The following is a 572,329-nucleotide window of genomic DNA, read 5'->3' as shown; positions in this document are numbered from 1 at the left end:
CGGGCCGCAGGAGGGGGTTTCTAAGAAGACAACAGTCTTCCAGCAGAGAATGCCCCAACAGGAGCAAAACCAATCTGAACCATCTTCCTGCCAGGGAGTTGGCACCCAGGGCTGGGGGAGGATGCTGGTCAGGCCACCGAGGGCCTGGTTCCCATGGGCAAAGAAGTTAAAAGATAACTTTGGAATTTGGTCTGTTCGAAACTCTGTTTCGCAAAATATGTGCGAGTAGAACACGTATGTGCTGGCCAGTCAGGTGCTGTGTTGCTCCGAGTGGAAAGGGGGGGGGGAGGGCAGTGGACTTTGTATTTAAAAATCCTCAGTGTGTGCCTGCTTTGGCTTTATTTGGAATGGGTTGAGGTTCTCTCTGGCACATGGTGTCAGGATGAGTGTATTTGTTTTAACTTTCACACCCTCGAAATTAACTGTGGAAATGTGGAGGGGGAGGGGAGAAGAAAAGGAGCAAGGTTGGAAGGGCTGCTATAGTTCAGGGGTCCCCTCTGGTCTTGCCGTACACACACACCCCCCTCCCAGAGAACGTGTGACTTGCTCTGGGCACATCCATCAAACCAGAGCCCCCGGGCTTGGGGGCCTATTGCTGCAGTGAGACAGGGTGAGGGGCTAAGGGACAGCTAATGAGATCCGGAGCCTGGGCCGCTTCCCGTACATTCTCCTTTGACGGAAGAGAAGCCGAATGAAGGAACGAAGTCTCCAAACTGAAAGGGAAGGCACTTGACCGAGACCACACAGCTGTGGTAACAGAGCTGGGATTTGGACTCAGTTTTGGTTCGGGTGGGGGAGCAGAACTTGTTCTCTGGTCCCTTCTAACCCTGGTCCCCCACTTCCACCTCTCCTTGGACACTCATCAGTCTGGGGTGGGTGGAGACCTGACCGCGGATGCTGGGTGCAAAGGTCAACACTCTACGCCAGAGGGGGACGGGGACCACACAGTTTTCAGCCTGGTTGAAGAGTGTAGGTTTTTCCTTTTGGCACTGGGAAGCAATGGATGTATTTGAAACAGGCATGAGGCAGCCTATCTCCTCTTTTAAAATATCACCCTAAAAGTCAGCATTAGAACGGAAGTGCCCCAGGGGGCTTCAAGGCGATAATCCAGGTAAGGGTTGCTAAAGGCTCAGCCTAAACCGGGGCCAATCCAGAGAAGGAGCCAGAGCTGAGGCATCTGAGACGGAATGGACAGGGCGTGAGGATTAAGGCAGAGGGAGGCCTTGGGATGTTTAGTCCGGGTGAATGGGTAGCTGTGGGCCTTCACTGAACTCGAGCATATGTGTTTTAATTTTTATTTATTTATTTATAATATGGGATGGGGAGGGGCAGAGGCAGAGGGAGAGAGAATCCCTTGAGTGGGGCTCAAGCTCACGACCCCGAGATCATGACCTGAGCCGAAATCAAGACTCGGACGCTTAACCCACTGAGCCACCCAGGCACCCCGAGGTTACGTGTTTTGTTTTGTTTTAAAGATTTTATTTATTTATTTGACAGAGAGAGCGAGCACAAGCAGGGGGAATGGCAGGCAGAGGCAGAGGGAGAAGCAGGCTCCCCACAGAGCAGGGGGAGCCCAATGTGGGACTCGATCCCAGGACCCTGGGATCATGACCTGAGCCGAAGGCAGTCGCTTAACCCACTGAGCCACCCAGGTGCCCGAGGTTATGTGTTTTTAAATGAATGGTCTCAGGCCAAAATTTGGGACAGTCTTTATTGGAGCTTGGAATGTCACTGCGATTCACCTTCCCCAGAGGCAGACCGTGCGGAAATGAGCCGCAACGGTGGCGGACACCCGGCACGGGCCGTCTGGGCTACATGGGGGACCCTGCTCGCCTGCAAGCAGTTACACAGGCACACACACACATGCACATACTCCTACACAAACTCACACTCACACGTGCTCACTCACTCCCAGGGGGTCTGAGGCCAGGCGCCCTGCCTGCTCCGTTGGCTCCCTGCCTCTGGGACAGGCCTCTTCCACTCTGGGGGGACCTGCTGAGCTGCGACGGAAGGAAACCGCTCGAGGACAAGGCCGAAGGAGCCGGAAGCCGCAGGCATTTAGCAGTTTGGGAGAAGGGGATCCAGGAAGATGGGAGAGATTGCCAAGGACCAAGCAAAGGGAGCCCCGCCGGGCCAGGGCATGGGGCAGAAGATGCTAGAGAGGGGCATGGGAGGGACAGGGGGTGGAAGAAAATGCCATCTCTTCTTCTTCACTCACTCCAACTGCACTGCTGGGGCCAGAGCCCTGGGCATAGGAAGCCTGGGGAGCATCAAGGGGTCCCCTGTGTCCTAGGAAGGCACTAAATGGGGAACAGATCCTGGAGAGCCTGGAGTCTCCCCCAAGTACCCCAAGGGGGACAGAAGGGGAAGTGACGGAGCAAGAAGGGGCTTACATGCTGGTTGTCCAGGGAAACAAGACTGGGGAAGCACAGGTCCTGCTTCCCACCCCAAACACGGGGTGGGCAATGGGCTGAGAGGCAGCCCCTCTGGCCGGCAGAGGGGACGGAGCCAGAGCTTCCCCTTTGGTCTCCAGGGCAGTGAGCGGGGGAGCCTGGCCCCACCCGTGTGTCCGTGGTGGGGCAGAGGCAGGAGGGAGGAATCCGAGCCTCCTGCCCCCGAGGGCCGGGGCTACCAGAGCACGGCCCCGTCCAGGTTGCCGTAGCCTGGCTCTGCCCGAAGCCTCCAGTACGTGTTGTTAGTCACCCACCACTCCTTCCCACTGCTGTCTGTCTGCCGCCTGGGGGAAGGAGAGGGGTGAACAGGCAGAATTAAGGCCAGGGTTCCCAGATGCTGCCTCCCACAGCCGCGCCCACCCCCCCCCATGCCCCCGCTCAGAGCAGGAAGGCGCTAGGGGAGCTGGAGGGGAGCCTGGATGGCAGAGACCCTGGGAGAGGGGAGAGGTACCTAAAGAAGCGAGCCTGGTGGACGATGTTGTTCTCCTCCATCACTCTGCGCCTGTCCCGCTGAAGCTGCTCGATCCTTCTCTTCTGGGCCTCAGCGGCCTGTATGTTCCCCTCCTCCAAGTACCTGAGCTTCCAGACAGCAGTCAGCGGAACCGCCCCCTCCAGACCCAAGGCCTCTATCCCCTGCCCAGCTCTGCCCCCACACAGGACCCATCTCCCTGAGGCAACTCCAAGAAGGAAGGGCAGGCCCAGCTCTGTGTGGAAACCCATGTCGGGGAGGGAGGAGCCCACAGTTCCAGGGTGGGGCCTGCCGGACACTGACCTCTGGTCTGGCCGGAGCCGCGTGTCCGTGGAAGGCAGTGACCGTTTCAGCTCTGCCGTCAGCTCATTCAGCTCCAAGGCAAACTGAGTGAAGCCGAAGTTTCGCTCATGGTCTGGGGGCATTGAGTCTGGGGGGAAGGCAAGGGGCTGGGGCAGGTGGACCGTGCCAGAGCCACCCTCACCCCTGCCCAGCCCTCCCCGACCGCCTCACTTACTGGGTTTCCAGATGCACTGACCGCCGGGCAGGGTCCCCCGGTAGAGCCCCTCGTGCCACTTCCCAGAGAGTCGGTGGAGGACACGGCCACTCCGGCTGAACACAGCACCCTGCACCTCGTGGACGTTGGAGCTCCAGTACTTGGCCTGGGGTGGGGGTGGGGGCAGGGCACTTAGGGGCGTGCCCCTCCCCTTCCGCCGGGTGAGCCGCTGGGGGTGACCAGGCAGGGTTGGGGGGCGCGCCCACCTTGCAGAAGGTGATCTTGCAGTGGCAGGAGCTGTCTTGCGTGTTCCGGATGAGCACCTCCCCATAGTGCTCGATCCAGCGCTGGCCACTCAGGATGTTGTGAATGCACGACGTCACCTTGTTCCACTCAAAGTGGTCCCCGAACCTGAGGGAGACAGAGCGGGGGAGGGCAGCTGGCCGGCCCCGGGGTGCAAGTGCCACCCCGAGCCAGGGAGCGGGTCGTGGGGGTCTGTGGAAGGAGCACAGGGGTCCTGGTTCTGCCTCTGCCATGAAGGAGGATGTATTTATCAAGCAGAGCAGCCTTCGCAGAAAATTTTGAGCCAACACGTCTCCACTCATTTGATAAATCTCCTGAGGGCCTAAGTCATGGGAATAAATACATAGACAGGGTCCCTGCCCTTAGGTGCCAGGGACCAGGGTAGCTCTATTCACATATATTACCCGGTTCACTTCCCACTTCTCCTGGTACTACTCACTACTCTTATTTTATTTTATAGAAGAGCAGACTCAAGGCCCTGGGGCATCAAGTCTCCTCGCTGCTTGCATAATTATTAAGTGGCAGAATCAAGACTCCCAGCCAGGACTTCTGACTCTGAAGTCCAGGAGCTTCCCGCTTGTGCACTGGCCTCTAGCTGACGCCTGGCCCATGCCGGTTAAGGCCCTTCCCTCTCTGGCTGCAGTGCCCACTTCTAAAATGACATGAGCTAATGAGGGTGTTTCAAATGTGGTTTGTGACCGGTGCTGAGGTCAGTTTAGGGTTCTGTGGGTGTGTGCGTGTCTGGGTGTATCCGTGCTTTGGCCTGAAGTCTCAAAAGCATTTCTTACTGTGAGTCATGGTCAAAAAAGCGTGAGAGCCACTGCATCAGATGACCCTGATGAGCCCTTCCCGCTCTACTATTCTGATTTTTCACCTTTCTTTATACATAACACTGTAAATACAGGTGTAAAATGTACAGACACTGCCCTGGCTCAAGCAGCCTCAGGCCAGACCTTTCTAGAACTGTCCCTACTCCCTCGCCACGCCAGCCTGGAGGACAGCCTGTGGGCCCGGCCTGGCTGCTGAGCACTTAGGACTACTCACCTGGGCAGGCTGACATTGACTGTCCCCACAGGCACAATCTCTAAGGATTTGCCCCAGAACTTGTTCTTCCACTTCATGTCTGGAGAGGGAGAGGGAGAAATGAGACCAGAGAGTGTTCTAGCACCGCCCCCACATGCCCTTCACCGCCACGTCCACCCCACCATGCCCCCCACTCCTCACCTTGCCAGAAGATGAAGTTCTCAGACTCCGCATGGCACGCCGAGATGGGGGGGTGGTGGGAGACCTTGTGAGCAAAGAAGGGTTCTTGACGCTGCCCCTGAGGACCGTGGGGTCTGCTCCTGACCGCACGGCTTCCCGAAGCCCCTGACCCCCCCATTCCCAGTTCCCCTTCAACCCAGAAGACCAGTTAGTTCCAGGTCTCTTGTCTCTTGTCACATTCCTCCTTCTCATTCACGCCCCCGAGAGCCCCAGAACCCCGGTTCCAGCCTACGAAGTCCGCTAGCAGTGACGGCTGGGGCCTCCTCCCGCGCCCTGCCTGGAAGCCAGCCCTGCCGAGGACCCCCTCTCCCCTCATCGTCTTGTCCCTCACCATTGTCACAGCCTCCACACCACAGCCCTGGAAAAACCTGGCCTTGTCCTCCTTGGAACGGCTCCATATCTGGAACTCGGGTACCCCACGGCCCACAGCCTGGCCTCTCTCCCCATTCCCTGTGGCCCATGGCGCCTCCCGAGACGTCCGGCTGCTCTGCTTTGTGGTGGCCCGTCAGCCCCAGCTTCACCTCCGTCCCCCCTGGTTGAGATTGCTCTGTTACCTGCACCCTCTCACCCGGCGCCCTTGACAACCCGCGCCACCACCCTCCACAACACTTGGCGTCGACCGGCCTCCTCTGTGCCCACCCCTGGCTCCCTGCTCTTTAGACACAGCCACTGGGCCGCAGAACACACACAGCACACACTGGGAACTTCTCCTTCTACGCTGTGTCCAGCCCCGGGCCCAGTCCTCCCCCGGGGACCAACATCCAAACCATCCCTTTCGCACCACATTAACCCCCCACAATCAGAGGGAGAGCAGAGGTGGCGACTCCTTCCACCAGCTTATGGCTCGCACCCTGACTCCAGCCCTCCTCCTCCTCCTGCCCCCTCGCACCCCTTCCTGCGGGCTCCTCCCTCCCCATCCCCCCTGCCCTGTAGCCTTTCCCTCTCCATTTCTCTTTCTCTCTGAATAGAAATATCTCCTGTTTCTTCCACCTTAAACAAGAGTAAACCTTGCAGCACCTGGGTGGCTCAGTCGACTAAGAGTGTCCGACTCTTAGTTTCGGCTCAGGTCATGACCTCAGGGTCCTGAAATTGAGACCTGCGTACTCAGTGCAGAGCCTGCTTCTCCCTCTGCTCCTCCCCCCTGCCCTTCTGTCCTTCTCTCTGTCTCTAAAATAAATAAATAAAATCTTTAAAAAAAAAAAAAAGATTCCACCTTTCCAAGGGAGGAATCCGTCATGTCTTTTTTTTTTTTTTTTTTAAGATTTTTTATTTATTTGAGAGAGAGAGACACAGCGAGAGAGGGAACACAAGCAGGGGGAGTGGGAGAGGGAGAAGCAGGCTTCCCGCTGAGCAGGGAGCCCGATGCGGGGCCTGATCCAGGACCCTGGGATCATGACCTGAGCCGAAGGCAGACGCTTAATGACTGAGCCACCCAGACCCCCTGGGGGTCATTTTCTACTGTACTATTGGACTATGTTAACTTTTCACTATGTTTTCAAAAGCACTTAAAATCTAAGGTGCCTGGGTGGCTCAGTCAGCAGGGAGTCTGCTTCCCCTCACCCTCTGCCCCTCCACCTGTTCATCTTCTCTCTCTCTCTCTCAAATGAATAAATAAAATCTTTTAAAAAACCAAAAACACTTAAAATCTAAACAAATCAAAAACCTGCTTCAACTCTTTATCCCCACCTCTGGCTGAAACCCTCTCTCCCTTTCTTTCCCTCCAGGTAAAATGTTTTGGAAACAACTTGCATTTGTCTCTATTTTAATTTAATCTAATTTTTCTTAATTTGTTTTTTTAATTGTTTTTTTGAGAGAGAAAGCTCACATACAAGGGAGGGCAGAGGAGCCCCACATAGGCTTGATCTCATGACCCTGAGATTATGACCTGAGCTGAAACCAAGAATCAGTTGCTTAACTGACTGAGCCACCCAGGTGCCCCTAATTTTATTTTTTTTTTAAGTAATCGCCACGCCCAACGTGGGACTGAGATCAAGAGTCACATGCTCTACTGACTGAGCCAGCCAGGCACCCCATTTAAGTAGCACTTTTCGCTATTTTACTTCTTTTTACCACACACCCGCTGTAGTCCAGGCTCGGCCCCCAGCCTTCCTCTGAAACGTCCCTCACTCAGTAAACCAACGACACTTTCTGAAGTCCTGTGGACCATCTGCCCACCCCCTCACCTCAGAGCTCCTCCGCCTTCCCTGCCCTCTCTCCTGTCCAGACCCTCCCCCCGAGCAGCCTGTGACATCACCCGTCCTCTAAGCTGGTGACTCCCAGGTCTGTCAGCCCCACCCTGTGCCCCCCAAGGAGCTCCATGCCCAACGTGGTCCAGGGCCTACCGGACACCTCCCCCTGGAAGGCAAGCCCACATGGATAAGGAGTCGCCCTAATTCAGTCACTCTCCCCTCGTCCTTTCCATCTTGCTCACTGGCATGGCCACACAGCCTTCGAATCCCCCAAACCAGAAATTCAAGGCCACCTCCAACTTCTCCCTCCCGTCGACCACCTCCCCTATCCCTTACGCGTAACAACATTCTGTTGACCACCAAGTCCTGTCAAGAGTGACACACACAGCTGCCAAATCCACTGTCCACGCAATCCGGCTGCTAGCGGCCAAGTGCAGGCCCTCGGCAGCTCTTACAGGGGTGACCTTCTCTGACCCAACCGCACGAGACCGCCTTAGTGCTCTTGATAGAGTGCAATTCGGAGCCTGTCCCTCTACGGCCTAAAACCCTCTGACGACTCCCCATTGCCTTCGGGATTTGAGAACAACCGCTTCAATTACAGGGCTCCTCAGGGTTTGGCCCTGTCTGTTCTTCCAGCTGCGTCTCTTACTCTTCCTAAACATGCTCCATCTGTTCCTTTACACTGTCTGGAGCATCCCGTTCTCCATGCCCTCCCAGCCCGTACTCCTGGTGCCCGTCAATTCCTCCCTCAAGACAGCCCAAGATCAGCCCCCAGAGCCTGCCTTCCTGGGTGGGGCTGAAGAGCGGCCTGTGAGCTTCCAGGCTCCCGGATCTAGAACATGGCCCCCGTAACTCCTTGGGTCAAGTCAGCCCCGCACACTCGGCAGGGGGCTCCCTGGAGCAGAGAGCCCTGTGCGCCACCACCATGCGGCCCAGTGCCTGGCGCCGTGCTCTCCCCCAGGCCCCGACCCCTCCAAAGCCCGGGCGCTTCCCGGCCCCAGGCCCCCGTGAGGCCCACACCTGCTCACTGATGAAGCGGAAGCCCCGGTCAGGCCGCTCACACTCATAGGTCTCCCCCAGGACGGGGTTGAAGGGCTTACAGCCTGCTCGGTGGTACGTGGACGAGTAGGCAGACACGGCAAAGGCTGCGATGTACACCTGCAGGGGGTAGGGCAGGGAGATGCCGCTGGTGGGGCAGGGCGTCAGAGAAGGGGGGTGCCACCCCACGGCAGGCAAGGACTGGGGGGCCCGAGGTGGAAGTCCGGCAGCGAGGAGGGGGCCGGCCGGGAGTTGGCGGGGTACCATGCGTTCGCAGGGGTCAGCCGTGCGGCTGGCCTGGTCCAGGAGGCGGCTGTACTCCAGCTCCTCGCACAGCCGCTGCAGGGTGTTGAGCGGCTCGTTGAGCTGCACGGGCATGGACACCTTGGACAGGTCCTTGCCGATGTTGTTCCGCAGTATGTTCCACAGGCTCACGTCGGCTCCCGGCCCACTGGCTGCTGGCAGGCAGCGGCGACGCGGGGGCCCCGCAGCTCTCCCTGGAACACATGCCCCTGGGGCCCACCCGGCCACGTCACTCCCCTTCTGGGTGCGGCACCCAGACCTAGCAGGTGCACAGGCCAGCCCCGAGGCAGTGACCCCCCCACACACACAGAGGGCGTCCTAGATAGACTCACTCCCAAGGCCCCTCTGGCCTTGGGGCAGGGTGGGGCAGCTGGGGAACCAACAGCAGACAAGCTCCTGGGGGATTTAGGGGGGGCAGTGGGGCCGAGAACCACTCTGAGAGGGTGGTCCCCATTGCTGGAAACCCTGCACCTCAGAAGCCCTTCCTGAGCCCCCCACCTTTATCTTCAACTCCCCACCATAAACACAGAAACCGATGTCAGGATATAGATTATTCGGCCCATTTTATAGATGAGGAAGCGGGCTCCAAGAAGTAAAATGACATGTCCAAAGCCACACTGGTAGAGTGGCAAGGTGGGAGCTTCTGCCTTTGAATCAGGCCCTGTGCGAACATTCTCAGGCCTGAGCCTGACCCACCCCCGGAGCCACTTCTGGAACATTCTGTAGCTCACAGCTTAGCCTTCCTCATCTCCTGGGGTCACTTCTGGAGTCAGCACCCAAAGCTGTCAGCCCACCAGTCACCCCAAGAGACTGCCTCCCAAGGGGCCTTGGCTGTTGTCAAACACCATTTCTACCCGTTCCCCAGCGCCCCCATGGCTGCACACCCAGCAGGCACCTTTCTGATAGTGCTCAGCTCCCCTGAGGTCCAGCACCTCCTCGGACAGGCTGGTGGTGATTTCACTGGTGCACGACTCTTCCTCCTCTGAGCCCTGGGCCGGGACAGATGAGAGGCTGGGCAGACTGGGCCTCCCCGGGCAGCTGGGCAGTGCCCAGGGCCTGGCAAGACTCTGCCCAGCCAGGCCTTTGATGGGAAGGGGGAAGACATGTATTTGGGCAGAGGCGGGGCGTCTGAGCCCTAAGACCGGCATCAGGGAGTGTGCCCTGCCACTTTGGGAGGGACACGCCTGGCCCTCTCACTTTGGGGAGAAAGCTCAGGGACTTGGTGGTACAGAAGGACAGGGCAGCAGGCCGTTGCTGAGACCCCGGGTCCGGGGCAGGGGTCGGGGGAATGCTGGGGCTGCCGGGCTCTCAGGAAGATGGTGGGTGGCGCTGAGGCAGCCATCTTGCTGGAGAACCAACGGGGATAAAGCACATCGAACCGGAAGAACGGTCCCCAGCGGAGATTTCTGAGCAGGGACACAAACCCAGCAGGTCCGGATGTGTTGCCAGAGATAGCAGCCGAGGCGTTAGAAAGGATTTGGGCATCTACAAATTCTAGTCTCTCTGGACCCCATCCCAATTTTCCCAGGGTCCTCCCCACCACCTCACCTCATTTTCAGAAGAGCTGGCAGAGAGGAGAACCTCACAGGCATCAAAGAACTCTGTGTGGGAATCAGCGAGAGACAGGACGCTGCTCTGGGACAGCTGGGGGGTCAGCTCCCGCCCCTTCATGTACAGAGCTTCTTGCTGGGGGAAGGACGGGTGTCAGGCAGGGGAGAGAACACAGTGGAATAGGAAGGTGTGACAGAAGGAACTGGGAGCAAGGAGACACAGGTTCCCCACAGCCGCTCACCCCGCCTGGGCGCTGACTCTGAGCCGGGCTCCAAGGCTTCCCCGTGTGTATTAACACAATCCATCCTGACGCTCACCCTATGCGGCAGGTGCAATTATGACCCCCCTCCCACTTTGCAGATCAGGACACTGAGGCTCAGGGTCACAAAGCGGGCGTGGAATGGAGCTAAACCGAAACCCATGGAGCCCGGCCCCAGAGTCTGTGCTCAGAACACCTAAGTCCCAGCTCAGCCAACCCACAATCCGCAATTGTGGGAGCCTGGGCCCCCATCGGTCAGATTCTTTGAGTCTCTGTTTCCTCCACCATGAACTTGAGGGTAAGGATCATGGCCTCATAGGACCCCAAACTAAAGGTAAAAGCACTCTGCACACACTGGCCGGGCAGGAATGACCACGATGAGGTTGCTGACAGCGTTACATGAAAGGGTTGGAGCTGGGACTTCTGGGCCCTGTTTTGGATCTGAAGACCAACGGTGCCTTCACTTCACTTCCCCGAGGAAGAAGGTGCAGGAGAAAGGGTCCCCACAGCCCAGCCTGGCTCCTACCTCCTCAGGGTTGAGGGAGCTGAAGGAGTCTGCAGTGGTGTCCGAGGAGACGGAGAGCGAATGGAGGCGCCTCGGGCCAGCGGAGGCCTCGGAGACCTGCGGGGAGAGGGTGAGGGGCCAGGGGCCAGGAGGACCAAGCGCTCCCTACCCCACCACGCTGATCTCTGCACAGACTGCCTCTGCCAACCACTCTCGCCCCGGACCCAGCTCTGCTCTCACCCCCAGGCCTGTGGGCCTCGGCCTCAAGCCCTCTCCTCCCACGGCTCCCCGGTCCCTGAGCCTCACCCCCATCCGTGACAGCTCCGAACCCTGGTGCAGGTCCCTCAGTTGGTCCCACTCGGCGGTCAGGGCAGCCAGGACGCTGCTGAGGGAGTTGTGCACTGTAGGGGCAGGGGCAGGAGTCAGACTCCTCTTCCTCGCCCTCCCCTGCCTGCTCCCTGCCACCCCTCCCGCACGCGCTCACCCTTCTGGGCCAGGGCCCAGAAAGTACGCTGCAGGTGGGCATAGTCTGGAGGCGGCAGCCCGCGGGGGCCTGAGGGGTCCCGGGACTCCAGGTAGCGAGACAGGTTGGGAACAGAGCCATGGAGACGACCAACCTGTAGGTGAAGGGCAGGGGTCAAAGGTGACAGCCTCCTTCAGGGTGCCCCACCCGGCGACTTGGGGTCCACGCCCCAGCTCACCCGTCCAATGGTGTCGTCCTTGGCAAAGCTCTGTGTGCACCACATGCGGCTGGTCCGTTTCCCCTTTCTGGGTCTCTCGGTCGTCACGGAGGCCTGGCACATGGGGCGGGGTGGGGAGGTTCACTCAGGGAGAAGGGCAGCAACCACGAAAGCCAGGAGAGAGGCAGATGGCCCCGGAGGGGGGCACAGAGACATCTGACATCACAGAGGAAGAAGACGGACGCCCTAGTAGATGCGTGGGCACAGCAGGCAGGGGTCGGCCCCAAGGGGCGGAGATGCGACCCTGAGACAGTCTGGACATGGGCGGTGAGTCAGCTAGGCCAATGCGTGGCTCTCCAGGGAGCTGCAGTGTATTAAGGGGGCCTGGGCATGTGTCCCAGGGAAGCGGTGGGCCCACAGACGTCAAGCCCAGTCCCCTGGGCAGGCCCCTGCCTCCTCCCGCCGGCCCTCACCTGGTGCGTGGGGATAACTGGGGCTGAGGGGATTCGGTGCAGAGACTCCAGGCTCTGGAGGAGTCTGTGTAGTTCCTGGAGCTTCCCCTGACACTCAGACAGCTCTGCGGGAAGAATGAATGGGGAAGTCCCTCTCCCAACACTGACCAGGTACCCCAAAGTCTGTCCCTCAGCTTCCCTTCCTCCTCCAAACACTTCACCCGGCAGCCACAGAAACCCTGACCCTGGATCCCCCTCTTCGGCTCAGGCGCCCAAAGCAGTTCGCACGTCCCAGCCGGGGTCTGGCCCCACACCAGTCTCCTGAGAGGGCTGGCACCCCAACCCCCACTGTCTCCACAACACACCTCGACTCTGCTGCCTCCGCCCAGACTGACTCCTTCTGTCCCCACAAGCCTTGCCCTCCCCTCTAAGACTGGTGCTCCCCAGGGCGGGCCCGAGGAGACCCTGTCGGCTTGGAGGCCAAGGCTGTCTCCTCCAGCAGCCCAGGCTCCCGGAGGCAGGGTGGAGGGGACAGTCCTCCTCCTTGTGACTGCTGATGCCACCTAGACCCAACAGCACGGGCCCTGCCCACAGAGGCGCAGTGCCACGGGCCCCTCACCGTGAGAGCAGCGGTCTAGCCCATCACTGTCCCTTGGCCAGGAAGACACCTTCTCCCGAGGTCCAGCCCCAGGTAGAGCCGAGGCGCTGGTATCTGCTGGAAGCTGGGCACCAGGAACCTGCGGGGTGCGTCAAGGGTGAGGCGGGACAGTGCCCACCTCCCTGGGTCTCATGATTCCCTGAAGCCACCACCCCTGGGTGCCCGTGTCACCTGCCCCCACACAGGGCCCTTCTTACCTTCCGGTGAGTGGTGCCGGGCAGCGAGCCTCGGGGCATGTCCAGGCGCTGGGCCAGGCGGTGGGCACGAAGCTGGGCCACCCAGCTCTGGAACAGGTCCTGGGATTTGATCTGCAGAGGTGATGGAGATGGGGAGGGAAGCGTGAAAGGAAGGACTGCTTCACTGGGGCAGGAAGTCGGGGCTCTGATCCCCAGGCAAGTGGTCTCCCCCTGTGGTCCCCAGCTTGTGCTAAGCCTCCTTGCAGGGAGGCAGAGCCCAGGAGTCCGAGCCCTTAGCTCTGTGCCCGTTTACAGAACAACCAAGAAGGCAGTTTGCCATTGGCCATTGTATACAATGGGAAAGCCCTTGCTGGCAACCTCAGGGACAGACCCTCAGCCGCCGCCCCTCTCTCTGGTGTGCCCTTGTGTCTCCACCAGGCTGGGACCCAAGCCACCACTTGGCTCCCAGGAATGTCACCTTGAGGTGGTAGATGTTATCTTCGGTGTCAAGGTCAATGCGCTGGGCCTTTTTGTTGATGGACATGACAGACAGTCGGACGTCAATGGAGCCATGAAGCTTCCCCTTGGTGATCTGGAGTGGAGGGTTAGCAGGGGGAAAATGGGACTGTTTTTAGGCCCCCAGGGACCATAGAGCCACCATCTTCCTGAGAGGACTCTAAGCTCAAGGGCCAGGCAGTGGGTTCACCCTCATCCCCGAGTCACAGCATTAGCAGGGACTTGTCAGCTGTCCTCCTGTGCACAGAACACCCCACTATGTCAAGTCACATTCTGAACTCAGTGGAGTCATGGAGCCAGGAAAACTGCTCTCAGGAACCCGCAAGACCGAGAAGGCAAACACCCTCTCGGATAGCGAGCCTGAGCGCGTAGGCCTTCGGTTCCTGTTCCCAGCACAGGAACGGGACGAGAGCATGGATGAGAAATCTCCCGCTTCCTGGACACTGATTTTTGTGCCAGGCACTGTCCCGAGGGCCCTTGCCAAGAAGACAACCCTACAAACGGGGCGTCGTACTCTCTCCATCTTAGAGATGAGGGAGTTGAGGCCCAGGGAAGGAACTTGCCCAAAACCCCACACCCAGAAATGGTGTAGCTGGGATCAGACGCTGCTCGGGTGGATTCCAGAAGTCCCCTGCCTATTCGGAGCATTCTGGGGCCACACGCATTCCCACGACCCCCAGCAGAGGCCCTGACTCACGTCTTGCCGAGTGGTTGCATAATGAAGGATCCCGTCCTCGAGCACAAAGTATCTCTGTGACGTGGCCCAGAAGGAACGAGAACCCAGGAGGCGAGAGGAAAAGGTATGGGGGAGAGAGCAACCACACACATGGACTTTCCTTCTTCACACACACAGCCCCTGTACTGCCCACACACTCTCCCACGTGCCCATCCCACCCCTGCATCTGGCCCCTCCCTTGGCCCTGCCCACCCTACCTTGTGCCAGCCCTTCAGAGGCCACTTCCTTTTCTTGAGCAGGTGGCCTTCCTGCCTCTCCGGCATGATGCTCTCTGCTCCCAGCCTGCTCCGTGGCTCCTCCACCACCTCCCACAGCTCAGAGGCCTGCCGTCCAGGACAGAGAGGTAGGAAAGCAGCTGGGAAGGTGACCAAATCTGGCCCCCACTTTTGGGCCAAATTCTATCCCCCCACTGCCTGCTTCCCCACCCTCAGACCTGCTGGGCACTGCTTGGCTTTGCAGACTGAGTGCTCTCGGCCAAGGAGTTAGGGACCCTCTCTTGGAAGTCCATGGAGAAGGGAGCGGCCACTCCCTGCCCAGAAGGTAGAACGGCGTGCAAGGAGAAGGATGTCACCTTGTCCTGAGGGGACCCTTGAAGCAAGAGAGAGAACCCATGAGCACAGACCCTGCTCTCACCTTCCCCACCTCCCACTCCTCCTGCATCATCTGAGATAAGAGCTCACCCGCATCTGCTCACCCGCCAGGACTCTCCGAGTCCGTCCCTTCCCCACCCTGGGCCGGTTTCCCTGCCCACACCCTCCGGCTGTGGCCACTGCTCAGAGAGGTGAACCAGCTGAACTAGCACGCAGCCCGCAGACCGGTGCCAAGAGAAAACCACAAAAGTCCGCCCAGCCCCACCTTGGGCCCACACTCTCAGGCTCTAGGAAACACTCAGTGCTTTCTCTGCAGGATTCCCTGGGGGTGATCAGAGATGAGGCATGGGAGTGACAAAAGAGGCTCTAAAAAAGGACAGAGGAATTCAGAGAATGGACAAGCAAGATCTCAAACCAGCTTCTCTTCCTTCAGGACCCCTGGACATCCCTCCACCCTGCCGCCATCATGGGCTGGAGACCCCTCTGCCACGATGCCTCTGCAGAGTGCTCCTAACCCCTTCATCCCAACTCCCCACCAATCGGTCTCCAGATCCCCTATCTTCTCAATGGGGAAACTGAGGCCTGAGACAGCCCTCTCCCCATTGTTCCCTGTGCCTCTACCCTAGGATGCCCACCTGAGACCCTCAGACCCCCGCCAAAGCCTCCCTTCTAACATCCCAGTCCTTGGGGCTCCTGACAAGTACCACCCACCCGGACAGAGCAGGGGACTGGGCCCATGGAGGCACCGTGTGCAGGAGAAGAGGTGGCCAAGAACATGCCAAGGTCCACACAGGTCCCGCAGCAGTGCCCACAGGCGCCCTTGGCACCAGCCCGGGCCGTCCTGGCTCCACGGGGAGATCAATAATGCATGCGGCTCTGTGTGTGTGAGACAGGGAAGGGACTGGAGGGGCGAGGCTGGCCCGAGGCTGGGCAAACAGCTCAGATCTTCCAATGGAGCCAGCAAGCACCTGAGGAGCTGAGGCCAGGAAGGGACAGCGACGCGGTGGGGTCGTGGTGGCCAGGCACGGAGGGGCCCGGAGTGCAAGAGGCTGACCTGGGGTGGGGGGTGGGGGGTAAAAACTCCTGCATCTGGCCATTGAAAGTTGCCAAACTCTTCCGGTGTTTGGGTACCTCTGTGCCCTTTTCCTGGCCCCGGATGCTCCTGGCCCCTCGCTGCTGGCGCATGGAGGGGGAGGCTCTGCCAGGAGGGGCTGCGGGGTTGAGGTGAGCCAGGTCGGTGCCCCATCTCCACTTCCATTCCCACCCCCGTCTCCGGAGAGGCAGACCCGCCAGCCTCAGGTGGGAGGAAGCCTGCCCGGGGGGTGTCAGCTGATGCCAGCGTGGTCCCCTTACCCCAGGGTCCATGGACGCCCGTGCTCCTTGGCCCGCGCACTGCTCTGCCTCTGAGTCACCGTCTCCGAGTGGCCCGCTCCCTCCTCACGGAGCTGAGCAGTGGCAGCAGCTGCTGCAGGAACCAGGAAGGAAGGAGACGTTGGAGCCTCCCCTCCAGCCGGATCTCCCCACCTTCCCCCCCTCCCCGGCCCCTCCTCCCGCTAAGCTCCGGGCGGCCGCTCAGCTCTGCCCCCCTGCTCCCGGGAGGACTCAGGGCTGGGCGGACTCCCCAGCACCGAGGTAGCTTGGGAGTGGGGGCAGAGTCCCCACTGGGCACAGTTCCAGACAGATCACGGAAGACTGGGGAGCTGCTGGCCTCAAGCCAGTGGTGGTAAAGGGCTTACTCGGACTAGCATGGCCTTGACCCCAGTGAGTACCCAAAGCCATGTCCTTATTAACCGCCCCCCTCTCGTTTTACATCTGAAAATAGATTGCAAAATTTGGAGCCAGCAAAGGAATCAGGTTGACGGGAAGGGACGGATGCCCCTGGGGGACCACAACAGACAGTGCCAACAGCACGGTCAGCAGGGCAGCCACTGCTGGAGAGGGCCAGGCAGCGGCCCCCACCAAGACTGTCATTGTGGGTGATGCCCCACCAGGGCGGGACCCAAGGGGCTGGAGGCACCGTGCGTAACACAAAATCCCCAGCTTGCAGAGTCTCTGGATCAGGAGCAGGTCTGCAGCAGTGACCAGATGGCTGTTAGAAAGGGCTAGCTGGAGCCAACTTAGGTACCCCCGGCCTCCCTTTCTGAGCACCTCTTCTGCCAGAGTACTGTGTTCAGCTCAGTACTTGATTCTAATTAAAAATCAACTCTTAAGGTCTAAACATGGGACACCTGGGTGGCCCAGTCAGTTAAGCATCCAACTCTTGATTTTTGGCTCAGGGTCTTGAGATCGAGCCCTGCGTAGGGCTCTGCACTCAGCGCAGAATCTGCTTGAGATTCTCTCTCTCCCTCTGTTCCTTCCCCCGTTTGGGCGCATGGGCTCCCTTAATAAATAAAATCTTAAAAAAAAAAAAAGTCTAAACCTCATTAAAATGAATGCAAAATGGACAGACAGCTTTAAGGACAGTGACGCCGCTTTCTGGAAAGTGAGTTTTAATGGTGGGGCATCAGGCATCGCCAGCAGGTGAAGGATGCAGTGCAGGATTCTTTGATCCAGAAAGGATGTGGGCCACCTCCCCCACCCAGGCCTTGGTTTACCCTACAGGATCTTACACATCCTTTGGGAGATGCCTGTTCTCTTGGCCATTCAGAACCTCAGCACGGCTCCTGCTGCCCCAGGAGGGTGCTGTTGGCACCCGACAGGGTTCTGGGAGTCAGGGAGGGCACTGAGCAGCACTGGCGAGACTGGCTCTGACATCCACGAGCCTCAGGGGCCTTTTAATTCACTTCCTATTGATCGAGCATCCCTGGAGCACATAGCACCGAGCTGGGCACTGTGGGAAATTGGTCCTGGACCAGGCCACAGAAAAGCTGCAGATCGTCATTACTAGAGTGGTGCCTGTCCAAGACTAAGGAAGCTGTGGCGCTGCCCCAGGTCTGGGAGGAAAGTTCGACAGCCATCTTCCCTACTCCAATCAAGGACAAGGGCAGGCTTCCAGTTAAACATTCTCTCTCCTTCATCAGGAACTTCTGGTTCTCCAAGATTGGGATGAGGCCTCCCACTCGAGAGCCTCCAGACCCCCTCATTAATACAGAATTCTGGTTTGGCCCAGCTCTTGCTCAGAATCACCTGGGACATGTTGGCTACCGGGCAAAGTTGGCAGCTACCTTCAAAAGGACAAACATGTGAGAGATGCCATTTGTGGGATTGGTCCAGGGAGGTAAGGGACCTGGACATGGAAAGAGGAAGGATTTTCTAGGAGGGGAAGTGAGAATCAGAAGCAGCCCTGAGAATAAGTCTACACGAGGATAAGCCTGCAAACAGCAAAACCGAGAAAGTAAAATGCGTTTCATTTTATCATCAAGCAGTGCTCACAACCTTTCCATAACGTGACACACCCTGAGGGTGGAGAATTAACACTCAGGCACACCCCAGACCCTAATGAGGAAGCTTGAGGGCAGGAAATCCAGGGCATGGTCTTCAGAGCAGAGACAGCCTGGTTCAAGCACCTGTTCGGTCTCTTATTAGCTGCATGACCTTGGGCAGACTCCTGAACTTCTCTGTGAAATGGGGGATGTTAGGGTGACATGGTGAGAAGAGTGGAGGTGTGTCAAGTGGTGAGCACGGAGCCTGGCTCTCAACAGATGCCACTCTCGGCACAAGTACCGAGGGGGACTATTGCAGCACGGTGGGCCCACGAGGGGGTAGGCCGGGAGACACGTGCAGCAAGGGACAGCAGACATGGAGGCAGAGGGCAACCTCATCACCTGATCAGTTCCTCTGCCCTGGACCCGGAGAGCCAAAAGCCCGCTCCTGTTAGGTCCCAGGGTGGGAACACTAGGGACAAAGACAGCAATTCAGAGCCTCCATTCGGAAATGGGGTGTCTCTGCATCCCTGGGTGGCCCTGCATCTGAGGAAGTCGGGGTCAGTGAAGTCGGGGTCAGTGAAGTCAGGTCCCGAATGCCACTCCCCACCCCAAGTGCTTCCACATTTCTGACTGATGGATGAGGGCGCAGGCGACAGGGGTAGAGTGTGTTTATGGGCAGACTGGGTACAACAAGCTGGCTAGGAGTTCGGAACAGGGTCAGGAGAAGCAGGCTGCCCACTGGCTGGCGCGACGGAGTCCCCCTCCTGTTGCTGTCTCATGTACTGGTCCAGCAGGGCTGTCAGCTGGAAGGGCTGGTGCTGAAGCAACAGGTGGGTCTGGGCCATGCGGAAGGTGAGTCCTCCTACCAGCTCCCCCCGCACCATGGCCAGGCTGGGAAGCTGGGAGTAGTTGATGAAGCCCTGCCTGCTGAGGATGGTGCCGTCGATGCAGCCACCTGGAAGAACACAGGCTCAGCGGGGCCCCCACAAATGCCTCTCTCCGCTGAAACCAACGGTCCAACTCAAGGTTCCAACGCACGCTCTGTCACCCTCCTCCACCTCCAAGCCTTCCCCCAAATCTGGCTCCCACACCTGTCCCACCCAACTCCCCCTTAGTCTGGGACTGATCCCCTCCCTTCCTTCCTAACTCTTCCCTAGAAAACACTCACATAAGACATCCACCAGGCCCACCCCCAACTAAGTCATGGTTTCCTAAACCTTCTTAACCAGAGGGCCGCCTGGGTGGCTCAGTCAGTTGAGCATCTGCCCTCGGCTCAGGTCACGATCCCAGGTCCTAGGATTAAGCCCCGCATCGGGCTCCCTGCTCAGCGGGGAGCCTGCTTCTCCCTCTCCCACTCCCCCTGCTTGTGTTCTCTCTCTCGCTGTGTCTCTCTCTGTCAAATAAATAAATACAATCTTTAAAAACAAACAAACAATGGTGCTACTGACTCAGTCCCCATCCATGAGAGGCTGTCCCCCCAAGGAGGTCCACAGTTTTACCCACATGTACTTAGCAGATGGCACCAGGCTGCGGTAGCACCCACTCCCCTTCACCCCCATCCTCAACCCGCAAGGGTGCTTGCTCACCGAGCAGTGGCAGGAAAGGCACACCCTTTAAGATTCGCACCATCTCCTTGACCTTGGGCTCCTCGCTGACCAGCAGGAAGTTGTGCCCCACAAAGAGGGGCAGCAGGTTTTGGTACTTGGAATCCTCTAGGAAGGGCTTCAGAACCTGGAACAGCAGGAAAGAGGGCTTCCTGGGGACAAGTGCGAGGAAGGGCTGCCCACCCTGATCACAGGCCAAGTCAGGCTGACGTTGCAAGCCGACAGTCTCCTCGGTCCCAAACCACAGCGTAGGCACTAGACTGGAGGGTTGCTTGCAGTGGGAGGGTCGAACACACCCAATCTGGGGAGGGGCCCCCTGTGGTCCGAGTTGGCAGGGGTGGGGGAACAGGGTGCGCGCACCAGAGGGCTGCTCCCTACCTGGGTGGGGAAGATCTTCATCAAGATCTTGTGCTTCCGCAGCCGGTGCCGTATGAGAAGCTTGTCCTCCGCACTCAGAGCCACATTCTGACAGACAGCTATCATTCGGTTCTCTTGGAATACTGCATCTAGCTCCCGACGGAGGAGCCGGATAAGGCCTGTCTCCTATAGTCAGGAAGGGATGACCAAGGGGACATCAGCTGCCCTTCTCCTTGTCCCCCTTTCTCCCTGGGGGACGGGTGCTGGGGCTCCCAGTGATGCCCAAACGTGGGAAACTTCAAGTCCTTTCAACACAAGAGAGATACTCTCCCCTACCTCCACCTGCTTGGATAACCTTCACACAATTTTGGGGAGACAAGTAAAGAAAGAAGGATATCCAGGAGGCCCGTCTGATCCAGAGCCCAAAATGCCAAGCAGAATCAAGTGCACATTTCATTTTAAAGCACCTGGCCCACAGGGTCAAAGAGCGGAAGTAATGATGTGGAGGGCTGGGTCCTGGAGGGCTACTTCCTTATGGCTTCAGAGACAAGATCACTTCAATCCACCATCCCAGCATCAAGGATAGGCAGTGTCCTCCTTACCTCCTGTGGGGGACTGGGAGGACATGGTAGGCATCTCGGGTTGACCACGGGTTTTGGGGGGATATACTCAGTCAGAGCCATCAGCTTCTGCCGCTGGAAGTGCATCACACGACGATGGCGGGTAACAGCCTTGGAGCCACAACGGACAGTCTGGAGGGTGGGCAGCCGGCCTGGGAGGGGAAATGGCAACTCTGTGACGTGCAGTCTCTAGGAGCCCTTAGTTGGCCTCAGATGGCAAAAAAGCCCACCTCTGGGCAAGACAACCACGGCTCAGAGAGCTAGACTCAGCACAAGAGTGGGACAAGGAATTGTCTGTTAGGAATCCTAAATCTCCCAAACTCCTCTTCCCTTTAATGGGTGACCTTAAGTCCTTTGAGGCTCCCATTTCTCCAGCTCTTCTAGATGCACAGAGACGGGAGAAAAAGATGAGAACAAGGAAGAAAGTATATTTGAACACATTAAAAAAGGAGCAGAGGGTTGAGCAAATTTTTTTTTAAGATTTTATTTATTTATTTGAGAGAGAGTAATGGAGAACGTGAGTGGGGGTGGAGGGGCAGAGGGAGAGAAGCAGACTCCCCGCTGAGCAGGGAGCCTGACACGGGGCTCAATCCCAGGACCCCAGGATCATGACCTGAGCTGAAGGCAGATGCTTAACCCACTGAGCCACCCAGGCACCCCACAAATTTTTTTTCTTAAATGGCCAAACAATAAATATTTTAAGTTTGAGAACCATACAGTCTGTCTCTACTACTCAACCATGCCATTGTATCATGAAAGCAATCCTAGACAATATGAAACAAGCAGACATGGCTGTATTCCAATAAAACTTTATTTATAAAACATAGTGATCAGTCCTGCCACAGTATGCCAAGCCCTGGTCTAAGCCAGTGGTTCTCAGGGTGTGCTCCCCCCACCCAGCCAGCAACATTGGCATCACCTGGGAACTTGTTAGAAACCCAAGTTCCCAGGGCCTGTCCTGGACCTACTGAGTCAGAAGCACTGGAGGGGAGCCCAGCAAAGAGCAGTTCTAAGAAGCCCTCTGGGTGCTGCAGGTACATGCTGAAGTCTGAAAACCACCACTCTAAGCACTGCTCTGAAGCCTTCGCCCATGATTTGAAGAGAGAAAAGAAGTTCCACGGCCCTCACAGCTCCCCCAAACAAGCCTCCCTTCCCTCCGTTCTTGTTTACAAGCATCGGTGGAGAGCACCCCTCAGAAGACAAGGGAGCCACTTGAAAGCTGTAAGCCTAAGTGACCCCTTCATCTTCAACAAAAGGACCCAGCTAGTGCTTCCCAGTTTCAGCCCTTCCCAAGATTGGGCTGGGGTCTCAGGGAAAAGTTCAGCTAGAAGGTGGCTCTAAAAAAGAGCATGGAGGTTTGCTGGGGTTAGAGGTTTTATTGCCAGCAGCCACAAAACCTAAGTTAAGAACACAGGTTTCGGATCAGATGGAACCGGATTTTTTTTTTTTTCCTGAGAAAAAGGCAGGGGTTGGGCAGAGGGAAAGCGAGAATGACAAGCAGGCTCCACGCTCAGCAGCACCGAGCCCGACGCAGGGCTCAGTCTCACAACCCTGAGTTCAGGACCAGAGCTAAAACCAAGAGCCGGATGCTTAAATCGACTAGGCCACCCAGGCACCCCACAGATGGAACCAGATTTTAATCTCTTCTGCCACTTACTAGCTGTGACCTTGACCAGTCACTCAACTGGTCTAAACTTGAATTTCTTCACCTGTAAAGAGGAGATGATAATGATTTCATGACTGCTCTAAGATTTAAATGAGCTAATACATGTCAATCATTTACCACTGTGCCTGGCCTATATTATGTGCGCAAATCATTCATAAAACAAATGTCTATTGCATGCCTACTAATGCCAGGCACCACGCCACCTGCTGGCTATACTGAATGAACACGGTTCTGCTCTTACGGAGTTTGAAGTCTAATACCGGAGACAACACATAAACCAATGCAAAATTACAGACTGTGAGAGTGAAAGGAGTCCATAAACAAGCTGCAAAATACAGATTTAACAGGGGAAACCTGCTTTGCAGAAGGTGGCCAGGGCAGACCTGAGCAGGTGACATTTAGGCTGACACCGTGGAAAGGTGGCACGGCGCCAAGGTCGGGGCGGGCAGTGGTTCAAGCAAAGGAAACTGGAGGCGACCAAGAGCTGGGTGGTGCATTACAGAAACCCAGAGAAGGAAGGTGGACTCGGGCGGAGGGAAGAAAGACTGTGGTTGTCGCCGACGCTGTTGCTGCACTGCGCCTACTACTAGTGTCTGCAGTCACAGGGAATTTTAGACGGAGGAAGGCGGCCAGCGATCTAGCTGGGGCCAGGGGTCATCGGGAGCTGTCTGGAGTTAAGAGACTGTGGGAGAGGATCAGTAGTGGAGGAGGGGAGACAGAACTAGAGAGCACCGGCTGGAACGCGCCGTGAGGACCTGGGCCGCTCCTTACCCGCCTGGGGCAGGAGACCCCCTCGCAGCATCCCAGCCACGGCCGCAGCCATCGCCACCGGAAGAACAGACGGGAGCCGGGAGAGACAGAAGGACCTAAGGATTGTGGGAAATCCTGGGGCCGGAAGCAGCCGGCAGATACGTCGGCTGGAGCACTAATCCGCATGCGTTGAGCCCGGTGCCTGAGAGCCCGCCCTCCCCGACGCCTGGCCTGGCGTCCAGTCTCCTAGCAACGACGCTTAGACTCGGGCACAGCTCTTTGGATCCGCACCCGCCACTCTCTACCCACAATTCCCCAGTTTTACCAGCCCCTTTGCACCCCTCGAACTCCGGAGCCCCTGCCTCGATTTACTTTTGTCTTCTACCCCACCTCATTAATAATTGGCCCTGAATCAACCACTTTCCCTTGTCCTTCGAGTCTCCGAGCTTCTCTCTCCTCATACCATCCTGGGTTCCGCCATACCCGGGACTGTACAAGTTGGTCAGCTTCCCTTCGTTCTAATCCCATGCCAGGCCAGTAACCTTTAAATCATGCCCGGAGGTGAGTAGGGGATGGGGTGGTGAGTAGAACAGTTGGATAACAGTAGGGTCAGGCTTCCAAGAATAAGAAATGTAACAACCGGACTCATCTTTTCACAGCTAAGCTTGCCCAGAGTCCAGAGGAAGGGGGAGTGTGCATTACTGAAGCCCTTATCACTAAGCGGAACTTGGCCTTCCCTGAGGATGAGGATCTGTCAGAGAAGATGTGAGTGCCAGGGCGGGAGAAAAGGGGTGCTGGACGATTGAAACACACAGGATGACCTGTCCCCTGAGCTGTACTGGTTTGTCAACTCATCTTTGTCCCTCTTTTTACTTACTCCATGCATTCAGTCAGTGGTCATGTCCAATTGATTTTGCCTCCTTAAACATTACTCTATTGCTTTTTTACCATGCCCAGTCAACTGCCTTAAATAAGGCTCTTAAGCCATCACCTCTCAACAAACTCCTAATTAGTCTCCACGCCCCCAGGCCTGGATCCCCCGTGCCCTTGCCAAAATGATCCTTTTAAATGATAAATCTGATCAGGCACACCCTGATAGAACCTTCCTTGGCTCTCTCGTACTTCCAGAATAAAATCCAAATGCCTTAGTGTGAGTTGACCTCTGATGCCTTTTCAGCCTTATTTCTTGCTGTTCACAATTCCTCTAAGACCCCACGTTTTCACACCTTAGCACCTTACCTCTTAGATTGGTGCTGAGCAGCATCACCTGGGAGGTTGTTAGTAATGAAGACACTCAGGCCCACCCCAGACTTACTTAACTGAAATCTGCATTTTTACAAGAACCCCCAAGGGACTTCTGGGCGTATTAAAGTTGGAGAAAGCCTGGATTAGCACAAACTGTTCCTTCTTTTTGACATGCCTTCTCCTCATCACCTTCTCACCTTCCCAGCCAACTTCTATTTGTATGTCACCCCCTCCAAGAAGCATTCCCTGTCCCCCGATTCAGGACTGAGTGCACAGTTCAGGCACTCCTTTAGTCCCCTGTACTCGTGTCTGTGATCCACTTGTCGTAGACGTTTGGCCTGCTTCCCTAATAGTGATGGGCAGGGACTCTCATTTGTCTCTAGTGGGCAGTAAATGCCGTGGGATGAATGAGTGAATGGAACAAGTGCTTTTCCTTCCATGGACCACTGAAAAGGGAAGTGAGGAAGGATCCTCCTGCAGAGATTGTCTCATCTCTGCCCTGGCCCCTGCCTCCACCATCCACGCTGGCCCAAGGAAGGCTTCCCTTGTGTTCTCTTGCTCAGAGTCTCTCCAGGAACCATAAGCTGCTATCACCCATTTCCCAGTCCAAGGGCCCTCTACTCCTCTCACCCTCTGATCCTTCCCAGTGCTACTGACCAAGATCCAGGGCTCCCAGCCAACCAGGTTTCATGATCTGGACACCGGCTCATGAGTCAAGAAGTTGTTCAACATCTCATCAAAGGCGCTTTGCTTGAAACACCTTTCCTCCCCCCTCCCATCTTCCCTGCTGAGACACCGCAGCAGACACCGCTCCCTTACAATACCTGCTGACCGTTCTTCCAGGTTTCACACTCTGGCTGAACTGCAGACTGTCCGCCTGGACCGGGAGGGGATTACCACTATCGGGAACCTTGAGGGCCTCCAGAACCTTCACAGCCTTTATCTGCAAGCGGTAACTTCTTGCCTCCTGCCCTTCCTCCCCCTCCTTCACCCTTCTTCACCCTCTGTGGACCGAGTCTGTTTAATCCAAAAGCAACCGATCAGGTCATCTTGCCCATTCCCTGGCATTCAGGTAGGCAGACCTTCACTGAAACTGTTCCCAGATGGGGTGCCTGGCTGGCTTATCTGGGGAGCATGCACCTCTAGATCTCAGGGTTCTAAGTTCAAGCCCCACATTAGGTGTAGAGATTACTTAAAAGTAAAATCAGAAAGGAATGAAGGAAGGAAAGAGAGGAAAGAAGGAAGGAAGGAAGGAAGGAAGGAAGGAAGGAAGGAAAAAGAAAGAAAGAAAGAAAGAAAGAAAGAAAGAAAGAAAGAAAGAAAAAGAGAAAGAGAGAAAGAAGGGAAGGAAGGAAGGAAAGAAAGAAAGAGAAAGAAAGAAAGAGAAAAGAAAGAAAGAAGGAAAGAAAGAAACTATTCCTAGATGAATCAGGAATTCTGTTCAATTGAAAGACCAATCCTCCCAAAAGAGATCCGGAACATGCTCTTGAATCACTGTTTTTTGTCAGACACTTCTCTTGGTCTCAAAGTTCTTTTTGGTGTCTACCCTAAATCTCTCATGTTATATATACCTCGAGCCCATTTCCTGTTTTGAAGAAGTAGAAGAGGGAACCAGAAGATTCCTCTGCATCCTTCAGAACCTTGAAGGCTATTTGGTGGTGGTGGTGGTGGTGATTCAGTCTCCTCCAGTTTGAATATACCCAGCTCCTTTAATCTTTCCGCATAGAAACTTTACAAATCAAAGTAATGTATATTCATTACTCCCTGTGTGTACCTAAGCCACCACCAAGGCTTTTGCTATTTCCCCATGGCCCCTTGGTTTCCTTCTTATTTCCAGGCCCCTCTTTGGTTGTGGGGTGAGCAGGGTATACTTTAATGAAGCGTAGTCAGTCCCCAAGTTGACACCCTTCACCATCCACCCAGAGAAAGCAAATCATCCCCAGGTACTGAGAACCAGTTCAGGGAGCCCGGGGGGGGGGGGGGGGGGAGCTGTCATTCCCAAAGTGCCAGCTCTCTGGCTGGGCCAGGAGACGTGGTCTACCCAGTTTCCCCAACTCGTTTGCTTTCTGCAGAATAAGATCCAGCGGATTGAGAACCTGGCCTGCATCCCCTCCTTGCGGTACGTGGTGTCAAGGCTCAGGCCCGGGGGAGGGGGGAGAGAGGGAGACCTGGTCACGCCCCAGAGAACTGGTGCAGACCTCTCCAAGCCTAATGTCTTGTCTGCTGAGGACCCAGCAAGCCCTGCTCTGCTTCCCCCACCCCAGGGGGCCATGGGTCCCCACTCATCATCGGGCTGCTTAGCCAGGGGCGCCGGGGGCCTGGTGCCCTCCTCCCTTCCTCCAGTGGTTCTGTGATTCAGCTCTGTCTCTGCACCCCTCCCTTCCCCCCGCAGCTTCCTGTCTCTGGCAGGAAACCAAATCAAGCAGGTGGAAAACCTCCGTGACCTCCCACATCTCCAGTTTCTGGACCTTTCTGAGAACCTGATAGAAACCCTGAAGCTGGGTAGGAAGGGCCTGGCCCCAGCTCATGGGATAAACCTCGTGTTGGGGGGCCCCCCTCCTCTCTGCCACCATCTCCCTACGCTTGCATTAGCAGCACAGCCTCTGGGGGTTCTGGGGAGGCTGTACAAAGAGGCAGTGGCTTTGGGCCAGAAGATGGCTGTGACACCCTCCTTCCCCTCTCCCTGGTGTGTGCAGATGAGTTCCCCCAGAGCCTTCTCATCCTCAACCTGACTGGAAATAGCTGCACCAACCAGGACAGGTACAGGTGAGGAGGACCTGAGGGCGGGAAGAAATGGGGCATGGCCAAGCTCCTCCTCCTACCTCCACATGCGCTCCCTCTCAGCCTGCAGACCCGGGGTCCCCATCCATGGCACCTTCTCTGCCACCCCAGCTCAAGTGGGACACCTTTTCTCTCCCACCCCGAGGTCCACACGGAGCCAGCCCTTAGCTCTTTGGGGCTGACCACAGGCCCATCTCCCTGCCTGCGAACCCCCATCCCTCCCAGTGTGGTTGCTTGTGGTGGCAGCTTGTGTCTGGCTCCCCCAGGCTCCCCACTCATGGGTGCTCTCCTGGGGGGCCTCTGCTCTTCCCGCCCTGCAGAGAGCTGGTGACAGAAGCCCTGCCGCTGCTCCTGGACCTGGACAAGCAGCCTGTGTTAGAGCGCTGGACCTCGGATGAGGAGGAGAAAGCCTCGGGCGATGAGGAGGAGGAGTTCCCGGAGCTGAGTGGCCCGTTCTGCACAGAGCGAGGTGGCCCTGCTTTCCAAGCTTGCACCCTTCTTCCTAGAATTCCCCTCTGCCCCGTGGGGCACGGGGGAAGCTAAGATGGCAGTGGTGGCTAGGGAGGCAGCCCCAAGCCCAGAGCAGCATCTGGGTCAGAGACGGACAGTGCCACTGGGGCCAGGTGTCAGCCCGGCATGCAGGTGACACGTCCTCCCGACCCCAGCCCCAGGCCCCTCCCCACTGGGGATGGCAGTGGGTTTGTTTGCTCAGGGGGTCAGCCAGAGACCTCCCACCAAGGGCCTTCCTGCCAAGCTTGGGGCTCCATCTACCACCTCCCATCTTGTCCCTCCCAGGCTTCCTCCAGGAGCTGGAACAGGAGATGGGCAGACACAAGGAGTGCAGACAACAGGCAGCCCTGACTGAGCACATTCTGAGGATGGAGACAAAGCCCACCCTCACTGGCCTCCCCCTGCTGCCTGGGGGGCCCATGGCTAGGGACAGCAGTCCCTCTCTCACTCCCGGGCAAGGGAGGGAGACATCCTCCAAGCCCGCCTCCTTGCCACAAGCTACCTCTGCCAGCAAGAAACCCTGCTCTCTGGTTTCCAGCCAGCAAATCACTGTCCCAGCAAAGAAGGGGACCACAGCCCCCAAGGCCTCTGTGGCTGGGGCCTCTAGCACAACCAAAACTGTGACCAAAAGAATCAAGAAGTGAAGTGCAGCCCGTCCCTACCAGCAATACCCCAGGAACAAGGATTGGGGAAGAACAGGGCATGGGGTGGGGCCTCCCCTCCTTCTCAGACCCCTCCCCTATGGCAGGAGCCTACCCCAGTAAAATGTCTCCCAGCCCTGAGTATGTCTTTCATTTTTTTTTTAAGATTTTTTATTTATTTATTTGACAGAAAGAGACATAGCGAGAGAGGGAACACAAGCAAGGGGAGTGGGAGAGGGAGAAGCAGGCTTCCCGCTGAGCAGGGAGCCCGACGCGGGGCTCGATCCCAGGACCCTGGGACCATGACCTGGGCCGAAGGCAGACACTTAACGATTGAGCCACCCAGGCGCCCCTAAGTATGTCTTTCATGTCGTTGGGGGGCATCTGAGGGGAAGCAAGCAGTCAAGGCAGTGGGAAGGAGTCACAGAAATACAGATCCCAACTCTAAAGAACACGTTTCTGGACCTTTCGGGAACTACCCAAAGGACTGGCCCACCTCAGGTCCTCCACCTGGCTGCCTGGGCCCTGAGCGGGCCTCGCCCTGAGGAAGATGCCGTCCTCCAGGGCACATCTCACTGCCGCCCTTAGGGAGTGCCCTCCCAAGGTTCGAGCCAAGGACCAAAAACCCGTGGTTCTAATTCTCCCCTAAATGGTAGCCCCATATTGTGCCAGGCGTGTTCTCTTGTTCACACCCGCTCACACACCTGGGGAGACCACCTCTCCTCACACGCCCCTGCCACAACGTTCTCCATCTAGTTCCCATCCCCCGAGTGAGAAGACTGTGCTGCCCAGCAAGACGACCAGAGGCCCTGCAGTCAGCTCAGGGCTGCGCTTTGCCCTCACTTGGCTCTCCCATCCCCACTAGACCAGGGATCACGTTCACTGAACCGCGAAGTAACATTATTAAGCCAAAGGCCGAGCTGGCCGCGCAGAACAAGGCCGAGGGCAGTGAAGGGCTTGTGCTGCGATCCTGCTGCCCCAGGGGCCCTGTGCCCACCCCAGGCCAGGAGGCACCGCGGCGCTCAGGCGTACACCTCGCCTTCCCTCTCCACAAAGGCCTGGAAGAGGGTGGCCAGCTCCTGCGGCGGTGGGGCCCACTCCCCGGCCAGCAGTCCCCGTGCAGCCTCCAGGCCTTCCTGCTCCAGATCCCGCTGCTTCTGCCGGAGCTGCTGCCCCCGATCCTGCCCAGGAAAGGTGGAGATGAGAGGCCCCCAGGACAGGCTTCCCTCTGGATCCAGGGGAGATCCCTGCCATGTCCCACACAGCAGGAGAAAGGACAGGGTCCCCGACATTTTCCTGGGCAGCTAGCTTTGAAGGCAGAGACTCCTCTCCCCAACTCTAGAGTCTCTCCTCCACTCCCAGTCCCCCTCGTATTTCCAGAATCCCGATTGGGGGCGGGGGGGTGAAGTGAGTCATGCCCCCAGAGTAGCCCCTAGTCCCTGGGGGTACCTGCTCACGCTCCATCAGCCCCAGAGCCACCTGGTGTCCGCGGTAGAGGGTGTGCCGCCGATCCACCTGAGTCTGGAATCGGGGCTGGGTCCGAACAGGGTCCTGTGCTCCAAAAGTGGGGGACAGCACCTGGGGGGCCTGGGCCGCCCCTGCCCCGAAGATGAAAGGTTTGAACACTGACCTAATGGGACAGAGATGGAAGGAGCAAAGGTTATTACATCCCCCATCCCCCCCCCCACCTGGGTTGCCCACCCTCATTCCCCTCACCTGGATGGGTCTGGCGTGGCGGTGAGGAAGTGGACACAGGGCTGTGTGGGGTCCCGGGGCAGGATGGACACCATGCTGGCCGTGGTGCGAAAGCCTCCTGAGTCCATGCAGATGCCACTCTCCTTGTTCCTGAGGATGCCCATCATCACCTCTGCCGTGATGCCCCCTGCGAAGGAGGACAGGCTGAGGGGGCCCCCAAGGCAGAAGGGGGACCTCTGGCCTTGGGTCAAAGCCGTGGGAGAGGAGAAGGGCTGGCACTGCCGAGGCTCTCCGGCCCTCAGCCCACCACCATCCGCTCACTGACCTCTTTGCTGCTGCAGCAGCTCCTGCCCAGCCTGGAAGCGGGCTTTGGCAGCCTCCATGCGCACAGGCTGCTGGGTCAGGGAGAAGACCTGAGCGAAGTCAAAAGTGCCCTGCCCACCCCACCAGCCCTGGGCCAGGGCGTGGGTCCGCAGCTCCGAGTGTTCGGCCGAGATGTCCGTGCCAATGCTCAACTGGTTGGAGATGTTGCGGGCCCCCTCTGTGGAGGAGGCGGGGGGTGGGGGGGGTGGCTCATTTATCATGAAGCACCTGCTCTGTGCCAGGTGCCGAGAACATGATGGTGAAGAGAACAGTCCTGCCCTCGTGGGGAGGGAGACAGACAAAAGGATCACAGAAATAAATGTGAACTTGCAGCTGTGGTGAGTGCAGTGAAGAGGCACCTGCTTGCATATAAGGGGGGAACCTGACTGCCTGGGAGTCCAGGAAGGCTCCCCAGAGGAAGTGGCAGGCTAGAGCACAAGAGGACCTAAGCAAGTGAAGGGGGAAGCAAGGGTCCTGCCCTGCCCTGCCCCCATCCCACCCCCTCCCAAGGCTGGCAAAACGGGACACCCCCGGGAGGCAAGCCCCGGTGCCGGGCCCTCACCCTGAATCCTCTGTGCGGCCCACAGCCTCCCCGCCGTCTCCAGTACCCATGCCTCAGTCCGGTCAGCCAGCAGGAAAGTGTTGTGGTAGCAGAATGGTGCGGGGTCCTCCCGGCAGCTGCCCCCTTGCCCGTAGCGCTCCAGCAAGCCCGTGATCACGTGCAAGGCCTCCAGGGCAGAGCGGCTCCGTTCTAAAGCCAGCCTGGCCACGAAGAGAGGGGCAGGGACCAGAAGGGCAGTGAGGTACTGGTGGCGGGTGACGGAAGCCCCAGCGGACAGACGCAGCCCAGAGAGGGCCCTGCCACACAATCTGCAGACAGCGGTTGTATGGAGTGCAGTGAGGCCAGTGGTTTCCTGTTCTGCTCTGAGGGTCCCATGAAGAGGCCCAAAACATGGTCTGAGAGAGAGAAGCGCACTAAGTCCCCCAGCCTCCCTTCAACCACAGCTGCTCTACTTTTACTGGCTTTATACATTGGGGCTCCATATGAGATTCCATTTGGGAAAGAAAAAAAAAAAGGCACTTCTGTTGAAAAAAGAAATGTGAAACCACTGCCCTATTTCTGGGCCAGGAGAGGCCCAGAAGTGGCCACACTTGGGAGCTCCTTACCAGACTGGAGAGATGGGGCCCCGGGAGAGAGGAGGAGCAGGGACAGCCTCTCTGGGGATGGCGAGGGGGACACAAAGATGGAGGGCCCTGTGACCCAGCTTGGGGGGGGAGGGGGATGGCCTGGGTCAGTACTCAGCTCTCAGACTTCCAGTGCATAGAGATGAGGGAGGGCAGGGTCCCTACCTGAGCAGATCCATGCCCAGCAGAGCTTCCCCCTCGTCAACTGGCTCCTTGGTCCACACTGCCTCATTGCCAATACAGACGCCATGCTCATTGGCGCCCATCTCAGCCCCCCACAGCCAAGAAGGGCGGCTCAGGATCACAGCGTGAGTCTTTGACACCTGTTCCACCTCAATGTAGGTGCACTGCAGGTAAGGGGGGAGAAAGGGAGAGTCCACTCAGAAGGGGTTTTGGTATTCCCATTTTGCAGACGAGGAGGCTAAAAAGAGGCTAGGGCCAGGTTGGTAGACAAGAAGGTCATGCTCTTTCCAGCACCTGTGGCGACTTTCCGGGCCTGAGGAGCAGAGGAGAAAGGTCTTAGACGGATGCCTAGATCTGCCACAGCTCCTGACACGTCCATAAGGCCTAACCCACCTGGAGCCGGCTCCCAGGGGCGTGGGTGCTTGCCGGTACAAACACCACCTCTTGCACTTCGTCCCGGGGCCGGTCAGAGTTCTTGGCAAAGATCACCGCGGGGAGGGCCGAGGCCGGGGGTACCGAGACAAAGCAATCGCAGGAACACGGGGTGTCGGGGTTCCACGAAGCCATCTGGGGAGAGGTGGAGATGAGTGCGTCCCCCTCGAGCCACCTCTCCACCATCCTGACCAGGGCTCAGCCCCTGGGAGCCCCTCTCCCAACACGTGTCAACAGACACTCGGAGGACACTGCCGTTGGATTCGGGACGCTCAGCACCGCACACACTCCATGCGCGGCAGAGGCACCGGCTCTCGGTCACGGGCTCCGGGCTCCAGGCTCGGGGCTCAGCAGGAGGGCGCAGAGCGCACGCTCCCAGGGCCCTACCGGGAGCCCGGCCCTCGGGTGCAGTCGCGGGACCCCCCTCCCTCGCCACCCAACCCCTCCAAGAGTCTCACACCCCTCTTCTGTCCTCCCTTCCTCTCTTCCCCCCTTCCCCCGATACGGTGTGCCCCTCACCCTCTCTCCCTCCGAGATCCCCGGCTTAGTCCCGAGCGCCACCGCCTCCGCTTCGGGTCATTGGGCGGAGGCTCCCAGGTGACCTGGAAGGCTTTGGCCCGGGGGGCGGAGCCAGAACGAAGCGCTTGCAGTTCTTCCGTTTTCCACCAGGGCGCGCGCCAGCACTGCTTCTTGGAGCGGAGCGGCCTCGGAAACCGTGCTAGGCTGCCTGTTCTGGCCCGCGCCGCTTTCAGTCCGGAGAAAGGCTGAGACGAAGCGGGGGGCACTTCGAATGCGGTCAATGTGGGGAGCGGGAGCTGGGGGTGGAAAGAAGCCCACGTGAAAAGAGAGGAAAGAAAAACCGGGCAGATCTGTTAGAGAGCGCAGATTGCTGGGGCATCTGGAGGAAAAAACTCAGCTACTTGTGTCCTGGTTTGAATTACCCAAAGGTGCGACCTACCCCCAGCCCCCACCAGGGCGTAAGATCTGTCAGATTGTCACAGGGCAGGAGGTGTAGGGGTAACTTAAGTTAATGCATTTTTTTTAAACGCACATATGCTTAAAACCCACCCAACCCACAAAAGATGGATTCCGCCCCACAGTGCTCAAACTCCTACGAAGATAGCTTTGAAAGGAAATTTGAAAATTTCTAGTCCAAAGATTTGGTGCCTTTACCTATAGTGAAACTGAAACAGCAAAGAAGTCTTGGCCAAGGGGGCACATATTGATGTGTGGGTGGACTCTGATCCCAAATGTTCTGCTTTCCAGGTCATTTTCCTCTATCAACCCTCTCCGTAACCAGCATTTAAGCAAATGCATCTCACTCCTTTTGCTCTGTGGAGCCCTCCAGGAATGGGGACAGGAGAGATATTGCAGATTATCCACTTCTCCCACGTCCATGCTGCCAAGCAGTCAGGGCTACTTCTCAGAGCTCTGGCCACAGCATCCCAGCCTGGGGTCACTCCTGGGATGGGAATGAGGCCAAGGTTTCGAGGCAGGCTATGGGCAGGTGCACCAGATACGGCTGTTGGGGGATCTGAAATCTGAGATATTTCCTAATTGCCTATAGGTATCCAAGGCTGATTCTGAAGAGGAAGCTCTCCCCCAAGGAGATGGTCTTCACTTTCAGAAGAGGCACTGCCACTTGCAGAGAAGAATTATCTAGAAGCTGGGCTGGAGGCAGGGAAGAGCATCACCTGAAACTCAGAACACTGGCATCTCATCTTACTTCTGCAATGGATCTGGAGTGTGTCTTTGGGCAGGTCACTTTTCCTTTGAGGGCCTCAGTTTCCCCAGTGGCAAAATGACCACACTGAACTAGTTCTGTAATTCTCAAGCACAGGTGGGGAGTGGAGGAGAGAGATTAGTTTTGAACCACACAACTCTCACTGCACAACAGAATACTTTCATACTCTGTCCGTGGACTGCCAGCGTCAGCATCACCTGGAAGCTTGTTAAAAATGCAGAATCTGGGGTGCCTGGGTGGCTCAGTTGGTTAAAAGGTTGACTCTGGATTTCCGCGCAGGTCCTAAGATTGAGCCCCTCGTTGAGCTCCGAGCTCAGCGGGGAGTCTGCTTCTCTCTCTCTCTCCCTCTGCCCCCCCCAAATAAATAAATAAATCTTTTTAAAAAGATGCAGAATCTTGGGCCCCACCTCAGACCTAGTGAATCAGAAGCTGCATGTTAACAACACCCCCCCGTGTAAAGTTTGAAAAGCGCTGCTCTAATACGCCCCCATGGACATTACTTGTTGGGGTGCTGGAGAGTTAATCGGTGTCTTGAGAAACTCCATGGGTGACTTGAATACGCCCTCTACAGGGTGAAGACAGCCAGACTGTTTGGTTCCTGAGATGCTTTTCAAACCCGCACTGCTAGGACGTGGAGCTGTCGAACTCTCCAGAGTTAAAGGAAAGTGAAGGCTGCTTCAGATGTGCTGTCGACGGGGAGGTGTCGTGAGGTTGCCATCGGAGGTCATTCCAGAAGCAAACGTCAAGGCTGTGTGCTGATGAATGTGAGCACCCAGAGCAGCGGGCAGCCCGGCCGGCCCCCCTCCTGCACATCACCGGCCGCCCGAGATGGGGCCAGGACCGGCCGGAGGAGCAGCGTGTGTCTGCGGGCCACAGCGCCGCCCCAGGCTGCAGTTCCCAGGCAGCCTGCTCCTCCGTCACTTTCCCATTCCTGATTTCACTCACCAACCCTCGAGGGCCGTACTCCCACCTCCCGAGAGAGGAGGTGGCCGCTCAGAGAGGTTGTCCAAAGGGTGAGCCCACGTGGCCTGATTTCCCTAATTCCTCCCTGGCCCCTCCAGGGTCGTCTCAGCCTGGGGGCGCCAGATCTGAGGGGTCAGTGGTGGCCTTGGGCTCCCTGGGGGTGGGGGGGGGGTCAGGCCAGCCGAGCAGCATTGCTGCCAATGCGGGCCAGTGAGCAAACATCAGAGCCCCACCAAAGGCCCCCGCTAAGAATGCAGGTCAGCAGGAGGAGCTGCAAGAGGAGGAGGGGTGGCCCCAGCCCTGCCCAGACAGGCCCAGCCAGCGCCACAGCTGCCCTCCTGTCCCTGGGGGCAGCGATGGGCTACAGGAGGAAAGGGCTCCCCCAGGTTCCTGGGGTCTAAGTTCCGCAGAACCAAGAAGACAAAAGAGGCGCCCCACAGAGTGGGGCTGGCAAGAGGTCACGGGAACATAGGCCTGCCCCTCCTCCTCTGGGGCTTCTAAATCCAGGAGCAAGAGAAAGCAAAAAGCTACTCCCCCAAAACCAGTCTGCTTCCATCTGTAACCCCTAAATCATGCTGATACCCTCCCATCCCAAAGTGGCCTTAAACTTTGTGACCCCAGATTCTCCCAAACAGGTGATGCGATGAGCCAGTGTGGGTACCAGATTTGGCTCCAGGCGATTGGGTTAGGGGTGGAGTGGGGGAAACAGGAATCCCACTAGGGAAGATAACTGTGGCCAAAATGTAGGCTGGGAAGGTAAAAGAACACAATACTCTAGCCTGCCCCTTTGGAGCCCGAAACTGCTCTGCGGTCAACCTTCCTAGCTTTGGCCTCTGGACTCATGAGATTTTTTTACTCATTTCACCTGAATTAGGCACCTGCATAGCAGGCGTTGGGCAGCCCGGGAGAGTACATACAGATGGGCTGTTTCTGCACATCCCAGGCCGCCCGGTGGGTCCAGTGAGGGTGCGCTCGTGCGCACTGTGTTTGTGTAACTGTGGCGGGCCCTCTAGCTGGGAGTTGCAGTAGGATCCTTCCCTCATACTTTCCAGCTGGGCGGGAGCCCATCAGATATCTTGGCTGCCTTTCATCGCCTTGTCCCTGATAGGGATCATCCTGGGTGAAGAAATCGCTGTCAGTCACCCCCGCCTCGCTCACAGCCAGAGGGACCGATCACACCCCCATGGGGGCGGGGTGACCGAGCCAGGAGGCTGGTTCTCTCTGGCAAGGCAGGGAACCGGCGTTCTTGGAAGGGGAGGGAAAAGAGGGGGCTTATATGTGGAGGAGGCAGGAAATATCTAGAACCTTCTCATCCCCAGGGAGGGACAGTTAGGCCAGCTATCAACCCCGAGGGAGCTCCTCCCTCCTCCGGCACCAGCCACCTCCTGGGGAAGGATCTGACCCTTCCATCAGCTCGGCTCTGCCCCAAACAAAGGGAGGAGAGGCTGCAGCAGGGGTGCTGGATCAAAGGAAGTGTCCACCCCGCCCTGCGGCCCGCCTGGTCCTCACTGCTGAGGGACACTGAGTCCAAAATGAAAACAGAGCTGGAAGACAAATGAAGCAATGATGTGGTTGATGACTTTATTATGGCATAAAAAACACAGGCTGTTTCTTCCTCCTCCTCCCCCCCCCCCAAAGTGGGTTCACAGCAGTTAAAGGAAAAAAAAATCCTACATTTCTCCTCTAGGGGGCTGCCTACAAGGGGGTAGACAGCCAAGCAACCTAGATCTATAAAGGAGGGGAGCAGAAGAAAACCCATCCAAAGCCCTCACCCGCACCCTTAGAGCTCAAGGCCTCCATAGGGGGAACATCAGTGTCCCCCCTGCCGCCCCAACACCCATTCGGGAGTTCCCCTTACAATGGTCACTGGGGAAGGCTGTCCTGGTGGCACAGGGAGGGGGTGGCTGGTTTCGATGGGTGGAGGAGAAAGGCATCCCACACCCACAGGGCCCTCCCTCTCTCCCCCTGTCTCCACCTGGCCAGGCAACCTGCAGGTACTGCCAACTCTCTCCTGCCCCCAACCCTCTCGACGAGGAAAGGCACCTCTGGTTGGGGTAGCAAGAGGCAGGGAAAAGAGGGAGCAAAAAGAAAGAACATTACTTCTTAAACTACCCCAGGCCCATGAGTCTCTCAGGGAGAGTCACCCTGTCCCTTCTAAGAAGGGCTCCCTTCTATGCAAACGCATATTCCTAACCAGACCCCAGACCCACTTCCCATTTAGCTCCCAGTCCTGGGACTGGGCTCCAGCATCCCCAAGGGAGGGAGAGATGCTGTGGGCCTAAGCCCTAGGACTTTGGACAGGGTGAATAAGGTGGGGTCTCTCTAGCTGGAGACCCCAGGCTCAGTAGAGAAACACACACACATACACACACAGGTACAAACAACATGCATATACACACATGCCCTAATATTAAATAAAATACCTTTTGCTTATAACTTAAAAATCAATACACAACTAATCCTTGCATAGGGCTCTGGGTGGAGAAAGAGGGGCAAGGGGTCAAGGGAGATCAGAGGGAATCTTAGGGCCTCTACCTCTAGCTTTGGAAGGGGTACTAGTTCCAGATCCTTACCCCTATCAGCTTCCTTCCCTTTCCCTGGCTCCACCCCTGCGAGGCTCTCCCCTCCCCAGTCCCCACTCCAAGATCAAAGTCAGGATGTATCTCTAGCATCTAAAGAAGGGGACAAGGACAGCTTCCTGGACATCACCTCAGAGGGCAGACCCCTTCCAATGGGAGAACACCTCCTTCATATGGCAGGGGAGTCCCCCTGCCCAGAATTGAGATGAGGAGAAAGGAGCCTCCTAACACACACTCTACAGGAGGGGCAAGGCTTGCGGGCAGCAGAGAAAGAGGAGGGGAGAGAAAAGAAAGAGTGGACCTAAGCTCAGTGAGTAGAAGATGGCTGGGCAGGGGCAGAGTCCTCTACTCTGAGTGCGGACCACTGGAGGTCCCTCTGTTGGGACACCCCACCTACTCCCCAGGCAACCCAGGTAACCCTTTTCCTTCCATCCCTAAGGGGAAGGCAAATGATGGGGGGGGAACCCAGGATGAGGAACTACATCAATTCTAGGGTGGGGGCTGGGGCTTCCGGTTGCCTTGAAAACCTAGATCAGGTAACAGATGGGGAATGTGAACTATACTGAACTTTTTTTCCCATAAAAACCATGAGTTAAGGACTGAATCCGAGTTAGAGAGGTAAGGGGTTGGTTCCTTCCACTGCCCCGCCAAATCCCTTTCTCTCATTTTAGAAGGGGGCTTTCTGCCCTCCCCGTCCCAGTCTAGCTCCCCCCTCCACCCCGCTGCTCGCGGTCCTGGTCTCGTCCCCTCTCCCTTCATGGCTCCATCAGAGTGGGTTTGGAAGGGTTAATCAGGAGGCACATCAAAGGAGTTATTTCTACAGCAACAACCCTCCCAACCAGATAGATACCCCTCCCTAAGGGGGACCCCTGTCTCCCCTACCCCACCTCAGCTCTCCCTCGGGAAATCATAAGGATAGAAGCACTATAAGGGGGATGAAAGGGACCTGGGCCGCAGGGCGGGTCCGTAGGCGCTTTTATGTCCCGGTTCCCAGGCGCTAAGGACGTGTCCGGACAGCTACCCCCAGCGCCCGCGGCGGCCCCACTCCTCTCTGCTCCGGGGACGCGCCGTCTCTTCCAGCAGGTCCCCTCCGCCCTCCAGCCGCTGTAAGGGTACCCCACCCCAACCCCCCCAGCCCGGACACAGGAGCGAAATAGTGAGGAAGGGGAGGACGGAGGGGCATGCGCAGCTCCTCCCAGCCCAGCCAAACACGTCTTGTTCAGCCTCAGAGATTACAGAAAACCCTAGCGCCCGGTCCCCCTGACCCCGCACCACTTTTCCTCCCCCTCAATAAATAACCACCTTCTCCTCTGACTCAAGTCGCCTCCCAAGGACGTCAGGCCGGGGGGGGGGGGGGGGGCGGGGAAATCTCTTCTGATGCCCCCAGGGGGACCAGCGTGGGGGGGCGGTACCGGAGCAGCTCAGTTGGAGGGAGCCGCGCCGCCCTCAGCCTCCCTCTTGCCTTTGCCCCCGGGGGGCTCCACCGCTCCGCCGGCCTTGCCCTCGCCTGGGGCCGCCCCGGCAGCCTCCTCTTTGGCGCCCTCGTGGGTTTTCATGTGTTTGGCCAGGTGGTCGCTGCGCATGAAGACGCGGCTGCAGACTGCACAGGGGAACTTCTTGGTGCCCGTGTGGGTCTGGAGGTGGCGCTGCAGCTCGTCGGAGCGCGTGAAGCGCTTGCCGCAGAAGAGCCAGTTGCACACGAAGGGGCGGTCGCCGCTGTGCCAGCGCAGGTGCGCCTTCAGGTGCGACGTCTTGGCGTAGGCTTTCCCGCAGCCCGGGATGTGGCAATTGTGCAAATGCTTCTTCTTGCCCCCGTCGGGCCCGCACGGAGCCCCCAGTCGCTCCGCCTCCAGGCAATTGGGGCAGCGGCAGACGGTCTGGCCAGAGCTGCGGGGCACTGACCGCCGGGAGCCTTTGGGCCGGGCTGCCCCGTCCAGACTGGAATCCAGCCCCTGGGACTCCGGGGCGGCCGCTTCCAAGGCCTTAGCCCCGTCGGGAGGCCCCAGGAGGTGCTGCCCTCCCGCGGCCGGGAGGAGGTGGTGCGGGTGTGGGTGGGGCGGCGGGGCACAAAGCTGGTGGTCTCCGACGTAGCCCCCCAAGCCAGCCTGAAGCGCCCCGGGGTGGCCGGGTGAGGTCAACGCGCCCTGAGTGTGGGGGAGGTCCATCCAGCTGGCGCCCGGATGAAGGTCCCACCACGAGCCATCCTCAGTGCCTGGGTGAGTTGGCCGGAACCACGATTCGTAATGGTGTGACATGTCCGGCTGCAGGAGCTTGGAAAAGGGTCCCGGGGCCAGGGGACTGTCGCTTTCCAGGTCCTCGCAGGTTACCCGAGAGGAGGCCCCCGGCAGCTCATAGCCCTGTGAGAAGTCCACCTCAGGGCCCAGCGGGAGGCTCTGCAGCTCTCCAGGCTGCAGCGGGGAGGGGTAGTCCCCGGCCTCCGGGCTCGTGTGGCCCTGGTATGTTTGGAGAGGCTGCAGGTCGAGGCGCGGCGGGGAGGCGTGAGGCGCGTCCGTGTGCTGGCTGCCCAGAGAGCCGCAGACAGCGGTTAGCATTGCCGGGATCCGGGGTGGGGTGGGGATCAGGGATGGTCAGGGGCACCTCAGGTGGGACCTAAAGGAGGCAAAGAAGAGGTGAAATGAGTAAAGTAACCAACTCACTTTTAGTCCTGACCCAGATCCCCTCGAAGTGCTCCTCTCCGGCTGGCCAGCTGGTGCAAAAGAGGAACACACCTCTGAGTGGAGACTAAAGACCAATAAACAGAATTTGGGAGTGCTAGGAAGGGTTGAGAGTGTGAGGGTCTCAGCCAAGGGGGGAAGTCGACCTTCTCCTAGCTGATCCCTCCTACGGGACCCAGCTCATCCCGAGAGCTGGGCTGGCCCCAGGCTGGTGGGTCACATACACCTACAGTACAGTGCTAGAACGATCCCCACCCCGGGTGCCCAGGCCAGCGCAAGGAGCGGTGGCGTTTACCCCCTGCAGACTGGGCCACCAACCCCAATGGAGGGCCTAGACCCATCTCTGCTTCCCTAGTTTAACCCAGGACACAGATGAGGAGAGGGTGGTGGTCTGTTTCTGGAACTCAAAGCTTGAGGTGACTTGACTTTCCAAAGCCCAAAGCAAGTTCTGAGATATTGGAGAAAGAGACCTCATTCCGTCCCTGAGGCATGTTCAGTAAGGAAGAGCGTTTCACTGTTCTGTACCATTCGCCTCAGCTCTCTGCCTGCCAGGCTTGCCAGGGCCCCACGAAACCCATGCCTGGCCCCCACCCCTTCCCCTCAGGCAGGGACTTCACCTCCCTGGGGGGCAGCCACAGTGCCAGTTCCCAGAGAAAGTTAAGCCTCTTCTCCTGTCCTGACCCACACAGGCGCCAGCCGGCTGTCTGGCTGCTACCCATGCCCTCCTCCAATCTAGGGGAGACTCAGATGTGAAGCTGAGAGGGGGTCAGCTTCCCCCGAGAAGGGGGCCAGCCAGAGAAGAGCTTACTAACCAGCTCAGGAAGGTAAAATTGTCACTCCGTTAAAGGATACAGAGTCAAAGTGGGGACAGCGAAGGGCAACAAGAAAAACCAGAATCACAGAAACTACGAATTACCCCAAGAGATTATAGAAGGGGGTGCATTCTAGGCACGGGTCATTTTTAGGAGTTCTGCGGATGGTTCCCATATGCAGCCAAGTGTTGAGAACCACTGCTTCAGGCCAACCCTCTTATTTTAAAAAAGAGGAAACTGAGGCAGCATTTGGAGAAGTGACTTGAACAAACATTCATTTACTTGTTCAATCAACCGATATGTACTGTATGTACCTCTTTGAACCAGGTCTCTGGACTCCCTGTCTGTTACCCTTTCCCTAAACTGTCAGCAACCTAAAGACATCCACCCCGTTCTTAACCACATTATCTTTCTCTGCCCTGGTGCTTCGGGTGCGGAGTTTGTGTGCCTGGCCTTCTCTGATGGTGGGGGAGGAGGTGCAGTGGTTTAGGTCAGGGACTTCCCACAGCAGGGCTGACCCTACCACCTTTGGCCCTGGTAGTTTGGGGGGGCGGGGAGAGGGGAACTGGGGCGCCTACTCAGGCTCCGGCTGCCTTACCACAAGAAAGGAACAGGGTGAAGCAGCAGGAACGGAGCCTCAGGCCCAGGCGGGGCGGCCCAGAAGGGGCTGGGCGGGAACAGTGAGGCCTGGGACCCTAATAGCTTTTAGTGTCTGGGAACTGCCCCAGGGACTAGGGGTTGGGGAGGCCAACGACCCAGGCTCTAGAGTGGCCTCTCCCGATGCAGAGCCAGGGGGATGCAATGGCCTGCCTGCAAGGTTTCGGGAAGGGAGACAGCCGGGCGCACACTCTCGGCTGCCCGCTCCCAACGCAGGAAGCCGGGTAGAGACACCCTTCTAACCCCTTTACGCCGTCTCCCTCTCCCGATCACCGGCGCTCAGGTGGTCAGGACTTCCGTACTCCCGGTCCTCAAGGTTCCAGTCCTCCGGTTGTCCCAGTCGCTCCAGTTTCCCCGGTTTTCAGCCTCCTCGGTCCCTCGTCTCGCCCGTCAGCCCAGTTGTCGGTCGGCCGGGACTCTTAAGCCCCTCGGATTCTTTAGGACCACCTCCCCCAAGGCCACCGGAGGCTGCGGCGAGTTCCGGGCGCGTCTTTCCGAGAGGATCCCCGGAGCGCGCACCCCTCGCCGCCCCGACCCTGGCTCCTACCTCGAGGCTGCGCTCGGGCTCCGGGCACGGCAGGCTGGCACGCTACCGACGGGCGCTCATGGGCCCTGCGCGCCGGCAGGCTCTCCAGCGGCGAGGGGCAGGAGCCGAAGACGAGCGGGGGCCGCGACCAGACCCGGCAGCGGGCGGCGGGCGGCGGAGGAGGGGCGGAGGGCCGGCGGGAGGGCGGAGGGCGGGCGGGAGCCAGGGAGCGAGCGAGGGAGCGAGGGAGCGAGGGAGCGAGGGAGTGAGCGAGCGAGGCCAGCTCCGCCCGTGACTCACCCGCGCTCTCTGCCTTCATCCTCTGCCCTGCGCTCCTTTTTCCCCGAGTCCGCGGCCCCGCCCACCTCACCTGCCGCCTCCTTTAACCCTTGCGGGCTCGGCCGGACCGGAGGCCCGCGCAGCCGGGCCGGCGGAGAGGGGGCGGGCTCGCTAACTAGGTCGCCTCCCTCCCCTCCCTCTCCCCCCCCGGCCCCTCAGCTCCTCGGGCGGGGGTCCGGGGCGGGGCGTTTCCCAGGCTCCGAGACCCGCCCCTCGGGTGCAAAACTGCCCGGGAGCCGGCTGCGTCTGGCGGGGGACGCGGGACTCAGACCCTGGGGCCCTGGAGAAGGGGGCGGGTCCTCGGGGCGATTAGGAGCGTCCCTTGGGCGCCGATTGCTTCCTCCGCGCTCGACCCACCCGCCCGGCCGCGCGGCGCTGCCCCCGGTACCGAGAGGAAAAGGAAACAGGACTGAGCGCCAAGGATGTGTCCGGTCTACCGCAGGCCTAGGCCGTGAGAACTTTGGGCTGCCGCCCTCTTTCACCATTCGCCCCGCGCCGCTTCTCTCCGCCACCACCATCCTCCCCTCGGCCTTTTCGCCCCGGCTTTCTGCCTCTTCCTCTCCGGTCACTCGCCTTTTTCGGGTGACCTCTTCTCCTCTGCCCACTCCCCTGCTCCTCCACTTGACCTGTTTCCCCCTGCCTGCCCCTGTTCGTCTCCCAGGCCCCCCTCAGGTCTCACTCCCCATCTGCCCTTGGGCAGCAACCCCAGCGCGTCCTAAGTCCATCTCTCAAATACGCTACCCCCTGGGTCCGGGAGCTGCTCAGCCTCCGTACGCCCTCCACCTTTGTCCCCTCCTGCGCACCCGGCTCTGAAAGTCGGGGCAGGCGCCTGAATGGCCCTGGGAAGGGACACTTCTGGAAAGAATTGATCGACCTACTGGCCACGATTCTCACCTGAATGTCTAAACCCAAGGTTCTTAAGTTTGGGGAAGAATCTGGGATTCCTTTAAGGAAAACAAATGCACATACACAAGGCACCATTCTGGCAAAATTTCAGGGCGCTCACGGCGCCCACCGAAAAACTTCTCTCCAGGTCCCAGTTGGTGGACATATCAAGCGCGCGTGGCGAGAGGAGCTCCTCCTCCTCCTCGCCCGCCTGGCCTGTGCGCCTGGGGAGTCCGATGCTCCCTTCCGGATCGGTGCCTCCTCCCGGCCTCGCCGACCTCCCGAAGTGACTCCTTTCTTGCAAGGGAATTCTGATCGATTTCCATATTTTTTTTTCTTTGCGCTGTTTGGCTTTCCCTACGCGCTCTGCCATCGGCTTTTTAAATTTCGTTTCTTGTCTTTACAGTCTATCACGCACAGCAGGACCAGAATTTAGGATGATTCAATCTCACCTCTACACCGCGATTTCCACCACCATTGCTTTACACGGCTCGAATTTCCGTTGGGGACGTACTCTAAGTGCCACTACAAAACGACTAAACTGAATCCACAAGCCCCTTGAAAAGCAGCCTTTGCCTGCATGGTTCCCCACCACCACCACCACCAAACACACACGGTCTTATATCCAGAGTCAATGTCTGATTCGTCGGTTCATCTCCCTCTTTTCTAAGACTCAATTTCTTCATCTGGTCCACCAGAGTTCAAGTTAGGAGACATTCCCGGGGCTTAAAGTAATTGCTGTACCTAAAATACTTAGCCCCCGGGTCCCCCGGCAAGCTCACAGTAAAGGGAAGATGTTGTTATAATTATTAAATAAGTGGGGTTCCCAGCAAATGTTTATTGGATTAGGGTATATTCGCAAGATCTTTGGACTGGAAGTTGGTGGACCTAAGTTCTCGCCCCGACCCTGGACTTGCTAAGCTGATCTGGTGGGTCAGGTTGCCCTGAGCCTCAGTTTCCCCCTGGGTTAGAAACCAGTTAGAACAGTTGCCCTGCAGGGTAAAAGGCACTTGGGAGGCCTGGAGGAGCTGTGGCAATGTCCAGGACTGTACTTTCTGATCAGTGGCATTTCCTTCTTCCGAACACTCAGACCCCGGCGATGTAGGTTCTCAAGCACTGCTCTGGATCTTTGTGGCCACTGCCACACTGACAGCTCTCTATCAACATGGTTTTATCTCTGTTCACAGCCACGTCCAGAATAGAGCCTGTGACTCAGGCCCCTGTGTTAAGTCTGATTTGACCCGTAGGCATTCTCTGCCTCCTTCCTCCCTGCAGCCCACTGGCCTCTGGCTATTCCTGAAGCTACTGCTTTTAAGGGATCTAAGCAGGGATCTGAGTCCCCCCTCCCATTTTTTCCCCTAGGCACCAGATTATCTTATCTTCCTGGCTCCTTCTGTCTTTCCCTGGAAAGCAACAGGGAAAGGGGTCCAGCCCCCGATGGTAGACTTCCCACCCTGCTTTTATCCTAGGACCCCTTTAACCCCACCCCGCCCTGACTGGCAGCCACCTAGGGTTCCCAGGAGCAAAGACCCTCCATCTGCCTGTGGTTCCTAATACAGTTGTCTCAGAAAACTCAGCCATCCTGCTTTCCTGTCGTGCCTAGCATTCTGCCTCTGACTCAGGGTACTGTCTTTCTTCCAGGTCCCCCTCTACTTGCCTTCTTCTGATTCCAGTCCTTTCCAATTTCCCACTTGCCAGATGGTTTCCTACTAAACAGTGCCCCTGGTCTGATGTTGACTCGACTGCCAATATCACCACTGCCCAGTATTCTTATGTCTTCTCAAAATTGAGCAATGCTGCCCACCTCATCTCCCACACAAACTGAGATTTTGCCCAGGAGTTGGACCATTTCTGGTCTTTCTCCCTCATTTCCCCAAAGGGGTAAATAGATTTTGCCACAAGTGTCCAATCCCGCCACCCCTCTTCTCACACCTCATTTATACTCAGCAATCATTCTGCACCTGGAGCAGGTTAGTCTCCTACTCATGACCACCATTTATTTACTGAGCATCTACTATGTTCCAGGCACTCTACACAAATATCTTGAGGGGCACCTGAGTGGCTCAGTCATTAGGCATCTGCCTTTGGCTCAGGTCATGATCCCAGGGTCCTGGGATCGAGTCTGCATCAGGCTCTCTGCTCAGCCAGGAGCCTGCTTCTCCCTTTCCCTCTGCCTCTCCCCCTGCTTGTGCTCTCTCTCTCTCTATCTGTCTGAAATAAATAAATAAAATCTCTAAAAATGATACCTGTTTTGGGGGCGCCTGGCTGGCTCAGTCTTTGGACATCTGCCTTCGGCTTGGGTCATGATCCCAGGGTGCCGGGATCGAGCCCCACATCGGGCTCCCTGCTCAGCAGGAAGCCTGCTTCTCCCTCTCCCACTCCCCCTGCTTGTGTTCCCTCTCTTACTGTCTCTCTCTGTCAAATAAAATCTTAAACGTGCCTGGGTGGCTCAGTCGTTAAGCATCTGCCTTCGGCTCAGGTCGTGATCCCAGGGTCCTGGGATCGAGTCCCACATCGGGCTGCCTGCTCGGCAGGAAGCCTGCTTCTCCCTCTCCCACTCCCCCTGCTTGTGTTCCTGCTCTCGCTATCTCTCTCTCTCTCTCTGTCAAATAAATAAATAAAATCTTTAAAACAAATCTTAAAAAATATATCTTGAATTCTCATGGGCATGCAGCAAAGTTGTTATCATTATTCCCATTGTACAGATGAGGAATTCTGCCAAGGATCAAAGAAGATCGATGACCTGCTCAAGATTACAGAGCTATTAAATGAGACAGAGAAGGAAACTAAGTCCAGATCTGTCAGGCTCCAAAGCCCTGTTCTGTCTGCCACTCCATCTGGCCTCACTAGGGCAGCAGTGCTGGGCCCCGGGAGTCCGGCTCCCCTAAATGCTGAAGGTAAAGAGGATAGCATTCTTCAGCTGATGTCCAGATCAAAGCCATCCATGATCCTGCCTTTAATAGGACAAACTGGTCCCATCTTGGATTGCTGGGACAAGTCACAGCTCTATCTGTGGCCCTTTCTAAACCTCAGTTGTCCTTCTATGGAGACTGCACTAGGAAAATATCAAAGCTGGTCTGCCTATAAAAATGGTCTAGTGCAAGTCCTCACTTTACTGGTAGGAAAACCGAACCCCAGAACAGGGAGGCAAGTAGCTCAAAGTCATCGGAAAGTTAGAAGCAGAGCAGGGCCCAGAACCCCGGTCTCCTAATTCCTGGTTGTTCACTCTTCTTCTCCACTTCCCACCCCCACCTTCAGGCTGCACTTGGAAACCTGCAAACTAATGATCCTGGACACCAACACATTCCTCTTTTCCTTCCCTCTTCCCACCCTGCCCTCCCATGTTCTAGGAAACTGGACAGAATCCAGAGCTGGGGCCAAAATGGTTTTCTTTCGTGCATCTGTATTCATTCAGCCAGCACTTACTGAGGGTTTACCTAGGGCCGGGCACTACACTGGACACTAATTCTATTATCCAAATTCAATATTATCCAAATATCACTAGTGTCCACATCTGTTTTCAGTCTAAAAGATGAAGCCAGCTGAGTGAGGATAGTGCATCTGTATGCTGGGGTGTGTGCGTGTGTGTGTGTGTGTGTGTAACACTTTCATATGTGTACCCATCATGCCTGTGTGTACCAGAGGCTTGGAGGTGGGTGTCTGTCCCCTCTCCTCCATCATAAAGGGAGTTCCCCATGAGATATGCACAGAGGTTTCTCCTTTACCACTTCTGCAGGTGTTCTATCATGCATGAACTTCCATGTGGCCAGTGTGTGCCCTGTGCGTCTATTAATATCTGCCCATCTTTTCTCTCAGAGTGAAGCCCCTGGCCGTCAATTAATGACCACTCCCCTTCTCCCCCAGATCGGAGCCTGGCCCAGTCCAAAGACCTCCAGAGGAATCCTCCTTGGTTCTCCATATAGAGCCCCCCAGGATCTCCCTCTTATCTCTTCCTCCCAGATACAGAGAGAATCAAGCCTTCCAAACCCTTTTCAATGATCCCTCTAGAGTGGAGACTTGATCCTCTTGCCCCCTGAACTGGACAGGGAATGGCCCCTCTTACCAGTCCATGGAGCCCAGAGCTGGCAGCGGCAGTGAGGGGCAAGTGCGGGTGATGGGAGAGCTAGGCTTTATAAAGGAGGCGACAGCCAGAGCCAGAGGGGGGAGGTGAGAGTCGCGGGCAGGGCTGTTGCCAAGTCCTCACGGCCTCTCGGAAGCTTTTAGGATAATCCAGGAAACAGTGGCCCCCGGCTCTCCTGGGGGAGTGGTAGGGGGTGAGATCTGAGTCTCTGAGGTCTGCCGGGAAAGGAGGATTTCAGCTAGAAGAGGCAGCTGGGGGTGGGGAATGGAGGAACACGACTTCCTTCCCTCTTTCCCTCCCCCGAGGTTGGATGGCAGTGGGAGAGGGACAAAGTGGTTCTCCCAGGATCCAGTGGAGAGATCTCGGGATGGCTGGAACTCTCCACATTCCATCTCCCTCCTTCTGAGGTTTTCTGCGTGGATTTGGTGGGAAAGAAAGAAGTACCACTTTTAAGATTTGAGACACACACCCCCTTCTAGCCGATCGATCCCTCCCTGCCGATCGACCCCTCCCTGTAGGGCTCCCCATCAGAGAAGGCCGTTCAAGTGGGGCTCTCCTGCCTCTGCCGGGGCCTCTCTTCTCCTTTCCTTCATCCCCTTTTTAGTTACTTTCCAGCTTGGAACCCCCAGGATCCAAAACAATCCACTTTTTGGATCTGGGATCTCTCACTGTGAAATGGAGTGGGAAGACCAAGACCGTCTCCCCGACTTCAGATGGGGGCGGGGCAGCTTGGGTTGGACAAGAAGAGGTCACCTAAGACCAGAGGCGGAGCCCAGCCAAGAACTTTTACAGACAGGTCAGGAAGCCTGGGACTCCGGGAGAGTGAAAATGCTGGGAATACGGCCTGGAAAGGGAGATGGGGCCTGGAGTGGAATTTAGGTGGTGGCCCCACATCCCCAACTATTTACATGAACTTAATTTTAGGGTGGTTGTGAGTTTAGGCCTGTCAGCTAACAGGAGCATGTCCTGGAGCAGAGGGGGACAACAGACCAGGAAGGAGAAAGGAGATGAAACAGAATAAGACCAGTTTCCCAGAGCTCTCTGAAGCTAGCAGCTCTGACCCACATCAGAGAGTGGCCTGGAGACTTTTCAAGGGGTCACATCTCACGCTCAGCCATAGCCCAGCACCCTTGGCGCTGAGGCCAGGCGCTGCCGTATACCCTTCTGCACCTGCACACCCCCCAGTGACCCGGGCCTCGAGTGCCACCTCCCCCCACGGAGTCTAGCACAGGGTGAGTCAGGGAGCCTTCATCCTGAACTCTTGTCCCTCCCCCTACACCCCCAGAAATCTCTAGACTGGGGATTCCCAGTCCCTTCATTAGCTTTTCAGTAATTATCCTGTAAAGGCCCTGACAGGTCCTTCCTCTCCCCATTTCAGAGATGAGAACACCGAAGCCCAGAAGAGCACTAAAAAGCTCAGCAGAGAGCTACCCATCAGGCGGGAGAGAGTAGAGCGGTGGCGGGGGACTTGGGAGGCAGAGCTGCACCCCTTCCTTCAGCCCTGGGCCAAGTGGGGAGGACAGGGCCAGCACAACTTCCCCCGGAGGACCCAGGTGTCAGGACTGTGGCAGGCTCCAGGGAGGGGCTTCCCTGTCCCTCCCCACCTTCCAGCCCAGAAAATCAGAGTGACTGGGGGGGGGGGGAAACAAGTTGGGGAGACCACACAGGTGGAGTAAATAATGTTAATACAGGAGCATTATCACTAGGGCATTTCCTCATGGATAAATGTCTCAAATACCAAAGGATGCCTCCAAATTATAGTTAATTACAGAGTTGATTTGCATAAATTATAAGGTGAGCATACAAATTCTTTCAATCGGTTCCATATGCTTAGGTAGCAGGTCCAGTCCAAAAGATGGGAGAATCTTGGGGTGGGAGGGGTTGGGGGGAGAGAAAAAGACTCAGTCCTTGGCCTGGACCTGCTGGCCCACACCCCTTCCCCCAGCCTTTGGATCAGTAAAGGGTGTATGGAGACCCTGACTGGTTTGCTGAGAGAGGAGCTATTAACACGACCCAGACCCTATTGGGCAGGGGACCCCCTTTCCTCTTCTATTCGCACCTCCAGAACAACCGAACAACGTGCTTTCCCACCACCGATGAGGGGTGGGAGGGAGAGATGAGGTAGGACTGCCAGTGGTGGGCACAGCGGGGGGCCTGGAGCTCTGTGCTGGAGGCGGGGCTCTGGAGTGGCGTCGGCGCTTGGGAGGGAAGGGGAGGAGTAGAGCGGTGGAGGAGGCCGAAGACCAGCGGGGGTTAATGGCGCATCCAGGCCCCTCTCCTGCTCTCAGCTCCCCCTGGAGCCACCCCCTCCCCCAACTGCAGTCGTTCCCAGAGCCAACCCTGGATCCCAAGTTTGATGTTGCCGCTGCCTGCACCTTCCAGGTGGCTCCTCAGAGGCTCAGACTCCCAGACTTTTGTCTCCAGTGCCTGGGCCCATTTCCTCTGCCCTCGCCTCCTAGCCCCCACCTCCTCCCTCACCCACCTCCTCCCTCACCCACCTCTAGCAACTAAGACCATACTTCCTCCTCCAGCTCTCGGGTTTGTCCCTCCCTCCCGGCCCCCATCCTCACCCAGAGGCCTGCCTCCTTCTGCTCCTCCATCTTTCTCCTCCTTACCAGCCTCCTTCCTCCAGGCACCCCATCTCCTCCACACTCCGTGGCCAACTTTGCTCTTCCCATTCTCCAACAGCTTTCTGCTGCCCCAGCTGCTCACCTTCCTCCACTCAAACTTTCTTACCTCACACAACCCCACAAACCCTCACTGCATGTGGCTCTCATTTTTTTCCCCATATACCTGCTCCAAAGACCAAAGCTACTGAATTAGTTTGAGTAGAGACGAGGAGGCTGGGCTGAGGGCCCCCAGATGCTGTGGGTGAGAGTTTACCTTTGTCTTCTCATCCGAAAGTCAACAAGACAGAGGGGGGAATGAAGAAAGAGCCTAAAATGGCTCCTGGTACTTAGTAAGTGCTTAATAAATATGTGCTGAATGAAGGAAGGAAGGAATTGCAAGTGGGCAACTGGTCTGTGAAAATGCTAGGGAAGTGGCAACTTGGTGACAGGAATTACTTCTCCCCTGGAATATTTTTCAGGTCTCCTATGGGGTTTCTGCCACTTTTGCCCAACCACCTATGTTGTCCTTTAAACCAATAACAGATGAATCATGCTGAAATGCCACTCCGGCTTGGCCCTCTCCATCTCAAACACCTCCAGTGGCTCCCCAGTGCTACCTGGGAAGACCCCCCTATTTGGCCTCTGTCCCCTTTGCAACCTCCACCTCCGTTGGTCCTTGTACAAGCCCTCCAGCCCAGCCCCGCACGTCCAGCCACCAAACATGTCCAGCCTTCCTGATTTTGCTCCAACTCTTTTCGCCCCTGCTGCCCTATCTCTGCCCCAGGAAAGCATATCAGCCTTCCAGCTTCTGGCTCAAAGCCTGCTTTCTCTAATGAGCTCTTCCCTTATTAGCACATCACTGGCTTGCACCTCAGAACTTCCCAAGTACTAATTGCCACATGCCCCGTTTCCATGGAATTGTTTTCTTTTTTTTTTTTTTTAAAGATTTTATTTATTTATTCAGAAGAGACAGAGAGAGAGAGGCAGAGGGAGAAGCAGGCTCCTTGCTGAGCAGGGAGCCCGATGCGGGACTCGATCCCAGGAAGCTGGGATCATGACCTGAGGTGAAGGCAGACGCTTAACCATCTGAGCCACCCAGGTGCCCTCCATGGAATTGTTTTCTTATCTTTCCCACCGGTCAGTAGGCTCCTGGAGGGCGGGGGCAATCTCTTCAATGCCGTGCACTCCGCCAGGCACCTTTCTCTGAGAAAGGTGGATAAGCCACGGCTGAGTGACTTAGAAAATTGTTTCCCTGGAATCAAGGCTTCCAGAAGCTCCTCAGTTGGGGAGGGTAGCAGTGAGGGCAGAAGCCTGGGTCAGTTTGGGAAGACACAACAGAGGCCTTGAAACCCAAAGATCCATGAAGGAAGTGAGCCCAGCTTCCCGGACATTCACACACACACACACACCCCTGCCGCCCTCCCCCACCCTGGCCCCTGCTCGTGTGATGGAGGTGGAGGGACCCAGCAGGATGTCTGGGACCTGCAGAGCTTGGGTGAGAGCTGAGGGACGGTGATGGGCTCTGCCGTGTCAGCTTGCTTGGAACAATGAGTTGGAGGTTTGGAGCAAAGGGAGCAGGGACAGTGAGCGGGAGATGGGAGAAAGCACTGGCAGGCCGGCAGCCATGGAGAAGAGCAGAGGCAGAAACAGCAGAGTCGGGGCGCCTGGGTGGCTCAGTCGGTTAAGCGTCTGCCTTCGGCTCAGGTCATGATCCCAGGGTCCTAGGATCGAGCCCCACATCGGGCTCCCTGCTCGGCGGGGAGCCTGCTTCTCCCTCTGCCTCTGCCTGCCTGCCTGCCTACTTGTGCTCTCTCTCTCTCTGTCAAATAAATAAATAAAATCTTAAAAAAAAAAAAAGGAAAGAAAGAAACAGCAGAGTCCTCTTTGTCCCTCTGTGGGCACTTAAAATCCTCACCAGGGTGGCTGATTATGTCATGCCTTAGCTCAAAAACATTCAATAGCTTCCCATTACCTACAGGAGAAAGTCCATACCCTTCAGCCTGGAAGGTAAGCCCCATTCCCCATCTGATCTCAGCCCACCTTCCAGCTTCATCCCTCTCCCTCCCCGGGTCCCTGCCACAGGGGGCTTCTACCTTATTCTTATTGCCCACACATTTTTTTTTGTTGTTGAGATTTATTTATTTACTTTAGAGGGGGAGGAAGGGCAGAGGGAGAGAGAGAAGCTCAAGCAGACTCCCCGCTGAGTGCGGAGCCTGACTCAGGGCTCAGTCTCACCCCTAACCCTAACCCCAAGAGCATGACCTGAGCTGAAATCAAGAGTTGGTCGCTTAACTGAGTCATCCAGATGCCCCTGCCCACACATTTTTATGACACATCCTGTTCCTTATCTGAAATGCTCTTCCTCATTTCTCTGCCTGGGAGCTCCTATTGATCCTTTGAAGCCCAACTCATATGTCCCCCTCCTCCATGAAGCCTTCTGCAGTTCTCCAAGTTACCCTTTTCTGTGTCCCAGAGTCCTAAAACACAGAGGGCTTACCACCGGTGGGTGATAGCATTAGTTGTGTGTGTGTCAGATCGTGAGCCCCTCAGGAGCTGGAATTTTCTCTGGTCATTCTCTGGTCATCTTTGTACCCCCACCCCAGCATCTCATACAGTGACTAGTATGGAGTGTACAGTAGATATATGTTGCACTGGATTCATTTGTATCCTTTGCAGAGGATAAGGGGCTACCAGGCAGGAGGTTGGTGGGTTCTCTACAAATCCCTTTGTCACAGCCACCCATCGTCTGCCTTGTGGGCATGAAGATGCTGCCTGAAAAGTGTGCCTTGACCCTTCCTCTTTCACCCCCCACCACTGTGACCAGTGTCCTTTTAGGAATCCAAGATCAGGCTGGCAACAAGGCACTGAGAGACCCCTCATCCCGTGTCCTGGCCAGCTGGGCACGACCACCAACCTGCAACCAGGGTCTCCCAGAGAACCTCCAGCAGGATCCCATGAGAGGGAAGTTAGAGGGGAGGGCTTGGTATCAGGACCTGGCAGGCGAAATCAGGCGGGTAGTGGGGAGGGCGGGCAGTGCCCTGGAAAGGGGGCCGGTCTCATTATTGTGGTCTGTCTGGGAGATTCCTCCCCTTTTTAATTTGCTTCCTGATTGAGGGGTTGGCTCTGCCTGCCCAGCTCCCCCATCATTATCTGCTGCCGGTGGCTCAGGTGCTGGCGAGCCTGGCGTGGCCCCTGGGTTATTACCTGGAGCTCTGGGGGTGGCAGAGGCTGCCCCTCTGGCCCGGGTGGGGGCCTGTCTGGAATTTGCCCTGATCCTACCACCCACAGGACAGCCATCCCGATGCTTAGCATAGTGGACACACTCAGGGTGAGGGTCTGTTTTTATGGGAGACAGCTGGTTCCAGGGAGACTTCGAAATCTGAATGAAGGTTCATCTATCCGTAAAGCGCCTACAGTATTGATTCAGGAACCTGAGACTGTTCACCCCAAATCAGAGCTCTTCCCCAAAGGCTGATGAAAGGTCCTGAAGTTAGACATCAAGAAGAACTTCCCAGCCATGTTGGCAATGAGAAAGAGAGGGTAGTGCAGCTTGGTGATTTCCACCCCGAATTCTCCCTCTACTGCAGCGTTCAGAAAGCCAAGTCCTGGAGGAGCAGGAGTGTCACTGATCCAAGAACCCATGACGACCAGAACCCAGAATCCAGGAAGTTCCTGTAGTGTGGGCTCTCCTCACTGATGCCCGGGAGCGTTAGTTAGACCTCAGACCTCTGGCCAGCCACCCTCGGGGGGCACAGCCTAGAAACCTGCAGGGGAGAAGCTGTGCCTCTCCCTCTCTCTGAGTCCCCAAGGCTCCTGCCCTTTGCCCCGTCTCCGATTGGGCCTGTGGGCTTCAAGGACAGGAGATAATATCAAGACAAACAGGAAGTGCCGAATTAGAGACACGAAGTTTGCTGTTTCAGAGGGTGCCCCGCGCCAAGCCACGGTGCCAGGTTGGCAGCCCCGGAGCGCGGCGTCTGCCTGCCCCCCACGAAGCAGCCAGCTGCCCCTTCCCACCCTCACTCAGGACCCTGGTGGGAGGGCTCCCTGGGGAGGAAGGGAGCGGGGAGGCCGGGCATGGTGGCGGAGTGGTTAAACAGTGATTCTATTTTCTCCTCCCCAGCTGAACTGTTGTAGTGTCGCCTCTGATTCACCCTGGGCCTTTAGTCACCCATTCAGCAAATACCTGTGAGTGAAAACTCCATTCCAGGCACGTGCTGGGCACAGTCCCTTCCCTGTGTCTCTAACACACCCCTCACTCAAATGGAAGCTCCGGGGAGGCAGGGGCTTCTGTCCGTTCCATTCCCAGGGCTTGGAATGGTGCCTGGCATTCTCTGAGGGCGTTGGAGGTTTGTGGATGAATGGAAGTCAGGATGGATAGGTGGAAGGCGGGCAAGCAGGCAGGAAGGAACGCTTTGAATGGGTCTAGTAGGACCCCAGGATTTTTCAGTCCACTGGACTCTTAATGAGGACATTGATGGTCTACAGATGCTCTTCTCCCCATCTTAGCTGCCCCCACATGAATATTTGAGTCTTGACTCTAGGAGGTAGCCATGGTCCATTCTCTTGCTGGGATGCGCCCCAGGACTTCTGCTTCTAGACTGCAATCGGAGGAAGAGGAAGGCGGGCTGGTGGGGCACCAGGGGCTGAGCGTGCAGGAAAGCCCTCCAGGCCCCTCCCTGGGGAATCGAGGTGCTCCCTGGAGGTCGCCCAAGGCCTGGGAGCTGACTGCTCTCCTGGGTCCTGGCGAGCCGCCCTCTGCCCCAGCCCTCCTCCGCCCTCGGTGATGGTGCCAAGCGAGGCTTCGGGCACGGCAGAGGCTGAACCGAGAGCCACCCCACCTTGTTCCTGCGGCTCCATCCCCCCCATCCACACCCAAGAGGTGAGATCCTGGGGCAGTTGGCATCTGACAGCCTGGCATCGACTCATGCCAACAGCTTGGAAGCTGCAGTAATTAGAAGGGAAGAGGGAGAGAGGGGGAGAGGAGAGTGAAGGCAAGCTCGGAGAGAAACCTTCTCCTGCCTGCCGCAGGGCAAACTACTTCAAACGAATTCGTTTCGCTCTTGTGAAACTGAAGACAATTTCCTTTTCTGTCATAAAACAAATTATTGCTCATCAGGAGCACTGGGCTAGTCTCTCTCCCCAGGGTTTGCTCTTACTCCCATGCAAGGCCCCAGGTGGGCAGGAAGATGAGGAGCGTCAGGGGAGGGGGCCCAGAGCACAGGAGGGGATTCAGTGGGAGGCTCTGGGGAGGGGGGAGGGGGCGGTGGTAGGAAGAAGGTGTGGAGAGATTAATGTTCCCATCAGGAATGAAATGGCCCTGTATCCCCCTCATCAACCTCCTCCACTGACCAGGGAAAGCGCCCAGGACCATCCCACTGGCTCTAACCCCCAGCGCTGAAAGGGACCCAGGAGGTCATCTCATCCATGCTCCTGGCTCAGAGCCAGCCTGGAGGAGGCTCCACCTCCTCCCTCAGGCACCTGTTCCTGGGGTGGGGTGGGGGGACAGGAAAGGGAAGCCCAGAGAAGCTGAGGAACTTGCCAGAGATCACTCAGCAAATTAATTAATGGCAGATCCAGGATTAGAATCCAGTGGGTTCTCTTCCAGGCCAAGATTGGATGGAGGCTGCCTGGGGACTTTTGTTAGCACTTTTTAAAATTTTTTAATTTTATTTTTTTTTAAGATTTTATTTATTTGACAGAGAGAGATACAGCGAGAGAGGGAACACAAGCAGGGGGAGTGGGAGAGGGAGAAGCAGGCTTCCCGCCGAGCAGGGAGCCCGATGCGGGGCTCGATCCCAGGACCCTGGGATCATGGCCTGAGCCGAAGGCAGACGTTTAACGACTGAGCCACCCAGGCGCCCCCCCACTTTTTTTTAAAGATTTTATTTATTTATTTGAGAGAGAGAGAATGAGAGAGAGCATGAGAGGGAGGAGGGTCAGAGGGAGAAGCAGACTCCCTGCTGAGCAGGGAGCCCGATGCGGGACTCGATCCCGGGACTCCAGGATCATCACCTGAGCCGAAGGCAGTCGCTTAACCAACTGAGCCACCCAGGCGCCCCTTGTTAGCACTTTTGATGACTCTGGATTGCTCCAGTCAGTCCGTGGCATCCGAATCCTACTGCTAGGCAAGTAGAAAGAGGGGACGGGTGGATGGAGCAGGTTTCCTCCTCCCTCCACGATGGGCTCCCACAGAAAGTCCTTGCTTTGGTAAACTCTTCCAGGGAACCTCTGGGCAGACCCACCAGAGGAGCTTGTCGGACTTTCTCTCTTCCCGCCCCACCCCTCCCCACTACGCTTTCATAACCCTTTCTCTTCACTGCCCTGCAACCTGGGCCTGAGCTCAGGGGAGACACACTTCTTATTTCTGCTTGCCAGTCCTTCCTCAGCACCTCCCCTGATAATCGCCTTCATCCCCTCCCTCACCTCTTCAAGCCGCACTGTCATGGAATTTTCTGGGGTGTTTCTAATTGGGGTGGGGTGAGATCCAAACCCCATCCTCTGAGAACTGCTGGCTTACCTCAGCAAGAGCCACCACACATGCCAGGAGAGACCCTGGCAGACTCTGGCTGAAAGGGGCAGGGAGCATCAGGACTGGGGACCTAGGCCAAGGCGCGAAGGAAGAAGCAAGGCCCGGTGAGGGCTTCCCGGAGACGGACAGAAGGAAGATGTGAGGAGGTGTTTGGAGTAGAAAATCCAAGCTGCAGAACTCTTGGAGATGAGGCTCAGGTTGGGGAGGCATCTTGGTGCCCGGGAAGGGACTGGGAGCCAGGACAGGCAGGCACCTGGGGAGGGTCCAACAGCGGCAGCCATTTCCAGTGATGTGGAAACCGAGTTTTAGGCCAGGGTGGATGGAGAAATGTTTGGGACTGGCTGCCAGACTGGAGCAGCCAGACATCTGTGGGGAGCAAAGCGTTGGGGATGGCGTCCGAGGGCAGAAGGGAGACGAGAGAAGTCACCCGGCCCACCTCTCTGCCCCCCGGGGGCACACTGTTCCTTTCCCTCCCAACCAGCTGGCCAGCACTCTGTTGCTCCCAGGGAAAGTGGGGCCTACCACCTGCCCAAGTTCTCCACCTGGTAACACCCCTAGAAGGTCCTCCTTGTGTCCAACCACAATTCCCCTAGTGGCCGGTGGGAGCTTGGCAAGGAGAGGGGCAGGAGGGAGACCACAAGCAATCCTCCCCCCCCACCCCCCTCCCCGGTGGTTTCCCCTTGGCGGGGAGAGAGACAGGGAGGAGGTGAGCAGAGGGCAGGGCTGGGAGAGAATCGTGTCAGGGCGAAGACTCTGGCTCATCGGACACGCCACGCTGGGAATCCGAGAACCCGCGGTGGGAATGGGCCGGGCTGGCAGGAACAAAGGACAAAAGGGAGGTTGAGCGACCAGCTGGGACATCCACACCCACTGCTGACGTACATCAGCGCCGGTGACCTCAGCCAGCCGTCAGACCCCATCTCACTGTGCTGTGCCAGTGGGGTCCCCCTGCACCCAGCCCCTTAACAGGACCTGAGAACATCAGGGAAGTCGGTCAGACTCCCAGAAGGACCTGCTGTCAGGATGAGTTTGAGGAATGACCTTTCCTGAGATGGACAGGGTCGGAGGAGGGGATGCAGGAAGGTGAAGAGAAATGACAAGGCTTAGATGGAAGGAAAAGCAGGGGGGCAAGCGTGATGGCTGGGCCCCTTGGCCTGAGGATCAGAATACCCATGATCAAAGGTTCATGTCTAGGTAAGGATTCTGACGACGGGAGGGCAGGGCCCAGGTTGGCCTGGAATATGGAGGATTTGGGTTAGACACTGAGAAGAACTTCCTTGCTTTTGGGTAATAGGACCACCTAGAGCCTGAGTGCAGAACCCCACTGACAACACGGGAAGTATGCAATCATGCGTCCTGTGCAAGGGCAGATGGCCACTTGCCCATCTCGCCAGTCAGGGAGCTTTAACTCTCCCACCCTGGCTCCCCAGACCCACCCAGCTTCCTGGGCTTCCCAAAGAAACCCATCACCAGCAGCTCAGCTGGTCCCTTGGACCAGGAGGGGTGTGGAGGACTGTGATGTTAGGGTGGTGGCTGCCTCCCATTCACCCCACTGTGGTGAAGGGGTGGGCTCTTACCCCTTTTCTCTCCCAGCCTTGATGCCGGGGGCCTGGCAGGGGAGAAACCCTCCGAGTGGGGACCTCGTCTGCTTCTAAAGAGCTCAGCCCCACTGGAAGCCCTAATCAGACCCTCAGGTACAGCCACACCCGCACGTTCCTCCCCTCAGCCCCTCACACCTGCAGACGTGGGTGGATATGGCTCCTTGCACAGAGTTCTGCACGGAATCACACAGGTGGATCCCCTGCCGTCACGCACACACATACACACACGTGCACGCATGTGCACGCACACCTCACTCACCCACATGCCCTCCTAGGTCATCCCTCACTGAGAGGCTCATTCAGACCCCAGTGCAGACAGGTGCTGCAGAATCTCTCCACTCACACACCCGTGGCAACCGCTAGTGCACACGCTGGTGCACACGCTCATGCACCGGCCCATACCCCCCTCACTGTGTTGCTGGGACACACGGTGGTCACACACACTCTCATGCTGACATAAGGCCTTCCCCCAATCCAGAGGAGCCCTTCGCTCATGTGTTTCTATCACACTTCTCTACTCCCACACTGCAGCCCGTGTACTGAGCACCTGCTACGTTCCAGGCACGGGGCTGAAGACACACACAACATGGCGCTTCAGCGGATTTGCTCGCATGGTGAAGGGAGACTGGAACTAATTTTTTTTAAAGATTTATTTATTTATTTTTAAAGATTTGATTTATTTATTCATGAGAGACAGACAGACAGAGAGAGAGGCAGAGGGAGAAGCAGGCTCCCAAGGAGCAGGGAGCCCGATGCGGGACCCGATCCCAGGACCCTGGGATCATGACCCAAGCCAAAGGCAGACGCCCAACCATCTGAGCCACCCAGGCGCCCAAGATTTATTTATTTTTTAAAAGATTTTATTTAGGGGCACCTGGGTGGCTCAGTCATTAAGCGTCTGCCTTCGACTCAGGTCATGATCCCAGGGTCCTGGGATCGAGTCCCGCGTGGGGCTCCCTGCTCAGCGGGGAGCCTGCTTCTCCCTCTCCCGCTCCCCCTGCTTGTGTTCCCTCTCTCGCTGTGTCTCTCTCTGTCAAATAAATAGATAAAACCTAAAAAAAGATTTTATTTATTTATTTGACAGACAGAGAGAGAGCGCACAAGCGGGGGGCGGGGAGCGACAGGCAGAGGGAGAGGGAGAAGCAGGCTCCCCGCTGAGCAGAGAGCCCAACGCGGGGGCTCGATCCCAGGACCCTGGAATCATGACCTGAGCCCAAGGAAGATGCTGAACTGACTGAGCCACCCAGGCGCCCCAAGATTTATTTATTTTAGAGAGAGAGAAAGAGTGAGCGTGGCGGGGGGAGGGCAGAGGGAAAGGGAGAGAGAGTCCCAAGCCGACTCTGCGCTGAGCACAAATCCCACCCAGGGGCTAGATCTCACGACCCCAAGATCACGACCCTCAGATCATGACCTGAGCTGAAACCAAGAGTCAGATGTTTAACCAACTGCGCCACTCAGGCGCCCCCCGAGACTGGGACTAATTAAACAGCTCGCGGGGCGCCTGGGTGGCTCAGTCTTTAAGCGTCTGCCTTCAGCTTAGGTCATGGTCTCAGTGTCCTGGGATCGAGCCCCGCGTGGGGCTCCCTGCTCCATGGGAAGCCTGCTTCTCCCTCTCCCACTCCCCCAGCTTGTGTTCCCTCTCTCACTGTCTCTCTCTCTGTCAAATAAATAAATAAAATCTTAAAAAAAATAATTAAACAGATCACTGCAAAGCAGAGTATCAAGTGCTGGAAGAGGCATAAGCATAGAGAACTCGGGAGACCAACTAAGTCTTGGGGGTCCAAAAAGCCTTCCCTCACAAAGTGACAACTTTCCCACACTCAAAACCCTTGCTAGAGACCAAGTGTTTTATGTGCATTGTCTTATCTATTCTTCACAACCACCCCGTGAGGTAGGCATGCATATCCCCGTTTTACAGGAGAGAAAACTGAGGCTTAAATCAGTGAGACGCGAAGTCATGCAGCTAATAAAGTAGTGCAACACGGATTCCAACCCAGAGCTGCCTGAATCAGAGCCCACGTGCTCAGGGCCACCATTAAGCCAGCTCCCTCATAGATTTGAACTTTTGCACCCACAAGGCCCTCACCTACTCCCTGGTGCCTCTCAGCAACCCTCCTAATGCTACCCAGACCCTCCGACTCCCACCCCTCAGGTGCACACACAGGCCTACCTCCCAGCCTCTGCTCTCAGGCACCCACCCTCCCAGAAGACAGGGCCACTTGTCCCTAGAGGAGCCCTAATTGGCAGGTGCCGAGGCTGCTGCCAGAGCTTTAGAACAGGCAGAAGGGAGGGAGGAGAAGGGTTCCTGAGGCAGGGGGCTTGGGAGCTGGGATGGGGGAAGAGGGAGGGGGCTGGCTCCAGTGCCCTCTCCTCTGCTCTGCAGGTGTAATTAGCCCTGGCAGATGAAAGGGCGTCTTTGAAAGCGGGTGAGATCCTTGTCTGTCAGCAGGGCGCTCTGGGTGGCATCGGCAGCTTATCCTGAAACCACACACGGCATCAGAGCCGGGCTGTCTGGGTGCTGCCCGGGAGGCGGAGAGGCGGACCCCAGGGGTGTGGGCCCTGGACTCCCCACTCCCCAATATCTCAGCCCTGAGCACCCTCTTTGGGCAGGAGCGTCTCAGAACAGAGAATCCTTCAGAGCCTGGCAATGCCAATCCCATAGGCTGTTGCCCCATCTCTGGGGCCTGAGGGCACAGGGTCCTCCCTCCCCTCCCCCGCCAAGCTGGACAGGAGGCCAAGGACAATGGCTCTAGGCAGTCCTTTCATCCTGAGATCTCAAAGCGCCATCTAATTAACCCCGCCCAGGTCGGGGACTTCCTCTGGAGTCCCTCTGGAGGGGTGTGGTCTGGGACCAACAGTTCCCAGATCCCAGCTTGGATAGGAGGACAAGGTCTCCCAGAATGTTCATCCTGTTTGGGACCTGGGACTCTAGAGGACTGGCAAAGTGGGGGTGCTGACACCAAATTCAGAAAGGTTCGAGGACAGAGGATCTCAAGGGAGCCTAAGTTTGAGACCTGCAGGGGCCAGTCTCTGATACATCCCATTTCTCTCCTCACAGATGTGTTCAAACTCAAGCAAAGGCTGAATCTCACAACCATCTGGAGCGAAAGAGGCCAGACACAAGGGTGCACAGTACATGTCTCCATTCATATGAAGGTCAAAAATAGGCAAAACAAAACAAAACAAAACAAAACAAAACAAAACTATATTCTTTGAAGTCAGCGATTCCATTACCCTTTGGGGGGGGGTTTAGTTCAGAAGGGGGCACAGTAAGGGCTTTGGGGCAGTGGTAATGTTCTGATCCTTGAACTGAGCGCTGGTCACCCAGGTGTGTTCATTTGGTGAAAGTTTATCCCACATTTTACTTATAATTTACTGAGATCATATACTTATGACAATTTTCTATTTGCATGTCATAGTTCAATAAATGTTCACGTTAAATTTTTTTTTTTACACATCAAACCAAAACTTTGTTTTATGATTCCTTGAAGGGGCTCTCACAGCTGTCTCCTTCTTCAGCTGGAAGATCACAGGGGTCACTCCAGAATGAAAACCTGGTGAGGCCGGATTCCTTGAGAATTTCTTGACGATGTGTGTGTGGGTAAGAAGTGGGGGGGGGAATGTGGAGCTGTGCAGAGTCGACATATTGGTATAGGATCCTGCACCCCTTTCCCTAACACCCCTCCCCAACACTCATGCAAACACACTAATCAGTCTTTGCTGAAAGCCAATGGATGCTTTGATGCCAAGGGAGCCAATGAGATTTGCCAGGATCCCTGCTCGCTTCTGCCCCACCCCCTCTATCTGCTCCTGAAATCCATTCCCAGTCGGGTCCCACCCTCCCCCCCACCCCAGACACACACCCATGGTCAGCTCTGTTCCTTTCATCTCCCTCCTCTGCTTCAGGGCCTAAAAGAAGCAGCTGGGGAGAGGTGGAGAGGTGTTTGTGAAGGAGGCTTTGGTCCCCACCTCATCAAATGACATCCTTGCTTCTTTGTCCTTCTAACCCTGGAAAAGGGCAGGAAGCATTGCATTCCTCACTGCCACTGAGGGAGAGGGCTTTAAGCTGGACCTTCAGGGACAGCTTCCTGATAACAAGGACGTTAAGAAATCCTTGGAGAGAGTGAGAACAGAACCAGGAGAAAGATGAAGGTTGCTTTGAATACTGACCTGCCTAGAGATGAGTTCTCCTTACAGCGTCCTAGGCTTGCTGGCATTCCACTGCAATGAACCCCTCAACCAAGCATGAATACAGTGAAGGTGCTTGCTCCTGACATCACATCTCCTGCTGGAAGGGATCCTAAATGTCTGGGTTTCCTAGCTGGTACTCCAGAACCCACAGCCATACCAGAAACTGCAACTCTGCCTGTGTTATGTGACCTCAGGAGGTGCCCACCCTTTTCCTGTTCTGAACTCGGTGGGTGTTCCACTGGTGACCTGGTCTCCACTGGTTTGCCTGGCTCCATGATCGAGCCTAGAGCTCACCTTCTCTCGAATTTTCTGGCAGATCCCAGCCCTCCCAGAATTCATCTTCTCTAAGTAGCTCCCCTACAACATGTTGAGAAGAGGGATTTGTGCTGTTGTGACCTTCCTGCCGGCAGGCAGAGTCCATAACCTCCTCAACTATCCCCAAGGATCTGTGTTCATTTTGCTCACTAATTGTATCAGAAGCACCCAGAACAGTGTCTGGCACATAGTAGGAGCTCTAAAAAACATTTATTGTTTGATGAATGGTTCTCATGCTCAGAAAGTCCCTCCGCCAGAAGTCCATCCTACATCCCTCTTGCTGCCACTTATTTATTTTTTTAAAACTTTATTTATTTATTTATTTAAGTAATCTCCACCAACGTGGGGCTTGAGGTCAAGACTGGGAGATCAAGAGTTGCATGCTCTTCCAACTGAGCCAGCCAGGCCACCTCCCACCCACCCCACCCCCCAACTGCTGCCCTTTAAATTTTGAATTGGCCTGGCTTCAGAAGAGAGGGGTCCTCTGCCATCAATTATGATCGAGCGCCTACTGTGTACAAACCTTTGTGATATGTGACTCTCTTCAAACTTTGTCCTGGCTCATCACGCTGCTTCCTACTGTCCTCCCACCTCCCCTCCAAGTCCAGCCCTTATGCAACTTCAGTGGTCTATTCGCCAAGAGTTACCTAAGATTTGATAAAATATAACAAGAAACGAGAGGTTTGCTATATTTGTCCATTCTATTTCTTTTTTCGTCTCCATTTAAGAGAAACGGAAACCTCTCCATTTCTCCATCCTTTCGTCTCTGTGCACCTCTGGCTCGCTGCGCAGGCTTCTCTGTGGCCCGGGTCTCTGCTTCTTTGCTGGAGTGTCCCCCCTTTATCTTGGGGAGTGTCTCTCTGTTTCTTCCTTGGTGCTCGGGTGGGTCTCAGGCTCCCGTGCTAGCTCCCCGGCTCGTTCTCTCTTCTCCGTTTCCTTTACAACAAATAGGTAAACAGGTGACCGAGAAGTAGGAAAAAAAGAAGCTAGAGTGGAGTGTTTTCTCCCAGGTATCAGGGTCGCAGGTAGCTCCAGCCCTAACTGGGAGCAAGTCCCGACAGGTGCAACGCCTGTCCAGATGTTGCGCAACGCGAGGCGCGTGCCCGGAGCCCAATCCTGGGTCTGGTTCCCGGGCTGAGGACGGGGGTGGGGGGTGGATTCAGACCAGAAAGATTCTTTCAGGTCCCCGTCCGGGAGACAGACCCCCGCCGGCTCAGCTCCCGCCCACCCCGCCCCGAGGGGCCGTAGGGGGAGGCCGAGCGGCGGCTTGCCGGAAGGGGACAGTTTGGGACCCGGGAGGGGAGTTCCCCGCGTCTGGGCCCGTGGGGGGAGCTGCAGGCCGGCGGGGTGAGTAAGGCCCAGCGGACGCAGGAGGCTCAGTGGCGGCGGCGGCGGCGATGGGGAAGAGGGTAATTACGCAGGGAGGCTCTCGCCACAGCACGTCCCCACAAATGAGAGGCCCCGGGCCCCAGACACCACACAACAAAGCAGGAGGCAATTATTTGGCTCCAGTGGGAGGGGACAGCCCTTTGCCGGCCCACTGCCGCTGAGCACCCGGCCTCCGCTGAGGGCGCTGCGGGGGGGGGGGGGGGTGGCGGGGAGGGCCGGGGCCGCTCTCACCAGCCCCCTGTGAGCAGGGGAGGGCCCGAGGGACTCCCGCTGGGTCACCCTCAGAGGGGGCCCACGTTTCGGAAGGCAGAGCGGTAGGAGGCCCTGGGCATGATTAGAGCCATCCCTCAGCCAGCCGGGAGCCTCCCCCAAGGCCTCAGGGGAGGCCTCCTGGGCACCCCGACGGGAGAGAGGCCAGGAGGGCCAGGGGCGCCCGCTGGAGCGTGGAAGGCGCTTTGTCGGTTCCGGGTGGGGGGGAAGCCAGTGGCCAACATCTGAACCCCCCCTCCCCCTTCCCCAGCTGTGGCCACACAACTGGCAACCAGAAGGCTCTCAGGCAGGTGGGGAAACCACAGAGGACGGAGCGGGAGCCAGGGAGATTCCAGAGCACGTGGCCAGGCCTGGAATTCACGCAATTGATATGCAAATCCAACGCAAATTGGTCCTCTTCCCACCCCCCCTCAAAAATCATCTGATCCATGGGGCCCCTGTGGCAGCAGAGCATGGCCGATCAGCTGGGGGTACCCCAGCCTCTGTTGGCCTCCCTCTCCTTCTCCAGCCACCCATGTTTGCTTCAGGAAAACTGTTAGCAAGTCCAACCAATACCTTGGAATCATGAGGAACCTTCCTGCCAAGGACTTCCCCCTCCTTGATGAGAGAGCCCAAAGTACAGATGGAGAAAAAGAGGCCTGAAGAGATTCAGGTACTTTCCCCTGTTCTAACAAAACACCTGGAGGATGACAGGGCTTCTGGAACCTTCTGACAACGGCCCTAGGTTATCAGCATGCCAGCTGGGGGAGGAAAAGGGGAGCAGGACTAGGAGCCCTAAAATCTGCTCTCTGGTCTCAGCTCTGCCCCTAACTTGCTGGGTCACCTCCATCCTGTCACTTCTCTTCTCTAAGCCTCAGTTTCCCTGAATGTCAAATGACCATCTCTGGAGGGAAAAAAAAGGCTTTTCCAGACGTGGAGTCCTCTTCTTGCAACGCGGCCCTCCAGGGTTGCTGCCCAGAGGCCCCTGAGCCAACTGTCCCCTTCTTGGTCCTCACCAGCTCTACCCTCGCTGCCCCAGGCCAACCAAGGATGAACCCCGAACCCCTGTCATTCTCCATCTTCAAAATTTCTCTCCAAATCCACTTGAGGGAGCCTCCTCTGATTAATTCTGCTAAACTAATTGCTCCTTTATGTTGGGGTCCCCTCCGTCTGTGAAAGGCCCAGCATTCACACTGTCCCTTATGTTTGCCTTGCTGCTATGTTGCTGAAAGAGCTTCTAAGTAATTTTGAAAATATGTATAGTGTCCCATTGTGTCCCCCACCACCCGACCCCAGGATGGAGGCAAGGGTTGCGTCTCCTCCATGAGATTAAGGATTTCCCATGGACTTGGGTTGTGTCATTGGGACAGAGAGCCCCCATCAGGGTGGGACTGTGTCTCTGCCATCAGATTAGGACGTTTCCCTAGGGTGTAGGACTCGGCCTCCTCTATCTCCTCCAGCCTGGATTTGGCAGGAGCCATTTGACAGTGGGGAGGGACCCAGACAGCCTGCCTTTCCCAGGTCTCCACTGGCCGATTTCTTATTTCTCAGCTTCGCCTTCGAGCCCAAGCAACAGCCAGGGCGGCCACTTTCGCCATCACCGTCTCCTGCCCAGGAGTGAGTCTGCCTCTTCCTTGCTCAGGAAACTGCTCCAGCACTCGGCCTAGTCCCCTTCCTCCTCCTCCTCCCTCAGCCTCCAGCCTCCCTGTCCCTCAGGGCAAGTATTTGCCATCTGCCTACTGGTGCATTCCTGGGGCTGGCTCCAGGCTCCCTGGGAGGCCCGAGAGCCCTGCTCAGCTGCCCTTCACCCTCGGGGCCGCCTCACTACCCCGCAGAATGCCTGGGTCCCTTGCTCTCTCCCCTCCCAAACGTCCTGGCGTCTGCAATGCTGGGCTCCTCAAGTCCCAGACTGCCCTCTCCACTCTGGAGCTGGAAAGCCTATCAGAGTCAGCCTGAGGGGCCCGTGCTAGCTGTGGGCGGCCTCCGGTGCTTCCCTCCTCCACATCTCCGTCACCACCTCAGGGAGCCTCCACACCCTGGAACCCTACCGCTTTATAGTCAGCTGCAGACTACACTTTTTTTGGTCCAGTCCAAGCAAATGAATGTAAATGCAATGCAAGCCGGCTGCAAAGAGGCAGCAACATGGAGTGGCCCTGCCCCAGGGTAGGGGACTCCTCATCTGGAAGAGCCTCGCCTTTCTTTCCAGAGATGGTCATTTGACGCTCAGGGAAACTGAGGCTTAGAGAGGAGAAGTGACTTCTTCGGGCATTCCTGGCTGGGATGCCTAGTCCTTTGGAAAATTCCAGGAGCCGCCGGCCTGAGTTGGGCAACAGGTGTGCTCTCCTCTGCCCCCAGACCCCATTTAGCTGTGGTTCTCCTTTCACAGTTTCGGTACTTTTCCTTCTCTATGAGATTCCCCTTCCCGGCCTCCTGCCACTTCTTGTTCCCGGAGGATGCGTGAGGGAGGCTGTGGCTCCTGTGTTCTCTGAGGAGAGCTGAGAGGCCTCAGTTGCCCTAGTGAGAGCGCCCACCGGCCTAAAATCCCTGTGACTAGAGTATGTCTGGGCGTGCCAGTGATATATACAGATGTGTTGGGTTAAAGACCTGTGACCCGGGGCGGGGCGGGGGGGGGGGTGTCTGGCTGACATATTCTGGCATTACCACTCCTCGGAGAGCAGGAACTTGGGGCCCCTCCCCCACTCCTCCAGGGAGATTTGGGGTTGTCAGGGCGTGAAAGGAGGGGGTAGTCACCATCTAGAAATGCATTCAATCGGTGGATGTTTATTGAACACTTACTATGTTCCGGGCCCCAAGCTGGGTGCTGGGGATGTGGTGGAGAACAAGAGAGCCTGCCCTCAGAGAACATGAGGCGGCAGTTCTCAAGCTTGGACTGAACCAGCATCACCTGGGATGCTCATTAAAATGAAGGGTCCCGGGGCGCCTGGGTGGCTCAGTCGGTTAAGCGTCTGCCTTTGGCTCAGGTCATGATCGCAGAGTCCTGGGATGGAGCCCCGCATCGTTGGGGGGGGGGGTCTCTGCTCAGCGGGGAGGCTGCTTCTCCCTCTGCCTCTACCTGCAGCTCTCCCTGCTTGTTCTCTCTCTCTCTCTCTCTCTCTGTGTGTGTGTCAAATAAATAAATAAAAATCTATGGGACCCAGGAACGTGCAGTTAGACAAGCATTTCCCCTTCTCTTTCCCAGGGACGTTGATGCAGGTGGTCTGGGGGCCCACACTGGAAGAGCCCTGGCGGCATGTTCCAGGTTGTAAGAACAGCCTGGAGCTCTCACAGAGGGAGGCAGGGAGGGGAGGAGGGTGCTGAGAGGAGGGTCAGCTGGGGTAGGAGCAGAGATGCAGGGTCTCCCCTCATCACTAAGAAACAGGCCTGCCTCCCTCTTCTGATGCCGCCCCTCACAGACTAGGGGTTCGCACACTCAGCCCCCTCCCCGCCCCCGCACCCTGGGGATTCCTACCCCTCACCTCCCTGGGGGGCCCCAGGTAACCTTCTCCACAGTCCAGAGAGGGTGAGCACCAATGGGGAGGGATGGCAGAACTGCCTAGCAGAGACCCCTCTGACCAGCCTCCCCCCGCCCCGCCTGCCTGGTCTCAGAGGGGCTCCTGGTCTCAGCGTCCAGGCTACAGAGAAGGGGGCCAAGAGGAAGGGATTTGAGAAAGAACTAGAGGGTGAGAGCAAGGCGAAGGGAGGGAGGCTGCCCCTCCTCCCCTCCAGCGCCTGGCGTTTGATGCCGGGGGTGCTGAGACATCTCCTCTCCCGGAAACCCGAGGCCAGACAGATAAACACAGATGGAGGGAGAGACTCAGCTGCTTTATTTATGAGCCTGGTGACAGGCCCTCTCCTGTCTCAGAGTCCCTAATCTACCGGGCAGAAGAGCCATCCCACCCCCTCACTACCCTCTTCCCTCCCTCCTGAGACTGGGGCTCAGCCAGGCTCCAAGCCTTCCCCACAGTCAGGCACAGGCCTGTGTGCCTGCTTCCCTGGGCTGGGAGACAGTGTCCAGGGGCTCTCCCCCAACAATACGGGGAACACACCCCCCACTCCTGGCCCTCCCCCCCACGTCCCACCCTGCCTTCATGGGCCATTAGGAGCCATTGGCTCTGCAAGGAGACCCACCTCCATGAAGGTGCCCAGGGACGAGAGGATGGACTAGGTGCCACTTCAGAGGGTCCATAACCACCTAGAGGTTGGACGGCTCAAGTGTCTGGACTTGGGAAGTGCCTGAGGAGAACCTCTGGGCCGGCCGCGCGTGGACCTACCCAGAACAGGGGTTGATGGGGGATTCCCTGAGGTCCCTAGAGGCTCAGACCCAGAGCAGAAGGCTCCTGGGCCCCTGCAGAGCTTCCCTCTAAGGAATTTCCTCTAATGCACTTAGCACCCACACAGAGGGGGCTCTGGGGACCATGTTAGTTCCTCTTCCCTCCCCCCGCCCCGCCGGCGCTCACACGCCAGCAGCCTCTTGCGAAGGGTCAATTCCACTGTGGCTATCAGAGTGGCGGCCAGCGCTGGCCCGGCCTCCCATCAGCTGAGAAACACGGATTTCCCCAGCTCCCTGCCCTGTGCCCAGGTACACAGCCCCTTCGTTCTGTCCCTTTTTATCCAGGTCTACCCCAAATCTGGGTAGGGGGAGAAGTAACTCAGCCTTCCAGGGAGGCCCCAGGGTCAGAGGTCAGAGAGCAGCGAAAGGGCAGGAAAAGAGGGAGGTCAGGGAGGGAGCAGATCCCTACTTGGCGGTGGCTTTGAGGCTAGACCTAAGAAGCCTTGAAAGCTCCAGAGATTCGGGGATTTGGCTCATAGGATCAGAGGGCCGCCTCCCTGACTCACAGCGGCCAAACAGGGACCTGTTCAACTCGCCTCTCTTTCTTTTTCATTTAAGTGACTTTGGTTCATCCACAGGCCAGGGAGGAACTTCACCAAAATGACACGCTTCCCCTCCCCCTCCCATTTCAGCCGGTCCCCGGCTTGGCTCCCAGCCCTCCCCATCTCCCATGGGCCTGGCTTAAGGATAAATGGCATTGGCTGGACTCTCCCCCTAAATCTACTTCGCGTTCTCTTCTAGGAGCTTCTCCCCACTGACTGCACTCAGCCAGCTCCCTGGAGTGTCTTCCCAGTCTCTGAGCACCACCTCGAGAATTCCACCTCTTTGCTGTCTGCCCTGGTTTCTGGACACTTGATGAATCAGGGACACGCTCTATCTCCCCTGTCAGTCTGGGAAATCTTTGTGGTCAAGAACCATGTCTCCCCTCTCTGACCCCCAGCTCCCTGAAGGGGTGGCCTTCTGCACCTACTTCCAGCACTGGGCACAGGCCCCCCTGCCCACCGGCGGGGGAGGAGGGAGGACGGGAGGCACGTTCAGTTCTCCACGCAGTGAACAGGTCACTGCAAAGGTAAGCCCAGGGAGCAAAGGGGGAAGGTTCCCACTGTGGCAACTTTTAAGTTGAAACTGAAAAGAAGAAAGGAAGAAGAAAGAGCATTTTCCCCCAAGATTCTCCCAAGAACCTCAGAGCCTTCCTCCAGCCCCACCTCCTTGTTCTACTTGCTTCCCCCTCGAGGCCCAAGACCGAGGACAGCAGGGTCTGTCCCATCTCTTCCGTAATGGCATGGTGCTCAGGCCTCCTCTCACTTGCCTGCCCTGCCTGCCTGAGGGCCCTGGCTCCGTGCCAATTGTCAACCTGCTCAGCCCCACCCAAGGTCCTTCCTCAGGGCAGAACCAATTGGGGAAGCTGTGCCTCCCCTTCCTCAAAGCAACTGCCAAACCTGAGACCCCCTTTTCCCTGAAGACAGGCTGTATGGATATGTAAGGCAGCTTGTGGACCACTCTGAACCCAGGAGTGTGTCTCTACCCATGAGAGGGAAGATGAATGTGCTCAGCTTGGGTATGTTTTCACCTCCTTCTGTCCCCTCCCCTCCTTCAGGTGATGTTAGGACGCCTGGTCTGGGAGATGTCACTGTGTCCCTCCATGCCCAACCCTCTGCCATGCTGGATAGGCATCTCCGTTGGGTTTGAGACCCCCAGCACACCGGCAAAGATGCTGCCATGGTCTTCTGAAACCATGAAGCACACGGACCCTACTCTCCACTTGCCTTGACAGTAGGGTCCTAACCTGAAATCCCTTCATTGCTGCCCTCTCTGTTCCGGGTCCCCGAGGTGGCCCGTGCTGATCGCAGCTCTCCTTGCTCTCTCCTGGAGAGAATGGATCTGGTCGGTCCACCTGGGTCTCAGCCAGAGATGCTCACAGAGCTGCCAGGGTGGCTGGCTTCCGGCCTTCCCGTTTTAAGCCTGGGCTGCTGGAATTCCATCCTGACTTCTTTTTTTTTTTTTTAAGATTTTATTTACTTATTTGACAGAGAGAGACAGCGAGAGAGGGAACACAAACAGGGGGAGTGGGAGAGGGAGAAACAGGCTTCCCGCCGGGCAGGGAGCCCGATGCGGGCCTCGATCCCAGGACCCTGAGATCATGACCTGAGCCGAAGGCAGATGCTTAACGTCTGAGCCACCCAGGCGCCCCCCATCCTGACTTCTGATGGGCCGAAAGCCGCTGTCTTCCTTGTCCCAGCAGCCCCCAGAGCTAACAAGAGCTCTCATTTACTGAGCCCTTAGTATAGGCCAGGCGCGCATACTTTCTTTATAATTGTAACAACAACCACTGAGTTGGGACCTATCATTACCCCCATTTTACAGATGGGGCAATGAAGGCTGTGACAGACAGTGGGGGTGGCACTTCCTGCCCAGAAGGCAGCCCACTGTGGGCCAGAGCCACGGTCATTGTTGTATGGACAGCAGGAGTGACCTACTGTGGACAAAGCTCTGCTCCGGGCAACTGAGGGAAAGGGCAGAGTACAAACCAGGATTTCGCTTGCAAAGACAGCTTCTTGAGGGGTTTTTCAATCTGATGGAAGAGACGAGACCACTGTCCTCTGGGATCTGCCAGTCTGACAGAGGAGTCTGATGGTACTAAGGAAAAGTCAGTAATTTCCCTGAACCCCGATGACCCCATCCTGGGGAGCACCCATCAGAGACCTCCACGACCACATCCGTGTCCTACGTAGGAGGCTAGTTCCTGCTGATCCTGTCCTGGGAAGAAACGGGGATGGGATTCCTCTTCCCTGAGTTGCTGTGGCAAAGGACAAGAGAACACCCCTTTCTGGGCACCTGGGTGGCTCGGTTGGTTGGGCGACTGCCTCCGGCTCAGGTCATGATCCTGGAGTCCCGGGATCGAGTCCCGCATCAGGCTCCCTGTTGAGCAGGGAGTCTGCTTCTCCCTTTGACCCTCCCCCACTCGTGCTCTCTCTCTCTCTCTCTCATTTTCTCTCTCAAATAAATAAATATATAAAATCTTAAAAAAAAAAAAAAGAACACCCCTTTCTGAGGCTGAAGGACTCTTGTTGGACACAGAGGCCTGCTGACTTCCAGGGCTGAGGGCCTCACTTGGAGGGAAATTCTCCTGATGGCATGGTGGGGCCCCCCTCCCCTAGAAGCAAGGGGATGGTTGGCGTGAACTCTGAAGGCATCTTGGAGTTCCCTGCCATCCCATTTCCTCTTCATCCCGGCCAAGCTCGGAGGATTATGACAGTGTGGGCAATAAAAAGTGCCTAATTGGTTGTTGTCCAGCTGAGGCTGCTCCCCGTTTCCCTCCGCGGGGGCGGGAAACCCGCCGAGTCAGTTTCACTTTTTGCCGGTGCCCAGTTTCCTGATGGTGGCTGGCGCTAGCGGAAGTGGTGGCCAGTCGCTAGTCCCTGGTGCTGCTTCCAAGGTGGGAGTGCCCCAGGAGGCAGAGGGCCCCCCCGAGAGGACCAGAACTGCTCTTTCCCTGAGCAAAGAGGACAACACGCCTGCTGGTCTCTGTGGGAGTTGGGAGGCGGTGCAGAGGATACCCTCTGCCCTGGGTGACAGTGCCCTCCGTCTACTTCTGCATTAGGGGGCAGAAATGGAGCGTGCTGGCTCTGGAGCCAGACTGCCTAGGCTGGAATCCTGACTGTGCCATCATCCAGCCGGGTGATCCTGGGCACATTCCTTATACTTGCTATGCCTCAGCTTTCTCATCTGTAAAGTCGGGCTACGGGTGCATGAAGTGCTTAGAGGAGGGCAGCTCTTCCCTTCCCAGCTCTTCCCTTCCCAGCTCTGATTCCAGGAAGGGCAGAGCCAGGCACGGGCTCCTCACCTTCCCGGCAACCCTGCTCTCTCCCCAGCATCGTTGTCCGCCCTTCCCCACCCTCTGCCAGGGAACTTTCTAACAGACTGTTCCCTCCGCTGGAACCAGCCACCCTGCTTCCCCTGCAGCTCTCCCCTTGTCCTCTTTCTCCAGCCACCAATTCCCAGGCCCAAACCCATCCCTCCCTTGCCGGCCCCAGCCCTGAGACACCCCAGGCCCTGCCACCTGAGGCCCTCCTCTCTGTCCTGTCCAGCCGTGTCCAGTGTCCCCCATCAGACTGGGAAGTTAAGAACTATGTTTTACTACTGAATCTACTGGACCGTGCTAGTCATGTGTGGCCCTCCATGTTGCAGGCACCATTACCCCCTTGCCCATTCCTCAAGCTTCCCATTTTGATCCGGGAAAGTGGCACAGTCACTGGGCTGCCTGCCACCTCCAACTGCACCCGGGGGCTTGGCAGACTCACAGCCGCCTGTCTGAGGAGGCTCAGGTGGATGCCGGCAGGCAGCGGAGGCCAACAGGCCTCCCCACCAGAGCCCCGCAGAAGCCCCTCCAGCGCTGGATGCTGTCACAACAGGCCATTCAGTTACAAGGTCCAAAGGTCCAAACCCGGCCAGGCAGGGACTAATGCTGCAGAGCCAAGTGGGACTCTCCAGAAACCCCCTCACCCAACTGCTGCCCTCGGAAGTCCTTTAGCTTCTTTTTCCTGCCCTCGTTATGCCGTCTGCCATCTCTTGGGGGGGGGTGGTGGGGGTGGTGGTGAGATGCTTACGGGTGGGGGGTGGAGTGGGAGGAAGGCAGCTTGGCCCCTAGGGGGGCAGCTGAGATTTATGGGACTGGATTTTTACAGGCTGGGGAGAGGCCCCAGGCAGGAGCTGTGGAGTCCACAGAGGAGCAAAAGCATAAAAACCTCCGGACTTGAAAGCTGAGCAACAGGCACCCCCAGGCCTGTGGGTGGTGAGAGATTTACGGCTCTTGCACAAGGCCTGGAGGGGGCCTGGGGAGCTGCAAGGACACTTCAGAGCCAGAATAACTCCCCACCAAGGCCTTCACCTTTCTCCTCTAGGAAAAAAAAAAAAAAAAATTACTCACCAATAGAACAGGTTGGAGCTGCCAGAAAGATGGTTATCGCTGTGGGGACCCCGCCCCACCTGGAGACTAGGTGACTCCCAACTTCCTCCCCCACCCCGGACTCTCCTTTCTGCCCCCAGGTCAGGGAGAGGTGCCTGGGGCCAGGTGGAGGGAAGGGGGTGACTTCCAGAAGGGGTCTCCTTCTGGAGTTAGGGACTGACTCTTGGATGCTTGTGTTCCCATGGCCCCTTTTCCCAGGAAGTGGGGGCAGGAGGGCAGGGTGGGTTCTGGCCAATTCTGGAAAAGTCCCAATATTTAGGGAACACTTTCAGAGTATGTTTGTGGGGTAGGAAGGAGTCTTCCTTGAAGGGAGACAGGAATGGCACAATAAGGACACGAAAGCCCAGAGAGCTCAGTGACCCTGTGCTTGGTGACCAGCTTTCATTTAAGCCAATGAACCAGAGGCTGAGCTGGGAATCTCATGAGCAGGAGGTGCCCAGCCCAGCCCCTACCTTCAGCTCTTGCCCACCAAACTCAGCTGCCAAGTTTCCCTCAGGCTTGACCCCAGGCTCCTCTCCCCATCCAGGAAAGAATTACTTAGTAGTCATCCGAGCTGTGTCTAGGGCTTGACATCACTGGGGGCAGCTCAACTGGTTTAAGGGTGTGTTTCTGCTTCCTCCCAGACTCTGGACTCTGCACCCCATCACCCTAAGTCCCCCCACGTCTCCTGCACCTTCATGGATCAGCCCTGAACCTCAGCTGGGTGGAGGAGGGGTGCACTGTTAACCACTTAAAAGGGCCCCGGGGAAGCATCCCGGGACAGATGAGGAGCTAGAGCCTTTGAACTTGGCCAGAGGGTGGGGGTTGCCAGAAGATGGAAATCCTGGGCCAGCCTTGCAGTACTATAGGCAGAGGGATAGTGAGGAACTCCATAAAAGGCTGACCCACCCTCTCTCCAGTCTGGCCTTCCCCTCCCCACTCCTTAGTCCGGGCTCCCAAGACCGGAGCTGGCGCTGAGACGGCCAACTGAGTCATGTCTCAGGTGCCCAGCCGGGTGGGCACAGACTTGCCCATGGCCAGGCCCCACCCTGAGTGGTCGGTCAGCACTCCCCGGGACCAGGCCAGGGGCCCAAGTGGGGAGAGGACAGAGGCACTGTCCTTCCAAGCAGGGCACTGCTCTAATCCCACCCAGCAGGGAAGACGTCGGGGTGGGGAGCCCAGTGCTGGGTAGAAGGTGGGTAGGGAGGGCCAGCTATATTCTCCTTTCGTGCTTTTTTCTGCTGACGGGCAAGCAGGGAAGGGAAGGAAGACTCACTTGAGGTCAGGGTTCTAGCAGGGAGGGAAAGGAAGTCAGGGAGGAAAATGGCTTTGCTCCCCTGGTCCCCAACCGCACCCCCCCCCACCCCGGCCCCAGCTTCAGACTACAGGCTCAAGGAGTGGGCCGGGCTGGTCAGGACCTGCCTCCAGCCCGCCTTCCTCCCCAGCAGGTCGGGGGAAAATTACTCTCCTCGTACTGCTTTTTATTTTTTGAAGCCAGATCAAAGGTGGGACCCAGCTGGAAGCCCTAGTAAACTCCCAGCAAATGTGGAGCCTTGGGGTTTCAGCCGGGGGACCAGGAGCTGTGGGAGGGACGGGCCCCGGCGGCCCCGGGGTCAGGGGCAAGACGCGAGTCGGGAGTGGAGCTGGGAGGTGGGGCCAGTCAAGGATCAGGGAGTCGAAGAATCCGGGCAAGGCCGCGGCTGTGGTCAGCTTGGTTTCCACGGCTGCTCTCCCCGAGCAGGGACCCACCCACGGAGGTATGACTCCCCATCCCAGCGCCCAAGCCAAGTGGAACGGTGTTGAGATTGGCCAAACGTCATCCCACTTTTACTTCACTGCCCTCCTCCACCACCTGCTCCGGGGCACTATTTTGTGTAGCCAGGAAGCTTTTAGATTAGATAGCTGTGTGCCCTCCTCCTGCCACTGCAAGGGAAAAAAAAAAAAAAAAAAAGCACATTCCCCCTTTCCATGCCGGAGTTCAGACTAGAAAGGAAGCCTCTCCTTCTTTCTTTCTTTTCTTTTTTTTTTAAAAAGATTTTATTTATTTATTTCACAGAGAGAGAGAAAGCGCACAAAGCAGGGGGAGCAGCAGAGGAAGAGAGAGAAGCAGACTCCCCACTGAACAGGGAGCCCGACATGGGACTCGATCCCAGGACCCTGGGATCATGACCTGAGCTGAAGGCAGAACTGAGCCACCCAGGTGCCCCTCCTTATTTCTTTTGTACTTTCTCGGTGAGAACTTGAAGCTGAGAGTCAGTCCTGTGCCCGGCACCGTCTCTCCCCGCCTCCCCTTGTTCCCCGTCTGCAGCAGAGCGTTCTTGTGTAGGCCAAATAAGGGTCATTCCGGTTTGGGGGGGTCTCCCTCCTCTCTAGGGTGGCCAGGTCTCTTCTTTCTGGAATCGCACTGCCGTCCCCAATACCGCGGCTGGAAGGGGTGAGTGGGGTTCCCCGGGTGAATGCGTGTCTGGCACCATCCTGGGGACGTGTTGTGCAGGCACCCAGACACCCCCCATTTCTTCCCTCATGCGTCCTGAAGTCTGGAGAGCCTGGATCCTGACTGGCGCCCTGGCGACCCGAGAGATTTCCCCGGAGCCTCGGCTGGCCCCGAGAAGCCCTCCTCCATGGTTACCTGGATTCCCTCCTTGTCACCCCGGGCAGCGATCCTTTGCCCCTGTTCCAGCTTCTTCCAAGACGGAGGGATGGACAATGAGTGGGTGCACGTGCATGCGTGCTTGTGAGTGTGTACTCGGGCACACACACCTAGGTGGGTCTGGATCTGGAGGGAAGCAAGGACAGAGTGCCACTCTACCAACTCGGCTCCCGCTGATGCACTGTGTGACCTCAGCCAACTCCACCACCTTCTTAGAGCCTCGGTTTCCCCTGGCCATAAAATATGGGGTTAATTGTCCCTCCCAGGGAAGCTAGGAGGCTTAATTGGGCAATGGCTCTGAAGTGTCTCGGAAGGGAAGAAGATCTATAAATACAAGTGATCATTAGAGGGTATTTTGCAGCCATTTTGTGGGCCCCAGTGTATTATTACTATTATCATTGTTACTGTCATTGCCACCACCGTCACCCACTTCCTGAGTCTCTGCTGGCTGGGTCGGCGCTTCCAGGTGAAGAGGTGATGCTCCTGAGCCCAGCATCCCAGCCGGTGGCCTCACTGAATCCTCCACACTCACGGTGTCTGGGGAAGCCTCAGGAGGCCAGCTGCCATTTGGCCACCAAAATAGGGCTTTGACAGGAGGGGGTCAGGGACCCAGAAGAGAGAGGGAGACAGGGCCCACCTGGGGAGCTTCACTTTGTCCCTAGGAATGTCTCCCGTCTGCCATGGGAAGCCTGGACTCAGAGAGGCAGACATGGAGCTGTGGTCGTTGGATCAGGAGGGGTGGAGAGGGGCCGAGCGCAGGCGAGAGGCTGGGGCAGATATAGGAGAATGTTACCAGACATGGGAAGATGAGCTGGTTGGTAGGAACGGATTCCTTGAAGAGGCAAATGGCTCTGCAAGGAGTCTTTGCAGCGACTAGAACATACCCTCTTTCCAGAGGAAGCAGGGCATGGGCCTGGCAAACAGTAGGCACTCAATGCATGCTTGCTAAACTCAATTTCTATGCTCGCCTTTCCTTTCCAGTAAGGTTAAAAAAAACCCAGCATCTGCTTTTAGAAGTGCCTTGGACGCCCCCTGGTGGCGACAAGCGAAGGCTGCGCGGGCACAGGTACTTTCGACCCTAAAGGGGTGCTCCCTGGGAAGGGAGGAGGGAGGAGGGGGGAAGGAGGGGCCTGCCCTTTCTTCCTGAGGCTCCACGACCTCATCCCAAGGGGACTAGGGGGTAGAAAGAACCAGGTAAGAAGGAAGAACTCTGTGGGGAAGGATGGGTGGAATGTTCGTGCTGGAAGATTCCATGGCAGTTGGTGGCCAGCCATTGGGTCTGGCAGGGGAACCAGGGACAGAGGGAGCTGACAAGCCAGGGCATGGGTCACAAGATGCATCCCTGGACAGTGGAGAAAGGGGTGGCTGTGTGCGCGCCCCTGGGGTACGGGGTGGGGTAGCTGCCAAAGTATAAGAGGGAGATACACTTTACAGCCTTGGTCAATGTTTCGTGCTCATAGAAGCCTAAGGAAACTTAGATCACTGAAATCATAGATGGGCTGGAGAGAAAAAAAGTAATGAGGCTTCACTTAAACTAGTTGTTTGTCCCACATTTCTCTGGGCAAGTAGGAGTGGCAGGGATGGTTCGACAAGTCTGCAACTTTGATTTCTCTGTAGGTGGAAAGAGAAGGAATGAGAATGTGGAAAACCAGAGGAGGGAAATGGGAGAAGCAGAGGCTATTGGGAAGATTCTTAAGGGAGAATGAGCCGGCTTTCGAAGGCTGAATTGGCTGTAACTCTTCAAAAATAAACAACAATAAAGCTCGGGTGGTAGTGATGAAGTGAGGACCAACAGATAGTCAAAGGCCAGACAGTCTTCTAGCTTCTGGACATCCAGCACCTGCTGCACCATTCTTTCACAGAAGGCCCCAGAAGGAATCTGGAGCTTCCTAAGGGCAGAAGCTGCAGCTCTGTGTCCCGCCCTCCCTCTGGTGCTCTTGCCCATCCTTGGGGATGGATGCACTAATGAATGAGATGGGGGCAACTACACGCAAAAGAGGCCAAGGAGGGTGTCAGGAAGCAGGAAAAGCAGGGGAGAATCGAGAGGGAAGGAGGTGAAGAGGGAGACCGGGAAGGAGAAGTGAAAGGGAGGTGGAGGAAGCTGGGCCTGGCAGAAAAGGGAATCCACGAAAAGTGTTAAAAGGATGCAGTCATTTAGTCAGTCAACAAACATCTACTGAGCACCTACCCTACAGCAAGCAGTGTGCTGGGGGGGGCGGGGGGAAGGGGCAGGGGTGAACAAGACAAACGTGGGGCTTTAAGGGGCGGCATAAATGAGAAAGGGAGAGAAATCGACCACTTAGAACAAGAAGAGACTGAGAGTAGTTGGAAACAAGAAGGGAAATATCACCGAGAGAGAGAGAGAGAGAGAGAGAGAGAGAGAGAGACAGAGACAGAGAGACAGAGAGAACCTGCCCCCAGGCCCATCGCGGGTGAGACACAGCCGGAACCACCTGTCAGCCCTGGCTCCCTGAAGACCAAGGCAGGTAGGGGGAGCAGGGGTGAAATTCAGGAAGGGGAGGGACAGAAGTGGGGGAGGAAGGAGGGGGAGACTGTTTGTAGTTTTTCACTTGGCTCCCACAGTCGACAGGTGTCTTTGGGCGACTGAGACATTTGGCTGCCCGAGGAACTAACTACTTAATATGGTCGCCGGGGTCCCACCCCCGGAGATTCTGATTTTCTCCACCTGGGATGGAACCTGGACTTCAGAATTTGTGACTAGCTCTCCAGCGAGTCTGAAGTGCGGCCAGGGAGAAAATGGGACATTAGAGGCTGCCCGCCTGGCCTCCTTCCCCTCGTGAGGATGGGGGCCGTCTTGAAAGCAGCGCCCTGTGGGAAGAGAAGTTGTATGGTGGTTTTAGGGGGTTGTAAATGACGCTCAAAGACTCCAACGGTCCTGACAAAAGTATAAGGGGCTTCTGTCCTTAGAAAGTGCCCCCTTCCTCAGCTATGCCTCTGGTAAGAGAGGAGTGAGAGAGCCTAGAAAGAAAGAAAAAAAACAAGGCAGTGGCGGTCTTTAAAAGAGAAGAACAATTCAAGTAACTCACAAGGGCTGCCAAGTTCTCTGTTTTTGCACCCTGTTCCTCCACCCACACACATGCACCCCCCCCCCCCACTTCGGCTGTCTTCATGATGGGGCCTCTGGGGTGAGAGAAGCACAGCTGCCCCAGCTTTCGTCCCACAAAAGGTTTGGCAGCGGCCCAGCAGGATATTCAACCTCACCCCCCAAAAAACTCCCTGCACCCTAATACAGCTGAGTCACTGAACCCGGGTGGAGTCCTTGGCCTGACAGTGAAGCAATCTTAACTTGAAAAATGACATGGGAACAGAATGTATGGTCTACATAAACAAGTCCTATGTAGATGTATGCAAATATTCATTCTTTAATTCCGCATTCATTTCCTGCCAGTCCTCTTGTACAGGCCTCAAAGCGCCCACTGCAGCTCACAGTACAGCAGGGGTCAGAAGTGAAAACAAAAGTGCAGTGTTAGCGAGCGAAGCCCTCTGTTATGGCTCAGCAAGAGTTAGGTGTTCAGACTTTGAGCAGGATCTTGAAGGATGTATAGGAGTTTACCAGGAGAAAGGAAGGATAAAGTAGGAAGGGAAATAGAAGAAGTGTTTAAGAAATGTGGAATCTTTCCTTCAGGCAAAAGGGTAGGATCCGTAGAAAGGGAATAGGGCAGAGGAGGAAAGATCCACAAATGAGTGTAAAGGTTACGGTTTGCCTCCTACCTAGAAAGGAGTTTGGGCTTTTTATCCAGAAAGGCATAGATAGGGAGCCAGTGAAGGATCTTAAGTAGAGGAGTGATAGCTTCTAGGGCTTTGTTTTTCAAAGGCTAAGGCTGGGAGGGGTAGACTGGAAGAGAATATTAACATTTATTCATCAGTTCCTATGTACTGGGCATTGGCTCTGTGTTTTATCACTCCAACCCTTTATGAGAGCGTTTTTCAAACTGCCAGTCATAATCAAGAAAAGGAAGGCAGGCAGAAAGGAAGGGAGGGAGGAAGGAAGGTTAACAGGATAGAAAATATCAGCGTCTCACGGGTAGGAAGGTTGAGTAGTGTTTGCAGAAACTTTGTTATACATTCTCGCAGGAGTGTAAGTGTACTGTATCAGGATTCAAATGTATTTCTCGCTGTGGCTTATGGTTAAAAAGAAGAGAGAGAGAGCAGCCGCTGCTCTCAGGTGTAGGTGTGGTGAGCCTCATCGTACGGACGAGGACGGAAGGCGCGGGGAGTTTCAGTACCCTGCCCCTCTCTAAGTGGGACGTGTAAATTTTTCGAACCCAGGCTGGTCTGAAGCCAGAGAGGATTCCTTCTCGATAATGCCCGGCAGCGCCCTCCAAGCGCTGTGTGTACTCACACGGCACCTCAATCCAGGAGGTAAGTGGGGCAGGACCAATTCTGTCCACTCGAGGCGCTGGTCAGAGCGCATATTCCAGGGGTGCCCCAGACACACAGAATCGGATTATCAGAGGCAGCCCCGGGAATCTCCCTTTAGACAGCTTCAGGAGATTTTGGGGGGGGCCGCCCGTTAGGGATGGGGGGCGGTCGCTGCAATAACCAGGTGAGGATGAAACAGGGGCTTGAACCGAGACGGCGAAATAATCCCTTTTCTCAGAAGTGTCACGTAGCCCCAACTCCCGCTATTGTTGCACTCCGATGCCTGGCAGCACAAAGTCGCCTGGGGGCTCATTTCCCTCCCCCGAGGCGCTGAAAGGCGAGGGACAAAATAGGCTGGTGGCTTTCCACTCACCAGGCACGGGGCTTGGCTGGCCGAAAAGCAGGTGGCCCCTGGCACACCCGGGCGACACTGGACTGAGGTGTAATGTATGTACTATTTATAGGGCATTTCTGGGTCTCACCCTAAGGACTTCTGATTGGCTTTAGGGGAGATCTATCACTCATCTTTTGGGTTCGAGGTGGGTGGAAGGTCAACCACAACCAATACAAAACCACTCCTCGGCTAAACCCCTCCTCATCTAGCTTCCTGTTGCTGTCCATCATCCACCTAGTGGGCGGGACTTTGCCTCCCGCCAATTGGCTGGCGAACATGTCGTTCACTCTTCAGTAGGTTTTCGGTTGGTGCCCTCTACCGTCCATCAGTGACATTTCACAGGTCGATTGGCTAAACCAACGTCGCTCTAGACGCCTCTCTTTGGTTGGTTATTGGTGCTGTCGGTCCCCAATGTGCTGAGCTTTTATTGGTGAACGCTGCCGTCGCTCGGGCGGTGGCGGGCTCCGGGATTGGCGGGTGCTGGGCGGGCGGTGTCAGGCTCTCGGTGGCGGCGGAGGCGGCGGAGGCCAGGGAGGAAGATGTCGTAATGAGCGGTGGGTCCTGGCCGCTGCCGGCGGGGTCTTCCCGGCCCCCAAGGGTCGGGAAGACGGGCAGAGGCCGCAGGGAGGGGGAGCCGGGGCTGGGGGTTCCCCCCTGGGGCCGGGCCTGGCGCCGGGGCCCGGCTTCGGGAGGGGCGGGGGAGGGAGGATTCCCGCCCGGAGGAGGAGCGGGGCTGGCCAGCCGGGCGGAGGCACCCGGAAGGGGGCGTTCGACTCCCCGCCCCCTCGGAGCCCTCTGGGCGGGAGGGTGGCGCTTCCGGGGGCTGGCAAGAGGTGCGGGCACCCGGGCGGGCCTGGCACCCCCCTCCGCCTGATTGCCGACCCGCCTCAGTGCTGCTCGGCCCGTGGACATAGTCTGGGTCCGCCCCGAGGAGGCGGCCGACGCTCCTCGTCCTTGTCCTGTGTTCGGGGGACCCTCCTGCGCTCTGACTCTAGGTGCCCGCCGGCGATTCGGGGCCCTCCCGAGTGCAGAGAGGAGCAAGGGAATGCTTGAAATGCAGACGGCGCCAGCCACATGGGCACTGCTGGGCATAGAACCCAACCTGGTTCCCGATATGTCCCAATGGAGAGATGGTGTCCGAACACGAGGGCACCCCTTGGACAGATGACTTCTCGCCTTAGACTGCGGAGTGGGCAGAAACCTCTGTTTAATGTTTTTACTTGGGTCTTTGAGCACCAGCTAGATACATGCAAGCTCTTAGCAGAATTGTTAGCCGTTTAAGAACTTGTTGGCAAGAGTTCCCAGCCTGTTAGCTGATGCTCCGTCGAGGGGACTGCTGATTCCCAAAAGCCAGGTGCAAACCTAAGGAATGACAAGAGAAACAAAACAAAACCTATACTTTCTTCCTCCACCCCACCTCCATCCCCATTGCTGACTTAAGGTTTTCAGCCTCCTACCCGTGCTTCTTGGCTTATGTTCCCAGTGGCTTTCTAATTTTAGTTGAAAAGGAACTGTGTCTTCTCCTCTGGGCAATTGAGAAACCTGTCTTCACTGCATTCCTTGGTTTTGATTCCAGTATACTCTCATGTTTGTTTCTTAATTAACTTGATCCAGAGGGACTCCCTCTGGCTCTTAGTGCACGTTCCCCCAAAGTTTGTTTTTCTTGAAGTTACTTCTTGCTCACTTACTTGTTCATTCCTAGAGAAAGGGAGGGAGGAGCTAGAGATCTGCTTTAAGCAATGAATTGGCTCATGGTCCCCCATTACACTGATTTTAAGGGATGATTTATAGGTGATGACTCAAGGTACACTAGCATGCACTATCTAAAACTTGCATGCTCTAACCCAGAAGGCATTAAGTATCATAATGGAGGGCTAGGTGTTGAGTTGGTGTTTTGGGTAAGATTTTTAGGGCTAGAAAGTTAAGGGTGTTGGCCAGTTCACAGAGAGGCTGTTAAAGGAACAGTGCAGGAGTCCACACCATAGAAGTCATTTTGATTAATAACACAAAGAAACGTGTTGTCAGCAATAATGAATGTAACTGCAGTGTCTTGTTTTGTTTTAAATTCTTGTGTGCGATGAAGGGGGCGAATCTGTCAGACAACCTAGCAGTTGGGCTGATGATGTCAGTGTTCCAGTGGCTTCTAACAGGCATTAATACCTGTTGGAAATGGATTCTCATTGGCTGGGGCGATTGGTAAGTTTTCTAATTCTGGTTCTTCCCCTTGGTTGTAGAGAGGCTTACCCCCTTCATTTGAAAGCAGCAGCAAGGAAAAAAAAAAAAAAGCTGGTCTGACATAATTATGAACCCCCTGAGCTAAAGACACAGTGTCTTTGCCAAGGAGACCCAAGTGGAGTTAGTTCATAATCAGATCCTCACCTGACTGCCCCATAGGGAGAACTGGCTCCTGGAGGAAGAGTGGCATCAGTGTTGACAGCACATAGACTGGCCAGTTTTTTGTTTTGTTTTGTTTTTTGTTTTTTTCCTCCAATTCTATTAGTTTGGGCCTCTGGAGGCCTGTCAGAGGAGATAAGAAGCTGTAAGGAGATTTTGGCAAATTATCTGGGTGAAGGAACTTCAGGGCGTCACAGCAGATAGGTTAGTTCATTTGGGTATCCTGGCCTTGAACCTCCTCCTGTTGACTAATGGCAGCCCTCTGGAGAAGCTGCAGGGTCTCTGTAACCTGAACCATCCTTTGCCATAGGCATGTGATAATTGGAGTCTGCTTTAAGCAAGTATTGCCCATCCAGGGCCCTTACGAAGACATTCTAAACTTGTTGCTGTCAACCAGTAGACCCTGGTATTGGCTTGAGTTCAGCAATCTTCTAGACTTTGTCACCCCATTTCTCTGATGGAAATGTAGCATATTCTTTTATGACTTATCTTCGCCTTCTCCATTCTCTGTTTACACACATATTGGAAGCCTTGCTTCCAAGGATTGAAAAATGTAATTATTTTGGAGGGGTGGGCAATGGCCACAGAAGAAAGATGCAGAGAAACACTGCTTTAAAGTGCGTATAGAGTATTAGAAAGTGTAGAGATGTGAACACTTCTGAGTTTAAATGATTATGTGGCCCAGTTGAAACCTTGTGGGCTGAAGATTTGAAGTAAAATCTATTTGGAGAAACTCCAGTACTTTCTTATGAGTTTATTGGGTGATACATCTGGTTCCTTTGGGTAGCTTAACTGGATTAGGGAACTTCTAGTAAGTTCTAAGCTAGGAAAACTTGGCCTGCGTGCTGGACCAAATCAGTACAAGCTGGACTGAGAAATGGACATCATGATGGAATGCATTTGTTGATGTTTTGCTTATTTGTTTTTTGCTCTGGATTAAGAGGGTAAAAACATGGGACATTACCAATTCAAGGGCATTGTCAGCCTAAGTAGGGAAGGGATTAGAGATTGCCCTAGAAGAGATGCTCCCAGGTAGTACTGGTAGATTTGTTCTAGTTGACAGGATTCCAGAATGGAAAACTGATTTTTCTGCTGCCTCACGGGATGATGGAAAGAGAACCCAGGAGCAAGCTCAGCCAGCACTCACTGCTTGGGAGAAGCCATGGCCTCTACCATGTGTCTAGGAAGTGCTCTTTCTGAGTGCTCCGAGGCCGTCACTAACACGGGGGATGACCAGGCTTCTCATCAGGGTGGGCTCTGGGCTGGTGGGCCCTGGGGAGATGAGCTCTGCTCAGGAGCAGTGGAGAGCGAAAGGGCTGAGTGCCCAGTTGAGATGCTGTTTAGTCTGTCCCCGGGAGTGGCTCCGAGCAGTGCTGAGATGGCAAGGCTGTGTGTGTCACAGGAGGAGCACGTGTGCAGGCCCAGCTGTTTGAATGCTTCCTCTGGACACCTCATTCCCTTATAGCTACAGTTTGTTTCAGCTGCGGAATCGCACCTGGCCAGAAGCCTCACCATCGCAGTGCCAAGGTTTAGCTTGGGTGACTGTTGTTTTTGATTCTAAGGGCTCTGAGATGCCAGTTTGTCCTTATGCACTGGCCTGCACCCTGCCAAGTGTCCTCTTTCTAGAGCTTCCTCTTTGGGGTATTTGTTACCTCTCCTTTGGGGTTCAGTGGAATCACAAAGCGGCTTCTCAGAGAGTGTGACTGGGGAATAAGAGACAGCAGGCAGGGCCATGTGATTGGAAGTGGAACATTTCAGCCCCTGGTCAGTGTCTAACTGAAGTCTCCTCAGATTGGCTTCAACATGGACCGAAACATTTCCCAGACTTCAGAACAGTAAATGGTATGAAGTCAGCACTCATCTCGGAACTGGTTCGCACCCAGGATGAATGCGGGAGTGACTCAAATAAATGGGCTAAAGCAGAGAAAGCGTGTTTGTACAGAATGCTCTTCTAGGGGGAAAAAGTGTATCTTGCTTTCTTTTTTTCTCCCATTCTCCAAGACAGTTCTGAGGTCAGGATTCTTTGTACCATTTCCTGGGGCTCCTCTGTCAGAGTGCAGAGTTTCCACCACCCTCCACTGCCCTGGGTCCCCACTCACTTCTCCAGAGCCCCTTCTAGGACCACTGGGTGTGACCGAGGCAGGATACAAATTAGCAAATGACAGTCCCATTTCGAGGAGAGGTGTACATATAGCAGATGCTCTCGTCTGAACTCATTCGGGAAAGAGCCCCCTCCCTATGTAATGTTAATCAAAAAAAGCATTGAAATGTGGTGCCTGGTGTGTGGTGATGAGGTATGGGCTTGGAGATATTTGCCCAGGAGCAGGACTGGACCGTGCTGGTCTGCACACAAGCACTTGTCCCCTCATGAGGTGACTGGCGGGCTTGAGAGTTCCATCTGGGCCTGCACCAGCTGAGCCGACCGACCTGGCAAGTGGATTCCCAGCCTCCTGCCAGGACACACACATCTGCGGGTTTGCTCTTGTGGTTCTTAAACTCCATTTAGGCTCTCCTGCTCTCCAGCCTCCAGGATTCATTCAGTCATCCATTCAAAAAGAATATACTAAGCACCTACTATGTGCCAGGTCGGGGGGATACAACAGTGGGTAAAGCAAGGGGCAATCCCTGGCTTTAGGAAGCCTACATCTTGGTGACAATAAATAAATAACTACTCGGTATTAGATGATGGGAAGTGCTGAGGAGAAAAACAGAATAGAGGCTAGAAGAATGTGAAAGGGTGAAATTTATATAGGGTGGTCAGGGAAAGTTTCAGTGAGATGGTGACGTGAGAGCGAAACCGGAGAGAAGGAAGAGAGTCAGCCATGCTCAGTCTGGGGTGGGAGGCGGAGGGTGAAGGAGAACAGCAAGTGCAAAGGCCCTGAGAAGGGGCCAAACCTGGCATGTTGGGAAACCGCAGGGAGGCGAGTGTGGCTGAAGCAGGGAAGGGGGGGTGACAGGATAGGTCAGAGGGGTCACAGGAGACAGGTCACATAGGGCCCTTATGTGTCATGGTGGGGACTTTGGTTCTTACTGTGAATGGGGGGGGGGGGGCTCTGAGCAGAGGAGTACCGTGAAGTGTGGATAGGCCTCATTCTGGAGGCATGTGGCGAATAGGCTGATGGGAACAAGGTCAGAAGCCCAGCTAGGAGGTTTTTGCATTTAACCAGGGGAGAGATGGTGCAGACCTGAATCTGGGTGATAACAAGAAGTGGTGGTGAGAGCAGTCAGACTCTGAATATATTTTGAAGGTGGAACCTAAAGTGTCGGCTGACTGTCAGATGTAGAGTGTGGAAAAAAAGAAGGGGCAAGGATGACTTGCAGGGTTTTTGGCACCAGACCACTAGAAGGACAGAATTCCAACCCCTGCATGAGGAAGTTTGAAGGAGACACGGAATGACAGCGGTATCAGGGGCTAGTTAGGTTTGAGATGCTTGTTAACATATCCACGTGGAGATGTCAGTAGGCAGCTGGATATACAAGTCTGCAGATACAAATTGGAAGTCATCGTTATGTAGAACCTATGTACTGTTGGTTTTTAAAGCTGTGAGGCTAGATGAAATCACCCAGGAGACAGGTGTAGACAGAAGAAAGGTATATGCTGAGACGGCACCCTGGGGCTGCCCAACCAATTAGAATTTGAGGAGAGGAGGACCCAGCAGAGGAATCTTCGAAGAAGTAGCTAGAGAGGTAGGCCAACCTGGCAAGTGTGTCCTCGAAGCCAAGTGGAGAAAGTGTTTCAAGGAGAAAGAGGGGTCTGCTGTCAGATCAACACCTAGAATGAGGCCTGAGAATTAACTGTTAGACTTAGCAACATGAGGTCACTGGTGGTTTCTGTGGCATAGCAAAACCTGGAGCAGTTCCAGGAATGGCAGGAGAGGAATTAGGGGCAGCAATTATGGGTAACTGGCAAGGGGTTTTGCTTGAAATGGAGAGAAATAATGGAACTTAGCTGATGTAGGGAATTTTAACTTCTTAATGAACTTGTGGGCCCACATAAGGGTCCTGGGCTGAGGCTGGGGTTAAAGTTGGGCGCAGGGAAGACAGGATGGCTCCTAAAGTGTGTGGATAGAGACAATATCTTTTCCACCCTCCTCCTCTGGCCTGAGGCATTAGCCGGCTTAGCCAGCCGTCACCCACAGTGCCCTCCTGAATTGGAAGTCAGTGAAGTTCCTTTTGCCCGTATTGAGCTCTTCTGTATGGTTATTACAGTGCTGGAGACTTGCTTCTCAGCGCTTTGGAGTCTTTAACTACCAGTGTTGCTGCTCCCTCCATGCGGGCCAGTTCCCTTAGCTCATTTATGAACGCCCTTTGAGGTCCAGCTTTGTTCTCTTAAACCAGCCATGGCTTGCTTTTCCCTTACCAGCTCTGAATTCTTCCAGGCCAGGCAACTGGGAGACACTGGGCTTAGACACTGTTGTGTTGGCTTCCGGCCCAGCCGAGCTGACCAAAATAGCCAGCAGAAGGACTGTTTGTGCAGAGTGAAATTCCTCCAGGGGAAATAACATAGCACATGGCCAAGAAAGCCGTGGTAGGAACCCATGAGGCAAAGAAAAAAAAAAAAAGCCAAGTACCCCCCCAAGGTCTGGCTATGGAGTTTGACCCAAGTTCTCTCCAGAGGGAAAAGAACTTCCTAAAGCCTATTGTGGTATTTCTTTGGACCCCTTCTCTCATTCCTTGTGTCTCAGGAGTAGTGTTCTCAAGTGAAAGACCAGTGGAATGGCCCCCAGTCTGATGGCCGGGATTTCAGGGTCCTGTTTGAGGCCTCTTCCTGTTACTGGTGCTCCTTGAGCCAGCCCATGGAAAGACCTCTAGGACAGATACCACTCCCTGCTCTGTGATGGGGGTGAGTGCTGTGAAGGGGGCTGTGGGGCCTATACATTGGCATATAGCGGGGGCACTTGACCCAGACTTGGGGGGCTGGAAGGGAAGAGGTCAGGAAAGGTTTTACCTGAGTGAGTTATAAACTGAGCTCTGAGGACCGCAGTTGGCCAGATAAATGACAGAGAGTGTACGCGCGTGTGCGCAAACTTGGGCTCCAAGTGAGAGAGGGCATGTCATAGTTCCAGAAATGGAAAACACTGACGTGCCTGTGGGGAGAGTTGGAAGAGCAAGAGATAAAGGAGAGGTAGAGGGAGGAAGGGCAGATTGTTTTGGCTTTTACAAGCTTATCACAAGATCATCTGGAAGCTATTGAAGGGTATAATCAGGGGAGTGGCTGGATGGGATTTGCATTTTAAAGATTCTTCTGACACGATAGTGGAGGCTGGATTAGAGCGGGCAAGGCCAGAGGCTGGGGAGCCATTTTGAAGGCTTTGGGCGGTATTCCAGGCTGAGCGGAAGGTGGTTAATGCCAGGGTCATGGCGAAGGGGATGGAGAGCAGTGAGTGGATTGGAAAGCGGTTTATATTTAGGAGGTAGAATCATGAGGACTTGATGAGTCCTTGGCGATGAGGATGACGTTCAGGTTTCCTTGTGATTAGAAATACCAGAGAGAGGCTGGTTTAACCAAAGACTCCTCCGGCCTGCAGGCGCTGAAGGACCCCTGGGTTGTGTGCTGGGGTGTGGTGTAGCAGTGCAGGGAAAACTGGCCTGGCCCACCCTGGGCACCCTCCTGTGAATATCAACAGAGACATTAAGCCCATGATTACTTAAAGGGTGGCGAGGAGTGGGCTCTTAATAAGTTTCGCTGGGAAAAAAACAGGCTGAGACCTGAAGGGTGAGTAGGTGTTGGCCAGTAAAGAGAGAAGAAAGAGTTCTGAGCAAGGAAAGGGCAGCGGCAGAAATGAAAACTGCAGGGAAAGGGAAGAGGGCCTGTGGAGGCTGGGGATGAAGAAGCTGGGAAAGAGAATGGGCAAAGGCGGCCGCTCGGCGCGGGCGGTCCTGTGGCCCACCCGAGCGAAGGCCTGCAGAGGGCTACGTGTAGCTGTCTGCCGCTCAGGAGGCCGGGGCCGCACGCAGACCCTGCAGTCGTCAGTCTGCGGATAGTGCCCGAAGCCTTGTGAGTGGGCATGGCCACTTGTGGAACGGGTGTTGGGTGAGAAGGAGGGGTGTTGAGGAACAGTAGTACTGAAGGGTGGCAAAAGGCAGAGGAGCCCACGAGGGGAAGAGGGGGCCAGAGAGGTGGGAGAAGCTCCGTGGGAATTTTGAGGAGGAGGAGGAAACAGTGAAAGGGTCAGGAACTGCTGAAGAGGGTCTGTCGGCTCTAGCAGTGAGGAGGTCCTCGGTGACCTGGGCAGGAGCGGTGTCCCGCAGGGAGCTGCTGCTCTGGCAAATGAGCAAGTGAGAAAGGAGGGAAGCAGTCAGGTGCTGGCAGCTTTTTCACCAAGTTTGGCCAGGGAGGGAGGGGAAAAAAAGGCTGTCGCTGGAGGGGATGGTGGTGGAGATGGCTTATCTGTCCATCAAAAGCCAGAGGCTCAGCAGTGGATGCCTTTTCTGCCGTGCTGGAACTAAACTGGCTTCCAGTATGGGGAAAGGAAAAGTCAGGGGTGGTGCCGTCAAGCCCTAGACCCCACCCCCCAGCCCCCCAGTCTGGAAGCCTTGCTTGATGCCACTGGAAGTTTTCCTTGGATGGAGCCTAAGAGAGCTACTGTTGCTTGTGTAATAAATCACGGTCAATCTTCACCAGCCAAGGGACTGTTGGGAAAGTTTTAGCCAACCTGAATTAATGAAAAGTCTGAATGACCGACCTCTGAAAGGAGTGCAGCTTTTCTTTCAAGAATACTCAGTAAATCCCACTTACCGCGTTGCTAAATGTAGGTTTCAGTGACCAGACGTAAACTGTTAAAAGCAAATGGTACGATTAAAATGGTAGAAGCGGTATAAAACAATTACATGATTATGCCCAGGAGTCCCTTTGCAGTCTTCATACAGTAGTTAGCCTCACTTTGAATAGTATGAAGACAAATTTAAGCACAATTTATGTCCAAATTACACGTTTAGATATAAGGTTCCAAATTAATGAGGTTCAAAGATCATAGTCTTGCAGTTACGTATCTACGCCACTTCTGAACCACTTTTCATTTTCAAACACCCAACTGGAAATGCTTCTCTTTTCCCTTTCATGGTTAATCCCAGGATATAATTCTGCAATGGCAGGGAGATCAGTCTCTGTTTTGGTTGCCCAAGCTTGCAGCCCAAGCTCAGCGACACTAGGAGAGATACTTACAAACACTGGTTTGAAAGCTAGAGGGTTATTGCAGGAGCCAGCTGTGGAGGAAAATGAAACCAAACTGAAATGGTACAATGTCAGGCCCAGCAGTTCTGGCAGCTTACTTCAGTAAATCCTGCTGTTAACTTCCTAACTGAAGAATCGCTCTGAGCCCAGCCCGAGCTCCAAACCATTTGAGTCCAGGGTATCAAAGACTGTGGAGGGAGAGAGGAAGATGGGAAAGGGAGATGAGTAAGACGCACGAGGCCTGTTTTCATTTCATTTGCACCCTGTCCTGTTCTAGTGCCCTTCCGTTTCCTGACCAGAAGATGTCTGTCTGCAGGAGAGTCAGTCACCCATTTTAGCTAAAGGGAACCTGAGTCCAGGGGAGCCTCCTGGGAGAGCCCCCTGCCTTCCCTTCCCAGCCTTGCCCGCAAGTAACTCAGCTTGTTTTTAACAGCAACACGGTCTAAGAGTTTAAAAAATCTTCAAGATCATTTAGTCCAGCTTCCCACCCCATCTAGACATCCCATCTCCAACAGAGACACACATCCTGCCTCTTGTCTAAATGATTCCAGAAAAGGGAGAACATTACCTCAAAAGGCAACTGATTCCATTTTTTGAAAGTTCTCCCTTATGTTAATTTGAAATCTGCCTTTTTAAAGTAAACTCTACATCCAGCGTGGGGCTCCAGCTCACAGCCCCGAGATCAGAAGTCACATGCTCTACCTACTGAGCCAGCCAGGCACCTCAAAATCTGCCGCCTTGACGTTTCTACCCTGAAGTTTTTGAACCACGTGTGGGATGGATGCCCTGGTGGGTATCACTAGTCTGGCATCCTGGCCACACCACTGCAGCTGTCCAATGAACAATCGCCAATTGAAAATGCCCCTTTTAACATATCCCTCAGAACGAAACCTGACACTCCAGATGTGGCCTGAATGTGCAGAACACACTAGGACAATTATTTTTATTTCTCTATGATTGAACTTTTGGAAATGCAGTCCAAGATTGCAGTAGATTTTTGGCAACCACATCTAGATTCTGTTGCCTCCTGTTTAGCTTTGAGGCAAACCCACTGGGGCTTTTTCACAGGAGAACCACTATGAAGCTCTGTTGTTCCGTCCTATATGCATGTGAATTTTTTTTTTTAACCCAAGTGCAGGATGTACTCAACTTCAAAATTTAAACCACTATTTAGTGATTATCCACTGCGTGTGCGCTGCTTCCATAGTAATTATTGACACCTCCCAGAATCCCAGGAGGGTGCTGTTCCCTCTGTCCTATAGATGGCACAGTGAGCCTGAGAGGGATGCCCCAGCCACCCCACTGATGACGGCACGGCCCCAACTCTCATTTAGGTCTGGAACCTCATGCTCTAAAGCACTGCACATACTAGTTTTTAAAGATCTCTTTCGACCGTAATACCGACAGCCGGTGTATTTATAATCCTTCTCGGTTTTGTGACATCTGCAAGTTGAAGTTGTCTGCTTGGTCTTTGCATGGTTTTCCAAACTTGGGTGGTGGGTCGACTACTCTAAAGCCACGTTTTCCAGCCTCTAGGGCACAGAACCAATTTAGTGAGTCACAACCAGCATTTAAAAAAAATGAAATAGAGTAGAAAAATACCTAAGTCCGTCACACATAGTAAGGGCAGATTTTTTTTTTCAAGAAACTCACTGCATGAGCACAGGACAGGGAAGTGTGTGGGTGCGTGCATACTGGGTCTTGATGTAAACTGTTTTTATAACTGTGGCTCATGGTCTAAATAGTTTGAACACTGCTCTAAAGGAAAAACGTTTCTGAGTCAACTTAGATCGTTTTCATTTATAATGCTGCAACTTAATTATGCACACAAATCTGTTTATCAGCTCATTGATCCAGCTCCTATAAAATTAATTAAATAACTACCAAAAAGCCAGTAAAAGTCACATCACCAGCTGCATTCTGGGAGGATGACATCTGATTGAACCCGGATCACTGCTGTCAGCATAAGCACGGCCAACTTGACACCTCAGGCTGCTTGAGTTTCGCACGCCTACCCTGCTGTGTCTTGTGCCAAGCAACACACTCCTCCCACGCTTCTGAAGAGCCGTCATCCCTCACTTTGCACAAATGTAGCGTGAATTAAAACGTGCAGAATTAAGTTGTCTTAATTAGCCCACGCAGTCAGAGTGGTGCCAGTTGGCACCAGTAGAGTTGTAAACACACACACACACACACACACACACGCACGCACACACACACACCCCCCGAAACAGGCAAAGCTTGGTAAAGTAGCAGTCACCCAGTGGATGTTTGTTTTCAAAAGAGGACCATCACAGTGATAACACAAGAAGAAAACATTCTGGCAGAAAAAGTGCGCGCCTCCAAGGAGAACCTGCAGACCCTCATCCTGGGACCCACCCCTAGTTTGAGGCACCCTGATTGCCGCTGCAGCAGCAAACCCCTCAGGATGTGCAGATCTCAGCACTTTTAGGGGGAGGCACATCTGGCTTAGCCCCCAGACTAGACCATCCTGCCTGCAGTTTTTTCCCTTCTTGTTCCTAAGAATATTATGAAGATGTCAGTCAGATGCCTTGTTGAAATAAACACGGTATATATTCTTCTCTTGATATACCCATGCAAAACCCCATAAGGCAGCATGACTCCGTTTTTGCAACCCCATGCTTATTCCTTATGATCATTGTTTCCTTCGGTAATTGTAGTGTGCTGTTTGGTCATGTGTTCTTGGATTTTGCCAAGGATCAGTGTCTGTAATATTTCAGGATCTCCCTATACGATTTTGTCCAGAGCTGCCCTTTGGCTTCTCACACAGTTTATTTCTCTGAAATAATATAACCTTGTTTCTGTACTTCCCGAAAGCTACCTTCCAAAGGTTTAGGATGCAAGTCTCACTGCCTGGTGTCCTTTTCCTTAGTGATTTATGAACTACAGGATGGCATAGATTCTCTCCCCACCCCAAATTCTCATGATTTCCATTTTACTTCTGTTTCTCTTATATCAGATTTCAGAGTAGTTCCTCTCATTAATGCCTCAACATTCTTTATTTTTCTTTATTAAAAAAAAAAAGCAGAATAGAGTATATTGACTGTGGGAAAATGAGAAAATCCAGAAAAACCAGGAGAAAAATTCTTTAAGTCAAGCAAAATTCTACCACCAAGAGATAATGGGTTTCAACATTCCAGCATTTTCAAAGACTCTTCCTGTTGTATTCACATATAGAAATATGTACATGTTTAACAAAAATAGAATTTCCTCTATTTTCATTCTTCTCATTATATTCAGTCATTAGTTCTAGTCTTGGTGAAGCCTTTGGGGCCATACCTGTTAGCCTATGTAAATTCACTTAAAGTGGTTATCCATATGCTGAAGATCATTTCCTGGGCCATGGTGCTTTTGTGGTGAAGGCTGAGCATAAAGCACCTAAGACTTCTTCATGGAGCAGGTGTATCTTTGTCAGGGATCCTGGCTGAGAGATGCTTCTCTCCCAGGCTCACTTGGCATCTGGCTATAGCAGGAGTGAGCAAGAAGCTTGGGTTAGAACTAGAGGATTAACTGGAGTTGCAGGGGTGAGGGGGACTCCCCTGCTCACCAAATAGGGATGCCGACCCAGCTAGAGAGAGTCAGCAGTACCCCATAGAGACAGCTCTGTTAGGTCACTGAAGCTGGTCTTGGCAAAGTCTCGTATCTTCGTGTTGTCCCAGGCTCGATGATGGCTGGAGACAGGACCAGCTGCCCTCACAGCCCGGGATGGACAAGTCATCGGAGAGCAGAGGTCATCCACTGAACAAGATGTAGGGTTGCTAACCTTGAGTGGGGAGGTGTGAGGAAAGGTTTGCCTCTCAGAGAAGCAGCAGTGAAAAGAGGCAAAAAGGTATCTGAGGCCCGTGGGCCTGTGTTCCGTTTGGGCATCTTGTGCATTATTCTGTCTTTCCTTCCAACAGATCCACAGACCAGCATGGCCGCTACTGCCGCTGTCAGTCCCAGCGACTACCTGCAGCCCGCCGCCTCCACCACCCAGGTGAGTGGGCAGCGGGTTCTGAGCGTTGGGGGCTGCATCAGCCTGGAAGCACTCGCTGAAGCTGACATTAAACCACAGCTGAAGACTCTGGTCCTGGCTCACTAGGAACACCCTGGGATATGAGCCCTGGGAAGGTTCGGTTGTCTGCTTTTTCTGAACTGAGAAGCCAGGGCCACTTACCTGAGGTGGCACAAGTTGAGTCGGGGGGAAAAGCAGGATTTTCCCACTTGACCATAAAAGGGAAATAGAGGCTGGGTCCCTACACTCCAGAGGCTCTGTCTTTGTCACCTCGAAAGAGCAGCCCTCCCCACCTTACCAAAGTGTTTATTCTTCCTGTGGCCCATCCCTTCTTCTTTCCCTCCGTCCCTCCCTCGGTCCTTCCTCAGCTGGGGAATCAGGGGCTCCTTAACCCCTGTGATGGGCCAGTGGACTTCTGCCTAAGAGCTGAGGATGATTCCATGACCCCCTGAGAAACAAGGCTGCTGGGAAGTAAGGGTGTTCGTTCACCCTGTAAATGGGGGCTCCTGGAGAGTTCCTTCCTGAGAAAGACATTGCTTACTCTTTCTCCCTCAAAGAGGAGCCAGCAGGGAAGGGAAAGATGTCGGCACCATGCCTACCACAGAGGTGGCGAAGAGCCTGCCAAGAGGAGAGGACCATGAAGGGCAGAGGGTGGCTGAGCAGCAGGTTCACGTCTCACTTTCCTCCACTTGTTCTTTCGCAGGATTCCCAGCCATCTCCTCTAGCCCTGCTTGCCGCAACATGTAGCAAAATTGGCCCTCCCGCCGTGGAAGCTGCAGTGACCCCTCCTGCTCCCCCCCAGCCCACACCACGGAAACTTGTCCCCATCAAACCTGCCCCTCTCCCTCTCAGTCCTGGCAAGAATAGCTTTGGAATCTTGTCCTCCAAAGGAAACATCCTTCAGATTCAGGGGTCACAACTGAGTGCATCCTATCCTGGGGGGCAGCTGGTGTTCGCTATCCAGAACCCCACTGTGATCAACAAAGGGACCCGATCAAATGCCAATATCCAGTACCAGGCGGTCCCTCAGATACAGGCGAGCAACTCCCAGACCATCCAGGTACAGCCCAGTCTCACCAACCAAATCCAGATCATCCCCGGCACCAGCCAAGCCATCATCAGTCCCTCACCATCCAGTCACAAGCCTGTGCCCATCAAGCCAGCCCCTGTCCAGAAATCGAGTACGACCACCGCCCCTGTGCAGAGTGGGGCGAATGTGGTGAAGCTGACAGGTGGGGGCGGCAACGTGACGCTCACTCTGCCCGTCAACAACCTTGTGAACACCAGCGACTCCGGGGCCACCACTCAGCTTCTCACAGAGAGCCCCCCGACCCCACTGTCTAAGACTAACAAGAAAGCCAGGAAGAAGAGTCTCCCTGCCTCCCAGCCCCCTGTGGCTGTGGCCGAGCAGGTGGAGACAGTGCTGATTGAGACCACTGCGGACAACATCATCCAGGCAGGAAACAACCTGCTCATTGTTCAGAGCCCCGGTGGGGGCCAGCCAGCCGTGGTCCAGCAGGTCCAGGTGGTGCCCCCCAAGGCCGAGCAGCAGCAGGTGGTGCAGATCCCCCAGCAGGCCCTGCGGGTGGTGCAGGCGGCATCTGCCACCCTCCCCACCGTCCCCCAGAAGCCCTCCCAGAACTTTCAGATCCAGGCGGCTGAGCCGACGCCTACTCAGGTACCACACTCACCCTCTGCACCCGCCTCCCTCTCCTTCGCGCGGAATGGCTGATGCTCTGTTCCCCCTTGGCTTGCTTGGAAAATGATGCTGTTGCATCTCGTGGTTTGACCTGAGTGTTGCCTGGGGTGGGCAGTGAGTGGCCATTTCTGCCGACACATGGGGTCTTCTTCAGTTCAGAGGGTTATGTACAGCTCATCCTTAGAAATCAGATGAGACGTCCCTATGTACCTATATTGTGGTCCACTTTTTCTTTTTGGGGAGTCTTTTTTTGGAGGGTGGGTAGGGGGCAGATACATACTTTTTTTTTTAAATAAAATTTAATTTTTTTTGTAGAACTACCTACTCAGAACGGTAGCAAGAAAAACAAATTTCAGTCAGAACCATGGAATTTGATTTAAAGCAAGAAAAAGGAGAAAAATTCTGGTCATTGTTAATGGCAAGGAAAAAAATAGGAAGACACAGCCCAGCTTGAAGGCAGGAATACTTAGGCTAGATCCATCTGGGATGTTAATAATTCAATAAGAATGTTCTTATTGGGGGCTTATATGAAGGTGCCATATTACTCTGGAATCTCTTTGGCCCTGTGAGGCGGTTTTATTTTGTGTATGCCTAGTAAATGCCAGAGATTATGCCCATGTTGCAGATGGGAGAACCTGGAACTCAGGAAGTATCCAAGAGCTCATGGGGCATAGATGACAAGAGCCAGGATTCAACTCAAATTTCTGACTTCAAACCCCACGCTCCTTTCCACTTTTCACCTTGACTTGCTGTTTCTCAGTGTGGCCGGTGCTACAGTTAAAATTGAGGATAAGGTTGTTGTTGTTAGTGTTAAGGCTCTTTTTAAATATAAGAATATAGCTCCTGCCATTGAGGAATTTATAATCTGGAGTTGTCTGGAGAGAGAACTGAAGCATCACAGTGAGTGACAGTGGGGAGTTGTGTCCTCTCCTGGGTGGAGAAGGAGTGCCCTTGAGATTGACCTATGGACATGGAAGTCACACAGGAGAAAATCTGAGGCCTGCCCTGGAATGCCTCCTCCATCCTGGCATATTAAGTATTACCAAGTGATTTTCTTTACACTGTTTAATTTACTTACTAGAATTCCTATGAGGTTCCATTACCAGACCTACCTTGCAGATGAGGAACTGAGGTGATAGCTCAGGTGCACACATCCTTGGCGGTACCTCCCCTCCCTTCCCTGAGGTCCCATATCTTGAGATTGATGGAGGCAGGGCTTAACCCAGGTCTTCCTAAGGAAATAATCATACATATGCAGAAAGTTTTAGTTACATTATTTCTTAAAGAAGACATAGTTTTCCAATAGCCTGAGGTGCTATATATTACATAACTAATACTCTCTTAACCGTAGATGTCGGCAGTTTACGGTCTTACAGCTAACTAAATTCCTAAAAGTGGGACAAAGCATATGCCACATTCAGAGATGGGCAGTCCACAGCCTGAGGTCAAATCTGGCCTTCTGTTTTGTAAATAAAGTTGAACTGGAATGCAGACATTGGAATGCCCGTGTGCGCTGCATTTGCACTACAAGGCAGAGACCTCATCATGACCTGCAGAGTTTAAAATATTTACTGTCTGCCCTCTACAGAAAAAGTCTGCTGACCCCTGCTCTATATTATGAACAAAAAATTGTTCTAGTAACAGAAACTTGAGATACACAGAAAATAGCAATGATATGCAAAAGGGGCACGATAAGATGTGTCTATTCATTAAGAGATGACATGAGGTTTGTTTCTTTGCTTTTAACTGAGAAACAGTCCCAAATAACCCAGGAATTAAAAATAACCAAATCAAAATCACAGCAGGATTTTTTTTTTTTTTTAATAAATAACTTTTTGCTCCCGGATCATTTGAGTGTAAGTTGCCACCATAATCCCTGTCACTTCCAAATGTTTTATAGACAGTGTCCCATTACATGCAAGGACATTCTACATGACAACAATACAGTTAGCAATGAAACACGCTAATGTCTTTCGTTCCCCAGTCTTTACTTGATGTTCACGACCTTGCCACTTTTGAAGGCTACAGGCCAGTTATTTGGAATATGTTCCTCAGTTTAGGTGTGTGTGATGTTTCCTCATGACATGTGGGTTGTGTGTTTTTTGTGGCTTGTTTTTTGTTTGCTTTGGGTTTTTTTGCAGAAGTACCGCAGACGTGATGCTGTGTTCTCACTGTACCCTAAAAGGGGTGCGTGATTTCAGTTTGTCTCAGTACCGGGGACAATTAAAGTGATGTTCGCCAGATTTCTGCACCTTTTTTTCTTTGTAATGAATTAGTATTTAGGAGGGAGATACTTTGAGATTATGTAAATATCCCATTCCTCATCAGACTTTTTCCTACTTGTTTTAGTATCTTTTATTATGATAGAGATTTTCTTAAAATTAATGTTTTGTTTTAGAAGAACTTTCTATTTACAGAAAGGTTGCAAAGGGAGTACAGATAGTGTCTGTTTCCCTCTCGCTTGGTTTCCCCAATTGTTAAACATCATACAGGTACCTTTGTCAAAACGAAGACACTGACATTGGCACATGACTCTTAACTAACTTCACACTTGGTTTGGGTATCACCAGCTTTTCCATTTATGTCCTCTTTCTGTTCCAAGATCCAGTCCACATACCACGGTGCACTTCGTGGGCATGTCTCCCCAGGCCCCTCAGGTGACAGCTTTTGGTCCTTGTTTTCCATGATCTTGACAGTCGTGAGCTGCATCGGTCAAATGTCCTACAGAACTTTCCCCCCTCCGGGGTTATGGGCTTTTGCAAAGAATACTACAGAGGTGACATGGCCCTCTCACATTATATGAGGAGGACGTGATAGCCACATGATGTCCTGGTGATGCCCTGTCCCTGATGTTAACCTTTAGCGCTGATTAAGGCAATGTTTGCCAGGTCTCTTCATTGGACGTGGCTACTTTTCCCTTTCTCTGTTCTTTAGAAGGGAGTTGCTAAGTCTCCCATCTTCGGGGGTGGGAAGAAAAAGTATCTATGTAATATTATTTGGAATTCTATAAGGAAAAGTTTTTTCTTCTTTGTTCAGTTTTTCAATCATTTATTTATAGCAGTAGAGGCTCATGTGTATTTGTTTTACACTTTGGGTTATAAGCCAGGATCATGTTATTTATTTTGTTGCTCACATTGTTCCAGCTTCGGCCGTTTGGAGCGCTTTGAAGATGGCCCCTGTACCCCCTGGCCTACTCCCACCTTTTGTTGTTGTTGTTGTTTTTAAATCAACTTTGAGATATTCACTTGCTATGAAATTTACCCTTTTAAAGTGTACAACTCAGTGGGTTTTAGTATATTCACAGAGTTGTACACTCATCCCTGCTGAGAACATTTTCATCCCCCCAAAAGAGACCTTTAGTAGTACCTCCTCATTTCCCCTTTCCCCCCAACTCCCCTAGCAACCACAAATCCATTTTTTGTGTCCCTGTGAATTTGCCTATTCTGGACATTTTGTTTAAATAGAATCTGACAGAAAGTGATCTTTTGCAACTCACTTTTTTTATTTTTATTTTTTTATTTTTTTTTTTGCAACTCACTTTTTTTTTTAAAGATTTATTTATTTATTTTGAGAGAGTGAGAATGAGAGAGAGAGAGTACATGAAAGGGGGGAGGGTTAGAGGGAGAAGCAGGCTCCCTGCTGAGCAAGGAGCCCAATGCGGGACTCCATGCCGGGACTCCAGGATCATGACCCGAGCCGAAGGCAGTCGCTTAACTGACTGAGCCACCCAGGCGCCCTGCAACTGACTTCTTTCACTTAGTAATAGTGTTTCCAAGGTTCACCCCTGTTGTGGCAGGTGTAAGTGCTTCATTCCTTGTATTTCTTAGCCCCAGCCCTGGGACCAGCTGTTCTTGGAGAGTGCAGTAACGGTTGTTTAAATATGTCATTCTCTTCTCCATTTGTTTGTTTATGTCAATAGGGACTAATAGGTTTCCATTTTATTCAGTGGGTTGTAGTCCATTAGTATTAAGATTTTGATGTTCAAGTCATCCCCTGTTTGGCCAGTGGGAGTGCCCTCAGGTTGGCTCCTGTGTCCTTTTCCCGTGGTACCCCCGTTCCTTGAGGACCTTCTTACTTGCTGGTCCCACAGATGTTCCAATCTATTCTTGTACTCTCCCTGCCCCCAAACCTGGAATCAGCTCTTTTCTCCAAGGAGCCCTGGTTCCTTTTAGTGGAGCATGATATTTAGAAGCTAAAACCCGGGTGCTGGGTGAGCTCATGCCCCTGGAGTGTTGCTGCTCCCAGCCCTTCTCAGCGGACACAGCCAAGAACTATATATAAACATACATACATATATATGTACACACACGTAATGCCTGGATATATAGGTATAGGTATGGACACACACGATACACACATTTGTATCTATATTTCTCTTTATATCGAAACCCAAGCGTTGCCACAATGCCTCTGATTCCTATCTAGTGCCACACACTTCATTCTAGTTTCTTCCTTTCCATATTTGTAACCTTCTGACAGTGAGAAACCTTGCTTCTTTTAGCCTTAATATATTCCACGTGGACACGCTCCTCAGCCTGCTGGGCCGGCGACACCCGGGCCGGCCGCTGTCCTCACTGCTCCACAAAAGCCCTCCTTGTCCCACTCAGGCTCTAACGTGCATACCTTGACGCCTTTTGAGACACACTCCCAAATTTCCCTCCGGCAAGCCTAGACCATCTTATACTCCCACTCCTGATGTAAGAGTAAGTGCCTGTCTCCCTTATGTCTCACCGACGGTGAGCATTATATTTTATTTTTCCATCTTTGCCAGTCTGAGGTGGAGAACAACTGTTTCTCATTGATCGTGCCTCCTAAGAGCTGTTTTCATTTGTTTGGTGGTCTTTCACGGTGCATCTTTTCTGACGTCACCATTTCGCTGCCTTCTAATTCTCTAATTCTGAGGGCTGGCGTTGTATTTTTCCATGCTAAGTAAATTCAGTGTTTGGTTTCCAGTCAGCAATCAGCATTTTGCTACCTTAGTACGGGGATGCCATCGGCAGTGTGAATGTAGGTCTGGGCCAGTTGCCGAAGACTTGGGTGGACCAAGAGGCGCCCCCACTTCTCACTTGGGCGGTGAGGGCGGTGACACTGCATTCAAAGGTGTGGGGGCGTGGGGCGCAGTCTGTCCTGGGGCACTGACCCTTTTTCTCCGGCCCTTCCAGGTCTACATCCGTACGCCTTCCGGTGAGGTGCAGACGGTCCTTGTCCAGGACGGCCCCCCGGCAACAGCTGCAGCCACCTCTGCCACCACCTGTAGCAGCCCTGCGCCCCGTGCTCCCCATCTGAGTGGGACCAGCAGAAAGCACTCGGCCGCCATCCTCCGGAAAGAGCGCCCCCTGCCAAAGATCGCCCCCGCCGGGAGCATCATCAGCCTGAACGCAGCACAACTGGCGGCCGCGGCCCAGGCCATGCAGACCATCAGCATCAACGGTGTCCAGGTCCAGGGCGTGCCTGTCACCATCACCAGCACCGGCGGTGAGGGGAGGGCCCCTGAGCCAGGGTGTGGGCAGTGGGCCTGTTTGTCCCGCCCTGAGAACTGTGGGCCAGCCTGGGGTTGCCAGTCACCGCAGCGAGGACACTGCCCATCATTTGCCTGGCCCCTTCTAGCTTAAGAGCATGTCCACTTGGTCCTTACAGTTGCCCTGTGAGATCATCTAAGACACGTGTTGGCCCCACCTGACAGCTGAAGATCTTGGAATATGATGGAGACATAAGATGTACTCAGGAAAACTCCAACTAACATATACATGCAGATTAGTCTGATACAGACCCGAGAGAGATGTTCAAGGGAGGTTCCAGGTAAAGGGACATTGAAAGAAGGCTTCTAGAAGGAGACAGCCTTGAGTTAAGGTGGGAAGGAGAGGATGGAGCCTTTGGCAGCGGGAATGGCTTGCCCTGCACTTCGTTTCGGTAGTTCTATTTGGTAGTATTTACAGTGCGAGAGCGCCTTGCACATAATTAAGGGTACACTGTAGCTACGTAGCAAAAATGGTTCCTTGCACTGTAGCAGGGTGTTCTTTAACTGGGTGAAGAGCACTTTTCAAGGTAGTGGAAGCTCTCCGAATCTCCTCTCTTCATCCTTAAGAGTTTACAGCACTTAAGGCATTGTGCATCTGGGTTAGGGGCATGGGATGCATCCACTCAGAGATACCAGTGTTAGGTAAGTGACACTCCCCCTGCTTGGGAATGGCTTTATGTAAGTCATAGAGGACTTGATTTTGTCCTGGTTTCTCATTCTTAGTACCAAAAATCCCTGGAGACCTTCCTGAGAGCAGAGTTGGTTTCTCACGAGGGCCTGAGCTTGGAGGAGTTTCTGAAGAAACAAGACAAGCCAAGACAGGAACTCTCCCCACTGAAGTCACGTGGGCAGTGTAGTGACTCAGGACACCGACCGTGACGTTAGCTGCCTGGGTTCAGATCCAGGTCCTACCAGTGATTAGCTATGACCTTGATATGTTATTGAGCCTCAGGTTCCTCAACTATAAAAGAAGGATAATGGTGTCTGATTTATGGAGTTGTGAAGGCTAAGCAAGTTAATACATTTGAAGCCTCGAAAATGGTATGTGGCACATAAGAGCCTCACAGAAATAGCTGCCACCACGACCACCTTTATCAAGGGCAGAAGGGCGTCTGGCTTCCGCACCCTCAACTGTGCCCCCCTCTGCCCCACAGGGCAGCAGCAGCTGACGGTGCAGAATGTCTCCGGGAACAACTTAACCATCAGTGGGCTAAGCCCCACCCAGATCCAGCTGCAGATGGAGCAGGCCCTGGCTGGAGAGGCCCAGCCTGGGGAGAAGCGGCGCCGCATGGCCTGCACGTGCCCCAACTGCAAGGATGGGGACAAGAGGTAACGTGGGGCTGGTGGTAGTCCAGACCAGCAGCCTGGCCCATGCCCTGTTCCCCCAACCCTTCTCTGGGCCGCAGATGGAAAGGGGAGGTCCTCCTCACCCTTGCTGTGCCCCCGGACCTGACCTCGCATCGTCTCTCCATCCCGTCCTGCCTCCATCTTCTACCTCCTCCCTTTCTCGGCTTCCCACTCCCTCCGCCCCTACCCCTCAACCCAATTCCCAGGTCCGGAGAGCAGGGCAAGAAGAAGCATGTGTGCCATATCCCCGACTGTGGCAAGACTTTCCGGAAGACGTCCTTGCTGCGGGCCCACGTGCGCCTGCACACCGGTGAGCGGCCCTTTGTCTGCAACTGGTTCTTCTGTGGAAAGAGGTTCACCCGGAGCGACGAGCTGCAGCGGCACGCCCGCACGCACACAGGTCTGCCACCCACCCCTGCGGCCCCCTCCGGCCCACACCCCCTCTTCCGCTGCCTTCAGCAGTATCTCGACTCCTGGCCCTGCCGATGAACTGCCGCACTGAGCAAGAGCCACAGACTGTTCTCAGGGGGTCAGGACAACCCCGGAAATTCCTTCAAGCCAGTCCTTTACTGCAGTGTTTCCCAGACGGAGGTCATTTACCTGACCCAGCCTCCATGACTTCTGCCAGAGCCACAGAGCTACTTATTTAACCAGCCCTGGTGGAGAGGGCCAAGCACCATACAGTGCTTTCTACCCATGAACTCATTTAATCCTCTGAACGACTCTGTGGGGAGGGCTCTTTGATTGTGCCCATTTGAGGCCTAGAGAGGTGGCCGGGTCACCCAGCTAGTGACAGGTGGAGCTGGGTTCAACCCAGGCCCTCTGGTTCCCAGGTCCACACTCCTAATCACTTTCCCACACTGCCTTTCCTGCTAGTATCTACCAAATGACTTCCCTCACATCGTTTCACTGTTTTTACTCATTTGTGTCCAGTGCCATGTGTTTGACCCCGCAGGCTTGATATCATAGTTACATGTTTTAATGCACTGGCAAATAAATAGAGAAGTATAAAATAGAGAAACGTTCATCCGTCTACCACCAAACACTGCTGTGGGAATCTCCGGCGGCCCCCAGCACACACTTTGAGAACTGCTGCTAGAGCGAGGGCGTCCGTGAGCAGACCCCAGTCCTGGGACCGCCATCCTGGGACTGGGGATGGGGCACACGACCCGAAGCCAAAGTCCCTGGCCGGTGGGGGGCAGGGGAGGGGGGGCAGATCCTGCCCTGCCCCCCCCCCCCCCCCCCCCCCCGCTGGGGCTAAAGAGTCACTACTCAGAACAGCGGTGGCGGACCAGCGAGGAGTGGGGCTTTCCTAGCAGGGGGAAGACATGGAGCCAGGGTTAGTCACAGGGACGGAGCTCAGAAGGTAGCAGGTGATAGCCTTCCCTACACAGGAAGAGCCCTCATGCAGGTACAGGGGCCCACGTAGGGGCGCTTCAGGCAGGGGAGGGAGGATAGGAACAAAGGAGACGGGGAAGTGACGTCACATGGGGGCACAGAGAAATGAGAACTGCTGAAGGGTTTTCATGAGTCGACCGTAGGGAGTGGATGTGTAAGCAGGAGGTGGGTAGACCAGGATGGCGATGCCAGCTTTACAGGGTGACCCCCTCCCTCGTCAGCTGGGACAGTGTCTGCATGTGGGCTTCAGGTGACGTGCATCTTGTCTTCCCAGGGGACAAACGCTTCGAGTGTGCCCAGTGTCAGAAGCGCTTCATGAGGAGTGACCATCTCACCAAGCATTACAAGACCCACCTGGTCACGAAGAACTTGTAAGGCCAACTGAGGCGGGAGGCCCCGAAGACACAGTCCCTCATCTGTGTCCTGCCTGGGCCCCTGGTGGAAAGGAGGTCCCCGGGCTGCTGTCGGCCCCTCCCTTCTGTTCTGCGACTGTCCCCCACAGGAAGGGGCTCCGCTGCCCCTACTCGCCTCCCTCTCAAGCCCCTTGGCTCCGCCCTGGCCCTCCCCTCTCACCTCGAGCTCCCGGCCTGCCCAGACCGTGGACGTTGGCCGTGCCCAATGAGACGTTCTAAACCAGGACGAGTGGGAACCCTTATTTCCAAAGGAAAAACATGAATTTCACTCCGTCGAGGAGCAAAGTGAGCCCCCCCAGTCCTCTCCCCCAACACTGCCGGAGTCGCATTGTGCCATGTCCCTCTCTCTCCCGCCCCTCCCCAGCCCCACCAGCCACCTCGGATGCCCTGGGACCCTGCACCCAGGGCACCACTGGCACTCCCCCTCCCCCCGGAGAGGCTCACGGGGCTGCCTCCACTCCACATGCCCAGCCCTGCCACAGCTCTCCTCCAGCACATTCCAACTTTCTATTTAAAAAGTCAAGCTACCCACCGATGCCCTCTTTTTCTATGGAGAACGTTGCCTTATACTCTACTTCAGATGATGAACACTGTGTATTGTGTGTGCTTTAAAGTTTTATTTAATTGCTCCCTTCTTCCTGTCCTCGTTACTCACGCCCCCACGCCTGCTTCAGTTTAGGGTTTGGGGGGCAATGAAGAGCATACAGATTTTTTTTCTCTAGCAATTCTCTTTTCTAAATGACACAGCATTTCAACTCGAATCTGGATCCAGATAAAAACACCTTCACCTCCTGATCTCTTCCCTCTTCCCCTCATCCCACCCCAGCTGTGGCCCCGGCCCTACTTGTGTACAGTGTATATTGTATAATGGACAGTTGTGTCTACTACATGTTTAAAAACATATTGCTTGTTATTTTTGAGGCTTTTAAATTAAACAAAAATCCAACTTTATTTTTAGTTGTAACTGCTTGAGGTATGTTTTATGAATTAAGTGACAGATTTGTTATCCTTTATTAACGATGTACTTTGTTGGTCAGCACTGGGCTGACAAAAATTTTTTCTTGCTAATAAATTTAGTTGCCTGAGGCAAAATCTGCAACCTGGCGGTGCAAAGCTTCTTTTCTCTCTCACCTCGGAGAGCTTGGAGAAGGGCACCCCAGAAGAGGGAGTCCTGGCCTCTCCCAGCGGTCCGCACGGGGACCAAGGCGGGACCTGGCCCTCCCGGCGTCGGCACGAGCCCCCAGAGCACCTGGGTGGGACCTCGGGGCAGGGCCCAGCACAGGTGTTCCTGCTTCTGTGAGCCAGTTTTGCGGGAATCAAAGCTGGCGCACGCTCTGCCTGCAGACTCAAGGCACAGCAATGCCTTCCTTACGAGCGAGAGAGTTCCTCCGCTCAACTCCCCAGTCCTGGGAGGAAGGCTTTGGCCTTAGAACCTTTTAGCAAGAATTGTGGGAGGGAGAGAGCCAGAGGGCCCTTGGCTTTGTCACTCCCGGGAGGCTAGAGAGTCTGGAGAAAAGGCAGTTCCCTAAGGCCAAGATTCGTTTCCAGGGTGGAGAGCTGGGAGCCCAGCTTTCCCCGGACGAGGACTCCGACCACGGATTGTGTTTTTCTTCCGTCCCCCACCCCAGACAGGGCAGCCCAAGTGCAGCAGCTCTGAAATTTTGGTGGGGCTCTTGGGGGTGCGGGGGTGGGGGGCAGAGCTCTGAGGAGGACGTGGGTGCATGTGTTTAAACCTGGCGGGGCCAGAAGAGCATCTGGGCTGAAGGGCGAGGTGAGTCACAGAGAGAACAGTATGTGCTTTCTCCTTTTAACAACATGCCTCTTCACCTCCAAGGGACACAGCAAGGGTCGCTGCGCCATGCAGGAGTGGCCAGGCTTGGTTTTGAGCTCTCCACTCCCTCACTCTGTGTCCTCTGCCACTGGCGGCCTGCCTTGGCGAGCAAAAAGCTTTTCCTCAGAGCCAGTCCACCCTCACATCTAAAGAAATAAAAAGGTTATGATCTCAGATAGATCACAGGTTCTCTGCCCCCTGATCACTACACATAAGCCCTTTGGGGGAAACCAGACCTACAGCTGCATCTACCCTGGCACAGAAGCCTCTTGGCCAACTTCCATCAGTCCTCTATTTCATCGCTGCCCGGGCAGGGGGAAGACGTGAGGAGTGTCTCTCCCTCCCTCACGTGTGGGTTACGCAACTGGAAAAGTGTCTTGCTGTGTTCTGAACTGGGACTGATGGAGAGAAGGGGAATATTAGCACATTGCCCACTTTTTGCCACGTTTCCCCCCTTAGCTTTGCTCTTTGGCACAAAGAACGATCCTTTCCTGAGAGCTGATTCCAGTCATGTGCTTTTATGCTTCATGTACGGAAACTGACCCAACTCCTGGGCAACCTTTGGTAATGAGGGGGCCAGCCCCCAGCGAGCAGAACTGCCTATTGGCACTGGGGATTTCCTTTCTCCAGTGAGATACTCAGGTTCCAAGCTAGGCCTGACTACCTCTGCCTCCCATGGGGTGCCTGAGGCAGACAGGGAGTGGGAGAGTGCTGCCTGGTGTGGGTGATGGCATGAGCAAAGAAGGGAGACTGGTGGCAAGTGAGCCCTCCTCTGCCTTAATCCAGCCCTGGTTTACTGGAGAGTTGCGGGGCAGGGGGGGGGGACAGGGAGCTGTTGATGGTGTCATGCGGCCCCAGCTCACCCCAGGCCAGAGGCGTCTCCAGGACACCTCCTAGGCCCTGGTTGAAGATCTGGGAGCAGGCCACCCCCAGCAGCTCAAGAGTGGGGGCCATCCTGCCCAAGTTCCCTCCTCTGCCCCGCCCCATCCTCAGGGTCATCTGCCCCAAGGTCACCCCTCACTGCACCCTCCTGTCTGCTCAGTGATGCTCAACGTTGCGGCTCTTTGACCCCAGACACTAGGATTACAAGCCTGGAAGGAAAGGGGGCTGGGTTCCTCTTTTCTGAGATCCTCCCTCCTGAAGGCAATTCCAGGCAAAATACCTTTAAAAACAAACAAACAAACAAGGCAGCAAGTAGAGCTGAGACTTCCTTTAAACTCCTCAGTCCATCTTCACAATCACCTTCTGAGGGCCCTCTGAGGCCCCACACTTGAGTCTGACCAGACCCACCCGCAGCCTCTCAGGTCCCTGGACCCCATCAGGGGCTCGTGGCTGACGGAACGTGGCTGAGGTCTACACGGTGGTGGATTCCGGGGACCCTCACCCGGGGATTCACTGCCTTGGGAGACCTCTTGTGACCTGACCAAGGTCTTTGGGGCTAGGATGAAGTCACTAAAGGAACTGCAGTCATGTTGGGACAGGTGGCAGCTGGGTTTCCAAGCGGAAGAGGGCGAGGAAGGGGCAGGAAGTGAGCCTGGGAAGATGGACTACAGAACAGGGGTGGCTGAAAAGAAAGCCAACCACCGTGGGATAGGGCAGAGAATCACGGCTTGAGGAGGAGAGTCAAACACTGGCTCATCGCAGGCCTGGGTGAGAGGAAATGAGAAGTGGCCAAAAGCCAGGACTGACCAGGATTTCTTAAAGGAAACTAAGAAGCTGCCAGGTCATACTCCTTGGGTTCTGCCTGGGAACCCACCATCAGGCCCCCTCCCTCTGCCTGTGGCCCCAATTACCAAGGCAGCCAGGGCTGAGACTGAGACTGATGCCCTAATACCCCTCTCAGCCTTGGAAAGCCTAACATCCCTCCAGCCCGCAGAAACACTTGGCCCGGCCCCCACCAGGCCCCAAGGCCCACTCACCATGCCTGGCACCCAGGTACAGAGAAGCTTAACGAAGGCAGTTTATGCATAAACATTACAGAAGAGCATTTCCTGGCCAGGATTTTTGAGGAGCCAGAGACAGTAAGGGATGTGGTCCCTCCCAGGAAGGCACTTCTAACGAGGGCTGGGGCAGAAAACGAAAGGACGCATTTGGGAAGTGATCTGTGAGCCCACACAAGGGTCGTGAGAGGGGCTAACCCCACAACCACAGGCAGGCCCCTCGGGAAAGGGTCAGCCTCCTCCAGATCCCACTACGAGCCTCTGAGGTCCCGGCTCCCATCTGGGCCCCCCAACAACCACAGTACTCAGGGCTCAGGTAGCTGCTGGCAGAGCACCAAGTACCCCCCTTCTGTGTGTCCTGAATGCACCCCAAGGCTGGGCTCAGGAGTGCCTGAGCTTCGGGCCCCCAGCACACCTCTCTGGCCTGCCGTTGGCCTCCTGGAAGGCTACATTTCACTGGCATCATTACCATCCTCCTGGGCCTCCCTCCTCCCCCCATACTCCTTAATCCTCCCAGACCCTCTTCTCGGACATTCTCATCCTCCCCCATGGCTTCAGGTGCCACCTTGGGGGCCCAGTCTCATCAGCCTAGATCTCTCCCCTAAGCTCCAGACCTGATGATCAAACCTGGCCAAACATGCATGTCCCATAAACCCTTACACTCAACAGGTCTGATCATCTTCCTCTTTCCCCCAAATCTCCTCCTCCAACACGCCCCCACTTCAACAGCGCCACCCGTGACGCCTCAGATTATCCTGGTGCGACTCCAGCACCAGGCTCCCGGCTCCCGGCTTCTGCCATGTCTCTCGACGTCTCCCTGCCCCGGCCTCGCCCTCCCTGGCCCATCAGCCACTCTGTCACCAGAGCCAGGCTCCCAGTCACTAAGATCCAAGTGAAATACAATTAGATGAAAAGGTGACTTAAGAACATAAAGGCAAAAACATAGGAAGAAGGCAGGCAAGGCACAGTGCCCAACCTCACACACAGCCCTTTTGTTTCATACTGAGAAACCAGGGTGCCTCTTCTGTACGATGAAGCATTACCACACATTTTCTATTCACTTAAGACTCTCTCGAGAAAAGACTAATAATTTTACAAAGTCGGGGGAGGGAGGAGGGTGGCAAAGTGTTTAGGAAAAAGCAGTAACAATAAAACATTCCTGTCTCCCACGCAGACAAAACCCCTGGGGGGGGCTTCAGCGATAGCAGCAAAGGCTGGCCCCTCTCTCGTTTGCGCTGTGGGGCTGCTTTGTGATCCAGACACCAAATCCCACTAGGCAGAAAAGCATAACACAAGCCTACTTATTATTTTCAAGGCAGAAGGGAAAAATCTAAAAAGGCAACGAATTGCAAACTTCCTTGCTAATCGCCGAGGATGGGAGAGGCTGTCGGAATCTAGTACTTTTTCTCTCCATCTGGTCTTAAAAAAACAGAAATTAGATACTCTGGTTCAACAATAGCAAGGATTAAAAAAACAAAACAAACAAACAAACAAAAAACCCAGAATCATTGTCTAAAAGCCTGGCCCTTTCCACCTGTCAGATCATCCGCCCTCCCTATTAGGCCGGCCCGCTGCCCACCTTGCCATCTTGCTCTAGGAGAACCAAGCTGTTTGTTCCACATTTCCCTAACACACCGTGCCTTTACCCACATCGTTCCCTCTTCCTGGCATGCCCATTCCATTGTCCGTCTGGCAAACACTCAATAAGACAAATCAAATGTCTCCTCCCTTTCCGAAGGCTTTCTGGCCTTCTGACCCCTGGAGACCACTTTTTCATTTCTGCTCCCCTTTTCCTCATAGAAGCATCTGTTAAAGTACCTGTAACCCTTCAGCCTTCAGATCTGCTTCCCCTGTAGACTACAAACCCCTTGTGGGCAGGAAGCATGTCACCTTCTTCATCTTAGTATTCTCAGACCTAGCTCAGTGCCTGGTAAAAAAGAAGTCTTTAACAGGGGCGCCTGGGTGGCTCAGTCAGTTAAGCGTCTGCCTTCAGCTTAGGTCATGATCCCCGGGATCGAGCCCCATGTCGGGCTCCCTGCTCAGTGGGGAGCCTGCTTCTTCCTCTGCCTGCTGCTGTTTGTACTCTCTTTCTGACAAATAAATAGATAAAATCTTTTTTAAAAAAGTCTTTAACAAATGTCTATGGAATGAATAAATATCTAACTGAGCTTTTGGCTTTCAGGCAAACTATTCAAATGATCCTAGCATCCCAGGTCCAGGGTAGCATAGCCCAGGAGTGCTAAGAGTGTGGCCCCATGGGCGCCTGGGTGGCTCAGTCCTTAAGCGTCTGCCTTCGGCTCAGGTCATGATCCCAGGGTCCTGGGATCGAGTCCCACATCGGGCTCCCTGCTCGGCGGGAAGCCTGCTTCTCCTCTGACCCTCTCCCCTGCTTGTGTTCCTGCTCTCACTGTCTCTCTGTCAAATAAATAAATAAAATCTTAAAAAAAAAAAAAAAAGTGTGGCCCCATGAACAAATCATCTGTGTTGAAGGGCACTAATTATGCTTACACAGGTCCAAGTGCAGGGGCTTGGGAGGAGCCGAGAACAGCAATGTTCACATGTGGAAAGACAACCTCAACAAGAAAGCAAGTCCAGTCAACTCTCTCAGTCATGTTGATGGAGGAAAACGATGCAGCAAAAAAATTCCAACCAGTGGAGAATCCATAGATCAATATCATTAAGCCTTGAGACATGTATTATTTCATTGCAGCAAATTGGTCTTCCAGATTCCATTTGGCTCAAGCTACATCCATATAATAAAAGATGATAGGGCGCCTGGGTGGCTCAGATGGTTAAGCGTCTGCCTTCGGCTCAGGTCATGATCCCAGGGTCCTGGGATCGAGTCCCGCATCAGGCTCCCTGCTCCTTGGGAGCCTGCTTCTCCCTCTGCCTCTCTCTCTCTCTCTCTCTCTCTGTCTCTCATGAATAAATAAATAAAATCTTTAAAAAAAAAAAAAAAAAAAAAAAAAAAAAAAGATGATAGGTATCTAATGCAGGGCTTTATGAAGCTTAACACATGGTAATGTAGAGACCTGGGTAGGACAGGAAGTTCCCCTTACCTGGCACAGTCCTGGGGTGCCTGCCTAGATGGCTCTTGCAGCTCCCCTTCCTGATGTTGGTGGAAACCAGGACTACAGAGAGGACTTGACCCAAGGCTGCCCCAGCCAGGCCAAAGCCGGAATGGGCACTGGTAGGTTTTCCACGTCTCAGCCCTTTGTCCACAGCCTGCAAGTGGCTTTGCACAGCCACCTGCTCCCCTGGGCCCTCAGCTACGGCTGGCATTACCTAGGAACCAGACTCCAACTAACTAGGAAGGGCAAAATGTGAAGAAGGGGGAAACCCAGCTAAGATGAGGGAGGCCCAGGAGAGGTGGGGCAGTGGCAACCTTTCCATCTACCAGAACACTGGCTAGTGTGAACTCCGCTGCACCAGGAAAGGAGAAACCATGGGCAAAGGGAGCAGCACGCTCTGACCCCAGGGTTAAAGAAATGAGGCAGAGAGGAGTTCAGAGCTGCACAAGGAACATGGCTCTGGTCTGGGATGGCTTGAGCCCAAATTTCCCTTTCCCCCTTTCCATTCAGCACGCTTCCTTCCCACCCCACAGTCTCTTCCTGGTCCCGCTGCATCTCCCCCCACTCCCCCAACTCCAGAGAACCCCCGCCCATACACTCACTCACAATACACAACACCTATCCTGTGTGATCCACAACTCACTTCAACCTCTCCCCTCTCCAGCCCCAATTTCTTCCCCCAAACGGACTGCCCCTCCTTCTGTGTCTCCCCATCACCTTGCCTCAGAGTCTGGCCCCTAATTCCGTTTTCCATTTGTCCTTTCCCAGCCCACAGCTTCCCCCCTCCCCCCAGGGGGTACTTCCTGCACTAGGCTCGCCTCCAGGCACCTGCTAGGGGCCAGCCACTTAACATTGACCCCTCCCCTCAAGCCCCCAGCGACTCATTCCCCGCCCCCCGCCTGGGCGGCTGCAGTCCCTATACCTTTAACAAACCTCCACGTGCGTGTTAACGGCGGTGACAGCATTTCCTTGTCTCTCTGCTCCCGCCCCCGGAGGCGCCGCCCATTGGCCGCTGGGTTCCTCTGTTCTCGCTCTAATTGGCCTCGCTCCCGGACAGCTCCAACCAATGGCCTCTCCGCGCCTGTCTCCCTCCTCCGACCCTGAGCTCCCATTGGCTCCGAGGACTTAGGACCTGTTAGCAGGGCCTGGCGACTGGCGAATTCTTCCTAACCCCCGGGTAAACTCCCGGGCTGAGAAACTGGTTCCGAACCCAACGGAACCCAGCGCTGGGCAACGCCGGGTCACGTGGCTGGCGGCCTCATGACGTGCGGGCTGCGAAGCGTCACCGTGACGTTCGGGCGACCTGCCGAGTGGCCTCGCTACCTCCACAAACTGTGCAGTGGCGGTGGCGTGATGGACCTGGGCCCTATGCGCAAGAGTTACCGCGGGGACCGAGAGGTGCGGCCACCGGGGCAGGGCCTCCCGCTGGGAGGGGTCCCCGAGTCATCCCGCGAGGGGAGGAACCCCATGGGGTGGGTTTGAGGTCACCCCGTAGGAGAAGGGGGTGCCAAGACAACCAATGAGGGGAGGAAGGGCTCTGGGGAAACAAGGACGAAGACAGGCAGCAGGTTGCAGTGGGTGAGAGCGCGAGCTCTGCAGGCGGCCCGGGGTGGATCCTGCCACTCACGGGGTGCATCACTTGGGTCATTAACAACCTCTCTGGGCCTCAGTTTCCTCACCTGGGAAGTGAGTACCTAACTCGCAGGGATGTTGTGGACTTTGATATTTGCAAAGTGCTTAGAACAGTGATAATCAGCTTCTAAATATTTGATAAGTAACACATGGGGGAGGAGTACTGACTCACGGAGGGAGGGGAGGAGAAAGCTCCTAGATCTCACTGCTGTCAGTCCTTCCCCTTACCTTTTGGAGAAGTTCTTTTCCTTATCCGTCCTCATAGGAGAAACCAACAGAACTCTTTTGGAATTGATGCTGGAGCTGCAGTTTCTAAATCTAGTTGTGTGTGAGCATTTCCAGAAATACTTGTTAAACATACAGTTTTTCACTGAACCTCAGACCTACTGAGAATTTGTGGGGGTGGAGCTGAGGAATATGGCTTTTTTTTTTTTAATGCTCCCCAAGTGATAGGTTTGACACTCATGACACGAAACTGAGTCATCCATCACTACTGTGGGACCTGGTGAGTTACACCACGTTTTTATGCCTCTGTCCTCACCTGTAAAATAGAGCTAGCAGAACCTACTTCCTGGGTACTGTTTTTTGTTATGAAAAGTGCCTGGAAGAGTACCACATACACAGTAAGAATTATATGTGTTTATTAAATAAAATCTCCTTTCCCAGGCATTTGAGGAGACTCAGCTGACCTCCCTGGACCCCATGAAGCAGTTTGCTGCCTGGTTTGAAGAGGCTGTTCAGTGTCCTGACATAGGGGAGGCTAATGCCATGTGTCTGGCTACCTGCACCAGGTGGGCATAGCCGTGGGCCTGTCTGTGGGTGGGTACAGGTGAAGTAGGAAACTTAGGAAGCTCTCAACTTGGTGGAATGCAAATTTATGGTTATAGCTGTGTTACTAACATGCTGTGTGGCCTCAGACAAGTTACTTGTCCTCTCTGGGCCTCGGTGTCCTTATCTGTAAGTCAAAGATCACACTTCACTTAATTCCATTTCAGTAATAAAATGTAGTGCCTCATTCATCTCTGCCCCTAACGCACTCACCCCCAGAACCCTTGTCTCCCTTATTTCCCCATTTACCCAGTTCCCATCTGTCCTTTAAGAGCTACATCTCCTGGAACCTCTCCATAAAGCTCTCTCCCTCTCCTGAAATCTAGCACAGTGCTCGGCTGTATTATTTATTTGACAATCATATACCCCTGAGACACCTCTTCCAGTAGCCTGTTATTCAACTCTTGTCCCCCCTCATTAAAGTGTAAGGCCTTGGGGTGCCTGGGTGGCTCAGTCGGTTAAGCATCTGACTCTTGGTTTCAGCTCAGGTCATGATCTCAGGGTCTTGGGATTGAGCCCCGCCTCAGGCTCCCTGCTCAGCTGGGAGTCTGCTTCTCCCTTTCCCTCTGCTCCTCCCACTCCCTCCCCAGCTTGCAAGCACACATGCGCTCTCTCTCCAATAAATAAATAAAATCTTTTTAAAAAATATTTTATTTAGGGGCGCCTGGGTGGCTCAGTCGTTAAGCTTCTGCCTTCAGCTCAGGTCACGATCCTAGGGTCCTGGGATCGAGCCCTGCATCGGGCTCCCTGATCTGCGGGAGGCCTGCTTCTCTCTCTCCCACTCCCCCTGCTTGTGTTCCCTCTCTCGCTGTGTCTCTCTCTGTCAAATACAATCTTTAAAAACAAAAAAAAGATTTTATTTATTTGAGAGAGAGAGAGAGAGCACGAGTGGGGGTAGGGGGGAGAGGGGAAGCAGCCTCCCCCCTGAGCAAGGAGCCCGATGCGGGGCTCGATCCCAGGACCCTGGGATCATGACCTGAACCGAAGGCAGATGCTTAATGGACTGAGCCACCCAGGCGCCCCTAAATAAAATCCTTAAAAAAAAAAAGTGTCAGGCCTTGAAGGCAGGGCTCTAGTACTGTGCCCCTGGATATCCCCCAGAGCTCTGAGCAGAGGTCCTAATGTAACTACCCCTTCTGTGATCACTAAGCATTGGCTGATTGTGTGCTGAGAGCGGTGGGGGGGGGGGGGGGGGGGGGGAGGAGAGAAAGAGATACAGATATCTTTTCTGGACACCAGGCCTATTGGATTAGAGTCTCCCCTTTATGACCTTATTTAATCTTAATTACCTCCCTAAAAGCTCTATTTCCAAATACAGCCACATTGAGGGTTAGGGCTTCAACCTAGAATTTTAGGGAGACACAGTTAGTCCGTAACAGGTCCCAGGCAGTGATGACATGCACCTCTAGGACAAATCCCCAGGGTGGGGGGAATGGGTAGCCTGCATGCCCAGACAGTGCAGAATAAGGGGGCACAGGTGTGGGGAGCTCAGGGGAGCACCTGGGGAGAGGGGTGGTAGCAAGGACAGTGATGTGGGTTCTGACCACATGCTCTGGTCTTTGCCCCAGAGACGGAAAACCCTCTGCCCGCATGGTGCTGCTGAAGGGCTTTGGCAAGGACGGCTTCCGCTTCTTCACTAACTTTGAGAGTCGGAAGGGAAAAGAGCTGGTGAGGGGCCTGCAGGGGCCAGCCCTGGCTTCCTTCGTCACCCTCCGGTGCCACCCCCGCCCCAACCCCTTTGCTGGCTGTGCTCAGGCACTGTCCTGCCTGTGGGCCTTGGCACTTGCCCTTCTCTTTGCTGTGAATGAGTGCTCTCTCTGACCACGCCGCCTCTGTCATCGGCTTCCCTAAGTAGCTCTTGTCCCTTTGGCCCTAAGCCCCCATGTTGCCTCCTCGGAAAAGTCCTCGATCCCCATGCTACATCAGCTGTTCACCTTCGTGGTAACTCATAACTTTACTTTCTGCCTTTTTTTCAGTTTATAAGTGTGCATTTGTTTGTGTGCTTATGTGATGGATATTTGTCTCCTCTGCTAAACACCCAGTAAGCTCTGTGGTGGCAGAGGCTGCTTCCGGTGTACCCCTGTTGTCCCCCCAGCACCTCTCCTGGTGTCAAGCCCAGAGTTGATACTTTGTGTACATTTGATTCATGAATCCAAAGGACTCCCCGAGTCCATGCCGGCCGCAGATGCATTTTTGAGGACTTGCAAATCTATGGATGAGAGAAATGGCAAGCCTCACTTTGGTGTCCATCTGGCTTAGGTTTTCAGCACGGCTCTAGCACTTCCTGTGTGAACTTGGGCAGGTTCCTTAACCTCTCGGAGTCTGTCTCCACACCTGTAAAAGCAGGCATACCTTTGAGGGTGTAAATGAGATGTGACAGTGAACGCATTCCCTGCGGGCCTGCCTGCTGCAGACTTCCTTGCCTCCTTTCTGCATGGTGGAGGTGTTCTCCCTGCTGTTTGGATGGCCGACTGTGAATTCTCTTTCATTTCCAGGACTCCAATCCCTTTGCTTCCCTTGTCTTCTACTGGGAGCCCCTCCACCGTCAGGTGAGCGAGCATTCCCAGGACAGCCTGGGGCCCGCTATGGGTGAGCCCAGTGGAGGGCCCCAGGCTGGACAAACAGCCTGCCTCTCAAATAGCTTCTTAATGAGCTGGTCTAGTTGGAGCCAGCAGTGGTGGGGCAGTGGAGAAGGGAAGAAAGAGAGGAAGGGGGCCTGTGTTGGTGGGGGGGGGGGGGGCAGATGGCATTGAATGCCAACTAGCCAGGGCCATCCTTGAGCAGGTGCGAGTGGAGGGCTCCGTGAAGAAGCTGCCTGAAGAGGAGGCTGAGTGCTACTTTCACTCCCGCCCCAAGAGCAGCCAGATTGGGGCTGTGGTCAGTCGCCAGAGTTCTGTGATCCCTGATCGGGAGGTGAGTTGGGCTCCTCCTTAGTTCTCTGGGTGGCAGGGGACTTAGCTCATCCCCCAACAGCTGTCCCCTGGGGGTGCCAGGGCCCTGTCTCTCCAGCAAAATGAAAGGATGGTCTCCCTAGGGGAGAGGGGGTAATGGTTTTCCTTTGTCTGACCCTCTGGTTGGACTGTGCTCCCAGAGGAGAGAGGCCAGCCTCCCTTGCTCACCTGCGTCCCCAGTGCCTGGCACACAGCACATTGCTTAGTAAATGGTTATTAAGTGATCACTGACCCGGTCTGGGCCTTTCTCTATTTCCTTCCCCTGGACAGTATCTGAGAAAGAAAAATGAGGAACTGGAGCAGCTCTACCGAGAACAAGAGGTGCCAAAGCCAAAGTACTGGTGAGTGATATCTGGTGGTCGTCCAGACAGGGGCCCCGGAACCCTCGTGTTTACTCAAAACCACTCTATCTGCAGAATTACAGATCCACTCCCCCCACCCCTCACCAGAAATCCTCATTGGATTCATCCCAGCAGCTTCCTTCAAGGGGCCCTGAGATGGCCTGGGGTGGGGACTGGGGGGTGACCTGCTGGAAGAATGCACAGAGCACCAAACCCACTGCCTCTCCTTGAAGGGGTGGCTACATCTTGTACCCACACGTAGTGGAGTTCTGGCAAGGCCAAACCAACCGTCTGCATGACCGGATCATCTTTCGGCGGGGCCTGCCAACAGAAGACTCCCCTTTGGGGCCCATGACCCACCGTGGGGAGGAAGACTGGCTCTATGAGAGACTTGCACCCTGACTCCCAATCTGCTGGCACCAACTGGACCTGGGGCCGGGTGCTAAGAGAGGGTGTGGGGTGGTGAAAGGGACCCTTCTGAACTCAGCCTATTTCCCCCCCCACCCCTTATATTTAAGGCTCTTCAGAGTTCAAGCTCCGAATTCTGTACTTTCAGTTGGCTCTCAAGTAGGTAGTCTAGTGGAGCATAAACAGTGGCGTAGAGAATCACAAATGGGAAAAAAAAAATCCCATAATTATTTTCTTGACCTTGAGTATGATTTATTGGAATAGCTCCCTCTAGAGGTAGTAGCTGGTGTGATTCCCTTTTCTAGTGACCCTGGGTGGGCCCCCGTGGCCCTGTCCACCAGGGTATGACTGAGTCATACTGCCCGAAGCTTACTGGTTCCAGCATAAGCACCTGAGCCAATCTGGCCGATCCGTTTTTTTCTTGTCAACAATTTGAAATTTGAAATGGAGAGACCCAGAGCATGAGAGGGATTGTAGCCAAGTCCTACGGTGGCAATGGCAGCCAAGAAGCAAGCCTCCAGGTGCTGTTCCTGTAACTCCCTGAGTGACCTTGGATCCCTCCTTCCCACGTCTGGGCTGTGTAACTCCTCCTCCTGCCTCAAAACACCCATCATCCCTGGTTTTGTTTTGGTTTTTGTTTTTTAAAGGAAGTTTTTGGCTTGAACTAGCCAGAATCACTTTTTGTTGCTTGCAACTAAAGGAAGCTTCATTAACTTACTTACTACTAGGGTATTTTTATAGCCCTGTACCCCACTGATAACTGCCTCCCGTTATCTGAAGCACAACAACGTGGAAAAGAGATGAAATGTATTCTCTGGAGCTCCAAGGAACCCAGAGGTGGGAGTTGCATGAACGTAGATTTTCCTCTCTCAATTCGGGGAGAGACTTCAGACAACCAGGGCTGCCTAAGAGGGAGTGGACTGTTAGGTAGCAAGTGTCTCCAGAAGTTTTCGATCCCTGGTAGTCAGGAGTTTTATAGAAGGGACTCATGTGCTGGTACCTATGAGCCAGGCAGATTTCAATCAAGCTTTACTTAACATATTTGTTTCTGAGAGCTACAGATGTGCGTACATACACATACATATGTATATTTCATTTTCCAGGTATAAAATTGTTATAGAGATGATACCTTTCTGACTACTCAGGCATCCCCTTCACCTACTCCCCGCCTCTGTGGATGATGACTCCTAGATACAGGTTTTCATCCATCCTGGAATTACCCAGGGAGCTTTAATCACACGTGATTTCACTGGTCTGAGTGAGATCTGAACTTCGGGTAACTTAAAAGCTCCCCAGGGAATTGTGTGCAGCCAAAAGTTGAGACCCCGGGTTTAGATCTACTCGGTGTGGTCCACAGACCAGCAGCAACACCGCTTGGGAGCCCACCTCAGACCCATGAATCCCATTCTGCATTTAATAAGTGCCCCCCCCCCCCAGTGACCGAATGCATTGTCCCCAACTTCCACAAACAAACGACCTCCCACCCTCACCACTGGATTCTTCATCAAGCCTGGGCTGAACCGTATTTGCACACTCCTTGAGCACAAGTCTGGTGACAAGGACAACTTGAATGAATGGCCTACAGGCCGGGCTGGGTAAATGTTTGCTGTGACTAAGCCAGAATCTGAGAACTATTATTTGTACGTGTTGGCATGGAACTTGCCAAGTCTGTACACGGTTTCATTCCACTGTGTGGGTGTGTACTCTGCTTCAGCGTCTGCCATTAAGTGGTTCCTCCAAGGGAGGCCCTCTTGGTGTTGATCCCCCTCATAAGCCCAAGTGCAGGAAGGCGCAATGCTAACCCTGTGGCCACTGAAGGAGAGGGTGCTGGGGTGCCCTTCTGTACTTTGTCCCGTTACTGGGAGCTCTGTATCCTCCACCCCCTAGCTCTGAGCCTGCTTTCAGCTGTCCCTTTCCTGTTCTTTGACAATCACTGTGCCAAGTCTGTAATAAAACTTCGTCAGCCGTGTGTGACATTAATGTTCAACCTGGCCTGGTCACTTCCTCCCATCCCCCACCAGCCCAGGAAGGAGGGAAGTTGGGGGGGTTAAGGGACCCCCTCCCACCTCACTCCTCCTCTCCCTAGAGGTAGGGCGGCCAGCAGGGGGAGCCTGCCGCCCAGGGTTGGCCTCTCCTGGGCAGTTGGAGCCGGCCCCTCCTGCCTCCCCCTTACCCCTGTTGGGTCGTGTCCCAGTGAAACTGTGGCCGATAACCCGTAGCCTCTCACAGCTCCTGCCTGTGTTTGCACTCTCGGTTCCTCCTCCTCTGGCCTCATGAAAGCTTGCAGCTGCCTCCCTCCAACTCCCTGGCCAGCCAGTTTGCCCTTTGGCTTTTAGCACACACCCACCCCCTGCCCCCCCAGCTTAGGGATATATGTGGGGGTTTCCCTGGAAGATTCCTGCGGACACCACTTAAAGGCTGGAGCAGGATCTCACGCACCAGGCAGAGGGGCTGTAGACCCTCTCACCTAAGAGGGGTAATGGTAGCCGTGTGGTGCCAGTATTGGTAGAAGCAGGGCTTGGTGGCCCAGGGCCCAGCCTCATTCCCAGCCCCCACCTCTGTCAAGGAACCTCAGGATGGGCTAAAGTGGCAGGCCCCTCTGGTCTGGTGTCTCAGAGGACACTCAGCCTCCGAGCTGGTTAGCTTTCCCCCATTGGTGCCAGAATCAGGATTCCCAGCCCCGGGCATTACCCTCTGCCACCCTACCTCCCCTTCTGCAGAAGGTGACTGGACTGCTTTCTTTGCTCTGAGCCTCAGTTTCCCATCCCCTGAGCAGAAGCGAATCAAGCATGGAGGGGGCTGTGGGCAGCAGTCGTTGCACAGGCCAGCTCTGGCTTCAGTCCCAGCTCCGCTGTGGCAAGCAGGTGGCTTCACTTCTCAGCCTCAACTCAGCTTGAAGATGGGGATAATGACAGCACCTGTCTCAGGTGATGAGGGGACTCACCAAGAAACCTCATGGAGTACTTGCCACAGGGCCTGGTCCATTGTAAGCTCTCGGCAAACCCTGGCTATTCACAGTGGACAGGGCTAGAGTAGGGGGGAAGGCAGCTCCTCCATGGGACATTTTATGGATTGGGTAATCAGAAGGACCCTAAAAAGTTCTATGTGGTGGGAGGGATAGGGGAAGAGGCCTTGGACACGCTTGAACCAGCCTGCCTTCCCTCCCTCCAGCTCCTGGTGGCCCTCACTCATCCTCAGAGTTCCCCCTGGCCTGGGTGAGGCCACCCAACAAAGGTCCCCTTGTACGGGTCTGTTTGTTGCGGTAATAAATTTCCTGAGCAACACTCCCTGGGGTGGGGTGGCCCGACAGCCTGCAAGAAACTGACCTGGAAGCTGCAGGACCACATTGCTTAGTGGCCACCTTGGTTTCTCCCTGTTCCTCCAAGAGCTCCAGATATGTGTCCCAATTTTTTCTAGCTCCCAGCTGCTGGGGCTTGAGAAAGATCTGGACCTAACAGCACAGGAAGCATACTCTTTCCTCTTCCTTAACCAGAAGCTGTGGGCTATGGTGGAGTTCCTTAATAAAGGAAGGGGGAGGAAACCAATATTAACTGAGCACCTACTATAGGACTGCTTATGGGGCACTTAATACTGACCATTCCCACGAAATACATATTACAGAAGAGGAACCCGAGGTTCAGAGGACGTTTTTAAAAAAGTATTCCCGGGGCGCCTGGGTGCCTCCGATGGTTAAGCGTCTGCCTTCGGCTCAGGTCATGATCCCAGGGTCCTGGGATCGAGCCCCACATCGGGCTCCTGGCTCAGCGAGAAGCCTGCTTCTCCCTCTCCCTCTGCCTCTCTCCCTGCTCATGCTTTCTCTCTCTCTCTCTCTCTCTGTGTCTCAAATGAATAAATAAAATCTTTAAAAAAATAAAAAAGTATTCCCCAGGGCGCCTGGGTGGCTCAATTGGTTAGGCGACTGCCTTCGGCTCAGGTCATGATCCCAGAGTTTGGGATCGAGTCCCGCATCAGGATTCCCTGCTCAGCAGGGAGCATGCTTCTCCCTCTGACCCCTTCCCTCTCATGCTCTGTCTCTCTCTCTCTCAAATAAAATCTTTAAAAAAAAAAAAGGTATTGGGCACCTGGGTGGCTCAGTCGTTAAGCGTTAAGTCGTTAAGTCGTTCGGCTCAGGTCGTGATGCCAGGGTCCTGGGATTGAGCCCCGCATCAGGCTCCCTGCTCAGCGGGAAGCCTGCTCCTCCCTCTCCCACTCCCCCTGCTTGTGTTCCCTCTCTCTCTGTCTCTCTCTCTGTCAAATAAATAAATAAAAATCTTTAAAAAAAAAAGTATTCCCCAAATCACCCAGCTACTAAGCGGTGGAACGAGAATTTGAGTCCTGATCCTAAACCAAACACCCGCAACTGTGGGGTCAGTCACCAAAGGTCTCCTCCACTCTCTAGAGCCCCTGATGGTCTCTCTGTTGACCACTGAGCTGAAACTGCCTCTTCCTTTGCTGTATTTTTATACTGACAACCCCCTTTCTTTTTTAATAAAAAAGATCTTATTTTTAATAATCTATAGACCCAATGTGGGGCTTGAACTTACAACCCTCGGATCAAGAGTCACGTGCTCTACCGACTGAGCCAGCCAGGCACCCCCTGGGGACCCTTCCTGATGCTTGACAGGAACCCTGAGCACTTCACTTACAGGCAGGGAATAAAGGCATGAGAAACAGTCCTCAGGAAATGTAAGACAAAAGCATAAATAGGTTCTCTGCTTTTGCAGCATTGTTTATTACAAAGAGAGAAACCTACAATTACTATTTTTTTAAACAAAATTCAAAGCTCCAGGACTCATCTCTGGGGCTTGTCCTTCTTAAATACCAGTAGGAGGGGAGAAGAGAGCTGACTGCTTTTAGGTCCTACCACAGCTTCCCTACCTGCTCCCCAAATTTGGACCCATGAGCCAGTGCAGCATCCCTTTGAGGAGGTGTGCAGGAACCCTTGGGGTCCCTCACCTGGATTTCTGCAGCAGCACCCCTCCCCACCAGAGTGCCAGTGACCTCCTCTCCCTGCACACCTGGGAGCAAGTTCCAGGAAATTTCCCTCTTGTGGTAGGAGGTGAGCTCAAGTTCAGGGTCTCGGCCTCCTCCAGCTCCAGGAAACCACTCCATCATGTGGCTTCAGGAAAAGTCACGCTCAGAATTGGTCCAGGGAACAGTTGTGGGAGCAGAAATCGAAACTCACCCTTGACCCTGTGCCCCCCGGAGGAGGCGAAATCTGTCCGCCCCCTCCCTCCGTCCCTCACCATGCCCACCTCCCTGCCGGCGCCACGACTTTGAGGAGGGCTGTCCTTCCTGGGTGGGACTTTTCATCCTTGGACTGGAGTGCCTTTGTACGTGCTGGGGGACGTGGGGGGAACCTGGGAGAACCCAGACCTTCCAGAAAGCTGAGGCACATAAATACAAACCTAAAACCAGCCATTTCCTGCCAGCAGGCATCAACTGCCCCCAGGGCGTTAGCTGTGGCCAAGGAGGCCGGCGTGGCAAGCTCCTGTCTCAGATCCGGCTGACGGCAGGAGTAGGGAGGTGTCCGCGTCCTTCTTGGGCCCCCTCACTGTCCGTTGCCCTCCCTGTCGTCAAAGAGGTTGGGGTTCTCTGCCAACGTGGCCCGGACTTTCTTCTTCTCCTTGAAACGGCCCGAATTGGAGACTTTGACGTGCTTGCCTTTTGTATTCTTGTCCACAATCTTCTCCAGGCGGGTGTTAAAGTTGCCGTTGGGGCCCCCGCCCTCGGGCCTCGGGGCCTCAGCGCTGCCCTCCGTTTGAGCATAGGTGTCAGGGATCTCATACAGCACCTTGGGAGCTGATTTCTTTTTCCGGAGGAAGGTCAGCTTCCACCAGCCGGCCTCGGTCATGGTGGTCCCTGGAGCCGAGAGGGGTGCTTCCTGCAGGAGCGGGGTGGGACAGTGAAAGGGGTCAGTGGGGAGAAAGGGGGTGCCCTGGAGCAGCCCTCTCTAAACTCCTAATCATAGGCTATTTTAAGGGTCCAGGCCTGAGGAGCGCCTGGGTGGCTCAGTCGTTAAGCGTCTGCCTTCGGCTCAGGTCACGGTCCCAGGGTCCTGGGATCCAGCCCCGCATCGGGCTCCCTGCTCGGCGGGAAGCCTGCTTCTCCCTCTCCCACTCCCCCTGCTGTGTTCCCTCTCTCACGTTCCCTCTCTCTGTCAAATAAGTAAAATAAAATCTTAAAAGAAAAAAAAAAGAGTCCAGGCCCGAAAGGATTGAAGGTGGGGGCCAAATGAACCCGGGGTTCAGATAAGCGCTACAACAGGAGAAGAGGGGGGTCTGGGGAATGAGTGGCATCAGATGGACAGAAACACCCTGTGCATTTTGCCTAGAATTCATTACAAAATAAAGAGGATTTATGATTTGGAGAGTAATTTGGACTTCCCAGTGGGGACCAGGAGTGAAGGAGCTGTTGTGGTTTTTTTCTAAGTGGGAGGAGCCTCAGGGCAGGCAGGGGAAGTCCTGGGGACTGTACCAGCCTCGTGACCTCTAGCAAGGTACTTCTCTGGACCTCAGTGTCCTCACCTGTCCCTTTCCGCGCTAACATTTAGCTCTAACGTTAGTCCCTGCCCTCAGAGGGAGGCACGCTCTGCACAGTAATACATGATAACGGTAATAATTACTGAGGGACGGCTACTTTCCCCACCTAGCTTCCATGAGGACAGGAGTTTGCAGGGGAGCTGAAAATCTGGAGGGAGGTTTGGTGGGGTCACAAGGTCCACATGAGATAAGGTTATCACAGGCCAGACTCTCCACAAGGAACCCAGTGGAAGTGGGGCTTGGGGGCTGACATCCAGGCTTCTCCACTGACAAGCGATGTGCCCTGTGGTGATGTGGCCCCACATGGAGGTGGCCTCATCTTTTACTCATTTCCACAGAGGTGCTGTCTGAGTTAGTGGAAGTTCTGGGAGATGAGTCGGCTGGGACATCGTTGGCAGGTGGGGCGTGTAAGATGGAAGGAGACAGCAGACTGGAGGAGTTCTGAGCAGCGGAAGGGCAGGCCGAGGGGTGAGAAATCAAGGCATCTCTGGGCCTGGAGAGGTCCTGGTTCTCAGGACCCTGCATGTGGCTGGGAAGGGTCCTGGGGAGGGGGCAATAGCCCAGAAAGCTAGATGGTCAGGCGGCCCAAACACAGGCGAATAGATCACCTCCTTTTAAAAACTGATAGTCTTAACTACATTTTCTAAAAAGACCAGAAAGAAATACGACAAATGATGAATAGTGGTTTTCTTTACGGAGAAGGAATAGAGGATGTTTTCTTCCAGTATTTCTGATTTCTAGACATTCCATAATGAGGGTGGATTTTTTTTTTTTTTTAGAGGGGGAGCAAATCAAATTTGGGGAAAAAGAAAGCAGGATACTGACCTAGGCTTGGAATGGGTTGAGTGTCTGCCTCCGTGGGCCCGTTGCTGCTGTTGTCCCCTGTCCCTCCACATACTCAGCCTCATGCCCAGAGCGCATGCCTGATGGATTCCTTCCTACCTCTTGTATGGGAAGTAGATCCCACATTGCTAGCTCTGTCCCTCCAGCTGAGTTCAAGTAGCGGGAGAAACCCCGGGGAGATCTTGTGCAGCTCCCACTTAGAAAGCGGAGGAGGGGGTGAGAGTGGCCGGGGAAATACTTTCAGGGCACCCTGGAGAGGCGAGTGCATGAAGGGGACAGCCTGAGAGTTCTGCTTTGGCAGCTTGCCCCGCCTAGGCTTAGCACAACCTTGCACAGAACTTGGTGTTCCGTTTCTGGAAGGAGTTGTGGGGAGGGCACTTGCTTGGCCCGTGGGTGCCACTCGCCTGGTCCGGGGCAAGGCCTATGACCCCACCACCGCCCATCCAGGGTTGGATGGGAGGAACTCAGGGAGTGGAGGATCCGGCTCGTGAGCTGACAGTAACCATCTGACTGCCCACCTCCTTGAGAGGTCGTTCTTCTGCCCCTGCGGCTAAAACACACCTGCTTTAGCGGGTGCCACAGATCGGCATCCACAGGGCTTAACTCTCCTTGGAATGAAGGAAGTGACAGATCACCAGGAACTTATCAGTAAACCACAGAGAAACAGGAATAGCCCTTGGACCCTGCCCTGGGGCCTCCACCATGGCACGAAGGCATCTGTTGGCCTTGAACTCTAGTCTAAGATGCCTTTTGCTGTTCCTTCTGTCCAAGAGGACATAGAAGCCCCAGTAAGAGGTGTCTGCCCCTTTTCGGCAGGACTGACATATGAAAGTCTGAACAGAACAGATAAATTAGAGGACTATTCTTTGTTTTACAAACTAACCGAACTATAAGATTCTTTTAAGTAGTGAGCCACGCCAAGGTAGTATAAAATCTGATTTGCTTTACATCAAAAAAGTGCTGTGATATCAAAAGCTATCGAAAGTTGGAAAGAGCACTATAGCTACAACTGTATGCCCAGGCTGAGCCACAGAAGGCCGGAGGGGGCTGGGGCGGGGGTGTACTTGGGATTTCAAGCGGACCCAGCATTTAGTGACATGTGGTGAGCCGCGCCGTCGGCCTGCACGGGGGCCCTTAGCTGGCCAAGCTGAGGGCTGGGCCCTTGCCCTGGGGCCCTGCAATCCGGGGGAAGATAGAAATCAGCCCTGAGGGTGCTAAATACACCTCTGCTCTTTGCACAATTTCAGAGCCCAGCCTGCCACCCCTCCCCTAGGACAGCCAACCCTATGGCAAGCATGTGGCCAGCCCAAGACAGGCCCCACTGCCCCGGCTGAGTTCTGTGAACTGCTCTTGTCCAGACTGGGCAGGGCCCCTTCTGAGCTGGAATGAGTTAACCATTGACTGTGTTGGAGGTGGCGGGCGGGGGGGGGGGGGGGGGGGGGGGGGCGGGCGGTGCGGAGGGGAGTTGAGGAAGCAAGTCAGCTTCTGGGCTTTAAGACAACACTCAGAACCCCCCAGCCCATATCCCTCCGCAGGGCCCCTGATGGCACTTCTCCATTCTGGATAAGACTGGGGTACCCAGGAGAGGAACAGGGAGACGTCCCTATCAGATAGCCAGGAACATCCTCCAGGCTGGGGGGTAGGCTCCAGCTTAGCAAGCGTTAATGGAGAACTGCTCAGGACTGAAACTTTCCCAGAAAGAGCTCTGCTGGAGGCCTGGATTGACTCCAAGAGCCGGTGGGATGAGTCTGACTTCTGCCTACCCACCTAGGGAGAGATGGGAGCCCACTTGCCTGGGCTCCCCTTCCCAGTTAAGCTTGTCAGCGACAGAGGCAGAACCGGGTGCCCTGACCGGGCTCTGTGCCTTGGTTTCCCCACCCGCTCTCCCTCTTCCTGTACCTGTAATCCTGACTGCTTTGGGCTGGAGGCGAGACCTTCCTCAGAGAAGGAGCTGAGTGTAGCAGCTGCTCAGGCAGGAGACTGGGAGAGGCAGGGGTGCCTCCAGGGTGCCGCGCCGGGCAAGGCTCAGGCCAGGAGAGCTGGGTGGGAGCAGCTGCACGGCAGGTGCAAGAGAAACAGGTGCAGGAGCGGGTACCTGCTCCACTGCGGCTCTGGGGAGTCAAGGTGAACCTGAAACCCAGCCCCTCCCGGCTAAGTAAACAGAAGCAGAGGCCGGATCGGGCTGATGAATATTCATTACTCCAGAAATCCAATCCCAGTGCCCCTGCACCCACCCAGAAGCCAGGGTCCTCCAGGGATCGCCTCCGAGAGAAGAGGAAACCCCAAGGGAAGTCTGGAGAGGGGAAACAAGGGAGCCTCTCTCCTGTTTCCCCATTATCATGGGCCTGGTTGCACCCCACAGCCATAGCCAAGGTCACCCTCACCCATTTCATGCCCCGAAGAGGCTCAGACCCTCTCCAGCACGTACCACCTCTGGACGTTGCCCCAGGCACAATGGAGAAAGGGTTAAGCACCGCTGCTCCCATTGGCCGGGTGGGACGGGGTGCACCCCAGCTTCTTTGAACTCGGGAGCCGAAACCAGTCCCTGGTTAAACTGGTTGGCAGACCGGTTCCCAGGCTGTCCGCTCCACCCCAAAGCTCAATGCTCCTCAAGTGGGCACAGGGTGCGTGGCTGGGGTTCCCTCCTGACCTGAGGGGCCCTTCCTCAAGTTGGGGGGTGCGGTGGTCACTGGCGCTGCCCTGGGCCAGCCTCTTGAGACCCAACCACCCTCAAAGAGGGGCAGGGGGGCATTTGTATTTGTGAGGTGGGAAGAGAGGGAAAGGCATGAAGGCAGAGTTGTGTGCACACACATCCTCCCGGATCACTGACCACCCCTCCTGCAAATCTGCATTAGTCCAGGTGGTGCGTGGCCTGGCATGGTGTCCCGCCCGGGGCTGCCTTTGCATCTCACTCTGGCTCACGTTGGCATTCTCCCTCCCCTAGGGCAGGCATCCCTGGAGAGTGGGAAACATTCGCTGCACGGTCAGCGTACCCACTGCTGCCTGTCCCAGGGCTGCCCAGCTTTGACGCTCAATCCACCCACCCAGCTACCTTCCTCCAAGGACTGAGTGGGTATTTGCCGGGCTCTGAGTGAGGCACTGGGTGGAGAAAAGGCAAATGATTCCCCGTTTCCTTGGGTTCCTCCTCCCCTCAAACAACTCCCAAACTAACCAACTCTCAAACCCACCCTACCATTTCCAACCCTGCTTCTACTCGGTTCAGCTTCTCATGGCCTTGTGAGTTCATATTCCCTGCCTTCCTAAACAGCCATCCTGCCCCTAGGCCTCAAGTGCACAGTCCTTCAAAGGCCCCTCCCCATTACCCATAGTGGAACCCACTGGGCCTTGGCCCTCTTGGGATGGGCCTCTCCCAACCCTCCATGAATACTCTCACTAGTCCCTTTCTCTGCCTACCTTCCTGGGTGCAGAAGCTGTCCAGGAGGGTGAGATTCGGAGTGCATTCTGTGCTCTTGGTCAGGAACAGCCTCCTGGGTAAACCAAGACAAACCCCTATTCATCCCTTAAGACCCTAATTCATTATTATGCCTCCTATGCCACCAGGAATTGTTTTGGTCCTACAGAGTTTGCTCATATGCTTCTATTTAACGTGATATATACCAGCAAAACCTCTTCGGGTCCCCTCCCTCCTTGGGAGCTTGTACTATCACCTTGCTTTGCTGCCCCCCCAAAAACCAACAAAAAACATGATATATACCAGAATTGATTATATATATGTGTATGTGCACACATATATACATATATAGTGTTGTAATGATCTAGTCATACATTTGGCTCCCTTAGAGAATTTTAGCTCCTTGAGCCAAGAATTATCTACCACTGATAGAGACCTGACATAGTAGGGACTTAATGCAAACTTTAAACACAACACAAATGGGAAATAAAAGTCCCGTCTTTTCCCTGAGAAATTCTTAATCTAGCCTGTTGCCCGTGTCCCACTCTTCCTGGGTCAGGTAAATGTGAGAGAAAACCCATCTATTTTACTTGTGATTTCAGCTACAGCAGGCTTGCTCTTAATGATCATCTTCCCAGGGGTTTATGTGAATTAAGGATATTATTTTGCAAGGTCCTCTGGCCTCCAGTAAGAAGTGCACACAGTTGGAGCTCTGGCTGGCTCAGGCGGTGGAGCATGCAACTCTTGATTTCGGGGTCGTGGGCTTGAGTCCCACATTGGGTATGAAGATTATTTAAAAATAAAATCTTTGAAAAAAAAAAAAGAAGGCTACAAGGTTGTCTCAGGGAGGTGCCCACAGCTTTCTAGATCTGTCACTTTCTCTGAAAGCCCCATCTCTTTGAGAGCAGATGCCCAGTCTAGAAGACACCAGAAGAGGCTAAACACTCATCCCAGCCCAGGTGTCAGGAAGAGACTGGAGGGATGGTGGGATGGGCCCCAACCTGGGGTACAGTAACCAAGGGTCAGGTCACCAATTCTATGTGTACTAGAAGGGCTCCTACTAGAGGCACTCATCCCTCAGCCTCCTTGGCTCCAAAATCTAGGCCTTTCTGCTGCCTGGGACATAGGGGGGGCCAGAATCCTGTTCTCTGACCCCCACCTTGGAGAAGGCACCCCAGTGAGAACTGCAGTGGGCAGGATTCGGTGGATACCCACCTGTGGCCTGCCACTGGAGAAGGCCACCAGAACCAAAAGCAGGCTGTGGAAGCTCTGGCCCACCCTCCTGAGAGGGACCAGCCTGGGAAGTCCCGCCCAACCCTTGGCCTTCAGGGGATTTATTTCTGGGAAGAGCAGTGTTGGGAGGGGAGTTTGAGATAAGGCTATAAACTATGCATGTCTTTTAAACAGGCTGCTTTATTGCTTTATAATTTTTTTAACCTTTAAATGCACCTCCTTTGGAGTGCCTGGTTGGCTCAGTCAGTTGAGTGGCTGACTTTTGATTTCGGCTCAGGTCGTGGTCTCAGGGTCATGGGATTGGGCCCGTGGTGGACTCCAAGCTCAGCACCGGGTCTACTTGAGATTCTCTCTCCTTCCCTCTCCTCCTGCCCTCCCCTTCCCCCGCCTGCCCTCAAGCGCACTCTCTCTCTAAAATAAATACATAAAATCTTTAAAAATAAACAAAATAAATGCACCTCCCTAAAACTAGTTTCAAGTATGATATTTCATATACAAACGTGCAATGTGCATATCTTCGGAAATTTGTCCTTGTTGAGGGAAGCACGTTAAATACACCTAGGGAGCCCCAGAGGGCCTTGGTGCCCTATTGTGTCACAAAGACACAGGGCCCCATTGGATTACAGGGGGCTGGTTCTAAGTCCCGAGCTGTAGAAGGAGGGATGCAGAAAAGAGCTGGGGAAGGTGCAGCCCTTCCCCCAGACCAAGTGACCCCAGTCCCCACTCATTACTAAATGCCTGCCTGCACACAGCACACCTCTTATTCCTTCGTTTATGAGCATCCATTAAGCACCTGACATTCAGTGTCAGGTGTCATACAGGTGCTGGGGTTATAGACATGAACACACCTGTACTCCCTGCCTGCAAGGTGCTCACAGACTAGGCATGGAGAGGGACTGAATAAAAACTACCCAGAAACCACACTACAAACACCAAGAGGCCCACCCGAGGCTGCTGAGTTTCCAGGGTTTCAGCCCAGCAGGCAGACACACACACACACACACACACACACACACACACACAGACACGTGCACATGCACGTGCGCACGCACGCTCACACACACACACCCCAGTCGGTCTGGCTGTGAGCAAACACACAGAAACACAGACCATAAAGTAATAACCTATGGAGGATAAAAGAAATTGATTATTTGAATGTCAAGGGTAAGTAAGCCTTTTTATGGCTATTGTAGAAAGATAAGTAATGGGTGTTCTTGCCCAGAATGAGGGCTGGTAAGAAAGAACTTTGGAACGGGACAGGGTCTGCAAGGGGGGGTTCCAAGTATCTGGCACAACAACTGGGGAGAAAGTGGGTATCAGGCTGAAGAGGAGGGAGGAGAGACCCGAGACCCAGAGCTGAGGTGGCTGAGTGGAGTGAGCGGGTAGGTAGGGCTGAGGGAGAAGCCGCATCCCACGGAGAACAAGAATGCAGGCTGGGGAGCCTGACAGGCCGGGTTTGAATCCCAGCCCCACCAACTACCAGCTATATGATCTTGGACAAGTTACTGAACTTAGCTTTGGCTCCCTTACCTTTTATTTTTTTTAAAGATTTTATTTATTTATTCATGAAAGAGAGAGAGAGAGAGAGGCAGAGGGAGAAGCAGGCTCCCAAGGAGCAGGGAGCCCGATGTGGGACTCGATCCCAGGACCCTGGGATCATGACCTGAGCCGAAGGCAGACGCTCAACCATCTGAGCCACCCAGGCACCCTGGCTCCCTTACCTTTTAAAATCTGGCTCACAAGAGTACCCACATCATATGGTTGTTGGAAGGATCAAATTAGATAAGGCTTGTAAAATATTTAGGTCTACATGGGCACGTGGCGCACGGTTATCACTTCACAAGGAAGCTAACAACAACAACAAAGGATAGTCAGGCAGCCTGCGGGCATAGCACCCTGGGGCCCTGCACTTCCCGTCCAAAGCTGGCACTGGCCTGCCCTGTCCTCCACTTCCCTCAACGTGCTGCCCTTTCGCCAGCGTCCCATCTGCTAAATCAGCAGAGAATTGTGAGAATCACAGTCAGAAGCATCCCACATGCCACCTTCCAACGGCTGGCAGCCCCGAGGACCTGATGCCCTGGAGGCCAGACCACTAATGTGCTTCTCTGCCCGTAGGCCCCCTGAGGTTCCCTCTGGCCTTCGGAAAGGACAAACACAGCAGAACGCTGCCCAAAGCCCACACTCGTACGCTGGCTTGGGCAGCCACCCTGAGCTGAGGCCAGCAGCAAGGCACAGCTATCCTCAAACCTCCTTCTGTTACACGAGTCACCCCCCCGCCCCCGGCGCTGTGGGTGGGGTGACGTGCTGGTGGTCTCTGCCTCCACCAACTCACCCTGCCCTACCCTGCCCTGCCCCACCTGTTGGTTAAAGGAGGAGGGATCCACCTTGAGGGTGGGGCAGGGCCTGCTTCTTGGGCTGTCCCAGGGAGCCAGGAACACATAGTTGGAGCCCAGTGAGTGTTTGTTTAATCACAGGGGAGCCCCAGCAATTCTTCCAGCCTGAGTCAGGATTCTGAGATGGGAGCCAAATTCCCATGAGAGAGCCCTGAAGAGGCCCCTAGTTCTGCCCTATGAGCCATTTCCAGGGAAATCTTTCAACCCATTTTATAATAATGACGATTAATGTTCCCACACACACACGAGTCTGCAAAGCCTGAGAGATATATTAAAGCATGTTGGAAACTGTAAAGAGTTATATACATCTAGTTTGTTCATTTAAGCCCATAAACAGAAATACCAAGATAATCAGGATAGGTGCTATCTCCACATTGAGGAAACTGGCTGGCAGAGGTTATGGAAATAGTCCAAGATCTCACTGGGCAGAAATCTGGGTCTTCTCACTGCTGTACCACACCATGCAGTTCAGTAACAAATTTACTGGGTCCCAAGTGCTGTGCTGGGGCAGAGGTGGGGGGTTCTTTAGAAAGAACCAGGTGGAGCCTTGGGGAGGAGCTAACATCCTGGAAAGGGAGGGGCCCCAAATGGCATACTCAGCCCCAGTGATCTATCCTTGGCCCACCTAGTCTCCTCACTCTAGCCATTCCTTGCCCAGTCTCATGCCCTCCCTCAGCTTCAGCCACTGCATGGATTACAGATCAGCCAGCCTGTGGCTCTCCAAAGCTGTATCCCTAGCCTCAGGGCTCCCCTGAACTCCAAAGCTATAGACCCAAGTGTCTCCTGCATACTTTTCACGTGGGGTCCTCCCAGCACCACTAACTGCATAAGTTCAAAGCCAAGATGCCCTCCTCCCAATACCTGCTCAGCATCCTGCATCCCTGTTGCAGGTGGTGACACTCCCAATCCAACCACCTAGGTTTCATCCTTGCTGTCTATTTCCCCCATCCACACGGCCATTTGATGGCCAAGTTCTGTCCATTTCCCTCTAAAACATCTCTCAAATCCAGCCCTGCCCCCCTCCCCTGTCTTGTCCCAGGTCAGGCCCTAACCTCTGCATAATAACTTCCTGACAGTCTCCCTGTCTCCAGTCTTACCTCCCATGAATCCATTCTCCTAGCAGTCAATCTAAATAGGTCCCTCCCTGCTTCAAGCCCTTCAAACCCTCCAGTGGTTCCTCTGGGTCTGCAGGGGTGAAGTCCAAGTTCCTTAATGAGGCTCCTCCCTATGATATGACCTTTTCACCTTTACAGTCTCCTCATTGGCCACTCCTTGCCTCAAAACTTTTACTGCACAGGGGCTGGCCAGCCTTGTGATGCCACTGGCATCATCAGTGTGAGACCTGTCCAAGTGCCTTCTTGAAATTCTTCCATTTTTTTAAACAAGGGGCCCTGCATTTTCATTTTGCGCTGGGCCCCACCAATTGTTTCCAGTCTTGCCTGCCTGTTGTTCCTTGCACCCCTCTTGCAGTTCGTGCCCTCAAAGCTTTGTGCAGTCTCCTCCACCTGGGACACCCCTCCGCACATACCCCTCTTTCTGCAGCTCTTCAAGACTCAATTTTGGTGTTATCTTTGGGATGCCTCCTTCCCCTTCCCTAATCATCCACACGTAGCAGGTGCTCAACACATGTCTGTCAGATAAACTGAACGGGAAGGCAAAGTGTCACAAGTGCCACAAGAGACCTACAAACTACTACAGACGGTAAAGTGAGGCAAGGCCGGAAGGAAGCATTTCTAACGGGCTCCCGGTCGCCAGGGTCGGCGCGAGGACCCTCTCTGCGGGACCGGTAATCCCCGCATCGAAGGCTCCGCGCCCACCTGGCCGGAAGCGGCGGGGACCAGCTCTCCGGCGCCGCCTGCCGCGACCTCGCCGCCCCTGCAGCCTTTTCTCGGCGCCCCCGCCCCTCTTCAGCCCTGAGCCCGCCTCGCGTCTCCCATTGGCTATCTTCCATTCTCCCGCCCCTCCCGGGCTCAGCCATTCGGAGCCCCGGGGTGGGTGGGGCTTGTGGCCAGGGGTGGAGCGCGGATCCCGATTGGCTCGGAGGAAGGTGGCGACGTGGCCGGAGGAGGCCAGTCCGTGCCTAAACTGAGGCTCAACCAGGCCTGCGCCGGATTGGTCGCCTGCGTCGCCGGCCGGAAGCGGAAGTGGAGGAAAGATGCAGGTGTGGGGACAGGAGCTGGGGGGGAATGGGGGACTGTCCCGGGGTCCCTGGACTGAATTTAGCCCGTCGGTCCTTGGACCGCTTCCCTGGCCTCCCTCCCGGGCGCAGCCATCCCCTCGGCCCATCATTCTGGCCCCGCAGGGTGGCGGTTGGGCCCATGAAATGAGCGCGCGGGTGGCACGCCCCCTCCCCGCGCTCACGCCCCGTTCCCCTCCGTGTTTCCCGCCAGGACCATCAGCACGTGCCCATCGACATCCAGACCAGCAAGCTGCTCGGTAGGAGGGGACGCCCCGCGCAACCGGCTGTCAGGGGGAGGCTCTGCCCTTTGCCCTGTCACCAACAGCTGGGAGCCCTGAGGCCCCAAGGCCCCTGTTGAGGCGCTGACCACTCGCCATGAACTATGCTCCCAGCGGTGGCTACTTGCCACGCTTGAAGGAGCAGGAAGGAACCGTACATGGTCTGTACTTGACCTGCGTCTTCTACTTTATAACATTCACGACACGTGTTGTCAAATCATTAGGCACAGAGTAATGGCTTACTTTAAAGATGGTCAGCTACTAAGTGGCAGATATGAAATTGGAGCTTGAGTCTGTCAGGTTCCAATGTCTACGCTTTTTGTATGAAAAAAACTTTCCCTCCTTTCTTTTTAAAAGCTTCCATCTTCCCTTGATTTTAGGAGGAATAGGGACATAGACCCAACTGGGAATAAAGACCTTTTAGTGGCCAGCCATCTCCCTGCTGTCTGTATCTGATCTAAATACCTTCTCAGTTCAGAGCCAGGCTAGGACCTCTTCATTACCACCCTTTCAGGGCAAGTGCACAACTTCTAGATTTTAAAATGCTCATTGCACTAATTGATTTGATGCCAGTTTTGTCGTTAAGATACATCTGTTTGACTACCTCATCCCCTTCTGGTTCTATGACACCTACAGAATTTTTCTTTCTGAAGATTTTAGAGGAATACATCAGAGGGAGTATAACTGGCAACTAGTGTGGGACCCCAGTGTTTGACCAGTTGGCAGGTGTATTAACAAAGACAAGGTTCTGAATTCACCACTGTGGACCATGTAGCCAGTCCTGTGCAGTGGCCACTTAATGAAGCTTTTTTAGTGTCATTTCAGATTTGTCCCAGTTCTTCAGCACAGGTGCACTCTTGGTATATGAGCTTGTCATTGGTTATGAAAAGGACCATGACATTTGTTGAGTGTTTGCTCTACCAGGTGCTATTTTAGGCACTTGACATTGTAAAATGAAGATTTTTTTTAAAGATTTTATTTATTTATTTGAGAGAGAGAATGAGTTAGAGCATGAGAGGGGGAAGGGTCAGAGGGAGAAGCAGACTCCCTGCCGAGCAGGGAGCCCAATGCGGGACTCGATCCCGGGACTCCAGGATCATGCCCTGAGCTGAAGGCAGTCGCTCAACCAACTGAGCCACCCAGGTGCCCCTAAAATGAAGATTTTTACTAGGATTTATGGAACCCTTGCCATGTGCCAGGCATAGTGCTCCGTGTTTTACCTTCATTCCCTCTTGTATTCAGGAACTTATTATTCCCATTTTATATGTGGGGAAGCTGATGCACAGAATGGCTGAGAGACTTGCTTAAGAAAGTTGATAACTAGGTGTGCCTGGGTGGCTCAGTCATTTAAAAAACATCCTACTTGGGCGCCTGGGTGGCTCAGATGGTTGGGCGTCTGCCTTCGGCTCAGGTCATGATCCCAGGGTCCTGGGATCGAGTCCCACGTCGGGCTCCCTGCTCCGCGGGGAGCCTGCTTCTCCCTCTGCCTCTCTCTCTCTCTCTGTCTCTCATGAATAAATAAATAAAATCTTTTTTAAAAAATAAATAAATAAAAAACATCCTACTCTTGATATCAGCTCAGGTCATGATCTCAGGGGCATGGGATTGAGCCCTGTGTTGGGCTCCATGCTCAGCTGGAGTCTGCTTGAGGTTCTCTCTCTTTCCCTCTGCCCCTCCCCCCCCATGCTCATGTGCTCTCTCCCTCTCTCTCTGTCTCAAATAAATCTTTTCAAAAAAGTTGATAATTAGAAGCCAGGACCATCAGAACACAAAGCCTAGCTCTTAGCTCTCTCCTACTGAGGAAACGTGCATGGCTCTCCCCCACCCACACCCTCTGCTAAAAACACAGATCTGGGCCCAGAGTCCAGGAGGTCAGTCACGTTGGTATTCTCATGGTGCCAGGTGGTACTTCACTGTTGAGAGTAGACCAGTGGTATCTAGTCCTTAGGGCGCTGTGGGTATTAGGGGCTTTGCAGTTGTTCATTCATCCGGTACTTGGCATAATCATCTTGTATTTTTCACTGTATGGTTAATCCCAGCCCTGAGGAAGTGGAAGTTGAAAAGCATCCTCTGTCAGTAAGAAAGCTATAATTACCATGGAAGCAAAAATATTATGGAGAATTTAGAGTGGTCAAAAGTGGCACTTTGATGTCAGGACCAATTTAAAGTTTTTCTTTATCCCTGCGTGGAGGCAGTTGCTCTATAAAAAGTCACACTGCAATGGAGTCCGTTTAACCCCAAGGGTCCCTTTGAGCTCTTCTTCATTCCCACGATCCCCACACCTTAACCGGTTTGCGTACAACTTTTGGCCAGTGTCTTAGCCTATTTCGCTTGAATTAATGGTGGACTTTTGGCTGTGTGAATGGGAATGCTGTGATTTGGGTGTTTCTCACATAGACTGGCTGGTCGACAGAAGGCACTGCAATCTGAAATGGCAGAGTCTGGTGTTGACTATCCGAGAGAAGATCAATGCTGCCATCCGGGACATGCCAGAGAGCGAGGAGATCGCCCAGCTGCTTTCTGGATCCTGTGAGTGTTTCTGAGCTACACTGTCGGCGCCCCCTCTTCCTTGGAGCACTGTGTATCAGCTGAGCTGCTCCCTTGTTGTTTAGCCGTAGGGCTGACCCCTAGAGAGAGACTTATTTTGGGGGCACAGATGCTGGTTTCTCCCAACACAACATGCTGAAGGGGAGAACTGTACGTGCTAAAATTCTCAGCATGTTCATCAGTCAGCCATGTGCCCAGAGTAGGTGGGGAAGATACTGTAATTCCCAAAGTCTTTGTTCTTCCTTGCTTTCCAGACATTCACTACTTCCACTGCCTAAGGATCGTGGACCTCCTCAAAGGCACTGAAGCCTCCACAAAAAATATTTTTGGCTGGTACTCTTCACAGCGAATGAAGGCAGGTGTGGGCAAAGCTGGTAAGGTGCAGCTGGAAACACCCCGTCTCCAGGGTCAGAGCCTCTGGTGTCGCTGAGGGCCCAGTGCAGATGCTTACGTTGACTGAGCTTTCTCTCCATCCCCAAAGTTTATAGCAAAAATAGACCCTACGCCTGGGTTTACATTTTCAGGCCCGCTGCTTTGGGGAGCGCTCATTGGCACCACGTTCTTAAAATGAAGTGGGTGGTCCAGCCAGCATTATGAAGGAGAACAAGGGCTCTGCGTCTGGTGTGATGTGAAGGCTGGGGGAGCGTCCCCTGTTTGGGGCTTGAGCTGAGATGTGGCTGCTGAGCGCTCTTCCAGCTCACTTCTGTTTCTGCCCTTCCCCAGGATTGGCAGGAGATCGTAGCCCTGTATGAGAAGGACAACACCTACCTAGGTAAAGTTGCCCAGCCTGGGAGGCCCGGCGTCCGTGGGGCAGCCCACTCCCTGAGTTCTGAGACAGTAGGCTTCCAGGCAGCACAGTCCGTGTGGGGGAAGAGCCTAGGGTATAGATGTTGGCCAGGTGGGCCAAGAAATTCCCCAGAGTGTTGGGAGGAGGAGGAAGACCAGGCAGGTAGTAGGCATTGGCCAGGCCTGGCCAGGCAGGTGGGTTTTGGTCCTCCCCCGTTGACCTCTTGATGACTGACATTCTCTGCATCTCTGTTCTCCCCTGGGCAGAAGAGGCATGGGTCATCTGCGGGCCACATCAGGTGCCCAAGAGAGTAATTACAGGGCGCATTGTACTTTGGGGTATTTCCTAAAAGTCCTAATAATAAGAGTTCATACTTACTGAGCATCTACTAAATGCAAGGAATTATACTCATGTTTTATGTGCATTTTCTCTCTTAATCCTCATGGTAAATACTCTTGCCCCACTGTTAGAGAGGAGGATTGGGTCAGAGAGGTTGAATGACTGTGCCAGGTGCCACGGCTGGGAGGCCAAGCAGGTCCCAGGGGCATGCTTGCCTCGCGGCCTGGGCGTCTGGGGTGAATTTCCCGGGCCCTCTTCAGTGGAACTCTCTAGCCTCCTGGTTCGGAATGTCAACTATGAGATCCCGTCGCTGAAGAAGCAGCTCGCCAAGTGCCAGCAGCTGCAGCAGGAATACAGTCGCAAGCAGGAGGAGGGCCAGGCGGGGGCGGCCGAGATGCGGGAGCAGTTCTACCACTCGTGCAGGCAGCACGGCGTCACGGTGAGCCTCGGGACGCCGGAGCCCGGCTCCTCCGCCTCCCACTGCCCCTGTCTCAGGCGCCCTCTTCCATCCCCGCTAGGGAGACAACGTCCGCAGAGAGCTGCTGGCCCTGGTGAAGGACCTGCCGAGTCAGCTGGCCGAGATCGGAGCGGGGGCTCAGGCCCTGGGCCAAGCCATCGACGTGTACCAGGCCTGTGTGGGCTTTGTGTGTGAGAGGTAAAGGACTTCAGGGTCTCTCCGGCAGGGAGGGGACGGCTGACCTGCGTTCCTTGGCTGTTCTGTCTTCTCCGCTTGTATTTTTCCCGCATCCCGTTTGAGTTTGAGTTTCCACGGGTGAGCCTGTGGAAACCTCGGCCATCTGCCCAGAGGGCGCGGGCGGGAGCTGGCATGGGCTTCCTGCGGGTGCGGTGGGAGGGTCAGTCCGGTGGTCTGTTGCAGTCCCGAAGAGCAGGTGTTGCCAATGCTGCGGTACGTGCAGAGGCGCGGGAACTCCACAGTGTACGAGTGGAGGACGGGGACAGAGCCCTCCGTGGTGGAGCGGCCACATCTCGAGGAGCCGCCCGAGCAGGTGGAAGAAGACGCGGTGAGACAAGCCTGCCGAGAGGCAGCTTCCTCAGCCCCCGCACGCCGCTCCCCCTCCGCGTGAGTTTGGAGTCCCAGAAGGAAGAAAGAGGGATTTGGGTGAGAGAGACTAGAGCTGGAAGGGCCCAGAAGGCCCTCCTTTATTTTTCCGGGCTTCTTGAGGCCAGAGTACAGATTAACCTTGAAGAGGCTCGGTACAGCAGGTTGGCTTTGAACTAGGAATCCTTCAGTCCCGTGAACTCTGAAGATGGGCTGTCCTCTGGGGCGTCAGGAGGCCATTGCATTTAAACGGTGTGCTGGTGCCCCCTAGAGGGGCAGCTGAGGCCTCCGGGGAGGCGTGCCCCTTTTCTTTCACCCACTTTCTTTGAGCTAACACCTTTTTCCCCTTCTAGATTGACTGGGGCGACTTTGGAGTGGAGGTGGCTTCTGAAGGGGTTGACTCCGTCATCTCTGCCCAGGCTGCTGGAATCGACTGGGGCATCTCCTTGGAATCGGACTCAAAGGTTAGGAAGCTCTTCTCTCTGAGTACTTTCTGTGATCTCTGCTTTGGGGTTAAGAGAAGTGGTGTCTGTCTTTAAGGACGTTACTCGAAGTCCATAGCCCTCAGACCAGGTGTAGTCCAAGGGGAGGCAGAGCTTCCACAGGGACCTATCAGAGGTTTGACCCCTTTTCTCCCAGTATCTGGGGGCAAGGTGTGGGGGGATAGACCGGTGGTAACTCTCCAAACAGGGATGAGGGGAGCGGCACATGTGGCACCCACCTCCATCTTTGCTGCCAACGTCAGGGCGGCACGTCCTTCGTACAGTTGAAATGTGCAGGCATTGAACTTACCAAGGGCTTTGGTTTATGCCGGCTCCTTTTGCTGGGGAAGATTCTTGCAACCCTGCTGGGGTTCTTTGCTTTCCACCCAGGAAGCTGGGGGTGATGGGATAGACTGGGGAGACGATGCTGCTTTGCAGATCACGGTGCTGGAAGCCGGAACCCAGGGTAAGCACACCCTCCCTGGAGCCCTGGCAGAAGTGGGTGCTCAGAGGTCCCTGTGTCTCCAGAAACAGTGCACTGCCGAGATAGGGTGGCTCGCACATCTAACTGTTTTCTCAAAATCGTGATGATGATGTGAGAGTACGGGGACGGAGAGTTCTTAAAGTTAAGTCTAGAAGCTCTCAACTTTTGAGATAGCGAATATGGGTCATCTTTTCTGGTGGGAGGTTCTAAGTCTCACGTGACCCCCCTGCCCAGCAGCCGGGAGGATGTAGCAGTGATCTGAGCCGCTAGAGGGCAGTGCAGGATGAAACTTCGTGGCCCCGCTGGAGCAGAGAGGGCCTTTCCAGGCCCTGAAGCCGGCTCTGTGGTCCTCCCAGACTGGCTGTTGGTCCTAGCGTCTGATTTGGGCTGGGTGACCCTTCCCCCCAGGCCCCCTGGAATGAGACAGCAAGTAGCTTTAGTGCATTGAGTTTGCATCCACATTAACCCGCCAGAACCTCTCAAACTTGAGGGTCTTTTTCTCTGGTTTCCAGCAACTTTATCACTTCTCCGTCTCTCTTCCCGGCAGCTCCGGAAGGTGTTGCTAGGGGCCCAGATGCCCTGACACTTCTTGAATACCCTGAGACCCGGAATCAGTTCATTGATGAGCTCATGGAGGTACCTTCATCCTCTGGGAGGACCCTTCCCATTTGTGTTCATCTGTGTCTTGTTCCCTTCCCAGTGGCCTGCTGGCTGGTGAGGGGGCCTCATGGAGTTTGTAGTCCTCACCTGTTCCCTTCTCTTTCTGCCCAGGGAGGCCCCTCTTAGCATCCAGGGCACAGGAGGACAAAGGGATCACGTTTCTCTGGTAGAATAAGAGTGACAAGATGTGCGGCTGGTTCCCAGATTCCTCTAGCCCTTTCTTAATCCAGAGTTTCTCAGACATGGGTTCCTGTTCCCTGAATCTCATTCCTCTCACAGAAAATACCTTCACTGGGGCAGAGAGAACCCGTCGAATTTCAGTGTTCTTAGTTATCTGAGCCACACATAGGAAGGAGAGGTCTCCAGGGCTGGGGGTGGGGGGCTGAGATGGCAGCAGGGGACAAGAAGAGTGGCAGTGGGGGCTGCCTCAGGCTCTCACGTTATAGTTGGTAAGTTTCTAGCAGTTAAAGTATTCAGAGGAAATGATCTCTCATCACCCGGGGTCCAGCCCTCACCTCTCACTCTTACATTCTGAGCAGTCTGAGGGCTTGGCCTCCGAATTCTCTTCTTGGTTTCAACCAGATCCTCTTATGCCCTCAGCTCGAGATCTTCTTGTCCCAGAGAGCCGTGGAGATGAGTGAGGAGGCGGACATCTTGTCCATGAGCCAGTTCCAGCTGGCTCCAGCCATCCTGCAGGGCCAGACCAAAGAGAAGATGCTCACCATGGTGTCGGCGCTGCAGGATCTGATTGGCCGGCTCACCAGTCTTCGAATGCAGCACCTGTTTATGATCCTGGCCTCACCAAGGTCTGGCCTTCCTGTTGACACTGGGCTGTTCAGGAGCATGAAGTGGGGTGCCGCCATCTTGAGCAGCCCTGACTCCTTGTGTTCCCCTTCTCCATGACCCCTCAGAGCTCTTCTCTACCTCCCCTAGCAGCTCTGTCACAGCTGGGATCAAGGGTTCTCATGGGGCAGAACAAGGTGGGTTGAGGTGTGCAGACAGGCTCTGCTTCCCAAGCAGGATGGGGAACTGGGAGCCATGTGCCTCGCAAAGGGGGAGCAAAGAGTGTGGAGGCTGAGAGGCCAATTAGGGATTCGGTTTCCTGAGCCTCCCCTTTCCCAGCAGATGAGTGAGGATGCGCAGGTGCCTCCGCTGCACCACACACTTAACCTGAGTGCCCTGCACAGGTATGTGGACCGCGTGACTGAGTTTCTGCAGCAAAAGCTGAAGCAGGCCCAGCTGCTGGCTTTGAAGAAAGAGCTGATGGTGCAGAAGCAGAAGGAGGCACTTCAGGAGCAGGCGGCCCTGGAGCCCAAGCTAGATCTGCTGCTGGAGAAGACCAGGGAGCTGCAGATGCTGGTGAGACGGGAAAGGCAGACCTGCCGAGGGGGAGGGCCCCCCGTCTTACAGAACGAGGCACCTTTGCCTCTCTGCTTCCCGCCCGCGGGCTGTCACTGTCTTTCAGATTGAAGCTGACATTTCCAAGAGGTACAATGGGCGCCCCGTGAACCTGATGGGAATCTCTCTATGACATTCTCCACGTTTCTACCTGCCTGTCTTCCCAGCCTTCGGGAAGGAGGATGGGAAGCCAGGGCTGATGTGGCAGGGCCTTTCCTGGCCAGAGACCAGGTGATTGGAGGATGGAAAGCCACAGGAGGGAGCCAACATCCCTAGATGGTGACCTTGACAGTCGCTTACTCTCTGGCAAGGAGCTGTCTTGACTGGCCCTGTGGCCCGTCAGCCTGGAACCACAGTTTCTGCCCCTTCTCATCATCTAGTTGAACTTAATAAAAAAGGAAGAGACTTTTGCTTCACTACTGACAGTTTCTGCTTCTCGGGGCCTTGAGTCAAGGCTGTGCGCCTGTTGGCCGGGGGTTCTTGATCCAGTAGGCTCCCAAGGCCATTGGCTGTTCCTATGGAGCCCCAGGGTAGGGACGTCTCCCCTTTGCCTCTGGTGACAGGGAGGGCCCCAGTTGAGTACAAGTGGTTCAGCAAGGGGTTCTGGGGTAGCTGAGTCGGCTGGGCCCCTTTCCCTCCATGGCCAGGTGAGACAGCCCCACTCAGGCCAGAGGCCCAAGGGGACCAGTCAAGTGGCAGCCTTGTTGGAGCCAGCAAAGCTGTATTTGCCTTTTAATCACAGCTTACCTCCAGGCAGAGGGAAAATGTGGTTTGGGGAGGAAGGGTCTGATAAACAAGGTGGAGACAGGACTTGTCACCTTCACTAGCCGCCTGTCCACTTCCTGCCCATAACTGCCTGCGTTGTGATTGGGTAGAGCCCACCCCAGGATAGCACCCCTCTCCCAAGCCACCTACCCATCCCCGTTTCCCAGGAAGGGTAGGGGCTGGGGGTGGCCGGCAATTCGATTTTAATTTCATAGCAGAGCAGTTGATTCATGGCTCTTTGTCGCTGGCATTGACTCCTGTAATGACTTTCCATCAAAATGAAAAGTGGAGTGACACCACTCATTATTCCTGCTGCTTGTTATCTCAGTTCTGGGGAGGGCCGCCCCCTCCCTGCTGCCTTTCAGCCGTCCTGGACAGTGAGTGATGGCCCCTATTAATCACCGACCCCGCGGACTCCGGCGGACACACGCTATCCAAAGGAGAGAGAGATAAGGCACCACGAACTGCTTGAAGCCGCTCCTATCAATTAACGTCAGCCCATCGCTTCCCCCCAGTCTTTGCCTGTTCACCTCCTTTTGGAGGCATTGGGGGCTGGAATTAGTCTAGGAATTGGAAAAGGAAAAATTGGTGCAGAATGTCGTGGTAAAAGTGTCCTTAGCATCGAAGGACATAACGGGACTGGGTGGGCTCTAGCCTGCCCTCCGTCACCATGAAGCCGCTCAGCCTTGGGAGCTGTCTGGGTCGTTTAGTCCCTGTCCCTCTGGAGGGTGGCGGCTGCCTCCTGCCCCACCTGTTCAGCTGCTGGCCTTCTGGCCCATCCCTGGCAGCCACCATCAGCTCACCGAGGCAGGCCGCCCTCCCTGCTCCGAGGCCCTGCCTAATCGCCAGCTGCTACGTGGGCCAGTGCTCTCGCTTCCAGGCCCCGAGCTGAGGGGGGGATGAGCCCCATGGACCATGCGACCGTGGCGGGCTGGGTTCAGGCCTCAAAAGTTCTTGCTCCTGCCCTTCCACGGGAGCGCCTTGCCTGCTTGCTCCGCTCTGCCTGGGGTGATGGCAGGAAGTCACACAGGCCGAGGTTTGGCCATCTCTGCAGGAGGGGAAGTGGGTTTAGATAGGGTTTTCTCAGATTCGGGGCACCTTGCTAAGCGGTGTGGTTAGGAGACTGTTCTCTCTCAGAGGGATTAGGCCCGGTCCACTGCTTTTGTGGTAAAATGAAGGCCTACCTGACACCGATGACAGTTGTTTCCTAAAAGCCATTATAACCCCATAACATTAGGCTCGTCCAGAACCTTGAGCTCCAGGTGCCTTTGGCCTGGGCTTCGCTTCCTCGGGCCCACTTTCCCGACCACGCTGACACGCTGAAGACCCCCCAAGCCTGACACTTTGGCCCTGCAGGAGAACAGCGCTGTGTCTCGCAGATCTGCTCCCAGGTTTGCCCTCGTGTCGCTCTGATTGCAGTTGGGATCCTGCTTGCTGTTCTCTGGATTGCCTGACAGAATCCACTGTGAGGATTAAGTGAGTTAATATACACAGAGGTCTCAGAACAGTGCCTGGCCCAGAGTCAGTGCTCCTAGACAAACGGGAGCTCCTACTTTGGGTTTGTGAAGCAGTGGTTAAGGACCTTCCATCCCGGTCTGACTCGGCTTCCTGGAAGGGAGTGGCGAGAGGCTCTTTGTGGAGCTTAAAGACCAAGTCCTGAGCTGGCAGGGGCTGCAAAAAAGTGTTCTGGGAGAGGGGGAGGAGGCGGGCCGAGATTCACCCTTAGTTTGATGTGAATTGTATTGCCAAGAGCGCACCCTACTCTTGTGTTCAGTTTTTTTTTTTTTTTTAAGATTTTATTTATTTATTTGACAGCGAGAGAGAGGGAACACAAGCAGGGGGAGTGGGAGAGGGAGAAGCAGGCTTCCCGCCGAGCAGGGAGCTGGATGTGGGGCTCGCTCCCAGGACCCTGGGATCATGACCTGAGCCGAAAGCAGACGCCCAACGACTGAGCCACCCAGGCGCCCCTTGTGTTCACTTTTATGCTACCTTTTTCCAGAGAAGATGTAAGGCTCTCACCACTCAGCTGACTGACTGGTCACCCTGCAGTGACCAGTTTTCCCTAGACCCTCCCCCCTGCTAACTCAGCTGCCCGATCCCCCTCGCCATCTCTCTGCTGGAGGGAAGCCTTTCTTCCCTCGCAGACTCCCACAGCCTCTCAAAAGTGTGGCTCTTTTTGTCATCAACAGAAGTAGGATCCCTTGGCTCCGCAGCCCCTGATGGCTGGCCATGACCATGAGCTATGTGGAGTGCTAACAACTGGCCCTCTGGCTTCTGGCTGCCCACTAAGGGCTTGCCGAGGAGACGGGGGTCCTGCACTTCTAGAACTAGTTCCCCCTGGCTGGTGTGGGCAGGGATTATCTGTGTCATCCAGACGGGAAATCTCCTCACCCACTGGAAGAAAGCCCTGCTTCGGAGAACTGGCCTGGAGCTGACGACCAGAGCAGCGCACGTCCCAGGGCTCCAGGAGCAGGTGCTAATTGTGGCCAGGCCTGCCGAATCCTGCTCAATCACCCGCGTGCGCCTCCCCGCTCCCCGTTCTCTCTCCCTCGTTAATTCCCAGATGTTGCTTCGGTCTCCCCGCTAGAAAAAGAGGTCCTATGGCACTTCCCTGCCTCCTCATCTGCACCTGCTTTTCCTATCACTAGTTTTCATTTCTTCTTTTAATTGCCGCCATTCTCTGTGCTCCCGTACACGCACATACAAAATCTGATCACGGTAGTAGGTTAGGAAGGAAGCAGGCAAAGATCCGGACAGCCTGGGTCACATCCTGGCTCTGGTCTTGCCACCATGTGATCTTGGGCAAGTCCCTGGACCTCTCTGTGCCTCATTTCCTTCACCTGTAAAATGAGGACAGAGATAATACCAGCCTCAGGGTAGGGAGCCTCGGCCAGTGTGTACAGCACCTGGATAGTCCCTGGCCCAGTCAGACTTCGATGTCAGCTGTTGTGAGAGGGGACAGACCGGAAATCACCTGGAATGAGGTCAGAACTTGTGTTTGGGTCCTGGCTCTGTGTGTCCTGGATAGCCCAACACGTCCCGAGCCAAACCCGTTGTCTTCTCCATTCCACTCTTCATTCCTTTCTGATATTTCCTATCTCTGTCCATCAGCAGCTCCCAGCCCCTGCTTTGTCACCCTCATCATTCCCCTGCTTAGAAACTCTGACGCCCCCTTAGCTCCCTAAGCTCCTAGAGTAGCAGGCCAGCCCTTGGTAAGCAGATCTTTATCCTTTTCAGACTGGGCATCCACCCACGACACCAAAGCCACATGGGCCCCCGATCCTCAGCCCCCTCATAGCCTTCCTGCCCTCGCTCGGATAAGGCTCAAATACTTCTCTGTGGGCATTTCCAGGCCCCGACAGGAGGAGCCCGTCCTCCTCAGCAGCGTGAAGCCATGTGGAGATGCCCTTCCCCTGTCATGGCGTCCCGGTGCGGTCCTATATCTGCGCTCCAAACTGAGCTGCCTAAGGACAGGGACTGGGTCTTGCTCGCCTCTGTGTCCCCTTTGGAATCTCAAAATCAACTCCTCCAAACTTCAGTCGCCTCGGTGATCTCTAAAGTGACTTTGACCTCTAAAATATTACGGTCCTGGGGCTCACAAGTTAGCAAAAAGGAAAAGTCCCACAAAGCACTAGAAGTTGGGAAGAAAATTGGGTTTAAGTAGGCTTTTAAAATGGACCGGTGGTCAAACTAAAATCCCTTCTACAAGGTTTCCGGGGAGAGTGCCTGCCCCGAGCTTCTCCTGGGCTCCCTCCGTCCTCTCTCCCTGTTTAGTCGAGGGCTGTTGTCCCATCCTCCCGGAGACACCGTTGCTTCAGAGACCGGGGTCTGCTCTGAAGCCGAGGTCAGCCCCCACTACTGAATGGCGCTCAGATGCTGGGCTCGGAACAAGCTGTTCCGCCCGCTGCGGGATCAGGCCCCAGGCCGCCGTCCCGCCCAGCAGATCCTGGGGCCCGGCAGGAGGGTGTCAGGCCCGCTGCAGGGCTAGGGAGGCCGGGGTGCCGGCCGGCCGCACACCCGCCTGTCCTCCAGGTGCCCTTCCTCTCAGCAGATGGGCAGCCCCCCCACCATCCTGGGTAAATTGGCCCTGAGTAAACTCGTACTTATTCTGCCTGCCACCCTCCCCTCATTCCCCAGGCTTCAAAGAAAACCAGTTTGAATATTTAAACTTCTCCTGTGTGTCTAATAAAAAGTTCTGCACTATTTAACGGCCCCGCTATCCATTACTGTCGGGAGCTGCCCTCTCCCTCCCAGCCTGCCCCTCCCTCCCTCTCGCCCAGACCACGTGTGGCAAAGCCATTTGTCAAAGCGCTCCTGCCGCCGGCTGCGCTTGGCTGTGTCGGAAAGGACAAGGCGCCCACAGGGGAAGGTGGGAATGAATAAAGGGGCTATGCAAATTGCTGCTTAATCTGCAGAGAAACACCCCGGCTTTGGGGAGACGCTCATTACTTCTTTTAACTGTGATTAACGGGCAAATTAAACCCAAGCCCTTAACTCTCTCCTGGCAGAGGACTCGAACGCAGAGCCCTGGGCCGGCGAGCATGGAGGGAGCTCTGGTCTGCAGCTGCAGCCCTAGGGACTGGGACGGAGGAGCATGAGTGCTGCCCCTTACCCATCAGCGTCGTTGGCACTGTCGGTGGGGTCGGAAGGAGGAAGCCCCCGTGGGGTTGGGGAGCAGATAAACTTAATGTGTAGGGAGGAGGGCTGTGTGGTCTCTTTCAGGGTTTTTTCAGCCACTCCAGAAAGAACAGGTGGTGACCCTGGGATTTGCTACCCTTCTTCCCCCACCCCCACCCGCCCAAAAGGCAAGAGAATCCCTCAGGCCTCACTTGCCACGACATACTGATAGGACCAAAGAGGCTTTAGCCACAAACAGTTCCTGGTCAGACCAGCCCCAAACCCAGTCCCAGAAAGGCGCGTATAAGGAACCTCCAGATGTTCAACTCCAAAACTGACCTTGAGGATGACTAGCCCAAGGAATGGGGGAAGAGGTAAAGAAGTAGGAAGTGGGGGCAGAGTCCTGGGAATAGTGTGACAACAGGTTATACAAGTTATAGGCATACACGGTGGGATACCCAAATTGGAAGGGCTCAGAGATCCAAAGTATCTCTCTCTTTGTTTCTTACTTATCTTTCTTACTCCGTGTGTGGTTAGATAATGTGACCCAGCTCATAACACACCGTTGACCATTTTAACCCTTTTTGAGTGTACAACTCATTGGCACTAAATATTTCCACATTTTTTTTTTTTTTAAAGATTTTGTTTGTCAGAGGGGCGCCTGGGTGGCTCAGTTGGTTAAGCGACTGCCTTCGGCTCAGGTCATGATCCCGGAGTCCTGGGATCGAGTCCCACATCGGGTTCCCCCTTCTCTGTGGGGAGCCTGCTTCTCCCTCTGCCTCTGCCTGCCACTCCCCCTGCTTGTGCTCACTCTGTCTCTCTCTCTCTCTCTCTCTCTCTCTCTCTGTCAAATAAATAAACAAAAAATAAAAAAGATTTTGTTTGTCAGAGAGAGAGAGCACAGCAGGGGGGGGGAGCGGCAGGCAGAGGGAGAAGCAGGGTCCCCGCTGAGCAGGGAGCCCGATGGCAGGGCTCGATCCCAGGACTCCGGCATCATGACCTGAGCCGAAGGCAGACGCTTAACTGCCGGAGCCACCCAGACGCCCCAGTACTTCCACACTGTTGTGCAACCTTCCCCACCACACAGCCCATCTGTTTTCACAGGTGATTACTGAGCCTTTCCGTAAGACCTATCACCTCTACCAAACAGCAACAAGTGGGGCGGAACTCTGTAGGTAGGAAAGTTGTGCTTGAAATCGAGAACACTGGAGAACACCAGCCGGAACTCTGGGGCAACTGAAGCAGAGGCCTGACTCTCGGGAGGCAGGTTGGGCGGAAATCCTTTAGGGACTCCCCGTTAAATGCAGGTCCCCGAAGCCTGAGTGATTAGGAGGTGAAAGATGACATACAACGGTGACAGACTGTCTGTCACCCTGACGGGGCCGAGGAGAGACGCGGCCCCGTATTTTATTTCGTCGGAGAGTGGATCAGTGGGTCTGTCATAGAAACCAGGCCTGACAGCCTCAGCGACTCTGCTCCTTTTCCTTAACTCCCGCGGCCCAGCTCTGCCATCTATTAAAACATCCCGGGCTGTCAGGGATATTAAAAGGCTCTGTCACTCCTTCTTAAAACAGTCATAAATACAATCTGGACATGAGCATTTGGGCAGGAGCCCCGGTGCTGAATGGGAAGAGACAACAGCAGGTACGCCTGCCTTGCCTGACAGCTGAGGCTTTGGCACCGTTCAAACGGGGAGCCACGGACTAATCTCCTTGTTCTCTCGCTCGCGAGCAGCAAGGCCGTCTCATCATCTGCTGAGGCCCGGCATTTTGAAACAACTGCTCTTGAGCATAGGATGTGGCCTTTGTTAGCGGGACCACAAGCCTCCGCTTATCTCTGGGGCCTGGTGCACTTAACCGGCCCCTGTTCTAAGTGTCCGTTTGTGCAGCCTGCTCCCGAGGCCTCCCCAGGCAGTGCGGCGGGGGGAGGAACGAAAAGGTAACAAGAGAGCCCTAAGCTCTCCCTCCACGCTGCAGCTGGCCTCCTGTCCCTCTTTTATCTTCCCAGTCCCGTGAAGCCTCGGGGCCGACCCGCCTTGGTAAGAAGAGCCTTGTTGGGGGGCCGGAAGCGGACCTGCGGCCTTTCGGGTGGGCTCCCCAGAGTGCAGGCTGCTAACTGGAGGACCCCGGTCAGCCCTGAATCCTTGGTTCTCTCCAAACTCTGGGACCACAACTGTTTCTGCCTGGGGGCTGCTGGCCCCAAACAGGGAGGCCTTTTCCTTTCTATGTATTTGATAAGAACACATGACCTCGGACTGCTTGTTAGGAACTGACCCCTCTTCTCAAGAGGGTCCTATTGGATGGATGGGGTTTCTCCAGCTTGGAGCAGAGCCAAACAGCCAAAGACCAGGCCCAATCCCCTGGCAAATTCTGACTCTGGCCTCCATCTCTGTCTGTTGGGCGGGGTGTTCCCCAAATGCCTAGTTTGCTGAAACATGCCAAAAGCCCTGTTCATGACCTTCTGTGTTGGCATCCGGGCGGAGCCCAGGACCTTGGCATCTTGAGATGTCCTGTCTTCTGCCCACCCGGTGTGCAGCAGCCAGATTTGCTCCCCAGCCAGTATTTCCAGTTAGCTTTGGATAGATTTTAAACTATGGACTGTGTTTCCAACAAAATTACCTTCTCAGCAGCTGTTCCCAAATATCTCAAGTCACGAAGGGTCTGACTGTTATCTTTTCTTTCTACAGTATTTACTAAAAGCCTCCCTCATTTTGTGGTGCAGCCCCGGAGAGCAGACCTAGGCCTGTGTGTGGTGCTAAGAGGAAGACAAGTTTCTACCTAACATAAGGTAGCCCCCTCTGACAACCAGAGGTGCCCACAGGGCCCAGGTGAGAAAGTCACCATCACTGAGGACTGTGGGCAGACACCCGATCGGTATCTGACGGGCTGCTGCTGAGGTTGGGAGATGGGGTCTGTGACTCTGAGATTCAATGGTTTGGGGGCACTCGGTACGTCCAGAAGCAGGACAAGGCCTAGCAGCTGCTCACCAGCTGCCTTCCATGTGGCCATCTTGCCATTTACTCCCAGATGGTCAGACCCCTCACCCTCCAGGGTCGTAGGGCCAGCTGCAGGGTAGTGGGCCAGGCCTTCTCTGCGCTAGTAGCCCTCGGGCAGGATGCGGAGAGGAGGAGAGACATGAGGCTGAGAGTCCCTCCGGGTGAGAAAGGCACAGAGCTCACCCCTCTGGCTCTGGCTCTGGCTGGCTTGCACGGCCGCCCCCTCCTGCCCACTCCCCCCCCCTTCACCTGCCTTGCATTTTCCCTCCCTCTTTTGCTCTCTTAACCACCCCCCCATCTCCATGGCGATAAAAGGGGAGGTGGGGTGGGCTGTGCCCTGTGTTTTGAGTCGCTCCACAATAGCCCCTTTCTCTGGAGACACAGGGGCTGCCTGTGGAACTAATCTCCCCCTGCCCATCAGCTCACAAAGGACCAGGGAAGCCCCTCCCCCGGCCCAGCCGCCCTCGGTGACCCCGAGCCCGTTTCCGGGTGCGCTTCCAGCCCTCCGGGGCCTGCAGCTGGGCCTCTCTCACGGGATCCTGCACACAGGCAGGGTCACCCCGGCTGACCTCCCCTGGAGGACAGAGGTCAGGCCCCTTCTCCGGTCTCTGATGTGATTGGAAGGTTGCTGAGGCAGGGGGAGGGGGAGGGGAGGAGGAGGGGATCTTCCCCTTTAATGTAAAATTGAAAGACTCCCTGTGCCTTCCCGCCTGTGCCTGTCTCCGGCTGGGTTGGGTCGCCTGGCCTAGGACCCCCTTGGAAATCTGGGCATCTTGGAAATGGGCGAAACTCCTGGCAACGGGGCTTGCTCCAACCTGATCCCAGAGTGTTAGAATCCTAGAAGTCCTGGCGTGGGAAGTGCGAGAAACTGCTGAGGGCAGCAGGGCATGCCCAGTCAGCCCTGGTTGGGAGACTCGGATCCCTGCTTGCTGCCATCGGCTTCTAGACACCTCTGGGCCTTGCTGTGCGCATCCGCAGAGTGGGAATGATAGATAGATGCACCAACCTCACGGGTGGGGAGCGGAGCAAGTGAGATCATGCACGGAACAGGTTTCTGAGCATGGGCCTGGCTCATGGCAAGTACTCAGGCTACTGTAACTGTGACGGTCTCGGGCAGGAGGGGATAACCAGACTCCAAGAATCATCTCCTCAGCTCAGGCCAGGGCATCCCCATCTCAGAGTCCGGCTAGGACTCCTCCCTTTCCTCCTGTCTACAGTGGGCATGATGAGAGTTTCCACTGCACAGCTTTCTTGTGAAGATCCAATACGTTCACACACGGAAGGTGCACAGCTTTCTTATGAAGATCCAATACGTTCACAGACGGAAGGTGCTCAGAAGGGAACCCGGCTCGTCGTCCCTGCAATATAAACCTTAGTTGTGATTATTACCCATGTTGTGATCCTTGGGTCTCTGTGGGCCTGATTTCCAGAACAGTGCTTATTTCAAATATTCAAAGCCTTTGTCCCTACAGGTCCCCTCTCTTTTCCATGTCACACAGCACATTCTGATTTCTGGCAAGGAATAATATATGATCCCCCTCACTTGCTTGGCTGATGAAAAACCGCACATCTTGCCCATACAGACAGCAGCTCTAAAGGGACACAGCTAACCCAGAAGGGAGTAATTGGCCTCTTATAAAATAAGGCCAAGTGAAACATAGGAGTGCAGAAAGGTCGAGGGAGGTCTGGCAGGAGCTGCCGACAGCTCTCCTAACCTGCCCGACTTATTACCGGAATCATTTCAAGAGATAATTTAATGTTCTCCCTCTGTGGCCCAGTTTGCTCCTGAAGGGAAAAATAAATAAATAAACAAACCCAACCGCCCCAAACAACACATGCTTTATGAGAACATCACTTACTAGTTTTTAACAGCCCAGTTATTAATATAACTGTCCTGGCACCTTCTCTACATCTGATCACTGGGGAATGATGAACTTTGAATTCTGATGAATTCTGATTGCCACTCCCCTTACTACAAACATCTCTACCCGGTCCGCCAGGAAGGGAGAACCAGCCTTTCACATGCCCGGAGAGCTCAGAGGCGGGAGCCCGGGCTGCTTGTTGCTATGGCAGCTCTGGGGGGGCAAGGCTGGGAGATGAGGCAGGAGAGTGAGAAGGAACCCGTGGAGGTGGGGCAGGGGGATGCCTGTCGGGTGTGGTGGTGGAGAAAGCACTGGAACGTGCCTCTAGTTCCATAACCCAGCCCAACCTCTTACCTTCTGGGACCTCCTTTTCTTCTCTTACAAAATATTCTTAAGAATTCTTTTCCCCTTGGGGCGCCTGGGTGGCTCAGTTGGTTAAGCGACTGCCTTCGGCTCAGGTCATGATCCTGGAGTCCCAGGATCGAGTCCCGCATCGGGCTCCCTGCTCGGCAGGGAGTCTGCTTCTCCCTCTGACCCTATCCCCTCTGATGTGCTCTCTCTCTCTCATTCTCTCTCTCTCAAATAAATAAATAAAATCTTTAAAAAAAAAAAAGAATTCTTTTCCCCTTTGCCATTTTTAAGCATTTATGATGTGCCAGGCATTGTGCTCAATGCTTTTCTCCTTTAACACGTTCTCCTAACCGATGTATATGATAATACTAGTTGAATCCCCACTTGGTAGATAAGGAAACTCAGGCTCCCAAAAATGCGGAAGCCTGCCCGAGGTCACACAGCTGGTAAGCAGGGATGTTGGTTTACAACCTGGATTTGTCTGACTCCAGGGCTTAAGCCCACAACTGTTAGGCTACGCTGCATTCCAGGGGCAGTAACACCTGTCCTCCTACCTGGCCCGGGGGTAAGGTGGAGGGGACAGGCAGACGTGCCCACAAGAGTGCAAAGGCTCCGCCAACCACACAGTGCTCTCTCACACGTGGTGGTCTAAAGGGCTTTCCCAGCGGAAGGCAAAAGAAGAGGTTGGGCTGGGGTGAGCTGAATTAGAGTTGCCAAAGACAGGGCAACCGTCTCGGGTCCCCTCCCTTTTTGGGAGCTCTGTACTATCGCTCAATAAACTCCCCCCCCAAAAAAAAGGGCTGCCGAAGACAGCAACATCCCAAAGGGGACTGAATTTAGCAACAAGCATGACCACATCATAGCAGTACTCACTTTGGAAGAACGCATTATAGTTGATTTCATTTGACAATTGTGGATAAACAATGAAAGGGAGAACATTCCTATGTTCTGAGTCTTCCCACCCGCACAAAGGGTATTTTTTCTTTTGGTCTGGCTAGGTCATCCTCAGAGGGGCTGAGCCGAGCAGGACTCTGGTCTGCTTGGGTGGGTCAGATGCTACTTTTTCCTGCCCCCCAGGACCCTGGCACCACACAGGGCTGACGGCCTTGGGGGGGTGAGATCTGGGAGTTCAGCCACAGTAAGGAGTTGGTGGAGTTGGCAGGAGGGCACAGAGGGAGCGGGGGGGGGGAGGTGCGGTGGAAGATGGGGCCAGGCTCCCCATGTCTTTCCTGGCCCAGCCCAGGTTTGCTGGCCACAAGGGGCAGCCTCAGGCCCAAGCTGGCTGCTTGGTATTCTGCTCAGGCCCCTGCATCCTGCCTCCCAGCGCCCTGCCGGTGGGGCCTCCTCCCCTAGCCCAGACTGGGCCATGCATTATCCTCGCAAGATTGAGGACCTAATGGAGGCGATCAGCCCCCAGGGGAGCCACTCCATCCAGGCTCTGGAAGGAGGGCAAAACAGTCCTCGCTGGCTCCTTTATCCACCCTGAGACTGGGGTACACTTTGAGAGGGGGTTTCTTGGAACTGAGGAGGGGCTCTCTGCCACCCCTCTGGGAGGGCTCTGGACAACTCCAGTCCAGGAGGTGACATTGCAGCAATCCCTCTCTTCCTGTCCAGAGGATACCCTCAATATCCGGTGCCCCTGGGGGGCAGACCCCAGCCACTGTCAGCTCTCTTGAAGGACTTTCTGCTGGCTTTGGGGTGGGCATGCTCCCACCTCTACCCCACCCCCTCACCTGACTGCAAGCTGGCCAGCTCCACTGCCCATTGTTCCTGGCTCCCCCTCAACAGTGGGAGGTGGGGGGCTGAGCCTGGTCCCCCCAGGTCGGGAGCACAGAGCAGCCCCTCCCCTTTCCAGGCTTCAAAGGCCCAGAGGGACTAACCCTTGCCACTGTGGGGCCTCCTCTCTGGGAGCGGTGAGGGGGGCGAGCTTTCTGGGAGTGAGTAGAGCAGGCTGGGGGTGATCCTGAGCGTGTTGGAGGTCAAACGAGGGGAGGGCCTGAGGCAGACGGCCTGGGAAAAGCCTGGGGCTGGATGGGAAGCAGCAAAGGTGTTGCATAGTGCAACAATGTTGCTCCTCTCAGGAGCACCCAGCCCTTGCTCCTCCCAGGAGCACCTAGCCTTTACTGCACGCACACACAGCGGACCAGCAGCTGTGTCCACGCATCATGTAATTGCATCCTCCTGGGAACCAGTGCTTCTAGAGTTATATTGCACAGAGGGAGAAAATCAAGCTCAGAAAGGTTAAGTAACTTACCTGGGCTCACACAGGGAGGATCTGAACAGGATTTGGACCCACATTGTTTGACTCTGGAACCTTGCTCCTAACCTCAGGGCTGGACCACTGTAACAGGCAGCTGGGAGGGAAAGCAAAATGAGTGATGGGCACCCGCTCCAAAACACTCACCTGGCTTCATACACCTCAGCAAGATACGTGTTTCTTGCCAAAAAGCATCCAGGGATCCCAGAGGTAATTGTTTTCACAGAGCCCACATACCTAGTGGCTTTTTATATACTATCTACTTTATCCTATAGGGATTTTTTTTTTTCCTTCTCTTTCTGGCCCTGTCCCCCCACCCCCTGCCCCAGGCTTCTTCACTCCTCTTCTTCCCAGGCTAACATTCTCTCCTCCTACCATCTGCTCCCAAGATGGCCGACACTGCCCACCTTGCTTCCCTGGGGATGGATGGGTCCAGGACGCATCCCTCCCCCAGGTGCTGTAATTTGAGGGATTGCCCAGCTGGAATGGGCCCAGGGCCTCCCCAGGCTGCCCTCCCGCCACTGTGAGTCGGCTGCCCTCTGCCCTCTGCCCTCTTCTGCCATTAACCCTGTCACCTGCCGGACATCAGCCCCCGGGCCCAGTCTGTCATCCATGGCCAAAGATGGATGGGGGGCGGCTGGGAAGCGTAAGTGGCGACCCCTTAATGAGATCTGGCGGGGGAGGGCTGGGCTCTATCAGGCAGCAGCAGGACCAGGTTGGCAATAACGGCCCTTGCTGAGCATGACCCATTTTCCTTCTGGGGAGGGGAAGACAGTGGAGTGAGAGGCTGCAGGACAGGCTTGGGGGCCGCAGGATTAGGTTGCCACCTCCCTGGAGAGAGACTGGAGCAGGAAGAGATGGGCAGAGGCTGGGGAAAAAAAGACACCCCCCAACCTCTCATTCCTTCTCCTTGGCACTGTGACCCCAGCTCCTTGGGAAGAAACACAGACACAAAGAATCGCTAGGAAACAGGAGACCAGCTGCCTGGCCGGGGGCAGGCCCAAGGCAGTCCTGGGAGACTTCGTGTCTCCTCTCCATGTGCAGAGAAATCAGAGGGAGGGAGGCTCTGTGGGGTATTGTCTATAGAGTGGGGAGCATCTTCAGAAGGGCAAGGGAAGGGTCCTTTTGAAGCAGGAAAAAGAGGGGGAGGTAGGAGTGGGGGAAAAACGTTATTGGATGGTCACCTACACATTCCCCCTTAGTGATCCATGGACTTTTAAAAGGAAGAGATGCTGGAAAGCATCAGTTCTCACCTTTCATTGTACAAATGGGGAAACTGATGCCTAGGGAGGAGAAGAGGCCCACCCAGTTAGTGGCAGAGCCAGAGCCAGGATCCAGGGTTCTAGAAGATGAAGCTCGTTTACTTGGCACCGGTCTCACTCTCTCCTTGCTTCTTACCGAGGAAAAAAATAGAACAACTGCTGAAATCATTGTTCTTGGACTCATCTGAAAGGGCTTGTTCTTTCCCAACTCCCTCCTGCCCCCGCCCCCCATGAGGGAGAGTACCTGGCCCCAGGGCTTCCAGCAGGTCTGGGAGATAGACTGGGGGAGGGCGGGGGAGGGTGCCTCCTGAGTTCCTAGCCCGGAATGGGAAGCCATCACTCCCTGATGACGTGAGTGAGGTTGGTTGAAAAGAGGCTCTTTTGAGTTTGAGTTTGAAGTTTTATGATTTGGGATGTTGTTTTTTTCTCCCATGGAGAGTAAGGAGAACCAAGTGGGTGCCCAGCAAAAGTTGGCTGTAAGACCCTTTGACCCTTTATTTGGACATTATCCACGGCCAGTCCATCCCCAGAGCCGTGGCCTTGGCTTTCTCTGTGATGATTTCTGGTTTCCCCCCTCCCCCAGCTGCCTAGTGCAGGCTGAGCAGGAGTCATAGTGTGGCATCTAGAGGTTGGTGGTCAGGAGGATTCTGGTCCTGGTTAGCTGTGTGATGCTCAGCCATTCTTTTAAACTTTCTGGGCCTCAGTTGCCTTATATTTAAGATTTTTTATTTATTTCTTTATTTTAGAGAGAGGGAGAGAGAGAGAACGCGCACGCAGAGGCAGGGGGGAGGGAGAGGTACAAACAGACTCCACACTGGGTGCCTCAGAGTTCAACGCACGGCTCGATCCCACGACCCCGAGATCATGACGAGAGCCAAAATCAAGAGTTGGCTGCTCAACCGACTGAGCCACCCAGGGGCCCACAGTTGCCTTATATTTGTTTAAAAGGCAGTGCTAGATAACGGTCTTCACACTTCTTTTCTTTTTTCTAAAGTAAACTTTATGCCCAACATGGGGCTCAAACTCACAACACCAAGATCTAGAGTTGCATGTCCTACTGACTAAGCCAGCCTGGTGCCCCTCCCCACACTTCTCTTAAAAAGGACCAGAGCTAGGGCTCCCAGGAATGCCTTATGTGCATTTTTCAACTTTGCCTTGGGTGACATCCAGTTGGTAGCCTGAAATGGGCTTCAGTGGGAGTATTTACACCACAGAAATTGGCAAATGCGAGAGGCACCTGGGTGGCTCAGTGGGTTAAGCAGGGTCCTGGGATCGAGCCCCACATCGGGCTCCCTGCTCCGCGGGAAGCCTGCTTCTCCCTCCGCCACTCCCCCTGCTTGTGTTCCCTCTCTCGCTGTGTCTCTCTCTGTCAGATAAATAAATAAAATCTTTAAAAAAAGAGAGAGAAATGGGCAAATGCGACAAACTGGGACTTCTCACAAGGACCCCAGTGAGAGGCTGCTGTTCAACTTTTACCAGCTGACCAGAACTCTAACATGTTGTATCAAAACAAAAAAGCAGGGGCACCTGGGTGGTGCAGTCATTTAAGAGTCCCACTCTTGGTTTTGGCTCAGGTCATGATCTCAGGGTCATGAGATTGAGCCCCGCGGGGGGTTCTGCGCACAGCGTGGAGTCTGCTTGAGATTCTCTCTTCCTCTCTCTCTGCTTCTCCCCCCACCCTGCTCGCTCTCTAATAAATAAATCAATCTTAAACACACACACACACACACACACAATGGGGCGCCTGGGGCAGTCGTTAAGCATCTGCCTTCAGCTCAGGTCATGATCCCAGGGTCCTGGGATCGAGCCCCGCGTCGGGCTCCCCGCTCAGCGGGAAGCCTGCTTCTCCCTCTCCCACTCCCCCGCTTCTGTTCCTGCTTTCACTATCTCCCCCTCTCTCTCTCAAATAAATAAATAAATAAAATCTTTTAAAAAAGATTTTATTTATTTACTTGAGGTAGAGGGAGAGAGAGCACAAGCAGGGGGAGCTACAGTCAGAGGGAGAAGCAGGGTCCCCACTGAGCAGGGAGCCCGACGCGGGGCTCGATCCCAGGACCCTGAGACCATGACCCCAGCCAAAGGTAGAGGCTTAACTGACTGAGCTACCCAGGCGCCCCAGACCTTGACAAGTTTTATTTTAAATTAATTTTTTTAAAGATTGATTTATTCATTTTAGAGACGGGGGGGCAGCTGGAGAGAGAGAGAGAATCCTCAAGCCGACTCCCTTGCCTACCTAGCATGGGGCCTGACACGGGGCTTGATCCTACGACTCCTGAGATCACGACCCTGAGATCCCAACCCGAGTGCTGAGATCAAGAGTTGGACACCCAGCCGACTGAGCCACCCAGGAGCCCTGACAATATTTCTTTCTTTCTTTCTTTTCTTTTCTTCTTTTCTTTTCTCTTCCTTCCTTTCTTCCTTCCTTCCTTCCTTCTTTCTCTTCCTTCCTTCCTTCCTTCCTTCTTTCTCTTTCTTTCTTTCTTCCTTTCTTCCTTTCTTCCTTTCTTCCTTCCTTCCTTCCTTTCTTTCTTTCTTTCTTTCTTTCTTTCTTTCTTTCTTTCTTTCTTTCTTTCTTTCTTTCTTTCTTTCTTTCTTTTCTTTTTCTTTCTTTCATCTCTACACCCAATGTGGGGCTCAAACTCACAGCCCCAAGATCAAGAGTCGCAAGCTCCTCAGACTGAGCCAGCCAGGCACCCCCTGACCTTGACAATTTTTGTATTTCAGTAACATTATGTGGGAGGGAGCTGCTAAACCAGGGTTAAAATCATATTCATTTTCAATTTGGTCTTTTCAACAGGGAAAGTAGAGGGTGGTCACCAGGGATCATTAACCTCATTCAGCTTGGGTTGAAAGGACCCACTCAGCAAAGCATGTTTCACTCCTACATTTGCCCAGGTTCTGTGAAGAATACAGAAGTCAATATTCCCAAAGCTTGCTTGCTTGCTGGTTTATTAGAATCAGCCAGGCTGATTCATTCTTGTGGCGGTGGGGGGTGGGGCAGCAAGCAAAAGGAAGGAAAAACAAATGTTTGTAGCTGAGACAAGTCTGACATTTAATCTAGTGGTTTCTAAATTGTTAGAATGACTAGGAAGATTTTAAAAATACAATTTCTTGCCCCTGCCCCTAAATTTACTGATTTAAAAATCTCCGCTGGGGGGAGGGGTTCTGGTGCTTGGGAGCCATGAAATTCACTCTTCTGGCTGCCCGTAGTGGAGATGCAGGCCATCAACTCAAGTTTGTCTTCTTTCTTTTTTTTTTTTTAAGATTTTATTTATTTATTTGAGAGAGAATGAAAGATAGAGAGCACGAGAGCGAAGAGGGTCAGAGGGAGAAGCAGACTCCCCGCCGAGCAGGGAGCCCAATGTGGGACTTGATCCTGGGACTCCAGGATCATGACCTGAGCCGAAGGCAGTCGCTTAACCAACTGAGCCACCCAGGCGCCCAAGTTTGTCTTCTTTCTTTTTAAAAAAAATTTTTTTTATTATTTTTTAAGTACTCTCCATGCCCAACATGGGGCTCAAACCCCCAACACCAAGATCAAGAGTCACGTGCTCCACCCACTGAGCCAGCCTGGTGCTCCTGAGTTTGTCTTCTATTTCTAAAAGAGATTTCCTCATTCTCCTTTAGCACATATAGAAAGATGCTTTGAAAAAAGTTCTTCCGTTGGGGCGCCTGGGTGGCTCAGTCGTTTAAGCGTCTGCCTTTGGCTTGGGTCTTGATCCCAGCGTCCTGGGATGGAGTCCCGCATCGGGCTCCCTGCTCAGCGGGGATTCTGCTTCTCCCTCTCCGTCTGCTGCTTCCCCTGCTTGTGCTCTCGCTCTCTCTCTGTCAAATAAATAAATAAAATCTTTTTTAAAAAAACCATCAACTCTTTTTTTTTAAGAGTTTATTTATTTATTTGACAGAGAGAGACACAGCGAGAGAGGGAACACAAGCAGGGGGAGCGGGAGAGGGAGAAGCAGGCTTCCCGCGGGGCAGGGAGTCCGATGCGGGGCTCCATCCCAGGACCCTGGGACCATGACCTAAGCCCAAGGCAGAAGCTTAACGACTGAGCCACCCAGGCGCCCCCAAACCCATCAACTCTTAAAAAAAAAAAAAGTTCTTCCCTGCAGCTAACCTCATTCCCTGCTGCATTTGTAACACTCTCATCTGCATAACTTTGCTGATGGCTTTCAGAGTTTGCCTCCATGCTGAGTGTTCTGGGCTTATTCCTTCAGTCCACAAAAATGAACTCAGCACCTACTAATTGCCAGGTCCTACGCTGGGTGTTGGGGAGACAGTGGTGAGTGAAGTGGCCGTGGTCCTTGGCCTTTGCACTTTCAGCCTTGGGAGGGAATCAGAATTCAACTAGCAACGTGGGGATGCTGGGCCAGGGGACATGGGGTGAGGGTTAGCGTCCTGGAGAGAGGAGGCAGGGCCGTGGCCTCAGGATAGTCTGGGGAAGGGGGATGGGAGGGCAGAGATCATAGTTCCTGGCAGAGAGAACAACGTATGTGGGGCTGAAATAAAACCCCAGAGCGGACCTCCAAGAACCAAGTGAAAGTCCATACAGCTGGACATTGTGCCTCCTGAACCTTTCTGTCATTCCTCTGGCCCTTCCCAGAAGCCACTCTAAGCTCCCCCATGACTGTCTGGGCCCCATGGAGTCCACAGCAAGACAAAGAACTTTTGTCTGATCAGCTGAGCTATAATGAGAGAAACGATCCCCAGGACCCTTATTTCTGCATCCAGCATGGAGCTTGCTGTTCTAAGAACAGCACCGGATTACTGACTCACAGGCAGCCATGCGTTTTACAATAACTCTACAATGTCTGTCTTGGATTTGATTTCTGCCTACCTTCCCTTTCAGCTTTCTTTTTAAAAGCCTGGCCTCTTGGCCGTCTTGGTACTTATCTCCTTCTGAAGTGGAACAGAGGCAAGAATATGCGGGTTTCGGGGAAATCTGCTGTCCCCAGGGCCCTTCTCCAATGAAATGCAGGTCAAACTGAGATTTGGAGTTGAAAGCTGATTAGTGTAAATGCTCACATCTTAGAGAGTCTAACTAATCCGCCCATCAAGGCGGCTGATCCCATCCTGTCTCATTTGCTGCTGGGGAGCGAGGATGGGGGCGGGGAAGGCGAGGGCGGTGCCGAGTCAGCGCCAGACCCTGATGTGCCCGGCAGAATGGCATCTCCACACAGTGGCTCCTGGCAGGGAGGGCAGCGGGGCGGGGGGCGGGGGGGGGGCGATGCTGAGAGGCTCACGGGAGCCATACCAACAGATGGGTCTGCCTGGGTCCCCGCCGGAACCCGCTAACCCTTCCCGAGCCGACCCGTGTGTGCCCATTATTCTTCCCTGGGATCCCAAGTGACGCACGAAGGACCACGAAGGAATTCACTGGTCAATGCTAGCTGGGCGGGGGGCGGGGGGGGGGAAGCGGGGAGGTCAGCCAGGGGCAGGCAGGGGGGTGGGTTTGCTGGGATTAGCCCCTGGGAGCTGAGCCAGCCTGCCCGGTGGGCCCGCGGAGGAAGGAATGCTTTGGCATTCTCCTGCAGTTACCGGGCCGCCCCGCCTGCCAGGCTGCTGGTGTGCGGAGCCCAGCCCCCCTCCCCAAAAAGCCCCAGAGAGGGGCCAAGAGAGGGGGGAAGGCCACCCGTGGCCTTGTGAGGCTGAAGCACAAGCTCCTTCCTCAGCTGCCAGGGAAGAATTTAATTACCAATTAAAGCCCCCTCCATCTGTTTCGGGCCTGCCAGAGAGCTCTCTCTACCCTTTAATTACATCTCTGACAACAATTTAACTCAATTAGCTGGTAAACACAGCAGAATGCAGGCAACCCAGGGCCCCCTCTTGTCCCTGCCATCTGTCTGTCCATCTTATGCTCTCCCCACTCGCTCTCGGTCTGTCTGTCCTGCCCCTGCTTCCCCCTCTCCTTTTGACCACCCCTACTCCTCAATTTGCTCCTTTCCTTCTGTCTGTCTTCCCCAGCACCTCTTGTCTGTCTCACACCAGCTGGAGTTGCTCCCCCCATCTTTGTCATTCCACCTTCCTTTCCCATCTGCTGTCTGTCTGTCCCTTTCCCCCTGCTCTGTCCCGTTCCATCCATTCCAACTTTCTGTCCTTCTCTGCAGGCCAGTCTCCAGAGAGCCCACCTGTTCCCTTTCTTCTTCTAGTCTTCTTTCTCCTTCTCTGCCTCCCTCCTGCATTTATTTACTTATTTATTTTAGAGAGGGAGAGAACAGGGGGAGCGGGGGAGAGAGAGAGAGAATGTTAAGCAGGCTCCACGCCCAGCGCCGAGCCCCATGTCGGGCTCAGTCTCACGACCCTGAGATCATGACCTGAGCCGAGACCAAGAGTCGGACACTCAGCTGACTGAGCCCCCCAGGCTCCCCATGCGTCCCTCCTGCACTTAGCCAAACTCACGCCTTCAACCTGTCTTCTCTGAGTCTCCTCCCTGGTGTGTCTCCCTGACCTTTATCAGCTCCCTGTGCTTTGTCCACCCAGTACAGACAAATGTGAGCCCCAGGAATAACCACGGTTGTGTTTTGAGCCTGTCTTTTGCCAGTCGCTGGCTAAGAGCTTTATGTGTTTTATTTTGTTGAACCTTAGAAAAGTTCTGTGAAGTAGGTATAATTCTCCCCATTTTACAAGCGGGCTCACTGACGCTTTGAGAGATTTTGCAACTTGCATGAGATCGCGGGCAGGGAGCAGCTTTGCAGATACTAGAGAGGGCCTGTGTATCTGGGGACAGGCTCTGTGTTTGCCGAGATGAAGGGCAAAGCAGTAGGTCCCCAGTTAACGGCGGATGGAAATTAGGGATGATTTTTGAGAATCTAACCTCCCTATTTCTGCTGGAGGAAAACTTCCAGATTCTAGTTTGCCACAGCGTAAAAGAAGTTCCTCAGTCCCCTGAGAGAGTTAAAAAAAAAAAAAATTTTTTTTTTTAAGACCCCAAGGAGTAGGAGAGAAGGAGAGAAAAAAGTAGGCTATAATTATGCTAGCAATCGTCCCCTGGAATGAGGGGGGTAGGGCGGGAGGGAAGGGCAGCCTGATCCGTCTTGTGGACAGGCAGGGACATGATGGAGACCCCAGGTCAGCCAGGTAGTCACATGGCTTCGGTTCAGGCAGACCCCAGCCAGATAAAACTCATCTGCTTTCTTCCCCCGTCCGTCCTCGGCTGACTAATCATTCTTCCTGTGATTAAAACAGAAAAGGATTGGGGGGAAGTCTACAGCAGAGAAGGGGAGCCTATTTCTTATCTCTGTTTTCTACCTTCCTTTGGTTTTAAGATTTGTAGTCCTTCCTCAGATGTTGGTTTCACTTGGGGTTTAGAACCCACGCACCTCCACCCCGCCTTCTGCCACCTTCAGCAGGGTTGCTGGGATCCCAACTGAATTCCTCAAATGCAGGAATTGTGCTCCGAAAGAAATGCCAAATATGGGCTCTGGATAGGGAGACTGGTACAGCCCCTAGAATTTTCATTGTCAGAAGTCTCTCAAGGAGCGTCCCATTCTGCAGGTAGATATGGACGTTCTGGCAACCAAGAGGCAGATGGGAGATTGGAATATAGGCAGTACAGAGAAGCCGAGGGCACTCAAAAGGAGGTTCCTTATTCAGGCTTCCCAAGCCTTATGCAAGCAGTGAGTGTGTGGGCAGTTGCTATAAACATGACATAATAAGGACCACAGAGTAATGAGGCTGGTGGGTTGTTTTTTTTCCCAAACAGACACACGATTGCCTAGAATTTCAGAGTTGAGGGGACCAAGGAGGTCTCTTTAACCCAGGGTCCTTCCTGCTGCAGGAATTCTTATTACAGTGGCCTTGAAAATACCCTTCTTGGAATACTTCCAGTGACAGGGAACTCACGATCGCACTAGGTGTCTGCTTTCTATTTTCAGACGGGTTTAATATTTGGAAAATCATGTGTCATATCGTCTCCCTGTGATTCCCAACATTCTGTCCTATTTTCCTGAAAGTGAAGTCATGGAGAAGGTGTAAGCTTCCTCCCCACTCCAGTGTCTAGAAGGCAGCCAGTCGGAATCCCGGAAAGTTGAACCACCCTCGTTCCTTCAGCCATTCCTCAAATGCTCTCACTTCAAAACCTCACTATTCTCTTTCTTTGTGCCCGTTTTCGTTAGCAATGTCTTTGAGGCCCGAGGCCTAAAATGAATGCTCTAGATTAAGTCCAGTGCGCAGAGGACAGAGAAAGACCATCACCTCCCCTGTTCTAGAGACTGTACCTGGGATTAATGCAGCTCAGAATCTATCATTTTTCTATGGCAACCACAGATCATCGTAGCCATACTGAGGTTACAGTCAACCAAACTTACTTGTTTGGGAATATGCCACCTTTAGGCCATGTGTCTTCATCCCTACTGAGTTCATGCTTTTAGTGATAAATATCAAACATATCATTTAACCCTTTTAAATTTCATCTCACTCAGCTCAAGTTAACTAACACTGATGGAGTATTACCATGTTTCACCGTGTTCGATTTGAGCCAATGTTCCCATCCTACCAAGGTCTTAGATCCTGAGCCCGTCACCCAAAGATTAACCAGCTCTGTATCATCCCCAGGTCTGATGCCCTCATCCAACCCTCCGTAAAGTGCTGAAGCGTACTGTGTCTCCTGGGAGGACTATTTTGAAAGAACCGAGGTCTAAATGAGTCTCTCTCTTTCAAATGGAGGCCATAGTTGGGTTTTTCGTTTTTTAAGAACTTTCAATTTTGGTAAATTTCTAACACAGAAGAGGATCAGAAAAACAGTACAAAGAACTCCCACATGCCCTTTACCCAGATTCATCCACTGTTTACATGTAGCTCCATTTGCTTGATCCTTCTCTGTCCACATGTTTAAATATGTATTTTTTCCCCTGAACTTTGTGAAAGTTGGAGACATAGTGTCCCTTTAGTATTTTGTTCCTAAACACAAAGGCATTCTCTTACACAAACAGCCTCAGCATGATGATCAAAATCCAGAAATTGAACACTGCTGCAAGACCGCTACATAACTCATAGTCCATATTCAAATTCCACCAACTTTCCCAGTAAAGTCCTTCATAGCTGTTCTCCCCAGTCCGGGCTCCCATCCAGAATCATGCATGGCATTCAGTAGTCAAGCTCTTTCGTGGGAGGCTATGGCTTTATTTTCAGCACTTTGTTAAAAGCAGTTTGGAAACTTTTTTGAAAAACACCAACCTACGATAAACAGTGAAACCATCCCACCTTCCGGGGATGAAGATCCCGTACCTCCGAGGACAGCCAAACAAAATGTGCTGCAGACTCTAGGTACTTCCCATGAAGGCTTTGCCAATGTTTTTGAGCCATGGAAACATCTGGAACAAGTGCCGCCACCTGATGATATCACTGTGGAGGGAATATCCTCAAAGAGAGCTAGGACTCCTAAGGCATTTGCTTATAAATTTGCCTCATTCCATGATAGTCAAACTGCACACCATCTTAGAGTTTCAGCTTCTGGAGAGCAGGGCCTGTATGAGAGGCCCATCCTTCTCAGTTCATTTGTTGAGGTATTGGGCTGCTGGAGCTAAGCCCCAGGTTTAGCTCCCCCAAAGGGCTATTTTTATTTGCCAGGGAATGAACCCTTCCCCTCTAAGGTCAGTCATGAGGGAGGGAGGTGGGAGAACGAAGATGTCCAGGCTAATCAATTCCCAACAACTCACAACACGTGTCAGGCTGATGGAGGATGGATAACGTTGCCTTCCTGCCATACTCACTCCAGGATGGCCGCCCAATGAACACGAAAGCCCATCAACAAGCACTAGGCAGCAGGCGGCGCAGTGATCTGCTCAAGGCAGGCTCCCACCGGAACTCAGGGTGGTGATGCCCAAGCAACGCTTCTGTAGATCTCGTCCCTCCCACCAGGTTCCAAGGCTTGGATGAGAGCTCAGTGCTTAATTGCTCCCCTTTCTCCCTCTGTTCCCAACATCTGTGAGTCACCAAACCTTTTTACGCTTCTCACACTTATTCTTTCTTTCCTCTCCGTTCTGGTCCAGGTCCTACTTTACTGTCTCCCTGGTCTCCGGTCTCTCTTCGGTCAATTCATTCTATGTACTACCGCTAGATTAAGTTTCCCTTAGAAAACATCTATATCTATCTACGCTCTCCTTGTCTGTGTTTAATACTCTCCTTACATTTCCATTTTAGATCCAGCCAAACTCACTCATCCATGAGTAAGCCATCTTCTTGGCCTTTGCTCTTGCTCTAACCCTTCCCCCATCCACCCCACTCCATCTCTCATTTCCTTGGAGATCTGGTCCCGGTGGCTCCTTTTGGGGGCCCGCCTAGCTTCAAGTCCTGCAACCTCTCCCTTCCAGCGGAGTGTTGAAATCATTTGACATCTCTACTACTTAGTTGGCACTTGGCACATGACTCCTTTGAGGATTTGTAATGTTCATGCATCTATTCTTTCTCGTAAGAAAGACTATAAACCCTTCAAGAGCAGATACCATGTTCGTATCTCTTCCCATCTTATATTTAATGTAATGCCATTTCTATAGTTGGAGCACGATGCATGTTTAGTGCTGGTGACCATGGGATTCGTTTGAAAAGGGTATATAACTGAGAAATAATAACAGGCAACAATGTATTGAGCACATAACCATTAGGCACAACGCCATACACTTTATATGGACCCTCTCATTTGTTCCTTCCACAACCCAATGATCTGGGAACAATTATAATCCCCATTTTACTGATAAGGAAACTGAGGCTCAGGAAGACTAGGGAATTTGCCCATGATCATCTGGCTAGTGAGGAGAAAAACCAGGGTTCAACCCAAATGGTCTGATTCCAGAGCCCCTGCTCTTTTCCACCATGTGATGGCTATGAAGAGGACAGTCCTCCCACCCCCAAGACTTTAAATAATAATAATTGTGATGCTGATGATAATAAATAAACATTTTCCAAGGGAAGTAGGACTCTGAGCTGTTCAAGCAGCTTTTCCAATGCTTAATGACTTCAGTCTCGCAAAGCTCTTTGAAAGTATGACTTCAATCCTTTTTTGTTTGAGAAGATAAAATGAGCTGCAAAGTAACAGAATTTTACCTGGTCTTTAAAGGGCTACTTTCTTCTTTTTACTTTGTGTTTTGGCAAGGGTTAGCAACGAGGAAGACTCTAACCTCAGAGCAGTCTAAGTTTACAGACCCACTCTTGTGTTTCTGAATCCCAGGCCTGGCTAGAAATCCGTAATTTTCAGCCTCCACCACCTCTCCCAATTCCTAGTGAGCTGGGGCTTAGGGAAATTTGGTGAGGATGGCAGAAAAGGGGTAGGGTTGTGTTTTCTCCTTATGGAGGTCAGGTTTGGGGTTCCAATGGGGCCCTCAGTTCCCCATGACTCCAGAAAAGAAGACACAGAAAACAGGAAGCATTGTGTTCAGCCTGTGTTCACAGAAGACATGTCAGCAAGGCAGACCCTAGCAGAGCCAGCTGATGTCACCAAGAGAGGAGGGGAAGATGGAGGAAAGAAACAATGGAAGAAGAGACAAAGAGAAGGGAGGCAAGAGGAGCAAAAAGTGAAGATGGGCAATATAGCAGAGGGGTGACAGCAAAGGGAATAGTGGAGGACAGAAAGAGGGACAATTGGAAGCCATTGTCCTTCGCCCACCTCCCTTCCCCCATCCCTAACCCCACGGTGAGGGCCTCTCGCCCTTCTCTGTCATCCAGAGGGGACCCAGACCCTCACCCTCCGACTTCCGGGGCTGTCTCCCGGGCCCAGAGGTTGCAAACAGGGGAAACAGTGAACAGTTTGTGCAATTTTCCTCCGGTTTCCCCGGGAGTTGCCCGTTTCCCGGGGCCATTCCTTTCCCTGCAGCCCTCGGGGAGCTCCCTCCCCGCAGACCCCAGCCAGGCTCCAGCCACCCCCCTCTCCTCCATTCCCTCAGCTCTCTGGAGGGGCTCGCGTCTCCCCGATGCGCTCCAGTCTCTGTCTGAGCCATCCATCAAGGGTGGCAGGCTGAGGGAAACATGAAAAAGAGCCTATTTGGCTATTAACATCCCCTCCCGCTTTGTTGTCTCTCTCCTCCCCACTCCCCTTCCAGCCCCCCACCCCACCCCTCCCCTTCCCCTTTTGCGGGAGACAAAACCAGACTGACAAGCTGAAGACTCAAACATTAATCAAACTGCGCTCCGGAACAACCTTTCCCTCGCATTAATAAATACATTTGCGGCCCCTCATTGGACAGTTGGCCTAATTTGTTTCTCTTTCGCGGGGTGGGGGAGCAGCCGCGCCCGCGCCCCCCGGCTCCCAGCAGCCCCGTGCAAAGCAGATGTTCCGCCGCGGACGCGGAGCTGCGCCGAGCCGCGCGCCCCGGAGGCCGCGGTTGTCATGGCGACGGCCGAGCCGCCTGCTGTCGCCGAGCACGCTGTCTCGCCCGCTCAGTGATTACCTCCATCTCCGCGGCGTTCGCCATACGGCCCGGCTTCTAATCAGATCCCCTCCCCTCCCCTCCCCTCCCCCCCACCCCTCCCGGTGGCCCGGCGGAGCCCACCCGCCTCTGCCCCGCGCACTACCCGTCCAGCCCCCACAGCCCAGTGGCAGACATGCCCCGCGCTCGCGTGTTCAGGAATGATCGGCCCCAGTTGGGAAGAGGTTCTGTGCGCCTGAAGCCATCTCTGGTGGCCCTGGACTCCCCCCCTCCCCCTCCCCCTTCCCCCCCCCTCCCCCCCGCCGTCCAGCTCCCAGTACTGTCCCCTGGAGACTCTTCCTGCCCCCGCTTCTTGGTTATGTCCAGGCAGGTTACCTGGGGTCCCCAAGAGAGGTAAGGCAGGCAACCCTAGATCCCCTTCCACCTGCGCAGGAAGCTTCCATTCTGATTCTGCACATGCTAGAAATTTCTTCTGCACAGTCCGGAGGTGAGGTGGGCTCCTGGAGCCATCAGAACCTTCCTCCAAGCTCTGCTTCTTGGGCTAGACCCCGTGTTTTCTCAGACTAAGGGAGGAGTGGGGAGACGCACGTTCTGGTAATCCAACGGTGCAGCCTGGCCCGAGTTTGGCCCACGGTGACTTTGACCGTCTCGCCATCACACACACACTATATGCTTCTCATGCTCCCAGGCTGAGGGGTTTTGTTTATGGGCGATTTCCCGTGCACTCCCAGCAGGCAGTCTTGCAAGCCATGTATTCTGTCCCTTCTCCAGGCTTGGTAGTGGGCAAGAGGCTGCTGGAAGGCCTCAGGGCCTTGGGGTACCCTGAGGTCTTTCTATTGAAAGAGGAGAATCTTTTCCTTTAGACTCTGAGGCTTCATTACTAGACCCAAACATCCCTTTCCAAACATCTCTGGCTTCAGGAGAAACAGGGTAATAACAGAGGCCGGAGGCAAAAGAGGACAGAGGGGCTAGGGGTGAGGCCAGCCTGGAAGCAGAGCAAAACCTGTGGGAGAGGGATATGAGACTGTGGGTGTCGATTCCACATTCCAGGCTAATTCAGAAGCCGGGAAGTCCAAGGTGGTTGGAGCAAAAACTAATTTTGTTTCAAGTGAGGGACCCCCCCCCCCCGCCCCCGGGGGTGATGAGAAGTGGAAAAGTTCCGAGCACCAGGGAAAGCTTACTTAAACACTCCCACTACATCCAAAATGCGAGCCTCCTCCCAGTGTTTGCCTGCAAAGTGCTGAGCTGTATCAGCCAATGAGAAGAAATGCTACGCTCTGGGCTCTTTCTCCTGAGTCTACTAAGAATCCTCATGTTAGAGCTGCAAGGGCCTTTCGAGACCCAAAGCAATCCTTCATTTTACGGATGAGAAACTGGAGACTCAGAGAGGGCCCATAACTGGCTCAAGATCCCATACCTAGCAAATAGTGGGACCTCCCTTTTGCTTTCTGCTATGGTGGCTGCTGGTGCCCCTCCCTTTCCTCTCTCAGAGGCAACTAACTGGCTGGGAAACTGGTTTCCAAGAGGCACAGGCAGAATCCCAAAAATCTCAGGCCTTTCTGAGCCGGTCGTCACTCTGTCTCCAGAAGACCTGTCACCTGAAGGCAGCGCCGCTGAGTGACAGCTCCCGTTGGCCCGGGGCCAGCCTAAGGCCTCTCTCGGGGGTGGTGGGGTGGGGAAGGAGCTTTTGTGGGGCCTCCCTCAGTCGATTGTCTGCAGCTCTGTCTTTGTCTGTCTGTCACTCAGAAGTGAACCGCTGGGGGGAGAGGTCAGGCTGGTTGGTGGAAAGGGAGAAAGAGGCCTGTCCCTGGCTGTGAGGGGTGGGGAAGAAGGCAGGGGGAGGGTGCTGCTTCTTCAACCTCTTCATGCCCCCTCACCCCAACTCCTCAGCTCCCCTAGGGAATTCCAGCCTTGGCCCACTTTAGGAGCTGGGTAGCAAGTGTCCACAAAGACCCTTCTCTTCTTGCCACGTGAAATCTTGGGTTGCCATTGGGGATCTACTCCCTTATTTCTGCCCTGTCTGGAAGAAGGGGCTGCAAAGGAGTCTAACTCAAACCTCCTAGGAATGGGGTTCCATTAACTCTTGGGTCGCCATTGGAGATTTACTCTTGTTTGGAAGAAGGGGCCGCGAAGTCCAACTCAAACCTCTGAGGAAGGGGGTTCATCCTGCCCCCATTCCACTTAGCCACCTTCCGGACTCCACTCCTGTGCTTGGCTGTCTCCCTGCCCCGCCTGCCTCATCAGATTCCCCAGGCTCCCCCCTCATGCCCCCCTCCGCAATCCCACACAAATCTATCCCCTGAGAGCCCCTGTTTTCAGGCTGCCCCAGCTTCTCCTGTACACTGCACATCTCCCCAGATTGTGCGGTTTCCAGTCTCCCCTTGCTCCCCCTGCACACGAATCTACCTCCCCAGCCTCAACAGTTTTCAGGCTTCTCACTCTCTGCCCCCCTGTACACGAACTGTCTCCCCAGATCCTGCTGTTTCCAGGTTCCCCCATGTTTCCCCGGTATACAAATTGGCCTCCCCGGGTTCGACAGTTTCCAGAACCCCCTTGCTCTCTCACTAGGCAGTTCCATCTCCCCAGATTCAGCTGTTTTCAGGCTCCCCTCATTTGCCCTGTACACGGATACCTCTCCCAGGTTCTGCTGTTTCCAGGCTCCCCTATTTCCCTTGTACACGGATCAGCCTCTAGCTTATGTTGATCCCAGCTGCCTAAGGGATTTAGCAGGTTTAAAAAGAGTGGAAGGGAGAGGTGAGTCAGGCAGAGGAGGAGGAGAAAGACTACCATCAGGGAAGCTCCTTATTCCTCTCGTAACCTAGAACCCGGGGCCTCTGACTCTGCAAATAGCTCCCTTGAGCCAATCTGCCCTGGGGCACCCCAATTCCCTCCCACCTGCTGCTGCCCAGCATCTGAACTTTAAGTCAAGCTTCCCTGGGAGGGCCCCATCTTGGAAGGGGTACTTGTGAATGCCCCTCAGTGAGTCAGGCAGGAGCCCTCTCAAGCCCTGGGCTGTCTCTCAGCCCATCCTGGTCTCTCCCCTGCTTTCCTTCTACGCCTTCCCAACTCCTCTTTGTCTCTTGCCCACCTGCTGCACCTTAGCTCCCCTGAATGTCTTCAGGTATAACTCAAAGGAGACCCCAAATGCACCCCCTCAGAACAGAAGAGGTACAGAGCTAGAGACCCACACTTTTTTTTTTCTTTTAGTTTTTCAGGAGGGAGTTGATACTAATCTCATGTCCTGGAAATTCATTCTGTGCCTGGGGTAGCATCCCGGCATGCTTTGTAAACCTTGTTTCATCCTTTTGCAGCACAGAAGCAGCCTTCCTGCATCGGGGGATGGCGCTGGGGGGGGTGGGGGGCAGTATTCCGCAAGGTTTTCCGGGATTCTTACCTTCTCTGATTCATTTCAGTATTGCCCCCAAAGTTTCTAGTGGGCCCTAGGGAAGAGTGTCTGACTCTCCATCTCTCTCCTCCACTCACACACCCACCTACCCACCCATTAGCCCAACCCCAGCCATTTTGTCAGTCATCATGCTCCATCTTGCTGACGCCAGCAAACATCCTGGGTTCACGGGGAACACCTAGGAAGGGCAGGCCCACTGGGTCCTGGACAGTGTTCTAACAGAAGAGAGACTTTTCTTCAAAGCGAAGCCCACACCTGGGTTCAGACCTCCCTGCCTCTGCTCCCAGGTCCAGAGTAGCTTCCGTTTCCCCAGCTGTCACGTGGGGATGGCAGTCCCTGCTTGCCTCACAGCTTAGGGAGTGCAAATAAAATTACGTGTGTGGAGGAGACAGAATTATTTTTACAGAACATGGCAAATGTGAGCTATTTGTGTAAGTCTTGTGAAAAGAAGTCTATGCAAGAAACTTTTGTCTTTTGTATGTATATTCTCCTTCCACTGTTTGAAAACAAATGCGGCTAATGGTACTCATTTCTTGATTTCATTATTTGAAAATCACTGTTGGAGTTGGTGTATCTGGAAACCATACAAACTCCCTATATACGGTTGTCAATTAAAATGTAGTGTTAAGGGCGCCTGGGTGGCTCAGTTGGTTAAGCGACTGCCTTCGGCTCAGGTCATGATCCTGGAGTCCCGGGATGGAGTCCCACATCGGGCTCCCTGCTCAGCAGGGAGTCTGCTTCTCCCTCTGACCTTCCTCCCTCTCATGTACTCTCTCTCTCTCTCTCATTCTCTCTCTCAAATAAATAAGTAAAATCTTTAAAAAAAATGTAGTTTTAAGGGGCGCCTGGGTGGCTCGGTTGGTTAAGCCCCCGACTTTTCTTTTTTTTTTTTAAGATTTTACTTATTTGAGAGAGAGAGAATGACAGATAGAAAGCACGAGAGGGAAGAGGGTCAGAGGGAGAAGCAGACTCCCTGCTGAGCAGGGAGCCCGATGTGGGACTCGATCCCGGGACTCCAGGATCATGACCTGAGCCGAAGGCAGTCGCTTAACCAACTGAGCCACCCAGGCGCCCGCGACTTTTCTTTTTTAAAGATTTTATTTTTAAGCAATCCCTACACCCAACATGGGGCTTGAACTCACAAACTTGAGCTCAAGAGTCACATGCTCTACCAACTGAGCCAGCCAGGCACCCCAAGCCCTAGACTTCTGATTTTAGCTCAGGTCTTGACTCAGGGTCATGAGTTTAAGCCCCAACGCTGGGGTTTACATTTGAAAAAAAAAAAAAAATTTTTATGTAGTCTTAAAATGGATGAATTGTAATGTGTGTAAATCATACCTCAATAAATCTGATCGAAAACATGCCAAGAAAAATGTGAATTGGGATTCGGAGTCAAGAGCCCTATCTTTTTCTTTTCTTTTCTTTTTTTAGCCCTATCTTTTTCAATTGCCCAGGAAGGCAGTCCTTGTCGTGGAAATTCTGTTTATAAATGTTAGATTCTGGTGTTCTGCGGAAAGCAGGGCGCAGTGGGGCAGAGGGAGGTGAGTGGGGTTTCAGGAAACCCTCATTCCTGTCCCGGCTGTCACTTGTTAGCTCTGTGACATCAACGAAGTCATCCTTGGAGCTTCACGTCCCTCATCTGAGGGTCTCTAGCTTCCTCTCCCACAACCACCCAACTTCCTTTTTCTACCTCAGAGTATAAACTGTGTTCCGTGGCCCAAGCCTCTCAGCCTTTGTCTCAAGCCTTCATTTGCCCTGGAGAGTGGGGTCAAGTCTCGGGTGTTGAAAGGCATATCTGGTTTTCTTGACAGTATATTTATGGGGGGCCCCTCTTATCTCTGCACAATTGTCGCTGGTTCCTATGTCCCTCACCAAGGGACCTTCTTTCCTTTCCACCAAGATGCTCTCACCTCTCTGAGGGGGTGCCCCCCCACCCCCAAGGTTCTGTTCTGTCATCCTTTCCAAAATACTCTCGCCTCTCTGAGGGGGCGCCGCCCCCAAGGTTCTGTTCGGTCGTCTAGGGACCTCTAGGAAGGGACTCCAGTGCTCAGCACTGTAGGATAACCGCCGCCAGTAGGTAGTAGGGAAGCCCCCTAGATCTGGTCTCTGCAGGCTTTCTACCGCCCCATCCCGAGTCCAGCCTGGCAAGGAAGGATGGAAGCCGGGCTTGTCTTACAGCACCATCTTCTGGGCAGACCTGTGAGAGCCGATGCTTCTTGCTGCCAACCAGAGAAGGTGGAGAACATTTTTGGTCCCAGAAGTTTTAAAAATCTCATCTGCTATTGTGGGCATTGCTGCTATAAACATTGGGGTGCACATACCCCTTCAGATCCCTACATTTGTATCTTTGTGGTAAATACCCAGTGTACTTCTGAAACAAATAATGCAATATATGTTAAGAAAAAAAAAAGAAGATAGCAGGAGGGGAAGAAAGAAGGGGAGTAAGCTGGAGGGGGAGACGAACCATTAGAGACGATGGACTCTGAAAAACAAACTGAGGGTTCTGGGGGGGGTGGGGGGACGGGTTAGCCTGGTGATAGGTATTAAAGAGGGCACATTCTGCATGGAGCACTGGGTGTTATGCACAAACAATGAATCGTGGAACACTACATCAAAAACTAATGATGTAATGTATGGTGATTAACATAACAATAAAAATTATTTTAAAAAATCTCATCTGCTTCCCCATAACCAAATTCTGAATTCTAGGCTTTTTCCAGCCGTCTCTTAGGAGAGCATGTTCCAAGAGACCTCCAACCTTTTGAACACAGGGCTGGACCCTCCGGAGCGGTAGGAATGGTCCTTCACCCACTGGATCCAGAGCAGCTGAGGCCAGTATCTCCCAGTCATTTCTGTCAGTGAAGTCCTGTCTCCACATATCTACCCCATATGCCCCAACATACCCACCTCGGGAACCCCTGTCAGTCACTAAGCTGTTGCCTGGGGGTAGGGGCATGGCCTCCATGACCTTCAGAGTTTTCTTCCATACTTAAGTTCTCCTGAATGAGGATTCATTGCAGTCAGGAGGATAAGATATTTATTTTCAATGCCTTAAAAATCAGGTTTCTAGGGATGCCTGGGTGGCTCAGTTGGTTAAGCGTCTGCCTGCAGCTCAGGCCCTGATCCCAGGGTCCTGGGATCAAGTCCCACATCAGCAGGGAGCCTGCTTCTCCCTCTGCCTGACACACCCCCTACTTGTGCTCTCTCTCTCTCTCTCTCTGACAAATAAAGAAATAAAATCTTAAAAAAAAATCAAGTGTCTAGATAAAGAGTTGTGGGTCTGGTCAAATGAGATCAGATTGCTCTGACTACTCTTTCTTTCATTGTGTGTGTGTGTGTGTGTGTGTGTGTGTGTGTGTATGCGTGTTTTCAGATGGGGTAGGTGAGGGTGATGAGAGGGTACCAAATATATAAGCTACCATGTAAATTTATTACTTTTTTTAGGACCTAATATCCAAGTCATTGTCCCTAACAAAGTGGTCCCTTTGGAAGCCTTCTTTTGGAATGATTGCCTGGAATTACCTGAATTGAATCAAAAGCACCAACTCAAACGCTAAATGGAACTTGAGTTTTGCAGGTTATTTGGTGACACGATCCTCAATCAGGCTGGGTGGCACAATCTTAGAGAGAGGATGAGCAGTTGTAATGAAAGCGATTGTCTTTTGTGGGTCATACATTGACCCCAAGTTCTTCTTCCCCTCTTCAATCCATATTCTGCATTGCTGGCAGAGTTCCTTGCTCAAAATACAGAGTTGATACCACTTAACTGCTTGAACATCTCCGGTGGCTCCCTATTGCCTTCAGAATAGAGGCCAAGCTCCTTAGCTCTGTGGTTGGGGCGAATGGCAACAGGCCATAGAATCAGATCAGCATGAGTTAAATCTCACCTCTGTGCCATGAGGCAAATGATCCAAACCCTCAGGTCCCCTCAATTGTAAAAGCAAGGTTAACAACATCTACTTTGTTAGGTTGTTTTGAGGACAGTTACGTTTCTAAGATGTACAGAGTAGTAAACTCAGTACATGGCTGTTATTCCTCAGCATGGCATTCAACATTCACCCCCATCCAAGAGCAACCTGCCTTGGGAGAAGCCGCCTGTCTCAACACACCCCAGCCTCCCCACAGAAGCACTCATCTCCCATTCCAGCTACATTTGCCCACCTTCGCTTCCTTGAACAGAGACTCTGCCTTTTGCTATGCTAATACCATCGCTCCCTTCTTTCTTTCATATAGTATGTGACACACCATCTCCAATGTCAATATTTATTATTTCGGCCTATGTGAGTTTGTTCCCAGTCAGATCAGGAACTGTGTCTTCTAATTCATCTTAAATGCTCCCACCACCCTCAGCAAGGTGACTGGCTCAGAACAGACAGTTAGTAAATGTCTGTTGAAAGAATTCACTCCAAACGAAAGTGAATTTTACTAGCATTATTATTATTTATCAATACTGCTTTTCTTACCAAAGGGTCCACTCTGGGGGATGGCACTCATATACCTGTGCTGGGTAAAATCTACGTGAGCTTCACAATGGCTCTCATTTCTTTGGATCCTCATCGAAGATGTTTTCCAGTTTTAGTTGGCAGAGATGAGGATCATACAAATGTGGACGATAGAGTAAAATTTGGCAGCCATTCGATTCATTTCTTTTTCTTTTTAAATGAAGTGTGACTTACCTACAGGAAAGTACACACATCTTAAGTGTAATCTTTGAATTTTTGCCACCGCTCAGATCAAGATATAGAACATTGTTGGGCTTTAGGGGTGCCTGGGTGGTTCAGTCAGTTAAGCCCCCAACTTTTGATTTCAGCTCAGGTCTTGATCTCAGGGTTATGAGTTCAAGCTCCACGTTGGGCTCCACACTGGGCATGGAGCCCACATTAGAAGAAGAAGAAGAAGAAGAAGAAGAAGAAGAAGAAGAAGAAGAAGAAGAAGAAGAAGAAGAAGAAGATCATTTGATTTTACAATGTACTTCAACCTTGAAATATCTCCCAAAACCATTTTCTCCTTTCAGCCCTCCACCCCTACCCCACTGCCAAGTCTGGAGTCAATCACTTGCAAATAAGTGTCTCTCTACTTTCCTTAGTTCCTGGCTCATGGCAAACACTCAAATACTTGAATGAATGAATGAGTGTAATTCACGAATATTGTTATATGATTGAGACCTGGTTTAGAGGGAAAAGGGAGACCTGTAGGGTTGTGCCAAACCTGCTTTGGGTAAAATTTCCAACTTTGTCTACATCAGGTTCTGGAGTTAAAAGGTACTTATTTATTGGGAATTCAGAGGTAAGATTTTTTTTTTCCTCTGTAGAGTTTCAAAGGTAGATTTAGGGCACAGAAAATTTGAGCTTAGGTTGGGCTCCAGCTCATCTCCCCGCCGCATCCTCAGGTCTGGCTGGCTCCGCCTTAGCTAAACTGCCTCCCGGCAAAGACAACCTCGGCCAAACTGCCTCCCGGCAAAGACAACCTCGGCCGGCAGCGGTCCAGCCAGTGGGGAGCCATCCATCTCTGTCTGGACGCAAGCCAATCCGACCAGCTCTGCTTTCCTGCCGGCCAATGGCCGGAAAGCAGGGGGCGCGCCGGGCGCGCGGGGCGCGAAAGGGAGCGACCCCCTCTGAGTGGTATAAAGGGGGTCCGAGGGCCTAGCCCGGTCTAGGTGTGGCTAGCGTCCCTCCTGCAAGCAGAGTCCCGGGGCCAGTGCTTCTGCGTGCGCCCTCTGCCTGGACCCAAGCACCTGGGGTCTCGGTTTCTGACTTGCCCTGGTGCCCATTCTGCAGGAGAAAAACAGGCGCCCTGAAGTCCCCCTGTCTATGTATACTCGAGACTCGCTGGGTCGCCCACGAGGGCGAGGAGGAGGAGAATGTAGAAAGACGGGGAGGGCCCCTGGGGATGAGAATAGACGGGAAAGGCAAGGCCTCGGCGGCCGCTCCCCGCACCCCGCCCCCGAAACCGCCGACTGCCCTTCCCGAAACCAGATCCCGGGCAGACGGCGGCCCCGCCTGCGGGGTGCTGCGCGCTCCGCTCTGCGCTCGCCGGCTCCGGCCTGGGGCCGCGCTAATGAGGCCGTCTGCGGGAAGCCGGTGCCAACGGGCAGAGCTCTAGGCAGAGGGCCAGGCCCGCCATTCTGGCGGCGCCGCGGGGCTGCGGGCGCTGAGCGGCCCGGGGGCGCAGCGGAGTCTCCGCCTCGGCCTGCCGAGAGCCGGGCCAGCAAACTTGGGATCCCCGGGAAGAAGCAGCGCCCCCACTCTTCGGTTTCCACTGCCCTCTCTGCGCCGCCCTCCCCTCGCTGCGGGCCTGGGTCGGCTACTCTCCTGCAATCCCCTTCCCCGTAGTCCTTTAGCCACGGCGGGCGAAGACACCTTTCTTGTCGCCTCTCTGCGTTACTATGCCCCCTCCGCTCATTCCTCTGAGCCCAGTATAGTCCCTGCGTGGCCCTAGGTCAGGGGGCGCAGAAAAGCCACCTCTCTCCAGCAGTCCTCCCCCAGGAGGCTTTGCAGAAACTGCTGGCACACAGTTTAACTTTCAGAGCCTCGGTGTGCAACCTCGGTAAAATGGGAATAGCATCGCTTGGTCCACAGGAATTCAGTGAACCAGTTTGTGAGTAGCGCCGGGGCCCTCCCATTCCAGTCCCTGCATAACTGGAATTGCCGGGCCTCAGCAGGCGCAACCGGGTTGCTAGGAAGCGAATTTGCCCCTTCCGACCTTGCGGTCGTTTAGAGGCAGTGGATGGAGCCGGGCACCGGATGAGGCCGCATGTTTGCCAAAGTATTCCTGGAGAACTTCTCATTTCCCGTCGCTACACTGGCCCCCCGAACTCTACAGCAGTTAATTGCATATTCTTTTCTCCCTTTCGGAGTTGCCTTTTTGCATTATTTACTGGAATGGGTCATGTACACAGTGCTTACAATGTATTTGTTTACATAACTATATCTTTATCATTTTCTCTAATTACAGAAGTAGTCATACCCATTACAAATATCCAATCTTAGAGAGTTTTATAATGTAGGACGTGATAACCCGCAGGGACAGCCTCCATTAACATCCAAGGCTCGCTGCTCTCCTACTGTAGTGGCTGGCAGAAATTCGTGTGCCCACGCTGGTGCGGAACTCGCAGGGCGGGTCAAGCGTGCTGGTTGCTAGGGCAACGCCCTGTTGTCGGTATTGGAGACCTGGGAAGATCTTAGGAGCAGGGCTTGGTCCCGCCCTGGAGGCGGAGTTAGTCAGCGGAGCAGGGAGCGCGTTTCCCATCTTTCCCTCCAGGTGGTGCTGTAGGATCGCGGATGCGGTCCTGGGGCGTGGCTCCCCGCGGTGAAATGTGCCAGCGAGGGGCAGGGCCGGGGCGGGGCCAGGGCGGAGCGTGGACCCGCGGCTGCCGTCAGAAAGGTATCGAGGGAAACGAGCTGTTCCGGGACGGACCGTTACACACTCTAGGGGACTTATGTACAGGGACGCAGGGACGCGTCAGAGAAAGAAAGGGAGAAACAGGAAGTTCTGGGACAGGGAGAAAGAAGGGGAGTTACGTCGCCTAGGAAGTCACTCCATCCTTCCCGTTTGCCCCTGGCATCCCCTGCCTTTCTCTCCTCACCCTGAGGACCTCCACTCTTCACTCACACCCTCTGGAACGCACTGGGTGTTCTGGACACACATGCACGGTTGGGGCTGGCCAGTGCTTCCTCGCGGCCAGCATCGGGCCCAGCCATGGCAAGCTCGCAAGCTCTAGTGCCCAGGATGTCTGTTAGCAGAGGAATTCCGCGGCACCGGACATGCCAAGAAAAACGGGCGTGCTGTTCCTCAGTTTGTCTAGAGGAAGCCTTACGCCCTTCCCTTTTGGAAGCTGGGAATGGAAAAAGTGACTCAAAGAATCCCCAACAGGGTCACCATATGTGTACCATCTTTTCCCGGAGGTCTGCGCCACTTAGGAGTACCATCTTTTGTCTCCTTTTCCCCGAATGTGCGCCATTTCACCCATTATTACTTTTTTACAGTGCCACACACAATCATACCTAGCCCTTCCCATCACATACGGGGCCCCGTGGTATCAGTAGCACACCCCCTCACGATGATAAATCGTCCCCTTTCTCTTGACCCCCTCCCCCATCAAAAGACCTCAGGGATAGTCCTGGACACCTCGGTCCTGGGCATCCTGAAAATGAACCGCAGACAGTGAAGGAGCCCTCATCAGAACTTATACACACTTCTCAGGCCACGAGAGAAGGAGACCATTGGCAGGAGACAAAGCAGGTTTATTAGGGTTCTGGGGCCAGGGATGCCTAAGGTCTGAGTTAAGGCAGCTCAGCTGGTTCTCATGGCCCAAGGGGCAGGCCAGGGCAGTGAGAAGGGGTGAGTCAGTGCTGAAGCCAAATCTTTGCATCTCAGAGTCCCTGGCCAGATACCTCAGGGGTCAGTTCTGGGAGGGCTTAGGGATACAAAGGGGTCTCTCCTGTTCCCTGGGGTCTTTAAGCTTTTGCCAGAATTGGGGAAATGCTCTGGGGGCAGGGAACCCTGAATGCACAGCCTTCATTTCAGTAACGACCATTTAATTTGTTCCTTGGCAGACTGAAGAACCTGGAGGAGAGGGAATAAGGTTGAGAGAAAGAATTGGGGGGGGGATGGATATCAAGTGCCTTACCACGGTAGTGAGGGGGAGGTCTACAAGCCCGCTTTCTCTAAGTGTCCCCGCAATCCTCCGTCACTAGGTGGCAGCAGCTCATCCGTGCTTGGCTTGAGTGGGGCCAGGCAGTCCAAACTGGCTGCAGCCGGCTCCCAGCTCAGGCCCGAGCCTGCACAGTTCCCGCGGCTGCAGCCAGGGGTGTGGCAGCCGGCCCGGTCTCCCCTAGGCCGTGCCATTCGAGCGCCCGCCCAGAGTGCCACGTCTGGGCAGAGACTAGGCCCAGGCCAGTCACTTCCTGTGCCCAGACACCTCGGCAGCCCCCTAGCTCTGGCCTGGGCTGCCAGTGTGTCCTCAACACCCCACCCCAGGTCGCTGCTGATGTGGCAAAGGGGGCCAAGGGGGGGCTGGCCCGGTGCTGCCACGGGACACCTGCATTCAGATGCATTCATTCTCACATCCTGCTGCGGAAACAGCCTCGGTCCGGGACTTAGACAAATCCATACAACTGGGCACACACAATGCCGACAGGGTGGGGACCCCAGGTCTGTCTTTCAGATCCCCTCTCCCGCCATCAAGCTTCATTCCCCTCCGAAGAAGTCCCATCCTACGCTGTATGTCTCTTCCTCCTGCCCAGTCTCCCTCCTCCCTCGGGGCAGCCCGGCCCTGGGTTTCTCCTGCTTTTCCCAGCCAGAAACTAACCTTCCCCTCACTTATCTCCAGTTCACTAACTACAACTTCCTTGGTTCTTCCTCAAGAATTCCATTAAAGTGCTATGTCTTCATTTTTTCCCCCTTTGGAAAAAATAGGAGCTGGGCTAAAAGCCTTCCCTGCATTAGCTCTCCTAATTCTCCTAGTAACGCTGTGAGCAGTGTCCTGTGATCATGTAAGGCCCAGAGAGGTTGAGTAACTTGCTGTAGGTCACACAGCTTGCAGGCCGTAGGGTGGAAAAGACACCCTGGGATGACTCGCACCAGCACCTGTGTTCCTAACTGCTCTGCTCATTGCTCTCCAACCTCTTTCTGACCTGAAAACTGCCATGTGGCTGCCTTCATCCCAGCAAGGTATGAGGAGGCCTGGGGAACTGGGAGGAGAAAGACACAGGGTGCGCAGCAAGGGCAGTAAAGGAAGTGGGCACCACACCTGGGGCTCCACGCGGGATGGCTTGGGTCCATCCCCTGCCTTAGCTGTCACAGTAGGAGGTGGTTAGTGCACTGAGGCAGGAAGCTCCGTAAAAGCAGGATTAGTCTGGGCAGAGAGACCTGTGGGCAGACAGAACGGAGGTCAAGCAGTGGGCCTGACAAGCAGGAAGTTTGCACAGCTACGGAACCAGTCAGGCCTCAGATCCAGGAACCTACCCGCCCCCCACCCCCCCAGCCGCACATGCATCCCAGATAGGACCATGCAGGTGAGGATGGACTTTTCCACAGCCAGGTCATTCAGGGGCAAGGGGACAAGTGGTGAGTGGAGACGGTTAGGGGGTCCCTTAACACTCCAGCAGGAATCCTAAACAGCATGGCGTGAAAGGGTAGAGAAAAACTCCTATTTGGTATCCTTTCTGGGTTTGGGGGAGCATCAGGGGCCTCAGGCCCCAGAATGCTTTGGGGGACAAGGGACCCCAGTCATCTCCAGAGTGGTAGCTCACCCTGGGGTTTCGATCCAACTACTCCAAGCCAGGCGATGAGGAAGGCTGCTGGTGAGGCAGGTGCGCATCACTTATGAATACCCAGCTCTGCACCATGACTCTCCAGGAGATGGCCTGTCACTGCCCCATCCCTTCCCTCCTGCACCCGTGACTTCTCAGCCTCGACGGCCCCCTTAGCTCCCCTTGGGAGGCTCTGCTCTCCTCCCTCTAGCCCACTTCCAGGGGCAGACAGACACAGGGGGCCTACCTGGGCCACACTCTGTTCAGTCAGGCTGCTGTCATCGGCCTGCAGGGAAGCAGTATCACAGGGCGGTCAGGCCAGGGGAGGGATTGGGTGAGGAAAGCGAGGTGAACGAAGGGGGCTTTGGAGGGCGGGGGGAGGTGATGCAGTGCTGGGGGGACCCAGAGTGCACCCGTATCACCGGTGAGTGGGAGCCCTGCAGCTTGCCACTCAGAACCAGGCCCCTGGGGCCCACCTATGGATGGGTACATGGGCAGCAAAGGCATGAAGGGGAATAAAGATGGGGAGAAAAGGTTTCATCCAGACACGAGAAGCTAAACTAGGCAGGGAGGGTCTCTCTGTACCCCCACTCTCCAAACTCAAGGCCAAGGCAGCCGCCTGGTGTCTCTTGGAGAATTTCTTTCTTTCCCCACTCTGTACTTCCCACTGGGGAGGATGGTGAGGTACTTGGTAATTCTACAGGGGGCAGAGGGCAAGAGATTTCTTTTATTCACTGCCACCCCTGCAAGTGCATCGACTCAGGACCTGCTTCTGCTAGAGGAGCATGGGTTCCTAGTCTCCTGGCCTTGGCATCGCCTACACCAGGAGGACAGGAGGCGGGGAGGGTGGGAAGGGCGGCCCGGGAGAAATGGGAGTCAGGGACACGCAGGACGACTCTTACCCTAAAATTCACTTTCTGGATCACTTGCTGAGGGTCGCTCTCCAGAATCACGCTACAAGATGAGAGAGAAACCAGGAGGAAAATCAATGACATGACTCTCCCCTCTGCTGCCTCTCCCTGCCAGGCCCCTTCCCTCTCTTACCATATCCTGCAAGTGCCCCCTCCAGGGTACCTTCCCGCTGATATTCCTCAGCCAGGACTCTCCCTCCCTATGGATGCCCCAGCTTTGATTCCTCTATGATTCAAACCTGATGGTCACACACTTAGTTGTCCCTGGTCAAAAGCTGTGAAATGGGGTGAGAGCAGTCCAGTCTAGAATGATCAGAGTGTCAAAAGCAGAGACTGAAAAACTTTGAGCTCTTGAAAGTGCACTTCACGTTCTGGATCTAAGGATGAATTCAGATGCAGTGAAGGAAGGGAGGGCCTCTGGGGACCCCATCCTGTCTCACTAGGATTCTGTGCCACGGGGTCATGCCGTACAGGAGGGAAACAGAACACTTAAAATCAGGATCTGTCTTCCCTTTCGATAGACCCAAGTACCAGGGCTTCTCTTGGCTAGCGGCCAGTCCTTCACCATGCAGTAGGGGTGCAGGGGAGCTTTTGTGGGTATGTGCAGGGCTGCGGGTGTGAGGCCTGGTCACTGCGGGTGGGACAGAGGCGGGGGGGGTGGGATTGACTGAATGCTCTTCACCCCATGAAGCTCCTCTAGGGCAGAAGCTGAGTTTTTCTTTCATGCCAGTCCCAGGGGAGTGAACAGATATTTCTTGATAGCCTCTTCCAGGCCCCATCACTGGGGCACCCGGCACCCCTTCACCAGAGATCCTTTCATCCATAAAGACAGGAGTATCCCAAGCCAAGGCTCCCGTCCAGGCACTGTCTCAACTGACACTGCCCCAGTTTTCCTTAGAGGGATACTGAGCTCCTGAGGGGGCAGAGACTGGGCCTTCTGGGGGTACAGGCCTGGATGTATACAAAGCTTACATCCTCCTTTGCACACTTCTTCCAAGGCTTTCATTTTGTATTTATAATACTGTATGTGTGTTTGTGTGTGTGTGTGTGTGTGTGTGTGTGTGTGTGTGTGTGTGTGTGTGTTCCTTAAAGAGGTTCCACAAAATTGTATACACTTCAGGTCCTACCAAGGCTGGTCTTACCCCACTCACTTTGGGGTTCAGGCAGTTAGCACAAGGCCTTGCCGCAACAGGCGTGGGAGGGGAGAGGGAGGGAAGGAGTGCGCCGTGCCCCCCTCCCAGAGTGTCCACTGTCGTGGAAAGAGCACAATCTCTGGAACCACGCACATGGCGTTTGATCTTGGCCCTGCTGCTCCCTAGCCTCAGGACCTTGGTCGGGTCACTTGAATCTGTGAGCCTCTGTTTCCTGTCTATAAACTGGTTGTTATGAAAGAGGCAAGTCTTTCTCTTATCCTTTGCCCCAGAGCCAGAGTTCTTTTTCTCCCTCAGTATCATCCGAGATGGAAATTCACTACCCAACCCTTCCGGGAAGGGCTCCCAGCTTCCCAGGACTATCGGAGCACAGCAGGAGGTGGTGATGTTCATTGGATGAGAGGCGAGAGGCGTGAGCTTCACCTGCCTCACCTCATTTAATCCCCACACCGGCCGAGGTAGTCCCCTTATCCCCATTGGAAGATGAGGAAAGATAAGGAAAGGTCATATCTAGCTGACCTAGGCTGGGATGGCGCTCTAAGAGCGGGGGTGTGGAGGCAGTAGGGAGCTGAATGGGGATCTCCCAAGGAGAGGCAGGGGCCTGTCCTGCCCCTTTCTCCTGGGCACTGGAGATCAAACCATGCCCCCAAACCCTGCCTGTTCAACAGTTGGCCATCGTTCGACCCGTGATTGTTTCCTTGTTTGCCTGACTTTGTCTAACGCTGAAATCAACCTCCATCCTCATGAGCCGTGTGGGGGAAGGGAGGGAGGAGTTGGCCAGAGAGCCAACAATGTGCTTGGTACCATCTAGAGCTGATGACCCTCAAAGGCACCTCCCACTGTGAGTGTCCCGGAGCCGCCCCTCTTCTTTCCACCCACTCCTCACCCGCCATCCACGATCTCGTCCAGTACCAAGAAGGCTCCATCCATGTTCTCCAGCAACCAGCGTTTCTCCACATTCTTCCTGAAGACAGACACAGCTCCTGGACCTCTCCATGGCCAGGAGGAGCTGGGTTTCTGCCTAGGTGAGGCAGACCCTCTCTCTCCACCCATTCCCCCACCCCAAGCACAGAGAAGGAGAATGTCAAGGGCAGAGAGGGCAGCGCCTATGCGAGGGATTCCTGAGCTTAGGCCCCCCTTTGCCCAACCTCCCACACTCAGGGCATTGACATTGCACCCACCAAGTTACCCCTAATGCATTTCATAGCTAGGTGTCTCAGCCGCAGATATTTATTTTTGGATTATCCTGGTTTGGTTTACCCAGGCTATGTTCCCTGGGACAGATACCAGGTAACTGAATGGGGGTGCAGTGAAAGCATCCCGAGCTTCAAGTCAAAAAACCTGAGTTTGAGTCTCTGTTCTGATATAAACAGACTGTAACCCCAGGCAAATCACCTTGCTTCTCTGGACCTCATTTTCTGGCCATAACCTGATGTGGCTCTGCTCTGGGTAACACCACGGTGGTCCAGTAAAGGGCAGGGGCCTTGGAGGAGGGTGCTCTGGCTCCAGTGTTAGTCTTTTGGGGACTTCGTGGGGAATGCAGAGGAAGGGTCCTGCCTCTGCGATGTATCAAGGCCTGGGGGGTGAGGGCCTTGGAGGGCAGAGGACCTCACTCACCTTAACACATGGCTCAGGGACTCAAACAGGCAGGTGAGAACAGACATGAGCATCAGCTGAGGGTGGGTGCATCAGGGAGGAGGAAAACAAGAGAGCTTGAGGTTGAGAGGCCAACGGGAGCATTCAGAGCCTACCTGTGTGGGCAGTTGTCCCTTTTCAGAGAGGACAGGGCTGGAGACTGACTGCAGCTTGACCCCAGGGTGCCTCCCGATGCATGGGCTGAGAAGTACTGGGGTGCCCTACTGTGGGACCCTAAGTGCATCCTTCCCTGGTGATATTTAAGGAAGAAACCAACGCTCCCTGCCCGGGACTTCATTTCTGGTTCCTGGGGAACCTAAGAGGCATCATGGATATGTCCCATCCCAAAAAGACTCATTCTGGGTGCTCCCCAGCCCCAAGAGCCTAGAAGGAGGAGTACCAATGATAAGCCTTCAGAACCCAGCTTCTACCCCAGAATCCAAGCTACGGACAGACCCTCTTTGTCACCCCAACCTCCTGAATTCACCTCATTCTCGTGGGAGGAGCCCACCACATACAGGAAGAGGTCAATGCTGCTCTTGTAGATGATTGTCATGCCCCCGAAAAATGCAATCTCACCTAGAAATGGAGGGGGCTTTCAGGTCTGGCCACCTCTGCTGGGCCCCTCCTCCCGATCTCCAGCTCTGCTTCTCTCCCCCTTTTTCCTTCTTCACTTTCCAAGGAACCCTTGAAAAGACTAGCACCAGGCACACCCCCATTAGGCTACTCACTCTATGTCTGGTGACTGTCTCATTCTGAGAAGTCAACAAATCCAGTGCAGGGTGTCCTTCGGTCCCCCTCCCACCATGTGCAATGCCTTGTTCCAGCCCCAGGCTGGTGGGGGACACACAATGCCGTTGGCCTCTTCTGCTGAGAGAGAGGTCTGGGTGTGTTGGGGGGTGGAGTGGGGGGGGTTAGAGAGGGATTGGGAGTGAAGGTCCCCCAGAGGAAGGGAGAGGAGAACAGCTGGGAGGGAGAGGAAGAAGGAAAGGGGATGGCCTGTGGGTATGTATGGCCGACAGGGATAGATGTGTCCGGATTGAGAGGCTGGCCGTGTGCATCGGAGAGCTTCGGGCAAGGAAGAGGCGGCCACTTACTGTCAGTCCGGCTGGTCTTGTTGAAGACATTTTTCTCGAAGGCCATCTGCTCCTTCAAGGAGGGGAATGTCTCATCATAATACTATGAGAAAGGTAAGGAGAGGGGTGATAGCTTTTCCACAGGGCCTGGCTCCTCCCTGGATGGGAGGTGCTGGCCAAGCAGAGCCCCCATCCCCTGTTTGTAGCCCTTTAGGCCTGTGTGCTCACTGTCTCCCCATAACTACACATTTTAAGCAAAGGAAGTCATAAAAAGTCGAGGAATTTTAAGCCCTGCTTTTGGAGTCCTTGCCTGATTTCCTGGAGGCTTTTGTACATTTGGCAGATGTTCAGTGTGCTAAGGACTGGGGTGGTCAGTGGGTCACCCTGTTGCTACAGGAACCTGAGTCCACAGGAAAGAATGCAGAGCTGGGGGGGGGGGGTCCCTTATCACAACGATGACAATCACAGCAGCTACTTTGTTATCCCCATTATATTGAGGGGGATGCGGAGGTGTGAAGAAGTCAGGTAACTTCCCCGATATCTCGCAGTTGTAAGGGGCAGAACCAAGGATGGTCCGACTTCAGACAGGGTTGTGGTGATGAAGACTACATATCAAAGGGAAAGTTTCTGGCGCACACCGCATAACTAGATGGATGCTTTTTTGTCTGGCTGGGTGAGCCTCTTTCTGTGACTCAGTGTCTTAAACTGAACATGGATGGGTCCTGGTGGGAGGAGGCCCTGGAGCCTTGGGCATGGCTGATCATCTGCTGGAGCAGTGTGTGATCGGCTCAGCTTTCAATTTTCTGGATGTGGATTTTGCCACTTAGTACCCCATCTGCAGGCAAATTAGTAGCCTCCCTGCTGGCCACTGCTGTGGTGAGCAAGCTCATTTGAATATCAGGAAGACAAAAAGTTTCAGTCCCAAATAAACACATCTAGAATGCATTTCATAGTTTAGATGCCATAGTCTTACTGTATGTAGTTAATTGTGTCGATGATAGACATTTCTTTTCGGATTATTCTAGTTTGGTTTACCCAGGCCATGTGGGATAGACACCAGACAACTGAACAGTTGGTGCAATGAAAACCACCCTCCTGAGTCAAAATACCTTAGTTCAGATCTGTGTTCTGATAGTAACACTTGTGACCTTGGGCAACTCAGCTAGCTTCTCTAGACCACATTTTCTTCATTTGTGGAAGGAGAGAGCGGGATCAAATAGTCTCTAAGATCTTGTCTGGTTCTAAATTCTCAGACTCCTCAGACTAAATCCTGAGTGTTTCCCAAACTGTAGAAGAAAAGTGGAGGTTGCTTATATAGAATATGGGGACTAAGGCTCCTGGGTCCCAGACTCAACACTCCCCTGACCTCTCAGGAGGTCCTTCTGTGCCCAAGGTCCCGCTGACCACTGGAAAGAATGGTGAGAAGACACTTCGGGGAATAGGAGCAGAAACAGAGGTACCACACTGCCCCCGCCCAGGGCCAGCAGTCTGACAAGGCAGGCAGATGGACAAAATGACCTTTGGAGGGGGTCTAAGCTGAGTTGCTCTGAGTCACTGAGCCCACAGTGGGGTCTCTCCTGAGACAGGAGAGTCAGCTGGGTGGGGACTTCTGGTCTTGGGGCTGTAGCACAGTGTCCTCAGGGGCCTTCCAGTGAGGGTGGGAGGTTACCTTGGCCAGGAGGCGGTGTCCGTCATTATCTAGGATGAAAACAGCCTTGATGGTGTAGAGGGAAGGTTCCTGCAACTGACACCAGGGGAGAGCTCCGTTGACTCCTGACTCAAGGCAGACACCCTGCCATCGGCTCTATGGCCTCTGCTGGCCCCAGGAGGCCATCCTCAGGGTCCAGCCACCCCAAAGGTCCACAGCTGGTTCTGGCCCACCCCTGTGCTTCACGGGCCAACTCGGGCGCCTGCTCCACTCCCCGCCAGATGTTCCACTGCAGGCCCCGGGTGGGCGCTGTGCCCATTGGGTGCAGAAGGTCCGTCCGGGCCCAAGTTCTGTCATGCACTGACTGCTCCAGAGCCCGAGTCGGAGTGTATCACAGAACCTGGGCCGGGGGGACAGCGGCGCCGAGCCTCCTCCTTCCAGCGGACCCTGGGCCGAGGCTGGACCCGCGCTCTCAGCGCGCCCCCAGCCCCCTGGCCCGGGGAGGGGGGCTCCAGAAGCCCCACACGTCAGCCCACACCCCCCACACCGTGGAAGCTCGAGTCCCGGGCGGCCCCGCCACTCCTCACCCCTCCCAGCGGAACCTCGGTCCACCGCCCCTACCCCCCCCCCCCCCCCCCCCCCCGCCTAGAGCCGTGCCCATCACCGCTCCGAAATGATCCAGAACTTCAGTCCCACGCGCACTCGAGCCCGGCTTCCTCGCGGGTCGGCGCCCGGAGAACTTTTTCTCCCCTGCCCTGGCCCCGGGCCCCCTCCCCGGGCGGTCGGCGGGGGCCCCAAATTCCCGGGCGCGGGCGCGCGAGCCGTGAGTTGGCGGTCCCCCCCTCTTCCCCACTCGCCCCCCCCAGCCCGGCTCCCGCCGCCCGGGACCCCGGCGCCCGCCCGCTCCGTACCCGCAGCCCCGCCGGCTCCCCGGCTCGAGCGGGCGGCGCCGGGCCCCCGGCCTGGGCCGCTGCGGCCCCCTCCCCCGGGTGCGGACGTGGCCAGGCCTCCGGCCGCTGCATTCCGCCCGCCGCCCCGCGCTGACAGCACCGCCCGCCGCCCCGCCTCCGCCCGCACGGCCCGCCTCAGCCCGCCCCGCCGGCTGGGCCGCCCCCCGGACGCCGCGGCCCGTGCTGTCCCCGCGGCCACAGGCCTCGCGCCCTCCCCATCTGCCCCGCTCTGCGTGTCTTCCCTTCTCCCCGTGGCCCCTTCCTGCCTCTCGCCCTCCCCGCTCTCCCTTCCCGCCCACCCCGCCCTGCGCCCCGCAGCCCAGCTCCCCTTCCCCCGCTGCTCCTTCCCCTCTCTCCTCCTCCGCGGCTCTCGGTTCCACCGAGTCCAGAGCTCACCGAATCCTCGCGCTGCTCCGGGACCGGCCCTGCTTTTCCCCTGCCGCCTCCCGCCCTGGCCCGTGCATTTGGTTTGCTGCAGGGTCCGCAGCCGGTCCTGGGGCCAGCAGGAAACACACGCCAAGCCCAGTTTTGTCTCTTGACTCCTGTGTTCGATTCCTCGGGGACAAAATATCTCTCGTCATCCCTCGGGTCTCGGAACAGGTTCTGGGAGTGAGAGCAGACAAGAACAGTTCTGGGGAGAATCCTCTATGCAGAAAAGTTTCTCCCACTCCTCAGCAAGGGAGCCATGGCCCAGAGACACCTCCCCAGAATCTCCCAAGACACAGACAGGCATCAGGCGTTGCCGTGCTTTGGTTTCTTTGGTTGGAGAATGGTCGAGTTCAAACTTTCACTTCAGGAGACTTCTCAAGGCCAGTGGAAAATTCACATTCCGAAGGTACAAAGTTAAGTGTCCTTACCCATTTGCCCATAACAACACCATGCGTATGTTTTACATTTAAACACTTACAGCCATTAGCTAATATAACCCACACCTGTGAGATAGGTACCATCACCCACATTTTAAGGGGTGGGGAGACTCCGTTTGTGTGACCCTCTCAGGATGGTACAGCTAATAAAGACCGTAGTTGAATGGGGGAGGGGAGCCGATTTCGGGCTCAACATGGCTTCTCCCTTCTCCTCCTCAAGGCCTGTTCTGCTGTGTACCACACACTCTCTCATCCAGATGATTCCTGAGTGGGCTCTTCCTCTGCTGACGAAGGTCTTCTCGCTCTTCGAGGGTCAACTTCATCACCAAAGGGAACCTAACCCACGGGACCTAACTCGATAGGTCTCTCCTGTCACATTCTCCGTCTCAGCTCCCTACTTATTTCTTACATTGTACCTTTCTTAATCTCGAAATTTCATCTTCTCTGAGTTATTTGCATACAAATGTGTACGGTCCTTCTCCCCACCAGACTCTGAGTCCTAGGAGAACAGAGAGCATGTGTCTGTCCTGTTCCCTGTGGAATCCCTGGGGCCCTGGACAGGGCCTGGAGAGTGACAGGTACTTCAAAGGATTTGTGAATAAGTGAATGAATTCAGGTTGAGGAAGACTGTATATAGCCACAGACTACCTATTTTAAACAAAGAAAAATAAAAATGCATTTATCAATGAAACTGTATTTTATGTGCTGTACAAATATTTATTGAGTGCTTACTGTGTACCAGGTACTTTTCCAGTCACTGGGATACAATAGTAGACAAAATAAACAAAATCTTCGCTTTCATGGAACTTATATTCAAGTGTTTTGGTGTGTGTGCAGGCATTTCTGTGCAAATCAGATAAGCCACAAATGAATAAGATAGGTATTGTGTGAGGCGCCTGGGTGGCTCAGTTGGTTAAGCGACTGCCTTCGGCTCAGGTCATGATCCTGGAGTCCCGGGATCGGGTCCCACATCGGGCTTCCTGCTCATTAGGGAGTCTGCTTCTCCCTCTGACCCTCCCCCCTCTCATATGCTCTCTCTCATTCTCTCTCTCAAATAAAATAAATAAAATCTTTAAAAAAAAAGATAGGTATTGTGTGAGTTGGTGATAAATGCTATGAAGAAAAAAGATCAGGAATGTGAGGGGTTGGGGAACGCAGGACAGAATGCCATTTTCGTTAGGGTCATTTGAGAAAGGCTTCAAGAAGGTGACATTTGAACAAAGAACTAAAAGAGATAGAGAGCAAGCCACACAAGCATCTGAGGAAAACATCTGCCGAACCTCTTTCTATGATGATTTAGAAGACACATCTGAATCTTCCTTGCAGGCTATCAGTGTTATAATAGTAAACATGAATCAACACTATTTGGCACAATAAGGGGAAAAGACACAGTATTTTATTTGTTTGGAGTCCAGATCATCAGAAGTTATGTCAATGGTCATGCCGGCTCTGTATATAATAAAAAATACTGATTTGATTATTTCAATGCCTTGATATTTTTGTCAGCTAGTTCACTTTTAGCTCATATTTACAAGGACAGCATCAAAAAGCCTCCAGGGGGCATTCCCTAGCCTCTTTTTGGCATATGGTACCCGCAGTGGGAGAGGGTCAGCTTCCAGAAGGCCTGGGTTGATAGGGGACTTAGGGAGCCTGTGTGTGCTCCACGGGGGAGCGGGGGTGGGGGAGCTGGTTACAGGAGAGTGGGCATAGGGCTTAGGGTATGGGATGAGAGAGAAGGCCCTGGAAGGAAGCGTAGGAACCACAAGATCCTCCCCACTACCACCTCTACCACCTTGGTTGTTGTTACAGTTATAATCACTGGGATCTCTTTACATGCTGTGGTGAAAAAGTAAATTCAGAGACTTCAAGGTAACTTTTCCAGAAAGAGATTCTCCCCAGGGATGGTTCCTCTAAAGTCCCTCAGCGGAGAGCTCAGGACTCACTTTCTTCTCTGGGCCCCCAGCCCAGGGTGCCCCTTTAATGTAAAATATGTAAAAATGTAAAAATACTGGCTCAGTGAGCGCAGTGACAAGACAGTGTCTTCTCCAGAGGACTGTCCCAAGGGGACGTCACAGCGTAAGCCTGGCAGCACCTAAGAAGTGCACAAGTGCAGCAGATGAGAAGCAGCTGGAGAGGCTCCCTGGAATGAGGAAGCCAAAGCTGTGTTCAGAAAGAATGCAGCCTTGTGCTTCCCTGCTCTCTGCTCCCTCGGGGGTGGGTACGCTGGGGTGAGGGGTGGGGTTGAGAGGCTGCGCACATCTCTAACCAGCTGGAGTCTGCGGAGTAGCAGGACCCCGAACTGGTTCTGACAACTAAACACAGGTCCCTGCCCTTGGGAGTCTCCTGGAGGCTAGTGATTCACATGGGTTCCCCTCTGGGTCTTGGTAGATCTTGGAAGTGAGACCATTCTGTTTCCTCTGACTCACTCTCCTGCTGCCACATTTCTGTGCTGTCCTAGGATTTGGGCATCTGTTTTTGTGTGACAAGAAGAAACAGCTCCCTTGGGTAACAGTCTCTCTCTCCTTCTTGCTATAATGTCAAGAGGGGGAGGTGTGTGTGGAATGAGAGGTGTGGATGTGTGTGCTTGTGGCATCCTCCAGAGAGAAAATGAAAGCTTCCCTGTTCTGTCTGCAGGATGGGTTTCCAGCTGATTATCCTAAGGACAGCTCTCATTTCTTCAAGGCGTTTGGCTTTCTCTGGGATAATAAGTTTGTAGGGTGGGTGGAGAGAGAGCTGGGCAAGAAAGGAGCCTCATGCTCGGTTTTACCCAGGCACAGGTGGCTTTATACACAGGTCTGATTTTTTTTTTTTTAAAGTAGGCTCCAGGTCCAACATGGGCTTGAACTGGTGACCCTGAGATCAAGCAAATGAGCCAGCCATGTGCCCCATTGGATCTGATTTTTAAACCTTGTGAATTTGTATGTTGTTATCTTCATTTAGCTCAGGAGGGCCCAACAAGTAAGCGGGAAAGCCAGATTTTTGAACCCAGCTCTGAGTCCAAAACACCCACTCTTCCCACCTCAGAATAGCACCTCCCTGAAAATTACCCAACATTGTTGGGGCAATGGGATGAGGCGTGCAGAATGGCTGAATTTCATAAATTGTTACCAAAACATGAATTAACAATGAGGTGTTTTCATTGGATAGTTCAAGGAAGAGGGCATGCCAGGACTGAGAAAGACTATAATCCTAAAATCAGGTGGTGATTCTAGTCTATGCTTATGCATTACCACTGCTGTTTTTTTTTTTTTTAAGATTATTTATTTATTTATTTGACAGAGAGAGACACAGCAAGAGAGAGAACATAAGCAGGGGGAGTGGGAGAGGGAGAAGCAGGCTTCTTGCAGAGCAGGGAGCCCGATGCGGGGCTCGATCCCAGGACCCTGAGATCATGACCTGAGCCGAAGGCAGATGCTTAATGACTGAGCCACCCAGGTGCCCCCACTGCTGTTTTTCCTTTTTTTAAGGGAAAGAGAATTTATTTATTTATTTATTTAAGATTCTACTTATTTATTTGACAGAGACACAGCGAGAGAGGGAACACAAGCAGGGGTAGTGGGGAAGGGAGAAGCAGGCTTCCGCTGAGCAGGGAGCCCGACGAGGGACTCGATTCCAGGACCCCGGGACCATGACCTGAGCCGAAGGCAGACGCTTAACGACTGAGCCACCCAGGCACCCACTGCTGTTCTTTTTTACCCAATTTGGGTTCTTGCTCCAAGCTGGCGATTCTCTACTTTGCACATAAGAATCACCTGAGGAATGTTTTACAAAATCCTGATGCCCAGGGCTGCTCTGGGAGACTCCGACTTAATTGGTTGGGGATGGGACCTGGGCATGGATAATTTGTACAAGCCCCCCAGGTGATTCTAATGTGCAGCCAGGGTTGAGAAGCAATCTTCTAAGACAGCTGAGGTGTAGGGATGCACAGGGAAGTGGCTGGTTTGTGGAAGAGCTTTACCTCTTTTGAGGGTTTAATGGTAACAAGCTTGCTAATGATGTTTACCATGTAAGAAAGGAGGCCAGATGTCTGGATTAGCTGGATAACTAATTGATTTCCTTGCAAGACATGTTAACATTTAGTATTGACAGGATGTAATCCTAGAATCTCTCAGAAGGGCTATAAGGAAATCTCACAGTCATCTAATATACTCCCCTGGATTAGATGAAAGTTGGAGAGTGAGAAATATTTATATAGATTAGCAATATTTAAAAACATTTTTTTTTTTTTTAAAAGAGGAAAAACAATAGGCAACAAGGATAGCAGAAAGACTAGATTTCCCCTTAAGGGAAAAAGCAATCCCTGCTATTCCAGAAGAAATCCAACCTCTTCTCTGACGGTTTCCTGGCAGATGTCCTCCTCCCAGGATGACTGGATGTGCCTGCTGGTGGCAACAGCTTTTTCCATGGAGGAAGCTGGGCCAACACGGATATAACCCAGATGAGTAGGGTATTCAGCGTATAGTTAGCCGGCTCTTCGATGACCCTAAATCCCTGTGCATTAGAACAAACTCTCTTCCTGGCTTCCCACTACCTTCTCCTTTCCCAAGCGGTCTCGAGTCTCGAGGGCAAGGCCTGGTTTTACTGACGGCTCTCAGCCTCTCCCTTAGGGAAGGGAGCGCATGTGTTCACTTTTTCCAGTGGTCTTCTCAGTCTGATTTAATGGATATACCAGGACTGATGACACATCAGCATGGCATCTTTCTTTTGCTTCTTGGGTAATTTTCCTATTAACAGCTGTCCCAGGCAAAGGAGAGGGAGAGGATGGGGGGGGGGGGAGAAGGGAGGAGGGTGGCTTCCTAGGTGAAGGACACACCCTGGATTTTACAGGGTGGTTAATCAGTGGGAAGGAGGTTTGCACCTGCTCAGACTTGATCTGGAACTCTCGACAGAGTGGAAGACAGTGTTTGGATCCCCGCTCCCTACCATGGAGTATCAAGTATCCTGGATGCCCACAGGCTGCCAGGCCTAAATGCCTACTGCTGATTGAGACTCTCTACATCTAGATTCTCCTCAGCCCTTGCAACAGGCGAACAATTCTTTAACCGTTAAGCAGGAAACTATTGAACTGTCCAGGCATCCTTTAACCCAGTTATACAGTTCCTGATCCACCTCTCTCCCACTGAAAGCTCAAATAATCAGACACAGTGAAGCACAGTACTAGAAGTACTGTGGCAGGCAAAAGAAAATGAAGGGGACAGTGTAGGCACAAACAGAAGACTTTTCCACACCTCTCCCACCCCTTCTCTAGGGATTAACACGGAGATCCTCCCCTCCTCAGTGCCTGCACCTCACTCTACACCCAGGACCCAGAAAGGGGAGGAGAGGTTGGGTAGGGCTGCTATCTATCTCAACAAATTTTGAGTCATTAAAAGCCACCAAATGAGTTTAAACTTTCCAAGTGATGTGACGATGTCACATGTTAGCTCCCCAGTGTGGCCTTCAACCTACGGCTGCCATTTCATTTCAGTGAATATTTTCCTCATTTGACTTCACATTAGTCAGTTTGGTGTCCACTGTAAGACTTTCTTTTTTTTGCTTGTTTTTAAGATTTTTATTTATTTATGAGAGAGAGAGAGCGCATGAGCAGGGAGGAGGTGCAGAGGGAGAGGGAGAAGCAGACTCCCTGCTGAGCGGGGAGCCCAATGCAGGGCTCCATCCCAGGACCCTGGGATCATGATCTGAGCCGAAGGCAGACACTTAACCGACTGAGCCACCCAGGCGCCCCAGGACTTTCTTTCTTATCCCAGGCACCTGGTACCCTGCTATGCAGCTCAAAAGGAACTTGGAAAATACAAGTGGACCTGTCTAAAACATCAGTTTTGTTGGTGCTAAGGTTTCCCATAGATTAGAGGTTCGCCCAGTTTTTGTTTTTGTTTTGTTTTGTTTTAAACTGTGTCAAGGTTTAAAATTGTTCTGTATCTGCTGGGTCAAACAAATGACACTCTCCTATTTTCTCCAAAGTCTCGTATTTAAGCCGCGCAACTTTAGTCTAGCTTTGGTATCTTTCAGTTCTACGGTTTTTAATTATTCCCTTCTCAACCCCGTTGGTATAGTTTTAGAGTTAACAAAGCACACCTCAATTTCTCCTCTTTTCTTATCCAACAGGAGTATTTCCCTTCATGGTCTTATTAATTCCGGGTCCGAATGGTCTCCCATTTCCTTGGTAACATGCCGTATCCCTCAAAACCACATCTCTTCCACATATTAATTTCTGTTTTTAGCAGGAACTTCTAATCACAGGCCTGCCTGCTGGAGTTCTCCTTCAACTATTCAGTATTTATTGTCTACTTTGCTCCTGGCACTGTTCCAGGTTTTGAGGACTCAACAGTTAATACACAGAATTCTAGTCCTCATGGAGTTTATATTCTAGCATCTACTAGAAGCCAAATAGTAAAACGAGTTAAGTAAAACATGTGCTCTCTGAATCAGTCTTTGAAATGCACAACTACCTTAGCAGTTTGTTAAGGATTCAATGACCAGACGCTGGTGTACTTTTCTGTATGAATTTTGAAAGTGCTTTATAATCTGTGAACTACCCCAAATTAAGCCTCCCAACTCTCCAAACACGTGAGGACTGCATGTTGTTATCTGAAGAGTTAGCAGTTGGCCTCATCCTTAGTTGTACAAGGACTAGGGATTTCGCCCACTAGATTACGAAGATCTTCCTGGGAGTCAAGAATTTGAGTTGATGCCTCTTTGTCCCACAGCTGGGAACAAAGTACTATGAACTTCAACTTAGTGATTGCCTAAAGGTGGTCTTGGGATCAACTGTGTTAAAACTACCCGAGTCGTTACTAAGCTGGCAGGTTATCAGGCCACCAACCCCAGGGTTGAGTGAATCACGATCTCTGGAGTTAGGCCTCAGAATTTGAAGGTTTAACAAGCTCCCCCAAGAGAGGCTGGGGATAATAAAGCAATGTTCGAAAATCACAAAGACGTTGGCTAGGTGAGACTGGCCAGCACCTGAAATCGAGGAAAGTTCCTGAAAGGCAAGACTAAACTCGGTGGTAGTCTGGGCGGGGGTTGGAGGGTGGGGCTAGACGGGGAAGGGGAGCCCTACGGGCTGTTCCTATCACGAGAAAACTCGCCAATTATGCCACATCCCTCACACCGCCAACGCCCCACCATTGTGGTGGCAATCGGCCCGCTGGGCCATTCCCGCGACGCAACCGTCCCTGACTGGCGCGGGCCACGGCCTGCACAGAGCGGAAACGGCGATAGCGGTTTCCGCTGCCAGCACCCAATATGGCGGCTCGAGCGTCGCCACCGCGGGAAATACTCTGGGTCCCGCCTCGGCCCCCTCAGGTCTTACTGGGCTTTTGCAAGTCACCGTGGGAACCTTCGGGGCGGGGGAGAATTCCGCGCTCCGGCAGCGAAACCACTTCTCACCCCCAGCCCTAAGCCCTTATCCCCGAGCTGGAGAATGCACTGGTAGCGCTTAGCTTGCACACTTTACTCCGCGCCCCGCCTGTAACAGCTTGGGCGGCCGACGCACCGCCGAGGTGCCAGAACGCCGGGCTGTAGGGCCTTCGCCCCTTACTGGTGAGCCCACGCCGCGGGGCGGGTCTATGCGCCCACTGGGCTGTGGGCCATGTCAGTCTTGGGAAATCGGGAGAGGGAGGAGGAGGCACACTCAGCCATTGGGCTCTTTCGGCTGTCAATCAAAATGACATCCGGCGACGGCCGCGGTCCCGGCTCGTTGATTGGAGAAACGTGGTCCTAGGAAGGACGCGGAGGGCGGGCTTCCGAATGAGGTGGGAGGTGGAAGGAGGGGGCGGGGAGGGAAGCGGAGGCTGGGGAGCTCCAGGCCGGCCGGCGGTGGCGGCGGCAAGGCCGGGACTCGGGCTGAGGGCCTGCTGTGGCGGCAGCGGCGGACGCCGAGCTCTGCAGCGGGTATCCGGCATATTCCTTTCCCCGACGTGGGGGCGGGGGTGGCGGGCGCAGCGCCGCGGGAACGAGGCTTGTGGGGTGAAGGGCGGCGGGGTGGAGCCCAGGGGCAGGGGGCTGGAGGCGGGAACGGGCAGGCGAGCGGGGTTCGCGTCGGGCCCGGGCCTCGGCTTGGCAGGGAGGGGCCGCGAGGCCGTTGAGAAAGCTAGCTCCGGGGTGGGTTGGACTGGGGAGGGCTGAGGGCACGAGAAGGCGTGGTGTGAGGCCCAGGCCTGGAGCGGGGTGGGGCCATCGGGACGGAGGGCGGGGTGGGGTTTGGCTGTGAGGGTGGGTCAAGGCCGCCTGAGTCGCACTTGTTCGCTGTTGCCCCAGAAGGCTAGAAGCCGAGGCACCGACAGCGGGCATGGCGACTTGGTCCCGGCCGGACTCGGGTATCCGGGGCGGGGTGGGACCGGGCTCAGACCAGAGGCCTGTAGCCTTACTCCGTCTTTAAGGGGCCTTGTCCGGTTTCTGGAACTTAATTGTCTCTTGGGAGGTTTTAGTAATAAATTGGCGTGAGAACGGGAGGGTAGTGTAAGCAGGAATTCTGAGTCGCAGTTGTGTTTACTTTAACCAAATAAGGAGTGTGTGTGTGTGCGTCCGTCCGTCCGTCCGTGTGTCCCTCTTCCCCGTTGGGATGAAGTTGGTAGCTGGGTCACAACAGTGAAGAGGAGAGTTATGTCTTGGTCTGTGAGGTTAATGGAAGCGCAAAAGTAGAGACCAGAAACTGAAAGGCAGGTTTACTCCCTCCCCACTTTGCTATCTAGGTTGAGAACTTGGCCTTATCCTGCTTAGGCTCAGAAGGTCATATTAATGAAAATAAAACCTGCCTATCACAAATTCTGGGTCGAATAATCCTCCTGCCTCACTGCTCCCTGCCCCCCCCCCCCCCAAAGCCCTCTCAGTCCCCCTTCCCCCTTTTAATGTGAGAGAGAGGAAAGGGAAACCATATTTTAAAGTTGGGAAAACAAAAGACATTATTTCGTGAGGTGGTGTCCTGAACGTAGCCCTCATGTCCTTTTACACACTTCTCCCATTAATAGTTTCTCCCTTCCCTTTAAAACGGGAAGGGACAGGGATTGTAGGCAGTTTTCTCTTGAGAGATGGAGGATACAACTTTTCTTTAAGTTAGGAAATGGGCTTCTCATGCTAAAAATAGAAGCTGGGTAGTGTGTGGATGGGGTGGGGGAGGGTTGGTAAATCAGACAACATGTAAAATATTTTGGATGCCCCGGGCATTATCTGCTTATCCAAAACAAGCTACCTTTTAGGGTATTACAAATTTAGTATCCAGAAACGGAGATCCTTTGTGAGCAATATTTTCCTTTCGTAGTTGTTCTCCCTATAACAGATTTTTGGTTTTCATTTCTTTGGGAGTAAAATAATTGACTTATTTTTCAATAAAATATGAAAGTGGAATTTGAACGTGTTTCCTGCCTTCTGCCTTGATCATGGTGTGAAAATTCTGGAATCTTATCCTGTTGCTCTTGTGATTCCCATTTCAGGTTTCTCTGGAAACCCCCCTGGTAAGTGTGGAGGAGGCGGGACACTCTGACCCAAGACAAAAGGCTTGTAGCTCCAGCCAAAGAAAATAAACCTTAGGGAGAAGGAAAAAAACAAAAAACAAAACCAACCCATCAGCTGTTCCTGAGAACAGCCTGCGGTGGAATCTACAGAGAGGACAACTAATGTGAGTGAGGAAGTGACTGTATGTGGACTGTGGAGACAGTAAGTCACGTGGGCCCTGAGGGCCTGGACTGGGTTAGCAACAGTTGTACATGCCGAGGTGAGGTGCTGAGAAGGGAAAAGTGAATGTGGTCTGGAGAGTGGCCTTGGCTTCGCAGGGTGTGCTTTCCTCTGAGGCCATCCGGGAGCTCAGCCCCTGTGTTCTGCCAGGGTGGGATACAGGGTTTGGCACTGAGGAGGGTAACTTGCTGGCTGGAGCAGCAGAGCAGTGGCCTTGATTTGTCTTTTGGAAGATTTAAAAACCAAAAAGCATAAACATTCTGGTCCTTCAGCAATGCTTTCTCTGAAGAAATACTTAACGGAAGGACTCCTCCAGTTCACCATTCTGCTGAGTTTGATTGGGGTGCGGGTGGACGTGGATACTTACCTGACCTCACAGCTTCCCCCGCTCCGGGAGATCATCCTGGGGCCCAGTTCTGCCTATACTCAGACCCAGTTCCACAACCTGAGGAATACCTTGGATGGCTATGGTATCCACCCCAAGAGCATAGACCTGGACAATTACTTCACTGCCCGGCGGCTCCTCAGTCAGGTGAGGGCCCTGGACAGGTTCCAGGTGCCGACCACTGAGGTAAACGCCTGGCTGGTCCACCGGGATCCAGAGGGGTCTGTCTCTGGCAGCCAGCCCAGCTCAGGCCTCACCCTCGAGAGTTCCAGTGGCCTCCAGGATGTGACAGGCCCAGACAACGGGGTGCGAGAAAGCGAAACGGAGCAGGGATTCAGTGAAGATTTGGAGGATTTGGGAGCTGTAGCCCCTCCAGTCAGTGGAGACCTAACCAAAGAGGTTAGTGACCACACGTCGGGGTGGGTAAGAAGGGTTTGGGGTTTCTGGGGGGCGGGGGCTGGTCTTGGTGGTGAAGGGGCGAGGTCAGTACTAACCCCTGTAAAGAACGAGAGTGGTTTGCGGGGCGGGGGGGCATCTCAGGCATTGTTCTTTGACGGGAATGAGCTGAATTGTCTGACCAGGATTGGGGGCTGGGAGCATTTCCTTGTGTTGAACCATTGACCCACCTCTAAATGTACCGTCAGGGCAGTGGGAGGTTCCTAGAACATGCCAGCGTGTTTACTGCTTGGATTTCAACAGGACTGCTGGAGGCCCCAGGGTGGGGGAGGGAGTGGTGTTGTGATGGGCTTTGGTGCCGTGTGTATCTGTTGCTAAGACACAAATACTTTGTGGACTTTTGCCTTGTACCTCCCCCCACATCAAAACACACTAGCATAGCCTGAAGTTCTCCTTTGTGTTCGGGCCTGTTGTTGTAAGGTCCTTGATAAGTCGGCTCTCCTGGGCTTGAGCCAAGGGGTAGATTTAGATGGCTATTCTTGGCCAGGAGAGGGCCAAGGCTCCCGTTCCTTGCTTAAAGGCCTGCTGCAGGGAGTAGGGAGTAGGGAGGAGAGGGCTGGGAGCTAGAAGAGAAGCTGCATTCGCTGCTTAAGTCAGCTTGCTCTGAGCTGTCAGAGATCTGTAGCTCCTGACACGTGGCTGACACACTGTTCTGGGCGGAACAGAAAGCCTTTAACGATGTGAATGGTTCCTGCTGCTCCCACCTCACTAGCATGATGATAAAACCACTTTGAGCTCTGTGTTTGGCCTGGGCTTGCCACTCAGCCTTAAGGAGCTTGAGAAAAGCCTGCTGCATTGTCCTGGCCATTAGGAAAGGGAAGGCTAAGGCTGGATTGCACTGGTCTGGGTTTTCCAGAGCTGAGTCCTGGGGAGCGGGGGTAGGGTATGTAAAAAGTTATAGAGGGGCTGCAGATCTTGGCTCTTTTCCGCCCACCAGTCAGACCAGGTTTTGCCTCTTGTCCTGCATTTGAGCCTGTTTCTGAGCTCATTTCTTTGAATGTTAGTGCCTGTCAGAGCTTGTGGCTTTTTCTGGGCCAGTGGTGTTCAACTGGGGACGATTTTGCCCGTCCAGGGGATAGATGGCCATGTCTAGAGACAGTTTTGGTTGTCACAACTGGAAGAGGTGCCGTCGGTGGGGAGAAGCCAGGGATGCTGCAAAACTTACTAAAAAGCACAGGACAGCCCCCAGATGTCAGATGGATCTGGCCCCACACATCTGTAGTGCCAGGGCTGCTCTCTGCTCAGCTGCCTCACTGGATCTGCTCTGAGAAAGACTAGAATTATCTGAGCACGGGAGCTGTGAGCATTCCTTACCTTACAGTGCTTCAGTTCTTAGATTCTTCCAGTGCCACTGGGAACTTTGCCTTTTTTCTGCTTCCTCTGTTCTTTTCTTTCAAATGGGCTTCAGTCTTGGCATGGTGGTCTGAAGAAGTATGCCTCCCAGCTTCCTCTTCCGTCCTTCTGTCCTGATGTAGCTCCCCAAGGGGTGGGGTGTGTAACTGGGCTCACTCCTCGGAACTCTGCAGGTTAAGCTCCATTCCTCTTCTTGTTGGGAGCTCTCCTGGGTTGGAGTGGGAAGTTTGGATATGGTTCGATGGGTTGGGGCAGAATGGGATGAGACTTTGACCCTGCTTTCTTCTATTTCTTGGCCTTCATGAAGGTTGTGCTGTCCCTGACCCCAGGTCTTCTCTGCTTCCTTTGGGGGTTGGGGGTGGGTCAGCGTTAGGGTCCTAGGCTGGGTGTGGGGGAAGGGAGAATTATTACGTGTCTAGAACAACATTTCCTCAGCAACTCAGGGATAAAAATACCCAGGTCCAGAGCATGTGACAGGCGCTGCTGGAGCTGGTATTCTCCCCCCGGGGGGCAGCACTCCCCCGCTGCGAGGCCGGTTCCATGGACAGCCCTAGCCCAGGCCCTTGCCGGGGATAGGATTCCCCTGGAGGCTGGCACTCCGCCCAGAGCAGGGGGTGGCTTGGGTACAACTCTCTCCTGGCGAGGAGCATTCTGTGACCAAGGAGAACATACTGTCCCTGACCTGACCTTAGGCTCGAGGGGTGCAGCAGTGAGGTTGGACGTTGGAACTGTGCTCCTGATTCTGTGGGTGGTGTTTTCCTGGCGTTAGAGATGTGGACCAGGGGTCCGGGGGGAGAAGCTCTTGAACGAAGCTGGAGTGAAGGGGGAGCATGGCGCACGTGTGCGGCTCCTTCAGGGTTGGCCTTCAGGCCCGAGGCTCCTTTCTGCCTGGGGTGAGCCCTGGCCAGCACTCCTTCGTCTCCTCTGGCCTGGGGTCGGGGGAACAGAGCCCCTGGCTCACAGCAGGCCTGGCCTCAGCTTGCGATCCTTAGGCTTCAGGACGAGCGGCTGCAGCCCTGCTGAGGAACAGGAAAACTCCTTCCACTTCCAGGGAAGAACTAGATTTCCCGAGAAGCTGCGGGAGTGGTTTCTGCCCAGTCCTGAGTGGGCTGGGGAAGCAGGATGCGACAGGAGGGAGAGTGGCACCCCTTCCCTCCCCCCCCCCCCCCAGGGCTCTCTCACTGCGCCACCCCGGCTGGCTGACTGGGCTGGGTGGGGCTGCCCGCCCCTGGGTGCGTCTCCTTGAGGAGACGGAGGCGGCCCAGGGATGGGCTGGTTCCTTGCGGCAGCTTCTCCAGCTGCCCTGGTGCAGAGATTGGCTCCCGGCTGCAGCTAGGTAACAGGCGGTGGGAGGGGATTGGCTCCTTCCGCATCTCCAGCGGAGACTTGGGGGAGGAGATTGGCTCTCGTCGCAGCCTAGGTAACGACAGTGGGAGGGGATTGGCTCTTTCCGCAGCCCAGCTGCTGACCTGGGGGAGGGGATTGGCTCTCCGCAGCCTCAGCAGTGACCTGCGGGGTGGGAGGGGGAGGGGATTGGCTCCTTGCTGCAGCCTAGGTAACAAGTTTGGGGGGCGTGGGGAGGGGGAGAGAGGGAGGAGCGGGAGGCTAGGCCCTGGAGGGAGCTGGCTCTCCTCTGCAGCTTGAGCACGGAGCATGGGGTGGGAGTCCCATCTCACTGCAGCCTCTGCGGTGAGCTCAGGGTGGGGGCTGCCGGGTGCCTGAGTGGAACTGGGGTTGTGAGGTGGGAGGGGGCTGCTTGAGGATGGAGGAAGGGGGCTGGGCTGGGCCGCCCAGGCAGCTGCACGGGCGGGGCACCCTCCTCGGGCCCCTCGGAGCTAGCAGGGGGCCACCCTTCCAGCCTGGTGTGCTCCCTGCAAGCCAAGAGCTCCTTGCAGCCCCCTGTCCGGCTTCCCGGCACCAGCTGCCCTGGGGCTCTTCTCGCAGACCATGACCCGCCTGGACCGCAGCTCTCACAGTGGTGGGGGCCATGCCAAAGGGAGCCGGCCCCTTAACTCTTTGCTGGCTGGGCACCGGGTGGCCCAGCCCCCCTCTGCTCCTGGGTCCAGGGCTTCTGTTCAGGTTGGTGTATGTGGGGAGACTGAAGGGAGAGGTACACCTGGGAGGTCTTGGGATCTGGGAGGGTTACGGTGGGAAAGGGGTACCTGGTCAGAGCTGGGGAGGTGGGTCTCATGTAAGGATATTGCTTTCTGGAAAGTGCTTTTTAAAAAAACCTCTGAATGGAAGGCAAGAGTTCAGGATTTCTTCAGCCACAGGGGAATGGCATGTGTAGGAAGCCCAAATGGCTCTTATTTATTGGGGTTCTATGCTGGTGGCTCTGGGGGTGGCATTTGGTGCAGGAACTGATCAGGAGCCACCAGGGTAGAGTGGGAAGGAGGAATTTTGGTCCCTGAGGTGGCAGCTGTGGCTGAGCGGTGATGGGGCCCATGTCCTTGAGTGGGTTGACTGACGGAGCGCCAGTGAGTCCTGGGGTGTGGTGAGGAAGGGAGTGAGAGTGCTGGTGTGAGGGGACACCGGGGGCCGGCCTTGGCAGGGGTGGGGTGCCCAGTGAGGATCATCTGACTGCCTGAGGCTCTCCTGGGACAGAGGCAGCCTGCTAGGATCAGCTGAGAGTGGGAATTCTGGCAGGGATGGATCTTGAGGTGAGCCTGGGCTTTGGGTGTCCAGCCTTACTCTTGGCCTCAGCCAGGGAAGGGGAATGGCTCTAGGAAGGTCTGGAGGCAGCCTGTCGTTGCCATTGGTTGCAGCAGGTGGTTGCAAATGCAGGGATTTTCCTCTCTGGCCCACCCCACCCCTTTATGCAAATGAAATGGCACCATAGGCTGATGCAAGCCTGGCCACCACGAAGCAATTCTGCATGACAGTTCGCCCTTGCCTGGCCTGGCCAGCATCCTACAAACCCAAGTTTGAAGGGATTCTTGTTCCCAGAATGAGAAGTGTCTCCTGCTTCCCCCTTCTTTCTTGTGTAGCGGTGAGGTGGCCCTGCCTTTTGGCCTGGCTGTGTCTCTGGTCCTGAGCCCACAGGCTTGTATGGGGTTGATCATGCTGGTAATTTTTGCTAGCTCTTGTGGTTTTTTTATTTTTTTTTTTGTTTTTTGGAGGCTGGTATCTGGAAATGGATGAATGAAGCCTTGTTGGTATGGAGGAGACAGAGGCTGGGAGAGCTGCTCCCCACTCCCGGGACTAATTGGAGTGATGCTAGGAAAGACCGCTGGATCCGAGAGCTAAAGTCACGGTGATCTGTCTTTCAGGACATAGATCTGATTGACATCCTTTGGCGACAGGATATTGACCTGGGGGCTGGGCGTGAGATTTTTGACTATAGTCATCGCCAGAAGGAGCAGGATGTGGATAAGGACCTTTGCGATGGAGCGGAGCAGGACGACACCTGGTCAGGCGAGGGTGCAGAAGCTCTGGCGCGAAACCTGCTAGTGGATGGAGAAACTGGGGAGAGCTTCCCTGCACAGGTACCCCCACCTCTGCCCACTTCTAGAAACTTCTCCTTAGAGAAGGCCACTTCTGTGGGATGAACCCGAATGTATCTTTTGGGTTGGGGTCTCTAAGTCACTTGGGCTGAGGAAGGGGGAGTGGATGAGCAACAGAAGCAGAGGGGCCAGGCCTTGGTAACGAACAGCACGGAGGAGGCAAAGCACCTAGCAGCTTCCTGTTTGCATCAGGACTCTTCCACTTTTCCTCTTTTCTTCCCTGGAGGTTGGGACGCAGGGGCAGCCATCAGCCCGGGCACAGAGGGAGAGTGTGGGCCTGTAGCCCTTGCGGCCCTCCTTCAGCTTCCCCCTTCGAAAGGCTGGGGAAGAGGCTTTGGCCTGCAGGCAGCCAAGGCCCAGGTCAGTCAGACTTACGGTTGCTGTTGCCACAGGTGCCTGGTGGGGAGGACCAGACGGCCCTGTCCCTGGAAGAGTGCCTTAGGCTGCTGGAGGCCACCTGCCCCTTTGGGGAGAATGCTGAGGTGAGCAGGACTCCAGGGAGAGCCCACCGAGCCAGCAGGGCAGCCTGCACGCCGTGGGTCTCTGTGCTGGCTGCGCGAGGGGCCAGCGCCCGGTGTGGCCTGCTCCTGGCTGCGGGGCTGAATTCAGAGGAAGGAAGAGACAGAACCTCAGCCGGTAGTCTCTGGGAGGAATGCGACGGTGGTCTTGCCTTCCCCCCCGTTAAAGCCTCTTGTGTTTTGCCCTAGTTTCCAGCAGACATTTCCAGCATAACAGAAGCAGTGCCTAGTGAGAGTGAGCCCCCAGGTCTTCAGAACCACCTCTTGTCTCCTCTCCTGACGGGGACGGAGTCGCCATTCGATTTGGAGCAGCAGTGGCAAGATCTCATGTCCATCATGGAAATGCAGGTAGGATTACCAGAGCAGGACACAGAGCTCTCGGACCGGGGGTGGGGGTGGGGGGTGTTCGCATTCAGCTGCTTTTTCACCGCTGGGAAGAGAACGGAGTCGTTCTCTGATCCATAGTAAAGTGGGGACGCTGAGAGGTCATTGTCTGGCTGTCTCCTTGGGGTACGGGGTACAGTCAGGAGTGGGGTTTGGGTTAGAAGCCCAGGGCTAGGCCTTCTAAAACAGGACTGTCCCCTAGGTATGCCTTCTTCCTTCCCTTTAGGTAGATAATCAAATGACCGAATGCTTCCAGCTTTAGCATTTCTAAAACCGGACATTCGTGTGGTGCGTTTTTGCAGCCGGCGCCAGCTCTCTTGCCCCTTACGGTCATCTAGTCAGCCCTTTGTTATTTTAAAGGTGAGGAAATTGAAGCTCAGAGAGGTTGAGTGATGTGCCCTTGGTCACACAGCAAAGTGGTACAGCTAGGTTTTCTCCCTCCAAGGCTGGGTGTTCCTTTCGCTGTGCGGATTTTACACTGAGGAGAGGTAGGCAGGGTTGGGTGTTTTTCCTTTCTTTCCTCTCCCTCCAAGGTGGGGGAGTCTGGCCAAACACAGCCGGGAGCTGGTCAGCCCTGCGTTGGGGTGGGCTCCACAGGGAGGACCTTCTCTGCCAGGTCCTAGTAGGTCTGGTGGATCGAGCAGGGCCAGGAGTGGACCCTGGGCTCTGGATTCCAGTCTCTTGCCTTTCCACCTGCGCAGCTGTGCCTGTGTTGGGTGCTTCCTGGTGGGAGCCCCCCCTCCCCGCCAGTCCCCGGGGGGGGGGGGAGTCTGCGCGGAGTGAACGGTGACGCTCTTCTCCCCCCCCCCCCACCGCCCCCCGCCAGGCCATGGAAGTGAACACTTCGGCGAGTGAGATCCTGTACAGTGCCCCTCCTGGAGACCCCCTGAGCACCAACTACAGCCTTGCCCCCAACACCCCCATCAATCAGAATGTCAGCCTGCATCAGGCATCCCTGGGGGGCTGCAGCCAGGACTTCTCACTCTTCAGTCCCGAGGTGGAGAGCCTGCCTGTGGCCGGCGGCTCCACGCTGCTCCCGCTGGTCCCCAGCAATTCCACCAGCCTCAACTCCACCTTTGGCTCCACCAACCTGGCGGGCCTCTTCTTTCCGGCTCAGCTCAACGGCTCTGCCAACGACACGGCCGGCCCCGAGCTGCCCGACCCGCTGGGGGGCCTGTTGGACGAAGCCATGCTGGACGAGATCAGCCTGATGGACCTGGCCATCGAGGAGGGCTTCAACCCCGTGCAGGCCTCCCAGCTCGAAGAGGAGTTCGACTCTGACTCAGGCCTCTCCTTGGACTCCAGCCATAGCCCTTCCTCCCTGAGCAGCTCCGAAGGCAGCTCCTCGTCCTCCTCCTCGTCCTCCTCGTCGTCGTCGTCCTCGTCCTCCTCCTCCTCTGCGTCCTCGTCGGCTTCTTCCTCCTTTTCTGAGGAAGGCGCCGTTGGCTACAGCTCTGACTCTGAGACCCTGGATCTGGAAGAGGCTGAGGGCGCTGTGGGTTACCAGCCCGAGTATTCCAAGTTCTGCCGCATGAGCTACCAGGACCCGGCCCAGCTCTCCTGCCTGCCCTACTTGGAGCACGTGGGCCACAACCACACGTACAACATGGCGCCCAGCGCCCTCGACTCGGCTGAGCTGCCAGCGCCCGGCACCCTCAAGAAAGGCAGCAAGGAGAAGCAGGCCGACTTCCTAGACAAGCAGATGAGCCGGGATGAGCATCGAGCCCGAGCCATGAAGATCCCCTTCACCAATGACAAAATCATCAACCTGCCAGTGGAGGAGTTCAATGAGCTGCTGTCCAAATACCAGCTGAGCGAGGCCCAGCTGAGCCTCATCCGCGACATCCGGCGCCGGGGCAAGAACAAGATGGCGGCGCAGAACTGCCGCAAGCGCAAGCTGGACACCATCCTGAACCTGGAGCGGGACGTGGAGGACCTGCAGCGCGATAAAGCCCGGCTGCTGCGGGAGAAGGTGGAGTTCCTCCGGTCCTTGCGGCAGATGAAGCAGAAGGTCCAGAGCCTGTACCAGGAGGTGTTCGGGCGGCTGCGGGATGAGAACGGGCGACCCTACTCGCCCAGCCAGTACGCACTCCAGTATGCCGGGGACGGCAGTGTCCTCCTCATCCCCCGCACCCTGGCCGACCAGCAGGCCCGACGACAGGAGAGGAAGCCAAAGGACCGAAGAAAGTGAGCCTGGGGAGGAAAGGGGGGTTGACGCTCACTGGGATGGAAACTGGAGAAGGGCTGGGCCTGGACCTGGACCTACAGTGGGGACTTGAATGCCTTCTTATCCAGTAGATCTTTTCAGATGGGATGAACTGCGGGTCAGTGGACAGGAAGAGGAGGGCGCAGGCGCTGTCTGGCTCGGCTTCCCGCCGTAGGGGGGGTTGGGGGGTGCGGAAGCAGCCAGACCGTTTGGGTGGACAGGGTCCTCACCCCTACTGTGTCCTCTGAGAGAAGGGGTGGTGCTGGCATTGCTGGAGGCCGACCGAGGCGAGGGTAAAGGGGGGGCGGATCTTGTGAGAGGAAAGTCGTAGAAAGTCTCATTCCTGGAAGCAAGGAAGGAAGGAAGAGGGATTAAAAAAAACCCCAAAAAAATCAAAGCGGGAAGAAAATCAAAGGACAGGTTAAGGTTGGCTCTGGCCAGGATACCAGGCGGCAGGTTTGAGGTGGGCCTAGGCCCTATGCATGAGTAAACCCCACTTCACCCCAGGGGAGGGTGGAACACAAGGCGGAATCTGGGAGGGGCTTTGTGGGTCTTTCAGCTCCTGCCCTGTGGCAGCCCTGAGAGGGGAGCTCTTGGATGTGTCCTGTGATGCTCTCATTTGGACGGGAGCCACTGGGACCCAACACTGGCTTGGGGGGCTAGGGTCAAAAAAGGAGAGGGAACGGGAAAGGGTCACGAGGCCCCCATGCCGTGTTGCAGCAGCCCCAACACCAAGCATGTCCCTCACTGCCCGGCCACTCCATCTCCCTCTGTGCCCGGTCCCGTCTCCTCCCCCCCCCCAGCTGAGGCCCCCCATGTTTCCATCAGAGCCTGCATGCGAATGCTGTTCTCTTCCCGCCCCTCCCCTCCCCGCTGCCTGAGCTCTGCTGCAGCTGGGGTGCCGGCGCACCCCTAGTGCTGAGCCTGTGGCCTCTGGGGGGCTGCTCTGAGGCAGGGCGTGTGGAGAAGCCAGGCAGTATTCAGCACAACACTGGGGAGTGACCCTTCCCTCAGGCCTCCCCTGCCAACCACTGGGCATGTCACTGGAGGACAAAACCACAAAACCCAGCAACAAAAACAAACTAGTCCTTTTAGAATTTCTTGCGCTTTGATTTTTTTAGGGCTTGAGCCCTGTTTCACTTATAGGGTCTAGAATGCTTGTGTTGAGTAAAAAGGAGATACCCCAATATTCAAAGCTGCTAAATGTTCTCTTTGCCATAAAGACTCCGTGTAACTGTGTGAACACTTGGGATTTTTCTCCTCTGTCCCGAGGTCTCTGTCTGCCTTTTTCTTTTTCTTTTCCTTTTTTTTTTTTTTTTTTTTTTGGTTTCTTTCTAGGAGAATGAGAAGTGCATGTAATGAGGGCTTGAGAGCACCTATCCCCCCCCAGGCTCTCGGCCACAGGCTGCTTCTCTACACCCCCAGTTTAGCAAAGGGCCCCAGGCAGGAGGACTGCCTGGGGGAGGCAGAGAGGGGAGCGCCAAGGTGGCCAGATGGTTCCAGGACCACAGTGTCTTTATTTTTAACTGTTTGCCACTGCTGCCCCCACCCCTGCCTGGCTCCGGAGTACAGTCAGCCCAGACTAGGAGGGGTGAGTTGTGGGGAGAGAAGGACCGATTCTCCTCCCCACTGGGGGGCATTCTAACTGAGCAGTAGGGAAAGAAGGCATGAGCCTGGGAAGTGCTTTTATAAATTATTTTCCTTGTAGATTTTATTTTTAATTTATCTCTGACCTGCCAGGGAGAGGAGAGAGAAAGAGAGATGCTGTGAGCACATGACAAAATAAAATAAAATAAAATGGATGATTCACTCTCAAGTGCAGTTTTTCCCTACTTTTAATTTAAACTGAGTAAAAGACCCCAGGAGGGGAGGACTGGCCATTGTGTGGCTAAGCCAGAGCTCACTTGGGAAGGTGGGTGGAGAAAGGGGAGGTTGACAATGAGGAATTCAGAAAGACAAAAGTCTTAAGTACCGTATTAAACCTTCCAAGCAGGTGTTGGTACCTCTTAACAGGGTTCGCTAGTTGAATCCTCAGAGGAAGGATTCAGAATCCTTTTTGGCCTTTCTCATAGGACTGGGCTAGGTGGAGGTGCTGTCCCTTGGCCCAGCTCCTTGTCTGTCCACCTGTGAGAAAATGCATTTTTAATCTTGAGCATGCTGTCCTTTCGCTGGTGGCCCCACCTGCCAAAGGAGTGCAGAGCATCGGCGAGTAGCCACACCAATGACCGGGACTAAAAACCCGAGAAATCCACGAGACTGACACATGCCCGGTACTTGCACGTAAGAGCAGGGCCGCAGAACTAGAGCAAGAAGCCAGACTCCAGGGCTTAAGGCATCAGAAAGCCTCCCAGCTGAGGTGAACAGAATCTGTTCTCCCTTCGAAAACCTGCTTTAATATCAAGCCTACGAAGAGCTGGATGCTTCCAGGTGCTGGGTGCTTGCTGGATCTGCCACCACATGCTGAGGTAGGTGCCTAGCAAATGCTAAGGAATGAATGCTCACCTGGCAGCCTGTGAAATTACTGGACGAGGTTTAGGACCAGAAGCAGTTAGTTGATCCCCATAATGGAATGTCCCGTGTACCACTGTGTGACCTGGCTTAGCCCCGTAGTGCTTTAATGGTGCTACTGGAGTATCCCAAGGGATGGAATAGAATTCATAACCTGAGTTTGTTTCAGTTTACACTGGCTTTTGTTTTTTAACCCCCATCTAGTTGGAAATTGTCATCAGATGAGCTCTTTCCTAATCAGGAATTAGCTAATGTCTGTAAGCCAGATAAAAGCAAGATTCTTGAAAAACGAATAAGACTAAAAATTAAGTTTGAAAAACTTTAATTCATGATGATAAAAAATACAAATATATAGAAGAGTAAATTGTGACAGGTAAAAGTCATGTTTTTGTATCTCTTCTAGAAATGTGTGTATTTTTAAGTACACAATTAGGCTGTAACTTTTATCTTGCTTTGCAATTTTAACCTAACATATTTAAAATTTTTAAGAGGAAAAAAAAAAATCATCTTACCGTTCGTGCTGCCCCTGCTCTGAGAAAGTACCTTTTTGTCACCCCCTCCCCCACGCCCCCTTATGGAGAGACGTACAGTTGTGTCTAGGATCCCGCTGATGAGCTGGGGCTTTGGGCCAAGTTGGTCAGCACTGGCTGTGGGGTTGACCTCTTTCTGCTGCTGGCAGGTGGAGTGGGTGCTCCAGCTTCAAGGCTTTCTCTGGCAGGAAGAAGATCCGAGGACTCGAGTAAGGCCTGTCAAAGAGCTGTTACCCCTCAGACAAGTGAGAAGAGGTCCTAGAGTCAGCAGCGAGATGAGCAGGCCTCAGGCTTAACTGAGCACCAGACTTCAAGGTGACCTGCTTGGGTGGGGGCGGAAGCCTGGCTTTGTCTTGACTTCAGCAGCACTAGGCTCCATTCGAGCCGATTTCTCCCCATGTCCTAATTCACATTAGCATTTGGAAGTAGACCCCTTATTTCAACCTCTGCCCTGCACAGATCTCACCTGTGAGGCTGGGCCCATTATTTCAGTGCCAATAAAAACAGAAATCCCGAACTAAGGGGAAATGTAGTGAGCTAGAGAATGCTCAGTGTCACCAAGACCTGGCCTCCAATGGCGGACTCTGGCCCCGACCAGGGAAAGTTGAACAGCAACAGTCAGCCAGTGAATGGGGAGTACTTTCCATGGAGCCCTGCGTTCCTCAGGCAGCCCTCGGCCCTTTTACAACCCCCAGCTAGGCCAGACTTTGCTGCTTTTCAGGTTTGTTTGGCAAAAGCTGGAAAAACAATAGAAAAAAATAACATCCCCACCATCTTCACGTCTCCTGCCTCACCCAGGAGGCACTGACCTAGACCTACAGCTTCAGCTCCAACTAACTTGTTTTATGGCACTACCAGCAAGAAGTCCATTTCACTGTTGACGCTATCCACATAAAAGCACAGGCACCAGACTGGTGGCTGCCTCTCTGCAAGTCATCTTCCCAACCAAGTATAGAAATTGTCTAGCAAAACCCACGTGCTTCATTATCATGAGTGGTTGAGCCTTGTTATCACTGATCAATCTGGGACATGAAAGGGACTCACAGACCTTCAATTTGTCATTCTGTCAGCCTAACAAGAACCTTTCACCTTTCACTTTTCCCACAGAGGCCAGCCATCCTCCTTGCCTCTAGTTTTGAACTTCGTAGTGCAGAAGGAACGTGTGGGGCTTAGTATATACATGGAACTTAGCACATGATTTGAGTTCTACTCCTTGTTCTGTCCAGGACTTTTTGAAGTTCATGTCAGCCTGAATTAGTTGAGACACAGAATCCAGTGCACGGATTGTCTGGAGGAGTTTGGGATCCCACTAAAGAGGTGTGTTCTTAAAGCTGGTTCTTTTCCAGTCTAACTGCAGAATGGATAGGCTGCACAGTATTTGTTACTTAATTCCAGATGCTACCTCAACCAAGGAAACAAAACCTAGTTTATACTTGGGGGGAGGCAGGGAAAAGGCTAAGGAGTTGGTGCTCTGCCTTTTGTTTTAAACACAAATTTAATCAGGCTAATTCAGTTGTCTTAAACCTTCCAGTTCTCAGCTAGGGGCTGAAACAGTAATTTAAACAATGAGCCAGTGCCCTACAGCTGGGCCCCAAAGTAGCCCAGTCTGACCTGAGGCTATGCAAACAATAAATGGCAGGATTGGTCAAAGTCAACTAGGATTTAAAAATCCCTGTGGGGTAAACAGTGGCTCTGGTATTATCACAAACCACCAAGGTTACAATGCAGATCCAGATACGCTATTGAATATTTTAACACAAAGCTATTTAATGTAAGTAACAACTACAGAACCAAATTATCAGTATATATCGTAAACGACGTTTCAACCTCGCCTCATAGTCCTGCTGCCTCACTGGCTTAAGGTTGGGCGGGGGGGAAGCCTTAGAAAACAGAATACTTGCTCTACCGGCCCCCCATAGAGCAGGACCAATTATGTTTCATCCCAGTGCAAGATGGTTTTATTTTGGATTTCATTTGCTTTCAATATTCAGCAATTTATTCAGCGGGAAGCTCCCAAGGCCGAGGTCAATTAAAAGTCATCCACAGAAGAGAGCTGAGCAACTGTGAACACATTAGTTAGAAGAGCAGTAATTTCTGAAGAAAACCTCAATGCTGGACAGTCAAACCAACGTGATATGCAGATCACAGATTGAGGATTGTCTCCGGAATCTTTGAGCTCCACCATCACCAAGCTTCCTTAGCCACACGACAACACCTGGATGCGTCTGCGCAGATTGGTTCCTACCGCTGAAAAGCAAGATGAAGCTGAGATGCCTGCCTTTACTAAAGTGGAATGCTAGCCTGGTAGTGATATTTGTATTTCAGTTGTATGCTAGAGGGGAAACACTGAGCCTGGACTTAGTTGAGTCCTATCAGCCCTAAATTTTAAACAAGATCTTTTTATCCTCACGAACGACCCAACTTGCAAACCAGATTAATACAGTATCACAGAAACTGATCAAGTTGATTTGATCTCAAACAGAACCCGGGTCCGTACATAGTTTAGGATCTGGAGCCACTGTAGAAAATTTGGATTTCAGAGTTCCAGTTCCACCAAATTATTTTGGAGTAGCAGTTTCCTCTCATTTTCCCTTTCTCTGTGATGGAAATAGGGACTGTAACACACATTCCACTGTCACAGGTCATAAAGATGTCCTGAGCATACATGGCCAAACACCAAATGGCCATGTTAAAATCAAATTGAGCTGAGTTGGAATGAGTTCTGGAATATAAGATTGTATCTGAAAATAAATACTTAAAAACTCAACTATTAAACATAGTTGTCCAAACTTTCAAATCACACTGAAAAGCAGAAATAATTATTCCTGAGCACTGTCGGCTGACAGATTGCCTCTGTGGTCATTTACTGTACTAACTTGAAACTCAGTTGAAGACAGTGGAGGACACCTCAGATGGTGACTGGTCCCCAGATTAGTAAGCTCTTCTTCTGAAATAGCAACTAAGGTGATCCCGTCTCCTCTTCAACTCCCGGCTGGAGTCCCTGATGACGCAGCCTCACAGAAGCCATCCAGCTTGCCTTTGTGCTGCCTGAAGAAATCCTCTCCGAATACCTTCTAAAACATGGAAGCTTTGTTGTGCCTCTGTGTAGCTTTTATTTCCAACATTTCTGCACGCATCTGTGGCTTCAACAAGCACTTGAGAAAATTTTATACCGAAACCTTTAATCTAGACATGTGACAGTTGGCTTTCAAAAGATAACAAAATTGTGAAAATCTATCCTCACTTCCATTTTCATGCATGCATTATCAATTTCAGCATCTTCCTGGGGGGAAGAATGAGAGGGTTTTACCAGGGTTCAGGAATGCCAGAAATGGCAATTAAGTAGGTTCCAAAGGTTAAGACTAAAGCTTAACAGCACTCCATTCTGGACACACACCAAGGCTGAAGGCTAATTTCAGTGCATCTAATGAGGCAGAAGAGAACCAGAACATCTCTGTCCACCACACCCCACCTCATTCAACTAGCAGCTGTGCTGCTGCCAACCACCAGGACATACCCAGACCTCTATGCAGAAAGACTGCCTCCCGGGCTCCGCTTTACCTCATCTCTCCATCATCTCCCCAAACTCCTAGGAGGCTCGCTTTTTTTTTTTTTTAAAGATTTTGTTTTTGGGTAATCGCCACACCCAACGTAGGGCTCTTAACTCACAACCTTGAGATCAAGAATTGCATGCTCTACTGACTGAGCCAGCCAGATGCCCCAAAGAGGCTTTTTGAAAAAAATATTTATGCATCAGTTTATTTGGAACAAATGCTTTGTACTAGTGAGTAGAGCTGATTTGATCTCAGTGGAAATCTCATTTTCCCTCTTAATAACAAGAACTTAGTTCCATTTTGGCTCTCGAATTATAGGCAGAAAATGACGTTAAGAAAGCAGGTAACATTTTAATTCAGTGATCAAACACGAGGCCAATTCCTGAAAATTTTAGAGTTGACTATTTAGCTAAGGTGACACAAGTCTACAAACTACATGAGCCAAGAGGCACCTGGGTGGCTCAGTAGTTAAGCGTCTACCTTCTGCTCAGGTCATGGTCCCAGGGTCCTGGGATCGAGCCCCGTGTCGGTCTTCCTGCTCTGCGGGAAGACTGCTTCTCCCTCTCCCACTCCCCCTGCTTGTGTTCCCTCTCCCACTCCCCCTGCTTGTGTTCCCTCTCTGGCTGTGTCTCTCTCTGTCAAAGGAACAAATAAAATCTTAAAAAAAAAAAAAAAAATGTGAGCCACGAACTAAACCTAACTCAAAAACCCATGTTTCCAAACATATCGTAGTCTGAAAGTGCAAGCAGGTCAGAGTGCTAAATAAACTTTGAGCAGTATGAAGACAGAATGATGTGACAAGCTTTACAATCTCTGGAGTAATTATAAATGTTCAATAAATATTTACTAAATAAATAATGATGAAACCACTCAAAGATTCAGGCCAGACATTAGATTTTCAAGCCTACAGTGTTCAAGAAATTAAGCCATCAAACGGTGGAAGCTGTTTCCTTTTGGGCTGAACCTATAAGGTAATGAAAGGCAGGGAGGGTTTTTGGTAATGCTTAATCAAGACAGAAATCAAAGATTATAAATCTATAGTTTTATTAAGACAAAAACTGACAATGTGGTATGAAGTTTACATTTAAACAAAGTTTCCACAGAAACCTAACACATGCCTAAAAAGATTTTACCATGGAGTTCTAGAATGCAGGTCTAGACGATGTCAAGAACTGATGGATCTCATGATTCAAGACAGCATTTTGGGTATTAGTTAATTCTTAGGATTAAAAAAAAGTTTTATTTTGCTTTGTGTTTTAAAGTGAACCACTGCCCCAGTATGAAAGTTAAATCTTCTCCTGAGACCAGGGCTTTTGAAATCCTTCCACTCTTGAAGTGATTCAGTGAACTTGTGCTGTCAGTGATGAACCCTGCCACCTATGATTGATTTCAGAGTTCAAAGTTCAAATAACAGGCTTCAAGAGTTTTCCACCCTAAGAGCAGGGACTTTTCTTTCTCTATTCTCCCACTTTCTATTCTACCCTCTTCCCCTCCCCAAATACCTCAGCCAGTGGCGTGGATGGACAAGCTGATGTTAAAACTTCATAACTGGAAAAGAAAGGGTCTTCTTAACAATTTCAAGAATTAGCACCTCTAAGACAGAACAATCTGCCTATGTATACACTCCAATAAGACTTTTCCTCTTCAACCAGTTTCCATACCCAAAATGGCAGCTTTGGTAACATTAACTGGCTTAGTCCTTTGTTGGGAACAGCATTAAGCTCAGGCAGGGAACACCTTGGCTTTTAAGTTTCGGGCATTCACAGCTTTTAAACAGTCTCTCACAGTCCTCATTTAGGTTGCCAATGACATTTTTTTGAAAAGATAAAATATTCTGGACATAGAACCGAATCACCACAAGTTTGTTCTTTCCATTGTTTCACCATTTCCCCAATCAGGCCCCAAATTTTAACAAAAATGATCCTACCCATCTCTTTTCCTTCCCACCCCCAACCCTCCCACCCCCAAATGATACACCAGTAATAGCCAAAAACTACACACATGCTACGCTGTAAAAATGCAGAGTTAACACTATTGGGAAGAAGGCTGTGGGTTGTGGAGATGCGCTTTGAAGATCTACAGTATCTTTTGCTCTCCCACACACCCATTCTGCAAGTTCTGTCCTTCATGGAAGGCCCTTTGCCCGTCTCAGCAAAGTACAGAATGGGCGGCCTTGCAACACTTCTCTTCCTTCCCCTCCACTGGGATGGGTGTGCCAACTACACAGCATGGAAAGGCTTTAAAGCACTTGGGCTGCTGTAGGGCACAGAAACGATACTGACTCTTCAAAGAACATCTTCTCAAGCCACCTCTATGGTGTCAAGACAAGTAGAACTCCTTCCCTCCCCACTCGAAACCCACAGTCAGATGTGACAGGGGCAGGTACTCAGGAGAGTTAATTCTTGTCATCTTTTTTGTCATCATCCTCCGAGGGGTAAGAATGCCACGTCAGCCTTTCCTCATAGAAGGATATGACCACCTGTGGGCACTTGACATTGGCTTCCTTGGCAGGGACTAGGTCAGCCTCATCAGAATTTTTCCTGCAGAACAAAGCAGAGAGACCTTGAGACGAGGTGCTGGTGGTCTCCTAACTTGGATGACACAAGGGATAGGGCTTTAAAATTCCAGAAGAGTAGCCTAAGGAAGGGTGATAACATGGCCCAAGCAGCATTTTGTCAAGTGACATCCTCAGAGATCTTCTGTTGAAAATCCTCTCTGGGTATCTTTGTTAAAAGCTAAGTCACTTAACTCAATCTATCACATCTGAACCTCCGGGCAAGGTCAGGAAAAAAAAAACACATGACTCTCAGATTCTTAAAGGGCAGAAAAGAGGCTTCCACACTCTTCCAAAAGCCATATCCCAGCTACCAAAAGCCCATGGAGAGATCTCAGCTTTGTAACAGAATTTAGTATCAAGTTGGATAGTAAGATTTAATACCAATACTAAGATTTAATACCACTGGCTCTAGCCAACACAGGTGGACACGTTCTCATTGACTCATAATTACACTGTTTAACATTACCAAATGCCATGCTCACACAGATATTCCACAACTCCCAGGTGCTTTGAAATGGTGCTTCAACACTGGGAAGTAGAAAATAAGGGACTGTTACATAATTTTCTGTATTTTTCTGGATTTTTAAAATGGTCTCAAAATTTGAAAATCACATACATTTTTACAAGGGACTTAGGAGTAAGGCCACTGGGAATCTCCTAGATGGGAGCAGCAGCATTAGGGTAGGTAGCAGTTATACGATGGGATCTCTGATGAGGCACCACCCAAAACTTCTAGAACTCAGCAACAGATAAAACCAAAGCCAGAGAGCCCAAAGAACCAGGGTTGACTAAGCTGGTAAGGTAGGTTTTTGAACAATGGACTGAAGAAAATGGGAGGGGAAAAGGAGTATGATAGTACGGGAGCCTGAAGCAGGCTGCCCTTGTTGACAATAAAAACACCACTTTCTGAGGGAAGTTCATTCAGTCATTTCAGAGCAAAGAAATATTTGCTATTTTGGAAATAGACAAGTATCTCAACTCTCCAGGAAAATCACCTTAAAATGAACTTGGTTTTATAATCAACATCCAATCTTTTTATCTTAACCCGTAGATTTACATTCTTTACATATCTTTACAAATAGCAGTAATTCAACCAAAGGAGTGTAATCTTAAACAATATGGAGACAGTACTGTAACTCAGACTGGTCACATGCAGGCAGAGAAAATACATTCTAGTTGGACTATAACCCCTGCTTATCAATCCTTTTCCCCCAGATGCACACCTTAAAAATGAACGTTTCTCCTATAGGCTGCAATAAATCAGCTAAAAGTTCAGATTCAGTGAACATCTAGGGAATGCAAAATAAGAAAACAGTTTCACCTGTGACATAGGCTTTCAGTAGTGTCAAAATTAGGCCTCTCTGGCCACCTTCTAAACCAGAGGAATTAGTGTAGATGGGAGTTTCAGAGAAGGTTCTAGACTGACAAAAGGACAAAATCCTTAGAATGATGCCTTAATTGGCAAAAGTTTAGAATCAAATGATCCTATGGGAGGGGGGAAGCTCAAGTATTTTTCAACAACCAAGAAAAAGGAAAGAAAGCCTTCCTTTTGGACAGAGAACAGGGAAATTTTAGAGAATTTGGGGTTACAGTTCTTGTAACTCTCAAGACAAGTGTTTTCATTAAGCTGTTACGTGGAGTATTACTACCATTGCTATACTTCTAATGAAAAAAAAATAGCCTTGCTCTATGCTCAGTGTAGTAAAGAGGACTTGCTGACCCCTACTGGCTGATCCTGGAATTACAGAATCTGCACAAAGTAGAAAGGATCTAACAACCAAGGACAAAGGAAGAGCTACAGAAATTCTTAACTAACCCTGAGAAGTTAACAGAACTTCTGATCCTGGGGCCAGCCCGATCTTTATTAAGGAGGTAGTACAAGGGGAGGGTGATTCAATCACATTTCATTCTCCCCCTTCATTTACATAAGTGAAATGTGATCCTTCCCGTATCTTCTGTTCTGGATTTTCTCCCATCTCCTAAAAAACCGGGCAAAGATCTGAGAATCCTAAGGGCCCCTACCTGTAACTCATGAGTCCAGGTTGGCAGTCAGGCCGAGGGTCACTATCGAAGGACTATGCCATCTTAAAGATTTCACACTTGGGCGACTGGAATTTCGAAGGTCCAGCTCTTTTCCTCTGGCATGGAACAGATGGGGAGAAGAAAAAAACCACCACACAGAGCCACTGGCAGACTCACCATTTCATCAGGAACATGAGTTCTCCACTGGAGTCTGTAGCTCCAATAATCCGCTCTGGCTCCAAACCCCGGGCAAAGCCTCGTGGCTTTTCTGACTGTAAAAACCAGATGGATGGAACAACTTTAATTATATGGGGCTATTATCCAGACTGGAGTCACTCCTGCTTCTCTGATTAATATAATCACACTCTTTGTCAATATTTCACCAATACCTTGGCTCCAAGTCACAGGCCTTTTTGCATCCTTGAGTGATTCTTCCATCAAGGTCTTGAGGTTTCCCCATATGTAAAAAGGGACATACATCTCAAGCAAAATAAATTTTCACAGCTGTTTCTTCACCCTCAGAAGATAACTTACTTTAAGGTACTGAATAGATGAACATAGCTATCTCACACCTATAATGATTACAACACTGAAAACTACCTACAAGAATGAATTTACTGGCACTTACTATTTTTGAACCTCAGATAAAATAAGTATAGATTATGTGGCTTGACCAGAGTGAACCCCCTAACACTTTGTAAGCATTAGCCTAAGATTCCAGAAGGAATGAGAGATGGCTGCTGAGGTCCAAGAAGCAGCTGAATAAAAGTCCTTAAATCTAAAAATTAAAAGGGCTTTCAGCTTCTTTGACAGCAGTAGGAACTCTGGGCTAGTAAAAATTCTCCCCTCACCTCTTCTTTCTTCTTCTTTGGTTTGCTCTCTTCTCCCTTATCTTCAGAATCAGAGTCAGCTTTGCGTTTGCCTCCCTCTGATTTATCTGTCTCATGTGCGGTTTTCTGTGACTGTAGAAATTCGGCAATGAGATCAGGGCAATCCAGGTTCTCTTCTGGCTCCCACGTGTTATCCTCACTGAAACCAGAGGGCACAGTGAGTCACACTTCCCATTCAAAGTTAGCACACTCATACTAAGGAGACGCACAGGATGACGAGAGCTGGTGTCCTTGGAAAAGAGGAGTTAATGATAATGAGTAACCAGATTGTGTCCAAGACCAAGAACTTGGTAATGCTGAAATTTCTTGGGGGTGAGGGGAGGTAGGGGACTTTTTAATACAAATTGAAAGCTTAGAAACTTGCCTTCTTCAAAGGAAAATTACTCTCTTTGCATACTTGAATCAGTCTAAAGCTGCACATAAAACTGCTTCTCAGAAATCACTGTCTTGCATTATAGCACTTTGTACATGTAGACAGTTTTCCTAATTAGACTATAAGCCATGAAGGCCAGGCCTGGGTCACACTCCCCAACAGAGCACCCTAGGCCTTGCACATTACTAGACTCCTGAGAAATAGTCAGTGACTAAATGAATGGATTTACCCAGGTTAATGAAACTTACTCTGAGAACCCCTTCCACTTTAGGAGGTACTCGACTTTGCCCTTTACCACTCGACGGTCAAGAACTTTTTCCACCACATATTCCTCTTCCTCCTCTTCTAGCACCTCCTCCACTTTCTTCTTGTTTTGTTTCTTCCCCATAGTGCCCGCCAGCTTTCTGGTCTAAAGGGTGACGCTGCTAAAGTGATAAAATAAAAAGGGCGTTAGGGCACACTTTTCTTGGTTAGGTGAGTATGTGGACGGTTAGAAATCCAGGGACTTCACTGACTTTAATAGCGTATGCTGCTTATATTAAGTGTTCTGCCTATGCAGCTTCAGTATAAAATAAAGTTTTCTGATATATTCAGCTAGAAAGTTAGTGCATAAACAGCCCCAACCAATCTCATAGCAAAACTTTATTCTTGCATATCCACTTAAAACTTTTATACCTATTCTAAGTTTTTTGTTTGTTTTTGTTTTTTAAGATTTCACTTATTTGTGAGAGAGAACAAGCAGGGGGAGTGGCAGGCAGAGGGAGAAGCAGGCTCCCCACTGAGCAAGGAGCCCAATGCGGGACTTGATCCCAGGGCCCTGGGATTATGACCTGAGCTAAAGGCAGATGCCTAACCAACTGAGCCACCCAGGCATCCCTATTCTTTCTAAGTTATTATGTTCCCAATACCCCTTTAATATAGAGCATGGTATCTAAAATATTAATTAAATTGGGGGCACCTGGGTGGCTCAGTTGGTTAAGCATCCAACTCTTGTTTTCAGCTCAGGTCATGATCTCCAATCAGCGGGGAGTCTCCTCTCTCTCCCTCTGCCCTTCCCCCTGCTCATGCTCTCTCTCTAAAATAAATAGATCTTTAAAAAAAAAATTAAATTGAAAGCAAGGCTCCTAAAAATAATGTACACGTCAGACTTATATACATATAACCCTCTGATCCATACTTCCGTATTACTGGACTTCAACTTTTACAGTGTGAAGTAGCTTGTCCTATTTATCAAACATCTGGCTTAATTTTTCCCCATTTCTTTGCATTGTTAAAACACCTCTCCTGAGTCTCCTTAAGGTTTTTTATGCAGCGTTTTCTGAATGCCAGCAATGATTTACAATTTGAAAGTTTCTTGTTAGTTTCTTACTCTACTTAGTTTATTTCTGAGGTGGAGAAAAGACTCATAAAAATGCCAGAATGACTACAAAATCCTCTAAACTGGGACAACGCAACAATCTGGAAAATGATAGGGAAAAAAAAAAGAGATTGTTATTACAGTTATAGAACCTGAGTTTATTCTTTTGTAAAATACATCTCCAGGCCGGGTGACTCCTAGTGCTTAAATTCTAGTTCCCTATGAATTTATTTTTAATCCTTCAAATAAAACAACTGTTGGTAGGCTTAAAGCCATTTGCTTACCAATTTGTGTCAGTAGGTGGCGCCCTAAGATATCAATACAACAAAATGAGCTACAAACCTGGCCAAAAATCTAATTGATGGATCACAGTTGCCCACAATGAGATACAAAGAATCAAGAGTATAGCAGATAATCCAAGCCAAGAAAGTAGTTACTACCATGTCTGAAATTCAAAGCAATGCTGATTTGGGGTTAAACTGGTTGTTCCTAGCATCCTTGAGAAAGGGAGTCTTAGCCTAAGTAGAAATTCTTCTAAACATACTTTAATATGGGCATGTACAAAATATTTTTTTAAAAAAGTCCATCTACAGGATGCCTGGGTGGCTCAGTTGGTTAAGCAACTGCCTTCTGCTCAGGTCATGATCCCAGGACCCTGGGATGGAGTCCCACATCGGGCTCCCTGCTCAGCAGGGAGTCTGCTTCTTCCTCTGACCTTCCCCCTTTCATGCTCTCTCTTTGTCTCATTCTTTCTCTCTCAAATAAATAAATAAAATCTTTAGAAAAAAATAAAATTTCAAAAAAAAGTCCATCTACAGACCATATGAAATATAACAAATTTTCATAAAAGTCAAGATCATATGAATCAGTTAAATTATCCACAAGCAGCTTTGGTTTATACCCTGAGATATTCCCATGTCCGCATACATGAGCAATGCTTACTTACTGAAACATTTGTTTAACTATACTAGAAAATCTAGACACTGCTGGATACTGGATATTCAAGAGAATTAAGACATGGTTCTTGCTTTTCTGATGCTTAATGTCTGAAAAGAAAAAAGCAAACACCACTTTTACTTAAAGGTATTCTGAACTTTAAGATTTTATTTATGGGGCACCTGGGTGGCTCAGTTGGTAAAGCGCTGGCCTTCAGCTCAGGTCATGATCCCAGGGTCCTAGGATCGAGCCCCGAATCAGGCCCCGTGCTCAGGAGGAAGCCTGCTCCTCCCTCTCCCATTCCCCCTGCTTGTGTTCCCTCTCTTGCTGTCTCTGTCAAATAAATTAATAAAATCTTTAAATAAATACTTTATTTATTTGACAGAGAAAGAGAGCGCACAAGAGCGGAAGTGGCAGGCAGAGGGAGAGGGAGAAGCAGGCTCCCTGCTGAGCAGAGAGCCCGATGTGGGGTTAATCCCACCTGGGATCATGACCTGAGCAGAGGCTTAACTGACTGAGCCACCCAGGTGCCCCAGGTATTCTGAACTTTTGCAGAGTGGCACAAAACAATGTTTTCTGGAGTGCTTTTAGTGTAGTCTAAGGCAACATGCAAGGCCCCTGGCCACAGAAGGATTCAGAACAGTTCTCAGATAAGAGGCATCTTTTCAACACTCTTCCTCTCCACTTTCATACTGAAGAATCTGCTTTGCTTTCCTTCCCTCCCCAACCTCTCTGTTTTTTAGAGAAAATGCCACACGAGTCTTCCCTTCTATCTTTTACTGATCAGACTAACCAGGGGATTGAATATAATCTGGCTAATTCTTGGCTAGCTTCACTATGCCTCTGATTCAGAGACTCTGTGTGCTTCTTTGTGGAGGGAGATAATTTCATGTTTCCAGAATTCTAACTGCCATATTACAAGTATTATTTTATGAGGAAAGAAAAATTTAGTTTTCCTTTTGGATAAGTACAGTTGTGCTTCCTCCCAAGAACAAGTCCTATTCTTTGCTTCCCTCTACTATGAGTTGAAGAAGTAAGCAGGATTCCTCCTCAGTCTTTGGTTAACGTGTGGAGAAAAATAAATTGACAATCACCTCAGATAACAAAGGGTACCACAGCTCTCCATACATTAATTTGGACTTAGAAACTGGAAGATACTCCCTTTCTCAATAGGTGGAAGGAAAACAATGGGTTACAGACAATCCAAAAACAGTAACTGTCCCCTAATAACCCCTCTACCAAGTAATTAAATTTAAGAAAGTAGAGGAAAGGCATTCTATCATTATGGCTTCAAAATTCAGAGCTATTCAAGGCCCTGTGTTATCTACATTAAGAGCTGTATTTGTCTTTCTCACAAAAAGCAGCAGCACTGAACACTGCCCATCCTATCCCGCTACTACGAACCAAAGGGGTCAGGACAGCTTCTGGTTCGTCTCTAGCTATCCTACAGGGCCTACTCCAGCAGGCCTCCTCTCCTGTATCATTAACCTGGTCCCCAGGAGGAAGAGGCAAGGGACAAAGAATATATCCTTTAGGTTAAGTAAAGAAACCCCCTAAATGGGGAATCTAAAGTGAGACCTCTTGATTTTCTTTACTCATTTAACTCATTGTCTTAAGAGCAACTCTAAAAAGTGAAGAATGTAGAAAACAGACTCCTGCTTCTCTCTGGGCTTGCTTATCTGGCTCATCCCAGCATCTACCTCAGGTACCGGATTCTTTATATTGGAGATTCTCAGCCAGGCTTCCCAACTTGTTTTCCCCTTTTTTATAGGTAGTTCTCTAGGGTCCTGAATAAGCTGGTTGTCAAAATCAGTGAAGTAAATTAAAAATGCAACCCACTCTTTCTATAGAATCCAGCACCTTCAGATGAGCCAAGAACCCCCTTAAATATTACAAAGTGCCGATTCTCAGTTTCTGTATGATTTTTTTTTAAGTTTTTTATTTACTTTTTTGAGAGAGAGAGAGAGAGAGAGAGAGAGAGAGAGAGAGAGAGAGCGCGCGCGCATGAGTAGGGGAGGAGTAGAGGGAGAAGCAGAGGCAGAGAGAGAAGCAGAATCCCGACTCATGACCTGAGCCAAAGGCAGACACCCAACCGACTGAGCCACCTAGGCGCCCCCCCAAATGGATTATTTCAAGAGAAATCCTCTTTCCCTGAATATGGCAGCCTCCAAACACTAGCAGGGCTATCCAGAAGGACAACTCTCAATTGGAATTGCTTGGCAAGGAAATCTCAAGGTAACTCAAATCAGTGTAGTAGCACAACGGAAAAATGCCTTTCATCAACACAATTTGCCATTTCCCCCTAAGCATCCTGGCACCAAAAGTGCCATAATCATTGAACAAAGAGTCAAAATTTATGACAGAACAACACAAGAGGTGTACGTAAGGGTGAACTCAGAAATCTTAGTTTTAGACAAGTCTCCTCACGGCTTATCCCGATGTTGCAGACAAAAAAAACTAGAGTTAACCTAAGCTGCTATAACTTTTATCTAAATAATTACTGGCGGGGGCACCTGGCTGGCTCAGTTGGTAAAGCATGTGACTCTTAATCTTGGGATTTTGAGTTTGAGCCCCACGTTGGGCTCAAAATAAACAAACAAATTTACTGGGTCTGCCACATTTTAAGCTGCCTAGAAAAATACACTTCTATTGAAATTTAGTTTACAAAGCGCTACCTCATTCGATCCTCGAAATGTAATGTCCTCAGTAAGGACGCCCAGCAAGGCGGAGCTAGGAGCCCTGCTGCACACACGGAACCAGGAACTAGCCACACACCTGGAGGGAGACTTCCCTTCAACCTGTACAAGAACAGGACAGAGATTTCTTCCTTCCTTCTTCTTCTTCTTTTTTTTTTAAGTATTTTATTTATTTGAGAGAGAGAGCATGAGCAGGGGGAGGGACAGAGTAAGAGGGAGAAGCAGACTCCCCGCTGATGCAGGGGCTCGATCCCAGGACTCCGGGGGATCACGACTCGAGCTGAAGGCAGACGCCTAACCAACTGAGCCACCCAGGCGCCCCAGGACAGAGATTTCTTTAAATGGATCCTCCCTACAATTTGTCATCAGTAAATAAGAAGTGACTGATAATGATTTTCTTTCAGAAAAGACCTTGTAAGGTATGGCTATTAAAAAACCAATGATTCTTAATTGGTTACTGGAATACAAAGGTATTCACTGTTAATTAAATCAGCAGGCAGTAACAAAGCCTTGGTTGTCAGTGCCCCAGCAAGCCTTTGGAGTCTTAAACTGACACATGATAGACGGTGCGGAAATTGTGAAGTACCTACACCAAGTAGGCTGGAGAGAGTACTAAGAAAATGCCAATTTTAAGAAACCAAAATTCATCTAGAGTGTCCCAATGAATCCAGGGATGGTGTAAATCTGAAGCAAGAGTCACAAACTCATAGCACTTTCAAGAGGGGGAAAAAAAAAAAAGCACTGTTCTGATTCTCCCTCTACACCCTCTACCAGGAGGTAAGAAGCTAGAAAATAGAGAGGAACAATGCTACTTGAAAGCAAAAGGCGGTAAGTATCAGATACAAGATAAGGCATTTTGTTTTGTTTTTGAGGAGCTGGTACTTACTTCTTGCCAGCCTGAAAGATCAAATTCCAGATGTCAGGACAGGTAACAATCACAGGCCTCTGAAACCAAAGCAGTAGGGCTTTGAGCTAAATGCTAAAGAGCATTCAGAATGTTGGTCTGGTGAGGTGACCATCTTTACTAAGAAAGAATTCACAGGAAAGCAGACCTTGAGGAGAGAGCTTTCACCTACAGCAGAATCAGAACCACCCATGAAGTTTATAGACAACCAGATCCAATGACATAGAAAGTAGGGTGTGCATTATTTTTAAGAAATACTGTTTTTCGGGGCATCTGGGTGGCTCAGCCGTTAAGCGTCTGCCTTCGGCTCGGGTCATGATCCCAGGGTCCTGGGATCGAGCCCTGCATCGGGCTCCTTGCTCGGCGGGAAGCCTGCTTCTCCCTCTCCCACTCCCCCTGCTTGTCATTCCTGCTCTCACGATCTATCAAATAAATAAAATCTTAAAAAAAGAAATACTGTTTTTCTATCTGTAATATAATACATGTATTCATATTCAATTACAAAAATATTTTATGTAGGAAATCAAAGTTCCTTGGCCCAAAACCTGCCAAAGCCTGTTCTCATTCTTTTATAAACACAGATATACATTAAGTGAAAATAGATTATTATGGTTCTACAACTTGCTTTTTTATAGAACGTAGTGCATCTTTCACACTGTTCCATATAGATCTCCATTCATAACAAGCTGCACAGTATTCCATAATGTAAGGACACACCATACTCTAACCATCACCTAGTGATGAAAATTTGGGTTGTTTCCAATTTTCTATTATTACAAACAATGTTGCTTTGACCATGGCATCTGCATCTTTAAAAGCTTCTTAGGTGATCTGTGTGACTCTTGATATTAGGGTCATGAGTTTGAGCGCCACGCTGGGCATACAGTTTGCTTAAAAATAAATAAATAATATAAAATTAAAAGCTCCTTAGGTGATTTAATGCATATCCTTGGATAAAAGCCATTGCTGTAAGAGGACTGGCAGAAACTACATTCCTCAGGTGAAATGACACAATTACAGACATAAATCAATTCTTAGAGTCAGCTAAAAGGCAGGTGAACATTTTACTTTCTTCATAGAATTGAGAATAAGGTTGGAGCAATAAACTGATGCTCTTGAAAACAAAACCTTCTCTATATCACATTCAGCATTATTCAATCTAGACCCTTTCTGCAAGAGCAATAAAATTGGAAGAGCACTGCTTGAAGGATCTTCATAGTTCCTCTCACCAGAAGAAAGCTAGTATGAGGTCAAGATGGTTATCTTTCCTGTCCCTACCTCTCAAAACAACTTTATGCCTATAGGCAGTTATATATATTTATTAAATAACTCGATTTCCTAATAAGTAAAAAAAAAAAAAAAAACATGTAACAACCCTCATGAGGTTCCTGAGGTGAGCTTTTATGACCTTCTGGTATTATCTATTTATGCATTTGCAAATATGTCCTATTTCATTAGATTATTTACTGCTTTAAGCTTAAAGATAGCTTTCTGAAACCCAATGCATTAAGAACTCAGTAAGAAAACAGCACTTCCATCCTGTTGTGTATGGTTGAAATTCATGGCTAAGTTTTTAAAACCAGAGAGCAGCTCCAAAACACACTCAAGAAGGACCCAGGTCTGGCTGTCATGAAGGAACCAATAATTATGAAACAGAGAAACCAAGATCTCATTTCTAGACGACCAGACAGAAGAGCTGCCAGAAACTGAAAAACCACACTTCATATACCTAAAGTGTAGAAAATTTCTTGTGCTCTTCCTTTTATCTGGCCCACACAGGAAAATAAAGTAACACGGGCGCCCGGGTGGCTCAGTTGGTTAAGCGACTGCCTTCGGCTCAGGTCATGATCCTGGAGTCCCGGGATCGAGTCCCACATCGGGCTCCCAGCTCAGCGGGGAGCCTGCTTCTCCCTCTGACCCTCCCCCCTCTCGTGCTCTCTCTCTCTCAAATAAATAAAATCTTAAAAAAAAAAGAAAAGAAAGTAACACCACTCTTGTAGTAACTGGCAAAAGGAATATTACCTTCCTACAAGAAAGGTAAGATGGGTGAGAAAGGAAGTAAACCCTGAATACAATGGAAAATCTCAACCATTTGATTTGTGAAAAGAACGTTAAGATTTCTGAAAATCAGTATAAATACCAAAAATCAGTTTTGATGATGCAACCAGTAAAGCTCTTAACAAACTCCAGAAGTTGTGATTTCAGGCTCAGCTTTTACACATTAACTTTTTTAAAAAGCCAATTAAATGAACAGTCGTCTAAGAATTCATAGTGTGTTTACTGAGCTCACGACAAAAGTGACAGCCATCCTTGATTTCTCCCCACTTATCCTCCGGATCTAGCCTCTTACTAAATCCTATTGAGTTTGTATCTTAAATTTCTTTTTTTTTTTGGTAAATATCTTTCAATTCCTACATTTTTTTAGGCCTACTACTTCCATCCTATTGCAAGCTAACATCATCTCTTGACTGGGTAACTCCTAACCCGAAGCATTCTCAATACTAGCCACTCACTTAAAATGCAGATCTTTTCAAATCATTATCTGTGAGCATCTGAGCTGAAGACCACTACACCTAACCTATCAATCACAATTACCTTGATCTTTGACCCAATCTTTCACTTCACTGATTCCCTTACCTAAAATGTCAGGGTCAGAGCCTCCCTGAGGCCCCAGACTAGGTTAAGTTATTAATTCTTCCTATGAACACCCTCCTACAGTATTCATCATTCAGCAATTATCTATTGGATACCTATTATGTGTAAGGTGCTAGACAAAGGGGGCGAGCAGGAGAGACAAAAATCCCTGGTCTCTTAGAATTTATATTTTAATGTGGACAAGCTGAGCATGAGTGGGAGTATGTGCACGCATGCATGTGCAGGCAGAGCAGGGCAGACAATAAGCAAGAAGGTAGTAGTGATAAATGCTATAAAGAAAGTATCTTTAGAGCTCCTGGGTGGATCAGTTAGTTAAGCGACTGCCTTCGGCTCAGGTCAAGATCCTGGAGTCCCGGGATCGAGTCCCACATCAGGCTCCCTGCTCAGCAGGGAGTCTGCTTCTCCCTCTGACCCTCTTCCCTCTCATGCTCTCTATCTCTCATTCTCTCTCTCTCAAATAAATAAATAAAATCTTAAAAAAAAAAAGAAAGTATCTTTAGATTAAGTAATATTTAAACAGAACCCCAATGACAAGACAACTTGGCAAAAATCAGAAACACACACCAAGCTGAGGGAATAGTTGGTTCAAAGTCCTAAAGTGAGAAGAGCTTGCTTTATCTGAGGAACAGAAATGTGACCAGGTAGAAATACCGAGACTGAAGGAATGGCCAGTAAGGACCAGATGATAATTATTGTGCGTATCACTCCCCACATCACTCCTTCTTTCATCTAGCTCCTTTTTCCATTCCTTATTTTCCTTCTGCCTCTTTTGCCTCTAGCTTAAAGACCTAGGCATTGGGGCGCCTGGGTGGCTCAGATGGTTAAGCGTCTGCCTTAGGCTCAGGTCATGATCCCAGGGTCTTGGGATTGAGCCCCACATCGGGCCTCACATCGGGCTCCTGGCTCAGCGGGGAGTCTGCTTCTCCCTCTCCCTCTGCTCATGCTCTCTCTATCTCTGTCTCTCAAATGAATAAAAAAAAAAAAAAAAAAGACCTAGGCATTAATGACCATCAAAGTTTTTAACTACAGCTCCTCCAGCGTTTAATACTATCTATTTAAAACCAAATAAAATCAATAAGCATTTACTAAAATCCTGGGTGGCATATAGGGTGACCAAGTCACTGGCGAAAGCACTGACGGTTCCACATTGAAGGGACCCTCTCACACCCAGACAAATGGAGCTGTTTGTTCAGGCCGGCAGGATATACAGCCACACAGGGAGCACATGCTTTTGAGAATCCCTTAATGGTAAGTAACAGCAACATAATAATAACTAAAACTTACTGAACACTTAAAACTTAATGTATATAGGGACACCTGGGTGGCTCAGTTGGTTAAGCATCTGCCTTCGGCTCAGGTCATGATCCCGGGGTCCTGGGATCGAGTCCCACATCAGGCTCCTTGCTCAACAGGGAGCCTGCTTCTCCCTCTGCCTCTGCCACTCCCCCTGCTTGTGCCTCTCTCTCACAAACAAAAAAACCCACTTAATGTATATAAAGGCATTCAATCCTCATGGCAACTCTATTAGACCCATTTCACAAATGAGAAAACTAAGGCTTATGAAAATTTCCCAAAGGCCCCAGAGCCAGGCCTGAAAGATAAAAACATACAAAACAATCCAAGTTGAACTTTATTTCAGTAAGAGAAATGGTAAGAATGTATAATAATTAGGGGCGCCTGGGTGGCTCAGTCGTTAAGCGTCTGCCTTCAGCTCGGGTCATGATCCCGGGAGTCCTGGGATCGAGCCCCGCATCGGGCTCCCTGCTCAGCGGGAAGCCTGCTTCTCCCTCTCCCACTCCCCCTTGCTTGTGTTCCCTCTGTCGCTGTGTCTCTGTCAAACAAAATTAAAAAAAAAAAAGTGTATAATAATTAGCAAAAGAAACATAAGCAAGAATAAATAGCCACAAAAGCACTACCGGGGCTTGGAAGAATAAATGGATAGGTTGATTAGGAAAGGTTTTGAAAAGTTGGGATTGAAGCCAGGCTCCAACAGCATTTTGAAAAGAGGGCAATTTGGCCCAAGGAACCTTTGTGAACAAAAGCAATGAGGCACATCTGAGGCAGACGGTGTGTAAACCAGTTTGGGCGGAGTAGACTGAATAGGAAAGTGGTAGGTAACTGCTAAAAAATTTTCTACGAGGTCCCTCCTCCTTAAAACAAAAACCAACTCCTCAGTGCAACATCTAGCACCCTTTGGTTCCAACCATTTCATACTTCTACTCCCTCACAAAACCTACACTCCTGTCAAAACTATAACCTGAACATGTCCTGCACATTTCCTCCATGCAAGCCTTTGCTCATTATTAAGAAGTGTTTCTGTCCAACACCAACAGTCAAAATCCGAGCCATCCTTCGAGACCGAACTTAAATGCTACTTCTTCCATGAAGCCTAGTCAAATATTTCTCTTTTCCTTGTGGTTCCTAAAGCATTTTGTTTCTACTTTTACTCACTCAATGAAAGGCAGGTCGGAGCCCTGTGTAACGTGTTGAACCTTCCTTGTATGGACAGTAAGGATGGATGTCTCAGACTCCAAAAACCAGGGACTAGAAGTTCAAAGCTGTTAGTCTTTTAGAGAATGATCAGTAAGAGGAATCTCATCTGCAAGCCCAAAATGGAAAACAAGAAAGAAGTACTTCTTTGCTGAGCATTAGCAACTACATACCAGTCATCAAAAGGCAGGTGAAGGCATGTGTGATATATACTTCATTTGTAGTCCTCTTGACTCATGTTTCTAAACTGCCGTTAGTCTGTTTGTTAGCTATGGCTGTTTGGGAGGCAAATGCTTTCCAGATGGAAAACTTGACTGAGTAGAAAACAAGAATTCGTGCCACATACCCAGTAAGCAGGAGTTTCATTTTTAAAGGAATACCTGCCCTTGAATTCCAGGACTAGGACTAGAAAACTGGTGTGTTAATACAATTAGAATTTTATCTGAGATGTGTCCAGAAACTTGGCTAACCCCTTTCAGTATGCTGATGTGGATAAACCGACACACACAGCTTTGGGTTGAGGGGCCAAAGGGATGTGCAAGAATTAGTAGGACACAGTGATAAACCTGAAGCAAGTCTTTTAGTTTAAGGGGAAATAAAAATGATTAGAAAGCTAGACCAGAACTATGGCTGAGTTGGAGTTAAAAGCAGAGACCAAAGCATTCAAAGATAAAACAAAACCAGATTATTGACACTAACCTCTCAAATACCACAGTTCGGTTAGGCCCTCAATGTGTTAGCTATTACTAAAGAGAAAGGCACAATTTCACAGATAAATTAGGTAGCTCCTTTTTGGTCAGCAAATATAAAAGCTAAAGGCAGTGAAGATTTAATACAAGTTATTCAATTCAAATACTGACATGATCTGAATTTTGTCCATATTCGAATAACTTCTCCAATTAACCTTGGAAAGGCTATTCAATTTTTCAGTAGACATCACTACCTGGAAACACTATTTATTTAACTTTATGCAAAGAATCCAAAAGAGGGGTGCCTGGGTGCCTCAGTTGGTTAGGCGACTGCCTTCAGCTCAGGTCATGATCCCAGGGTCCTGTGATCGAGCCCCGCATCGGGCTCCCTGCTCGGTGGAAAGCCTGCTTCTCCCTCTCCCACTCCCCCTGCTTGTGTTCCCCGCCTCGCTGTCAAATAAATAAAATCTTTATTCTTTTTTAAAGATTTTATTTATTTGACAGAGAGAGACACAGCGAGATACTATATACTAGCCATTAGTATTTTGTTCCAAAAACTCTTCAGAGAAATAACCTACAAAATGAAAATCTATCGGGCGCCTGGATGGCTCAGTCGTTAAGCGTCTGCCTTCAGCTTGGGTCATGATCCCAGGGTCCTGGGATCAAGTCCCACAACGGGCTCCCTCCTCGGGGGGAAGTCTGCTTCTCCCTCTCCCACTCCCCCTGCTTGTGTTCCTGCTCCCGCTATCTCTGTCAAATAAATAAATAAAATCTTTAAAAAAAATGAAAATCTATCAAGTCTAATGCACAATCTGTTATATCACCAGAGGTAGTATATAAACAAGGTGAGATTCTGATGAAGAAACTACTAAAAAAAATGACAAAACGCATCAATTCTCTTTTTAAATGGTATGAACTCAAAAAGAAACATTTTCCTAGTCCCTAAAATGGGCACAAGATATAACGGTTGCTTTTTATTTTTTTAAGTTTATTTATTTGTAAGTAATCTCTACACCAACGTAGGGCTTGAGCTCAGGACCCAGAGATCAAGAATCATGTGCTCTTCTGACTGAGCCAGCCAGGCGCCCCTATTTAATGGTTGCTTCTTTTCAGATGTCTGGTTAGAAAATTATCCGTATCCTGCACTTAAAAACGCAGAAGGCTAGGGTATCCTTACTTGGTCCCTTTCAACCAAGAAGCTAGAAGCACCAGACTACACACTATTTACATCTTTAATGAAAAAAACAATTTAGGTTACAGCAGCCAATGAAGAAAAATGGCACCAAAGGGAAAACTGGAAATGAATGAGGATCCTGAACCTGCCCTAAAGCTTTATTAAGGTGTGACCAGTTCCAACAAGTTTCCCACTCATTCATATTACTTACAATACAAATGTCTGTAAGCACCTAGGAAGGAACACAGGTACTAATTTCCCCACTGTATTCGTCCTTCCATTCCAAAACCTTGGACCTTTTCGGAGCTATTCCAAACTGCTGACAGGTTCTTAATACAACTGAGGAGGCTATCTTACCCCAGGCCAGAGTTTCCAGTATAACTGACCTTTTTGTAAACTCCCTCAATCGAGTTAAACCAATACAAGTCTGTATATAAGGCCGTCCGTGAAAACCCTTCATCTGAAGCTTTGAAGAAGTATTGCTCATTTTGTATTCAAATTTTCCAACAACAAAGAAAGGCTGGCTAAAAAATCACAAGAGCCTAAGAAATAAATCTCACGAGCTCACTAACTTTTCCTCCTTGTCTCCCCATTTCCCACATCATCTCACAGTCTCTCTCACTAACTTAATTCCTTAAGTATGAACTCACCTACACGCTTCTACAATTTCACTGTCCTTTGTGACTAGTGACGATCCCAGATAACAACTTACGGACTGTGAACCAAAGCAAGCGCTGCGCTGGGACTGTTTAACTCCCTGAAAGAATCAGAGTGAAGATAGTAGAAAATCCGGAAGAGGGAAGAAATCTTGTTTTGTCCTTTCTTCACACATTATTCTTAAAGCCTCCCCACTGTGTGAGGACCCATGAGGAAGCAAAGGCGGCCAGTTTTCCCCTTCACTCCTTACAGAAACACTCTCGGGGCCTCCGCCCTACTTACCCTAACAGCTCCTCCCCCTCTAGATCCAAGCCGGGCACAGAACTGCCCCTCCCTCTCCTAGCCCCCTCTCCTGTTTAACCAACAGGTCTCCTCCCCAAGTAGCACACCTTGGGCTGCCCAGCCCCGTCTACGATTTCCTCGAAGTTACTTCTCCTTAGCCCGGCGAGCGAAATTCCGCTGGCAGCCCCGGCAGGACCCAATATTCTCAGGTTGCGAGGGTCTCGCAGCCGTCAGCCCTCCCCACGCATGTCCCAGCACCAAGGCTGCCCAGCCTGTCCCCTTCCCAGTTTACTCAAAGTGTTTCCTCCCCAGCCCAAACCGGCAGCCGCCCACCCAACCCACGTAACATTGTCTTGGTCTACTCAGGCCCCGAGGGGCGACCCGCCAGGGCTCGGCCCACCCCGAATCGCCTCTATCTCATGTTCAGAGTACGCTGTCCGCCCCGCCCTCTCCATCCTTCTCGCGCCCGGCGCCCGGACCCCCTGCACCCGGCGGAGAGCTCGGCGCGGAAGGGCGCGGGACCGGGCGCGTTCCCCGCTCCCAACCTCCGCCACAGGCGCGCGCGGCCCCTCACCCAGGGCTCCCGCCGCCGCCGCTGCCGCCGCCACCACCGCGCGCCTCCCCCCCGCTTCCCCGCCTCTAGCAGGCTCTTCACCTCAGAGCAGCGCCCAAGAGCCCGAGAGGAATCGGTGCCGCGCTAATGGCGCGTCGCGTCGGGCCGGCCGGGGGAGTGGCGCCCAGAAAAGCAACAAGCCGATGGCCGTAGTCTACCCCCTCACTGAAGCGGCGTACCGCAGGCCCCAGCCAACGGCCCTCCCCTCAGCCGAACAAAAGAGCCTCGTACTCGGCGCAGCCCGCCGCCCGCACCGCGCAGGCGCGACGACCCTCTGCACAGCAGTATGGGACTCGGAGTCCGTCCCAGACTACAAGACCCGAAGTGCTGCGCGCGTCCTGCACCTCCACGCGGAGTTTGCGAGGGTTTCAGGGAGTTTTAGTTTTTTAACTGCAAGCGCCGGAGCGAGTGTAGTTTAGAACGTTGCCGCCTAGAGAGTTAGAACCTGCGGTTTTACAAGCGAGCCTCATGATGCTTGGTGCGAAAAATCAACCACTTCTGGACAGTAATTAACATCCTCGAAAATTTTTATTTTATTTATTTATTTTTTTAAAGATTTATTTATTTATTTATTTGAGAGAGAGAATGAGATAGAGAGCATGAGAGGGGAGAGGGTCAGAGGGAGAAGCAGACTCCCCGCTGAGCAGGGAGCCCGATGTGGGACTCAATCCGGGACTCCAGGATCATGACCTGAGCCGAAGGCAGTCGCTTAACCAACTGAGCCACCCAGGCGCCCCGTCCTCGAAAATTTTTAATCGAAATAGGTTTCTCACCAGAGCTTTATCGAATATCCAATAATCTCCGTAATCCTCAATTTCTGCCTCAGATTTGTGTAAGGCTCCTACCTCCCCTTCTAGGTCTTGCCTCACCTTTTAGACTAGGTTTGGTCCCCATGGTAGTTGTCATGGCATCCTGAGTTTCCCTTTTTCATTGGCTGTGCCAAGGGAGAAGCTCTAGTGCAGAACCCCCTTATCTCCATCAGCACTCCTCACCCAGCCTCCCAAAACATAGAAATAGGTAAAAATCACTCTTGTTATTCTTTGAGACAAACGGTTCAGTTCTGATTTCAACTATATCGCTGTCCCCAGATTTGTTCATATTGGAAATTCAGTCTCTCATGTCATTCACCCCACTTTATGGTCATTAGTTAATATCTGCTATTCTCGAAACTCCTGTTAAGGGTAGAAATTTCGCCTTGTGTTGTTCATCACTCTATACCTGGTGCCCAGTACAGTTCCTGGCACGCAGTTGTCAAGCAATATTTGTTGAATAAATGATTAAGTGAATTAATGAAATGTTCTCCTATCTGATGGGAAAGTGGGGGTGATTAACCTTTCCTTCATCTCTTCACATCAGATTTATGGTTTTGGGTTTTTTTTTTTCCCCTCTCTCTCTCTCTCCTTTATTCTTCTTTTTTCTATATAATCAGGAACTAAATAGAACTACCAGGGGTGCCTGGGTGGCTCAGTGGGTTAAGCATCTGCCTTCAGCTTTGGTCATGAGGTCATGATCCCAGGGTCATGGGATCAAGCCCAGCATCTGGCTCCTTGCTCAATGGGAGCCTGCTTTTCCCTCTCCCTCTGCTGCTCCTCCTGCTCGTGCTCTCTCTGTGTCAAATAAATAAATAAAATCTTTTTTTAAAAAAATAGAACTACCAGAATATGATTTTCCCCCCCTTATTTTGAATATTCAAATATCCTCCTAATCAGAGGTAAAGAAGAAAGGCAACCAGTCTACTGAACTCCACCTCAGAATGCAGGAGCCTGTATTTACCTAACAGTTTTGCTGAGCCAGGCACTGTGCAGGGCTCTGGAAAGTTGCTGTGAAAGAAACCCAGCCCAACAATATCGTAATACTTTTGCTAAGAGTCGTGAGAGCACAGAGAAAAGGGCAATTCTTCCTGAGACATTTGGGTTGGGTGTCCAGGAAGAGGCAAAAATCCACCTAATCACTTCCTCCTAAAGTGTCCTATTTTGTTTTTAATAACTGTAATGAGAAAATTAGTTCTAATAATATTAGCTACTGTTATTGATGTTCACCCCAGCACTAGGAATTCTGTTAAGGCCTTGATTACTGTTATTTAATCCTAAACAACGCTGAGAAGTGGGAATTACCATTTGCATTTTACAGAAAGACCCTCAGAGGTCGTATAATCTGATCAGGGGCATTCAGCAAGAAGGGGGTAGAATTGAAGTTTGATGTTACCTCTAACTTCCAAACCATAGTTCTGCCCACATGAAATGCTGCCATCCCTAATTCCTCATATTAAGCTGAATTCTGCTTTCCCATCTAAATACCACCAATTCCTCCTAATTCTGGGTGTGTGGTTGCACACAGTTGTGTTCTGTAAACCTAATTCCTCTTTCGTATATCCTTCTAGTATTGAAATTCAGCCTTTATGTTCCCCAAGGTCTTACTTCTCTAGGCTAAATGTCACCATTTTCTTAAACCTACGTCATCGGAAAACAGCTTCTGGTCTAGCACATATGGTTTGTTAGTAAATTCTGGCTCTTTATATGGGTATTTCAAAGTAGAGGGAATCATCATTGTATAAATGCTCTACACCTTTCTAGAATTAAGGGAGTAAAAGGTCACCTTTTCAGGTATTGGAACACCACTGGTTTATGCTAATCTACAATCTACTCAGAGCTCTCTTGTTAATAATCTATTCTGGAACTCTGTCAGGGATGAAGGTCAAACTCTCAAGCCTAAAGTTTCTGCATAACAATATCTTTTTTGAAAGTCTTTTTAGGATCAAATGGGTTCAGTTCTTTTCTCTTCCCATAAGAATGGCGGCATTTTAAATTATTCAGAGCCTCAGAGTCTCTTTCCCTTCTAAGGGTGATTGCAACTCAGTCATAATAACCTTGCTCAAGACAGCATTTGAAGTCACACTGCTCGTGCCCACAGGAAATATGTCTCTCACATGAAGTTCCTAAAATCACAAGGAATGTGGGGAAGAGAGGAAGTTGGATGCTGCAAAAAGGAACAAGGACTTGGAATCAGGCTGAACTGGATTCAGTTCCGTCTCTACTTTTTGTCTGCTGTGTAACTTCAAACAAGCTCCTTAACCTCTCTGAGCCTTGGCCAACATAAAAATCTGAAACATGGAAACATTACTCAAGATCTAACTTGCAGGGGTGCCTGGGTGGCTCAGTGGGTTAAGCATCTATCTGCCTTTGGCTCAGGTCATGATCCCTGAGTCCTGGGATCGAGCCCCACATCAGGCTTCCCACTCCGTGGGGAGTCTGCTTCTCCCTCTCCCTCTGCTGCTCTCCCTGTTTGTGCTCTCTCTCTCTCTCTCTGTCAAATAAATAAATAAAATCTTAAAAAAAAAAAAAGACCTAAGTTGCAGCATTTCTGTGGGATGGACTGTAATGTATGAAGGGAATGCCATATACCAGCACTTATAAACAGTAGCTATTTTAGGTACAGTAGATAGCTGCTTCTCATGTGATTTAAGGAGTGGGGGGAAGTACAGCACTTTTGAAATATTTTCTTCCCTCCTGTCTGAAGTTCTGTGTTTCATTTTTCCCCCAATTTTTAAAATGATGGTAAAATATGCATAACATAAAATTTACCATCTGAACCATTTTTTAAAAAGGTTTTATTTATTTATTTGACAGAGAGAGAGAGCGAGCGAGAGAGGGAACACAAGCAGGGGGAGCGGCAGAGGCAGAGGGAGAAGCAGGCCTCCCGCGGAGCAAGGAGCCCAATGCGCTGCTCGATCCCCAGACCCTGGGATCATGATCCGGGTGGAAGACAGACGCTTAACGACTGAGCCATCCAGGCACCCCCATCTGAACCATTTTTTTTTTAAGATTTTATTTATTTGAGAGAGAGAGCACATGAGAGGGGGGAGGGTCCGAGGGAGAAGCAGACTCCCTGCCGAGCAGGGAGCCCCATGCGGGACTGGATCCAGGGACTCCAGGATCATGACCTGAGCCGAAGGCAGTCGCTTAACCAACTGAGCCACCCAGGCGACCCCATCTGAACCATTTTTAAGTGTACAATTCAGTAGTATTAAATGCACTCCAGTGTTGTGCAACCATCACAATCATCCATCTCCAGAACTCTTTTCATCTTGTAAAACTGAAACTCTATACCCATGAAACAAAAATTCCCCATTCCTCCTCCCCCTAGCCTCTGGCAGCCATCATCGTACCTTCTAAGATTTGGACTATACTAAGAATCTCATATAAATGGAATCACATGGTATTTGTCTTTTTGTGACTGGCTTATATCATGTAGTATAATGTTCTGAAGGTTCATGCATTGTAGTATGCGTCAGAATTTCCTTTTTTTTTTTTTTTTGAGGCTGAAGAATATTCCATTGTATGTATACATTGCTTTTCTTTCTTTTTTTTTAAAAGAATGACAGAGAGAGAGACAGTGAGAGAGGGAACACAAGCAGGGGGAGTGGGAGAGGGAGAAGCAGGCTTCCCGCTGAGCAGGGAGCCCGACGCGGGGCTCGATCCCAGGACCCTGGTATCATGACCTGAGTTGAAGGCAGATGCTTAACCGACTGAGCCACCCAGGCGCCCCTATACATTGCATTTTGCTTATCCATTCATCCACTGTTGGACCTTTGGGTTGCTTCCACATTTTAGATATTGTAAATAATGCTGCTCTGAACATGGGTGTACAGATATCTTTTTGAGACACTGCTTTCAGTTCTTCTGGGTGTTAAAAGACAAAAATTCAACTAAGTGAAATTAAAGATTAAATTAGCTTTATTTAATGATTCATGAATTGGGCAGCATCCCATCTAGCAAATAGAAGGGAGCTCTGAAGAGCATACAAAATGGGAGACTTTTTTTTTTTAAAGATTTTATTTATTTATTAGAGAGAGAGAATGAGAGATAGAGAGCACAAGAGGGAAGAGGGTCAGAGGGAGAAGCAGACTCCCCGCCGAGCAGGGAGCCCGATGTGGGACTCGATCCCGGGACTCCAGGATCATGACCTGAGCCGAAGGCAGTCGCTTAACCAACTGAGCCACCCAGGCACCCGGGAGACTTTTTTTTTTAAAGTAATCTCTATCCCCAACATGGGGCTTGAAATCAAGAGTTGCATGCTTTACTGACTGAGCCAGCTAGGTGCCCCCAGATGGAAGGTTTTTATAGAGAAATGGGGGCAGGGATGGGAAAAACTGGATTATTTTATCTTTCTTTGGGAGACGGAAGGGGTCTTTCAGGCAGATTACCTCACTAGTGCTGACCAGGTTACCTCACTATACTGACCAGTTAAGATTACATTCTGGGAGGGGCTGAAACAGCAATTAGGTTAGATTTCAAGTCTTGGTTTACTGACAGGCTTAGCACAGGTGACTCCATTTTGGATCCATTTTTTGTTTGTTTAACACTTCTTCAGTTCCAGAAGTGGAATTGCTGGATCATATGTTAGTTCCATTTTTAATTTTTTGAGGAATTGCCAAACTGTATTCCCTAGTGGCTGTACTATTTTACATTCCATCCAAGAGTGCATAACGTTCCAATTTCTCCACATCCATGCAAATACTTGTTGTTTTCTGTTTCTTTGATAGTAGTCATCTTCTAATGGGTGTGAGATTCTTTGTTTCATTTTCATACTACTTGACACTCTATTGTTAAAGATTTATTCATTTGGCATTAATAAGTACTCTCTTTTAAGAGGCAAATATACTTAAGAGCTATCTGTCTTTCTTACCTCCCCTGGTCAGTTTGATTCTCACCTGACTTCCTGGTAGTTACTGACTCTAATTAAAACCTACACATCTCAAATCATGTACCTATAGCCCTGACATTGATTGATTTTCTCATGCAAAATGATAACTGCCTGGAGAGGCACTAGAATTTCAGGTATGATAAAGATTGGCCCCATTATCAAGTGTTAGAAATTGTCGTTGAAAAAATAAGGTCAAGATATGGCACTGAGTGAGAAACCTATATTACATTCAAGTTGTTTAATAAATTTATTTAAAAACATTTATTGAGGGCGCCTGGGTGGCTCAGATGGTTAAGCGTCTGCCTGCGGCTCAGGTCATGATCCCAGGGTCCTGGGATCAAGCCCCGCATTGGGCTCCCTGCTCCGCAGGAAGCCTGCTTCTTCCTCTGCCTCTCTCTCTCTCATGAATAAATAAATAAAATCTTAAAAAAAATAAAAATAAAAAATAAAAACATTTATTGAGGGGGTGCCTAGGTGGCTCAGTCAGTTAAGCATCCAACTTTTGATTTTTGCTCAGCTTATGATCTCAGGGTTCTGAGATCAAGCCCCATATCTGGCTCTGTGCTGAGCGTGGAGTCTGCTTGAGATTCTCTCTCTCCCTCTGCCCTCCTTCCCAACTTGGTGTGTGCATGCACTCTAACTCTCTCTCTCAAAAAAAAAAAAAAAAAATTGAGTGATATGTGAGGCAATGATGCTAAGCCCTTATACTACTTATAATATAAGCTCCAGGAGGTCAGCGTATTTTCCTGTTGGGCTCACTTTATTCATACTGCCTAAAACAGTGTCCATAGAAAGGGCTCAATGAATATTTGTCTAATGACTATTTGCAGATATATTCTTTGGTTCTCCACGTGTAGTCCACAGACCCTGGGAGTGCCTGAGAGAGTTTCAGGGAGTCTGTAAAGTTGAAACTATTTTTATGATAATATTAAGACATGATTTGCTCTTTTTCACTGTGTTTATATTTTCACTGATGGCGTAAAGGCGACGGTGGGTGACATTGTGGGCACCTTAGTGTCAATCAGGGCAGCACAGTGCCAACTGGTGCTAGAGTCATCCAATTCTTCCCTGCCCTGCCTATGCAATAAAAGAATTAAGAAGTCACTTTGGGGTGCCCGGTTGGCTCAGTCAGTAGAGCATGTGACTCTCGATCTCAGGGTTGTGAGTTTGAGGTCCACATTGGGTGTAAAGATTACTTAAAAATAAAATCTTTAAGGGGCACCTGGGTGGCTCAGTATTAAGCATCTGCCTTCAGCTCAGGTCATGATCCTGGGGTCCTGGGATGGAGTCCTGCATCGGGCTCCCTGCTCAGCGGGAAGCCTGCTTCTCCCTCTCCCACTCCCCCTGCTTGTGTTCCCTCTCTTGCTGTCTCTCTCTCTGTCAAATAAATACATAAAGTCTTAAAAGAAAAAGCCTAAAAAAAATAAAATCTTAAAAAAAGAAAGCCACTTCCACTTAAGACTATCCCTTATGAAGCAGTACAAATTATTAATTTTGTGAAATCTCTCTTCTGGAGTATACATCTTTTAAATGTTCTGTGTAATGAAATAGGAGAGGTACATAAAACACTTCTGCTGCTTACTGATGTATACAGTTGTGTGATTGAGTTGTGTGAGCTGAACTGGCTGCATTTTTTCATAGAACACCATTTTTCCCATCTAAGTACTAACCAGGGCTGACCCTGCTTAGTTTCTGAGATCAGGGGTGTTCAAGATGGTATGGCTGTGGGCTTTAGAACACCATTTTTGTTTGAAAGAATGACAGGGAAACTGTGGTTATTCAGACTTGACTATTTGAATGGAATGAGCCTGACACTTCAAGGAAAAATGGCTTAAAGGTATTTTTGTCAATGATAAAATTTGAGCTTTTTCTTTTTTTAAGGATTCTTTCTTTATTTGAGAGTGACAGAGAGCCAGAGAGAACAAGTAGGGGGTAGGGGCCGAGGGAGAGGGAGAAGCCTCCCCACTAAGCAGGGAGCCAGACTTGGGGCTCCAACTCAGGGGCCTGAGATCCTGACCCAAAGTCAGACACCTAACCAGCTGAGCCACCCAGGCACCCCAAAATTTGAGCTTTCAAGAAAAAAATTGCAATTTTGGAAAAGGTGGTATCCACCAAAGTGAGCTTGACAGCTTCCCTGAATTTTCCTGTTGAGATCAATGATGATTATAATAAATGTGATTTTTTTATGTTGAGTAGTGAAATTCATCAATATTTGGAAGATCCGCATAATTCAGTAAACCAATATTTTCCAAGTGGTTTCGGATTCCCTATTGCAAGTAATCTTTTTTTTTTTTTAGATAGATTGATTAAGAGAGAGCCCAAGCATGCGCATGAGCAGGGGGAGGGGGAGGGGCAGTGGGAGAGGGAGAAGCGGACTCCCCATTCAGCGGGTAGCTCATTCAGGGATCAATTTCGGGGGCTCTGAGATCATGACCTGAGCCAAAGTCAGACGCTTAATGGACTGAGGTGCCCAGGCTGCTAATCTTTAAGAAACTGGGGCGCCTGGGTGGCTCAGTCCTTAAGCGTCTGAGTCTTGATTTCCGCTCAGGTCATGATCTCAGGGTTGCGAGATGGATCCCCTCCTTGGGCTCGTGCTGGGTGTGGAGCCTGCTTGGGATTCCCTCTCTGCTTCCCTCTCTCTCTCTCCAAAAAAAAAAAAAAATAAAAATAAATAAAAAATTACCATTAGTTGAGTTTTGCTAGTATCATAAAGTATCCACAATTATTGGCTAAAAATACCCCTTCCTTTTCCAACTATGTATCTGTGAGAGACCGGATTTTCTGCATTTCCTAGACCAAAATAACATAGCAAACCAGAGAGAATGGGGAGGCAAATATGAGAATCCAGCTGTCTTCTTTTAAGCCAGACATTAAAGAGATTTGAAAAATTGTAGTGCATTGCCACTCTACTAATTTTGGGGGGGAAGATGTAGTTATATTTCATAAAATATATTAAAATGTATTGGTTTATTATTAATTCAGGTGAATTAATACATGCTTTTTAATTTCTCAATTTTAATTTTTAATTTGGTGAATATCTCACATAAACAGTCTCTCTCTCTCTCTTTTTTTTTGAGAAAGAGAGAGAGCGCGCGCATTGTGCTGGGGGAAGGGCAGAAGGAGAGGTGCGCTGGGGGAAGGGCAGAAGGAGAGGGAGAAGCAGACGCCCCGCTGAGCGGGTAGCCCGATTTGGGACTCAATCCCAAGACTTGAGATCATGACCTGAGCCAAAGGCAGACGCTTAACGGACAGAGCCCCCCGGGCGCCTCTAAAGAAACACTCTTAATTTTTAAGAATGTGGGGGCGCCTGGCTGGTTGAATCCTTAGGGCATGTGACTCTTGATCTTGGGGTGGAGTTCCAGCCCCAGGTTGGGTGTATAATTTACTTAAAAAAAAAAAGTAAAGGGATCCTGAGACTAAAAGGTTTGAGAAACTCTGCTTTGAGATTGCACAGTATTCTCCATTCTACAGATGAGGGGACTAAGATTTACAAATCTTTAAGATCAGTTTAAAGCCCCACGGCCCAGTTCAGTGCTGGGTATTGTAGTCAGGCCACCTAACTTCAGAGCTTGTGTTTTGTGACCCTGACTTTTTCCTTGATAGTTATCTTTGCAACAATGATGTTTTAACAGGTTGTTAAAAGACATTTCAACAACATAAAAACATCATATTCAACGTATTTTCTTTTCCCTAACTAGCTGCACGATCCTTCTTTGGACTTGTTTCCGCGAGTGAACCCGATGTTTGTTGGGCCATCGCAGTTCGGTTTTCGCGGTGACAATCTGTGGTTTTACGAACTGAGTTGGAACGCCTTCGATAACTCCGCGAGGGAACTGCAACCCACGGGGTTGAAATGGGGAAGCTCTCGGGACTTTGCGAAGCTCCAGGAACGTGGACGTCTTCTTCCCCGATCCTCTCACACTCCGGACGGCCCTCGGCCAGACAAATACCGGAGACAGCCTCCTGACACCTCTTGGCCCCAAACACCCTCCTTTGGACCTTTAATAACGCTCCCTGGGCCTGATTGGCTGGGCCTGACAACGATGGGTGGGACACGGCTCCGGATTGGCCGTCAGAACCCATTCGACGCTCCTCTCCCGCGTCCACCCTCCAGCGTCCCAAGTGAGTCTTAGGGGATCCCGACTCCCGGCCAGGGTCTGGGCGGGGCCAAGTGCAGCGTCTCCGGAGCCGGGATCTCCACTAAGAGTTCGGGCCTGCAGGGGCGGGGCGTCCTGGGCCCCGGGCATTGGTGTGGCCGGGAGCCTTCTCCCGTCGTGCACCGGGGCACCGGCCACTCACCCGGAAGGAGAAGCCGAGATTCTGGCTGTATGGTGCGGCTCTGGCGGTGTCGCTGTGGGGAGTGGGTGCTGCTCTCAGGTGAGGGGTCGTGGGCGGGGCCGCGGGGAGTGGGTGCTGCTCTCAAGCGAGGCTTGAGCGTCAGGAGTGGCGTTTGTGGGTGGGGATCTCGCTTGACATCTTAGGGAAGAGGCTGTCTCACCTCCCGGGATGAACGCGGGGGCTTGCTCCGGATCCAAGGAAGGAAACCCGGCTTTTTCATTTGTTTTTAAAGTATAAAGCATCTTTCCTTTCCACTCCCTAAGCTTAATAGTCAAAGGCGAAGAAGGTCGTGGGGCCCTTTTGCTCCTAGTTCGTGGAGAATGGAGGTGGAGTGACCAGAGTTTGGCAACATTTACCGAAACGACTAGGGCTAGGAGTAACGACAGGTATTTTACGGGACAGAGGCGGGCTCTTGTGCTAGATTGTGGTCGCCTTTGTAATTTACCTCCCAAGTGTAAGGAGTGGCAAGTTACAGACGGACAGAAGGATGGAGCGGAACTGCTTGGTTGGGAACATACAGAACTTGGTCAGAAAAGGGAGCATCCTCTACCACCTGTGGGTGTTTAAGGAGAGCTTTTTGAGTTGGCATCAGGCTCCAGGGGCTCAAGAATGAGTAAGAAGGGATAGGAGTCTTGGTGGCTCAATACGCTTTTATCACCCTGTTTTTCAACCTTTTTGAAGTAGTTTAAATGGGAGTGAAAATGGTGGTGCGAAAGCCTGAATTGCTAACTTGAATTGTTAGGACACAAGAAAACCTTACAAGGAACCTGCTTTGTAAAAAGCAAACAACTGGGTTCTTCCCAGAGAGATTGGTGGTGGTACAGGTGGAGAAGGTAAAGGAAGCTTCAGATATGATTGAAAGGACCCAGGAAATGTAGTCAGTGCAGAGTGAGATGCATACATACATAGCTGAGAGGATTGCTGACCTATCCTTATTTGAATGACGAGGATCCATCTCCCAGATCACGAGCTAACTTTAGGAACTTCCTTTTTCCTCTCCACCGGCAAAACAGCTTCATTTCCTTCTGGGGAGTGGCATTTATGTGGAGGAAGCTGATGGAGAATGGTAATTGCTAGAAATTATGACTTGGAGTCTAGGTTTTTGTATTTGTTCCAGTGTCCAGTGTTTTTAAGGCAGAGTTACAATGGAAACTGTTAGTGCTCTTTAAACTTAGATTTAAGTTTACAGCAACTTGGTGGGGGGGGTGGTGCTAGGATTTTTATTTTAAGCCAGTTTATTAAAGCCAGTTTATAGCTATTTTTTTCTAAGTGGTTTTAGCCTCAAAGGAAAGGAGAGGAACCTATGCTTGGAGGTGGTTCAGGGCCCTAGACACACTCTTCTTGAACCTGAGAATGATGGCCACTTAGTCACTAAATTATGCTACTGAATTTGGCAGACCTTTGAAGGCACAGGAGATGTGTGAGCTCCACTGAGTGTGTGGATGACTCTGATTTCCTTGTCATCTTGCCCATCGTTACTTTTGTGAAAAGACACGTCAGAATATTTAACTCTCTGCTCCTGTGCTGGCAATTTACCAAATGCCTGAAAAGAGAAAAGGAAAAAAAATTTTTTTTTTAATCTGAGGAGGTTAATTGTTCACGAGTCGGCCTGTTCTTTTTGGTCACAGCCATTTGATTGCTTACATCGGGGATGTTACAGATTGGTTGTTAAGGATTCCTTTCAGTTCAGGACCCCTTTGTGACGGTGCCTTCATCAGATGAAAAATCAGATTGTCAGCGAAAATACAAAGATGGCATCGCAGTCATAAAACCTCTGGTTTGCTCAACGGTGTAGCCCAGTCCCATCATCCACCACGCAGTTTTGTCTCTGTGTGCAGTGGCTATGTGTGGAGAGATCTTCTGGTATACTGGAAAGGATTGGGAAAGCTGTTTGCTCTGCTAATTTTGTGGTGTAAATGAGTTCCCCTTGAAACGTTAGCCTTGTGTTAGCAAAACATAAAATAGAAGGGAACTCATTATACACTGTTCTAATGGTAAGGCAGAACTAATAAGAGAATGTGTTTAAAATTAATTGTAGGACTGTAAAAATGAGTGGGTGTGTGAATGGGCATGGGGGGAGGTGAGGGAGAGCTTCGAGATAGTCTTGTTTTCCCAGGAGCCAGCCTGGATCATTTGTTGGCAGTACATATTGGCTGAAGTCAGTTTTCATTTCAAGGTAAATTGGAAAGGGAAATTAAACCTTATTGTTCCGCTCTTAAGAGAGGAGAAGGGGGTGGAGGCGGCCGCCAGGGTGGATGCTGTTTGAGTGGTTCTAGGAGTAACAAGATTAGTGCTGTATTTTAACAGAAGGTGACATCATGGGCCCCTTTGGACTGGAGTAACCCTGTGCTGGAGGCTTCATGATCCCCTTGTCGAAGTGGGCGATGTCGCTGCACATGTAAACGGCCACATTGGGGGAAATCAGGGGCTTAGGCTTTAATGAATCTTTACAAAGGAGCGGAAAACATCCCGAGCCGACCCGTGCAGCTGTGGGGTGCTTGGGCAGAGGTACAAACCGGAAAGCATGTCGAGAGAGGAAATGATTGGAACCATTGGCTTGGGTTCCGGAGAACAGATTAGGTAAGGGAAGGTCGCAACCGGGCAACCCACTCAGGTGCTCCCCGCGCTCTCCAGCTCTGTGATTTACTCCTGGGTAGGCGACTGGTTAGGAAGACAAAGAGAGACTTCAGAGCATGGGTGTTTGTGGGGCTTGGTGGTCTCTAAACCGCCAGGAGGGGGCGGTGTCAGGCTCACTTGCAGAGGTGTGTTGTGTGGCCACAAGACAGGGGCTTTCCCCTGCAGTGCTCCTGCAGAAAGGTTTGACAACCCAACTTGCCTGTTCTGGCTGCCCGAGGTGAACGCTGCATAGACCCAAACATGCTTTGGTTGGAGGTGGCCTGGTTAAGGGTCCAGGCTGTGGTCTGCGAAGGGAGGCAAATCCCCCGGGGCTTTTGGCTCAGCACTGGGCTAAGACGGGGATTTTTTTTGCTTCCTCTTTAAGTTTTACACAAGAACAACAACAAAAAAGGTGCCTGGGTTTTCCCGAGGGGGGGTCAATGAAAATTTTCCTTGATAAAGAGTGATAAGAATAGAAGCATGCTAACCATGATTGTTCCCCTGTCCCCACCAGATGTTTTCTTCCAATGGGCTTTCAGTGTAGGATGTTGGAAAACCAAGAGCAGGAGGTAAGCGTGTGGTCTCCAGGAAACAGGTGGGTAAAAGTTTGATGGGATTTGGGGAAAGATGCCAGTCATTGCTCCATGGTATTTTAATGACAGTAATACCTTGGGGGTTCTGATGAGCTCAAAATAAAGGCAAGAGAAGGAAATCCATAGTAAAGCCATTCCTGGGAAATAAGGGTCCATTTTGACTAACTTTTCTATTCGTTGGGATGCAGCTGAATGTCTGATTCATGAGGGCAAGGATTTTTGTCTCTCGTTCATGTTCTTCCCCTAGTGCCTCAGAGCAGTGTCTTGACACATAGTGGGTGGTCCATAAATATTTGTTGAATTGAATGACTGCATGAGAGAAGGTTGGTGCCGATTGGAAAGAATCTGGCAGCCTGTGTTGTCGGAGGTGCCTCACCATGTGGCTGAGCTGAAGGAGCCTTTCTTACCTCCAGGAGGTGATCACTGTGCGTGTTCAGGACCCCCGTGTGCAGAATGAGGGCTCCTGGAATTCTTATGTGGATTATAAGATATTTCTCCATGTAAGTGCATCAGACTTCGTATTGGGGTCAACCCCCTCCGTGGCTGAGGGCTAGTGTGGAGGTGGAACCTGTTTGTGGGTGTTTTGACAGTCCTGAGACTGAAGAGGAGGCAGGAGAGGACTGAGCTTGGGGCCTGCGGGACAGCAGTGGGAACTGCCTGCTGGCCCGGTGCTCTAGCTGGAGCCTCGGCTCAGCACTGTAGCCTGGTGGCTCGGATCCTCTGTGAGCGCGATGAGGGGGAGCGAACCTGGTCTTTTTCTACTTGGGGTTTTTTTTTTTTTTTTTCTTTTTCACGTACTTCCTCCTGTAGACCAACAGCAAGGCCTTTACTGCCAAGACGTCCTGTGTGCGTCGCCGCTACCGTGAGTTTGTGTGGCTGAGGAAGCAGCTACAGAGAAATGCTGGTTTGGTGTGAGTTTGCTTCTGCTTCTTTCTTGGGTCTGAGACTGGCTTTTTAGGCACATACATGAGAACCAGAGTTTACAATAAAGAAAACTTGGCAACATGTCAGGCACTTAGGAAAGAAATGTGTTCTTAAATTATGTTTTCAAGTCAGTGGAAAAAATAAAAACAGAGCTGTAGTATTTTGACTGAACAAAGTCATACAAATATCAAAAATATTTTTCATTTTTTAATATGCATATTCATCTAGGGCTACACAAATGTACTGCTGGTATTTTATATGTGCGTATCACTCGTGATCAGAAACTTGTTAGCACCTGGACCTATGTGACCCGTGGTGTTCCTGTCCATTTGACATGTAATACAAAATGTTAATTTTTTTCTTTTTTGTGCAGAGACCTTTTCCCAGAGACATAACAGACTGAAAGCCTTAGGAAAAGCAGTATTGTTCACTCCTCACTTACACCACTCCAAATAAGTCCTAAACTGGAGAAGTGTAGAACAGTGATTCCATTGCAGGACAGTCATTGAATGCTCTGGGAACAGGGGGCCTGTGGGTGACCTAGCCAGTTAGTTAAAATGTAGGACTGATGAGGCCGCTCTCAAGGGTCAGGCCCTCACAGCCAGTTGGAACTTCTGACAGATCCTGCATTCTCTTGCCTGGCCTGTTTTTGTTTGTTTGTTTTGTTTTGCTTTTTTAGAGAGAGAGTGTGAGCTGGAGGGGAGGGGCGGGGGGGAGAGAGAATTCCAAGCAGGCCTCATGCTCAACTCAGAGCTAGATGTGGGGCTTGATCTCACAATCCTGAGACCATGACCCCAGCTGAGATCAAAAGTTGGATGCTTAATGGACTGAGCCACCCAGACACCCCTGGCCTGTTTTTTGTTGTTGTTGTTGTTGTTGTTGTAAGAGACAGAGAGGCAGCATGAACGGTAGGGGAGAGACAGAAGGAGAGGGAGAGAGAGAGAATCTTAAGCAGGCTCCACACTCAGTGCAGAGCCTGAGCCGGGGCTCGATCTCAGGACCCAGAGATCGTGACCGGAGCTGAAATCAAGAGTCAGACACTTAACCAACTGAGCCACCCGGGCACCCCTGGCCTGTTGTTTTTTAAAAAAATATGTTCGTAATAGAAGCTAGGAAGATTGAAAGAGTTTGTGGATGCCTTGCTGCAACTCAACTACTCTTAGAAAATTCAAAGCATGTGAGGGGCGCCTGGGTGGTTCAGTGGGTTAAGCATCCGACTCTTGATTTCCATTCAGGTCATGATCTCAGGTCATGAGATTGAGCCCCAGGTTGGCTCAGTGCAGACTCTGCTTGAGATTCTCTCTCCCTCTCCCTCGCCCCCCTCCCTGCTCATGCTCCCTCTAAATAAATAAATAAAATCTTAAAAAAAAAATTCTAAGCATGTGGCCTTCTTGGATTGGAGGAGCTAGTCTTGATTTACACACAGGGACTTAGGATGCTTCATGCCTCCATGTCCAGGTTTCTCCGTTTTTTAAAATAAGAGCTGATGGCGGGAGTGGGTTTTGTAAACAATGTAGTAAACTACATAGTACATAGTACATACTACACTCTTATTTGGAGTCGTGTAAGTGAGGAGTGAACAATACTGCTTTTCCTAAGGCTTTCGGTCTGTTCTATCTCTGGGAAAAGGTCTCTGCACAATGTAGTAAACTACATAGCAGCAGTAGGGTTTTGAAGTCACAGACATGGTTCAGATACCAGCTCTGCTGGTTACTAGCTGTGTGACACTGGGAAATTTACTTAACTTCTCTGATTCTATCGCCTTACTCCTGAAATGGGGACATCAATAGGTTTTTCGTAGGGTTTTTGGGAGGAGTACATGAAATAAGGTTTGTAAAACATTTAGCACAGTGGCTGACACGGGGCATGCAGTCAATAGTAGCCCTGCCCCCCTCCCCCCCACCTTATTAAAAGCTATTTGTTCTGATTTGTGCCTCTTTTTAGGGGATTTCCTTGATCAGGGGGTGGAATGACTGTCTTTAATGTCGCACTTATCTTGGGTGTTACATTATGTGACCCCACAGGCCTGTACCTGAACTTCCTGGGAAGTCAACCTTCTTTGGCAGCTCAGATGAGTTCATTGAGAAGCGGCGACAAGGTCTGCAGCGCTTCCTAGAAAAGTGAGTAGATGGGGTGGGCTAGCACCTGCCTCCTGGGTGCGGGCGGGGAGGGGGGAAGGTGCTGGGCACGGTGGCCCCTTGGAACAGACAGGCACGTCTGTGGTAGATGCCTTTCTTGCACCCGCATGCCTTCAGTGCCCGCTCAAGCCAGAAGCCCTTTGGGGGTGGGGGGGGGGCCTGGGGAGAGCAGCTGCTCGGGGTGAGTCTGTGCTGTATCTCCTGTGTTTGCCTCAGGGTCCTGCAGAGTGTGGTCCTCCTCTCAGACAGCCAGTTACACCTCTTCCTGCAAAGCCAGCTCTCGGTACCCGAGATAGAAGCCTGTGTCCAGGGCCGAAGCGCCATGACCGTTTCTGATGCCATTCTTCACTATGCTATGTCAAACTGTGGCTGGGTCCAGGAAGAGAGGCAGGGCTCTTCTCACCTGGCTAAAGGAGACCAGCCGAAGAGGTAACTGGAGCTCCCTCTTTTTTTGTGAGGCACTGAGGGCTAGGATTACTGTCACCTGGGCCAATGAGGTGTCCGCTTGATAGAGGAAGTGCCGTCACAGCGTTGTAGGCTCTCAGAAGGGGCCTCGTCCTCCCTGTGCATGGTTCTCTCCTCATGTGCCGGGGCCTGAGCATCTGGGTTAACCCGTCCCTGGGTAGCCGGCTCTCCCACCGAAACCTGGGGAAAAGAAGAGAAGTCTCGCTTATTCTTTATTTCTCTCCACTTTCTATTTTATTTTTTTTTTAAAGATTTTATTTATTTATTTGAGAGAGAGAGAATGAGAGATAGAGAGCACTAGAGGAAAGAGGGTCAGAGGGAGAAGCAGACTCCCTGCTGAGCAGGGAGCCCGATGTGGGACTCAATCCCAGGACTCCAGGATCATGACCTGAGCCGAAGGCAGTCGCTTAACCAACTGAGCCACCCAGGCGCCCTCTCCACTCTCTATTTTAAAGTAACAACTTTATTGAGATATAATTTTTTTTTAAAGATTTTATTTGTTTGTTTGAGAGAGAGAGAATGAGAGATAGAGAGCATGAGAGGGAAGAGGGTCAGAGGGAGAAGCAGACTCCCTGCTCAGCAGGGAGCCCGATGTGGGACTCGATCCCGGGACTCCGGGATCATGACCTGAGCCGAAGGCAGTCGCTTAACCAACTGAGCCACCAGGTGCCCTTATTGAGATATAATTTACATACCATAAAATTCACCCTTGAAATATACAATTCAGTAGTTTTTAACTTAGAACCCCAATTTTTATCACCCCAAAAGAAACCTTGTACCCATCAGCAGTGACACCCCATTTTCCCCAATTTCTAACCCCCGGTGATCACTGATCTTTCTGCGTCTCTGGATTTGCCTCTTCCGGACATTTCACCCAAGTGGAGTCATATGATGTGTGGTCGTTTGTGATGAGCTGCTTTCCCTCAGCATGTTTTCAAGGTTCATCCATACTGTAGTGCCTTTCAGCACTTCCTTCCTTTTATGGCCAAATAATATTCCATCTGTACGGCCATACCACCTTTTGTTGGTTTGTTCACTGGGCTTATCCATTGATTTTTGTCTATCTGTTCATGCCCTTCTTGTTCCTTTCCCATTCTTTTCCAGTTGCTGCTTTCTTCCAAGATCGGGCAGGAGGAGCTCTCCCTCACCACCTCCCAGGGAAGAAAAGGACCATTTTGAGGTGTGGGCTCCTGTTGTTGACTGTGAAGCTTCTTCCTTGGAAAGCCCCCCTCTACCACCCTCCCCCTCACCATCATGCTGTGATTTTGCAAGACCTGATGAGGAAACCTCTGTTCCTCAGCCTGTGAGGAGGGCCGTGGGAGGGGACCATGCTGTGCCTTTGGACCCTGGGCAGTTAGAAAGGGTTTTAGAAAAATGAGCTCTGGTCCGAGCGCTGGGTTCTGCTGCGAGGCAGAGAAGATTCTGGCAAGGAGGCTTGCTGGGGTGGGACGGGGCTCAGGGTAGGTGTTGGGGAGCCTGGGCCACTTAGTGTCTTATGGTCACCTCTGCTCAGGTTGGTGGCACAGAGGTCGGTCACCACAACTCCTCCAAGTTTCCTCCATAGGATTAAACACTGGACGGTCGTAAGTTAGGCATAAGGCCCGTGGGCTGTTGGCTTTGCACAGAAATATGGGGTATATTTACTCTCCTGGGAGCTGAGTTTCTTTAGATGTTTGTTAATGGGCCCGGGAGCATTGCCTCAGGTTGACTGGTTTGGGGGGCCCTGCAGGTGACCACTGTGAAGCTGTCCTATTGAATCCTGACCCGACAGAAATGCTTGTGTAGTTGTATTCCCACTGGCTGGGTTTTTGCTGCAGCCCTTGGAGCACTTTGTTTCTGGGAGGCTGGTCTCTTGCCTCCCTCCTTTCGCGGCCAAGGTGGTGAATGTTTGTTCTCCCACCTCCTTGCTTTTCCTTCCCGAATACCACTGACGGCTGCAGGTTCCGCCCCTCCCCAGCCCTCAGCCTGGTGTGAGGGGCCCAAGGCCCAGGACGTGGCTCAGGGCTGTCCCTGGAAGAGACCCGAGACCCGGGGGAAGCCAGAGGAAAGGCAACACCCCCGGGGGGGGCTTTGTTTTAGAAAAGGCTGTCTGGGGCTGTCACCGTCTCCTCTGGCTATAAAGCCGAGACCTGGAGGTCTTTTCTGCAGGGTTGGCCTGGGCTCCTTCCTTTTTTGAATCCTGCTCTTCTTAGTAACAGCCCCCTGCCCCCAGGGCTTCAGCTCCCACAGTGTTCCTCTCCTGTGTGGCAGGGAGGCCGTATGTTCAGTCCAATGGGGCGCAAGGGCTTTGTTTGTGCCTGGAGAGAGGGCTCTGGGGATGGAGATGAGCAACCACACGCCTTCAGACAATGAAGCATTCTGCCCTCCCACTGCCCTAATTCCTCTTCACCGAGAGCCCCAGCCGGGCCGCTCTGCCTGCTGTCTGCGCCTCTGTACTCCGTCGGCGGGTGGCTTGCGCCCCCCCTGCCTTCCCCCCTCCCCGGCTGTGGGCTCTTTTCCTCCTGGCCTCTGCCATGGGCCTGTCCTGGCATTGCATTCGGAGTCGAGGGGCTTTGGCCTGAAATAAAATCCAAGTATTTAAGGCTGTTATTGCCATTTGTGTCTAACAGGCTGTAGCCGAGGAGGGGGTGCGAGCATTGGCGGGAGCTGCTTTCATAAATCACGAATTTATCAGCGTGGGGGGCAGGGCCGGGCGCGGTTGTCTCGCGTGGGGCGAACGGCCCGGGGCCCGGCTGCGAGGAGGGGCCGCCGTCCGGGGCACCTGCGGCAGGCCCTCCTCACCGGCGCGGGCACGAGCCTCGTTAGGTGTAATTACCTGCTGCCGCTTGCGGCCTCGCAGCCCGTCTGAGGTCCCAGGTGCTGGGAGGGAAAGTTTGTCAACAGGCAGACGCGGAGCCCTGGCGGGAACTCCTCCCTCTTTCCTGCCCGCCTCCCCGGGCCTCTCCTTTAGACGATGCAGCCAAGCAAGGCGGGGAGAGAAAACCTACAGAGGCAAATCCAAAATGTCAAAAGAAGTTCATTTAAAAGGGGGGAAAAAAACCCAAAAAAACTCCATCCACAACGCTGACAAAAACCCGACAGATGCTGAGCTAATGGCATCCGCTCTGCCGATTGGTGGGGATGGTTCATGAATATTAATAAGCCCAGTGCTCCAAATGGTGCAGCTGTGAGCCCAGCTGTGCCTGAAGCTCTCTGATCTCGAAACTTCCAGACAGGAGCCAGAGGTGGTCTGTGTCAATTCCCTACTCAGCCAAAAAACAGCAAGCCGGGTTGGCCTTCTTCTGTTCGCTCCTTTTCTTCCTGGAGTTGGTGCTCAGCAGCTAGTTCTGCCAGCAGGGTGGGCTGCTGGGACAGCAGGGGCCAGTCAAAGACACGGATGCGATTTTTCTGACTCCTGGCTTTTTTAATGATCCATTACCAGCAGTGCATACAATAGCAGCTCAGTTACTCTAAGGCCTGGCGCCACCCCCTCACCGTCTTGTGCACAGTTGAGAGTGTGCACCATGGGAGGAGATGTCCTTAAGAAGGGAAGAATTTTCCTAACACGGGCCTGGTTTCCAGGGAAAACAGCAAAGCCGAATTCTCCTCCCCATCCAGGCAGTGCCATTTGCCGCTCACGTTTTGCTCTGTCCCTGTGTGTCACCACCTGACCGCTACTTCAGGTGGCTACTTGTGGCCCAAGTCTGGTTGTCTCTTCTTACCCAGGATAAGTGATCCCCTGCTCATGGGTTTCATGTTGTTTGGTGGAAGGGTGTGTGTGTGTAGGGGGAGGTAGGTCTCGTTTGAAGATAAGTCTCCTTTGTTTGCTTCACTTTACTTGACCTCAGTGGCCAGTGAGGCGCGCAAGTCCAGTACTACAGCCATTTTTTAGCTGAGGAAACTGAGCTGAGCGTGGTTTTTAAAAAGCATGTTTTGATTCATTTAAAATGTATGTATTTGTTTATTTTTCAAGTAAACTCTACCCCTGACATGGAACTCGAACTCAAAACCCCAAGATCCAGAGTCACGTGCTCTACCAACTGAGCCAGCCAGGTGACCCTACAAAGCATGTTTTTAGATGGTGGGAGAATATATTCATGGGAGTTACCTCCCCAGCTCTGTAAGATGAGGTTTTTGTTTGTTTTCTCCCCTCATTTTTTTTTAAAACTAAAATAAACCCACTACTACTCAAGGAAAAAAAAAACCAAGTCCCCTCCTGTAGCTTTTCAGAGTAGTTCTCAGAAATCCGAGCTCCTCTGCAGTCCTCAGTTTTCGGACTGCTCCTTCTTTAGATGCACACCACCATGTCTTAGACACCTCTCTGGCAGCTGAGTTTGGGAGGAGTTCATGACTCTTCCACATTCTGATTGGACTTTAAGTTAGCTCCATGTTTGTGAATTTGTTTCTATGCCTCAGCTCTTGCTGGATATATTTCCCACCTGAGGTGTGGTGAAGACAGTGGGCCAGGAGGATGTGAAGTGGGGTTGAAGGTAGAGATGGAAACAGACCAGCGCCTGGCCTGCCTCCCGGAGGCCACAGGACCATCCAGTCAGGGACTAGAGCGGCATCTGCTGATTTATGCGGGGGCTGCCAGCTGAGACACAGCTAAAGCCCAGCAGATAAGCATCGAGGTGCAGGATGGTGACTTCCTCAGGCCTGCCTGGGCACGGATCCTAAGCCAAGGCTCCTGGGCAGCCCTCTGCCAGCAGGGACTCAGCTCTGTCGAGGGCATGTCACCTGGCTCAAAGTAACCTTTCTTTGAATTGTGGAGAAGCACCTCCCCTTCCCATACTCCTTACCACTATCCCTTCCTTCCTGAGGGTTTCCTCAGCCCACTTTGGGAGCCTCCCAATTCACCTCTTCTCATTTACTCCCCGCGCTACAGAACTCTTTCAGGAACTGCTGTAAAGACCAAATATGCACTTGACTTACCAACAGGGCAGCAGGGGCCAGTCCTAGTATGTTATTAGAGAAATAACTTCTTGGCAAGAACCAGTTCTGCCTTAGAAATGGCTAGATTTGGAGTTGAAAGCTGGAACCTCAAATCTCAAGATATAATAAACATGGACAGTTTATGCTCAAAAGGGTAACAGCCATGCTTTTTGGAGACAGACTGCTCCTGAGTCAATGAGCAAAGTGAATAATTTTACCTCCTGTCCATTCAGGGGACCCTGGCCCACTTCCACCAGCAAAGGAGGCAAAGGAGAGGAGACTTACTCAGCAGTGAAAGGGGCAAGAATAATACGTAGGGAGAGATGGGAAAGCTAGAGTGTGAGAATTCGGAGATTGCCCGAAAGTCCTTAAGGGTCCCCCTCCCCCCCAACGAAGGGCAGGAACATGAGATGCTTCTGTAATCTTTGGTTTATGGGAAGCCCCCAGCCAGAATTTCTTATCTGTGGCTGTACGTCCCTCCCTCCATCCTTCAGCCAAGCACCTCTTCCTTCGTACCATCCATTTCGAAGGGGCCAGCTAGTTTAGATCTTTCCATAAGTGCGCTAGCCCTGGGTCTGTACTTCCCCTGGTGGCTACGTTGGTGTGGGAAGCCAGGCCCACCAGCAGCTTGACCCTAGTCCCTGGAGCAGAAGGCCCAGAATAGTGAGAGCCCGAGGCGGTTTATTGGAGGCAATGCAACCTGCCTGCTATATGCTACGAGACTTAGATATATTCTACCAATTAGGGCACATCTGTTCGAAGCGCTGAAAGGCGGGCACTGTCTCTTTAAGAGCCATCCCACTCCTCTCCTTGAGTGATGAGGCCTGGGAGCACAAGGGAGTCGGATGCTGATTAAACAGTCCTACTGCCCAGCTCTGTTAGAAAATTACTGTAATTATGATCTAGTCCCAGCAGAGGGATGAGTTCCAATCCTGCTAATAACCCTTCCAGGTGCCTCGGATTCGGGGCCCATGGGAGGCAGTGTCGTCAGGGCTCTGGCTGGCACCAGGGCCGGCAATGGCCTTGCTGTCTGGCCCGTGCAGGCAAAACCAACAAAGGCAATGGACCCCTCGTCCTATCTTGGCCTCCTGAGAAGGCAGTGGGTTTTGGCTGGGTTTTACTTTTTTGGTTCCTTGATAGAGCTCCTAGGACTTACTTTGCATAAGAAAACTTCCCCTTCAAAACTAACGTGGAGGAGCAGGAAGGATGGCGGCCGTAGCCGCTGGGAGGTGACATCTGTCCTGCCTGACGGCTGCAGTCAGCCCCGCCCTAGCCCGCCCCAGTGCCTGCCAGGGGCGGGGCACCAGAGCCCCCCCATCGGGGGCAGCTGCTTCCCTCTCCGTGGGTCGACGACCCTGGTCTCCTGCTTTGAAGCAGAACATGGCATTTCACTCAGTCCTGATCAAGAGTTTCAGGGCTCCCCTTTTTAGATTTCTGCTACAGAAAAGGGAAACATGGATCGCAACCACAGAGCTCCAGACGTGAGGGACTCGCTGGCCTGCAGCTCTCTAAACCGGCAATTCTGGGCTTATTCATTTGAAAACATCTTTTTTTGTAGTGCAAATCTGCAGCTGTGCAGGCCCACGATTCTCTAAGGTGCTTGTGGAGAGTGGCAGTTTGTTTGCCGGTGTTAAACCGTGAGGACTCCATGGCCTTTCTACTCTGGGTCTTCCCAACCTAGCAATACGCTCCTCTCTAGTGCTATAATCCAGTGGCTAAAGCACAGACTTCTAGAAGGTAGGTCAGTTTCTCCGTGCTTGGCCCTAAGCAAACAAATGACCCAAGACATTGGTGTTCAACCCGGGGTGATTTTGTTCCCCGGGGACACTTGGCGATGCCTGGAGACAGCTTTGGTGGTCAGCACGGGGTGGGGGGGAGGGAGGCGGGGGGAGTACTACCGGCATCTAGTAGGTAGAGAACAAGGGTGTTGCTGAGCATGCCACAATGGCCCCGAACAACATAAAGTTATCTGGCCCCAAATGTCAGGCCCCAGGAGTGCCAGGTCGAGAGAGCTTGCACTAACAGGTGAAGTAATAAAGCTCCAAGTTCTGCGCCGCCGCTCCCCCACTCGCCCCGCCCCCCCCGCCATCTTCCCTTGCACTGCCTTCGAGATGTCAGAAGAAATGATCTAAAATCTCCAGATGCCGGGCGCTTGCCCCAAAGTGGGCTGTGCCAGTGGCAGGCCGAGCAGGCCCGCAGTCAGCCCTGCATCCCGGCCCCGTGGCAGGCGTCTGGTACATGTGGGTGGCGTGCAGGTGCCGCCTGGGGGATTCAAGGCAGAGCAATGCCGGGGCGGCTGACCGTGGGTAAAGGGGAGTGTTTGTAGCCTGTTTTCTGTTCCCTGATCTGATGAGGGGGGATAAAAGAGGACCAGCTGCTCACCATCAGGTTGAGAGCGTCTGCAGTAGAACCAGATGCCTGCCTTCTTTGAGGACCAGCACTAGAAGCCTCTTGGAACTCACTCCCGTCACAGGAGGCAAGAAGTGGCATACTGTTGCCCCATGCTCCAAACATGCTTCCCTCCGTGGCACCCTGCCAGGTGGAGGGGTGGCGGGCTGTGATGGGGCCCCACGAGGGAACTGAACACACACAGCTGCTGACAGCCGGCCAGCCCCACCAGCCGCTTGATGCCAAAGATACCGGGCCTCTCAGGACAGCCTGGGCATCAGGAAAAGAAAGCCTCGTTGGCAGGGTTTGCCTAGGAACCAGGCCGGCAGGGGAGGACTTCATTAGAAGGCACGTTGCCCAGCATCGTACCAGGAGAGCCCTGTCATCTATCTACCGCCCGCTCCCCATGTGACTGGACAACCCATTTTGCCTGATTTTTAGGGTGACCTCTGATCCTGGCTTACACCTGTGATCTTGGCATCAATTAGCAATAACTCCCCCTTTCAGTCTCAAAGTGTCTCTGGAGAATAAATTATACGGTCGTCCTACTGATTCTACTTCAGTTTCCTCTAATACAATAGTTTTTTTTTTGTGGGGGGAGGTGTTACATTTATAAAAGATTTTTGTGCAAAATGGGCTGCATCTTAAAATGTATCATTAATTGGGGCGCCTGGGTGGCTCAGTCATTAAGCGTCTGCCTTCGGCTCAGGTCATGATCCCAGGGTCCTGGGATCGAGCCCTGCATCAGGCTCCCTGCTCAGCGGGAGGTCTGCTTCTCCCTCTCCCACTCCCCCTGCTTGTGTTCCCTCTCTTGCTGTGTCTCTGTCAAATAAATAAAATCTTTAAAAAAAAACCAAAATGTATCATTAATTGAATCCTAGAGTTGCAAAAGAATGGTCATCGATTCATTTTTTTAAAGATCTTATTTATTTATTTATTTGAGAGTGAGAATGAGAGAGAGAGAGAGAGAGAGCATGAGAGGGGGGAGGGTCAAAGGGAGAAGCAGACTCCCCACTGAGCAGGGAGCCCAATGCGGGACTTGATCCCGGGACTCCGGGATCATGACCTGAGCCGAAGGCAGTCGCCCAACTAACTGAGCCACCCAGGCGCCCTCGATTCATTCTAATAACAACAACCCCCCCCCCCCGAAAACAGCCATGTTTTCTGAACAGTTTTTGATAGGGAAATAGGGAGAACAATTTGAATCCTGTGAAGAAGAAGAATCTCTTTTTGGTTGCGAGTTTGAAACTCCCTACCCAATCTCTAAATTCTACAGGGAAAGGCAATAGCCGGGCAGGGGGGAAGGGGGAGGAGCAAGGGACTATGGTAATCCACAAACTAGTAAATGAGCCTGAGTCACTGGGCTGTGTAGCAGGGATAATCCTCTGCGTAGACGGCTGCTTTTTCTAAAGTCAGCTCCACAGATTTCGCTGGTGCTCCGGGACTTAGCAAATCAACGCCACCTAAGATTTACCCTTCCGAGCCACTCTTGGCTGGGGAGAACCTGTGGGGAGGGTTGCTCTGGGGCCAAAGATGAAAGCACCCCTGTCCTTGGCATCTGAGAGTTTTGTTCTGAAAATGAAAAAAAAAAAAAAGAAAACCAAAAACCAACCACAAAAAATCCTACTTTGGTTTCTTTTTTTTCTTTCTTGCTTCTCTCAACTCCACCTTTCTCCAACGGGTTTTTAAAGGCAGGGGTGAATCTCCCTCGCCCCACTATCATGGCATTGTCTGGCTCTCTGCTTTACTGTGACGCACGTGCTGGGCATGGAGTGTAGAATTTGAAAATGTGTCACCGGAGGTGTCTAACGGCGGCACAACTCAAGCGATTCAGTAAGCAAAGCAGCAGACTGAGAATTTCCAGAGTCCTTCATTGCATTCGCTCTTCCCCGGCAGATTTTGTGTGATTTTTTGTTGCTGTTGTTGTTCAAGTCACCCCCTTTCAGATCCTCAGCTTTGCCACTCGCAAAGACCCAATGACATGTGAGGTGGTGCAACTGGGCAAACTGAAGGGCTAAAAAAAGAAGGGAATGATAACTTGAAATCTAGGCAGTTCCTTACGTGCTATGTTTAGATCAAGTATCCTCGAACGGGAGGGCGGGCATCTCGTCGGTTCCACCCTTGGAACTTTAAATGGGATCAAACTGTCTGGGTTTCGGGAAGGAGACGCAGTAGGAATTCCCTTCTTTTTCCCGTTTTTATTCGCCAGAGGAAGAAGTGCAGTTGGTTTGGATTAAATACAGATTTCTAAGAGATAATAACAGTATGAGGAAATTTAATATTGAGATGGTTGCAAAACAATGTCTATGCTATTTTGCCAAACGGATGACAGAGAAAACATAGTGAAATGGAGCTGAAAGACTGCTTTCAGAGTATTTAGGATTCTCAGATACCAGCTTGGACAATGCAGGCCCAACTGTACGGGGCCCTAGGTCAGATTATGCAGTGGATGTCAGCGAGTTCTTGGTAAATTATTATTTATTTATCTGTAAAAGGCAGATATACAATGGCTGCTTTTTTTTTTTTAAGATTTTACTTTTTTAAGTCATCTCTATACCTAATGTGGGGCTCAAACCCATAACCCCAAGATCAAGAGTCACATGCTCCACCAACTGAGCCAGCCAGGCGCCCTTATACATTTGGGGCTCCTGCTTCTTCTAAGATTTTGTTTCTTTATTTTAGAGACATAGCATGAGCTGGGGGGAAGGGGTGGGGGAGCACAGGTGGAGGGGCAGAGGGAGAGGGAGAAGAGTGGGGGAAAGAATCTCAAGCAGACTCTCTGCTGGAGCACAGAGCTCATGACCCTGAGATCATGACCCGAGCCGAAACCAAGTGTCAGACGTTTAACTGACTGAGCCAGCCAGGTGCCCCTATACATTTGCTGCTTTTTTTTTTTTTAAGATTTTATTTATTTATTAGAGAGCGAGCGAGCGAGAAACAGCATGAGAGGGGAGAGAGTCAGAGGGAGAAGCAGGCTCCCCACTGAGCTGGGAGCCTGATGTGGGACTCCATCCCAGGACTCCGGGATCACGACCTGAGCCAAAGGCAGTCGCTTAACCAACTGAGCTATGCAGGCACCCATACATTTGCTTCTTAAATTTAGGATCTTACCTTTCTTATTTTCCTTCCTTTACATAAAATCAGGGAAGGAAAAATAGCCTCCCTCTCCTATTTCACATGCCAGAGCAATTAGTGGCTGTTAAGAAGCCATCTTACATACCATGTGGTTAGTTACGTGGTCTAATGCCCTGGTTACAGTTAATCACAGGCGCTAAAGTGGGGATTTGGTTAGTGGGGTCAAACAGAGAAGTGGTAATCTGATTAGCCAGTTGCTTTCTGAACCTGTTGGTTAAAATAGTGGCTGTTGAACTGAATGGGGAGCAGTTTTGCTGGGTGAGGTTTCACTTCAAGTCTTAGGAACCCAGTGCTTCCCAAAGCTCTCCTATGGAACGTTCTCCTCAGAGAATGCCCTACAGCCTGGAGATAGTCTTATCAACCCCTCAGACTTGCTCTTATCTTTTTCTGCCTGTAGCAAGGTCAAAGATGACCCCATGGCGATGGACTGAATTCCGGATTAGTCCATTTTATATCTTTTAAAAAGGGCCAATCTGATTTCTCTTCCTGCTGGGTTTTCCAGCTGGCAGGGTCAGAGGTCTGAGTGGTGGTTAGCTTGCAGTCACCGGAGACCTCCACAGAATGGTGAGTGGTATGGGTATACACAAGCCTAGAGGTATAGAAGGCACTATTGCACTAAGGGGATTTTGTTTTAAATGCTGGAAGCCAATGACCATGATACTGAGAGATCCCTGAACTGTGCAGAGAGTGAAGTTACCTTCACCTTGCTCCTTTTTCGTCCCCCTTCTGACTCTGTCCTGGATACCGTCTCTTCCTCTTCTGGTGCCCCCTTTTCCGGTGTCTCTCAGTCCCAGAGCAATGGCACAATGCCTTTCTCCTCTCTTAGCCCAGCAGCCTTCCAGCCTTGGATCCCTGGGGGTTCTTTAAGGGAGGGATCACTCTGGGGCGGGGGTGTGTGTGTGGGGAGTTCTGTTTGCTTCCTCTGTTAACCACTTTAGAACAATGCCCTTGTGCTTACCTGTAGGTTGGGATTGGTGCAAAAGCTCCTAAAAGGGGAGGCAATTGGTTGTTTTTGGTTCATCTGCTCATCTGCTGCCACCTAGTGGTTCAATCTCCTTTAGCACCCTGTGTAAAGTGGAGGGCACGTTACCAACAGTTCTGCATTGCCTTTTATCTCATTTTTTCCCCTCCCTGACCTCACTTGTCCCCTTTTCTTACCTCCTTATCCATCACATACACAGAAGGCTTTCTTTTTTTTTGTGCTCCTGGGTCAATCTGGAAGTGAATGGCTGGCATAAAAATCTTTTAAGAAACTTGGAATGCCCTGAAACATCCCTGTTTGCTCTCCAGTTTCTCTCTTTTGGTGATGTGAAATGGGTGTCTTACTGCAGGGCTAGAAGACGGCTGTTACAGATCTGAGGAAGGCTACTGCCGACCCAGGGCTGCTCTGAATAGGCAGTTCCAGAGAGAAAATTTCTATAGTTGTGCAGTTGCCCATTTTTCAAAATTTCTGCATAGCGACTGGCCCTAATAATAGCGAACCCTTATTGAGCATTACTATGTGGCAGGCATTGTTCCAAGTATGTTACACGTGTTGACTCTTTAATCTTCCTAATGACGCAGTGAAATGGACTACACCCTTTCTAAGGTGAGGAAGATGAGGCATATGTAGGTCAAGCAACTTGCTCCCCTAGTAAATGGGGAAATGGGATTTATTCTCAGGCTGTCTGCTTCCAGAATTTATGTTCTTAACCACTATGTTTGTTGCCTCTTTAAGACACAGATAACATGAGACCACAGGAAGAGGAACGGGGCTGTGTACACATAAGCCCTTCCCAAAGCACTTCCTTGGCCTTTGCCTGGGACTTGTGATGCAAGACACATTGTGGTTGTGAGCTGAGGGCCAGGAAGGAACTCTCCAATGTGCTGACTCCAAGGACTTGCTTCTAGCCCTGTCTCATTTCAGGGATTCAGCACATAAGGAAAAACCACCAAGAAGGCAGCCAAAGGAAGTCTGAGAAGCCAACCAGAAAGCAGTCAGGCTCAGATTCCAGAGATGATTCTGTCCTGGAAGATAATCTCAAGTTCCCCCCCCTTCCCCCCCCGTCTGGGTTCTTGTTTTCTCTCTGGCTCTCCTTTTCTACTTTGTCTGGAGGTGGCAGGAACACCCAGAACTAGCCTTTTTGAGATCACTGCAAAAAGAAATTTTTTTTAAAGAGTTTTTTTTTAAAGTATTTATTTATTTGAGAGAGAGAGAATGAGAGAGAGCATGAGAGGGAAGAGGGTCAGAGGGAGAAGCAGACTCCCTGCTGAGCAGGGGGCCCGATGTGGGGCTCGATCCCGGGACTCCAGGATCATGACCTGAGCCGAAGGCAGTCGCTTAACCAACTGAGCCACCCAGGCGCCCTGCAAAAAGAAATTTGACACTATCACACACTGCCAGGAACCAAATATGAAGTTTATTTGTGCTTTTCCAATCAGATGAAACAATCAGCAACTTCCTCCTCCAAAGGTTTCCTTCTCTCTCACCTTCTCTGTGACAAGCCTGTGGAGAGGGCAGAAGTGGATGTGTGGATATGTTTAAAGGCGGGATGAAAAAAAATAAAGGTGGGATGAGCTCTGACAAGGCAGGTGTAGTAACAGATCTGCTGACTGTGCCTTTTCCCACTTGTCTCACAAGGCAGTTTTTTCAGTTTACTACAAGGTGTCAGAGGCTTGGGTCTCTTCAGTAAAGAGAAGAGTCCATGGTGTTGGTGGGGTGGCTGGGGTAGGGGATAGGAACTCGTGACGATCGGTTTCTTCATAAAGGCAGGCCAGAGACAAGGATATGTGTCCTAAGGAGGAAAAATATATAAATTTGCTTTTATGATTCAAAACAAAGATGGTATAAAAGGCACAAAGTAAAGAGTGTCTCCCTCCTAGCCTCCCAGTCATGCACTTCGTCCTTGGAGGCGACCAGTGCTATGGTCTCTATTCTCCCAGAGATATCTTCTACACACAGAAACAACTGGAGATTCCCCCCTCCCCGCCCCGCTAAACTGCCACCTTTTTTTTCAGTAAGCTCTACACCCAACTTGGGGCTTGAACTCATGACCCTGAGATCAAGAGTTGCATGCTGTATGGACTGAGCCAGCCAGGTGCCCTTGGAGACCCCCTTTTTACACAAATGGAACACATTAGGCCTACCCTTCTTTGCTTTTTTTTTTTCCCTTTTCTTACCAACATCAGTGCAGAGAGCTTCCTTTTCTTTCTTGCTGTTGCATAGTATTTGATTCTATGAATGTACTACAGTTATTTGGCCAGGTCTCTACTGAATATTTAGGTCATTCTAGTGGTGTGCTATTACAGACAAGCAACCTTGTGTGTATATCCCCTTTTTTTTTTTTAAGATTTTATTTTTGAGTATTCTCTACACCCAGTGTGGGGCTCAAACTCACAACCCGGAGATCAAGAGTCACACGCTCCATGGACTGAACCAGCCAGGCGCCCCATGTGTATATCCTTTTGCATGTGTGCAAGTGTAGCTATAGGATTAATTCCTAGCTGTAGAATTGTTGGGTCGAAGAGAAAGAGGAGATAAACAGCTGTGTCATTAAATAAATGACGAAGTGAAGTAGAGTGAATGTGTTTAGATTTGCCAGAAGAATTCCAATGCTTCTGCATTCATGGCCAGGAAATGGAATCCTCGTTAGGAAAGTCATAAAGTCAGACCTTGAGTGACAGGCCTGAGCTGGTGCTTTATGGTTGTACAAGGGCATCATAGAGTAAGATCTATACTTATGTATCCTCCTAAATGAATCCACTCAGCTGCTGCTGACACTACAATGGGCCCTGGTCTGGAAGATTCCAAGGATAGTTTGTGTCACTGTCATGCAAGTCATCCTTCACCCCCAGTAGTAAAGGCTGCTCCCCTTTCAGGCTAGAAGAAGGAGCTAGAGACATCATGCTAGCCTTGGGTGCCCTCCATCACCATCCTAATTTTAAACAAAACCCACTCTGCACCAAAGCTATGCTACCCGAAGCAGGCACTCCCTCCACTGTTTTAAATGTGATGTGTTTCTTGCTCATAAAACACAAGCTATATTCTTTATTACCTAAAAGTTAATTTGATTATGTTCCATAGGAATCCTCATACTGGATTCCTAGTCTTGGCCAATCATATCGTAATACATGGGCATTTGGGGGAAATGGTACTCTGGATTTGAGAGCTGGGGATAAAAAAAGCCAGACCCATCCTTGTGGCAAAAATTCCTAGTTGTCCCCAAATATCCATTCTCCTCTTTTTATTTATTAATGAATCCTCTCCCATCTCCACTTTTAAGCTGGACACAGGTTCTACCTAGAATAAGTCTATCTTTCTGTCCGAGTTCTGGCCAATAGAATGTAAGCTGCGGTGTGTGCAACATCTGTGAAATGTCCTTAAAACAAGTGGGTGTACCCTTCTTCTTTGATTTCATCTTTCCTGCTGGGTAGGGTACAGACATGGTAGCTGGAGCTGGAGCATCCACCTTGGGCTGCGAGGTAAGCTTTGGAATGTCGGGCACATGCAGTGGAGCAAAAAGAGAAGATATCTGGAATCTGGGTACCTTGGATCATTTACCTCCAGATTTTTTCGGAAGAGAAAAATAAATTTCTATGTTAATTACATCATTGTTATTTTGAGTTTTCTTTCACATGTCGTTGAACCTAATCCTAACCGACACAGTTCCCCAATTTAGGACAAACAATTCCAGCTTCATCTTGTTTCAGTAGTAAATCATTAGCATCACTTGTAGAAGTGAAGAAAAGCCACTGGCAGCTCTTATCCTTCACAGAGAGATGAAGGCATGATCAATGGATTTATTGGTAATAGTTTTGATACCTGGGCTTCATATTTCTTCCATGTCAAAGGCAGTGATGAGATACTCCTTTGGAACAATCCCAATGAGGCTGTTCAGTTCTCCTACCCACCAGCCATACGCATTATACTCCTGAAAAATGAAAAGAGAGTGGTTTCAGTTGGAATTTAGTCACGTTTCTGTTAATCTCTGACAGTGATTGCATGGGAGATTATGTTGGGCGGTTTCTTTGTCGACACTACAGTATGACTTAACACCCCTGATGGGATTATTAGATTAAAAAAAAAAATCTCCCAGAGGAGGAAAGCAAACTCTACCTTCATTTTGCTGTCTCCCTGTCTACATTGTAAACCTAGTATATTTGATGCCATTGCTGAACCTAAAGAGCATGTCTTTTATCAAGCAGAGTGGAATGGCTTCTTCTGAGAAAGTTGGGCACATCCTAAATGCCAGAACACTAAAGATATTCAGGGAGTCAGGTCATAGTTCAAATCAATAATATTTACTAAGCATCGTCTATGTGCAAAGTGCTGTTTGAGATCCCATGAGATATATAATGATGAATCAGAGTATTGCTTGCTCCCTAGGAGCTTATAGCATAGAGTAATGGGCTTTGGAGTCAGACAGACTGGGATCCAATCCCCACTTGGTCATTTAGTAGCCGTGTGACCTTACACTCTCCTAGATTTAACTTGCTTTTCTGGAGGAGTAGGCATAATGTCATCTCTCCCCTATGTTGTGGGAATATAAGTGTCTGATGCATAGTAGGTGCTCTAAACATTAGATTCTTCCCCCAGAAGATTTGGGAGGTTGACAGGCACATCAGTAAAGACAGGCAGGACATAGAAGCCCCAGAGAGGGGCAAATAAGAAAGGGAATGAGAGGGTGTAAAAGAACGAGCAATCACAGGGTTGGGAGTGGGGCGCCCTGAATACAGAAGAGCTTTTTTTTTTTTTTTTAAGATTTTATTTATTTGAGAGAGAGAGAATGAGAGATAGCACGAGAGGGAAGAGGGTCAGAGGGAGAAGCAGACTCCCTGCTGAGGAGGGAGCCCGATGCGGGACTCGATCCCAGGACTCCAGGATCATGACCTGAGCCCAAGGCAGTCGCTTAACCAACTGAGCCACCCAGGCGCCCCAGAAGAGCTTTTCAAAAGCATAGCAGATGTTAAACACTATGGGACTGCTTCTGAAAGCACCAGAAAATATTTTCTTTCTTTTAAAGGAAGTAAAATTTAGGAATACATAGGGAATATCATATATTCTAGTTCGACTGCATATGGGCTACCATGAAGCTGTCTTTTTACACACTTGGCTGTTGAATTCTACTAGGAAAAAATAGAAAAGAAAGAAAACCAGGTTGGTGACACAAAATTCCAGGTCAACTAGTCCTCCTTCTTTTCCTTTGGATAGCTTATCTCCCTTCCTCCAGCTCTGCCTCCCCCACCCTTCCAACAGATGACCTCTTTTCCACCTTCAAAAAGAAAAGAGAAGCCATCAGATGTGTCAACCTTCAGCCACCAAAAGAGGAACTTACCTGTATTGACAACCACCCCTCCTTCCCATTAAAGTGGAGGAGGTGTCCTTCCTCTGGTTTAAGACTCTTTCTCATCATGTGTACATAAGAGCATCATGTGGGCTCCTATGTCCTGCCTGTCTTTACTGTTGTGCCTCTCAACCTCCCAACTCTTCTGGGGGAAGAATCTAATGTTTAGAGCACCTACTATGCATCAGACATTTATATTCCCACAACATAGGGGAGAGATGACATTATCCCTACTCTTCCAGAAAAGGAAGTTAAAGCTAGGAGAGCGTAAGGTCCCGCAGCTATGGTTGAAGACTCTCCCTGGTAACATGGCCTTGTAACCCTTCCACTCTCTTTATTTCTTAGAGGTGAGGTTCTGTGGAGTCTGACTTCTGCCTCTAATATAAATGGCTCCTTTCATCAGCATGAAATGTATTCAAGTTTCTTTTGTCTTTGGAAACAGTGATTAAATAGTCCCCACCTCATGCCTACTTCCCATTTCTACTCATCTATGCTAATTCACGGTCAAACTTACTGAAAGAGTTTGCTTCACTTTCTACCCCAACTTCTTGCTTTCTGTTCCACCTTCAAGCCTCTCTACTCAGGCTTCTGCTCCTATCACTCCACTGACACTTTTTCTCCACGGTCTCCTATAACCTCCGATTGCTCAAATTCTATGGTATTTCTCGGTCCTTAACTTACTTGATCTCTCAACAGTGCTGGCAACTATGGACCCTTCTTGAGGCTTTTTATTTTCTTAGTTTCTGTGATAATTATACTCTCCGGGCTTCCCTCTTAGCTCCTTGGTTGCTTCTCATTCTCCTTTGCAAGCTCATCTTTCTCTATCCTTCCTTTTGATGTGGTTGTTTCCAGCATTCTGTCCTGGCCCTCTTCTGATTTGATGCACTTTCCTTGAGCAATCTGATATACCTCTTTGCTTTAGCCACCATGTAAATGACTCACAACCATAGCTCCAGCCCAGATCTAAGTGTTGGTCCTAATGCCAAGTGCATGTCCATCAAGCTGCTCAAACTCAATATATCCTAAATTTAACCCATCATCCTGCTTCTGTCTCCATTCCTACTCCCAACCAGCTCTACCTCCCGTGTTCTCTATCTCAGTGGATGGTAACACATGCACTCTGTTAATCAAGCCAGAAACTCAAGAGTCATTTCCAGTTGCACCTTCCTCTTCCAGTCAGGCTTTGAGTTCTGTTGATTCTCTTTTCAGAGTATTACGGGAATCCATCCACTTCTCTCCATTCCCATTGCCAATACCCTTGTCATGTCACTGTCATTTCTCATGAGGACTACAGAAAAAACCTCCAAGCTCATTTCTGTATCTCCATTCTTGTTCCCCTCCAATCTAGTCTTCATTCTGGGGCCAGAATCATTTTAATGCACATTGATAAAAAATCACTGCTTTGCTTGAAACCTTTAAGTAGGTTCCCACTGCCTCTTGTCAATGTCTTAATAAGGTGGACAAGGTTGTGCATGACCTGGTCCTGTTCACTATTCAGCATTGTCATTTACCCCCTAAATCTAGTGGACCCTTAGTAAAACAGACTTTGTATCTGCTACTCCCATGGGCCACAGGCTCTCTTAGCTTGGAGCCTTTCCTCTGCCTGTTTAGCTCCTATTTCCCTTCACCCTTTCATGGAGCTCACTCCTAAGCAGCCTTCAGATCTCAATTCCTGGGCTTCTCTAGACTCTCTAGAAGGTTCTCTTTGCCACTCTCTGTGTGGGGGCTGCAACTCTGTATTGTGTATTGTGTCCTGTGCTTCCCTGGACATGAGTTCATCACACTGCCTTGTATCTGCTGCCTTTGTCTCACTGCCAGTCACCAGGTGGAAAGTCCCGTGAGAGCTGGAACTTTGCTGGTTTTGTTTGCTGTTCTACTCCCAGCACTCGGCATGGTAGCTGGCACAGACAGGGGCCAAAAAATACTTGTTAAATGAGGTTATGAAGAAATGAAGGGAGCAGTGGGATTTATTCTTTCAGTTGAGCAGATTTAGTGTCAACTAACTCCAAGATATTCCCCTGGTGACTGAACTGGTTGTGGCAGGAAAAGAGCAACTGCCTTTGGAGACAGTTTCCCCAAATGGCTCCCTAAATACCATGAAGAGAGCCTCAAATGCCATACCAAGGGAGGCTGAGTTGATCCTAAAAAGAATGGGGAATTACCTTTTAAGAACCAGTCTTAAATAACTGCATGTGTCTACCACCCAGCCCACTGTCTCCCCACACCTTCTCATGCCCCCAGCTCTCCCCCAGGCCAACTTCTCCCTACAGTCTGCATTGCCTTGTGGGAAATTACCCAGAGCCCCTCAGCCTCTGCCTGTCAGGATGTTTTAAACTCCTCTCCGTACAAATTATGTTACTGTCCATTTTCCAACACTGAAGTTAGGGCAGTTTCTGCCTTAAGTTTTCTTGTAGCGTTGCCTTTCGCTTAGCATGTTGCTGGAATGCCATTTCCACAAAGCCTTGCTGTGAGAGAGACACATATTCTGTCTTCCTCTCGTACTGTTACTCATAAAACCCCTAGCTTTAGCTCTTCTGCTACCTCACAGGCGGGAGGGTGGGCACAGTGTCGTCTGATAGTCTTTTGATCGAAGTCAACTTGCTGAAACACGTGTGAAGGGTGGTCTTCCACCTGCCATATGGTGTCATCTTCATCACCTGAGGGGCTCAGACCAGGCATTCCCTCCGTAGGGACTGTCCCAGACTCCTGACTTCGACTCATGCTCTGTAGCATCTGCCTTTAGCCGTAATGCTAGGAGCAGGGACCAAGCCTTAGGAAGGTGCTCTCTGCCAACCCGAAGAGGGTGCAAACAGGAAGCAGATGAGGCTCAGCAGGACACCTGCAAAGACCAGGCTCCCAGGCCGTGTGCTCTTGCTCGAGGGGAACACTGACCCTGCCGACCGCAGATGGAGAAGCCTCACCACAGTGCTGAGAACTGAAATGAGTGAAATCAACTCTGCCCTTCAAAACAAAAGAGCAGGCAGAGAATAAGGAGGATGGCACAGTCTCAGAGACCATAAGTACCCTGCTGTGGGAGCCTAGGAGCTTAATCAAAGCACCTACAAGTCTTGGGATCTGACTGGCTTTTCCAGATTTCATCCCTTGGCTGGATACCCAAAAAGGGCTGCAGGGCTGAGATATTTAAAGCATGAATGGAAAATTTCTAGGCTTCTCTTCCACTACCACCTCCCATGCATTGCTCCAGCCCAGTCTGAACACCACGAGGTATTTTAAAATAATTTCTACTTTGATGAATTGCTGGGGAGTCCACAATTGCTCATAATCAAAGGGAGAAAAATGCAAATGAGATCCGGCCGAGAACTATCACCACCAAACGTTTATTTCACTGCACAGTGCCAAAAAGAATTAAAACAACATTAAACTCACAGCAATCATGTTTAAACCCTCGTTTCCAAGTGCCAAATTGCACCACTCTGGATCATACAGATGTTCGTTAATTATGCTAATTTTTATTAAACTATTAAAATGGAGAGAGTACTGGCTCAGCCAGGCAGACCCCAGCTCTGAATGAACTCTGTTCTTGTCTAGAGGTGCTAATTTATTGCATTTTTATTAAGTTGCTGATTCTTGGGTTTTAGTTTTGGATGGCAGACGGGACTGAATTCCTGGGATCAACGTCTTCAATAAAGTTTGACTCTCCTGCCTGGATGTTTAGAAAGACCAGAAAAATGCTGAGACACTCCCAAGAGACCTGAAATCCTCAATGAGGAAGTGGTTCTACCTCCAAGGTGGGGATACATGCCTACCATGGGAAGGGATCAGAACTGCACAGGCTCCTCACTCCTTAACTCTGTACACGTTGTGTATGGTATAGCTAAGGGGTTAATTACATAACACAAGATGCTTTAGATAAGAATATAAAAAGCTGTTTTAAAAAAAAGCAAATAAACCCTTTACATCAGCACTTGCCTATTGTCACGAAGTCTTTATGGAAGCTTTTCACTCAAAAATAGTGCACCGTGTGGTTTGTTCTCATCATAAATATTTCTAGGCTTGATTAGACATCCGTTTCCCTCAACACCCACCCTGTTCCACCTCCCTGAACTCCCCAAATGAAGGAATCATGAAAGTAAAGTTTGGCTACTTGGACTCCCTTGTCTGGTTGGAGAAGCTATTGGCCTAGATGAGCAGAACATTGAGTGAACTTGAAACAGACACAGCACTCACCATCAGCAACAATCAAAAGTGTTTATGGGGGATTGCACACTGCCATAAAAGGATTTATGCTGCTAATCTCCATCAAAAGGAAAAAAACAAAACAAAACAACCCTACCAAACCTGCCATAAAAAGAATAGCAAATTCTATAAACAAAAAGCAGTATGGCCACCAACCACGGGCATGTCGCACAGCTTGACTCTGCCTCTAGTGGTTCCCTATTGCTGTTTATGGTTTCAAGACTATCACGGACCTCCTCACTGCTCCTCCTGTCACAGGGCCCTGAGTCCCTGTGTGGTGCTGCAAATACCCTGTCAGTAGGTGTCAGGGGATATCAGGGGGAAAACCAGCAGGCGCCTATCATAAGCCTTAAAAGAGATTAAATACCCCTACTCCATGATTGCTACATTTTAATTTCTCTCCTCCCTGCTGGTTCCTATTTGTATAAGCTCTTCCATGGCTCCCCTGGAGTAGCACAGACATGACCTGGAATGACCATCCTGTCTTGGGATGAGGATTCAATTTCTAGGCTCAGTGAATCCTAGGCTGTTCCAACAAAAGGAATGCACCATCCTCTAGGGCACAGATTCTTAAACTGGAGTCTGTGAACCCCTGGCTTGTCCATGGATGGACGTGAAGGGTTCTCTGAACTCCTTGAATTTGGTGTAAAATTTTGTGTGCACGTGTCTATATGTCTTTATGTCTTGTCCCTGGGGTGAAATCCAGAACTTTCATCAGATTCTCAAAGGGTTTATGAACCCTCTACAGTTTATGAACCAGTGCTGTGTGTGTGTGTGTGGCGGGGGGGATACAATGATCTTTATGGTCTGGATCTGCACTTTGGCCCAGGGTGGCCTCTCCACTCCACCCTCCCCCCAGCTTTTAAAAGCAGTGAAAGGAAGTCAAGAATCCTTGTTTCTGCCATGCTGGGTTTCTTAGGCTTCAGCCCTCCAGCTTCAGAGTCTGTTCCTTCTTCTAAGGTTGAAGGCTGACCAAGCTTCCTCATTCCTTCTAAGGCACCATCCCTCTCTCTCTTTTTCTTTTATTATTGAAGTATAATTGATGTACAGTGTTACATTACTTTCACGTGTACCACTAAGGCACCATCTCTTTAGCTGTGACGTCTTTCAATAGCTCCCATTCAAATCCACATGATGGCTTTTGGAGCAAGCTGCTTGACCCTGTCTGCCCTGAGAATGTTCCTAATAGAAATGTTCTCTTTTCGCATTGAACTGGGCTTCGATAAGCCTCTGTGGAACAAGATTCCCGGAAAATGTCTCATACTTTTGTTCTTTTAACCATCAAAGTTCACTATACCAGTGCTTGTAAATAAGAGAATTCCTCTTCAAGAGCACAATCAATCAGCCCCTGACTTGAAAGATCAATAGAAGCTTGATATATGTATGGGAAAGGCCAATCAATCACAGAATTATTGGTTTATGATTGCTTATTTCTCTTATCAGTGTTTGTGCATCCGACAATATCATTAGCAAAGATGGGAAATTCGAATTCCTAAGCAGAGTAGATTGTAATATTCCAGGATCGGCCAAAAACATTGTATTTTTACTTTGGATTGGCCCACAATTTCTCTACTTCTAAAATCCAGCTTTGGAAATTTAATGCTTTCTGAGGATATCATAAATTATTAAATAAATTGAGGGCTCTAACTCAGCACCCTTCCAACTGCTGAGAAAAGCAAGGCTGGGAATAAGGATTGTTCACCAAAGACAAGCAGGTGCCCATATTTCAGCATAAGTGGTTTTGTGGGGAGATTTTGCAGAAGGGAAAAGGAAGTGGTCAGTCGGGTGGATGGTGGATTAGTGGGGTTGGAAGCTGTCAGAGGACTGGAGCTCAGCGCTCGGCTGAAACCTTGGGTAGCTTGGCAGCCTCCCTAGGCTGACACCATGTTTTAAGTTCTTGGCAATCATTTTCTCTTTTTTCCATTATTCAGTTTTGGTCTATCAATCATAATAAAAATGAATCATTAAATTTGCCTCAATTGAACCAGTTTTATTTATTGTTACATTTCAGGGAACTTGCTAACCTGGAGATTGGCAGGCCTGGACTGGGGAGGAGGGAAAGGCATAGGAGTGTGAGAAAGGGGGTGAGGAGAGGCTGGGTGGTCAGTGACAACAGTTGGGTGGGTGAGGGCATAAGGTGACAACTGGACAGCCAAGAGTTGAGTGTTCTGCGGAGGAATGTGTCAGCTAGATGGGGGGAGGGGTCTGAGAGCACCTGAAAGCAAGGGGAAATCCAGCCTCAGGCCCGAAGCCTGGTGTGCAGGACCCGTGCACACACTGGACACTGTTGGTGATGAAAGTGTGTGCAAAACACAGGCTGTGCGGGAGAGAAAAATCCTAAACGGTGAAGAGAAGGGGGGGGTGGGAAGAGAAATGAGAAAGAAACATACAACTTGAACTTTGCCTAAAAAAGACAGAAAGGATAAAGGGAAGGTAAACACTTTGCAGATGGGAGAAAACAAGGTGCCAAGTGCAGAATTCAGGAACAATAGAGACAGCACCATTTCGGAGCTGATAGAATTGTGATACCATGTGAGACCGGCGTATTAATATGTATTCCATAAACTGTGCAGCTCACAGCTCTGCACCGCTCTGTTTTGCTCTGACCGCAGTACCAGCCTCAGGCACCACAACACAATTTGGAAACAATGTGACGGAAATGTTTAATCTGCTCGGCCCATCTGTGCTGCGTATTTCTCCAGATCTCCCTGAGAGAGGCGCCTTGAATCTCCACATTGCCTTTAATATTCTCCTAAATCACCTCCCCACTGCACTTCAAGGGCCATTGCTACAATATCACAGGTTCATCTAAAGTGCAATGGGGGGGGGGAGGCACAGGCCAAGATATTTTTTATTTTAAAATAATTTCCAGAGATCGTCTTTTCTGCTTCCTTAAAAAAAAAAAAAGAAAAAAAAAAGAAACGTTATTCTACTATTGCCGGAAGGTTATTGAGGTTGTTTGGTACAAAACAGGGTAGGATAGAGTGGAATCATTCTCCAAAGAATTATTTTTATTAATCTCGATTCCCTCAATTGGACATGGGAGGGGGTGAGCAGATGCTTGTTTTCTCTTATCTCTTTTTCTTGCACCTTGCTAGGGTGATGTGTTCATTTGGGGCTGGTGCCTACTCTGCTTTATGCTTTCCTCTTTGGGTATTGGCTTAACTCTGCCCTGTTCCAGACAAAGCCATCTTGTTCAGGACAGGTATATGTTTGGTCCCTGGTCAACTAAATGCCCTCACCAGAAAGGGACACTGTCTGTATTATTAATTTCAGCTTCAAAACTTAGGTTTTTCTCTCTTTAAGGTACAGGTGTTGAGCGTCAGATTTCTGCCTCCCCCGCCCCCCACTTGATTTTGCCAGATTCAGTGATTTGGGGCTAGAATGTAGGAAGCTGGGGTAGGTTTCAGAGAAAGAGGGGATGATAAGTTGCCACGTTCCAGACCTTAGACAAATGAAAGAGAGTTGCACATCACCAAGAAAATTAGGATTCCTTTTGCTTTGTGAATTAAAGAAATGAATAATTTAGTCCTCAAGATTGTTCCGGCGAGGGAAAGGCAACGTCCCAGTTGCGGAGCCCTACAGCCTGTCGGTGTGTTACATCATCTGCACACATAGGCGTTTCCATGACAACCGCTTATAGCTTCATTTCCTGGATCCCTCTAGGGGGTGTCACAGCCAGATCCACCTGCTTTTCACCCTACCCTCGGTGGGGTCATGGTAAGGTCGCCAGAATAAATGAACGCGGGTACTAATGATCTGTTTACTGCTGTTTATGCTCTGTGTGTGTCAGGGGCACGCACATTTAGAGAGCTCATTATGGTTGCAATTAGAATGCACCATCGCTAGATATTTAACTCCTTTTTCTTTTAAATTAGCATTTTAATAACATTCTTTGAGGAGAGAAACAAAATGACCATTTTTCACGGACAAACTTCTAGCTGTAGGTGCAACTTTAATGCAAAGTTGTGAAGGGGAAAGAAGGGAGGGAAAAAAAGGCCATTTTTACTACTTCCACCCTCCTCCTTACCAAAAGGATATTTTTATTTGCTTTCTAACACACTCAATTTCCTAAATTTGTTTTGAATCCAATTATTTTGGGTGGCTTAAAGTACCGCACTCTTGTTGGACGGAAATTAGCAGCAATTGAAATTAACTTTCTATGTGACCTGTGAAAGGGGCTAAAATAATTACAAGTGTGTATAAGAAACCCTCTCTCCAAAAGACCCTTGCTGCAGGATCAGGCTGTGATCGGCTGATACCATTACTGGAATATCTTTATAATGTACTTACAAGGGCTATTTTCTTTAAAAAGTTGCTTGTAATGATTGTTTCTGTTTTAAAATTCTTAGGATTGTCTTATAGAGGATGAATGATGACAAAAACTTGTCATTATAGGAAGGAAGAATGAAAATAATAGCATGGCATCATTTGCCATTTAAAAATGGCCAGATCTTGGAGCACCAAAAAGCAAGAGAGACAGAACAGGAAAGATTCAGTGTAGAGACCCAGTCGGTCAGGATGTTCCATAAAGCACTGCTTTTTTGGAATCGGCCAACACCTTTGCTAGGTGTTTATAGATGCTCTGTTTGTGGAAAGTACAGTGAAAAATAACAATTTGAATGTTTCGATTATCTTTCCCAGTCTGTTCCATTTTCATTATTTATTTCCTATAAATCGGGACCTTGCTGAACATAATTCTGCAGACAAGGAGGTGGATGGGACAGCCAATGTGAACGAGGAGATAGATGGTGGGTGCGTGTATGATAGATGCTATGCGTTTATGAAAAGGAGCCGTATGTCTGCATGTGAACATCCACAGAGTAGAGCAAGCAAGCGTGTAAACTATAATGGGTATTTATAGGTAAAAAAAAAAAAAGGTGCAAGGAAGATTGTATGGGAACAAGCACACTGAGCCTGAAAAGGGTTTTGCTTTTTTCCTACCCTCTTGGAGTCCACGTCCAAGTTCTGCTAAGAACTCAAGACTTTTCATGACAACAGACTGGGGATTTCACAGCCAGAAGACTCAGGAGGTCAATAGTTGAAAAGCAAGAGTTAGAAAGCGAGATCTTTATCGACATCAAAACAATGTCACTAAAAAAAAGCCCAGAACGATAGAAGAAGGAAAATATTTAAAGACACAGCAGGAAAAAAAAAAGAGCCTTTATAAAAATGCAGGTCTAAAATGTTTATGCTGTTGTATCAGCCTAGTTGCACCTTAGAATCTGCCATTTCATAAATAAAATACGGATGGCATAGACTATAATTTGGTGATAGCTACCCCAGGACATATCTAGATGCACTTGTGTTATTTTAATTAAATACTGCATTATGGTTTGTGACAACTACATAGCTACAGCGTAAATGAATTCGAAATTAAAGTGTTACTTAGGCATCCAGTAATTTTTGTTTCATTCCTCAGTTTTACAAAGCAAATAGCTATAAAATCAAGATGTTTGTTCATTTACAGATGGAGCAGGATTGTTGTTGCTGTTTTTTTCCTCCTTAATCCTCATGCACAAAAAGAAGACAGAGCTCAGAGTCTGGCTCCCAACACTCTTAGCTTATGAGACACATCACAAAGAAAAACACATCCTCTTGACTATAATGTGAAATGCTGAATATTAATTGCTGGTATTATGCTTATCTTTCTAGCCGGGTTCTGTCTTTTAACAATTATTCTGATGGGCTGCAGTCTTGCACCGCCAGGAGATTTTTCTCCTTTGTTTAACAGTTAAAAACCTATTTGATTTGATTTTATTAAAAAAGAATCTGAGTTCACAATGCTCCTTGGAAGTTTTAGTATCTGGAACTCTTCCCAAATACAGAATATTAGTGGGAACAGAGAAGATGCTGAAGCTCTTTGCTTAAAAAAAAATAAAATAAAATAAAAAATGCACATTTCTGCATCTAAAAGAAAAAAATATTTTTCATCCTGGCAATATTGTTTCCTTAATGAAACTGGAGAGGGCATTACAATTTGATATAATCAATTGGTTAGTTTAAATGTCACTTCACTAGCAAATCATAAGGAAGATTCAGAATATTCTCATCTAACAGGCACAGATTTTCACTCAAAATTAATATGGTAGGGTAAAAGGATTTTTGCTCAAATCTGAGGATTTAATTGTATCTTTAATGTGTCATATGTCAAGATGAAAGTTTTTAAATAGCGAGTTTTCTGAAACCATTGTCTATTATTTCTAGTTTGAGAATCAATATAATCTTTTTATTAGCCCTTAAATACCATACGTCTGGCAATGTCTGCTAATTCCGGCTTTTCTGTGTTCTAACCAATTACCCCAAGTACCCCCCCACCCCCGCCAACTAATTCTATAAACTGCGTGGAAGTTACTCCCCTGTATGTTTGCAATGAGGTTATAATTTGCTTTTAATATTTTGCTAGTTTGGTTGGAGAACTGGACCCATATACTACCAAGAAAGCCTGGCAGACAGAGGTTTGGGGAGGCTGAGCTCCTTTTGAGAAAATAATTACACAGAAACAAAGCTTTTGTGACTCCTTTTAAATAGAGCATCTCACCGAAATGTCATCCAGCCTCTTTGGCAGATTAGTGAGGAGTTTATTACTAAATCTCTGTCTAATAAACGTGCAGTTGACTCTGGAGGAGCTGCTTGTTATAATACTGGCAGTGGGAAATGGAGGGAATGTCACAGTTAAAGACACAAATTTTCCCCATAATATATTCGAATGGAAACCTCTGAATCCAATACTACATGGGCATATCTAATAAATTCACAATATTTCAGTCTCAACAGCCTTCACCGGTTAGTTTTAAAGATTTATGTGGTAAAAAATTACTCAGTGATGAATATGGTTTATTCTGTGCAGTATTGGAGGTATAAGGAATTAAACTACCGTCTTTAACAGTGAATTTATTATTACCTCTGTCAAAAGACGAAGGCTTTAACAGCGTTTGTTATAAATTCACCGCAAAATAAATGGCTGGAATTTTTTTACACTGGAGTTTGTAAAGCATCAGGCGATTCTGAGCATTAACCTAACCCTGCCATGGCTTATATGGTTCTAGGTAAACAATTCTGTCTGGGCCTCATGGTAATTATCTGATCTGGGACTTTCCACCTGACTGAAAGGTGTGTGCATGTGTGTATGTGTGTGTGTGTTGTGTGTAGAAAGTGAAGGCTCCTGTCCAGGACAACAGTTTAAGAGTAAGTAGAGTAAAGTGGAAAATGCGTTTTTTTCTCTTTTTAAAAGATGGGTTTTATAATAAATGGCCAGGGTTTGGAGGATAGGGTTGATATGCAATTGGGGCTCTTGGTAGCAGGTTTATATGCATGCATATGCACACACACAGACACACACACAGACACACACACAGACACACACACAGACACACACACAGACACAAACACACACAGACACACACACACAGACACACACACAAGCATACTCTCCCTTTTGTCCTCTCTTGGAATGGGTGTCCCCTCATTTATAAAAATTACCTGGAAGGAATGAGGCTGCCAGGGTTTGTTCTAGACGATTGGTTCCTGTCTGGGGGAAAGGAATGGCCTCTACTGAATTTGACCGGTGTATGACCGTTGCCTTCCAGCTGACCCCAAATCCCATTCCCATCCTCCTAACTCTATAGACTCCCATTGGGGTTATTAATGAGAGAAAACACCATCATCATCATCATCTTCGTCATCACAGCACGGTGGTGACCTGCTTGTTAACATGAAATGGGGTGGTGGGGACAGGTTCTGCTTCTCTTTCATATCATCATAAATAAGAAAAGATATTTTCCGATGGTACCCCCTCACTCGCCCCCTTTGGTTAGGTCAGAGGTGAGTAATTGCTCTTTGACAGGCATTGATCAGTTTCATCACACTGTTTGGGCAGTCTGCGCCCCAGGCCTATATTCTCCCCACTTACTCCCCTGAATTACCTCCCAAATAACCCTGCCCATCCCCCCACACAGCCAAGCTGAGGGTAATGGTGCCTGAGGAAGTCCAAAATGGACACTAGATGTCACCAGACACCTCCTTTCCCTCAGAGCCCTGAAATTAAAACACCAAAAAACCAAAAAAAAAAAAAACCCACCCCCCAAAAACCCAACCCAAACCCAACCCAACCCTTCATTTAAAGCAATTGAAGGAATTAACTTATCTGTTTTTATGAGGCTTTTATCACATTCAACTAAGCACACTTAGGACAGGAAGTACTGCCGCATTCAGATAATTTTACAACATACAAATCTCTTTTGGAGGGAATAGGGTCAAGGGAGGGGAAAGGTCTACATTCTTTAAGTAGTCCTTTGAGGGAGGAGGTGGAGAACAGGCGGCTTTAAAAACCCCATTATAACAGACATGGTGTTGTGCTAACACAGTCCACGTGCTGGGAACAGACGTGCTGCCTTCAGATAACAAGGAGTTGGGTTTGGAGTTAGGGTCCAGCCTAATTCTAAGTAGCTTCAGCCACGCTGGAAGCTAAATGTCACTCAGGGTGACAGTCGGTCTCTCCTCATCCTCAAAAGGCCCAAAGCATCTGACAGCATCATGTGTTTGATATTAAACTTGACTTTGCCTGTAAGGCTCTCTGTTTCATGTTAACTGCACCGGCAGAGAAGACAACCAAAAGGCTGGCGTGTTTGGTCCATGGGAACATCCTCCCAGCCCAGCTAAGCCACTATATAAGTAGAAACCTTCTGTTGTGCCCAGCTGATTGCTCCGAGGCTGATCTCCATGGGCTTAAGTGGCAGGGCAGATCTTGGAGGAGCCTAAGCCCAACTTATGAGGCGCACAATGTAAGCCTAAGAGATGTGGCCTGTTGACTCAGTTTACCCTAAATAGAAGACCTCATTCAGGGACCTCGTCTCCTTTCTAGTCAATTGAGAAAGAGTTTTTCTTTCTCTCTTTAATTTGGCCCTATCTGCTGGACAGCTCACGTTGCCACTATGAATTACTTCTGGAACAGGAGGCTTAATTTTTAAATAGGCATTTATTTAAGTTCTCTCACAGAGTAGAATGAGCACCTTTATTACTTAGAAAGCAGGTTCCCTAGTGAGAGACCTTGGAGCCAGGAAGACAGTCACTTCCCTGAAAGTTGGAACTTGCGACTCATCTTACCCAAATAGAGGCTTCTTTTCTTACTCCCTTTCTCCCACTTGGAATAAATGCCCACAGAGGTGCTGGTCCACAGAAGGGCCTCATGGTCCGCAGATAAAAAGAATGAAGCCAGGGCCCGGCGCTCCTGCACGGAGGCTGCTTCAAGCACCTGCCCTGTCATGCCTGGTGCCCAGGCTGAATGGATTTTTGGAGTACACCTGTTGTTGAACCCCTGCCAAGTACTGATGGCCACTAACCCCCAAATCACTTTTCCCCGCTGTTGATGTTTGGAATGTCAGACAGGACTGAGTAGCAGCCGGTGTGTATTTCAAACACAGCAGATGGATTTTTATATTAGCTCCTATTTCATGTTCAGGCAGAGCGACCGCCACACTAAAAGCCGCAGCCTCGATGCTGCCGAGTTTGCTTCTGTGAGATTAATTCTGTGAAATTAATTGGGACAAGATTGAAAAGGAAATTAAAATGCAGCTGAGTGAACAGGCCTTTCAAACACCTTTTTCCTGCTCTCTATTCAAACTTGGATTCTGCGGTGGTCGCAGGCATCGTGGGAAGTAATTTACGAGAGACAGGCTCTCAGGAGCCATCGGTTACGTATGAGGAGACCTGCACAGGCGCTGCAATCTGGAGCCACTGAAGAGCGCTAAACACCCCGCCGTGGCCTGAGCTGCGTCCCTCCGTGGGGGTGGGGGTGGGGGGAAGCGGTGCTCAGTTCTTGTACCAGAAAAAGCTGTTCAGAAATATCTGGGCCCAAAAGGAACACGGGAACATCGCTAGATGCGCAGATCTGCTTCGTTATTAAAATCTCCCTTTAATATATTTTAAGGCCCAAATTGGAGCTCAGTGAATTAAGTGGGCATGAAACTGCATGGGGCCTAGGAATGTATGGATGTGTTAGGGGAGGTCAGCAGGGGTCCTGCTGACAGTGCCCGTTGGTTACCGTTTCGGAGCCTGGATACGTGGCTCCCGCCTCTCATCAAATGAGAAGTCTGAACAATCCATCAATTATTGTCAGGGACAAAATCTCTCAGACCAAGGAAGGCCTACATGGATTTTCATGTAGGCCTCTTCAATGGATGGTTTTCTATTTCCAAGTAAGACGCTTTTGTGCTTTTGAGTGTCTTTGTGGAGAGTTCTTGGGCAGGACAGGCTACCTGTTAATTTTCTCTCTCACTTCACCAATAGTTTATTGAACTCCTAGTATGTACCCAGCATTGAGCCCAAAAGTTTACTTTAGGGACGCCTGGGTGGCTCAGTCGTTGGGCGTCTGCCTTTGGTTCAGGTCATGGTCCCAGGGTCCTGGGATCCAGCCCTGCATTGGGCTCCCTGCTCAGCAGGAAGCCTGCTTCTCCCTCTCCCACTCCCCCTGCTTGTGTTCCTTCTCTCGCTGTCTCTCTCTGTCAAATAAATAAAATAAAATAAAATAAAAAGTTTACTTGATTGTTAGTGGAAAAGCAAGGAATATGATAATAGTTACCATTCCCTAGATGCCAGGCACTTCTTTACATGAATTCTCTAATGCAAGCATCATAACCCCTGTGAATAGAAGTTATCCCAATTTTTACAGATGAGAAAACAGAAGATTAGCAGGATTAAGTGACTTTGCTCAGGATCACATAAGTAACTCATCTGTTACTGACCTGCTTCCTTAAGAATAGGACAGGTGATGGGTATTTGGTTATCTCTGGGGTGTATCTTTCTTGCCCAGCCAATCATCCTCTCTGGAAATTTTATTTTAAAAAGGACAAATAGGGGCACCTGGGTGGTTCAGTTGGTTAAGCATCAGACTCTTGGTTTCTCAGAGTTGTGAGATTGAGCACCGTGCTGGGCTCTGCACCTGGCATAGAGCCTGCTTAGAATTCTCTCTTCTTCTGCCCCCACTCCCGCCACCCCCACTCCAGGGGTGTCAAAAACAAAATAAAATAAAATATAAATATTTTTCTCTCTCTCCCCAAAATAAAATAAAATAAAATAAAATAAAATATAAAAAGGACAAATAGCTCTCTTTCTGCAGTCATTCTTGGGTCCAAAGACCCTAGGCCCTAACAGATTCTCGGGCCTAAGAGGCCCGAGGATTCTAGGATTCAAGGTTGGATCATATTTGGGCAACCATTCAGAAACATCAGGGAGTGGCAGGAGCCCAGGAATAAAGCCCAGATCCAGACCCAACCTGGCTTCCCCATCCAGGGGCCCCTTCCTGTTCTTAACCTGCTCCTCCCCCACCAATATTTCTTTTATCATACAAAGAGAGAGGGGGAAACCAGAGGCATTTATGAGGGCCCAAAACAAAAGAGCTTATAATTGAAATTTTTAAATTTGTTTAATCTGAATAAATAATTAAAGCGAAACACTTTTTTGTGTGGAATTTCTTTAGCAGTTTTGTGGTGACAGCCTCATCATGTTTAGAACAGGAATGCTCGAGGTGGAAGGAATCTTAGAGGTTATCCAACACAGCTCCCTCATTTTACAGGTAAGGAAACTGGTCCAGGTAAGTTGAGCCACACTAGGTTGCATCTTGCCTTGCATTTTGTTTCTTTTCTTTCTTTCTTTCTTTTTTTTTTTTTTTTTTTTTTAAAGATTTTACTTATCTATTTGAGAGAAAGAGTGCACAAAGCAGGGAGAGGGAAAAGCAGACTTCCCACCAAGCATGGAGCCCAATGTGGGGCTCAATTGCAGGACCCTGAGATCATGACCTTGAGCCTAAGGCAGACGCTTAACCGACTGATCCACCCAGACACCCCTTGCCTTGCATTTCTTGGTGGAAATAGACTTCTCCAGTTGCTAACCCAGTGTGCTTTTCTTGTCTGACAAATGTTTGACTGGCCAGAGAGAAAAGTAAAATGGAGATTTCCGGATACCATTTTTCTGGACTAACCTCCACTTGGGTCAGTTCTTTTCCTCCACATGTGAGAGGCAGGTTGTAGAGTATAACTGACTCCAACAAAGGAAGCCAGCTGGGGCTAAAGTGGAATGCATTTAGGATTCATGTGAGAGAAAATTCCAGAGATTGGGAGTTGCTGAACGTCTGAATAGACAAACAGCTAATGGTAGAGGGATCTCCTTTCTCTATCTGTCTGAATTGTTTCATTTGTGCTTCCTCGAGGCAAGGGAATGGATTGGGTGGCCTTTTTAAAGTTCCTTCCTGTCCAAGGACCGTTATTGAGTTAGGTGGTATAATAAAGGTAAATCCAATCCGAAATGCTCCCCAAGCCAACGTTAACTGGAATGAAGCTTTATGAGGGAAACTCCAGTTGAGCTTCCAGCTTCTCATTTCCTCCTCTGACATGCAGGGATTAACAGCGTGCAGAAAGAAGGGAGGCAGCTGCTGTAGCTTTTGGGGGAAGAAATGCGCTACTACACCCGCAAAGGATAAAAATAGACTTAAGACTGTCCAAAAGATGGAGAAAGAAACCAGACAGAACCAGAGCAGCAAGGTATTCTCCCTGAATCAAACTTTGATATATTAGCTTTCTGTACGGGAGGGGAGGGAGGGGGATTGGTTATAAAAGACAGAGGAGGCTCTCCATGTTCTTTGGTATCTCTTAAAAATATGACAGCCATGGTACCCACAGATAGCTCTGTACTTCAGGGCAAGTCACCACACAGTCCCTTCTAAATGGAGGAAAGGGACCCCCAGTGAGAAGCCGTTAACAAAGGCAAAAGATATGCAAAACAAACAAAATAATCATGACCGAGAGAGAAGGCCAGCAGACAGTCTGGCTCTGTTCTCTGCCCCCCCCTCCTGCTGCAGGCACCTCAGACAATGTAAACAGTTAATTTGTTCACCTGCAGGCTCTGGGCAAACAGAGGCCTGGTCACACCTGAGTGGATAACTCGATTACCCCTGTAATGCCAGTGTGGTAATGTACACAAATTCTATTACAAGGCAAACCTTGCTTTCGGGCATTTGAAATACCAATCAGGCCAATGTCCACTCCCTTCTTTACTTCCAATTTATTCTTGGTGTATTGGAGCTGCACCAGAATGGCACTAGGATGGAGCTGAATTAGGACTCTGGAAGAAATCACTAGAAGACTGTGATCTCAGTCAGCAGAGCTTGCAGGCTTCCTACTCTTTTGCAAAAGGTTGGGTCTGAATTTGGTCCTTTGTTCCAAGGGGACTTGTTGCAACCCCTGAAAGTTACCTTAAGTCAGCCCTGGTCTGTTTCCTAAGGACCTTATGGTATCTTTCAAATCGAGACAAACCCTTGGCCATGGACAGAATAAAGATACATGGCAAATGATGGGTTAATAACACAATAGGTTTTCAATTTACCTTTATGGAATCCACATATTCATTAATTAAAGAGCAAACGGTGCTTATTTAAAAAATGTGCTTGTAGATATTGACTGACCTCATAGAGAAAGAACTTTTTAGTAAGTTACTTCAGAACCTGTTTCCTTAGCCCACCTATATAGAATATGTATAATCTTTCTCTACAAAGGATGATGATACTGAACCATCAAATGGTAGCCTGTGAGTTCTGAATCATCTTCACATTAGTGATGGATCTTCAATAATCTATCCTTTTATTTTTTCCCAATTGTTTTATGATCAACAACACTACTTGTGAGATGGTTAGTTGGGGCTAGGGATTAACTTTATGACTGAGGAAGAGAATAAAGTTAGCTGGCTCTTGAGGGGCTGGATTCACTATCTTGACCTTATCAGCACTTGTTCAAACCAGTTGAGCCAACTAGCTCTGACTGCCCCATCATAATTATATTACGGTCTTGTTTATCTGTAAATGACATAAGAAGATGGTTTGCCAAGCCTGAATGTTTTCAAGAGAATTATACAGTAATAAATTATGTATATAATGATGACCTTTTAAGTACCACAAAACCCTAAAAAGAATAAATTGATTGGCATGGTTTTAGTGTTATATCTACTTTATTGCATTTTTAAATTTGAAAATTAGTTCCTGAATCTGAATTTTCAATTAAACTTTTCCCTAACAATTATAAATCAATGGGAATTTACTTTATGTGTGAGGGAGCCATGTAATGCACACAAGAGAAATGTATGACATGGAATAATTTTGGTTATGGTGACTACATCATTGAGAGTGAAAAAAATCGATTTTTTTAGGGGGGGCAGGAGGAGAGGGAGAGAGAGACTCTTAAGCAGGCTCCACACCAAATGCAGAGCCCGACGTAGGGCTCCATCTCACAACCGTAAGGTCAAGACCTGAGCCAAAATCAAGAGTCGGATGCTTAACTGACTGAGCCACCCAGGCGCCTCCCCAAAATTGACTTTTGATCCAGACCCCACACTCTATGTCCTTACCTTGCTCAGAATTCGGATGAGGTCACCCCTTTGGAAGGACAGTTCGTCTGGCTGGTCACCATGGCAATCCCATAGGCCCTGGTAGTAACTGGTATAGTCCACTGGTCAAAGAGAGGAGAAATCAAAGTTAAAAGGACTCTGTCTTTTTCCATGGAGCCCACATATTTGCTGCAAGTGGAAACCAGGGTTCTAATATTGCCCCTAGGAAACCTAGGATTCCGGGGGTTGGGGGGCTGGGATGAGAATCAGCCAAAGACTCAGCATGAGCAAAGGACTGTGGGAAAAGGAGATCATTAACTAACATTAAATATTTACAGATCACCCTAAGTCAGATGTTATTCAATAATATGATAAATACATTCATTTATTAACAAAAGAAAAACAGGCAGGTAATTTTTTACTTGGTTTGTAAGTAAGCAGTGCAGAGATTTCCTGCCAGATTTTCTTGATCCAGGGCATCTAAACTATCCAGTGCTTGTCTTCAAAATCCATTTGAAGGAATGGGTAAGTCTCCAACTTCTGCCTATTACCGAGAGGCTGAGTCAGCCAGCTTGTGTCTGCATCACAATCTCACACATTGGTCTCTTCTGTTAACAGGAACTTCATCCTGGGCACTTCCCACCCAGATTCTGTGTGAGGTAATCCCCCAATAAATACGGTTACGAATAGCCCAGTCTTTAAGTGGAACCAAGGGGGGTGTCTCATCCATTACAACTAAATTCTGGGTGGGCTGGCCCTTTTCCAGCATCTCATTTGTAGACCCTGAACATGCCTGCCAAGATTTATCTGCAAGCCCCCAGGGGGACAGAAACCAAAGTGATCTGCATTAAAAATGAAAGCAACTGAAGACGACAAACCAAGCTTTCGAAGCAGCTGGAGAGATTTACTGGGCTTCTCAGCAAGACTAGATGGCAGTGATGCCACAGGACAGCCATCGATTCTTAGCAATGAAGAATCTGTATTGATCTTCTTCTACCCGGAAAGGTTAAACACTAGAGCACAAAGTGGGAGAGGATCTGGGGATTTGAATGGCAGGAGAGCAGACGCCCACTGGACCAGGGATGATGTGGCTGTGCTTCCATTCCTTCGGATGCTGCGGGGGAGAGCGGTCAGCAAAGCACCTACCAAAGATGAGATTCTTGTTGATGGGAGTCAGGAGTCCTGGGTTCTAATTAAAATTCAAGTGACTTTTGGGGATCCTATTTGTACCAGTTTCTACCTTGCCCTTTGTTTTGACCCTCCCATGAGGAATGATAGTGCTGGTCACTGAGGATGAGAATAGATGGGGGAAGGCAGGTGGGCAGTGTGGGTGGACAGACGCACTGGCTAGGTTTACTTTCTAAAAAACTTGTTCCTAACTTACCAGCAATTCAAATAATAAAGGCACAGGAAAACAAAATCCCTGTGTGTATCTGGAAAAGAACCTTAGTAGGAGTCTTAAAGTGCACAAAAACCAAGGAGGGACAGATCTATTTAATTAAGACTCAGATGCTGCAAACAGAAGTAAACATGTTAACCGTATAGAAATGAGGCATGTTTTCTTTTATGAAGGTAATTGTTTGTATATGCAGTAAACAACAGAGGGCAGCAAACAAGACAACCACACTGGAAACCATTAGTTAAGAATGTGTTCGGAAGAAAAATGCATTGGGAGAAAAATGCTAACTATTGGAAAGACAAGGCATGTATTTTGGGGGATACCAGGGCATGAAATAATAGAGAAATATCAGTCCCTGAAGAGTGAAAATAGTTTTCCCAGAGGACATATTAATGTATTTTTAGTTATAATGGAATTGATTAATCACCTGAAGATTTTGACAAAATTAGAAATGAAAAGTGTGTGTGTATATATATATATATATATATATATATATATATATATATTAAAGATTTTATTTATTTATTTGTCAGAGAGAGAGAGAGCACAACCAGGGGGAGTGGAAAGCAGAGGGAGAAGCGGGCTCCCCCGTTGAGCAAGGAGCCCGATGGAGGGCTCGATTCCAGGACCCTGAGATCATGACCTGAGCCGAAGGCAGATGCTTAACTGACTGAGCCACTCAGATGTCCCTATATATACATATATTTAAAAGATTTTATTTATTTATTTATTTATTTATTTATTTATTTGAGAGAGAGAGTGAGAAAGCACAAGCAGGGGGAGTGGCAGAGGGAGAGGGAGAAGCAGGCTCCCTTTTGAGCAAGGAGCCCAATGTGGGGCTTGATCCCAGGAACCTGGGATCATGACCTGAGCTGAAGGCAGATGCTTAACTGAGTGAGCCACCCAGGTGTCCCAGAAATGAAACGCATATTGACGTCAATATTCTTCATGCATTTATATGTTATAGAGAAAATAATTTCTAAAAATAGATTTGTAAAGCACAACTTGGTATTTCTGAATGATAAGAAGACTGGCGAAATTGTCTTGGCTTTGTCTAACTTAGCAGATGGTCACTGTGGAGTACTGCTCCCCATTTGCCTGGAAATGCTTTTAAGACTATGAGTACTTTTTGGGTATATATGTAAAAAGTGACTTGATATTGGGCATATAAGACACCAGAGGAGAATACCTGGAAATATACCTATTCTTTTTTTTTTTTTAAATGTTTTATTTATTTATTCATGAGAGTCAGAGAGAGAGAGAGGCAGAGGGAGAAGCAGGCTCACCACAGAGCAGGGAGCCCGATGCGGGACTCGATCCCAGGACCCTGGGATCATGACCTGAGCCGAAGGCAGACGCTTAACCATCTGAGCCACCCAGGCGCCCGAAATATACCTATTCTAAAAGCAATATATATCATAGGGAAAGCAAGAAGCTAGGAAGAAAACAAGAGCCTTCCAAGAAAAAATATCAAAAATGCCTTTGGTTCTTCATAAGCTAAAGGCTAAAAGAAGATAGAGCGCAGGAATCTGGCAGATAGTTTACCTAGCGCAAGAACCAGAATTGTCAGAACTAGAACCATAAAAGGGCAGCTTCAAAAAATAAGCAGAATGAAGGGCTAAACATGTGGACTTGCTGTCCAGACAGAGGTATTCTGGTACTAGGGAATTCAGTGAGGAGGAACGCCTTAACCGGACAAGATTGGACTCGGTATTGCAGACTCCCTGTTTAATATAGGTGTGACTTGTGTTTATGTGTCTGTGTGCACACAACTTCTCTACATTCATTCCTCAGCATTCAACAGACACGTCCACAGCGCTTATGAAGTGCCCGGGACCGTGCGGGATGCTGGGAATTCCACATTGACCACACACCGTCCCTGCTCTTTGGGCTACTGTCCAGTGGGGGAGGTACCAGGAAACAGAGTCGTACAGATATTTACTTATCTACGATTGTGATATGTCTTCAAAGGGGAAGTTGAGGGTGCTGTATAGAACAGGGAAGCTAACTTCACGAAAGGCTTCCCGGAAGCTTTGGTTGTGTTATGAACACCTGACCGAGAACGGGTGTTATTTAAAGATCTTGAAGAGGGGACGAGGTAAGGTGGAGGAGGGCTTCATTCCTGACCCTTTGCCTCTGGAAGAGCTTAAAGGCCTGGAAGTTTGCTGGGGCAGTCCAGCTTCTCCCTAAATTTGTCCAGGTCATTCTATAAACAGGGGAATGCCTGAGGAGACTGATGTCTTTAGACCACTGAGGAATTGGGAGCCTGAGAGAGGATTTCCTCTGTGGACTGGATTCAGGTTCCTTTAGGTTTACACGACTCTAGCAGCAGTCTGAGATCAGACATGGTGCAGCATTCTGACCATTTAATTAATTCAAAGCATCCTCATTCTCATTTTGAGGACATTATTCCATCTAATTATTTTTTTTCCAGTCTGTCCATTTGGAATGAAAAACAAAAGAATAAAGCTTAATGCCAGCATTTCTCAATGTCTCCAAAAAAAAAACGTAACTCTGCACTAAGTAAAGCCTGGTAATTCAAAAGCAAAGCACTAATATATTCAGCATAAAACAGACAGAGGACCTAGAGCAATAATGACACCACTAATAACTAAAACAGTTATAACAATTAACAACAATTACAATGATAGAGAAGCTAATGGGTATGATCACTGCATTTAAATTGCAAGCAGAGCTGAGAAGGACTTTTTCTAGAGAAAATAAAAGGGGGGGATCATCTTATTTTCTTTATCCCATGTAAGAGAAGCTAAGCTCCCCGCAAACAAAATGTCATAGGAAGAATAGAAACAGTCTAAGTTTAAAAATATACTGTTTTCTCTCTTCTCTAGGTATTTATTGCAAAGCATTTGCCATTGCACACCAAGTTCTTAATAACCAGTAATAGTCATTTCTCCTGTAAAGGAGGCCAAGTTGGTACTACTGTTGACAGGGTCAGAATTTGAAAATGATCCTCTCTGACATGGAGAATTCTAAGTTAGAAAGGACCAGGATACCTTTTTGCCTGTCCTCCACCTTAGAGACAACAGAACTTGACTGTGTTCCTTCCAGAGTTCATATGTCACCTTGGGCTTTTGTTTGGGAGATACTGGGTAGCTCCAGAATTCAAGCTGTGACCAAGAAAAAGAGGCTAAAAGGCAGGTCAGCATGTTGTTTACATTTGCTTGATGAACCAAAGGGCTGTGCTAATGAGGCCTGGTTATGGGAGCAACTACTAAAAAAATTATGGAAAAGAGAGACAGAATGAGAAGACGGATAAAGCCAGTCCTTGCTAGACCATGGGTAGGTGAGAAATGGACATGGAAGGCCAAAGCAGTGACCCACTGGAAGGGAACTGGAATATTTTCTAACCCAGGCCGGAGAAGTCCACCATGTTCAGTCCATTAAAACAGACTCAGTCCGATACCTTACTGTTTCAGAACAAAAGGCATAAAGAAATTTGCCAGGATGCCTGGGAGGCTCAGTCAGTTAAGCGTCTGCCTTTGGCTCTGGTCATGATCTCAGGGTCCTGGGATCGAGCCCTGTGTGGGGCTCCCTGCTCAGAGAGGAGTCTGTTTCTCCCTCTCCCTCTGCCCCTTCCCCATGCTCATGCGCCCTCTCTCAAATAAATAAATAAATAAATAAAATCTTAAAAAAAAAGAAAAAAAAGAAATTTGCCAAACTCCACTGGCTAGGACACCAGAACAAGAAGAGCAGCTGAACATTACCATTTGCTTGTTTTCATAGCCCTTTAATCTTGAATTTTGAAATCTCTATGGTCCTTAATGTTGTAAGTATGATCTTGAACTGGATGGAGACCACTCACAGATTCTGATCTTCATCTCCTATGCTCCTTTTACTGGGCCAAAATTGTAGCTGGCTGATGCTCAACTTATGTTTGGTCTTAGGAAACAGGTTTCAAAAAGTAAGAGTTGCAAAGCCCTCTGTGGCTTCCCTGTTTCTTTCGTGGAATCAACTCCATTGGTATATGCACTAACATGGAAAGGCGCCTTAGCGGTGGAAGCTCATCAGTGACCACGTTTCTGCCTTGCAGAAATTACCGCTTGTGGGCTCCTTTTTGGCTGAGTTTGCCCACGATTTTAGAGTGAAAACAACCTTTTTGGAGATCTTCCTTGGTCAGATATTTGATGTATCTAAGGATGAGTTGTGCCTCCAGCTCGGCTTTTTATTTGACATGGCTGACCCAAGCCAATGGACAGGAGTTTTTGTATAAACAACACAGAACAAGTTTTCTTTTTGGTTACCTGGACGTTACCTTCTCATGATAGGGAAGGGAGATAAACTCTCATCACAGAAGACACTTAGTGTTAGACTGTTAGGCTGATGGGTTGCAATTTAGTGAGAATCTGAGGTGTTGAAGACTCACTCATTAAAATAACCCTGTTACTAACAGTCATGCTGTAAACTGAGCTCTTTATAGATTGAACAATCAATACTACAAGGCTGTGATAGATTTTCTAGGTAACAGAATAAAATAAAAGAAATTACATCTTACAGGGTCATTAACACCCAATGAGGATAAACTGAATTCCTTTTTTTCCCCCCTCTTCTGATAAGATCTAGTTGGGCTTTAAAAATGTTAGTAACTCTATCACAGGAAAGCACAGCATTTCTGGGAACAGGATCCCTGGAAGAGTTCTGGAGAAGAGTATGTGGATTTTAAAGGTAACCCTGATATGGGGCGCCTGGGTGGATCAGTTGTTAAGCATCTGCCTTCAGCTCGGGTCATGATCCCAGGGTCCTGGGATCCAGCCCTGCATCGAGCCCTGCATTGGGCTCCCTGCTCAGTGGGAAGCCTGCTTCTCCCTCTCCCACGCCCACTGCTTGTGTTCCCTCTCTTGCTGTGTCTTTCTCTGTCAAATAAATAAAATCTTAAAAAAAAAAAGGTAACCCTGCTAGCCATAGTATCTTTTAGGAGAATAGCCACCCCCCCCGCCCCCACCAAACCCTGCCAAAGACACGCGACCCTTGAGAAAAAAACTAAGTGAACCGAACTTGTGTAGCTTGTCTGTTACATAAGAAGTCACACTGTCCTAGAGTTAGTTCCCTTTTATATGCCTTTATGGGCCTGCCTACTCTTTCGTTGGACCTGTAGATTTTAGTGTTACAAAGCTAAGTGATGACATTTGGATGCTCCATATTTGTTGCCATTTCTATAGCTCCTTTGGAGAAAAGTCTCTGTATAAATTCAATAAATAAATAAGTAAACACAAATAATAAAAATTCCTGCCTCAGATTCCGCAGAGAGAGCAAAAAGTCCTCTGTTTTTTAATCACCAAGTCACCAATCATAACTGGTGGGAAGTATAAACCATAGAAACATATTTAGAGTTCACTACACTTCAACAACACCTATTTTGGCGGAAGGAAGCATGAGGAACAAAAGAGTTTTTTTTTTTTTTTAAAGATTTTATTTATTTGACAGAGAGACAACAGATTTTCTGTTGGAATTCTGCACATTGAGTAGGAAACAGTAGAAAATAAGTTTCAGAATGGACTTAATTATATGGGTTCATTGTTACGAGGTGCTCACTGGAAGCTATGCTAATCCTGGACCACACTTGTGACAGTTCTTTCTTTCTCTCCTGCTCTGGCACCTGACTTCTGATGCTGCCTCTTCTCCCTGGGAGAAGTTGGGCATTGGCGAAGTTAGGTCCTTCACTGAACGTGTTACATATCCAGTTCCCTTAGAGCACGAACCTTAGGAGAAGGGGGCCTTGCCGAGTGGATAACAAAGAGAAGAAACAGCAAAAAGACGAGAAGAGAGAGGAGAACGGGAAAAGGAAGGGCCAGGGAAATGGGGAAGGACCAGGGAGGGAGAGTTGGGAAGAACTCCTAGGCTTAAGACTTTCATAGAATCTCTAAGAAGAAAATCAGCTAGTATCTATATCAGCCATAATTTAGACTCTGCTGATGAGATGAATGTCCTTGAGGTGGTCCTTGCAATTCACATTCCTTCACTGACAAGGGTAGAATAGGTCCTTGGTTCACTTAAAGAGGCTTTGGAGGGGCATCTGACCTTAGAAAAGGATGGGCTCACTAACTGCCTGAAGCATGGTTAACAGTCTGGGATGAATAAGATGTAATTTTGTATTCAACAAACCTGTTAAATATTCATTTCCAGATGTGCCTGGAATCAAACCAGGCCATCAGAAGTCAGCATCCCCAAGGAGTTCTATCCTTCACCCCAGGTTCACTTTTCAGATCTGACACATTTCCATTCCCCTCTGAACTTGCAATCTCCGGACCTCTCAGAGAGGAGACATTTCCATTCTTTCCATTCTCAATCCTTTGATCTCTTAGAGATGAGGCAATTCTATTTTCACTGTACTGATTTAGGAAATACTGATAGGAAAAAATAAATATCCGGTTTGGTTTCTTCCCTCTGTAGGATAAATCTTAGCTGTTCTGGCAACATTAATTAAGGTGAGCGGCTGCTTTGAAGGTTGAGATATTTACCTATCCAGTCATCTTATCTGGGGCTCTCGAGGTTGACACACCAGTACCCTCTTAATTAGTGAGCCCGGTAATATTTGTGGTCTGAACAAAAGTGCCTTCTCCAGTCAGAAACCTGAACATCCTACCCAGTGCCTGTATATTTGTGAGGCTCTCATACCTTCTTTATGTGGAGTGCCATTCTCATCCTCTTCTAGATCATGCTCTTCATCTGAGGGGGTAAACATGATCAGCATTAGCAATTAGTGGTTGATAGTCTTATGCTCTGTATACTGGTGGGTCTTCTTTTTTTAATTTATTTTTTATTGTTATGTTAATCACCATACATTACATCATTAGTTTTTGATGTCGTGTTCCATGATTCATTGTTTGTGCATAACATCCAGTGCTCCTCTCAGAACGTGCCCTCTTTAATACCCATCACCAGGCTAACCCATCCCCCCACCCCCCTCCCCTCTAGAACCTCAGTTTGTTTTTCAGAGTCCATCATCTCCCGTGGTTCGTCTCCCCCTCCGATTTACTCCCCTTCATTCTTCCCCCCACCGGCTATCTTCTTCTTCTTCTTTTTTTTCTTAACATATATTGCATTATTCATTTCAGAGGTACAGATCTGTGATTCAACAGTCTTGCACAATTCACAGCGCTCACTGGTGGGTCTTCTTTCTCGTCATGCTCTTTTCAAGGCAATAATTGTTCTTTTTTTTTTTTTTAAATCATCTTACATCTTCAAACTGGCCTTCTCCTTCCCTCCCCATTCATTCATTCATAAATGTTTTTAAGCGCTTACTATATGCAAGGTGCTACACTAGGAACTGGAGGCCCAGCAATGGACAAGACTGGCAGGGTCCATGCCCTTGTGGAGCTTTCAAACCACTGGACTATTTAGGCACCTATCACTAGAATCCTGATCCTTTCCCTCAAGCTCTATTTCTCCTCTTCTTCTAGAATTCTCTTCTAAATGTATTGTTTCTATGTAAGCATCCAGAGTTATGGGTGTGTGTGTGTGTGTGTGTGTGTGTGTGTGTGTGTGTGTGGCTAAGCATGTGTTTAAAACCTCCATGATTAATTAGTCCTTAATGTATCAAGTTTTGTTCAGCTGTAGCAGAAGCTGGTCATGTAGGTAATTTTATGTTCCTAGTACTTAGGGCTTGTAGTTATCTTTTTACTGCTGTTATTCAGCCTGCCATGTTCATTAGAGTGTAAGCTCCTGAGGGCAGTTGGAATGGTCTTTTAATTAATTGCTGCAGGTACACAATGGGTTCTAAGTCAGTGCTATTGTCTAACTCCAATCAAGTGTTTATATGGTCAAAGTCACAACATGATTGGCCTGTTTCTTACCCTCATTAACCTGTTTCATCTCAGACTTCATACTACCTGATACCATGGGAATTGGGTCTTTACAAAGAAAGCATGAGTACCGGACTCATATTAAGCCATTTTCTATGTGGAGTAGGATGCGCAAAAACACAGTTGCTATTCTCCTTTTCATCATCTTTGCACACGCTCTCTCTCACTCACACACACTCACACACACACACAATGAATGGGGCATAATAAGCAACACTTTGAGGATTGAACACTTAGGTTTTTTTTGGTCCACATTTACTTTCTCTTCCTGGGTCTTGGGGCACTTACCTGGCTTGTTTCCCCATAGTTATGCCACTAAATGAAACTTTTGAGGAGATGGCCTGGGGACAGTTCCTTTTTTTTAAAAAATATAAGTTTTATAGAGCAATATGAATTCTGGTATGTCAGAATGGGGGAGGTAAACTCCGAGCTCATAAGTAAGAAGAAACAGCACAAACATACATTAGAGCATTATAGAACATTAAAGAAGTAATCGATTTTACATTAAAATGATACAATTTCCCTGCAAAAAATAAAAATTAAGGGATTGATATTCTCGGGAAATGAGTCATATGTCACCCAGATTAAAAAATTATCATATATGTGATGTATATTTGCCCTACAAGATTCTGTGGGGAAAGAACTCAACTCTTCTTACCTTCATGTATGGCCTCACAACAGAGAATTTCCTACTTACCACCTGTTGTGCCCCCCCCAGCCCTCCCCCCCAACCGCCGCCGCGATGACGAATAAAGATGTAAGATAATGGAGGAGTGAAATCAAATATCGGAAATAGACCTTGCTGAAATAAATCATGTCAAACATCATTCTTTGCACATTGTCTTCCTATTACTTGCCCACTTCCTTCCTTCCTCTGCCCTGATGCTTTTCCTTTTTGACATGGGACCAATTTCACAGGATTGAAAACATTAAAAGAAGAGTTGTTACGGCCTCAGTTTTAGAGGTACTCAGTAATTTGGACGGGGAGCATCTCCTCTGCTGATACCAAACGCCTCAGTCACAAAGACCAGTAATTGGCTGTGCTTACGCACCTTTGCAGAGACGGTTTACTCTACTTCTGCTGTCTGTGCCCAGATGTCTCTTCCTCCCAATTCTAATCAATGTAAATTGGGTCAGATCTCCGCTGTGAATTACAAATTGGATCCGAAGTTGGAGGGTCACCGTGCCTGTGACTCCACCTCCTTCCCACCACCATTAGATGGGAAGCTACACCAAAGATCTTTTCTAAATAAATCAGACTTTATTGTAAAACTTGGCCACTGACGAGACATAACCTCATTAGCATTGATTTTAAAATAAATTATTGAAAGTGGCTTGCCTGCTCTTTGCATTTGTAAAATAGGAGAATGTAAATGTATTTGCAATGATAAAAATGAAAACTAAACTTTATTCCTTTATCCTTTCAGGCAACAGCACTTAATCTAGTCATGATACAAAAATGGGAAAAATAAAAATCTGCTCTATGCCGTTCAATTCCAGACCAGATACTCTGATTTCCTTTGTGCCTGTGGAGTCACCTAGAAAGAAAGCAGAACGCTGGCCATAGCTCTAATCCCCACATCTGTTCTATCTGACATTGACCTTCCCGGGGCGCTGAAAGTGGGCTCAAGTCAAGAAGCCTAGCTACGGATGCGAGAGGCTGGGTGCTGTGCCTTTGAAGGTGTGAGTATGGAGGTACCGTCCCATAGGGAAGGCAATGCTCTCCACAGCTGGTGTACAAGGTAGCAGTTCTCAGCACCTTCCCAGCTGCAGAGAGGTGGACCCTTTACCTCGGATCCTTCAGTGAGATCAAACTGGCATCTTTCAAACTCCAACATCGAGAAAACCAATTCCGTGGCCCCAGAAAGAAATGTCTCTTTGCTCACAAAAGAGGGTGGGTTAAACAGCTAGATTTCTCTCTCTTTTTTCTCTTTTTCATCTGTAAAATGAACCTTCAATTTTAAAGAGATTTTGAAAAAAAAATTTTCTTTAGGCTAAAGAGCTTGTTGAACTTCTTTATAAGAATATTATTAGGCATTTTAGCATTACATCTACTGGAATACATCTTCATTTAAGAGAGAATTAAAATTTATGTGCTAGCTCAACTTTAAACAGTAATAGATTATAATGGTCCTTGCTCCTAACAGGGCATATGGGACCCCAACCTTACATAGGTTTTAAACAAATTAACCTCTAAAGATTACTGTCCACTTATTACATTAAATGCTCTACTTGATTCCCAAATATCTCATCTCAACTGGGAAAACAGTTGAGGAAGATTCTGTGAGCTGTGCGAACATGTGAGAGAACCATGGGGCATCACAAATGAGCCTCAGTATCCAGAGAGTTGATTTCAATCAACTGTCTTGGCACAATGTCAGGGACACTAATGAGAGGCTGAAAGGAACAGGACACTGACTTCACTGCAGAGACACAGAGAGGAGCCAGCTTCCCATGACACCTGGCTCCTTTCTGAAGTGCTTTCTCTGACATGGGCTAAACTGAGAACAATGCCGCAAAAAATGACTGGATCAGAAAGAGGGAAATCACTTCCCCCAAACAAAGCAAGGTGACAGAAGCTTAAAAAATGCCAACTGTATCAATGTGCAACCAGATGTCAAGGTGCTCTGGTGACAGATGCAACAGAAATGCAGATAGACTCGGAGTACAGAGACAGCATGCAGGAAAGTAGAAATGGAAAGCACTCCACAGCAGGCACAGATATGCTATAAATCTGTGGATGCTACAGCACCTCTTCAGACAACACGGAAAATATGAGCAAGATGCTAATAACACACTTAATTCTCTGTTGTATAGTTTTTAATCTCAACTGTTACCTCAGAATATTTGCATCCTATCTCTGTGGTATGGGTCTTGATGAACACGATATCAAATCCAATTTGTGCTAACTGCAACACTTGGAATACGCTGAATTTAATTTCACAAATAATAATTGAGCACCTACTAATTGGAGGAGAAAGACCTGAATACAAATCACCATGGTAAGGGCTGAAACGGAGCTCAATTCTAGTTGAGTATTTGGGAGGGTGTCACAAAGGAGACATGTTCGAGCAGAAGGAGCAGGGTTTCATAGGCTGAGCTCAGGGAGGATGTTCTAGGTGAAAAAACCCCTAGCATGATCCTGGTTTTGGTGCTGGCCAAACAACACCTGGTGCCTGGGGCCCAGTGTGCACGGGAGTGAGAGAGAGAAAGGGCCAGGAAGCTCAGGCCTGCTGATGGCTTTTACGCTTTGAAGCTCCCTTCCATGGAGTGCTGTTGCTTTTCCGTGAAGCTGAAAATCCCTTTCTTCATAAACTTTGTGTTTTTGGCATCTGTTTTTTTCTTTCCTTAGACCTACTCTCACCATTTCTTCTTCCTATGGGTCTGGACAACAGTGAGGGGGGAAAAAATAATTCCATAGAACGCTTGTTTCCATTTGACTCAAATTAAAAAAACAAGAAACAGAAAACCACCCAGTTATATGCTTTATTATAAAGCAATCTGGTTCCTGGGTCTGTAATAACCCTCTGGGGCAGTGTGGGCAGCATCGGAATGCACACAGAAATTCCTAGGGAGAACTCATTGTCTCTCTCTCCGTTTGCTCTCCTGAAATCTCTCCTGAGAACACTGCCAGATTCTGTTGTCAGTGCAGCTGTGACAAGGCCCCAGTTAAAGCTGTACAATGGTCTCAGGCGCCTTGCTGGATTCCAGCTTTGAGGCCCCAGACAAAGTGAAACCTGATAAAAGTTGTCCTTTTATGGAATACTGAATCACAAAACTGGGCCTGTGCTAGCCTGTAAAATAATTTCCGGGGAGGGGTGAGAGAGCTCAGCAAAGCCTCCCATCTTCCACAGACTGCTTTAGCATTTCTTTGTGGTAGTTCCCTACAGTTTAATCTACCGCAAATGAGATCTTAAAAATCAAGGGCCCCCATATGCTCAACACGGATGCTCAGAAATCCCACCGGATACCAACCTTGAAACCATATTACCCAGGCCTAATATTTTTGTGGTCTTGGCTGAAAACCTCGAGCACTCTGATTTTCCCTCATGGGAAGGACAGTGCCAGCCACGTAGCAAATGCTAATTATCCCATGATCAATGTGATGTAGTGCATTTAATTTGATGACCCATACATTATTTTGACTAGGAAAAAACATTTTTGTATTGACTTGGTATGTGTTACAAGCACTTTTCTCTCCACTAGGAAGACCACTGAAATTATATTCTGGAAGGGAGATCTCACTTATGTGGCCTTCCAATAGAGACCGTGAGGCTTGCGTAGGCCCCAGCCCAAAGAGGAAGCCATAGCAGAGCCATCAATGCTAAGTATTCTCTGCAAAGCACATTTACCTGTTATAATGAAACAAATGTGAGAAGCACAAGCCATCTGACTTTTGATGGGTATGCAGTGTTAGCACAATCCAACGTTACCGTTGGCCATCCCTCCACCCAGCACCTGTCCTTGCAGTAAAAACGGGCCTGAGCAGAAGGTGTGCTCCACATTCCATCTGCTCAGAATTTTCAATTTCACCTGCTTCATACTTAGAGCTGAAAATGTCCAACTGGACTGTCTCAGGTTTGGTTGGTGGAGGCGGGGAACTAGCCATCCCTCAATTTTTCAAGGAGGTAACCTTTCCTATTTAAACACCACCAAGTTACTAACAGCCAGCATTACTGAGTGCTCACTGTATGCCAAGGCTCCGTTCTAAGTGCTTTACACACTCCGGTTCTAGGCTTCTCACAGCATCCCTCTACGACAGGTACTATCATTATCCCCATTGTACAGGTGGGAAAATCACACACACAGAGGGCAAATCACTTGCTCAAGACCTCACAGCTAGCAGGTGGCTGAGCAGGTCCATTCTGACTCAGAGCCAGCACTTTTACTTGCAATACCTTGCTGTCTCTCGCATGCGGCTGCTCCATAGATCTTGTAAGATGGCAGCAGAGGGTAGGCATTGTCAGCTGCCCTCACATTCCCTTCCAATTCCTCCAGGGCTGGTACTGTGGCACATGTGTAGTGAACAGAAAATTCCAGAAGCAACAAGCTGAGTGGTGTGTGTGGGAAGCTGGGGGATGGAGACTCGGGGCTGAAATATTCTTATCATCATTAAATGCCAATATAGCCCACCTCCAATGCTGTCTCTAAAAACTGGGATGGATAGATGGTTCTTTTCGGGAAAGAACCTGTTAGTTAGCTGCGGTTTCCCTAACATGAAGAAAGATGCCCTGGATCTCCTGCAGTGTGGCCTTCCTCACTTTCGGGGGACAGTTGTGAGCATAGGCGAAATGGTTTTCCTCGGGAAAGCAGGCCAGTGTCCATGCCCCCAGAGTCTACTCCAACATCTCAACCGGTGCAAAGTTCAGAGGCATGCCCTGGGACCCTCAGCAGTGCCGGGATGGCCAAGGGTAAGAGTTGAGGAGGCAAGTTCCGGAAGGATGGTCGTTAAGAAGCCAATCATACATTCATTGACCCATCATCTGGGGTAAGATGATGGTCTCAAAATCATCTTATTTCCTGAGGCTCCTTCTCTTTCCTGCCCTTTGCTCTGCACCTCTGAGCATCAGCCCCCTCCTCTCTGGTTCCTCTGAGAACTAAACCTGTGCACAAAAAGGCCCTTCTTTGCTCCCCAGAGGGCTGAGTGGTTCAGCGAGGTTTTCCCAGAGCACTCTTCCACAGCTGTAACCCAAAGTGGAGTGTCACCCGGATATTTCCCCCAGCCTAGATGGGAGTGAGTGGAATGTCAGCTCCCTAAGAAGATTCTGGCCAAGTTGGGGAGTACATCTCCTTTAAGGGAGTGTTGTGAATTAGATCCATTTCTGCACCCTGCTGTTGCAATGGAGCAGACTGTGAAAGGGAAGATTCTCAGAGGAGCTGTGTTTTAATGTAGCAATTTGATTCAATTTTCCACTCTATAAAATTACCCATCACTGCTCGTTGCTTTCTAACAGACACCTTCACTCTTAATTTAACAATCCTATCGAATTCTGCCAGGGAAATTGGAAAAATTTATCACCTGTGAAATTTTATTTTCCTTTGGTTGTATCTGTTTTTGTAAAACTTCATTAACGACGATGACTTGCTGAGGAAATTATCATTTTTTTTTAACTTCAGACACAAGAAATGGCTCGACCTCAACCAAGATATCATTTGCATAATAAAACACAACAAAAAGGCTGGGGAAGCCGGGACTGGCAGAGGCTGGAAGTGTTAGGAGAAGCAGGATTTCCCTGGTGGGTGGGGAGGTAGGCGAAGTCCTCAGCAAGGAGACATGGTGGGGCCACAGCCTGGCTCCTTGACTCAGGAAGCAATGACGTGGCTCCCCCCGCCCCCCCCCCCCCCCCACCAAGGGAAGAGACAAATGCAGCATTGACAGGGTTGGACCTTCTTCTTAGGAAGTCTTGAAATGCAAGTTGCTTACTGACCCTGTTTTTAGCAACCAGTCTTGTCTTCAGGGGCCTGAGTATTAGATTCACCTTCGTTCCTAAGTTCATCTGGGATCAAGGTTTAAATTGCTATAAATTTTGGCTTAACTCGAATTTCTCAGCAGAGCACTGAACTCCTGGCAAATTTCCACAGAAGCAATCTTTCTGAATGGACTTGAAGATTCAGCGTTCCTGTGGTCTAACTACCTCACAATTAAGAGGCTCAGGCTTTGGTTTTCCACAGTCTGACCCCCACTGTGCTCTGTGCCGTTCAACAGCTGCTGTTGTTCCCACAAGAAGGGGCTATGTGGAAGCAGTGATGACTATACATTTTTTGAGATGCCAGTTATCATGCCTTTGGAAGAAAAGAAATATGTACATGGGCCTGCTGTAATGGTGGGCAGAGGAAACAGGTTTATGTGTGAGAGAGACGATTAGATTTGTGGTATATCTGAAGTAGGGACTGATGAGTTATACTCTATCAGGTCTTCTTCAGTTACTGACAAGGTTTGTCAGCACTTACTTGTATTCCTTTAGACTTTTGATAATCTTCATCATTTTGAGGAGACTTTATTCACTCTCACATTTACCCAGAAAAGAAGTTGAAACTAGAGAGTTTTGATGACCTACCGCAAGATCCAGAGTAAACCAATGAAGGCCAACATGAGTAGACTACTTGACTCTTTAACCTTGTTGACATATGTAATAATAAAGTTATTGTTGACATATGTAATAAGTTACCTCACACGGCAAGGGTGAAAGACACACCCTGATCAATTCGTCTTGCTCCCAGAGCAAGGGAGAGCTTTTGTACTGGGAATCACAGAAGCTCCACTGAAGCTTCCCTAAGTTGTTTTCTTCAGAGATTTGGCTTCCTCTGGAGGTTTCAAACTTATATTCTTCCACCAGGTCAAGAATTTCTGAAACTCATAGAAGATAATCAGAAGACAAAATTTCTCACCTGGTAAGGCTTCATAAATATCTTCTTCTGTCTCCTTTGTGGGCTCTTTTGGCCCCAGACTCCCAGGCAAGATGACAGGTCTGCACTGGGAACCGGAATTTGGGGCATCAAAACCATCGATATCATCATATGTCTCTTCCTCTTCCTCCTCTTCCTCCTCCTCTTCACATGGAATAGTTAAGGAGCTCAGATCTGCCAGGGCAGAGATGAGAATGAATCCAGATGGGGAGGAAAAAGGAGAGAATAAGGCAGGGAAGGGAAGAGGGAGAAGGAGGCAGAGGGATGAGAATAAGGTATGTCAAAAGAAAATGAAACGCCGGGTTAAGTGCTGTTATTTCTGATGGGGGCCTTGGTGCCAGGAAATCCACAGAAAAGGCCAGACTAGCACTGCGTCAGGTTGAAACCATCAACATAAATCCTTCCTTGCAATCAAACTTGATCAGGATGAAGCAGCTCTGAAAAGTAGGAGCGTGCGAATGAGCACAAGAGGCGAAGGGATGAGAAGAAGGTGGAAGAGGACATGCCAGCACCCCGTGCGCTGTTCCCTGAGTAGAGAAAGGGCAGGTGGATGGCCTGTGGCTCCCCAGGGTGCGCAGAGCCCTGGGAACGACGGTGGCTCCCAGAGGGTAGCCGAGCTGTCAGAAGCTTGTCACCCCCATGACCTCACTGCAGAATGTCAGACAAGTTTGTTCATAAAGAGAAAAACGGGCAAGAGTGGAAGGAGGGAAAGTGAGATACAGAAAAATATGACAGTTGTGCGAGACCAAATGGAATGGCTGAGCCACGGGGTTACCATGTCATTTTGTAACTGTGCAGTCTGGCTGACCTCAAAGTGGGTCACTGCAGAGAGGATGTTGAGCTGTTACAGCACTGGGCAGCACAGGGCAGGGGAGGGAGATTGTTTTTTTATTTTAATGGGGAACTGGGAAGGTTCGCTCTCGGATGTCTAGTACAGAAGGCTCTCTGAAACCCTGCTGAGGGGTCTCTGCAGGATGGGGGAGTGCAGTCAGGGTACTCTGGGGAAGGAATGGATGGAGAGACATCCGATGTTCATTTCAAAACACAATAAAACTGTTTGGCTTGATTAGGCATTTAATAAAGATTTTGTAACAATTTTCATCGGAATTCTGGTGCCACCTCATAGGAGGAAGGGATCAAAGACACATTTGTGGCTTAAACCATATGTTATTATTTTGTTTGTTTTAAAATAAAATGGAATGAATAATTTCTTCAATGTGGGATTCTGAACGTACCACAGGGTACAGCTCAATAAAGCTGCTTTGAGTTTTATTGAGGTTTACACACTTAGGGGTATATTACACGCATAAATCCAAGGCACCTAGATGAGAGTGTACCCTGTAGTCTTGCCATCAATGTTCATGTTTGCCTAGTTCCAGTCTATTATACGTGACGCTCTTAGTAGATGCAATAGTTTGTTTTTGTGATAGCAAAGGCATAAACTGAGTAAAATAGGCAATTCTTGTAATTAAAGCTCTGGTGCTTCCTTCTTTTTATCCACAATAAAATCTTATGGCAGAATAAAAAAAAACGGAGATGAAAAGGCTTGGTGTTTTTAGGCTGGTGTGCTTCTCCCTAGGTCTTGGGCCATGTACAACGTTGGCGTTTCTGCCTTTCTGCAGCGGCAGGGTCCTGCCACGAGGGTCTATCCTGGGTTATCTGATGCCAAGTGACGGACTCAGGTTGGCTGTTTCTACCTGTCAAGCCACTCCCAGATAAACCTTCCTGGGCCACTCTCACTGCTGTGCCTGCAGGCTGGCCAGCAGAGGGTACTCTAAGAGCGGTCATTTAACATCTTCAGGCAGGACTCTTCCCATCCCAAAGCAAGGGACATTTTATTGTGGTTTGGGTAAGAACAATTTGCTTTTAATGTTCACGTTGATGAAGGCCACCTTGATAAGTATAGATTTCTACTTCCTGCTAAGTTTCAAACAAGAAGATTTGGGGCCTAAATTGCATCTAGGTGACTTTACATTTGATATCATGAATTTCTTTTCCAGAACATAAGGGGTTGGGAGATACCGAGTTGAGCTGAGCTGGTTTTCAGAAGCTCCTTTTCTAGCAATTACGAATACTACAGAGGTCATCTCCAGGTTGATGGTTTCTTTACGTTATGATTCATACATGGTACTATCTGTTGTTATAATATAAGGGATGGTAGAAGGGAGAACGAACAGAAAAGAAAATACAGATTGAAGACTGTGGATTATATTTACGCAATATAACTTCAACTGCAAATCCACTTAAATGTTGTTTCTGTAATAAGGATACTTACCCTTTAACAAGAAACTGATTTGATCCACCCAGTCTCTGGCTTCAGCTGGATTAGCAGCTGTAAACTAGAGAAAATTAGTGAATTAATTTATTACCTTCATGAATTCATAAAATTTCCATGAATCCTACAGGGAGGTTCAAACAGAAGAGCCTGTGAGTCAAGTTGTAGAGTCAGGTTGAAAGCTGAGGGTGCTCTATCTGCTTAATATTTAGAAAAAAGATCGAAATCTTACTCAAAGTGATATTTTCTTTCATTTGTATACCCAATGTTGACTACTATTTGAGTCCAGACCTTCACATTCACATGCATTCATTCAATTATCCATGCATTCATCAGGCATTTTTTTGAGAAAAGGTTACAAAAAAAAAAAAAAAGCAAACCCAAACTCCTGACTTTAAAGAACAGGGTATCAGTTATGAAGACAAGATACACACTTGAGATGGGAACCCACGAAGTAGGTGCATCTGAGAACAGTTGGATGCTGAGAGAGCATAGGAGTCCTTACTGTTGCCTGGAATAAAGCCAGGGAAGCTGGTGCAAGTAATACTGTTTTGGTTGGATTTTAAAAGAGTTGGTGGAAACTGCCTGGTGGAGGGAACCATGTGCCGGAGATTAGGAATGAGACCACTGTGTATGGGGGAAGGTAGGCAGATCGACTTGACCGGAGAACAGTAACAGGTGATGCGGGAATGTTGCCGGTCTGGGAGGAGTTGGTGAAGGGGCTCTGAGTACTAGGAGTTCAGACTTAAAATGTAGGCAAGAGGAAACCACTGTAAATTCTAGCAAAAGATGTGGGAGATTCTTTCAAGAATCTGGGGAGGAGGGATAAGAAAAGGGAGAAATTGGAGACAGGAGGCCGGCTAGAAGGCTATTTCACTGGTCCTCTGGGGGAAGTGGTTGGGACAACTATTGTGATGGCTGTGGGAATAAGTCAGAAGGGGAAGATCCAAAGGCTATTGTAGAGGAAGAATCCACGGACCATGATAACGATTTGGATTCAATGGGCCAAAGAAAAGAAGTAAACAAACTGCATTCTGATTCACAAAACAAGCCAGTCAAGCATCAAGCCTTAGCAATTTTTTATTTTAAATGAATCAACTTGAAATGACTGTTCCTGAAAAACATTTTTATTATCTGGCCATTAGGGTAAGATAAAGATATGTGCCATATAAGAAACCTAGATTCCTGCTTAATACTTATTAATAGACATTGTCATTCTTGATTTCTTAAAAACTCATTTCCATAAGAAACGTCTAAGGAAATTGATTTAGACTTGTCATATAAATTTTTATCTGGAGGAGGCACCATCAATACTGAATAATAAAAATAACTTAGATACATGCCCAGTGCATACATCTGTTATGTATATATCTATGAAGGACTCTCTAGAAAAGTTTAGTTTAAATAAAAAAAAACTTTTTTTGAAATTCCATATTGAAGACCTGGTCGTTTTATCAAAATGAGGTTTAAGATACTGAAGAAACACAAAAGGATGAGTACTGTGAAGCATTTGAAGAGTCAAAGGGTTATTCAAGTGGTTAATATTAACCTTAGCATGTCTTTTCTCTTTTTCATAAGTTAGCTAAAAATTTTCCAAATTGTTTTAGTAAAACTGTGACAAGATAAAAATGACCAACAAGCAGGAAATAATACTGGTTTGTATATATATATTTATACACACACACACGTAAAAATGTATTTTCAGAGAAAATCATGACATTCCCATAGTCAGAATTTTTAAAAATTGCTTTAGTTAATAAATGCCTTACCTATTATATTACCTACTATATTGTGTCAAAATATATAAAAATGAACACAGTGAAGAATAAGCCTTTCCCACCCCAACCCAGGTACTCTAGTCCCTCCAGTTATCACTGTTACTACTCACTAATCATTGTCACCAATGTCTTGGGAGTCCTTCCAGAGATATACAATGCTTCTACACACAGGAAAATTACTTTGGATAGCAAGATGAATATGGGAAAATAACTTTTCATTCTACAGTCAGGTTTTTCTTTTCCTGGGTTTCATGGAAGGAAGTAAAGATAGTTAAGAAAAATAAAGAGAATGGGAATTGAAGGTGTGAAATCAGAGGTGTTGAATAAGGAATTGGATTGTGTGCTCCAATAGACAGGACTCTCTCCTATGGAGTGAGACTGGGATGGTGGGGGGTGAAGGGTGGAAGCCAACCAAAGGCGGTATCTGGGATGAGAGTGGCAAGAGAGAGGAGGAAGGAGGGCATCACATAGCAAAGGTGAAGACATGTCAAGAAAGAAGGTCCTGGTAAGGAGTGAGCAGGTAACAGAGAAAGGATGGAACCCAGCAGAGCACCCCCAGCTCACATGCCGCATGGAACGAAACTCCAACACAAATGAAGATCATCATCTCCTCAGCTCATCCTACCTCATAGCTGCGCCTATCCTGGGAGGTCAGTTCAAAGCAGGATTCTTTCTTGGAATCTTTTCGAAGGTAGGGGGCCATCCGTACACTGTAGCCCTTAATGAGAAAGGTCCCTTTGGGCTGCTTGCCTGCAAGACAGGAAAGCTCCCTGTATCCCTAGAGAGATGCAACCGCCAAGGGAAGGCATCTTCTCTGGAATGTAAAATAAAAGCATGGAAACAGCTGTTACCTCCCCGAGGAAACACAACAGTCAAGGAAAGGTTATTAAGGAAGCTTAAGAAGAGGCTACTGTGACAGCGAGGCAAAGATCACTGCCAAGCTAGGGAAATGCAACATGAAAGGTTATTTTGCCAAAAGAGTACAACAGAGACAGAGAATTTATTAGAATGTTAAGAGATCTATAATAACAGAAGGAAAGAATTATTACAGCAGGGAGAGTGTGGCTGTAAATGTGAGGCTCTTGAAGGCTGTTAGAGAACTGCAGCATATTATCATCAGGGCCGGCAGAGCTCACATTTGAGGGGAGGGACAGCAGTGCGGGGGGCGTGATGAGTTCCCGGGATCTCTTCCTCTGCCCTATGTGGCATTTGGGCTAGACTGCTCTCTCCCTCCTGCTGGTCAGGTTGGAATTGGTGCTAGAGGGAGAATAATTAAATCTCAGTATTTTATTTATCCCCCTTCCAAGAGGTCAAATTGGGAAGTAGTAGAGTACTGTTAATTATCACTGGGCGATGAAGAAGGAGGAACAGGATTAAGGGAAGGAAAGGAGAGACCACTCTGTCTGTTGCTCCTTTTTTTTTTTTTTTTAATAAACTATTAGGAATGGGAAAAGAGGGTCTTGTTTCCAATGATTTTGTGTCCTCCTGGTGTGGTTCAGGCAGAACATACAGAGGAGTGGAACCACAGTGTCTGGGTGATGATTTGTGTCCTGTATCATGTGCAATGGATTGTTTAATACATGCCTTTTGAGGATGATGATGATAAGTTGGCAGTGGGATGACAGTATTAGGAAAAGAAAAGAGAAAGACTCTATCCTTACCTGGTTAAGCTAAAAGAAATATACAAACACTCAATACTTGCTAAGAAAAATGTCTTGGGCACAATAAGAAGTAACTGGCAAGAAGGGAGCCATGCAACAGTGCTTTTTGACACCAGAATCTTTTTTGTTAAAGTATCTCTCCTTGTTCTAACTGGCCACTAAAATGTTTTGTTGTTTCTTTGGCCACCAGGTTTTATTTCACCCTGACGGCAAAATGGTCCATAAAAGTCTCCACTTCTCTCCCTCTCCCACTCTCTCACCTTGAGTATAGAGGATTCTGAATGATTGAACATGATACCTGGCTTTATGTTCAGATATGCCAAACACTTATTTAAATGCAAGGGAAATGAACATTTTTACAATGATGTAAATGTTATATGAGTCTGAAGGTTTAAAATAAGAAAATAGTACCTGGCTGGCTTGTATACCCAGAATTCAGGGAAGAAATTATGGTTGCTGGGCTGGAGAGTGGTTTGGGGGTTGGACGGAAGCTGGGGATGGTTTTGAGCTATGCGGCTATGATTGCCAAGTAGTGCTTCACACTTCACCCCTACATGGGAAAGTCTCGGAGGAATGTAAGAGGGTGAACCCAAGATGAAGTCAGTGATACCTGTGGTAGGCAGAAAGGCAGGGTGAGCCAACTGCCTTGAAGCCCAAGGGCAAATCTTAAGGATGCCAAGTCATTTAGCAAAGCTGCAGTTCTTTCTGTTATCTTAATACCAAAGGCATGGGAAGTCCAAAGGCAATTGGGTAGATATCTGATTATTCCCTGGTACTGGATATCTAGGCATTGGGAGATGCATAATCCTGGGAAGGATGGAAGAGGGGAGGAGCAGGGAATGACTGGAAGGAAAACGAAGGGTTTACTTGGAATAACTGGCCTCTGTGCCAAGGTGGCAGAGCCTAAGGAAAGCCCCCACAAGAACTGATGTGTTGCTTTTTTAATTTCTCTCTTGCTTCATAGAATTATTCCTGGGGCTAGTTAGAGTCTGCAGGAGGGTATCCCCTCTTTGAAATTTTGTGTTCACTTACAATGATAATTTTTAACTTGTATTTAGTTGTAGCTGCCTCTAACTTGTGCTTATATCTTGTTCCTTCTCATGAACTTAGCAACACTGTTAAGCATGGATGGGAGATCTTCTAGGGATTGCATATGAGTGTTATGCTTGATTGACTCAGTGGTGGCTCATTAAGAAGCTGCCTCTGGCCTGAGTCAACACTTCACTGCTGCTGCCATCTGGCTGGAGGGTGTCTCTTGGGCACAGCAACCATTTTGGTCTCAACACTCCATGACTCTAGGGATGTCCACTGGACTACTTCCCAGTATGCAGTAAGATAAAGTTGAGAGCATATTCTTAGAGAATTTGGACCCAAGGGTTCTATTTCTGGGCTGTTGGTAAGCTGTTCAAATCCTTCTCAGATTTTTTTTCAGTATTTTAACTATATTATTAACATCTATAAAGAGTTTGAGGTTCTTGGGGTGCCTGGGTGGCTCAGTTGGTTAAGCGACTGCCTTCGGCTCAGGTCATGGTCCCAGGGTCCTGGGATCGAGCCCTGCATTGGGCTCCCTGCTTGGCGGGAAGCCTGCTTCTTCCTCTCCCACTCACCCTGCTTGTGTTCCCTCTCTTGCTGTCTCTCTCTCTCTGTCAATTAAATAAATAAATAAAATCTTAAAAAGTTCGAGGTTCTTAAAAAAATGCCAAAGTGCTCAACCTTGATAGTATTATGTTATTAGTCATAATAAAAGATAACTTTTTAACATTTTATTTTATTTTTTAAAGATTTATTTATTTGAGAGATTTATATGATCTGAAGAGTTTATTTGAGAGAGAGAGAGAGTGAGCATGTGTGCCCACGTGAATAGGGGGAGGGGCAGAGGGAGAGAACCTTCAAGCAGACTCCCCGCCGAGTGCAGAACCCCACATGGGGCTTGATCCCATGACCCATGAGACATGACCCCCGAGATCATGACCTGAGCCGAAGCCAAGAGTTGGACGCTTAACCGACTGAGCCACCCAGGCACCCCAAAGATAACCTTTTGATATGCTGACCACACGATCCTAGGTTTAAAGGGGAAATAATTTCTAAATTGGCATCTGAGTTTTTGGGGATGGGCAAGGTATTACTTACCCAAGTCTCTTTCTTTCCCAAGCATATCCCTTTATGGGTGTTAGTTAAAGACTGCTATCTTGAGATCTAAGTGCTTGAGAATTTACGAAGTGCTTGCATCCAGGAGGGAGATGCTGCTGTGCAAATGAAGAACACTTACTTTTCTCATTAGCATAGTAGTAGAAGAGGCCTCTGCTGACAACACACCATCGCTTCTGCCACTCTGATCCAAAGAAACTATGATCTAAAGGGAACAGCGGTAAGGGACATAAATTCAGGTAACTACAACCACTGATGAGTCTGTAAAGTCCAACACACAGTCCAGTGTATTATTGTTTTATTTCCTAGATTAATGGACTGTAAAACCCTCCCTTTCACTCCTGCAGGCTATCCCATATTGACTCAGAGTCCAGAGGGCTCGCTCAGTTAAAGGTCCAAATTCTAAACAGGGTTTGCCTGTTCCGGCCCCTCACGGCTGTCCCACTATCTACCTTCCTGTATAGCTCTCGGGTTCTAATCTCATCCAGTACTTTTCAAATTCTCTGTGATACTTTCATGTGGTGCCTTTTAGCAAACCTAGCTGATGCTCCAGGCCACGGGCATGAGAAAGGCTTTCATTGTACTAAGGCAATTTGCCGTTTGAGTGTTAAACCTGGGACCCGGGGCTTAGTTAGGGTACCAGTATCTATTTTAATCCAGTGAGTGAGAGGTGGAGAGTCGGGCTCCTCTGAAATGTGAAACTGGGTTGCTTCACGCAGGATGTAAAATTACACTTTGGCAACATAGCTTTACTCTACAGGAGCATCCTGAGAGATGAGAACAAGAATATCATCACTCATTCATTCAACAAGTATTTTTATTAAGCACCTGTTGTGTACCAGGTGAACAAAGCAGAATGGGTTCCTATCCTGATGAAGCTCACAATCGGCTGAAGATTTTGGGGCTTCTCTCTTCAGCCTACGCACAAACACCAGACTTCCTTTCCTCTCCCATCTTCCTTTTGGCCTTCCCCCTCCTGAGCACAGAACTGGGCATAGAAAAAGCACCTGCTATGTTAGGCCTCTTCTTCCTCATTTCCCTTCCCTTCCCGGAATGTTCTGAGACCTGTGGGTCTGGTCAGTACCTTTGCTTTTCTTCTCCAAGTATCCTTGCTTGATGATGTTGTCAAGTTCTTGAGCTCCTCTTACGATGTCTTCCACTCCTAAAAGGAAAAACAGCAGAATGCTTTGTTGAAACCTGACAGAATTTTCATTTATTTAGGCTCCTTTAGATATTCCACATTAATGAAGGGGGTGCAGAAGGGCAGGGGCTTAAAACACAGCACAAAATAAAACAATTTTTATATGATTGGGGGGAAAAGGTAAATTTTCTTTCTTCCTAATTATATCTAATGCTAAAATCACTTATAATGATCGAAACCTACATTAGTTTGTGCAAGGGGAAGTAGCCTGAAATATGTATGGATTGGCAAGAAAAGGACTCTAGAGAATTAAGAATTTGCTGTGGATTATAAGCTCCAAATTGGATAATCCACATCGAGATAATCAAAAGTCAAATGAATAGCTACCAGCAGAAAGAAGCTTAATGAGTGATAGAATTCACCATAAATGCAGCCACCTCCGTGAGAGCAATAAACACACACTCACTCTTAAAAAAAAAAAAAAAAAGAAACAACAACAAAACAGAAAGCCACCTCGTGAACATAAATTTTATTAAGTTTGCACAAAGAAGGCCTATGCAGGCTGAACTGGCAGTAGGTGCCACATCCTGGTTTTGTCCAAGTATGGAAAAGAGTCTAAGAAGGACTGAAGCCTTTACCAAGAGAAGACTCTGGAACTGACATCGGCCTTTAAACACATGCTGCTGGGGCGCCTGGGTGGCTCAGTCGTTAAGCGTCTGCCTTTGGCTCAGGTCATGATCTCAGGGTCCTGGGATGGAGCCCTGTGTTGGGCTCCCTGCTCAGCAGGGGAGTCTGCTTCTCCCTCTCCCTCTGCCCCTGTTCCTATACTCTCTCTCTCTCTCATTCTGTCTCTCAAACAAATAAATAAAACCTTAAAGAAATAAACATATGCTGCTCACATCCTTGACTTTCAATTAGCCTCGTTAGGTACAAATTTATTGAGAAGTCAAGATCCTGATCCATCTTTCACTACTGGGGTTTATACTTATTTTACAGAAGTGAGGGGAAAAGGACAAAAGAGAAGGAATTGACTCCTCAAAAAATAAAATGAAACAAGAACAGCAACAATAAAAAACTCTTTAAAAAAATACAAGTCCATATTTCTTTCTTTAAAGTTTATTTTTTTTTTAGTAATCTCTATACCCAACATGGAGCTCAAACTCGTGACCCCGAGATCAAGAGTTGCATGCTTTTCCGACAGAGCCAGCCAGGTGCCCCCAAGTCCGTATTTCTTAATTAGGAGAAATAAAGGGAGTGGCCTGGCAGAATCCTACTCTGTTCTTTTTAGTCTCCAAAACCAAAGTTCTTTTGGTTTCCTTTAATTGATTTAGAAATCAAAACAAAATACAAGCCAAAATAAGGCACAACCCCATATGAATCAACTGGGTCACCTATACAATATCTTGAGACTTGTGGGTGAAATAATTGTTTTTTCAATTGCACGATTTTTTTTTTTGAAATCTACAACTAACACTTATTCAGGGATGGCTATGAGCTGGCACTTACTTCTTGTTTAAATATTTCTTGTTTAAAAATAACATTTTTAGACAATTTAAAATGCAACTAAGATTTTACCTTTTGCTTCTAAGCAGTTTCAAACTTAGTTTTAAACATAGAGATCCAAAGTTTTTCTTTTTTCATGTGTCAAAGTGCCTGATTCTTTCTCTTTGTCCTTATTGCCAACTTCCTTGTTCATGGACTATTTTCATTTGTGTGCTCTACAGTTAGCAAACTCTGTGGCTGCTATAAATCCTCCCAGATGGGTCTCAGGGTGCACACATGAGATGAACAGCAGCAAAGGGAAGTTCATTTGTCTAGGATCCTTTCATTTCTCCCATCCTCTGAAAATTCTAATACCTCTCTGAAAATGCTCTCCAAGAAAACAGACACTGAGCCACTGAGGGTGGAGTGGCTGGGTCGAGGACCCGGCATGGCTCAGAAGGAAGACCCTTTGCAGGAGACCCCATCCTCTCTGCGGCACTGTCAAGAAATTGCTCCTAGAGGCCTAAAAATTAAATGAAAGACAGGGGATGAGAAAAACAGGATCTCCTAAGCTTGGAGGACACATCCCTTCTTCCAGTTTTTTTCTTTTCTTTTTCCTTTTTTAAGGTCTTGTTAAACTTAGAGACACAGCTTCTTGTTAAAGATGCCGAGAGTCTGAATCATAAAAGACATGTTAAACGTTCTATTAGAATTCAAACCTCCTTTTTTAATGCAAATCTAAATGCCATTTTATGGAACATCTATAATTATGAAAATGGGAAGACACTGCCTCGTGTGCAGGGAGAGTCTGTGAGTATGAATATTACATTAATGTGCCCACACCAGCTCACTGATCCTGCTGGCAGGAGCATAAAAAATGCTTGAGTGAAACTTTTATTTAGATGTTAAGACTCCAGGCCCCAGCGGGGTGACAGAGACAGTCCCTGTGAGTTGCCATCAGAGAGAGAGCTTGAATTGAATTACCCAGGGGGGAAGGAAGTAGTGATGAGCACTGCTTCGCTTATTTAATTTCATTTACTTTCAGTACATTATCAGCATGAGGCTTTTCTCTCCCCACCAACCGAAACCCAAGAATGCCACCACCAAGAAAACAAAGGCACAATGCTGCAGAGATATCTGAACTCTAAGTCATGAATTCTAGGAAACTAGGGTCAGCCCTGTCGCCACCTTCTCTCCCAAAGAGTCACACTTAGCTTGCTAAAATTGGGCAGGGAATGAGTTGCTGAATTTTCTCTCTTGGTCATTCACCAACAGATTCTGAAGAGTATCAGAGCTAGAAATGCGGTATTTTAATGTGCTGCGTTTTTAGCAAGATGTGTTATGTTGCTTTCTTATTAGAAGGAATTGGTACTGATGAACTCTCTTGCCTGGTTTCCCTTAAGGGCAGTGGACAAAATGGGATGATAGGCGAAGTTGGAAATGGCTATGGAAAAAAATTAGGAAATCAAATCAAATCAATCTCGATTTCTAGTGACCGTCTTCTGTGTACAAGGCACTGTGTGGTGAGTATAACAACAGGATTGTGCTCAGTGTTGACGCCGAGCTCAATTTCATTAACTCCATGATCTATCAGATAAATCCAGACAACCAAGATGGGAAGCCATTGTGGCAATCAAGCTGCTCTCTTCTTTCAGTGTCAGCTCAGTGTCCTACTGATCAAGAACCAGTGATCTTGAGGATGTACAACGTTAGCCATGGTCCTGGGGTGCTGAGGCAGGAGGAGTCTTGTATGCCTGAATCCGCACCTCCTGGCAAGTGAACAGATCTGCAGAGCTACTTCATGCCTAATAGAAAGTATGCAAATGCTTTGCAGGATGATAATAAAAATAGGAAGAAGCCACAAAGAATTGCATGAGTTGCTATTTTAAGTCAAAAACATTTATATTTAAGGATACATTTTTTTTAAAAAATTGAGGCTTTTTGTCCATTACCTGAAAAAAAGATATCACCATCTTAGTGAAAAAATAGAAATGATTTAGATTTATTGGGAATAAATGGCCTTCTTGGATAAACCTAAGGATGTATCACATTGTATCAGCACAAAACAGAATTACATTCATGTCATAATCTCTCTCTACCATGGCACTTAACTAAATCTCCCAGAATAGCCCATATAAAGAAAAGATTCACTTAGCTGAAGGATGTGGGGCCATAAAGATAAGATCAGTAGAGAAGTGTTACCTAGAAGTGATGGTCACCCAACTTTCATGGCAGATGAAGATAAAAGAAATTCTCAGACAGCCTTCTCTCCTCATCCAGATGCCTTTAAACCCTTGTATTCCACCCATACCCAACTCTGCAGTAAAAAACGACAGAGTAGGATTCCATCTCTCAGCGCTAAACATGACTCCTCAGTCAGCTATGCACAGCAACAACAATGGGGACCCTTTAGAGTGTGATACATTTCCATAAAGCAGTCAATAAAAAAGACACGGGAGCTTATGTGAGTCATGGCCTATTTAATCAGCTGTGTTGTAGCCCACTGAGAAAAGAGAATTGGAGAAATCACTTGGCAACACCACAGCAGAAGGTGAACGGCACAAGAGGCCACACAATTTCACTGCAAAAAGGCTGCAGCCCCTGCAGAACCAACCAGGTGCCCATGAACTTTCATTATAGGCAGCAGGCTTGGTTTCTTGCTAAACCAAGCTGAAAGGAACATCAGTGATTTTTTAAAAAAAATCTTTGTTCAACCCCCACCTGTCCCATAAACTGTGGATGTTTCCCATCCTCCCTTTGCCTTTCAATTCAAGTTCTTTTCAATTGTTTGAAAAAGGGACCAAACTCCAGCCTAGAGACTGACAGCTACCAGTGGTGAATTTCAGGCAGGGTGAAGTTTACCAGGTTCCTCCATTGAAGTACCTGTGACAAGAGCCCCAGGGTGTTGGATGGATGAGGTTGGAGAAAATATAGTATTTGAAGGCTGGGGATGGTGAAGCGCCATCTGCAATTCCAATTCACTCATAGTTTGCTGGCATATGTGCCTTTGTAGAAAAGTGACAAACACATTTCACAATGCCTCAAATGTACACAGGGGAAAGGTTTTGCAGGGAGGGTTGGAGAAGGTAGTATTCTCCTGTCTGGTGGTCGCTGGTCCTAAATCTCCTTTGTATTTGGCTCCTGTGGCCTTCCTTAATAAGCTCCTTACAGTTTTTCCTTAGCTTCTTGTGTTTCTGGGTGGTTTTTTGCTTTTTTCTCATTTTTCAGGACCCAGTCAGTGACAGTCAGTTTGAGGTGTCCAGCCTGCGGTGTTCTACTTCTGAGCATGATACTAACAGGGAAGTTGGTTTCAATGACTCTTCCTCTGTTAGTCTCTTGGGGACGGCTTATATAATTCTCTAACTTCTGTGGTTCTACTCGATACCCACCTGAGTTTACACTTGTTCCTCCACTTTTCTGTCCTCTTGCTTAATTTATTAAGGAATTTACACCAACACATATAAGGTGAAAATTCTAAATCATGAATAGTAATAGACTTAGGATCTGAAAGTTTCAGAGATACAGAGACCAATTGGACAGCGTTAATTTCGTGGAGGAATAAGTCGGATATGAGATGAAAGGAAGGGGTGAATAGCATGCACTTGGTCAAATTCTTCAACAAGCTGTGACAGAAGAAGCCAGAAAACAAAACAGGGACAGCTGGAGCTAGACTGAGGAGGTCGGAAAAGGAAAGAAATCACACATCTGCAGTTGGCAAACCGGCACAGGAGACAACGTTCAGAAGATCTTGAGGGACACTTTTTGGCCCTCCAACTTTTTAAAGTCTTCAAAAAATAAAAACCTGTTAATCTGGGTAACAGACCAGACATTTATACAAATGTGTAAACATTTGTGGAAGAAATCTTGTTATACTGAGGATAAAGAAAAATCATGATTCTAGGCCAGTGAGAAGTACTAAGAAAAAAAGCAGAGAATTGATGAACAAAATGACATGAATATGTTTTAATAAAAGTGAAAAAAGCTAATACATTTTTAATCTGCATTTAAAAAAGATTTATTTATTGATCTGATATATATATGTACATATATATATATAGAGAGAGAAAGAGGGAGAGAGAGAGACACCAAGAGTCAAGAGTTGGATGCTTAACAGACTGAGCTACCCAGGCTTCCCTTAATCTGCATTTTATAAAGCATGTTTACATCTTATTTGAGCTTCACAGCAGCCCTGTGAAGTATGTATTATCATCAGCTCCACTTTACTGACCAGGAAACTGAAGCTCAGTGAGATTGCCAAACTTACTGAAGGTTGCTCAGCTGGAACAGCCCGTGCACTTTCCACCACCCTGAGCCTGAGTTGAGGAGACACACTCAGAAGTGGCTCAAGAAAGACGGTCTTCTCACCTCACGCTTCCACAAAAGGAGACCCATTTAAGTAGGGGGAAAGAAACAGACACAGCGTGTGGTTATTCTAGTAGTTGGGGTCAAAAAATTATTTTAAGATACTATATTTCTTATTTACTTTTTAATGTACTGGCTGACTAGTCTGTGAAATTGCTTTCCAGGGCAGGTCTGTGTAAAGTCCGGGAAATCAACAGATATACAGTACACTGCAAAAGAAAAGAACATATGAGAATGTGAGAAAAGGATACACAGGTAAAGAAAATGCAGGAGGAAGCAACCTGGAGCTCTCACAAATGGTGCTTGGTCACCAAGGTTTGGAAGATGTCTTCTGACACCAAGAGTGGTATCTAGAAGAATGAAGCCCTGCTCCAGTGTAGGGCTCATGCAGGAATCTTGAACATGATTTGTTTACTCTTTAAGGAAGAGGACTTGGTTTAAAAAGAAAGAAGATTTTGGGGGCCCCTGGCCTTAGTCGGTTAAGCATCTGACTCAGGTGGTGATCTTGGGGTCCTGAGATCGAGCTCCATGTTGGGCTCCACACTGAATGTGGAGTCTGCTTGGGATTCTCTCTCTCCCTCTCCCCTCCCTACCCCTGTTCACACTCTGTCTCTCTCAAAAAAGAAAAAAAGAAAGATTTTTTTTTTAAGAAAGAAAGATTTTTAGGCCAAATATCCAAAATTGGTTTCTTTTCACAAAACATTCATCAATAATGCCAAGTTACAAGGTAACATACAGAAACCATGAATATTCATGGAGCATAAAGAACCTTGTTCCTACAAAGAGGCAACACACTAATCGTCTAAGAGGCCTGTGGTCTTAGTGGATGCTCCTCTCCCACATCTTCACTTTCAGTGGAATTTTACTTGCAAGAAGTGAAAGTATTAGAAAAAAGCCCTTCCAACTTCAACACACTATTTCTAGCATCTAAGTAAACGGTAATAATAATCAGCAGCATCTTCTAGGTGTAAACATTTCACTTTAAAGAATGACTAACTCAATATAATAATCCACTGATTCTCAATCATGGCATCATGACACATTGGTGTTTTTGATCAATTGAAGGTGTTCATCTGAAGGGCAGAGATTTCGAATAATTTACTTTTAGAATAAGAATGGAGTCAAAGTTTTTCTTAATAATACCATTCGTCTGCATTCTGATATGCTTTCTTAAGGGAAAAAGTCAATGAAAAATAATTTATAGCATATTTTAGTTATGCTACAGTCTATGGTACTAAACACATCAGATGCATTATTATAATTGTGACAATCAAGAATTCCCCCAGTGCGGGCGCCTGGGTGGCTCAGTTGGTTGAGCAACTGCCTTCGGCTCAGGTCATGATCCTGGAGTCCCGGGATCGAGTCCCACATCGGGCTCCCTGCTCGGCGGGGAGTCTGCTTCTCCCCCTGACCCTCTTCCCTCTCGTGCTCTCTGTCTCCCATTCTCTCTCTCAAATAAATAAATAAAATCTTAAAAAAAAAGAATTCCCCCAGTGCTTTATTTCCTCGAAAAAGTTGGTGTTTCTTCGAAATTATGGGTGTTCCACGGAAGTGGGATGAGCGTAAAAATGTTGGTGGACATGTGATACGGTGGGAAAAAGGCTAAGAATTCAAGTGATCTCCACACAAACTGTTTAAACCCAGAAAGCCTCTTGTGTCTTCTGATTTTATTAATTATGCATATCTGTAAACCCAGTACCATCAGCTTTATTTTTATCCTAGGAATCCATCCTTAATATAGAACCACAAAGATCCAAATTACCTGAAGTCTCTTTAGCAGCCAAACCATGGTAAGTGGCAACTGTGCAAAGTGAGAATCCGGATACAAATCCAGGCAGCAAGGCTCAAGTGGCCCTGTGACTCTAATAAGGAGATGGAAAGGATGTAAAATGCCACATTGTCTTTTTACAAACTTTGAAGGATCACTGTATTCCCTCCTTGTCCTGAGGCAGATCACCATTATATATGTGTCACTTGAAAGCATCTCTATAAAATGAATGACAAAATATCATTTCCAAATCTATTTATTTACTACTCTACTGGACCATGATAAGAACATGGGGAAAAGGAAAGCAAAAGAGAAGAGACTTGCCTGGGTTTGGAATCACATGTTTATTGGCTTACCTTCTACCTGTCTACCATACTTTGGCCAGAAATCATTTTTCTGAAACATAGTCATGTCACATTCCTGCTTAAAGCTTTTAATGGTTCCCCCCTACCTATAGGATGAAACTCAAACTCTCCAGCATGCAGAAACTTTAAAATATTTTGGTCTCACCTACCTTCCCGTTTCATTTCCTTCCAACCCCCATACGTCCTGATACTCCAGCAACAGTAAGTAACAGACTGCCTTCTGGAATGTGCCATGTGCTTCATACTGTAGAACTTTGCTCATCTGTTTTTCCTGCTTGGGAGTTTCTCTTCCTCTCTTTCCATTTTTTTTTAAAGATTTTATTTATTTATTTGACAGAGAGAGACACAGCGAGAGAGGGAACACAAGCAGGGGGAGTGGGTGAGGGAGAAGCAGGCTTCCAGCTGAGCAGGGAGCCCGATGTGGGGCTCAATCCCAGGACCCTGGGACCATGACGTGAGCCGAAGGCAGACACTTAACGACTAAGCCACCCAGGTGCCCTCTTTCCATTTTTCAAGTAGGGCATGCTCCTTTAAGACTCCTTTCAAATGTCACATCTTCTCTGGATCTCTTTGACCCATGTAGAATTATATACTCCCTCGCCTGTGCTCTAATACCATTTTCTTTCTTTCTTTTTTCTTTTTCTTTAAATTTTTTATTGTTATATCACCATACATTACATCATTAATTTTTGATGTATTGTTCTATGATTCATTGTTTGTGCATAACACCCAGTGCTCCACGCAGACCGTGCCCTCTTTAATACCCATCACCAGGCTAACCCATCCCCCCACCCCCCTCCCCTCTAGAACCCTCAGTTTGTTTTTCAGAGTCCATCGTCTCTCATGGTTCATCTCCCCCTCCGACTTACCCCCCTTCATTCTTCCCCTCTTGCTATCTTCTTTTTTTTTTTCTTAACATATATTGCATTATTTGTTTCAGAAGTACAGATCTGTGATTCAACAGTCTTGCACAATTCACAGTGCTCACCATAGCACATACCCTCCCCAATGTCTATCACCCAGCCACCCCATCCCTCCCACACCCCACCACTCCAACAACCCTCAGTTTGTTTCCTGAGATTAAGAATTCCTCATATCAGTGAGGTCATATGATACATGTCTTTCTCTGATTGACTTATTTCACTCAGCATAACACCCTCCAGTTCCATCCACGTCGTTGTTGCAAATGGCAAGATCTCATTCCTTTTGATGGCTGCATAATATTCCATTGTATATATAGACCACATCCATTCATCTGTCGATGGACATCTTGGCTCTTTCCACAGTTTGGCTATTGTGGACATTGCTGCTATAAACATTGGGGTGCACGTACCCCTTCGGATCCCTACATTTGTATCTTTGTGTCTAATACCATTTTCTATTGGGCATTATTATAACATTATTTCAGGGCTCCCAAGGGCCCTGAAACTTTTCTCCAATACTCTCCAGTCTTGCCTCTTTGCATAGGTTTACACAAGACCTTAGTTACTAAGTAAAGCTACTATGAACAAGGAAATTGAAAAGGGGTTACTTCTGGGAAAGGGATTGTAGCTGTGGGTCTAGGGAGAAGGCAGTAGGGAGGATGATCTAGAAAGGGGAAAGAGAGTAAAAACAGATCTTGCATTCAGAGAAGAGACATGACACTGGAAGAAACTCAGTGAACAAACATCATAGTACCTGGATCGAAATGGGGGAACAAAGAAGAATCCAATACTGCTGTGCACCTAGTGGGATGGGCAGTGTTTGCACCAGAGTTGTCTAGGTAAGGAGAGTAAGAATTAGACTGAGGAGCACTTGGAACATGTCAACAACTGAGACCCATCAGGGCTAGGGTGTACTTTAAGTAGTTGTTGAACTGATGCGGGATTAAGAAGGATCCTTCCCTAAAATATTCCACAGTAAAGGCTAAGGGGTTTGGTGCTAATTATTTAATTTCTTGAAACCTGAAGAACAACTGCTGGTGGGAACTCTGGTCCCCTTCATAGAGGGCAACAGAATCGTTATTCATTAGTTCTCCCTGTATCCCCAGGGGCCTAGTACACACAGTAGGTGCTGGGTAAATGTTTGCTAAGCTGAAATGAAACCACTTCTAGCCTAATGGGATTTGTGGTCTAAGAAGGCAATATGGGAGTGAATATTTGTTAGATAAATCATTTTCACCAAAGCCACAAATGGTAATTTCTGTTCTGCTGTATATTCACAATTTTAATCTTAAGATTGGTAACATGAAATAAGAAAAAAAAAAAGGGAGAGGAGAAGAAGCTTTATCCAAGAGAACAAGGAGGAAGTGGGCAGTGCAGAAACCAGGATGAATAACAGGGCTAAGAATGATAGGAAGAGGGGCAAATAGAGTTTGGGGGGGAATTAGAAAAAATACCACGAGTCTCAACTGGAAAGAATTACATTTCTGAGCCTATTTCACAGCCTCATTGAGACACCAACTGTCTTCACCTCAGACCTGATCTATCCTCGGGAGAGCATCCAAGGATGGGATCCAGAGGAAGCCATAGGTGGACAAAGGACCAAGCCAAAACTCCAACAACTTAAATGGATAGTGAAATACTTTGCAGAAATAGCTGTTGAAAGCCACTTTTGAGCTACAGACCTTGAGTGGCTGAGAACTTGACCTTTTCTGATAGTATTTCCTTAGTCCTCTTGTTTCCCTGCAAAAAATGGTATTTTTCTCTTCGAACTTCCACAGGTACATCTGTTCTGCATCCTGTATGCAGACATCTCATGTGTGTCTGATCACTTAATACAGCTGACGGTGAAAGCTATGTGGGGATTAGTGTACCAGAATCCTGGGGGTCTCTATTTCAGTTACTCTCCGAACCAAAAGGTTTCAAAGAGAAATCAAATGATAATAATTTTGCTTTCTCCGTGTCTCTTTAGTTAAAGACATTCTGATATCATCAGAGCACTGCATCGAGGAAACTTTTAAAGCAAACAAAGCAGAAATAAAAAAGAAGACTCAGGAACTAATTATCGTGATTCTCTGGGGGTATTTCAGGGTGGGTGATCTAATGAGAACTCTCACACCCCATCAAGAAGAACTTGATGGGAATGCAATGATCTTAGCATTGTGGCTTTGACCTGGTATGTATCATCTACTGGACAAAGTGTCACTCCCAAGCCAGACCTCACTCCCAGCTAGCTCCCCGGGTGTCTCTGTGCAGCAATTTGGGATCAGACAGAAAAATGATGACTATGATAAGGAACCTTTAGGGCAAAAATCACCCCCTTTTCTTTTAAGTTACACATTTGAGGCTTAAAATCTTTCTTGAGTCTTCTGTTTCATCTGATAAAACTCAAGCAAGTTTGAAGTAAGTCAAACTTTGTAAGGGAAAAAATTAGAGAGGGGAAAATGAGGGTGATGTTTCTAGACCCAAAAGTTTCCAACCAAATCACCAAGTCTGTAATTGCAAAATAAAAACACTAAATCTCAATATCTATTTGCACAGCTCATTAACTAAGGGCTCACACTCAGCAAACAGAGAGAAGAAAAAAAAAGGAAAAGAAAAAAGGAACCTTCAGCACCAAATACATTTCGAAAGTTACTGTGGAGACTTGTCCTTCCCTGGATCTAACCTAGACTCTGTCACATTCAGCTAAGCTGCTGTCAGATGCATCCGTCTGTCTGTCTTTATTGCTTATTTAGAAAGTAGCAAATTGGGATGACACAAAGTGTCTTTTGTCAGACTGTGCTGGAGAGAGAAAGAGAACATTCCTTTTCCCACTGAGCATTATGAACATTACAGCAGGCACTCGACCTGCTCTGCTACTGGGACAACATGATTTACAATGTGAAAAGGGAAAACCTAAATCACCAAGTAATGAAAACATTAAAGTTAATGCATCACAAGTGAGGAATTTATTACCATTAACTCCAATAAACAGTTATAAAACACTCGTCCTTTCCTGTCCATGCACAGGGACACAGACACTGGACTTCATTAAGCTCAACTTTCTTTTCTTCCTCACTAGACCAGTCATGTGTGTTTGAACCAACCACCATTTATTGTTAAGTGGACTGGTTCATTTTCCAGGACTGTAGAAAGCTGAAGGCACATCCATTTTGCTTCACGGTGCTTGGTACAGACGGATGAAAAAGCAAAGTTTAGAAGACATGCAGCTCGGTGTTGCTATGTAAGTTTATTTAAAAGTCCCTAAAATGTATCTCTGTTAAAAGCAGAGTAGCTCTTCCAAGCAGCCCTTCTCAGAAGCAGGTATATAAGTAATAATGCCTGACGAGGAGGGTGGCATATTGGATGTCAATGCACGTCAGGTGCGTTTAGCTGAATAATTTTTCCCTTGTTATTGTTTGGTTTAGCACCTTAGAAGCCTCAGATGGAAACCCGTTTCCTTCCAACATTTTTCTCTGTCACAGGGGCATACCAGTTTATTACCTTAAGGTTGTTCATGAACAGAAGAGGCTGCACATATTGGATGGCTACTGTACACTGGTTACAGATTCATTTGTTTTCGGGGAAGAAAAGAACGAAAGTGTCTTTTTGGAAAGCCAACTCTAATTGTGGAATTGCCTGTGTGTTCTAGACAGGAGGAGGCAGCATGAAATTCAGGCTTCCCAGACACAAAATAGTTACCGTGGTAACAATGGTAACAGTAATACTTTATGTTTGGATAGCACTTTATCTAGTGTTTGTCAAATGGTTTCCTTTATGGCACCTCCTTGATTCTGATACAGACAGAAAGACCTTGCCAGTCTAGCCTTCTGAGGCTGAAAATAAGGCTCAGGGAGGGTAAGTAACTTTCTCACAAGAGCTGGAAAGAAGAGTCAAGACACAAACTTGTTTCTGTTTTGTTTTGTTTTTAAGCTTCAAATCGGGCACTTTTTCCCCCTCATATTTGCATAATGAATCATGTTATAGTCATAACTATAACGTAAAGTCAAGATGAAGAATTTTTTTTAAGATGAAGAATGCTTTAATTCTAGATTTCTCAGTTCAGATTTCAGGGTTTTTAGGCACCCTCTCTGCTAAGCATGGCTACGGTACTTGCCAGATGGAGCCTGGGCGTTGTCCAGGATGTCAGCCCTGAATGGGGACCTGATCTTTGGCATTCCCTGGAGAAGAGACAGGTGCCTGGATGACCGCCTGTCTGAGGTTCACAGGGATGTTAAGCTTTGCCCACTGAGTGGACTTGCTGGGTCTCTCATGGGCCAAACTGTGTAGAACATAGGAAAGAAGAGGCTAGAGGGGCTCTGGATGCAGAGCCTGAGCAGCATATCCTATGATACAAAAGCTAAGATTTCCATAAGTAAGACCAACTGCCACAAAGTAGCATAATTTACGCAGGTAGTAATACTTAAGGGAACTTGGGCGCCTGGGTGGCTCAGTTGGTTAAGCGACTGCCTTCGGCTCAGGTCATGATCCTGGAGTCCCGGGATCGAGTCCCACATCGGGCTCCCTGCTCGGCGGGGAGTCTGCTTCTCCCTCTGACCCTCTTCCCTCTCATGCTCTCTATCTCTCATTCTCTCTCTCTAATAAATAAATAAAATCTTTAAAAAAAATACTTAAGGGAACTCTTCTACATCTTATTTCATCACATATGTTAGCATCTCCATAAGGTACCCTAATGAAGAACTCTTAGCTGGAGAGGTCACAGGGCTCTCCAGTGGTGATGGAGCAAATGACTTTGCCACTCATTTTACCGATGGGGTAACCAGCTAGATTATGTGACTCATCCAATGATGTCATTATGTGACTCACCCAACAGTGGCATGATGTGACATTACCCATGGTGATGTGACTAATTTGTTGTAGAGTTGAGAAGAGAAATAGAGTTTTCTGATGCCAGCATAATATCACCCTTTTGCTCCCATACTCAGGTAAGCCGGGCACAGGGGGTTTATTTTCTGTGGGGAAACGAGACCAGGGAGGTCCCAAAGCTTGGGACAGACAGTTTGGTGAGTGTAAGAAGCCATCCTGAAAACAGGTGGACTATTAAGTAATAGTCCTGAACACCGAGGTCCTTAGCTTCCTTTCACTGCTCAGTTCCAAAAACCTTGCTAGTAGTAAGTGTATTATGGTACCACCGAGAGATTCATGGATCTTTCTCTGGAAAAATGAATGGCCTCACAATAGAGACCTACAGCTACGGATGTTTGGGAGACCTCAAGCCAATAAGGTTGGGTCCCCTCATCACTCTCAACTTTAGGCTTTCTAAAGTGAAGCCCACAGGTGATATGTTCCACCTTGGCAAACAGAAGTTTCAATCTGCTCTTGGTGCCTCATTTTTAAATATAAGCAGGATCTTAGGATCACCAGACTTTGCAGAAAAGCTTCCAATATGCAAGACAAAGAACAAAACATGTAACAGATAAAAAGGAACTCAGGGGAAACAGAGCTGACGCAAGGTGCAGAAAAGAAAAATGAAGAACCAAAGCAAACCAACAAACAAGCCATCATTAAGATTCCCAGAGGGATGAGAAGACATTACATCCATGAGATAGGATGCTTAAAAAGGAACAATCAGAGAGCAAGAAAGGAGAGTCAGAAATTAAATATATGACAGCAAAAATTAAAAACAAAATCAATAGATGAGTTAGGAGATATAATTGAGGAAATCTTAAAGAAATTGGACATAAAGATCAAGGAAAGGAAAACAGAAGACTAAAAATATTAAAACATAGAAAATAAAGGGAAAGAAATGATCAAAGAAATGATGAAATTTCTCGAAATGAAGAATAAGAGTCTTCTGATTGAAAGGATCCTGCATACACCCAGAATACAAATGAAGAGAGACTCATACTTGATAAATCACTGTGAAATTTTGGGACACAACCAATAATTTGAAGCTTGTAAAAGCTTCTGAATCAGGGGGAAAATAGGTCCTACACAAAGAATGAAGACTCAGAATGGCATTGAACTTCTCCACAACAACACTTAGAAGCTGGAAGTCAATGAAGCAAAACTATCCAAATTCTAAGGTGAAATAAGTTCCATTAGCATTCTTACACACAAACTGTCAATCAGGTATAAAGGTAGAATAAAGAGGTTTTCAGACATGTGCAGTCTCAAGAAATCTACCTCCTAGGCAGCCTTTTGCAGGATGCCACCAGAGGATGTGCTCCACCAAAATGAGGGAGTCCAGCAAGAAAGAAGGTGATGTTAGATCCAGGTGAGATTCTGACAAAGGAAAGAGACAAAGGGAAGTCCCAGGGTGACAGCTCTGCCCTGGGCCTCCAGAGCAGCCATAAGGGCTGGAAGTAAATGAAATCTACATAGTTAAAATCATTTAAGCCCTTAAACTAAACTACTAAAAATGATGGCATAATCATGTTGGGAAGACGAAGGGAGGAGGTGTGAGGGGTGGGGTGAGATAAGAGTGTTAAATTAAATTCTCCTCTGCCACGATATGAAAACAATAGATAATGTCTGAAATTGATAAATAAAAAAAATAGATGTATAATAATATTATTTAGAAATGTGGAAGTACACACCAGAACTGATGAAAGAATTGAAAGGGCTTGCCTCTGGAGAGCAGTACTCCAGGATTGGGAAGGGTTGACTTCGTGCAGTACTACAGTATTTGATTTTTAAAAAACATTCCGAGTGGCTGAATACGCAAAATTTTCAAGCTTGATATGAAGGGTATATGTCAGAGGAATCCAGAAAAGAAAGAAGAAATCTGTGTAGAATAATGTGAAACAATTTTATTGAAAACACTTAACACAAAACCATATTTGAATTAGGTATCATTTGATGAATATTATAATAATCTGTAGTCTTTATGCAATTTCAGGACTCATTTGCAACTCTAATATTGTATTTTGTTTGTACCACAGGTCTAATTCTGCTTAAGCTCTTCCTGCATTGGAAGGGAACCCACAGAAACAGTTGCCTCTTTCCACTGGAGATCCGTTTTACTTCACAAGTAACAAAGGGTATTCAATCCCATTATGAAATTTGGGGTCAGAAGCCCAGGTTATAAACTTGGGCTGCAATCTACAGAATACTATTGTATCCCTGGGCATAACCAGAATTGGATAAAGTACCTGGAGATGAAATCAAACCAGAAAAAATCTATTTGGAACCTACCATGTGGGAGGCCTTGTGCCAGAGAGCATGGAACTCCCAGGATGTCCCAGAAAGACAACTTCAGACCAGTGCAAAGACACAGACAGCACAGATGTGATTTTAATTTATAGGGTTGGAAAGGTACAAGGCCATAAAACAAGACACCTGTTGTCCTGCATTTATGTTGAGGGTTTCACCTTTTTAAAGAATAATCAGAAACACATAATCATCATTCTTGACATAAATTACACTTTGGATTGGGGTGGAAATCCTGTCTTAAGAATAGGAAGGGAAGGAAAAGTAAAACCGACTGCGTGTAATTTTTCAAGTGGGAACAACGGCAATATGAAGATATATGGGTGTCAGACCCATTGATAGAGGAAGGAGGCTGTGCTCTCTTGCCTCTTATAGTGTCACTCCTGTGACCTCTACCATTTGAAATGCTTTGATTCCACCTTGCCCAAGGGACCTGAGAGCACCGGGGAAAGGGATGAAGGATGCCTATGCCTGACCTCACCTTTACATTGTCTAAGGACTGGAGGTATAAATCAGCTTTCCCCTCGAAGACCTGAGTGTCAGAAGCTCATGTGAAATGCTGGAAATATTAAATGATGTCCCTTAGGCTTTTATTGTTACTCAGTTTTCTCCTGTAACTGGGAGAGCTGTTCACATGAAGGATACTCTCCCCCAGGACCTCAATTTGTATATAAAATAAAGTATGAAACTCCAACAACTTCTTGCCACTTTGGAAAGAAAATAAACAATTAGTGGAGGTTGCACTTAGCCCACTGGTCCTTTTTATATATATGATCTCTCTGCCTGTTCTCTGAGAACAGTTCACACCAATAAAGGTGTGAGAACACCCTCATTACAAATCCTTATTTCCAGGGATAATAAATTTGTGACGGTTACAAAAAAAATCTCCATAGACAATGCAATGCATTTTTGTAATGGGGAAAAACAAAAGCTCTTTCTTTTATCCTAATTAGCAGAGAAAGTGTGCTAATCATTAGAATGGAGGAATAAATGCTTGGATGCCATGGGCCCATTTCTAGCTCATCACCTTCCTCTCTCCATCAAAGATTTGAAGCACAGTTACACAAAGAATATATTCCCTATTATAGAAACACAAATATACATTTGTACAGAGTTTTACAATTTTTAGAGCACTTTCAAACCCTTTATTTGGTTTGATTTTTATAATAGCTTGATGAGGTAGGTATTTACAGAATCTGGAATGAGAGAATAAAAGTAAAAAGAAACCGTTTAAACAGTTGAGAAGAGTTATTAAGGATTACCTAAGACTGAAGAATCTTAATTATGCCAGGTTCGTAAAAGATGGCCAGATGTATGAAAATATTGATTCGCCTGCCTATCTTTGTGCTGTAATAGGAACCAATCTCTAAATGACCCTCTGCTCCATGTTTCAAGATCATATTCCAGGCATGAAAGGATATTCAGAATAGTGTAATGTGTTCTTTTAACACGCATGCTCTTGCCATCTAACTGTGGCTGAATTAGGGATGAATGGCACTGCTTCTCAAGGGAGCAAGAGAAAGTAGGAGGGCTGAGGGGGATTCCAAACACAATACAAGTAAAAATGAAGAAAGAAGATTCTTCTTTCCCCCCAGAAACCTAATCTTCTGAAACAGACCCGTGATTTAAAAAAAAAAAAATTTTTTTTTTTTTTTTTGGAAGTACCACCAAGCAGAATTGGTGCTGCTTAAATAGGATGTGTTTCAGGGAACTAGAGAAAGGTCCCTCTTCCAAAATACCTTCTCAACGGACTTCCTTAATTCCTGATGTTCCACCGTGAGGAGCCCATTCCCCGAAATTAAAGCATTATTCCCCATTGAACTACAAATGCCTCTGGGAGAGGTAGTACATTAAGCAAGGCATTCTCATCCACTGTGTGGTAACAAACGGGTGCATTGCAGATCGTTGGAGGAGGGAGGCGCAAAGTTCCAGCTCTCACAGGGAGGAGGCATGGCCATTTGTAACTGTGCAGTAGGCCACTGAGCAGACATAATGGATAGAAGTCTGTCCAGCAGTGACTTATCCATGAAGTGTATGCGGTTGATGATACCGCATTGCGCCATTATCCTTCATTAGCACCTTAGAGCATCTGCACATCAGAATCACCTGTCAACCTTTCAAAAGATGTAGATATCTGAGCTGCATCCTAGATATGCTGAATCAGGATCATCTGGAAGTAGGGCCAAGGCATGTTTATTTTTACAAGGCTCTACAGATGGTCTGATGCTCAGGCAGGGCTGAAAACCACAGCCTCAGCGTGAATTTGTACATTAGGCCCTTGTCTGCCTAATAGCTTGTAGGTATGCCTTGGTGAGGTGGGCCCCCAGCTGGGGGGCCTGGACACTGAGTACCAGAACAGGTGGTAAGAGACCAGAGAGGTGCCCTCAGAAGAAAGTAACCAAAGGTGACCTGGGGAAGAACCAGGACAACTTGTCCACAGCACAATTTTGACAAATTACCCTAGAGCATTATTACCAAAATCTGAAGAAGCAACATGAATCCATAAAAGTTAGTGTCTCTCATGTATCCTAAGACTGGACGGAGGCAGTCCGGAGATGGGAGGGCCCTCCATGTGCTCAGGCTCCATCTATCTCCACCACCTTGAGCATGTGATTTCTTCCTCATGGTCCAAACTGGCCCCAGCTCCGGCCAACAGAAAAGGGGGAAAGGGGCAAGGAAAAGGGCACCACACTCCCCTCCCTGGTAAGGACACATCTGTGGGACCCTAGAAGTTGACACATCCCTTTCACATGGCACCTGCCAGAACTTAAGTCACATGGCCAAATCTAGATGTCAGGGAAGTAAGGAGGCAGGGAGTTGTCCTGGGCAGCCATGAGCCCATCTAGAAATGCAGAAGAAGGGGAGAAGGGCTATGGGGGCCTAGCTAGCAGTCTTGGCCACACTGGGAGTTCTGCACACAGTTCAACAAGTACTGGTGGTCACCTTATGAACCTAGCATATCCCACCGGAAGGAAAGCAAATGAGTGTGGTGAGAGAAGTCTGCTTCATTCCAGGTGTTGGGTAATTCATGGGGATTAGAAGAACGTGTTTTCCACTAATGAAGAGTGAGAATTTGTTGAAAGTAGTTATCTGTGGCCCAGGAGTCATAACAGAGATCTCAAATAAATGAAGTGCCTGGTTTGTCTTTTGAAAGCTTATGTTTCCTCTTGGAATTATGTGATTCAAAAATCCACCTCTTGCCTAATGAAGGACTGAAATGTGGTCCTTCCTGCCCAAGTCCCTGGAGTCAACTTCTGTCCTCTGTCAGGAGCAGAATAGCATACTAGACCATGGATTTCCTCACTAGCTTCTAGTACACACAGTGCTAACTAGGAGAAACGCTAATGCTAATTTCACATACAGATTCTGCTTGGATGGGCTTAAAAAGATTCTGATCAGTGAAAAGGTGTATTTCCCCCTGACTCTAGGACTCCAAGCGCATACAGATATGTCAGTACCTTCCAGTCGTGATTGATCTGAGCGTGCAACCAGAACCATGCTGGTCTAGAAGCATGTGATCCAAAATATAAGAAATCTCTTCAGCTCTATGGCTGTGTTTGGGTTGTTTCATTAATTAGGATGGTTTTAAAAGCAAAGCACTGCTTTTTTTCCCATCTGATCTTCCTAAATCATCCAATAGACTTGTTTCCTTTCTTTGTGCTTCTCATTTGTCCAGCTGATGGAATTGTATGGCCAGTTAGCTCAGTTAGATAGGGCACGGTGCTAACGAGAGAGATCAAGGTCACAGGTTTTATCCCTAGATAGGCTGACTGGTGTACAGAGTGAAATTTTGTGCCATGATTAGTTGATTGCTTCTCTATCCCTGCCTAGCTGTTCTGAAAGAATGCATGCTTCTCAAAAGGGGGATTGAGTAGGAAAGAGTGGGTGTCTCCGTAGAATTAAGCCGTACTGTTGGAAAAACTCTGCAAAGGCCCTTCTACAGAGCTGATGGACCAGAAGTATATCTCTACAAAGAGGAACACAAAGTATTTTGGATACAAAATGGTCCCTCCAAAAAGAAGTCATCCTACTTCGAGGAGACTATGATCCAGAAACATGGAAATTGAACTGCCACGTCAAGAATGGAAAAAGAAAGCTGGAGTAACAAGAACAATTATCGTATTCATGGGCTAGGGGGTCCAGAGCCCTTCATTTCCTGCTTCCTGCTGGATCCAGGACACCACATTCTGCCACCCATTTCCCACTCCACCTCAGTGTTCCCCACCTGGTGGTGAGTTGTCATGATGATGCGGAGGAAAATCATGTCCAAAACAGGAATAAGATTTGCCGCTGCTGTTACCTGTTGTACATAGAAATATCATTTCTCACTACAGGAAGACTTTTTCACCCTCTTATCAAAAACCTGCCAGTCTGTCCACACAAGCGGGAGAACAAATGTGTTTTTTATCCCTCTGTGAATACACGAGACTCCGCACCTGCGTGACACTCAAGGGTGGTTGGCCCTCATCCTGACTCTGAGCCGGCGGCTGCTCTTGCAGAGAGAAAGTAAAAATGATTGATTCAACATCTTAATTAAGATAAACAAACAAAGAGGAACATCAAATAATGGACCTGACAGTTTGAAACAGACTGAAAGTACAGCTTAGCATTTCATAAAAGAAAGAGCGTTTGATGTGTGGATGGCAGTTTAATAATTTGTAAATATCACTGGCTTGGTATTATAGCTAATCCAAATATTTTCATTTCTCATCATGTGTTACCCTCTGCTGATGGTTTGTCCTCTTCAACTTACAGCTTTCACCCTGGAGCCTTCAACAGGGGTGGAGAGGAGAGGAAGAGAAAGGGTCACAGGTTCTCTGTGGAATGTGAATTCTATCATCAACTTCCTTTCTACTTTCTGATTCAGATATTCCCTGGAAAATACCACCAACTAGCCCAAAGGATTTATTGCCCTTTTCTTCACCTCCCCCTAAAAAGTATCAAAATTTGATTATAGCTTTTCATTAGCTTCTGACCGTTTTACTAATTATTTACTAATTATCTCTTCGTCTGAGCATTTCCCTCATTCCTAAAATGTAAAGAAACGAGGCAATGGGACAACCATATTAACTATAGTGTCCCTATAATGCTGTTTTTATATCATAATGAAGTAGTCAGCTAGAGATCTATACTCCAAAAGGTGATTTAGTGCCCTAAAATCCTACAAAGAAGGGCAGCTGGTGGTAAGAGTATCCTTTTTAATGCCCGTGAATCCCACTGAAACACCTCTGGGTGGGTACTAAGGGTCAGCAGGGAGTTGTGATGTCAGTCCTAAAAAGATGGATGTGGGAACCTCTATGGTGGCCAGAGCACTGGGATGTAGCTCTTGTGGAAAAAAATTCAGAGAAAGAGTAGGCAATTTTACCAATTTATTTGAAACTTCTAAGGGTACAAGTCAGAACATAGGTCTGGGAAAGCAGAGCTGGAGGAACACCATAGGGCAGATAGAGGCTTTGGGCTTTTAAAAGGTTATGTGAAAACAGAAAGGTGGGGATGTGGGCCTGTCAGGTCAGCCTACAGTCAGATATACCTCTAGATTCCGGACATGACTGTTCTCTTGTGGCTTTTCCATTCTTTTTGCTGAGGTCTTAACAACAGCAAATTTTTCTTTAAAATTTTTTTTAAGAATTTGCATTTATTTATTTATTTTTTTTTTATGGCTCTGGGATGATAGCAAGCCCAGGCCAGAGATCACACGAGGTGGGTGTGACCGGCAGGGCCCCACAGGGGGAGGCTGCAGTTCTGAGAATTCTCCACAGGGAAGCAGTATGAGATCAGAGTTTAGACAGAGGTGGCCCCAGCCCCACCAGCGTTCTCTGATTCTGATGGAGACAGTCCTTCGTTCCTTCCACTGTGTATGGGGTGAGTACCAACAGGGCGAGCTTGCCTCTCAGGAGACCCCCAAACCTCTCCGGTCCTCACCACGGCTCTTCATCCCCACATCTGTTTCTCCACACTTAAAACAATTGGTTCCCAGAATACTGCCTTGTGGATTCCATCTCTGTCTGGCCTGTGCGCTCTCTGAGGGATGCCATAAGGGCTCAGGATGCCCTCTTTCCTGAAATGGCCTTATTTTAAGCTGCTGGGTTCACATCACTGCCACAGAGAGGAAATCTGCCCAGGGGACCTTAGCAACATGTCAGGCATGTGTTTTCCTTGGCAGTCTGTATTCTGTCAACCTCTCAATGGTCGGATAACTCTTGACATTTCTCAAAAAGGAATCAGTTCAGTCTTTGGCCCTCTTAAGTAAATGGTGCCAGCAACAACTTGATTTTGTCTGAGTTATAGGAAGCAATACAGTGTTACGTAAAACTCCTGAATAGAGAGTTTACAACTTTGGTTCTATCTTGACAACAATATATTGTTGATATATTGTATGATATACTGATATATTTTATGATAACAATAAAGCCACTACTTATCTTCCTTGCTTATAAGATATAAATAACATCTGACACGTTTCTGATAAGTTTTTTTTTTAAATTTTATAGAGAAAGAAAGAGAGAGAGAGAGAGCACAAGCAGGAGGGGCAGAGGGAAAGGGAGAGAGAGAACCTCACCCAGACTCCACACTGAGCGTGGAGGCCGACGCGAGGCTTAATCCCAGGACCCTGAGATCACGACCTGAGCTGAAACCAAGAGTCAGAGGCTTAACCCACTATGCCACCCAGGCACCCCAATTTCTGATAAGTCTTAAGAACTACAGGTTTTAGGGGCACCTGGGTGGCTCAGTCATTAAGCGTCTGCCTTCAGCTCAGGTCGTGATTCCCAGGGTCCTGGGATGGAGCCCCGTGTCGGGCTCCCTGCTACGCAGAAAGCCTGCTTCTCCCTCTCCCTCTCCCCCTGCTTGTGTTCCCTCTCTTGCTGTCTCTCTCTCTCAAATAAATAAATAAAATCTTAAAAAAAAAAAGAACTACAGGTTTTCCCTGCTATCCAAAAGTAGTGTTCCTTATGAAATCTTCTGTAAGCTGAAATGGTGTAAAGCAAAGAAACAATTGTCATTTTGTAGAAGTGAAAATCTCTTCCGTATTATTTTCCATCACTAAAAACCAGGTATAATGTAGGTCTTTCATAAATGCAAAGTAGCATAAAGCGAATTTTCAGAGATCAGGGGAAACTGGTATATATATATTCCATGTGGACTCTCCACCAAGTCCTTGATTCTATGAATATTATTAAGATAGAAAACTTTGACCTTTCTCTTGTCAGACATTTTCTAAAATACATTTACTTTACTTGAAAAATTGGCAAATATTACATGTATCAGATTTAAAACTAAGAAATTTAAATCTTGAAAACTCTCAATATAGTAGGCAGAAATTCCATTTTCAGCAGTGCATACGGTGAGAGTGGAAAGGAGGGATTAGGGTCTAAAGTCTGGGTTTCCCACAATTTATCTCAGGTAGCCTACCTCTTATCACACATTTTATTTCTTTACCTGAAATACTTCAAAACTTAAATGTTTCTGCCAAGTTTGAGAAGGGTGTGTGGTATTGACTTCTTGCTGATCTCATTTTTTTTCTTTATGGTCTACCCAAACCATTTTCAGACCCCTTAAATCAGTTACCTTTCTTTTAGGGACAATCAACTGAAAGCAAGCAGAGGAAAAGGAAAGAGATTAAGACCTGCTCTCCCAGTGGCCTCCCAGGTGACTTTGCCTCCCAGACAGGCTGATGCAAACATGAACAAAAGAGAAGTTTCTGGACAGATCTCTAGTAGGACTGCTCTCAAGACCGGATCAGCGCAGTAGTGCTAGATAAAAACCACAATTGGCTAGCTTCATCCCTCTGGGGCATAAACTGGGCCAGAGAGGTAGAGACTGAGACACATATAAACAAAATGGAGAACACAAATAAAATATTGATTCTCTTTCCTGTATTTCATCCCCTAAAGACAAGTCAACCAGCTAGCGGTGGGAAGAAGGTTATCCTCATAATACTGGTCCACTTAAATTTTTCATAAAATGCAATAGGGTGCAGTTATGGGTATAGACTCTGTGCTTTCTCTTCTGGACATAACATGACTAGGAAGTTTTGGAAATTTTGGTGATGCTACATCTAAATGAGCTTTAATGCCAAGGTTAGATGATATTGTTAGGGTCTGTGTCACCCATGATTTTGTGTCTGTCTGGAAAAGTTTAGGCAAAGGTAAGAGAGATAGGTAGCCTACTGAAGCATCTCTTATCAAAGGGAAACTTGTTAAAGAAAGATTTTAACAGCTCAAACTACCTTGGAGGCCAATAAAAGCACCAAAACTGATTATTAGACCATGGTCTGAGGTTAGAAAAAGGACGCCAGCCCTGACCGATCGGAAAGCTATTGGAAATAAATAAAAAGGCTACATTATGTGAAACGGAAGGTCACAGTGCGGGAACATCTTGAAAAGCCATAGGTGCACTGATTACATTTATCACGACATTAGTGAATGCTTTGCGTGTGGCTTGTTTTTGCAGGTCTTTCATTTGAGATATTTTTAGATAAACTGATTTCACAGAAGAGGAGGAAGGTAATAAATGTCACATTGTGTTAATACACAAGCCCTACACCTTTGGGATCAAATTTGGTGCAGGGCACAAGTGAAATGAGTTTGGTGGCCTCAAGTGAGGCTACCGCCAATAACTATCCTTAAACAAAATCACAAATCATTTGCTGGCAGCTGGGATCAGAGACTTGGAGCTGAGACAGCAGGAGTGGTACAGGTCAGGGGGAAGTGTTGGGCTAGGCAACTGCCCATTACCTCTGGGTCTCCAGCCTGGTTCCAGCTCATGCCACCAACCGACCCTTTCTTAATATAAGTGCTAACATTCATGCTGATTTTACGACCTCTCTTTCCTTGCCAAATCCAAGATGAATATTCCCCAAAACATTTCATGAAACCTCCCCTTATCTAAGTATTCATTGTTCAGAGAGTCCTCATAAGAGTAATATCATAGTCACTTATGAAAAGTAGTCCTACTTTTAGAGTGTTACTTGTTCTTAGCAAAATAATGGAACTTGTTCCAGGGAGTTCTAAATCTAAACATTGCTTGCTCTCTCCATCAGTGAAATACTTCTATGTTACTCTGATGAAAACACAGAGAATTAGAAAACAATGACTGTGTGAATGACATTTACAGAGATCTCATACTGGAAAGGGCACATTTTATTGTGACTCTGTGTCAAAACTGTAGTTTCATCAGAGGACAGGAGGCAAAAGAAACAGGCAATCAATACTTGGGCCTCTGATATCTGAACTGAGAAAGAAAATCATTATCCTGTTATTTTTATTGTGGCATGATGTTTGAAATACTGCACCTTGTTTCCATAATAATCCCATATTTTGGGGATTGCAGACTAACAGACCCCTCCTAGGGGCAGCCATATGAAATTGGAACATAAACCAGAAAGGAATGTTCATGTATATATGTATACATATATATATATATATTTTTTTTTTTTGTGGGAACTTGGAGAAAGGCAATTTGAGAAAGAAAAAAGTTAACCTTTTGAAAAAATGTAATGATCCAATTTCCTAGTCATGTTTATCTAACAGCATATGTTTAATATCTGAATTTCCAGAATTATTACTAAAGGGTTCCTTGTTTCCAATTTTGGGACAAAACACACAGATTTCCAATACATAAGAGTCCCCTCATTATTAACAAGGTTACTTGGGTAGCATTTGCATCTCTGCATTTATTGAAAATGGCTCTACTGTTAAGAGAGTAAATGAGACCAAGGTGGGAGGTATGTGGAATTTGATATCTGATTTTCTAAGCTAGCTGCACTATTCACTTCTCCCTGGCAAAAAACCTGGTCACTGAACTTGAATTTTTTGCTGATAAAAGGAAAGGAATTATCATTCACAAACATTTATGAAGCTCTTATGTATCCAGCCTTAAGTACTGCACCAGTTCTGCCTACCTGCTTCCAAAAGACTGTTTATTGGTTAATATTCTCAAAACACCTCAAGACAATTAACCCTCCCCTCTCTAGATTTTAGCATCCAATTTAAAACTTTATTTGAATATATATTGTGGAAAATGGGGTCATATTAGTCATATGTATGTGCATAAACAAATACAGCTGTCCTCAACCTAACTTGTGTAACTTCATGGGTTGGTATCTTCATCAGTTATTTAAATTCTGGTTTTTTTCCTCTTTGAATTATTATTGACAAGATTATCATTGTATAGTCATAAAGTCATGACCTGCTTTTCTAGGCTGTGGGCTGCAGCCCCACAGAAAGCTAAGTGGGTCCTTAACGAACAAGAAAATGTTATCATGGCCACACGTGGTGTCTCCCAGTCTGCTCTGTCTACAATCTCCAGCAGCCACAGATAGAGGTTCAAAGTCATGCAAATGAGGGCTACGGCTCTCACTTTGTTCCTTTCTGTGCAGATGTTCTTGTGATCCCTTGGCAAATGCACAACAGTAGGAAAAAAGGATATTCTCAGAGACCTAATCCACCCAGGCAGCTTATTTATTCCAAGTGAACATGCTACTAGCCACAAAAATTGCTAAAATTCAGAAAAGCTGACAGTACTAAACGTCAGTAAGGATGGAGAGGAACTAGAATTTTCACACACTGTCAGTAGGAGCATTAACTGGTACAAACGCTTTGAAAAACTGTTTGGCAGAATCTATTGAAGCTGAACCACTGGATCCAGCAATTCCTCTCCTCGGTATAGACCCAACAGAACTGCCAACATGATGTGCATCAAAATACAGGTATAAGAATGTTCACGGCAGGGGGCGCCTGGGTGGCTCGGGCAGTTGAGCATCCAACTCTTGATTTCAGCTCAGGTCATGATCTCAGGGTCGATATTGAGCTCTGCAGCAGGCTCCGGTTCAGCATGGAGTCTGCTTAGGATTCAAACCAACACCACCCCCCACCCTAAACCTGCTTGCGTGCGCGCTCTCTCTCTTAAAAAAATATATTTATATATAAAGAATGTTCACGGTAGATTTATTCATACTATCTTCAAAGTAGAAACAACCCAAACGTCTATCTACAACGAACTAAAATGCATAATGAAATACTATACAGTAATGAGAACAAAGAACCACTGATACATGTAAAAATATGGATGACTCTCACAAACATAATGCTGAATGAAAGAATCCAGACAGACCAGAGTATATACTGTATGACTCTGTTCATCTGAAAGTCAAATATAGGCAAAAGTAATCTGGTGACAGAAGTCAGAGTAGTAGTTACTTTTGGGGAGATAATTGGGAAGGGATACAGAAGAAAGTTTTTGGGGGTGCTGGTAATGTTCTATATCTTGATCTGGGTGGGGATTACATGAGTGTTTAAAAAAAATCACTGAGCTCTACACTAGTGATTTGGGTATTTTTCTGTATCTATGATATACTGCAATAAAAAGTTAAATTATCAGTGCAGTTTGTTATTAACTAATGCCTTTGTCAGCTTCTGAAGTACTAGGAAACAAAAGAAGAATGACTAAGGCAGTAGCTCCTTGAGTGAAATTTACACAGAATTATATATAAAAAAATTCCAGAGAAATTACATAGGTGGCGTTAAAAAGTTTTTTGTTTTTCTGCCTGGAGCTCTTAAGGGCAAGTGGCAATTTGGTTTAGATTTTGAAGGTCTGTATCGTGCATTCTATCAGAGGTTTTATAAGGAGGGTGGCTAACCTGCTATTCTGTTTGTACAGCAATAGGAAACTGGCTTAAATTAAAACAGAAACAATTTCAGCTGGATGTTAGGAATTTCTGGACCAGGAAGTTAAGTGATTGTGGAACCAGAGTTGCTACATATCTTGAAGAAAAGAAAGGAAAACCATCTGCCAGGTGGACTGATCATAAGATCCCTTCAGGTATCCTTCAGCTATTTTTCTTCAGTTCAACAGCAGAATGATGGGATAGTTTAAAAAATCTACTCTGCACACAACTTAGTACAACGACTGGTAAGTGTAAGTGTTAAAAAATATTAGCAGGGCGCCGGGGTGCTGCAGTCCGTTTGGCTTCGGACTCTTGGTTTCCGCTCAGGTTGTGATCTCAGGCTTGTGAGACTGAGTCCCATGTTGGGCTCTGTGCTTTCGCAGTCTGCATGGAGTCTCTCTCCCTCTCCCTCTGCCCCTCCCCCTGCACTCGCGCTCTCTCTTAAAAAAAAAAAAATTAGCTCCACTGTATCCGTTAATAATACTTACAGAGAGTACTGCAAGTTTTAGAGCTTTATCCCTAAACTTATTGACGGTGAAACATCCCTAAGTTTCTCTCTGTAAATCTCAGCTGTCGTCTCCTCCTGATGATAAAGGAGGGAGAGAGTCCAACTGGTTAACATGTATAAATTGTACTGATTCTGTGATGACACGTGGTATGTAAATTTAAAGAATGATTATTATCATAAACCCTGCCAACTGCAACATTGATGGTGCCAGAAATGTCGATTTAAATGGAAACCTGGAACCCTTAACACTGGCTAAGGGATGAAGTTGCTTTAGGTACCCATGGGCTTTGAGTAGAGGGAATCACCAAAGGGCCATTAGGGAGCTAAGCTAGGGTAAAAGGAGATGGGTTTGGAGGAACCCCTTAGCAAATGTGATAAAAAAGGGTTTCTTGAGTGATTGTAAATCAATAATACTTTTAGCTATCATTTGGAGTTTTCTAGATGTTTTCTTCCTTTTGATTATCCTCCATACTCCTATACTCTTTCTGCTATTAAAAAAAAAAAAAAAACTATATTCCAGGGGCACCTGGGTGGCTCAGTTGGGTAAGTGTCGACTTGTGATTTCAGGGTGGTGAGATTGAGCTCCACGTTGGGCTCTGTGCTGGTCATGGAGCCTTTTTAGGATTCTCTCTCTCCCTCTCCTCCCCCATCCCGACATGTGTGCAAACTCTCTCTAAAAAAACCTAAAAAACAAAAAAACTATATTCCAGAGATGTAATTGAACTGCTTTGGGGGTGGTGGCGGTGGTGGTTGTTTTTAGCTGAAAATATACTTAACTAATATAGGAAATGCAAATAGAAAATATTTTTAATGGCTCCTAAAATGTCCTCTTGAAAGGTGCATGGTTTGAAATCAAGCTCTTCAGTGTTAAAGTGCTAGCAGGTTTTTAGCTCAATTCCCGTGTGGTTTTAGAGATATTGGCATTCTAAAAACTGCTGATTCTTGCTTGGTAAATGGAAACTGAGTTACAGCAACCAAGGTCTGAAGCATCAGAAGGAGATTTATGCTTCATAAAGACCTAGGTAAGAGAAAAATAATTATGTGGAAATCTTAAGGCCCTTTTAGGTTTCTAACTTGTCTGGAGCGGCTTTCTGACACAACCAAGGCACTGGCGCTCAGTTATAAGCAACACTGCAGTCCTCTGAAATATATGACTAATTCTTACATTCTGGTTACTACTAAATTTCCACTTTATATGCTGCAGTTATACACTGCACAGTATACAGCAATGTCCTTCCTTTCAGCTTGCAGCCATGAGCTGCTGAAAACTGAAGCTAATGTCCTGTGTGCTTAGATGTCGATATAAGCCAGGCCACGGAAGAGAAACTTCTGCAAATTTCCACAAATCAAGTCTAGAAGAACTATCACATATATTCAGAAATAACCAATTATTAAAAAATAAGCCAATTCAACCAGTTTTTATGAGCTCATAGTGACTCCTGGTTAGCAGTTTGCTTGGAGTTATTCTCATTCTTTCAAAATTTTATTGGCATGTTCTATGTGCTAGGGACCAAGAGGAAGGGCAGATGGCCTCTAGGAGCTGGTCATTGTGTGGCAAGCTGAATCTCTGAAGTTGTTAATGAACAACATAAGAAAGGAGATGATTAGGGGCCCAAATAAACAACTAAAGTTCAGAGAAGGCAGTGCTCACAGACTGGACAAGGGTATTTATTTGAGCTGGACTCTGAGAGGTGGATGGCATAGCGTTGAGGGAGAATGAGCTTTCTAGACAGGAAAAGAGCATGAGCAGAGCTTGAAAGCCTTATGCTGAATCTTGGTCAACAGGAACTTGACTAAAGTCTAGAGCTTTTGTTGGGTGTGTGGGTGTGGGTGTATTCTGGGAAACAACTCAACATTTCTTCTATAAGCTTAGGATGAGCTATGAAAAACTTCAAAGACCACATTATGAAGTTCCAACAATCTAGTTTTCCTTTTAGTTATGTAGAACCATTGGAAGTTTTTTAGCCAGGAAATTACATGACAAAACCAGTGTTTTTCTTGTAGTGGAGATGATTTTTAATACAGTTGTCCTACAACTATTCTCCTATTGACTGAGCTATTCCATTTTTCAAACAGAGTAATAATTCTTTTTTTTAAATTCTAAGTTTTTTAAATTTTTTATTTTTTTAAAAGATTTTATTTATTTATTTGACAGAGAGAGACACAGTGAGAGAGGGAACACAAGCAAGGGGAGTGGGGGAGGGAGAAGCAGGCTTCTCGCTGAACAGGGAACCCAATGCGGGGTTCGATCCCAGGACCCTGGGATCCTGACCTGAGTCGAAGGCAGATGCCCAGGTGCTCCCAGAGTAATAATTCTTAATAAAAAGTTGATTTGGATTCCTTCTGGAACAATGTGGCATATTTATACCTATTTAATTAGTAGGAAATGTTATCAAATTAAGACTTTCTCCCATAATTTTCTCTTGTATCCTGAATTATTTTATTACTTTTCTACAGGTGTTAAAAAAAAAAAGAACTAGTAAGTAAATACATTAATGGGAATTTTTGGAGACCACACTGATCCTGCTGAGTTCAGTGGCCTTTTCTGGGGGAGAAAGGAGATGGGTATACTCCCGATTGAAAATTTATATTGTATACATATAATATAGTCACGTTGTATGTTAGTGAAATTCTTTATAGAAAAGGAATTTTGATTCCTTTTGTATTCCCATGTATTTAACAAGGTTTTGTCAAATGTACTAGAACACATTTAAGAACTACTGCATGCCCTATTTGAATCTATTCACTTTCAACAGATTTGGAAAGAGCTGTATAGGGACCATTGTCTTTACCACACAGGAATTTATAATTTCAGAGCTAAGGGCAGTTTACTATGGCCTCTGGCTGATTCATGGTAAAAGAGAATAGTATTTGTAGCTCTAATACATGCATATAAATTCTCTAAATAGTATTATTTCCATCTGCTCCCCTCCCCCACTAATATTGACTTAGAATTCAATGGGATTAAATGGGTTAGTAGTTGCCCCACTGTCCTCCTGTTTTCCCAGCCCTTGGCACACATAGTAGGTGCTTTATAAACATTTTATAAATCAATGAATTAAAGGTTTAATAGCTGCAGGGAGTCAGAGATTTTAGGCCCCATTATTGATTTTGTCCCACATTTATTTATCAAATAGTTTTGGGTATAGAGCCCCTCTGTGCTCATTTTTTCCTCTGTAAAATCGAGATGATAAAACTCCTTTTGCAGAAATACGGTAATGCTTGAGAGACTGTGTGTGAATTGATTTGCACTCCTCTGAAGAAAGGGATCTTATAAATAGAAGACACTGTTCAGGTTACCCACAGCATTCAAATTTAATTTGTACCACATGGAATATGTGGAAGGTCCATGACCTCAGTAATGAAAGCTGCTGAGCCCTTGATGCCCATGGAGAAAAGCATTTTCTCCTTGTTTTTCTGGCTGTAAGAGAATGACTGCTGTTTCCCCTGTGTGCCTGTTCTAACTATGATGCACTTATTTCCTTCAGCCTCATCCCAGTCTCTCATTACGGATGCCGAAACGAGCAGGTCCTTTAAATTGGAGAGGGTGGAAGGTGTGTACGTCTGAAAGAGCAGGAATAAGGACCCTTAACTTAAGAATGAAGAGTTGAGGGAGATGGGTAAAGAACACTGACTAGGACATGCAAGAAAAGACAGATCAATCCCAGCGATTCATCATGCCAGGAGCTGTCCAAATAATCAAAGGTATCAGCTAGGGTGATATATAGCTGATGTCATTTGGCGAGACCCTTAACAAGGCAGCTCTAGCACAACAGCTGCTGCTGGTCAGTGAGTATGACAGCACATGCCAGGCCAGGGTGGGGGAACTCAGACCATCCATCACTGACCCAACTTAATGGCTAGGCTTATTAGTAAACATTCTCTGTGGCTGACAGCCTGTAATGGTACAGGATGTTCCCCAACTGTGCCCCAAATAAACGGACTCACCTGACAGATGTGTGAAATCTGTGGTCCCCCTTCAGATTCTGAGGGTGAGTAGAATTCGTTCTATTTTATTGATAGAGGAGAAGAGTCTTTAGAAAGAATGAGAGGGGGGGATATGTATGAAGTCCCCACTTAGCAAATGTACTCATAATCTATTCTTCACCCAAGATGGTTTTTCTCTTCTTAACTGTAAATCAGGAAAGTGACAGTGTATGTTGACATACATGCATTATTCCATAGGAACTACTGTAGGTGAGTCTCATCTATATCTTTCCCTACTATGGATCAGAAATTCCCAAAGTGGAAATAAAATCCACTCTCTGTACTAAAGATATCTAAGTCTACTTTAACTACATTATGTTCTTGGAGGGGATATCTTAATGGACTAAGTATGAGGTTTGAAATATCTAGACTTCCTGGAACCACAGGTTCAATTCCCAGCCGAATTGGCTCAGTCCTCAAGTCTTCACTGGTGGATAAATTAAGATACCAAGAAGCTTACTGTGCACAGATCTCTTAGATGAGCTGTAGTAACCTATAATCTTATCTATTTTTTTAAGTGGACATTAAACTTGGTACTGCTGTTCTTGACCTCACGGAAAAATTCTATATCATCTGCATGGTAAATCTAATGCTTATCATTCAAAAGAAATGTACCATTTAGGATGACAGTGCATCCTCCCCCCAAGTCTGAGACTTTTTTTTTTTTTTTTTTTTAAGGCATCTGGGCTTTGAAATGATCAGGTTATTGCAATTCCAATTACTCCTTCCTAACTCTTCACCTTTTGTTTTCCTGGACTTGAGCTACCTGTCTTGCTTCATCCTTCAGTGTATATTCCTCTGGGCCTGACCTTGCCTTGTCTCTCTAGTCTTGGCTATTGACCTTGCTTTGAATTCCACCACAGGTGAATTCTTCAATCCCTACTTAACAACTTAGATTCTGGATTTTCCCCTACTCTGACTTCTGAGATTGGTGTGATCCCTCAAATCTTACTTCAGTTTCTGTAGATAGAGAGGGGACACAATCCGGGGGAAAACAGCCCCGACTTGGGAGATATGAGGGCAGTTTCTAGCAGGACTGTTTCCTCAGCTGCCCCTATTCATTCTTGTCCTGTGCTCTAGTCCCAGCACTACTACTACTAAGTGGTTCTGTAATGATGGGCAAGTCATGTGGTCTATCGGCATGTTGGTCTGTAGAATGGGTATGCTAGGCCTCATGAGTACATGGCTCCTTCCAGGTTCTAAGATTCTCAGATCCTTTGTTTTACCTGGGACCCTAGTCACCCTGGCTTCAGCTTGGTAGAAAAAGGGACTAGGAAACATTTTAAAACCTAAATTTTATGCATCATCATCACCACTGATAAATGCTGATTGAGCATTAACACTCTGAGTTAAGAATTTCATATAATCATGGGCGCCTGGGTGGCTCAGTTGGTTGGGCGACTGCCTTTGGCTCAGGTCATGATCCTGGAGTCCCGGGGTCAAGTCCCGCATCGGGCTCCCTGCTCAGCAGGGAGTCTGCTTCTCCCTCTGACCTTCCCCCCTCTTGTGCTCTCTCTCTCTCTCATTCTCTCTCTCTCAAATAAATAAATAAAATAAAAAAAGAATTTTATATAATCAGAGAATATTAGCACTTTGGAAATTTATATTAAGAGAGGAGACTCAATAACATAGCCTCAAAGAGAATTTATTTTTATTTTTTTTAAAAATATTTTATTTATTTGAAAGAGAGCATGAGCGGGGGCCAGGGGGTAGGGCAGAGGGAGAAGCAGACTCTCCGCTGAGCAGGGAGCCTGATGTGGGGCTCGATCCCAGGACCCCGGGATCATGACCTGAGCCAAAGGCAGACGCTTAACTGACTGAACCACCCAGATGCCCCAACGAGAAATTTATTTTTAATTTTTTGTTGTGAGGACTGGAAGATGTGAAGTTTACTGGGCTGTAGAAAGTGGCAGTGAAGAGCAGGACTCTGGGGCCAAATGGCCTGGTCTGAATTCAGGTTCCACCACTTAACTAGCTGTGACACTTGAGCAAATTGCTCTCTGTGACTCAATTTTCTCATGTGTAAGATGTGGGTAATGATAATATCTACCTCACAAGGTCGTTATGAGGATAAAATGAGTTACTGTTTGAGAAGTGCTTAGAATTGTGGTTGGCACATAGTTAAGTACTATAGAAATGTTGGCTAGATAAAGAAAAATACTAGAACTATAAACTCCATCCTGCATTTCAAAATATGTTCTATGTATGTCCTGAGCATTCCTGAGTAGCAGAGATATTATGACCCATACTTCATATCTAGAATTAAGTTGTAGGCTTATGTGCATAGAAACATTCATATAATTCAATATCATTAAAATTGCTGGAACCAGGGGCGCCTGGGTGGCTCAGCTGGTTAAGTGTCTGCCTTCAGCTCAGGTCGGTTTCTTACGGTCCCAGGATTGAGCCCCACATCAGGCTCCCTGCTCAGCGGGCAGCCTGCTTCTCCCTCTCCTTCTGCCCCTCTCCCTGCTCGTGTTCTTTCTCTCTCAAATAAGTGAATAAAATCTTTAAAAAATTGCTGGAAACATCATCATATAAGTAGAGTGTGTGTGTGTGTGTGTGTGTGTGTGTGTGTGTGCGTGCATGTGGGAGAGAGAGAGAGAGAGAGAAATCTTTCTAACCCACCAAGGAAAAGTCTGTCTCTAAAATACTTCAGAAATTTTTCACTGGTGTGTTGTGTGCCTAGCTCAAGGACAGGATATAGAACATTTGTGTTAATAAACCTCCCATAGAGAGCACTGACACTTGAATAGCTCTAAATGTTTTCTGACATCTGGCCAGAGCGAATAACAGCTTCCACAGGTTGGTTTCTGCTGTCAGAGCATCATTCAGATTCTGTTAGATTCTTCAGTCATATCCAACATCTAGACAAAGGTAGGCACGATTGAAGCTTTGGACTAGGTACTGTGCTAGAACTGGGGAAATGGCTAGAACTGTGCTAACACTTATTAGACCCCACCTGTGTGCCAGCTGTTGTGCTGGGTGTTTCATATGTATCAACTCATTTGGTTCTTATAGCAACCATATGAGGTAGGCACTCTCCCATTTTACAGATGAAGAAACTGAGGCATAGAGAGAGTAAGTAACTTGTCTAGGTTTCACAGCTAGTGAATGTCAGAGCTCATAGGCAAGACTTTAAGCTTACTAGCTGGGGTTTCAGGCAATTTAGGAAACTGGAAGGAGAGCTAGGCACCACAGATCTAGACTGAAAGGGAGGTTAGTGTGGTGGGATTCCTAATGACAACAAAAAAAGGTTTATTTTTGCCAGGTCTGTTGTGAGGGCCCAATCAATATGTGGGAAGTAAGAATACTCACTTCAGCTTAGGGATTTCTGAAGTTTTAGTATGAAAAGTTTATTTTATTTTGGTTTTTAATCACATAGACTTGGAAATGAAGCAAGAAGATGATAAGTATCTGTGGTCTGGAAGGGTCAACTGAATTAGCAAAAATAAGCTTTTTTTATATTGTCATAAAACATTTATAGCTTTTTACTTACAGGCTCGACTCATCACCACAACCTTCTCCCCCCTGAATCTTAAGTATGTATTTTTCCTGTTGCTGAACACCAACATTACCCTCCCCAATTAAAATACCAGGAAGACATTTTAACCCAAACACTATTCTTCAGATTAATGAAATCCAGCAGCAACTCTTTCACCTCTGGACTATTCCAAACCAAGTGCTAATGACCAAAGACCATTCCTCATCTTGTGCTTGGGTAAGGAGCTCTGAGAAATGAATCTTGGGCCCTGTCCAGTTTGTAGTGGAAAGTGCACATGTCACAAAATTTTGTTTCAACATTCGCTTCCTTGCTGACAGTGTCTGTGGGAAGGGCAGAACATCCAGGCTCAGACCTTGAACTGAAAAACCCTTCTCACTTTTCAACAGTGACCCTTTGGGTTGGAATGGAGGTCAGGCACACTTGTCCAGCTGTGGCCACTACTGGGCTGTCTGCTCTAGGGCTAAAAAAAGATGCTGACTTCCTGGAATATCTGCCCTGCAATTTTTACAGGAACAAGCCTCATTAAATTAAAAATAATAAACCAGGCAATTTTCTTGTCGAAACCTGTTTCTTAGAACTTGTTGTCCGCAGGGGAGCCTTACAGAATGTCTCCTATCCATGCCACGTTAGGGCAACAACAAAGCTTTGTTTTGCGTTAAACTTAAAGGTCTCTTCCTACAGATTCTTCCAGAACTGCTGGATGGCCACAGGCAAAATCATGTTCAGCAAAAGAATGATTTGCTGGTTGACTACTTGAAACAAACACACACATATAAACAAACACGACAAATGACCATCTCTTAAATTTGTTCTATGAATAAATAAACATATATGACTCTAAGATCCTAATCCTTTATTAGATAAACATATTTTAGGATGGAGTAGGATAGAGGTATAATAAAATAGTCACTTGAATGATCTTTATCTAAAAATGCGCTTGTATAAACAGGACATTGTGTAGTCCTTTATGATAACCAAGTGTTACATATATCATGTCATGTAATCCTCATGATGTAGGCCGTAGACGTGATGTAGATGAGGAAAGAGGAACATGCCCAGTCTTACGCCAGATAAGGGGTAGGTGCAGGCAGGGTTTGGATTTCTCTGTTTTGGCCTCTTTAAACCATGTAGGGTTCTCAACTTCAGTGTGTACAGTGGTTTTCAAGTCAGCTGCATTTTCAACACCTTAAAGATATACCTTAAACATACACTTTCCAGAGCCTACCTCTGTTCAACTGGATCTCAGAATGAATTTCTGGTTGAGGTTACTGGAAATGGACATGTTTTTTCTTTTTTTACAAAGTCCCCGAATCATTCTATCATGCAGCCCTGTTTGAGAAGCATCTGGCCCACTAAGTATCTTCTCAGACCAACACTTACACTATTATTTCAGGAAAAACTAAAACTGCAGTGAAACTTATTGCAATAGCTGTTGTAAAAGCATGCACTGCAAAAAAAAAATGCTGAAGAAAGAGGGCTGGGTGGAAAACAGGAAAACTCAGGTGCAGAAATTAAAGGCAAATTAATTTAACAACATGATACCTTACGTAGGTGAGAGGATTTCAGAAAATGAGTTAATCAAAGAATAGTTGCAGAAAGCAAGGTGTTTTAGCCTGAGATGGGATAACTGTCCCCAAATATTTGAAGGGTTGTCCTACAGAAACAGGGAGAAGCAAGACTAGGGACCTGTGAGCAGGAGCTAATGAGAAGGAGGGTTAGGCCCAGCATTAGGAAGATCTTGCAAACTCTGGAGTGCTCCCCCCAGTCCCCGGTCCTGGGGAATGAAGGTGACCACCAGGTAGGAAGCTGCACCTCACTGCAGGGTTCAGCAGGGACCATGTGACCTCATGGTGACAGTCCTCTACTGACTGGGAAGTTGGCTTCATCCTCTATAATTCCTTATTCTCTCTACACTCTCCTATTCATGCCTCTCAAAATACCCATGTAGAATAAATAAAGGTATACATTACTGATACAGATTTTACAGCCAGAGAAATTGAATCGAACTAAGGTGAATTGCCAAACATGATGGACTTGCTAGCAAAGCTGAGAACAGGTCTGTCCTTCCTGGCCTTCTTCTCTCTTGTGCCTCCTTGCCCCAACCTATAACCATTTAGGTGCCTAAGAAGCCCTATGGCATCTTGGAATATAGCTTGAAAACTGCTACTTCAGGCCAGTCACCTTGGAATTTAAAACACAGATTCCTGGGCACCACACCAGATTTACTGACTCACAATTTGTGGGAATGGGACCCAGGAATCTGAATGTACACCATTTTAGTCTTCTGTCTGAACTAGGGGACAGGAAATCTGATCATCTTGTGTTGTACATACTATTCTTAGTCATTGCTGATAGACTTCTATGAGTCCAAAAAACGTCACCAGGTGAGTACCTTTCCATATAAAAGCTTCATTGTCCTTGCTTTATATTTACATAGGTACAAATATTTATATAATGATCACAAGTTCATGTATTTACAGAAGTAGCAGATGGCTGCAAAGGTGATATGAATGCATTTGAGTCATTGGTAAGGGTTCCCTGTGTATTTTACAGGCCTGAGTAAATGTCAACCTTTACTTAAATTATAGCAGCATAGAATGTATGGATATGGGAATAGTACAACAGTAGAAAAAAATTCCCTGCCCTTCCCATAGGCTCTGAGTAAGTATCCCATTGGATTAACTGGAGTCCACTTGATTGCTACAGTTTCAATAGCTTGTTCAGACATCGATCGCTGTCATGTCACTGGGAGAAAAGGATTAATAATAGGGTGCTCAGGTTGGCTCAATACTGCTGATAGTGCCTGACAAAAGACTGTTAGTAGGACTCCCATGGGGATGCTGCCTGCATAGGAAAGCTACAGGCAATATCATTCAGGATTCTGCAGAATAATGATTAACTCCAGAACTTCAGCCTACAAAACCCAACCAACAGTTCCTATTATTTCCAAATAAATTCACTCCCTGATCTTCCTTTTCTTAGGCTCACAGATGATCCAGAGCTAAATTCCCTAGTGGATACCCACGACCGTGACTGTGTCCTTGTGTAAGTCATTGTGCCTTGATTATTTCCAAGAGATGCATTTTTTTTTGGGGGGGGGTCAATCCCAATCATGGGAAACAGTACAAGACCAGAGAAGTTTGGTTTGGTGAGTGCTTCCTATGCAAATTTTACAGAAGAAATGCTCCACCTCCACTGTGTGTTCCAACTCAACTGGAATTAGCAGTTGTGGCTAGTAGGCATCACAGGGTGGGGAGGACACAAGTTCTGAGCAGCCCATTTAAAAGAAATCCCATTTCAACTACAGAAAAATTAAAGGGAGCTACTTCACAATGGGGTCCAATGTTTAATTGGAATTAAGATAAAGGAAAATATTAATAGAAAATAGTGATGACTCTATTGCAAAAGAAAAGTGAAAGAATTGCAATGCTAGAAGGCAAGCTTTTGCTGCACTTTGTCTTCCCTGTTTGGCCAAGGTTTGGAAAAAGGGACTACAAAGAAGGGGGGAAATTCTGACTTCTAGTAAAAATAAGAACAGTTTGTAATTTGAATAGATGAAATTTAACACTACAAAATTTAAGCCCAGCAGCTTTCCTCTCTGGCTGCCCCCCCGACCCTTACATGACAAGAGGTTCAAAGTGGTAGGTGGTTTGTTCTTGGCAGCAAGAGGTGTTTAAGGGCATTTATCTCCACAGCTAGCAATTTAATAACTACATGACTTTTTATTCATGTGCCTTTAGATACTTTTCCGAGTTTTCATAACAGCTTTATTTATCTACGTTTTAATGCCTTTCCTCTTAAGAGCTCAAGATGCTGGTTATTTAACATTAAAATCCAGATATGAGAATTAAAAAGGCATTGGGTTCCATACTGCTATCTCCAATGATAGCGCCACTAAAAATAACACAATTAACTTGATGTCAGCACTCAGCTTGTTCTTATATATAGGTTTCTTAAAAATATCCAGACTACTTTAATTAGAGCCACAGACTATTTTAATTATTCCTAAAAGACTGAGTATACTCCACTGACTACAGTAAATATATGAGATAGAAGATGGTTCTCTAGGAACTTATATATGCTAATGACTGTGTTCTTCAGTCACATTCATGGGGAGATGAGCAATTGTTCACGATGAAGTTGATACAGGGCTACACATGGACAACTGTGAAGGCAAGTGAGGTGACATGTCACCTGGCATCATGGAAATGGCATCCAGAGCTCCAGATATCAGAAATGCAAAGTTCTGAGATTCAAGGTAAATATGTTGTTCAGTTCAATTCAATTGTAATGAGATCCAATCCATCCTGTAAACCTTTATTCAGTGTCTGGTATGCGTAATGTTTTGAAAGCCTTGGGGGTATGAAGATAAATAAGAAATAAATTTAACTTTCAAAGAGTTATTTTTCTGCTAGGAAAGACAGTCAGATGAATAACACAATAGACACTGTGAATAAAAAGCAACATTATAGACACATGCATTGATAGAAAACAGATAAAAGAGATAAGTAGTGGCATCTTATGGTAGAATATGTATAGGTTTTAAAACCATGCAAACTTTGGTTTAAATCCTAGATCTTTCAATTGTTTGCTATAAAGCTTTGGGGAAATTATTTTAACTGTGTTAGGTTTGGCTTCATGTTTTGAGAATGAGGATAACACAAACTTTGAAATGCTTTGTGACGATTAAGCAAGGTAAGATTTGTAGAAGTATCAAACATAGTTCTGGTATGAGTTTCCTAGCAGGAACTCCAGAAATGTTAGGTTTTTCCGTGTGTGTGTGTGTGTGTGTGTGTGTGTGTGTGTGTGTGTGTGTGTGTGTGTGAAAGCTTCACAGAGGGGATAAAGACTGAGCCTGGGTTTTGAAGGATGAATAGAAGTTCTCTAAGAATAAAGAAACAATATATAGAAAAAAAGAGATGTAAAAAGTGGTGAGTATCTGATATATAGAAGGGGGACTGAGCAGCAAAGGGAAATGAAGCATCACAGAATGTATAACCTTGGAGCATTAAGCATCATGATAGTTTAAGGTCAAGAAGTAGCCCACTATCTTAACTTGCCATGTTACATGAAGTTGGGACAGAGTTGCAAAGGTTAGCTTTCATTCTTCTAGTGAAATCAATGTCGCTCATTAATTTCATTTAGTAGCAAACTGCAGAATAAGATCAACTACAACAAAACTCTGGGATGGGAAATGCAGTCATTCTATCCTGTGCCAAGGTAACAACAGCAGAATACCCATAATGCTGCTGCACAATGTGTGAAATTGGGACAAGCATGATTGGAGACATGTTTAATTGCCCACGAAGCACAGCATTTAGCAGCTCAGCAAAAACGAGGATGCCTGGTAATGTTAGTGTTCACCTCCCAAATCTGGCTCATAGCACTGAGAACACATTCTTTGCAAGTGTAAGAGGCTACTCCACTCCCAAAATAACATCAGCTAGAGGCAAGTCTTGTGTGCACTTGGACTAGATATCATAGGTCCTGCCCTTGTTTTACTCAAAATGAACCTATAGTCAAACATACCAGAGCAAACATAACAGTGCATACTGTCTTTCCTACTACAGTCTGGTATTGGCTCAAGGGACCACATTTCCCCCTTTTTTCCCTTTGAGTAATAGTTTAGGATGATCCATTGATTTAAGAGGGAAACCACCCCAGGGTCTTGGATTGAGCTGTAGACATAATTTAAGGATAAAATTCACATGGACTCACCAGAAAAGATGTTCAGCCTTTTTAAAATAGTTACATTGGCATGGAATGATGGTGTCCTTTCAAAATCAGGGATACTACAATCAATCATAGAGTTAATAAGGTTCAATCAAGCTCTTTAAAGTTGAGAATGCTCTCTGATATTCTTTTATTTATTCAATAAACAGAAATTGAGCACCTTCAAAGTTTTAGGTACTGGAGAGACAAAAATGATTAAGGTAATTGCCCTTAAGGAATTCACTCTAGAAAAGAAGGGGACAGAAAGTAAACAAATAATCATAATACAAACAATCATTTTTTAATGCTTCTACCAGATTCCATGGAATCACAGAGGAGAGTAACTAACCCTTCTCAAATTTGAATATTGCATTATAGTTATTGGAATACACCCTATGCAGAGGCTTACACTCCATAGTTGGTTCTCAATATTCATTGAATTAATGAATAAAATGACAAACACCAAAATATAAATTATCTATAATATTAAGCTATTTAGTCACTTATTGAAACTAAACAAAGAAACCTAACAAGCACTTGGTGTGAGTTTGGCAATCTGCAAAATAACATGAGACCATGGAAGACTGTTTGGCAATGGAGGGGGAGGGACAAATAAGGATGCTAAGCTGAACTGTAAAATTTGAATTGAATCTTGAAGGAAGATTAGGAATTCACCAGACATACAATTCACTGGAACAGGATTCCAGACAAAGAGAAAAGCATGTGTTAAGGTGAGCAAGAGTGTGTTTTGGTCCAGGGGACCACTTGGATACACTTGAGTCTATCTATAGACATAGGGTGCTTGTAGTCATAATAGTAACATCGATTTATTGTCAAGTGCTTTATATATGCCAGACACTGGGCCATGCACTTTATATCACGTAATCTTCAAAACAATACTAAGAGGTAGGTACTATTTTTTTTAAAGATTTTATTTATTTGACAGAGAGAGATAGCGAGAGCAGGAACACTAGCAGGGGGAGTGGGAGAGGGAGAAGCAGGCTTCCCACTGAGCAGGGAGCCCGATATGGGGCTCAATCCCAGGACCCTGGGATCATGACCTGAGCCAAAGGCAGACGCTTAATGACTGAGCCACCCAGGTGCCCCAAGAGGTAGGTATTATTATTATCTCTACTTCACAGATAGAGGAACTTGAATTCAGTGAAGGTAAGAAACTTGCCCATGATCATACAGCTCTTAAGTCATGAAACTGGATTTCTTTCTTTCTTTTTTTTTTTTAAGATTTTATTTATTTATTTGAGAGAGAGAGAGAGCACGAGAGCACGTGGAGGGGCAGAGGTAGGGGGGGAGAGAGAATCTCAAGCAGACTCAGTGCTAAGTGCAGAGTCAAATGTGAGGCTAGATATCTCAACCCTGCGATCATGACCTGAGCTGAAAGCAAGAGTTAGAGGCTTAACTGACAGAGTCACCCAGGGGCCCCTGAAGCTGGATTTCAAGTCCAGCTCTTTCCGATTCCAGAGACCATCTACTTAGCCAGCATTAGTTCTACCTTATATATTAAAGAGATATTTATTATGCCTTAACCACTCCATGTTCCCAATTCCCAAATACAATAAGATAAAACATACAACTTTCAGGACTAGAGTAAAACAAGAAAAATAAGAACTATAAAGTGATTTTTTCCATAAAGTTATGTAATTATTCACTGTAAGAACTTTCTATTGAACTTGTGTTCTTACTGTTTTCTGACATCAAAATATTCCTTTGTGAAATTACGTTGATAGAAGATGATAGTTACTTTAAGAATATTTTCATCAAAATTAAAAACTGTCAATCCCATGCACTTCTCCAAATCCTGGAATCACTGCTCTAAGCTTTGAAGCTCTGCTGCCTTACAAATGGTTGTGTAAGCCATTGCTATGGCATTTAAATTTGTCCTGTAAGCCATGGGCAGTCATTTAAGCATTTTTAGCAGGAAAATTATAAAATTTGCATTTTAGAGGGATTATTCCTTTATGAGTGTTGAGGATGGATTGGAGGAGGATGCTGAGAGGGAAGACAGGGAGATCAGCTGGAAGACGAGCATAGTAGTCCAACAAAGAGATGATGAGAATCTTGAACCAAGACTAAGGCAAGAGAATGAGGAGAAGGGCATTGTTTCAAGGGATACTGAAAATGTAGACTCAGTGGGCCTTGGTGGCCAATGATACATGGGATGTGCCAGAGAGAGAAGGGATCTAGGACAATTCCCTACCTTCAGACTACAACACTTTGAAGGGTGGATCCTCCTGTATGAGATTTTTGTATACAGGAGGGAGAGTGGGTTGGTAAGGGGAGAGACCGCTAATGAGTTCAGTTCAGACATGTTTTGATTTCAAGGACAGATACAGATGATTTTTAAATATTGATTCTACCTTACCAAGCTTCTGGGAAAAAAAAGATTATCTAATCTAGTCATGACACTTGATATAGATTTAAGATTCAAGCCCTAAACAATAAATCTTGCTACAGGAAATAAAAATTTTAGCAAATGTACAAAATTAATCTTAGGTATGGGTGTGATTATCATATGACTATTATTATATTGTGAGCACTGTTATACTTTATTGTTAAGATGAATCAAAGAAACATTAGTGAACTGGCAAAATGTTTAGAAGGCTAGTAGGTTATTTTGGACCTATCAGAAAAACCAAAACAATGGTTACAAAGTGCTTTGAGATCCTCAAATGAAAGATACCCAGAAGAACACATTATTAATGTTGGCTATGAAGATAAATAGAGAGGTATCTTTAGTTATCCAGAAAAGCCTGTAGGTAAAATACAATGACTAAGGGACTTGGAAACAGACGTACTTGATATTATTTCTGAATTTCTCTGAGAGTAAATAGTAACAAATCAAATGCACCATTTAAAAATATGAACACTTGGGGTGACAGCAGCTTCCTGAAGACAGAAATGAACTTAACACAACATCCATCTCTGGCCGATGAAATTCACATTCCCCCCTCACGCCACCCCAATTAAAGTGAAAGAATCTCGACCTGACAATCTGCCCTTCAGTATCTCAGACCCGGGCTGAGGGCAGATCTAGTGACCTCCTCCTGAATAAAAGGGGGAAGGGGATTGGGCAGTAAATTCTGTCCTGGCGAACATCAGCCCGGTAGTAAATCGGAATCCTCTCTGTGCCCTCTTTATTATCACATTCACAGCATGAAGTTATGAGCTTCCTCAGAGCTCCTGCTATAAAAATGTGATGGATGGTGGGGAAACCTCAGGGAGTTAATCTATTCTTCCATTAAATTTTACTTTAATTGGTCTGTGAGTCAATCAGAAACTCACTAGACAGTGAATTAAGAAAGAAAAGAATGAAATAGAAAAAGAGCTTTCTTTTGCAGTTACTATATTATAATGCAGGATTATTCTTCCATTGAAAGAAAAGGGAGACCATTGGTCCATACATATAATCCCTGGCCCTGTGAAGAAAATGAGAGAAAAACAGGCAACCATGAATCCTACTCACTGGTGACATTAATACATATGACATTTACACACACTCACACGTACCCCACCAAACAAAAGCAGGCTTCTCAGACCCTCTCCACCCCCACCCCCAGTAATTAGAATGGGAGAGAGAGAGAGAGAGAGAGAGGGAGAGAATGGAAACAAATCTGACTTGCTGCGTCTAAGAAAATTAATACAAAGAAAAATAAGCTGTTGAGAATCTCCATCATCAGTAACATAACTTTGTCGATACAAAAGAAGGTAGATGTTAAAGACCAAGGACGGATCAGCTGAAATTTTCATGGGTTCAGTTAGCAAAATGTTTGTGCAGTGTTTAAGGCCATAATGGGCTCTGATAAAGATTCTCAGAATCTAATAATGGCCTCTCTGGACTTCTTGTCTAATTAGTGGAATAAGGAGCGAGCCAGATTGGAACTGAGCATTGCTTGAGATGAAGAAGAGGGAAAAGGAAAGCCAAAGCTGAAAGAAAAATAAACCAGAGTGAAGCAGAAGAAAAACAAGAGCAGCCAGGGCTTTAAAAACTGTGCTCCCAAGCTGACAACCGAAGTTTATGCCTTGAAATATATGATAATAAGGTTTTATGGGAGTGAGCCCCAGGGACCCAAATGTCTCTCTGTAAACAACGGACTTCAGGGAAAAGCCAAGGTTTGAATAATGTACTCAGTCTCCCTCATGAAGAAGAAGAAGAAGAAGAAGAAGAAGAAGAAGAAGAAGAAGAAGAAGAAGAAGAAGATGAAGAAGAAGAAGAAGAAGAAGAAGAAGAAGAAGAAGAAGAAGAAGAAGAAGAAGAAGAAGAAGAAGAAGAAGAAGAAGAAGAAGAGGAAGAAGGAGAAGCAGCAGCAGCAGCAGCAGCAGCAGCAGCAGCAAAAAGCAACGAAGACAGGAAATACCTCCCTTTGTTCTAAACCGTAGAACCTTGCCTGAGTTGCAGCAAATGCCCTCTGAGGGTATAGACAATTGACGACCAGTGTATAAATACAGTTGTCCCGTGTTAAGACAAGGAATTTAAGCCTCAGCCGCCTCAAAAACCTGAGGTTGTATGAGAAGAACCTAGTAAAAGTGCTGCCTGTCCACCCTTAACGCGTGGGCAATATATGTCCAGGAACCACATGGTTTATCGTGCCATGTAGCTGCAGTGGAATTACTGCAGGGACATCGGAATGACTGAATCCCTGAAGCGTGTACTATTTCTCCCCAGTGCTGCAAAGGGTTATGCCTGAAAGTGCTATCCGTTTCCACTGGTCTACCTTTCAGGCCAGCTTACCTAGTGGGATATTACCAGCTGAACTCCATACATAGGATGATGATTTCCTTTGGCGACTAGGGTCAGGTAAAGCTCAAAGGTAGCCTTAAGCAACTGCTAAATGATCAAAGTCCCTGGTGTACTCGGAGACTAAATCAGGTTGCCTTTAAAATTCTTCATCCTCAAAGACAACAGCTCTATCCTCTTTCTATAAATGTAAGGCCATGAGACAGTAAGGTGCTCTTTCTATAAGCATTAGTTCCACCTTATATATTAAAAAGGTATTTGTTGTGCCTTAATCACTTCAGGTCCAGGATCATAAGGGACCTTGTTTCTTGGTGGGAGGCTACAGTGTGAAAGGTTACTTAGTCATCACTAGCCTCTAGCGATGCTGGAACACCACACATGGGGCTCCTCAAACAGGAAGTCAAAGCCAGGAATGACCCCTGGATGAACTCGGTGCATTTTCGGGCAAGGGGCCTGATGAATCTCCAGGGACAGTGCTTCTCTGTGCCTCTGTGTCCGTATGGATGTGTTTGCTCCTCCGTGTGCGTGGATGGAGGTGGGTGGTGCTGAAGGGAAGGAGGGTGTGAAGGTTCTGGATAATTATGAAAATTAGATCTTTTACAGCAGGCTTCAAGCTCAATTTGTGTTGACAGCTCATGAACAGATCATCTGAAGTCTTAATAGGCCAATGCTGGTTCAATAGTTGTATGGTTAAATCATGCACATTTGTGCCACAGCTGACACAGAAAAGCAGACCCACATGCCTCAGAGGGATCATGCGGACGAGTCTATATTTAACATGCTTCCTCTCCGGGGAAGGCTAAACAAAGCAAAACAAAACACATCTAAAATCATGCTTAAAACTTTTGCCAGCCAAAGAAATATTCTGGCATTCTTTTCACTATGAAATGTCTAGTAGTAGAAAGGATACATGCTTAATAAAGCTGTTCTAAATATATTTAATCTTGATGCCTTCTGAATCCAGCAGTAAGAGATATCATCTTCCAAGCTGCTCATCTATATTCAAAACCAACTGGCTGGGTCAGGGTGGGAAAATTTTATTTTCTACTTTTCAGTTACCTGTCCCCAAAGCACGGACTCTCCCGCCTTCCATACTTTGGTGGTAGCTTTGCAAAATGATGTCAAGATACCCAGGCCCCTGACACATCCTGAATTCTGAGGGAATGTGTTTCCTGAATATTCCTGATAATGGGCTTACTACTAAAGGGGTTAATGAGGTTGCATAAGGCAGTATTTCCTCTTTAAGGGAGAAAAGAAAAAAAAAGTCCAACATTAGCAGCATTTTCTTATTTTTCTCTGTGTTTGCAGTAATGGCTCCTCCTTGCAGCTTCACATGGGGGAAGGGATAAAGCGGTATTGCTAACCTGCCTGGCATCTGGCTTCCAGCAGGGAGAGAGGCTCATCCACCTCACCCCTCAGGCTTCTTTAACTGAATTAGCCGTATTAAGTGCCTTGGTAGCCCAGGGAATGAACGTCGTCGATCAGTGCCTGAGAAGGCATGTTTGGAGGGTATAATTCTGCCGGAGGAGAATGGACTCCCCAGCACATGGGCCTAAACTGCGGAGTAACAGAGCCCTAAATCTCCACTTGCAGATTTACAGCCCCCATTCTCCTTCTTTACTGCAAATACAATCCGGCAGTAATGGTCTAACACAGCAACACCATCACCAACTGGCTGATGGCTCGCATAAAAGCAATGTCAACCAAAAACTATGAGTTTATAAAAGGGAACAAACCCTCAACAGTGACAAGAACATGAAACCCATTAACAATTTAAACACTCTCCATTTTTTATTTCCTACCTTGAAGCTATTATTGCTGATAGAAAGCTTCTCAGTGGAGTTAACCACTGCAAGGGAAGGTTTGGAAGCTAGCTTAACTCCTAAGACAGGAGGTTATGTGGTTTGAACCATTTGATGGTGTGGTTTGAACCTTTGTTAATAGGAACACCACCTGGTAACCTGTCGCTGAGAAGAAGGTCTCAGAAAATTGCAGGTGGGATAGGACCTCCCCTTAGCAGGGCTGTCAAATTATTCTCCAGAATCACACTGAATAAATGTGGTTGGGATTGGACTTGCTGGTCTATTGAACATGTCAAGACTTGGTCCTGTGCTTGTAGAAGGAATGGTAGAATATTTTTTGGAGGAACTTCTGTGAAAATCAAGGATGAAATCTTGGAATTATGCTATTCAGTGTTTATATGAGGTAGGTTTTATTTCAGTGATCGTTCCAATCCTTGAAGGGACACTGCCACCAGAGTATTTCCACTGTACCTGAGCTATGTTGTAAAATGTAACTTGTTACACACCTTCCAGTCTTCAGGTAATCACATACAAAAATTATAACTAATTTGCCCAACTTAACTATAGGACTCTCCCATTAAAAAAAACTATTACTATGGAATTCTTTGGGGAAAAATGCTTGAACAAACCATCATGTCCTCCCTCTTCTCCCACCAGTGGAAAAGAAGACATAACCTTAAGGAGATATATAAGCCCAAGCATTGGGTGATTCACCCCAAAACTTCTTCCCTCTGTTCTTTAAATCAGACAAATCCAATGGCAATAGCAAAGTCATTCCTTTTGTAATTTTGAGCATCTTGTGTATGTAATTTGGCAAACAATTCATCTTTTAGAAATAGGATCTTTGCACTAAAAAGGAAAGAAAGCCTGTTTTAACAAAGGAGAAAAAAGGTTATATTGAATATGTACATATATCCACACAAATAGTGCCAATGAAGTTAAAGTTCCTGATTTACATATATTGTGCTGATTATTTGAGCAATTTAATATAAAATTTAATCTGTACTAATGGGCCTGGGGAAAGTACAAATAAAACAGAGAAATAAATACTTATTTTGCAGTAAAATGAATACCATCTATCTATATATATAAATATAGGTTTCAGTGACACAATGTTGTAAGAATATTCCCATATTTTTGGCACTTTAAAAATGCATTGCCTCACAAAGGAATTATCAACCTATCTACAGGCTCTCTTAACCTGGGCTAGTTTTAAGACAGGGGTCATTCTATGCTGCTTTTGTTATATGTATGTAGATTTTGACCTGAGCAGACATTGCACCTGTTGGTTTTAAGCGTTTCCTCCTCCAGGGAAAAGAAAAAATGTTGAGGAGAAGAAACACAAGAGAAGTTAAATAAAAGACAAGAAAAAAAGGAACTAAAAAAAGTTATCCTGCCTCTGCTCCGAGTGGACAAGGAAATGAAGCTACAGTAATTTTCATTTTAATAGTGTTAGAAAATGGTTAGCCTTAATGCCTGGTAATGACCAGAGCTAATACAGTGCTGCTTTCAGTGTGGATAACGTTTAAGGAAGTAGCAGAATGTATGGCAGCTTTCTGGATCTGTACAATCAACTCCAATGAAGCCTTTTCTCTAGCTTGAGTCATAACCATAAATACTGACCCATCCCACATTCCGGTAACAAAGTCCTTCCTTCCTCCTGTGCCCCTAAACAAAGGGGACAACAGTGTGTTCGGTGGGAACATCTTGAAATAAGATATCACTCCCCAAATGGAAGGAAGTCACAGGGGAGATTGACGCCATAAAGGCAGTTCTATCCTATTGAAACGCCAGCAGATGGGGTCATAAACATTTCCTTCTCCCCTTGCTAACAGCCACCGAGTCAGCTTCATCTTTATCTTTATCTTTATCTTCCTGTCAGGTCATAAATACCTCTCACTCAAGCCTCATGCACAGCTGGGCCATGCCAGGCAAGTTTACTTCCTGTGAAGGGTTCATTTCGGCAAACATTTAGAACTGAGTCGGGGGAGAAAACTGAAAGCTCTGCTCAGGATACACAGTTATAGTGCAGTAAAGGAAGTTTGGGAACCTCAAAGAAGGGGCTTGGTCAGATTAAGAAATGACCAAATTATCTAGCAAAGAGCATGAAGACCCACTTAGAGGAAGATGCCATCACAGAGTAAATGGCTTAGCTAATTAGTTAAAAATTATGCTTGTGACAAACCAACACACAAAAAGAGCTGGATTGTATCAGTGGCTTTTGTTCTAGAACCTCCAAAAGGCTGCATGAATTCTTTCCATTGGTTCATAGGTCTGGAGCCTGAACCATAATCGTGCATGATGGAAATCAATACAAAGTCCTTGCTTAACCAGAGGATGGAGAAAGAACACACCCCTTTACTTAACAGAATTTGCGCACATGTGGGAGGAGTGACTTTCTGACTCTTCTCCCTTTCAGGTGAGCAGTTTTATGCTTGGAAAACCATCTGCCCGAGGGACTCTTGGTCACTCCAAAATTGTGGAATCTAAAGTGGTAGGAACTTGGAAGATAATGGGTATCTCCCTCCTCAGCTGGGCTGGAGTAATTGCACCTCTTGAATTTCTGGGATGTGTGTGTTTTTCAAAATTGACTTTCATGATTACAGTCTTTCTAAAACACAACCCACAATCTGATTTTTAAAAAGCAGTATTTTTATGAACACATTCTGATAAAACAGTTAAGTCTTCTTAAATAATAATGATTGTGACAGGCTGCTGTTGATTATAAAAAGATGTTTCTTGCTCAGACAGGAGTTGGGTAAAAGAGCTTTCACTATGCTTTGAGAATGGCTATTCTGTACTGGCTTATTTTACTTAATCTTTTGATTTTTTAAAAAGGATTTTATTTATTTATTTGAGAGAGAGAGGGACAGAGAGAGAGCATGAGTGGGGGGGGGAGGAGAGGCAGAGGGAGAAGCAGACTCCAAGCAGACTCCCTGCTGAGCAGAGAGCCCCATGTGGGGCTCCATCCCAGGGCCCTGAGATCATGACTTGAGTTGAAGGCAGCTGCTTAATCGACTGAGCCACCCAGGTGCCCCTCAATCTTTTGATTTTTTACATGTGCTTTTAGATACTGTGCTACTTTAAAGAGAGAAAAATGAACATTACACTGGTAAGTTTTCTATAGTAGTTACAACAAATGGGTTTGACTTCCAGCCCTGACACTTTACTAGTTGTGTAAACCCGAGAAAGTTACTTAACTTCTCTGTGCCTTGGTTTTCTCATCTACAAAATGGGGACAACCATAGTTTCCCCTTTTAAGCATTGCTTTATTTTCACTAAAATCTATTTTAGGGGTGCCTGGGTGGCTCAGTCGGTTAAGCGTCTGCCTTCAGCTCAGGTCATGATTCTAGGGTCCTGGAACTAAGTCCTGTGTTGGGCTCCCTGCTCAGTGGGGAGTCTGCTTCTCCCTTTCCCTCTGTGCCACCCCTCCCCCTGCCACTCATGCTCTCTCTCTCTCAAATAAATAAATAAAATATTTAAAAAAATCTACTTTAAAGTCATAAAGTGCAGTTCATTTCTTAATCCATAAGATTTCATAATTTTCCTATTTTATTCCATTTTAGTATCTTTTCTTCCTTCAGTGCTTCCAAATTACTTTCTTTATATTCCCTTTCTCACTGGATATTACAAAGATAAAATAAATTAACTTGTGTAAATCACTTAAAATACAGCCTGGCACATTGTAGGGGCTATGTAAGTGTTAGCCTGCATGGAAAATGGAAGATCTAGGTAATTCAGTCATCTGGATGGCATCTAAAGCAAAGGGTATTGATTACATTTTTAAAAAGCTTCAAATAAGCTATTAGGCCGAAGACTGGCATTCAGTTTTCCATAAATTAGGCTGACTTACTTTTACAGTTCTCTCTCTTATTATCCTCCTACAATAAAGTGACCCCTGTTAGATTAGACTGCTTGGTGTTTTCCAAGCACATCCTTCATTTTCCCACACCTTCACTCTGGAGTTTGCCATTCCCATTTTTATGCTCCCGCATCTCTACCTGTTGAAATCATTGCATCACAGAAGTTCTCTCATGCAAACAGTAAGGTTTTATTTTACTTTTCTATCCATCCTTCAAGGCCTGAGTCAAATGCAGCTACTTTATGAATCAGGGAGTTTTAGAGCTGGAAGAGCTTGTCTAATTCATTTTACTAAGGCCAGGAGAGATTTGATTTGCCCAAAGACACCAAGTTACAGCTTGGGCTGCAAGCTAGGCCTCCTAACTCTGCAGGGACTTCAGAGCCAAGCGTTGAGCCTCTTGGTCCTCATGGCTGGAGTCTGAACCTGACTGGTCTCCTTGCAGCGGCTACAGTACCTATGGCACTTAACACATACCCCACTGAATTGCACTTTTTTTAGGTACAGGTCTTAACCCCCCAGATCTCATTCACCTTTGACACTTACATTTCTATCCCCAGAAGTGTTAGAACAGAGCCTATAACCAGGAGGCACTTAACAAATATTTGAATTAATGTATGAATGGATGTCACAGGGGAGGAGTGAAAAGCATCCCATCCCAGCGACTCCTATCTCTCATTGTCCCAAAGTTCTTTCTAACCCAGCTCTCTGAGTTGAACTACCAATTCTGGGGTACAATAAATAAATATTTCCATGCTTGCAGAAAGTTAGTGGAACTTAAGTATCATTATACATATGCATGCATTCACTTGCTTCACAAAACTTTCTGAGCACTCACATACATGTCACTATAAGGTGGGCACAGGAGATCTTGGAGCGATCATTTACCAAAGAAGTAGGAGAGCAAATCTGGTGTTTCGATTGGTTGGATTGATTGCAATCAATGGGGAAGAACCATGCACGACACAAGGAGCAATTTATTTTTTTATTTTTATTTTTTTAAAAGATTTTATTTATTTGACAGAGAGAGACACAGCGAGAGAGGGAACACAAGCAGGGGGAGTGGGAGAGGGAGAAGCAGGCTCCCCACAGAGCAGGGAGCCGGATGAGGGGCTCGATCCCAGGACCCTGGGATCATGACCTGAGCCGAAGGCAGACGCTCAACGACTGAGCCACCCAGGCGCCCCCACAAGGAGCAATTTATAAACTAAGCACCATGAAAGCATTGGACATGTAACACATCTTATGTTATCTCTTTTATGGGCCTCCAATTTGCAAACTAAGCCTAATTTCTGATTTGTTTCCCTCTGGCATTCATTTTCTTTATTCAATGATTTAAGGATAGCCTTCTTTTCCTTCCCCATGGAAATTTTGGTCACTGACCAAAGTCTGACTAAGCACCATTACACATGTACTTTCCCACCTGAGGGCAGTAACAGTAACAACACATGAAACATTTTCAGTTTTTCAAAGTGCTTTTATAGGTCTCTTTCTATCCTCCCCCCAACAAACTCAGGAGGGAAGTGTCAAGTGCAGGCCATATACCATAGATGTATATGTATATTACATATATATAATATGTATAATAGCTATATGTATATATGTATAATATATGTATGTAATATGTATATGTATATTAGCTAGACATCAATTTTGCAACATTGTTCTACTTTTTTTCTGGAATCTCCTTTACGAATTTCCCCAAAGGAGGGAGGGCATCTCTCTATTACAATATCCTGCTTATTTTCTTTATCACACTAATCACAATATGTAATTATTTTATTTATTGGTTTACTTCTTTATTGTTAGTCTCCCCAAAAGGATGTAAAACCCCATGAAGACAAGGATGTCGTCTGTCTTGTTCTTCTGTTGCAGGCACTCAATAAGAAATTGCTAAATAAATAAATGAATGATCAACAAAGCTATTTCTATTAAGGCATATAAGTCATAATGATAAAAGAGGCCAATGAACAGACTTCCCAATGTAGAACAGGTTAACTATATTTTTACTTATTTATTCTTCCAAGAAAGATGATCTCCAGAGGAACAAATCATGTTTTTAGTTTTGTTAATCCTTCACTAAATAATTTTGGGGAGTTTTCTCTGTATAGGGTACTGCATTAAGAATGGTAGGTGACAAGAAGTTTAAGATGTAATCCTTGTCCCAGAGGAGCCATGTGATTACAGCAATATGATAGTGATATAAGACCATAAGGACAAATCTGGAGTAAGTGGTGCATCAACATGTGCTCTCAGTTAGAGAAAGGAGAAGCTGCCTTGGAGTGGTATGATTGGGAAGGGATACCTGGGGGTGTGGGGGGTTTTGAGTTGAAGATAAGTTGAATTTCTGTCATGAAAAGGGCTCACTAGAGAGCCTTTAAAAAAGATACTGTAGTTGTGTTATGCCTCAACATACCCCAGGTTTGGGTAAGTTTAATTAAAGAATAGAAATACTCTGAGATCCTCCAATAGACAGTAGCTTGTCAATGCAATATAGTTCTGCTAGACTACTGGGTCGGCCCCATAGCAGGTTTAATGGCTTTATGTATGTTTAATCACACTTACTTGGTCTAGCTCTCTCAGCTTTAGTCCCATTAGAATTTAAAAGGTCAAGTTTCAAAAGCCTAAAAGTGATTTAAAATAGAAATGCCAACTTAACCTTAACCACAGTTAAACTAATGCTATAATAGTACTGAAAATCACACCTTGTGTAAAATATATGAGTGAAACAAGAATACTAAAATTTTATAATTCTTTCCTGAGGTTATATTCAAAAAAGAATTTTAGTAAAATTTAAAGTCACAATTTGAATTTTACTAAAAATTATGGCTCACTGATAACTGTTGACACATACTGCTTATCTGGGAAAGCACAGAGGCCCCATTAAGTGAGTGAGAAAGGAGACTAGGTAGTCCTAACAACACGGAAAGGGAGCAATCTTTGGAAAATGACGTAAATTTGTTATAGCTCTGAAGGGTAAGAGACACCTTAGGAGCATTTTCTCAAGCTTGCTGGTTGGAGCTGTTGCTCTTTACCTGTAGTATCCCATCCAGAGCCTCTCACCGTCACTGATGCTGGCATTTAAATATTTCCTGCCTGTTTTCATATAAGCCTTCCTTGACTACAATGTTATAATATGCTTTATATTAAAATGACCCCAAACTGTTAAAATCTATTATGATTTAAGGGATACCTTATTTTTTGCTGCCCTAGAAATAAAGATGATTTTTAATTAAAAATTTATTATTATTTATTTGAGCATATTTGACACACACTCTTCCATTAGTGTCAGGTGTACCACACAGTGATTGGACCAGTTTATACATTGTGTTATGTTCACCACAAGTCTAGCTACCATCTGTCCTGATACATCATCGCTATTACAATGAAAGATGATTTTTAAGCTGCCCCTTTTCACGAACGGAAAAGTTAGAAATTAGCCCGAATATGCAATTCTCTCCTTTTTTAAAAAAATAGTTTTTTGCATTATTATTTAAATCACAATTCTTTATTTTTATCATAATCTCTGTTATATAACTCCATCTATCAGGAATTATAGTTCCATTTCTGATATTTCCACACCTGCAAATATATAAGGGATTAAAAGTGGATTAAGAAATGTTACCATGAAGCAAGCAAAATCCTGAGGGAGACGGCCTGGGAGACAAGTAACAGTATAAACGGAAGGTGCCAAATGGTAATAAAACCAAAATGGGAAATCATGAAAATAAAATAACTGCATTAAAAATATATTTGGACCAGCTCCTCTGTGCTGGTGTTTTGTAATATTAACTGTTTAAACCTGCTTAAAATGAGAGCTTTGAGTTCTCAAAATCCTTTAATTCGGTTAAACATCCGCTACCCTGAAAGGGCTCCACAGAATCCCATAAAACATTATTTATCTGTGTGCGTTAACTGCACGATACTGTAATTTCCAGAATAAATGCTGGGTGTAAATTGTTGTTTATGTTGGATCCTGACTGTCTTTACGAGAAACAAAGTGAAAACGGAATCTTCACAGCTTTATTTCTTCCGTTAAAGTCTATTCTGCAGCAGGAAACATGCCTAGTGGAGTTTCTTAATGAACACTTATAAAGCCTGTTGGTTAAAACCAAGTATATAGAATCACCTCCAAATGTATACCCTCTTTTATTCCACATTCTTTTCATTTAAATCAAGTTAAATTAAAGTGAAAGTAGCACCATTCACATTGTTATAGTTAAGGGTCTGTCAGCATTTTTATGCAAAGCCTTGTTGCCACAAGTTTATAACTTGGAAGGGACAGAAGAAAATTAAAAGAAAAACCCACCTTAATACAGACGAGCTTGGCCTGGAAATGAATTTTTGTTTATCTTTAATGACTTAAAAGTCCCTCTTGGGGCAAAAGATACAGACATACTAGTGATTTAAGACATTCAGTCGGGATTTTCTTGGTTTTCAAACAAACAAAAAAAGCTTTCAAAGGCATTCCAGCTATAAAATTGATTAAAACATGAAATTTTCTTTGTGCTTGGATTTTCTAAAGGATATTAAATACTAGAAATTCTATTGTATTGCCTCCCACCTCCTGCCACACACACAAAATATACAACAAATAATTCCTCCATCTTTTTTATTGCAAATGGAAACTCAAGCAAGGAGAAGCTGGGGGGTTGGTGTTTAAAGTCAAATATGGGTTGGACCATGTAAAATTTAAAAATTCTCTTTTTTTTATTCTTTCTTTGAATTCTGGAATCTTTGAATTCTGGAAGACAAAATGGTAATTTTTGTCTTCCAGAACACCACTGTTAAATTCTAAATAAGAGCAGTCTTTTACTGCATGCATAAAGCACTCATTTAACATTTCTTTAAAAAAAAAAAAACTGCACAGATTTTAAGCCGAAGAATTTACTGTACCCATGCAGCGGCTGCTCTTACCTGATAAAACTGTGATGATTCTTTCTGAACGATTATGACTTATCAGGTCAGTGACCAACAAACTATAAAATAGATTCTAACAGCCCCCAAAGGGTTGGTACAGACTCTTGAGTAAATAATATATGTTAAGGGAGAATGGAACAGGAGGAGAGAGAAAGGAAAACCCTGAGAGAGAGAAATAAAGAGGAGAACACACACCTGAGTGACCTAGTTAGTTAGTTTAGTTGACATAGGACTGAAAGACGGAATCCTTGAGTTTAATCCTGGCTTTCTCACTCAGTAGCACGTCTTGAGCCCAAAAGTCAGATAGGAGACAGTCCTGTTTTTAGCAAGAGCAGAGGTTCCCTAGAGCAGCCCTATAGGATTTTCTGATATATGCTATTTTGCCCTGGATTTGATGATAAGCCACAAACCATTTGTTACTTTTGCCTGTCTTTATATGTGTATCAATGACAGCCATTGACTCCTGGGACTATCTACCAATCCTTAAAATGAACTTCTAAGAGAAGGAGTACCAGGATGGAGCATTACCACGTTAGTGTGTTGTTCAACTTAAGACCTTAATGAATAGAACTGGTATTCAAATATGTTTACATTGGATTTAAAGGAATTAAAGGAAACCTTAATAAAGGGATTCGGACACCATGATAAAAATGGCCAAAGCTCTGAGACAGTATGTGTGTGCGTGGGCATGCATGTGTGTGTGTGTGTGTGTACAGATCCAGTCACTTACAACTACAGCCAATATAAGGGAGGAACTTTGATCTATATACTGTACTTAAGTCAGGTTTTCCTAATTGCATCAGCTTCCCTGGAGGTCTCTGCTGCTTTATGGCTACAGTAGATGCTATAGAACTTCTCTCCGGTTTAATGGCATAGTAAGAGTTGTATTTGCTTTTCAGATCTTGAAAGAAAACTGGACAGAAATTGTTGCTTAGGTTTTAAGACCACAGATTGAGTGGCATCATTCTGGTCCCCAGTGGAGACATATCACTGTGGTCCTCTGTTTACTCCTCACCTGACAGACTATAACATGAAGTAAGCATGGTAAGTTTCAGGTGGGGAGGCCTCCAAACTATTACTGAAGGGAAGGCTCTGAATCTTTATCTCCCTGGAGATTGGCGAGGTCAGAGTAGAGAGAGGCCTGAGGCGGAGGCATCAATAAAATGGTTCCTGCAGATCCTATGGGATTCTCAAGTCCTGAGTCCAATGGGATTCTCCAGAGTCTAAGTGTCAAAACTTTGAGAATGGAGCATTTTTCCCCCCTGGGTCAGAACTTGGGTGTTCAAAATGTGTCAAGGCCAAGAATGAAACAGCAAGGGGAGGGAAAGGAAGGAAGGACAGATAAATGAGAGAATTGAGATGGTTTTCCAGAAGATGAGTGTGGGATGTCTGCCAACAACCAACACTATTCGTGACTCAAGACAGTGCTAGCAGTTTTATGAGCAATGGCTTCATTTCCCTCTAAAATTACACAAGTGGCATTTCTTGGAGTGATTTTATAGAGATTGTATTATGGTTGTTGTTTTTCTCCAAGGGGACCCAAATTAGGGATGGGTTAGGATGGCTACAGGAGACTTCTCTTAGGCATAGGTGATGGACTTCTCTCTCCCCACCTAACTGGGACCCTGCTGTGTTCTGTAATGAGTCCTCTTCTTCTAAATGACTGTGGAAGGGACCAGAGCCAATGCCACCTCACACCTTCCCTATCTTCCCCTGAGAGATCCAGAGATATGTTGGCTACCATCAAGGGGAGGCAAGGAAGCAGAGTTCAGATAAACTTTTGATAAAGTGCCATAGCAAACCCCTCATCAGAAGGTAGGAAAGGTCACACAGTAAAAAAAAATAATAAGAAAATATAACTGCTTTCTTATGAGGAAAATATTATGAGTTCTTCCCCTTTTTCAGCTTTTATGGAAGGAGATTCTGCCAGTTCCTTCAGAAAAAAATAAGAAAAAGTAGTTTTAAAATGAGATTATGCACCTTCAGGGTGCCATTAGGAAGTTTTACTGTACTGAGATGACATGAAAGCTCTGGAATTAATATCCCTGAGATGCTTCAAACCTGCAATAGCAATTATTGTACTACGTGTCCCTGGATAAATAATAGGGCCATTCAACTAATTAGCTTCAATGATTTCAGCTCCCTGTAAATTCTCTCTCACTCGGCTATAAAAATAACACTAGGAAAACTTTTGGTAAGAGAAACTTCTTTCAGGAAATGTTGTCTTTTCTTTTTTCCCCCTTCAGTCATGATGCATCATGTGTAGAGTAACCTTCAATCCTATCACGACGCTAGAATGGAATATACAAAATTTGCACATTATCAGTTGCCATTTGCTGCTACTGAACATATTGATTTAACTCTCTAATTCATACCTTCTACATAAGGCATACACATTTTGAGAAATTTAAACTAGTTTCTCGATACACACACAGTATAAACGTGTGTGCATGAATACAGTATAAACCCCAGGTGTACATGTACATATATGTATGATTAAAGAGAAGAGCAAGATTTACTAATATCTATACTTCATTACATTATCACCATGTTATTTTAGAGAATTCTGACAACACATGAGCTTTCTGATAGTGTTCATGGGATATTAATTCATTCTTTCATATTTACTGAGTGCCTATCAGATGCAAGACATGAAGTTTCTTCTTTATGTTTTCTTGGAAGAAAGGTAGATTTACTTAAATTTGGTATTGTATCTCCTTAAAGTGACAAGGATTCCCCTATACTTCTGTCACCTAGAAATACCATTAAAATCTATAAATCCAAAGTGATAAAAATGTGAACTTCAATCACTCAAGCTCATACAATCCTAACATCATCAGCAACGGTCTGAAAAATCTGTGGTACAATCCCAAGAGACCCGAATTTTCTTAAAGCTTGAGGTTTTGTTTTTCTTTTTCCTTTGGGTAAGCTGTTGAGATTTCTTCTTTTCCACTCATGGAAATTTCTCTACACATTGAAATGAAACAGAAGCTCCTCCCTGGGATGGGCTAGTGCTCCCCCTTCTAATGTTGAACGTCATCATAACAGAGGGACCTAGTGAGAGGCAGATGGTGATAAGCTTCATCCTTGGTGAAGAAATGGAGAGGAAAAGAGTCTAAAACTCTTCTTGGGCTTATCTTGTTTTTAATTAACAGAATATAATTAAAATTAAAGCCAGACAAAATGACTGGATCTTAAATCAGAATTATGTCTAACAGTAGAGACTGCAGTCATCTGTTTGCACTCAATTAGAGGTGACCTGCACTACTTTCTGGGTCTTCCATTTTGCTCCACCACTTATAGGCAAGTGCTTTTTTATTTCTTAGCCACATAAAAAAGGATTTTTCTTCTTTGTATACGAATACTTATTAAATATATGTATAAAGACAGATGTACTGCATGTTAGAACGAAGAGTACAGTAACATAAAAAAAATCATGACATTCCTCTGAGGCATTATGTAATTATTAAATTCAGAACAAAAACCCTAAAATGGATAATTAAGTAATCTGGCAAAGAAACTTACCTTCCAGCCAGAAAGTTGAATATTACAATTTTCCCTAACTTAAGCAAGATGTGGTCAGAGATTAGGGTTTTTGTTATACAATTATTCCATGTTATTCAAACATTCTAGTCCCCCCCACCTCAAACTCTGCACCCTAAGAGCCATCTAGGAGGTTTGTAATATCAACCCCCATGATGTTTCCTTCGAAGAGATCTGCAGCCTCAGCTTATGAGAAATGCAGTTGGTTCACCCTAAGAGGATATAAGTCATAACGTTTGTTTTGGAAATCTATTTTACCCAATATTTCTCAATGAAATAAATTGTGTAAATGAAATAAAACTGACACCGCAATATTTACTAAATCGCTACCGTCTGCTCTCTGCTTAACGCTCTATCACTGGTTTCTCCTTCTTGTGCAGTTTAACAGGCAAAAGAGCAAAGGGAAAAGGCTTCTGCAAAGAATGCATTTTTAAATCAATATAAATAAGGTTATAAAATAGCCAGACTTAGCATGGTTTCCTCCTTGCTTGTTACCCCTATGCATTTGTCACTTTCCTCAAACTCATGTGTATTCTTCAGTTTACCAAAATGTGTGTGTGTGTGTGTGTGTGTGTGTGTGTGTAGGAGTTCACACATGGAACTAGATCAAGAAGGTCTAGGGAGTAGAGAAAGAGAGAAAAATTGAAGTAAGTCAATCCCATATAAATAATATTAATGGTCTGATAGTACATGTTGAAAAGGGAAAAAAAACTGTACAAATAAACATCCACGGTTGAAAATGACTATCAATGAAAATTAAGTATTTAATGAAGAAAAATCTTAGCCAAAATTAAAAATTTTAGTATCAAGTGTACACATAAAAGGAAACACACATATTTTCAGGGTCCCAACACTGTATGTTTCTTTCAGTCTGTGGTTTTTCATTGACAGTGAAGGAAACTAGACCTCTACCAGCACCTCAGTCCTCTTACTTTGCAGAACAGCTGTGGGGCAGTGTTCTTAAATTCTTTTTTTTTTTTTAAAGATTTTATTTATTTATTCATGAGAGACAGAGAGAGAGAGAGAGACAGAGAGGCAGAGGGAGAAGCAGGCTCCCAAGGAGCAGGGAGCCCGATGTGGGACTCGATCCCAGGACCCTGGGATCATGACCTGAGGCGAAGGCAGACGCTTAACCATCTGAGCCACCCAGGCGCCCAGTGTTCTTAAATTCTTATGAAGGGAAACCCTCTGTACTTTTTGGAGATGCTCTGATTTGTGGAAGAGCAGGACTGACCTATTCATCTGTGTTCAGAAAGTCTTCTAAAGGACAATGCCTATGATATGAGAGGAGGAGGGTAAATATGAGGCAGAAGGCTCTGAGGGCTCCTTTGGCGATTGGGAGGTGGGGAAGGAAGGAGCCAAGCTATAAATAAAAAATATTTCTAGAAACGGTATGTGGTTGATGCATTATTAATGATCGTGAAATATATCTCAATATGGAAGGGAGAGTGGCCACATCTCAAGATGGAATAGAGCCAATATCACAAGACACTTGGTCCAAACACTGCTGGCACTCTTGTGATTTTAGAAGGATTCAAAATAGCCCCTAAAGTCAAAGAGGGTTTTATTAAGTGTTTGTCAGTTTACTTGATTAAGCATATGGATGATACCAAGGAACTGGTATGTAGTAAAGGGATGAGAAAACACAGAATGTTATTTTAACAATTTCAATTTTTAAAGCTATACCAACAATAACTATGAAAACCGAGCATATTGCAGTTTTAAATGTATTTTATTGTATTTTAAAATCTCTATCTTAAAACATTTTAAAACAAGTTTCATTGCCTACTGAGTCTGGCAACGACTATAGCTTGCTGCATGTCAGGAACTCAAGGATTCCTGACTAATGTTCCCTGTTTCAACCACTAGCTGTATTCTCTGCTAACACATTCTGGGGCTCCAAAATGTTTGCCTTTTCATATTTACCTGAACTCACAAATATGATCCAAATACTATTTAAGGCATTTTATTACAAACACAAATCTTACATGTGGAACTATGTAAGAAGTTACCGTAACTATAGCCATAAAGCAGAGATGGGTGAAGATGACCAAAACAGAGAACAGATGGTCGCAAACTTAAGATTTACAACTTCACAGTGTAGTTTCACTTAAAGGGTTATATTTGTGGTACATCCATGGACATTTGTAAAATTTGCTAGGAAGTCATGAAGGGGGGAGAGGAGTAGCAGGTTACTATGCTCTTTTCGTCGCTTTTTCCTTCTTTCTTTCTTTTTTTTTTTTGCCATCCAGATGGGAGATTTAGTCCTGCTGCCTGAATTTGAGGGTCTCTCACACTGCTCATCTGAACAATCAATTTTTACTGCTGTAGAAGATAATAATGGTAATAACACTATAGAAAAAACTACCATGACCCATAACTGTAACTTATTATAGTCTTTTAAAAAATAACTGTGCTGTATGGAGCTTCTTCATTTCTTGAAGCAGAAAAGGAGCTGACAGTTGGAGCCTCTGAGGCTGTCTATATATCTCCTGGATGCCTGGAAGAGGCTGATCTACTTACAAAGGGAGACCTGCTTTGGGTATGGGCCATGTGGATGAGAAAAGTGCCCCGACACTAGGAGTTTGCTGAGAACAGTCACCTTCTGGCCTGTCTTCTTGTACTAAGTGCCAGCAAAAAGCTGTTGGTGGGACATGCTAGTGCTTTATCATCTTAAACCAGGACAGTCAGGATTCTTGGCCAGTTACAGGGATGCTCTTACACAGTAAATTGTCAGTATTCCCACCAGGACTATCTTCTGATGATGCTTTTGATACTGAAATTTCAAAGGTCTCTGTTTACCTGAATAACACTATAAACAAAATCTCCCATAAAGCTCAATGTGTTCTTCTATTGCATTTATCAGAAAGGATGCAAAATATAAAGATTGGTTTCATCCTGGCACACAGATTTCCAAATGCTTAAGAACTCACCTGGTTTCTATGTTATATGAAAGGATTGCCCTTATTAGACAAATTATATTCTAGACACTTTCAGAATGAAGTGGATTCACCAAGCACACTGTTTATCTTTAGATCTGGAAGTCTTCCTTGAAGCATGACTTTGCAACAAAGGAGTTTTAATGCCACTCCACTCTGTAATGCACTGCATACTAACAAGATTTATATACATTATTGGTGCCGTTAAGGAAACTTGAATGACTTGCAGTTTCTCTAGATGAGATTAAAAAAAAAAACTTAAAAAGGGTGTGCAGCATACAAATGAAATCAGATTACATTAGAAGTTGTTTAAAAGTGCAAGCATAATACAGCTTGTGTACCAGCCAGGGAACACACAGCAAAGATTTGTTTTACTTCTCTTAGACAACCATTCCACAGTCACTGAACATAAACAACCATAAAGTTACAGCTGCTTTTAAAATGTCACTTAGGGACAAACTGTATAGATGGGAAATTAGATAGTACTGAATGCTTTCAGAAAAGGACCAGCCCTATACTCTGAACAACCAGCTCCACATTCATGAGAAAGAAATATTTCTTGTCACTAATCATATGTTTTCATATACAAATACATATATCTACAATGTGATCCAAATGATTTCTCAGGTTAAGAAGGATTAAATAACAGTCTCCAAAATATTCTGAAAAATTGAGTCTAGTTATCTGATAGGAAAACTGGCAAAAATGAAGTAGGTGAAGTTTGGGAAATAATTAAAATTTTAGGCAGATGCTTAGATGCTCATAATTTTTTAAAATGGGAGACTCTGTAGAACATGTTGCAGAAATGACTTGAGCTAGGATTTCCAGTTAAATATGCTAAGACAGAGCTATATACTTTTAGGAGGCTGAATAAAACGTAGAATAACCTGTATTAAAAAAGCACATAACAATGTCAAATCTTTAAGCTTCCATCTAGGGGATTTGCAATAAAATGAAATCATTAGGCACAGAGTGGTCACTGCTATGATGAGAAGAAAAAATAACTCAAAATTCTCATATCTATTATTATATTAGAATAGTTCACTTTCTTCTCTACATAATAACATTGAGCATTAAAGAGCCATTTATGCATACCTTATTATTATTTATGAAATTACAAGTACACACGGTGTCTGATAACTCATCTCTCTGTATTAAATAGGAACATATATTGTTTTTTAAAATGTCTGTCTTTTACAATGTGCTAGGTAACAGCTTTCCATAGCATAATCATGAATGCCTTTATAATGTGCTTTATAAGAAGTTATTAAGGATTATGACTATAGCAACGTAAACCTAATATAAATATGAATAAAGCATTTAGGAATGGTATTTTCACTTAGACTGTTACCTATATAATTTGTAGCAATACAATTATCATAGAAGAAGACATACCACATTTACAGAAAAAACTGTTTCCACGAATGTTAGTAAAAATCCTATAATGCAGGCATTTTTCTAGCAATTTCACAAAACCCATGCCTTTAAAAACATGAGAAGAATCCACAATGCCACCTACAGTATTCTTGTTAGTAATCTTGCCTTGCAGGAAAAAAATATCAGCTTTATTTGATAAACAAGGTGCATGTAAATTTCCAAACTGCAAGTAGGTGGCAGTGGAGACATTTCTGGATGAATTTTCTCCGTTGGAAATGTAAAAGGAGGAAAAAACCTCCTTAAAAACAAGTTACAAACATACTAAAATAAATAATGTCCTGAAATGTAACCTTCCGTAGCAGATCACCATTAAGAGCTAATAAAATATTTGTCTTCAGGGACTAAAATCCTCCCAGTCCCGTAATGAAGATATCCATAGCATGAAGAGTGAACAGCACAGATGAGAAAATTAGAAAAATTGTAAAGAGAGAAGGGTTGGACAATTGTTCCCCACAAAGCCCAGAGTAAGAATTAGGAATTTGATGTGGACAAGAAACTCTGTGGTTGGCAGCATGAAACACAGACATTTAAAACTAGTAGTAAGTTATCATTTTAAGAAGCTATCAAGAAATCTGTTTGAATGTAAATTCAAGAGGAAGGTGAATGAGTTCTTTAGGATCTGGTCTTTAATGAAAAATATCAATTGAGTCCATCAAAAAACTGTGTACAAGAGGCTATTAAACAATGTAGACATATTTAAAGTGTGCTCGACTCTAAACAAACATTAGAAACATTAGAATAAAGCCACCTGAATTGTCTTTCAAGGTTAATGAGTTGGCACTCGGATTCATTCTGTTCTCAAGTTTACCTGCAAAGACAAGCAGGGTCATTAAATTGTATTGTCAATTCAATCTAATTGATTTGACTTGTGGAGATCGTAGTAGAAACTGAGATAGTGTCCAAGAATAAATTCTGGAGATGGGTGTGTGTGTGTGTGTGTGTGTGTGTGTGTGTGTGTGTGTGAATACAGATGGAAAGAAACAGGTAAACGAATTCTAAGAGGAAAAAAGAAAGTTAATGATGTTATTCATACTACAACCACTGTGTGAAAAGAAAGGAAAGTGAATGTCCAGATCAAAGCTTTTTCACACCATGGTTATCTCAAATCAGCTTTTCTCCTTGCCTTAATTGGTTAACCATGCAGTTAACAACAAAGACAACCAAGAAGTCGAGGGATGCAAGAAACCTGATGAAAGCAAATGTCACATTCTCAATACTACTGTTCCCCTGCCTGGAACATTCTTCTTTTCATCTTTTAGGATTCAATTTAAAATCCACCTACTCCAAAATGCCTTTCAGAATCTCCCAGGTGTGGGGCACCTGGGTGACTCAGTTGGTTGGGTGACTGCTTTAGGCTCAGGTCATGATCCTGGAGTCTCAGGATCGCGTCCTGCATCAGGCTCCCTGCTCAGTGGGGAGTCTGCTTCTCCCTCTGACCCTTCCCCCTCTCATGTGCTCTCTCTCTCTCTAAAATAAATAAATAAAATCTTAAAAAAAAAAGAATCTCCCAGGTGGAATTAATCTCTCCCTCTCCTAAAATATCTTTTTAAAAAACTTCTATTATAGTAATTATCACATTGCAGTATTACATTCTAGTATTAAAATCATTATGCCTGTGTTTGGGTCTGAATGACCGCCAAGTTTGCATGTCCCAGGAGGGCAAGGGTCAGTCCTTGACAATTTTTGGTGCCATGCTCTCCAAGGAGAGAATGCTTCATGTGTGTTTATTTGAGTTTTGAAAGGATTACCTAAAACCACTGAGGACAGTGAGGATGGATGACCAAGAGAACAGTGGCTTGCTCTGAACAGACCCTTATAAAGCATAAGAAATGTGGCAGCAAGCTCTACGGACTGATTATAAGCAGAGGAGTCCCGGAAGTGCAGACCTGAGAATCATTAGTGCACTGGCCTCATAAGAACAGTAGGGGGCGCTTTACAGCTGAGGATCCGGGCGGAGTGTGAGCTCACTGACTGGTGGGAGGAGCCTGCAGAAAACCTAGTCATTGTTTTGGTGACCTTTTAAATGTAAGCAGCAGGGGGCATAAGTCAGGCCTCCCAGCAGTGATCAGACGCCTGGGGGGAAAAAAATTGCAAAATCTCCAAAGGCCAGCCTGAACCCAAAATTCTGATTAATAGAGAAAGTTCTTTAATGGAATTAAAGAGTTATTTAGATTTTCATCATCAAAAAAGATTTGGTGCCATCCTTCTCTACACTTCTGTTCCTCCCTCCCTTATGACACAAGAGGTTACGCTTGTTTTATGGTCGGGGAAACCCCCCCCCCCCCCCGCCCCCTATGAAAGAATATCGAGAAACATCTGTAAAAACTGCCCTGAGAGCAAAATCTCTGGAAGACATTCTTCCTCTCAGAAAGGCACTGCATCAATTTCATTCTTCTCCAGATAGCACATAAAAATTAGCACCAGGCTAAGTAAGTACAACCAAATTTCAGTAAGGCTTTGTTTCTTGGTGTCAAAGACCTGCAACTTATAACTGCCTGAAATACTGAATATAATGTGACATTAATGTTGCAAACAACTAAAAATATTAGGAGAGTGGCTGAGGTATCAGAGCATCTCACCTTTGGAGCAACAGAGAGAACCATGATCTGTAGGACAGCCCTCAATCAGGAGGTTAGAAAAACATATTTAAGAAGAAGGAATCATCATCTGAGTTTGGCTCCTACCTAGTACATTTCAAGTAGCCTTACTGGATACAAAGAATGACTTGGCTAAAGGCATATGTTAAAATTGGACCAGGATACATTTTTAAATATGCGCAGAAAATTCTAGGAGCACAGCTTTAGAATTGAAACAGCACACTTTTCTTTTTTGGTTGGAAAACTAGTTTTGGATTACCTTAATCTATAAAATTTTGTCATTCACTGTATTGGGCCATAGTAACATTGTATTTTATTTTATTATAAAGTATTATAGCATATTTCTGTTTGATGAGTTAAGATTTGAACAGTGAAAAGGAACCAGTATATTGTAGTATCACTGCATGAAGATTTGATTTGTCTATTTTATTGTACATTTAAAATTTTCTACCCTGTTAAAAAAACCCATAAAACAGATTTTGTGAACATATGTTTTATGAGTCAGTGCCAAAATAAGGGTGGTAAATCCCTCAATCACAGACATAATCTTTAGAAGTCAACACTTAATTATCCAGCCTGTGGATTTTCCATGCTTTCTTGCCCCTCCTCCTTTTCCGTATGTAGATATTTCATTGCACACAAATACTTCTTTTAGAAAGTAGGCAGAGGAAAGAAGTAGAACTGTAACTCCAACTTGGTGATTTGGATACTTCTAACATCACTTTGAAATATTGTGGGCAAGGAAAAAGAAGTTGAAGAGAATATAATCGAGAGCTGGTATTAAGTAAAAATAAAGAATAGCTTTCATTTCAAAACAATATTCCAGGTGTAATTTTTTTTCAATGCCCTTTAAAAAGTTTTGGTGAATTAATTGTGGCTGTGATGTTTCAAACTGATGCAGTAAACAGATCTTCATTTCAAAAACTTGCCTACTTAAAAACATTTAAATTTTATTTAATATTGACTTTTAGATTGATTCTTCAGCAAAGTAAGAGCTTGTCATTAACTGCCAGCAGGTGGTGGTATTCACAAATAGGGTACAAGAAATTCTGAAAGGGCTGTGAATATAACCAATATGTGGCTCAGATTTATGGATTATGGATTTTTAAAACATTTTTAATGGAGTTGTCAGCACTCTGAAACCACTTCCACTCCCATCTGTTCCATATGAATGTGGAAACTTGGGAGTTACCTTAAAATATGTGCCTGTAGAAAGTTTCACATTAAGAACATCAGATCTTTTTATAAAAGAATACTTTCTAATTTTTAAATTTTAAATTTCTAGATAACAATGCACTTCAAAACAAGCACAAATATTATTCAGACTCTTCCAATATTTTGGGAGCCTCTAGGTTTGGAATCTGGTCTGTTGTCTATTCAGGGCAGACATGTATCAAGGAGGAGCACTGACTGTATACTTCGGCCAAGCTAACCTGAACCAATGCTGAATGGCAGGCACTGTGTACACACAGTTGCTAGGGAGAAAATATGTCTGTTCTTGTCTCCAAAAATAAAATTCCCAGGTTTCAGAGGATACAGAAGCAACAAGAGGCAGTGAACTCCAGTCATGGAGTCAACAGCTTCAGGGGCTTTAGGAACAGGCTGAAATTATTTGGTTTTGACCGCCAGATGACCTCCATTGCTGCCCAGTCTGATGGACAGTCAGACCATTACTTCTTTTAGCACACATTCTTTTCCTGAAACACAGACAGCACTCTGCGTACGCATAGAGCAAGAGAGGAGAGAAAACGAGAACGTCTGAAAGGGAGAGACAGAGATGCACATCAGCAGAGAACCTTCTAAATCAGCCGTGACCTTTCCACCGGTCTCAGGCCTGGGACTGGAGGAATTCATTCCAAGCAAAGAGACAGCAAATCTTTTTCCAAAAAAAAATCCAACTTAAAAATCTGACTCTAGATTACAATCAGGCAAGGTTATATCTACGATATGTCCAAAACAAAAACAAGGGAATGCTTAAAGCTGGTTTTTAAAATATTTCCTATAGCAACTTGATTTCTAGCTTAAAAATCGGCAATACTATTTTTAAAAAATGTATGGATCAGAAATGAAAAAGGCTTACTGTGTTCCGCTTACTGTTAGTTCAGCCTTAGTGCAATATTATTTTCCACTATATGCTACCCAGCTCTTTGTAAATCCATTTAATGAGCATAATTCCCTGGCCACATCACTGTGGTGTGTGAGATTCAAAATATATTTTATTTTGTTTTTTTGTGAGTATGCATGTGTTTTGACGTGTGTGAATAAGAAATGACTTTTGGTCTTGTTATTCTTGCAAAACAAATCAAGAGCTAAGCTTTGCTCTCAAACAACCTATTAATCCCAAGGAAAACTGAAAAGCACAAAGACTGTACTCCAAAGAGACCTATCAAAGATACTGAACTTTGCCAGAAAACGGGGAGAGAAAAGGGAGTAAAAAAATGAAATTTAGGTGGAGGGTAAAATTTCCTGTAGATGAGTGTATCTTTAAATAAAACAAAGTTTAAACTCATATTTAATCAGGTTTCAAACACACACACACACAAATAAGCCCTCTCTCTATCTCCATTTTCTTGGGGTTGGCTGACAGAATTGCGCTTGTCCCCAGTCTCTTCTGATTTTCCTCTTGGGATAAGTGATGAGCTACGCTGCAGTAAACAAGGAAACATCTGTTTGACTTTCCGAAGCTGGCATGGGGAACTGGAGTCTGAATCAGAAATGCCACTTTCACAAACAGGTTTCCCACAGGAACCTTGCTGAAAACATGACTCTGTTGGGGAGAACTACGGCTCCAAGCAATGGGGAAAGCTGCTCTCCTCTCCAGCTATTCGAGACAATACACATTCTGTATAGGATTTGTGTGTGGGGTGAGATTTAGTGGGTCCCAATATGTTAAAGAGAAAGAGTACCTGGATCCGGTTTTAATTTGGGAAGTTAGTTCACACTGAAGCTCAAAAGGCTTTAAAATGAAGTTTGATTCTAATAAATCCAGAGTCTTTTGTTAGCAAGAAACCTATGAAACTTGTGGTATGTGCGTCCTGTATATTCAGAAAAGGCACACAGAACCTCAAATTATTTTTTTTAAGCATCTTGATGTGGTAGTTAAAGATCAGCACACTGTTTTCACATTTTATTTTATTCTAGTGTTGTTGCCATCAGCCATGTGAGTAGCTTAGGAATATCACTCTGGCTAGAGGTGTGTCTAACCCACCTGGGTTGTAACCTTTTCACTCCCCCCCCCCCTTCTCCCACTAGGGAGTTGTATCTGCCCGAAGACAAACTCCTGTGGCAGGTGGGACATGCTGCTGGCCATACTCCCAAATGTCTCTTCCATTAGAAGTTTACCATCTGCACATTTTTTTAGACTGTCCAAGTTCTCAGTTAAACTTATTTTTTTAAACCTTTTTTTTTTAATTTGGTGATTTTTGTCTTTATGAGAAATGACTGCTTGCTGTTTGATTCCTCTCTTGGGATATTTACTCATCTCTCTCTTGAACAGGGTTCCCATTTCCTTGTCAGTACTTGCTTTGGCTGACATCATTGTGTGATTATTAACCTGTGAGTGAGCTGGAAATATTTTAGGGACAATCTAAAACAAAAACAAAAACAAAGACCAACCCAGTCTATTTAACTGAAGTATTTACTAAAAATAATATATTTCGTAAGATGTAGTCTGATAGGTCTCAATGTAAATGACACACTGATACACACATTATGCTATATATTTCTACTTAGCTTTCAAAGGCAGGGAGCATTTATGTCAGAAAGGAGTTCCTTTATTATTTAAAGACAGTTTCCATCTATGGGAACAGATGGATGGGTATTGCCTGTGAGATACTAATTATGCTATACACAGCCACAAATACAGTATTGAAACTGTTAGTGCAAGAAATCAGGTCCGTATCTAGAAATCAACGGAATTTTTAAAATTCTGGTTTCTTTTCTTTATTCCTCTTCTCTTTCTCTCTCTTTTTAAAAATTCAAAAATAATATTTATACCTTATAATTACTAGAAAGAATTCTTAGGTGAATGAAATGGAAATGCTCAATATATAGAAATTGTTGTTCTTTCTGTGAATATGACTACACTGAACCTATAATGCTTTCATTGCTCTAAGAAAAACTCTCAGAGAAAACAGCAGATGACAGAATTAGCACATTGAATATTGTTTTGCCATGGAAAAATGTGATGGAGAGCAATCAGAACTCTTTTTCTCAAATTTGTTTTCCATATCTCTCCCCACACTCAGGGCTCTGGATGCGCCTACAATATCTAGGACCTTCTTTAGATAAAATTTCAACTTATGAATTATGAACACTAAGAAGCCTTTCCTAGGATAGAATGAAATTAAGCCATGAAGTAGGAATATGAGTTAACAGGCCTTAGAGAGAAAAAGCAAAATTAGATACTCCTCACCATACAAGATTTAACCTAAACGATACCTCAATTTTACTTCTTTTTCACAATGAGAAAATAAAGTTGAGCATAAGGAACAGTAGTTGGAGAGTTCTTCCAAAATCAATTTTAATTAAACACACACACACTTTAATGTTGAACATACCCATCTAATCAACGATTTTGGCTCTAAGGGGTCATGATCAGCATTTACACTTAGAATTAACACTTGATACTAATAAGCACTCTGTATATAAGGCATTAAGGTTTATACCCAAATTTTTGCCCTATATTAATCCTTAATAGCTTACAAAATAATTTTCTAAACCTTGCTTATTTTTCTAAAGAGGGGCTATGAACACTGGTTTAGCTTCATTTGCTATTACTAAAATGATTTGTAATTAATTCAGTATCAATTAATTTAATGCTAGATTGCCTACAAAATTATTTGCTGTATCTCTATTCTTTCCCCATTTGGCCTTAGGTACTGAGCCATAGGAGAAGTTTAGGAATTCTCTTAGGAAGGGTAATTATGGAATCAAAGGCAGGGATGACTGGCAAAGTTGATAACAGATAAACAGAGGGAAGGGGAGAATGGTAAGGTGCATCATTTCTTGAGTGATTACATAGAAGCTGTTTATAGGCACCATTATATTACTACCTCATGTATGTATGATTATGCCCATTTTATAGACAACAAAGCTTAAGATCAGAGAATTTAAATGACTTCCTTGAGATCATACAGGTAGTTAATGTAATAATCATTCGGAGTTTGGAATAGTTTACAAAATGAATCTCGTAAAATCCTCGAAAGAGAGACATTACTCTCTCTTTAGAGTTTCTAAAAAGAAAACTTGAAGAAGACTCCAATCTAATATAATAAGCCAATTTTTAAAATGGGAAGATGCAAAGTACATCAGTCCTGGGTAACCTAACAATTAGTAGCTAACACTCAGAATGGCAGACAGAAATAATAGAATTATAAAAGACTACTTTAAGAAACAACAAAATCTGTATTACATATCGTACTTGATAGTGGCACAGTTCTCCAGTACATGAACTTTACGTGAACACAGGCAATCCCTGAACTTACAAACTCCTGAGTTACCACGGATAACGTATATCTACTGCTGCTGCTGACAGGGAGTGTCTGTGGGAAATGCTTCTAAGACTGAAAATTGGTTGGTACAAAGTGGAGAGATTCAAGTCAAGTTTTAAGTTTAATGCTATACCAACTAAAATCACAATAAGATTTTTAAGGCACTTGATAAAAATAATTCTAAAATTTATAGGAAAAATAAAAAGAGGGAAATAGCATTTTGAAATTTTGAAAAAGAAAAGTAATGACTGACATTAACAATTATTAAAACATAAAGAGCTACAACATGTCCTAGTAGTGGTGCAAAAATACTCAGATCAATGTAACAGAATAAAGAGCTCCTTTTATATGTAATACATTAATATATGATAAATAAGGCACACAACTAAAAGAGGGTGATTCAATAAATGATTCTGAGAAAAGTAGCAATTTGGAAGGATATAAATTTAGATGCCCATCTCGCACTAGATGTCAAAATAAATTCCACCTGAATTAAATATAAATATAGAAGTCAAATTATAGAAAACTGGAAGAAAATGGAAAGTTTAATAAATCTCTGGAGAAAAAAAAGGACATTTTAAGTTAGCAGTGGTAAAATAAGTAAATAAATATGATTAGGTTAACAAACAAAAACCACTCCTGTGTGTAACAAGTATCAATCTATGCATCAAAATGTTGTATAAATGGGAAGAGCTTTAGGATGCTGACCCTGAGAGATATACATTCCCAAGAAGAGTTAACCTGCTATGTTGTCAAATTCTTGTCCAAAATCACGTTAATCCACACTGTCCAAATTATTGTGCTTCATTACTCCTCCACCTCGAATATCATCATTTGAAGAGTCATTTATGTTTTGAGACAATAAATATGTTTTGAAGGACAATGGAGGTACTAATCACTCACAAGTTGACACACAACTAATCAGCTCAGCTCCTATCTCTATCTGAGAGAAGCCATGCTAAGATGAAGAGAATTTTGACTGGTAGGAAGGAAAGGTAAGTAATTTGGGAGTTTTAAACACTTTGTATTACTAAAAAAAATGAAAATAACTTTATTGTATTTTCTTAACCCTAAAATAATAGAAACATATAGTAAAAATTTAAATACAGAAAATACAAATAAATAAAAATCACCAAAATATCTCATTTGTGACTTTTCTTTCAGATATCTCCTTTGCATACATGCATGTACTTGCACATACACACCAATTTTAGCAAAATACAAAATACAAAAAAGTAGTTTTTTACATGATGTTATATAACAACGCTTTTTTACCTTCTAAAATGTCGTGACTAATTTTCCAAAATAAGTAGGTTGTTAGCATTATGTTTAATGATTACATAGCATCCATGATCTGGATACATCATAACTTATTTAACAAATTTCCCACTGATGGACACCTAAATTGGTTCCAGGTGGATTCACTGGATTCCACTATGATTCACCATAGTGATGGAGACGTCAAGGATCAAGTATAGCAGGTTTGTTCAGTTTTGGTTGGTACTTGGTAGTAAAGAGAGCAGTTCAGGATTTGGTGATTCCAAATACACTCCTTCAATCCAACCAGCCTATTTGGAAAGGAGCTTCCTCTTTGTTTCTGCCTCACTTTAGAATCAGTTCACTTTCCTGCCTACTCAGCCTGGACTCCAGGGTCAACCTCCTTTTGCCTCCTAGAGAGCTATCACACTCATTGGTCCATTCCCAACTTCTTGGACCAATCTGAATATTTGCTTTTCCATCCTTCCTGGGCCACTGAGCTCACCAGAAAGAAAGAGCATACTTAAATGACTGACATTTTGATTTATGATTTCAACCCAGGTTCTTCGTGTTCTTTGGGAATCCTTTATTTCATTTTTGCTAGGTTCCATGTTTTGTTTCCCGCAAGGGCTGTGCCAGACTTTTAACACTCTTTAGCTTCAACTCCATTTCCACTTCTATATGATCTCTGTTAGTCCTTCTTAAATTTTAGTATGCATAACTGCCACCTGCAGCTTTTTAATAATGCACATTCAGGGGCCCTGCCCTCTAATATTTTGATTCACTAAGTCTAGGGTAGGCCTGGGGAATCTCCATGTTTAACAAGAACCCAGGTGATTTAAATCTTCATTTTACCTCTTCCAGTCCTGACTTCAAAGAGGAAGAGGCTCTATCCCCTTCCAAGGTCAACCATTCCACGTTGCTACAATTTCCATTGCCTCTTCTCTTCTCCAAGATAATGCTTCATCATCTGTGCCTCTGCTATGTAACGTTTTCAGTCTCTTCTCCTCCACCAGCTCTTCTTAGAAAAGGCTCAGTTCTTCACTACAGAAAAAGCCTTCTTTTAACACTAAATCCCTTTCTGTTGCTTCATCCTTCAGCACTCCACTGGACTTTCATTTCAGTCTCTACTGTTGCTTCTACTTGTCACCTCCCACTACGATGTAAACCTGAGCAACATGAGTTTGAACTGCATGGGTCCACTTAATACATGGATCTTTTCAATACATAAGTACTGTAAATGTATTTTCTTTTCTCTAGCTTACTTTACTGTAAGAATAAAGTATATAATACATATACAAAATATGTTAATTGATTTTTTCTATTATTGGTAAGGCTTCCATTCAACATTTGGCTATTAGTAAAGGGAGTCAAGTTATATGTGAATTTTGACTTGCATTGTTCCCCTAGCCTCTGCATTGTTCAAGTATCAATTGTATTTCCTTAACCATAAGATTTTGGCTTCCACCTGGAAAGCTACTCTAAATCTATTCTTTCAAAGTATCCAGTGACCCACTAATTGCCAATCCCAATGACTTCTCAGTGCTTACTCTGTCTGATCTCACTGCCCCTCTTTGAGCTTATTTTCTCCCTGGTTCTCCTCCTATCTCTCTGAGGCATCTTTTTAGGCATCCTTGTTAGTTCCTCTGTCTGCTTCTTTGTATGCGGGCATCTCCCAGGATATTATCTCCAGTTCCCTTGTTTTCTTCCTTTATATTCTCTCCCTGACTGATCTATCCCTTGGGCTTGAACTCTCAGCTTTAATACAAGGAATCTTAAACCTGTATCCATCTCTGAAAAGCCCTTATTTAAAGCTCTAAACCTACAGTTTCAAGCTCCAGGTGTGTAACTCCTTGAACTTGAATGATGAGTTTGGTTTTGGACATTATTTGCTTAAGAGTTCTTAGCTGCAAGGCAGAAGCTGACTCAAGGTCAGAATCAGGGGAGCTCCTGAGGGCCAGGGGACAGGAACCACAACAAAAATCCAGCAGTGCACCAACTACAGTCGTTGCTGCTGTGACCTATGACTATAACTGCCAGATGTCTTCACATCTTTGTATCACATGGTCAAGATGCAAAGTCTTCAAAGAGGGAGTGTCATTTTGGCTAAATCTGAATTATGTGGTTGGATCCTGGCAGCACCAGATTTGGTTGAGGAAGGATCTGGTAGTGGAAGAGAACCACTATCTCTTAACTAATACCACACATAATAGGAGATAACACAAAAAGCATTCAGAGAGTTTATAGGAAGGGAGAATCATAGACTGCAGATGGCCAAATAATGAAATACACCCACCATAAAATACTATATAGTTGATTGGTCCCTAATATCTTATAAAAGAAAGCCTAAACTATCAACAGGAGGTGATGGGGATGGATGTAGATCCATATTCTTTACAACTAACCCTGACCTACCCCAGCCATTCTCGTTATACATTCTCTCACATAGCAAGTATTTTCATACAACTTGCCTTTGTTTCCTGATATTTTCTCTTCCCATGGTATCCCCACTTTCCTTTATTTGGTTGAATCTTACTCATCCTTCAAGATTCAGCTAAATGTCACCTCCTCTATGAAGCTTTCTCTGATTCCTCTGGGCAGAATTAATTTATTTTGTTCTCCCTCTACTTAGCATTTTGCTGAAAACACTCATATATCTCAATGATTAGGGTTAGCTGCACACATCTGTTTTCCATTGGATTATTAGTTCCTTGAAGGCAGGGACTGAGTCTTATTCATCTTTATATCTTCATTGTCTACATCAGTAAGCACATTTTAAGGAAGAATTAGGAAACAGAAAAGGTGATGTTGCTATAATGAGCTAAGGTCTCTTAGCTTATGGTTTACATTTTTCAGCTTAATTTCTTTTGCCCCATACACTGTACTTGCCTAATCATTTCAAATGAAACAGTCTATAGAGTTCTAGGTCAACTTCGCTCTGGGTCAGGTAACTTTTCTTATTTCTTATTCTTCAGCAGAAGGAAGCAGAGAGTAATGTTCCCATTGCTCTTCACAACTGAGGTGTCATCAGTACTTTCAGAGGTCTAACAAGCAATTCAATTTTGCTTAATTGATAAATGTTTCTTTCAGAAGCACAGACTGAGGTACTTGCATACATTTCTCTGTATCTTAGACACTAGGCTTAAAAGTAAAAACACTAAAAGACTTTAGACAGAGGATATTATATCTAACAATGGAAATAAGTGTCTGTGGTTATGAGTCAGTTTCCTTATGGTAAAAATGCTTCTGTGAGATGTCTGCAAAATAATATGGTCGATAAGCATCACAGGCATAATGGGAAATTTAAATTTCTCTTTTAAGAATATTTCTTTTACATTATGAAAAGTATCTTAATTGAATAATACATTTCTTCAAAAATTAAGAGAATGCTTTTGATTACCCCAAAATTTGGAGAATAAAATACAATCAGAAGATGAAATTTGACAGGAAACTGTGACTTAAATTTAAATTAAATTAAATTTAATTTATCAAGTGTAACAAGATAAATGTTAAATTTATCAAGTGGACATTCAGTAGTAGCTGAGTATTAAAGCTGCATTTCTAGAAAACTAGTATTTCATACCTAATCTGTGCTTTAGGCAGCCCACAAAACCTTAAGGTGACAGACCTTCTGTCATTTGTGGATAATTTAATTCCTCTGAACTAAAATTAATTATTAAAGAAGGTGGGATTTACATGATGAGTATATGGAATATTCCTGTTAAGAAGCTGTTTAAAAAGACTCAAAATCTGAAGACATTGAATTAATTTCTTTTTTGGTTGATTTTGACCATATTCTACAATCAATGGCTTTTCCAATTTCTAGATCCTGAGATATGTTCCAAGGGAAGGGAAATTTGGGGATATTGGATTGGCCACTTAAACAAGTGGAAAGATTTTAACAAAAGTTGATAGAAAAGTACTCAATGAATAAAAAAGGGGATGTTTCCTCAGCTCTACTTGTTCTAAGAGAAATTAATAGCTAGTGGTGATGACCTCAGTGATATGGGAAACTACCCAGCACATACTCTAAAGGAGAATTATGCTTTGGGTTTGTATTATACTCCTAAAATATTTTCTGGCATGAAGAATCTGACTTAAAATTACACACACATACATGCACACGTTATTCTTATTTATTCTTCCAGATGTAATACAGTCACTGTCACTGCAAAGCTTTCTCTGACATGCCAACACAAAGCTAATCACTCTCTCTTCTCAGTTCCCATGTTACATTTTACTGTTTTTAATAATCTTCTTGTATCTCTATCCCCCTTTAGGCCCTGAGCTTATCTTGGGCAGGGAGCAGACCATATTCATTTTGTATTCTCAGCACTTGCACTGTGTCTGATGCATAAAAGATGCTCAGTAAATGTTAGTTGGATGAGTGAACAAATGAAAAAATAAATTACATGTATAAATCCCAGTACAACCATAGGCAGTAAGAGTAACAAGAAGAGTGACATGAGAAAAGAATGAAAGCATGCAAAGTCTTGGATGTGTTAATGACACTGAATCCAATTCTAAGGATAACAGGAACCTTTGAATAATGGTAGCATGGTGACTCTAACAAAAGATGCCAAGAGTGAATTTGTGAAGTCCAGCTGGACAATTAGTAGTCCAGATGAGAAATGGTAAATGTTTGGGCTAGCGCAGAGATGGTGAGGAGTGATGGATGCATCAGAGAAACATCTAGGAGGCAGACTTGATAGCATTTGGTGAGCGCTGGATATTGGGGTGGGGTGAACGAAAGAGTGAGTCAAAGATGACTGCACCATTTACCAAAATAAAGTAGAAGAGATACAGGTTTTAGGGGGGACAAAATTTCAAGCATGTTGAGTCTGGGGTGCTGGAGAAATATCCATGCATCACTATGAGGGAGGGACTATTCCTATCCCCTCCCCTAACACACAAGGCAACTGAGGCTGAGGAGTTTATATAACTTGCCAATCGGTAGAGCCAGGAGGCAGCCCCAGACCTGCCTCCAAAGCCCATGCCATACAGCATAGTGATCTTTTGTTTAAAGAAAGTACCAATAGACAGCAAGCAGAGTTGCCCTGTTGACTTTCTTCCTCCTGAGGCTTAAATGTGTCTCAACTGAAGCAACTATGCTGGAGGGCAGGGCTACTGAACAGCTTCCAAAGCTAGGCGAAGGTATTCTAAAAGCCCTGTTTCCCACACGTCTCTGCGTAAACAGATGGCAGTGAAGCCATAGGCCACTGGAGAAAGACATGGAACAGAAAAAAAATGGTGGATCCTCAGGGCACTGGTAGAAGTGCAAAGGTCTTGTTCAGGTGAAAGAAAATGTGTAATAAAATTCACTGGTTCAGCTGAACAGGTAATTACAGAGTTAATAAAACAAGAATTCCTGACACAATAGATTGTAACACTGCCATGGGTGTCATAGTCACTAAGTGACTTTTTAGTTTGCTGATCATTGATCCACTAGACACTAACAGCTCCAATCGGATCAATACAGGATAACATATGAGGAGGACTTCTGCATGTTAAAAATCTACTGGAAATTTTACATGAAAGAGTTCATTATCTGGGTAATGTGACCTGTGTCCAAATGATACATGTAGACCATTTGTCATGTTTTTTAATGGCAAAAAATGAATTTTTTCCCTAAAAGCTTAATTATGTGAAAAATTCCACTGCTGAGAAATTGAAGCCACATGGGTGTCATGAATGTGTAAACATGTTAATTTGAGAGTTGTGATACCTAAAGAGGTACATTTAATCTCACTTTCTCAGCTTCCCTCTCCCAGCAGGGTCACCTCACCCTCTCCTCCCCTTCTGAGGGCCAGGTAATGCTCTATTCTTGAGTCTTCCTCTCTCTAGAGCCTGGGAGAGTCCCACTTTTCCTGAATCCCTCTCTCCTGTGCTTACAGTTCCTCCTGGGAGCTTGTTCATCCAAGGCCAGCATTTAACTCAGGATCCCTTCTGCTATCTTTATCATCCTGGGGCCCTGTTGTTATGTACAGTTTTACCAGAAGAAAGCAGATACAAGAATATACACGTGGCAAAGAACTCACATATCCCTTGGTTCTAGAAAGACACGACTTAAAGCAATAATGATAGGCTTGTTCATGGGAGCCAGAAAAATTAATAAGGGTTCTAGTAAATGTATTTTATATATTTGGTTCTGAGTATTTTACTGAGACATAATTTACATAGAATACAATTGTTTGTAAATATACAGTTGGATGAACTTTGACAATTTATGTATACAGTTGTAGAATTTTAGTAAATCAAAAAGTTTGATATTTCCATCACTCCAAAAAGTTGCCTTATGCATCTCTGCAGTCAATATACTCCCTCCATCCCTGGCCCTGGCAACCATCAATCTATTTTCTATCTATGGATTTGACATTTTAGCAATGTTCTATAAATGAAATCCTATGATATTTAATCTTTTATGTCTGGCTTCCTTCAATTAGCATAAAACTTTTGAGGTTTATCCATGTTATATGTATCAGCAGTTTATCACTTTTTATTGCTGAATAGTACTTCATTCATTATATGGATATACCAAACTTTATGTGTTCACCAGTTGATGGGGGCTTGAGTTGTTTTCAGTTTTGGACTATTGTGAATAAAGCTGCGATAAATACTCAAGACAGAATGTGTGTTCAGACCTAGGCAGTCTAGGTTCACAACCCATGTTTTTAAGCGCTCCACTCCACTGATGCCCCATCAGGAGCTGCAAAGCTCCTGGCACCTCTTTTCTCATGTTCTTCTCACTGCTCCTGGAGCTCTCCTGGTCCCATATCAAGCACAACATAGTTAGGCAAGTGGGCAAAAGCAACAGGCCTTCAAACTGTGCTTTAAAGAAAGCCTTTGTATTCCCAGACTAATTGAGGGAATTTATTTGTAAAGAAATCCTCTAATTTAGGTATCGTTAAAGAGAAGATTTAGAAAATAAGAAAGTAACATTGTGGCCACCATCTGGTGGTGCATGGTTTAAGTTCTAACATGGCATTTAAAACTTCTCTTACCCAGAAGGGTTGATCTAGCATAATTTATTTTCTTTGGAACAGCGTACGTTTATTATAAAGACAATGGAAAAAAACTTGCCAATGGTGTGACTTTGCACTCATACTGTTTAGAAAAACAAGAATAAAAATAGACTTACAAGAGAAATAGTACTATCTAACAGTCTATGGACAGGTAAGACAACTTTTAAATTTTTTTTCTAGTTTATTGTAGGCATATATTTTTAGTACTATAACAATAAAGAAAACCTGAATAATAATAGCTAAAATAACTAAGTATATTCTAGAATTTAAAAAAATTACAATCAAACATATACTTGATTCTTTGTGCACAAAATGATAAGAATGTCAAAGAAAACTGAAATCCAAAGATCATACAAATTTAGCATGCCTGGCTGGCTCAATTACAAGAGCGTGTGACTCCTGAGGTCAGAGTCATGAGTTGGAGCCCCACGTTGGGTGTAGAGATTACTTAAATAAATAAATAAACAAACTTAAAAAACCCCAACAACAAAGATAATAAAAATTTGTCTCAGCTAACAATATAAGTTAGAAAATTCTTATTATGTTTGAGGCATCTGGGTGGCTCAGTTGGTTGAGCCACTGACTCTAGGTTTTGGTTCAGGTTGTGACCTCGGGGTTATGAGATTGAGCCTGGCTCTACGCGCTCAGTGCAGAGTCTGCTTGAGACTCTCTCCCTCTCCCTCTTCCTCACCCCTCCCATTCCCTGCTCTCTCTTTCTTTCTCTTTCTCTCTTAAATAAATAAATAAACCTTTTGGGGCTCCTGGGTGGCTCAGTCAGTTAAGCGTCCAACTCTTAATTTCACCTCAGATCATGATCTCAGGGCCCTGGGATCAAGCCCCATGTCAGGCTCCATGCTTAGCACGGGGTCTGCTTGAGATTCTCTCCTTCTCCCTTTGCCCCTCCCCTTGCTCGTGCTCTCTCTCTGTCTCTCTCTAAAACAAAATAAATCTTTAAAAAAAAGGAAAATTCTTATGTTTGCCTAAATTTGAACTGCATAATTGTTCTTATGTCTTTCTTTTTTGTTAGATTAAAAAATTATTATTATTATTACTTTTTTAGAGAGCGAGCATGTGAGGGGGAGGGGCAGAGGGAGAGAATCTTAAGCACACTCTGCACTGGGGGTGGAGCCCCACACAGGGCCGATCCCACTACCCTGAGATCATGACTGAAGCCTAAATCAAGAGTCGGGAGCTTAACCGACTGAGTCACAAAGGAACCCCAGATTTAAAAACTGTTGTAAAAATTTCAAACATGTACAAACATAGAGAATATAATAAACTTACTGTTCTTAGCACCAGCTTCAACAATTACCAACTCATGGCAATCCTGTGTCTTCTATCTCCCATTCACTCCTCACTTCCACCCAAATTAATACTTTTTCAAAAAAACTTTTTAACTTTGAAATAATTTTAGATTTTCAGAAAAGTTGCTAAAATAGATTTCCCATATAGCCTTCATCAGCAACTCCCAATGCTAACATATTGCAAAACCACAGTATAAATGCTTAACTGCCCAAACCAAGAAACTGCTCTTATTTTTCTGTAAGAAAATCTGCACAATTTTTGTGCTCCTCTGCTGAATGCAGATCTACCCATTTGAGGGAACGATAACTATAAAACACCATCCATCCTTAGCAGTTTTGCAATTTCTTGTAATTATTTTCTTAATTTAGATAAAAGCAAGTATTTTAAGATCTCTGAAATAGCCATAAACTAATGAAATTTTTATTTAACAAGATGTTTGGGAAAGTCAAGCTCCTATTTTAGGGACAGAATATGATCTAATAATTATCCCAACACAGAAATACCATAAAGTTTTGGCTCAGACACATTGGCTGTTTCTAAAATATAGATAATTAATGTCAAGAGATTCCTGCTCTGAGTCCCCCATTAGGATGTTCAAGAGTAAATGAGTTTCTCCCTGCCACTCAGAATTCCATATTACTAATTATGAAATATAATGAGTTATCTAAGCCATCAAATATTTGGGATCCTGGGTCTGAGGACCTTGTGGGGGTCAGCCTTGGTTCCCCTAGGCAGGGTGACTGGGACTGTACTTAGTGTAGCTCTTTGAGAGCTGGCAGGGTTGGGATGCTGTGCCTATTTGTCTCTCCAGTAAATACATGAACTACAGCAAGAAACACAGCCCAGGCTATTTGGGAGCTCAGAATTTTGTCAAGGTCATCAAAATATTCGCATATCTTTAGCTACTTGAGAAAAACTCCAAAGCAGCATTAACAGCAGTGAAAAATAAAGAGTTTAGAGTTTTTAGACAAAATATGTAACGATGAGGGAATACAGAGACAAGCTGTGACGAAGGTGGACTGGGAAAGAGAACTGGAGAAAGTATTCCAAGAGAAAAGCTGCTTGAAATTCTATCTAAAGTTTAAGTGCACAAGATTGAGGCAATGTAACCTAGTGGTTAAAGCCAAATTAGCTCTAGAGTCAGACTGCTTGGATTCAAATAACAGTTCAACCCCCTCTTGCTCTGTGGCCTGAGACATGTTCTTTTTTTTAAAGATTTTATTTTTTCATTTGAGAGAGAGATAGAGACAGACAGAGCACAGGCAGGGGGAACGGCAGAGGGAGGGAAAGCAGACTCCCTGCCGAGCCCGACATGGGGCTCCATCCCAGGACCTGGAGATCATGACCTGAGTGAAGGCAGATGCTTAACCAAGAGCCACCCAGGTGCCCCCTGAGACAAGTTCTTTAACCCTTTCAAACCCAACTTGACCCCAAGTGCTTATATTACCCTCTGTTATCTACAGATTCGGCAGGCTTGGGACAATGAGAACCACACAGAGGAGATCAAATGTTTGTTGATTTGGCTAACTAGTGGTATTTCACCTTCACTGAAATCTGGGAGGCAGGCAGGGGTGGGGTCTCATTGGTTCCTTAATACTCATCTACGGTTGTAGGTGAGGGCTGGTTACAAGCTGCTGCTCCCTTCCATTTCCCTCAGGGTGGGGAAGTAACTTAGGTATCAGAAGGACAGTGTGCTCTCAGTCTGCCTAATTGGCCCTTCTGTCTGGGCGTCTTGTACCTAGCTAGTTGCCCATGGGCTTGAACTCCATCCAGGGCAGAAGGGGGACTCTGGTCATCCTCCTTCCCTGAGACCAGACTCCACTTCCCTCCAGTCCCACATGGAACTCCCTGGTGAATCCCTGGGTTCTCACCTGTCATTCTTTAAACCCGCAGTCTGTTTTGATGCCATTCTCTGCCTAGTACTCTTATCTTGAATGCCTTGGGTGTAACTGTATTTGCCAAGCTTAAATTCAGCTCCCGGTAAAACCAGCTGCTCCCTCCCTTTCAGCATCCCTAAATCTTCCTCTCACACTGATTCCTGTTTCTCCTTAGTTAAATCCCACACAGCCCCTTCTCCTAGAGGGAGCTACCAACCTGTTGACTGATTAACACAACACCATTGATGGCAAACATTTGTAGTTGTTCTGATTTTAATGAGATGATCCTTTACAACAATTTTTTGGAAAGTAGGTCATGAATAGAACTGCTAATAAAGATAAAGAATAATTTGTGGAGATCAGTTTCTTTTAAGACACTCTAGATCAAATAGGAACTTTATAATGATTTTGAAACATTGAAACAGACCACTCATGGGTAGTTGTCAGAACATGTAGGAAACATTGTTTGCTATTTTAGCATAGGTTATTTTTTTTAAAGTACTAGCGCTTTTTTTAAAGATTTTATTTATTTATTTGAGAGAGAGAGAGAGTGAGCATAGGTTATTAACGAAATGGAATTCCTTTTCTTGTACTCAGAGACACCTGGGCCTATGGCATCTCTGCCAATTCTGCAGGTGGTCATCTGTGAAGGAGGCTTGGATATGAGTACATAGGTGACGTCTATGTTCAGATATATTCTATCACCATGTTCAGAAATAGCTTCTGAAAAGTACAATTGGCACACTGTAGAGAAAAAAAATACACTTGCATTTGATATGTCTCTTTGCTATAAGTAACTCAGGGTTTCAGATACTCTGTGACAATTTCCTTCTCCCCTTATACTAGAGTCAAACAGGACATATTTTAGCAGTTCTAGAGGGGTGGAAATCATAAAGAAAATTGGATTTTAGCCAAGTCTGGGAGGACCTGGCTTTTATGGGCTGCCAAAGAATTTGGCACAACATACACGATAAGACTGAAAGCATTTGGGTTTTATTCACAATTCAACAGAATTCTCCCACAGTAGTCATTAAACTCCAATCAGGTTATCAGATCAGTAGTTTTCAGCATAGGATGCCAGGCAGTGCACACTGAAATTCTTAGTTTCTTGAGATTTACAGAAGTCATATTGAAAGACATGGAGGTATGGATTAGCCTACAAAGCAATTAAATGGAGAGATCTCTCACAGTAAGCCTGAGGCCTCTTGTGACACTCAGAGAGGGCCATTTTTTATGCTTTTGGTATATTCACTGTCTAAGCTCTCCAAATATTCACAGCCGTCTTTAAATATTCTGGCTTTTTGCTCAATGGTCAGGATGTTATTAGGGATGGGGAAAGCATTGAGCAACATATTTCAGCCATTTCTGAATGAGCAGTGAGTAAGATGGGAAAGGTGAGTCTAAGAGATGAACAGAAATCATATTTCTGCCTACTGACATTTTTTTCTTCCAAATTTATTGAGATACAATCAACATTTAACATTATGTAAGCTTAAGGTATACATGTTGATTTGACACACTTCTATGACAAAATGGTTACCACCATAGCTTTTACTAATACCCCCATCAGCTCACATTATTACCATTTCTTTTTTTGTTGTGAGAACATTTATGATCTACTCTTTTTAGCAACTTTCAAGTATATAATACAGTATCTTTAACTATAATCACAACACTTCATTGAATCCCAGAACTTACTCATCTTCTAACTGGAACTTTGCAGCCTTTGGACCAACATCTCCCCATTTCCCCCACCCCCACCCCCTAGTAACCATCATTCTACTATCTGTTTCTACAAGTATAATATTTTTAGATTCTACATATAAGTTATATATAAGTATTTGTTTTTCTCTGTACGTCTTATTTCACTTAGCATACTGCCCTCAAGTTTCATCCATGTTGTTGCAAATGGCAGGATTTCCTTCTTTCTCATGGATGAATAATATTCCATTGTGTATATGTGTATATACATATATATATATATATATATATATATGTAACATATACATTCATCTGTAGATGGACACTTAGGTTGTTTGCATATCTTGGCTATGGTTAATAATGTCATAATAAACATGGAAGTGCAGATATCTCTTCCAGAAACTGTTTTGTTTCCTTTGGATATATACACCCAGAAGAGGGATTGCTGGATCCTATGGCAGTTCTACTTTTAATTTTGGGGGGAAAATTTATACTGTTTTCCATAGTGCCTGTACCAATTTATAGTCCCACCAACAGTGCACCAGGATTCCCTTTCTCCACATCCTTGTCAACACTTGTTATCCCTCGCCTTTTTGATGGCAAGCCATTCTAACAGGGGTAAGGTGATTATCTCACTGCTGTTTTGATTTGCATTTCCCTGATGATTAGTGATGTTGAGCACGTTTTCATGTACCTGTTGGCCATTTGTATATCTTTTTTTGGAAAAATGTCTATTCAGTTCCTCTGCCCATTTTCAAATTGGATTTTTGTTCTTGTTATGATTTGTATGAGTTCTTTATATATTTTGGATATTATCCCCTTATCAGATATATGGTTTGCATATTAACTCTGAATGGATTAAATACTTAAATATAAGACCTGAAACCATAAAACTCTTAGAAGAAAACACAGGGAAAAAGCTCCTTGACATTGGTCTTGGCAATGATTTTTTTGGGTATGATGCCAAAAGCACGAGCGAAAAAGCAAAAAAATCAGTAAGTGGGACTACATCAAACACCTACTCTCCTTCACACAATACCAACTCCTTTTGCTGGTCATGCTGGGTCTAGAAAGAAGGAGGGAACCCATATTGTCAGTATTCACATGAACCCTTTTGGATTCTTTGGCCCTAAACAAATGCTACATTTTTTATGATTCATCTTTTTCTCCACCAGAAATTATGATAGCCATCAAGTGTAATCTTACGGTGAAAATAGGAGACAGGAATTGTTCCTTACTCTGTTCTTCATTTTCTCAGGCATGTATTTTTGGAGTCTGACGTAAATTAATATTCCTGTTTTGCCACAGCTGAGTAGTATGATCTTGGGAAAGTTACTTAACCACTCTCAGTTTCCTTATCTGTGAAATGGGGATGGTAATATCTAGTTTACAGAATTCCTGTGAGAGATATTATATGGAAAGCCGCCAGTAGAATGCCTAGAACAGATAGGGCTCCCAATAAATGATTGTAATTTTAATTTTTGATAGTAGTTATTTAATTTGGGTAAAAGTCTTTAAAAAGGTGGGGAAAGCTACCTCAAATGCTTGGAAGAAGGAGGAAATATATAAACAAACAATTAAGAAGAAAGACAAATGAGGTATCAGTCACATTACCTTATGGAGAGAATTTGCTGAATGATGCTGAATTTTAGGTATTTTTGAGCGTGGGGTTATTGCTAGACCATAGTAGGGAAGTTGTTTCATTTATATAGGGAGACATATAAGACATGTGAAGCCTGGAGTACATCACAAGACTTATTTTCATAATCTTCAATGAAGGGCATTATGCAAACATAAATTATACATTTTTACTTTTGTAATTATACCTAAACCACATACTCCCAGATTTCATTGTGTAATTCTTCAAACTTAACTTCGTTTCCTGTATAAAGCAATGTGCCATAAAAAACCTTCTGTAATAGATATCATTACTAATCACACATTTACTATATAAAGAAAAAATGCCTCCTAAATATTCATATTTATATTGCCACATTAGCTACTCTGAAATTGTTATTGGACAAAACTAATCATCTATTTGAGGCAGGTAAAATATTTATAAACATGATTCAAATTACCTACATTCAGAAACGATATAAAATCTTTTTCAAATAAATTTTCCTCTAAAAATTCAGAAATAGGGCGCCTGGGTGGCTCAGTTGGTTAAGTGACTGCCTTTGGCTCAGGTCATGATCCTGGAGTCCTGGGATCGAGTCCCGCATCGGGCTCCCTGCTCGGCGGGGAGTCTGCTTCTCCCTCTGACCCTCTTCCCTCTCGTGCTCTCTCTCATTCTCCCTCTCTCTCTCAAATAAATAAATAAAATCTTAAAAAAAAATAAATAAAAAATAAAAATTCAGAAATATATTAATAGCCATTAAATTGTTGTGCACATTGTGGGTTATTTGCCTTCAGTTCTGGCTCAGAATGGAGTTTATGCAAACTATTTTTATCCTCAAATTCTCTCCATGTCCTGCTAAATTTTTACAAGAAAGTTCTCTGCAACATTTCCATTGCAGTGGCATAAGTAGGACTTTTCAAATGGCACATGTAGAATCTCTATAGCAGCAATGTCCACAATAGCCAAACTGTGGAAAGAGCCAAGATGTCCATCGACAGATGAATGGATAAAGAAGATGTGGTATACACACACACACACACACACACACACACACACACACACACACACACACAATGGAATATTATGCAGCCATCAAAAGGAATGAGATCTTGCCATTTGCAACGACGTGGATGGAACTGGAGGGTGTTATGCTGAGTGAAATAAGTCAATCAGAGAAAGACATGTATCATATGACCTCACTGATATGAGGAATTCTTAATCTCAGGAAACAAACTGAGCGTTGCTGGAGTGGTGGGGGGTGGGAGGGATGGGGTGGCTGGGTGATAGACAGTGGGGAGGGTATGTGCTATGGTGAGTGCTGTGAATTGTGCAAGACTGTTGAATCATAGATCTGTACTTCTGAAACAAATAATGCAACATATGTTAAGAAAAAAGAAAAAGAAGAAGATAGCAGGAGGGGAAGAATGAAGGGGAGTAAGTCAGAGGGGGAGACGAACTATGAGAGACGCTGGACTCTGAAAAACAAACAGGGTTCTAGAGGGGAGGAGCGTAGGGGGATGGGTTAGCCTGGTGATGGGTATTAAAGAGGGCACATTCTGCGTGGAGCACTGGGTGTTATGCACAAACAATGAATCATGGAACACTACATCAAAAACTAATGATGTAATGTATGGTGATTAACATAACAATAAAAAATTTAAAAAAATAAATATTTGAACTAGAAAAGCAGATAAAGCCTATGCATTCAGCTCAGAGGAAAACAGCCAACTAGGAATTACTGAGTGGATCTAAGCTACATAAGGACTCAACAGGCACACAACATCTACAACCAGTATCTATAATATCCCTATAGCAAACACAGACACTCGACCTCTTCCTCAAGAGCAAGAGTTCTTTTTGGCTTGCAATCAGCTTAACAATAACTGTCCCCCCCTTTTTTATAAATAATTCCTCTTCATATTGCTCATCTTAATTAACCAGGTAGTTCTAATTACTTCATCACTTGGTTGATTGTGCTACGCTGCAACTAGGATGTAGGCATGGCTCTTACCACCTGGTTCTACATTTTTACTACCTGTAGTCAGCAACATCCCCCAAACCTACAGATTTCACAATAATAACAGAAAATGAAAAATATATCCAATAAGCAACTTACACTTTAAGAGAATGGCAGGGTAATTACATTTATTGAGTAGAAACAAAGGTAAAACTATTATATAATATTTTGTTCCAAGGTTCTAACTAAAAGAGTGTACGCAAAATATTAAACTTGAAGGTATGAGAGGAAGTGATATATGATTGTTAATAACATGGGATAGTGGTATAATTCAAAGCAGAGACATAGCTCCTACTAGCCACAGAAATTTTGGTAAAAGAAAAAAGAGAGCAGTTTCTCAAAAACAAAAATACCACAGCACACACAGCATACAAAGTAGAAACTTCCCAGTACTCATTTTTATGTGGTTTCTGACTATGAATTACCAAGGCAGGGTTAAATTGATTAGTCTATTTATCAGTTATCAGTTAGTTAAATGCTTCTCAGATTATACGGATCGTTAGTTTATCAATCCAATGCCAGCCAGCAGCACATAAGGTCTCAGACAAGAGACCAGCTTGCTGATCAACATATATACACAAACTCAAGTGGAAAAGGAAGTCTACTTAAAAATACATATTTTGAATTGTCCATAATAAATATTTGACACGGCTAACCAAAATGTTTTAGCATACTCTTAACAGCTTAAATAGCAGCATGATAAAGCATATAATAGAAAAACTCAAAGTAGATATAACTCAAACTTAGAGTGGAGCCATAAACTTACATTTTACAAAAAAGGAAAAAGTAAAGAACATGGACTGATTCAAGAGGAACTTGGTATATCTTTAACTACTGTGTATTTGGTAACAGTGGTATTTAATTTGACAAGTACTCGATTCGCTTACAGATTATTTGCTAGTCTGTCTGATTCCTATGAATTCCAGGGAGAGTTTAAGCCAAGTGGTAACATCTAATGGAGACATGTTCTGATTAATTATCTCTGAGTGATCTGTCCAACATACTGTAAGTTATGAAAGTCGTCAATAATTTTCCCTTATTTTAAAATAGCAGTGACTCTCTCTGTGTAAAAAGTTATATTTTAATGGATTTATCAAGCTATAACTCTTACCAAAAACAATGAAGCACTCGCTTAGATTGTATCAAAATTGTGGCTGACTATCAGATTGAAACTAAATTTAAACATATTAGTAGTACTTGAGGCAGACTGCTAAAGTGTCTTAGTCAACTTGTTACCATAACTGTGTCTACCTAAAGGCAAGCAACAGGAATGCTGGGAAATAGCACAAAACAATGATTTTAAGAAAATACAAAAATGATATATACATATAAAATAAAAGTATATAAACTTGTGCAGTGTATAGCAAAATAGCTCCTTGTAACATAACGTGAATAGTGTGGCTCCAGGCAACTGAATAGAGAAGTGGAGCTGAACGCCTACTATACCAACCAAATGGCAAATGTGACACCTGATAATGTAAAACAAAGGCATCCCCAGGGCGTCATGTAAAATTATTATAAAGCGGTGAAATAACAATATAAAGTTAATTTTATTAAAATTAACAATACTTCCCATCAGCACGAGACAATCTATATTCAAAATTAAAACAGTAGGAATGTTTATCCATTCAAACATTCTGATAGGCTAAATATTGTTGACTGTTAAAAGAAAGTTTTCAAGCCTCTTTTTTTCCCTTACACATTCATAAATACTCATCCTTAGGAGCAACACCACATTCAAAGGCCTGAAATTAAAAACATGTTTCCTTATGAAATTTGGTCTATCTGGCATGTTGCTATAGAATTATCTCAGCCTACTATTTTTTTTAAAGGAGCTTGATGTCTTAGGAATAAGGAAAAAAGGGATAAAGTGGTCAAACTTTGCGCAGCACGGCACTTTTCAAGTACAAAACAGAAATAGGTAAAATAAGTAACTTCATGGTATTATCTAAATTTTGATGCTTACCGATTTCTACTACTTTCTATTATTTGCAGAACTGCTGACCTGCATACACTTGCCACCTGTGAGGCTTTGTGGTAGGTAAAAAATACCAACTTTTAGGCTCCTTTAGCTTTCAAAAATAATATTGAGTTTCTTCTTGATTCCAAAAGGATACAGTTGTAGAAAAAAATTAAATAGAAAAGTGTGAGATAAAGAGTAAATATTATGCTATAACTTTAGCTATTATTAGCACTTTGGAACACATCTTTTCAGTATTTTTTTCCATGCAGCAATAAGTGTATGTGTGTGTGTGTGTGTGTGTGTGTGTGTGTGTGTGTGTGTGTATTTAACCAAAAATAAATCTGAATGAAGACTCTGCATATTACAAAATGAGTTTTACTTTTTCACCTAAAGGAATAAATACTTCACAGCAGGTACTATGTTTCATCTAAAGAGTAGTTACAGTTATATGATAAATGACTTTTTTTTATACGATAAATGACTTGAAGAACTGAATATTAGTTTAAAATACAGGAGTTAACTAGTCAATGGCACCATGGAGTGAGGTGGGGAATATATTCTCTGGATTAAGATGAATTTTGTCATTAGGATAGAGAAGGGTTAATTTGTGATAGCCCCAAATTTTGAGGAGCTTCCTATATTTTAGACACTTGGGAAATCTGTTTTATATGTTTAGAAATCTAAATCCACTAAATCACCTACAAAAAGATTCCTATATGAGGCTAGTTTTATGTCCTTGAGATTTAGAAACCAGGAAATATGGATTATATAAGGTAGAGCAAGGGGTAATTGAAAAATTATTTAAAATTAAAGATGATACGTGTTTTAACGCTATTATCAAAGGAAAGAAACCAAAGCATAAAAAATTTATATAACATTATTAAATTTAATTTAAGCCAAGAAAATCTAAACTACATCCAACTATGTAAAACCCTGGTCACTGAGCTGAGGCTATTACAGCAGGTGTGTTATTGGACAACCCACTAGAAATTTTACAAGATCAACGAAGTTGGAAGATAAAGAACTTTCCTAGCCTCTTTTATTATTCCTAGGTGTTTTTATGTTTTTAAGGGGGAAAAGGCAAATCTTATGCTCTTACACTCTATCTTAGCACTGTCTCCCTTCCCTATTTCATTTCTCTCATATCTTATATCATATATATCATATATAACATATATCATATCATATCATTTACTGCCACCCTTGAGGAATGTAAAGTCCATGGGGGCAGGGTTTTTACACTGATGTATTCCCAGTGCCTAGAACAGAACTTAGCACATAGTAGGTGCCCAATAAATATTTGTTGAATTGAGTTTTCCTTAATTGGATAATTAGAGTTAGCAGAAGTCAATTTAAACCTTCAAAACAAAGAGATTTCACAAGAAATAAAAGATACTTCTGCTCAGAAATTGGATTTCTCTAACTTTAGAAGCGCACATTTTTATAACTTTTGGTTTCCTTTATAGGGTTATTTTGATAACAGTAATTATTTGATCCTACTTCACTGAAAATTCGTGAATTCATTTTTTTAAATTTTGGAAAATATTTTTTTTGCGGGGGCCACTATGCTGAAAAATAATTGACTCTGTTTTGTTTCTTATTAAAAATACAGTACTAATCACACAAATCCGGGTAGCTGTCTCATCCATTGTTATCTGTTCTCCTGCTAAAGACATTCTATACTCTATACTCCTATTGAACAATAGGATCATTCTGAAAAATTTGCGTACTGGCAATCAAACCATTTTGCAAACAGTAACGCAGATTCCAATGATAAGATGAGTGAGCAGGATGAAGAACACCTTAAAGATCACCTGCCACACTTGTGTTTGAGGTGCTCAATGGCTGTTTACACCAAGTGCCATCTGGCTCTATAGATATAATAACAATTATTCCATCGAGGTGTGTAGCTCCCTAAATCATATTAATATACAATGATTTCACTAGTCTTATAGGAGGTGATGTCTTTGTGTGCTCCCATTTAACCTGGGTGATGCGTTAAAACAAGTCTGCCTCATCATTAAGAATTGATTTTTTATTTATGTGAATGTCACTGGCAATCCCATGATATCCCTTTGTAATTCAGTTGAACAGGGCTGCATACTAGCGTTAATCTATTTTTATGGCATATCTTTTAAAAATTTGCAACATCTTGCTACATTTGGATATTTATATAGAGATTTGTGTTCCCGCAGAAAGCTGTTGTTAGCTTTGGAGATCCATTTCATACAGCAATAGGGCAAGTATCTAATATAGTTCATTAGCTATCTTATATCAGATAAGGGCTTACTTCCTTAAATTATTTAACCTTGGTAGAACCTACTAAGATCACATAAATTACAAATACACTAATGAAAATCATTAGTTAGCCTATTAAAAAAAAACAAGAGGAATAAAATGAAAACATTTTAAAATCAGTCCTTTAAAACATGGAAACATGTTTCAAAAATAAGTTGGTGAATTTACCACGATCACCCATTTTTTAATGTTGTCATTTGTCACTTATTTGGATACTGACATCAACAAACTATTCGATATGCTAATATTTGTAAAAGAAAAAGTCACATTGCTTTTTTCTGGCTAATTCAAAAATCTGATTTTAAAAAGTTATAGTTATAATTATTTATAAATGTGCTTTAATGACTTTTGCTAATTTAAAAAATATTACAATAAAAACAATAAGCAGTAATAAAGAAAAAAATTAATATTTTAAAATACTGGGAACAAACACTACACAGCAAAAATAACACTTTAAATCTAGTTTTCTAAGAGTACTTACAGGATCATTAAATAATTAGCTCATGAGGAAGTGTTGTCAGAACACCATTCAGACTTAGATATGTATTATAGCTTAAACCTGCTTAGAAAGCAATAGTGAACTTCTTCCAAAAATCACAGAATTTGGGGTGTGGGGGGATTATGTTTTATTATATATGAGGTTATTGCCCATTTTATTCTGCTCTTTTAAAGGCAGTATTGCTTTTATGCTACTGAGAGTTTATCATATGCAATTAGTGATAAAGCAACTCATAAGGAAATTGCATAAGTTTCAGGACATTTGAAGAAATGAGGCAATATTTCTTCAAATCTAAAGGATTCTGTAGAAAAATGTTACTGCAAGCTATAAACTACTTTAAGATTCTTGGCCTAGAAAAGTTTCTTGTGCATTGCATGGATTATTTAGACAATTAAAAGAAAAAAGAACACTGGAGGAAATTCATTTTTCTAACTTGATATGTCCTAAAACTTAAGGGCTCAAACTTAAGAAACACAATCCTAAAAGTCTACATGTGAGTTAGAAGTGTGAAGTCAATGTAGTTTTCAATGTAATCCACTAATAACCATATTATTTAAACTGTAATTTTTACAAATATGTTTCCTAAGAGCTGTGTAAATTATCTCCTTTATGCACTGCACATGTTATAAATAACAAAGAAGCAACTATGTGCTTTTGGATTCAATAATAAATACATTAAATGCTCAGATATTTTCACTAAAGATAGGTCCACAAAGAAGCTGGGGACATTTTTCTGTACTCTTCAGAACTATGTATGGTGAACAATTATCAGGAATAGTATACATGTCAGTTTTTGAGTACAGTATTGCTTCTAAACATTATTAAAAAATCACTCCACAAAGGTGATAAAAGGTGGATTAATCACCTAAATGCCTATAAATTGAAATTTAAGGTCAGAGATATTTCCTCCACTCACTCTGTTGTCTCACATGGGGTTGGTTGGTCACACATCATACCCTGGTTCATATAAGGTACGCACTGTGGTTCAGAGTTAATACTGGGGATTTGGTTTATGGGGCTCACAAGTCAGATTTTAAAACATAATAATGGTAGCGTCTGTGATACTATTCTAATGAATCTAATGCTTTATTTCCGTTAAAATAATTCCTTATTTCAGGAATGAGCCAAGTAAAGAGGGAACATGGAGTCAGTCTGAAATTTACTTCAGGGCTCACCTCAATCGGGTGAACAGTGAATGCTCTGACAATGACATTCACAATAGCATCGCTGCTGGGTATTGCTATAATTTGCTCTCTATGATTGTCCCTTTAAACAAAAAGCTCTGCACTCAGCATGCAAAGAAGTTAGAAGTGGGGAAAGGAGGGGGAACCACACATATAAGAGGAGAGAGAGGAAAAAACTGCAGATCAATCATTTATAATTAACAAAAATCCGATTGGTGCTTTAAATAGAGATCAATGTGTTCCAGGCTGCCTGGATTGTGGGGATGTATTCACCTTCTCGTAACTCTCCAAGCAAGCTGTCACACCTACAGAATCACCATTTGTTTTCTTAACAAAGCTTCAGGGGGCGCCAGGCTCTCATTGAAATTTCATTAATCTAATGGAGTAAAGTCCTATAGAAAAAAATCAAATTCTCGTTGGACGAGATGCTACCTGGGAAAGATAACCTCTGTATGAACTCTCAGACTCGGATCGCTCTGCTATTAGTCTGAGGAAACAGACAGCAACAACGCTGATTACAGCCACCGGCCTCAACAATTTTTTTTTCTAACTAGCAATTTCGAGTGCAAGTGCCACAGTGTCAGCTAAAGAAACACAACTGTGGGTTTTCTGCAGAGTGAAATGGTTCTGAAATGTCACTGAATAGCTCACAAAGGACGCCAATCTGCGACAACAGAGACATAAGCATATAGGAGAAAGGGCCCCCACATCCTCCTTTCAAAGGTATGTTGCTTACATGCATGTAATTTGTGAAACACACAGCTATTCGATTCAGGGTTTTCACAGAAGTCTAACCAAAATCTGTTTGGAAAGCAATGGTGAGATTCTTCCAAAAGTCACAGAATTTGGGGTGTGGGGAGATTATGATATGTTTTACACATAAACAGATGTCCTACCTAGTGGATGACAACTTTCAAGTTTCCAAGACATCAATTATAATTGTTACTTGGTGATCATATTTCATTATCACCTTCATGTAAGCTGATATACAAGTTTGCAAATGTGGCCCAAATGTTTACATGGCAATATGCAGTAGCAACAGGACCTCTGAGAGGAAAATATGAAATGTCGATTCCTCAAAATTCCTTCCATGAATGTCCCCATGGCTCATCTGACACTCACATGGCAAAAGAATAGGATGGTAGGCATGTATGTGATAAAGGGCCAACGTGACTAAGGTTGTGTCTATCACCAACTAAAATAGCTCCTCTGTGTTTAGTTTTTCCTACTTAAATGTCTATTTAAAAAAAATTAAATGACTAATAGAACGGTGGTTTTAGTTACCCTGTACAAGAGTCCAAAGAGAAAATGAAACAACCTGTAGAAAGTTCTCTGTTAGGCTCCTGTGTGAACATTATGCTTCATAAGCAGCAACTGGGCAAAGGGAAGTAGACTTAATCAGGCAACATCACGGTCAGGTTCAGCACTGCTTTCCGATTCTAAACACTCCTAAATTTGCAAGCAGATATGCAAATCTTGTTTGTGTTAAAGGAGAAAACTAGTCTTACTTTAAAGTAAAAAAGAAATAAGGAATTTGGATGAAAACCACGACAACTTTGTATTTACTTTAAAAAAACACAAAGATCTAAAAATTGTGGCATATAATAAGGAGAAAGAAGTAATACTTTGAAAAAAACAAAAGGAAGATCATGACATCCTAAGTAAGCGATGGAGATAATTGAAAAAATCTTGAGTCCGTCTGTTAGATAATATTTTTCTGTTACAATAAACTTGCTGTTTTTCACCTAGGTCACATAAAGCTTACTACAGTTCAGGAAATGTCTTCTGTCTCCAAAGCATCTGACAGGAGTGAGTCACTTCCTATGATTTATTTTTTCCATTTCTCTGTTTATAGGTAGATACTTTTCTACTTGGGATAGATTTAATATTTTTCTTTTGGTCTAAATTTATTCATAAAGACTTATCTTATTTTCATATATAATTCCTTTAATTTCCTGTCTGAGATCCACCTGTAGAATTATACTTCCTGCTCTCTATCTACAGCCTGTTTAAAGATGCCACTGAAAGTATATCAATTTTTTATTCTAGGCAATAGGAAAATGGGTAAATAACACATTTATGTGTCCATGCGCATGTGCTGCTTATGGAAACATATATAATGTATACAAATCTATAAACACAAAAAACTTAGTTTACTCAAGTTAGGATTATTAAAATTGATCCTGGGAACAAAATAATACACCTTTCTAGGCATTCAATCCCTACTATAGAGAGGGAGAAAGAAAGATTGTGAGAGGGAGACACACACATTCAGATGAGCCTTCAGGGAATTGTATGAACTTTTGAACCAGAGGCGGAGAGCCAGAGCCCAGCCTGTTCCCACTTTAATAAACATTTTTTTCTTCAATTAATTAAGGTTTGGAAAGAAAAAAAAACCACAGAAGAGAAGTAATTTAGCATGCGATGCATACTTTACAGATGGATCCTACCTTCGTAGGCTTATTAAATCTATGCATGATTGCGCTGGAGAAAATTAATTGCATTGTTTCTCACTATTCAAAAGGGGGTTGCAAACAGTTGAAAAATAAAAAGGAAAATGAAGCAAGGTTGTTGTTGTTGTTTAAAAAAAACAGCTACAGTATAAAAAGAATACATCCAAAGTTCTAAAACAAGTAATACCCACAACTGGCATAAGAGCACAAAAGATCCTTTTAAAATTTTTGATATTTCAAAATTAACTGTGCCAACAGAATACATATATCTACTTTAAGTTTACAAATATTCTGGCCTAACTGAAATTTTCTATCCAGTGGCGTTTGAACTATTCAATTAAGTGGTGTGTTTTTGTTCAGATCCTACTGTGGAGAAAGATTTACATGGGCAGCTGGGAGTACACACTGGCACCCATTCACTGTGTCTTGGTTAGCTGGTATTCTCCCATTCCAGTCTTTAGAAAAAGTGATAAATTCCTAATTTGGGGGGGCTATAAAATATTATTATAAGGTATTCAGAATATAGGTAATATTTTACATTTTTATCAGCCTTAATTATTAAAAAAGCACAGAAGCTTCAGAAATTCAAGCATTTTTGCCTTTTCTGAAGTCCTGCTAGTAGAAATTGAACTGTAACCTCTCTCTTAGACTATCCTGAAAATGACCTTCATCAAACTTGAAAGGACCACTCTCTGTCTAAGGAGCTAGAAGAGCCATTAATTTTCCTAACTCACTCTTCTCCAGATTAAAAAAAAAATCCTTGTGTTCCTTCATTACAGATGCTCCTTTGGATATGACCCACACTATTGTTGACTTGACTAAGAACATTTCGCTTAAGAACTGCTAAACTTATTTGATTGACTCTAATAGGTGGTGGTTTTATTTCATTCTTCCCCCCACTCCAAATCTATCAATCAGTCTCTCTAATACCCAGTAAACATGTGTAATTATTCTGAAATATTTATCATGACACAAATTCTGCTAAGAGTAACAAACTAAGGACATACCATAAATAAATGGATCTGTCCTATGTACAATAGAGTTTATAAGATATGGATAAAAATATAGATATATTAACATCAGGATTCATTTATATGGTTTTTCACAAGCAGATCTCAAAGAACAACATAAATGACCTTATAAGTACCTACAGATATCATCAACCCCTAGTTAGGATGGGGCAAAACAAGATCATATGGTGAGACAAGTAGAGCTAAAACTTTAAGGCAAGTATTCAACTTCTATTTCCTTGCTTTACTTTTAAAAATCAGATTTACTATCTTATTAGAATAGCAACTAATTAAAAGTAGAATCTTATTAACAATCAAAAACATCTGGTTCAGTCCAGGCACTACTCAGAAGAGAAAAATCCATGCTGCTATGAGAAACTCAGGTCAAAACTGAGCCTATGCCTTGTGCTGCTAGAGTCTTTCTAAATGTGACATAAAATGAGTAGTACCTATTTTATTGGTTATTTAAAAGAACAAATAGGACTATATGGGACTGGACCTATATAACTTTACCATTACAAAAACAGTTTAACATAGGTATTAAAACAGGGCCAGCCTCAGAAATGTTGGCAGTCTTACTTAAGCCAAACCACACTGATAGTTATAAAATGCCTGAATAATAAAGATGGGAAGGGAGATTTCTTAGTTCAAGGCACCTGAACTTATTTCCCTGCCCAGAAAGATCTCCTCTGTTTGCTGCACTCCAACCTTGAGCAGCTACCCCCACAGGGTAATTGTAGCCTATGCTTGCGTATTTGACCTGCCTCTTTATTCCAGATTCTCTCAGATGATCCAACATTTACCTTTTGAGGTTCCCTTGCAATTGATACAACCCCTATCCTCCTTAAATATGGAGTATTGCAAAGCAAAGTCGTATATGTCATCCCTAACTGTAGGTCATCTAAAGTGCTGGGACTTCCTCTGTATAGAACCTGTCACATTAGGGAACTTTATAATCTTTCTGCAAAAGTTCCAAAATGAGCACCAGTAAGCAGCTAGTCAGAAGCTGCTAGCAAGGCAGTTTTGGTAGCATGGATGACTCAGGCTCTGCTTGGGAACAATTCACATTGAGTATGTGAAAAGGTTATCAAAATCAAGATACCAAAAGCACAAAATAATTCTAGGAAAGTAGATGATTAAACTCGCTTTAAGGAATCCAAGGGTTTAGAATAAGTTTTGAATTTTGAGATACTTAGTGTAAAAATAAGAATTAAAAGATAAAACTGTAAAACTTCTAAATGACTTAATCTTTATTTTATATTTCTTACACACCTTACAATGAATGAGTACACTATTCTCCTGGAGCAAAGAGCTCACTGATGACTAGGGAATTAGATTCAAGACACTATACCTTGATTTAGCAAATCTCTGTATTCATTTATTACATGGGATCCTGTTTTCTCCAAGGAGTTAAACTCCTTCTATAAGGTAAAGAGCTTAATCACTCTGGGATGAGATATTTTTTCTATTTTCCAATGCAATTACTCTTTGTCTTAAATCTAATTGAATTCACTTTCCATGTTAGTGGGGGAAGGGAGGTGGGTAGGAGAGATGCAGCATATGTTAGAAGATAAATAGTGTAAATTGTAGACTTTTGAAATAGAGGATTTCTCTTTAAAGACAAAAAATTGTGACCTGGCAAAAATATTTAAACATTCAGTGGTGTGGTGGGGATAGGGGGAGATTTTGGCCATCAGGAACCGGATTTGGGGTATGGAGAACATCAGGGACATTGCATAAGGAACATTCATATTTATAAAGTACCTTGAGATTCTCTGGATAAAAAGCACCATATAAATATGAGCATTTTCACTTCCTGTGGATGATCACAGATTGTTGACATCTCAGCATAAACATATTTCAGTAGTCAAAGGGATAGAAACTCTCACGTGGATTTGTTTTTTCTGCCATTTTCTCTTCCCCAAGTTGACATACACAATGGAGCACGTCCTTGTTGGCTGGCTCTTTTCCCATTTTTAAAGTTCCTGTCTCTCTCCTGTATTTGTGGTGTCAGTGTACCGTCCAGCATTTGCCTTTGTACTCATAAGCTTTATTATTGAAGGAAATAAACATTTATCTTGGACCTTTCTGGCATAGTGTTTTCCACCCTCAGTATTTCTGGTGTCTAAGGGAGGAAATCCTCCAGGTACCATGGGAAGGGGGAGAGGGGGCGGCACTCACTCTGTAGCATATTAAGAAATACTGTAGAACAAGAGACTGTTCTTATGTCAAGGTTCTTTGAAGGTTTTTAGGATCTGATATAATTTGATTCTGAACCACACAATCACATTTTTTTGTGGGGGAGGGGGGTGTTCAATTTGACAAACACTTACTGAATGTGTAATATATGCTGAGACCTGTGAGATACATAAAAATAATTAAGACACAACCCCTGCCCTCTGGAGCTCACAATCTATTGGAGAAGCCAGCACATGTAAGTACTACAATGCAAGGCATGTGGTGGTAACAGCTATAATAGAGGCATTGATCAAGTAAAATGCAAGACAGGGAGATGTTGAGTCCAAGTTGGGGCAACTGGAAAGCTATGTTGAGAAGAGTTTGAGCAGAGCCTTGAAGGATTAGTGGAATGTGGGTGGCCAGAGAGGCTGGGAAAGGCATTCCAGGCAGAAGGCACCAGGCTGGATTTAGGGAATGATAAATAATTCCATAAGGCCAGAGTTTAGGGCATGAGTTTCAAACGTAGGAGGTAAGAGGAAAGGTTTCGAAATACAGTGCATATTTCAGGTTGTGATTTCAAATCCTCCTCAAAATAAGCCGAGATGATGGAGCTGCAGTGTAACCAAACAACAGTTCTTAACAATGAGTACTCCTAGGGGCGCCTGGGCGGCTCAGTCGGTTAAGCATCTGCCTTTGGCTTGGGTCATGATCCCAGGGTCCTGGGATGGAGTCCCGCATCGGGCTCCTTGCTCCGCGGGGAGCCTGTTTCTCCCTCTGCCTGCCACTCCCCCGCTTATACACTCACATGCTCTCTCTCTCTCTCTCTGGCAAAGAGATAAATAAAAAAAATCTTAAAATAAAACAAAACAAAACGAAACAATGAGTTCTCCTATAGCCTGTTATTCCCTGTGTGCTCAAGAGGTTCTGGCTTCACTGGCTCAGCCCCCATCCAAGGAGGGCTCTGCCATCCTCGGACAAGTGTCTTGGCATTTTGTGATGCAGTATGGGGAGAAGAAGGAGAATGAGACAGGAGTTTGAAAGGGCAGAAGAGGTCACTTGGATCAACAGTGAAGGACAAAGAACAAAGAAGCACTCTCCACCCTGTGTGGCTGAGGATCCGGAGAGACAGGGCAGAATGGAATGTTTGAGAAAGTTCTGGGGCAAGAGAGCAAGAGGTTCCGGGGAGTGGTGGGATTTTGAGGAGGGGAAGTTGCCTTGTAAAAAATACTAAAGGTATTTTTGAGAACTGAAGTGCTTACTCTTACTGTGCTTCTGTGGATGTGGCACGTCTTCAGGACTGGGTCCTGGTGTCAACAGGGATGCTAGGTAATCTTTGCTTACCTATTCAGGACAGCTCAGTGAGAGATCATATGTGATTTTCCACGGATGGGAGGCTTTGGCTCCCACTATACCAGGAGAGAGAAAGATGAGGGCTGAGCCTGAAAATGAAGTTGAACCAGTAGCTTTTACCATTTCATACCTCCATGAATTCTCCATTTAATGTTTAATACTTGTTGAATACATTGAGATGGGTCTCACTGTATATCATTTACTGCTTAGCAGTAATTCTTCTTTTCTTGACTATCATACTTATTTGGGAAGTTTGGCTGCCCTAAACTTCTACTCTCCATTTTCCCCAAGCCCTGGGCCAATCCCTACCCCATGCTCTTTACTCTTAGCACGTGGCTTTGCCCACCCCTCCCTTCAAGTAAAAACATCTCTGCATCTTTACCCCCTTCTATCCTTGAGCTCTAAGAAGTGAGTGCTTTGCCTTTTAGCTAAGACTGATTCTTGAATTGTATTATCCAATGCACTTCCACCTTTTTCAAGACTTGATTCTACCCGTTATCTTCTCTCTCTTTCCCCTTTGCTGGAAAATCAGCTCAAATTTACCTTTTCCTACAACAAAAACAAAACAACCAAAAAAGTTCCTCTTCCCTGCTATGATTTACCCTTCCCCCCCCTTTTTTTTGGCCAAATTTTAAAAGCAGTGTAAACACTCTCTAGTTTCTCACCTCTCACTCACTCCTGAATCCCTAAAACCAGGCTGTTCCCTTCACCAGCCTACTGAAACTACTTCTTGAAAGAGTAGCAAATAACTTCTAGTTTTGTTTCCCTTCTATTCCCACCATCCTTGTCCTCTAGGACCATATCTAAAAGCTTATGAACATGAAGGGGGTATGGTTAATTACTTATATAATCCCTCAACACCCAGCATTATGCCTTGCATGTGGTAGAGACCCCATGAATATTTGAATCGAATCTGAATTTCTTCAGCCTTCCTCATGGCCCCCATGACTACTGATCTTCTTCTACCATATTAGGAACGTAGCAATGGTTTCAGATGCTACAGCTGGTATCAGGGCATGTAGCTTTCGCTAATAAGTTTAGAGAATTAAAAAACATCTCATCCTCAGTTGTTGACAACAAAATTATTTTATTTTAAATATTTCATTTATTTATTTGAGAGAGAGAATGAGAGAGAGAGAGCACGAGAGGGAAGAGGGTCAGAGGGAGAAGCAGACTCCCCGCTGAGCAGGGAGCCCGATGTGGGACTCGATCCCGGGACTCCAGGATCATGACCCGAGCCGAAGGCAGTCGCTTAACCAACTGAGCCACCCAGGCGCCCAACAAAATTATTTTAAACTCCCATTTACCAGAAAGTATGGTGAAGATTGTGTTATTTTTATTCTGTTGCTAAAATATACACAACCAAAAATAGATACCCAACATGAAATGTATATCATTGATGATCAACGGTATTGATCAGCAATTTGAAAATGATGAATTCAAGACACACTGGCTTGCCAAACTTATCAAGTGGCCTCCCGTTGACACAAACATAAACCACATTGCAATATCTTGTTTTATTCAATAAGCTATATTTCTTGAGACTTTTCCTAGGAATTTCTACAGGTGGCTGAGACACGACAAATACAAAAACATAACCAGGAATTGAGCCAGTCACAACAAACAAACAAACAAACAAACAAATAAATAAATAAATTTTTTTAACTAGGCTCCATGCCCATTGTGGAGCCCAGTATGGGGCTTGAACTCAGACCCTGAGATCAAGACCTAAGCTGAGATCAAGAGTCAGATGCTTGATCTTAGGGTTGTGATCGAGCTCCATCCATATTGGGCTCCGCGCTCAGCAGGGAGTCTGCTTAAGGATTTTCTCTCTCTGTCTCCCCCCTGCTCGTGCTCGCTCTCTCTCTCAAATAAATAAATAAATCTTTTAAAAAAACATGCTTCCTTTCTGTGGAAGGTAAAAGAACACATATTCTTACTTGAAATCCAAATGTGTAAAGATAATCAATGGGATGTAGGAACTCTTTTTTACTTCTACATTTCCCTCAGGTGTTTTATATTGCTATGGAATTTTACTAACAAGACATGGAAACCTATTCTCCCATCTCTCACAAACTCCTCCATTTCAATGAGATCCTTTAGGACTGGTTAGGAACAGCTCAAGTGTCACATGACTTCTTCATACATGCTCATCCTGGGGTTATCCTGCCACTTCTCTACCCTACACTGCCGCCCAGCTTATTGTAAGTCACATGAAATGTCCAAGAAAGCCAGCAATACTAACTTGTTACAGTTGTTTACTTGTAGCCTTCCTTTAGCCTATCCACCAAAAATGTAAAGAATCCATGAGTTTCTACGTGGCATTCTAATGCTAAGTCAAAGTCCATCCTCTTTGCCACGGTTTGGTTCAACAGTTCAGGTCAACAGACACTCCAGGAGTACTTATCCTGTGACAGGCATCATGCTAAGCTTTCAAGGAACCATAGTCCAGTGGGAATAGAGATTTATAAACATGGAATTCCAATATAATGTTGGCAGTAATTTGAAAAAGTCAAATCACAGGGACTGAAAAAAAAAGAATGAACCATGTTTGGGTCAATTCTATATTTTAAGATACAATTTAAAGAATTTTTTTTTATGAGAGAGAGAGAGCTCGAGTGAGAGCATGAGCAGGGGGTAGGGTCAGAGGGAGAGGGAGAAACAGATTCCTTGCTAAGCAGGGAGCCCCCTAATGCAGGGCTTGATCTCAGGATCCCGGGATCATAACCTGAGCCAAAGGCAGATGCTTCACTAACTGAGCCACCCAGGCGCCCCTTAAAATACAACTTAAAATTTAAATTAAATTAATTAAATTTAATTAAAAACTTAAATTTTATCTTAAAATTTAGAATTGCCCAAATTTAAAACTTACAATTTGTTTTTGAAGATTTAAATGTTAACAAAATAAATAAATAAGTACAAAGTAAAAGGGGAAAAAAAAACATTAACAAGTCACTGAACAGATTCCTTTCAAAATAAAGCTCCTTAAAGGCAGTAAACGTTTTACTCAACAGTAGAAGGGGCAAAGAAATATCAGAGAATCTTGCTACAACTAGCAACTTAAAATTTATCTTTTGGTTATGCTAAGAAGTTGCCAGATAGTGGGCGATCCAGTGTCACTGTCCTCTGACACTGTTGTAGGGAAGGGAATCTTTTTATTATAATACTGTTTTCTTTCTTTAAGGCTTTCCTTTCCTAGATAAAATCCCATTTATCTCAACCCCTTCAAATAACCTGTGAATAGTCTTTACATGAATGTCTATGTAATCTGTCAAATAATGCTCCGCAGTCTTAGAAATATAAATAGGTGAACATTTTGTTCCTACAGAGCACTTTATTCATCAGGTTTCACTACAACTCTATGACCCAAGTTGTTGAGTGAGTACTCCAAGACCATATTGTTGAGTGAGTACTCCAAGTACACATAAAGGGGGCAGACTTTTAAGGCAGAATGTTTTCCTTCATGTACCCCCAATTTTGTGGCTATAAAACTATCCTAAGTAAAAAAACTCCATATGTGTTAATATTAGTTTTCTGACAAAAATGTCTGTAGAAGATATAGGCTTGGGAAAAACCTTTGAAAATTTGACTCCAATGGCTATTCTGATAATGAAATACAGTCCTCTGAATTTATCATAGCTAGGACATATAGAAAGTTATTAGGTAATAAGGGGATATTTCTTTGCTATCTATGAAATAAATTGCCAGTGCTTGGGAAGCTACAAGGCATACAGCTCAGTAGACTATTCAGGAGTTTGAACACTGAGGTTGTAACTGGGGATAATATGTAGGAACATCATGATATACGAGATCTTTGATATTTTGTTTTTATCACATCACCTCAACAGACACTAAGGAAACAGAAGCAAACTCTGGAATGACTGTGAGTTTTAAAGTTGAAAAAAAAAAAAAGAGTTTTAAATTCACAACCAGCTGTATTACTTGATTTTAAAAGAAGCGATGATTTGCTACATCTATCTGAATACCGAAGTATTACACAACTAAAGCAGTTATGAGTTAAGCATATGGACCTCTGCAAGACACTTATTTTAGGTAATAATGACATTTATAGGAATTCTCACACGTACATCTCTTGGAAAATGAAACTTTTAGATACAGAGAAAAGACGTCTCTAACCTTTCCAGTTCCTGGTTTTATCATAAAATAGAGATAAAGACATTTTGGAAAGGGTTCCTTTGAACGTTACAATAATAGCTAGGAGAATAGAAAACAATCTACCTGAGTGAAAAATAAATGCCTGGGAAAAGGATTGGAGGTCCTTACCTTCAGCTGCAGAGGTGATACAGAAGTTGTAGAAGGTAGAGTACCATTGTGTAGAAGACAGAGACAAGCTCATTGTTATTTCTGAAGAGTGGAGAAGTGGGCTTCCACTGCATCGTAAGAAACTCAGGCTAGATATTAGGACTACAATCCCGATAGGAATAGCCATTAACATAAAATGGCTTGTTAAAGGAGATAATGAAATCTCTTTCTAGAAATATCAATTAAATGAAGATAATTCTTCATCCTTCTGAGATAGTTTAGATATAGTCTTTCCAAAGGAAAGGAATGGGCAGGCTTGTTTTCCAAGGTGGCTTTCAATTCTTTAATTACAAAGCATTGAATCCAAAATGGTTACCCTATTTTTGGAGCTAGAAAATCATTGAATTTAAAGTTTTTTGAAGAGTAATAGCTTTAGAGACTATCTAGTTCAACTTCTTATTCTGTACATTGAGAGGCATATAAAGGCAGTCGATAGGTTAGCAAACTATGACCCATGGGCCAAATCTCACTGACCCTTTCTTTTTATAGGGCCTGCAAACTTAGAGTGTTCTTTTGGTTTTCAGCTTTTTTTTTTTTTTACATTTTTTTGAATGGTTGGATAAAAAATTAAAATAATAATATTTCATGCTAAGTGAAAATTATGTGGAATTCAAATTTCAGTGCCTATAAAAAAAGTCTTAGTGGAATACAGCCACATTCATTTATCTACGTATTACAATATCTACATATTATCTATGGCACTTTTGCCCTACACTGGCACATTTGCCGCTCTAGAAACTGTATGGTCTGAAAATCCTAAGATACCATATGGCACTTTACAGAATAAGTTTGCTAACCCTTGGTGCAGGCTTGTGAAGCACATAAGCTCTAAAGGTAGACTCCCCACTTGGGTGTGATCCTGGAAAAGATGGCATGCCTCAGGTTCCTGATCTGTAAACGGGGGACAGTAATGGTACTTACCTGATAGGGTTGTTGTAAGAATGAAGTGAAGGTGCTTCAAACACTAGGGCCTGGTATATAGCAAGAATTCCGTTAACTGCGTTCAGTATTATTATTACACAAGAAGAAACTGGCCCAAAGCAAACTGGGAGAATTTCTTGATTCTCCTTGCCTAAACTGAGTTGGTTGTCTTTTTTATTTTCTATATTGCCTGACAAAGAAAAACATTCTTGTGACGTTTTAGTTGCTGTTTTTAAACTACCTCAAGGCCACTGTAAATGAGAACTTCACTTTCATCAGACTGGTCTCCTATCAATCCTGTGACCTATAGTTGCCCAAAGGCAACTTATGGAACATTTGAGATTTTCAGGTTTTTACCTCAAACTTCTAGAAATCAAGATTTTCTTTACGCTTTCTAAAAAGAACACTCCAAGTCCCTTACAACTCAAAACTGATGAGTCTGGTTTTTTTTCAATATTTACAGCAAAAACTTCAGAAACAAAGTACTGAGGCAGGCATACAGACACCAGGATCTGAATGATCACAGATTATTCCATGAGCATTCAAGGATATTTGTTATTCTTGGTAAAACCTCTTAAACCGAGTAGGATGTCTGTTTACTAGCCCTGGACAACCACCGTTTTGAAGTTTTGTTCATAAGAAGTCTTTCTTCATTAAATCCATTCCCAAATGGTCACTTCATTATGCCATGTTTCCTTGTCAGGTGGTATACAATTTTAAACAATTACATATTTGTCACTGCTGTCTAATTCTGCTCCAGTTTTTTCTCTTTCTATGTCATACTTCCTATCTTGCAACAAAACTGGAATTCCTTAGGACCAGGCACACACCATTTTTTTTGGTATCACCTCACACTACTTAGTTGAAGTTTTTTATGTAGTAGGCTTTCGACAAATGCATCTTGCATTAATAAAAGAATAGCCACAAATACCTCCAATGAACAGAATTTTAACCTCAGAGATGAATAAAATACTTCTATGCTACCACCAAGATTGTGGAAATAATAATTTGTTAGTACATGGATTTAAAGATCAATTATAAAAATTAAAACAGATCAGAGGTATAAAAGTACCTTAATTAAAATGGAGACTACAACCCACAATAGAAAGATTAACTCTAGATCCTTAATGCTTATTCCTTTCAGATACTTTAGCTCTATGACACTGGAAAACATTAGATGTGATGTGGATACTGTGCCCATTTGTAAAATCTTATCTATTTTTTAAAAATTTGGCCATAAAGGATTATGTTGAAATCCCACACCAGCATAATTTTCATCTGCATGTATAATATACCGATAGCAACATTACTTAGTATATGAGTATGTGAAGTATATTTTATTATAACAGTAGACAAGCAAACTGAATGTGTCCCAGGAAGGGGTCTTTTCCATTAACTTTTATAAAGGCTTTCATTTCAAACTTTCATTAACATCTGACAAGCAAGCTGAAAAAGCTTTGCTTAGAGCTTGGGTTAGGGGCAAAATGCATTTTGGCAAAACTGTTCCAAGATTACACTGACTGGCTGTGCTAGAATATACTAATTTGTTTTGTTTTGTTTTGTTTTGTTTGGAGTGTGGAGAAAAGAGAGAGAAAGGGAGAGAGGAGTCATGGACCCTACTTTATGGTTGCCATGGAGGCAAGGTCAGCCTTCCACACTTGGATCTACCAGCAGAGTTCAGACAGGTCAACATGTGACCGGCTCAGGCCCTGGGGTTAAAAGTTCAAGCAGCGATGGAAAAACCAATATGTCCACGCAGAGTATGCTGTACAATTTATTTCAATTTACATCAAGCCATGCATATAAAATTTAGATAAATTCCATTCAAATCTGATGTTGCCTGACACACAATGTATGCAAACAGATGTCTGTGGGGCTTTTTCTGTGCTTTAGAAAACAACATTAAATTTAAAAATATGTCTCTGGGATTTCTTTATTGAATTACAAAATGAACATAATTTTAACTTAAATGTTTTCATTCTTTCTTCCAATTTTTTTTTTTTGTGGGGGTCTTAATAATTTCTCGGTTCTCAATCTACTCTATGTCATATTAAAGAGGATAATGTATATTTACAACTACAGCTTCACTGTTATTGTAGTTATAGATTCTATTTATATCCCTTACCACTTTCTGCAAATATTTAGTGATTGATATTTCTGATTTATCTCTGGCTTCTACCCTCATCTCCTTTACTTTCTACAAGGAACAGAGCAAGGGTTCTGGAAGCTGCTGGGTTATCTTCCAGCCACAAGGTGGCTCCCCCCACCCCTTCTGTCGAGCCAACAGGGCGCACACCTTTGCTGAGTCCTGCTGGCAGACTAGGATTCAGAGGCTAATTATGACCCCTAAATACCATTATTTTCACTGTGAATTGAATGGATAACAACCCAGACCCTGGTACAGTAAGATACAATACAAAACTGGTCTTCATAAAGAGAGAAAAAGTTTTTCGCGTTCTGCCTGATTGCTCTTCACCTATCCTTTCAAGGGTACAACTCACTAACCTTAGAGTAAAAAAAGGAAAATAATGACATGCCCTACAGGAACCCAATTTTGTGGCCAAAGAACAGTGACACAGAACAGAGAAGGCAAAATTTCAAGGAAAAGTATGTAACTTATTCTCACTCAAACTGGAGCCTGCTTTTGTAGTAGTAAAGAGATTTGACTTTTCTGGTTCTGGTAACTTCCCCACAAGGAAGTTTTCATGAGGGCTTTGAAACACTTCCTTGCAGTCCTGCACCATGTCATAGATGAAGAGCAGGGATCTCTAATACCGCAAGGCTTTAAAAGGAATAGAAATATTACATATTTACTTCTTACTGCTTAGGAAACAGGGTCTATATTTCACAAATGTGATTTTTACAGCGTACATCATAATTTTCTACAGATGAAGTAAGCATAAAGAGACAAATCATTCATCAGATTACATGGAAATTCTTTCCAAAAGTCTGAGTCCTAATTTCTCATGTTTTCCATTTTCTGTTCCAGGGAGAAGTGATTTGGGCAAGTTTCATTTTCCTCATCTGTAAAATGGAGATAAAAATAGGAACCTATTCCTCGTGGGATTTTTGTCAGGATTAAATGAGTTAATATGTGTTAAGCACTTACAAGGTATTTAACAAGGGCTATATAAATGTTTGCTATTATTATTATTATTTATTTGAGCTCAGTACCTCCTCATTTGCAAGCATCTTGTGACACAAACATTTGAGACAAATGAACTTTCATAGATTTTTGTAAAGACATGAATGTATCATTTTCTAGGTATCTGAATATTCTGATCAGGGGTAACTGATGGTGTCTGAGTTTTTTCCTCCTCAAGAACTTAAAAAAAAATATATATAAAGCATTTCTTCCCAATTCATGATATTACTTTCAATATGACATTAAAAAAATAAACTGCCGATTTCCAACTCTAAGGCTTGTTTCAGATATTACCTTGGCAAATGCATCATTTTACTTAAGCAAACAACCATAAGTGGTGGTTCTGATTACTTGGTTATAATGTGTATATTATACAAGTTTTAATTTTCATTTTTCACTATATTAAAAAAAATCTCAGTATCTCACTCATGCCAGAATGTAACTTTGTTAAGCCTCTTGTTAAACTTAGAACATATGAGTCCCCTGCTTCTAAAGTAAATAAACAATTTTGAATTTCCTTGTAAGCACTGCCTTGACAATTCCCAAACACATTTTCTAAGGGTACAAATGGTATCCTTAATAAGGTGACCTACAATAATTCATCCATGAGCAAAAGTTTATGCGGACATAAAATCCTGCGTTCACATAAATCCTTGTTTGTATAAGGAAGGATCTTGTATACACAGATGTAAATATGTATGTATGTGTCAGCACGTATGTATACATATATGTCCACATATATGCCCGTCACATATATTACAAAAAGATGGAAATACCTATTTAGAGAGCAGGTGAAATAAGCAAATCAATTTTCAATAGCCAAGGAAAGGAGTATGACATTTTTTAATACCTGCTATACTGTCATGCAACCCTTTATTCTTTATTATCTCTGTCAGCTACTACTAGGTGCCTAGTAGACAAATGCTAGTTCTAGTCCTGACCATTTATTTCTATTTGGAATTATTTCAAGCCTAACTCTTTCGAACTGCTTGAAAATGCTGTCCTGATATGTTGGTCCTGCACTCTGGAGTTAGGGGAGGGGGAGAAGAATCCTTATGCAAAAACAATTTGGCACCTTTTTAGAGGGAAGCTTGCCTTGGCTTTTGCACTTGCACACATGCAACTTCGAAAGACCCCTCTTCCATTGTGAACAATATATATGTGTTACCAGCAGCGGTGTCTTTTGTTGCCAGAAGCAGTTTTTGCTGCATGCATCAACTTTCACTATATTCTTAGCAACTCTTTCTTTTATGCTAGTTTCAGACATCAGTTAACAGAACCCCTTAAAGAACAGATGTACTGAAGAAATGCATCAATTCGTTATTTGTTACAGTTTGGGGGTGTCTGTCCTGTGGGTTTTCTAGCCAAAGGCTTATATGTTTCCCAAGAGAAATTTACTTTCATGAGAGGAGAAAATTGAGGCAAATCACTGCTGTTAGACCCTGAAGTCAGAGATACTGGTTTGTTGTCCTTCTGTACATGCGAAGAAAAAAGCCCACAGTTACAGAAACAGTCGTGTTTCAATCCATCCCTCATTCTTTCCCAGTGTGAAAAATTACAAATGAAACCAAATTTTTCCCTGTCAATAGAATGTGTATGATTACAGCTGTTCATATTCACTCTAATGAAGGGCTGCACATTTAATTGTAAGATTTATTAGGTACTGTACATTGCTGTGTACATGCAAAACAGTTAATCGACATCTAAAATGCTGGTTGTTTATTCTGACATTAATGACCATATTTCTTAATTTGAAACAAAAAGCATTTGGGGAAAATGCATTTTGTTCCCTCCAAATAAGAAATTAATAAATTCAATGTAAGAAATAAAAAGGACTGGGGAAAAAAGTATTGATTTATGTATGTGAGGCTGGGGAAAAAATAAAGATGCTTAAAAAAAAAGTCCATAATCCCCCATTCTGCTGGAAACAAGAGAGTTGATTGTCAGCTTTGTTTGATTTCACAGAGATCTCATACGAGGCTCGGTTCATAAACAGGTGAAATGATGGAGTTTATTGCAATGCACATCAACACTGAAACTAAATAACTGTGTTGCCATCTCAGTCCTGCTGTAAGACGGATGGTAAACTTGACCTGCCGCTGGTACTATCCGATTGCCATTTTTTATTCCCCCTTCGCCGCCCCCCCAAGGCTGAGCCACGTTGAGTAAATGCATGTGCACGGTCAGGTCAGGCCCCAGGATCGGGTGAAACTCGGTTCACATTTGCATACAGGCGGAGCCTCACAATGAAAGCCCATCTGTTCCTGTCTCGGAGTACAAATCGAATGTCACCCAACTCACTGCAAACGACAGCAGCATGGCCATTAGATGGAGGAACACTCGGCTCAGGTTACGGATATGGAACTGCTGATTTGGGTTTAAATACCTGATAACTGAAGACTTTTCATTATATGTGAACAAAGAATGAACTTTGAACTGCTCAGGAGATACCCTCTCCCCACGTTGGGCACCCCTAGTTCTATCCATTACTAATACTTAACTGCTATATTTGCCACTGTCTCTATCTTTTTGTATAAAAATTAGCCAGGCTGAATGTCACAATGTCCTAAATAATTGCTTTTTTTTTTTTTTTTTTGGAAGGGGGAAGGGTAAGAGGTGGGGCAGCAAGGGATGTTGTAAACAGAAAATGAACTTTGAACTCCATATGCCCTCAAAGGTCATTAATATCATGGCAATGTTGTTCCTTGAACTTCTAAGTTTTACCATGGTGGAAATTTTAGTTTCTAGAGTTTGACCAAAGTGTGAACTGCCCCAGCCCTTTACCCCTCCCTCCCAAACCCATTCAGTCAAGTGAGGCACCTGTCTCCTAGAATCTTCTCCACTCATAGGACTGTTTATTCCAAAATAGTTTATCAATCACGATCTGTGTCAAAGATTATTTTTCTGTTAAAATCTGGGAAGTATCTTAGAATTTACAGACAGAAATCACATACATTCTGACACAAAAAAGGAGTTGTTCGAGAAGAAACGCCAAGATAATGAGCCCATCCAAGCATTGAACATGATAAATACAAGGAAATTCATTAGCAAAAATATGGGTAGTTTTCATCAAATGCTTTCTTGTCCTGTTTCATGGCAAGAATCTACTTCAATGCATATCTTTCTAAGGACACAAGCACCTGGGGTTTGGTTATGTGTATTTATATTTAAAATCTTTCTGTATTCTGTTACATGAATAACATTTAACATTAAAATACTATTCCAGTCATTAGCCAGTTTGTTTGAGCCCCAGTCATGTGTGGTGGCAGGTCCTCACACATGGCTCCATTGTAGAGAAGAGAAAACAGACTGGCTAGTTTTTCTTTACCAGTTATGCTTCTTGGTTTCCAGTCAATAATAATGTCACTTCATGAATTGCAAATGTAATACTTGATTGGGCGAAAAAAGTACTTAAAAAAATCTGCAAGAACTTTCTTGATTTGCTTTAAGCAATTCTATACTTTTTTGCATATATTTCTTTCTTAAAACACTTACTGAAATAATCTTATAGAATTTAATGTATTGGGGTTACACATGGAATCCAGAATGTTTAAAGGCCATTGGATCTTAAAGGCCGTGTCTCCTCAGCCAGGGTTTCTTTACCACTATGTGAAACTATGTTCTTATTGTTTGTCCTTTAAAAATAATACCAGGGTAAAGAAAAGATTTTGAGGGCTTTTTCTTTTTTCATCCCATGCAAGAGCTTACGGTCAACCTTAATGGAAGCTCTACATGCTTTAAAAGGGAGAATAGACCCTTTGTTTCAGAAGAATGACCAAGACAAGGGTGAATTTTGGTTCCACTTTGTCAAGTTTAAGGGGAAACTGAATTCAGGAAAAGAGAGAGGGAGACCCAAACAACTTTCTTAGCTGTCCCCCAACCGCCTCCAATCTTAAACTTAAAATATTTTATTGTTATCTTGTAAACGAGTTAGGAATTTGCATTAGGGGACACGTGGCCATGTGATCTCCTGAAGATGAGCTGTTTATCTGCATTCCATGCAGCTAGATGTCTTGTGTGTGATCAGCAACAAAGCAGAAGAAACCAACAAGCAGGAAATATAATACTAGAGGTATTCTTTCTGTCCACATCAGGAGAAAATGCCCCATTAAGGTGGTGTAACTGCTTTAATTTTATATCCCAGAAGGGATATGAAATTCTGCTTGTTCCAAAAATAATAAAATAACTTGTTTATAGAAATATTGGTTGTTTGGTTTCTTGTTATGCACCACTGGTGGGGGTGTGTGAACAGGAACCGAACCTTGAACTTAATTTCCCCTTTGAACTCATGACCTTTGACAAGATTCCCCATGCGTTCCCCTTCAGACAAATTTCATCACAATTACAGTCCCTTCCACTTGAGTTAAAGATATATAATCATTGATTTGACCTAATTATCTGATACATCCCTTTCTTTGCAAGGTGAAAGCTAAATGTGTGAACAGAAGCTGACCCGTGAAGTTCTGATATCCAATTTTTATTCTAATTATCATAAAACACTTTCAGTCTTACTCTATTTTTCTCAAGTTTTCTTCTGGCCCCTTCCCTGAACCCACTATTCCTTCAAATTCAACAATGCCCCCTGGGTTTCAAGCTGCTTGGCAACAGACCTTCAAATGCATTATGCACTACATGTTCAAAGTGTCATTTTTAAACAAAAAACTAAAGACTAACTCTGCATTAGAAAGTCGTCACTAATCCCTGTCTTTCATGAAAAAGTCTTCTGAGGTGATAAAAGAGTGGAAACTAGAAAGTTCCCACAAGATTCTGAAATTATCTGACTTCTTAGCATCAATCTATTAAGATTCAGACTCTCTCCTAATAATTTACAAACTTCAGGATATAAAACGGACACAGGCAATATCAATAGAGTTAGTATAATCAATTTAAACTATAGGGGATTGTCTTTTTAAAAGAGAATGTGTGTGTGTGTGTGTGTGTGTGTGTGTGTGTGTGTGTGTGTGTGTGTGTGTGTGTGTATGTCTGCTAAGTTTAGTGCAACAAATCCCAAACAAAGACTTTAATAAGAAAGCCTAAATCATGGAATACGTTTTTAAAAATTAAATATCTGATTTAAAAGCAAAACTAGAGTTGACAGAAACTATATAAATTCACTTTTAAAATGAATTTGTATTTCTACCCTACGATGCATTTTTAAAAGGAATAAACTGAAACCAGAATTTTCACTATCTTGTCTTAGACAACTGAAAAATAAAGATGAATTGCAAGAAGTTAAACAAGAAAGAATAAACAAAGAAGAGATTGTTTTCACTTCTTTATGTCATAGTTTAAACTCAGGGCATCATGTTCTCTTAAAAATGACATGACAGTCAATTTTCCCTTAGTGTCATGTTTGCATCATATCACTCCAAATGTTAATGGGCATTACAGGTGGAAAAGGACAAAAGGCTTGGAAAAAAAACACCTATGAATTCAAATCATCTGTTCTTTTTGCTAGAGCTACTCATGTCCTTTCTTACAAAATTAAACAACACTGGGAATGTAATCCTTCATCTGATCACCATAGTGGACTAGCATGCCAAGTTTTATTCTCAGCAGTTAGTTTTAATTATACTTTGAAACCAAAGGCCTAAGCAAACAGGGGAGAAAAGTATGTGGGCAAACTTTCTAAGTAGGAAATTATCACAGTGTGCATTGAAGCAAATCTTAGATGAAAGTTTTATGATGTCAAGTGTAACTAGGGTTAGACAGACATTACAAAATAGGCTGGAAGTTTCTCATGATGCTGAGCCATTAGGTAGAATTTCTAAAGGAAGAGTTCAAATCTGCTACCTTCCTTCATTTATAAAAGTACAATTATAAAGCACTCTGCAGAATACTTGAAAAACACATGATTTCTACTCCCACTTCTGCCCAAGGGCCTGAGGTACAGCCAAGGAAGCACAGAAGAATGCCACAGAACTTCCCTGAGGAGAGAACAACATTATAGCCAGATGGCTGGGATCCATGTTAAAATCACATCATTTATTTATAAAAACATTACTTCTAGTTTGTGTTTGGCTATCATAAGGACCTTTATCAATACATATTAATTTTGGTCTACCAGGTAACACTCCAGAAAACAAAGAAATAGGGTAGTCATTCAGAAATGGATTTGGCATTATTCTGAACCTCAAGATAGTTCAAATGTCAAGATGTCAAAATGGATGGGTAGTAAAATATAACTAAAAGAAACTGGCTCACTTGCAGGTGGGAATTTTAGACTTGAGGAATAAATTGGAAAATTGAACTCATAATTTTAGGATTGACACAAACATGGATAGAAATGCTGGAGTAGAGTATTCAGAAAAAAAGGACAAATGTTATATCCCTGGGGTGGGGGTGGGTGCTGTGAAATGATCCTCTACAGTCGAGATTCTTAATGTGGTATCTGTGAACACCCTGAAATTATATGCAAATGTGCGTGTGTGCCTGCCTGTGCATGCTCATTTTTATGGCATGAAGAGCCACTGCTACATAGTGATAAGAAAAGGAATAAAAGCACACAAAAAATGATTATTACATTTCCAAAGAAAAGATGTTGGAAGCCAACTAACAGCCACCATCATCTTTCACTTAGAACAGCAGTTTTCAAACTTTTAAAAATTGATTGCCCCAATTGTAAATTTTTTATTAGATACAAAAATATTGTATATTAATTTATAAATTATATACACATACTACCACTAATCCATTAATATTAGGAAACCTTAATTTCACACACACACATGCACACATTCTACTATTTTCTCCCTGTCTGCTGTGGGTCATGTAGTATATTTCATTCTGGTCTTTCCCCTCTTCCTCTCTTATGTCCCTTTTAATCAATTCTACAAAGAGTAACTGGAGAAATCTTCTAGAAATATAAATTATACCTTACTATGGCTTCAAAGACCTTCCAGGATTTAGTTCTTTCTGCCTCTTCAACCTCATTTCCTCACTCTGTCTCACTCATTTAGCTCTAGCCACACAGGCTTCTTAATTATTCCTTGAACTCTTCAAGATGGTTTCTACCTCCCAACATTTGTGTCTGCTGTTCCTTCTGCCTGGAACGCTTCTCCTTCAGATCATGGCATGGTGTGATCTCTTACTGCATTTAGGTGTCTGTCTCAAAGAGTCCCACTGCCACCCCTTTTCAGTCATTTTCTATCTCTGTGTCTTCCAGTCTTTTTCTGTTTTGTTTCAGAGCATTTACCATGGCCTGACATTATACTATCTATCTCCCCCAGTAAAACGTAAGCTCCATGTGGCTAGGGACTTTGTCAGTTTCATCCCTGTGTCCCCAACAACCTAGTCTAAGGTCCAGCAGACAGTAGGTCCTCAATGATAAATGAATGAGGAACAGTCAAAGTAACTGACACATATTCCACCTGCTGTTCATTTGAAAATGAACCTCAAAGGAATGTTTACATAACAGAGGCCACCACACTAAGATGAACCATCAACTAAACTAACAGCTAAAAATCAGCTCTCTCTTTTCTCAACTTCCCTAACACTAAAACCACATCTTCCTTAGGGTACCTATTACTGTTTCTTTTGTATTGTGCTTTTTTGCATACAGATATTGTCTCCCCTATCTAATCCTTTATTTTACCCCTCACCACTTCCAACATATAGTAGGTGCCCAGCCTCTGGATTGCAGGTGGGGCTGACAGTCACATCCTGGCCATGACAAATTGAGGTCCAGTTGCTCATGCGAGAGTGAGGGTTGCCAGCCCCTTGGAGCTACCCTAAACGATGATCCTTGACTCTACAATCAGATGGATGTTCGTGGGCATTCATCTGTTGACAAGGCTGAATGAAGAAAAAAGACTCACACTGGAAATGAATCTATGAAAAATCACCAATTCCTTGCATGATAATGGAGGAAAAAACTATCTCAATGTTGATAAAAGAATGATGAACACAAATAGAGACTAAACTTAAATTATCAGATGACCTTCATTTCTTTTTTAGAGGTCAATTCCTAACAGAAGTAGAAATATCACAAACATGGCACTTACATAATAATGCCTAGTAGAGCTACATATCCTATATTGAATACACTTAAATCAAGTTATGCAATAGGAACAATTTTAAGGATGATGAAATGAAAGTGCTCAAATGTTCAGACTAAGCAAAATATTCTATACTTAGATCAGTAGGCTGGTCATATAAAATGTCCATAAAAATCTGCTTTCAAAATAAATTCAAATATACTTGGACATGAATAACTTTCATGTACCAAAAATTAGATAAAACTTGAAGACAAACGATAATAAGCAAGCCACTTAGCACTTCTGCATCTTAGTATCATTGTCTATAAACTAAAGGAACTGAAATAAATAACTTCTTGAGGTCTCTTCTTATTTGAATTATAACAGTTCAGATAAGAACCTAGTTGGGTTTTTCAGGATGCTTATGTGTTTGTTTTATGCTTATTAATGACCAAGCCCAGAACAAATATTACTCTGACACATTAACTTAGATGGTCCAAGGTCCATCTTATCATAGAAGTCCACAAAAACAGAGAAGCAATCAAAAGGGAGTGTAGAGGTGGAAACTGAAGTACTTCAAGAGTAAAATAAAATGGAATCCAATCAAGAAAAAAATTGCAATCAACAGGTCTGTGAGAAAAATAATCCAAAATACAAGTATCAATAAAAAAGAAAGTTTTCAAAGGGATAATACTGTTAAAGAGCTCGTGGCAACAGAGAAGGGCAAATGAGCTTGCAGTATGACACACTAGCAAAAACAATGATTTTTAGATTTCATATTCATCACCATAATTCATAATGACCTAGAAAGGTATTTGTTTCTATAGTCTTATGTAGGAATTGCCATATTGAAACAGACCACTGGTCCATCCCTTTTGCCATGTGACTCTGACAGGGAACAGATGCTTCAGAGGAAAGCTCTACTCTCAGCAACCCAAATCCAATAATACACCTAATGGTGCAATTCTATATCAAGAACATCATTTCTTTTTGACCTCAGATGGCAATTATCTTCTACCCAAAGCAGGAGGCTGACTCACTTTGATTTCATGCTGGGTGGCCCACTTAAGGCGTTCCACTTAAAATTACATCAAGGCTGCTATCTTCATTCACTTGGCTTTTCTGACACACTAAACTACTTTCACAATCTGCTGTCATCACCATCACTATTAGGCTCTCAGAGGTTTGGAATCATGTAGGTTTAATACAAATGGTTGTATTTGTACTAGCAACTGATGTTTTGAAAATCGTTGCTTTCTTTAAAAAAATCAAGGTTTTCTATTATTAGCTTCCCTGTTTTTCCATTTTACTTCCATGAATATTCCCAATTTAATATAAATAATCATCTTGAAGTGGAGACAAAAAGGAGATATGAAACTTTCATGTTTGAAGGAGACCATAAATACACAGAGTGGTAAGAATAGCCTTTTGATAGAAATTCCCTAGAACAAAAAAAAAAAAAGGAAGAAAGGAAGGAATGAAATTCCCTAGAACAAATGAATTTGTGGGCTTTGTTGTTGATGGTTCTTTGACAGAGGAAAAAAAAATAATAAAATAAGTAGACTAGAATGGCAAAAGGGAGGCAAGTGATCAGGAGTTTGAAACTAGAGCCATGTCTCAGTAGTTTACAGTCCCCTTCAGGTTCCAACGTCCATTGTAGAAGCATTTTTCAGCCGTAAACCCAGGTCCTGTCACTTCCAGAAGACTCTCCTTTGCAAAAGATCTTCCCCTACCACACCCTTTCCCTAGCCCTGGAGCAGACAATTTTAAGAATTAGAACTAGAATGATATTTAAGCTAATAGGAAAGAATAGATAAAGCCTTTTCCCAACTGGGAAAACAATGACAAACTTGGAGAAACCAATCATTTTTTCCATCATTGTACTCTGGACATAAGAAACTGCAGCAGATCATGGTGGTCAATGATGGTGCTTCACAACTTGAACAGAACAGTTCTACTAAAATTCTGAATATTGTTTTTGAGATGACTCTTTTCTATTAATGAAAATTTGAAGGCTTAATAAGAAAGCTTATGACCAAGTGTCTAAAATATCCCTTATATAAAAACCATCTACCAAATGGACTAGTAACCCAAGGTCTTCTAGTAATCAACAGATAAAAGAAAACTGGAGCAAAACTATCAGGATATTTCATGAGATAAGAGACCCAAAGGCATACAAGAACCACAAATAACCACACAGTAACTCAAGAACATGTCATCAGGAAAAACTTGGCCTTAAGTATGAATTAAATGATCCTATTGGCTCTTTGTATACCTTAAAAAAACCTCTAAATCAATTCTGGGACCTAAACAAATCAGTAATATTACCTTACCTTAATATTAAACTGATATTTCTAGACAAAGATGTCTTCCAAAAGTAAAATTTTCCTTTATTATTCTGGAAATAAGGTTTCTATAAAAATCTATAACATGGTAGAAACTCATAGTGCCCAGAACACTTATAAATGTTAAATAAAAATAACTTACTGGAAAAAAAAACTTATTGAGGCTGAACTTTGTGATTCCTAAAAATAGCAACAGTGACTGTAGTATAGAAAAGAAAGTAACCTTCTCTCAAAAATCTTATTAAGATAAAGGAAACAGTCTGAAAGAAAAAATAGTACAAACTTTTTATCAAAAGAAACAGGATTTCTTCTTATCACTAATAATGGTAGTTAAAAGAGCAATAAAAAACATGATACCATATACTTGAAAGTTGCTAGGAGTAGATCTTAGACATTCTCAGCACAAAAAAAAAAAAGAGAGAGAGAGAGAGAGTTAAGTGTGTAAGGTGATGAATATGTTAATTATCTTGATCTTGGTAATCATTCCACAATGCATATGTATATGAAATCATCACATTGTATACTTTTAAATATATATAATGATACTGTCAATTATTCCTCAATAAAGCTGTGGGGAAAAGAACAATAATAAATAAAATTCATAGATACTTAAAGATTCATTCAACTGTTACCATGCTGGCCAGGGAAGTCAGGGATTACTGAACTCATTACACATCTAATATTTTCTATTTGTTGTGGAAATCTGTGTATTCAGGCATAGGCTACCCAAGCCAATGACAGGCATCCAGATAACAGGAATCTTGGCATATGAGATCTCAGAATTTCTCCAGATTTTTTTTTCTGGAGGAATTCATACTAACCAATAATACAGTTAGCAGTCTACAACAGGATGGAGAGAAAAAAGCAATAGACTTAGATGATTAGTAATCCAACCAGATTGCAGAAGGAGTTACCCATTTGTACATGTTTTTTTATTTTCCCAAAGGCAGAGAATGGTCCCTCAAGAAATCATACGACCAATTCCTTACCTTCCTAGATATAAATATGCAACTCATTCAAGATAGATGGTTAGCCACTCTATTTTTAAAAATTTTCAGGGAACCATATACCATTGTTCATCTTTGATGTTCAGTTCATCCTTCTGTTTCATCATTTTTACAGGTAAAATGCATTCTGACTCCATCCCTTTCTTTTGCTCCCACCAATGACATGGAAAGGTCCTCACCACTGCTCATCAACTCTATGGCAAGAGTCTCATAACCTTGCTTCCTTCCTCCCAAAACAGAGATCTGACTATGTCAATTCATGATTTAAAAATTATCTTTCATAGATGCCTACCACCTACAAAATACAATTGAAACATAGTCTTCATTAACAATGAGAAAAAAACTGAGGGTTGTTGGAAGGGAGGTGGGTGGGGGAGGGGGTAACTGGGTGATGGGCATTAAGGAGGGAATATGATGTGATGAGCCCTGGGTGTTATATGCAACTGATGAATTACTAAACTCTACATCTGAAACTAATGATGTACTATATGTTGGCTAATTGAATTTAAATTTTAAAAAAAGGAAAAAAAAAAAAAAGAAACAGTCTTCACAATCCATACCCAAACTATTTTCCAGCTTTGTGTCCTGTTTCCACCTGTGCAGCATATGCTCCAGCCACATTCAACTATCAAACTCTACCCAAAAAAGTCTCCTTTTATATCTTCACTTATGTTTCATTATCTGCCTGGAATTACCTTTCCTTCATTTGCAACTGTTGACTGTACTTCAAGGCCCACTGCCTTCCCAAAATTTCTGTAGAATTTCCCACTCAGGATGGATCTTAACACTCCTTTGTTCCCTTAACACATTACATAATTACCACATTCTACCTTCATTACATTTGCACAAAAATTTATTTGTAATCCACTTGAAGGCAGGGATAGTCTTTATTTCTTGGCATGGAACTTGCACAGGATCTACAATAAGGGAAGGTTTACTGATAAGTTTACTGTTACACTCAAGGTATAACAGAAAGAGCGGTCTGGATATTTATGTTCTTCTAGTTTTGCTACTTATTGGCTATGTCTAGGGCAAGTCACAATATCTCTGAGTCAATAGCTGCTATAGCTTTAGGCAACAAGTCTGTATTCTAAGCAAGAGGAAGATAGAGGAAGAAAAGGAAAGGTGAAGACAACTCAGCTTTCTTAGTTAGGAATGGACACTTCCTCTGGTGATTTGGTGACTTCACCAAAATCAGCGTTCTGTAAGTAAGAAATAAAATGAAATGGTACTGATACACAATTAGTAGAGCCCCTAACAACTTAGAAGAGGGAAGACAGTGAAATTGCTACATTTTCAGGCAACAGTAAAAAAAAGCTAGAGAAAAAAAAATCAAGTTAATGTGAACAAATCGCAGAAAAGCCTCCCAAGACTTCATCAGTCACTGGGCAGAGAAATGGCAGATGAACTCCAGTGTAGCTAAGTGTTAGCTAATGTTTTTTTAGTACTGGGAAAACATAAAAGAAATTTTACTCACAGAATCTAAATTGTACTTAATGGATTATGGACATTCAACAATTAAAACCAAAGAAAAGTTTCTCACTTAGATCTTTAGGAAGTGATTCTTGAAGACATTAGTCTAATGGGCTTCTCTGGGCAAATAGGGCACAAAACTGGAAGCATTCTGATAAAAAGCACTGTGACTTTTATTTTTAAATTTGTGTATTCAAAAATTTGTTTAACAAACATTTATTGAGCATTCCTATGTGAAAAGTACCATGCCAGATGCTGGAGGCTGGAGGAGGAAAAAATAACACAACGTGGGGTTAGGCATTATCACTGCCTTCAAAAGAGATTAGAATGAGGAGGGAGACACATATGAAGGCCTGGGCAAAACAGAAGGGTTGGGAGAGATGGTGCTGAGTGAAAGCAGATTCCAAATGGGACCATGGATGTTGGGCTATCTGTTACTCTAACACTGCTCCAGGGACAGGATGGAGAATCATGAACATTTTCCTGTAACAGTAATGACTCATCTACTGACAACATGACTTTTAATGGCTGCACTGCAGTCCATCATATGGTGTACCATAATTTATTAAACCAATACCATGTAATTAGACATTTAGCTTGTTTCCAATTACTTGATGTTCTAGGAGCTATATTGGCTTATTTCCTTAGAATAAATTCCTAGAAGTGAAACTTCTGGGCCTAGGGCTCTGCACATTTTCAAGATTTTTGAAAAATAATTTTTATTATTTATTTTTAATTATAAAAATAATGTTCTACTGTATAAAATTTAGAAATAAAAGCATGTCAAAATATTATGGTGAAGAACATTATAGTTTTTTTTAATTATTATTTTTTATTATGTTCAGTTAGCCAACATATAGTACATCATTAGTTTCTGATGTAGTGCTCAACGATTCATTAGTTGAGTATAACACCAGTGTTCATCACAACACGTGCCCCCTCTTAATACCCATCACCTGGTTACCCCAACCCCCCAGCCCCCTCCCTTCTGAAACCCTCAGTTTGTTTCCTGGGAGTACAGAGTGTCTCATGGTTTGTCTCCCCCTCTGATCTCTTCCCATTCAGTTTTCTCTCCCTTCCCCTGTGGTCCTCTCTGTTATTCCTTATGTTCCACATATGAGTGAAACCATATGATAATTGACTTTCTCTGCTTTACTTATTTCACTTAGCATAACCCCCTCCAGTTCCATCCATGTCAATGCAAATGGTAGGTATTCATCCTTTCTGATGCCTGAGTAATATTCCATTGTATATATGAACAAAATCTTCTTTATCCATTCATCTGTTGAAAGACATCTCGACTCTTTCCACAGTTTGGCTATTGTGGACATTGCTATGAACACTGGGGTGCTACATCTATTTCAAAAAGTGAGAACTTACTGTATATGATGTCTTATAACCTTGTATTTTCACTTAATAGGGTATAAACATCTTTCCACTCATTAAATATTCTTCTATAAACATCACTTCTAATGGTTGCATATATTCCATTGTATGCTAGTAGCTTAGACATTTAGCCTGTTTCCAATTTTGTGCTTTTATAAACAAGTGTTCAGTGAGTACCTTTAAACATCTTTATGTATATTTATTTTCTTAAAGTACATTTAAGGTTGAATTGTCAAGTCAAAGGGCATTTACAATTAAAATTTTTGTTACATTTCCCCCATATTGCCCTCTGAGAAGGTTATACTAGCAAATATACCTACCTGCAGTGTGTGGCCACTTTCTACACTTTTGCCCAACCCTGAATATTTTCACTTATTGCTGCCCAGCCCTTGTCAGTCTGATAAATTCCTATAGATCTTTTATGACATAATTCAAATATCACCTCCTCTGAGAGGTCTTCCCTGATCTCATTTCCTTCCCAGGTATAGTTATTGCTCCCTTCACTATGCTCTATAACACGATTTATGTTCCACATTTTTAGTGTTTACTTCTTTTTTGAGAGAGAGAGAGAGAGCAGGGCGGGAGTAGGGGGCAGAGGGAGAGGGGGAGAGAGAATCTTAAGCAGGCTCCATGCCCTGTGCGGAGCCTGATGCAGAGCTCAATCTCATGACCCTGAGATCGTGACCTGAGCCAAAATCAAGAGTTGGACGCTTAACTGACTGAGCCACCCAAGTGCCCCTTTAGTGTTTACTTCTAAGTAGTCAAAGTACGCATTCAAATATTGTCTTTTCAAGTAGACTGTGTGCTTCTTATTCACTGCTGTAGTCCCAGTGCTTGGCTGTGTCTGATACACATTAGGCACCACCAAATGTTTGCTGGATGAATGTATAGATTACTGTCACAACTTCCCATGTTTTCTTACAGAAAATGCTGCATGTTTGATTTCAGATTTCAATTCTTGATATAATGAGCCATATAAGAATCTGTTGGTGTTAAACAAAAATAGGAAGTATCCTGGTTTTTTAAAGTATAATCTAGTGGGAAGTGTTCATTAGTAATCTTTATGGAAAGGAAAACAAGGCATACATTTCCAAACTATCTGGTAGACCTATTTCAAAAGGTCTTCCAGATATTTATAAGCAAAAAAGTCTTTTTTTAAAAAGATTTGTTTATTTATTTGACAGAGAAAGACACAGCGAGAGAGAGAACACAAGCAGAGGGAGTGGGAGAGGGAGAAGCAGGCTTCCCGTGGAGCAGGGAGCCCGTTGCAGGGCGCAATCCCAGGACCCTGGAATCATGACCCGAGCTGAAGGCAGACGCTTAACCACTGGGCCACCCAGGCGCCCCGCAAAGAAGTCTTAATGTTATAAATTGTTTTCACTTTAAAAGGGAAATTTTTCATTAATGCACATAAACACACTTTGCATTGTCAAATACACACACGCACACACACCCTATCACTGTATGCAAACAACCAAGATCTACAAGTTCCAAATAAGTAGAATATGGGGAAACTTAAAAATAGTTATGTTAAACTAATTTGATAACACTTCATAATCCTTCCAAGGGTGTAAAGCATCAATAATTCCACTTTTACTGTAAACAACCCAAAATATGAACATCCTTGTACATACATCTTGCAAGAACTGTCCTGATAATGGGGGGAAATGTAGTGTTTATTTTAGCATGAGCCAGACTAATTAGTATGCCTGTCAAAATCTTCCTGTCCCATATTATTCTTGAAACCTTGATAAGCTCATTTGTTTCAAAGCTGGGGAAACAGAGATGATAAAAACAAAAGAAACTATCATAGCCTGTAGGAAACTCTACAGGTCAAATGTCTCAGGCTCTTCAATCTTCTGGAGTTTCGGAATTGATTGGAAATGACATCTGCAAGGTTGTTGTCTCTCATTGAAATATTTTTTTCCTGCAAACTCAGCACCCTTGGAGTGAAGAAACTGATTTTGTGTTAAATGGTTTATCTAGAGCAAATTCAAACACTTAGGATGTTGCAACTCAGTATAAGTGCATTCCTTTCATGTTTGAAATCTCTCTTTTTTTAATGTTTGTTTTCATTCTTATATTGACTGTAGATCAGAATTCAGAGCAGGACATTAATAACATACCCAATAACTTCTCCTTACTGTTTTTTCTAGATTATTCCTTGTTGTGATGGCTATAAACTCAAGCACTATCAAGATTTACAGAACACTAGTAACTTATTACAAGGCTCCTCAGTCCAAAATGCTTTCTTTCCAAAGAACCATTTTAAGTGATGACCACAAGGTGTGTGATAAGAAAACTGGTTGGGCAAAAGGTTTATTGCCATTCAAAACAGACCATTAGGGGTAGCATACAAAACATTTTTTAAAATGTTTAAATACGTATTTTCCAAAGTGTTTGCTAAATATGAAACTAATGGAACACTCTTTCAACTGAAGTACAGAAAGGCATAAAGCTCAAGGTACTAAGTGGTAGACCAGAAAATAAATCCTAGTTTTCAGACTGGGGTTCCAATATATCTGCACCTTAAATTCTTTCTTTCCTTTTAAAAAAAATTTGCCCATGTAAAAAAATGTTATGTCTTGTAAATCCCTTTGCCCTTCATCCCTTACTTTTCCTTAATAATTTATCCGTTGAAGAACCTGGGATGTTCAATTGTTTAGAGCTTCCCATTGCCCGAATTTTGCTAATTGCACGCTCACAGTTCCACACATTCTTCTGTCCTGTTTTTCCTACAAATTGCCAGTTGGATCCAAAGGCTTGATGACTCATGTCTGACATTATTTTGTGCCTCAATTTCTTTTCTTTCTTTTTTATGTTCCACTAGGCTCACCCCAAGTGTAGCTACCATCTGTCACCATACAATGCTATTACAATACTATTGATTATATGTGCCTCCGTTTATTAATTTGAAAACTGGAAACCCACACATGAAAGTATTACAGCTCACTGAGGTATCTGTACTTATCACTGCAGAGGAAGTTGAAGGCCAAAAAACAACCTTGGCAAGAGTTTGGTCAGAGAACTCAGACCCTGCAATTGCCTGGCTTCTGTCTGGTTCCAGCTTTGCCACATGGGAGGTACGTGATCCCAGACAAATTTTAGCCTCAGTTCCCCGCCCCCCTCAGTCAGGGATACCACTCACCTCATGAGACTTCTGAGGGTTAAATGGGGTGATGCATTCAAACAAGATTTTTAAAACTGTAAAGTACTATAAACATGCACAAAATAGGGACGTTACTCATTCTCAGGGTCTTAAACAGTTTCATAATGAAAAAATATTTTAATGTCTTAGAGAATCAATTTTTTAAAAAAGGTTAGATATGGCACTAACACAAAACAAAAAGATGATATGTATGACTTAATGAGTCCTTGTGAAGGAATAAATGACAGCCTCCCGGGCACGTCCCAGAAACTTACAGCCCTATGACTCAGGAGCTCTGTGAATTCTGTAGGATGAGAGCCTTGCAAGCTTCTACCGCACACAAACATCACAGCGCCATTTAAACAACCCACTCCAAAGCCACTCATCAAAATGACGAGTAATGATTTATAGCTGGTGAATACTGAAAAAAAATGCTGATTTTATTTACCTTTCAATCTGTGCAAATCCATTAACTATGGGTTCTAATGCTCTTCTTCAAAGCAGTTTGCCAGGCCAACTTTCCTTCTTCCACTCCACATCCTGTTTTCTCTGGGCTTCTCACATAAATTCACTTGAGAACTCTTCTGACTACTCACGTACCTCACACCTCTGACCTCCTCCTCAGCCACAGCCTACGCCTGAGCCTTCCTTTCTTCTCTCCCTTGCCCACCCAACTTTTATCCAATCCATCTCTCAGGAAGTTTCTGAAATATTATTTCCAGGTTGTCTTGATTAGCTAGTTAAGAAGAAGCCATTTTTCGAGAGGTGTGCTCTTCAACATGGTAGCTATTAGCTACCTGTGACTATTTAAAGGTATATTTAAAATTAAATTAATTTTTAAAAAAGATTTTATTTATTTATTTCACAGAGAGAGAGACACACAACAAGAGAGGGAACACAAGCAGGGGGAGTGGGAGAGGGAGAAGCAGGCTTCCCGTGGAGCAGGGAGCCCGACGTGGGGCTTGATCCCAGAATCCTGGGATCATGTCCTGAGCTGAAGGCGGACGCTTAATGACTGACCCACCCCAGGGACCCTAAGTTTAAATTAATTTTTAAAATTCAGTTCGTCAGTCTTGTTAGCCACATTTTCAAGTGCTCAGTAGCTACGTCTGGTGGTGGTTGTTTCATGAAATAGTGTAAATATTACAGAACATTTTCATTGTTGTGGAAAGTTCTTTTGGATAGCATTATTGCACAAGAGCACATCTCCTCTCCCTCCACAGTCTTGCTAGATGTGAGGGAAGAGATGTGAGTTTTGAAATTAGATGCCCTTTAGCTTTTGAATAGTGGACCTAAAAGGTGATTAAATGAAATTGTGGAATTGCCTAGCACAATGCCTGCCAGAGGGTACCTGTCACTTAGTGGTAGCCATTATTGGTACTCTATTCCTTTTTCAAGTAAGTCCAGGACCTCTACTTTTTCCTTTTAGCAGTACACACGAGTATCTGAAGGAATAACAACAAAGGTTGTTTTTTTCTGTGAGGCCGTGTGGCATATTGGAAAGATTATGGGCTTTGGATGTATAGAGACTTGTTTAGATCCACTTGATTAACTGAGGATCTTGGGCAAATTAATCTCTCTGAGGCTCAGTTTCTTCACCTGTAATATGGGAATAATAATACTTATATTGCATAGTGGTAATGATGATGAGAGACAATGTATGTAAAAAAATGCTGTCTGGCATATGGTATGAGTTCAATAAATTTATTATAGAAGGCAGGTACTATGAATTCACTTTAGAGAGTGCCATATATCCAGCATAGTTAGATGCTAAATGATTGTTGCTGGTAATGAAGGTCAGGCTAGTAAACTTTTTGTAGGATGGTGTTATGCATTATTTAAACACTACTCCCCAAACAGGGCTTTCTCTGGTATTCCTAGGATGCAGCTAAACTAAACTTTTCCTCTGTGGTATTATTAATTCTACTCATAGCAGTTATCCTAAGTTTGTATGATATAGAGAAAAAATTGAGCATTCACAACTCATCAGACAGGTTTTAATTTACCATCACTCAGTAGTTTTAACTATTATAAAGACATTTATGGAGTGGCATGCTGGATTGAAACTGCAAAGATTGGCCTAAAGAACTGTCAACCATCACCATCACCAAGAGAGGCTGTAGCTTAAAATTTTGCCTGGACAACAAGTCTGAAATATGTGCCTTCAGAGCATAATCCAAGTATCACAACTTTTTTTCTTTTTAACAGATTAAACACATGCATGAGAAACTGGAGGGCTAGGGGAAGGAGAAGGGAAACATTTTGCATCCTCAGACCCTCTTACACATTCATGCTGCCAAGAGATGGGTAAACAAGAACCAAGTCTCTCTTGCTTCTAGCAGTTGGTACACCCTAAGTGAGGGTATATTTCAAGGAGCTGTTTTCTATTTGCTTGAGTTTTCTTGTTCCTTCATCTGCTACTTGTGGGTCTTTCTAAACTATTCCTGGGGGAGGAGGTGAAGAGTAGTGAATAACCAATCTAGTACCCAGTCATTCCACAGGAAGGAGAGAGAGGGAGAGAGAGAGCGCGCGAGAGAGACCAAGTCACCAAATAAAGAGAGCTCTGAGTTCAATAACTGGGATTATCCCATGGCAAGAGATAAAGGATTCTGTTATCATTGAGCACGAGTCCTTTATCTCTCAGAGACAATCAACCTTCAGCAAGAGGAGTGTAAACTTAAAACCTCATAACTCAATTTAACATAGTGTTAAAGTTTGCGGGGTTATTTATCAGTGCTGGGGCTGATATAATCAGTCTGAGGGACCCTAGAACAAAGAGCAGTGGGTGAAGAGTATGTCACCTCCGTGCACATTCGTTTCCTTGATGAACAAGGAGCTATTAGCTGCAGAGAAAGCATTATCTAAGTGAAGAATGATGCCGATTGTTTTAGCTGCTTCTCCTGAAATTGTGGAGTAGAACATAGGGTCCCCGTGAGTTAAGGAGCAGTTTTTGTTACTGTGGTGTCGAGGATTTCTTAAAAATTAAGTTTAATTTGGGAGGGTATATGGACACAGTTCTTCTTCAGCAGCAACCAGAAATCATTTTGAGACATAGATCTCTTTTTAACCTCTGCTCTTACCTCATTAAATCAGAAAGTTTTAAAATAATCATATAAGACTTTTTAAAAGTCTAGTTGGGTTGAACACTGACTTTTATGCAAAATTCAAGGACTAGTTAATAAAACATCTAAGGAAGGGGAGAATATACTCACTGAGCATGTGGTTTTTGAAGGAGTAGGCACAAACTTCAAAATTTAATTCTCAGTTAAATATAAACTTCTACACAAAATGTTATTTCTAAGTTCATCTGCCGAATAAAATTGTTTACCACTTAACAGAGTCACTTCACATTGTTTTAAATTAATCATTGCTTTTACTGACTCTAAATAGAAATGCAACCTGTAATGCATTTGCGGAAACCACTTCATAATTTTAGTTTGTTTTTTAAAAACAAATATATTTTAAAATCACATTTGTTATCTTAAAATATTCTTTCTTTAATTTTACCATTCAGCAGAGTTTATAACATTACTACAGCTTTAAATTACTGATAACATTTCTAAAAGACTAACACTATTAAAAAAACAAAAAGAAGAAGAAGAACACTATTAACCCTTCTCTGAATGTAGGCTTCCTGGCTTTAGATATAAAATTTTATTCTTATTTTTTGCTGAATAGGCTTCTTTTTGTCATTTCTTGTTATATATTCTCTGGATATGCTGGACTGTGGTCTAAGTTAGCATCTTAGAAATCCAGAAACTTCCATATAGCAAACTCATTAAAATATACTTCAGAAACTGACTCAGACAACATAAAATATCTGCTTTTACCGTTTAAAAAATGACCAGCATATTTCATTTTAAAAGGATAGTAAAAGTTTCTTAATCAAAAACTTCTCGGAGATTTTTTACCACATGGATTTACTGCAAACCTGTATCTGCTGGGCCAGTAAACCTGCCAGCCCACCTCAGTCAATATCTCACACTGAGATACCATGTTTTAAAAATCTTCCTGATCAGGTAAATATTATAGGAGATATTCTTTTCTAACCCTGCAGATACAGCTTTCATGGAGACATTTACGAGAGCTGAAAGGATTGAGGGAAAAATAAAAACCATGCTGCTTTTTAGGTTTTTTTTAAAATTCTTTATTGGAATTTCAATAATTCATTTTAGCAGAGTGTGCAAAAAATTTCATAAAAATCTTTTCTTAATTTTATACCTTTGCCATATATTGAAAAATCATACCCAGTATGCTCTTATATCACTTGGACTGAAAAACAGAGTATGTTAGAATTATTGTGAGTGAGCGGTTGGGTAAGAGTTTAAAGAACATTACAACTAAATCAGACAGAACTCAATTTCTGCCTATTTTATACAGGAAGAGAAAACTTAAAAGTTGTGAAACTTTTTACCTCGGTCTGGCTTCTACAGTGCGAGACCGGGACCTCTGCTCTATTGTGGATGGTAATTTAGACTGTAGCAGTCATAAGTGAAACCCACAGTATATCACACTGTAATAATCATAAGTGAACTATAAAATGTGCCTCATTACTAACTCAACTGTTAGAATTTACCAAATCACCACTTGCGCCTTTCCAGAGATTTCCCCTTAGCTAACTTCTTAAAACAAACAAGTAAACAAAAAGAGTATCAGAAACAACAAAAATGCTGGAGGAAGGCCACCATCAGATATGAAAGGTAAACATCTTAAACGTTTATAAATTTATGTGCCTTCACAAGTTAGCCCCCATGTGTTTTTGCTAGACATAATTTAGTGGAGTAACCTAGCCTTCCTAACTGAACTGGAATTAATATCAACTTTTCCAGCATTTCTTCTAAATTTCTTTGCATCCCATATGCCAAGTCATTATTCATGCATGTATTTTTCTCTCTCAGTTAGATAAAGCTGGGACTTCTCACATAGTTGAAAAAGGTTTTCCACTGGCACCCTTAACACTAAATGAAACATTTCTTTTTTCAAAGTTAACATATTTAGAATTAAATTACAGTACAAATTTGATAATTTATCCACTGGACGGATACAAAAGCAGTGAGAAGTTGCTTTTTTTGAAAAGAAGGATTTGAACAAGTTTAAAAAGTAGTAAAAGTCTTCTCTGGCTCCTTTTTAATGCTCTCATCCCAAATGAAGGCAAATTTTAATGATTTCCATATTAAGAGAGAAACACTTAAAAAGCAACACTATCAAATTTAAATAAATTTGTTATTTTTGGAGGAGCAAATATGCAGATTTCTTATGAAGAGCTCCTTGAATTGCCCTGGTATTCCTTAAGAAAATTCAGAAAGATACTTGCTTTACAGCGGAAGGTATTTACACATATAGAGTGAGAAGACAAGGAAGGAACAAGTAATCTGCCTTCCTTTCAGCTTAAATGATATGATAAAGAAATAATTATTATTTATAATAAGACACTTAATAAGAACTCAGATATAATTTCCTAGGAAAATCTCTTCTATCCTACACCAACAATGACTGCAATACTCCAACAGACCCTATGACACCTCCTTATCATTAGAAAAGTCAAACTTCTGCAAACAATTTCTATATTATACTAATTATAATATCCAGGAAACTGATCATTATAATTTCCTTAATTTTAATGCTAAAATAAAGAATTCAAACTCTTAAACTGATTAATAAATTTAGGTTAATAAATAATTATTCTAAAATAGATCTTTTTTAAAAAAATAAAAATAAAATAGATCTTTTTCTATTAGCCAAGGAAAGATCTCTAAGTAAGAATGTACATTTCAGAGAGCTTTGTGAAAATACATATATATATAATTTAAAATCAATAGTCAAAGAATGTGTGTCCAAGAGCAGTCACAATTTTTTGGTGACCAAACCAATTGAAATACACATGGTAGTAAATGGTGCAGGTATAACTAAATGGTGCAGGTATAACCATTTTCTGCTTCTCTTCTTAAAATAATGTTCCAAAATTTTTATGAAAATCCACAACTTAGTCTTGTCTCATGAAAAGTGCAGCCTTTACATGAAAAAAAAATCAGATCCAGCAGGTGCTTGGGAAACCTGACACAGATCAGAAAATCGGGGTGTATCAGATCACCTAACCTGATTACAGATAAATCTCAGAAATGTTAATGTCAAATCATTGTTTTTGAAAAAGTGTAAAAATTAGACTACTCCTATTAAGACTCATACTTTGTTATTAAGAGGTTTTATCTTTAGGTTTGTTAAGGTTTATGTTCAGATGCTCAGAGGAATGTCAATACCACAGATCAATAAACGGCTGAGATTAAATTTTATTCACACATCTTAAGGAAGAAGCACACAAAATGAGTTAATTTCCCTATTTAAAAACAACAATCATCTCTTCAAGTAGGGAAGAAAAAAAGACAATCAGTCAAAAACTATCAGTGTTCTATTTAATATTTAAATCGTTATAATATTCTCACTCTTTTCACCTGTGACAAACCCCTTTTCATTTTGTTCTGCTATGTCTATGCCATTCCTCTCTTGCAATGCCTCAATTGGTGCAACATTCAATATTCCCTTTAGGAAAAAAAAATCTGATATTAAAAAGCATGGCCCCACATTTATTTCTAGAGTTCTCAGAATTTCCAGGTAGGACCCCATATTTTCATTAGAATGTGACCTGAACGTAAAGGCAAGCTACCTAAACCATTGCTCACATTTTTAGAGTAGCTTTAAAAAAAAAACAAGCAAACACAAAAATTACTTAGGAGCTGTGTTTAATCTGAATCTCTTTACTTCCTGGGTTGCCATGTAAGGCATATTAATAACAACTCCTCACTGGTTCTTTTCTATACACCAACTATTCCAAGACAGAGGTGTTACTTTTAGTGGTGTCCTAGAAAAATAAACGTAATTTTGTGCTACCTGTAGAAATTTTTTTCCATAAGCAAGATACATGAACTTATTTGCATGCCAATTCAGTCTTCCCTTCAGCTATTTGCTACTTAGTAGGACTTTATGAATATCTGAATGTGTTTACCATAGAAGGAATGCTACAATAATAAATTATAAAACTGGTCAAATGAATATGTTATAGGGGATTTAGGATATCTGTTTAAATTTGTTAGAAATGCTAACCACATGTGTTTATAATGGCAAAGAAAAAAGTACCTATAAATTTGGTTTAAAACTCTTATCCAAGCCTCCTTTATTTATCTATTTAGGAATATAAAACCCTCAAGATTATAGTTTTATTTTATTTGTCTTCATCCTAACTTATGTAATAAGAATATACTGAAATGACAGTTGTAAGAAAGCAGTGTCTTTTGGGTTTTAGGGCATTAATAAAATAAAAGAACAGGAATTTCTCAGATCCAAGTGTATATGCGCTTGGGTACATATATATGGATATATGTGTGTGTATATAATTTTTAAATTTTTTGATTCATTATCTACGCTCACATGTTGAGAATTTATGTATTTTAGCCTTCCTCATCAGCCAAAACCAGATAATCCAGGAAAGCTCCAAAGTAGTATTTTCTTTTACCACAAGAGGGGGCTAGAGAATTCTGATCTCTTCTAAGGTCGGTAAAACCCTCTTAATGGCTACTTTATAGACATTCAATTACAACAGGCCATAATACATTAAGGCATTAAAATACACATATATCCCAACATATGCCAAAGCAAGCACTACACTGGTATGCCCACCAGATGATCACCAACACCAACATCAAATAAACACTTAGGCATCGTCTCATGGTTTATATGAGATTTTACACTTTATCCCTTCCCTCCCCAAAAAGGCAGCTCTCTTGCTTAGGTGATCCCCTTGGAATGGAAAATATCAAGGAGTATGATAAAATACCCCAGGACTGGAGAGTATGACAGGGGCAGAGTGAGGTAAGGATTAAGAGAACTGAAATTTATGTAGTTTGGAAAAGTGAAGACTCTGGGGATAAACGTTCATGGTCTTTAAATACCTTCTAAAGGTAACAATATAAATGAATTAGGGGAATTATTCCATCTCAGAATATGGTATAGAAAAGAGCAATGGCCTGAAACTAAGGAAGGAAAAGTTTAGGTTAGACGTGAAGAATAAATTAGTAATAATAGTTGGGCGGGCAAGATGTCCTGCAAGGGAAGGGTACAAAGCACAATCGCTATATTTGATAATTAATTAAATGAGATATTAGTAAGAATGATGTGAATTCATTAGAAGGGCTAGATTAGATAACTCAAGTGATTTTTTTCCCCTAAGCTGTGACAATCTCTAGGCCCAACTGTGTTCTTGGACACTTATAAATGTCTTTCAATGATGATAATGATCTTTTGTAGAGAGGAGAGCTCATGATCTCAGTTAACCCTATGTTTTGTTGATAAAAAAAAAATCTGAGTATTACTATGAAATAATTATAAAATTAACCACAACAACAATGATGTTTATCTTTCAGAGCACTCCACTAAAATATACTGTGCCATATAAGCTATACCCTAACAATTTATAGAAATAGATCTCTAAATTAGATAAAGGCTTCTATAAGTGAAAACTTTCCATGAAGGAACAATTCCCCTATAAATCCCAATTTTACAAGCCAGAGTAACTACTCTGTATAATCTTTCTTTCCCACTAGACTAGTGTATCTGGGCATAAGCTATTTAGGGCCCAACATAAAAAAGCCTGTCACTCAAAGTCAGAAACACAGTCAAGAGAGCATAAGTGTAATATAGTTTGTGAATTCAACAATCTTTCCCTAGTAGAACACAATATTCTAGATTAACAGGTGCTTCCACATTGTTTTAAACAGCATTAATAACATTCTAACATTTATTTTTTGCTTGAAAAATCAGTGTTCTATGATAGGCCAAAGAATTTATGGATAGCAGAAAAATAAAGATCACCAAATCACTGTTTGAAAAAACAAATCACTATTTAAAAAAATATATATCCACATAGAGAGTATAAATATAAATTTATATTTACATAAATTAAGTACATGTATCTACATCATACCTGAGAATACGGAATTCCTGAACTTTAGACATGACTGTAAGGTAGCTAACCCTCATGTGATTCAGTGTTCTTCTACAAGGCAGATGCTATGTTTAATTATAATGCATTCATAGATTCTAAGAACAAGGTAATTAAGTATGATATATAAGATTTTCTAATAAACAGCACACAGATATATAAACCCTCCCCACCACTGATTGATTTATATATCAATCAGATAAATATGTTACATTAGCAACCAAAACACCGCATATCATTTTATCACCACTGTAATGACCACACTAACATCTTCAATAATCATATACTAGAACCTTCACATTACCACGAACCTTGTTGACTACTTTAGAATTTGGAGAGAAACAAATACTCGAGGCAGAATGAAACAGCTTAATCTCATTTGCCGAGTCACTCACTTAAAAATCAACTATTTGCACTTAAAAATGGCCACTGTTATTTCACTACTAATTATAGTGGAAGCTCAATAAAGGTTTGACCTTTCAGAGAATGGACTTGAGCGTACACTCCCAGTCTGGAGTAGACTTCTAAAAACACTTCGGCCAGGGCGCAGGTCAAATATTATCTTGACTTTCTTCCAAACCACTGCAAGTCCAAGTTTTGTTGCCTGCAAACTCTCTCTAATAATCACCACCTGATTATGTATTGTATACTTTGTTGTGGGCGTGTCTAATCTTCTCTCTTCAACTAGATTATTTACTCACTAAGGAAAGGAGTCAGATCCTATTCGTCTCTGTATCCTCCATGCAGCCTCTAAACTCATGACTGAATAAAGGCATCCAATACAGATATTCAATAGCTAACTCTTCATTAGCAGTATATTAAAATCTATAACAAAGGGCGCCTGGGTGGCTCAGTCGTTAAGCGTCTGCCTTCGGCTCAGGTCATGATCCCAGGGTCCTGGGATCGAGCCCCACATCGGGCTCCCTGCTCCGCGGGAAGCCTGCTTCTCCCTCTCCCACTCCCCCTGCTTGTGTTCCTGCTCTTGCTCTCTCTCTCTGTCAAATAAATAAAATCTTTAAAAAAAAAAAAAGAAAAAGAAAATAAAATCTATAACATAGACAAAAAGGCCAAAAAAGATAACGAGTTATACATCAAATCAATTCAGGGACTTATTGTTTGTTACTCATAGTTTTAATTGCTAGCATTTATGGAACCTTTTGAAATTCTTTATTAAACATACTCCTCCCAAATCATTCTGGGAAAAGAATAAGAATATACAATGACCAGAAAGACACATGTACCTGAAGAACCTGACTGAAACTTGCAAGACATAGCTTAAGAGCCACGATCAGACCTTCTGCAAAGCTGTTTGGGTTTGCACTGAAAAGTGTGTTGAGATCATGCAGGTGAGGGAAGGTATATAGTGTGAGCCTGGGAAGGCCACTCCCAGGATGGTGGTCTTGGATTCCATACTGGCTCTGTCTTGTTATCTTGTTAGATATAGGACCTAGGCATTAGCCTCTTTAAAATTTAGTTTCCTCTTTGGTAAAACAGAGATTAGATTAGGTGATTACCAAGTAGTCTCTTTCAGTTTTAAATTGCCATGATTCTATGTAAAAAACTTGGGTTCAATTAGTAGGGTATGTTCTAGTGAAAGAAGCATTATGGAAGATATCTCCCATCAACACATGAGAGACTGCTTTACTGGGTACTGGACAGAAGGTTAGAGTTTAAAAACTCACTGACAGCCCAACATGCCAGGCTGAAGAATGAAAAATGGGTAGTTCATAGACAGATAATTGTTATTGTTTTTTTATTCTTCACAAAACATGTATAATCCTTGGTAATCATTTGTTTAAGTTATATAAATTACTGTCAACTTTGAAACCCAGTTTGTCATCCTCATCTGTGATTTATACCAGACTATATAAACGACATGATGTCTTCGATCTAATAAGACATTTATCTTCATGAAGGAGGCCACTGCAATCCTGAGTGACAGCTTACTTACCCTTATCACAGTTAACCCAACATCGGTCCTTAATTTCTCCCAATGATCTGAGATCTGATGGACTCACCTGAAGCCAACAGAAACTTGTTCAGAAATCCACCGTGCTTATGAAAAGTATGTGTTTTATAGTAGAATTTTTTCTTTGGCCCCAAAAGTGAGACATGGAAGGAAATAAGTTTTGTGTTCTTCCACAGTGTGCACTGTAAACACACACACACATAAACTCCATCAGGGTTGACAGGAGTCATGTGCCTTTATTAAAGAAAAATATTCCTGTGAGCAACAAAGATGAAAGCAACTGTCTGAAGAATAAAAAGAAAATGAGATGGATGCTTGTTTGAATGCATATATGTATGCACATATGTTTATTATGTATTGGTATATGGAGAGAGACTATTTTGAGTCACATTTGTTATCTTCATATCATAGAGTAAGAAGGAACTAAAAATTCTAAATATCTTCATAGTTTATGTACTTAAAAACACACACATCCAAGGGCTCCTGGGTGGCTCAGTTGGTTAAGCATCTGACTCCTGATTTAGGCTAAGGTCACAATCTCAGGGTCGTGGGACTGAGCCCCGTGTCAGGCTCTGTACTCAGTGCCGTCTGCTTGTCCCCTCCCTCTGCTCCTCCCCCTACTCGCAGACACAGGTGCACGCGCTCTCTCTCTCAAATTAATTAATTAATTAAGTAAATCTTTAACACATACACACAGAGTAGTGGGCTTGACCCTATCAGTGAGAAGGAAGTAAACAGCTTGTTGTTTTTAGCCCATTAACTCTGTCCACCTACTATGGTACCAATGACTGAGCCTGCAATAGGTTTCTAACATTCCAAGTAAAGCCGTCCTAAAATATGCACATTTTCCTCCAAAGTCATCAGCAGGATGTGGCCTAAGATTTACCTGATTGGTAAGGTCACTTACCACTAACCACTGCATCGTTAATTCACATACCTCAGTAAACGCCGTAAGACATGCAGTTTATTTATCCTGTGAAACAACATAATTTATACGCTAAGCTCAGTCCTTATATATGACTCAGAGCAACGGGGGTCTCAAACTGGCTTGTGAACAGACATCTTTTATACTCCTTGAGTAGAAGAAAATCAGTTGGGGGTGTTATGGGTAGACTAGCTTAATAAATGGAAGTTCTAGGGATAGGATTTCGGTTCAATAAGAGGAAGCCTTTTAAAACAAATTACAGCTCTTTATAAGTATCTAATAACATGACCTTGAAAATGTAAAGCAAAACAGAAAAATGGATACATCTACAACTATAATTGGAGATTTTTACATGAACCTTTCAGCAGATAAAAGAAAAGCCGGGATATAAAAGATTCGAAGAATACTATTTGTAAGTATAAAAATAAATTAAAAAACCCCTAAAATTTGATAAGAGTGTGTTCAATAAATACTTTTGAGAGCCACACAGCACCTAAGCATAAATTGATCATTACTAGGCCACAAAAGGAGTCTCAACAAAGTCCAAAGAATCTAAATGATATAGACGATGTTCTTAGACTATCATGTAATAGAAATTAACAGTCAAAATAAAAAATCAGGTTTAAAAATCCCTAGAAACTAAAAACAAGCCAAAATAAAAACCGGGAATACACACACATGCACACACACACAAATGCTTCTAAATAATACATAGGTTAAAAAAGGATATCATCAAAGGAATTACAAAATACTTAGAATGGAATTGCAAATTATAATGAAAGTAGTACATATCAAATTTTGAAGGATGCAGTTAAAGTGGTATTTAGAGGATAGTTTTTAGCTTTGAATACATTTATTTTTTAAATGAATGTTATACTCGGTGGAATAAAAGCAATAGAGAAAATGAGATGTAGAGCCCATAAAAATGGGTGTTTCAGAGGAAAAACATCCAGCTAACTCGAGCTCTACACAAAGCAGTAGGTTTGTAATTTATTGGAACCCTACACCTCTACCAACTGCCCCCCACCAACCCATGGATTAGATACTTCATTCTTGGCCAAGTTACTGAATTTCTCTAAGCTTCAATTTTTTAACCTGTAAACAGTGGGGATAATGGGACTTTCTTCTCTGAGCTGGTTTGAGAATTAAATGAGATAATCCACAAAAGGCACCTAGTGCAGCGTAGTAAGTGCTCAATAAATGATTCCTCTTAAAATCATCCTTTCCAACTCCCAGAATGGATGATTCTAACTTAGGTACAATGAAATTTAAGACAAATATGAATTCCAGCCAAAAAAAGTCTAATCAATAAAATCTTATTAATAAATTAAACCTTCATTTTTATTTTACAATACTAATGTAGATTTGTTTAAAATATATTCTTCCCCCATTAGGGAAGATATTAAAATAGTGTTTTCTTTCTATTATTATTATAGAAATGAAACACACAAGGATCAACAAAAGCTAGTCTATTGTTATTCATAATATCAAATCCAAAAATTGACTTCTATTTCAGAACTAAAATGAAAGCAGAGAAATGTAAAAAAAAAAGTGCTAAAACTAAAGCTGTGAAAAATTTATTCTCTTTATTTTCAAAATATTCTATATGTTTTTTAATGTACCTTTCAGAAAAGGCATGGAGTTGAAAATGGCCACTATCTGTACTTTAATGGGACTGTAATTCCTTTAAAATCAAGTAGCATATAATAAATTGATCAAAACCAGGCTTTCACTTACTCATTATTACTGTTCTCCAAAAATGGTTACAGGTCTTTTTTTTTTTTTAAGATTATTTATTTATTTATTTGACAGAGAGAGACACAGTGAGAGAGGGGGAACACAAGCAGGGGGAGAGGGAGAGGGAGAAGCAGGCTTTCTGCAGAGCAGGGAGCCCGATGTGGGGCTCGATCCCAGGACCCTGGGATCATGACCTGAGCCGAAGGCAGACGCTTAACAACTAGCCACCCAGGTGCCCAAAAATGGTTACAGGTCTTTAACTTTCCCTGTTCTATTTTTCATTTCACTGGAGAATAAGAACCTTCTCTAACCTTCGACAACCTATGTAAAAATAAACTCTAAGAACATTTTTCTCACTTCTTCCCAGATTTATTGTCCAATATTCATTCATTACTTTTTCTTTAATTAGAATGTGATAATATATATTACATGATAAACAATACACTGTTAGATTCTAGGTTTCTTCTCCTAGAAAATAACTTTATTTTTTCTTTTTCTTCCAGAAGGAGTCACTATATCCTGTTTATAGAACACTTTGCCCAACCCATCTTTAAAAAATGTATGTAGACCCATCTTTTAAAAATGTACACTAATGAGGGGCGCCTGGGTGGCTCAGATGGTTAAGCGTCTGCCTTCAGCTCAGGTCATGATCCCAGGGTTCTAGGATAGAGCCCCAAGTCTGGCTTCTGGCTCGGCAGGGAGCCTGCTTCTCCCTTTCCCTCTGCCTCTCCCCTGCTCATGCTCTCTCTCTCTCTCTCTCTGTATCTCTCTGTCTCAAATGAATAAATAAAATCTTTTTTTTTAATTTTATTTATTTTGACAGAAAGAGACAGCAATAGAGGGAACACAAGCAGGGAGAGTGGGAGAGGGAGAAGCAGACTCCCCGCTGAGCAGGGAGCCCGGTGTGGGGCTCGATCCCAGGACCCCAGGATCATGACCTGAGCCGAAGGCAGACGCTTAACGACTGAGCCACCCAGGCGCCCCTGAATAAATAAAATCTTTAAAAAAATAAAAATGTACATTAATGAGATAAGTTTATAAACACATTAAAATCCATTGTATATTTTGAACAATGAAAGCAATCAGAGCTTGAGCAGCATAGTTGGCTGGCTTTTGTACAGTAATTGTATCCAGTGTTTCATGCTGAACTCTTTTTCCTTTAATATGGTTGAAACTATGCCTCCTTGGGTTTAGAAATCTAAATGTTATTACTTGTTAGCCAGTTTTCATTCCCCACAGTGGGGCTATGCTCTTGCTTGTGGGTCTCTCTCCACAGGGTATAGCCTGCTGTTCTCAGACTGAGAACATTTGCAAGTAAAAGGAGAAGAAATTGGGATTAGGTAGCGACATGCTCTCATTTTTATGCATGGTTTAGCCTGTAACCTTGGTGTTCATTTTTTGCTGTGCACCTGGCCGGGCTTCTATATGCTTCTAGAGCTCTGTAGTCTTTGTAGTCTTCACAAAAGCATGATCCAAACACGACACGCACTGTGGTTATTGCTTCTTACACTGAAGTTATGGGTGGATGCATCAGACCGTGTGTCCTTCTATAACTGTACATTTAGGACACTGTTGTGGCTGGAGGGGGAATGCAACAATGCTGAAATATTTGAACAGTAATCTTTCATTTTCTAATAAAGATAAAATTCCAAAAGTCTAAAATAACTGTCACTACAAAGAAAAGTTAAAGAATATCTTTTCTTCCTAAAGGATCATCTTAGCTATCCCACCAGCACGTGAAGACATTGACTTTATATTTGTTCATTTGTCTCCTTACTAATCGTGAGTTTTTGCAATGAGATGGTAAGCTCCATGAGGACAGGGACTGTGTCTGATTTTTTACTGCACATTTCACCTACTGCTTAGCACAGTGCCTTGCTACTACCGTGTAATCTCTAAATGAGTATTTGTTAAAATAATGAATAAGTAACATAAGAAGTGTTACTGTTCTCAATAATGGTAAAATCTAGTTAAACAGAATAGAATGTCTACTGAAAATTTTAACATCTTTATAACTTTCTCCTTAATTGCACAAGAAATGTATATATCATTACTTTTTAGGGGAAGGAAACAAACATTTATCATACCCACTGTGCATCAGGCACTCCGGTATTGTGCTAGTTTCAATGCTTTGCAGAAACTCATATTTAAACATTATCTCCTTTTCTTTTTTTCCCTCTTGCTTGTTTTGTTTCTTAAATTCCACATATGAGTGAAATCATATGGTACTTGTCTTTTTCTGACTGACTTATTTTGCTTAGCATAATACTCTCTAGCTCCATCCATGTCATTGCACATGGCAAGAAAAAGAGAGAGAGAGAGAGAGAGAGAGAGAGAGAGAGGCAAACCAAGATACAGACTCTTACCTATAGAAAACAAAACTGATGATTACCAGAGGGGAAGTGGCTACGGGCATGTGTAAAGTAGGTGAAGGGGACTAAGGAGTGCACCTGTCGTGATGAGCAATGGGTGTTGTATGGAAGTGTTGAACCACTATATTCTACACCTGAAACTAATATTATAGTGCATGTTAACTAACTGGAATTTAAATTAAAACTTTAAAAAGTGAAATTTTAAATAAAATAAATAAAACACTTTGTAAAAATAAACATCATCCTAAAATCAAATTTTTAACACATCAACAATCTATTCCTACCTCTATCATTGACTGTTTCACTTTGAGAATTCTCTTAACTTTTATACATGAAACTAAAAATTAAAAGCTATGAAGTAAGAATTTAATATTACTAATCTAGTTAGCTCCTCTCTTACGAGGAACCATAATGGAGCAAAGTTTCCACCTTGGAATTTTCCAAATACTAGGCTTACCTCTTTCAACACTATATATTTTTTTAAATTTAAACTCTTTTTAATGAAAATATTTTAAAGCAAACTATGTATCTGTATAGTCTTAACCAAAATGTCTGGAACATGAGTCCATCTTTTTTGATAATCCAGATAAGGATAGTGGTAAAGACAGTAGGGTGGTTAAGAGCAGAGGTTCCAGAACTAGACTACATAGTTATAAATCCTGGCACTACTGCTTACTAGCTGTGTAATCCTAAATAAGTTAACTTCCCTGGGTCTCTGTTTCCTTCTCTGTAATATGAGGATAATCTTTTTTTAAATTTTTTATTGTTATGTTAATCACCATATATTACATCATTAGTTTTTGATGTAGTGTTCCATGATTCATTGTTTGTTCATAACACCCAGTGCTCCATGCAGAATGTGTCCTCTTTAATACCCATCACCAGGCTAACCCATCCCCCTACCCTCCTCCCCTCTAGAACCCTCAGTTTGTTTTTCAGAGTCCATCATCTCTCATGGTTCGTCTCCCCCTCTGACTTACTCCCCTTCATTCTTCCTCTCCTGCTATCTTCTTCTTTTTCTTTTTTCTTAAAATATGTTGCGTTATTTGTTTCAGAAGTACAGATCTGTGATTCAACAGTCTTGCACAATTCACAGCGCTCACCGTAGCAGATACCCTCCCCAATGTCTATCACCCAGCCACCCCATCCCTCCCACCCCCAACCACTCCAGTAACACTCAGTTTGTTTCCTGAGATTAAGAATTCCTCATATCAGTGAGGTCATATGATACATGTCTTTCTCTGATTGACTTATTTCACTAAGCATAACACCCTGTAATATGAGGATAATCTTACTATTTACCTCTTAGGGCTATTCTCAGTATTAAATGATGATAGATGCAAAATACTTAGAACACAGATGCAAGGTACATAGTAAGTGCTTAATAAATGCTAGCCGAGAAGTTTTACTTTATTAAAGGTACTGAGCTCTTAGTTTCTCTCTACAATATGATATGGCACCAGAATGCTGTTTTTGAGTTCCCATATAAATTTTATTTTGTTTTCTGCATAAATTTTTAGTTGTTTTCCTGTTTCCCACCTCAATATTATTTGTTAATTGATGCCTCTAAAGTGCCTCTTCTAAATGTGATGTTTCATCCTATTATGGGTTTGAGAAATCAAACAACTGTAATGGTTAGAAATGTGTAAAAAGAGGAATCTCCAGTGAAGGCCTCAGGGGCTTTCCCAAGAATATGGTATGGAAGTGTTAACACAGCACTCAGGAACATCCATTTCCACTTAGAGGTCCTTCTGGCTTACTTACTGTGTTCTCAGTGGTGTCTGGGAAAGTTGGAAATACCAAAAAAGTGACCTATGGATTAATGAGGTACTATTGTTCTAATTCTGTCAGGCATTGGATTAATCAAAAACAAATGAAAGGTTGGTTTTGCACTGTTAATTTTCTAAAATTATTAATAAACTACCAGTGTAATTATTAAGCTTGCAATCCAAACAATTTTTTAGTGTACATTTGAATCAATATACAGATCCTAAATTACAAGGCCCAATTTCTAAAAAAGCTCAAGCAAAATAAAATGTTTCTGTATGATGGAATCCATAGTTCTGAAGTGGAGGTTATTAATTCAATGAAAGGGAGAAAATCTGAATTGCCAAAAGGGCTAAATGAAATAAGAATTAACGGACGAGTGAACTAATATTACACTCTATGCTAACTAACTGGAATTTAAATAAAAACTTAAGAAAAAAAAGAATTTGTGGATAAGTTAAAAAGAGAAAGGAATTAGGGATTATGAACTCCTGGAAAATGCCAAAGTCATAGGGAAATTTGAAAGAAAAATAAATTGAAAGATTACAGACTAATAAAGAGAAATAAGAAAGAGTTTACCAACTCTACTCCCAATCCCTAAGTGAATAATATGCTTCCAATTTAATATTCAGTTTAGTAGCATGTCTACCTTTTTCCCCCACCGAAAAGGCACAAGAGAGACTTTGGTAAGATAACCGTGTGCATCAGTGATGATCAAACCGTCTGTTCCAGTGGCCAGATGCCAGAAGAGACACAGTGAACCCCCACCCTTGGGATATCTGAGCCTGAGCCAGAAACTGGCAGCCACTAAGCCAAAAATTTTATATTCATGTATCTTAAAAATTCATGTACATTTTGCACCCCACTCTATTACATACCAATGTGTTTTTAATATAAAAGTAATGTTTATATCAGTTGAATTATTTAACTCCTCCCATTCCCAAATCTTCAAGTAAAATTAATGCTCTAGGAAGATTTACATTGCGGTTCTTGTGGCTTCCCTTTCCCCTTGAACAACATTAATATGGTCAGAAAGGGATATGTGAGAAGCATGGGTAAAAATTGTATCTTATTATGATATGATGAGCTAAATGGCCTCAAATAATCCACAATAAATCAATAATCCAATAATCACTAAATGAAAGCTCTGATTCTCAGGCAACTGTGAAACTAAGAAATCTGAAAGATGGTGGACTGGGCCCTGCAATCTTAAGACGTCCTCTTAGCTTTTGAGCTACAGTTCTTATAAAAAGATCAATAATGATGTCTTCCTGCTCCAGTATGTAATTAGTGTTTCCCTAAATACATTAGCTTCAGAAGTATTGAATTACCTAGAAGGATCAGCACCACAATGAAACAAATAGTTGTTTTTTTGCAAACTAGTGATTACCAATACAGAAAACCCACTGAAGTCCGCTTGGTTCAACAGGACAAAAGGCTAAAAACACTAAGACAAAAAGTAACAAAGCAGCATGATCAACCCAAAATCCAGGAAGATGACACTCACCCTCATCCTGATAATCAGGCAAAAAAGGGGCATCGGATGTGAGAGAAGGGCGGTGAGTTCCACTCTGATTATCATCGGAGCTGTCCTGTCCAAGGTAACTTTCAGCTTGGTCTCCCCCTGAGGGACAAAAAAGAAGGAAAATAAGATCATGCTTTGGACATCTTTATAAAGCTCTTTGTAGATGTCTTCTGATACTCATCCCTGCCCTCCTCTGAAAGATATATCTTTTACTTGGTGGACATGGCCGCTATCCATAAACATACGAGAAACAGATAAATAAGAACAAACTTACCTGGATGGGAAATTTTCCACTCAGCTAACTAACTAGAACTTAGAAACCGTTACCATAGAGTGGGGAGACCTCTTGCCACCCAGAGAGAAACTTCTCCATCACACTTAAAATGAAAACACAGCTATATAAATACATATTCATATATACTGTCTTCCATTAATTGCAACCTTTACCCCGAATGCCTGTTTCTCTTTATATTTCCGGATGGAACAGAATAAATCACACAAAAGGTTAACCTATACATAATACAGTGTAACAGGTCAGTATTCTTTCCTTCTCTAAAAACTAAGAGACTTAAAAACAGAGAGCATCTAGACTTTGCTGGATTCTATTCCAATTTAAATCATACTTGCTTTGCAATCTTAAGAAAGTTGTCTCTTTATAATTCTAGTTTACAGCCTATGCAACCAACCTCTTAGGAATTCTAAAAGCCCTAAGAAGGTAATATTTGTTCTGTAAAATGGCTTTGATGAAAGGTAATGTATATGCAATACTGAATTATGCAATTAAAACAATGCTAATCCCTTTTGGGTGTTTTCAACATACATTGGATTATATTTTGTAGAAGTGGCCCATGCTATTATGATACTTTAAAAGGTTCAGATGGAAGATGTTCGATCATTCAGAAACCGGAAGAAAAGGCTCTGCATTGCAAATGGCTTTCCTTAAAATCCCCCGAACAGAGGTACAGTCTGCTGATAAAAGGACACCAACAGCTGCTCAGTTCATTTCACAAACACGAAAAGGGGATTTTCAACTGAATTTAATATTATCTCAAATACTAATTTCCAAAGGAAACCACCAATGCTAATCTCAGTAAACACTGTAGAGTTTTGGCCCTGGATTTCAACGAGGGAGCAGTGAAACCGAACAACCTACATAGAATCTGTATTGCCTCACTTTAAAGGTTTATTTCCTACAATTAAACTGGAAGGATAGGGAGGATATAAAATGATAAAAAGGGAATGGCTGTAGCCTTCTCTTTCCATAAATTAGATGATCCTAAGAGTCTCTTCTATGAATGCTCAGTGGTAGGTAGCTTGTCCATAACTGAGTTGAACACCTGCAGATACAGGACTTTAGAAATAAAGTATGGATTTGATTGTGGAAAAGAAACAACAACAACAACAAACAACAACCTCACACAGCAGTCTTGGCCAGAGCCAGAACAAATCCTCTCCTTTATTAGGCTACTGATCAGGATACAAAGCTTATTATAGTTATGCTTATAGTATCGCTGTGAAATTTCCCTTATAACCAGAAAAATTCTCAAATACTGGACTGAGGGTTGAACTACTCAAATTTTACATCAGTGGAATTTGTAAATCCACTGAAATATTACCAAAACAATCTAAATGGACTGGCAGATAACCTGAAAGTGAGCTGTGAGGTTAAAGGAATTTTAAAATAATAAGCCTAACCAAAATCTGTTTTTAAAAGAAGTAGTGGGGCACCTGGGTGGCTCAGTCCGTTAAGCGACTGCCTTCGGCTCAGGTCATGATCCTGGAGTCCCTGGACCGAGTCCCTGGATCGAGTCCCGCATCGGGCTCCCTGCTCAGTGGGGAGTCTGCTTCTCCCTCTGACCCTCCCCCCTCTCATGTGTTCTCTCTCTCTCAAATAAATAAAATCTTAAAAAAAAAAACAAAAACAGAAAAAAAAAACCAAAATAAAAGAAGAAGTAGTTTGAGTTGCCAAGTAAAATTTAACATCTGTAGGTATACTGAACGTTATTTATCAACTGTCATTCTAGACTGAAGGTTTTCTGCTTGCTTCAGAAATTTGACAAAATTACTCTTACATGTTCTAGCATTCCAGGCTTTAAAAAAAAAGTTGATCAGGAGGGACTTTGTTTTGTTGTATTTTAATGAACATTTTATTTTGGAATAATTTTAAATCTATTGAAATTATTACAAAGATAGTACAGAGAGTTCCCACACACCCTTCATCCAATTTCCCCCAACTTCTTACGTAACTAGGGTACTTCTGTCAAAACCAAGAAATTAACATTGGTGCACTGCTATTAACTGGAAACTATAGACTTTATTTGGATTTCACCAGTTTTTCCACTAACGTTTTTTTCTTTTTCTTTTTTTTAAATTTAAATTCAATTAGCCAACATATAATATATCATTAGTTTTAGATGTAGTGTTGAATGATTCATCAGTTGCATATAACACCCAGTGCTCATCACAACACGTGCCCTTTTTCTGTTCCAGGATCCAATTTAATTGCATTTAGAGTTTCCATTTTAAAAATCTCATCTAAAATACCTGCCTGGATTTAACATTCGATTTATCAACTTCAGATGGAAAAGTCACTTCTGCATGTTTCCTAGGGTTTCTGAACACAGTTACCCAAGATGGGCTTTTAACAGCCAACCCTATGCCAAATATAAGACCATGCCTTTGTAAAGTATACAACAACAAAGGTATACAACTCAATGCAGCAAAAACAGAGCCTGGGTTAATACTAAAAAATGGTTGTGGTGGGGGAAATGTTTAAAAATATGTTTTACATCCGAGCGTAATTAGTTCCTGATGATGGAAATGTTGCTATAAGTGTTTTTAGTGTCACATCGAGTGGCCCAACTCCCTTGGGCACACACAGAAAAAAAGCCTATAACACTATATAAATAGACACTCCCGTGTAATTAAAATGATTACAACTACTCAAGATGCATGGGTGAAAAGTTTTATAGGAGAACCAGCAATTACTGTGGTCATTTTGGATTTGTTTAAGTTTAGAACATCATTTTTCCTTAAAACATAACTGCAAGTGATCGCTGGATTCATCTGCAGCTGAGAATCGCAGTTCCAAGAGGCCACCGCTACCGTAGTCCAGTGGGATGAAACATAAATGATCACAAACTATAGTGACAGACACTTCCATTCAGCAGCTGTACAATTAGGGCTTAGAACTCCATTGCTTAGAGTGGCTTTCTCACAAGCAAGACCCCTTGCCACTAGAGACACACTTTCCCATTGCAACTTGCTCAGAATCAATATATTTCTATACAGATATATATTCTAACACACAATATCTCCATTAATCACATCCACTACCTCTGGTCCCTTTTCTTTGTATTTCTAAACAAGATCTGGGGAAACTATATCAAGGGTTCATCTGCTATTAGCTGGTAATTTGCCCCTCTATCCTAAGTGTCATAAGAATTGGGTGCTAGATACACTCCTTAGTATATTCAATGGCAGGTTCTCCACTGAGTATTGTACTGAGGGGCCTATAAGGGGGGTGATTTCTCTATTGTTCCTTCCTGAGAATCAAACTCAATTTCATCCATGCTCCATAGAATAAGTTGGGAATTTCTGAGGTTTGGAGCAGAAATATAAAGCAGCTTTGTGTCAGGTGTGAGGTAATTATTTGCGAGGGTTTCTGTGCTATTTGTTTTTATTCCCAGTGTTTTCATTAACAGTTAATGAGTTTTCCCCCTTAATTCTGAAACAATAGCTTGGCCACTAGAAGTTGTTATTTTTCTGCCATGGATTCAACCAGCTGTTGCTGCTCCATAAACTTTATGGAGAAGTGAATTAAACGGCTAAAAACTTTCATTTCCTAATTCAATTCCAAATAAAACGGGGGGGGGGGGGCGGAAAATGAACCATGATGATATTCCAGTTGTAGCTATTTTGACTCATAGCAAACCCATCTGATTCTGAATTTACAGGTACTATTTCGGGACAAAAACAGGCCATAATGACAACTTTACCAAAGGAATGAAAAAAAAAGATGGAAAGCAGTTTAAGCATAAAAAGTAACATGACAATAACAAATAGGTAAAACTAAATACATGTTTGCTTATTCGACATATAAAGGCTCAACGGTTTTTCCACGTTAGTATGAAGCCATCATCTTTTACTTCTAATTAATTGTGAGCTGTGTTATAAAGACTTTATTCACATCTGCAACCACTGTTTCTATGGTATGGTTCAAAATTCCCAGGGTTTGCTATCACTTCACCAAGTATCTTGGGATAAAATAAGGAAACTGAAATCAATGTAGAATTATCTGCAATTTTTTGGCTTTTGTTTTTATTGTTGCCACTGGAAGGGAACACACGACTTCTGACTCTAATATTTAAGAACCCATGAGACACACAGCTCCCTCTTTAATAAATTCTAAATAAAATGCTATAAATAAAGGTCCCTGATCCAAATCCAGTTAGGTTTCATGCTTGATAGCATTAATATTGCCAGGTTTTCATGGACCAATTTAATAGTAATACAGTTCCCAAAGCTGAACTAAGAAGATTGGAAAAACTGCAGCTTGTTATTCCTTATTATAACCATTCACCTAAATTATTGAATATAACACCAACTACAGAAATAGGTTGGGTACATACGTGCCCATATATGTGAAATGTTCCTCCCATGTAAATATGTTATGGAGCCCATTTGCAACACCAAAGCTAAAGTTCTGTCAACACTTCTGTTATAAATTAGATAACATTTTAAACATACTCATGCATTAGAAAATGTATGGTATTTCCCACAGAACATCTTAGAGGCTTCACTGATTTCTAAATATCCACTTGGATTTGCGTGGTTAGTTCTTGTGATTAATCCATGTGTAGTGAAGGTCTCAAATTCTTCTCCAGTCTATAGTCTGACTTCCTGCCCATCTCTTTTTTCCCCCTCCTACATCTAGCCATAACTCAATGTATAAATATTCTTTTTCCTCCCCCAAGGCCCTGGCAGTGAGTATAATGTACTGAATGTCATTAAGTCTACAGAACAAATGACAGGTCAGGTAAAGAAAGTTCCCATTTATCATTCTCTTAAAAAGTTGCTCCAACAAGATCTCGAATGTACAAGAAATAAATTGAGCCTAAGGTTAAGTTTTTTTAGCTCATGATACTGTTTACTAATTGTATTATTTTCATCATGCCAAGAATAACAGACTTCTCAAGAACCTTTAGGGTTATCATTGCAGAGAATAGCACAGTCTAAATGATCAGAAATGGAACAAAATTGATTTGATGCTACAACCAAAAGGGTAGCATAGCTTAATAATATTTCCAAAGGAACTTCGTCTGTCAGGAGTGAGGGGAGGGCAGTGGTTGGACAGGAAAATGCCCATGGGAACCAACTGAAAAGTTTTTTCCCCCTTCTTCCAAAAAGTGGTCCTTTATGATGCAGTTTTTCATTTTGACCAGTAGGGTGGGCTGCAGTGTGTAGCATCACCCTAGTTCTTAAAAAAAGAAAAAGAAAAAAAAAGGTAGCCACCAAGTGAACCCTTCTGTTCCTACCCCTCCCCCACCAGAAAATGCTAAGATTTTTAACCCTTCTTAGGTTTCACACAGGGCACAACTCCTGGACATTAACAACCTGGAGGGCTGGCAGCAACAAATATAAACCAGATAATTGTATATGTGACAACACACACTTCATAAAGCAAATTATAGCCTGTCAGCAATCATTCTGGCTTTATAACAACACATTCCATCTACCACTGTTATTGTTCAACTGTTACTAAAATGGAGCCTGATGAGTTAGAATATTTTCAATAGTAATGAGATTTTGACAGAATTCAAAACATGTAAACTTAAGTATTTGGTATATATATATATATATATGGATAAATATTCTGTAAAATAAGTGCATTTATCATATGTCAACCAGGCAATCATAACCTGGAATTATTGGTTCATAGTTCTGTTTCCCTTGGACCACTGTATTCTCAGTGTTTAATTCTTATTATGAAACTATTCAACTGAATTCTCAACATGCTTTGACTTAGAGGAGAAAGTCAGTTACAGCAATAATAAAAACATAGCAGCTTACTGAAGTCTTACTGGATACAGGCTCTAGGTCAAGACTCTTCATGTACTATCTCATTTAATTTTCAAGATAATCCTGTGACATATTATTATCTCAAAGCTTCAGATAAAGAAATTGAGACACAGAGATTACCTAACTTACCCAAAGTCACATAAGTGACTCATAAATGGTAATTAGGCTTTGACCCCACCTTGTCTGATTACTAAAGTCTTGTTCTAATCCACTGATCTGTACAGTCTCCAAATCTGTATGTTTCATAAATTATGATCATTACTCAAAGGCAAAGCATACTGAATGACAGCCAATGACTTGAATTTATGGCATGTGCTATTAGTGTTTTTTCTTTACTTCGGTGAAGTAAATCTATAATAAAAAGTACAAATTATTATAAATAATAGTAATACTAGTAGTCCCATTAGGTATGGAACTAATCAAATGTGGTCAGTGATTTCATGAAGAAGGAGCTGGTTCAATTCCCAGGTTCAAATTTACTGTAGTAGTGTTGTTGCTGTGATTTTTAAAATAACACCTTTTGGCATGGATTTCATACTTAGAAAATTTAGTACAACTTTGGGTTTTGTCAGATCGGTATATTAAATATTTTCTAGCACCTTCTGTTTGATTTTCTTGGATCCAGGGTATCTTTGACTCTGCTTCATATAAAATGAGCCAACATACTCCACACCCAAATACAGCTTTGACCTGGCTTAATTAAAGAATGTACTTCCTTTCTGGCACCATCATGGTTTAAGTCTCACAGGAGGAAAATGCCTCAAAAAATATATAATTACATGGGGCGTCTGGGTGGTGCAGTCGGTTGAGTGACCTCACTCTTGGTTTTGGCTCAGGTCATGCTCTCAGGGTCGTGGGATTGAGCCCAGCATTGGGCTTGGCACTGAGTGGGGAGTCTGCTTGAGATTCTCTCTGCCTCTCCCTCTGTCCCTCCTGCTCATGCTCTCTCTCTCTAAAATAAATAAATCTTGGGGAGCCTGGGTGGCTCAGTCATAAGCGTCTGCCTTCAGCTCAGGTCACAGTCCCAGGGTCCTGGGATCGAGCCCCACGTCGGGCTCCCTGCTCAGCAGAGAGCCTGCTTCTCCCTCTCCCACTCCCACTGCTTGTGTTCCCTCTCTCGCTGTGTCTCTCTCTGTCAAATAAATAAGTAAAATCTAAAATAAATCAATAAATCTTTAAAATATATATATAACATATATAACTATATTATATATATTTAAAAATATATATATATAATTACACATGAATGCAGCATTTTTATTACTTATGGTTCATCTTGCTCTTAACTCCCATCTTCTCCCAAATAACAAATTGTAGTAGACTTAAGCACCCACTTTGAGTCCTGATGCATTCTAGGATCTATTATGCCCCAATTAGTTTACTGACATCTCTTCTTGAGAGAAACGGTAAGGCCAGTTGGATTACATAACCTAGGGGCCCCTGGGTGGTTCAGTCAGCTGAGCGCCCAAATTTTGATTTCGGCTCAGGTCATGATCTCTGGGTTGTGAGATCAAGTCCTGCATTGGACACTGAGCTCAGCGCAGTGTCTGCTTGAGATATTCTTTGTCCCTCTCCTTCTGCCCCTCTTCCCACTCATGCACTCCTTCTCTCTCTTTTTCTCAAATAAATAAATAAAATCTTAAAAAAAAAAAGAACTACAGGATCTATAGGCTAAGGGTAGACATGAGAAAAGCTTTACAGAAGTCCAAAGAGTAAAAATAAAACAACATATGGTGAAGAATAGGTTATGGGTAAGATTAGCAGGCCTGAACACTCGAAACAACTTCTAACATCCTGAAGAGTGGTGAGTTTTCTTTGGGAGTAACAGAGACCTCCAATACAACTAAAGCTGTAATGGCAGACGGTGACAAGATTAAGCCTCCCTGTGACTACCCCACCTCAAACAGGGACTCATGTTCAAGTATGAAAACAGCATGTAACAATAACATCGACAATCAAAATCTCTCACTATCAACAATTCCATTAAACGTTTGGCCCCTTTTGGGACAGAAAAGATTTCACATGGAAGAGCATTTCCTTATCTCTAAAATTTACTTTTCCAGTGACCCTGGGTGCCTCAGTAGTTGGGCATCTGCCTTCGGCTCAGGTCATGATCCCAGGGTCCTGGAATCGAGCCCCGCATCGGGCTCCCTGCTCTGCCAGGAGTCTGCTTCTCCCTCTCCCACTCCCCCTGCTTGTGTTCCCTCTGTAGCTCTCTGTGTCAAATAAATAAGTAAATAATCTTTAAAATTTATTTTTCCTTTTTTATTAGGGTATCACTAACATGAGGAGAGTGCACAAATCTTGAGGAGGATAAGGAGGATAGTGGTATCGCATTTTAAGTTTAGGAAAATATCTTCTGGAGATGAATTGTGATCAAGAGCTATCTATTGTGGGCTGGCAAGTTTGTATAAATACACACTGGCTGACAAAGGGAGTTCGAAGACTGGTTCTTTTACTCTTTGCCTCACAAGAGTCAGCAGTAACCAGAAGCTTCCTTTGGCATACCATATAAATCCCCTTGTCCATAACTAAGCCCTTCCTTTCCTGTATTAGTGATACTCCAGCCATCCTGATAAATGATAACTATTAAACAAGTTTCTGAGAGAAGTATGTGTTGACGGGAAGCGCAGTGAAAAATTAATGCTTTATAATTTCGCTCAACCAACACATTATTTAGCCTCCAAAAATCAAATTCACTGGCTTTCAAGTCCAAAGACTTAACCTACGTACTCACAGAAGTTTTACTTAGGAAACCAAATTTGTATTCAAATTAACCATACGTTACACAGTTCTCTCAATAATTTTGTGTCCAGAACATGAAAATTCATTAGAAGCAGAATTCCTGAAGTAGATTAATTCTTACGATGAAATTCTCTGTTCAGAAACTGTACTCCTTACCTGATTTTCTGTATTGGTCCAGGGATAATACCCTCTAAGAGAAATTGCTTATATGTTTTTTTTTTACTCAACAAAAGTTCCCAGATACAATTAATGTATCTGTGGGATTGCAGCCATTGAGTTGGGGGGTGGGGGCCCAAGAACTCTCACCAACTTTTAATTACCACATATGGGAACAAAAAAAGACTGAGATTGGGTAAAAAGGTATTCTTTATTGGTGACCCTGGATATTATATGATACTACTTTATCACTTATGTTTAAATTCACTTTCAGGGTGCCTGGGTGGCTCAGTCGTTGAGCATCTGCCTTCGGCTCAGGTCATGATCCCAGGGTCCTGGGATTGAGCCCCACATCGGGCTCCCTGCTCAGTGGGAAGCCTGCTTCTCCCTCTCCCACTCCCCCTGCTTGTGTTCCCTCTCTCGCTGTGTCTCTCTCTGTGTCAAATAAATAAATAAAATCTTTAAAAAATAAAATAAAATAAATTCACTTTCAAGAGATAAGTCAACCTAATACACCTATATATGCTGGTCCTCAAACACTAATTTCATATATAAAAATAAATAAATAAGTAAAGGAGACCAAAAAAAAAAAAAAGCTCTTGAACAGATATGAAACTGCCAAATCATGATTCTACTGAAAAAGAGCTCACTACCATGTTAAATGTAGTTTTTTGGTAAGCTTCTTTTTTGCCCCCAGTTTTGGGTGTACAACCATAGCGATTTGTATATATTGTGAAATGATCACCACAATAAGTTTAGTCAAAATTCACTACTTCATATAGCTACAAATTTTTTTTCCTATGAGAACTTTTAAGATCTACTCTAGGCAACTTCCAAATATATAATACAATATTGTTAACTATAGTAAACTTCTCTATTAGATTAAAAAAAGTTAAGCATGCCCAGAGCAAAAATTTCGAACATTACAAGAAGATATATAATGAAATCTCATCTTCCTTCCCTCCTCTTGGTTCTTCTCTCCAGAGGCAACCACTGTGAGGTTTTTTTGGGTGTTTTAAAAATTTTCTATCTAAATACAACAAGTGTCTGTGTTAGTGGTGTTTTTTTTTTAAATGGTAGCATTTGTCCAGTTCTGTAGTCTGCTTTTCCTCCTATTCATTTATCTTTGAGGTTCCTCCATATCAGCACATATTGATTTATCTCATTTTGCACTTTAACCAATTTTTAGTTAAAAAATAATATATGCATATGGTGAAAATTCAAACACTACCAAAGAATATAAATAATGAAGCTTCTCTCTTCCATTCATATGGATATCACCCTCAGCAGAGGTTACCACTGTTAATAGATTCATGTGTACCCTTCCAAAAAATATTCTGTACATAAATAAAAGCAAGCACACATGCAAGGCCAGTGTATATACACACACAGAAACAAATTGGACACTATGTGTCTAAATTGCCTTTTCACTCAACAATATGCCTTGGAGAGCAGCACATGTCACACAGGTATATGTATCATGTTCTTTTAACCTATATGTAGCATTCTATTAAATGAATGTGACATAATTTATTTAACTAGTCCCCTAATGTTGGACATTCAGGCTGTTTGGAGTCTTTGCTATTCAAAACAATACTTGTACATAACGTATTGTGTAGAGAATATAGAAAGCAGCAGTATCTGATTCCAATGATTTCTTCCTTCAACTACATGAAATTCAGTTCTTTTTCTTTTGTTTCAATATCATCTACTCCAGAAAAGGGCATTTAGGAAGAACATAAAAATCTTAGAAAATTTGGGGCGCCTGGGTGGCTCAGTCGTTAAGCGTCTGCCTTCGGCTCAGGTCATGATCCTGGGGTCCTGAGATTGAGCCCCGCATTGGGCTCTCTGCTTGGCAGGAGGCCTGCTTCTCCCTCTCCCACTCCCCCTGCTTGTGTTCCTGCTCTCGCTGTGTCTCTCTCTGTCAAATAAATAAATAAAATCTTTAAAAAAAAATCTTAGAAAATTTTAACATTGAAAAGAAAAAAAGTGAGTCTTTTTACTTAAAAAAATATTACTCTTTTTGACAACTGTTATAAAAGTGTATTAATTTTAAAATACTCTGGTCCACTCTTAAAAACAAAACAAAACACCCAAACAGTAGACATATAGGAAGTAAAATATTTGAAAAGGTATCAAAGTCAGTAATTAACTTCAAAAACGACTTGTGTGTATATCCACTTTCCACAGATTAATTTGTATAATATGTAGCAAATAAGGAAAGGGGGAAAGGCCTAAGGGAAGTCAAGTCACAAAAGCAGCTGTCAAGATTGCTGATGCTAAAAGGCTGGGCTAAAGCCAGAGGCAGGAGTATTCGTCCTGTGTACATTTTCCGCTATTAAATCCCCAAAAGACATAGAAAACATTCTGGAAGATTTCTTTATAAAAGTAGTATAGGTTAGGATATTCTAGGTTCATAACCAACACTTGTGTTTATAAAATATTAGCATTCCGGGAATAGTGATAGAAAGATATTTAACAATAAATTACAAATATTGTAAATTCAGACTTTTCCTTACAGTTGCAAACACATCATAAATTTGGGCTGTGTTTCTTTGTATAAATCCTGCTGAGGACTGTGCTAAAACCTTTTGGCATGAATGCAAAGAGTATTTTCATAAATAAAACTTGGTAAAATCACTGTACACTCCATTAATTTAAAAACACTTCTCTTCAACTTCAAAGGGAAACCCTTTTCTCCTTTTTTAGTGCAAAGATGGTGTTTCTTTGCTGCTTTAATGGTTTGCTTCTTGTAGCTGTCATAACTACATGCTCCAAGTATGTGATAGTAAGAGACGAGAAGTTAAATGACATCTAGGCTTCGATTCAACATGTCTCAGACATTACAGAGCAACAGGCTCATAAATCTAACCTCTGAAGTGCCTACCAATAAAAATTCTGCACACACATCCTTTAAGTGCAAACCTCACAAATACGTACATGGCCTTATACCAGGGTTCAGTTGGAATGGATGAATTTTATGGGAGGACATGTGAAATATATGTAGTTTAAGTTCTGTACATGGATTTACTCACATAGCCCTACTTTGAAACATAAAAAGAATACTTGCTACCACTTCAGTAAGTGACTACCAGGCAGCAAGTACTTCTCAAGTTCATCATCTCATTATAATTCCTTACCACTCACAATAACTGTGAAGTAGATATTATTAGCAATATTTTATAGATGAAGAGGTTATATCACTTGCCATAGCTCAAGCAGCTGGTAAGTAGAGGAGCTGGGATTCGAATTCAGGCCTGATGTCAAGACTCATGCTCTTTCCATCACAAAACATTAAACCTGAAGTTTTTGTAAAAGCTAACTATTCTATGTATTTTGTGTCTAAGATACATAAAGTATTTTATGCATTAATGTACTACGTCTCACAATAGAAATAAAAGAATAATGCCACATTTTTTTTTATTAATCTCAACCTGGATTTCTTTTTCTTTTATCTTTGCATTATGAAGAATTTTAAATGCATACAAAAGTAGACAAAACAGTGTAAAAACCCCCACGTACACATCATCCATCTTCAACAAGAGTCAATTTATGATCCATCTTGTTTCACATAAACCCCTACTCCATTTCTTTCTTTCTTTCCCATATTATTTTGAATATCTATCATTTTGATATTGAAAATATTATTTTGACTAAGGTCAGACATTTATTATTTTATCTTTAAATATCACAGTGTACACCTCTCCAAGATAAGGACTCTTTTAAAAAATGTATAAGCATAACACCATTGTCACACCTAAAAAAATAACAATAGATTCTTTTTTAATTGAAGTATAATTGACATACAATCTTCTATTAGTTTCAAGGATACATCATTGTGATTCAATATTTATATATACTATGAAATGGACCCCAAGATAAGTCTAGTTAGCATCTGTCACCAAAGTTATTACAATATTATTGACAGTATTCCCTATGCTGTACATGACATCCCCACCACTTATTTATTTTATAACTGCAAGTTTGTACCTCTTAATCCCCTTCACTTATTTCACCCACTCTGGTAACCAACAATTTGTTTCCTCTATCTATGAGTCTGTTTCTGCTTTGTTTTGTTTGTTCATTTGTTTTGTTGTTTAGATTCTACATATAAGTAAAATCATATGGTATTTGTCTTTCTCTGACTGACTTACTTCACTTAGCATAATACCCTCTAGATCCATCCATGTTGTTGCAAATGGCAAGATTTCATTCTTTTTAATGGATGAAAAATATTCCATTGTATAAATATACTCCATCATCCATATATTTTTTAAAGATTTTATTTATTCATTTGAGAGTGCGAGCTCGAGAGTGCATGAGCCAGGGGGAGGGCAGTGGGAGAGGGAGAAGCAGACTCCTCACAGAGCAGGGAGCCCTACATGGGGGGCTCAATCCCAAGACCTTGGGATCATGACCTGGGCCAAAGGCGGACACTTAACCAACTGAGCCACCCAGGTGCCCCAGCCTCATCTTCTTTAAACATTCATTCATTGATGGACACTTGGCTTACTTCCGTATCTTGGCTATTGTAAATAATGTTGCAATGAACATAGAGGTGCATATATCTCTTTGAATTGGTGTTTTTGTTTTCTTTGGATAAATACCTGAAAGTAGAATTGCTAGATCATACAGTAGTTCCATTTTTAATTTTTTAGAAATCTCTGAACTGTTTTCCATAGTGGCTGCACCAATTTACATTCCCACCAACAGTGTACAAAGGTTCTCTTTTCTGCACATCCTCGCCAACACTTGTTATTTCTTGTCTTTTTTTTTTCTTTTAAGATTTTATTTATTTATTTGACACAGAGAGAGAGAGAGAGAGAGAGACAGCTAGAGAGGGAACACAAGCAGGGGGAGTGGGAGAGGGAGACGCAGGCTCCTGGCCGAGCAGGGAGCCCGATGCGAGGCTTGATCCCAGGACCCTGGGATCATGACCTGAGCGGAAGGCAGACGCTTAACGACTGAGCCACCCAGGTGCCCCATTTTCTTGTCTTTTTGATACTAGCCAATCTGACAGGTGTGAGGTGATATCTCAATGTGGCTTTGATTTGCATTTCCTTGATGACTAATGAAGCTGATCATTTTTTCACATGCCTGTTGGTCCTCTGTGTGTCTTCTTTGGAAAAATGTCTATTAAGTCCTCTGCCCACTTTTTAATCAGGTTGGTTTCTTTTTTATTTTGGATATTAAGTTGTATCTTTATATACTTGGGAATTAACCCCTTATCAGATGCATGGTTTGCAAATATCTTCTATTCAGGAGGTTGACTTTTCTTTTTGTTGATGACTTCCTTTGCTGTGCAAAAGGTTTTTAGTTTGATGTAATCAACAGTAGATTCTTATAAAATATTCAGTGTTCACATTTCAAATTCTCTCATAGCTACAACTTTTTAGAGTTTATCTAACTCAAGATGAAAATGAGGTCCACACATTAGTTGATATGCCTTTTAAATCTCTTTTAATCTATAGTTAATAAGGCTTTATAATAACATTTCTTTACTCACTTTGCATTATTTGCTTTTGCCAAGCTGTATTTTTAGGCATCAATTTACTTTGACAAGGGATATAGACTTGCCATTTCATAAGATTTTTAAGACTCACACAGTGGAAATTTTTCATATTAAAATATACTGAATCATTTTCTCAGAAACTCTCTACATCATTCATGAAAACACTCAAAGAATCTTCAAGCTGGTAAGAAATTTCAGTGGTTCATATTTACCACCATTACAAATGTAATGTGAGTGACCATTGGGCAATTTTGTTATATGTATTTATACACATATATATGTATTTATATACATATGAGAATTTTGTTATATGTATTTATATACATATAAGAATTTTGTTATATGTATTTATATACATAGGTCTTTCTTAAAATTTTTACTTAAATATTGTGTAATTTGCTTTAGAGTCTGGGTCCATGGTGGGCAATTTTTCTAATATTCATGATGATGTTTTTCTAGCAATAAATTTTTAATTATAAACATTATACCTTGTCATTCAAATTTGATTAAACTCTAGCTGTTAATGATTAACTCATTTTATAAAAAGGGAAACTAAATATAATGAAGTAAATCAGTTTGCTCGATGCCATAAAGTCATACTGTCACTATATCTAAAAGGTAAAACTAATGTGTGTTTAACATCCAATCAATATCATGCTTTGGGTACCTGAGTAATAAAATGGTAAAAGTTCCATGGCAAAGATTCACGTGAATTTTCTTTGTAACTTTAAGTGAAACATTAAGTAGAAAAAAAGTTCTTAAAGCAAGCAGGACCTGAATTGTCAAAGGAATCTATGTCTTATTAAAAAATAAAAATAAAAAGCCTTTCCCACATTCTCCAATCATATTTGAGCTCATTAAAAGAGCTCTTTCATTTATGTTCCTTCCACATTAAAGTAATAAATTATTTGGATTATGTTTTATTTTGCCCGTGTTTCATTCTTTATTAATGAACATCATTCAGGAAGGTGACAGTGGACTGATAAGAAAATTTGGGTGGAAATGTGAGGGAAAGAATTGCCATTAACACTGTTGTAAATGCGATCTATATTTTCTTACTGTCCAGGTTGCATGCTAGAACTTAACACATGTTACCACTAGTCCTCATACCAGCACTGCAACGAGGGAGTAAAATACAGCGATGGAGAGCATGGGCTTTGGAGCTATTAATGAACATGGAGTTTCTCATTGGGGTGACGAAAATGCTCTGAAACTAGAGTGGTGATGAGTGCACAACTCAGTGACTATACTAAAAACCACTGACTTGTATACTTTAAAAGGGTGAATTTTATATTATATGAATTATATCTCAAAAAAGCTACTGCTTTTTAAAAAGCAAATGCTATGGAGTCAGCCTGACCAAGTTAGAATCCTTGAGGGGCATGATCATGAAGGATTCTCAACCTCTCTGTGCCTCAGTGCCCACGTCTGTCAAATGGGTTTATTAGTACCTATTTCGTAGGGCTGTTCTGAGAATTACATAAGATAGTGCATATGAAGGACTTAGCACAGTGTCTGAAGATCCCCCATTTTATAGATGGGGAAGCTGAATTTCAGAGCAATTAGGCAAACTGCTAAGGTCACATGACCTTTAGCTAAATGGTATAGGTAGGATTTGAACTAGGTCTGTCAAGCCTCAATGTCCATGCTCTTTCTACCATGCCAAGTTTCTTCTCCAGAACAGAGACAAGACTCTCCCTGACACTGTTCAATGGTCACTACTCTACCATATTAAACCTGGGATTGAATGGAATGATGGATAAGAAAAATTTTATTTGCAACCTTCTCTATTAGGTAGTCCATTCTCCCAAGCATCGTTCTTTAAAGGGTAAACTTTAAAGCACATTGTACCAATTCATCACAGACTTTTCCATAACCAGATGTTTAACTGTAGACTACTAAAGAGATTTATAAATAAGGGATCTTTTATAATGAAGAACTATTTTCCTGGGGCACCTGGGTGGTTCAATCAGTTAAGCATCTGCCTTTGGCTCAGGTCATGATTCTGGGGCCCTGGGATGGAGCCCCTGTGGTGGGCTCCCTGCTCAGCAGGGCGTCTGCATCTCCCTCTCCCTCTGCCCCCCTCAACCCCTGCTCGTGCTCTCTCTTTCTCCCTCAACTTCTCTCAAATAAATAAATAAAATCTAAAAAAAAAAAAAAAAGAACTATTTTCCTTCTAGGCACCAGACTATTTTAGTCCACATATCCTGAAGAAGAAAGTATGTATTTAGGCAAATGCCTGGAGCCAATAAAATTCATCCCATCATCTTCCTGCACGAGGATACTGCCATAGATAAAAATGATAAGGAAATCTGAGGCCATCATTTCTGTCTTCTCTCACTCCCTTCCCAAAACTACCTAGTGTTCTAGGGCTTTTTAAAGTCTTCTGTCAGCTGTTCTCTTATTTACATATTCCTATACTTTTCATATTCGTAAACTGTCCTGTAGTACCTTACAGAGACCTGTTACCAGCCCCACACACCCTGCAAGTTTCTGAAGCACTTAGCAATCAGCTAAGATCCAATCAAAAGAGCAAAAGGTAAAAAATCACCCCCTCCCCCCAAAAAAATGACTTAGGGGTAGGAGCAAGGCTGGAGCCAAGACACAAGTATGGGCTTTCCAACTTGATCTTTCCCTACATTTACTTCTAAATGAGCCAAGAATTTGCTCTATATATCCAATCATCATTGAGAAGTAAATACAGTCTTCTGTTCTAGGTAAACTCTTCAACTGTCCCCTTGGCTGCTCTACCTAAGAGAGAAAGGCTGTGTGGAAGTTGCCGTCAACCGGAAGATGACTGCAATGACACTATTATAAGAATCTGGTAAGATTTGCCCTTTGTCTTTGTAGCCCCGTATAGTCTCTTGTGTTCAACTCCAGAATTCTCTTCTCAACACATTACTATACCATAGCTTTGACACTAATTCTTTATTTCTCCTTTAGGTAATTAATTCTACCCTCACAGTTCCATTCGTTTCTGCCAGTTCACATTCATGTTCTGCCCCCTGTGGATTTTGGCTGACAGCTGTTAAACCCTGAACGATACAGGGCCATTGCCTGAATAGCATATTTCACACTTTGCAAAGCAAACTGCTACACTGTTACATATAATTCTCTATTCTCAGTCTGTGTTTTTAGCCTTAAGTGCTTTAGGATAGTGAGATATATGGTAACACCACATCACATTATTTCAAATATTATAAATACTATGGCCAACTTACAAGAGTCAAAAAGCTTTAAATATGTAAGATTTTTTATTTCTTAAAGTTTGATTTTAAAGAAAACCTTAAATAGACTTGAAATACACTGAAAGTATGATCTAGGAAAATTTAAATTTCATAAAACTAGTATCATTCCTCACAATTTGAATTTCTCTAAGGTATTATGCTCATTGAGAATGGATACATTGACAATATTAAGAGAATGGAAAACCTGGAAAGTTTACAATTGATTTTTAAAAGTTTTAGAGTGGGGCGCGTGGGTGGCTCAGTCGGTTGGGCGACCGCCTTCGGCTCAGGTCATGATCCCGGAGTCCCAGGGTTGAGTCCCGCATCGGGCTCCCTGCTCGGCGGAGAGTCTGCTTCTCCCTCTGACCCTCCCCCCTCTCATGTGCTCTCTCTCTCTCATTCTCTCTTTCTCAAACAAATAAATAAAATCTTAAAAAAAAAGTTTTAGAGCAAAATAGTTCATATAAGCTATTTGTAAGCTTGATCTAAAACTCTCCCTGATTCTCTGAGAAAATAAAAATCCCCCACTTAAAATAGGTTAAGAGTTAGTATTCAGAATTATGTTTCTGACATTCTCAACCAGGGTACTAAAAAGAAAGACATCCCTTCAAACTGAATTTGGAAAAAAAAAAGAAATTCCAATTTTGAAACTTTTAAGAATATGGTCTAATCCTGTCCCTTTTTTTTTAATTTTGCACACAGCTGTCTGTTGTAGTTTTTAGAATCATGCCAGATGCTGGGTTCATCAAGCAAAAGCAGGAAAACAATGGTTTGAAAGCAATTAGAAGCACAGAGGCTGCAGTGGGGCTCATATTAAAATGTGATAACACTGTTCTAGTGGGAATTTCAACACTACTCCGTTTCTGACATTTCTCTGCTGCCAGACAGGCAGGCTGTGTGGAAGAGCACTGTGACCAAGGAGGTAACCTACTGGAATTTATTTCTGGAGCAAATGAAGGATCAGCTGAGTTGGAGCCCTCCCAAGGTTTTTATTATGGACTCGGCCACCATTTTATTTGAATATTAGCGGATCCTGTTGGCATGTGACAAAGCTCAAGGAGTAAAAGCATCTTACAGCTTTGGTTCTGTAAAATAATCCAGCACCAATCCACTCAGAAGGCAGATGCATCAGAGCCTCTCGTTGCTAAAAAGCAGAGCAGGGGAGCCCAGCAGGGTGAAGGTTAATTAAACACTCCACTAACTTTCCTTAGAAATGGCTAATGCCACTCTGTGTAGAAGCTTATTTAGAAGACGCAGAGGTAAACAATGCCATCCACATATCTTTAGTGTAAAACCATAAATGGCCAAAAGCACTCACCTTGGGGCTGAATATCCCAATAGTACCTGAAATACAAGGAAAAGAATGGAGGTAAGTCAAACTTGTATTTCAATCTTGGTTGGCATATGGTAGAGACGGCACCTAGTCCAAAAAGCTTGCTAAATAGTCAATAACCAGCCAAGCCACCACCCACTTTGAGAAAAATGAAAGGGTTGTCCCTGAGATTTGGAAGATTCTCAGTGGCATTTAACTCACTGTAACTCCTTAGACAGTTTTGACCGTGTTGCTGGAAAGGTCCTAAGAGGTTACTTAGCCACAGTCCGAGTTTCTCCTCAGGAGCTCTACAGGCTTGGAGGGCCACAACTCTTTGTTGTGACAACCTGTCCCGTGTATTACAGGGCAACCGGTATCACTGGCCCTCAGCACCTAATCCCAGTGGCACCCCCAGCTGTTATAACAACCCAAACATCACCCCCCCAACACATCCTCAAACACTTCTAGGTCTAAATTCTTAATTTTACAGCTGAAGCATGAACAAAGGACGCAAGGTCACTTAGCATTTCAGTGTCTGTGCCAAGACTGGGGCTTTTGCAGTCCACTGTATCATTCCATCTCTTTTATTTTGGGGTATTATTGGCAAAACCAACAGCCCTTCAAGTCTTCAAACTAATGAAATGGCAACCGCAGAAAGGATCATTTGTAAGTCACTTATTTGGAATCTAAATTACACTTCCCCCATAGAAGCAATGTTCTACAGGGTGGCTACCCACAAAAGTCTATTGTACTTTGGATTCCATTTCCTCCTGCCTTCACAGGAACCTTACACTATTCTATATCGATTTTCTCTTGTATATATTCAACCTCTTCCTCTCAACTTGGCCCTTTCCATCAGTATTTATGCTCCCTTAAAAATAAAGCAAAGCCTCCCTCACCTGCTTCATATCCCTCCATCTGCTGTCCTCTTTCCCTTCACGTCACAGTGAAATTTTCAAAAAGTGTTGTCTGTAGTTTCTGTTTTCTTCCACCTCCCACTCACTCCTCAACACACTCCAATCTTGCTTATAGTAACCACATGTGAATTCCTGCAATGGACATAATTCTATACCACTAAACAGAATGAATATTTTTCTACCCTCATCTTGACCTCTCAGGAGTGTATACATTCATTTGAACACTTTTTTTCCCTTGGGAAAGAGTTCAGTTCTTGAAAGAATCCATAACCCAAAATAAAAGATTAAGGAAAAGGCAATACATAGGTAATAAATAATGAGGTGTGTCTTCCGGCACACACATGACTGAAATAAGGTAAGTTATTTCTTTATAAGACTAAAGTTCAGGAAATGGAGAAGTAGGAGATAAGTGGGAATATGTTGCCATAATTCAGAGATGCATTTGTGGGAAATTATCAGAGATAAGGAAGAGAAGATGGAGAAGCCTCCTGGTTGACTCTTCTTATTCCTTTCTTTTCCCAGAAGAGTTCTGGGCTGGCAATCAGGTGAAGGGAAATGTGAGATACTTGGATGACAGGGAGGGAAAGTTCAGGACAGCTCCGACATCTGCAGTGGAAAGGGGGAGAGGGAATAATAAGAGGAAGGGGTGGGAAAGGTAAAGCTGCAGCAGGTGGGAAGAAGGATGTCCATGTCACTAGGAAGGCATATGTAGATGGAGAGTGGCTGTAACTTAAAACAAGTTGTATATATTAGTACGACGGGTCAATCCCCGCCCCCCCCCCCCCAGCAGATGCTGCAGCTTCCACTGTACCTGGCCACTGTGAAGAGCTTTTCCATCAAACTCATTTCTATAAAACGCAGTTAATCAAGTAAATCATCAAAGGGGCGAGGAATTTTCCATGTTTTTGCTGTTTCCCATCTTCTCTGGAGGCACTGCTCTAGCCCTTGATTCCAATAATTATTCAACCTCCAATTCAATATAAATAGAAATTAGAATGTGAGCCTGTGCAAGTGTGTGTGGGGGGTGTGGGGGGGTGTACTTCTCCTTCCGAAATGTATATGATGGCAATAGCAGGAACTTCGCTAACTAATGTCGTTCTCATTTATTGACCCAGAAAAAAAAAAATGGAGCCATGCTTGGGCAGTTAAAAGGCCAACTCTTAGCTAATTGTTAAATAAGTAAAACATGTTACTGATGACCTCGACCTTTTTTTCTCCTCTCTTCTCCACCATCCCCACCCCAATGCACATGCACATTTTCAGTCCCCTTCTCTACCTACTGTAAAGTGATGCTGGTTTCCTGCTTTCTCTTTTTAGTTAAGAAGGTCTTATAAGTTCACATACACTAAGAGTACTGTTTCTGCCAATGGTAGCTGTATCATAAGAAGGCCGATTACAGAGAAAGAATTCAACTTAACAGTATTAAACAAAACGGTATTAAACACTATTAAATAAAGTAGCAGGTCTATCGAGTTGATGTTAAATAGCAGAATCTGCCTTAATCTTTTTTTTTAAGATTTTATTTATTTATTCATTTGAGAGAGCGAGAATGAGAGAGAGAGAGAGCACATGAGAGGGGGGAGGGTCAGAGGGAGAAGCAGACTCCCTGCTGAGCAGGGAGCCCGATGCGGGACTCGATCCCAGGACTCCTGGATTATGACCTGGGCTGAAGGCAGTCGCTTAACTGACTGAGCCACCCAGGCGCCCCTGAATCCGCCTTAATCTTGATGATGTTGTAATTAAATATTTCTGTCAGTAAAAATCATATGTAGAACTTGACATGGAATGGCATGAAGTGGAATTTTAGTTGCTTTCACTTTCACAAGGTATAGAACAATCCTGCTACCCTACTTTTTCCCCTTTGTCTTACTCTAAGTCTTAATTGTGCAACAACCCTAAAGAAAGTTTGTTTACACTCACACACACGCACGCACGCACACACACACCCAGAGGATACTTCTAAAAGGCAAGGCCAAAAAGTGAGCAATCTCATCCCTCACTGGAGGGCACCATGGACTCTTCTCTGCTGGGCACAACACATTTAAAGTCTTGATCTTGTCTCATTAAACATATCCTATGGATGACCTTCATCATATTCTCTGGAAAGATCACCCCACACTAGAGAATTCTACACTCCTTAGGAGGCATTTAGTCAAATCCTGCCCACATCTTCTAATTCTTATCCTTCACTCTGAAAACAATTATCCTTTAGCCAGAGACTCCAACAAGTCTGAAACTAGACATTTTAAACCAAAATACAAACACCACAATAGAATTACATAGAAGAAAAGGCATACAGGCACACACACACAGAGTTGTGTTTATCCTAAAGGCCTCTGAGAATTTCATATCAGGCCTGTGCAGATAGATAACAAACACTCCTTTAATCTTCCCTTTGAAGCTTCAGCTTCAATATGAAAAGGAAGCTATCACTCTGCTGCAATATACATACTCAACATCATCAGCTCCATGCAAATGATATTTGGAACTGGAAAAAGATGAGTACAGAACGAGCAGACAGAAATTGCCACAATCATATTGATGATTATTGCTTTCACATTCAGTCAAAATAAATCCATCTTTACTTGATTGTCCGAAAATGAAAATGGAAGAACAAAATTTCCTAATATTTTGTCGGCTCTGCAGAATAGAGTCTAGAAAATTTAGAGTTACATTACATGTGAGACAAAGTTTGCTATTTGTGTTTCTAAATTCAGAGAGGTTTTCAGTGAACTTTAGTTTAGGGGATGGTAACAATAAATAAATGGGATTCACCATAGTGAGGGGATCTTGAGGCTAATATAGCAACAGTAATAGCAATGACAAATAGTAACAATGTTAAGATTTCTCGAATATATTGGGGGCACTGTTCTAAACACTTCTCTTATATTAACTCATTCCTCCACACTGTAGCCCTATTATTATGCGCATTTTATAAATAAGGAAGCCAAGTCATTGAGAGGCGAGATGACTTGCCCATGGTTTACACAGCTAGTAATAAGGCAGACAAGTTTCCAATCCTAGCAACTAGTTCTAGAGTGGGCACTCTAATAACAAGTTAAGGAGGAGAGTCTTGAAAATATAATCTAACTTAAAGACACTCAGAAAAAAATGATTTTTTTCTCTGAAGACTTTCTACTATCCCAACAGAATTCAGTCACTCTGTCAACAAATCCTTGTTGAATGTCTTCTATATGACAAGTCCTTTGCTCTGGTGCCTTGGATGAAATGGTGACTAAAGTACATATAGTCTGTCTGCAGATATATTTCAGTATCTTTCAAACTGCAAACTATTCTAGTTTGCCACTCAAGAATCACAGAACACTAGATTCCTGCTAAAAATGAAGCTATTAACTCTTAATCATTAGATGCGGGGGGGAGTTTGACGTGGGTATCAAACTCTTGACCATGGAACTAACGAATGAACGTAGTTATTGAGATCAAAGTACTCAGAGCTTTCACCACTCAGCCAGCTAATTAGATCCTGGCGAAGGAGGTAACTCTACAGGTAACAACTGTAACTACCCTCATATTATTGCAAATATATAGGAAGGAAAAATAGTTCCATTTCCTGATTACAATTAAAAAATTAGCATATTCAGCACTTAACATATGCTAGGCATTGTGTTATGTATACATTGTATAGGTGTTATTTTATTTAATCTTCACCACAACCCTATTAAGTCAGTACTATTATTATTCCCATTTTACAGATTAGGAAACTGAAACTCAGTAGGTCAACCAATTTGACCAAAACCACATAGCTATTAAATGGCAGAACTCAGATTTGTATCCAGGTCTCCTTGGTTCCAGAGCTCAAGCTCTTAAATCCCACATTAACTGTTTTTCTATTGACTGTAATGTAGAAAACAAATCTATTATTGTCAGACAGCTAGTATTAGAGAGTAGTTAGATCAGACATCTTTAACTTAGAGTCCACAGTTGAGCTTTAGAAGACTCATGAACTCCTGAAAATTGTGGGTGAAAAGCAACCCACATTTTCTTTTCTCTTGAAGAAGAATCCATAAACTTCATTAGATTCCCAAAAATGTCAATAACTCTTTCCCTCCAAAATGATAAGACCCTCTGGGTTAGATGAATAAAGTTGTAATGGCATTATAAAACTAACTACCCACAAAGGCCAACATCTGTAATGTTATAAATCTAGAACATCTAAATGAATTTATTTTGCAACATAAGTATTAAACATGTTATTTTGCCTGTGACTTATGGAAATTTAAAACACATCATACATTCTCTGCTTCGTTAAACCACCTGCTAAACAAAATCAAATCTCTTCTTGATGACTGAAGGATGTAAATTTGAACTTTGGTTTTTGTACCAAAACAGTGGTGCCTTCTCAATGGATAGGCTGTCTGCACTACTCTTTGTCCAGAGATGACTTTTATTTCCCTCTTGACCATCTCTGTTCTCTTGGTAATGACTATCTCCAAAGAATGAAGTGTTACACTGACAATAGAAATGGAATTCAAATGGAAACCTGGCTGAGCAGGGGCTTTCAACAGCAAGTCGATATCACTAGGAAAACCCCTTGCAATCGACCTTGATCAGTGAGCCACATGGTAGAGACTGATATATGTCCAAGGAAATGGCTTTTCTGAATAATGTGAATAGTCTGTACACTGGAGATAGTTCCTATAATTTCTTTTCTTACTTTGGAAGATTCACTTGATTTCAAATTTTCTTTCTAGTAGCAGTGCTCCATCTACTACCTTGCAGAAAGAATGGGCAAGTGGCAAAGGGTCATATGGCCAGTGACACCCAAGAACAGAAATGGGAAAAGAGCACCATCTGGTGGAAGTCCCTGGTGGTGGCATCAGAGGCTGGGACCCAGGGGTCGGGACACCAGCCTTGGAAACAGTCAGGCAGCAATGGGAAGGCCCCTGGAAGGGAGCTGGTACCCCCTCTAGCCCCAGTACCTTTAATCCATCAAAAGGACAGGACCTAGTATCTGCCTACAAGGAGCTTACAATCTGAACAATGAGATATTTATACATGAACAGACGTCGATCTAAGATAGTAAATAATAAATACTATGGTAACAACAGACAAGCCCGAGGCGGGACTCGAGCAGACAGAAATTGCTGCAACCATATTGATGACTACTGTTTCACATTCACGTATAACTCAAGTAATAGAAGTTTCACATATAGAGTTTCGCATGTAACTCAAGTAATAGAAGGACCTGCCATAAGAAGTTCCTAGTTCCGGGGCGCCTGGGTGGCTCCGTTGGTTAAGCGACTGCCTTCAGCTCAGGTCATGATCCCCGAGTCCTGGGATTGAGCCCCGCATCGGGCTCCCTGCTCATTGGGGAGCCTTATTCTCCTTCTGAGGCTCTCCCCGGTCAGGCTGTTTCTCTCTCAAATAAATAAAATCTTAAAAAAAAAAAAATAAGTTCCTAGTTCATTTTTTTGGGTGTAATATTTCTGTGGTCTCGAGTCTATATCCATGAGTTTTAGAAACCCACCCTGGAAGGCAACACAATGTCTCCTACTTATGAAATGGTCACAATTAAACTTTTATTAAATAATAAACAAGCAACATTATCTAATGTTGACAGTATTGATTTTTTTTTTTTAGAAGTCTGTTCCCAGACAATAAAAAAGAAATAAGACCTTACTCATCACTGGAGTTTTCCATAACACTTTTACTACATAAAATCCCTGCTATGCCCAATTCAACATCCACCCTGGATACCAACAGTAAGAAATCTGGTTGCTTTTCTCAATTAGTCAATGATTATGGTCTTTCACCACAACACTGAAAATATTCCTTCCCCTATGTTCTAGCATCAAGACTGCAAATTGTGGTTGTATGTCTATGTAACCCCCATACTCCCTACATGTAATAGGCAACCAATTATAACTCAATGAACTATTAAAGAAAAATGCCAGCCAGGTATTTTGTGACAAAATAAAAGACCATAAATGTCAAGTCAGAGTTGAGATTTTTTTTTTTTCTTTCTATAGATAAAGGGGAGCAACTGAAGGATTGGATGGTTGGTTGGTTTGCTTGTTTTAAGGATAGGAAATGATATCCACCACGATCAAACCAGCAGAAATATGCAGCCTTGATGGGAGGGAGAAAACCTGAGAGGCAGTTTACTGGAGACCAAGAAGAGTGACAAGAGATTTGATTTGGAGGCGAGCTGGGAACAGAGCGTCAAGAGGAAAATCAGAGATATCTTTTGGTTCGAAACTTGTGTATGGGAGAAAACAAGGCAGCACTCACAAAGAACTCCAGCTGATTACTATATTTTAAACTGTGGTCTCTTTGGCTCTTGTCTTGTTATTTTTATCTCTGTTGATGCTTGGAACCTAATTTTGTTTTATTTTTTGCTTTCTTCAGGTTAATAGCTACTCTTAGACCACCAAGACTCCTACTTATCGGATTAGTGCGTAACTGATATCTGCATGACACTGTGACTGGACCCTATACTCATTGAATTTTACAGCTGGAAGGTCACTGAAGGTCATTTCATCCAACCCCTCACTTTCCAGATGAGATAATGAAGTATGGAGAGGTTATGTGATTGCATCATAGAAGTTTAGAAGTCCACATTGTGAAGCTACCACAGTTTATCTTGTGCAGGCAGGTTCAAAAACATGATATTCACTTGAAAATTCCTTTGATATTTCCCTTGTTATGAACATGGTCACATTATTCACCTGAGAACAAAAGTTACATGAAAAATATTTAGGCTGGACTATTCTTGGTGCTCATCTAGGCAGAGTGGATTTCTCAACATTAACATGCCAACATACCATCTGTATCTCAAGTTATGAAGACTGCATTCGTTCTCCCAAACATTAATAAATTTCCACTATTTGCCAGATACTCTGTGAGGGACTGAGAGTATGGAAAGCCCCAACTGTGGGCCGGTTGGGCTGGAATAGTCAAATTGTGCCGAAGTGATAGAATTGGCACAAAACACACACAAGGTAAAAACTGGGGCCAGAAGAACCCAGGCCTGGCTAATGCCAGAAGCTGTCTTACTGCCTGCAGATAAGGGTTGCTGAGGGAGGATCTGGGATCAGATAAAGGAAGATGCCTGGCAGGGGAGGGGAGGGTCACAGAGAGGCCAGGCCCAGGATGCAGAGGGGCCGGGCTCATCAGAGCAGGTGGCAGAGGCCCAAAGCAGACATGTTTGAGGAAGGGATAGGGCAAGATTCTGAGTGGGTTCCAACCTGAAAGCCTCTTGTTTTCTCCTGTGAAGTAGGTGATAATGTCAAGCAAGAGTGATATGATAAATCTGCTAAGCATTGGAGACGTAAGGGGGGAAAGAGGAACATTAGAAAAGTTGCTACTAGGGTCATGTAAGGTCACTGCCAGGTGTCATTAAGGGTTCAGCTGAGCTGGGAGACTAAGCTTAAGAGTAGAGGCACTTCTACTGTGTCATTTTTCTTCAACACTGAGTAGCTGCCCAAATATAAGAGCAGAAACGTGGACAGTTGAATTGATCTAAGGTTAGGATTCTTCTAGACTTGGGAGATGAAAGGACAAAAGAGCAAGAGAACCCTGGAGGGCATGAACACTGGGGCTCAGGCTGGGTAGGAGAAAAGCCAACAGCCCAAGACTTGACCAAAGTGTCTATACATATTAGAGACTTTTAACAATCAATTAAAATGTGCAAAAACAGGAGATAGCATTATTCTGCTCTTCTCTCTCAGGACTACCCTCTGTCCCACCAGTCCCAAACCTCTCCTATCTCATGCTCCCTGTTTCAATGGCTGACATCTTCGTCCACCCAACTGAAACTTAGGGACCATCCCTTCATCTCTTTCTCTATTACTGTGTACCTCCCATCACCAAGACCTGGACATTCTACTCCCTTGATTATCTTTTAAATCTACCTCTTCTCCATCCCTACAGGCACTGAATTCATTTAAGCCTTCAAGATGCCTGACGCAGGTTGATGTCCCCATGTCCTAAGATGTCCACCTGCCACCCTGCTCCTCTCTGACCCATTCTCCTCGGTGCTGATGGAGAAGGAAGGGCAGTGGTGAGCAAAGGCTTTGCAGACAGGTCTGGGTTGGAGTCCCAGCTCTTCCGTCTTCTAGCTGGCAGACTTTGGCGGCAGCCTCGGTCTCCTCATCTTCTTTTTTTAATTGAAGTATAGTTGACACACCATGTTACATCAGTTTCAGGCGTACAACATAGTGATTCCACACGTCTGCGCGTTATGCTGTGCTCACCAATAGTGTAGATACCACCTGTCACCATACAATGCTATTACAATATTGACTATATTCCCTGTGCTGTGCCTTTTATTCCTATGACTTATTCATTCCATAAATGGGAGCCTCTATCTCCCAATCCCCTTCCCCCATTTTGCCCATCCCCCCATCCCCTCCCTTGGTTTCACCTTTAAAATAAAAATAATAACTATACTGGCCTCATATGTTTTTTGGGAGGATTAAATGAGATAATGCACATGAAGAACTGAGCACTAGGCCTGGTACCTGGCAGGCCTTCAGTAAATGTCAGCTGTTATGTCATTAGCATCATCATTATTCTATTGACCTAAAGTGCAAGCCTGGTCTTGTCATTGTCCTGCTTAAAACCCTGCAGTAGCTGGGGCGCCTGGGTGGCTCAGTCGTTGAGCATCTGCCTTCGGCTCAGGTCATGATCCTAGGGTCCTGGGATCGAGCCCCGCAATGGGCTCCCTGCTCAGCAGGAAGCCTGCTTCTCCCTCTCCCACTCCCCCTGCTTGTGTTCCTGCTCTCACTGTGACTCTCTCTATCAAATAAATAAACAAAATATTTAAAGAAAACAACAACAACAAAAACCTTGCAGTGGCTTACTCCAGCCCCAGCCTTCAGGTCCTCCCTTGCTCTGTTCACGCTGCTGCTCTCACGTGTCTGCTCTCTCTGCCAGCACACTTTCTCTATCGTGCCCCTTCTTCTCCCAGTGAACCTTTGAGGCTCAACTCTCTCACCTGTGTAAGGTGCTTCCATGCATGGCACCTCTGTGCACACCTCTCAGCAGCACTTGTAACATCAATCCTCTTGTCTCTCTATGTCACTGGGCCCTCAAGGGGCAGTGGCACAGAGCTTGTGCTCAATAAATGCTTGCTAAAAAAGTGAATGGACATGAGAAACAGAAGGGCTGTCTGAGTTCAGCACGAGTGGAGCACAGAGTGCGTTTCAGAGAGGGGTCAGAGACGAGGCTGCAGACGCAGGCAGCAGGCAAGGTTCTCCAGATAATGCCATGGGGTGTGGATTTTATCCCAAAGAAGATGGGGAAAGGGACTTTCATTTTCCTCTAAATTACTCACACAAAGACAAGAAGGAAACGCAGAAAGAGAATTAAAGGAGGAGAAGAAAAGGAAGAGAAAGATAAAAAAATAAGAAAACCTTGTTAAATTAAAACCTTCATCCAAATGCAGAATCCCCCCACCCCTGCCAAGACTGGTTTCAAAGAATAACCACAATATGACTAGCAAAAGTATACTTCAAAAGACACGACCGAATACACATCGTAGTGGCAAGAATCCAATATATAAATACAATCAATTTGTTTCTTCATTAAAAGCTTTCATGAAGAAAATGATTTAATAGAAATGCTAAAGCTACTGACACAGATTAATTGAAAAATAACAACAGAATTCTAATTAAAGACATAATATTATTTCACTCATTCATACTGCTCCAAAACTGAATAAATATATAAAAATAGAATTGAGAATGCAGGCTTCTACTGGTAACCACTCCAAGAGCTACAATGAATTACCGATATATTTTAAAAATTTCATATCCTTATGTATATGCTTTCTTCCAGTTAGAAGTTGAGATGTACATAGAAATCCAGAACTCATTTTTAAATTGTTTCGGTTTTGCCCTCAATTTGAGCCTTTTCCTAATTGTACAAGATTCTATACTAAAATACAATGCTTGGCCATTTATTTCTTTGTATAGTATCTCTCGCCGTCATATTAAACCCTTACAAGAAGTACACAGTTATCCGAATCATAAAGAATGGAACTACTTAGATCTAAAGGCTAATGACTATGTGATCAGTTCCAAGGCTGTATCAATACAGGTCAGGGGTCACCAGCAGTTCATCTACAATCAACCAACCATTCAATCCCAGGACTTACCTGACCCATTGTGGGGCCAGGATTTTGGTTCTGTCACACTTCAAGGGATTCTCCAACATCAAGAAATGTCTCCCCATGTTGCCAGGCCAGCAGGAAGCACAAAAGGCAGCAGGCAAACATCAGGCCAAGGGAATTTGCTGCTGAACCTATCCCCATTCCTCGCCCTACAAGCCAATTGGGTTGAAATGTTGTCAGTCACTTGCTGGTCCTAAGCCTTGCCTGTAAAATTTTCCTGTCAGTTAAAATTTTTCCTCCTCACCACCCAAAAAACAGCCTCAACTCATACTTTCCAGTTAAATCCTTCCACCATCATTCCCCTTCGTTATTCAAATTCATTTGAAAACCAAAGTAGTGTCTTACCTTAAAAACAAAAATGAAGTCTTCTGATAAAGATTTTTACATATACTTGCCTGATTTTAAGAACCTCCTGGAGCCCTTATTGAAACACGAATTCCCAGAGACCACCCCAACCTAGAAAATTAACATCTCCAGGGAAGAGACCTAAAAATCTGTATTTTCAAAAAGATCGTCAGGTAATCCATATGATCGGGCAAGTTTGGAAAACAATATAAAGGAAATGGGCATTTTGCCAACAGTTGTCTGTTAAGAAAATTCTAGACAGGTAGCCCCCAGTTCAAGTACTGACTGTGTCCCATTTCCAGTTGTTTGGACCTTGGAATGCATTTTCCTAACAAAACAAAGTAATAGTGTTAAGTTTTCTGGGCCAGCTTCAAAAACCTATTAAATCTTGTTAACAGATCCGAAGAATAATAAATACAATCTTTCATTTACAAACCAATCACATTTCAAAAGTGGAAGTATAAAGCTGGCTATTTAGAATGTATTTTTCCATAAAGTTCTGAGAAATGGTTAGGTTACTTGGCTATCCATAAAAACTTATTAAGCCCATAACAAGCCAAAGCCAGCTACAGAACCACAGATATAAACATGAAGTTGGTGTCCTCAAAGCAAAAGATAATGAGAGGGAGAAATGATATGTCCTCCTTCTCTGGGCATAGGAAACGTAGGTGAACTTTGACATTCTTACCCTCTCTGCCTTTGCAACCATCTCCCACCTCCGAGTGGCCAAGGACTACCCAGGTGCCAAGGATTCACATGTTTTCCATAGCTCCCTGCTAAAGCATCAGCTTACACACCCCTGCCCTGTGCTTTCCTCTCCCAAATTACCTCTCCCCCCTCCAAAATTCAGTCAAAACTCTCACTTCCATAATTTGGTTCCATCCTATCTTTTTCAGCTTATCTCTCCCATTACTCCCTTATACCTAATAAACTGAATCACCATTTCGTTCTCAAATATGGCTAAACTTTATCCTCTCTGTATCTTTGTACCTGCTATTTTTGGGTGCAATGTATCTCACCAAAAACCCAACCCTTTCAACCCACAGCCAAGCCATGATGTCATCTCACAGCCTTGAAGGCTTCTCAGAACCCACCAGCCAGAAGTGACTTCTATCTCTGGGATTGCACAGCACACTCTATGTGTACCTTTTCTAAAGCTTTAGCCACAATATATCTTGAGATATAGTTATTTGTGCATGCTTTTTTATCTTTCCCATTGGGTTGTTTCTTGGGAATATTTTGGGGGGTATCTAATTACGTAACATGAATTATATTAGGCACTTTTATATGCATAACAACAATCCTACAAGGTGAATGTATCGTATAATTATTTGGTTTATCCTGCTCAAAAATAAATTACAGGAGGACTGGAACCTGTGTCATATTCACCACAAAAATGCTTTGCACATAGTATTTGCTCAGTAAACATCTGTTGAATGAATGAAGTGACATTATTCACTTTTCATGAAGAAATTGAGCCTCAAAAGAGTGCTGGCCTAACAGTCATACTGGCTGGGTTCAAATCTAAATTCCAGAATCTAACATTTGTGTAACTTGAGCACATCGTTACCTTCCTGAACCTCAGTTTTCTCATCTGATAAATGGTGATCATTCGGTATCCACCTCACACACACGAATTAAATGAGATAATGTGTGTAAAGCCCTTGACAATGGGCCTGGCCTATAGTACATGTGCGGTGAGTGTTGGCTGTGACTATCATTCCTAAATTGCAGATGTCAGAGTCTCTGGAGCTGTCATTCTTCCCAAGGAAAAGGATCCTCTGATGCTTGATAACTTTCAGTGTATCTAGCACTGTTCATTGCCCATAATAGAGGTTCGACAGCTCACTGGCTGAATTTCCTCAGCACAGTCATCTTAACCAAAAGTTAGAAGAAAACCATCAAACACAGCTAATGTACACTCAAAAGTCTCTTAACCCTCCAGGTGAATTTGTATTTTAAAAGGTGATGAGCCTAAATATATTTCTAAATGGTGAAAAGGTATGCAACAAATGGGAACCAGACATTTCAGACCTTCTAGAGAAGATATCTGTGAGCAGTGGTCTCCATGCTGGCTCTGGTCATGAGTCTGGCCACTCATTGGCCCGATAACTTCTTGGAAAACAGGGATATGTAATATGTGACACTATCTTGATAGCCTGGCATTGTGCCCAACAAAGAGTAAGCAAATAGCCAATACATATTTGTTAAGTAAATTAACTTCTTTGGGCTTGTAATCCTTACCCTGCTCTTAGGTGATTCCGTTTCTCTTTATGACCAACATAAAAATCAATCATGGTGACTGATGTTTTGAGAAGGAGGAAGTGAATGGTTTACTCAAGCACCATCACTTTGGGAAACTAGTCCCACAAATGCCAATGTTTTACTAGATAGTCACACAGAATGTAGATAACCCTTTTCTAATGAAGGATTCATCCTGTGTCAGTTCAGTGCAGCTCAAAGGGATAATATCTAAGAAATGAAAATTGTCCTCAGTCAGTGATACTTCATCTATTGAAGACCTTGAGAATGAACTTCCTTTATTAAAAAAAAAGTATTTTAGCAAAATCATCAAAAATTACTCAGAGGACTGCTGTATTTCATATGGCTCAAAAATAATTTCACTTTCATGTGCATTTACGGGTGTGTGTGTGTGTGTGTGTGTTTGGCACAGAGTAAAACACCTCCACATACAGCTGTTTATTTGTGCAGGAGTGACCCAAGGCTTCATGACACAATTAAAGACTAATTTCCTCTTTCTACATCTCTTCCCGCTCAGTTCCAACTCCTTTGCCACCTGGAAACCAAATATTCTTTGGCTATTAAGTCTCTGTCCCTTTTAAAACAGGAAAGGATCTGATCTCAATGATTTAGGATTAAATACATATTCACTGCAGAGTTGGAAAATACAAATAAACAAAAGGAGAAATTAAAAATCACTCAAACTCCACTTGCCAGAGATTACCGTCATTAACATTTTGGTGGGGGCAGGGCACCTGGCTGGCTCAACCAGAAGAGCATGTGGCTCTTGATCTGGGTGTCATGAGTTCAAGTCCCACATTGGGTGTAGAGATTACTTAAATACATTAACTTAAAGAACAAAACAAGGGGTGCCTGGGTGGCTCAGTTGGTTAAGCAACTGCCTTCAGCTCAGGTCATGATCCCGGGGTCCTGGGATTGAGCCCCACATCGGGCTCCCTGCTCAGCGGGGAGCCTGCTTCTCCCTCTGCCTCTACCTGCCACTCCCCCTGCTTGTGCTCTCTCTCTCTTTCTCTCTCTGTGTCAAATAAATAAAATCTTTAAAACAAACAAACAAACAAAACAAAACATTTTGGTGGATTTTTTCCAGACATTTTTCTCTGAGGTTTTACATATATATCTAACCTACTTTTTCACTTATAGTATATCTTATCGTTCCACATCAATAAATCTTAGATAGCATGATTAAATTATTTATTTATTTACTTACTTACTTATTTATTTTTAAGTTTGCCCTTTCAACAGAACAGAGGAGAATAAACTAGAACAGGGAGAAACTTGAGACAGAGAACCAGAAAGGAGAATTTTGCAATGCTCTGAGTAAGACTTTATGGAGGCTGAAGTTTAGCCAGTGACAAAGGGAGAGGAGAAGACTGATTTAGGATAAAGAATCAATAGGCTTGTTGATGGCTTGGGGAGTAAAGACAGAGGAATCAGGAATGACACTCAGGATTCTTCCTTGGGGGCCTGGGGCTAGGGAAAGCAGAGTTAGGCATTAGGGGTGAGCAGAATATAAAATAATAAGTTCAGTTCTGGACACTTAGTCAGGATTTTTCTGACTACCAGTAATACAACACCCAACTGACAAGGGCTTAAATAAATAGAAGTTTATTTTTCCCTCAAAACAGAAGGTCTGGAGACAGGTGATTCCAGGGTTGATGCAGGGGCCCAACAGTGGCATGAAGGGCCTGGGCTCTTGCGGTATTTCTGCTCTAACACCGTATAACAGTCATATCTTAAGGTGGCTACATCATTCAATGTACTGTCATCTCCCGAGCATAAGACTATCCTGTGAGAGGCTATCAGAAGTCTGTCTTGGCTTTCAAATCATGATTCATCCCTTGGCTGGTAGGGTTCTGTTGTCAAGGAAGAATGGAGGGTGCCTGCTGGGTCTGCCCCAGCTTTGTGAACTTTGTGATCTCTAAGACACCCAAAAGGAGCTACCAATATGCTGTCTGAAGCCTTGCCCAGAGAACGGCAGCTGAGCTATGGAGCCGGAGAGGAAGTCGTGGAGCTGTGGACATGGGTGCCACTGCCAAAGAACAATGTGATGAGGACAGAGGCAAGCCTGAGGGGCAATGCTAAAGGGGGCAGGGCAGAAAAATGAACCCAAGCACGAGCCTAGGGGGAAAAAAAAGAGTGTATAATGCAAGGAAGAAAGAAAACCAGGAGAGACTATTATCATGGGAATGCACAGGAGAGTTGCTTTTTTTTTTTTTTAACTTTTTGAGGAAAAGGAAGCTATCAACAGTGTCAGATGCTGCAGAGAGACCAAGTAAGTGAACAATGTTTTCTGGATGTGGCAATTAGAGTTACTGGTACTTTGGCAAGAGTAACTTGATAAAAGCAGGGGCTAGATCATAAAGGAATGAGGAGTGACCAAAGAGGAAACCAGAAATGGCTAGTCTAGGCTTCTGTCTGTAAAAAAAAATACAGAATAGTCACTGGAAAGGGAATCACTGTGTAGGATGTAAATTTCTTCTTAATATTAGGAGAGATTTGGGGCTCCTGGGTGGCTCAGTCGTTTAAGCGACTGACTCTTGATTTTGGCTCAGGTCATGATCCCAGGGTCCTGGGATGGAGCCCCATGTCAGGCTTGTTGCTCAGTGGGGAGCCTGCTTCTCCCTCTCCCTCTGTCCCCCGGTTCATGCTCTCTCTCTCTCACTCTATCTCAAATAAATAAATAAAATCTTTAAAAAAAAAAAGATGACAGAGGGACAGAGAACTGTAAAGCTATGTAGACACATCTCAAAAGGGGAGAGGCTGGGACAAGATTGAATGGGAAAAGTCTAGAAGTGGCAGCAAGGAGCTTGAAGAATGCCAACAGCACTTCCGGAAATTAAGCAAATTCTATTTAAGATGACTGCAAGCAAAACAGGGTCCTGCAGAAGAGCTGTGTTAGTAACTAAGGCAGAGATGGAGCAAAGTGGTTGAGGATGCAGTGGACTTTGATTACAAAAAGGACATGGATCCTAAGAAACACAGGGGAAAGGGCTACAGGAGAAGTCATCAGGAGAGATGAGAGATGGCAGAGACAAGGACATGCCAAACTGCGTAGGAAGGATGACGACCAGAAGCAGAGGGCTGATGATAGCTTACAGAGATGGTGGGAGTGACTGGTATCCATGCTCCGGAGGAATGCCAGTGTAGGGTCAGCAGTCTGGTCATCTTTTCTCACAGAATGTTAGAGAGACGTTATCATAGCAGATATATGAAGAGATAGGCACCATGTCTGCAAAGGTCCTGTACCCCCTAACAGTAAAAAGAAAGCATCCTATCTTTGGAAAAGAGTATGTGGGGCTAAATAAATGTCCTAATAAAGAGGGTCTCTTAAGTTTTAGCCTAGGACCTAAAAACACAGTTTTTGGTTCTAACAGCTGCCCCTCCCCCCCATTCACTCAACTCACATTACTGAGCTCATACCACATGCCAGCATGTGACTTTTTTTTTAATTAACATAAGATCATCCATGCCTTTAAAGAGTTAATAATCTCTGGAAATATGTATTCTGAGTTCCGAAAAACTGAATTTGAAATAAAATTAAAAGTATGCTTCTCAAATGTGAATATGCATACAAATAACCTTGGGATTGTATTGAAATGCAGATTCTGATTCAGTAGGTCTGATTCAATGGAGCCTGAGATTTTACATTTCTAACAAGTTTCCAGGTGATGCTGATCTTGCTGGTCCATGGGCCACACTTGGATTATCAAGGAGCTGAAGACTAGCAAAAAGATTCCTTGCTTTAACTTTTCTATTTACATCTCTTTTCCTTGCTAATTCTCCTATCCATGCATTTTTCTAATAAAAAGGTGGGGAGGGGGTAGAAAAATCTCACAAAGGGCTTTTTCTTTTCTTTTTAATATTTTGTTTATTTATTTGAGAGAGAGAATGAGATAGAGAGAGTACATGAGAGGGGGGAGGGTCAGAGGGAGAAGCAGACTCCCTGCTGAGCAGGAAGCCCGATGCGGGACTCGATCCCGGGACTCCAGGATCATGACCTGAGCCGAAGGCAGTCACTTAACCAACTGAGGCACCCAGGCGCCCACAAAGGGCTTTTTCTTCCAAGCAACTATTAGCTACACCCACTGCTTTCGTGAACATGTCAAACATCTATCTCATGTGATTAAATACTTCTGTGGAACCTCTAATATTTCAAACAGGGCACCTAGATATTCAGTAAAAGAATAAGAGACTGGGAACAGTAATTAATTCTAGTTATGCCATATGGCAGTATAGAACACTGGCTGGAACCTGAAAACTCAATCTCACAAGAGCCTTACTTACTCTGAATTTTAATCATTGTAGGATCAGCAAACATATGCCTACCAACCTGCTCCATTTACACAAAATTCTAAAGAATAATCACACTGCACACTCAAAAATGATTGGTTTTTCCCACATGGACTTAAAATCTCTCCTATCGGATTCTCAAAATAAAGTAGCTGCTGACAGCTCCAATTTAATCTCCCTGTTAAATAAAATCTTCAAATAGTTCTCCTTTTAATGAATAGAATCACTGGCTTTTCATTTCATCATCAGCTCACAAATTTGCACAAGTATAATTATTTCTGGTTCTGGATTCCCCAGTCCTGGAGTTGGTTCAGGTGCTGGCTTCCCATCCCTGTGGACTCCCTCCATCAGGCCTGTCACTGCTGAGACACCCATTCCACCATACACTCTCCATTTCACCTCTCTCCAGAATGGAGACATTATCATTTTCAACACATACTCCATCCCCTGTTCTCTTAAAGCTAAGATACTTTCATCTCCTGTACATCTAATAATTTCAAGACAAGGACAGAAAAATCAGTTCTTGTTCTGTGAACTTTTGTCTCCAGTGCTTGAGAGACCATCCTAATATCCCCTGAACATGTTTTAGTGATAACATTTACTGCACTAGGGCCAAAATGATTTTCTGCCACTTTCAATTCTAGTTCAATAAAAGAATAAGAGCTTTGTTTCTAACCTCTGTCATTTTTAATACCATAAAGTGATTTTAAAAATGTAAAATTGAGTTCCATTTCCTACTGGACTACCAATCTCATATTAGCTTTCCTTTTATCAAATTTATGAGAAAAGTCAGAAATTGCCTTTCCTTAAAAAAAAAAAATAAAGATTTCAGGATCTCCTGGGCAGAATGTTTGAATTGAATTTCAGCACTCCATAATTGCTGGCCTAGAAGTTTTAAAGAAGTATAAAAGTTAGCTGCTTATATCAGGAATAACAAACTGGAGGATTATCCTTTAGTTCACTTAAAGTAACAAAAATAATAAGGTTATTCCTAGAAAATCACCATCCTTAAAAACCCCAAATATGTTTATTACATTTCCAAATTGAGGAAGTCTATGGTTTTCTGAAACCACAGTGAATGAAATCCATGGTTTCTGAAATGCAAAGTCAAACAAAAAATATTTTTGCAACATTATTATGAAAATTTTCTAATATGCATAAAAATGGAAAGAACTCCATATATACCTACAGCATAACCTCTATAATTCACATTTTGTTGTATTTGCTTTGTCACATATCCATCCATCTACCCATCCATCTTTTTTTGATGCATTCCAAAATAAATTAGGATACATTAGACATGAGTATGCTCCATCCATAACCATTTTAGTATGCATATGTAATTGACTAAACTTCAGTATTTGTTACAGTTCTTTTAAACCAATAATCTTTTGAAAGATGCCAATTCATTTTTTGTAATGGCTTAGCTAAGTGAACTAAACAACCAATTACAAATTCTAAATCCTAATCTTTTATTAATTCTATTAACTTGAGTAATTTCTTATATCCCAGTTCTCTCACCAACAAAGGCACAAGGACACTTGATAGACATGGTAAAAAGTGTCAGTCACCAAACTGCAAAATGGACCTTGTGGGTTATGGCAGAATTCACAGATGAGAGAGACACTCACAGATACAACCTGGAGAAATAGCTAACTGGAGATTATATGGACATAGGTTCTCTGTAAATCATAATGAAAACCTCAACAAGGCTCACAAACTCAAGAGGGAGCTTGAGTTTGAGCATTAAATAATAATGCATCTTATATAAGCCACATTGTATCCACAATACAACAATCTGAAGCTGGACTTTTGAAGACTAGGTCACTCCAGGAATAAATTGGGCAGCAAAGTACTAGCATCAGATTGGAGTTTTCTTGGCTTCGCAAAGCCGTGGTGTTACTGATTTGTAAACTCCCTAATAACTGACTACAGTTAGAGCTGCCATAGGGAGAGCTGCTCGTCCTTTATGAGCTGTTTGTTCCCCTACACTGATCTTCCTTTTTTTTTTTTCCTCTTTCAGAGGATTGGCCCTGGAAGGGGCATCCTTTGAAGCCTGAAGAATCAAAGCTATTGCAAAGCACTGCTGAGAGTTTTGAAAGAAATATGAAGAAACTACATTGGACCTGGGGCGATAGGCTGAGATCCTCCCAAACAGGTCAGCAGTTGGTCTGTAAAATATTCCCATTGCCAAGGAGGCGGTGACATCTTGTGTAAATCAAAAACTAAAACCCTAAGATATCTCATTTCCATTTTAAATGCATGGGGATTAAATATGGATATCTAGCATTCAAGAAGTTCCTGGGGGATTGATTCCCCACCTCCCCACACGCCACCCCCCCCCACCCCCCCCACCCCCCCCCACCCCCCCCCACCCCCACCCCCACCCCCACCCCCCACCCCCCCCGTCTTCTCTGAGCCCTTTGCTGAGCGTGATAAGTAGGACCGCATTTCATTATCAACCCTGCTAGCACTGCACTTCAGGGAAACTAGATGAGGCTACACAGTGGGGGAGAAGATCCAGCTTCCAAAGAAGAAATGATTCACATGGCGCGATTATAAAAACCCACTTTAGGCCCAACTCATTTTCAACAGAATCGTGAAATAAAATAAAATCCCAAGGAAATGAAATTTCCTGCATCATTTTCCAAATTAAAAAAAAAAAAAATCACAGCAACACCATAAAAGAAATCAAATAGAGGTGTCAAACTTTGGTTGGTAATGTTTTTATTTTTGTAACATTTAGAAAAAAAATAATCCAAAAAACAAGTTGGGGGAGGCAACTTCAAAAGAAAACATAAGATAATCGTGAGGGGTATCCTCAATTGAATCAATTAGCGTTATAGAAATAACAGAACAAAGAGTTTGGCTCCTGACAGCTGACCCAGTGCTCTTATAGCCCTTTGCTCTAGTTTCACGAAGTGGATACAGGGTGGGTCTATATCCGAAATAAGAGAAAACAAGCAAATTAGAGAAAACCACAATCAGGAAGGCTCTACACCACAAGGTCCCTGGAAATCCACAAATAGATGAATACTGGGAGGCATTTTTTCCCCAGTGGCTTTCTATAAGCAGAGAAAATAGTGCAGTGCTGGAATAAAAGACTAGCTCCAGATAGAATGAAACTTAAAATCAAGGCCAAAACAATGATGTGGTAAAATGAAGACAGTGATTTCATACAAATGATCTTTTCACACAAGGCATGAATTAAGAACTTCTATTTATAGACAGAAAGACAAGCTTCCTGTATTAAAAAATTGACACAGGATTTTCTGAGACCTTTCAAGACAAATCCATATTGAGTAGATAATAAGAATGTGCCCAAGCGATAACAATGGCTGTAATTCTATCAGGAGTAAAGCAAATTTCAGTGACTTAACCACATGGCTAAAGAGTGTGCTCAGTTTACTCTTCTAGTGGGTTAGTCCAACCTGAAGGGTGCAAGCTCAATCACTTGTCTGCCTCCTAGGTCACATTTCAAAATTCCTTTCACTCTTGATAGACCATATTATTCTGTTTAAAGAGATCAGTACTTGGAATTTTTAATAAAATTTATTCATCCATGCTTTTTAAAATGCTTTTTAAAAAACTTACCTATTACTTAGCATGAAAAAATACTAAAATATTATTATATATTAGAGTTACTTATATAAAATATTTTATAGGATACTCAAAGGGAGAAGCATCTGCCCACTAACATCACCACAATAACCCAGTGTAAAAGAAAAAAACGGATCAATTTAATCTTGGATCCGGCACCAAACCCAAGATAGCCTTACAAGTGATAATCATCATCATAACATTAAAAGGCAAGTTATACATTTCAAGGCCGCTTGGGAAGGGCAGAAGACTTGCTAGGAAACAACATATAATAAGATGATCTTCCTTTCCAGGTTAAGCCAAGAGACCAGAAGTAGGGAATATCATATCAGTCTCACCTGTAGAGCATTTCAGACTCAACACTAAATATAACCCCACACTGTCAGATAAGTATATCCCCCAAAATCCTTTAACACGGTTGTGAAATCTCAACATAGATTCACTGAATAACAGAACACTAGTACAGGAATTTGGCATATCACTGATCGGTGATAGCCCTGATGCGGGGTTGTTTCCTTTCTTGGTTTAAGGATGGAAAGCAGGGATAAGACTGAGAAAGGAAGAAATGAATTTTTTTTAAGGTTTTATTTATTTATTTGACAGAGAGAGAGAGACAGTGAGAGAGGGAACACAAGCAGGCGGAGTGGAAGAGGGAGAAGCAGGCTTCCCGCTGAGCAGGGAGCCCGATGCGGGGCTCGATCCCAGGAAGCTGGGATCATGACCTGAGCTGAAGGCAGACGCTTAACGACTGAGCCACCCAGGCACCCAGAAGAAATGAATTATTAATCTTCAAGATGTGGTCAAATTATTGCTATAACTTTGAAGCCTTTTCAGAGCCATTGAAACTTAGATGGATTGTACAAGTATCTCCTCCTCTTTCTTTTTCTGAGTTGGCAATGAAACTCCAGTGTAGGTAGCAAAATGAAACATCAGAAAGATATTATGATCAAATAACTAAAATCACAAGTAACACAAACGTATTAATTAATAGCACATTATACCTTAGTTCTCTTCAAGCATGCTTCATTTGAGTGCGTTTTCTTTTGGGGTATTTAAGCTCAATAACCAGCACTTACGAAAAGTCAAACCTTCTATGTAATTAATGGTAATGATATTTACAGTATACTATTTTGAAACTCTTACTTCTAAGAGTCGTGTCAGACTAAATTTTCATCTCTCTTCCTATAAAACAAAGACATCTGATGATACATTCTTTTTTTAAAAAGATTTATTTATTTATTTTAGAGAGAGCGAGTGGGGGAGGGGGGAGAGCGAGAGAGAGAATCTCAAGCAGACCCCCTCACTGAGCACAGAGCCCGACATAGGGCTCAACATGGGGCTCAATCTCACAACCCAGAGATCATGACCTGAGCAAGAGTCGGATGCTCAACTGACTGAGCCACCCAGGTGTCCCTGATGATACATTCTTTTTTTTAAATTTTTTATTGTTATGTTAATCCTGATGATACATTCTTAAGCTAAATCCTGCTTTAAAGTTAAATCCATATTAAGCTGGAAAGAAAAGCTTGAACTTCCTAAAGAAAACTGAATTGTTTTTATATTTGTATTAAAGTATCATGTTTCATGTGGAGCTATACACTAGCCACCCACAATGAGACACGTTCAAAATACTCTTTCAGTACATTAAACGTCCTGGGTTTTGTGCCATAATCCTGTTACAGAAAATTATTTCTTGATTTCTTTCCCTTTCGATATGCTATAAATCTACCTGTCTCTTTCTGGAGCTCCTTTAAGTTTCACAGAAGGAAACAATACTCCAAGTTTGTTTCCATTGGCTCTGCCCTTCACTTCCAACAGTGAGCATAAACGACTAGTTGTTCCAAAACAGGCCATCAAGAAAGAATATATCCCTAACTCAGGAATAAAAATATTCTATTTTCTTCATTCCTTCCCCCACTCTCAAGGTATTCTTGCTGTCAGATAGCCTCCCCTGAATCAAACTTTTAAGAAATGCTCGACTGTTTCTGCAAATGCTTGAGGCCGCCGTCCAAGCGTCTAAGTGCATCTCCTGTCTGCTTCATTCCAGGTGTCCCACATCTGGCGCTGATCCTGCAGTGATCACCGTAATAAAACAGGAGGAGCCTGTGCCTGGCTTTCATTCTAATCATTCTCTAAAGAGCTCAATGAAAACTTGGACTCAGAATGCGAAAGCTGTTAGATTTTAGGGAGAAGGTTTAAATGAGGCAGTTGGAAGAAGAACAATGAGTATCACAGCTCAGGACGTGGAATACCACAAAACAGCTTCACTTCCTTGGAATCACAGGAATTAACACCTTTTTTTTTTGTCTTACATGGAATACATTATCCTTCATTGGTGATACATGAAAGCCAAAAAAAAAAAAAAACAACAAACACTAGTGTGTAGATAGAGATACAGATATGATTTTTGTTTGTTTTCTAAGTCTGGGAGAAAAGAGAACAGCTAAGCTTACTGGTACTGAAAAACAGATGAGCACTTGGAGGACATCCATGACTCTTGACACAACTCTCATTTCCTGGGGCTGGTCACACTAGACAAAAGAAAGGTGGCAAACGGCATATTATAACAGCTGTGATGGAGTCAGACACTTTGACTTAGGCAATTCCATAGCCGTGGCAAACACCACTGAATTCTGAGTCACCATAAAAATTAGGGCCAAGCCTCTAGAGTTTACCAAGAATCAGAGACAGAGCTATTTTCACTACTCTCTACCATTTTCATTCTCAAGCAGCTCAACTTGAGGAAAGAATTAGAGGAACTGAAGCAAGAAAACAACAAAGATAGAGTGGAAAGTTGTGTGTATGTGTGTGTGGGGGGAAATATATATGTATGTGTGTAAGTATACATAGTATTTATATCTATTGAGTGGCTTTCTCAGATTTCCTGCGTGAGGTTTCTTATCCACCTTCAAGTAAGCCCTGAAGTGTCAAATCATAATTTTAGATAGGTTCCTATCCCCCAAAATGTACCAAACCCTAAAATATCCTCGCTTTAATATGACTAAAGATATAACTTTTTAAACAACTTTCAGTGGTTCTTTCCATGTTACATGGCAACTTGCCATACACATTTAACTCTCAAGTTTGATAATTTCCAAATTTCTTTTCACACCTGGTTTTTTGGCATGAGATAAAATGCCATACAACAAGAGTAAATGTGGCGCTATTAAAGCTTTCAGTATCAATACATAGAGTATATAATGTTGACCAGCCATAAACAGGACTATAGAAGCAATATGGCTGAAGAAGAGCATTCAGTAAAATAAGGGTTACATTAACAGGATGATGATTGAATGGGTGGATGTAAGGCAATTTCAAACAGCTTGCCAAAGGAAAGCCTCATTTTTCCATTTTCTGGTACAGTATCTAATTTCTGGCTCCTCATTTCCTCCGTGATCTGATAATTATGAAATTCTAAATAAAGTGTCATCTTTCTTGCAACAAATCAATGAACAGAAAGCTCCCATCAGAGGTTTCCTAAAGCTCCTGCTGATTATTTCCTGAATTCTATCCCACAAACCACACAGCAAGTTCTTTGAGAACAAGGAACCCTCTCCACCCATAACAAATACAGCTCCTTCCTGTGTGCATGGGTGCGTGTATGCATTTAAAAGGAGGACTAAGAAGTAATATGCAATTGATAACAATGAGTTACCACAAAATCACCTTTTATTACCAATTTCAGATTGAAATTTAGCCCCTCCAAACACTGTGGTACAAATATGGGAAAGGAGAATTCCTCCTCATTGTATATTTGTTTGTAAAGATGCAGTAACATTTTTTTTTTTGCATTCCTTATCACAAATTTATACCAATAGCACCACCATTACACAATTATATTTTGGGCATCCCTCTTCCCTATTCTACAATTTGAAATAATGCCACCTTTATTCCTCAGGCAATCCTTATAATAATCCTGTAATACAAGGTCAACTTATGAAAATAAATTCTATGGGTTACTAATGAAGGCTTCAGATACACAAGTAAGTCTAAACTTATCTACTGATAAAGTAACATTATGGAGAAGTTTGTTTTAAACACTCTTCCAGCATACAAAAAATTATAGATATTCTCACTTTTGCAAAAAGCTCCTAACTTTTGCATTCTGTTTGTTTCAATTATTCAGGGCAACCCAGGCTGATAATTACACAGTCTCCAGTTGCTGAGTAAAAGTGATGCTTAATTAGCCAGCAGGAAAGATCGATTAAGATCCACCAGGGCATCTTGTGAGGTTCTCTCACATTTCTGGAGGGAATAGATTGTGACTGTGCCCTTCCAAAGGATAAAATTCCCTGCTTCTAAGGAGTTTCAGTGAGGTTTCTAAAGTAGATGTTCAGATCAGTCAGGCACACAAATTAAATCCTAGTCATAACCCTACAGATGTTCTCTCTTTTCTAAGAGTGCTTAGTTCAAACATTCTGAACCACATTGCCATAGGGTTGAGAAAGCTTAAAATAACACTCAACTTATCCCCAATTCTCATTCAGTTACCATATCTCAAGCAAAAAGTGGCCAGGAAATATATTATAAAAGAAAATTTTTATTTTTTTTCTCCCCCTAGAAAGTATATGTATCTGCCAGATGCTCACATTCTAAAAGGCACAAATTAGGTCAGGACCTCTTATTTTATTATTATTTTTTTTTACTTTAAATTTTTTATGGTTATGTTAATCACCATACATTACATCATTAGTTTTTGATGTAGTGTTCCATGATTCATTGTTTGCGCATAACACCCAGTGCTCCACGCAGAATGTGCCCTCTTTAATACCCATCACCAGGCTAACCCATCACCCCACCCCCCTCCCCTCTAGAACCCTCAGTTTGTTTTCAGAGTCCATCATCTCTCAGTCAGGACCTCTTATTTTAAAAAGTCAATGAGTATGATACTCCAAACGAGTCTGAGCCTAAAACATTCCAATATGGTCAAAAAATCAACTGGATAAGTCTGGTTTAAGTTTTCTATTAGGGAAGGAGTTGTGGAAGTAAAATAAGAACCAAAAATTATAACAAAAATCAATTATCTCTAACTGCCTAACATTTTCCCTTTGGTAATTTGGACAAGCATAAATGTTTAGCTTTACACATTTTGCAAAAGCATTCAATAAAGATGAACATAACAATCTAAAGCTAAAAGCAGGTTCATTATCATAAGATACATAATGATGAAAATATTTTTATTTTGGTAAGCTAGCTACATTAACCATGCCTCCCTACCTCCAATTCAACTCAGTAAAAATTTATTAAGGCTCTGTCAAGTATAAAAAACTATGGTAAGTGTGTCCTACCTGGTTGATTGATACACTATGAAAGTAGATTTTACTGACTATGAATTGTTTCAAAGCTGACAAGAAATGGACCCAGTTTATACAAACCTAGTTTTGACTTGTTGGAAGCCCCGTAGAATATGGTCTCTGTGGTCCCTCGCAGTAGCACTGAGATTCTCATTCCGCAAACCTTCCCCCAAGAAGTCCTCAGCATCTAAAAGAATAGGAAAGTTGATCAACAGAAAAGAAGTATTAAGGGAGAAATAGGAAAATCTGAAGGATTAAGAAATAGATATTATTTTCTCTTTAAAAACTTTAAAGTTGCAAAGCAATGTGAATATACTTAATACCACTTACTAATGGTTAAAACAGTAAATTTTATGTCATGTATATTTTACCTGAATAAGAAAGGAATAAAGCTTTAATACAACTATAAGTGATGCCTTCGGATGATCCAAGACCTTGCTACAAATTTGGAATGCTACTGCTATTTATTAATCACAAAAAATAACGATTTTCTAAACCATTTCAAAGGAACATGGAAATATTAATTATCTCTGATGGCAGAGGATGGACTGTCAATTTCCTAAACCTATGAATATTACAGACCAGTCATAGAAGGTCACAGGGCAACAGAAGGGAGAAAGAAACACCAGTAAATAGAGCTGAAATTAAAAATAGAGCTGAACTACAAAATCAGGAACAAAAAGGGCAGGCATTCAAAGAAGAAAAATTAATTGGCAAATACATCATCAATGAAAATGACAATGCAACCAAGTGAAGGAACTCACATGGAAAAGAAAAATGTGTCCAAGAGAAGGAAACTGCAATTAATGTGAACATACATTATAAAATAGGGACATGATAGAAATATATAATAGGAAACAAATCATGTTATGTTGAAAGAAATGGGGGGCATCTAGATACTTTCAAAGACAAAGTACATTGATAATGATTACAATTGCCAGATATACCAGCTACATACTTTATTATGCAAAAAAGGGTTATCATCCCTACAAAGTATATAAATGACACAGTTAAAATTTCCCACCTCCAAAAGCAGTGCCTGCCATATACAACTGTGTCACATATGCTATCAAAATAATGTTATGAATTTATACAGTTGGGTTACATAAGCATGGTTAAAAATTTGTTTTACATTTATACCATTCAACACCACCAAAATAACAACAACAAAATCCTAGATAGCCATCACCAGTGCTTTTGATGAGGTACAAAGTTTTGGAAATTAAAAATTTCATGGAAGGCCATCATCAACTTCCAAGGCTTACCGCATGTTTCTTGCATTTGTCATTTAATGGGTCCCTTGAAGGCTAAAGAATAAGGAGATGGGAAGTTGAATTAAAAGATAAAAATAAATGCTACCCAAAATTCAATGAATGTAATAATACACCCATTAATAAAGGACAAGGACCACATGATCATCTCAATAGAGGCAGAAAAAAGCATTTGACAAAATTCAAGATAAAAAATACTCAACAAACTAGGAAGAGAAGGAAACTTCCTCAGCCTGATAAAGAGCACTACAAGAAAACCCCACAGCTAACATCATACTTAATGGTCAAAGACTGATGCTTTCCCTTTGTTCTTCAGATCAGAAACAAAATAAGGATGTCTGCTCCCACCATGTATGCTCAGTCAGGGCAACTGCACAAGAAAATGAAATTAAAATAGTTGAGATTAGAAAGGAAGAAGTGAAACTATCTCTACTTGAAGACTACATGATCTTGTATAAAGAAAACTCTAAGAAACCCACTAAAAAACTACTAGAACTAATAAACAAATTCATTAAGTTTGCAAGATACCAGATTAATAAACAAAAACTATCTTTCTATAGAGTAGCAATGAACAAAACAAAAATGAAATTAGAAAAATTCCACTTAAGATAGCATAAAACAGGGGTGCCTGGGTGGCTCAGTAGTTAAGCATCTGCCTTCGGCTCAGGCCATGATCCCAGGGTCCTGGGATTGAGCGCCGCATCGAGCTCCCTGCTCTGCCGGAAGCCTGCTTCTCCCTCTCCCACTCCCCCTGCTTGTGTTCCCTCTCTCACTGTGTCTCTCTCTGTCAAATAAATAAAATCTTAAAAAAAAAGATAGCATAAAACAGAATTAAATACTTAGAAATAAATTTAACAGGAGCAGCACAAGACTTAAACTCTGAAAATTGCAAAAAAAATTGTTGAAAAAAATTAAAGATCTAAATAAATGGAAAGGCATCCATGTTCATAGATGAAAAGACTTACTATTGTTAAGATGGCAATATTCCCCAAATTGATCTAAAGATTTAACGGAATCCCTATAAAAATCTCAATTGGCTTTTTTTGCAGAAATTGATAAACTAATCCTAAAATTCATTTGAAAACTCAAGGGACCCAGAATAGCCAGAACAATTTTGAAAAAGAAGAACAATGCTGGAGGATTCACATTTTCTTTTTTCTAAGATTTTATTTATTTGAGAGAGAGAGCAGGTGAGAGAGAGAGAGAGAGAGCACAAGTGGGGCTGGGGGAGAGAGGGATAGAGGGAGAGGGAGAAGCAGGCGTCCCGCTGAGCAGGGAGCCCAATGAGGGGCTCAATCCCAGGAGCCTGGGATTATGACCTGAGCGGAAGGCAGACACTTAACCGACTGAGCCACCCAGGTGCTCCAGGATTCACATTTTCTGATTTCAAAACTTACTACAAAATTACAGTAATCAAGACAATACAGTACCAGCATAAAGACAGACACATAAATCAAAGGAATAAAATTGAAACTTCAGAAATAGGTCTTCACATTTATAGTCAATACATTTTTGACAAGGATGCCAAGACAATTCGGGCGCCTGGGTGGCTCAGATAGATGGTTAGGCATCTGCCTTCAGCTCAGGTCATGATTCCAGGGTCCTGGGATCGAGTCCTGCTACGGGCTCCCTGCTCCTTGGGAGACTGCTTCTCCCTCTGCCTCTCTCTCTCTCTCTCTGTCTCTCATGAATAAATAAATAAAATCTTAAAAAAAAAAGGATGCCAAGACAATTCAATAGGAGAAAAAATAGTTTTTTCAACAAATGGTGCTGGAACTACTGAATATCCACATGCAAAAAACTGAAGTAGGATCCCTACCTCACACAATATACAAAAATTAATGCAAAATGCATCAAAGACCTAAATGTAAAATGTGAAACTATAAAATTCTTAGAAGAGAACAAGCATAAATCCTTGTGACCTTGCATTAGGTAATATTTCCAAAATTAGGTAAGTGTCTTAGATGTGATCCCAAAAGAACAAGCAACAAAAGAAAAAATAAATTGGACATCAAAAAATTAAAAACTATTGTGCTTCAAAGGATGTCATCAAGAAACTGAAAAGACAACCCACAGGAGAAAATTGCAAATCATATAGCTGATAAGAGACTTATAATGTAGAATATATAGAGAACTCTTACAACTCAACAATAAAAAAACAAACAATTCAATTTTAAAATGAGCAAAGGATCTGAACAGACATTTACCCAAAGAGAATATACAAATGGCCAATAAGCACATGAGAGGATGCTCAATATCAATTGTCATCAGGGAAATGCAAACCCAAACCACAATGAGATACCACTTCACACTCCCTAGGATGGCTACAGTCAAAAATATGGACAAAAATGAATGCTGTAGAAAATTGGGACCCTCGTATTTTACTGCTGGGAATGTAAAATGGTGTCGCTGCTTTGTAAAACAGTCTTGCGGTTCCTCAAAAGGATAAACAGAAAGTCACCATATGACCCAGTAATTCCACTACTAGATATATACCCAAGAGAAATGAAAACAAATATTCATAGCAGCATTATTCTTAATAGCCAGTATGTTCTCTCTCACTTGGGAAAGAACCCAAGTGTCCATCAACTGATGGATGGATGAATAAATAAAATGTGATATATCTATACAATGGAATATTATTCACCAATAAAAAGAAATGAAATGCTGATACATGCTACAATATGGGTGAATCTCTGAAATTGTTATGGTAAGTGAAAGAAACTAGTCACAGGACCACATATTGTATAAATCAATTTACATGAAATATACAGAATAGGCAAATCTATAGAAAGAGAAAGTAGATTAGTGGAAGCCTACAGCTTCAGGAAGGAGGGGGACTGGGCAGTGAAGGCTAAGGAGTTCAAGTTTTCTTTTGGGTTGATGAAAATGTTCTAAAATTTATTGTGGTGATAATTGCACAATTCTGTGAATATACTAAAAGCCATTGAATTGTACGCTCTAAAGGGTACGTTGCATGATATATGACCTATATCTCAATGGTTGTTAAAAATGAAAGAAAGAAGGAAAGAGAGAGAGAGAGAGAAAGACAAGAAAAAAGAAAAGAAAAGAAAAAAGGAAGGAAGGGAGGAAGGGAGGAAGGGAGGGAGGGAGGGAGGGAGGAAGGACAAACAACATCTGTACATACCTTTCTGAACTTTCAAAATTGAAGGAAAATGAAAACATCCCTCAAGGACTCAGACAAAAAAAAAAATAAGTTGCTTACAAAACAACAGAGTCAAAATGGCCTCTCCACAAAATAAGCATCAGAAGATGAAAGTTGTACAGAGTTTTAAAGGAAAAATTCTGTGTTCAAGAATAAAATAAAACCAGAACTTAATATTAAAAAGAGTAAACAAACCCCTCCACACCTAGACACTGAAAACATACTCCTACACATGTCATGGGTCAGAGAGGAAACGCAAAACTACAATTACAACCTACTGAGAAAATAGCCTGAATAAAATATTGTAGGATGTAACCAGCATTGTACTGACAAATTCATAGACTTAAATGTTTCCAGTATTAAATAAGAAAAAAGCACCAAACTCAAGAAATCAGAAAAGAGCAATAAAACAAGCCTATGGAAAATAGGAAGAAGGAAACAATAAAGATAAAAGCAGAATTAGTAAGTCAGAACAGTGTCTAACAGTGCTCTCTAGAGTCATAACCCTCTGATAAGGAAGAGAAAAAGCAGGGACAGGTCAAATGAGAGGGACTCTGAGAAACTCCCTCCCTCCCCTATGCCTTAATCACAAGCACTTGCCTTTTATCTATTTATACACTGCGATTTCATGTGAGACTTTAATTTTGAAAAGGGTTCCATTGCACATCTTAGTGGTTAAAAACCACTGATCTTAAAAGCAGTGAAAAAAATGTGTAAATGCTAAAGAAGTGTTTAACAGCTGGGAATTTTCAGAGGTGAGGGGGAAATCCAATAAGTTGAAAAAGCATTAGCATATATAATCAAGGAAAAGGGAAAGAAAGCACAAATATACAGAAATGAAGCAGAATAAAAGTGAGCAACAACAAATATAGGAATCTTAATAAGATAATGAAACATTTTAAAAAGTTGGTGAGATTACAAGTTATTTGAATTTTCTTCTTTGTGCTTTTATGTAATCTGTCTTTTATGATATTGGGTATCATTTTTCCCCTTAGAAAGGTTATTTTCAAAAAGAAGGGCCTATGTAAACAAAATAAAATGCCATGCAAATAAATTTGAAAACTGCAGTGAAACAATTTCTGAGAAAAATACAGATTTCTAAAATTGAATTGAGAAATGGAAAACCTGAATCCCAAACAAGCTAATAACCAGGGAAAAGGAAGAAAAGTTCATCAAATTGTTTAAAAAAAAAAAGTTCAGACTCATATAGTTGTATAGATGTCTTTCAAACTTTTAAGTAATAAATCATTCTCATTCGACATAAATTATCCCAGTGCACAGAAGAGAATGCTTCTTGGGATGCCTGGGTGGCTCAGTTGGTTAAGCATCTGTCTTCGGTTCAGGTCATGACCCCAGGGTTCTAGGACTGAGTCCCACATCAGGCTCCCTGCTAAGCAGGGAGCCTGTTTCTCCCTCTGGCTGCTATGCCCCTGCTTGTGTGCACTCTCTCTCTCTGACAAATAAATAAATAAAATCTTAAAAAAAAAAGTGAATGCTTCTTTAATCATTTAGTGGTTTACTATACAAGTAGGTTGATAAATGGCAAAAACCTCACCTGATATTTATTATCTATTTGTGACAAAACTGTATGAAATAGATGTAAAAGAATACCTTCTTAACCTAAGAGATGTATATATTACATTCATGCCTGAAAAACTAAAGTCATTATCATTAAAGAACGAGATTGGTTTGTCAACTACTCCCACTATTAATTAATATTGTTCTGGAGAAAAAGAAGCCTAAGAAGGAAAAAAAATTGTCATTATGTGCAGATATTATAATCAAATATACACAAGCTTAAAACTATGAATTTGAAAAATTTTAGAAATTGTAAGAGTTTCTTAGGGTAGCCAGAAGGTAAGTATTTTATTTTATTTTATTTTTGTTTTTTTTTTAATTTTTTATTGTTATGTTAATCACCATATATTACATCATTAGTTTTTGGTGCAGTGTTCCATGATTCATTGTTTGTTCATAACACCCAGTGCTCCATGCAGAACGTGCCCTCCTCAATACCCATCACCAGGCTAACCCATCCCCCTACCCCCCTCCCCTCTAGAACCCTCAGTTTGTTTTTCAGAGTCCATCATCTCTCATGGTTCGTCTCCCCCTCTGACATACTCCCCTTTTCTTCCTCTCCTGTTATCTTCTTCTTTTTCTTTTTTCTTAAAATATGTTGCGTTATTTGTTTCAGAAGTACAGAACTGTGATTCAATAGTCTTGCACAATTCACAGCGCTCACCGTAGCACATACCCTCCTCAATGTCTATCACCCAGCCACCCCATCCCTCCCACCCCCAACCACTCCAGTAACACTCAGTTTCTTTCCTGAGATTAAGAATTCCTCATATCAGTGAGGTCATGTGATACATGTCTTTCTCTGATTGACTTATTTCACTCAGCATAACACCCTCCAGTTCCATCCACGTCGTTGCAAATGGCAAGATCTCATTCCTTTTGATGGCTGCATAATATTCCATTGTGTATATATACCACATCAGAAGGTAAGTATTTTAAAAATCAATAGCTTTTTGGGAAATAACAGAATAACTTGTGTTGGACTAACTTTTGTACAGATAGGAATTGTCAACAAAATATTTAAAAACAACAATTTTAAGGCACCAAACAGTAGCCAAAAGCAGGCAGAAATTGACAGGAATTTGATCCCTGAAAGAAAGGAACTGCAGAGTGAGACTTGCATTTTTATAGCTTTTCATCTAAGGGTACATCCAGACCGCATAAGGTGGAGTAGCTAAGGAGTACCCTCAGGCAAAGCTTAGTGGAATGTGGGACAACACCAAATGCCATTACTTTCATTACTTTCATTTTTTGGTGTTCCAGAAAAGCAGAAAGAGAATGGGTCAAAAAAAAAAAAAAGAAGAAGAAGAAGAAATAAGAGCTAAAAACTTCCCAAGTTTGGTGAAAAATATCAATTACAAATTCAAGAAGCTCAGTGGATGTCAAGTAGGATAGATATAAAGAAAACTAAATGTAGGCACATTATAGTCATACTGCTGAAAACCAAAGATAAAGAGAAAAATTTCAAAGAAGACAGAGAAAATGACCCATTACATATAGGAGAATAAAGATAGGAATAAGAGTGACTTTTCATCGAAAATAAAGGAGGCCAGAAGACACTGGAATGACACTTTTAAAGTGTGGAAAAGAAAAAAAAAAAAAACCCTGTCAATCCAGAATTCTATATCCAGTGACAGCAGTCATCAAAATGTGAAGGCAAAATAAAGACATTTTCCAGATAAAAAAGGAGAAATTTTTTTGCAGGAAATCTGCACTAAAAGAAATCTAAAGGAAATTCATTGAGCTGAAGGGCACAGGCACCAGTGGGAACCTCAGATCAACAGGAGCACCAAAATGCTAAGTATGTGAGTAAATATAAAACATTATCACTTTTTTCCTCTTCCTCTTAATTTCTTCAAAAGATAACTGGCAATTTAGGGGCGCCTGGGTGGCTCAGTCATTAAGCATCTGCCTTCAGCTCAGGTCATGATCCCAGGGTCCTGGGATTGAGCCCCACATTGGGCTCTCTGCTCAGCAGGGAAGCCTGCTTCTCCTTCTCTCACTCCCCCTGCTTGTGTTCCCTCTCTCACTGTGTCTCTCTCTGTCAAATAAAGAAATAAATAAAATCTTAAAAAAAATAACTGGCAATTTAAGGCACAGATAAATACTACATTTTGTAGTTTATAACATACGTGCTTGTAAAATATATGGCAACAATAGAATAGAGGATGGGGAGGTGGGTAAATGGAACCCATTTAGTGGTATAATATTAACTCTACTAGACTGTGACAAGTTTAGGATATTGTAATCACTGGAGTAAATGTAACAAACAAAATAAAAGAAAGAGGTACAGTTTTATTTTTATTTATTTATTTAAATTTTTATTTATTTATTTGACAGAGAGACAGCAAGAGAGGGAATACAAGCAGGGGGAGTGGGAGAGGGAGAAGCAGGCTTCCTGCCAAGCAGAGAGCCCAATCCGGGACCCTGGGATCATGATCTGAGCCAAAGGCAGATGCTTAATGACTGAGCCACCCAGCTGCCCCGAGGTACAGTTTTTATTTTATCTTATTTTTTTAAGATTTTATTTATTTAAGATGTGGTATATATACACAATGGAATATTATGCAGCCATCAAAAGGAATGAGATCTTGCCATTTGCAACGACGTGGATGGAACTGGAGGGTGTTATGCTGAGTGAAATAAGTCAATCAGAGAAAGACATGTATCACATGACCTCACTGATATGAGGGATTCTTAATCTCAGGAAAGAAACTGAGTGTTACTGGAGTGGTTGGGGGTGGGAGGGATGGGGTGGCTGGGGTGATAGATATTGGGGAGGGTATGTGCTACGGTGAGCGCTGTGAATTGTGCAAGACTGTTGAATCACAGTTCTGTACTTCTGAAACAAATAACGCAACATATTTTAAGAAAAAAGAAAAAGAAGAAGATAACAGGAGAGGAAGAAAAGGGGAGTATGTCAGAGGGGGAGACGAACCATGAGAGATGATGGACTCTGAAAAACAAACTGAGGGTTCTAGAGGGGAGAGGGGTAGGGGGATGGGTTAGCCTGGTGATGGGTATTGAGGAGGGCACGTTCTGCATGGAGCACTGGGTGTTATGAACAAACAATGAATCATGGAACACTGCACCAAAAACTAATGATGTAATATATGGTGATTAACATAACAATAAAAAAATTAAAAAAAAAAAGATTGCATGTGCAAATGGTCAGCTAAGCATCTCAGTGGTAGAAACACCCTGGAATGGGATCCATCAGTGGTGGGTCGCTGTGTAACCTCAAGTTTGTGCATTTTTTGGAAAGATACCCAGCTACTGGGGAGATAGTGACACATGGGTTGACCAGAAGCTATGCCAGGGTGAAAGCTGGCAAGCTGGCACATAGGAGACATCCCAATGACAAGGCACAAAGCAGATCCCACCACAGACGTGCTCGTGGTGGTCTGTGCAGTGGTTCTATACCAAGGCACCTCTGCCCACTTCAGGTGGAGAATGGACTCCAATGAGGTGCCGGCCCCCAGCCCCCACCACACCTGTGTTACCCGCCTGGACCCTTTAGTCACTTCCTTGCGAACCTGGGTGGATAGTACATCCCATTTTTTAAAGTCAAACCAAAATAAAGCCTTTTAATGTACAAAAAAAAAAAAAAAAAGATTTTATTTATTTGACAGAGAGATACACAGCGAGAGCGGAACACAAGCAGGGGGAGTGGGAGAGGGAGAAGCAGGCTTCCTGCGAGCAGGGAGCCCGATGTGGGGCTCGATCCCAGGACCCTGGGATCAGGACCTGAGCCAAAGGCAGACGCTTAATGACTGAGCCACCCAGGCACCCCCCGAGGTACAGTTTTTAAAAATAGAGAAATTAAAATGGAATACTAAAAAGCATTTGATTAATTTTTAACAAGGCAAGTGTAACTAAAAAATGTGACAATTGGAAAAAGTAAACTGTAGACCCTAAATCCACTCATAACAATAGTTATATTAGATGTAAATGAACTAAACACTCCAATTAAAAAGGAGAGGATGTTTGGGGTGCCTGGGTGTCTCAGTCAGTTAAGCGTAGGACTCTTGATCTCAGCTCAGGTCTCGATCTCAGGGTCTTAAGTTCAAGCCCTACACTGGGCTCCACACGCCCAGCACATGAAGCCTACTTAAAAAAAAAAAAAGGAGAGAATGTTTGACGGAATAAAAATGAAATTATATGCTGTCTACAAGAAACATACTTCAAATATAAAGACACAGATGGCTGAAAATAAAAGAATGGAAGTGACATAGAAACAAACAGCTAGCATAAGGATGGCTATTTTAATGTCAGACAAAGTAGACTTCAAGACAGGAGTGTTACCAGAGATAAAGAGGGATAATTCATTATGATAAAAGGGCCAAGTCATAAGGAAGATATAATCATAGATGTATACGCACATAACAATAGAACTACAAAATACTTGAAGCAAACTCCTACAGGACTAAAGCAAGGAAAAGACATGTCTACAGTCATAGATGGGAATTTTACCACCTCTTTCAGAAACTAAAAGAACAACTAGACAAATAATCACTAAAGAGATAGAGAACCTGAAAAACACTATCAACCACTTTGACCTAATTGACATCCATAGGATGATATATCCAGCAACTGCAGAATATACATTTTTTAAAAATGCACAAGGAATGCTCACCAAAATATACCTTATTCCGAGCCATAAAATAAGTCTTAATAAATGCCAAAAGTCTAAAACCTTGCAGAATATGTTCCTTGACCACTAAAGAATTAAGTTAGAAATTAGTAACAATGAGATGTTTAAAAAACCTCCACAATTTGAAATAATATAAACCAAAGAAGAAATAGCCTTCTTTGAATAAACTGAATATTTCAAACTGAATAACTATAAAATACAACATATCTAAATTTATAAGATTTAGAGATTCTTGTGCTTCAGGGAAATGTATAGTTTTAAATGTTCATGTTAGAGAAGAAGGAAGTTTTATATCAATGATCTAAGTTTTCGCCTTAAGAAAATAGAAAAATAAAAGTAGAATTAAATCCCAAGTAGAAAATGAAAATAATAAAGATAAGGGCAGAAATCAATTTAGAAAGCAGAAGAAATATTGGTTGTTTTTTTTTTAAAGACCAATAAACTTGATGAACCCCTAACAGCTTTATCAAGATCCATCAAAGGAAAAAAGGGAAACACAAATTACCAATATCAGGAGTGAAGAAGGGATATTAAGAAAAATCTCACAGAAGTTAAAAGAATAATAAGGGAATATTATCAACATCTTTTTGCCAATAAATTTGACAACTTAGATTAAACTGACAAACTTCTTGAAAAGCACAATTTACCAAAACGTATACAAGATGAAATACAAAATCCAAATAGCCCTGTATGTATAAAAGAAATTTAATGCATAGTTTTAAAAAAACCTTTGCAGAAAGAAAAGTCAGGTCCAGATGATTTCACAAGTTAATTCTATCAAACATTTAAAGTAGAAATAATACCAATCTTGCACAAACTCTTACAGAAAAAAGAGTAGAGTGAACCCTTTCCAGTTCATTTTACAAAACCAGCATAATTCTGATACTTAAACTTGCTAACGATATTAAGAGAAGAAAATTACAAATCAGTATATAATACATTCGCCCTTCAGTTCAGAAGATAATGCTATTCACAGTGAATGAGATCTGAACACACTACTCACCACTGAACAGGAAAGAGAATTTAAAAGGTCCCTCAGTATATTACCTCCCTCATTTAACCAAACTTACCACTCTATCTGATGGGTTTTCTGTTAAGCAATCAACCTCCTTTTTTTTAAGATTTTTATTTATTTATTTGAGAGAGAGAGAGAGAAAGAAGGAGGAGGGGCAAAGGGAGAGGGAGAAGCAGGCTCCCTGCTGAGCAGGGAGCCCATGCAACCATTAAAGTGTTCAGATAGATTGATAGAGGAAAACAAAAAAAAAAAAAGAGAGAGATTTCTCAGACTTTAGAAAACAAACACAAACATATTTTACCTTTCTGTCTAATAAAAAAGGTATTGCTATGGCACTTGGGTGGCTCAGTCAGTTAAGTGCCCAACTCTTGATTTCAGCTCAGGTCATGATCTCAGGGTCATGACATCGGGCCCCATGTGGAGCTCTATGGTCAGCAGGGAGTCCGCTTGGGAATCTCTCCCTCTTTCCCCTGCTTTCTTTCTCTATCTAAAATAAATAAATAAATTCTTAAAAAATAAAGAAAGTATTGCTGCTCATTGTAGAAAATTTGGAAAATACAAAAATTGAAGTAAGGAAGAAAATAGCAATTACTTGCAATTCCACCCTTCTTGTAGATTTTATTCTCTGCTAACATGACCTTTTTATCTTCATTTACAAAAATAAGATATCAGATATTCTGAGGTTTTTACATTCAACATTGGTTATTGGTTATATTATAGATCCATATAATAAAATATTATATAGCCATTTAAGCATAATATTCATCATGAAATTTTAAGGAATTCAGAAAATTCTCACAGTGTATTTTTAACACAATACTGAAAAAGAAGGAGGAAGAGGAGGAGGAGGAGAAAGGGGAAGAAAACTGGAGGACTGACTTTACTCAACTTCAAGACTTGCTCTAATGCTGTAGTGATCAAGACAGAGGGCTTTGTTGAAAGATAGGACACATAGATCAATGGAATGGAACAGAGAGCCTAGAAATAGACCCATATGGAGTCAACTGATCTTTGACAAAGGAGTAAAGGCAATTCAATGGAGAGAGGATAGTCTTTTTTTTTAAAGATTATATTTATTTATTTGACAGAGATAGAGAGCACAAGTAGGCAGAGAGGTAGGCAGAGGGAGAGGGAGAAGCAGGCTCCCCGCTGATCAGGGATCCCAGCACCCTGGGATCATGACCTAAGCCGAAGGCAGCCGCTTAACTGACTGAGCCACCCAGGTGCCCCGAAAGGATAGTCTTTTAACAAATGGTGCTGGAACAGCTGGACATCCATTTGCAAAAAGAAAAAAAAAAAAGACACAGATCTTTACACCGTTCACAAAAATTAATGCAAAGTGGATCACAGACCCAAATGTAGAACATAAAACTATAAAACCTTAGAAGATAACATAGGAGAAAATGTAGATGACCTTGTGTTTGGCAATAAGTTTTTAGATATAACACCAAAAGCATGGTCCATGAAAGAAATAATTGATGTTAGACTTCATTAAAATGGAAAACTTCTGTTCTGCAAAAGACAATATGAAGAGAATGAAAAGACAAACCTCAGACTGGTAGAAAATCTTTGCAAAACATACAACTGATAAAGGACTGGAACTAAAATATACAAAGAACTCTTTTTTTTTTTTTAAAGATTTTATTTATTTATTTGAGAGAGAAAGAGAGAAAGCACAGAGGGAAAGTGAGAGGGAGAAGCAGACTCCCAGTTGAGCAGGGAGCCTGACGTGGGGTTCAATCCCAGGACCCTGAGATCATGACCTGAGCCGTAGGCAGACGCTTAACTGACTGAGCCACCCAGGCACCCCTAAAAAGAACTCTTAAAACTCAACAATAAGAAAATAAACAATCCAATTTGAAAGTGGACAAAAGATCTGAGCAGATACCTCACCAGAAATGATATACAGATGAAGAATAACCATATGAAAAGATGCATTATATAACATTAGGGAATTGCAAATTAAAACAACAATAAGAAATCACTACACACCTACTAGAACAGCTAAATTCAAAAAATATTGACAGAACTAGAGGCTGGCAAGGATGTGGAGCAACTGGAACTTTCATTCACTGCTAATGGAAATGCAAAATTGTACAGCCACTTTGGAAGACATTTGGCACTTTCTTACAAACTAAACAAGTCTTACCGTAAGATCCAGCAATCACACTCCTAAGTATTTATGCAATTGAATTGAAAATGTATGTCCACACAAAATCCTGTACACGAATGTTCACATCAGCTTTATTTATAATTGCAAAAACTTGGAAGCAACCAAGATGTCTGTCTGTACGTGAATGGATAAATAAACATCTAGACAATGGAATACTATTCACCACTAACAAGAAATGAGCTATAAAGCCATGAAAAGATATGGGGAAATCTTAAGTACATACTACTAAATGAAAGAAGCCAATCCAGTGGCATCTGGGTGGCTCATTCGGTTGAGAATTGGCTCTTGATTTTGGCTCAGGTCATGATCTCAGGGTCGTGGGACTGAGCCCCATGTCGGGCTTCACACCCAGTGGGGAGTCTGCTTGAGATACTCTCTCTCCCTCTGCCCCTCCCTCTACTCACACTCACACACTCTTTCTCTCAAATAAATAAATAAATCTTTAATGAATTTTTTAAAGGTTTTATTTATGTAGAAACAGAGAGAGTGCACATGTGAGCAGGGTAAAGGGGAGAGGGAGAAAGAGAGTCTCAAGTGGACTCCACACTGAGCACAGAGCCCAATACAGAGCTTGATCCCACTACACTGAGATCATGACGAGAGCCAAAATCAAGTGTCAGATGCTTAACCAACTGAGCCACCCAGGCGCCCTAAAATAAATAAATAAATAAATCTTTTAAAAAAATTCATTCACTAACTCAATATTTATTGAGTCTTTCCTACAGGCCAGTCAGGTACTATGATAAATACCAAAATATGAACAATGATCATCTCTAGATAGAATTACAATCCACTTTTATCATCTTCATACTTTTCTATGTTTTCTAAATATTCTAAAATACGTGTTTTAGAGTATGAAAAAAGTAAAATAAAAGTCACTATGTAAGCATAGAGTAATTCTACTCGTATTTTCGATCTATAGACTTCAATTTATTTTATTTTATTATGTTATGTTAGTCACCATACATTTACATCATTAGTTTTTGATGTAGTGTTCCATGATTCATTGTTTGCGTATAACACCCAGTGCTCCATGCAGTATGTGCCCTCCTTAATACCCATCACCTGGCTAACCCATCTCCACACCCCTGTCCCCTCTAAAACCCTCAGTTTGTTTCTCAGAGTCCATAGTCTCTCATGGTTCATATAGACTTAAATTTTTGTTGTTCATCTGTCTTTCACTTAGTGGTAGTGGGCTGAACTGGTTGTGAGCAGGAGACCAGGCCAACCTGGACAGACAGAAAGTAGGGCATGAGGAATATCCTGTGGGAGATAGGTGGGCACAGTGTATGCTTTATTCCTATAGATGATAAATATATACAGTTGACCCTTGAACAACATGGGTTTGAACTGCACTTATATACGGATTTTTTAAATACATACAGTATGGTACTATAAATGTATTTTCCTTATGATTTTTTAATAACATTTTCTTTTCTCTAGCCTACTTTATTGTAAAAATGCAGTATATAATGTATGTAGCATACAAAATTTGTGTTAATCAACTGTTTATGTTATGGGTAAGGCTCTGGTCAACAGCAGGCTACTAGTTAAGTTTGGAGGGAATCAAAAGTTATATGAGGACTTTCAACTGTGGAAGGAGGGGAGATGGGGGCGTAGCCCTAACCCACACGCTGTTCAGGGATCAACTATATTGTATTTTGTACTTTTACCCTCCTTACTATATTCTTATAAGTATAATATCCTATGTAAGTATATTTGTATATACTAAAATTGTTAAAAGAACATCAACAGGATATATTCATCCCCCAACGATATCACTAAGAAAAGCTTGATATTGTTATTATGAGTTTACTTTTTAAGTTTCACTTCAAATTACTTTTTTGAAAGGCTTCCTTTCCAAATACTTTAGGAGTTCACATGTTAATTTAAGTACCCATTCCTTCACGTGCAAGTATCAGCTACTCAGGAATAAAATAACACAAAGACAACCTCTGCTGTCTGTCTTATCTGTTTTTTTTTTAATTTAATTTATTTTTTGACAGAGAGAGAGAGAGACCGCGAGAGAGAGAACACAAGCAGGGGGAATGGGAGAGGGAGAAGCTGGCTCCCTGCTGAGCGGGGAGCCCAATGCGGAACTCAATGCGGGGCTCCATCCCAGGACCCCGGGATAATGACCCAAGCCAAAGGCAGATGCTCAACGACTGAGCCACCCAGGCGCCCATGTCTCATCTGTTTTTTAAAAATCAGGTCTAGGGGGGTGCCTGGGTGGCTCAAATGGTTAAGTGTCTGCCTTCGGCTCAGGTCATGATCCCAGGGTCCTGGGATCAAGCCCTGCGTCGGGCTCCTTGCTCAGCGGGGAGCCTGCTTCTCCCTCTCCCTCTGCCTGTGGCTCCCCCTGCTTGTACACTCTCTCTCTCTTTCTCTCTGTCAAACAAATAAATAAAATATTTTATAAAAATCAGATCCAGCAACGACGTGGATGGAACTGGAGGGTGTTATGCTGAGTGAAATAAGTCAATCAGAGAAGGACACGTATCATATGACCTCACTGATATGAGGAATTCTTAATCTCAGGAAACTAAGTGTTGCTGGAGTGGTGGGGGTTGGGAGGGATGGGGTGGCTGGGTGACAGACATTGGGGAGGTATGTGCTATGGTGAGCGCTGTGAATTGTGTAAGACTGTTGAATCACAGATCTGTACTTCTGAAACAAATAATGCAACATATGTTAAGAAAAAAGAAAAAGAAGAAGATAGCAGGAGGGGAAGAATGAAGGGGAGTAAGTCGGAGGGGGAGACGAACCATGAGAGATGATGGACTCTGAAAAACAAACTGAGGGTTCTAGAGGGGAGGGGGTGGGGGGATGGGTTAGCTTGGTGATGGGTATTAAAAGGGGCACATTCTGCGTGGAGCATTGGGTGTTATGCACAAACAATGAATCATGGAACACTACATCAAAAACTAATGATGCCCAAAAACTAATGATGTAATATATGCTGATTAACATAACAATAAAAAATTAAAAAAAACTAATGATGTAATGTATGGTGATTAACATAACAATAAAAAATTATTTAAAAAAACTAATGATGTAATGTATGGTGATTAACATAACAATAAAAATTTAAAAAACATAAAAAAATCAGATCCAAATTTACACCCACACCTTATTAGATGAATAAAGATATAAATAAGTTAAAAACAAGGGCTATATTATATTTCCAGTATTATACACACTTGCCTACTCATTTTATGAAGCCAGCATAACCCTGGCATCACAACTTGATAAAGATACTAAGGAAAGAAAATTACAGCTCAATATATAATACATTTATCTTTCAATTTAGAAGATGCTGCTGCTTATTGTGATTATGACCTGAAGATGCCCGAGCAACCCTGCTCAGAAACACACCACCCATCACTGAACAGGAAAGACATTTTATTTTATTTTTTTAAAAGATTTTATTTATTTATTTGAGAGAGTGAGAGAGAGAGAGCACATGAGAGGGGGGAGGGTCAGAGAGAGAAGCCGACTCCCTGCTCAGCAGGGAGCCCGATGCGGGACTCGATCCTGGGACTCCAGGATCATGACCTGAGCCGAAGGCAGTTGATTAACCAACTGAGCCACCCAGGCGCCCGAACAGGAAAGACATTTTAAAAGGTCCCTCAACATATCACTTTCCATATTTAACTGAGCTATCTGTAGGTCTTCTGTTAAGCAATCAACTTTTTACAAATAAGAACTCTTCTATAAACATCACATCCTGCCACAGTAGGGTGCCTTAGGCTCCTGCAATTGCAAAGTCCAGTGTGAAAAACACCACTGTGTAAGAACATTCCTGAGGCACCTCTGAGACCACAGCTTTCACCATATAGAATACTCGATGTTACAGGGTCTGCACATCATTGCCTGCAGCTGGTAAGTGAGCAATACAAACCACATGGTATAAATGTCTTCACATCAAAGAGAAAAGACAAAATCAGAAACATACCATCAACAATGCCACTTTTCCCTAAATGTCTTCCTTCTTCAACAAATATTTATGGAATACTTAATACATGCTAAGTACTGAAAAAAGTGAGTAAGATAGACCTAAACTCTATTGTAAGAGTTGACAGTCTAGCAAAGAATACAGACTTAAACAGGCCATTAAAATACATTGTGATAGGAGTTTTAATAAGAAAAGTAAGGGAGGCACAGGCCCATGGTAGAGGCACCTTGTCTAGAGAGGAAAGTAAGTCAGGGGAGACCCTTAGAGAACTGACCTTTTATCTGGAATTCCCAAATTAGCAGGCCAAGTATGTATGTTTTGGGTGGGAGCAGGTGCAGAGTTGGAACTAGGAAAAGAATGGCACAAGCGTGGGAACATCATGTGCAAAGGTCCTGAGGTGACAGATCTCAGTTCATATGGAGAGACTGAAAGAATTTCAACTTAGATGGCAGAACATGAAGGTTAGAGGTGAGAGGGGCAGTGGGTGAAAGATTACTCTGGAAGGCAGGCTTGTAGCAATATACAATATTTTGTACTGAAGTAATATATGATGATTTTAAGTCCCATATTTATAAGGTAAACTCAGTTCTGGCAAAGATATATCTTCCTTTTATTATTCATAGCTGCCCTAAAACATAGACTCCCTCAGCTTTTTTTTTATTTTTTATTGTTATGTTAAGCACCATACATTACATCATTAGTTCTTGATGTAGTGTTCCATGATTCATTGTTTGTGCATAACACCCAGTGCTCCACGCAGAACGTGCCCTCCTTAATACCCATCACCAGGCTAACCCATCCCCCCACCCCCCTCCCCTCTAGAACCCTCAGTTTGTTTTTCAGAGTCCATCGTCTCTCATGGTTTGTCTCCCCCTCCGACTTACTCCCCTTCATTCTTCCCCTCCTGCTATCTTCTTCTTTTTCTTTTTTCTTAACATATGTTGTATTATTTGTTTCAGAAGTACAGGTCTGTGATTCAACAGTCTTGCACAATTCACAGCGCTCACCATAGCACATACCCTACCCAATGTCTATCACCCAGCCACCCCATCCCTCCCAACCCCCACCACTCAGCAACACTCAGTTTGTTTCCTGAGATTAAGAATTCCTCATATCAGTGAGGTCATATGATACATGTTTCTCTGATTGACTTATTTCACTCAGCATAACACCGTCCAGTTCCATCCACGTCGTTGCAAATGGCAAGATCTCATTCCTTTTGATGGCTGCATAATATTCCATTGTGTATATATATACCACATCTTCTTTATCCATTCATCTGTCGATGGACATCTTGGCTCTTTCCACAGTTTGGCTCTTGTGGACATTGCTGCTATAAACATTGGGGTGCATGTACCCCTTCGGATCCCTACATTTGTATCTTTGGGGTAAATACCCAGTAGTGCAATTGCTGGATCATAGGGTAGCTCTATTTTCAACTGTTTGAGGAACCTCCATACTGTTTTCCAGAGTGGCTGCACCAGCTTGCATTCCCACCAACAATGTAGGAGGGTTCCCCTTTCTCCACATCCCCGCCAACATCTGTCGTTTCCTGACTTGTCAATTTTAGCCATTCTGTCGGGTGTGAGGTGGTATCTCATTGAGGTTCTGATTTGGATTTCCCTGATGCCGAGCGATGCTGAGCACTTTTTCATGTGTCTCTTGGCCATTTGGATGTCTTCTTTGGAAAAATGTCTGTTCATGTCTTCTGCCCATTTCTTGATTGGATTATTTGTTCTTTGGGTGTTGAGTTTGATAAGTTCTTTATAGATTTTGGATACTAGCCCTTTATCTGATATGTCATTTGCAAATATTTTCTCCCATTCTGTCGGTTGTCTTTTGGTTTTGTGGACTATTTCTTTTGCTGTGCAAAAGTTTTTTATCTTGATGAAATCCCAATAGTTCATTTTTGCCCTTGCTTCCCTTGCTTTTGGCGATGTTTCTAGGAAGAAGTTGCTGCGGCTGAGGTCGAAGAGGTTGCTACCTGTGTTCTCCTTTAGGATTTTGATGGACTCCGGTCTCACATTTAGGTCTTTCAACCATTTGGAGTCTATTTTTGTGTGTGGTGTAAGGAAATGGTCCAGTTTCATTCTTCTGCATGTGGCTGTCCAATTTTCCCAACACCATTTGTTGAAGAGACTGTCTTTTTTCCATTGGACGTTCTTTCCTGCTTTGTCAAAGATGAGTTGACCATAGAGTTGAGGGTCCATTTCCGGGCTCTCGATTCTGTTCCATTGATCTATGGATTCCCTCAGCTTCTAAGCAGCTTACATCTACTCCAGCAAGTCAGAGTAGGAAAAGAAAATAGGAAAAGAAGACAGAAGGACAAGGGAACAGAGGGTATATGGAACACTGTAGACATAAAATGATCCTCACACCCGTGGGAAAAACTGCTGCAGGATCCAAGGCCAACTAAAAAGATTCTTGGCAGTTTGCATTCAAAACCACTAGGTTTTGTAGACAAGTGAAAGTTTCTGACATTCTACAAATATCTGACCTTGTCCATTTACAAGGCTACTTATGGGTCACATTTTTTACTACTAAGATCTCTGGGTATTCTTTACATTAAATAAATTATCACAACTATTCCTTTAAGTTACATATTCCCATTTTACAGAAGAAACCAGACTGGTTGCTAATCCAACTTCTACAAGTCTCATTGACAGCTTCTGGTAGAAACGAACAAAAATTCCTGATTCCCTGTCACAGGTACACTAAACATATCAGATCTTTAGAATTTCAGCAGTCACTCTTAAATGTCTCACTAAAATTAAACCTCTAAAACTTCAGTGTTTCATTTTTCCTACCCTAATAATGGAAGCCTTCATGGAAACCTTATCTATTTTCATACCAATTAAATAAAAGTAACTTAGTGGGGAAAAATGATTTTCAGTTTGTTTAGAACTTATTTTAAACCTTGTGTTACATTTTTGATCTGGCATTTCATTGCAATCCTTAAGGCATATATTTTTTTGCCCTTTGTTAAGAGTTGGTTGAGTGACTGCCTTCAGCTCGGGTCATGATCCCGGAGTCCTGGGATTGAGTTCCACATCGGGCTCCCTGCTCAGCAGGGAGCCTGCTTCTACCTCTGACCCTCTACCCTCTCGTGCTGTTTCTCTCTCTCTCTCTCGCTCTCAAATAAATAAATAAATAAATAAATAAATAAATAAAATCTTTATTTAAAAAAGAGGTAAATTTATTGGCAAGGCCAAAATCATACCCCCACCAGCTTTGTTTTGACTTGCAGGAAGTTGTCCACATACAATAGAGAAATTACCAGCATGTTCTGGGTGTGATTTGCTTCAACCTGCTGATTGTTTCTGCCCCATGACCCAAGAAGTGTGTGGTGTTTATATTTTTAAATCTCATTCTACCTCCTGTGGGGGGAAAAAAATGACAATACCTGTATATTCACAGCACAGACAGAACAAAAACCAGAAACTAAAACACAGAGAGTACTTTAGATTAAGTTTTAACTAGTGGTCAAGCTAAAATTCTAGGATTAACATGTTGGCAATCTCCGTTTGAGTGTCTAGAAACTTATCCTACAGAAATATTTGCACGTGTACACAAAGATGCACATATACATATGTTCTCTACAGCATTGTGGAAATATGGAAAAAAAGTTGGAAACAACCGAAACATCCATCAATAGGAGAATAGTTAAATAAATTTTGAAACACCATGTGGCAATTTATGTACATACATGGATAGATAGATCCACATGGAAAAGTATACAACACTATTATGTTTTTAAAGAAACCAAGTAGTCTATATATTTCTATGTTATGCAAACATTCCACAATAAAAATATATCCCTGAGAACTCTCATACCCTGCTGGAAGGAGGGTAAAATAAGTATAATCACTTTGGGAAACTGGAGTTTCTAATAAAATTAGACATTTATCTACCCTATGACCAGTAATTCTATTCCTAGATATTTATCCAAGAAAAATGAGTGCTTATGTTCACAAAACAAGTTATACAAGAATGCTCCTAGCAGCTGTATCATAATAGCCCCCAAACTGAACAACTCAATGCCCATCAGCAGAAACATGGATAAACAAATTATGGAATATTCACACAATGGAATACTACTTTGCAAAAAGGGTAAGATAGAACTGAAACTCTTAAATGTCTCACTAAAATTAAACCTCTAAAACTTCGGTGTTTCATTTTTCCTACCCCTAATAATGGAAGCCTTCATGGAAATCTTGTCTATTTTCATACCAATTAAATAGAAGTAACTTAGTGGGGGAAAATGACTTTCAGTTTGTTTAGAACTTATTTTAAACCTTGTGTTACATTTTACATGAATAAATCGCAAAAATATGATGTTGAAGACAGACACAAAAGAGATCATACTGACAGCAAAACTACCCCATGATGACAGAAGTCAGAATAGCAGTTGTCTCTGGGGAGGGTTACTGACTGGAAAGGAAACCTTCCAGGTTTCCATTTTGATGGAAATGTTTATATCTTAATCTGGGTGGTAGTCACACAAGTGTATACCTGTATTAAAGTCAGAGAGTTGTAACACTTAAGATTAGTGCATTTTATGTATATAAATCATACCTTAATAAAGTACAGGAAAGGAAGGATGAAAAGGAGGGAGGGAGGAATGGATGGACGGATGGATTGAGGGATGAAGAGGCTCACACAAAAAGCTACCAGAAAGGAAAAATTATTTTAAAGGCAGTGTAAAAAGAAAGAAAGAAGAAAGAAAGAAAGAAAGAAAGAAAGAAAGAAAGAAAGAAAGAAAGAAAGAAAGAAAGAAAGAAAGAAAGAAAGAAAGAAAGAAAGAAAGAAAGAAAGAAAGAAAGAAAGAAAGAAAGAAAGAAAGAAAGAAAGAAAGAAAGAAAGAAAGAAAGAAAGAAAGAAAGAAAGAAAGAAAGAAAGAAAAGAAAGAAAGAAAGAAAGAAAGAAAGAAAGAAAGAAAGAAAGAAAGAAAGAAAGAAAGACAGACAGACGGTGTGATTTTTTTTTTTTTTTTAAGATTCTATGTACTTACTTATTTTAGAAAGAGAGCACGCAAGTGGGAGGAAGGAGGGAGAGAATCTCAGGCAGACTTCACGGTGAGGGTGGAGCCCGACTTGGGGCTTGATTTCATGACCCTGACATCATGACCTGAGCCAAAAGCAAGAGTTGGATGCTTAACTGACTGAGCCACCCAGGCGCCCCTAAAGGCAGTGTGATTTTAAGAAGGTTTATTATGGTTCAGTTTAGAGATATTTTCTGCATACGTTGAGCAAATGTTGAGCAAAACAGCCAGATACATGAGAAGATATTGCGAGACTGAATAAGCAAAAGTGAACTTTGCTCTTAGATATCAGAGACGTGCTTGCCTATAGGTGTGAGTAGTTACTGAAGGACACAGAGGGTCTCGGGAAGTTTTGGTAAACAAAGTCTTGCCATTGTTTAGAGGATATTTTCCTTTGTGAAGATTCACTGAGCTGTTTATTAATGATTAAGCATTTTCCTGGAAGTATATTGCATTCAATAAAAATAATACAAAATAAAATAAACAAAAAGAGATATACCCCAGCATACTTCACATACTTGATTTATAAGGTACACTATCTTAATTAATTTCAACTAAACTATACTATTAATTTACCTAAGCATAAATATGTGTCACTGGACACATTTTAGCAACGCTCCTATTATGTGAATAAAAACCTTATTTCCCTGTAACATCCTAATATTGGAATGTCAACAATGTTAGGAGGAGACCCTGGATGAGAATTTAGGTAACTCATAAATGATTTTATCAAGTCCATCAGCCTTCAGGAAAGTTTGCCCTCTGGATGTTAAGACCACTTTTTTCCTGAGCCCACATCTGTCCCATCTTCCACGTAAAAGCTGGATAGTAAAATTTAAACAGTGGAACTCAAAGACTCCAAACCTGAAAAGCCATCTGTTATAATCACCTAACCTATAAATGCAGCACTGACAAACCGGAAAAGCAAGCAATGAACTTGGAAACACAGGGGAAATAAGTATGAATAAATGTAGCAGAAATTATAGGATTTCTGTAGGGTGTAATGGCTTATAACGTGAAAAAATTAGATCTATGATAGTTATGTCAATATGTTAAGGTTCTCAGATGATGGTAAAACTTGAAACTTACCTTATTTTTCCAATACTTAAAATGATTGAAAATTGTTTAGGTATTACACTTACATAATGAGGTTAAGAATGTTATTATCTTAATAGCTGGCACCAGAATTCCTCTTAGAGAACTGTCACCGTTTGGAAAAATAATTTGTTTCTCTGTGTGTGGGTGTTAGGGGGAACCTAAACAACTAACCAGATAGCTAAACTATCTTTTCAGATGGCAAGGGAAATAGAGTTGGGGTTTTTTTTGTTTTTGTTTTTGTTTTTTTGGTTTTGCTCCAGATATGATAAAGGGAGAAAGGGCCTGTGAGAAGGCGTAAGGCTGAGAACCACCTCAGATGAAGGGCCAGAGAGCACTCTCTGATGACTGGGATGGCAAAAGGGCTTAGGAATAGCGATGCCTAATATTCAAATTGAAATAATTTGCATTACTGCTATGTAAACACTGGCTCCCTCTCCTGGCACCCCCTAAATCTCTAGTGATGTCATCTACTGTCACACGGGCTTCACACGGGTAGGCTTCTGTGGAAACTGAGGAAAAGGATATGTGTAGACCAGGGTTTCTCAATCTAGCGCTACTGACATTTGGGATTGTGTAATTCTTTTATTGTGGCGGCTGTCCTATGCATTGCAGGAAGTTTAGCAGCATGCCTGGCCCCTACCCACTAGATGACAGCAGCATCCTCCCCAGTTGTGACAAAAAAAAAAAAAAAAAATGTCCATGTGTTGCCAAAAGTCCCCTGACAGATAAAATCACCTGAATTGGGATCCACAAGTTTATGCCCACATGACTTAGGGCAGCTAAGAGCCTGAAAGGAAAGGCAACCCTGAGAATGCATGCTCCTTGAGAAATATTAGGATTTTGAGGAGATGTTTGGGCTTCCGTGGGGAATAGATCATGCCTAGAGTTCAAAAGGTCTGGGCAGCCCACTTAATATCTAGGCTATACCCACAAAGAAATTCAAATATTTCTACCAACTAAAAAAATTTTTTTCTTTTTAAAAGATTTTACTTATTTATTTGAAAGAGAGAGGGAGCATGAGCCATGGAGGGGGGGAGGCAGAGGGAGAAGCAGACTCCCACTGAGTGGTGAGCCTGACATGGGGCTCAATCCCAGGACCCTGAGATCATGACCTGAGCCGAAGGCAGATGCTTAACCAACTGAGCCACCCAAGCGCCCCCCCAAATATATATATATATTAAAAAACAAAAAGGAAGAAGAGGAAGAATAAACTTTTCATTTTTTTTCAATGGAGGAGTAATGCAAAAGGACTATTTTACACACATACACATGCATACGCACAGACACAGCATTCTATAACAAGGTAAGGAACCCATATTTTTCCTAAGTTAGCAATGAAGCAGATTTCCTCTATGCTTCTTCCATAAAGTCTCTCACAGAATGATTACTGGACTCTAATCTAAGGAACGAAGGAAATGGAGGAGACTCTGAAACAAACTCTACGAACTCCCCCTAATTTAGAGAAGCCAAGGTAAATCACCAACATAGGCAAAAGGCCATGTCTAGGAGCTTTCCTATGAAGAGACAAATGCAAACAAAACGAAACAAATTAACAACAACAAAAAATTGATAGGATTTTCTCAAAGAAAATAATTTTTAAAAATTTTACCAAATATTTATAGCATGTATAACACATGCCAGATACTGTTGTAAGTTCTTCTCAAACATTCATTCCTTTATTCTTCATGTAAATTCTATGAGATAGGTACTATTATTATACCCATTTTACAGATGAGGAAACTGAGACCCAGAGTCAAACAGGTAGCAAGAAAGTGGCAGAGTCAGGATTTGAATGTAGGCAAACGGAACACACGAAAAAAACCATACAGGAGCTGTGAGAAAACACTAAAGTTCAAAGAGAAAACACTAAAGTTCAAAAGAGAAGAACTAGAAAAAAATACCTCCCTCTGAAGTAAATTTATTATTAAAGAACAGAAATGTATAGAAAATTTCTAATTCATAATCTCAAAACATACAAAAAGTCATTATATCTACAAGCCAGAGCTTTGTAAATATAATGAAAATGAAACAATGAGTGGTAAGGAAAAAATATATGGAAATTTTTTTTAAAAAATGAATGCTGAACTTAAAATCATAATGAAGTCAGTGACAGATAAAACAATAAAAAAGATGAAAAAGAGAGTAGATTGGGATCCAGTATATGCATAATGTAAACCCCATTGTGACAAAATAAAGCAAATGGAGCAGAAGTAGTGATAATAGAAAACTTTCCCAAGTTTAAGAAAGACCTGAGTCTACAGATCAAAAGTGTTAATCACAAACTGAGCAAAATTATTTAAAAACCTAAGACCTCAACACTATCTAGTGACACTTCTGAGAGCAAAGAACAATATCTTATAGACATCCAGGCAGGAGGTGGAAGGAATAGGTTATAAAAGAAATACATCAGGCATCAGATTTCTCCACAAAACTGAAGACCAGAAGATAATGGAACACTTCTAGAGGGTGAATTAGTAGGAAGGGGAAGGAATAGGCAGAGTATAAACCGAGAATTTTATGCCCACGCCCAAGTTTATATGAAACTAGATAGACACCTTCTCAGACATGCAGGGAATCAGTAAGCATAGTATCAAAGAACCCTCTTTGAGAAATTCACTCAGGATTATATTCTAGATCATCATCTACTAGGGCTTTACGCTCTGCCTAATCCAGTAGTCAGTACGGCTACTGAGCAGCTGAAATATAGCTACTGCAATTGAAGAAGCAAATTTTTTGTTTAATTTAAACTTACATAGCCACCTGTGGCTAGTGGTTACCATACCAGGCTAAATATCTAAGAGATAAAATTGAAAGTTCAAGAATGAAAAAGCCATGGTACCAAAAGGAAGCAATGAACAAATTAAGGGGAAAAAACAGCATTATAGCTATGGTTTTAAAATATAACACAAATGTCAAAAATAATTATTGTAATATAATATACATAATAAAACATGAACAATTCTCTGAGTCTAAAGTCTCAGATTAGAGGGGCACCTGGCTGGCTCAGTCAGTAGAGGATGGGACTCTTAATCTCTGGGTGTGAGTTCGAGCCCCATGCTGGGTACAGAGATTACTTAAAATCTCAGATGAGAGCAACAATTTCACATTTCATACTGGAAGAAAGAGTCAAAAGGTACCGTTTCATTCTTAATGTTGCTAAATCAAAGGGACATGGTACTTTTTTTAAAGCCATAACGGGAAAGCAACCAGTGGAATAAAACCTGAATGTATAACTTCTAAATCACCAGGAAAAAAAAATTTTAATCTTTTTTTTTAAAGATTTATTTATTTATTTGAGAGAGCGAGAATGAGAGAGAGAGAGTACATGAGAGGGGGGAGGGTCAGAGGGAGAAGCAGGCTCCCTGCTCAGCAAGGAGCCTGATGTGGGACTCGATCCCTGGACTCCGGGATCATGACCTGAGCCGAAGGCAGTCGCTTAACCAACTGAGCCACCCAGGCGCCGGAAAAAAATTTTTTTAATGATCTAAGAAAATGCTCAGGAGACCTTAGCAACTGAAAGACTGTAAATGGAAAGATCAGAATATAAAACTACCCACACACTATGTCCCAACTTTGAAAGTATGTACATATAATAAAAACTGAAAGAAATACATGGAAATTTAACAGTTGTTGAGAATGGGTGACTGTATTATCATTGTGTGTTTTCTAAATTTTCTACAATGAGCATTATTACTTTTATAATCAGAGAAAAATTTAACATAAAAACCAAAATGAAGTATTGTGGTTATGTCTCAGCTTTCGGTAGCATAACCTAGCTAGAAAACAATCCGTTATCACAAATTAAGCAAAAATGACTCTGAACAGCCAAAATGCATGTCATGACACACCTAAAGATCAGGGTACTGTGTTCAAGAGAGCCCTTCATAACTTCTTTTATACGTATCAATTCCAACAAGCTTGATTACCTGATGTTCTAGTAGCACTGCAGATACAACACACAGAGCATGGTGTAAAGTGATAGGCCCAGCCTCACAGTAGGAAAAAAGTGACAAAAATACAATTACAAAACAGACTTCAACATGCGCAAAGCAGCCGCAGGACAATTACGGCAGAGTCATCCCTAAACAACTGAATATATTTCCACAAATAATATGATAACCGATATTCACTGTAACAACTCTTGAGTTAAATTGTTCAAAGGCCAGTTCCTTTGAACACAGGCTGGCTGGTTGAAGAAGGGAGAAAAATTCCTAATACGTTTTAGAAAAAAGATTGATCATAAATATTTATGATAAAAAGTTAGAGTGCTTAAAGAGAATATCCTCAGCTCTCCAGAGCAGCTCACTTCTGCGAGTTCCACAGGGTTGGAATTTTACTATATTGAAAAGGATTTTATAGTTGGCTGCATCGACCGATACGAATCTGGAGAACAATCTAGAAGGAAATGATTAATGACTGCTTCTTTCCAAAGAAGTTTAAAAATAAGTAACCATAGGCATATCAGAATTAGTGTTAACACAGCAATTGCTACTAAATGCAGCCTGGATGTGGATGGTTTTTTTGTTTGTCTTGTTTTTGCTTTACTCCATATTCCCAGCAGGATTTATGTACCTCGAAGGTAGGTGGGACCTATTAGCTTATTAGGATAAAATCAGTAAGCCCCATTCCATCACACACAGCACATTTGAACTGAAGAAATATATATTCTACCTCTTTCACACTTGCCTCTTGTGCTTCTGACTTCAAAAAGCAGGGATACAAAGAAAAGGAAGAAACTGATTATGTTTATATCTGTGGAACAAAGATTATGCAAACTGCCAGCACTCCATTGTTTTTGTTTTCAGTATGGTTATCACAAAACAAAAACAAAAAGATAACTTCTACATCTGAAGCCTGATAATTTGAAAACAGACCTGAATATTTCCTCCTCTTTCAATAAAGCAGTAAACACCTTTCATTTTACTTATCTGTAAGGTACTTATTTGCTGATATGGACTAGTTACGATTTCCGTAAGAGCTTGACAGTCTATCTGAGGAAGCTGTTTCCTGAGTTATTCTGAAAGTACCCTAGCTGCTTTAACATTTGCCAAAAATCCAAGAAAGAATTAAAAAAAACTACACACACACCCAGAGCTAACAAGAGAAAAACATAATCATAACCTTGGTTAGTGGTTGGTCCTTTACCACTCTGACCACTATGACCTCTCCAAGCTTCTATTTGTCTTTTGTTTGTTCCTTTTTCTTTTAAATAACGCTACTGGTTGTTTATCTGATTAACAAAAGTAATACATGGTCAACATCACAACATGAAGATGTATGAAATAAAAGTGATAATCTCTGTCTCCCGCACCCTCTCATTCCCCTGCCAAAGAAACCAATGTTAACAGCTAGGTGTATATTCTTACTTCTTCCTAGGCCTACAAAAAATATATATAATATATGGGAGGGAGGGGGTGGTTCACTTATTCGTTTTCAAGAAAAAATGGATTATATATATTATTAGTCTTAAAAATATGGACACTTTCCAAGCCAGTATATACAGATCCTTCACATTCTTTTTAATGACTACAAAATATTCCGTAAGATGGATAATTCATTCATACCATCGCCCCACCTTTCCCAAAGCGTGCACATTTAAGATGGATCCTTTGTACCTAGACTTCATGTCCTTTAATTTCAGTAACACGGATTCCCAGAAGTAGAGTTTCTGGGTCAAATGAAACATTTTCAAATGTTTAAAATTTTATCCTTAAACAAAATTAATTTTAGACCTTCAACATTTCTGTTCCCTTCTTCATTAAACAAAATTTTGGCATAAACCTTTCATAATGCTTTGCATATTTTGTTTTTTGAAAGCACACATATCATGTCAAAAAACGCCCCTGTCATTTATGCTCATGTAGTTATAAATAAATAAATGCTTAAGTTATGGCTGTGATGGTCAGCGTTAAATCACTGTGAAAATGCTTCTGCCTTGGTTTATGAAAGTAGTAATTCATTGTGGAAACTCTACCCCCACAGCCATGTGGGCAACCCCAAAGTAGCAGCTCCCTCACCTTGTGACTCTCTCCACTGAGTGACGATATAGAGATCAGGACCTACATATTTTCTAATTGTCAACAGTTAACCTTAAAAAGTGTGTGTGGTGGGAAGACAAGTACACAGCAACGACAATAAATTGAAGGCCATTATGGGTTTCTAATATCCACAAATTATTTGTAGTATAATGAATAATTCTGATGGTCTACACCAGAGACTATCTTTCATAAAAAAAAAAAAAACCTATAACCAATGTGTTGCTGATTACATGAACCTTTCAAAACCATAGTCCTCCAACATTTTTTAGTAGAATTATTGGTTGGAATCCCACTTTTACCTTCTTCCCCCCTCTACTTCAGATTCAGATTCTGATTGCAAACTGTAAAAAAAAAAAGCCTTAAAGAAATGCATTAACCAATGAAGCTCCTTAAAATTTAATCTCAGACTCCTCTGTAGATTCTAAAGACCCAAGCACCAACAGAGATTGTTAAGACACAGCAAGTTTGACACAGAAGTATGTGACATGCAATTAATCTCCATTCATACCCTGCTCTACTTGTCAGCAAACAAAGGTTCTGCTTTAGAAGGAGATCTGAAGACTTCAATTAAAAACAGTCAGCTAACAAGAAAATAATCTAAGCTAAAGGAAGGTGACAGGTGCAGAAATGAGTTGTTTACCAAAGTGTCAGTTTTGAACAATAAAGAACTGCACATCAAAAATGTTAAAGGAGTGGATTTCACTGCAAGCCTCTGAAAATAAAAAGGAATTTTCTACTAAGGCTGCACACAAAACGGAAGTATAGTTTAACAAACTTGTAAAATAAGTCTTCTCTCATCAAATGACAGATACCAATAAGAAGAATCACTTTATATTTTTTAATGCAAGGACAGAATTACCCTTTCTGCTACAGTTCCTTCTCTCCCAGAAACCACCACACTTAACAGCCTCTCTTTACATTCAACATCCAATATTGAACCAAGGGCAGAGGGAAAGGCTAGATTGCTTTTTCTCAGACACCCAGATGATGCTATTTTACCCTACAAATAGTTTTCTACGCTGAAAGTTTAGATTGACTCGGGTCATAAGTAAAGTGGATTTTGGAAACTTCACCTCAAAAGAAATACCTACTTGACAGCTTTTACATAGAAGCAATCCAGAATGGAAACAGTGCTACAAACAGAGACCAAAAGGACTGCCAAATATTTGATTAGGAGGCATTTATACTGAGATAACAAGGTAATGGAGATATAAAACCAATTAAATTGAGAGAAACTGAAAAAAAAAAAAATACTCCCTTGCCAAAAGTCTGACCTGCCCAAAGCAGGCCATCTGTTAAACATGTGTCAAAAATGTCACTTGGATGCCAAAAGGCTTAATTCGGAGTAGTTTCCCCCTGGGCCCCTTATGCAAGCACAGATTCCAGGCCTCTGTCCTTCTAGGAAAGTCAGTTACAGGAGAGCAAGTTATTTTCTCCAGAAAAAAAGTGTGAATGGAGCAGGTGATATTGCCCATTAGCAAAAAAGTCTCTTGTTAGTGTTAGAAGGATCTGTGGAGTGTCGCTGAGTATGGCCTTAACTCTTCAGAGGACTGCTTAGGCACCATAGTTTGAAGGTAAACACACCAGGATGGGGCATTTCTAGAAAAGTTGGAAACGTACTACTGCATCCGCCTGCCCTGGGTGGACAGCAAGACCCCCAGAAGTCTGCAGGTTGGCAAAGGGAGGCCCGGGTTTTTCGGCGCCAACAAAACTCACACTAACCCCCAGGCCTTGGCCAACAGCATCCCACGAGCCCCTCGCAGCCCCCGGAGAGCCTCAAGGAGCTCTGAGCGGGAAGGTAAGGGGGCTTCGAGGCTGGGGAGGGAGGAAAGCAAAACCCCACAGGCGCGGGGGGCTGTCCCGAGGAGAAAGGGTCGGGCCAAAGACCACTCAGGGTGACATGGAGGGCACCCCAAGAACCTGGCCGGAGGTGACGTGGAGGGGTGGCGACGCCTCGTGGGAAAAGAAAATGTGCAACTGAGGGGAGTGAATGGGACCCTGAGCGGGCAGGATGAAAATCTGGCTGTGCAGAGTTGAGGGCTCTAGAAGTCTTGAGGTTCTAGAAGGCGGCGGGTGATGGAGTTGAAAAGAGAGGCCCGTCTTGGGACCCCCTGGCGTCTCGGGTCGGGCCTCCAGCTCTGCACCTGAGGGACTTCCCAGGGGGTCGGGACGGGCCTGGGGCTGGGCCGGGGCGTTACCTTCCATGAGCCAACGGATCTCCTCGGGGAGGGCGACGGCCTGCATTTGGCCGGGCGGTGGGGAGGCCGGAGTGTGAGGCGGGAGAGGGGCGTGAAGGCCTGGGGCCAGGGCCGGCGGGCTGGCAGGCGGCTGTCGCCTGGCGGAGGCACCTGTACCTCTGCCGCCGCCGCCGCTGCCGCAGCTGCCCGGCCTGGCCGCAGGGCGGGGCGGCGGGCCCCGGGCGCGCTCAGGAAGTGGCGCGCGCGGCGGGCGGGGGGCGCGCCCCGGGCGGCGGGGGAGGAAACACCTGTGCGCGGGTGCACGCGCCACGCCCGCGGCGCCCTCAGGTGGAAGGACTGGGGGGCGGGGAGCGCTGCACAGGCTAACCCCCCCACCAGAACAAAAGACTAAACGCGGCCCAAAGGAACTTCATTTCCTGGGACACTTTCTATCCTAAGCACGGGGCAGTTGGCCTCAAGGGGCAGGTTTAAAAGCCACGGTGGTGCCCGAGATGGGGCGCCGAGAGGCAGAATCCGAGGAGATTCGTCCCCGCCAAGCCCAGCAGCAGGCAGTTCCCGATCCAGCTCGCACGCCCACGCCCCGAAAACCAGGGCAGAACGTTCACTGTCTCGGGCAAACCAGCTGGCTAAAGAGAATGGCCACACGTCCCACTAAATAATATAAAGCCACCGACATTGGGGAGAAGCAGCGGCAGGGCGGCAGTGGATACAGGGAGCTAGTGTCCCTTCCTCACTAAGGCTGAAAGGATGTGAGGGAAGGAAGGGGTAACCTGGGGAGAAGACCGAGGGAGAGGGGAACCAAGCCTTTTCCCTCTAACAGCTGACAAAGGGAGGAAAGTGAAGGATAAGATCACAGAAAAGTGTTCTCCTCCCCTCATCCAAACTACGAGTGGGGGTCAGCGTCCTGGTTGTGATATGGTACTGTCATATTGCAAGATGTTAAAAGCGGGGGAAACTGAGTACGGGGTAGAGAGGATCACGCTGTATCATTTCTTTTAACTTCTGCAAATCTCGATCTCAAGATAGTTTCGTGGGGTTTTTTAAGCACAATAAATCAAGTGCCATGAAAGTATAAAGTGCCATGAGCGGTAAAAGGAGGGAGACAAATATAAAAAGGAGTGAAGTGTGGGTCCATGTGTGTTTAATGGCGCATATGGCATTCAAGATGGGCTCCGAACACACCAGACTTCCAAGGGGCAGGAGGGCTTTCCAGGTGCAACGACAAGAGTAAACAAAGATGGAAAAACCTTCTGCTTGAGGAATAGCTAATAACACTTTTACTGGATGGTGGAGGGAAATTACAGTTGTCAAGAAAATTTTATCGTTTTATCGTGAAGGGACACGAAAGTCAGAACAAGGATTTTGAACTCAACCGAATGTGCACTGGGGAGACACTGACAAATTTTGAGCTGGAGAGCGACCTGTGTAGTGTGTGATCTTGCACATCTCACTTTACCTCTACTGTTTTCCTTCAGAATATGTGGGAAGGATTAGAAGCTGTAAGGGAGAGAACACAGGGAAGATCCGTGAGGTGGTTTTTACAGCAGCCTCAGGGAAAATAATGATGGAACCATGGATATGGGGACGGGAGCCACAAGGAGAAACTGTCCAGAAAGACATGGCGTCGCACTCCCTGCCTCCTGGCATAGTTTCCCAAGGTTGGGGGCTTGATCCTTTAAGGGGTGCAGTGGTTTTGAGTCATCTTTACACAGCCACATCCTGCAATCTGAAGAGGAATGGTCCTTTGGTTTCAGGATCACATGACCCACCTACAAGTTGCAGCAAATTGGGCTGGTGGTGGGCTGGCTGCTGATGCCGCTTTTGCTCCTTCTTGCTCTGGAAAGTTAACAATAGACAGGCTGCCTTCTCTAGGCTCCAGAGCAAATACTGGGTCCCTGCTAGGGCATTTTTATCATACTCAACTGCTCCTTCTATAAAATTGTAACTGCTCTGGAATCATTTTTGAATGCTTATGACATATTAAAAAGCAAGGGAGGATATATCAGAGCTCTCTGTACTAGCATCGTAATTTTTCTGTAAATCCGAAACTGTTCTTAAAAAAAAAAAAAGCAAGGGAAGAAATTCCCTCCTATACATAACCCCAGCACTTTGCCTTTTTTCCCCCTCTCAGCAGTGGGGGGAAATTTGACAACCCCCCCCAATCTTCTTCAAGGATATTTGTCAAATGCTAATATAGGCCACAAGCTAATGAGTTGTTTGGCGAAGAGCAATGAACCTGGGTAATCTTTCGTCCTCTCAAGCCTGCATAGCTTCCTTATACCAAAGGAAGCAGCAGAAACTGGAGGCATAGGTATTCTACATCCGTTCTGGGTCTCAGATGGGGGAGAGGGAGGTGCAGAGTTGGGTAGTGTGTGGTGGGTGACTGGCAGATTGCAATACGGCATTGTCATGTTGCATCAAGTTTCCTCGTTGCAGACAGAAACCTGCCTCCACACATGAGCGCGGCCCCTCCTTAAACATCTGAGGACCCTGGTTCAGCAGTCAGCCTCCCTCCTAATGACATTCTGTTAAATGGACAAATTCCTTTGAAGCCTTGTCCTTCTTTGAAATCCAATTTCGCAAGAAGCCAAATCTGATTGGGGGTAGCCATGGAAACCACACCGAGGAGTCTTTGAGAAGGTGGAGAGAGGCAAGGCCAAACGGGATAGTCGAGAGTCCTTTACTGCTCTGTCGGAAATATCAAAGGGATTTGGAGAGGTTGGCGGCAGGTGAGTCCCTAACCGGGTCCTTTTCTGTGTGGCTGGGTACCATGTGGCTGTCATGGAAGTAAGCAGCCAGCTGTCTCCGCACACAGGCAGGAGGATGGAGCAGAATACACAAATCCCAGATCTGTCTGCCTCCCTCTTCTTCCCCTCCCCCAGCCCCAATTCCAGCAAGCTCTTAGCATCCCCTTCGAAGCTGCCTGCCCCTTAAAGGCAAACAACAAAAGAATGACAAGGTCAAAATACAAGGCCCCCCCGACAGATAAGAGGTCCTTCGGAGCAGAGGCCACGAAATTAATCTGAAATTCCTTGTAATTAGATAAGATAAGGGTATCTAAAGAGATGCAGAGCAGCCAGGAATGGAGTCCAGCAGCACAACATGCAGAAAATATACCGCCCGATCCACTGGGGCCCCTCACACAACTGTTAGCAGACAGAAGACACGGGAAACAGGGTCCATGCCAGGTTCTGGGCTGCTTGGAGATGCCATCTACATGTTCTCATGCCAGGTGGGCCCTCACTAAATATGCATCCGTGGGGTGTCCAGGGGGGCTCAATCAGGACGAAGCAAAAGCATCTGGCACCCAGAATGGCATGGGGTGGGATCAACTGCAAGCAAAGCAGGAGCCGTCTGGCATTGCTCCTCCCTGGGTGAAATGGGTCTGGAGAGGAGACTGTGGAGGGCAGGCTCTTGGACTTTATTCTGAGCTGGTTATTGATCCCTGGATGCTGGGTCACGACACGCGGCCAAGCTGACGTCTGCCCTGTGGATGTGCGGCTGCTGCATCTCAGCCCCTTGGTCCCAACCCCATCAACCGGGTTTATTGACTCTTTTATTGACGATGCTGGGGCCTAATGAGGACAAGAGCTGCACACTTCATTAAGGGCTGTGGAAGGAGAGATGATGCATCCCACCCGGTGCCAAGAACCAGGCTCACTGCGTGCTTTGCAAGGCCCCAGAAACCCAGCTTCATGCCACCCCAGAGGGAGAGGAGACGGACACGAGAGGTGCACGTGGGCTCATCACTTCAGTGGCCTTAAAATGCAGGGTGTCTACAACTCGCCGGAAGCCCTGCTCTTAGTAATTAGCCAACCTTTTGAATCGGGAGGATCCTATCCACACACTCACACAAATGCACTTTGATGGTCTCCCTTCCCAGTTCACACTCCTAGATTCTCTGCACTGATACATACAACAAAATAAGCAGGTCCTCACATCAGGGAACAGGCTGAAAGCAGCTTCTTAATGAGGTACAGGCTCAGAACAGAAGAAAGGACTATTAAAACTCAAAAATATCTTCAGGGTGATCACATTCAAGATGAGGAACAAACCTAGTGCTCTGCCCATGATCACTCAGCTCACCAGGGTCTGTGCTGGAGTTAGAAACTCAGTTCTCTCACTCTGGTCCAAAGCTCTTGTAGAACTGAACACCTGAGATGGATAATTACAGCCCAGGGATGACAGGGAAGTGATCTGGGAAGCCACCATTGTTGGGCTCCCTCCATCTAAATAGTAACATTTTTTTCTTTGTTCTTTATCTCATCTTTCTATCACACCCACCCCTGTTATTTTTCCCCATATTCCCCAATCACTTTTTTTTTGTATCTTCTTTGCCTATCCCTTAGACCATATTAGACATCCCCCATGGGCACTGCTGAGCCCAGCAGAAACCCTAAAGACCAAAGAGGTTGCTGACTCTGACATTCTCTGTCTTTGATTGCCTCTCTTGGGAATCTGAAGTGGAGTGGGGCACACAGAATGTGTCAGCTGTAGCCAGATGAGGCTGTGCACTCTCTGAGTGAGATGTGCAGGCCCTCTATGGGGTTAATCTGCATGGGAGGCAGGTGGGTCTGGGCCAATTTTATATGCTAGATATTTGCAGACATGAGAACTTTGGGAAATTATACAGAAGGAGGAACCATTTATTTGGGGGGTGATTAAGGAGATTTAAGGTAAAGAATAGAGGGATGGCAATTTTTTAAGGGTGAGCAGGCTTTCTTTGGTTTCCTTTCATCTGTTATTTCAAAGGGTGAAAGTTTAAGCTAAGCTCTTTCCTTTATTTCTGGCCTTTCTTCTCCCTCATTTCACTACAGATCTGAGGATTCAAGGTAGAGGTAGGGGGGGATTCAAGGTGAGAGAAGAGGCAGTTATTTAGAATCTGATAGAAATCTCTGGCCTGCACGGCCCATGTGCACACATGCTTTGGAAGAATAACTTACCAGTTGATGTAATCTGACTGGAATCACCAGTAGTCAACAAATACCAACAGAAGCACTATGTGGAGTCAGAGATAACACAGCAATGGCAGATTATTTCAATGTCAGAAAGTAGGTAAAAATACCTTTCCCCCATGGACATCCTATATGTAATCGCCTATTTGTCCCCAAAATATGTTTTTTCCTTGCTCTCAGAATTGTGTCAGTGTCCATTTTAGTTTCTCCCTTTCTAAATGTCTGTTCCCAAACAATATTGTTTGGGGGAACAGACATTTAGAAAGGGAGAAACTAAAGACCTTGGTCTTCCCTTTCTGTCAGCATTTTCTGATAGCATAAACCACACTCTCATATACAAGACCTCACGCTTAGTTCTTCCTGTGTTGCTTTCAGGCTTTCCTTTTCCTCCTCTTCTAGAAGATGAATGTCCTTCCTCTCATTCTTCTACTAGAATTCATGATCCCACCCTCTCCTACTCCCCGTTAGAGCTTCAATCTCACATCCTTTGTCATATTCAAGTCTTTCCCATCTGTCTGCTAACATTCTTGGTCTCCTCTATCCTAAAAAACAAACCAAAACAAAGAAAAACCTTCCTTCAACCCTGCTACTTTCCCTAAGTATTTTCTTCTCTTTCCTTCCCCCACTTCAGAACTCACATCCTGTCTCTTCACCTGCTCATCTTTTTTTTTTTTCAAAGATTTTACTTACTTTTTTGACACAGAGAGAGAGACACCAAGAGAGGGAACACAAGCAGGGGGAGTGGGAGAGGGAGAAGCAGGCTTCCCGCTGAGCGGGGAGCCCGATGCGGGGCTCGATCCCAGGACCCTGGGATCATGACCTGAGCCGAAGGCAGATGGTTAACGACTGAGCCACCCAGGTACCCCTGAATCTGCCCATCTTTACACCATTGAGGTGACTCTCTCCCAAGGTCATCAACGCTTCTCAGCTGTTCTTGATTTTTACCAACCTCTCTCTGCAGCTTTGAGTGGCATTGGCCCCTTGCCCTTGCTGTAAGCAGCCAGCTTCCCCAGCACTGCACTATCCTTCCCATTCTTAACTATTGTTGCTCTGCCTCCTTCTCCAGCTCACTTCATTTCTTTTTTTTTTTTTTAAGATTTTATTTATTTATTTTGAGAGAGAGAGAGTGAGAGAGAGCACATGAGGCGGGGGTCAGAGGGAGAAGCAGACTCCCTGCTGAGCAGGGAGCCCGATGCGGGACTCGATCCAGGGACTCCAGGATCATGACCTGAGCCGAAGGCAGTCGCTTAACCAACTGAGCCACCCAGGCGCCCTCACTTCATTTCATTCACCTCTGGTCATGGGTATTCCCCCAGAGGTTTGCACTTGCCTTTCTCCTCTCCTTCTTCCTCTTGGCTTCCTCCTTGCTCTCTGGGCCCCCCACAGTTTCATTCTCCCGCCGCCTTAACTTTTCCCTTCATTCACGTTACTTCTCTAATTTATACCTCTGTCCCACATTTCTACCTGGATAGCTGAACAGTTCCACCAATTTATTATTCCCCTTTCTCCTTCATCCTTATAATGGCAAGAAAGCTCAGTAAAAAATCTTAGGAATGAAAAAGACCTGTATCCCAATTCTGGCTCAGCCACCTACCAGCTCTAAGACTCTGGGCAAAGCTCTACGATCCTCAACTTCCTCATCTGTAAATTGGAGATTATAATCCCTAGCTTGCAGGGTAATTGTGAGGCTTAAATAGGATGGCATATGCATATAATATATGGTATATGTTCAATAATTTGTAACAATTAGAAAGGAATTGCTGTAATCTAAGGCTGTAATCTACTCCAGTAATCTAAGCACAAAATGGAGAACCTTTCTTCATCCTCATTTCAAACATCCGCCAAGCCTGTCAGTCTTACCTTCTCACAATGGCTTCTGAATTCTCATCCTCCTTTGCATCCTGAGTGTCACCACTGGTTGGTTTCTCATTATCTTTGTTGAGAAGCGATATTGAAATGGCTTCTAATGAAGCAAGACGAAACCAAAGAGGGAGACAAACCATAAGAGACTCTTAATCTCAGGAAACAAACTGAGGGTTGCTAGAGTGGAGGGGGCTGGGAGGGATGGGGTGGCTGGATGATGGACATTGGGGAGGGTATGTGCTATGGTGGGCGCTGTGAATTGTGTAAGACAGATGAATCACAGACCTGTACCCCTGAAGCAAATAATACATTATATGTTAATAAAAAAATTTAAAAAAGAAATGGCTTCTAATCCAGTCTCTGACATCCAATCTCTGCACCCATCACCCAAGTTCCAGAATACACATCCCAAAGCACGATCCTGACCCCACCAAAGAGGTGATAGCGTATAGTGGCCCTAGAGTCAGACAGTCCTGTATTCAAGTCTGCCACCCGCTGACTGTGACCTTGAGCAAATTACTTATCCTCTCCATGCCTCAATTTCCTCATCTGCAAAATGGCAATATTAAAAGTATCTTCAAGGTTTTTGTGAGGATTCAAAGAACTAATACATATCATGTTTATATCTGTCTGCAACATGGTAAGCGCTTCATAAATGTCAGCTCTGGTTATTATTTCTGCATTCCTTGCAACAATCAGCACCTGAGAGGTGCTAAATAAATATATATACTGAATCATCCATAATCTCTCACTTGATCCTCCTTGCTCACTAAAAACATTTGAGGAGTGACTGGCCAAGATATGGGTGTCATTGGTCTCCAAGGATGAGTGTTTTTCCTTGTTATGAAGTTAACTTGCTTTTAAAGAGATGGAAAGAGTGGTCTTGACTTCCTTAGCACGAGGCTCTAACAAATTGGGATAATCAGCCTGCAGATTCTCCCTGCTCACCTCCAAAGATTTTCTCCCTGCCCCATCTCTTCTGGAATACTGGCAATGTTCTCCAAACCACATGGGGAAAACACTCATCTGGAAGGCATGAGATATTAACTCCTCTTTTCACTCATTGTGGCAGAAACCAAGTTTCTACTATAAACACAAGCCCCAGAAAGGACCAGTCAAAAGGCAGATTATATCCCCCAAGTAGAGTCAGTAGCCTCTTTATTCTGGAGGCCTGCCAGCAGGGCTAACTGCAGAAAGGAGAGGGCATTGTGGTGACAGGGAGGGGTGACAGACTAGGGATAAAGCAAACAAGAAAGAAAAAAAAGAAAAAGTGAACGAGAAGCTGGATGAAAAAAATGAAGAGATAGAGAAATAGGAAGAAAACATAAGGAGAAAATAAAGAGATTCCCACACTTTAGAGGACTAGAAACTCAATCAAACAGATTCGCTCCATTTCCTGAGTTGTAATTTCAGGATATTCCATATTCCACCCCCAAGGACACTGAGAAGCTTCAGGGAGTGGCTGTAAATTCCTAAAGAAAAGTGCATTTTGTGGAGATTCAAGCCATTATTATCTGCTGCTGTACTTTTTAGCATATGCACTATCAAAACAATGACATGTCTTATTGAGTAATATGTGATATTCTGCATCGTGAGGCTACTGATGCAGAATTCCCCTTTTCAGAGCTCAATATTCCAATCAAAGCCTGTTGCATCACATCATTGAGGTCATCCACTTAATGACAAGTTGTAAGATGCATATTGCAGAATATTCATGTTCATTTTATGCTCACAGTGCTTAAAATCTCCTCTAAACAGCCTCTGCTCCCAGCCTATTAAGTTGCCTGTGTTATCTACACTCCATTCAATGGTGTGGAAATAATTGTCTTGAGACTAAAGAAAAAAAATGGATGGTCACAAGCCGAGTCAGCACTTGTGTTCTTTTCTTACTCTGTTGAATCAGGTGTTATTTACCTCTTTCAACACCTGGGACTCCTGATAAGTCACTCCCCTGGTAGCTCTTTCCAGGACAGTGCTGTGGGGTCTTTAGAAGAAGCAGGGATCTTTCATAAACCGTGTTGTTATCAGCACAATTCACACAGCTACCAGATGTGCAAAATCGAAACCACCAAGGGCATTCAGGCAGAGGGGGCTTCCCCAGCTCTATCTGGTCGCTCTGAGATGTGCTCACGACCCAGAGAAGTTCTCAGAGGAGGAAGGGCTCCACTCAACATGGGGGCTCATGTGCCTCTGAGGAGATGTTTGTATTCTGACAAAGTTGGGGGGGCTTTTTGGTTCTCTCACGTCTGCTCTCCCAGCACCTTCGGCCCAGAGCCCTCCTCCTTGCAAACCTGGCTCTACGAAAGAGACCTGCCTCTTAGAGACAGGTAGGCTGTTTTCTCCATCTCTTCCCCTTCCTCCTATCTCTAGGAGGAAGCACCAGGACTCAGGCTTGTGAAGGAGAGCAAATGCCCCTGGCAGCTGATAGTTCGGCACCGGGGCCTGTGACTTTGCCTTTAAATATCAACCACACACACAGAAAACACACTGGCAGCCCGAGAGGTTTCCATGGTGACAGAATGCAGGCCATGACCTCTGTAAATGTAATCAGAGCACTGGGATTGGTATGTGAGACAGGTTTAATTTCTCCTCCGGTGGAAGCTCTGTGGTCTGGGCTGTACATAGGCTTCATACACTGACAGACAACCTGTTATCTCTGCCAGGGCAGCTCTGCATATGGCAACCCCCTCTGCCCCAGAGCTGCTGCCTCCTCCGTCTGAGCAGGCTGTGCGATGTAAAAGGTCACTGGGGACCGGAACGGCAGTCATATCAATACCTGGCATCCCTGCCCAGCATCCTCAGGACGTGTGACTGTCCCTTAAACGAGGAGCAGCTGCAGCATGGCCCAAAGACAGCCAAGGACACAGAATGTTGGCAGAAGTTTTCATCTCTGCTCTGCTCCCAACACTGTGACCTTGAGCAAGTCATTTGACCTCCAACTTTCAACATCTTCCCACCAGGAAAAAATGCCTAGAGAAGAGAGGGCTGGGGGCTTCCAAAGTCCCCCAGGAGAAGATGGGACCCAATTGTGCTTGTTGGGAGAGGGGGAAATTCTGCAACTCCCAGTGGAATTCTGCCCCCGGAAGTGAGTTTTCCATCTCGCCAGTGCTAGTCAATAGGGTGTCTGGCCCCAATTCCATGGTTGTCACCAGAAAGTGTGGGGATTGCCATTGGAGGGCCTCAGCAGGACTTCCTCACCTCTATGCTGGTTTGGAAACAAAATCAGGATGCAATTTTTTCTGAGCTGGCCTAGAGTAGGACCCCAGAGTTTTGACAGGAAACAGGCTCAGAGAAAATGTAGCAATGTCCAGCCTCTTTCCTTGAATTCCACTCAGCCTCAGCAAAGAGCTCCTCTGGCCATTTTGATGCTGGCATCCTCTGATTCCATTTGCCAATCCACATGAGACGCTAGCAGATTTCAGTTATCAGTCACTCTGCTTCTCAGATTTCTTTCACAGTTCCAGGATAGTGCTCTGGAAAAAAACCAACAAGGTTTGGGCTAAGAGATTCATAACGCTGTATGACACATTTTTTCTTCCCAAAGGGAATGGACCATTAAGATTTTTCCTTTCAGGGGCTCAACAAAGAACCTCAGAATATCAGAGCTGGAAGGGACTTTAGAAACCCCATAACTCACAGGGGAAAACCTGAGACCCAGAGTGGAGAAGTGTTATGCCCAAGTTATGGCAAATTAATGGCAGAACCACAGGAGTGTCAGGGCCCCACTCTGCCCAGCTAAGTACTAATTTGCCTCTTGGATGCTTTTGAACCTCAAACTGAAGCGGAGAGGAAGTGGGGGAGGATTCAAAAGTGGTTGTTGCACATTAGAATCAGGAAATGGTGATTTGGCTGAATCTACAGATAATAGCACTACCACTTCCTGTGTTAGCTGATGCCAGTGGAGGGAAGATGGGGGAAGATTCCGGAGAAGAAAATAGTTAAGTGACAGGATTGTGGGCTTCTACACAATAGTCCCCAACCAATCCATACTGTTTCAGGCCACTGAGGGGAACATGAATCTGATTTTTCAGGGGGATTATTGGTTAGTGTCCAACACAGAATCATGAAACCAAAGAATAATGGAGTTTATAAGAACTCCAAGAGATTATCTGGTTTGGCATTATGTCTTCTGGTAACTAAACTATCTAGGACAGGTAATTTGATTGTCTTTCCTTTTTATTAAAGGACCCAGTTCCTTAGCTGTAAATGAGGAAATAAGGCTCCTTCCAGCTCTACATCCAGAATTCCATGATCCTAAAAGTGGAGACGTCCCAGCCTTTTCCTGTTACAGTGTTTGATTACATCAGTGGTAATGCACATAATGGAAGTAGCTTATTTCCCTTGCCCCAACTTTAGCATCATCTGTGTGGCAAACACCAAAAGTATGTTCAACTCCCTCGATTACCACCGACTTCAGGCCAGAATTGGCACATGCAGCAAAACTTCTAGTGTTTTAAGAAGGAGGAGGAGGAAACCTGTTGTGCTTTACTCATGTCGGTCCAAATTGTTAATACCCCAGCTGATGGGCCAGTTTGAGGGAGGGCAATAGTGTTGTTTGGACTCAAGGTTTAGTCCTCAGTGGACGCATCAGCTTCACAAGAGGAGGAAAATAGAAACAAAATACTACCAAACATTTCTATTTCCTGGAACTTCTGTCAACCTCAACTGCAAAATGGCTTGTGTATTCCTTTAGTCACGAAGAGAACCAGGAATACCAGTATTCCTTCCTTCCTTCCTTCCTTCCTTCCTTCCTTCCTTCCTTCCTTCCTTCCTTCCTTCCTTCCTTCCTTCCTCCCTTCCTTTATTAAGTTCTTACTATGTTCTGGGGCACCTGGGTGGCCCAGATGGTTAAGCATCTGCCTTCAGCTCAGGTCATGATCCCAGGGCCCTGGGATCAAGCCCCACATCGGGCTCCCAGCTCAGCAGGGAGCCTGCTTCTCCCTCTCCCTATGCCTTTCCCCCTCCTCATGCTCTCTCTCTCTCTCTGTATCTCTGTGTCTCAAATGAGTAAATAAAATCTTTAAAAAAAATAAGCTCTTACTATGTTCAAAACACTAGGACACAAACATGGAGACAGTATGACTGCCCTTAAGAAACACATCACCTGGTAGTTATCAAATATTCCCATTCTCATGACTGGACCCAAACACATGACCTATAAATGCTATATTAATAATATCGCCTTTGTGTTAAATGACAATGCCGTGCTCTTCAGAGACCAAAATCCTTGCCTTTTAATGCCTCGGTATTAACATCCAAAGATGTTTGGTGCCAAAACAGAGGTTCCCAAAATAAATGCTCAATTAATGTTTCAGGTAGACCACAAGATGCAGGCTAAGATCCATCCTATACAAGACCAGGATGGGCAGCTGACCTCATGATGTGGTTTGAGGAATGTCAAAAGGCCATCTGCCCCACAGCTATCTCCCCCACTCTGATGTGCCACATGCTTGAAATTCTTACCATGAGGGCCTTAGCTGTGAGTAAGGTATTGCCTCCAGAAAGTCTGCGTGAAAAGGGCCATACTCCATCAATTTCATTTCAGTAGACATGAACTGAAAACCTGGTATGTGCCAGGAACAGTGTCAGGTAGTGAGAATTCATAAATAAGACATGAGTTACCCAGCAGGGCCAACATGTTGCTACATTCATACTCTTTATCCCATTAGTACACACTGATTTATCAGATTAGTAGCTGTCCTGAGGGGCTGATATTGGATACAGGCAGGTAAATTTTGATAGGACATGAAAGCAGGAAATGTCTGGAACACTGAGGATTACAGAAGAGAATTCCAGCATGCACAGATATTAAAAATTAATTAAATACTAATTTTAAAATCACCTGGGGGACTGGGTACCAAGGAAGGATGGAGAACAAAAGGCATCTGAAGGCAAGCAATGTTTATTTCAGAAGTTCCTCCCTAGGAGCCCTGATCATTGCCCTTTGGAATCTTCCATCTCTGGTCATCCTTACTAAATTCCTGGCTCAGATACGGGCTTCCTCCATGGCTTCTCTTTGTGCTAATAAAAATTTTTTAGGGGCGCCTGAGTGGTGCAGTCAGTTAAGCGTCTGACTCTTGGTTTCGGCTCAGGTCGTGATTTCAGCGTGGTGAGATCAAGCCCCACATACAGCCCCGCGTTGGGCACTGTGCTCAGCGCAGATCTGCTTAAGATTCTCTCTCCCTCTGCCCTCCACCCCAACCACCTCTCTCTCAAATAAATGAATAAGAAGTTTTTTAGTGTGGTCTTCCAGGTATTACCAGGTGAGATCACTTAAACAATTTGTCCCTAAGTCCACCAGATCGAGAGCCCTTCTCTCTCAAATGCAATGATCTCAGTCCTTTTTTCTCCTTTCTAGGTCTTTCTGATATTTCCAGGGTCATTTCACAGCTTTGCATCACTTCTGCCTTTGCCAACACATTGCTTTCTGTTTGTTCTCTTGGCTCATTTTGAAGTCCTACTTTTGCTATGCTTCCCGTGAAACGTGTCCCAGTACTTACCCTTCACCTGACAGAGACCCCAGTACCTCCAAGGGCTAGGTCAGGAGGGCCCAAGAATAACCACATTCTGCCTTCCACTCAAATTTTGTCACTGTTTCTGGCCCATCTGCAGACTCTATCCTTTCTTTTGTGATTATCTTTCTCTCAACGGTTTCATTGTCTTTCTAACAACCTGGCTTCTTTAAGCATCCCTTGTATTAATCAAGACTCTTGATTGTATGAGACCCCCAAGTCAAATAGCCTTAGGCAAAAAGGGAAATTAATTATCACTGAGAATCCAAGGAAGGGTTGAATCATTGAACGCAGAAGGGCAGGAATATAACTGGGTCTTAAATGCAACTGGTCTTTGGAATCCCTGATTCCATTGTTCCTTCGGCTGTAGGGCAGGCTGTCATTGGCCCAACCTGGTCAGTTGCGTGGCCACAGAGGCAGCGTCACATAAGAACATAGCTGCTCCTGCAGAATCCAAATGGGTGGAAATGGGGGAGAGAAGAGATCCTTAAGACAACACGGATCATTGTTTCTAGAAGTGGGTAGAGTTGTTGAACAGAAAGAGCCATCTATCTATCATAGCCCCTATTCTTCAGATCTACCTGTATACTCCTCAGTCACTATAGAGAAGGTTCAAATTCTCACAGAACATCTGGGCCCTTGAAAATCAGGGATGTGGTCAGATAGGGGGTTTAAATCCTTACTCCGTTCACTGGAGCCATAGTTCCAGCCTGACTGGGGCTCTGCTCTACTAGGTGTTATCCTTTTGGTTGTGAAATGCACAGGGTGGACCCAGATTCCACAGAGATAACAACTCATCTTTTCTTGGCCAACTCTCTCTCCTTCCAGCTTCCCTAAGTCAGTAAATCATACCGTGGATAATCCAATTGCCCAATCTAGGAAACTGGGAGTCACTCATTCCTCATTCTCTCTTTGCCAATTCTACCTGCTAAATATCTTTCAAACTATCCACTTCTCTCCAGCCCTGCTGCCACCATCCTGGTCCACGCCACCATCACCTCTCACCTTGCAGCCCTCTAGTCTTATACTCATCCACCTATTTTCCACCTTATAGCCAGTGATCTCTTAAAAAAAAAAAATCTGCTCATGTCCTCCTGTAATTAAAACGTTAGTGGCTTCCCAATATTATACTTCCGGATATGGCTAAGAAGCACCCCCACCCCCACCATGCCTGTTGTCCTGCTTTTCTCCCCTGACCCACCTCCCACATGGTCCCCTTGTTCTCTGTCATCTTCAGTGGCCAACTTCTCTGTTTCTCAGTGAACCACACCTTCCCACTGTCATTTTTTTTTCCACACATGCTGTTCCCTTTGTTCCCTGTGTCCCCCTCTCTGCAACACCCTTCCCCCTACCTTTCATTCCGCTAACCCCTACTCCTGCTTCAAGTCTCAAACATCATTTCCTCTGGTAATCATCCTTGGCTCCCCAGGTTGTTTTGTTTCCCTCCCTCACATTCCTGTAGCACTTAAGACCTGCCATTCAAAACTCACCTTCCCGGGCACCTGGGTGGCTCAGTCAGTTAGGCATCTGCCTTCGGTTCAGGTCATGATCTCAGGGTCCTGGGATCGAGCCCCACATCAGGTTCCCTGCTCAGTGGGGAATCTGCTCCTCCCCACCCCCACCCTGCTCGTGTGCTCGCATTCTCTCTCTCTCTCTCTCTCTCAAATAAATAAAATCTTAAAGAAAAAAAAAACAAAACCTCACCTTTCATCTGTAATTACTTGTCTATCACCTGTCTTCCCCTCCCAACTGTGAGCTCCACGAGGGTCCGGACTTTTCCCATCTTGTTCATCACTGTATCCCCAGCACCTACTATGCCTGTAGGTCCTCAATAAATGCTTACTGAGGGAATGCTGTGAGGTAAGTCTGTTGGGGCTTCATTATACTTTTTACTTCAAATTAATTACGAACTTACAGAAAACTTACCAGAGTACCTACAACTCATGTACCATTTACCTAGATTCATCAATGGTTAGCTTTTGTCACATTGGCTTTATTATTTCCTATTTATGTGAATTTACATATTTGTTTCCAAACCATTTGAGAATAAGTTGTAGACCTCGTGGTCCTGTTCACCTAAATACTTCAATCGTATTTCCTTAAATAACACCCAGTACAGTTATCAAAATGAGGAAAGTTAACAAAGATAAATGAGTTCTAATTCACTTTTTTTTTTTTTTTTGGTCTTTTTCTTTCTTTCTTTTTAGAAAAGTAGAAGTACCAGGGAAGGGTGGCAGTCCAGGATTAAGTGCAGTCATTTCTCCTTCCTCCCTTGTCTCTGCCCTTGTTCAGGGGTTTCTTCAAAAACTGCAGCTCTTCTCAAAGAAGAACTCCCTTGCTTGTTGTGTCTGCTGTTCCTCTGTGCCCCCCACTTGCTCCAGTGACTTCTCTGCACTCCCCCATCTCGCCTTCTCCACAGTCCCCTGTCAGGAGGCTGGAAGCCCCCCTGAGCAGGACGCCTTCGTTCCACAAGGCTCCGGAAACAGGAGGGGGCCGGTCTACCGGAAGTGGAAGTTGGAAGGCAAGGTGAGGCACGGGAAGTGGGAAAGGTGCCTCCTGGGACCCTTAATCGTGTGTGGGCATCTCAGAGTCTCAGAGAAGGGAAGAGGACGAGCTGTGGGGGTAGAGTAAGATTTGCACACCTTGGGTCCTGGGACCATCCTGCTCGGCTGAGTGGAATACCAAACGAGGGTGTCTCCCCGCCGCACTTCACCTCAGCCAGGCAATCGACAGGAGAAGCAGCGAGCGAGACCGACAGACTGTCACTGGCAAAATGAACTGTCACCTCCCATTTTTCAGAGGCACGGAGGGATGAATTGCAGCCTTGAACCGTGCGGCCCGCTGCTGATTGAGTTCCGCTGTCTTAGAACCCCTTTGAACAAGGCGAGTTCATTTCAGACTGACGTCCCACCGCTTATCAATTTAGGAGCCAGTAAAATTAACCGCTTCGGAGCTGATTTGCTCCCTCCCCCAGCTTGGATTCCACATCCAGAAAGGTCACCAAATAAATCTCTCCGGGTCCTGCTAGCATAATACGCAGCCTGGAGCCGGGGGTCTCAGAAGAGGAGAGTAAGCCAAATGTAACCCAGGCCCGAAAGGTGGGTTACGGTTACCCAGCTCCCCCCCCCCCGCCCCCGCCCCATCTCAACCACTGGCCCATGGCAGTGGTGTGGGCAGCCAGGCCTTTGCTAGCTCTACTGCTGTCCACATCAGCCTCTGCTCCCAAGAGGGACCATGGTTGGGTAGGGTTGATGATCAAGAATAGAGGTGCTACATGTATCATATGACCTCACTGATATGAGGAATTCTTAATCTCAGGAAACAAACTGAGGGTTGCTGGAGTGGTGGGGGGTGGGAGGGATGGGGTGGCTGGGTGATAGAAATTGGGGAGGGTATGTGCTATGGCGAGTGCTGTGAATTGTGCAAGTCTGTTGAATCACAGATCTGTACCTCTGAAACAAATAATGCAATATATGTTAAGAAAAAAAGAAGAAGAAGATAGCAGGAGGGGAAGAATGAAGGGGGGGGAAATCAGAGGGGAAGACCAACCATGAGAGACGATGGACTCTGAAAAACAAACTGAGAGTTCTAGAGGGGCGGGGGTGTGGGGGGATGGGTTAGCCTGGTGATGGGTATTAAAGAGGGCATGTTCTGCACGGAGCACTGGGTGTTATGCACAAACAATGAATCATGGAACACTACATCTAAAACTAATGATGTAATGTATGGTGATTAACATAACAATAAAAAATAAAAAAAGAAGAATGGAGGTGCTACAGAAGTGTCCCTAATCTTGCAGCAGAAACCTCTGTGCACTGTTTAGCTTCATATCCTCTATGGACTGAATGCTTGAATCTCCCCAAATGTATATGTTGAAACTCTAATCCCCGAGGGGATGGTATTTGGAGATGGGGCATTTGGGAGATAATTAGGGTTAGATTAGGTCCTGAGGGCAAGGCCCTCATGATGGGATTAGTGCCCTTATAATTAGAGTAAGAGACACAGGATCTTTCTCCATAGGGAGAGGCTACAGCGAGGAGAAGACAGCCTAATGTAAACCAGAAAGAGGGCTCTCACCGGGAACCCAACCACACTGACATTGTGATCTCAGACTTCCAGCTTGCAAGAGCTGTGACAAATATTTGTTCTTTAAGCTACCCAATCTATGGTATTCTGTTATAGCATCCTAAACTAGGACAACAACCTCAGGGCCTTATACATGGTAGATGCCCGAGAAATATCTAGTAAACCAAGTAAGGCTTGGTATTTGCTTTAGCAGCAATTATTAGGTGGAAAAGTTTACACAAGATAGCATGAACGTGGGCTTGGTGGGGGAAGGGATAAAGGGATGTTTGTACAGGGATATCTCTACTGTCACAGCCATTGATTGGGCCCCGGTCCATGCTAGAAACCCACTGACAAGCCAAAATACAGCTTGGAGCAGAGCAGAACAGAGTCCTCTGTGTCCTGAAGAAAAAGTGCCTTATGCCTCCCCACATGCACATACACCCCGCTTCAGTTCACAAAGGCCTATCCAATAAGTCTAATTAGCAAATCTTAGGGCTTCTCTACTCTGCATCTAGGCACAAATGGTTTATTCAATACTCTTTGAACCTCTCCTTACAATAGAGTAATGTAACGGTGTTTGTTTGTGGAGATACAACTAAACCATCCTCAGGATGATTTTAAGGTTTTAAAGTGATTTTAGGGGGTGCCTGGGTGGCTCAGTTGGTTAAGCTCCAACTCTTGATTTTGGCTCAGGTTCATGATCTCAGGGTCATGAGATTGAGCCCTGCATCCGGCTCTGCGCTGAGCGTGGAGCCTACTTAAGATTCTCTCTCCTTCTCCCTCTGCCCCTCCTCCTGCCCCCACTTTCGTGCACATGTGCACATGCTCTCTCGCTCTCTCTCAAATAAATAAATAAACAAACAAATAAATAAATAATTAGTGATTTTAAGGTGAAGGCCAGATGATGTCTATGCCCCAACTAATATCCACCCACAGATCAAATTAATGGTCTCCACTGCCCCAAGATAATGTGCTCACATTCCTGCCCTCATCCTAATGGTTCTTTCTCGGTGTTTACACCGGGGACTTTTGGTCTACACCTGGAGTGAGAAGACCCAGTTCTCAAATCTGGCTCTACCTTACCTAGCTATAAAATTTGAGCAAATGACTTAACTTACCTAAACCTCATTTTTCCCCCCATCTGCAAACCCACACAGTTGTTAAAATGGGCAAAGCACTTCGTGTACATGAGAGCCTCAGTAAATTACAAAGTTATGTACAGACGCTGGGGCTTATTCATTTTAGCATCAGCAACAAAAGAAAAATAATGAGGATAAAGCCATACAGTATCTCAACCTCTGAGCCAGCAATTCCACTTCCAGGAATTTGTCCCACAAAAACGCGCTTCTGTGCAGAAGGATGTATGTATGAGGGATTTCACTGCAGCGTGTTGAAAAATCGGAGATAAACTGAACGTTGTCAATAGAAGATTGGGTAAATAAATTATGATGCATGTATGGAAGGCACCACTGTGCAGTAGTAAAAATAATAGGATAAAGTAAATAAAAAACTCTCACAGTTGTTAGAGTCATGCATCAATGTCAGCTTATATAAATTAACAGGTGTGGTTATCACATCATTAGATAATTGAGTGGAATGATCAGAGAAAAATAGGTCCAGCTAAACCTTACACAAATAAGCTAAGCTTTAAACAAAATGGGATCATCCTACATATAACAGTTGTATTTTCATTTACTATCTCATTGATATCTTCATGTCAGTCCTTTTTTTTTTACTATTAGAATTTAAAAATTTTCATACTAAAACATAGGCCACGGGTTATAAAGATAGTTCTCTGGGTTAACTATTGAGAAAAGAAAGATTCGTAGGCAGCTTACCTGTGTTTTCAGGAATACAGATCTATAATATTCCAGTGTAAGAGCAGCCTCTGGTTAGAAGTGGAAACAGCCCTAACCCAAGAATCAGGCGCCCAGAACTCCTGTCCCAGCTCCGATATTTACTTACAACATGACATCAACCAAATCCCTTATCTGGGCCCCCGTTTCCACATCCAGAAAAGGAGTGTTCGAGTACATGTTCTCTAAGGTCCATTCAAGCTGAAAATTTGGTGGCTCTATGAAATCACTTTTCAAAGATTCAGTAAAGGATGTTTATATATAATAATAGTCTGGTCATTTCTGGCACTAACAGGAAGACTTTAACAAGGCTTTAAATACTCAACTTACATTCAGAGCAGTATACAAGAATTTTTTTTTAATTTAAACAAAATTTCCTGCCCTCAAAAACCTGTAATTTAAGAAGAAAATAAGACAATTGAACTAATAGAAATACAGGAGTACCACGTTTTACGAAAGGAATGTAAAGGTAAATCTTTGAGGCAGATGGCTGGAACTCAAATGTATCCTCCTAGAAGCCCTTGGGTTCCTCAGAGGGTTCCGAAGCTACTTCAGGGAGAGGGTAACAGGGTCAGGGAGTGAGCACAGCCTGCTCCCCATCCATGGTTCAGTTGATGTAGATCTGCCTTCCTCTGCCTCATGCATCTAAGAAGTGTAAGAAAGACTCCAAATGAAGTAGGGCTGCTGCAATAAAATTGTAAAAACCAGTGCCCTAGATGATTTCTAGACCAGTTCCATGTTTAAGGTTTCACAATTCTATGATTCTCAAATGTATTGAAAATAGATTTTGGGGCACCTGGGTGGCTCAGTTGGTTAAGCGTTGGACTCTGGGTTTCAGCTCATGTTATGATCTCATGGGTAATGGGATCAAGCCCCACATTGGGCTCCACACTCTGCAGGGAGTCTGCTAAGATTTTCTCCCTCTGCCCCTCTCCCCCTCTTTCTCTCTCAAATAAAGTAAATAAATCTTTAAGAAAAAAAGAGGGGCTGCCTGGGTGGCTCAGTCAGTTAGGCGTCTGACTTCAGCTCAGGTCATGATCTCAGGGTCCTGGGATTGAGCCCAGCCTCAGGCTCCCCACTGAGTAGGGAGCCTGCTTGTCCCTTTCCCTCTGCCCAACCCCCCACCCCCATTCCTATGTGTGCTTGTGCGCCGGGGTGCTCTCTCTCTCTCAAATAAATAAATAAAATCTTTTTTTGAAAAAGAAAATAGGTTTTATATTCTGCATTCAGCTTTGCATGTACATAGGAAATTAACTTCATAAAGGTTAATTCCCCTGTAAAACAAATAATTATTTTGTAATATGAATAACAAACCCTAGGTGTATCTGTTTAACACACTCAGCTTTTCCTGTACTGAATTTTCTGAACATGAGACACGGTTGCAATTATAAAAGAATTGGATGGGAACATGAGGCAGGCAAAGAGGTTATAAAAAAGATTCACAAGATCCCTGGGACAACATGTAAAAGCTGTTGGTTTCATCAGTGGGACAAAAGACACCGAACTGGAGCTCTACCATTGAATTAGGTAATTTCTGTTTCATAGAACACATCTCAGAAAATACATGGTAATTGCCACAACTGCTAGGTGCTTTCCATGCATTATTTCATTTAATCCTCCCAACCTCATGAAATGGATATTATTTTCTCCCCATTTTACAAACAAGAAAACTGGAACCCAGATTGGTAAGTACATTGCCCAAAGTCACAGAGCTGGAGTTCAAACCCAGGGAGACTGACAGCAAAGCCCATGTGCTCAGCCACAGGCTCTACTCCACGTTGCTGTTGGTGACCTGTAGATGCTGGGCAGGCAGTTTGCCCTCTGACCGCTGAAGGAGTCCAGTGGGATTCTGCCTCCAACTCTTCTATAAATTTATTTTGCCTCATTATCCAATCACAAAGAATGTTTTTCACTTCTGTTACCAAGACTGGCCCTAGATAAAAATTGTGAGTAACAACAGTTTGTTCTCCCTCCCTTAGCAGCTCCTCTTCACACCAGGCAGGAAAGCAATACCCTCTCCATGAAATTTGTTTTCTTTTTTCAAGATTTTATTTATTTATTTGAGAGAGAGAGAGAGAGAGAGAGAGAGCGCGCATGCGCGCACCCACCGGAGTTGGGGGAGGGGCAGAGGGAGAGGGAGAAGCAGACTCCTCACCAAGCAGGGAGCCCGATGCAGGACTCTATCCCAGGAGCCCTGGATCATGACCTGAACCGAAGGCAGACGCTTAACCACCTGAGCCACCCAAGGGCCCCTCCATGAAATTTGTTCTGTTGCCTCCAAAAAGAATTGATCATCCCTTCTTCTGTGCACACACTGAAGATATCTATCTATCTATCCATCTATCTATCTATCTATATATATATATATATATATATATATAGAGAGAGAGAGAGAGAGAGAGAGAAAACTTTCTTGCTCATTTTATGTTTCTCCAGAGAGACTGTACCTGCCTTAGGAACCAGAACTGATATTTGTCTCTGTATCCATAACACCCACCATTGTGCCCAGCATATAATGAAAGCTTAATAAATGTTTACTTGTTTGAATGAATGAATGAATGAATGAAATACATTCATGCTGCCCCCAACTTTCCTAGTGTGTCCCCCGTAGCACCTCACCTACTCTTCTCCTCCTTAAGATCCCTTTCTTCCCATCCAACTCTGTCAGCCCTCCCTTTCTCTTCCCTCTGCCCTTCAGACTGATAGCTAGTTAGCTAACCCCATGTGTAGTGAGTGCTAATGAGGTTAGCTGGGGTTAATATATTAATGTTTTACTTTTTTTTGATAATGTATTTTCACTTTAACTGGAAACAATTCCTTGACCTAACAGAGCCATTTCTAATGGTGAATGCACTGTGCCAGAATTCAGGGCAGGGGAGGGTTGGGAAAGAGTTGGCAGGAGGGTTTTAAGAACATCTGTGTAAGGACTCCTAAAACCACGTCACCCGCCCCACCTGTGTAGAAGAGTCATAGAACTAAAATGGCAGGGGGCGCCTGGGTGGTTCAGTCGGTTAAGCGTCTGCCTTTGGCTCAGGTCATGATCCCAGGGTCCTGGGATGGAGTCCCTCATCAGGCCTCTCTGCTCAGCAGGGAGTCTGCTTCTCCTTCTGCCCCTCCGCCTGCCCCTGCCCCTGCCCCTGCCTGTTCTCTCCTTCTCTCAAATAAATAAATAAAATCTTAAAAAAAAAAAAAAAAAAAACTAAAACGGCAAAGCACATAGATACTAACACTGAGAGTGTATGTATGGTCTCTGCCCTGACCAAAGAGATGAACTTGGATCTGCCCCAGGATTTGGGGATTCTCCCACTGACCTTCAGGCTAGGTTAAGGTCAGCTGCCTGACAGACCCGCCCAAGCGGAGAGGAGCCGGCACAGTGTTTAACTGGTACAAGGCTAGGCTATCAAGGAGGAAGGAGTTATCCCGCAAATCCCTTACACTGTGTAGAGGAGGAAACTGACAGGAAAACTCTAGGAAACTAGAGAAACAGGTGAGCTTTTCAGGGCCATGAAGCCAGAGCCGGAATTGGAACTAAATACTTTATTTCCTTGAGCTAATAATATATAATATATAATAATATATCAACTGGCTTTTCCACTTATTTGAAGCACCATAGGTGCTTCAGTAATCTAAAGGATCTAACCCAAATGAAATGGGGCTAAGGCTTCTGGACAGCAGCTGACAGCATCAACCAAATCTCAGGAAAGTGCTTTTAATTAGTGGAACCTAATTCCCATGCAGAACGCTGGGTGGAAAATGTAATATTTAGCTTTCCTGCCTCTGCACCACAATAATAGCACACCAGAACAGTGGGAATGGGTACCGAGTACTAATTGATCTTATCCAGCACATTAGGTATGATATATTTTAAAACCTTCCTAAGCCTTTGTCAAGTTGACAGAATTGGTATCTTGTTTTTATTTATATTTATTTGATTATTGGTAAAGACGAACTTTCAAAAATGTATCTATTGGCCTCTCATTACTTCTTTTTGTAAATGACTAGTTCTATTCCTTACCTATTTCCTTTGGGGGGTATTTGTCCTTTCTTTTCTCATAGATTTTTAAGAACTCTTTATATGTTTAGAGTATTACCCCACTCATCAAAGATCATTTTCAAAATGTCAAATTTTGCCAGGCGCCAGCCCTGATCTGATGAACCCAGCTGATGGTCCCTTTGTATGGCACCCCTTCAATACTTACACATTTAGTTTGTTTCATCGATATTCAGCTTTATTCGGTGTGTGCACATGCTTTTTTTTTTCCCCCACACTCCCAGCAGCAGAACTGGGTTTGTCTGTTGGAAAGACAAGACCACTAGAGAGCTCTGTAGATGTCCAGGACAGACAAATACCAGTGGTATGGGATCTGGAGTTGAAGGGGCAGATGCCATAACGTGGGTGGTCTCCCTTGTCCAAGAGGATAATGAACGTCTAAATGCCGTGAGGTCAGTTAGCAAGGTGGGGTAGGGGAATCAGATCCCAGATGACAGGAATCTGCTCTTCAGGAAGACATTTAAAGTCACATCACAAGTTAACAAAACACATCTAAATGGCCTTGATCTTCTTTTATACTTCCTGACTAGGTAAGAGGATGTGGTCTCAGGAGCTAGCACCGGAGATATGAATAAAATGGCTTTAGCTGCTTAAGGAAGCAGCAGCTACATTTAAGTCCTTAACTGTTGTTATAGATATTTAATTGTATCCTAAGTCTTATCAAATATACTTACTGCAGTTGGGCAGATTCTATAAGTAACTTACCTCATTCTCACCATTCTTTATTTCTGGCCAAACTGCATCTCATGATAGAGGCTGAAAATACCAGATTCTTGCTTTCCCAGGTTTCCATGAAACTGAAGATGGCCCTACCCAGTTCTGGCCAATAAAAATAAGAGGAAGGGGCGCCTGGGTGGCTCAGTCGGTTAAGCGTCTGCCTTCGGCTCAGGTCATGATCCCAGGGTCCTGGGATCGAACCCCGCATCGGGCTCCCTGCTCAGCTGGGAAGCCTGCTTCTCCCTCTCTCACTCCCCCTGCTCATGTTGTGTCTCTGTCAAAAAAAAAAAATGAATAAAATCTTAAAAAAAAAAAATAAGAGGAAGACTACACTGGGAGATGTCTGGGGACATTTTTCTTCTAGTTGAAAGGATGAGCATGCGTGAGGCTCCTGCCCTTTCCTAGATGTCTATGAACATAGTTGTGTGAAGGCATGTTTTTTTCAACTATGGCGACCATACAACAGCAAGACCAAGAGCCAACACTGACAGTAAAGAAACAAAAGGATGAAAGAAGCCTGGTTGGTTGTAGTATTTTTCAGCTGAGGAACCAAAATAGGACCTCTACGACTTCTTATTTTGTGAGACAGTGAAAACTGCTGTGGAGGCTTTGTGTTAAGTATTCTTGTTACCTGCTTCTGAAAGCATTTTGATATATTCAAAATGCAAAATGATACAGAAACTAGAATTGTAAGTACATAAAATGTGTTAGTGTGTGGGCGAGGACCGGACGGTAGAATGTCTGATAGAAGGATATTCTATAGACAGCTGTTGGGGCAAAGGGGAAGCAGGTCTCACTCCTGGACATTCTGATTTAATTGGCCTGGTATAGGGCCCAAATATTTGGTATTTAAAAAGAAAAAAGCCCCCCAGGTAATTCTAATATGTAGAGACTGGAGAACCTCTGATCTAGTCCAATTCTTTATTTAACAGCTGGGGAAACTGAGGCTCAAGCAGGGTGACTGCTAGAAACCATATTAGGCAGAGGTAAGCCAAAAGAGAATAGTGCAAAAATGTCTTCAGGATCGCCTCTTCCCCTTACATCGGCCCTTCAGTGTCCCTCCTACTAGATGTCCAGTGTCTTCTTTCTATCTCCCATCTGCACTGAGCCCCTAAATATTGCATCCACCAGTGCGAGGCCCTTCATCCTTTCCTGGGCCCCCTATCCTGGTCAAACCTCTCATTCTCTCAGGGATCTGGTGAGCAACAAAGAAACTAATCTTAACTGAATTCTAGCCAAGGTGTTAATGACAGATAATGGCTTAATGCATTACTCCTCCCAGATAACATTTCCATTTTAATGGAAGCCTTTAAATGCCTTAACCCAAAGGAAACAACCTGAAAAGTGCAGGGTGGGCGATTACCTGGCTGGCACCTTTGCCCCTCTCTGTTCCTAGAAGACATTTCCAAACTGTCACTGAGGCCCTCCCTCCTAAGCTTGGACACAGCCTGAGAAGCCCCTGGGCCCCGGGCAGCCCCTACCAACCAGTGATGGGATTTACTGCATAAGATAAAATCTATTTGCCAACCCTGTAGTGGAACGAATACTTGTCCCTGACTAAGGAGCCTTGAATCCTATTTTGAGGTTTTGACATTACCTGGATGTGTGACCCTGAACTATTACATATTTCCAGGTCTCAGTTTCCTTCTCCGTAAAATGAGAGGATTGGTATCTTCAATAAATAGCTGATGATCTGCCAGAGACTCTCGGAGCCGGACTGACAGCTCTCCAAGCCAGTTGCTGCTACCCCACACCTCTTCCTATTTTTGCATTGCTTCCCACCAGGAAGGAAATTTACTGAAAACAGGAGGAACGCCTTTCTAGCGCTATTTAGGGACTTTACTGTCCCTAAAAGGCCCTGGGGAAATCATGTAAACCAGCATTTGAGGTGACTGCTACGAAGCCAAATCTTGGGGCACTTGGAGCCTAATCATGCGGTTCAAGGAGCCACGAAGGCCCAGTGGAGAGCATTCTATCAATGGCGGGAGGGGCAGAGCCTCGGTGGCCCACGTGTCAGGAAGGGGTGTGACCGGTACAGAAGACACATCAAGTGGGGAAAAATCAGGTGTGCAGATAACGTTTTGTAAATGCCTTTCTAATTCTCAGTGCTCCAGGAAGGAATCTCAGAGATTAAATTAAGCTGTTAACCCTCTAGGCGCTCCTGTCGTTTATTGTTAAGGAATTAATAGGAATGCGGGGAATGCAGATGGCCTGGCTGTCAGCTCCGAGAGGCGATTTTTCTGATCTTCACGGACGTTTCCAGCATCTTTCATTAAGCGCTCATGTACCAATTTGTCATTTTAACCGAGCAGGAAAGAAACTCCCACTGAACTCCCTAGCTCAGGTGCTGGCGGTTAAATCCTCCCCCAACAAGGCCTACAGGGTCGCATCTGCAGGGGAGGCTGCAGGCCATAGTGTGTGGCTTCTGATGGGGGTGGGGTGAGGTGGAACCATTCCAAGAAGGAAGTCGGGATCCCCAAACCGGGCTGTCCTGGGCGTAGGTTTTAAGGGATTGCAGGAGAGCCCACACTATTAATCCTACACAGAGCAGAAATGTAAAGAAATTTCAACTTCCTCAAGCGCTCCAGAACTCAGGTAGGGCGCTCAATGAGGGGAGGCGCCACCTACAGGAGAGAGGAAGACCTGCAATCTATCTCGAGAATTAAACCGCTGGAGATCCGGAATAAACTGGGCACCGCCCTCCTCCTCCTCCTCCCCCTCCCTCTCCCTCCCCCCTCCTCCTTCTCCTCCTCGTGGTAGCCCCTGACATTTATTGAATGCTTTTCTCATGTCAGACACTATCCTCAGCGCTTGGATGATCCTTTAAACATCACAACAACCCTATGAGGTAGGTATTGTCATCCGCATTCCATAGAAGAGAAAACCACAGCTCCAAGAGAGTAACTTGCCCAAAGTCACACCCATTCACAAGTGGGAGGCTGGGATCCCAACCCTGAGAGCGTCCCTCAGAGCCTGGATGTTCAACAAGCATTACACTAAGGAGGGCATGGGGGAGCGGTTAGAGTCAGTCCTAACTCCACTCATGATTCTCAGTGTAACTCAGGGCCAAGTATTTAATTCGGTGGACCCTCAATTCTGCACCTCGGGTTCCCTATTTTTGAGACAGCCTTACTCAGCTGGAGAGAAAATTGTGGCTAAGGTAATCATAATCTTGTGTAATAAAAAAGGATGGTAGGGGGGAAGAGTAGGAATGGTAGAGATTGTGTCGCTCTCACCTTCTTAGGTTTAGAAGGGACCCAGCCATGGCTACATTCCGAGTGATAAGGCAAGAAGTAGAACCCAGGTCTCCTGACTCCCAGTCCTGTGCTTTCCCCCTCATTCTTTAATCATCCATAGCCAGGCTCTCTAGGTCAAAGAAAGCAAAGCATACACAATGTGGCTTCAGAGGCTCCAAGTCTATCCTCTGACCCAAACCTGCTTTTGGGGTTTGTAAAATCTGGTGGTTTTTACCTGAAGTCCCACCATTAGTGACTCATTCCTTTCACTAAAACTTTCATCCTATCCACCCAGGACCAGTAAGGCTTACACTGTTGGCTATCATTTCATGCGCATGTGGTTGAGTTCTAAATCTGTGCTACTCAAAGTGTGGTCCACAGACAGCAGCATCTGTGTTATTTGAATGTTGTTCGAATTACAAGTTGTGGGTTCCGACCCAGACGTACTAAGTCAGAACTACCTTGGTTCCCAAACTTCAGGGTGTGTGTGCTTAAGGTGTCATCTAAAGAGCTTATTAAAACACAATTTCCTGGGACAAACTCTCTCCACTGCATCACCAGAGATTCTGATTCAGCAAGTCTTGGGGAGGAGCCCCAAGTTTGCGTTTCTTTCTTTCTTTTTTTTTTAAATTTTTTATTGTTATGTTAATCACCATACATTACATCATTAGTTTTTGATGTAGTGTTCCATGATTCATTGTTTGTGCATAACACCCAGTGCTCCACGCAGAACGTGCCCTCTTTAATACCCATCACCAGGCCAACCCATCCCCCCACCCCTCTCCCCTTCTAGAACCCTCAGTTTGTTTTTCAGAGTCCATCGTCTCTAATGGTTTGTCTCCCCCTCCGACTTACTCCCCTTCATTCTTCCCCTCCTGCTATCTTCTTCTTCTTCTTTTTTTTTTCTTAACATATATTGCATTATTTGTTTCAGACCAAGTTTGCGTTTCTAACAAGTTCTCAGGTGTGGGCTGCTGTTGGTCTGGGGACTATTCTTTTTTCTTTTTTTTTAAGTTTATTTAATTAAGTTCTACACCCAACGTGGGGCTCAAACTCACAACCCTGAGATCGAGAGTAGCATGCTTTACTGACTGAGCCAGCCAGGGGCCCCAGTCTGGGAGCTATTCTTCCAGCAGTACCTAAAAAATTCCTAATAGCAGATATCGAGAGTGGAAAAGGAGGAAAAGCACCCTGGGGTAAAAAGAGAGAGAAAGGACATTATCATGGTTGAAATGGATACAGAATACGGAAATTTGGAGTCAAAGACTTCTGAGCATGTGGGTTCACAATTATTCCCATGTCTTTACATTTGAATAAGTTGCAAAGCTAAACCATTAGTGATTTCATACACTGTATAAATGTTCGTGAGTTGAATTTATCTAGCCATGGTAAATAAAATCTCGTCCTGCTTCCCCTTTGGCGGAGCCCTGCCTGTCTCAGTTACAAATGGAAGTCCTCCCGGTCCCCTCTGACCATCAGTTAGCTCTCCAATTTCATTCCAGAGTTAACTGCACTGTCAGCAGACAAAGCTGGCCCGACGGCAGGAATACGGTTCCCCGATGGTATCAGAACCTCTTCTGTATTTATGTTTGCTGTGTGACTGTCACTTGTATATAATCACATAGAGACTCTGGTATTAAGACTTGGGCTGCAAATCACCCCCATGGCACAGCTCTGGTGGAAAAGGAAAAGGGACTGCAGTGGCAACCAGATATCAAACACGAATTACATTGCCCTTGTACCAAAATAAGCATCTTTAAGAAATCATATCTTCTGGTCCTCCTTTGCTATACTTCAGGTCATATGGTACTGAGAGGCACCCAGATAAACGACAATCTCTTCTATTTGTAAAGACAACATGTGAAGGAAAACTCCATAACTTCCCTGCAGTGGAGGGTATTATTATTCAGCAAACATTGGGTGTCCTCTCTGTCCCACCAGGTGGGGAGAAAACTTAGCCACACCCCTGATGATGCATTTAGTCATGTGACGTGCTTTAGCTAATGGAGTGTAAGCAGAGGTTTTCATTCTACTTGCTTGGTTTGGCTTGGTCTCTTCTGTTTCTACACTTGGCCATGAGAAGAGCATGCTCTGGTCACTTCCGCCTGGGTCCCAGAATGAGAAGGTACACGGAGTGAACCTGAACAAGATCCACAACCTAGAACAGAGCCACTGCAGCCAACCTGCAAACCCTATAAGCAAGAAATAAATTTTTTTTTTGAGATTTTAGGTCATTTCTTATACAACATTATTTTGCTAAAGTTGACTGATATACTCCCTCAGGCACCTTTTCCACTGAAAGTTTTGCCCATGCAGTCTTTCACTGTGTCTAACTTGAATCCCTCATACATTAAGGTAAATATCCATTCTGTCTTCAGGCCAAACAAGGGGGTCATTAGATTACATCCTTTATTCTAAATGTCCAAGGAATGTAGCTTGATTTGTTTAATAACTATTTGTGCTAAGAAATTGGAGATGCACTCAAGAAATTGTTTTACAAAGTGTCACTTATGCTTGTCCTTACTGGAGTTATTAAAGGGAGGGTTCCCAAAAAGTGCCCATATCCTTCAGGAACCAGAGAAGTAGCAATGAATGGGAGAGATGAGAGTTTGGAGACCTGTCTAAAATACTATAGAACTCCCTTATCCTCTCCCAGCTCTTTCTTGGCACTTCTCAGAATTTGCAATTATTTATTTATCTACCTGTTTTCTTTTTCTTTGGTTTTCCTCCCCCGAGAGTGTTTCCACATGGGACAGTGCTTATCTGTTTACGACTTTATCCTCTGGTACTCAGCAAGCTCTGGCATGTAGATGTGGCTCAAAAAATATTTGTTGAGGGGCACCTGGGTGGCTCAGTCGTTAAGCATCTGCCTTGGGCTCGGGTCATGATCCCGGGGTCCTGGGATCGAGCCCCGCATCGGGCTCCCTGCTCCGCGGGAAGCCTGTTCTCCCTCTCCCACTCCCCCTGCTTGTGTTCCCTCTCTCACTGTGTCTTTCTCCATCAAAAAAAAAAAAAAAAAGTTAATAAAATCTTTTAAAAAATATTTGTTGAATAAATAAAGGAATTCTAATAAAGCATATTCCTGAAACAGGTAAGGAAGAAACTGAAAAAAGCCTGGGATTTACAATCTAAAAATCTGGCTCTGGGGCACCTGGGTGGCTTAGTCGGTTAAGTGTCTGACTCTTGATTTCAGTTCAGGTCTTGATCTCCAGGTCGTGAGATCAAGTCCCAGGTTGGGCTCTAAGTTGGGCGTGGAGTGTACTTTAAAAAAAAATCTGGCTCCAACATTATGCAATCTTAGACAGTTCAAGGGGTACCTAATTATGAAAAACAATCATTTGAATAACAATAACGATAAGTCAATGGGGAGCCACTGATGAATTTTGAGCTGAGGAGAACACGAAAGCACCTTGAGAGGATGTACCTGACCACCATGTTCAGGGGTGGGGTAGCAGAGAGAGACCAGGTAGGAGGTAATTTCAAAGTGAGGGGATAAAGGCCTGAAGCATGAGGTGGCAGTGGAAGTTAAAAGGAGTGAGGTTGGGATGGAGGCTCCAATAACACTATCCCCCTGATGAGAAAAGAAGGCAGCAGAGAGGGAGTGTCTAAGGTAGTGCCATGATCAGATACCTGTATGGCTGACAGAATAACCATGTTCTTAACAGAGATACGGAAATTTGACAAAGAGGCCAAATGTTTTGGTGAGATGATAAGTTAATTCGGACAGATAGAATTTTCGACAGTGGCCTGGATATCAGGTGAAAACACCTCGCCCCCAGGATGGCTGGCCTGCAGTCTCAGGACTGCATCTTGAGAGAGAGAGGTCAGAACTGGACAAGCACAAGTGGACGCAGACTCACGGAGGTGACAGCTATTGGAAGAGAGAAGCCGGAGACTGAAGCCAGCCTTACCGACTGCCTAATTAGAGGAGGCAGAAGCGGGGAGACTGGCTGACGAAAGGGAGAGAACAGCGGAATCAGCAAAGGGTCTCTCAGAAGCAAAACAACAACAAAAACAAGGAAGGGGAGGAATGTTGATGTCCAGCCCAGTCTCTTGTGGGAACTGAGTTGGCTGTCAGATTTTAGGGAGCCTCCTTTAGGAGCAGAAGGGAACATCCTTTAACCTGACTCCTGGCCTCTAACCACCTGGGTGGCTGGGGACCCCAAGGTTTTGTGAACCTTGAAGAGAAGTCCAGGGAAGGGAAAATGGAGAAATGTAATCAATAACGAGAAGCCTTGTTGGTGGTTTTTTTTTTCACACACCCCCCCCCCCCACTTCATATGCAGGAAGCAATCCAGGGCTGTAGCTGGTGCTATGATGGGTGTATTCTGGATGTTCAAAAGGTCATCTGGCATGGAGACAGGCTAAATTATGGCTGGAGTGTATGAATCTGAGGAGGTTCTCCATTAACATTTATTAGGAATTGTCATCGCTTCAACCCGAATGGGCCCCAGATGTGGAAACCCCAGCCGCCCCAGACTTCTCTTCCGGGCTGCAATCTCTCCTCTGATTTATTGTTATTAAACATGACCAGATTTTGTAGAGGGGAAAATTGAAGAAAGCAACACACACATGGGGAACTGTTAGGTGGAGGCTGCCAAGAGAAACAAACCATTTTATTATTTCTGGTGGCAGTGGGAGCATGTGGAGATACAGACCATTGTTACAAGACTCCATAGTCCCTGTTTCCTAAATCAAAAAGACACAGGCCTGAGCTTCTGGATGGTCTGTTCCGAGGGCAGAGGTCTTAACCCTGAGGGTGACGAGGGCAAAGTTGAAGGTAATGAGAAATACTGAGAAAGAGAGAGTCGGTGCTTAGAATTCTAGAAGCCATGGCAGGGACTTTCTTCCTCAGGATATATTACCTTCCAGGGCAGATGACTTCCTGCGAGTCAGTCACACCCACTGGATATTAGGTCATTTTTCTTATCAATAGTATTTACTCTCCCACTGTGTAAATATGGTGAGGGATTCCAAGAACTCAAAGTTAGAGCCCTACCTTTGGGTATCTTGTGATTCATTTCATTTATTCACTCATTCGACAGAATTTTATTAAGTACATACTATGTATAAGGCATTGTCGCAGGTGTTGGAGAAAAATGGGTAAGGAAGAGAGACAGAGTCCATACTTGATATATCTGTAAGGGAACAAAGTCAGAAAATGCCAAACAGTTAGCTACTAGACAAAGAAGTGTTTTCGAGAAAGGCGGTGAACAGAAAAGCTGCTATATTAGGTAGGAGTCAGGAAAACTGAATTCCCCTCTGGGCTCCGCCACCCAAGAGTCTGGTGGTCTTAGGTAAATTATTTAACTTCTTGGAACCTCAACTTCTTGTTTGTAAAATGGTGATAAACCTGCCTTGCCTTATCTCATAGGTGTATTGTAAAAATTTAAGGAGGTAATGTATTTGAAGGGTTCCTTGTAAACCGTAAATTGCTCTTTGGTGCCGGGTGTTTTACGACAAGCGCCAAATAAATGATATAGTGAGTGTTATGAACCAGTATGCCTACTCGCCGGGAATCTGGGGATACATCCTCTCCTGCTTTCTTTTGGGAAAAGGAGC

The 572,329-nt window shown here is 45.7% G+C and overlaps 14 protein-coding genes and 1 long non-coding RNA gene across 41 annotated transcripts; 6 read left to right on the top strand and 9 right to left on the bottom strand.

The window, feature by feature from the left end:
• Positions 1-1,580: 1,580 nt before the first annotated feature.
• OSBPL7 (oxysterol binding protein like 7) lies at positions 1,581-16,121 on the bottom strand. 2 transcript variants are annotated; one of them, XM_027625897.2, is made up of 24 exons: positions 15,991-16,107; positions 14,903-15,003; positions 14,481-14,635; positions 14,245-14,370; positions 14,009-14,062; positions 13,274-13,387; positions 12,817-12,927; positions 12,581-12,698; positions 11,983-12,086; positions 11,531-11,623; positions 11,314-11,446; positions 11,136-11,230; positions 10,851-10,946; positions 10,063-10,200; positions 9,410-9,503; positions 8,476-8,723; positions 8,194-8,331; positions 4,946-5,009; positions 4,766-4,844; positions 3,685-3,829; positions 3,440-3,584; positions 3,226-3,352; positions 2,905-3,027; positions 1,581-2,737 (listed from the first exon to the last, which is right to left on the bottom strand). In XM_027625897.2, the coding sequence occupies exons 3-24, from the start codon at positions 14,553-14,555 to the stop codon at positions 2,629-2,631; spliced, it is 2,529 nt and encodes an 842-aa protein (XP_027481698.1). In that variant the 5' UTR covers positions 14,556-14,635; positions 14,903-15,003; positions 15,991-16,107; the 3' UTR covers positions 1,581-2,628. The 2 variants fall into 2 exon arrangements, with proteins under 2 accessions (XP_027481698.1, XP_027481697.1); XM_027625896.2 differs by lacking the exon at positions 14,903-15,003 and having other exon boundaries at positions 15,991-16,121.
• Positions 16,122-17,168: 1,047 nt separating this feature from the next.
• Positions 17,169-23,131, bottom strand: MRPL10 (mitochondrial ribosomal protein L10). The gene is made up of 5 exons (XM_027625905.2): positions 23,021-23,131; positions 20,566-20,735; positions 19,985-20,149; positions 19,589-19,733; positions 17,169-18,957 (listed from the first exon to the last, which is right to left on the bottom strand). The coding sequence occupies exons 1-5, from the start codon at positions 23,070-23,072 to the stop codon at positions 18,701-18,703; spliced, it is 789 nt and encodes a 262-aa protein (XP_027481706.1). The 5' UTR covers positions 23,073-23,131; the 3' UTR covers positions 17,169-18,700.
• Positions 23,132-23,226: 95 nt separating this feature from the next.
• LRRC46 (leucine rich repeat containing 46) lies at positions 23,227-28,310 on the top strand. Of its 3 annotated transcripts, none has more exons than XM_027625904.1 (8): positions 23,227-23,560; positions 23,659-23,764; positions 25,088-25,196; positions 26,317-26,363; positions 26,637-26,746; positions 26,941-27,010; positions 27,346-27,494; positions 27,821-28,310. In XM_027625904.1, exons 1-8 carry the CDS (start codon positions 23,551-23,553, stop codon positions 28,177-28,179), a joined length of 960 nt encoding a protein of 319 aa, XP_027481705.1. In that variant the 5' UTR covers positions 23,227-23,550; the 3' UTR covers positions 28,180-28,310. The 3 variants fall into 3 exon arrangements, with proteins under 3 accessions (XP_027481705.1, XP_027481704.1, XP_027481703.1); XM_027625903.1 differs by having other exon boundaries at positions 25,088-25,316; positions 26,941-27,004; XM_027625902.1 differs by having other exon boundaries at positions 25,088-25,316.
• A 102-nt stretch (positions 28,311-28,412) lies between these two features.
• On the bottom strand, positions 28,413-32,636 carry SCRN2 (secernin 2). Of its 3 annotated transcripts, none has more exons than XM_027625898.2 (8): positions 32,554-32,636; positions 31,996-32,169; positions 31,585-31,766; positions 30,797-30,996; positions 30,197-30,412; positions 29,893-30,058; positions 29,626-29,806; positions 28,413-29,357 (listed from the first exon to the last, which is right to left on the bottom strand). In XM_027625898.2, the coding sequence occupies exons 2-8, from the start codon at positions 32,167-32,169 to the stop codon at positions 29,199-29,201; spliced, it is 1,278 nt and encodes a 425-aa protein (XP_027481699.1). In that variant the 5' UTR covers positions 32,554-32,636; the 3' UTR covers positions 28,413-29,198. The 3 variants fall into 3 exon arrangements, with proteins under 3 accessions (XP_027481699.1, XP_027481701.1, XP_027481702.1); XM_027625900.2 differs by having other exon boundaries at positions 30,197-30,386; positions 30,843-30,996; XM_027625901.2 differs by lacking the exon at positions 32,554-32,636 and adding an exon at positions 31,897-31,915 and having other exon boundaries at positions 31,996-32,103.
• Positions 32,637-36,323: 3,687 nt separating this feature from the next.
• On the bottom strand, positions 36,324-39,872 carry SP6 (Sp6 transcription factor). Its single transcript, XM_027626500.2, has one exon. It carries the CDS (start codon positions 39,870-39,872, stop codon positions 38,742-38,744), a length of 1,131 nt encoding a protein of 376 aa, XP_027482301.1. The 3' UTR covers positions 36,324-38,741.
• Positions 39,873-78,422: 38,550 nt separating this feature from the next.
• SP2 (Sp2 transcription factor) lies at positions 78,423-105,931 on the top strand. Of its 5 annotated transcripts, none has more exons than XM_027626323.2 (8): positions 78,423-78,589; positions 80,394-80,486; positions 94,369-94,445; positions 95,167-96,141; positions 101,325-101,637; positions 102,835-103,009; positions 103,234-103,427; positions 104,700-105,931. In XM_027626323.2, exons 2-8 carry the CDS (start codon positions 80,429-80,431, stop codon positions 104,798-104,800), a joined length of 1,893 nt encoding a protein of 630 aa, XP_027482124.1. In that variant the 5' UTR covers positions 78,423-78,589; positions 80,394-80,428; the 3' UTR covers positions 104,801-105,931. The 5 variants fall into 5 exon arrangements, with proteins under 5 accessions (XP_027482124.1, XP_027482125.1, XP_027482127.1 ...); XM_027626326.1 differs by lacking the exons at positions 78,423-78,589; positions 80,394-80,486 and adding exons at positions 81,355-81,434; positions 82,964-83,076; XM_027626328.1 differs by lacking the exons at positions 78,423-78,589; positions 80,394-80,486 and adding exons at positions 82,137-82,234; positions 82,964-83,076.
• Positions 82,107-112,671, bottom strand: LOC113939764. Of its 5 annotated transcripts, none has more exons than XR_004819703.1 (6): positions 112,603-112,671; positions 97,275-97,394; positions 90,547-90,636; positions 90,014-90,051; positions 83,260-83,397; positions 82,107-82,242 (listed from the first exon to the last, which is right to left on the bottom strand). It is a non-coding gene; the product is annotated as an uncharacterized LOC113939764 (long non-coding RNA). The 5 variants fall into 5 exon arrangements; XR_003525345.2 differs by lacking the exon at positions 112,603-112,671 and adding an exon at positions 111,669-112,568 and having other exon boundaries at positions 90,440-90,636; XR_004819701.1 differs by lacking the exon at positions 112,603-112,671 and adding an exon at positions 111,669-112,568.
• Positions 112,672-112,812: 141 nt separating this feature from the next.
• On the top strand, positions 112,813-133,943 carry PNPO (pyridoxamine 5'-phosphate oxidase). Of its 3 annotated transcripts, none has more exons than XM_027626018.1 (7): positions 112,813-113,078; positions 113,979-114,103; positions 115,709-115,808; positions 116,636-116,689; positions 116,925-117,053; positions 117,362-117,432; positions 133,806-133,943. In XM_027626018.1, the coding sequence occupies exons 1-7, from the start codon at positions 112,941-112,943 to the stop codon at positions 133,873-133,875; spliced, it is 687 nt and encodes a 228-aa protein (XP_027481819.1). In that variant the 5' UTR covers positions 112,813-112,940; the 3' UTR covers positions 133,876-133,943. The 3 variants fall into 3 exon arrangements, with proteins under 3 accessions (XP_027481819.1, XP_027481816.1, XP_027481817.1); XM_027626015.2 differs by lacking the exon at positions 133,806-133,943 and adding an exon at positions 117,666-119,814; XM_027626016.2 differs by lacking the exons at positions 116,636-116,689; positions 133,806-133,943 and adding an exon at positions 117,666-119,814.
• PRR15L (proline rich 15 like) lies at positions 122,184-133,825 on the bottom strand. Of its 3 annotated transcripts, XM_027626020.1 has the most exons (3): positions 133,792-133,825; positions 127,125-127,355; positions 122,185-123,724 (listed from the first exon to the last, which is right to left on the bottom strand). In XM_027626020.1, the coding sequence occupies exon 3, from the start codon at positions 123,692-123,694 to the stop codon at positions 123,392-123,394; it is 303 nt and encodes a 100-aa protein (XP_027481821.1). In that variant the 5' UTR covers positions 123,695-123,724; positions 127,125-127,355; positions 133,792-133,825; the 3' UTR covers positions 122,185-123,391. The 3 variants fall into 3 exon arrangements, with proteins under 3 accessions (XP_027481822.1, XP_027481821.1, XP_027481820.1); XM_027626021.2 differs by lacking the exons at positions 127,125-127,355; positions 133,792-133,825 and adding an exon at positions 125,208-126,570 and having other exon boundaries at positions 122,184-123,724; XM_027626019.1 differs by lacking the exon at positions 133,792-133,825 and having other exon boundaries at positions 127,125-127,485.
• Positions 133,944-134,280: 337 nt separating the features above from the next.
• CDK5RAP3 (CDK5 regulatory subunit associated protein 3) lies at positions 134,281-142,893 on the top strand. The gene is made up of 14 exons (XM_027626014.1): positions 134,281-134,424; positions 134,654-134,699; positions 137,118-137,249; positions 137,522-137,622; positions 137,991-138,039; positions 138,654-138,832; positions 138,912-139,048; positions 139,271-139,415; positions 139,807-139,917; positions 140,326-140,401; positions 140,967-141,055; positions 141,680-141,885; positions 142,267-142,438; positions 142,545-142,893. Exons 1-14 carry the CDS (start codon positions 134,419-134,421, stop codon positions 142,608-142,610), a joined length of 1,515 nt encoding a protein of 504 aa, XP_027481815.1. The 5' UTR covers positions 134,281-134,418; the 3' UTR covers positions 142,611-142,893.
• A 37,680-nt stretch (positions 142,894-180,573) lies between these two features.
• Positions 180,574-190,064, bottom strand: COPZ2 (COPI coat complex subunit zeta 2). 2 transcript variants are annotated; one of them, XM_027568533.1, is made up of 10 exons: positions 189,937-190,064; positions 189,047-189,121; positions 187,399-187,480; positions 186,789-186,880; positions 186,284-186,339; positions 185,553-185,630; positions 183,507-183,558; positions 182,852-182,890; positions 182,103-182,221; positions 180,574-180,916 (listed from the first exon to the last, which is right to left on the bottom strand). In XM_027568533.1, the coding sequence occupies exons 1-9, from the start codon at positions 190,045-190,047 to the stop codon at positions 182,150-182,152; spliced, it is 657 nt and encodes a 218-aa protein (XP_027424334.1). In that variant the 5' UTR covers positions 190,048-190,064; the 3' UTR covers positions 180,574-180,916; positions 182,103-182,149. The 2 variants fall into 2 exon arrangements, with proteins under 2 accessions (XP_027424334.1, XP_027424335.1); XM_027568534.1 differs by lacking the exon at positions 182,103-182,221 and having other exon boundaries at positions 180,578-180,916.
• Positions 190,065-198,602: 8,538 nt separating this feature from the next.
• Positions 198,603-211,120, top strand: NFE2L1 (nuclear factor, erythroid 2 like 1). 4 transcript variants are annotated; one of them, XM_027625280.1, is made up of 6 exons: positions 198,603-198,734; positions 200,273-201,297; positions 206,010-206,192; positions 206,603-206,692; positions 206,918-207,076; positions 207,939-211,120. In XM_027625280.1, the coding sequence occupies exons 2-6, from the start codon at positions 200,788-200,790 to the stop codon at positions 209,301-209,303; spliced, it is 2,307 nt and encodes a 768-aa protein (XP_027481081.1). In that variant the 5' UTR covers positions 198,603-198,734; positions 200,273-200,787; the 3' UTR covers positions 209,304-211,120. The 4 variants fall into 4 exon arrangements, with proteins under 4 accessions (XP_027481081.1, XP_027481079.1, XP_027481082.1 ...); XM_027625278.1 differs by having other exon boundaries at positions 205,977-206,192; XM_027625279.1 differs by lacking the exon at positions 198,603-198,734 and adding an exon at positions 199,061-199,159 and having other exon boundaries at positions 205,977-206,192.
• Positions 211,121-216,939: 5,819 nt separating this feature from the next.
• On the bottom strand, positions 216,940-236,465 carry CBX1 (chromobox 1). 4 transcript variants are annotated; one of them, XM_027568116.2, is made up of 6 exons: positions 236,248-236,462; positions 227,628-227,686; positions 222,001-222,177; positions 221,341-221,518; positions 220,667-220,761; positions 216,940-218,450 (listed from the first exon to the last, which is right to left on the bottom strand). In XM_027568116.2, exons 3-6 carry the CDS (start codon positions 222,138-222,140, stop codon positions 218,306-218,308), a joined length of 558 nt encoding a protein of 185 aa, XP_027423917.1. In that variant the 5' UTR covers positions 222,141-222,177; positions 227,628-227,686; positions 236,248-236,462; the 3' UTR covers positions 216,940-218,305. The 4 variants fall into 4 exon arrangements, with proteins under 4 accessions (XP_027423917.1, XP_027423918.1, XP_027423916.1 ...); XM_027568118.2 differs by lacking the exon at positions 227,628-227,686 and adding an exon at positions 218,934-218,995 and having other exon boundaries at positions 218,315-218,450; positions 236,248-236,465; XM_027568117.2 differs by lacking the exon at positions 227,628-227,686 and having other exon boundaries at positions 222,001-222,174.
• A 9,623-nt stretch (positions 236,466-246,088) lies between these two features.
• On the top strand, positions 246,089-255,799 carry SNX11 (sorting nexin 11). 3 transcript variants are annotated; one of them, XM_027626591.2, is made up of 9 exons: positions 246,089-246,285; positions 246,510-246,632; positions 248,363-248,422; positions 249,377-249,431; positions 249,869-249,955; positions 250,266-250,366; positions 252,404-252,499; positions 252,734-252,946; positions 254,087-255,799. In XM_027626591.2, the coding sequence occupies exons 4-9, from the start codon at positions 249,390-249,392 to the stop codon at positions 254,358-254,360; spliced, it is 813 nt and encodes a 270-aa protein (XP_027482392.1). In that variant the 5' UTR covers positions 246,089-246,285; positions 246,510-246,632; positions 248,363-248,422; positions 249,377-249,389; the 3' UTR covers positions 254,361-255,799. The 3 variants fall into 3 exon arrangements, with proteins under 3 accessions (XP_027482392.1, XP_027482390.1, XP_027482391.1); XM_027626589.2 differs by lacking the exon at positions 246,510-246,632 and having other exon boundaries at positions 246,090-246,285; XM_027626590.2 differs by lacking the exons at positions 246,510-246,632; positions 248,363-248,422 and having other exon boundaries at positions 246,090-246,285.
• A 9,996-nt stretch (positions 255,800-265,795) lies between these two features.
• Positions 265,796-539,697, bottom strand: SKAP1 (src kinase associated phosphoprotein 1). Its single transcript, XM_027624535.1, has 13 exons — positions 539,510-539,697; positions 507,404-507,509; positions 480,486-480,511; positions 461,429-461,545; positions 313,879-313,956; positions 312,916-312,999; positions 309,611-309,735; positions 307,208-307,271; positions 304,915-305,106; positions 296,339-296,389; positions 288,328-288,428; positions 268,218-268,326; positions 265,796-266,190 (listed from the first exon to the last, which is right to left on the bottom strand). Exons 1-12 carry the CDS (start codon positions 539,553-539,555, stop codon positions 268,225-268,227), a joined length of 1,092 nt encoding a protein of 363 aa, XP_027480336.1. The 5' UTR covers positions 539,556-539,697; the 3' UTR covers positions 265,796-266,190; positions 268,218-268,224.
• Between the last annotated feature and the right edge of the window lie 32,632 nt (positions 539,698-572,329).

Source organism: Zalophus californianus, chromosome 16 (assembly GCF_009762305.2).
Source record: "Zalophus californianus isolate mZalCal1 chromosome 16, mZalCal1.pri.v2, whole genome shotgun sequence".
Lineage (NCBI taxonomy): Eukaryota > Metazoa > Chordata > Mammalia > Carnivora > Otariidae > Zalophus > Zalophus californianus.
Note: the sequence above shows the minus strand (reverse complement) of the source record. Positions and strands in the feature narration are given on the sequence as shown.

Coding starts and splice junctions, on each gene's coding strand:
- OSBPL7 (XM_027625896.2), bottom strand. CDS start 14,555: ATGGACTTCCAAGAGAGGGTCCCTAACTCCTTGGCCGAGAGCACTCAG. Junction 8,332..8,475: donor CTGACCCCTGCGAACGCATG/GTACCCCGCCAA, acceptor TACCCCCTGCAG/GTGTACATCGCAGCCTTTGC. Junction 3,353..3,439: donor TCAGTGCATCTGGAAACCCA/GTAAGTGAGGCG, acceptor CCTTCCCCCCAG/ACTCAATGCCCCCAGACCAT.
- MRPL10 (XM_027625905.2), bottom strand. CDS start 23,072: ATGGCTGCGGCCGTGGCTGGGATGCTGCGAGGGGGTCTCCTGCCCCAG. Junction 20,736..23,020: donor GGGTCTCCTGCCCCAGGCGG/GTAAGGAGCGGC, acceptor TTCCCCTCCCAG/GCCGGCTGCCCACCCTCCAG. Junction 19,734..19,984: donor TGAAGATCTTCCCCACCCAG/GTAGGGAGCAGC, acceptor CTGCTGTTCCAG/GTTCTGAAGCCCTTCCTAGA.
- LRRC46 (XM_027625902.1), top strand. Junction 25,317..26,316: donor GCCCATTCCCTGGCATTCAG/GTAGGCAGACCT, acceptor TGCTTTCTGCAG/AATAAGATCCAGCGGATTGA. Junction 26,364..26,636: donor GCCTGCATCCCCTCCTTGCG/GTACGTGGTGTC, acceptor TTCCCCCCGCAG/CTTCCTGTCTCTGGCAGGAA.
- SCRN2 (XM_027625898.2), bottom strand. CDS start 32,169: ATGGCTTCGTGGAACCCCGACACCCCGTGTTCCTGCGATTGCTTTGTC. Junction 30,997..31,584: donor CTGGGCATGGATCTGCTCAG/GTAGGGACCCTG, acceptor CTTCGTGGCCAG/GCTGGCTTTAGAACGGAGCC. Junction 29,358..29,625: donor GGCTGATGGAGCGTGAGCAG/GTACCCCCAGGG, acceptor TTTCCTGGGCAG/GATCGGGGGCAGCAGCTCCG.
- SP6 (XM_027626500.2), bottom strand. CDS start 39,872: ATGCTAACCGCTGTCTGCGGCTCTCTGGGCAGCCAGCACACGGACGCG.
- SP2 (XM_027626323.2), top strand. CDS start 80,429: ATGCCCGGCAGCGCCCTCCAAGCGCTGTGTGTACTCACACGGCACCTC. Junction 94,446..95,166: donor CCGCCGCCTCCACCACCCAG/GTGAGTGGGCAG, acceptor GTTCTTTCGCAG/GATTCCCAGCCATCTCCTCT. Junction 101,638..102,834: donor CACCATCACCAGCACCGGCG/GTGAGGGGAGGG, acceptor TCTGCCCCACAG/GGCAGCAGCAGCTGACGGTG.
- PNPO (XM_027626015.2), top strand. CDS start 112,941: ATGACGTGCGGGCTGCGAAGCGTCACCGTGACGTTCGGGCGACCTGCC. Junction 115,809..116,635: donor GTCGGAAGGGAAAAGAGCTG/GTGAGGGGCCTG, acceptor TTTCATTTCCAG/GACTCCAATCCCTTTGCTTC. Junction 117,054..117,361: donor CTGTGATCCCTGATCGGGAG/GTGAGTTGGGCT, acceptor TCCCCTGGACAG/TATCTGAGAAAGAAAAATGA.
- PRR15L (XM_027626020.1), bottom strand. CDS start 123,694: ATGACCGAGGCCGGCTGGTGGAAGCTGACCTTCCTCCGGAAAAAGAAA.
- CDK5RAP3 (XM_027626014.1), top strand. Junction 138,040..138,653: donor GAAGGACAACACCTACCTAG/GTAAAGTTGCCC, acceptor GGCCCTCTTCAG/TGGAACTCTCTAGCCTCCTG. Junction 139,416..139,806: donor AGCAGGTGGAAGAAGACGCG/GTGAGACAAGCC, acceptor TTCCCCTTCTAG/ATTGACTGGGGCGACTTTGG.
- COPZ2 (XM_027568533.1), bottom strand. CDS start 190,047: ATGCAGCGGCCGGAGGCCTGGCCACGTCCGCACCCGGGGGAGGGGGCC. Junction 186,340..186,788: donor GCTCCTCCCACGAGAATGAG/GTGAATTCAGGA, acceptor ACCCACCCTCAG/CTGATGCTCATGTCTGTTCT. Junction 185,631..186,283: donor TCCCTGAGCCATGTGTTAAG/GTGAGTGAGGTC, acceptor GTCTGTCTTCAG/GAAGAATGTGGAGAAACGCT.
- NFE2L1 (XM_027625278.1), top strand. CDS start 200,788: ATGCTTTCTCTGAAGAAATACTTAACGGAAGGACTCCTCCAGTTCACC. Junction 201,298..205,976: donor GTGGAGACCTAACCAAAGAG/GTTAGTGACCAC, acceptor TCTGTCTTTCAG/GACATAGATCTGATTGACAT. Junction 207,077..207,938: donor TGTCCATCATGGAAATGCAG/GTAGGATTACCA, acceptor GCCCCCCGCCAG/GCCATGGAAGTGAACACTTC.
- CBX1 (XM_027568116.2), bottom strand. CDS start 222,140: ATGGGGAAGAAACAAAACAAGAAGAAAGTGGAGGAGGTGCTAGAAGAG. Junction 220,762..221,340: donor CAAAGAAGAAGAAAGAAGAG/GTGAGGGGAGAA, acceptor TGGTTTTTACAG/TCAGAAAAGCCACGAGGCTT. Junction 218,451..220,666: donor CTCATGTTCCTGATGAAATG/GTGAGTCTGCCA, acceptor TTTGTTCTGCAG/GAAAAATTCTGATGAGGCTG.
- SNX11 (XM_027626591.2), top strand. CDS start 249,390: ATGGGCTTTCAGTGTAGGATGTTGGAAAACCAAGAGCAGGAG. Junction 249,432..249,868: donor TGGAAAACCAAGAGCAGGAG/GTAAGCGTGTGG, acceptor TCTTACCTCCAG/GAGGTGATCACTGTGCGTGT. Junction 252,947..254,086: donor AAAGGAGACCAGCCGAAGAG/GTAACTGGAGCT, acceptor ATTCTTTTCCAG/TTGCTGCTTTCTTCCAAGAT.
- SKAP1 (XM_027624535.1), bottom strand. CDS start 539,555: ATGCAGGCCGTCGCCCTCCCCGAGGAGATCCGTTGGCTCATGGAAG. Junction 461,546..480,485: donor TTGGGATATTCAGCCCCAAG/GTGAGTGCTTTT, acceptor TTTGTCCCTCAG/GGGGAGACCAAGCTGAAAGT. Junction 305,107..307,207: donor AATCAGTTTCTTGTTAAAGG/GTAAGTATCCTT, acceptor CTGCCCTGGCAG/ATCTGAGCTCCTTAACTATT.